Source organism: Acanthochromis polyacanthus, chromosome 3, assembly GCF_021347895.1.
Source record: "Acanthochromis polyacanthus isolate Apoly-LR-REF ecotype Palm Island chromosome 3, KAUST_Apoly_ChrSc, whole genome shotgun sequence".
In the NCBI taxonomy this organism is placed as follows: Eukaryota; Metazoa; Chordata; class Actinopteri; family Pomacentridae; genus Acanthochromis; species Acanthochromis polyacanthus.
The window spans coordinates 28,614,744-29,191,459 of record NC_067115.1 but is presented as its reverse complement, the minus strand read 5'-3'; the positions used below and the strand labels follow the sequence as shown (position 1 = coordinate 29,191,459).

At 41.6% G+C, this 576,716-nt stretch overlaps 10 protein-coding genes across 26 annotated transcripts; 7 read left to right on the top strand and 3 right to left on the bottom strand.

The window, feature by feature from the left end:
• The first annotated feature begins 100,722 nt into the window (after nt 1-100,722).
• Nucleotides 100,723-197,043, top strand: bnc2 (basonuclin 2). Its single transcript, XM_051945591.1, is given in 9 exon segments — nt 100,723-101,139; nt 101,941-102,107; nt 102,109-102,295; nt 105,829-105,891; nt 150,448-150,550; nt 152,793-153,028; nt 181,807-182,155; nt 182,158-184,198; nt 191,366-197,043. Coding segments are annotated over 9 exon segments (3,972 nt in total). The 5' UTR covers nt 100,723-101,136; the 3' UTR covers nt 192,189-197,043.
• A 118,742-nt stretch (nt 197,044-315,785) lies between these two features.
• psip1a (PC4 and SFRS1 interacting protein 1a) lies at nt 315,786-575,036 on the top strand. Of its 11 annotated transcripts, XM_051945188.1 has the most exons (19): nt 315,786-315,940; nt 316,066-316,105; nt 316,285-316,374; nt 317,006-317,082; nt 317,681-317,819; nt 319,101-319,190; nt 319,513-319,620; nt 321,367-321,426; nt 321,525-321,585; nt 322,630-322,723; nt 322,968-323,151; nt 323,732-323,811; nt 323,942-323,997; nt 324,177-324,247; nt 324,867-324,968; nt 325,047-325,248; nt 327,952-328,048; nt 332,888-333,245; nt 339,075-339,808. In XM_051945188.1, exons 3-19 carry the CDS (start codon nt 316,303-316,305, stop codon nt 339,120-339,122), a joined length of 1,899 nt encoding a protein of 632 aa, XP_051801148.1. In that variant the 5' UTR covers nt 315,786-315,940; nt 316,066-316,105; nt 316,285-316,302; the 3' UTR covers nt 339,123-339,808. The 11 variants fall into 11 exon arrangements, with proteins under 11 accessions (XP_051801148.1, XP_051801146.1, XP_022058599.2 ...); XM_051945186.1 differs by lacking the exons at nt 332,888-333,245; nt 339,075-339,808 and adding an exon at nt 574,553-575,036; XM_022202907.2 differs by lacking the exon at nt 332,888-333,245.
• On the bottom strand, nt 342,072-348,277 carry snapc3 (small nuclear RNA activating complex, polypeptide 3). Its single transcript, XM_022202913.2, has 9 exons — nt 348,050-348,277; nt 346,556-346,639; nt 346,375-346,453; nt 345,877-345,981; nt 345,609-345,758; nt 345,423-345,505; nt 344,025-344,183; nt 342,440-342,547; nt 342,072-342,356 (listed from the first exon to the last, which is right to left on the bottom strand). The coding sequence occupies exons 1-9, from the start codon at nt 348,268-348,270 to the stop codon at nt 342,209-342,211; spliced, it is 1,137 nt and encodes a 378-aa protein (XP_022058605.1). The 5' UTR covers nt 348,271-348,277; the 3' UTR covers nt 342,072-342,208.
• On the top strand, nt 349,485-360,267 carry LOC110957071 (tetratricopeptide repeat protein 39B). Its single transcript, XM_022202912.2, has 17 exons — nt 349,485-351,872; nt 352,056-352,160; nt 352,318-352,449; nt 352,545-352,621; nt 354,292-354,421; nt 354,525-354,630; nt 355,477-355,542; nt 355,649-355,757; nt 356,921-356,988; nt 357,074-357,133; nt 357,227-357,388; nt 357,475-357,566; nt 357,655-357,775; nt 357,858-357,969; nt 358,055-358,172; nt 359,385-359,501; nt 359,688-360,267. Exons 1-17 carry the CDS (start codon nt 351,787-351,789, stop codon nt 359,800-359,802), a joined length of 1,776 nt encoding a protein of 591 aa, XP_022058604.2. The 5' UTR covers nt 349,485-351,786; the 3' UTR covers nt 359,803-360,267.
• dnajb14 (DnaJ heat shock protein family (Hsp40) member B14) lies at nt 362,178-378,911 on the top strand. Its single transcript, XM_022202914.2, is given in 9 exon segments — nt 362,178-362,366; nt 370,248-370,422; nt 372,750-372,859; nt 372,862-372,894; nt 374,187-374,375; nt 375,944-376,029; nt 376,118-376,227; nt 376,569-376,741; nt 377,976-378,911. Coding segments are annotated over 9 exon segments (1,134 nt in total). The 5' UTR covers nt 362,178-362,233; the 3' UTR covers nt 378,101-378,911.
• Nucleotides 381,672-386,737, top strand: pla2g12a (phospholipase A2, group XIIA). Its single transcript, XM_022202915.2, has 4 exons — nt 381,672-382,087; nt 382,374-382,450; nt 382,620-382,785; nt 385,801-386,737. Exons 1-4 carry the CDS (start codon nt 381,820-381,822, stop codon nt 385,917-385,919), a joined length of 630 nt encoding a protein of 209 aa, XP_022058607.2. The 5' UTR covers nt 381,672-381,819; the 3' UTR covers nt 385,920-386,737.
• On the top strand, nt 388,105-398,802 carry LOC110957077 (caspase-6). Of its 2 annotated transcripts, XM_022202917.2 has the most exons (8): nt 388,105-388,173; nt 388,466-388,507; nt 390,398-390,440; nt 391,459-391,608; nt 391,788-391,864; nt 391,981-392,156; nt 392,260-392,410; nt 398,417-398,802. In XM_022202917.2, exons 1-8 carry the CDS (start codon nt 388,164-388,166, stop codon nt 398,650-398,652), a joined length of 885 nt encoding a protein of 294 aa, XP_022058609.2. In that variant the 5' UTR covers nt 388,105-388,163; the 3' UTR covers nt 398,653-398,802. The 2 variants fall into 2 exon arrangements, with proteins under 2 accessions (XP_022058609.2, XP_022058610.2); XM_022202918.2 differs by lacking the exons at nt 388,105-388,173; nt 388,466-388,507; nt 390,398-390,440 and having other exon boundaries at nt 391,537-391,681.
• Nucleotides 400,775-426,069, bottom strand: LOC110957076 (calcium uniporter protein, mitochondrial-like). Its single transcript, XM_022202916.2, has 8 exons — nt 425,703-426,069; nt 407,051-407,120; nt 406,762-406,929; nt 402,964-403,068; nt 402,679-402,839; nt 402,342-402,545; nt 401,228-401,344; nt 400,775-401,059 (listed from the first exon to the last, which is right to left on the bottom strand). The coding sequence occupies exons 1-8, from the start codon at nt 425,799-425,801 to the stop codon at nt 400,982-400,984; spliced, it is 1,002 nt and encodes a 333-aa protein (XP_022058608.1). The 5' UTR covers nt 425,802-426,069; the 3' UTR covers nt 400,775-400,981.
• lef1 (lymphoid enhancer-binding factor 1) lies at nt 502,780-549,940 on the top strand. Of its 6 annotated transcripts, none has more exons than XM_022202925.2 (11): nt 502,781-503,874; nt 505,672-505,738; nt 506,888-507,012; nt 526,934-527,063; nt 530,502-530,589; nt 534,711-534,830; nt 535,608-535,770; nt 536,580-536,687; nt 538,453-538,492; nt 539,035-539,076; nt 548,417-549,940. In XM_022202925.2, the coding sequence occupies exons 1-10, from the start codon at nt 503,671-503,673 to the stop codon at nt 539,067-539,069; spliced, it is 1,080 nt and encodes a 359-aa protein (XP_022058617.1). In that variant the 5' UTR covers nt 502,781-503,670; the 3' UTR covers nt 539,070-539,076; nt 548,417-549,940. The 6 variants fall into 6 exon arrangements, with proteins under 6 accessions (XP_022058613.1, XP_022058612.1, XP_022058617.1 ...); XM_022202924.2 differs by having other exon boundaries at nt 502,782-503,874; nt 538,450-538,492; XM_022202922.2 differs by having other exon boundaries at nt 502,783-503,874; nt 538,444-538,492.
• hadh (hydroxyacyl-CoA dehydrogenase) lies at nt 560,929-567,715 on the bottom strand. Its single transcript, XM_022221687.2, has 8 exons — nt 567,537-567,715; nt 564,308-564,436; nt 563,802-563,959; nt 563,376-563,502; nt 562,234-562,323; nt 561,491-561,563; nt 561,295-561,411; nt 560,929-561,190 (listed from the first exon to the last, which is right to left on the bottom strand). Exons 1-8 carry the CDS (start codon nt 567,651-567,653, stop codon nt 561,072-561,074), a joined length of 930 nt encoding a protein of 309 aa, XP_022077379.1. The 5' UTR covers nt 567,654-567,715; the 3' UTR covers nt 560,929-561,071.
• Nucleotides 575,037-576,716: the final 1,680 nt, after the last annotated feature.

Here is a 576,716-nt window from a genome sequence, read left to right as displayed (position 1 = left end):
AGCCATTGATTACCATTTCTCTTCCCCCATTTCAGCCTTTAGACATACAGTATCGGTGCCTAAATCAGACCATTCTTGCTCAAAACTTTCCCTCACCATAAACCTTACACTCTGCCTTTGCTGTTGTGTGCATTCCTGTTTGCATGTGATGTCGATGACCTCCCATGAGCTCTCCCCTCCCCGTCTTCCTCACATGCTGTGTGCACAAGCCCCCTTGTTCATGTCTTAACCCTGGCCCTGATGAGATGACGCGGACCTCTGTTTGACTCCCATCTGATGACCTTCTGGTCCTATCTTCAACAGACAGGAGTCCTCATAAAGGAGGAATTGATCCACACAAGGCACACTTCTTGGAGGCGGCACCATGCATGTGTATGTGGCTTTGTGCGTCCGTGGTGCCATGAACTGCAGGGCCACACTCACTAACAGCTCACCCAACTCCAGTGTGCCATCTCAACCCCGGTTAGCTCCCTGAGGATGTGTGGGAACAAGGAGTCAGACTATTTCCCTTGGGCTCCTGCTTGGAGAGCTTGTCCTTTGCTTGGTGAAAGGGTAAATTAAGGTGGTGGGGTTGTATTTAAGTTTATATTTCCCTGGAGTGTGAGAGAAGAGACCAAGGACATGGGACATTGATCGCCCTGAGTAAATGTTGTCCGGTCGGAAAACAGCTTTTAGATGAGAAAAGTATTTGTCTTATTTCCGACACCCGTGCTTCCTTCTCTATGAGTTAGGAAGGATCAAACTGAGGAACTGATATACAGAACCGTCTCAGTACCTTTTTACTTTAGTGTTGCTCTGCCAAGGTCTGAATTATTTTATGATCAACCAGTCGTGCCTGAATTGATCGTTTTCCCTTTTTTTTTGTTGTTCTTTTTACTTTTCAGATCAGTTTTGAAAGGTAGAATGTGCTGAACAGAATACAACAAAAACTTGTGATTTTAGCTTTGTAAATAAATCTGCTTATCTAATAGAAAACATAGATAAAGTATGAAATTTTCTGGCTTCAGAAATGGCACCGAACATGTCGAAAACCCCTTTAAAGCCGTTAACTGCCTCCTGAATGGTGAAGAGATCTTACAGCACGGCAGTTCTTTTAAAACTCTTCTGGCTTCTTGGGGATGGTTGAAATGACCTTTCTGGACCTCTCTGTGCTTTGGTAGTGACTGGAACTTAATGAACAGAAGCACCTCTGTGGATTTGATGGATCCACAAATGTGATGCAGCAGCTGATGGCCATCCCAGGAGGTGGAGCACTTCAGCAGCAGGTTCAATAGCTCATTATCAGTGGTCCCGCTGGGTAATTAGTGAACAGTGGGATCCTGTCACAACGACAAATAAACATATACTCTCCTTCCCTATCAAGCTGATTTTATTGCTACTTGTGGAGTAGACATTTTAAGCCTGTGTCTTTTTAAATGGCATACTGGCGTGCGGCAGCACTCATCAGATGCAGAATTTTTCAAGGCTTACACTATTTTATCATTACTTAATAATAATAATAAACACATACACAGCATGAACATATTGTGGCAGGCATCTGTGAAATAAATTTCTCAGCAGAAACATGACCACAGTATGTACTCAGTAGGTCATTTTATAGTTGAAAAATTAATAACTTGCTAGCGGTCTATAAAAAAGGATATCACGGGGTTATCTAGCTTTACTATCAGTGACTGGCTAAAGCTCTAATGTGATGTTGTATTAGAGTCCAATACACAATCACCTGTTATTTAACTACTGGTCAACAGTTTGGGGTCATCCAGACAATTTCATGTTTTCCATGAAAACTCACACTTTTATTCATGTGCTAACATAATTGCACAAGAGTTTTCTAATCATCAGTTAGCCTTTCAACACCATTAGCTAACACAATGTAGCATTAGAACACAGGAGTGATGGTTGCTGGAAATGTTCCTCTGTACCCCTATGGAGATATTCCATTAAAAATCAGCCGTTTCCAGATAGAATAATCATTTACTAAATAGTGGTGTTCATACGGGTCTAGACGTTGGTGTTCATAGTAGTTTTTTTCAGTGAAAATAAAATTAAATGAATCAGAATTCCAGTTTAGACATTGTTAATGTGGTAAATGACAGGAGTGACGGTTGCTGGAAATGGGCCTTTGTACCCCTATGTAGATATTCCATAAAAAATCAGCTGTTTCAGGATAGAATATTCATTTACTAGATGTTGGTGTTCACAGAGGTCTAGATGTTCATAGAGGTCTAGATGTTCATAGAGGTCTAGATGTTCATAGAGGTCTAGATGTTCATAGAGGTCTAGATGTTCATAGAGGTCTAGATGTTGGTGTTCATAGAGGTCTAGATGTTCATAGAGGTCTAGATGTTGGACTTCTTAAGGGTTTATGAACATTAACAATGTCTAGACTGTATTTCTGATGTTTTTGTTCATAGAAGTCTAGAAATCTGTATTTCCGAGTCATTTAATGTTATCTTCTTTGAAAAAAATGCTTTTCGTTCAATATTAAGGACATTTCTGAGTGAACTCAAACTTGTGTCTGTTTTTTTTAAATTTGTTTTTAGGAGGTATGCTTCTTTGCTTTCTTGCCAAGAGTTGGAATGAGAAGATTGTTCCCACATTCATATCTGAGGTGATTAGCTTAGCTTAGCATTAAGTCTGGAATCAGCTGAAAATGACTGACACTCTTGAAAGCTGGACTTTGGGACTTTCATGTATCAATGAACAATCTGTTACACCTCACACAGCGCCTACAAAAATCTTTTCATTTGTCAGTATGCCAGTATTTAAAAGTATTTAATGTGGTTTCTGTAATTGTATTGTCACACTGGCTGTGTGTTTTTCTTTCAAAAATAAGTTCATTTGTAAGTAACCTCAAACTTTTGAACAGTAGTGTATGTAAAACATGAGAAACTTATACTTTAAAAGACACCCTGAGTCACAACTATGTGCATAAATCCCTCTGAGATGGTTCACATTTCACCGTGCAACGCGTGTAAAACATGTATCGATGGAAACCTTTCTGCTCTGTCAAAGCATATGACACAGATGACTCATCACAGCAGTGTCAGCATAGTGCCAATGAGTTTAAACACACAGTGTCTGGAAATATTGGATGGTAAATACATAAAGGCGCTATTGATAACCCATCATGTATTTCTGGCTCCTTGGTTTTTATTTGTGTGGCTGCTCATTTCTATATCTCTGCTTGATTCATTTTGGAAGATTATTTGACCTTTATCTTTCTGCCCAGCTGGTTTGTCAGACCTGTTAGAGTGGTGTGCTGCATGTAAATGAAAAGTTGAATGATAGAGTAATTAGCTGTTGACCACGTTTTTGTTCCATCATACATTTGCATTTCAGTGTGTCTCCGATATATAAAGCAAGATGTATGAAGTGCTGATGGTGACTGAATAAGTCTGAACGCTGCACCTTCACAGACTCTTGGGGCCAATAGACTGGCAGCTCCTTTAACTAAGAGGAGCTCTGTGAAATCTAAATGTGACAGGGTTTATTGTGTCAGTGCAGGAATGTTAGAGGCGTTTACCTGGGCTCCTGTAACCCTGTCTCCCAGAAATGATGTTTCCACAGTACTAATTTGTTTTGCCAAGTATGTTTTCAGAGAACCTTAATTGCTTCCTGGATTGTGTTCAGTGACAAGTTTTTTTTTTTCTTAGAGGGCAGGAAGGTAAAGTAGCACAATTTTGTACAGCGAGTAAGTCAGTTGTTTGCATACTGAGTTCAGCAAAGTTTGTTAAATTTAGCAGCTAATGTGTTCGAGTTAAAGTCCATTTCTCATGTTTCATCTTAGTGTTGAATGAAGCTCAGGATATTTCCCAAACACCCTAAGTACCTCAACACAATCATGGAAAATATAAATCATGCATTTGTTGCTATTAACAGATATCGCATTGTGTGTCTGAGTTTAGATCAATACTTTTGTCATTAGCCAGTCTTTTTCTAAATGAACTTTTGCTTCAGCAGCAATTAGTGAAAGGAACGACTGACCCTGCTCATAAAATGCAGCCCACTCTGCAATGCAGAAGCACAACTGCTCCTACAATTAAAAACTAAAGAAATAACTGCAAGCTGAAAATACACCGTGGTTATCCACACACCCACTATCATAACTGCACTATCTCCTCCTGTGTTTGTCATAGCATAGATTTAACATCTGATAGTTGGGAAGCGAAAGAAAAGAGGTCCTATTGAGCTTTAATGTTTTTGTCACTTGGAAAAGTTTGGTGTCACTTGGAAATGTCCTTATTTTTGAAAGAAAAACATTTTTTTTCAATGAAGGTAACATTAAATGAATCAGAAATACTGTATATTCATTATTAATGTGGTAAATGATTATTCTAGCTGAATTTTTAATAGAATATCTCCATAGGGGTATAGAGGAACATTTCTAGCAACCATCACTCCTGTGTTCTAATGCTACATTGTGTTAGCTAATGGTGTTGAAAGGATAATTGATTATTATAAAACCTTTGTGCAGTTATGTTAGCACATGAATAAAAGTGTTAGTTTTCATGGAAAACATGAAATTGCCTGGATGACCCCAAACATTTGAACAGTAGTGTATGTATTTGAGCTAATTCCGTATTTAGTAACCACAGCTTGCACCGCTTTTCATGTCCAGTTAAGAGTCCTTCTGATCTTATTTAGGAATTTTCAGCAGATTTTTTTCTGCAGATATTTTTCGGACGTCTTGCAGGTGCATCATGTGTAAGCTCTAATCCCATATTTTAATAATGTTCAAATCAGCGGACTGTGAGGGACACTTCTGAAGCTTCGGTCTCTGTTTCTTGAAGCGTTTCATGGTTGATGTTGAGGTCTGCTTCGGATTATTGTTCTGTTGGCAAGATTCTTCAAATGCTGTTCCTTTTATTCTTAAAACATCCACTGCCATTCAAAAGTTTGGCATCACTTAAAAATGTCCTTATTTTAGAAAGAAAAGTATTTTTTTCAATGAAAAGAGCATTAAATTAATCATAAATCCAGTCTAGACATTGTTAATGTGGTAAATGACTATTCTAGCTGGAAACAGCTGATTTTTAATGGAATATCTCCATAGAGGTACAGAGGAACATTTCCAGCAACCATCACTCCTGTGTTCTAATGCTACATTGTGTTAGCTAATGGTGTTGAAAGGCTAATTGATGATTAGAAAACCCTTGTGCAAATATGTGAGCACATGAATAAAAGTATGAACTGTCTGGGTGACCCCAAACTTTTGAACGGTAGTGTAGATCCACCATCTGATAGTTGGCCAGCGAAGGAACAAAAAGGTCATGTTGTGCTTTAATGTGCGGCGTATGTAATGTTCCTCATGGATAGCTGCTGGTGTCTATTTAGTTAACCAACACTTTCTGTGTCAAATTAACAACATCAAACTCCTTGAAATCAACATTAGATAGATTCTATCACTGCTTAAAACAATTTCTGGACAAGCCTTTAAATGCTTTTTGTTGTGTTGCTCACATAAGTATGTAATATCTCATTTAATTAGCAATCTAAGCCCTCTGACAAACAGGCATATGGTCCTCGCTCTCCCACGGCCTTGGCCAGGCGATGAATATGCATATCCTGGGACCTCAGTAGCTTGTTACCCTGGAATGAATTCTACACAAGCCTAATCCCTGATCTATTATTTACCCCTTGACCAAACATGCAAGTGGGGCTTCCAGACGCTTGACTTGATAGAAATGACTGCCCTGGGAGCGGGCTGCCTCCCTCAGCCCAGCAGAGGAGCCTGGCTGAGGCGAGGCAGTCACTTGGAGGAGCACAGAGTGTTTCTCTTTCTGTTCCACAACTCTCTCCTCACACACACACACACACACACACACACACACACACACACACACACACACACACACACACACACACACACACACACACACACACACACACACACACACTCCTCCAGTTCCTCACTCTCGAGATGTCTTAGTCAAATGTTGAGCAAATCCTCATAAAAAACAAGTGCACAATGAAACTTTAATGAGCGCGCCCACTTCTGAGGGATCTGAGGGACAACTTAGGAAATCAGTGTCACATCCCTGCTGCACACACACGCACAAACCGTCAGCTGTTTGCTCAAACACGCGTGCATGAGTGCAAAAGTGTGCGCGCTTAATGCGTTCCCGAGTGGGGGAAAAACGCATGTTTTGTTGGTGTTAAATAAAATGTAATTGAGGATCACCAACGAGTTCATGCAACATTAAAAATTTTGAATTAAAAAAATCAGGAAATTTATCAACATCTGTGTTCATTCTGTTTTATTTGTTGCATTTTGCAGTCACATTTCAACAGTTTTCTTTTACTCAATACAATTAGAAAACCTCTAAATGCAAACAGAGCGTTTAAAAAAAAATAAAAATCGTTGCTTTTTAAAAGTCTGTCCAGGAGCTGTAACGCGCCTCTCTTTGCCGATTTCTTATCTTGGGGCAAGGGTTTTATGGCATATTTTTGTTGCACTAAGATGTGACTAGTCATCCTGACACGGCGTCGCAAATCAACTCATCCGGCGCAAAAACTCTGCGGACCCACAGTCACTCCGGGCTTGGAGCGCGTAAAACACTGGTCTGAATTCACCCAACGGAACACAGCAGCCACCTTCTCTCCAGCTCGGACCATCCGCAGCTCTGCTCGGCGCGCTGTGCTGACTCTGCAGAAGGAAATCACCGGGGAAGTGGAGGAAGACGGGCTTCTTTGCGTTTTTTTTCTCCCCTTCAAGGTAGGACAAGCAGTTTACAACCGAGCTACTGGCTGTCAGTGATCCTCCCAGTGTGTGTTTGATTTCTTTAGTTGACGGCTTTTTTTCGGGAGGGAAAAGGAGAGGCGACAGGGTGTCGTGGTCGCGCGTTCTTCTCCGACGCGTATCCAAACGACGCGCGTTTTTCTCAGCGAGGACGCCGGGACACCGAGATTCACGGGGATAAAAAGAGTGACTGTTCCCCCGTGTTACATCACCCCAAAACTGTCATAAACATCGATGTAAGTTTGTGAAAAGAAAAGCGGCCGTGAATCGCCACAGACCAGCGCGCAGGACTGAAGAGGAGAAAGTTCCCCACTTGAGGGCGAAATCAGACTTTTTTGAGGACGCCAAGTTTGAAAAGTGCCAGGAACCCCGAGGTCTGTCAGATACAACATGCAGCAATGGTAAATATGACTTTCCTGATCTTGTTAACCTTTTCAGATGAAACACAACCGTGGAATAAAGTGTGAAACTTTTCTTTTTACTGCTTTTGTGATGTCAGTCATGCAAACCACCAGATGTAGAAAAATAACCAAATCTTACAAAGTCATTTTACTGACTCTCCTCTTTGATTTGCCAGAATAACTGCATTTTAAGGGACAATCATTGAATTTTTCTTGCCTTTTTCTTCTCTATTTGCTTTGCAAAATCAGAAGTGATGAGTACAGCCTTTGTGGACACATAAAGGCCCTTATTACAATCTGTGACATCCAGCACTTCGTTTCATTTTATAGTTCTGAAAATGTTGCTCAATACTCTGCTCTTCGGAGACAAATTCAAATCTTTTAGGTGAGGTTTGACAGACAAATCTTAGACTAAACTGTTCAACTGTTTACATGCTCTTTATGTGGTGTTCCACCTTTATACCTGTAGATATGCATATTGTAACTCACTGAAGTTTAGTCCAGACAGCTGGCGCACACTCACAGGACTGATAAAATAAAAATGTGTTTATTTAAGCAAATGTGAGCAGATTTTATTTACAGCTGCCAGCAACATTTGAACATTTTCAGGCCCTCTGCTGAAAATTCACCGCTTTTCTGACACTCTCTATTTTCCTGTTCTACTTTTCTTGAAATATTCTTTCTGGTCTCGGTTGGCTTTTGGTCTGTTTGTGACAGTCTGTCTGTGCGCGGTGTTAATGAAAGCAAAGCCTTTTATATTGTGGGTTTGTATAGTGCAAAACTGTACTCTCTGACCGCATCTTCTTCTTTTTTTCCCCCAAATACAGTAGTCTTTTTTACCTATTTTTGTGTCCTCCAGTTACGGTTCACCTCTGAAGAAAAACTCAGGGATTTCATGGTCAACCTGAGACAGTGAAACACAAGCAGGAGAAGTCAGAGGTATTTCATGTCAGCGTTAAGACGCTTCTGCGTATCTGAAAGCGTGAGGAGACAGGCAGGAGGAGAGAGAGTGGAAGAAAAAGAGAAACAGTGAGAGAGAAATTGAGATGAATGGCTCCACTTAAAAGCACCACAAAAGTACCTTCACTTTCATCAGTGAGATGTGTGTGAGATTAATGTCTAACGCAGTATTTTGGCCTGGTCTGAGTGTGTGTCAGGGATGTTTCATGAGCTGGTGCTGCTACTACAGTGAAGAATGCCAATTTACATTCCTGGAGTGTCATTTCATTACTTTTATCTCCATGCTGCTGTCTCTCTGCCAGACCGGTCAGGGATCTGGGTAATTCACATTTCCTTTACCACAGAAGTCACACACGGTAGAACGATGGGAATGCTTTTTATTTAATCATGTCCCGTACATTTCTGTGTCTCTCTTTTGTGTCAGATAATTATATATTACATCCTCAGAATTATTGGCGGAGTGGAAGTGATCATGGCTGGCCGAAGGAAGATGTAACACGAAAAATAACACACCGTTCAAATGTTTGGGGTCACCCAGACAATTTCATGTTTTCTATGAAGACTCACACTTTTACTCATTTTCAAACATGTTTGCACAATGGTTTTCTAATCATCAATTAGCCTTTCAGCACCATTAGCTAACACAATGTAGCATTAGAACACAGGAGTGATGGTTGCTGGAAATGTTCCTCTGTACCCCTATGGAGATATTAAAATAGAATAGAATGGCTTTATTGTCATCATACATGGGGGTTTGACAAAAATATAAATAGCTGCCACTGGACAGTGCATTGATAGCAAGCTAAAGTAACAACATTAAATAATAAAATAAGACTAAAGTAAGAATTAAAACATATGCAAAAGAAACAAGATATATACAGTACAATGTGGGAGGTAAAAGAAATCAAATAAAAAACAATAAAATAGAATAAATATGGGCAGGAGATTTCATGTAAGCAGCATTAGAGCCATTAAAAGTGACACTGTGGGTTGCTGTTTTGAGTTCAGAAGTTTTTATAGTCCATTAAAAATCAGCTGTTTCCAGCTAGAATAGTCATTTACCATATGAGCAATGTCTGGGCAGGATTTCTGATTAATTTAATCTTCTCTTCACTGAAAAAAATACTTTTCTTTTAAAAATCAGGACATTTCTAAATGACCCCAAACATTTGAACGGTAGTGTACATATTACATCTGCAGAATTATTGGTCAGTGATCATGGCTTGTCACAGGAAAATGTAACACCAGTAAGTAACATATTTTTCTTTTTTATTAAAACGTTTTTTAACACAGGTCATCTCACTGAGACATGGGGTCTCATTCTCAAGAGAGACCTGTCCTAAAATAACAGAACAAAAGAACACTGAGTCACTGACAAACAACACTGAGGGACCTGACAGTATACCAACATAATATAACACTGAGCTACAGACAGACAGGTTCATGACAAAACACATCTAACACACAGCACCATATATATATATATTTGGAGAAAAAAAGAAAGAAAATGTAAAACAACACTCCACTGAAAATAAATGAGAGAAAACTTTGAGGCAAATGTCCTTGTTATGCAGCAAACAGCCGCCTGGCACCAGCCTACAGTGCTGCTGCTACGTGAGGTTAAAGAAAAAGTTAAAGTTGTCAGTGCGGCTGCAGCTAGGTCGTGATTCCTCTGGGTCTGTGAGGAATCAGAGAGGGGAGAGTGTGTGAGGGAGTGTGTGTGCGTCGGGTGGGAGCCACTGGTTAGTCGGTTCAATAATCTGCTGGACAGGTAGGCCTGTGACGCCCCCCTTAGAGAGGCTGCTAATGAAGAGAAAGGCTGCTTAGTGGTGCTCTGCTCTGACCCCACCAACCCTCCCCTGTCCCCCCTGCTGGCTTCCTCTGATTACTGCTCACATCGAGAACTCTTCCCTCCTCTCCTCTTCTCTCCCCCACCACCTCGACTCCATCCTCTCCCCCCTTCCCCTTGGTTTTCTCACTTTCTCACTCCCTGCCTCTTCATTTGAAATGAATGGGCGCTAAGTGCATAAAGGCTCGACTGACAGCCCGTATTTATTATCTGCCCCTCTGACTTCTTGTTTGCTTATTTTGTATCTTTTAATTTGATTAATTTAGGGAGATAATCACCACTTGACCCCCGCGTTCCAGCCCTTTTTGGTGAAGAGGCTGCGCTCATAAGTGCAGCACTTGGCCTCGGTTATGGACAGGTGAAAGGAAATATGTGTAAGAGCAGAGAGGAAAACAAGCAACATTTATTTTAGATTAAAGGAAATATGTACTTTCACTCATGCTAACAGGTAAGGATATTCAGTAGAGCTGCCGAGACAGCACTTTTCATAGCTTCAGATGATACATGTGAACGTTTGTGCGATGCCCCGATGACATAACAGCCACATTCTTGCAGTGTTTTTATTTACGCAGAGGTGCTGCATTGGTCCTCTTCATGTGTCCTCAGCCCCAATAATCCTCCAACTGACTGATAGTGTGTCTTGGCAGTGACAGAAAAGGTAATATTTTGAGAGGGGAAGCGGGGGTCATATACCTAGTGGTGGCTCGAGATGAAAATCTTTGAACGAGACACCGTAACTTAAGCTGCGGGCTTTGGCGACTAAACAGAGACACGGTGAAATGTTAAAACAAATTGGATCGCGGCGCTCCTAATTTAATAAAGAGCACAGTGTGAGACATACTTGATTTAAAACAATATACATACGAGAGACATAATTACATTTTTTTTGTACCTCAGAGCACAAAGTGAGTAACTAAATCTCCACACACTTACACTCATGAAAACATTATGAAATTCAGTCTGTGTTCATGTGACTCTTAACTTAAACCCCCCCCCCCAATAACTAGCAGAAGGTAATGAATAGCGTTAACGGCTGTTATGACATGAGCATTAAGATGTGTTTAGTCTTGTACTATCACACAGAATTATATCTCTGTGAGGTTTAATCTCCTAAATGATAGCATTGTCTCTGTGGTGAGAAGATAAATCACACTTGGAAAAATGGCGAGATGATCAGATTAAAATCAGCCTCTGTGCTACTTGCTGTGTTTAACCTGTAAGCTGATACTTGTACTTACTGGCGTTCAATTTTTTTTGTTTCTTTCTCTTTTTTTCCCCCCCTTACAGGCTTCATTGCACATGTTAATCCAAACAGGAATGACTTTGGTGTTAAAACATGAACAGTGTGTGCAGAGGCCACACTCTCCCTCCGTCTTAATTTGTGATAGGATACATTTTGCACGGCTTGCACCTCTTTAACGCATTTTTCTCTCTTCCGAGGCACAGCCAGTCATGATTCTTAGGTTTTCAGCTGTAATTTGGGGTGGCCTTAATTGATTCTGTCCAGAACTAATTACCAGCAACTGTGTAAAATAAACACTTCAGTGTCACTGGGTGGCAACTGTCCAATCGGTAGGGAAATTACATTTCACTTGTAATCCATACGTTCTTCAGCGGGGCTAGAATATAATTCATGTCGACGCCATAGAAATACCAGAGACGCTGGACCTGTGCAACGAACAGGAGTATAGTTGTAACCAAATGGCTCAACTGGGAGGTATAGGGTTATGTGGTATAATTTATATTTTATAGCTCCCTCCTGCACTGACTGCACTCCAGAATAAAGTTGTTCGATTTTGTTCCATGAACAGCGAGTGAGAAAATCTGGGATTTCACTTGTGATGGAAACTCCAGACACCACTTTGTTCCTTAGTTTCTTCTTGTATTTTTTATTTTCCTGTTGAGTCTCATTCTTAGCTTTCAGATAAAAAGACACTTTCGGTCTAAACACAGTGACTAGATTTGTTTGCATGACTGTGTGCGTTGTTTTCGTGGGTGTGTGCATTAGTTGCCCAGTGACTCAAAAAGGGATGGAAAGATCACCTCAGGCCATACAGAGTGATTTGATTAAAAGAGAATAATTTCCCCTAAAGGTGTCTTTTCTCTTCCCTCCAAAAAAGCTGGTGGAAGAAATCTGATATGACAAGATAAGTGGTGGCTCATGAAAAATTCCTGAGGACTGAGACGTAGCATGTTGACTTTGGAATTATTGCCCTGAGTGTCTACTTCTTTGCTAGTAACTGTGCCTGACAGTGTTATTTTTACCTGAATAGCCTTTGAAATGATTCCTCCACTTCTCAATCCAGAATTCTCTCATTTAAAATCTGTTTATGTACTGACCAAACAAAGCAGACAAAGTAAGTGGACAAAGTAAACTCCCCAATTCATTCCAGGGATTTTCTTCTTCGGGCTTCTTTGACAGCACAACTAAGCACCCTTTAATGGCATCACATGCTGTTATTCCACACTGTAAATGGCTATATGATGGCATGTCTAATTGCTATGGAGTAGCCGGCTCAGATAGGTTAGAACCATACTCAGAGCCAGTGCGCCTCTTTGCCCCTTTGCTGGTATGTTGATAGAAGGTGCATATGCGGCAGGGCTTGTTTGCATTTTTGGACTTTTGTTCTCTTCTAATTGCACAGCAGCTCTTGAGCCTTTACCAAGTTTGTATTCACTTTTTGTACTGCAAATCTTCAAGAGAATTTGTACGTATTACTCAGTTATCAGGTAGACATGGGGCCTCCTTGGGTCTATAAACCGAATCCCTTACATCAGGGGTGTCAAAGTCATTTTAGTTGAGGGGCCACATTCAGCCTAATTTCATCTCAAGTAGGCCAGGCCAGTAAAATCACAGCATAATAACCTTTATTAATAACCTATAAACAGCTACATCTCCTCAATTTTTCCTTTGTTTTAGTGCAATAAAGTACATTCTGAAAATGTTGACATTTAAGGAATTATCTTTATACAAAACATAATGAACATTCTGAAATTTCTGAAGGAAAGTAAGTGCAATTTCAACAACATTGTGTCTCAGTTCATCATTTACACATGACAACTCACAGAGCGTTTACAAAGGCACAAAACGTTTAGTCATCTGGATCTGAATAATATAGTATTTTACTTTATGGTCAAAATGATAAAAGTCAGACAACAAAAGGCAAAAAACAACAAAAACAAGATGAAATATTACAAAAAGGTGACGCAAAATGACAATAATGAGAAACAAAATGACAAGAAATGTGAAAAACGGCACAAAATAAAACAAAAGCCACAAAAAATTTGTCACAAAAGTTACAAAACAACAAATAAATGGACAAACGACGAAAACGAGTCAAAAAAATTCACAAACGAGACCAAAAAATGACAAAAGAGAGAAACAAAACAACAAAAAAATAGACAGCAGAAGCGAGACACAAAAACACAAAACGACACAAACGACACACAAAACAATGAATGAAGCAAAACAAAAAATAACAAAAATAAGACAAAAAAACACAAGTGAGACAAAAAGGGAACACAAAACGACAAAATATGGCACAAACGACAAAAGTCAGACAAAAAAACGACATAAAACAACAAAAACAAGACAAAATATTACAAAAATAACAAAAGAACAATCAGCAATCTAGTATTTTACTTTATGATCAAAACAACTTGTCATGGTTGAGAAATTATTTTAAATTTATAGTTGTACAAATTTGCAATTTGCAGGTAATGTCTTCTCTGTAATTTTTACACTTTATAAAGTCGTCCTGTGGGCCAGAGGGGACCCTCTGGAGGGCCAGTTTTGGTCCGTGGGCTTCATGTTTGACACCCCTGCCCTACATACTTTGTACCCCTTCACCCTCCAGTGTTCATCCCAAGTGATGGCATCCATGGTTTCGGGTTGTGTTGACCCACTCTTACTAGTGTGTAAAGTCAGTCATTCTCAGTTTACATAAGCTTGCTCTCTGCCTCCTGTTACAGCCGGTGTGCTTGGTCTTAACTCTGTGACCTGCTGGTGTCACAGCAAAGAATAAATCGTCTGACTTCTTAGTCGTATAGTGTTTAACACGGGAAGTCTTGTGTGTAAGAGAAAAAAAAAAAGGTGACATTTAGGTGACTGTGCTCTGGTGAAGCTTTAGTGACCCGCTGGATACTACAGCTATTTACACAGGAAGTACTGGTACATCCCGAACGGCAAAACATGAAGATTTCATTATCCTACATCACAGCATTAATTTGGCAACCATACAGTGTCCATTAGTAGACTCTACGAGTATACAGAAGAAGTTTTGCAGCATGTTTTCTTTGTTTTATCCCAGATAAATTGTATGATTTTACTACATAAACTTTTAAACAACTGTACCTTACATTTTCAGACTGATGTCTTGCTTTCCAGTCAGCTATTGACTATGTAGTTCTAAACATAATTTCAGAAACTGGAACTGCAGGAACTGTTTTGTTGCAGCAAGAAATTTGAGTGTTGGGTTGGGTATGACTGTCCAATTCTCTAGTGTGATACATGAACTGCACAGTCAATAAACTACATTTCCATGTGACCCTTAAAGTGTGAAACAAACAGCTCTCAGCTCTGCCTTGACAAACATCAGTGATGGACCTATTCTCCAGAATCGTAGTTACAGCAGCAGCTTAGCCCCCATTTTTTAATATTATTAACAATTTTTAAATGCTTAAATCAGGGCTGTGAAACATGCGGCCCGCGGGCCAAAACCCAATCCAGCCCTCTACAGGACGACTTTGTAAAGTGTAAACATTACAGAGAAGACATTAACTTCAAATTATACATTTGTAAAACTATAAATTTAAAATAATTTCTAGACCATGACAAGTTGTTTTGATCATAAAGTAAAATATTTGATTGCTCATTGCTCTTTTGTCACTTTGTGGCTCATTTCTGTAACATTTTGTTTTTTGTCTGACTTCTGTCATTTGTCTCATGTTTTTGTCGTTTTGTTTCTTGTCTTTGTCGCTTTGTGCTTCCTTTTTGTCTCACTTGTGTTTTTTTGTCTTATTTTTGTCATTCTTTTGCTTTATTCGCTGTTTAATGTTCTTTATGTCTTGCTTCTGTTTGCCTATTTTTTTGTCACTTTTTTCTCGTTTTTCTCTTGTTTTTGTAGTTTGTCCATTTTTTGTCACTTTCTAACTTCTTTGTCTTATTTTTTTCTCTTTTTTTGTTTAGTTTCGTGTCCTTTTTTGTCATTTTGTTTCTTGCTTTTGTTGTTTTGTGTCTCATTTTTGTAATTTTGTCTCATTTTTCTAATATTTTGTCTTGTTTTTGTTGTGTTGTGTCTTTTTTTGTCTGACCTTTGCCATTTTGATTATAAAGTCATTCAGTTCCAGATACCTGTGACTAAACGTTTTGTGTCTTTGTAGACACTCTGTGGTCTGTAGGTTGTAATGTGTAAATGATAAACTGAGGCATAATGTTGAAATTGAATCTAGTTTTCTTAAGAAATTTCAGGTTGTTCATAATGTTTTGTTAAAAGATAAATACTTAAATGTGTAAATTTTTGCACTAAAACAAAGGAAAGATTTGGAGTTGTGGTTGTTTATGGGTTTTTATGCTGTGATTTTACTGGTCCGGCCCACTTGAGGTCAAATTGGGCTGAATGTGGGCCCTGAACTAGAATGAGTTTGACACCCCTGGTCTAAATGTTCATATGATGGTATTGAACATGTTAACAGGTGTGGTTTATAGGTCTGACATTCACCAGAACAAGGAGCTTTTCAAGGCTTGTTATTATCAATTTTATCCTTTATCCCAGTTTTATTCTTTTCTATTTAAAAAAGAAAACACAACCTGGCTGCAGCAGTCAGCTGTGAATCCCACATCTGGAACTGGTTTGGTTTTCAGGTCGGGGAGATAAAATTTGAACATGGGTAACTTTAGTCTGCGTGTTCATGTCAGTGTGTAATAACCAATGTGTAAATCCATATATGCTGGGTCAAGAGGGAGCAGTAATCACCTTGGTTTTTCAAGACTTTACTTTTGGGCGGATTTTTTCTGACAATGATTCTCACCTGAATATTTTGGTAATGTTTCAGACGCGCTCGTAACCTTGTGGGCTGAATGTATAATCCAGCCTCCATGAGCAAGTCTTAATGCAGAGTTTGGACTCTTTATCCTTGTATGAATTATGTCTTTGATTCCGGATATAAATCAGTGAAGGATGTCAGTGCATTGTGTATGCATTCAATTATGTTTTGAATGTATTCATGTGCCCGGTGGAATGTGGGCATGTATTAAACAGCAGGATGGTTATTATTGTAACAGTGACTTCCAACCAGTAAAATAACAGTTTTAATCCAAGCCACGATAGTTCCAAACCTGTGCTTCTTTAAACCCTAATGGTGCTTTGATTACAGAGGTCTGGAACATTTTTGAAGGTTGAAACTTGCTAACAGGGGTGTCGGATCAGAAAATGTTTGTCTTTCTTGTTAGAGGAATACCTACGCTACCATTCAAAAGTTTGGGTTCACTTAGAAATGTCCTTATTTTTGAAAGAAAAGCAGTTTTTTTCAATGATGAAAACATTAAATGAATCAAAAATCCAGTCTTGACATTGTTAATGTAGTAAATGACTATTCTAGCTGGAAATTTTTATTGGAGTATCTCCATAGGGGTACAGAGGAACATTTCCAGCAACCATCACTCCTGTGTTCTAATGCTACATTGTGTTAGCTAATGGTGTTGAAAGGCTAATTGATGATTAGAAAACCTTTGAGCAATTATGTCAGCACATGAATAAAAGTGTGAGTTTTCATGGAAATCATGAAATTGCCTGGATGACCCCAAACTTTTAAATGGCAGTGTAGTTTTTGAGGAGTTGCAGATATCTAAATAAATCGAAGTAATATCAGCTGGACAAAGAGCTCGACAAACTTTTACTGGGAGCCAGGGAGGTCATTCTTTCAAGCATGTATGAAGCCTTACCTTGAGTTTTAATTATTTAACTCAGTGTCCTAATTCACACCGTAATCTCTGAGGGGCGCACAGTTTTAATCGACTGTGCTGCAATCCGTCTAACTGTATCGTGCCATGCAATACATCACCGCAAACCTGGATGACATGTTTGAAGTCCTACCATGTGATTGTTGGTGACAAAAGTGCTAGTTACGGTGATAATCATAGTAATTAAGCAGTCTCAGGATGATGGGATTTTGTGTGTTTGTTTGTGTCTTAGTTCACTTTTCCTGTTTGAGGAAAACTTAACGCTCATAAACCCTGTGTGAGGGGCACATCTGTATTCGTCCCTGAGCGTGCATGCGTACGATTGTGTGTGTACGTGTGTGTTTTCACGTAAGTTTGTGGGTGTTTTTGGAGCTGAGGAGAAATCTGCTGACAGGTAGTGTGTCAGGAGGGGGACAGTGGCGCTTTTGAGACAGACACAAGAGACGAGTCTGAGAGAGCAGGAGAGAGAAAGAGGGCCTCTTTCATGTGACTCCGCATTCCACCAAGGCACAGGCAGGGAGAGGCACAAGACGAGACATGCGTCCCCCCTCGTCGTTCCCTCTTCCCCCCTCGCACCCGCGCTCTCCCGCCCTCTCCTCCCCATCCAGCCTCCATACCTCCCCTCTGCCAGTGACCTTAACATTTATCAAAGGACCCCATGCTGGAATTCCTCTTCAGCATCTGTGTCCTGGTGAGAGAGTCAGACACACACACACACACACGTATGGCACAGACACGCACACACACATATGTATGGCACAGACACACACGCACACACACACACCCACACACTCTGTCGCAAACCAATCTGTTTTGAATATTGCAGCGCTGTGGAGGGGCTGTCCTTGTTGTTCCTCGCTAAGGAGGCCGGCCTCGACACACACTCACACACACACACACACACACACAGACGTGGACACATGCTCGCACACACACATTCTCTCCTCCTTCTTGTTTCTTTATTGTACCTCCTGTCACTTTGTCCTATTCATTTAACCTTTCATTAGAGCCAGCAGACAGCCCTGTGTGTGTCTGCACAGCTTCAGGAACAATGCCAAAAAAGCCCCACTGTCACAGTTATTAGATTCCTCTGGCCCCCTTTTACCCCGGCAACTCAATATTAAGAGAGGGAGAGTGAAAGAAGGGAGGTAGGGCGAGGGAGAGGAAGGGGAAAAGGGAGAAACATGGGGTGCATGGTTGACACCGCTGCCCAACTCCTATGGTGAAGGGTCCTCTCGACTTGTCAAGGACATGTGCCACATGTTGATAGAAGACAGAGCTTCAGCAAAACAGCGAAGGGAGTGTTGGATAGAGGAAGGAGACAGACAGGGAGAAGGAGAGGACACCGGTCTTCTGCTGTGGCGAGCAGCACCCTGGAGGAGTGAGACTGAAAACACAAACAGTTTGTGGAGGAATTCTGTTTTTAATGGGCAGGCAGGAGGGGCAGTCTGGTCCCCAAGGAAGGACAGACCAGTGCCGTCTCCCTCCCCCTCCCTTCTTCCTCTCCTGTCTGTCGCTCTGCCTCCTCGTCTCACCTCCTCTCTGTCCTCCCTCACACCAAGCCATTTGAAGAAAATCACACTTTTATGACTCCCCTTCTAAATGTGCGGAAGTGGCTATCAAAAATAATTTCCTCCTCCTTGCCACTGAAACAAGAAAAAATGAACACACGCCAGTTTGCCTGATTAGTTTCACACTTTCAGCTGCTATCATGACATTTTTAGAAGGCCAGTAGGTGGTATAAATGAAGATAATGAAGATAAAATATGTCCTTTTGCTGTGAAATCACTCTGTCATTCACTGTTCCCTCTGTAACAAACACCACGTTGTTTATTCTGTAGTGAGCTGTCAGTTGCTGTTTCAGACACTTATAAATCATCATCATTAGCTCCTGCTGACGTGTGTAACATCACGTAACTGCAAGTTACACATCTATCAAGTGTGAATCCATGTTTCGTGAGGGAATTCCATTTAGAGTTTTATCCATACAAATGATGTCAGAGTTTCACTGACACTACTGTTCAAAAGTTTGGGGTCACTTAGAATTGTCCTTATTTTTGAAAGAGAAGCAGTTTTCTTTTCAACGAAGATAACACGAAATTAATCAGAAATCCAGTCTAGACATTGTTAACGTGGTAAATGATTATTGTAGCTGGAAACGGCTGATTTTTAATGGAATATCTCCATAGAGGTACAGAGGAACATTTCCAGCAACCATCACTCCTGTGTTCTAATGCTTCATTGTGTTAGCTAATGGTGCTGAAAGGCTAATTGATGAACAGAAAACCGTTGTGTAATGATGTTAGTATATGAATAAAAGTGTGAGTTTTCATGGAAAACACCCTGTTTGGACGACCCCAAACTTTTGAACGGTAGCGTACAATGCGAACATTTTTGAGATAGTTCTACAAATAAAAACAACTGCATTACGTCCTATAATTACATGTCATTGTGAAGCCGCCTCTAGTGGTTGTATGAGCAGCAGAGGTTGCCCTCTAGTAGCGCACGGTATTTCAGATGGGTTCACAGTAGGAAGTCAGTTTAGAGCCACAAGGTCTGTGGAGACAGGAGCTCTGGGTGGATGGATGGGTCATCGAAACATTGGCTGGAAGATTGTCATTTGTTTCCCACTTCAGAGTGAGAATCAGTGTTGCTTTTTTAAAGAGAACTTCATTGTGTTAATTATTGAAAGCTTTAACATCCTGTAACAAAGTTTTTTGATACTTAAGCCATTATCTTTCCCTAAATCTAACCAGTGTGTTATTGTGCCAAATTAAACAAAAAAAACCCCAACATAATCAAGGCCATTGTGTGCATTTACACCCAATTTTATTGTGATCAGTTCATTAAATGGCCAATATCAGCCCCAAAAACATAGATACTAGACAGCCTCCTCCACCTAGTAGTCGGCTGCTATCACCTCATTAAATTGTGGTGATGATATAGATGGGACACATATGAGTGTTTGCCAAGATAGCCTTAAAATCTGCATCCAGAGGAAGCAGGGTCAATGGTGGCAGAAGTCAACTGCTGAACCTTCACCTTTCCAGTTTTTGTCATTGTGCTTTCATCCTAAGGCACTGCATTCAAAGTAATGTTATTTAATTTTGTTTTCAGAGCAGTAAGTGGCTCAAGAATTTCCCTGGGGATTAATAAAGCTTCATCTTATCTCATCTTATTTTGTTAAATTGAAGCACCAAACCTATGTGGACAGTTTTAGGAAAAGGTCAGAGTTTCGGGTTACATTTGTCGGCTGATACTGTGCTGGAGTGCCAGTAGAGATTTGACATGCACTTATTTCCATGACCACAAGAAGTTGCCTGTCTGGGTTACTTTCTGCTTATCTTTGATCAGAATGGATGATAACAAAACCTCTGGCTGACAAGTAGTTGCAGTTTGGCCAATCCAAACCCAAATTACGGGACTGATGACAACTGATAACAGCCCTTTAATGGGCTGATAATGTGAATTAGGAGGCATTTCTATTGCAGCTAGGGGCAAGCTCTTGATTTCAGAAGGAACATGGACATCCATCCATCCATTATCTAAACACAGCTTAATCCACATTATGGTCACGGGGAGCCTGGAGTCTATCCCTGCTGACTTAGGGTGAAGGCAGGGGACACCTGGACAGGTCACCAGTCTATCACAGGGCTGCACATAGAGACAAACTATCACACTAGCAATCACACCTATGGACAATTTAGAGTTACCAGTTAACCTCAGCATGTTTTTGGACTGTGGGAGGAAGCCAGAATACCCAGAAAACACACACACACACGCAGAACATGCAAACTCCATGCAGAAAGATCCCGGGAATCGAACCAGGATTTTCTAGCTGCAAGGTCGAAGTGCTAACCACCAAGCCGCTGCACAGCCCGAACACAGATATCTGAGGAAATAATGTCCTTTGTTTAAAATGACAAATTAGAGTTGAAGCGTGAAAATCAAGATTGTTTTGGGGTTTTCATAAATTTTTTGAAGTGTTGAACATAATTTAACTTCGTGCAAAATGCGCCACAGTACGGTCCTTTCAGGTTCATGATTTTGTGTCCCAACATGCTGAAGAATCATTTTTGAATCTGCTGTGATGAAGGCTGTGCAGCCTCTCCAGCAACACTCAGGAAAGCCCAGCACAGCTCAGTAAAGCTCAGTAAAGCTGTGTTTAGGTCAGTCCAGCCCAGTCAGCAGTGGACAGCGATGCTCCTCCACTAATACATTAGCTGAAATGGATCAGGGCCTGGAGTGGAAAGGCATTGGTCACTCTGGTGGGGGGCAATGAATCCCTCACCTGTCATTCCAGATTGAGCCAACACACACAACCAAGTATGCACACACACACACACACACACACACACACACACACACACACACACACACACACACACACACACACACACACACACACACACACACACACATCCACACACACACACATCCACATCCTCCCTGCCCTGAAGAAAGAGGGGCAACGGTCTGAACCCTGACCATCAGGAAGCAGTCTTGATGAAGCCCATCTCTCACTTCTGTCACGCCATGACTGCGATGCCTCCCCCTCTCTCCCTCCTCTGAGGCCACCACTCGCTCTGTGCGACTGAGTCTTTATTTATTTCTTCACCCTCATCCCGTCACATAGTCGGAGCAGTGACCAGCAGTCTGTTTCTACTCTGTCATCTCTTCTACCTTCCTCTCGTTCTGCCTGGAGGCTGTCGATCCACCTGTCCGCTCCACATCTCTAATTCTCTGATTGGACTCTGTCTTTCCTCTCTCAGGGCTGTAATTGATGGTGGTGTTATTGTGTCCAGTTCTCTGGCCCTAAAGCTGTTCCTCCAGGTCAGCACTACTCCACCATTTAAAACATGCTGGGAATGGGATAGACAGAAAAGAGCTTTTTTACCCTCTTTTTTCCTTGTGTCTTTGTGTGGTCCCGTATGTGTGAGTGTTTCAAAGCGCTAATACCAGGGTTAGCAATTTGCTTGGGCTGTTTCAAGAATCAAAGTGTACCTGATTGGATTTCAAACTGTTCTTCAAAATTCAAAACAATCTTGACATTCACGCTTGAACTCTATTTTGTCATTTTGAATAAGGGACAATATTTCCTCAGAACTCCATGTTCCTTCTCTAGTGAAGTGTTTGCCCTTGGCCGCGATAGAAACGCACACATGTGTCTTTGATTGTGTTCTTTGTTTGGTGGTCCTTTCTTGTAGCACATTTCTACAGGATTTTAAACTATTTTGCAAAGCAATTACAAAGTATGGTGCGAAGAAGTTTTCAGAGTATCCTGGAGAAAAAAGTAAAAAAAAAAAAAACCTCTACCAGCCAAGAAGTTTAATTTCTAATTCTTCATTATTCTCTCACTTGTCCCATGCAGTAATCAAGGTCCCGAAATATAAAATTGATTTGTATTCAAATTTTTTCAATTTTCATTTTTTAATCTCAATTCAAAATGTCTTCATGTTGTAGTTCCTGAAAGATATGCAAGGTTCAGCAGGGCTGATTATACAAGGAGGCTTTTTTCATAGCTTTTGTAATGTATAAATACATATTTGCCCAGTAAGGTCTTTCTTTCTTTTTATCTGTCTCTCTTTGTCCCTGTCTCTGTCTCTCTCTCTCTCACTCCAGGCTCCAGTCCCTCCCCAGCATGGACCTTGTATTTATTACCCTCTAAGTAATCACTTTGCTTTCTCTTTTGATAGACTGTTATTGCTCTAACTAGCTGAGGTCCCTATAGGTATTTGGAGGCTTTCCAGTTTTATTAGACAAAGGCCTCATTATTCAAGGCCAGCATTAAGACTACCATTAGATCCATTTGCCCCCTAGTCACATGTATCCAGTTGCAGCCAATTCATATTATAGCCCCTGCACACTTAGTATTTACAACACAAACATACTCATTCCCTCTTGTCAAAGTTAAATATAGACAATATTCAGAAAGCAACCTTGCCACCCTAAGAAGCAGCTGTGAAGTTGTTTCTATTTGTCTCCACTTTACATTTTTTGCACGTAATTCATGGATAATGTAGTCAGCGTCGACAGTTTTCAAAAGTGAAACTAAGATGTGACTTCTCCTCACTTCTAATCTACAATGACACTGTAACTACAAAGCATATTTTTCCAATTTTTGACAGGAAAATAGAAACTTCTTACGATTCAAGGCTTTCTGTGGGTTCTTCCCACTGCAGCGACTGAACATTTAAGGGCTGGCATTATCAGAGATGCTGAAGTGGTGCTCTACTTTCTTGGTCACATCGTAGCCCTCTATAGCCTACGAACATTGATACCAAGCATGATTTTCTATTTTTTAACATGTTCACATTGAGTAATATCAGTAATAACAAAGCTAGTTTCAAATGTAGAGGCATGTCTTGCTAATGTTAACACAAAAAGAAGAAAAACATGGAAAAATAGCCAATTGGACTAGGCAACAACTAACAATGGAACCAAAATGCTGAAGAACTTGTGTGGCTGTTGGACCATGGTGGGTGAACCAATAATTTACATAAGGATTATTACTCCAAGCAAAACAAAATGACCTTGTGTTGAGCACAGGCGTGTGTTATGCATGTTTATGTTATGTACAGATGCCGAATCGTGTCACCTAAATATGTAGCAGCCGACGGGAATTGGTGGGACTCAGAAACACCTTCACAGTTTAATCAGTTGTTCCTTGTATCATTTCCGATGGATAAGTCCACAACGGTTGATTTGTAGTGGGATCACAATCATGTGATCATCAACAGGGGGCTGATGTAGTGTTCACTTGTTGTCATAGTTACAGTGACACTGTGCTACTATCTCACAATGATACAGAAATCTTTAACAAATCCATGGATCCAGACTATAAGCTGAATCACTGCCAAAATCTAATCATTTGGTCCTTGTGCCATTTCTGATCTTCCCTGAAAATTTCATCCAAATCCATTAGTCCATTTTTGAGTAATGTTGCTAACAGATAGACAGACAGACAGACAGACAGACAGACAGACAGACAGATAGACAGACAGACAAACCAACAGCAATCCTCGCATAACTCTGCCGTTTCTTGGTAGACTAATAATTCAGCCCGTGGTTTATTTCATTACAAAAGCCCTGTGCTCATACAGCTTTTTGGATGACTGACTTTTCTGGTAGCAAGAGTTGCATCAGAAAGGTTGTTCTCAACTGGTTGAAAGTCAATTAGATGAGTGAATAATACATGTTTTTTGAAAGCTACATAATCTGACCCAGCTTTATTTGCTTCTTTCTTTTAGTCAAGCGCTGAGATTTATTTCAATCAGTTAACTGTCAATTATATTGAATGGAATAGATTTTTGATATTGCCAGATATGTCAGCTGGATCCTAATTGATATTAACAACATTTAACCCTTTACGCTTCAGTGCGTCGTAGGTGTACCGCCGGCGGTACACCTACCTAATTTGCGTAGGAATTTCAAGAATGTCCGACGGCTCCAAACGCGATTATACAAACACTATACGCCGATGGAAAGCTTAGATTCTCATGAATCCGCCGGTATAAACCACTTTCAGATGTGATTACCACAGCGGGTGAGAAAAACACATTTGTCCGACAAAAACAAATATTCATCCATCCGTTCTCTATACACGGCTTCAACGCACACAGCGCGACTCACATTTCCGGGTTCATTATTACACACAGAAAAAAATTCCACAAAAAACGGCCATAATCCAACCTTTTACATCCAGACAACACAAGCCAGTAAACTATTTTGTCCAAAACATGTCCTGAAGTCGGTATAAAATCCACGAATCGGTCGTTTTCAAGGAAATGCACCTCGCGATGCCCGTCCAATATTCCCTGTATTTTTCGTCATTTTTTAAATTTAAAAATAGAATATTAGCGATTTTTTGTACTGAAAACGGCTGGAATTGACTGAAGCTTAAAGGGTTAATATTAAAATAACATTTTCCTGTCTACACAAATATATTAAAAAAACCACCAACATGATCATTGTAAGCCACACTTTTAGTTGCGACCCCTGAATCTGAGTTTCAGAGCAACTTTAATACTGTAAGTTAGAATTATACAATGCCATGATCTGAAATGATATTTTAAAGTTTGGAAGAGTCTCAGATCATCAGATAATGAATGGTTTCAGTTTTGCGTTTATTCTTTAACGGTACACACAAGTTTACTGTTGCGACTTCCTCCTCCGGCCGCCCATGCGTTCTCCAAACGCAGGGCGCTTTAAGGTGCCCCAGTTTTGATTCCTTCCATTTCTTTGTTGCAGGTTTTTAATTTCTTTGTAGCCACTTGTGTGTCCAATATGGTGCTCATCCCTCCTAATCGATGGCCCCTTATTGGGTTTCTGCGTTTGGTCAAATATCTCATCGCTTCTCACCCCCGAAGGCAACAGGATCCAAACTAATAAGAAATCTCCTCAGTCTCATGGGTTTTTGGTCTACAGATGAAAAAAAATATTAGTGCAGAGACAGTATGTATCTGTGACCGACATCAGATTTTCAACAAGTTTGCCAAGTTAAAACTAAAGCCTCCGACAAAGAAGTTGACGTGTTGACTGATGGTGAAGAGGATGTTATCCCATGTCCACACTAAACCAGTTTCATTTTAAAGACTATTTTCTCATCTCTGTTCGTCTGTCTGCCTGAGTTTTCCACATCCAAATGCTGAGGTTTTCTTAAAATGTTCTCCAGAGTGAACGAATCCAAAAACGCTATAGTTGCAGAGAAGTGTGGACGGCGAAACAATAAGATTTTTCAAATCAATGACATATGCGCACAAAGCCGACTTTATCTCATCTTTGCGAGCACTTATTTTTGTTGTCAACAGATCTGATCGCAAAACAAGTGTTGTCATTGTTCTATATTCATGTTTATGTTGTCGGATAACTTTCCCTCCTTGAAATAATGATTGAACAACTACCTTTAACTTCCTTTGATACGCAGCATTTACAATCCACATCCAAATCACTATTTCATTCTTGACAAAAGCAGAGCCTCAGTGTGTTAAACCTGCAGTTAATCTTGGAACATGTTGTTGAAGATAAACAAAACCGATCACCACAAAGAAAATAAATGTTCTTCAGACTCTCTGACAGAGCACGGAGAAGAAATGCTAAAAGCCTTTATATAGTCAAGCAAATCAGTTACAGATTGTTTATACCTGGTACTCTTTCAAGACAGTACACCAGAAAGAATGAATAAATAATGCAACAAGACTGCAAAACAAGATTAAAAAACTATGATATCAGAACATGAACATTATAATGATAAAAGAGAAATAGCACTGCAAGTCAAATCACTCATAGCGGCTACGTTTTGGAGTAAGATTTATAAAACGAGCTGTTTCCTCAGTCAGATCTGGATATATTAAAATCCTGCATGCTCCTCTTTACAGCAAAATGTTGTACTTTAATCTCTTTTTTAATTCAGTTTGTCCTTCAGCTGTTCAATGTAAAAGCATTTACAGGAACAAGTGAAGTGATATGCTACATATGTGGTGTTCCAGTTAATTATTTGCTTGTTTTCCATGTTAAAGCCTTTCATTTGCAATATATTGGGGCACTTTTTTGCAATTCGCAACCATACATTTATGTGCTTTCGATTCTTTGTAGCCATTACTTTCGCCCTTTTAGTGGTAATTAACTAGCTCAGTAGATGGCTTTTCTTTCATTTTTTTAATAGATTCCAATAAGATTTTATTAATTCACTGAGGAACACGGTGGCGTTATGTGACAATCGCCGTTGGTACGTCTGTCCATCTGTCTGTTCAGAATATTGCTCAAAAAATGGATTTAGATGAAATTTTCAGAGAAGGTCAGAAATGACACAAGGACCAAATGATTGGATTTAGTCAGTGATGCGGGTTATAGTCTGGATCCATGGATTTGTTAAAGATTTCTGTTTCAATGTGAGATAGCGGCACAGCTTCACTGTAACTATGACTACAAGTGAAAACTACATCAGCTGCCTGCTGATGATCACATGATTGTGATCCTACTACAAATCGACCGTTATGGACTTATCGGGTCTTATCCATTGGAAATGATACAAGGAACAATGGATTAAATTGTGGAGGTGTTTCTGAGTCCCATCAATTCCTACTGTCTGCTACACATTTAGGAAATGTGATTTGGTATCTATACATAACATACACATGCATAACTACCTGGCCCTCTGTGAAAAAGTAATTGCCTCTTAAATTTAATAACTGGCTGGGCCACCCTCAGCAACAACAGCTGAAATCAAGCCTTTTCTATAACTGGCAATGAGTCTTTCACATCTCTGTGGAGATATTTCTTTGCAGAATTGTTTTAATTCAGCAACACTGGGTGGTTTTCGAGTACGAACGGCCTTTTTAAGGTCATGCCACAGCATTTCATTTGGATTCAAATCCTGACGTTGACGAACCCACTCCAAAATCTTCATTTTGTTTTTTTTTAAACCATCCTGAAGTCGACTTTTGGATTGTTGTCCTGCTGCAGAACCCAAGTGTGCTTCAGTTTGAAGTCACAAACTGATCTCCTTCAGGATTTTCTGGTAGAGAGCAGAATTCATGGTTCCATCAATCACAGTAAGTCGTCCAGGTCCTGAAGCAGCAAAGCAGCCCCAGAACATCACACTACCACCACTATGTTTCACTGCTGCCATGAAGATCTTTTTCTCTTTTTCTGAAATGCTGTTAATTTTACATCAGATATAACGAGACACACACCTTCCAAAAAGTTGAACTTTGGTCTCGTCAGTCCATAGAATATTCTCCTAAAAGTCTTGATGATCATTCAGAGATGTTTGACGAGCCTTTATGTTGTTTTTGGTCAGCAGTGGTTTAGGCCTTGGAACTCTGTCATGGATCCATTTCTGCCCAGTCTCTTCCTTATTGTTGAGTCATGAACACTGACCTTAACTGAGGCAAGAGAGGCCTGCAGTTCTTTAGATGTTGTCTTGGGTTCCTTTGTGACCTCCTGGATGAGTCGTTGCTCTGCTCTTGGGGTAATTTCGGTAGTGAAGGTTCGCCACTGTTCCATGTTTTCTTCATTTGTGGATAATGGTTCTCACTGTGGTTCATTGGAGTCCTAAAGCTTTAGAAATGGCTTTGTAACCCTTTCCAGACTAAAAGACGTCAGTTACTTTATTTCTCATCTGTTCTTGAATTTCTTTGGATGGTGACATTTTGTTGCAGCTTTTTGAGATCTTTTGGCCGACTGCACTTTGTCAGACCGGTTCTATTTAAGTGATATCTTGGTTGAACAGGTCTGGAGGTAATCAGACTTGGGTGTGGTCATTGAGTTGATCTCGCTTCCAAAAATGTGGTTAGCCACTTTAAATTCAAGATTCAACGAAGGGGGCAATTACTTTTTCACAAAGTGCCAGGTAGGTTTGGAAAACTTTTTTCCCTTAAAACATTAAATCAACATTTAAAAACTGCATTTTTGTGTTTACTTTGGTTATCTTTGTCTAATATTTAAATTTGCTTGATGGTCTTAAAAATTTAAGTGGGGGAAATATTCCAAAAAATAAGAAGTCGAGGAGGGGGCAAATACCTTTTCCCGGAATTGTATTTATATATGTGCACAAAAGAGAGGGGGGAGAGAGGGAGAGAGAGGGGGAAAAGAGAGAGTGCCACTTTGGAGTAAAGCTGTCATTACTCCGGCTGGTGCACTCCCTCATAAATACTGATAATGAGATGCTTTCAGCAGCCTAATCATTTGCCAATGTAGCAGTACGTAATGTGAGAAGAACACTCTTTCCTCCACTTCTGTCTGGAGATGACACTCCAGATTCAGTTGAGCCATTGCTACAGCTAGTACTACAGAGTGGAACTATAGGAAATAATGGATTTCTTGTTTGGCTCGTTTTGTCTTGTTTTGCAGAAAAAGAAAATTGTTGTGTAGATTGCCACTGTGCATCTATTTTGCTTCACATACCAACTGCTCGCCATGAAGGAAAACCCAGAAAAAGGAGAGAGAAAAGTATGATTCTGCTGATTTTGTTGGATCTTTTTGCAGTTTCAGTGCTTTTCATTGACATGCCACTTGTTCATTTTGATCATGCATTTAGCACAACCAAATCTATTAAACCTTTTATTTATCCAGGTACGTTTTTCTGATAGCTGTACATGTAAGCTGGCATTTCCAATATTGCTTGTGTTAAGTTTTATTAATGATTCCATGTTTGATTTAAGTAGCTGTGGATTGGTGGTAATAAGGTGAATTTGTTGGGTCGATCTTGGCTCTGACCTTCTACTATTCAAGTTCATAGTCTTTTTTTTTTTTTTTGAATGTTTTGGTGGAGCAATGTTTCCCTCCAGGTCACTTTGGCAAATTGAGGTCAGGCCACCAGACTCCGAGTTTGCAGCTTTGGATGCTTGTAGGGAGGACTCCGTAGCAATGTTCCAACCCAAGACCTTTCTGATTGCATCAAAAAGTCACATGTAGTTCCTGCAGGGCTAGAAAGTTCTTTTGTTAACAGTCCACACATTGTTCATTTGACATTCACAGCACCATGTGTAAATTGATATGTTGTCACCAAACACAAAGAGAGCTCAGATATATGTGTAGTCACTTAAATTTGGTCTATGCTTCCCATAAATGTCGTTTGGATTAACAAAGGCAGAGTTGGCTAATAATCCTGAGTCACCACAGCCCCATAAACTGGACCAGATATGTGGTGATTTCACACATCATGTGGCCGTGACTGAGCCCCATAAACGTCATGTTCAGTCCAGATGTCCACTACTCACATTCTAAGGCCCCCACCTTTAAAGACTTAAAGCGTCTCACTTCGTCAACCAAAACCATAGTTCACATCCCATCTTTTTAAAAAAACAGCATGGCTTCTTTGAAACATGACAACCACAAACTTTGCCAAACATTTGCCAGAGAAGTGGCTGACGAACAAAACACAAGACCTGTGTATATGTTTTGAAAGGAACTGACAGGGATGAGAATTTTCCGCGGATCCGCGGAATTCCGCGGATTTTATCATTGCCAGGGTCATTCTTGTGAATCGTCTAAATTCGAGGAGAAAATTTTTTTGGGGGGTGAGGTATGTTTATGGTCGGTGAGTCGTAATATCGAACGGCTGCTAATATCCACCGCGCTGAATGCTGGCTGCCACTAAGTGAGAGCAGTCATGTACAGTACTGTAATCGAATCACCATGAAGTGTAGAGTCCAGGGATGGGAATTTTCCGCGGATCCGCCAATTTCATTTCAAGTTTGAACACTTTATTGTCGCTGATACTCCCGTGAGATGGTAACGACGTTAACAATTGCTTGTTAAAAACGATTGTAAACGGCCCAGCAATTGCAAGTCGGTGTGCCGCCGCCGCACACATACACACGTGGACAAAATTGTTGGTACCCCTCAGTTAAAGAAGGAAAAACCCACAATTCTCATTGAAATCACTTGAAACTCACAAAAGTAACAATAAATAAAAATGTATTGAAAATTAAATAATCAAAATCAGCCATCACTTTTGAATTGTTGATTTACATAATTATTTAAAAAAACAAACTAATGAAACAGGCCTGGACAAAAATGATGGTACCTCTATAAAAGATTGAAAACTATTTGACCAGAGTGACATGATTAACTCAGGTGTGTCATTTAATTGACATCACAGGTGTTTCCAAACTCATAATCAGTCAGTCTGCCTATTTAAAGGGAGACAAGTAGTCACCCTGCTGTTTGGTGAAAAGGTGTGTACCACACTGAACATGGACAACAGAAAGCGAAGGAGAGAATTGTCCCAGGACATCCGAAAAAAAATTATAGACAAACATCTTAAAGGTAAAGGCTATAAGACCATCTCTAAACAGCTTGAAGTTCCTGTGACAACAGTGGCTCATATTATTCAGAAGTTCAAGACCCACGGGACAGTAGCCAACCTCCCTGGACGTGGCCGCAAGAGGAAAATTGATGACAAATTGAAGAGACGGATCGTTGGAATTGTATCCAAAGAGCCCAGAGCAACCTCCAAAGAAATTAAAGGTGAACTCCAAGGCCAAGGTACATCAGTGTCAGATCGCACCATTCGTCGTTGTTTGAGCCAAAGTGGACTTCATGGGAGACGACCAAGGAGGACACCACTGCTGAAAAAAACTCATAAAAAAGCCAGACTGGAATTTGCAAAAATGCATGTTGACAAGCCACAAAGCTTCTGGGAGAATGTCCTTTGGACAGATGAGACCAAACTGGAGCTTTTTGGTAAGGCACATCAACTCTATGTTCATAGACTCAAAAACCAAGCATACGAAGAAAAGAACACTGTCCCTACGGTGAAACATGGAGGAGGCTCAGTAATGTTTTGGGGCTGCTTTGCTGCATCTGGCACAGGGTGTCTTGAAAGTGTGCAAGGTACGATGAAATCTGAAGACTATCAAGGCATTCTGGAGAGAAATGTGCTGCCTAGTGTCAGAAAGCTTGGTCTCAGTCGCAGGTCATGGGTCTTCCAACAGGACAACGATCCAAAACACACAGCCAAAAACACCCAAGAATGGCTGAGAGAAAAGCGTTGGACTATTCTAAAGTGGCCTTCTATGAGCCCAGATCTGAATCCCATTGAACATATGTGGAAGGAGCTGAAACATGCCATTTGGAGAAGACACCCATCAAACCTGAGACAACTGGAGCTGTTTGCTCATGAGGAGTGGGCCAAAATACCTGTTGACAGCTGCAGAACGCTCATTGACAAATACAGAAATCGTTTAATTGCAGTGATTGCCTCAAAAGGTTGTGCAACAAAATATTAAGTTATGGGTACCATCATTTTTGTCCAGCCCTATTTCATTAGTTTGTTTTTTTTTAATAATTATGTTAATCAACAATTCAAAAGTGATGGCTGATTTTGATTATTTAATTTTCAATAAATTTTTATTTATTGTTACTTTTGTGAGTTTCAAGTGATTTCAGTGAGAATTGTGGGTTTTTCCTTCTTTAACTGAGGGGTACCAACAATTTTGTCCACGTGTGTATCTCTCTGCCCCCCCGTCAACAACTTTCCGCTGGAATCAGAACTTGCTGATCCCATCTCTGAACTGATGACCTGTTGATCAGGTAAGGTTTTTGTGCGGCAGCAACTGTGTTTTTCGCCATTTTCTACATTCCTTTTTAAGAAACTCTTTGACTTCTATGGATTATGGGAGCAGAAAGTCCAACAGAGATGTCAGGCATACTTGTCACAGAGGACAGGTTTCCATGGTCTCTATAAAGTGCTTGCTATGTTGCAGAAGTTGCAGAAGAACAGTTGTCTGTGTGTTGGTTGTGGCTTTTCTCGAATCATTTGTACCAGCAGGTACACTGTGTGATCTCCTGAAGGGTAGCCACATGAAGGGCCTCAGACAACCCCTTTTTTCCTGAATTGAGACACCTGGAGGTGTTCCCAGAATAAAATAAACAACAAAATATCTTTGACAAGCTACCATCAACCCCCACATATACCAACAGAGAGATATCCAGTAATATCTGGAAGATAGATAGATAGATAGATAGATAGATAGATAGATAGATAGATAGATATTTTACTTTAATAGGTATTCCCTAAGAAACTCCCTGAAAGCACTGTACGTCATGCCATCTTCCACTGCCTATCTTCCACAGGCCATTAAACAGCATCCTTGATCGTTTTAATAGTCCCTCCATACTGCCTCTCTCCGACTCCACAGTGATTGGACAAACACTGGTGTCCCTTGTGATCTGAGAGGAATACATTGAGGAGCTATTGCGGTTTTCTGGGGCCTGGCTGTGTATTGTTTACTGGGTCTGCTTGATTGCCCTCTGTCCAAATCAGAGGGTACAGGCAGGCAGGGCAGGGGTCTACAGGGATGCACTGTGTTGTGGACTGTCCCATCGTGCTAAGAATATTCACTCAACCCATGGCTCTGAGGTGGAACCCATCCATAGCTCAGTAAACACACACAAACACACTCATAGTGGGAGTCATACATTTGTACACCAGGGACCATATGGCCATGCATAAATGCTGGGGTGTGTGTTTGAGTATGTGTGTGGTAGGAGGCCATGTCTGTCTCCACGTCACAAATAATTACCCCCTGTGTGACTTTGCTTTTCACAGTGGGAAAACACAAGAGACCCTCTTCACTGGCAGTGGCACATACTGCTCCAAAATAAAACCAACCATATGCTTTGGAAACAATACACAAACTAGACAGAGGCTAAGTTTGGATTAATAAGTGCAGACATCTTTTCCTCTGGTCTTCACAGATTATAGCTTCAGGTCACACAGCTCATTGCTAATGGGAGCCAATTCAATGAAAAGAGAAAAAAAAGAGCTGCTTTTCTCTGGTGTAATCTTCACCAACCTCTGATTTTTATCTGTTAATCCCTTACTTAAAACTTATAATAAAGCTAATTAGACACTCTATCTTAGTACGATTGCACCTCATTGACCACAGAGTGGGAATATTCAGAGAGCAAGGTTACATTGTGAGTTACAATTTGATAAATGCTAAAGGCCAACACAGTCATTCAAACTTTAAATACTTGCACTGGACGGAATTTCTTTTCTTAATCTCCCATGCAGTTATTTTCAGAGCTGTGTGTGTTTTTTGAAGCTTCGTGGAATTCATGTTTCATGGTCGGAGTTTCAGAGCAGGTCTGGTCCTCAAGGCTGCCTCGGCTAACCTTGCTAACCAGCAAGGTAACATTAGCATATCTTATCAGAGCACAGCACAGTAAGCACAAATATGGCTTTCAGAGTTTTACAGAAGGAGAGAAAAACAGCAAGTCTCCAGATTGTGACTATTTGATCATGTAAGGGACCAAAAATTTTGCTGAGCAACCTGAGGTTTTGGAGGGCAGCAGAGCGTCGCGTCGCATGTGGCTGCTCGACCCATGATCACCAACAACACCGTCATGTTTCAGTACAGACATCCAGACCTTGTTATTCTAATAATGACTAGGTGAGGTGAAATCAAATACCAGTTGTGACATTTGAGCTGAATTAGCATCATTAGATTTTTCAAACTCTTCAAATCAGAAGCTGATGGAGGAGAAAAAAGAGAAGAGGAATGATATCAGATCGCTGTTGGGCAGTTTACTTTAAATGGTATTTGCACTTATTAGACTGTCAAATTCATAGACAACCATGTGTTTGTCTGACATATTTGAATTCAGTCTAATGACATTTGAAGTCTACACAGTTTTGTGACTGAATTGGGGTGAGACAAGTTTACAATAATTACATGTACGAGGGTATTTCAAATAGTTTCCGCCTCACAGGAGACATATTGTTCTTGCGTTCAGTTTAGTTTTATTTAACTTCAGTGCACTTGGCACCAATGTTCAAGTTTCACTATCCCTTCGTGGAAGAAAGTCATGTGTTAAGCATCCAGATACTCCTTGTCCTGGAGCGACAGCAGCCAGTTCGAAGCTTTCCTCTCTTTTTTATTTAATGCTTTAAACATTTGTGCTTTTGAAGACAGTGAGATAAGGCTTAATAGTGTACACTTATGTATGGGAGTTACACCCCTTGTTTGCTTGCACAAGAGCTCCATGATCAAAAAGTTAGTCTGCAGGGCTGACCATTTTTTCCACCATATTTAGCATTTTGGTTTAGCTTTATCAGTGAAGTGTTTTTTTTTTTTTTTGACCAAAGTAAGAATAGTATTGGTAAGCGCGTATCAGGGGAGTATGAGTCAGCAGCAATAAATCTGTGATGATGTTTGTATGGCCTACCTGCATAAATATCCATAAACATTACATGCCAAACACCTATGGATGAGCCACATCCTTGTATAGCAGATGATGCTGATCAGCCAAATTAGAGGCACAATGCTCTTTTGGAAAAATGGGACATTACCATTGACTGTACAGCATACAACAAAAGGGAGCACCTTCCTGTGCAATATTGCATAAATGTCAAATTATTTAAAATTGAATCACCTCACAGAAATTTAAATGAACTATATTAAACATACAGAGACACAGTATGAAATAAATGTAAGAAAGTCCGTACACCTTTCATTACTGAGATTAAAATATTTTATCTTTTCAATACTTTCTATATTTTTTTTTATTACCTTGACAGACTTGAACCTCCTCGGCATGGAGGACACCACTGCTGCACAAATTTCATGAGAGACATTCTGCTATTCTTCAGAGGGGGGTTGTCTTGCTCTACCATTCTCTTTAAAATAGACCAAAAGTGCTCTATTTTAGACACAGTTTTCATTTTACAATTTTGGCAGCAAGCTGTAATATTCCTCTTCTGCTAGACATCTGGAGACTGGGAGTCATCTTCTCTACCTGTCGTCTTGCCATCTGTAAATGTCATTTTCCCTACACCTTTTGCACACATGCAGCCCCATATCATCACATTCCCGCAACGAAGTGGAGTGTGAATGGAGCTGAGGTGGGCCATGCAAATGTCTCTGCAATGGAATGTCCTGTCATGGTACCCATCTGTAACTCAAAGTGGCCCTTCCCAGAGGAAAAGAAAATTCAAAAAGAGATCTCAAAAATGTCTCATTTACTTCTCCTAGACAACTTTGAGATCTGCGTGACACCAAACTGAGACTAAGGCTTATTTCTCCTGTGTCTCATTTTTTTCTCCTGAGCAATAAGATGCACTAAATCTCAGTTTAGTCTCCTTTAAAGTTTCAGAAGAGATCTCAACAAGCTCTCATATAATTCTCAGAGTTTCTCAACTTTTGTGTCTCTTTGTGATCTCAGGCAGAGAAATCAGAGAGCTCTCTCTAAGAACTCAATCTATTCTCATCCCAGCTTCAGTTCATGCATCTCATACTAAGCTCAGAGAGAACAAATGAAGAGATCTCCACAAGCGCTCACTGAATTCTCAGACTCAGATCAAGGTTTTGGTTGTTTTTAATCATCTATCATGTTGACTTTATTGTAATCCACATGATATATTTTTTTAAATTAATTAATAAAGATTCAGATTACTTTATTCATCCCAAAAGGGAAATTCATTTGTCTGTCAGCTCATCTACTATTTGCTATAGAATTATAAAGCCTGATCGCTGTGGGTACAAAGATCTTCTATATCTTTCCGTCCTGCAGTCCAGAGAGAGGCCCATCACAATATTATGAGTGAATGATCTGTGGTGTTTAGAATGATAAATCCAGTCAAGTGGGAGGAGAGGGTGACATGATTGAAGTCACCATATATTATTATAAGTGCCTCAAGATGTTTAGGCTGTATCCTGGCAACTTCTTATTTGTTGCAGCATTTGTAAGGGGTGTGTGTGCAGATTAATATATGCATAAGGTGGCATAGCTCAGTGGGTAGAGTGGCTGTCTCACACCCAGAAGGCCGGGGTTCAATTCCGAGTCTGTTGTGCTCATGTGGAGCTGTGAGTGAGTCTCACATATTGCTCTGTAGGAGCTCCACTATTGTTCATTTTCTTTTCCAGAGGAGAAATAAAGGAGCCATTAAAAACACTGTATTGAGATTAGCAAGGTATCTCCCACAAGTCTCAATTTGTCTCCTGAGCTGTAGAAGAGCAAGCTTTGAGCAGTAAAATTTTCCTCTGGGTTCCCTTGTTTATGCATAACTTTAAACCTTTATACAGTTTAAATAGATGAGTTATATAAAAAGATCCCGCTCCTGTACAGTTGGTATGAATTTTTAAGTTTGTATTCTTAGTATCCTTGAGTTCTTCTGTTTTTTTATTACTCCGCCAAGGAACACGGCAGAGTTATGCGACGATAGCTGTACATTAGTTTGTCTGTTTGTCTGTCTATCTGTGTGTTCGCAACATTACTAAAAAATGGACTAATGGATTTGGATGAAATTTTCAGGGAATGTCAGAAATGACACAAGAACCAAGTGATTAGGTTTTGGCAGTGATGCTGCTTATAGTCTGGATCCACGGATTCGTTAAAGATTTCTGTATCATTGTGAGATAGCGTCACGGCGTCACTGTAACTATGACAACAAGTGAACACTACATCAGTTGCCTGCTGACGATCACATGATTGTGATCTCACTACATATCCACTGCTGTGGATTTATAGGGACTCACCCATCAGAAATGATACAAGGAACAATTGATTAGATTGTGGGGGTGTTTCCAAGTTATGGCTGCAATAGCTATAAAGGCTAAAACTGCTTTCTGTACAAGGCAATAAATATATTTATTTATCTTGTGAAGGTGGACATTTTACCATGGAGGTCTATGGGGACTGATTCACGTTTGGAACCAGTCTCAAGTGGACATTCAAGAAACTGCACGAAAGCCTCACTATGATTGTAGCTTATGCAGTATTTCCTTCACAAAAATTGAAGAGAATTCAAATTTCCCTACAACTTTAAAGGTACAAACAGAAAAGAACCAATTTTGTTGTTCTCCTATATTGAATATTAATTTGACCAAAAGGCCTTATCCCATGATACCGCCGTCTAGTCCTGAATGTGAAAAAGCTGAGTGAAGCAAGATTTGATTATCCTAGAAAGATGCTGGGAGAATTCAATATGTATGTTTGTTTTGTGCATGTAAAAGTTTTGACCCTGTCTCTGAGGGTTGTGGTGACTTGATGTTGTTTGGACTCATCTCCCTGCCTCCTCCCCCTGGAGAGCTGTCTTTGTAGCAATCCCAGCATCCTGTTCACTGCTCCACTGCATCCATATCGCACTAATGATCATGGGAGTGGACAGCTGCTTAATGCAGGAGTGTCATCAGTGCTGCTTTCTGATAGCAGCTCCATTGCACTTGACGGGACTCAAATGTATCTGCTCCATACAGGCCCACCACATTTAGCAGATCAAGTAACGTAGTTTTGGAACACCTCGGTAAAGGTGTATTAGATGTGTACATATCACGTTTGCGGTGCATGATTGCGAGACATATCTCATTTGGAGTGTATGATTACAGACAAGGTTCTAATCATTTCTCACTTCTCTGAACACTGTCAGATTTAAAAGTGTAGCTCTCAGTGACATCATGAACATGTCTTAAATTATTCCGAGGGCACAAAGAAATATTTAGAGCCTTAAGTTAAATTAAATCAAAAACAGGAACACCACAGTGTAAAAAGTCTCCATCACAACTTAAAGTCCCACATTCAAAAATGTAAATACATATGCATGTAAATATAAACAATATATATTTTTTACCCAAGCTGAGGCCATACTGATCTTAAATGTAGCCCTTATATTGACGGAATTTTTTTATTTTATTGCATTGTTGTTCATTTTATGTGCTGTTTAACAAACAGCTACACATGGCCTGCTTGCAAGCGCACCCCATGACACTAGGCCAATAAATGTGCATTCATGACATACATATTTCAAGATTATTTTTGTGTCGTTTCTGTGTTGTTATAAAGGTTGGGCAAGAAGTATGCTTACACTTAGTAGGTAGGATTTTGTTAAATCAATCACAAAACCTGTGCTTTAATTTATTACTCTTCCAAAGAGACGGCACCTCGGCGGAGTTATGTGACGCTCAGTGTTGGTTTGTCTGTTTGCCTGTCTGTTAGCGACATTACTCAAAAATGAACTAACGGATTTGGATGAAATTTTCAGGGAAGGTCAGAAATGACACAAGGACCAAGTGATTCGATTTTGGCAGTGATGCAGCTTATAGATCTATGGACTTGTTAAAGATTTATGTATCATTGTGAGATAGCAGCATGGCATCACTGTAACTATGACAAGTCATAGGACTTATCGGTCAGAAATGATATAAGGAACTATTTATTAAATTGTGGGGTGTTTCCGAGTCCTTGCAATTCCAGTCACCCACTACATATTTAGGTCACATGATTTGGTAATTTGTACATAACATACACATGCATAGCACACGCCTGTGCTCAGCGCAAAGTCCTTTTGTTTGTGGGTACACCTATGTTAAATAACCACATTCTATGTTGCTGTGATTTCTGATTATCAATAACTAATAAAAAAAAAATGCTGCATTTCTGAAAATGCCATTTGGGGGAATGAACATCCTTGGTGGAGTACTTTGTGCTCTGAGTGCTTTTCTTGTTTTTTATGTGATGAATTGGCTGACGTGAAGGTTAGGGTGTGTGAGCCTCCTTTGCTCGGCATTTTCACACTTCCAATACTACTTCAGTATCCACTTCCTTTGCTCTTGACTTAATTTATTTTCCATTGCTCACAATCCCTGTAAAAAACTAAAAAAAAAAAAACAACGTAAAAATCAAAATTGGAATAACTAGCTTAATTACATTTCCAAAACATGAATAAGGGATATGGAATACTGGCTTAGATAAATTAGATCTAAAACGTGAAACAAATAGTCAAACAATCGTAAGCCTACTTTTGGCCCACCCTGCGTAGTGATTTGAAGCCAGGGTGCTGTGGTTAGGACCTTTCATCATGGTACGTGCTCTACCTGATGAGCAACAACATACATGCACATTTTGAACATGTATCTTTTACAAAATATGAACTGAGGGGTTAAAACTGCCATCGCTCTTTATCTGCTCTCTGGAGCTCTGGATTGAGTTAAAAGATCTGTTCATGAATCCATCATTTGGTAAAGACTTTACACACAAAGTTTCAACCCACCAAGTACCTAAAAGGGGATTCCACAAGTCAAAAGAAAGAAATCCTTTTAGCTAAGACACACGAAGAAACAACTGTGGCATCACCCAGCCATGAAGTAAGCAAGACCTGCAGTCACTTTGATGCATTATTTGTCATGTAAATTCTAGAAACTTAAGCTACAACAAGGTTAACTTTGAACTTATCAACAGCTTGTGCACAGATGACAGATTTTGAAAGTTGCTCAAAAAATTACATGTACATACATTTTTACTCGTGACACACAAAGCATGTGTCACGAGTAAAAATGTCGTCCGTTACTTCCAGTACCTGCAGTCATCCATAGACTGTCTCTCACACTCCACTGGAGTGCTGCTGTCTAGTGCGGCTAAAATAACAGCAAAGCAGTTGGAATAATACTACATAGTACAAGTTTCATAAGAGTGTGAAGGGAAGGGTATACTCGCCAAAGGTGATGAGGGATCCTAACATGTGGCTGTTGGCAGTTCAATGTGTGTGTTCTTCTGTGTGCCAAAAAGTTTTTATTTCTTCAGATTACCTTAAATATTTTGATCATTCTGATCACAAAACATGGTAATTTCTCATTTAGCTCTGTTGATTATAAGCCGTGCATGCAGCTTTCAACAACTGTTACTCAAAAGGAAATTTGGTTTGCCGACTGGCATTACACAGCTGAACCCACATCTTACTGACGAGCTTCACCATCCTGTATCTGTTTCCCAGGCTGTGGTTTTCAAACTAAGCCACAGCACAGACAAGAGAAGATTCAAGAAGATACAAACTATCCCTCTTTCTTAGAAAGAATAAATGCTTCCCAGTGCAGCTGTTTGTGTAAAGAGATTCATCCATCCATCATCTATACACCACTTAATCCTTATAGGAGTCGCAGGGGCCTGGAGTCTATCCCAGCTGACTTAGGGCAAAGGTAGAGGACACTCTGGACAGGTAACAGTCTATCACAGGGCTACACATAGAGACAAACAGTCACACTCACATTCACACCTACTGACAATTTAGAATTACCAATTAACCTCAGCGTGTTTTTGGACTTTTGCCTCGCAGTCAGACGATCCCCGGTTCACGTCCCGGCCTTCCCGGGGTCTTTCTGCATGGAGTTCGCAGTCCAAAAAACATGCTGAGGTTAATTAGTAACTCTAAATTTTCTAAAATAGATGTGAATGTGAGTGTGCTTGTTTGTCTCTATATGTAGTCCTGTGACAGACTGGTGACCTGTCCAGGTGTCCTCTGCCTTCACCCTCAGTCAGATCGATTCCAGCCCCCCACAACCCTAGTGAATATAGATACTGGATGGATGGATGAATGGATGTTTTTAGAGAAAACCCATGCTGCACATGGAGAACATATAAACTCCATGCAGAAAGACCCTAGGCCCAGGTCGGGATGCGAACCGGTGAACAGTGCTGAACACCAAACCACTGTGCAGTCCGTGGAAAGAGATGTTGCTGTTAATTTTTTCAGTGTCATTTTTTTGCAGTTTAAACTCCACAAAATAAACTCCATTAAGCTCCATTGTATTCGAGGGGTGGCAGGAATCTCAGAGGCAGATGACTGAAAACTTGGGCAAACAAAACCCCAACTGTTTGCCTAGCTGCATATCACATGGTAGACATGTAGGGGTATCAAAAGGTGAGAAAATTGCTATTTTTGTGTAATTTGGGTGAACTAACCCTTTAAATCGGTCAGAACCTAAGTAGCAGAGATGATTTGTGCTTGTGTGAGAACGTCAGGGGATGGACCACCGCAATGCCACAGTCATCTTAGATTCCTGTCTGTCCCTCCTGTCTGTTCCCTTCTCTTCTCCTTCCTCTCCTTTCTCTCCGTCCCTCTTCCCATCCTCCCTTTTTGCAGTTCATATTTCAGTTTGCTCCCAGGAGCTCGCAGGTCTGTGCCAGACGGAAATTCGCTGAGGCTGCAGGAGCCCCCTTGGAGGCCACATGGAGGAGGGACAGGAGGGGAACAATCAGGCCCAGTCCTCCCTCGCTATCCCTCCCTCATGTTCTCTCCCATGTACTTTTTTCTCCCTCCCCCCCACCTCTTTTTTTTTTTTCCTCTTTCTCCCTTACCCTCGTTTCCTCTCCCTCCTGTCTCTCTCTGTCTCTGTATCCAGCCTGCCAGGCTACACAGGTCCTAAGGGTGACTTGTTTTGGCTGGGGTCCCTCAGCACAGAACCCTCTCCTCACCTCCTTCACCCACCGCTTCCCCCATCTCCTCCCTCCTACTCCTTCTCTCTGGCTCCTGCCCCCACCCCTTCCTCTCCCTCCACTATCCTCCTTCCCTCTCCAACACTCTCCCCAGGGAGAAGACGGTGAGGCCATCCAGTCCCGAGCTGTCCATCAGCGAGGGTGTTTACTTGCAGCGTGACAGGCCGACACATCTGGAGCGCATATTCACTAGTGTTCACACTCTTTCTCCCTCTCAGTCTCCGCCGAACCCTATATATTCTTATACTGCCACCAGACGCATTCTTTCAGCTCATTTCGGGGCTTTTTGTCGTTGTTATGGCGAGCCCACCTCTAACTGACGTACGCTCAGCCGAAGCAAAGACACGCACATGCGAAGATTTGCTTTCGTCCTTTTTCCCTTTTTCTTTCACCCCTCCAGTGGTTTTTCAGTTGCATGACAGAAATTGGAGTTAACCACCGGCGGGGGTGGGCTGATGAGGGGGTGGGGGGGAGGCACTGATGGGGATGGGGCAAAAGTCAGACTTCTCTCATCCACTTCTCTCTCCCTCCTTTCTCCCCCGATCTGTGTCTCTATCTCTTCGCCGGCTCTCTTTTCAGTGAGCGCAAACTAATTACAGCAGCTCCTCCGCTTCCCTTTTGGAAACCCGTGACTACTGCTCTAATGAAGTGACACCTTTTTTTCATTCTCTGTGTCTCTCTCCCCCATCGCAAACTCATCCTCCTTCCCTGCATCACACCCACCCACCCACCCGGTCTGTTTTCCCTACATTCCTGTGCTGGTGTGTGACTGTGATGGCTTGTCATCTCGCAGGAATGTCCTGCTCTCCCACCTCGTCCCCCCGATTTGGCGTGAAGCATTTGCTCCTGGTTTCCGACTCTGCACATGTGTGCACACACACACACATACACACCCACACACACACTTGAAATGCTAGCTTTTAAAAAAAAAATGTGTTCATGCAGATGGTGTCCATTGGGCTGCATACCTACCCTTGGCGTGTGGCCACAACAAGCACAGCCATTCTCAGATAGTCCCCAGCTTGTTTTTCAACTGTAGAAAGTGTGCACAAAGTTATTTTATCTTATGTTGCCTGTGGTAAAAAGAGCCATTTACTCTCTATGGTCAACCTGAGGAATTCTCTTGATTCCAAATATGACCTAAGTGGCTTTTAGGGTTTTTATGCAGTTTCATGCACTGTATAAACAATATGTCCACATATTAAAAAAAACCCCAAACAGCTCATGAGCTAAAGTCAGGCAGCATTTATGGAAAATAAAAGATTATTAGTTAAGTGTGACAAATTATTCTTTATCTTAAAAAAAAAAAAAAAAAGAAAGTGAACAGGGCTTTAATTCTACGTCCAACATCCATACAGGAAACTGAAACAGATTGTATAATATGAAGCACATGTGACATTAAGACAAGATTTAGCTTGGAGAGGGACACATAATGACTTTCCCCCAGTCTAGCCATGTCTTCTGTTCCTCTGTCTACATATGGCGAGGACTTACAAGAGGCCTAATGGCACACGAGAACATTCAATGACCCGAGGGAGGACTTTCAATGGGAGACAATAAGGGGGAATATTGCGTTTACATTTCTTTTTTTTTTTTTTTACATTTCGTTACATTTTGCGTTTACATTTCTATACGTGTGTGTGTGAGCGGTCACCTCACTGGCATCACCTTCTGGAGCAGGTCTGGCTCCTTCTAGATCCGTGTGTGCATGTGTGTGATTATTTGTGTGTGTGTGTGTGTGAGAATGTGTAGGAGATATCACCAGGCTCTCATGTTTATTCAGCTCAACGCCTGGATGACCAGGACTTATCCGCTGTCCTGATTACCCTGCCTGGCCTGCCACCATTAATCCTTCAGAGACCTCAGGCCCCTTAAACAGCCCTATCTTACACACACACATGCAGAAACACACGCACGCACACACACACACACACGCACAGCCACATGTGTAAGTTAAGCAGATATATATGTATATCAAGGGCAGGACACTTCTCATATGCATATACTTTTCTACATATTTCTCTCCTGCTCCTGTTTTATCAGGGTTGTCCTTAAGGCAAAGGATCTGAACCTGCGTGTGCACGTGCATAGGTGTGTGTGTGTGTGTTTGTGTGTGTGCTCTATCATTGTGGGCCTCCAGGAACCTTACAGGCATCTCTCTGGGTCCCTCATCTCTTCAATTCCCAGTGAACTGTGTGCAGATAGAAACAAACGTAGAGGGAGAAATGATTCAGTCTAATTTGCGCCGCAGTATTTTTCTTTATCCGTTGTTACAAGTCTCTGTGAAGTCCCATGTAATTATATTATATGTTGAGTAAAAATTATTGCATTGAAGCTCTTTTCCCATAACAACCGTATTTTTCTTAGGAGACACGAGATTTTTTCTGGTAAGGGGGCTGCTGGAGCAAACTGAACTTGTGAGCATGTGTCTGCTGTTGTGCACGTGTGTGAGTGTGCACACATGTGTATTCAGGACACCGGGGTTCTTTTCAGTCATAGTCACCGTGCCAAGACATAATATTGACCATGGCTGTGTTCCCTATTCTGGTTTTGCCCATAATAAATGATGCAGATTAGAAAAGTAGAAACACATTGGGCTGATAAGTAGCCTTTGGAGCTGGCTTGCGGTGCCATTTAAGAAGGGAGGGGGCTCTTTTTTCACTTCACCTCAATTCTTCAGCATTGCAGCGACTGACGGGCAGAGACGCCGAGTGTGTGTCTGCGTGTGTGCGTGTGTGCGTGTGTGTATGCGAAGTTTTAGCTGTGGTCTGTGTGTGTTTAGAGTGAGCGGGTGGTGAGGGTGTTTGGACTCTGAAGGAATGACGATGGTGTGTGTTGCCAAGTCCCATTTGAATATATACACAGTAGGGAACCCTCTCATTATAAACAGAAGCTCATACTCCTGGGTGTGCATGCGTGCACATAAAAAACACACACGCCCACACAAGAGCAGCAGAAGATGGGGACAAAACACTGGAACTAGTACAGCTGGAACAAGAGCATGACTAGTTCATATCTCGAGGCTAAGGAAAACAAACCTAAAGTTGAAAACTCAGTGTGTGTGTGTGTGTGTGTGTGTGTGTTGGGAGTATGCTTGTTTTAAAGTGACTCCTGTTGCCATTTCAGATGTTTTTTGTGAGGTGAAACGGCTGCTGACACACACTGTAGCCTTTGTCTTTCGCTGTTGGTCGGCTTCTACCTTTTCCGCCTTGTTCCCTGCTTTCACTCTTTGGGAGGGAAGACGTGAGCACCTGAGGACACACACACGCACACACACACACACTGAGTCGTCTCCTCTGACTCCTTCCCCTCCTCTGACATCGCTCCTTCTCTCCCCTCCTGTCCCTGTCTTCTCCTTTTTCCCATAACAAATAACAGTGGAGAATTCCCCTCGCTTCTCTCCTGGGGAATTTTCATTACCGCCCAGTCCCCCTGCCCAGAAGGACTCTCCGCCTTGAACTGTTCAACAGCTGTGGTGTGGACACACTCTTCCAAAACAGGCCCACTGTTCACAAACACCCGCTGGACTCAGGGTGGGGACTCTGTGTCAACCTCCACAGCTCCAGAGACCGAGCTTTTCTAGCATGTGGCTCACCCCGGGGCCTCCTCTCCTGCAGAGAGAAAGAGGCCTGACGCTGGGCCCTAACCTCTCCTTATATTAGACTCAGAGCGGCTTACTTTGGACTTGTGCACGGGCGATGAAAGATGTTGAAGGAGAAATCCTGTTTATTACAACTTCTTGCCTTATTTTTTGAAGTTTGAGCCATCAGCTCTGTCGGCAGACGCTGGCTGTCCAACCCGAGCTCGGCCAGGTCTGCAAGGTTTCTCCTCATGATGAAGTGGCACAGACCTCTAGCAAGTGCACTATTGAGCACTAAAAATACAACATCATAAATGTCAAGTCAAGACAAGTCACAACTTTTTATGTAGCACATTTACGACAACACACCCCGAGCCAAAGTTTTTTTCAATAGAAAAAGCACGTTCCTGCTCGAATCCAAACTATTGGAATGTCTGGCTAACTAGCTTAGTATCTACAGCAGTAATTCAGCTTTTACTAAGAGTTAGTATATCATTAATTAATTAATGCAGGTTGTAGCTTTGGAGAAGTTGAGAAAATCTACAGGGGTCAATCCAGAAATGGAGGACATTTTATGTGCCGCCCATCAAATTTCAAACAAGAAAAGCAGAGAGAGAGCGCAGTGCTCCGCCAAGGCTGCTCAGTCGTTGTATCATTTCCAATGGATGAAATCTTTAAAAAATTCGTGGCAGAAATCGTGACATCATAGAATGTGGCTATTTAATATAGCTGTACCCATAAACAAAATGACCTCGCACTGAGTATAGGTGTGTGTTTTGCATGTGTACGTTATGTACAGATACCGAATCGGCAGTGAGTGAAAAGGCAGCTGATGTGTTCACTTCTAGTCATAGTTACAGTGATGCCAAGCCGCTATCTCGCAATGATACAGAAATTTTTAACAAATCTATGAATCCAGCGTATAAGCCGCATCACTGCCAAAATCTAATCACTTGGTTCTTGTGTCATTTCTGACCTTTTTGAGTAATGTTGCTAACACACCGACAGACAGACAAACGGACAAACCAAAGACAATCATCAGATAACTCTGCCACGTTCCTTGGCAGAGTAATTATACGCAGATGTGTTTAATTTAGTGACTGATTGGTCTATACATAGCACTTCATGCCACGAAATATCAGCTACATGTTGCATTTCATGTGTGAGAGCAACTAAGCAGGCAAAGCAAAGGTCCAAATTTATGAAGACAGCAACATCAGTGACACTACATAGACAAAAATGAGCAATGACAAGTTGTGAAAGCACCAGCAATTACATTAGATAGATAGATAGATAGATAGATAGATAGATAGATAGATAGATAGATAGATAGATAGATAGATAGATAGATAGATAGATAGATAGATAGATAGATAGATAGATAGATAGATAGATAGATAGATAGATAGATAAAGTCTCTGCCCTTAGCAAGAACAAGCCGAGGTGCTGTTATCAAAGGCGATTACTCATTGCATGCTGTGACGCCCCACAGTCAAATGCAAAGCAGCTTAAATTAAAACACACTTCATTTAAATAGATGAAAACTACACGGGAGATAAGTCGCCTTGTATCCCCGCCTGGCGACATTTATTTCCGTCAGATCAGCAGAATGTGATTTGCTAGCTGGAGGGGTTTTCGTAGAGGTGGCAGCGCAGTGTTTGTTAGGTTCTCGCAGATGACTACGTGTGTGTGTGTGTGTGTGTGTGTGTGTGTGTGTGTGTGTGTGTGTGTGTGTGTGTGTGTGTGTGTGTGTGTGTGTGTTAGAGAGATGCTTCTATCCGAAGTCTTCCTTGGAAGAAGTGTGGAACTCTTGGCAGCAACGACAGTGGAAGTCCCCAGCACTTGGCCACAGCCCCAAGTGTGTGCATGTGTGTGTGTGACTGAGTGTGTGGGTGATTGAGTGTGTGTGTGTGTGTGTGTGTGTGTGTTTGTGTGTGAGGGTTCACATAGGAAACGGCCCATTTGACTGTACTGGAGCAGGGATGGGATGGGATCAGTGTGTGGGAGGTATTTTGTTCATATACCAAAAATGAGATTATTACGGAGCAGACAATACATGACCACAGGAACACAGCCTGTTCCCATCTTACATCAGTGTCACACTTAATTTGTGTACTTTAAGGGATAGTTCACTGCAAAATGAAAATCCTGTCATTGTTCCAATCATTACTTCCCTGCTTACTAGCGTGTCAGTCAAAACTCACTGAAGCTTATGAGGTACCTCCCATCGTTCCATCTAGACTGTCTTCTTCAAAACATATAAATTACTGCACAAAGGCATTCACAAGTAGCACAAAGATTAGCACAATACACAAAGAAATGTACAAGAAATACTGAACAATATTGGGAAAATACACTACTGTTCAAAAGCTTGGGGTGAGTTTTCAACAGCAGTGTAAGTCAATTCTAACTCATTTAGAGCAACTTTAACAGATGTAGAGCAACCTTTACTAATGTAGAGCAATTTTAATTCATTTAGAGCAACTTGAACTCATTAAGAGCAACTTTAATAGAATAGAATAGTTTTATTGTGATCATACACGGGGGCATGATGGAAATATATGTAGCTGCCACTGGACGGTCCATTGAAACAAGCTAAATTACCAACAATAAATCAGATCACATGTACATATAGAACAAAACTATTTTAAGAATTCCAACATATGTAAAAGAGGCTTAATTCATAACTAATATAGAGCAACTTTCACTAATATAGAGCAACTTTTAGTCATACACACTACCGTTCAAAAGTTTGGGGTCACTTAGAAATGTCCTTATTTTTGAAAGAAAAGCATTTTTCTTCAATAAAGATAACATTAAATGAATCATAAATACAGTCTAGATATATTTAATGTAGTAAATGACTATTCTAGCTGGAAACGGCTGATATTTAATGAAATATCTCCATGGGGTACAGAGGCTAATTGATGATTAGAAAACCCTTGTACAATTATGTTAGCACATGAATAAATTGTCTGCGTGACCCCTAACTTTTGAACAGTAGTGTATCTATGTGCATTTTTATGAAAGACATCATGATTGCAATTTCACTGGTTTCTGCTTCAGTTCAACATTCATGGTGTAATAGATTTAAAACATGTGATGGAACATTAGCACATTATATAGCATGAAAACTGTGATTGTTTCATGAGGAGAACAGCATGAATTTCTAAAACCACTGACATGACCTTGGCCAAAATTGTACATCCTAAATTGCAGCCTTTCCAATTTGCTAATTGACTCTAGTCGGTTTCAAATCACAAATTCAATTAAAAATTGTTAATTGTTTAACCCTAGGAATACTGCATGCAGCGCAGGTGTTTGGCTGTTTGGGGAAATTTGATTGATTTCGATACATTCTGAAGATGTAAAGAGTTGCTCATGTTTTCTGAAACTTGAAAAGGTTGAGAAGATAAAGTTTATTTATCAAGCTCCCATCTGAATGTAGTACAAAATGTTAACAAGTTTTCACATTTGCAAAAAGAAAATGCAAAATACTGCATGTTTCCATCCACTATGCTGTTGGTAAAAATGGGATTTGAGTTAATTTAGATAAATAAGTGGAAAAATGTGGATTTTTATTCCTTTTTTCTCTGTTACTCAGTTGCAACATTGAGACTTTAAGAAACCTTTCCCCATTCTTGCTGTACTGTTGTCTCCTACAGTAGTTTAAAGGCACTCAGCTGGTGAAGTTAGTCTTTTAATGTTCATCATGAAGACAAAACTGACCACACTGACTTTTATTTGTTTGCTTTGACATGCTCTGTTGTGCTTGTGCTTTTATCCTACTCTGTGCTTTTTATTTGACTTAAATCCACTTAATAATGCCCATTTTTTTATTTGACTGTAACCATCAATCAGTAACTGCTTGATTTAATCTCTTCTCAAAGCACTTAATCGTTGTTTGTTGTTTTTTTAAATGTGCTGCATTAATAAGTAGACTGGACATGACTTAGTTACAGGACGTACACTACCGTTCTAAAGTTTGGGGTCACTTAGAAATGTCCTTTTTCTTGAAAGAAAAGCATTTTTTTGAGTGAAGATAACATGAAATTAATCAAAAATCCAGTCTAGACATTGTTATTGTGGTAAATGACTATTCTAGCTGGAAATTGTTAATGGAATATCCACATAGGGGTACAGAGGAACATTTCCAGCAACCATCACTCCTGTGTTCTGATGCTACATTGTGTTAGCTAATTGGCTACTTGATGATTAGAAAACCCTTTTGTTAGCACGTGAATATAATGCTGAGTTTTCATGGAGAACATGAAATTGCCTGGGTGACTCTAGGCTTTAGAACGGTCGTGTACATTAAATAAAATGACCAGCTTTAAAGTACAGGAGGTCTTTTTTGAGAGTTCAGGACAGGTGTCTGCAGTTTGTTTTGGTACAGGGGTAAAGTATTTAAACATATTAATAATGAAAGATACTCTTTATGCACACCAGTCTCTGTTTGGGAAACTAAAAACCTGCTACCCTTTGCGCAACGATCGGTTGAGAGAACAAGGTAGAGGGATACTTTGTGAAGCCGGTGGGAGGTATAGCTCTGTGGTGAGGTGGTTTATTTGGTTGGGGGACACCTGGCCTGAGTGGAGGAACTTGAAACACTATAAGCCTGCTGCTTCTGACCTCTCCCCCCTCCTCCCACCTTCTCCCTCTCTGCTCTTCTCTCCAGTGGACTGTTTTGCCGCTGTCCCCCCGTCTGTCCACATTCCTTTCTCCAGGATACCTCTCCATCCTGTCCCAGAGGAGTGTGTCCGTGTGTGTGTGTGTGTGTGTGTGTGTGCGTGTGTGTGTGTGTGTCTGTGTGTGTCTGTGTCTGTGTTGAAGAAGGTGGCCCACAGGCCTCGCCTCTGGTCACTTTATTAAAGTGTGTTTTAATTTACTCCTGTGCTCCTGTGAGCCTCGGCATCCTGACACACACACACACACACACACACACACACACACACACACACACACACACACACACACACACACAGCCCCTCCTGAGACATGGCTTATTAACTCTGTTCCTGTCTGTCATAGGGTTGATGGGGGGCCAATACTTAAAAACCATATCACTGAATATAGTCCGGTCACACTGATTTTCGAAATCCTTTCTAATTCATTCATATGAGACAGACACGGTCATAGAGATTAACAGCACGCAACTTAGACATGCATATGTCTTCATTGTGATATCCGCACAGACACACACACACACACACACACACACACACACACACACACACACACACACACACACACACACACACACACACACACACACACACACACACACAAATTACAATCAGGCAGACATGTGTGGTTATTATATGGTTCTCTGTGAACACTTTGTGGAGGCAGACTGCAGCCTTACAGCAGCAGTTATCCTACCAATTAACGTGGTGATAATTGGTTAAATACCACTTAGCAAAAATCGCTTTGTTTGGCTACACATTTACGACACATATCAGATCTACTCAACAGCACTGAACAGCATATAACCTCAGAGGATATAAAGAAACTGATTATTCCTTTTGTGTTTTGTAGCTGACAAAGTCTCACCATGAACTGCATGCACACATATCTGTGTTTCTTTCTATATATATAGATATATAGTTGTACAGATATACACTACCATTCAAAAGTTAGAAATGTCCTTATTTTTAAAAGAAAAGCAGTTTTATTCAATGAAGACAACATTCAATTAATCAGAAATACAGTGTAGACATTGTTAATGTGCTAAATAACTGTTCTAGCTGGAAATGGCTGATTTTTAATGGAATATCTCCATAGGGGTACAGAGGAACATTTCCAGCAACCATCACTCCTGTGTTCTAATGCTACATTGTGTTAGCTAATGGTGCTGAAAGGCTGATTGATGATTAGAAAACCTTTACACAGTTATGTTAGTACATGAATAAAAGTGTGAGTTTTCATGGAAAACATGAAATTGTCTGGATAACCTCAAACTTTTGAATGGTAGTGTATATATATGTAGATATATAGTTGTACAGATATAGATCTACAGATAAATGGATAGATAGATACAGATATAGATATGGTGCTGTGTATCTCTATCTTCAGTATCTTTCATAATTTATGTGTCTCACAGCCCCCCTGCACATTATTCCCAGAGCTTCCCCTCTGTCACAGTATTAAATATGAAGGGAGGAGTTGGAGTCTGTCTCCAAGGAAGGCACAGAAGTCATGTTGGGCTGTCCTAAGGTCCTGGTGTGTGATGCCGAGGCCTCGGGCCCTCCACCTAGTCTCACAAAAGAGGCTTCAGGGCACAGCCAGAGGGGATTTGCTGTATACATTTGCAGCTGTGTGCTTGTGTGTGTGTGTGTGTGTGTGTATGTGACACTTTGGCTCTATCTACCAGGGACTCCAGCAAACCTAAGCAGCATATAATAGGATGCGTGCGGTGCATGGTTTCATGTGTATATGGTTTGTGTATGCACGGGAGTTTGTCACCATGGCGATGTGCGTGTCCCTCACTGAATGTAGAGTGACTGAGCTGGCCTGTTTTACATGTGTCACTTGTGAGTTGCTTGTGAAAAATGTATTACGAGTGTGGAAGAGCCAGCTGGGGTAAGAAAGGACCGGAGGAGTGAGATAGAAGAGGGGGAGGCAGAGAGAGAGGAGGGAGTGGAATCAGGGAGTAAGGGGCACAGCTGTAGGGGATTAATGCCCAGAGTGGAGGAGCTGGAGCCCAGGAATGTTCCCCTCAAGAGGGAGGTGAGGAGGGGAGGAGGGAGGGAGAGCAGAGAAACAAGGGCACGGGGCTCAGATGTGTCCCATACTGCACAATCTTTATGTATGTTTGTTAGAGAGGAGGTATTTCATCCTTGTCAGTCTTATCCACCGTCTCAATCTACCCCTGCCACCTCCCACCCCACCCACTCCTCCTAAGGCACTTTGGCAGCGATCAGCCCCAGTTCACAAGACTTCTCTCTGTGCCTCTCCTCCCTGCCTGCTTTCCGTGTCACATTCTTTGTCTTGTGAGTGCCATGATTTATGGACGGACACAGGAAGCGGCGTGTGTGTGTGTAATTGCACGGTTACGGTCAAGAGAGGAGAGAGGCATCTATCAGATGTCCCGAGGCTGTCGCTAAAATATCGATCAATTTTTTCCTCTCATGATCGCTTTGCTGTGTTCGCCACTCCCCAAATGGCAGCCTAAAGCTACGACAAGGGCCATGTGAAATAAACAGAAATCTTCAAAAGGCTTAAAGTTCAGAAGTGTCTTCTAGAGATTTCGTTCGAGGGCTTCGGTTTGTGTGAACTTAAAGCTGCAGTTGACTCCCTTCTGTGGGAGTTTGGTCTGTTGTAATGTTGTGGCAGTGATTTCCTCCTCCGTATCTGTGCCCTCCCAACACCTCTTCTCACAGCGGTCCCCTCTTTGTTTCTTTCCGGAGCTTTCGCCTCCTGTCACTCCATCCAACTCCCGGTGTTGACAGTTGTCAGGGGCAACCCGCTCATTTCCCCGTGACGTGTTCAATGGGGCTGCACTGATCCCCGCTGACGACTCCGAAGAGGTGACCGCGGTGATAGAAAGGAGAGCCTGTCGTCGTGACGATAAACCTGTCCGTCCATCCGTCTGCCTGTTCACCCGTGTCTCTCTTCCTCCCATTTGGAAACCACTCCACCTGGTTCGGACAATTACCTCATGTCCACTCATCTCCCCGACGCTGCCTTAACTCCTCTTCCAGCCACTTAAGTTGTGATGGGCTAAAAGGGATGCTTCAGCCACCGCCTGGCCCAAGCACTGTTATTAGATGCTCAGAGTTTTGTTGACAGCCCATAAAAAAAGCTGTACTCTCTCATTGTGTGTCTGTGTGTGTGAAAAGAGCGCTAAAAACCATACTCCGCCTCAATGGAATTTACCGCAACTGCCGGGTGTCCGTGCATTAATGTGTCTGCGTGTGTTTAAGCCCCTTTGGATCTGTCCTTTCTGATAACTGCTTACTGCTGAGTTTATTTTCACGATTGAAAGAGAAAAGGAAGCCTCTTTAAGCCACCATCTCGCCTTGTGCACCTTTTCCTGCCACCAGAGTACGTGCTCAGACACCCTCCCCGGTGTGCAGCAGGGTGGGGTGAGACAGAAGGCCAGCCAGCCAGGAAGGAGCTCGGTCTTCAAGGGCTGCAGGTCTCAACACATCACCTTTTCAGTCACTGACGTTAATGTTAACAATCAATCCCAAGACTCCCGAGAGCGGACACACTTCAGGTGCAGAACACACATTTAATTTCATACACGCACGCCTACGTCAAAGAATATTTCTTCTAGCACACAAACACAACGCTGCGGTTCCTCCCGGTGTCATTAGCCACGAGAAGGACTTCAAACGCCAGGTGATATCATAGCAGCCTGGGAACAAACGGCGCAGTTTCCTTAATCTTCACATGGCTTCTCAGCACTTACCCGAATCTTAATTGCAGGGAAAGTTTTAACATCTGCTTTTATTCAATAGTCTTTATTGGCATGAGTCACCCTCTGTGCTGCTGCCAGCCGCTTTCTACATCCAGCAACATTTATTGAAAGAAAACACACACACACAAAAAACAGGAAAACAGAATTTAACCAAAATTTCTCGTTACAGAATGACAAATGATAAATATGTAAGGTTCAGGCTGGGCTTTCATGGGCACTTAGTCCTTAGAGGAGCAGAGTCTTACAATCCCAACGCCATGGAGAAAAAAAAATCAAGAGGATAACAATGGATGTAAAAAGGCTGTGCTGCTATATGTATTGGGGTAATCTTTAAGGGAAAATGCATTCTGATGTGGAGGGAGTAGCAGTGATGGAACATAATTTGCGATGCATTGCATTGTCCTCTTAAATAAATGATTCTTCTTGTTTTATGCCATTTTGAGCTGGACTATAGATCGTTCTTATTTTATTAAGTCACTCGCATTTCTGAGTCCTTGTGTCCTAAATTGTTTTATATAATCCAGCGCCACTGCAGGACATTCCCCCAAAATGTCTCACTTTCAAACTGTGCAGAAGGCAGCAGCCTGCGTGTGCTGATAAACTGCTAATGGTCTGAATGGAGATCAGTAATTACTGTGCCCCATGAAGCTGAAGATAGAAGTGGTTCCATTCTTTTCTTTAGACACAGATGTGGGACTCTGTGGACATTTATATGCTGCTGATACAGGACAGTTTCTCTTAAGTCACTAAAGCACTCAAACCTGTGGTTATTGAGAGTTCAGTGGTAGTTCTTTGTCTTTCACTGTGTGCATGTGAATGTGTTGCAACCGTGTTCAAAACAGAGCCAGGATGTCACCATGACCTGGTCTCTATGGAGATCACGACTGAGGAAAGGAGGGAACATGGAGAGAGAGTTACGTCAGAGAAGTTTGGTTAAAGAGCTGTCGCAGGCACATACAAATGTGATTCAGAATACACGTGTATGGTAAATGACTGTAAATGGGGCTCTGTTAACAGTCTGCTAACAGTTTGGTGGATGGTTTGTTTTTTATTATCATCTTTTCAAAACTAAAAACACAAAAGTGAAAAGCTAAGGAACAGGTTAAATAGTGTGTAGATCTGCTCTAGGCAGACTCTCAAAATGTCTCTGTATTTGTGTCTGTTCTTTATTTTTACGGACAACAGTTCATCTGACCTCACATTTTGGCGAAAAATGACTTTGTTGAACTTTCATAACAGTATGTTTTCAGAGATTCTGGCATTGATAGAAGGTTCACTGACTTCAGCTCAATCTAAACTCAAACAGATATTGAACTTATCACCACCTGATGTAAACATTTTTGTAGATATAGTTACTATTATCTGTACCATGATGTATTTTGTCAGAGTGAGGGGTTATGTAAGCAAATAACCGGCAAATGAAAGTCGTGTTTTATGGTTTAGCAAGCTTGGTTAGCATTAGCTCAGCATTGCATTCTCACCCACACCATCAAAAATAAAACAGTTGTATGTGTAAGTTATGTAGGGATACCGAATTGCATAACCTAAATTTGTAGTGGGCGTCAGAAATTAATGGGACTCGAAAACACCCCCACAATTTAATCAATTGTTCCTTGTGTCATTTCAAACTGATGCGTCCTGATAAGTCTGCAACGGTGGATTTTAGTAGGATCGCAATCGTGATCATCAGCAGGCAGCTGACGTAGTGTTCACTTGTTGTCATAGTTACAGTGAAATTGTGCCACTATCTCGCAATGATACAGGAATCTTTAACAAATCCATGGATCCAGACTATAAGCCGCATCCCTGCCAAAATCTAATGAGGGGGTCCGTGTCATTTCTGACTTTCCTTGAAAATTTCATCCAAATCCATTAGTTTGTTTTTGAGTAATGTTGCTAACAGACAAACAAACAAACGTACGCCGATCATCATATAACTCCGCCGCGTTCCTTGGTGGAGTAATAAAGTTGTCATTAATAAAATATGTTGTACTGTAGGATTGTTGGAAAAAAGTTATATGACGTTATACAACACTTAATCAGCTGAACACAATTAAAAGTCTTTTGGACAACAAGACTATGGAGTTTATTTATATGGCTACAGCTGAAGAAAAAGCTGCCAGCAGCAGATGACATTTGCAAAATCAGTGATCACCAACAACAGCTGAGTAGCCTGCTTTGGGGTGTCTCTAAAATCTGAGTCTACAATCAGAGACTCGTTGTTTTAACAATTCTGCACTAACAGTCACTAAGACATACGAGGATTTGTGAATGTTCAGCTGCAGTGAGAGTTCAAATGAAAGAAAACAGTCACTGTTAAACTGGAATACTATCTTTAAGATAATGCAAAGTCAGCCTTGATTCCATTAATTTTGGACAAAAACCTCTGATTCACCTCCCTGTGATCTGACACTGGGCCAAGGAATTTGTACAGTAAATAAAAATGAAAAAAAAAAACAACAACAAAAAATAACAGGGAGAGGCTGATAAAAGGGAAATGATTATTAGGGAAAGGTTGAAACAGAAGGATGGAGTGACAGAGCCAGGAACAGAGGTAGTGGTAGAGAATAATCAGACAAAAAGAGAGTAAATAAAGTGACAGTAGAAAGGGTAGAGAGTGGAAAAAAGAACGACTGAGCCAGAGAGGAGTTGGAGGCAGGGCGGAGTGTTTTTAGGTGCCTGGCTGTAACAGCGTGGGTCTCTCCCCTGACACCTCCACAACTTATCATTCCTCCACATTCCTGCACAGGGACACTCCCCTGCCCACTGACACTACACAGTGTGTGTGTGTGTGCTGTTTTAAGTGAAAGGGCATGTTGGCTTCCCTCCTCCAGGACATCTGGCTGCAGAAAGAGGGTTTCTGTAAAAGCATGTTATGCGAGACAGAGACGTGAAAGAGTGGCATGGTAGAAACGTGTCTGAAAAAGAAATAAAGAAAGGAAGAACAACCGAAAGAAAAAGAAATTGTGTGTCCGGAACTGCTGTGAGTGTGACACAAACACAATTTCCCTTCACCACCTTAGCAGGGCCTTAGGTTGTGACAGAGAGCACAGAAAACATCTCAGGGATTTCCTGCCATTCAAAGCAGCCCCTGAATCCCCTCTCCTCTCCAGCCTCACATTTTACTCACCTCCTCAGAAGCTCTTGAAGTCAGGGGTGTGGCTACAAACCCTCATTAATTCATTAAGGCATCCAGTGTGTGTGTGTGTGTGTGTGTGTTTGTGTGTGTTTGTGGCAGGTCAGAGGAAGCTCTTTGTCAACCCTCACTGATTACAGCAGAAGGGATGTGTGTTATTGCAGCCGCTTAGTCGACAACGTGATGTTGTGCGTTGACAAAGACAGAGCAACGGCCATGACTGAGAAGCAATTTCAAGCCAAAATATTAGCAGGTTAAGCCCAAAATTATTCATACCCCTGTCAAATACAAGACATTTTTTATTTTTTCAGTTACGCATGAGTATTTCACCTGAGACTTCATATAAATAGGACACACAAGAAAATCTGAAGCCATAACCATATTATTTTCAGATAGAATGTGTAAAGAAACATCTTTTTTCTTGTATTTGCTCACAAGTATCTTGCAAGTATATGCAGGAATTTTGGACCATTCCTCCTTTGCAAATGTTTCAAGATCCTTGAGGTTGGAGGGTTTCCATGCCATCACCCATTTCTTGAGCTCCATCCACAGGTTCTCGACGGGTTTAAATCAGGGCTTTGACTTGGCCACTTCATAACATTAATATCATTGTCCTGGAATCATTTCTTCACTACCTTGGCTGCATACTTCGGATGATTGTCCTGCTGATAGGTCCAACGCTCCCCCAGGTTCAGGTTCTCTGCTGCCTGCTTGAGGTTTTTCTTCCACAATCTTGATAGACTGCTCTTTTCTCATGATGCCTTCTGGTTTAACCAAGTTGCCCATTGACAAAAAAGCAGCCCAACAGCATGATGTTTCCACCTCTGTGTTTCACAGTAGGGATCGTGTTCTTTGGCTTGTAGACTTTGTCCTTCTTCGTCCGGATGAAAGCCACATCTCTGTGCCCAAAAAGCTCAATTTTTGTTTCACCTGACCACAGAACAGATGACCAGAAGCTTTTGTCTTTCTCTAGATACGCTTTTGCAAAGGTCAGACAAGCTTTTACATGCTTTTGTTGAAACATAGGGGTCTTTCTTGGTCCACAGAGACCATTTTGGTGAAGTATCCGCTGAATTGTCTGTCTTGATAGTCACACACTTGCACTCAGTTTCTTCAGGACAGCCTTGGTAGTACTCCTTGGATTGTTTTCTGGCAAACCGGGGTGACGCTACTGACTTCTGACCACGAAACCTTTGAGGTTTTGGACTGTGTGAAATTTTTGATACTTATTACTGATACTTTGCACCATTGCCACTGATACCTGAAATTGTTTGGAAGTTTCTTTGTCCTTCCTTTTTGGCATTTACAATGTGTGCTCTCAAGTCCTCACTGAGCCCTTTGGTCTTTGCCATGGCAAGTCTTGTGTTGACTTGAAAATGACTGAAATGTCACAAGCAAGTTGACTTTTATTGTTAGAAAACAGGTTAAAAAACGAAAACTCACACTGAAACACTGGAAGGGGCTGCACAGTATTGGTTAGCACTTTTGCCTTGCAGCAAGAAGATCCCTGGTTCAAATTCCGGGGTGGGCCTGGGATCTTTCTGCATGGAGTCTGCATGTTCTCCCTGTGTATGCGTGGGTTTTCTCTGGGTACTCCGGCTTCCTCCCACAGTCCAAAAATATGCTGAGGTTAACTGATTACTCGAAATTGCCCGTAGGTGTGAATGTGAGTGTGATTGTTTGTCTCTATATGTAGCCCTGAGACAGACTGGCGACCTGTCCAGGGTGTCCCCTGCCTTCGCTTGAGTCAGCTGGGATAGGCTCCAGCACCCCCCGCGACCCTAGTGAGGATAAAGCGGTGTATAGAGAGAGAGAAACACTGGAAACAATATTAAACACTTTAAACCCTTAGAGACTGTGGTTTGTTTGACCATCCCATGGCTATCTGTCTTGGTATCACTGCGGTATGAATAATTTTGGACACAGTGACTTTTTGTCAAAGTTTAAGTTAAAACCTTTAACAGTAGTACTTCATATAACATAACTGGTCATGTTTCCAGACTTGCCCACATATCCTCTTAATGTCAAATCTGAGGTGAAATACTGACGTGCAACTGAAAAAAATTAAGAAATTCCTTGTATTTGACATGGGTATGGATAATTTTGGGCTTTAGTGTATGTACAAAAAAGCTTAAGTTAAGGGTTCATGAATTTTAAATTGGGGTGGCTGTTGTCAATAAATATTCCTCAGACATGCCTCCACTTTGGACTAAGATGACAGGTTTTTCTCTGGGCCTTGAGTTATGTAGCAAGCTGCTCTGCATTTAGATAAGGAAAGTAGGAGAATAAGTAACACAGTTCAAAGTTGTAATGTGAACAAATGAGTTAATACAAACAACTAAAAACAAAGAAATATTTAACAAGTATTGGCTTAAGATTGTCTTGACCTCGGGCTAGATGATTTGAAATGTTCAAATTGTTACTTTTTAAAGCTGCAATTTCATTACAACATACATAATTAACATTCTGAACAAGCAGGAACAAGTGGAAGTTTCGTCCTGGCAACTTTACTTTTAATTTCTCTGGCTTTTACTGTGCAATCATATTTATATGGCTGTAACTAGTTATAGTTATTACTGTTAAAACAGCAACAAAGATTTGAGCTGTTTCCTCATGCAGATGCACCGGTATGGACCAAGAATGTCAGTCTTAGAAAAGCAAAATAAAATGCAAAGAGGACTATGAAAATATGTCACAATTTTGAGATGGACAAATATATTTCTCCAATACAACACTAATACTTTGAGAGTCTTCACTGTCCCTAGACTAAAGCATACATTAAAGACCCAGGAGGCAGAGCGGGTTGTTCAGTAACTGCAGGATTGGCGGTTTGATACCTGTCCCCTTCCATGTGCCAAAGTGCCATTGAACCAACCACCACTGGTAAATGAGAAACACTGTACAGCACTTGAAGTACGGCAGAAAGCCTATGCAAGTGCAGACCATTACACTTGTTTGTGTTAATATTAGTTTTTAATGACTGCCAGAGCTGCATAGGCTACAAAAACCATTAGCATAACTCTACATTTTCTTGTACCAGTTAATGGTGACCTAAAACCCCTTGGACTCAGCGTTGGGTGTTAAGCGTTTCAATAAACCGGCAAACATCCCTGCAGCATCATTCATCCTCTCCTCAGTGGTCTGCCCTGCTGGGTGGACACTGATGGCTAAGAGGAGAAGGGACCAGTTGGTCTCAGCCTCAATAATGATATTATTATTATATTACATTAATATGATTGTCTGACTTATTGGCCAATATTATATCAGCCACTGATATCTTGTGCATCACTATTTCCTAGTTAATACCCTTTCTGCGTATATACTTGCACAAACAATTAAGGACAGTTTTGTAGAAGAAGAAATACTACTATATATCGTCTTTGATGTTGGAAAAATTGTGCTTTTTGACAAAATGATGATATTTCAGTGTTTATTTCAAATATATGACACTGCGCTTTAACTGACTGAAGCAGAAGAAGACAGCTGCTTCGTGGCATTCGATTCTGTATATCCATCCATTCTCTATACACAGCTTCATCCTCATTAGGGTCATGGAGGGCTGGAGCCTATCCCAGCTGACTTAAGGTGAAGACAGGAGACAACCTGGACAGGTCACCAGTCTGTCACAGGGTTACATATAGAGACAAACTATCAGACTTACATTCACACCTACAGACAATTTAGAGTTACCAATTAACTTCAGCATGTTTTGTGGTTAGCACTTTGCAGCGAGAAGATCCCCGGTTTGTGTCCCGGCCTTCGAGGTTTTTTATTACATGGAGTTTGCATGTGGGAGTTAGCCGAAGAACCCGGTAAAAACCCACACTGCACAGGGATTACATGCAAACTCCACACAGAAAGATCCCGGGCCCAGGTTGGGACGTGAACCGGGGGATCTTCTAGCTGCAAAGCGACACTGCTAAACACCATGCCACTGTACACACAGATTCTATATATTAAAAGCAGAATAATTTGTTCAAGATTGTACAATGGAATATTTAATTGAAAATACACATTTTCTCAATCTGTTCAGCCCTATAGTGACAATACTGCAGAATATGTATCCAAAAGCCTGTTAAAAGTTAAAAGAGGGGCTCCACAGTATGGTTATTAAATGCAATGCGAAAGTGTAGGTACAACAATATACCAGCATGAAAGCAAATGTATTCTTTCAGAGGCTTTATTACCTCCTCTGTTAGAAACTTGCCTTTGCATATGAGTCACTGGTTGGCTGCTGTCAATATGCGACTTGCACAGTCACCAGAGCTGCAGGGTACAAAGGCTATAATGGAACTGCTGCTGGCTCAATAGAAGACTCTCCAACGTTACCTCTTTGAGAGGGAAGACACTGTGTGTGTGTCTGGGTGCGCGCAGTCGTAGCTACGGGGTGTGCGTGTTGTTTTACGAGCGCTCCTTCCCATCTCGGCCTATAGCTTTGCTTTTAGACTGTGATTAATAGAAGCTCGAGGAGGCCATCAGAGAAATGCAACTTTGCACAACTATTAAATGTTTGCTGTGCTCTGCAAGAGGGAGTGCAAAACCTCCTCTAATGTGATCAGTTTGTGTAAAACACGGCTCGGCGGTATGTTTAAGCATGTAACGCGCAGTAGCTTAAATTAATAATATCAGAAATTGTTTTTTTTTTTCTGTGCGAGAGCAACGCAGCGATGGAGACGGATGTTGGGATCTGCTACGTTTACGTTAGGAACATTTACTCCGGTGCTCTTAAACGAATGTATGCAAACAGACTTTGAAGCTACAGTGGAGCTGGTAGCACTTTGACTAATTTCTGGACATTGTCTTTTCTTACTCAACCCTGCCTGACATGCTGGTCCCATGGTTTTAGTCTGTGTGTCTCAGCGAATGAATTTGTATTTGCAAATGTGTATGTGTGTGTCTAGGAGTGTGTCTGTGTGTGTGTGTGTGTGTGTGTGTGTGTGTGTGTGTGTGTGTGTGTGTGTGTGTGTGTGTGTGTGTGTGTGCCAAGCCCCTGTGCCCTCCCCTGTGCCCTCCCCTGTCTCCACGCCTGGATGCTAACCGCTAGTGAAGGCTAGCCAATTATCCCCAATCAAGCTACCCTCTCTGGAACTGGCGCGAGAGGAAGCTCCCACTAGAGCTTATACTAGTCATTATGGGGCACATCCTGACATTAACTTTCTTCTTTTCCTCCTTGACTTTATTTCTTCTTATGTTTCTCCTTTTCTTTCTTTCTCTCTTTCTTTTGTTTTGTCAATCTTTCTTTCTTTCTTTCTCTTTCCTTCTTTCCTTCTTTCTTTCTCCACCAGTAACTGAAGGCCCGATGCAGCCAATGCTGAGGCGAACCAGCAATCAAACACACAAACTAAAAGCACATGGGTGCTAATTCATGCCTTCCTAATAATGCATTAAGGAAATTTGGGGGTTGATGATGGAGGGGGAGAAGTGTCGGCCATGCGTGGAGTCATTTTCAAAGGAAGAATGTGTGTCTCTCTGTGTCAACTACAGACTGCAGTGCTTGAAGCCTTGAGTGTTGGTGTGTCTGTTCATGTGTGTGTGTGTGTGTGCACCAACAGGGAATAGGGAAGGGAGGCAGTGAATTCTGGGAAATGTCACCCCCGCACACACACATACACACACACACACACACACACACACACACACACATACTTCCCCTCCCCTCCAGAGACTGAGAGACAGATTGGACTCAAATCAACTCAGGTAATTTACCCACATGGAGACAGTGATTACCTCTCCCGCTCTCTGTCTTTCTACCTTCTCTGGCACTTTGTGGTCTCTTAAACTTTCTGTAATCCTTGCTCCGGGAAACACAAGCCCTAATTTGGAGTCCCTGGTCCTGTTGTGTCAGAGAACTTCACGAGTTCGACGTGAACCGTACAGTGTCATTGATTGTCTGCGCTCAGCCAGATCGGCAAGCAGCGACAGAGAGAGAGCGGGAGACCAGGCGAGGTGTGGTGCCTGTAGGTGATCCACTTCATTCTGCTCCTGTCTTGTTGTGACAGGACCGGCATTAAATGGAGGGAGTCACTGACGGAGCAGTGACAGGCCCAACCCTCCACCCTCCCTCTGGGTGTGTGGGTGTTTGTATGTGTGTGTGTGCAAGTCCATATGCGAGCCTCCGTGCGCATTTTTCAGTCTCTCCCTGGGACCTGACAACTGAATGGCACTTGAATGGCACTTTTTCCCTCTGCTCATCAAGCAGTGGCCGTGTTATGTTAATGACAGTTGTAGCTGCATGCAAGAAAATGCACTTTCATTTAATTTACATATATAGCACTCATCAAAGAGGAGGTGTGTGTGTGTGTGTGTGTGTGTGTGTGTGTGTGTGTGTGTGTGTGTGTGTGTGTGCGCATGTGTGTAAAGCCACACACTTGAGTTCAGCGTATCAATCATCTCACCATTTAAAAAAATTTCACCCCATGTAAATGTCGCGGTGGGTTACATTTCTCACCAATCAGCCTTAACACGTGAGATCAGTGAAGAGGTGAGATCAGTCAGAGCAGATGACAGATGATGAAACTATTTCTGTTTTCTTCAGACTCGGCCTCCTTTCCTCCTTCCTCTGCGTGTGTTTGGGAGTTGGCATGCAGGCAAAGGTTTGAAGATAAGCTCTTAGTCTCTGACTCTTTCTCAAGCCAATTAGGTGCGACTTCGCAGAGATTTGGGGTATAAGTTGAACATCAGCGCCCTTTTTCTTTGTTGAAAGGCACATCTCAAATTAGTGAGCACCTCCACCCTCCACCTCCTCCTCCCTGCTCATGCCTGGCCTATCACCATCTTTCCCTCCTGTGCTCCTGTGAAGACACAGAGGCCCCTGGGGCCCTGAAATGTCTCCACACGCTGAAAATTGAATCAAACGGCATCAATCAGGACACCCTTTTTTCCTCCCCCTTTTTGCACTTGCCCCCCCCCCCCCCCCCCTTTTTTTTGGCGTCTCTGTGCAGTCTGCCGGGTTTTATAAACAACACCACTAGGAAGCACAATTGGATATGTAGTGAAATAGAGGTGCTTTAAAGGATTCTTTAGTGCTGCTGGTGCTTTGAATTAGTGTTTATTCATCTAAGTCAGATTGCAAGGGACACTTTTTTTTATTTTTGCACATTAACAAGTATTCTATTGGTCCTGTGTATTACAAACACCATCCTGCTCGCACACACACACACACACACACACACACACACACACACACACACACACACACACACACACACACACACATAGTGATATTATTATCCTCCTCTTCTGTGGCTCTCTACTGTAAAATGAGTTTGCCCCAACTCCATTAAAACCCGCGCCAGCCTCTCCCCCGACGCCGCTGCCCTATTTGCATGTGCTAGTGAGCCACTCCACAGAATGATCTCCTCTCTTCCTCTCCTCCTTCACTCCGTCCCCCTGGAATGCACGATAAGTGGGCAGATGACATTCACGGAGAAAGACTGCAATAAAGTGACTCTCCCTCCATCTTCCTCGATCCCCTTTTTCTTTCCCTCCATCACTTCCTCCTCTCTGTGCCACCGCATCAGAGGCAGACGGGGGATATTGCGAATGACACGGGCAAATCAGCTGTAAATGGGCGCTAATTTGATTGACATCTGGGCTGCTGTCACCGAGGCGGGCGAGGACAGGCCCCAGCCAGCAGACGGCAAGCAGCAGTTTACCCAGCGCACAAAAAGCCAGCTTTCAGCTAAATCACTTCTTGTCCGGTGGGCCCTCCCTCCTTGTCCCTCTCTCTCCCCTCTCCTTCACTCCTCCTGTATCCCCCCTGCCCACCTCCCGCCACCCACCACCGACCGACTCGCCAGATTCTAATTGCGTGTGTCCTTCCTCCCAGTGCAATTTTCCCATTACCGCCACAAGAGCAGCCGCACAGCTCATCTGAAGCGAGGTTGTCTCCGAAATATGTACCTCCTGGTTAACCCTTCATTGGCTGACAGGCTGAAAAGGAGGAGTGCGTTCTGTTGTCTGAGCTTTAAAAAAAGAGATGACAGTAAAATCAGCTGTGCCACGAATGACAAATCCCTCAACTTTTGCTCGTTTTTATGCGGTTTGGTTAATTGTTGTCTTTAAAAGAAGTCTAACTTCTTCCCTTTTCTTTTTTTCATGTCCTCCTGCTGCTGTGTTTCATGTCCAAAGGTGAGTTTCTTTCTCTTTTTTTGTTCTCCCAGCAGACACGTAAGTGATAGGGCCTCAGAGCTTACTACTGTTAACTCTCATGCTAGGTTAAGCGTGGCTAAAAGGCACCAACGTGCATGCTGACTTACGGGCCGTGCACACACTCGTCTCCTCTCACAATCAAAGCATGTTTAATTCAGAGCACCATGTCTGTCTCCCTTTTTTCTCTCTTTCCTCCGTACTTCTTTATTTATGTCTGTGATGTTGGACTGTGCCAACAGCAATGCCAAGGGCAAATAGCAGAGGCACCCATGGCAATGAAATGCTAATAAGTACTGTGTCATTTCAACACACATGATCCACAGACAGCGTTTGTGTTTGTATGGGTGTGTGAGCTTAGAATTGTGCTTGGGTTAAATATTGTTGTTTTGAACAACATAAAATCAAATATAACAAGTTATAAAGCATGTATTATTAAGCAGAGAGCTACACCTAACCGTGACACCGACATATATGCAAATGCCCATTTTTTTTAATGGTTTTCCTCCAAAACCAAGACTGTTGTATCTGAATATTTTTTTTTCCCACAATCATAGCAGCTTGGCAATTTGTGTGACTTCCCTCTAAAGTGTAGGAAGAGAGGGGCACGGGAAGATTGTCACTGGATACCAAACAGGGCACAGTAATTTTGTTAAATATTTGTTTTGTTCCATTCACAGCACATCTGGCCACTGTGTGAAGTGCACACTTGAGTGATGGAAAATGCATCCAACACACCTTTTTAAGTTCACATATGCCCTATTTCATGCTGTGTTTTCCTTTCATTATCCTTTTACCAGCAGATGATTCTGACTTGATTTTGGGAGTAACAAAGCAGATATTTTTACCAGCGCCTTCCATCAGAAAGCTTTTTTTGTTGCATGAATGCTTTTTCTTACACCTTAGACAGCTGTTTGAATAACACACTTTTTCACAGCACAATTACACACACCAGCCTCACAAGTGAAAGTAAACCCAAAACCAGGCTAATGTAAAATCACCACTGGACTCTTGAAACGTTGTCAATTGTTAGGACTGTTCCAGAGTGACAGTGACGGTCAAAAAGAAAAACTAACACCAAGTTGATTCATTTAAAAAAAACAAAACAGAAAAGCACTCAGAGAGCGCAGAACTCTGCCAAGGATGCTCAGTCATTATATCATTTCCGACAGCAGAAATCTCGAAAAAATTAGTGGCAGTAAACACGACAACATAGAATGTAGCCATTTCATATACACACGTGGACAAAATTGTTGGTACCCCTCAGTTAAAGAAGGAAAAACCCACAATTCTCACTGAAATCACTTGAAACTCACAAAAGTAACAATAAATAAAAATGTATTGAAAATTAAATAATCAAAAACAGCCATTACTTTTGAATTGTTGATTAACATAATTATTTAAAAAAACAAACTAATGAAACAGGCCTGGACAAAAATGATGGTACCTCTATAAAAGATTGAAAACTATTTGACCAGAGTGACATGATTAACTCAGGTGTGTCATTTAATTGACATCACAGGTGTTTCCAAACTCATAATCAGTCAGTCTGCCTATTTAAAGGGAGACAAGTAGTCACCCTGCTGTTTGGTGAAAAGGTGTGTACCACACTGAACATGGACAACAGAAAGCGAAGGAGAGAATTGTCCCAGGACATCCGAAAAAAAATGATAGACAAACATCTTAAAGGTAAAGGCTATAAGACCATCTCTAAACAGCTTGAAGTTCCTGTGACAACAGTGGCTCATATTATTCAGAAGTTCAAGACCCACGGGACAGTAGCCAACCTCCCTGGACGTGGCCGCAAGAGGAAAATTGATGACAAATTGAAGAGACGGATCGTTGGAATTGTATCCAAAGAGCCCAGAGCAACCTCCAAAGAAATTAAAGGTGAACTCCAAGGCCAAGGTACATCAGTGTCAGATCGCACCATTCGTCGTTGTTTGAGCCAAAGTGGACTTCATGGGAGACGACCAAGGAGGACACCACTGCTGAAAAAAACTCATAAAAAAGCCAGACTGGAATTTGCAAAAATGCATGTTGACAAGCCACAAAGCTTCTGGGAGAATGTCCTTTGGACAGATGAGACCAAACTGGAGCTTTTTGGTAAGGCACATCAACTCTATGTTCATAGACTCAAAAACCAAGCATACGAAGAAAAGAACACTGTCCCTACGGTGAAACATGGAGGAGGCTCAGTAATGTTTTGGGGCTGCTTTGCTGCATCTGGCACAGGGTGTCTTGAAAGTGTGCAAGGTACGATGAAATCTGAAGACTATCAAGGCATTCTGGAGAGAAATGTGCTGCCTAGTGTCAGAAAGCTTGGTCTCAGTCGCAGGTCATGGGTCTTCCAACAGGACAACGATCCAAAACACACAGCCAAAAACACCCAAGAATGGCTGAGAGAAAAGCGTTGGACTATTCTAAAGTGGCCTTCTATGAGCCCAGATCTGAATCCCATTGAACATATGTGGAAGGAGCTGAAACATGCCATTTGGAGAAGACACCCATCAAACCTGAGACAACTGGAGCTGTTTGCTCATGAGGAGTGGGCCAAAATACCTGTTGACAGCTGCAGAACGCTCATTGACAAATACAGAAATCGTTTAATTGCAGTGATTGCCTCAAAAGGTTGTGCAATAAAATATTAAGTTATGGGTACCATCATTTTTGTCCAGCCCTATTTCATTAGTTTGTTTTTTTTAAATAATTATGTTAATCAACAATTCAAAAGTGATGGCTGATTTTGATTATTTAATTTTCAATAAATTTTTATTTATTGTTACTTTTGTGAGTTTGAAGTGATTTCAGTGAGAATTGTGGGTTTTTCCTTCTTTAACTGAGGGGTACCAACAATTTTGTCCACGTGTGTAGATGTACCCACAAACGTGCTGAACACAGGTGTGTGTTATGTATCTGTGTAAAAATGCATCTTAAAAGAGCATTTCCTATTTCAGTGACAGAAGTATTACACAAATGTTGACCAAACTGTCAAAAATTAACACTGTTTTAGGAGGTTATCCCTCACATTGTGATCTCATTGGCACCTCAAATTCTTCCTTGTCTGACCCACAGAAAACCTACCCAGGAATTAGTTTGATTCATAGACCCTGTCAGTATTTACAACCCCGTCATCATTCCAAACCTAGACCAGATACAGCACCTAAACTTTGTTCTAAACCTGCACCGTTGAAAGCCAATGGATTAAATTATTATGCAAAATGCAGGAACACAAAAATACAGAAAGGAACATTCAATAACATTCAATTAAAAAAAAAAAATCTTCTTTTTTTGTTTGAAGCCAAAGCAGCTGGTGTGATCTGTAGGTCATGGGACAAGTTGAAGTACGGCAGCTCATTTAGTTTCACCTTTACTACAGGAGTAAGAAATCGCTTTGCTCCACCCGCGTACCGAATCGCATGACCTGAAAATGTAGCAGGCAGCGGGAATTGATGGGACTCAGAAACACCCCCACAATTTAATCAATTGTTCCTTGTATCATTTTTGATGGATAAGTCCAGATAAGTCTGCAGTGGTGGATTTGTAGTAAGATTGTAACCATGTGATCGTCAGCAGGCAGCTGATGTAGTGTTCACTTGTTGTCATAGTTACAGTGACGCTGTGCCACTATCTCACAATGATACAGAAATCTTTAACAAATCCATGGATCCAGACTATAAGCCGCATCACTGCCAAAATCTAATCACTTGGTCTTTGTGTCATTTCTGACCTTCCTTGAAAATTTCATCCAAATCCGTTTTTGAGTAATGTTGCTAACAGACAGACATGCGCCAATCGTCACATGGCTCCACTGTTCTTGATGGAGTAGCAAGAGTCTTCTCTGCTCTGCGTCTCTGAAAAACACCGCTTCTTCCCATCACGTCTCTGTCCACACCTTCATGAGCAAACACCAGGTGACCAGAAAGAGGAGACAAAGCTGCATGCTTCACTGCATTCCTCCCAGCATGTCTGGAAAATACACCACCTGAAGCCTCGTTTTTAATTGCAACAGGAGTAGAAATAACTGATTGCGCAAATTTACTGTTAGACGTAGACACATGCCAGGTCCATTCGAGTGCAACTTTAATAATCACTTGGGGAAGAAGGGAGCCACCACACCCTGGTACTTGCCTGTGCTCTAAGCCCTTGATTCCCCAAAATAAATCCCAAGACTTGATTTATGAAGCCCAGGTATGCAACAACCCTGATTTATTAACTAAGTAAACTAATTAGCCACATTAGTTTGCACAACTCCTGTTTAAGTGACTTCAAATAAATAAAAACCAGTATGAAAAGTTAATTAAAAGTCAAGTCATTACCAGGATGTATGGGAGATATGGCACAAAGAAATAGAACAATGAAATCCAACAATGGCATGGTGTTGAAATTAAACTAAAGGTATAAACTAAAAGTTCTACTTTGGGGCTTAAAAAGTGAGAAAATGTTCATGTTGATTGTCAAATAGATTCGTCTGTTTTCTCAGGACACTTTCACCTCTGATTTTCAGCCCTTAGGAGATCGGGTTTGCCCCTCCACCTTCTGCTGTTAGCCCTGAAACTGTCCTGTAACGCTAACGCTGCTCTTCATTAATTGTGTACCAGTTTTCTATCACTGTACATGTCTTGTGTGACATGTTCTGTACTATTGCAAGCTTAAAAAAGAAGGGGGGCAGCATCGGGGGCTCATTGCCCTGAGGGTAACCTTGCACTAGATGGAGGAAACAACCTTATACACTCACATACACACACACACAGACACACGCGCGTGCCATTAAAGGAATAAAACCATGTGATAGCTCTGTGAAAACGGTGCTCACTGCATTCAATACTCTGGATTTCTTTTTCTTTTTTTCAAGAGAGCTGGAAGAGGTAAATCTGGGATGTGAGCGAGCGAGGAAACAAGGTTGTCCATTAGTCAGCTGCTGTGATAGTCTAAAGAAGCCACCCCTGGCCCTTAATGGCTTCTCTGCAATTATTGCTACACTACCTCCTCTGTTCCTATTCACTGCTACATGACATGCTTTCGCTGGAGCCACTGCTGTGCATGTCCACATCCTAGTTCTAGTCAAAGCATCTCTAAGGAGCATTGTGCCGTACACGTGTTGCTCTAATAGAGAGGGTCCAGGTGAAGATGGGATTCTGAAAAGAAAGGGCTTTTTTTTGCTGCCTCAGTCTCTTTCCCGCCCTCTACTGCATTTCTTAAGCCCTCGTCGCTTCTCTCTTGGCTGTGGGCTTTATTGATGCAGAAAGTAAGCTGCATTCATGTATACAAGTTAGAGGCTCTCAGCGTGTGAAAGACGCCTTTCTCACGTATGTACTCTTCGGGTAACAAATGTACATCTAATGGCTTGGAGACTCTTCGGGTTTCTTGATAAAGTTCTGACCCTTTCGGCTATCGTCGCACAATGAAATAGCTTACTTCTGCGGCAGCTTGTGTCGCTGTAAGGGTCCTTATACTTATGGGATATGTGTGTGTTTGTGTGTGACAGACAGAAAAGAGAGGGAGGAAGAGAAAACGAGAGAGGGATGAATAGAGAGTCTCACAGGTCCTCCAACTCAGCCCAGGTTAATGGAAACCATTATCACACACAGCCACTCTGTCTGTACAATCAGAGCCCCTCTCTCTCTAAGGGAGGCACTTTGTCACACACACAAACACACACACACACACACACACACACACACACACACACACACACACACACACACACACACACACACACACACACACACACACACACACACACACACACACACACACACCAAATATATTTGCGCCATATTCTTCAGCCCTCCCTACTTGTTTAGCTTCCTGCTGGACGAGTTGTTCCTCAGCATGTGCAGGCGAGGCTAATTGTTTTAGCATGTAGCTGCTTGTCTTATTTTGGGCACAGAGGAACACTGGGGGTCATTTTACTGAGACGAGACAAAAACTGTTGAGTCAAATCCCCCACTTTCTCTTCTGTTCCACTCGCCGGCTTTGTTTTTTAATGCTTCCAGAACCTGGAAATGCTTTCATATCAAGCAGCATAAGTGGCCCAACAGGCAGATTTTCTCCTTTAAAAAGAAGGGAAAAGAAACTAACACTGCGGTGACATACAAGTAGATTTGCCTGCTACATTTGCTACAAGGCACAAGGCAGCATCAAAGATTTAGTGAGATGCGAGACGCTTCAATGAGCCTTGCTTGCAGTAGAAGAATCCGGACTGTTTTGTTTGTTTGTGACATTGAGTAAAGGGTGTAAACAATGTAGTGAGGTCTTTAAAAAATTAAACTCCCCGTCCTCGGTGGCAGGATTGAAGATGGAAGATATAGAAAGGTCAAATATCATATTCAGTCCACTGTATCTGTATTAAAAGAGGCTGTAATTGACATTTTAACAAGAACCGTGTATCATATGACAATGTAAAAACAATGTGAAACAGGGTTAGCTACAGAGAAGTACTGCTTGTATCTGCAGCTCCTCGTTTAGCTGTTCTGCTCATGACATTACTATTTTCAATGACATAGTTGTAAAAATCTGCTGTACCTAATCTGCCTGGCGCTAAATAGGACACAGTTCTAAAAGCTCCATCAGAAGGTAACTGGAATTTTCTCTTTGGTTCCTGAAGACGGATTTCGGTGGCAGAATGGAAAACGTCTCTTGGATGAGCAGTGAAATGTCTTCGCGCACCAGAAAAGAGAGGTTCAGTCGTTTTTTTACTGAAGCTCTTGACCTCGATCACTGAGATTCTACAAATACAAACAGGAGACAGTTAGGAAATAGTGAACAAAGTAGTGTGAAACAAAAAGTAAACTTGATTTCACCAGGTGGCTGGAAAAATGACTCCAAATTAATGTTTTCTTTTTTCTCCGTAACTGCAAGATGAGTATATAAGCATCTGCTTGCTTTATGGTTCTCTACAACAACTTAAAATCTCTCTCCAGGCTTTTATTATAATCCTTAAATCTCATTTCCACTCATCTAAATACAAGTCTTTTCCATAAAAAAAATCCCTCACTGCCTTAAAATGACTAAAATGTAACCCTACACCGTTACTTCCTCTAGTACACTACCGGTCAAAAGTTTTACAACACCCCAATTTTTTCATTTTGTAAAGTGGAAATTCAAAATGTTAATGTCTCATTGTACTCTGAAGTGAAAGAATGGAACAAATAGACAAATGAAGTTTTAAAAAAATCAGTTTAGTAAACAAAATGTATTCTAAACATTTGACTCATCAAAGTAGCCGCCTTTGGCAGGTAGAACAGCTGAACACACTGGAAATCAGATTTTCTTCAGAAAGTTCTTCCTAACTCTGTTGCAGAAGTTCCCATAAATGTGTGGTTCTTGTACGTTGCTTTGCTTTCATTCTTCTGTTCAGTTCATTCCAAACCAGCTCCATGGGTTTTAAGTCTGGAGACTGTGCTGCCACTCCATGTTTTCAAGTTTACCATCGTGTTCTTTTTTCCTAAGGTATAGTCCTGGCATAGCTTGGACTTGTGTTTTGGGCCATTATCTTGCCCAGGCAAGCCTCTTTTTCTTATTCTGACGTCTTAGCGGTGACTTTCTTGCTGTAACTCCCCCTGTCAAACCTGCAACTCCAATTCTTTTCTTCAGAGTTGAAACAGAGTTCTAACTACGGTCACTATTACATTGTGCTTAACCCATTTCTTGTTCCCTGAAAAAAGCGTTTTTGTATAATTCTGAAATGTCCATTATTTTTCAGTTTTGGATAATCTTTTTTCACTTTTGGCAGTTCACCACTTACCTTTGTACCATTTCAAGCTATTCATTGGACTTGAACTCCTTGAATTTCAACAAAAAACTGGAAAAATTTGGACATTTTAAAACTTTTGACCAGTAGCGTTTGTGCAGATCTATAAAGCCCCCATCGCTGTCTCCACCCTCCCTCCACCTCTTGGTGCACCAAACTGTGCTCAACCACTGTAAAACTACTCTATGCTACACAGTGACGAGTTGTAATATTGGATTAATTGAGCCACAAATGTTCAAAGTGGAAACAGATCCTGAAAGAGGAATGATAATACAGTAAGCCCGACTGTGCAAATTGACAGGACTGGTTTCTTTGGTTTGGTACATCAAGTCTGAATCTGTGTGTCAAAGGCTATCATTGGTATGGTGTAGTTTTAAGGCAGAAATGCTTGGTGTTGACATTTTTGCTCATATGTTCTCTAGCATATAAAAAACACCATATAGACATGTCGACATGGTAAAAAAAAATAGAGTTTCATTTGTAAGGGACCTTCGGAAGGCGATTACACACTAACAATGTGTCCACAGTTTGTTTCCTCTGACCCCAAGTGGCCAAAAAAACCTGGTCTTGCAGCGTTAAGAATATCTGCATGGCACCAAATGAGTGTTTTGTCGTGCAAAACCACAGCAAAACCAAGACTTCCAGGGTCTGTTCCAAAAGTACAAATTCAAAACCACACTGACACTCAGAACACAAACATTCATCAAATTCCAGCTCTACATCATACCGTTGCTCAGCGGCATGTTGCGAACCTCACGCTATTTGTCTAGAAGGGTTATAGCCGAATGATGAGCCATGAGCGATGCATAAAGTGGGTCTGAAGGTGGGTCCTGCTTTAATCTTTTTCTTTGGAGGCCAGGTTTTGTTCTGTTGTGCCTTGTTTTTAGACCGTTATCGTTGTTGCATTGTTCCAGGCCAATTTTCATGATAAGAAAAGAATAGTATTGATATTGTTGTTTATTTTAGAACAAGGATGTCAAACTCATCTTAGTTCAGGAGCCACATACATCCCAATTGGATCTCAAGTGGACCGGACCAGTAAAATCACAACATAATAACCTATAATAAATTAACACAGCTCCAAATGTTTCCTTTTTTAGTGCAAAAAAAAGTACAATCTAAACATATTCACATTTAAGGAACTATGTTTTTACAAAGCATTATGAATGAAAATAAATTAAATTTCAACAATATTATGCCTCAGTTTATCATTTACAGCAGCTGTAACGTATTACATATTACAAATTACAGAGCACAGTGTCTACGAAGACACAAAACATTTAGTCACAGGTATCTGGAATGGAACAATATAGTATTTTATTTCAAAAAAGAGAAAAACCAAAAAAAACAAGACAAAATATTGCCAAAATGAGACACAAAATGACAAAAGCAAGAAACAAAATGACAAACAATGAGACAAATGACACGAAACAAAAAATCTGTCAGAAAAAGTTACAAAGCGACAAAAAAATGGACAAACAACACTAAAAGGACAAAAAAACGACAAAAACATGAAACCGAATGACAAAAACGACAAAAAACTGAATAAAGAAAAACACAAAATGACAAAAATAAGACAAAAAACACAAGTAATGCAAAAAGGAAACACACAACGACAAAAATGAGTAATAAAGCGACAAAAGTCAGACAAAAAAGGACAAAAAACAACAAAAACACAAAACATTGCAAAAAAGAGACACAAAACAATAAGCAATCTAGTATTTTACTTTATGATCAAAACAACTTGTCATGGTCTAGAAATGATTTTAAATTTAAAGTTTTACGAATTTACAGTTTGCAGTTGTCTTCTGTAATTTTTACACTTTACAGAGTCGTCCGCATGTTTGACACCCCTGTCTTAGAAAATGGACAGTAAACCTAAGTATCGCTTTTTTAACACGGATGATACACTGGATCCATCTGGACTCTCTACTAAGTGTTTGTGTGTGCATTGTCGAATACATTTTTGTGCACCTCGGTGTCGATGTCCAGCTCCCAAACTGCGTGCGTTTTGTGTGTCTGTGTACGGACACATGGCTCTGAGTCTTTGTTGATCCTGTCTTAATCAGAGAGGAGATGACCCGTCACAAAAGCCACAATATCGCACTATAAACACACATCCACACACACACACACACAAACACGCACACGGAGCAGTAACCCTGCATTCCCCTGTAAACAGTTTACAGTGCCTTCTCCCTCTCTTATGCAGACATAGGCCAAAGCGTCAGTGTTGTTTTCAGCTAATCCCACTGTTTAGGCATTGTTGGCGGCCTCCAGCAAGGACTATGCAGTGGACGTCCTGAGGGAGGAAAAACTCTTTCATTTGCATGCACGCTTGAGTGTGTCACACGCATTAAGGACCTCCTCTTTGCCTCACCGTTCTGCGCTAATCTTCATTTATATCAGCCTTATGGTTTGTTTGGGTTCTGTCTCTCCTCCGTGAACCCCTCTGCCCCCCTCCAGCCCCATTTGTTTAGCTGAGCTTGTGCTTGTTTTCTTGTCGTTCTCCCCTTGATTGAGACCGACCCAGCCATCTTCACAGCCTCGCAGTATACACACATCGCTCCTGACTGTGTGTATAGACACCGTGCGGTTTTGGCTTGCTTTGTGCAGCAGCGGCCCAAGGTAGGAAATGCTGTTTAGATGAAGTGCGTTGTGATGTCCTTTCAGGCCTCGTTCCTGCTGGATCGCAACCCGTTTGCACCACAAACCTCTCTAACACTACACGCGGAAACACCAGCGGTTTAGGGTTAGGCATAGGACAGTGGAGGTTGCTGTTATAGGATTTTACTAACCTCATACCACATCCTCTGTGTGACGCTCATTCACACAAAAATTATGCATGTTTTCTGTGTTCATTCCACCGTCCTCATGCTTATCTGCTATTGCGCGCGCACACACTTATCACATCTACTTTAATTTCTGCTCGTTTTGTTTTCACGCTGAAGTGTAAACAGCTCAAGTAAAAGCTTGTTTTATACATGTGTGGGTTTTTGAACCTGATTTTTCATTTGCTTTCCTTAGAGGTGCTCATGACTGCCAAACACTGAAGACCGGCCAACTAGGGCACCTAAATAACAGCCATTAGAAGAAAAGAGCTGACATTTGATGCCTGCTCTATGTTTTAATAGCGGAGAAAAGGAAAGATTTTTGTCCATAAAGTCAGTGTGGTCTCCTTATTTTCTCTCAATAGGCAGTTCTTAGCTGTGAATTTTTCCACATAATCAAAAAAGAATCAGACACCTCGCTCTGAAGCCTCACAGGCCGCAGTGTGTGATGTGTGTGGGATGGGGCGCTGCTTTGAAATCTAATAATTGCAGGGATTTGTTGTATTTAGCTGTGTTCTTTGTTTCAGACATGGTGGTTTGACTGCTAAGCTCGGGGATGAGTGTCTTTGGTTTATAGCTCCTTTGTGATGGAACCCACCTTGTTTGTGGCCAAAATACTGTGTGACCGTAGACTGGATAAGCCGTCCTCTGCTGATTAAAGAGAACATAATGAAAGAAAAATCACACATTTCTTTTCACCTAGGTACCATATATATTATATGTGATATTTTCATATCAAAGACAAATCCTGGCAAACAATTAGTATGACATTATTAAACATATTTTAGAAAATCATGTCTCCATTTTCCACATAAGAACTATCCGAGACATGTAAGAAATAAAAACTGATGGGAGATTTAGAATTGTACTTCAGAATCACTGAAAACAGATATTTTTTTAAACAGGGGAAAGATACTCTCAGTTTTAGTCTCTAGTATCCAAAAAGGCTGCATCCTACACTGTCTATGACACAACAGATAACCACAGAACCACAGAAGGTATTACACAGCTGTTTTTACAAGCTTTGTAGAGCTCCTCAACTTAACCATATGTGCAAAAATGCGTGTTTTTTTTTACTATGTTTTAATCGTATAACGCAAATAACCAAGTTTAAAGCATTTTTATTACGGCTGAGACTTTATTTATTCATAAAGGGATGCGGTATTGTTTCTGTAGTAATTAACTGAAATTAACACGTTAAAAAAATGCTTTTGATCGCATCTTTCGCAGTTCCTGAATTTCTGGTACACTGGTAACACTGATGCACACTCCAGCCCAGTAGGTGGCGGTACGCACCAAAAGTCTGTTTTTCAGCGACAAAGAAGATGCACAGGACGTATTGAGTGACGTCAGCCCACAAGAAAGTTTGGTGAACAGTAAAGGAAGACGAGACGCATTGAGCTTGTTAGGTGTAAAGTTTTCAGCTTAGATAAAAGCATGGTTGTGTACAAATGGTGCAACAAAGAGTTTTCTTATCACCGCTGCACTTCAAGCCGACGGTATCACCTCAATGAAAAAACATGTTGCTGTTAGCACCAGAGCTAACGTTAGCTGCGACAGTCCTGCTACCGGCTAACGGTGTAGCCATCCCATATTAGACCACTTTTCAAGACATAGAAAGTGCTTGAGTTCTTAAAAAGTCTTAAAATGTTGAATATAATCGCTATAATCGCACTTTGAATTTGCAGTAATCTGTGAACACAGTAGACAGATGAAAAAAGCAGATAAATAGAAATGAAACAAACATTGTTCACATATATGTCTATTCGTTGGATCAGTCAAAACTTATTTGAATTGTAAAACGTTGCTTATTGTGTCAAATGTTGCTATCTGACCAAAATGTGAAGTTATAAAAAATCTATTTAGAAACCAAAATGTATTTTAAGCCATCTCCCACCACCAGGTTTTATCTAATATTTCTGTAATTTGTTGTCTTTTGATTTGATTTACAATCAGGTGTTGTTTCAAAGTGGCCTAAATGGTCATCCTCTGATTTTTTATGTCTTTGTTTGATACTACTTTTACATTATTTACTTTGCTACTATAAAAATGAGGATTTTCTGTGGGGAAGATGAGAAAAAAATTATGAGCCAACGTCAGCAATGAAGGATTACAGCACAAACAGACAACAAAGACAAGGAAAATCTAAGAAAAAATGAAAAGTTGCCAGCTCTGTCAATAAACACAGTTTTGTGCGTGTGTAGTGTGTTGCTGTGTGAAGTGTGTGATACGATGTGATCACCCAGAAGCAGAGGAGACACCTCCTCTCCACTCGTCTCAGCGGTCCCAGCATCATTACCAGCACCACCGCAGTGCACAGCCTTATCTACAGTGGCAACTGATACAGTGACAGCAACTCTTATAGGACACAAAAATATACCCACGCAGCGCTCACCAATCTGCAGCAGTTCCCCTTCTGGGCCTCCCTCATTGAAGCTGAAGTCTGCAGTGTGTATGTGGTGGCGGAGGGATAGTTTTCCATCAAATTCCACATCTTGTGTAATGTTTAAAGCTCATAGTCTGATAACAAAATGTTCTGTCACATCCGAGTTTCCCCCAAAGATCAGATCAAGTCAGGAGAGGGCAGTCAAGCCCTTCAGTCTGTTGTGTTGTAATGTACGCATACACACACACATACACACACACACACACACACACCTGCGCAGCATACTTACATGCATGCTCTTGTTCTGCCACTTCACTGGAAATCTTCAATTAACCCCACGTGCCTTTGATTTGTGAGCTCAGCCGATTCAGTCATACAGGCTCACAATCATTTAAAATTACTGCTCAGGTGGGAACTGCGGATGTATGGGCGAGTGTGTGTGTGTGTTCCTGCGCATGTGTGTGTGTGTGTGTGTGTGTGTGTGTGTGTGTGCGTGTGTGTGTGTGTGTGTGTGTGTGTGTGTGTGTGTGTGTGCGCCGCAGACTGTGACTTCATTCATTTTTAGTGCCTGAAAACTTAGCCCACACCTGTTCAACTCACTATGTTAACATTCTCAAGTGGTCTTAGTCACATTAACGCTTTGAACCTCAAACACACACACACAGTCCATCTGCTATTTAAACTCCAGCAGAACCCAGTAAAGTTAAGATTCATTTTTATGTAGTTGGCTCTTTTGCTGTCCAAGTTCAAGGCTCTGAGCTGCTTTGGACTTTTGCACCTGGTAAAGTGGCTGTAACTGGTTTAAATGGCAGAGCTGATTTCCTCTCAAAATCACTCAGTTTCCAAATATCCCCCTCTCCTTTTACCTGCTGCATCCATACTGTTGTGCTTAATGTCCATTTTCTCTGTCTTCCCACGTCACTCTCTGTTTTAAATGATGTAAGTCATTTTATGATACATATGGAGGAATGGGAAAAGGGTACTTCTTTTTTTTTTTACTTTGTTGTTGACATGAGAGGTAGGGCATGACAGTCTAATGTAGCCACAACCACATGTGGTTACATACAGTACGCCTAATACTGGATGTTTTCTTTTGGCAGCCGAGCAGAAGATGACTATTGTTGCCCCTTTTTAGACTCACTCCTATTAATCACGAGCCTGTGGGTGTGCATGTGTCACTAAGAAAGAGCACAAGTAATACTCGCTGTACTGTGAAAGGCCTGTGCAGCCAAGGAATCAGAATATACATCAAACCAGAGCCTACACTGTTCCTGTACTGAAATATACACGCTCAGTGATACAAGAGGACAGAGAATAAGAAAACAGGAATCTGTAACTGTGGCTGTTTGACGTCAGGAAAGCATATTTGAAATTTAACAGGATTTTAACCCCTTGATGCCTGAATTTATTTACAATTGTGTATAAAAATTAAAAATTCTTGGTGTTTTTGCTTTCAGGCTGATGCTAAATTAAGTGGAGATTGTTAATTTGTCTACAGCACATAGAATAGATATATAATAATTATAAAAACAGATGTATAATAATTGGGTCCCACTCTGACCAGTCCTATGAGAAACCAGTGCTTGCAAAAGGTTCCTAGGTACGTATTGAATATTTAGAAACCAGCATTGGGGGAATGGATACGCTGTCTGAGCTGCAGTCTGAATGAAAGCGGTACAGTGAGAATTTGCAACGATTAGCTTTAAAGGGTTAAATTTAAGTGTGCATCGGTTGAGAATAAGATAAAACAAGATAAAATGTAGATTACTAACTTAGAAAGTATAAAGCACCACTATTGTCTCGATATTCACAGATCTGTTTTAGAAAAGTCACACATTACCTTCATTTTTCTAACAAATGATCTTCGTATTCTGATCTTAATCACTGACTATGGAATATTTTGTATAAACAGAAAATATATAATTTACACCTGATGGTATGAACTGTTGCTTAGCAACAGCTGCTGTAAGCAACACAAGACAGATGAGCGCTGGAAAGACAGATGTTGGAAAGAATTTCTCCAAAAAAAAAAGTCATAAATTTAAGCCTGGCAGAGGATCCTCATGGGTAGGTGAGACTGAGAAAAATGGAGATAATGTCATCAGTTTGAATTCACTTCACAGAGAGATTATCAGTGATAGTACTGGATGCAAGTCGTGTTCTTTTCTGTGCACGGCTGTTTTCCAGGAAGATTTGTATCAGATTTAGAAAATACCATAATACTAAGAATAAGGGCTTTAGTCAGAGTATGACTATTAATGTCTAAACATGCTCCTCAGGTCTGCATGTAGTTACACATGTGAACACGTTTGCATAGCTGGCTTTCTCTTGTAAGTGCAACTTCTGGAATGCTCTGGCATTTTTTCTTTTCAGTTGTAAAACAGCAGAAATCAGTTCCACCAACAGGCAGGACTCCCAGTTCCACACCAGCCACCGCTCAGCTTCAGCAGGTGTGCCAGCTTCTGTGTGACCTGCAGGTACTTATTACACCCATTTCTGTGCAGTTTTTGGGAAAAGCTTCCCTTGTATCTTTGCAGGAACATAATTCCAGCATTAAAAAGATTTGGTTAGTAATAGTCCATTTGAGGTTAATTTTTTTTCTCTCCTTCTGAAGGGCCTCTCAAACAGAGTCAACTGATCAACCCAGGGTTCACCGGTTAAATAATTGGACACTTTCGGTGGACTTCTACATATCACAAATGATTGTTTTTCTTTTTAAGAGCAGATTTTCATTTCTAAATGTCTGCTTTTACATTGAAAACTGTGCATGTGTGTGTGTGTGTGTGACCGTGGACGAGTCCTATATGGAAGCAATTACTGGCAGCGAGGGCCCTCAGACACCCACAGTGCCTCTCACTCTGGGCCAAACGGAATGTATCTCCCTCCCCCTTTTTCTTTCTCCTTCTGTCTCTCTCTCCCTCTGTCTTTTTTTTTACTACCTCTCTCTTTCTCTTTCTGTACCTCACTCTTTCCCTTTTTCTCTCTCTCTGAACTAAATTTCTTTCATATGAGCCCCAACAGAGGAGGCAAGGTGAAACCCCTTTTCGATTCTTTTTTTCCCTTTTATTGGGAACAAAACCCCCGCCATATTTTAATTCAAATCACACATTTCCAATTTGCGCAAACAAGCCCTGAAAATACCACTGCTAATTACACCAGCTCTAATGTGTGTGTGTGTGTGTGTGTGTGTGTGTGTGTGTGTGTGTGTGTGTGTGTGTGTGTGTGTGTGCTTACATGTGCCCAATGAAAAGAGAGGCCATCTCCAGTTGCATTACTGCGCTAGTTAGTATGCACAGGCAGAGCCATGTAGGATATGAGTTTTGGGGGGTCCCTGCATCATGTGGTTTGGGTGGAAGCGAGCTGCTACGGTGGCCGTTGTCCTCCGCGTCTACCCGTGTGTGTGCGTGTGTATGTTTTTTGCAAAGGTAAACTTTTTCAGAAGATCCTAATTCAAAATTTAATGCTTGAAACACAAGAAGAAATTGAATTAAGGGTGAAGCATCCACTGAAGAAAAAAAAACAAAACGTAAAAAGCCACAGATAAACTGGCAGCAGGCGGTGACAAGATTGCAGTTGTCAGGGTTTGGCAAAGAGTTGTCACCCCCTCTCTTGTTACAGTAAAGCGAAGCTCAATGGAGGAATATTTTCAGGCCTGCCAGCGCTCTGCCTGTGGGAACAGAGAAGTCGGTATTTGCCATGTGTATATCCCTCCAAACTGACTCTGAATGAGATAAATAAGTCCGGACTAAATTGGCAGCTTACGTCTAAAGTGATTATTCTTTCCTTAATGTCTCTTCATTGGAATGGAAGAAGACTTGGCCTGCAGTGGAATACCGCGGGGTGTGGCAAGGCGGTCTTTTCCAACACAAAGAAGTGACGAGTGATGGCAGCCAGAGTTTACTTGTCAAGGTTTTTAAACACACACACTCACATGCAGCCTTCTCGTGCGCTAACCCTGTCCTCTTCAAACAGTTTGTCTCTCACTCCACACTCCTCCAAACTTGGCCCGTGACAGGGCCTTACATTCCCTTCCCATGAGTCCCAGTGTGGCTAGTCAGCAGAAGGACCCCAGATTGTGCTGGCTGCGTGGCCGCCTGCCTCGTTTTTGGGAGCGTGCCTGGGCCCTCCGTCTCGGTAACCTTGGTTTGCCCCCTCTGTTTGCGAATTCCTGTCGCTCCAATAGGACCACAGTGTCCCCAGCAAAATGCTTTCTGGCAGTGGGCAGCTGGACGGAGCGGTGGGAAAGTGGAGGGAAAGCGGAGATTGTCTTTCGAGCAAATAAATAAGGCATGATTGTAGTGTTTCACCAAAAAAGAAAAAGTTATTTAAAGACAATGTTGGGCAAAAATGGGAGGAAAAGAAAGGCGAGAAGCAGGTCAAGAGTCACCGTTAAGTAGCGTTTGATGGTAAAGAATCTGTCACACATAATTACCGGGCAATTTACAAGAAAAAAAACTGCACATCTTATCAGATCGCCTGGACTTACCGCTTTCTTTCTTGCTCTGATATGAGCCGAGTCGTGATTGGTCCTTGCCGTTGCGCTACGTGTTTTGATTGGTTGCAGGGCTGCGATCGGTCTCTCACATTTCGCCCCGTGGTGGTGTTTTGTGTCTGCCAACACCCAGACTCTGGAGTGTTTAGCCTTCACTGCTAGTTCTGCTGTCTAAGGAATTTCACGGGCTTAGTAATTTTTGGTTGTGTGTGTCTCTCTCTCTGCTTCTTTATGCCTTTTCACTCCTTCTCGTTTGAAATCATGGTTATTTGCGGTGTGGCGCTGGGTAGTTTGTGGTTTTCGGAGCAGCCGTATTATTCCAGTATTAGGTATCTAGTCTTTCACCATAATGTTATAAGAGGCTTCCCTGGCTTAAAATATCGGATTTCTTAAAATGGTATAAATATTAGTATCCTCCTACAATTTTTCAACATCCTATTTCCATAGAATTACAGTTTGGAGCCACTACTGCATATTCTGATGTTGGATTATTTAAATGGGAATTCTTGTAATGGTACAAAGAACTTGAGAAGCAGACATGCATGTGTAAAAACAAAAACAAAAACAACAAAAAAGAGCAAATTAATTGTTTGGGGCTAAAGAAAATCTGTCTGAAAATGGGGGAAAAAAATCCACTCTCATCCCTACTTGAGGTTTAGCTGCTCAAGGCCACATAATACAAATACAAACCATCCAGTCAAATGTTGAACTATGTTTGGTTTCGCGTTGCAGTTAATGTAAGTGGCAGATCTTGATGAGGAAGAAAAATGAGTAGAATTACAGATATATCTGGTTCGGCTGCAGCGCTTTATTAGAAATGCCCATGTGAGTGTCACCATGTGGAGTGCAATCATAAATTAGTGTCTTTTAAATGGAATCATGTTAGAAACTAGTTTTCCTGTACACGTGTTTATGTTTTGGGTTGCACAGTGGGTCGGTGGTTAGCATTGTTGCCCAGTAGCAAGAAGATCTTCGGTTCATGTCTCGGCCTGGGATCTTTCTACACGGAGTTGGCATGTTCTCCCTGTGCATGCATGGGTTTTCTCTGGCTTCCTCCCACAGTCCAAAAACATGCTGAGGATAATTGGCAACTCTAAATTGTCCGTAGGTGTGAATGTGAGTGTGATTGTTTGTCTCTATATGCAGTCCTGTGATAGACTGGTGACCTGTCCAGGTGTGTCCTGCCTTCACCATGGGCTCCAACCCCCCACGACCCTAATGAGGATTAAGTGGTGTATAGATGATAGATGTTTATATTTTTACACCAGTTATCTGTAACCTCATCATTTACTAATCTTAATTGTTTTTAAGACTGAAGCAATTTTTGTTAAACTCAAAAAAAGGAAAAATTTTTGATAAGATAGTTATGTGCACTACTGTTCAAAAGTTTGCGGCCACCCAAGCAATTTCATGTTTTCCATGAAAACTCACACTTTTATTCATGTGCTAACATAACTACACAAGGGTTTTCTGTCATCATTTAGCCTTTCAGCTCCATTAGCTAACACAATGTAGCATTCGAGCTAAGAATGGACCTGAAAATCTGAATATTCGGTCGTTATGGTGGTATCTGAATATCTATTTTGACATCCGAATACCCCACCCCTCCGTCGAACGTTACAGTCCAATCCGAGTATTCGGATATTCATTAATTGGGGCCAAATATCCAGAGCCCAGAAATTGCTATTTGGGTCAGCATTAATTAGAACACAGGAGTAATGGTTGCTGGAAATGTTCCTCTGTACCTCTATGGAGATATTTCATTAAAAAATCAGCCGTTTCCAGCTAGAATAGTTATTTACCACATTAACAATGTTTAGACTGTATTTTTGATTAATTTAATGTTATCTTCATTGAAAAAAAAACGCCGTTCTTTAAAAAAAATAAGGACATTTTTAAGTGACCTCAAACTTTTGAACAGTAGTGTATGTTTTTAAAAGGCCAAGTTGCATTTCTCTGTATTTTCTTCTAAAAGGAAAATCTTCAGGGTTTTGGATTTGCATTTTGGGCTCTAAGACATACTGATATAGCCTAGCCGCGCTAGACCCATGCTCTGAAGACGCAAGGGTCTAGGCACGCTCGACAGGGAGGGAGGCGGGCTACAAGGTTTGTCTATCAAATCACTCTGCAGCAATCGGGTAGGTATACAACCAATCAGTGCAACGAATAGGCTCCTAGAGCGCCGGAAATCAGAGGATGCGGGAGTTCGGTGAAGCCTTATTTATACAGTCAATGGGTGAAGCTCAAGTATATTACAGACATGTTAACAGAAAGATTATTCAGAGTCGGTGCTAATGGAGCTCAACCACTGTTGTCGTTTTTGTTGTCGACCCTGGCAGAGAATTAAATTCATTGCCGTGGGTTGTCTAGCGTGGCTAGGCTAGTTGTTTCCGGTTGTTTCTGTCAGAATCGTCGCGCCTCTGTCGTCACTTAGTTACGCCCGCCTTCTGACTCTACACTTCATGGTGATTCGTCGGCCAGTTTTAGGAGCATCCAACCTCGAGGCTTACCGAGGGTAACTCGACCCACCCTGGCAGAGAATTAAATTCGTTGCCGTGGGTTGTCTAGCGCGGCTAGGCTAATACTGATAAGCATTTTGTATAGAATAAATAATTAAAGATTTAATTAGAAAGATCATTGAAAAATGAATTGATAAAGAAAACCGGTTGCAGCCCTCGTTCTTTTTCAACCAGTTTATCTGCTCTCCTCACTCTGCCCACATCCCTGCCGGTCCTTCCTGCCGGTCTGTCTGTTTGCTTGACGGTCCACTGTGTCACAGCGCTACTAATGGCCATTGCTGAGCCAGCCACTTTCTAAATGACACCCTCCTCCGCTCAATACAGCTGCCCTGCAGTTACACACTCACTTCTCTCCCCCTTTTTTTCTGTTCCTCCCTCCAGTCTCCACCACTTCTCTCCGTGTACAGCACAGTGGCTTCCCCCTTCTCGTGTGGAAGAGAAGCAGTTTCTTGTCAATTTTCTCTCAATATTTTCTACTCAACATGCCTCTTGATGAAAGATTCTCATCTCATCTGACGCACACACCCTTTCATACATCACATATCGCCGGCTGAATGACTGACTGACAGCGTATGACTGGAGCATCTTCTCCCTGCTGATAGCAGCGCCCCTCACCAACACGATGATTCGTTCATTCATCATTCATTCCTCTCTCTCTACCTTCTTTTATCTCTTTTTCCCTCTTCACACCGCACTCCCTTTCTCTCCTTTTAATCATCTTTATCTTGTGGTATGTTTGTGTGTTTGTGTGTGTGCAGCAGAGGGTGGTGTAGCACATTTCCTCCACTGCAAGGCAGAGCTATACTAAAGATGTATGGAGGCCAAATTGAGTTTGGCCTTAGTTTGACTACAGCAACCATGCCAGACTAAATCCTGGATCAAAACACACATGATCTCTCTCATTCTCTCCACACATCAGCTCTCCAACCCCTGTATACTCCCAGTGCCACTTGGATTTAATGCAGTTCGAGTCACTTTATTAACTCTCAGAGGAAAAACAGAAGCACCTGCGATGACTGACGGGTTCATTTTGTGCTCCCTCTGAATTTCTCTCTCTGCAGGGACCACACACAAACTTCCACACTCAAAGTTCATTGGTTAACCAGCCAGGGGTTCCAACATCCTAAAAGATGGTCGTAGCAACATTTTGGCACTGGCAGCTCATAACTGGATTGCTGTAATTATTCATTGGGAGAGTGATGCCTTCCAGGGGCTGAAGATTGATTAGGTTTGATATGCGACTTAGTGTAATCTGTCTTTGACCAGGGCTCCTGTCCAAATTGGCAGGAATAATAAGAAGAGAGGAAGTTATTTTTAAAAAGAAAAGAGATACGAGTGTGCAAATGAAGATGGGGGTGGGTGGACAAAGGGAAGAGAGAAAGATTGAGGCATATCCTGTGTCGTGTCTCTTGCGGCGCCCTTCGCCATACACAAACCATCAATCTGCAAACAACAACAGCAGGGCAACCATTTTGTTTACAGTCGAGCGAGGTTCAGGCTAAATAAAACCATTACCACCTTAAAATGCAGCACCTCTTCTCATCAGCATCACTGTGGACTTGTGTTCATTTTTGAGGCACATTTGGGGGGGGGGGTTGTTTTTTTTTTCCAATTCTTTGCTTGTTTTGTCGGCCAGACCGACGTGATCCTCGGTTGTCTCATTTTCCACGACTAAAGTGTGTCTTCAGTTAATCCTCCAGTGTAAGCATGGCAGAACTTAAAAGGCTCTGATTAGGCTGTTGTGTCCCACAGGTTAGCTAGATATAAACTCGTGACACACTCACGGTGCCCATATGTACCCCAGAGACTTCTCTTTGTGTTAATTAAAGGAGTCTCAACTGCAATTAGCAGGCTTTACAATGAGCGTACCCACAGATAAACACACATGTGCGCACGTACGTATACGCACAGCGATACGGATGCATCCAAACTGCGAGTGCATTTATGAGCCCACAAACACTCCTTACAGTTGCTTAAGTATCACTATGCCATTGCGTTTATTGTTGGACTAAGTACACCGGATTGTCTTGGGCGTCCACTGGTGATCATAATGACGTCTAAACAAGTGTGACATGTGATTTTGGCTGTAGCTGAAAAAGCACTTGTGTTAAAACGAGTTGAAACTCTGCCAACACGGTGGCATACGTACACTTGTCATTCTCAGATCAAGTTTGATTTTCTAGATACTTTTCATTTGTATAGAAAGAAAATCAATTTCCTTAAAAGAAATCCAAATTTTACAAAAAGTCTTCAAGCAAAAATAAAATTTAATGAATTGTCGAGGGGTCAGTTGACCCAGATTTCACAAAAACCAGCCAAACAGAAATTTCTAACTTACTTCCGTAGTGCCATGAAGAAAGTTTTGTTTTTTATTCGGGGTTTTAGAACTCTGAGATATGGATGTGGGAGTGAAAAGAATTTCATTTTTAAAAATTCAGAGGCTAACCACCTTCCAGGAACAATGTCTTGGTTTTGCTGGATGATCCACAGACTCAGCTGTGAATAGTTCTTTTCCTTCGAACTACTTTTTCATGAGGAATTTCGATGAAAACATTTGACAGTGCCCTGTGCTTTCAACAACATGAATGAAATTCCTTTCACCTCCATTATGTGTGTTTGGAGGCAAAAAAAAAAGTGTGATTTTAAAGAAAACATCCGTCTCCAGGATTAGATACACCAGGCTACACCACAATACAATGCACTAGCTTTTTTTTAATAACTAGTGTGAAGTGACCCTGTGAGACCCTTTTTGGCAAAAAATATATGTTCTGTATCTCATATCTTTACCTTATATGAAAGGACAGTGAATGTGGCAAAGAACCCAGTCCTGTTCTAAGCCCACAAACAGAACTGAGTGACTGTGTTCCTCCCCCTTTCAGAGCTTAACGTAGAGTCTGGGTTCATGGTGGCCAAATGGCCCATCATCTTGTCTCCTTATGTACCAAATTAGACCTAAGCTCTCCCAGTGTGCTCCAGCCTTGTCCACAGGAAATCAAGGCCAGGTGGAACTTAAGTGAATGAAGCCCCACTTTGGCACATTCTAGCTGGGGAGATGGTGGCAAGACCAAGGCCCCCCTGGAGCTTGTCAGAGAGGATGGGAGAGGACATGCACAACCACACACAGATGTACACACACACACACACACATGCACAGGTGTGAGTACCTAGTTGCTGATGTTCACACAGGAGCACAGACTCGCAGCAGATAGGTGCTGTCAACTCTGTGGCAACGCTGCTTAGCCACTCCACTCCCGTATTTACTTATTTATCGGTGGCGACGGCTGCGATGACAGGGTCACTCACTCTCAGAAAGCCTGCCAGGCTCCACGACATCCCTTCAAGCAGTAGCGTAAAAATTTTAAGAGCCGCAGGCCCGGGCTGACGATTTTGACGCGAGTGAGCATGTACTCGAGTTGTCGGGTGCATTCAGGGGGCTAACCGTTCTAATGCGTTTACCCTCCTGCCTTACGAGCGCGTTTGCGAGTGTGTGTGTGTGACTCGAAGCGAAGTGTCACTTAATAATTTAGTCGTTGGTTTCGTCCCCCTTGCCATCCACCCATCCATTCACAGCCCTTTATGTCTCGCCTCTGGGAATGCGGAGGCCATTCCTCTGCCTCTCTGGGAGTGATTGAACGAGCGGAGACAGGTGACAGAATCTGGCGTGGTGGTGTGTACGGACAAAGTGAGAGAGACGGACTGCGCGAGAAAGAGGGGCAGACACATAAAGGCTGTGAAAGAGACGAGAATTAAAGCGGCTCGAGGTGATTTGTGTGTGACTGGAGGATAATAAACAGCAGACGCTTATTTTGAATCCTGACTTCAGTGTGTACGCTTCAGATTTTTACCATGCAGGTTCATTACACAGAGCTCACGTCCATTCTGTCATTAAATCTGTCCTGCGTGTCTCATGCTTTAAAGCTGTGCAGCGCAGACAAGCAAGATGGAACACGCGGCCAAGCCTGACACTACACTACACTACACACAAACACACACACACACACAGCTGGATTTCTGGCCTCTGTGTACGCCAGATGTAGACAGAACATCTTTTCTCTCCCCCCTCCTCTCTCTCTCTCTCTCATCAATGTTTTCAGACTAATAGGTTCTTGTTCTCCGTGGAAGTGTTTCTAAGCAAGAGCGGGAACTCAAAGCTTTGCACGCCAAACCTGTGGCTACGGTTGTAATAATCGAATAATGTAACTTGGCCACGTGTAAGAATGTGTGTTAATACACGAGAGCTTTCAACAAAGTCCCCTGATGCCAGTGGCCTCCTATATACTTTAATACGACTTGATGTTCACTTACGCCCCCTCCCCTTTGTAATTGAAACCTGATGGTGGAATAATAATCGTTTCTTCATATTTTTTTTGCCTGGGCTGTGGGATAGTATTCAATTACCAGAGGTCTGGAATCGGGGGAGGGCTTTACGCTTACAACCTCTCCATGGGTTCACAGGATGAGAAGCTAAAATGACTTTTTAATGCGCCGATCGTTTGGTTGGACCGGACATTGTGCAGAACTTTAAAAATAAAAAATATATTACTTGTGAAGCTGCACTTCCTACTTTCCTAAAAGATGAAGAAGAAAGACGAGAGAGGAAGAAGAAAGATGTGCTGGGAGTGAGAAGTGAAGCCAAACTTTTTAGTTTTTTTTTGACAGAAATTCTCCATCCTTACAAGTGAAGTCCTAAACCAAGAACTTTGTTGCTTGTTTGCTGAATGGTTTCGCTACCACAGGATGATTTGTGTGACATTTATTTGGGAGTTTTTTTTGGCGGGGAGAATCACAAGTGTTTGTGTGTTTGTCGTGGTGTTAGTGGTTATGTTCCTTGTCATGTGTGCGCCATAAATAAAGACTCTCCTGGCTAATGTAACCCACATGTTTTCTGTTCCCACCTCCCTCCCAGCTCAGCATTGTGTTTTGGGGGAGTTTTCAGATGGTACACAGCCGCGTTCTGGACCAAATCTGTTTTGTGAAGTCATTGAATTTGCATTTTTTTTTTTTGTTATCATCAAAAACAGTCATGGACTTCCCTGTTACTCACAAAGGTTAACCGGTATAATGCGTGATTCCCTTTATTACACTGCATCACCACTGAGCAGATGTGCGGCTGGTGACTGATGACTTCTTAAAAACATATTTGAACACACACTCATATACAGACAAAAGCATCGTTTGGTTGGACTAATTTGATAGAGAGGAATTTGTTTTAAATTGTTGCATTGCCAAAATATGAGATTATTACAGACTGACTGTATGACCCCCCGTGTCCATCACCTGTTTTTCTAATAGGCTTACATCATTGCACAAGGTGGAGATCTCACTCTAGATGGAAGAAATACTCCTTTGATGGAGTATTTCTTCCATCTAGAGTTAGAAAAGGGTTCCATTTAGCCAATTGTGGAAAACCAAGTGTCTGAGCTGTTTGATCGACTATAAATTCTCTCCCACTGAGTTCGTCCATATTTTAGTCAGGTATTTTTTAAAAAGATATTGAACAAATAGAGTGCCCAGAGACTATAAAAGTCCACCTTAAATTGCAGCTTTATGTAAATGGCGCAATGCCACAGATGGCATGTCAGTTGGCCCTTGAATGTTCACAACTTGTGACAGCCTTTTTCGTCAAAAGAATCATTTCAGATAGCTCTAAACGGACGTGATCCTGTCACCTAAAATTAAGGCTGAAACGATTCCTCCAGTTATTTGAGTAGTTAAATTAATGAAATTATTTCAGGCAAAATTCTCTGACTCGAGGCTTCATTTAATCCACTACATACACCTCCTGTCAAAAGTTTTGAGACACTTTCTCATTCAAATAAACTAGAACCTGTCTCAAAACTTTTGACAGGGGGTGTACTAGAATCCAGGTCACTAACTGGACCTAGACTTCATCCTATGCAGACCCGTACCTATAATCAATAAATTTTAAGGGGATTTTAAACTTGACAGGACACTTCTATTTTTACCAGCGCAGCTTTTCTAGTGTTTACGGCATGTAGCAGATCAGAGGCTGAACGATGAAGACAGTTTAACAGTCAGACTTTCTTTGTGTGAGTCGACAAAAACTAAAACTTGTCAGAGTTAAAATGTATGAAGGTGGATTTCAACTTTCTTTGTTAACTCAGACTTTCTGCTTCAACTCGTCACACAGACAGTTGAGTGTTTAGCAATCATTTGACTGGTTTTCCGCACAAAATGAACCGATCATGAACAGGTTGTTTTAATGCAGAACAATGAGGAACGTAAAAATGTATGACAGCAAAAAGCTGCTACTGTAAATTATGTAGAACAGGAATGCTGATAGAAAACTGTTAAATGTGCATTAATGTATTTATTTTACCGATCAATGCAGCTGATTATCGATAACAGACAGCTGCACAATAAAACTATTAAACTTCATATATTCAAACATGATATTGTATTGAAGTACATGTAGATCTGACACGGTCTCATAATGAAGGAAATCACTTTAATTTGAACCAAATCAAAGTGAAACTAAAGTTACTGATTGAATGTTCTCTGTGGTAAATAAGTAAATCAACTAAATACATGTTCGCATGGCTTTAGTTTGAGTTAAATATCCCTGTACTATACTATATGTGTACAATAGATAGATAGATGTCTGCCCGTGTCCCACCAGGACAGTTATTTCTGTCACTCATTGCGCTCACTTTCGCTTTTGATGCTGCAACGTGCATGTCAAGCGCGGCATCCAATTGCTCGATTAATCACCAGAATAATCGACAGAATACACAATTACTAAAATAATCGATAGCTGCAGCCCTACCTAAAATGTTCACCAACTTCAGCTTAAGATACCGCAGACCCACACTGACCTTGTGTCAAGCTTTAATTAGCATTCAGGTCAGATAACCGAGCAGCAGCCAGAGCTACACCTCTGCTGACTACTGGAAAATGTAGGAATTTGGAAATATGTAATTGTTTAATCTTTGAATATAATACAAAACCCCACTTTTTAAAAAAAAGAATCTAAACTGAATGTGCTGCTTTCAAGCCTCTGGCGCGCTGCATTTCTGTCAGTATTTTCTCGCGCCACAACAAACTGCAATCCTCAAGCAAATGGTTATGAAGGTCACCGAAACAACCGCTGACATTAAGCTCTCTTTTATCTGGGTTTCAGCAAAAGGAGAGAGCGTTTCAGTGAGTGTCAAAGGGAGCAGAAAGCTAAAAGAGGTAAAGACATATTAGTCAGGTCAGAGGAGGGGGGAAAAATCTGCGGGTTATGACACAGAGAAGGGAAGGGTAAAAACAGAATAATGAGAGATGGAGACATGGAAAGTTAGCATGGAGGAGAGAAGGGGAGGAAGACACTGTGGAGCAGGACTTTGTCAAACTCTCAGCGCTGCGTTGGGCAGGTTGGTGGAGGGGGTGGGCTGTACAGTGGGGGTACTGGCAGGGGTTGCCACGGCAGCGTTCCGGATGGGCAGGCGGTCTCCTCTCAGGGGGTGAGGGGGGACGTGGGGCTGTCAGGGAGCCTGGCAGGTAGAGACACAACGCCCTGTGACTGGGGGGGAGCACGGGTCAGTGAGAGAGGACAGGACTGAGGGGATGGAGGCAGCGGAGGGGTGAGGCGGAGGCCTGTCTGATGAGGTGAGGAGAGAGTGGAAGGGGAGGGAGACAAGAGGGAAGTAAATGAGGGTGGAGGAGGAGAAGCGCTGGAGATGATTAGAAGAGAATTATCCAAGTGTGAGTGCAGATGACTGTGGAGGAAAGAGAGGGAGAGTAGAGGGAGGAAATTCAGAAGGATGGGCTCAGGGTTCCTCAATTTACGCAGCTGTGGACACGCTGAAACTACCTCCAAATGATGGAGCTCTTCCTCTCCCTTCATACACCTCCTGGTTCATGTGTAACTCCTGCTTTTAGCAACAACAAACAGTGCCATGCCCGAGATTTTCTTCACTCCAGTAGGATTGGTGAGCAGAGTTCCTAACATCTCAGAAACGCACAACTTAACTTTCCCACTAATCTTCTCTGTCTCACAACTTCTAACTCCCATTAATCCCATTGGACGGAGGTCAGCACATTTGGGTCAAAGATAAATTTAGTTAAACTTCAGCTGAAATCACACTCCTTGTAGAAAGTCCTTTTAAGTGTTGATAACAGATCCAAGAATGGAGGTAAGAGGTCTACAAAACTGGTGCAACAGAAGATCTACTTTCAGAGCCTATGAAAGTGATATTTGAAAGAAGCATCTTATCTACTTCGCTTCCTACTGTGACTATTGCCATCCATCCATTATCAATGCACCACTTAATCCTCATTGGGGTCACGGGGAGTTGAAGCTTATCCCAGCTGACTTAGGGCGAACACAACAGACACCTTGGACAGGTCAACAGTCTGTATGAAGAAATTTAGAGAGAAAACAGGAAGGGGAAAGGAAATAGAAAGATGAAAAGTCTGTAGACGCAGGAGAGGCTAGAAAAAAGGACATTATTCGTCTACATATTGGGGCAGCATAGCTCAGTGGGTAGAGTGGCTGTCTCACAACCGGAGGGTTGCGGTTCGATCCCCCGGCCCGTTGTGCTCATGTCGAGGTGTCCCTTAGCAAGACCCCTAATTGCTCCTGGTGGGTCGTGGTTAGCGCCTTGCATGGCAGTTTCCGCCATCAGTGTGTGAATGGGTGAATGTGACGTATCATGTAAAGCGCTCTGGATAAAAGTGCTATATAAATACAACCATTTACCATTTTACATCTACCATATAGAGACAAACAATCAAGCTCACATTCACACTTACAGACAATTTAGAATAATCAATTAACCACAGCATGTCTTTGGACTGTTGGAGGAAGCCGGAGAACCTGGAGAAAACCCACTCATGCACAGGGAGAACATGCAAACTCCATGAAGAAAGATCCCAGGAAAACCGGGGATCCTCTAGCTGCCAGACGAAAGTGCTAACCACCAAGCCAGTGTGACGCCCTGACTGCTGCCAGGAAATAATGAAAGGACACAAAAATGTGTTGGTTAAAAGGCCGATTTCTTTTGGTGGAGTGGCTGAGAAAAGTAGAGATGACGGGTCGACCGAAATTAAGTGGAAAAATTTTTATTAATTTTTTTAGAGAAAATACCAGGAATTAATTTGTTCTCAGCTTATTAAATGAGAGTATTAGCTGGTTTCCTTTTAAAGATGCCACCTTGCGATAGATTTTTGAAATTTCCTCACCCTATTAAGAAAATATTCAGCAGATTAATCGATATGCGTGCGTGTGCGTGTGTGCGTGTGTGTGTGTGTGTGTGAGAGAGAGAGAGAGAGAGAGACAGTGGGGTGCAGAAGAAGGAAAGTGGAGGCCGACGGATTTGCTGTAATTCAGTGAGAAGAACAATAGTCTGGTCAGCTTTAGTGCCTTCGGGGCCAGAGGTGAACACGTGCATGAGCGCCGTGCACGAGTGTGTACATGTGTGCATGTCAGTGTGTGTGTGTGTCGGTGCTGACAAAATTGTAGTTTTGTCTCCTGACCTCATGAGTTGAATATTTCTTTTTGGAAAAAACAAAACTAGCATGCGGAGTGCTTTTATGCATAACATGTGTCATTAGGTCATGAATTGCCAAATAGGCATTAGCAGATTATGCTCTCAGCAGTTAACCTTTTGCCATTCTATATTACCACAACTACGGCTGGAAATTGTAAATAACTCATAGGAGTCAATGAAGACACTATACCGGGATCGTTTTTGTTTTTTTAGTTGTTCTCTTGCTTTTTCACAACTGTGCGCCTATTAGTGAGATTGCAGCGATCAGTGACACAGGGGATCATGTGGCTCTTTTCGTTCTCTCAGACCTTTCGGTGCCCTCTCTCTACATCTTCCTCATCATCTCTCTCTCCCCCGCTATCACAAGTGGAGGGCTGTTCCTGTTGGTGTCATATGATGTCTTGTGGCCCTGTAGTGGTAGCAGAACAGTGACAGTTCTATCCCTGTGCCATCTGATCGACACGCTGCTCCTTGTCACATGTACGCACACCATAAATCAGGTCAGAGACAGTACCATCTCTCAGCCATGTGCTCCTGCTTATGTTGCTAGTGTAGCACACAAAGCCTGCACTCACTTTCCTTGCTTTTTTGGAAATGTCACCTCCTATCAGTGGTCAGCCACGATTATCGCTGGTTTTTAACCCTACTTTGAATTATTTGACCTGGGGTGGAGAGACAATCTTAGAGCATTTAATTTGGAGAAAATTTTGGAAACTAAACTTCTCCCAGGGTGAACTGTGGATGTTACCTTCACATGACCACCTGAAAAGAACCAATGTTTGACAAGCTTCCTCCTTATCAGCCTTTTTCTACGGGACTCGACCATTTGTTCCCACTCACATAATCACCATCACTGCACAAATTATGTTGTTCCATGAATGAAAAGCAAGGTATTTTGCCTCTCAAACTCAGGGTAAAGAAAGGTGAATTGGTTCTCTTGAGGTGTTTCTAACAACTCAGTGCTGTCGCATCCAATTTCTGGGCTATTTGACCCATTAGATATCAGTATTTGGGAAACAAACAGGCAGCGTTGAGAGGTTTGATTGCTATAATAACGTGGGCTTAGTGATGAAAAGTGCATTGTTGCTTGCAGTTTAAGGACAAAATGTGCACAAATCTCAATGCTACTCTGTGTACTCTGTTACCTGACCTGCTCTCTAGGCTTTTATTTATTAAAACTTAAAAAAAAAAAACAGTTTACATTAAGTTATTAAAGGAGGTTATTAAAGGTTATTAAAAAGGAAGTCAATACGTCCAGTCCTAATTTAATTTCCAGGTAATCCATTTTTGATTGAATTGAATATTTCAGATAGTTACACTAGCATTTAAAACATTCCAGGTCAACCAGACAATTTCATGTTTTCCATGAAAATACACACTTTTATTCATGTGCTAGCATAACAGCACAGGGGTTTTCTAATCATCAATTAGCCTTTCAACACCATTAGGTAACACAATGTAGCATTAGAACACATTTGTGATGGTTGCTGGAAATGTTCCTCTGTACCTCTATGGAGATATTCCATTAAAAATCAGCCTTTTCCAGCTAGAATAGTCATTGACCACATTAACAATGTCTAGACTGTATTTCTGATTCATTTAATGTTATCTTCATTGAAAAAAATGCTTTTCTTTCAAAAATAAGAACCCTAAACTTTTGAGCAATAGTGTATTGCAATAAAGACATCTAGAACAAAGCTGTAAAGTGACAACAGCTGAAATTAAAAAAGCTTAAAATAGTGGTGGGACACAATTACAAACATCATTATTAATCACATTTTTGTCAAAATAGTAATATTTGGCACAATAAGCAAGGTTTTTTCATTTCAAATAAATTTTATTTGACGACTGACTCAATGACTACACATATACATGAACTTAAATAACAAAAATGTTTATGTTTCATTTCTATTTATCTGTATTTTTCATCGTCTACTACATTCACAGATTACTGCAAACTGAAGATCCAATTAAAGTCTTAAAATAGTCAACATTTTAAGACTTTCTGTGAACTCAAGCACTTTCAATGTCTTGAAAAGCGATCTACTGTGAGATGGCTACACCGTTAGCCGGTACGAGCTAACGTTAGCTCTAACAGCAACATGTTTTGCATTGAGCTTGAAGTGCTGTGGTGATCAGAAAACTCTTTGTTGCACAATTTGTACAGAACTATGCTTTTATCCAAGTTGCCATTGGGAAGTTTTTTAAAACAAAATTTTCCGTCCAACAACCTCAATGCGGTCTCGTCTTCCATCACCAAACTTTCTTGTGTGCTGCAGTCACTCAATGCGTCCTGTGTATCTTCTTCATGGCTTGCAAACACACTTTAGGTTCATTACCGCCACCTACTGGGCTGGAGTGTTCATCAGTGTTACCGATATGCCACAAATTAGGGTACGGAGAAAGGTGCGATTGTTATTTTTCTTAACATGTTATTTTTTCTGTAATTAATTAATCAAAATAAACACGTAAAAGTCCCAGCCCTAGTTTAAACTATTTGACGGCCAGTGAGGGAGGTTGGAAACGCTGACAATACTTATCATTTTTGGGTGCAGTTTCACCTCTTTCGGCTTTGTTCTTTCACAATCCCTTTCTGACTTGATCAGATTGTAGAATTGTACCCCGGACTGGGGATGCGAGTCGCTGGGGAATAAGGATGCTGTGGCAGAGCTTTAACCTCGTGCACACACCGTATTGATCCATGCAAGCCTCAGTGACTGTTGCTACAGAGCAGCTGCACTTGTCTTATGTGGGTTTTCTCTCTGTCACCAGTCAGTGGCGGCTGAGGAGGAACACAGCAGATCACACACTCGTACAGCACACACACGCCGTCAGCCTCTGGGCTAACACACTGCCACCAACCCTGCCCTCTCCCTCCTGCCCTCACTCTCCATCTTCACCCTCCTCCCTTTTTTTTTTTTTGCTCTGCCTCTTTCTCTACCTCACTTTTCCTCTAATGAGTTGCAACACTGATAACGAGCCTGATGATCTTCCATTGATTCGGCTATCACTTGCTTGTCTGGTAATTGATCCGTAGCTGAGCCTCTAGTTAATTATATGGGCTTCGACATGGACCCCTGCCCCGGGGGGAATTCTCAAGTCCTGCACAATAATAGTTTTAATAAAGGAGCCTGAGGATCACCAGTATCCTTTTTTTTTTCCTCCTAGCCTTTCCTGCTTCTACAGATTTTTCATCTTTCTATTTCCTCTCCCCTCCCTGGTTTTCTCTCTAAATTTCTTCATCTCTGCATTTACACTTTCGGCGCCTCTTTTTTTTGTTTCCGCTGTCATCACGGCCATTACTATCAGCAGAGGCAAAGGGAGATGAGGGGGGAAAAAAGCAGAGAGGGAGAGAAATGTGGAGGAAGACTGAGCAATATTGGCAGAGTCCACTCCTCCCTCCCGCAAATAACAGCCATTAACCAGCCAGGTCAGAAGCTGAGCCACCAGCTTGACTTGAAACACTAAGTGCCACTCGAAAAAGCCACGGACTAGCGCATTTACAGATGAGAGGGAGGGACAGAGCAACAGAGAGGAAGAGGAAGAAATGTGCAAAGTACTTAGGAACCTTGGCAGCTAAATTGTAACTTAATATAATTCGCCTAAGCCTCGTGCATTACCTCTGTGAAAAGTTGCTAAGTGCGGGGCTGGTGGACGGAGGGTGACACATTCGGCGACAACACGACTTGTGGATACTGACAGGGTTCAGGCCGCTACGCAAAAAGATGAATGAAGGAAAGAATAGAAAGGGAAGGAGGGGGAGTGTTAGTGAAAGAAAGGCACAGCGAGGTGAAGAGATCTAGAAGTAAAAAGCACGGGACAAAGATGTAGGCAGGAAGGGAGAAAAAGATGTAAATTGAGCTTGAGACAAAAGACACAATTGCACATTTTCAGCGTGGTGAGACACACGCCGAAACACTTTTATCCCCGCTGGCAGAAAACCCCCCGTACATAACAGTAAGGACCAGTGTTACAATCTCTGCAAAGGTTAACAGTGTGCTGCCATTAGTGCATGGAACAAAATGTTTTTAACAGACAACCAAGCGGCCGTCTGCGGCAATTTAGCACCACATTTGAAGTGACTTTATATATCAGAAGCCATTTAATGCAGCCGCTGAGAGAAGTTCTCTCTCTCTGTATCTTTTCCCTTTTGTTCCTCTGCGGTGGAAAGATCCCTGTGACATCTTCCTCTCTCGCTGTGGACTCAGTCATCTGGTCTGTCATTTCTCTAATGATAGTGGGGTGAAAAGACGGGGCGCAGAAGAGACTGGATGGGGGTTTTAAAAGTGAAGAGGAAAAGGAGAGGAGGAGAACGAGCAAGAAGTGGCGGCGGCGGCCGGGTGTCTTCATTGTTTGAGATGTGTCCTATGCTGTGTCAAAGGAAGCATAGATCTCTTTCCTCCTTTTTTTTCCCTTTTTGTTTTATCCTCCTGTGTGTCTTTTTCTCCCTGTCTGCCTCCCTTTACACCTCCATCCCTCATTTTATTCCCTTACCTTTGCTGCTGTGGGGACCAATTTGGCTAAAATGGAACCTCTTCCTCATTTTTTTCTTAATTAAAATCTGAGAGCCTCCGCAGAGGAGGAGGAGGAGGAGGAGGAGGTGGAGGTGGAGGGGAGAGGAGGTGCCTGTGAGCATGTGTGTTCATGCTGGTGGCAGATTGCTGGCGTTCCATTAGTCTTTCATTAGAGTGGCTGAAAAATCAAACAAAGGCAAGCGAGTTTGAGAGACGTAACGAGCACGCTGAGAGATTTGTTGTCCTACAATTTAACAAGATGTTGATGAGCTGTGGTCAAAGACTTATTTTTTTTTCCAAAACTTGTATTTGATATTTTTTTGTATTTACACAAATACTTGATAACTATGTGGGGCTTTTTAGTTGATTTGTTATATATTCTTTACATTGCAGGTGAGCTGTTTAGCTTAGCATCACGAGTGTGTGTGAGGAACTGATCGTCTGCAAAAAAAGTGATTCTTAAAGCTGCACTGCCCAGTGATTTATCTGTACCATCAGCCTTAATGTACAAATACACAAAACTGTATGTACACAGTAATAGCAGAGGTGTATCTTTGGGAAACTCTAGTGCTTCCTCTATGCAGTTGTGACTAAGGATTTGGAGTTTATATCACAGTCATGCATGACCTTTACATGGCAATAATAGTGTTGTTCACAATGTTTTGGCCGTGTGTTTGGGATGTCCTTGTTTGCACCAAACTGTAATTAATATGATTTACATATGAGTAACATGCAAAACAAAGAAATGTTATATTATATCTAGGTCTCTATGCCCTACACCTTTAGCGATACAGTCTTTGTCGGCAGTTATTTCTGTGTTGGAATGACTTGATTTATGTTTAAGAAAGACCTTTAACTGCCAATACACCACATAAAGTGCAGTTTTCCACCTGATAAAAAGTGATTACGCCTCTACGTTGAAACTGAGAGATATAATTTTGCCATTAAAATGACTTGACTGCATTCACGGGGGTCCTACTGTACAGGTTATAGGCCACCCACTGCCTTCACTCAAGTTGCATTACAACACGTATAGTGCAGTTTTCCACCAGCCACAAAGCGACTACATCTTCTAAACCTGTACCTCAAAAGGTACTGTCTTCAACAAAAATTGCTTTTTAATTTTTTTAATTAAACCAAACTAGTTGTTTTCAACACTTTAACTTTGCTGTCATTTCACTTTGTTCATGCAGCATCTTATTATTATTATTATTATTATTATTTCAAACACCTTTTTCCTTATTTTTCCCTCCGTCATAAAAACTATTCCTCCATGAATTAGATAGGCTGCAGAGATGCTCTCCAGGTGTAAGGGTCAGCATCTGCTGGGTTCCCAACCCTTTTTGTTTGTTTGTTTGTTTTGTTTGTTTCAAATGCGCACCGTTGTTTCAATATAATCAGCTCCTTCCTCACACCCCTTAGAAGACATCTTCCCATGTTTAGCAGGCATGACATAAATTCTCCGAAGGAAGCCTGTTCCTTGAACTTACCGCTCATTGGGCTTAATTGACAGAATGGCACCGATTTTTACGCACGTCTCTAATGAGATGCTTATACCTGGTCGTCGTTCGATGGCAGATTTGTTCCTTTCTCAGCAAATAATTGCGGTTTTTTTTTTAAATTTTAAAACAAGAAAAAAGGATGGAACTTTCCCACTTTTGCCGCTCGCAGCGCAAATGGTAACGAGGCAGGGGGACAAACCGACGCTCCCCTCCTCTCCCGTCCTGCTCTGCGATGGAGCTCTTCCCCACCTCCCTGCCCCTAGCAGGAGGAGGGGTGTGTGTTCAGAAGTGTGCAGCGCGATGTCATTGAGCATCTCAGAGTGGAGCGGCACAGTTGACTCACACACACACTCTTCCTATGCCGCACACACACACACACACACTCAGCCACCGACTCTCTCACTCGCTCGCTCGCCCTCGCTCGCTCTCGCTCACACACTCGCCGAGGCGCTCAGTTCAGTTCCTCCGTGGCTGCGGCGGAGTACAGAGGAGTCAGAGAGAGAGAGAGAGAGAGAGAGAGAGAAGCAAAGAGGGAGAGGAAAAGAGAGAGGACAGGCGGCGGCACGGACGGAGAGAGAGGGACACAATCACAGAGAGAGAGAGAGAGAGAGAGAGAGAGAGAGAGAGAGAGAGAGAGAGAGGAGCGGGAGGCAGGGAGAGCTGGATAGCTGGTGGCTCACTCCCACACCTCATCTTCACTTTGCTGGGACAGACACAGAATTGATGGTAAGAGACATTCGTGCGTTTTATTGGCTCAACACTTTGGTTTCTTTGGTTGTTTTTTTTTTAAATATTTTTTTTGTCTGTATGGATTTTTGTGTGTGTGTAAAAGTGTGCATTTATATTTTTAAAAATCTATTACAAGAGACAATTTCTAAACTCTACACATTTTATCCCTCTCTGTGCATGTGCATGAACTTTTCCCTTCGTACTTTTTTATTTTTTAGAAAAAAGAAGTGACCACCCTGCATGCATGTGTTTGAATGGGTGTCCACAGGTAAACAAGTTCCTCTCTATGTGTTTGCATGCCAGCGTGTTTGAGTTACCAAATGACTGACAGATGGATCAGAGCAAAAACACCGAGGCCACGGGCAACAACATGCACCCCCTCCTCACTTAATTCCCCATTACATCCCTCTTCTTTTTTTTGGTTTTACTCCATTCTTGCTCACCTTCTCGTCACCCCTTCCTCACCTCCAGTGCTCCGCTCATCTTCCCCCCTGTCTAAGACGAGGCCCCCCCGAGGAAATTCACCACAAGCCCTCTTATTTCTCTCCACACACACACTTGCTCTGCCACCAGAGCAGCCAGCAAACCTCACACACTCATCCTGCTCGAGAAGAAGCAGGACCCACTCAAGGCAACATTTTTTTTAAAAAAGGAGAAAATAAAAAGGCAACACGACCCCAAAAGAACCCACCTTCACTGACTTCTTTTTCTTCTCTCCTCCTTCACACTCCCACATCCCTCCTGCCCTCCCTCTCCGTCTCCCCCCCCCCCCCCCCCCTCTCTCTCTCTTTGTCTAAGTCCAAGGAGGCAGAGTTGGATGTGAGAGGCAGTGAGTGTGACACAGTCCCACCAGAGCCCAGCAGAGACCCGGAGCCGCCCAGGCCACCTCCAGCTAAGGCTAACGGAGCCACCGGCACAGCTGGCGTTTGCACGAGCATCACCTCCAGTAGCCACAGTAGCAGCAGCAAGCAGCAGCAGCAGCAGCAGAAGTGGTCTGGGTGGCATTAGCATCGTTAGCAGCAGCGCTGAGGGAGCAGGCGAAAGCTCCATGCAGTTCAGCACCAGACCGCCTAGTGCTGAGCAGCCGGGCTTCATGGGGACATGGCAGCAGCAGAGCACTGACAGCAACCTCCTCTACAGAATGTCCCAGCAGGTACGTCACAGCTCAGCCTCAGCAGCTCATCCTTCCATCTCTTCAGAACTTTTTCATTTCCCTGCTCTTTGTGTGTGTTGGCACGCTTGCTGTGGTGATATCTACCACCTCCTTGGTCTGAGAGAGTGTTTGTGAGTGTTTGTGGCTATGTGTGTCAGTAGGTGTGTGTAATTTGGGAGGGGGTGATTGTTGTTGTTGTTGCTGTTTGTTAAATCCTTATTTTTGTTGCTTCCTTTTGGAATATATCAGATTTGCCTTTTTGTTGTTGTTTTACACACACCATGCTTGACAGTATTTACATCTGTGTGTGTGTGTGTGTGTGTGTGTGTGTGTGTGTGTGTGTGTGTGTGTGTGTGTGTGTGTGTTCTTTTTTTTAAAAAAATCAATGCATGAGATATTTTCATCCTTAGAAAACATCATATTTTGGTGTATTTGTTAAACACACATTTTAATACAAAAACAAAAAAAAATCTGCACAGTGTCAGAGACTTGATTTATTTGAGCATTTGATGGCTCACCACCTCCTTGTCCGGATTCGTTACACACTTGCTTAAGTCTCCGTAATTGGTGTGTGTGAGCGGTGTGGAGTTTAAAAGTAAGCAACAGCCGTGTTTTGGTAACCTCAGTGCCGATAAAGACTCGGGAAGGGGCACCCCTCTGGGACCGGCTAATTGACTTCATGTGGCCGGAGCAGGAAGCCCCTTGCGCGGCTACAGAACAGGAGAGGAGCCGCGAACGAACACAGGCTCGCCTGGAAAAGTCATGATGATAACGGATAGGCTGCACCGGCTCAGGAAAAGTCTACATTTCCTCCCAGACATTTCTGGCTTGTTATCGCGGGTGTTCTCTTTTGTTCTGTAAAGTTTTCTTTTCAGGTAGATCCCCCCTTAAAGTTACGAGCAGAGAGTTATTTCTAAGAGATGAAGTGTTTTGGGTTATTTTTTTGGTTGGAGATGGGGAAGCAGTTTTGCGCAAGTGTGTGTGTGTGTGTGTGTGTCTTTACGCGCGTGTATGTGTGTCTTTGTGTGTCCGTTCGCGCGCACGTGTGTGTGAGGGGGAGACAGTAAAGATAGAGGATGGTTGTTAGGTTGCAGTTAATCATAGCGGGACCTGCAGGCTCTCCGTACCAAGCACATGCTGTTACGCACTCAGGCCACAGCGGCTCTTGCGCAACAGCCTCGCCGCGGACTCTGTTGTAAATGATGACAAACTTAACCCTGTCACCGTAAAGCCCCGATCTGTTTAGGATTATTTTTTAACCCCAGAGGTTCTAAAACGTGAGGTAAAAAAAATAACACACCCCGATGTAACTTTTGGAAACATCATATTGCACAAGGACGCCTTCCCGAAATTGTTTATTTTTTTCTGATCATTCTTACAATTTAAAACAAAGTACATTTTTTGTCTGATCTTAGCAAAAAAATAACAGTAATATAAAGGTGAAATCAATAGGTATTTCACTTTGCATCCTCACAATTTCATGCAGCATCTTTATTATTATTGTTTTATTTTAAGTACTCCCTTTCCTTATTTTCCCCCGATCATAAAAACTATTTCTCCATGAACCAGATAGGCTGCAGACAGGCTCCTCTCCCGGTATGAGCAGGTGGATGGGCCCCTGTGCTCAGCATCTGCTGGGACCCTCCACGTTTGCATCCCCAATCCTTTTTACAAATGCGCACCGTTGTTTCAATATAATCAGCTGTGGGACTCGCTGTTATTTATCCTTCCTCGCACCACTTAGAAGACATCTTCCCATGTTTAGTAGGCATGACATAAATTCTCCGAAGGAAGCCTGTTCCTTGACAGACTCGCCTTATTGGAATCTAACCGATAATGACTTTGTGTTTGCCGAGGCTGGCGCACCCCTGGGGTGTTGGGAGAGAGAGAAATGCGTTATGGGCTCCTGTGTGCGTTTCAAAAATCTTTCCTCCTCTCTCTCTCTCTCTCCCGTAAAGATCAACTAGGTGACACGAGAGATGCGGTGTTTTATCGCTGTTAAGGCCAAATTATATCTCCATCTGATCGATAGAGACGCTGAAGAAGTGTGCGCAGTGCGTTCAGGACAGATGCGGCTGCGCTGAGGTGCAGGGCATCACCAAGCAAGCAGGCAGCACTCTGGAAATACCTTTAAAATCACACACACTCACAAAGCAGAAGTTTAAAAATAAGAAAATATGATTTTATCATGAAATCAGACATCCCCCCCCCCTCCCCCCCTCTTTCCTTCCGTAAATGGCGTTAATCAGCTGAGGTTTCCAGCAGGTGTCTGAAACATCAGGGGTCTATTAAAGTAAAGACAGCAAAGCAAATATTTTAATGATCATATTAGGAATCAGTAGGTGTGATGTTACATCTATTTTGGTTGTTTTCATGGCGCTTTATGGCACAATTAAACCATTAAAAAAAAAAAAAACCCAGCACGTGTCTATTAAAGCGAATCCCAAAAATCTAAACCCATGTTAGAATTTAAGAACGAATGTCACATTTGAATGGGATAATTTCTCTCAGTGGCTGCAGCATTTAAAGCGTTTTTATATGTTTTACATTTCGGCTGTAATTAATACGTGACTTTATTCTCTTATTCACTGAAATGTTTTCCACACAGTGAAACATTTTCACAATATTTGGCTGCAGGCGAAACGGTTAGAAAATGTGGAAGCAGGTGAAAAATAAAAGGGGAACCAAATAATTGTTCTCATGTTTTATTAAGTTTGGATTGCATATTGATAACACATTTACATGCAATAGATTTTTATTGTTATTTTTGTTGCGTGTTTCTCTAAACGAAATTAGCAGCAGTGCAGATTGGGGCATTTCTGTAGGCGAATAATTTACACCTTTCACCGAAGGCCTTATGAATGTTTGAGACAACTCTTCTTTTTTTGTTGTTCCACATAGCAGGAGATAATCCACGCAAAGTGTCAACAGCAAACAGCATGCAATTTAAATGAAATCAATGAAATGGATTCGATAAATACTACCTATTTTCTGAGCTTCCTAACGTTCGGAAATAGGTGCACATTTTTTTAACAAAACACTGCAAGAGGAAACTTTCATAATTGCTTTTATGGAGAGGAAAAAAACACAAACATTAGTTAGGAGTTTAATTATTTCCCAGGCATTACGGAGTGATAATATTTGGAGCCTTAATTGACCCGCTGCTACATGCGTGGCTATGAATATCGACCCTTGCAAGTTAAAAACTCCGGAGTTAAGTGATACTACGAGCCTAATTGGCTCATCAGGGATATTTCCTCCACAATACAGCAGCCGGAGGCCGCGTCTTTTTTTTTTCTTTTTCTTTTTTTTTTCGTTTGCTTCCCCGCTTCGACTCGGAGGAACGTGGGAACAAGCCGAGGATTAGAAAAGCTCGTAAAAAAATGTGCCTTCACCTCCACCTCCACCTGAGGATGTGATGCTGCCACCCAGACTCGGTGCAGAGCTCGGAGGGAGAAAGAAAAAAAGAAATCAGTGCATGTGTTCAGTCTCAAACCATCTCTAAAAGAGCCTCTTCCTTTTCTTTTTGCAAGGGTGCTGTAACGCGTCTTCCTTTGAAGTGCGACAGGTCGACAATGGGCCGAGACCTGGAAGAGGTACAGTGGCATTACAGCTTCTGTCTGCTCCACCTCACATCTGAACACAGCAGGGCTTTAAACAGACAAATATCAACTAGAAATACTGAAAACACCAGCAACACCACCTGCTGCTAATAATAATCTATACAATAATAGCAGAAGTCACCATCATCATCATCTTCATGCATTCTTTACATTTTAACCCTGAATGTTTTCTCAAATTTCAAATTAAACTCACAAGCCTTTCCATTTTCCTCCTATTGTACATTTGCAATTTTTAGATTATGGAGGAAAAAAGCACAGAGTAGAATAAAATAATGGAATGATAATAATAATGAGTAATGTAATATTTTCCTCTTTCTAAATAAATAAGTGCAATATTGGGTTCGTGCTTTTTAAAAAAAAATACAAATTGTAGCATTTTAGCATTAATCGTACAAATAGCTCCATAAATTATTTTATCATCTCATTTCCTCACTTCAAATAATCCCTGTGAAATTTTCAAATCTATTTCCTTTCCCTCTTGTTTCCATCTCTTGGGCGACGTTTCAAGTTTTTCTGATTTTTGCTCTCTTTGGATCAATATTGGTTGAATCTCCTCATATTCCATACGTTTGGTTAAAGCTCCTTGCAGCCTGTCTGTGCACGTTAAGGCGCTGAAAGTGAACGCTGCTCGCTGCTCAGGGCCTCGATGACAGAAATATTTGTGCAATAACATGCCCTGCTTTGTTTTTGTCTGAAAATGGGGCAGATATTATCCTCTTCAGTGCAGATCACAGTGCACGCTAATCTGCCTATTAACACACTTAGAGACTCACACAGCGATGCGTGTGTGTGTGTGTGTGTGTGTGTGTGTGTGTGTGTGTGTGTGTGTGTGTGTGTGTGTGTGTGTGTGAATGTTGTTGTACACAGTGGGGTGCGGGCGTGCTGCATGTTGCATATGTGCCGCATATGCATCGCTTCTTGCTGTTGTGTGGGACTGGAAGGCAGTGATTTGACGCATATGTGCAGAATTATCCACAGTCGGTGAATGTGTGCGTACGTGTGCGGTTACACTCGACTGTTATTATTTCCATGTCTGTCTTTGATGGGTCGTTGCACACAGAGCATATGGATGTCTATACGTACACGTATCTGGTGTCAGCCGTGTGTGCGTGCGCGTGCGTGCCCACGCTGAAGTTTATGTGTGTGTTGGAGTGTTCGTGTCCGTGCTTTTTTGCCATTTATTTTTCTGAGTGGGTGGCTAAACACTCATATGCCAGTTGTGCGTGTGCGTACGTGTGTGTGTGTGTGCGTGCGTGTTTGTGAGTGTGTGTCCTCTCTCTCTCTCTCTCTGGGTGTGCGTGTGTGCTGGCTCTGACTCCATGTGTGTGCGGGTGCGAGGTGAAGTGTCTCTTGGCTGGCCCTGGCTGGAGAGCTGGAGGGGAGCAGAGGTGAAAGAGGAGATTTGCAGAAAAGACACGCACCACTTCCCCCATTACTACTTTTTCTTCTTCGTCTTCTACTTCTATGTCTCTGTCTCTCGCTGCTTCTTCTTCTTCCTCCTCTTCCCCCACCTTCACCCTTGCCGTTCTCTCTCCTCTCCACGACCGCCTTTCCTGCTTAAAACTCCACCGCCAGCCCTCACACGCTAAATCGGATCGTTTTATGCAGCTACTGTCTTTATAGACAAGGCTCTCGAGATTGAATCCGTGTAACAGAGGCACACTGTGGATGTTGCAGCTCATAAAAAGACAAAAGGACGAGTGTCAGCGGGAGCACGGTGTTTCTTCGATGAGGGGAAGTGACAGGGTGTGTCTTTGTGTCAGTGTTTGGTCTGGCACCTGATTAGAAAAGGTTTTAAGGCTTTACTCGAACAGATGTCAGTGATAGCGCCTTTGCTTAACTGGAAGAGCGTGTAAGCTCTTAAACCATCTAATGCAATTATTGCAACGATACAGGCCTGTTAAGAAAATCCAGATAACATTTGCAGCACTGTGGCAGTCAGTCAGCGGGTCTCTCTGCTGGTTATTGTGCATATGAAACCATGACGATGGGAGTGTTTCCTGAAGGCAGCGCTATTTCTGAGAGCAGGACTGAGTGAGAAGGTGGCTCCAGCTACTTGTATATTTACTGTATGTGTGCTCTATTAAGAGCCCATCTAGTCTGACGAAGTGGGAGGATGCACAAGGTCCCATTCATGCTGTGGTCCCCACTTTATTTACCCAAGCACCAAGCAGGGAGATATGACGCCCGCAACATTTTTACTTTCAACTTGTTTCAACTGGCTGTTTAAAAACCACCCTTTCAATAATTGCATCACCGAGATGTCCTGTCATCTTATTGAGCTCTGAAGGTACCCAGCTATGTTAGGTTTTCCAGTTTTAGTCGATGTTTAAGTGGATAAAATCAATAGCCATGTATTTAATGCCATCGTTTTCTCCGCTTTTGTGGAAAATCCATCAACACAACATTTGTTCTCCTCTCTTTGACTCACTTTAATCACCTTCAAATAAATTATCATTTCCTATTTCATCTGTAGATCATATGCGTGATCTTGCCCAAAAAAAACAACAAAAAAACAAAAAAACAAAACTGATATCGCACCCTGATCATGTGTGTCTCGGGTCACGCAGCAACCTCTGTAGCCGTGCAATAATGCCCTGCAGGACCAGCGTTATGGGTAAGCCCTGACCCTGGCTCTGTGTGCGAGACCCGGGGCTAACAGCGATCAATAAGCATCATGTGAGCATCACTCACGGGCTCCGTGTCAGCTGTTTCCTGTTTGTCCTGAGGAGACGGCCGCCTCACCGCCATGGTGAAAGCCCGAATAATGTGGAGGATAGAGAGCGTTGTAGAGATGCTATCATGGAAGCCAAAAAAAAAAAAAAAAGAGGTCTCTTTATCATATGGCAGGGCGCTGTGGATTCTACATGTGTGTGTTTTTGTGTCGAGGAACGCTAGAAATGTAGAACCATCTGCTCTCCTCATATCACAGGGCTGAGTGGTGAAATCTACTGGAGCTGAGTCTTTCCCAGCGACCTCTTTTACTCCTGTGTGGGCATGTGCATGTAAACGGGAAAAAAAAATAGAATATTTATTTCCTTTTGTTGTGCTTTATTTATTGCGAGTTGCTTTTGACAAAGTAATCAATAAAATACCGGTAATCTGAATAGGAAATGTCAACACGTAACATCGAGGAGATTCATGCGGTATTTCAGGCTGTGGGGTTGTGTGACCAAAAGATTTACGTAGGTTTGATTCATTCGAAATAAATCAGCGTGCCAATTGAATATGTGAGCTGAACGTGTGGCTCGATCCATGTTTCCCTGGCAAAATGGCGGATTTTATAAATAGAAGAAATACGTTTTAAAAATATATATTTTTTTAGCTTGTTAAATGTGTGCAGTTCGCTGATAAATATACATTTCTTACTTATTTTTTTCTGCTGATGTCACTCTTTCCGCCATTTTTTCCTCCTTCTTTTATTTTACTGCATTTCTTCCAAAACACGGCTGTTAGTTATTTGTCTTTGGCCAGTTTCCTGCGGTGGGGAGAAGTCGCCGGTGTGAAGAGGAAGTGTGTGTTTGAAGGGGCCGGTCGCTCAGGATGTCACCACCCCACCGCTGGCTAATTAAGGGGAGGCGGACACAAGCACAGGGCCAGAGCGCAACACACACACACACACACACACACACACACACACACACACACACACACACACACACACACACACACACACACACACACACACACACACACACATACATACATACACACACACTGTGACACGGCAGGAATGCAGCAGCTGTCACCAAGGTCCAGGCAGTTATGAAAAGGATGAAGTGTAGTTGTGTCTGCATGTGTGTGCATGGAAGTGTGAAGTGGCAGCACCAAGGGTCAGGGGGGTGCTGAGAGCTGGGAGGGGCCCGGCGCTGGCTTCGCTGAACCCGGGCCACCAGCAGAGTGGATCATCGCACATAATTGACTTAACCGAAACAAGGCAGAGACGAGGACATGTTGTGCAGCGGCCTGTGGTATTTTAAGACGCGACCATATGGCAGAGACATTGCTGCGAGAGGCCGTCCTTTCCCGTTCTGCGTCCAGAGGAAGGTGACATTAGGTGTGACCTGCGCTAAGTGACAGGAACTTGGGCATACTTTCGCCATGGCTTCTCCCTTTTCCTGTTATTCCTCAACTCCTGTTATGTTGTTTTCCTTGGAGCCGCGCCAGTGCAGCGGGCAAATCTACAGCCTACTATTTTTACATCCGTCTTTAAGGACCCCTGTCTGCTCGCTCTGCCTGCCAATTTGCCCCATCAGCAGTGGCAACGAAGAAGAGCTCTCAAGGCACTCAGAGTGAATTGCTATTATTATTGTTAAAACCATCATCATCATCATCAGGCTTATTTATGGTTATAGATAATGATGGTTATTTTGTCCGGGGCTTGCAGTTGACTCTGTCTCTTTCTCCCGCTAATCCGACATGCACTGTTGTGTGGGGGTGCGTGTTTGCTTGCACTGTGCATTTCAGATGTGCTGGCAAATTACCAAAGTTGTTGTTGAAAGAAAATGGCTTTCCAACAGGTAGCACAGATTTCATGTCCGCAGTTCAAATGTGAGGTGAGGCGAGCTTGTGTGCACTCAGGCAAGAACAAATATGATTCATCTCTTAATGCATACGTTGAACTCTGTGTGTCTGTGTAAGGGGAAGGACAAGAGGAGGAGGAGGAGGAGGTGGAGGAGGCTTTTCCCCACTATTTTCTGTTTCATTTCTTTTTCGCTCCCATGTTTTATTCTCCGTCTATCTCTCCACTCCGTTCTGTTCTGTCTCCAGCTTACCGTGGAGATTTGATTGCTAGAGGCCCAGGGAGGATTTTTAGGGAGGTTCTGGAGAAGGGAGGCTAGTGGTACAGGCTGTGGTAGGCTTGTAGCCAACACACACAAATACACAAAGATATCCAGTCGTACGGGCACAGATACTTCCGAGCACTTTTGTCTTCCCTTCATGCAGATCGCGCAAATTGCTCCTTAACAATATTGCCATTTTAACCCTCTGGATAAAACCCTCTCAACTCGAGTCTAAACCCATTAGCTACTTTTTGTTGTGAGCAAAGCGTTAAAGCAACATGTGTAAGCATTTGTTTGTGCTCTCTGCTGACTTTGTAAAGATGTTTGCGCTGTTGGATTAATAACGTTTAATGGCCACTGTTAAACGCAGCTGCCTTGGCATCCCACAGCTCGTGTTTTTCTGGCAAGCTGAGACTCTGGGTGGCTTTTTGTTTTTGCGAGTGTGTATTGTGCGGATGTACACAGTGCAATGAAATACCACGGCGGTGTGTGTGTGCGTGTGCGTGTGTGTGGCCTAGATAGGAGAAGCATTGTGTGTTGTCATTTAGATGTGACCGCCGCACACATCCACACAGACTACTGAACTGAGCCTCTCTGCATGTGAGCCTATTACATATCGAGCAGCTCCGCACCTCACTTTCTTACAATCTATAACGTCAATTAAGTCACAAATGATCTAATTAGCCCACTGTGATAGACATCAATTGGTCTGACCCTGTATCCACAGCAACCAGCCAAAAGGTGGGAGGCCACCATGCGTGACCTTTGCCATCACACACCTCTTGCAACACTCACTGTGCATTTGAAGTGACAGTTTTGGTCCAAAACAACGAGACAAAGTGAGAATCCGTGTAAAGAAAAAGCAATTTCTGTGTGAGATGTATTTGTGTTGTTGACTCGCATGCTTGCAGGCACACATACGGCCACACGTATACAACTTGCTTACCCCGTGCTGATGTTTTCTCTGTAAATGGCCTGAGCTGCCTCTTCCTTTGTCGGGAAACACACTCAGCCATAAGTGCTTTGTTCGAGCTTCGTCTGCTACATGATGTGTGCGACTCTGACTGGCATTTAATATTTCATGGCATTTAATCCATTTGATATGTTTCCTCCAAACACACACAGAAAAAATCCGCAGCTTTTGTTGCCTTTATTCAGGCCATTACTTCGCAGCTTGTTGATCAGTTTAGATTTGTAAAGCGCTCCAACAAAGGATTTATCACCTAGATTTACCGCTATTTTCTGCACAGCCATTAGAGTCATAAATTGGGCTTCTAGTTCATGGCCAAAATGAGGCCTCACAAGGGCAGAGCTGATCCTTTCTGAATGATCAAGTGGCCACCAGATATGACTCGATAGCATAAATAATATCATTTGTGAGGGGGAAAAAAAAAAAACTTTAAGAGCAGTCAAGTTTACAGGATGCAGCAGAAAAGAGAGACAGCGCATTATGACAAAGAAGAGGAAAAGGAGCCGACAGCTTGTGCATCAGTCAGAAGGTGAGGAGGAGGCTCTCTTTGAGATCAATTGGTAATAGGCTGAAGTCACAGAGGCGATTAGAGGCGTCGACTTGCCTGTGTTGTAAATGCTGTCAGATCTGTTAAAGGAAGCCTAATACCTCTCAGGTTGAAAGCTGTAATAACATCAACTGTAACTGAATCCACGGGGAAGTGCAAGTGAGTCTGCGTGCGCGCGAGTGGAAAAGGAATGGGAGGAAGGCGAAAGTGTTTCATTTTGTGTAGATTACATAGGTGTATGTGTGTGTACGTGCGGCGGTATAAAGCAGCAGCAGCATGCATAAAGGCGAGAGCCGCGGGGCTGCTCCTGGCATTTTTTCGGCCACCAGATGCCTGTCACTGCTTTAAGAAGGGGAAAAAGAAGAGAGAGAGGCTGCGATGAGGAGGGGGGGGGGGGGGGAGGACAAAGACGGTGGAGGGAGAAGGGGAGGGAGGGAGGGAGGGAGGTAAGGGGTGAGAGGGGGGCCACCGCTGTTCAAATCATGTCACGTAGCGCTAATTCATCCAGCCTCATTAGAGAGAGGAAAGGGACCAGAGGGCCTCTCTCAGGACAGGGCCCAGGCTCCGGCACACACACACAACCACACACAGATATATGCATACGCTTAGTTGTTCTCCAGCACATACTTACACACAGATACAGTTTCTCTCTTCTCTATCACACACACACACACACACACACACACACACACACACACACACACACACACACACACACACACACACACACACACACACACACACACACACACACACACACACTCGCAGACATGCAGGCATACATACACAGATGACACTGGCACATGGCGCAGCGCGGGGGCAGTTTGGGGAATAGAAAATTGCCTTCTCAGGAAGGCCCTGGCCAATTAAGGACCTGACCGTATTGAATGTCAAGTGTTAATTTAGGCTCCCGCCCCCCTCCACCCTCCCCTCCAGTCCCACCCACCCCCTCATCCTCACCCCTTCGATTTCCCAGCAGTGGTGACGGTGGCGGGGGGGAGAAAGAGTGTGTGTGTGTGTGTGTGTCCCAGAGATGAGCAAATACATGTCAAGCCAAAGTTGATTGCCTGCTCCGTATTATGTGTCGCAGGCAAGTGGCAAATGTGCTCCCTCCTTTTAGCCTTTCACGCACCCCCCTGAGGGACCCGGCGATGGAAGGAGGGAGGAGAGAGGGAGGATTAACTGTACCGCAGTGATAAGAATGGGGGGGTTTACACTAGGGAAGACGGGAGCGAGGGGGCAGAGCGAAGGGACAAGAGAGAGAAGTAGAAAGAGGGCAGAGGGTTGGTTTGATCTCACAGGACTGGGTGGTGACTTTGATAGTTTTAATTGCCTTCATTTCACAGAGGTGACGTCTCCGGCAGACATTCTCAGAATAAATAGTTTTAAATAGAGAGGGGGTAAATGTTCTGAAGTTTAGAGGGCCGTTTGTATGAAAAATAAAGGATATTTGAACTTTACGAGAAACTTTAAATGATCTCAGCGTGACGGCCGTGGACTCCACTCACAGTCTTTGGCATGGACCAGAGGCAGACAAGGTTGTTTCTGACTCGGACTGATGGTAAATGCCCACCTCCTTACCTCCATGATCTAATAGACATCCACTTAGTCTTAATGGGCAGATTCCCTTTCTCCTCTCGTGATGACTGTTGCACTCTTTAAAGGTGGAATTGCCAGCTTGTCTTTCCTATCAACCCCCCCATGCCTCCTTCAGCCTCTGTATCTCATGTTCACTACCTCTGTCCCTGGATAGAGGGGAGTATTTCTAAGGAAAATAAATATTAATGCTTTGCTCAGGATTCACAACAAAGCCAACTCTCCTGTTTTTAGCCAGCCCTCTGGCTACATCTGTTAGTGAAAGGCTCTTTGTTTTACATTCCAGTTGGTGCATTTACATGACGGTGTGTGCTGGAGCTGGTGTTTATGTTTGTGTCCGGTGATAGTAGTGATGTTGTGAAATTGAATAGAGAGGGTGAGTATTGATCATTTACCCCTGTGTGTTATTAGTGCCTGCTGCTCCCGACAAAGAGAGTGCGAGCCACCTGCACAAACACAAGCTGACAGACACACACGTGCACACATACATTACACGCATGCTGCTGTGTTTACTCAAGAAATACAGTATGTTGTTTGCATGTTTTGACAACCGTAATACATTGCGCCAACAGGGAAAAGTATGCTTTCCTGCTACATAATATTTTATGGAAATATCAACATTATTGCCCAGAACTGGTGGTGAAAACCTGTAAAATTACAGCTCCAGTAGTGTTATGACAGACTGGGTTATGTGTCAATGACTTATAAGCGTCAAGGGTCTTTTCAAATAGAGTCAATTTTTGTACTCTCCGCTCACACACACATTTATTATTACAATCTGTTTTGTCAATCTCCTGTAAGTGATAACACATTTTGAGTTCAGGCGGGTTACGGTGAAGTGTAATTCAGTCTCTGATCACTGATATCCAAACAGCCACCATACAAGCCTCCAGGGCCAGGGGAAGAGGGAGGGCGCTGAAGCCAAGCGTATGCGCTCTGCCTTTGGGTAGACACTGATGCTAGCAGCGCCTCTGGAGCTCCAGTGGTCAGACAGGACTGAGAAGTCTGTCAACCCCTAACTGATCACCCTGAACGGGGGAACTGAGGACAAAAAGAGAGAAGTGTGAAAGGATGCACTAGATAGGGCTAAAGGGAAAAGAATGAAGGAAAAAAAGAAGAAAATGTGCGACCGGTGGCTTAATCTCTCTGGACTGGCCATTTTTCCCCTCTGGATGATAGATACAGCAGGCCTAGCGTGTGACACAGATGGATAATGCAGGCGTCTGGGGTGATAGAGTTATAAATTAACACATTACTGGACCTTAATGTGGACTACTGTGGACGACCTCACAGCAACATCACCAACCCTCCAGGCACGCGCACGCGCGCGCACACACACACACACACACACACACACACACACACACACACACACACACACACACACACACACACACCTACAGTCTCACTGATGCGTCTAGCTGAGCTCAGGGTGTGGATTGTACTCCTCAAGTGGCATTGATTTGTTAAAGTGCTGAATTAGCAGGAACAGTCCAGCTGCTGGCCCTTCGCTTGTTTCTCTCCTTTTTTCTGTATTTTACGATTTCATTCTCTGAACTTCTCTCCCTCCCTCTCTTCCGCTCCTTCCTCGTTGCTTCACTCTTCTTGCTCGCAAGCTAATTTTTCCTCTTTCTGCTTTGTTTTTCTTTGCGAGCTAACAGGCACATTTTTGTCTCGTCTTTCTGTGTGAAGGATTCCAAGAGATCTTCAGACATCTCCCTTTCTCTGACACTCGTTTTGCACAGTCACAAGTGCTCCAACTTTGCTCTCCTTGGTTGTCCTGGCAAGTGCCTGTTTCTACTTTCCCCCTCTTCTGTCTCCAGCTGGAAGGTTTCACCTAAAAGAACAGTTGGTTTTTCTCTCCTTCTTCATGTGGCCCACACAATACTCGCCAGCCAAAACTGTTATGTCCCTGACTTAGAGACTAAAAGGGAAGTGGTGTGTGTGTGTGTGGCTTGGGATTGGTATTTAATAGCCAGACATACAGAAGAGCTAATATCCAGAGCAGCAGTAGCCTGCACACTGTAAGGCCACACACAGTGACAAGGTTCTGAACTGCTCGCTGTATTTAAAACTCACCCAACTCCTGTGGAGCGAAGCAATGGCTTATACATCTACAAGTTAACCGCAGTGAATTCCACTGGTGTAAATGTCATTTAACAACAAATGAGTGCCTCTGGAAAGGGAGCAGTGTACAGTAAGGGTCACTGGTCCCTCTGTCTGCTGAGTGTGTAGTGGTGTGTTGTACTTGGGCTTACGAGTCGGACAGACTGTCTGCTTTCTGAGTCCGAGTAAAGGCCCCTAGCCAAGAGGTGCAGATTTGTTAGTGTCTGCTCCATTATCACCCATCACTCTCATGCTTTGTGTGTGAGTGCATGGGGGAGAGAGAGCTGGGGGGTGAGAGTAAAGAGACTGTCCCCCTCTTTCTTGCGTTCTGTGCTTCAGCCCAAACAGTTAACATCTGGTGACCAGTAACTGACCTTCTCCTGGTCTCACGCACACACTAAGAGCCGGCCTGCATCCAAGTGATGAGTGAGTGACCACCCTCCTCCCCGCCATTCCTCCCCTGCCGAGTGTCCGTCTTCTCTGCCAGACCTCCCAGGTCCCTCCCCTCGCTGCACATGATTGGTCGATGAAAGGTTGATGGGCGACTGCTCGGTCCGCAGTTCCAATAAAATGCCCAATAACGCACCAATCCCGGTTCCTGACAGGGCTAATTGAAAACCCCAAACAGGAAACAGCACCTACGACACACATAGAGCACACATGGGTGCACACATGCGCATCACTGTGACCCAAAGCAAACACATACCTCCATGCTAGTTTAAACCGCATCGCTGTTTTTTAGATATTTACTTTTCTTTGTGTCTACTTGATTAAGTCAGGCCGCCTGGTGCTATAGTTGATGTGACATTTTTAGCTGATGTTTTTTATCCTTTTCTGAGTCCATTCTGGTCGCATATAAGAGTTAAAAATTTACATTGAGAAGCTAATTGACAGAAAATTGATCAGTAAGTATTATAGTAAAGTATTTATTTATCTGGTCGCAGCTTTTTAAATGGAAGTAACTGCTTATGTTTTGTTTGTTTTTGCTGATGTATTACAGACCAAACACTACAATAAAATCAAGATGAATTAAGAAATAAAAAAGTATATCTGGTTGATGGGAAAGACCAGTCACTGTTTATGTGTGTAGTTAGGCGCAACAAGAGAAAACGTGTGTCTGTGTGTGTGTGTGTGTGTGTGTGTGTGTGTGTGTGTGTGTGTGTGTGTGTGTGTGTGTGTGTGTTTGTCTTGTCTGGCGGGTGACAGAGGCATGAGCAACAAGGTCAGACAGAGAAGAAGTGACACATGCATCACAGGGTTGTGACATGCTAGGGTCATGACCTCTATAACCCTCAGCTGCTCTCTGTATGACATATTTTGTGTGCGTGAAAGCGTGTCAAGGAGTGACCGTCCCTTCAAAGGAAGCGGGAAGCAGAAGCAAACTCCAACCTCCGACTGGGAGGACAAGGATTGTGCGGAGAGCGGGTCACAGGCAGGGGCCTAATGGCAGCGTGGTGTTGTGACTGCAGCTTGTCCCCCGGCGGGGGACAAGGAATGAAGGGGAGAAAGAGGGAGGATGTGGAGAGTGTGTTTAGAGAAGGTGGCCGCATTAAAAGAGAGAGAGAGAGAGAGAGAGAGACTGAGCGACAGAGAGCGACGAAGTGAAAGCACAAGTGGAGCATCTCAGCAAGAAAAACACTTAAAGTGAGGGATAGCAAGGCGGGGATGGAGGGAGGCAGCCGGGGAGGGGGGACTGAGGAAGGGAGGAGAGGGGAGGGAGGGTGAGACGAGCGAGCGGGTATGCGTCCCTCGCCTGAGGCTGATGCATTGTGACAGTCACTTAGAAGGATTTCACTTCCCCTAAACTGTGGCTTGCAGGAAGAAACACCATAAGTTGGGACAATTATGGGCTAAAGGAGATATGACAGGACACATGCAGAGCTGCGGAGGGAGGGAGGGAGGGAGGGAGGGAAGGAAGAGGAAGGAAATGAAGTAAGGAGTGTGTATGTGTGTGTCTGCACTCACAATCATATCATCTGCTTGCATTTGCTGAAGTGGTCCGAATATTTTACCATTCAAAAGTTTGGGGTCATTTAGAAATGTCTCTATTTAGAAAGAAATGCATTTTTTAAAAATGAAGATAACATTAAATGAATCAGAAAGACAGTCTAGGCATTGTTAATGTGATAAATGACTATTCTAGCTGGAAAAGGCTGATTTTTAATGGAATATGAACTCATTTCCACTACGTTTACACTGCTTTAATGAGTCATCTGTGTCACATGCTTTAAAAGAGCAGAAGGGTTTCCATCAATAAGCGTTTTAAACGCGTTGCACAATGAAATGTGAACCATCTCAGTGGGATTTATGCATATAACTTTTACTCAGGGTGTCTTTTAAAGTATATTTTCTCATGTTTTACATTCACCATTGTTCAAAAGTTTGGGGTGAATTAGAAATGTTCTTATTTTTGAAAGACAAGCAATTTTTTTTCCAATGAAGACAACATTAAAGTAACCAAAAATGCAGTCTAGACATTGTTAATTTTGCAAATGACTATTCTTGCTGGAAACGGCTGATTTTTAATGGAATATCTCCATAGGGGTACAGAGGAACATTTCCAGCAACCATCACTCCTGTGTTCTAATGCTACATTGTGTTAGCTAATGGGTTAATTGATGATTAGAAAAGATGTTTGAGTTTTCATGGAAAACATGAAATTGTCTGGATGACCCTTTAACTTTTGAACGGTAGTGTATGCACAGGATATATGCTTTCCAAATAACGTGTGTTTGTTGCGTGCTTGCCTGCGGGGGCTGTGGAGGGGTTGCTGCTCGGTGCAGGCCATGTCAGGGAGGGCCGGTGTCTCGCTCCTCATGGTACAGTGTGTTACCACATTGCCTCCCTCATTCCTTCACCTCATGTCTGTAACTTAACCTGGTGACGAATGGCAGTGGGGAGGGAAGAAATTTTTTTAAAAAAGCAAGTAGTTGGAGTGAAATGCCAAGAAAGCAGAACTTCTTTTTTTTTAAATTTTCTTCGCTTGATTTCATTTCTTTCCTTTTTTTGTTTTTCTTTTTGCACGCTATTCGTTCGGTCTTTTGTGTCACAGCCCCTGATAAGTGTCCCAAATGTTCTTTTTGCTACAGTACATTGTGTTACCCCTGTGTAGCAGGCGCTGCCAAGAATGTCACTGTAATTTGAGTGTAAGTGGATTCCAAGAAATACACTTTTTTCCTGTTTCATTGAGTCGTTTTGCTTTCAGCGCTATTATGTCCTTCGTGCGAGTGAGGTGCTGGTGAAATTGTCTCTCGGCTGTTCTCTGGCTTGTGTCTTTCCGCATGGCACCTACGATTACAGTTCACCGACAGTTCTGCTGATTCTCTTCTACGTTTGTGTGCAGTGTGGCAAATAATAACATTAACAGCAAGTAACGGCAAAAAGAGCTTTCTTTTAGAATAATTGCACCACTCAAGTGTTCTGTGATATCATCTATTCAAACACAAACAGACGGACCTCCTAAATGTTTTTTTTTCTTCTTTTTGTTGTCCTTTGGGTTTAAAATATAAATGTCCTACACTCTCAGCCCACTTGTGATTCACGGAATTCAAAGTAAGGCTATTTATAATGTAGTTATTTTGAGTCCTGCATGAGTGGAAGATCAGAATTTTTTTAAAGTTATTTTATTAGCAGGTCCACGCAAAGATTTGGAAAAAAAAAGGCCTCACTGATTTATAATTTCCTCCAGTCTTATACAATAACCACTTGTGGCCTGTTCAGTCACAATGTTTCACAGATACTGATGAACATATTATGGAGATAAGGGTTCCTTGTAACTCACTGCAGCTAAAGAGATACACATTTCCTGCAAAGCATCGCATGCACTACACTTCTGTCCTTGTCAGCTTCCCTTCCCGTGTTGCTTCGTCCTCATCAGTATGGCAGTTGTGTTTGCTGAGCTGGCTTCGGATAGACTTTGGTTTGGTTCGGTCATCTGAGATTTGGCATTAGCTCTCTCCTCTCTCCCTCTCTCCCGCTCTCCTGTGGGCTTTATTCAGATGCACCTCCAGACTGTGCTGAGGCTGGATGTGATGGAGGGATGGATGGAGGAGGGAAGGAGGGGCAGACTGGGACAGAGGCTGATGGGTATTAGACCCCTGAACACAGCTGGGACCTCCACTATGAAAGAGATGGTAATGACCGTCTGCTAGCATTAGAGAAGCCGGGATGAAAGAATGGCCCAGAAACCCACAGAGAGAGGAGAGTTTGCCGAGTTTGAGCCCACAACTAGCCCTCTGCCTCTGCCGGTCCTGTCCTGAGGACTAATCACTGAGGCAACATGTTCACCTGATTTTACTTTTCAGACACTGGTTGAGGGGAAAACCATAACTAGCAAAGAAAGAGAAACAGTTCTCACGTCCTTCTCATTCATTTCAATACAACCGCTGCGTTGGCACAGCACGAGTTCAGATTCAACTTTCACCGCACAGCAACTTTATCCTCTTTGACTGATCAAATACACGCATGCACACATCTCTACACGGCTGTTAAAGTTCTCCTTTGACTTTTTTTTAAACCCTCATGACGGCAAAAAGAAGGATATTGATGCGATAATCCGGTTTTGGCATCTGAAAATCCTTTAAAGTCACCGACACCAACACAGCACACAGCCGTCTTTTTTAAACGCAGCGTTATTTTTGGTCCCAACGCCTGCTAAAAACTTTCTAAAGCAAACAAACAGACTGGTAGGAGATCCCAGGAGTTGGGCAAGTAAGTTGTGTTTATGTTTAATCATGGTACTATGACCTACCCCTGCTTAGCTGAACCCACGTCTTGGCAGTTATTAGCCTATAGGTAAAAAAAAAAAAAAAAAACTGCTTCCTACTCCCTTGCAGCAGTCATTACCCGTGACAGGGGTCAAGAGAGGTTGCGGCCTGAGCACCCCATCGACTATAGAGTCAATAAAGGACTCGTGTGTGTCCACAGTGACCCTTATAGTGATCCATTTAAGTGAGAAAGCAATATGCATTTGTATGTTGGTGGTGTTTGTGAGGAGATTACAGGTCAGCAGATTATGATCCATGTCGTGACTTGCTGAAGCGTCAAAAAAAAAAAAAAGAAAGTGTTTTGAAGTACAGTTAGATTCCCCGACAGAGTATCTCCACCGTCAGTATTTGTGATGCTAAAACCCCGAGCTGAAGAGCAAACAATTTTCTGGCCCGAAGTCCATTTTTACCACCAGTAGCAGCAGCTCTCCATACAGTCCACACCGGCTTAAATAATTTATCTCCTCTTGCTCTCCCCTCAATCTCTCCCTCCCTCCCTCGTTCCTCTTAGCACTTGCTTCATTTGTTTGCTTTGAGGAGCTAAATCTTGTTTGCGCGTATTAATAAGTCAAGGCGGATTATGCCCCCACCGCCGCGGCCCCTGTAGCGTCCTAGCCCTCTCTGCTTACACTGTATTTGTGCCTGGGTGGCTCTGTTTGCAGAATGCTCCTCCACCCTCGCACCCTCCCTCCCCATAGCAGAGAGAGGCCTAGTGCGCTAGGCTAATTAGATTAATTCCGATGCCTGTAATGATTGCTTGCCATCTATTTTTAATGACTGGTGCATATCAAAGAATAGTAAAGCATGCTAGCAGCAAAGCCTGCTCCCAGTCCCCCCCCCCTGTGTGTCGAACACGGTCAGGGGCACTGGCTTAGTGTTGGAGCGTTAGCATATTGCCATTGCGGGTGTCAACGCATGTTTGCATACATTTGTGTCACTGCAGGCTAAGAGTGAACACGTGTTCAGCTTGGCCTCTTCCTGGCCTCCTGAAAAGCGAAATGCAGTAAAGCAATTCAACAAATAAAAATAGTGTTTTGTTGTTGTTGTAATGATATACAGACTTCTAGTTGTTGTTAGCTACTGGGCTAGTTACTGGGTTATGCAGCCAAACAGATGCAGAACAAATTCTAAATCTGCACAAACTAAACAGTATTAGTGTTACCTTTATTTTATTCTATTGCTCCCATCTGTTGTTTTACTCTCCTCATTCGCAACACATCATGTTTACCCTGCTCCCACTCTCTTGTAGAAAATCAAAAGTAAACCGACCTTATCGTGCGTCGCTTAGCATTAAGTCACGGCTTACACCTTGACGTCGTCTCTGAGCAAGTGTGTTCATCACCCCTCTTTATGCATTTGAGATGTTGCTCATCTTTAATGGATAGATCTAAGTCTCTCCCCTCTTTCTTCACCCCTTCTGTCTCTTGGCTCTGTAAAAGGGAGTATAAATATTTGAGAGGCAAGCAGTTCAAAAGTGGGGAAAAAGGGCGTTTAGCGTAGCCATTTGGAAACACAAATGTGAAATGAGAGACTGTGAAGAGTAAAGGAGGGATGAAAGGGAAGGCGCAAGATCATGAGGCAAGAACCAGAAGTCATTCAGAACAAACTCTCTATATACATATCTCTCTCCTAATTTTCTTCTTCTGTTCCTCTCACACGCTGAATAAATATGTGCAAGTTAGAGCACACACACACACACAGGGTAGATTTCCATAAAATATTAAAGGAGGTGTTTCCTGTAATTATAGCACTGTTTGCCTCTGCCTCAAAGCCTGATCTGTAATTAAACAGGATTGCACACGCATATGCCAAGGTAAAGCACGCACAAACACAACTCCACGCCCCCAGATACACACACACACACACACACTCACACACACACACTCAGTGCAGTGCAGACTTGAGAGTGGATCGCTGTAATTCATACTCTCTCATAACACATGCTCGGATTTGTACACACACACACACACTCAATGGACTCATTCATAGACAAGTGGTCATACACATTTAGGCTTGGGCAAACGCACACCTTCCACTTCATCACACACACACACATTTTTATCTCTCTCCCACAAGGAAAAAAAAATCAGGAGTCTGTAAAATGCTATCTTTCCCAGACACCCTATTGTGATGTTATCTCCATAACTATCCATATATCGATCCACCTCCCTCTTCCCTCCTCTTTAATTCTCTCTCCATCTGCCCCCCTCCCTCCCAGCCCTCACCCACCTAGCCCTTATCTAATCTGGCTATGCCACTAATGGCAGCCATTCCCAGCCATGAACAAGTGCCATAATGTGCTCTGGTAAGCCGTTATGATGTGAAATGACCCTATTGATTGGCTTGCATCCCCACTGACAAAAAAGAAGTGGCGGCAGTCACTTATTACTGTTAATGAGCTGTGGGATGGGCCCTAAGTAGCATGTCGCACGTGCATGTGCGCGCTCACATGCACGTGCACACACACAAACCCATGTGTGTGGATTCACACGCACACAGGCGTGCTTTGCATAATTGTAGAAGCATTACTCCTACCTGTCTGTGTCCCGCCACATTTCAGCTCGTTAGCGATGGGAGGTCCCACCGTGTGGGCGAGTGACGAGCTTTTAATGGCTGCCACTTGGCATTGTCATGTCGCGTTTTCGATGACTGTTGCATCTGCTTCTATTTTTGCATCTGTTGTACACACCTGGTGTGTTTGTAATGAACAAAGCAAAATACTGCCACTTAGTCTGACAAATGATACAAGCTTTGGCTTTTTGGGTAAAGCATGTTGAAGCACGGGAGCCCAGATGTGAGCCGATGTCGGGATTGTAACAGGAGCTGTAGCAGCGGTACGTGTAGTAATGAGCAAAACAAAACTGGGAGGCTTGGTGAAACACCAGCGTGTCAAGGCCACAGGCATAGATCTGACTTGGACAGTGTGCCGTGTAGACAGTGGGAGGGTGTGTATGCCAAGCTGCTTTATGAATGGGAAGAATCTTCCTCTTGCTAATGCGTGCGTCTGTCCACATCCACAGCGTGTTTTTCAAGTTGGCAGCACCTCCCGGGGATAATCCATGGGACACATCCAATCAGCCACAGTGCATGTGCGACACATGTTTTTTTATTCAATCTTCTTGTCTTTTCATCTTCCGCCACCACTAGAACGCTTCCTGCTATTTTCTTCCCAGCTCGGTACAAACGAATAACAGATGTGAAAGGCTGGAACACATATTCCCCTCTCCCCTTCCCTTCGTCCTGTGCTGTGACTAGTCTGTGACAACCTTTGCACTCTCACTCTCTCCTCTCTGCCTCTTTCCAACTCGTTTGTTTCCCTGGAGCCTGCCCATCCCTTGTCCGCTATGTGGGGACAAGAAGCTGCACCCAACTCCCACCCAACAGCGTCTTATTCTGAGACTATTTGTCTCTTTATATTTGTCTCTGTGAACGGGACAGCTTCAGTGTACATGTGTAGACGGGCGTTGCTGCTCATGGGTCCCCTGTCTCTGCAGTGAAGCAGAGGTTAATTTATGGGAATGATAAGTCAACGTGGCTTCGAAGAATAACCGTGTCATCCAGTTGCATTTCATGGAGACACATCATTTTATTTCCATGGAATTCATGAGGGGACCAGCTACAGGGACTGCTATACAAATTTGGATCCTTAACTTAAATATTATTTGTGTTTCTTTGCCCAACATCACAGAAATACACCGACACTTTTCAAAATCTAAATCTTGTCACGGAAGCTTTGATCTCACAGTGGGGTCTTCTGCTATATGCCAGGTAAACTGCTCAAATTTTCCCATGAAACTCATTTAACAAGTTTAGTAATTAAATTCTAATTCAATACATTTGCTTATTTTTCAGATCCTCAAAGCAATAAATCAATGGCGTATCAATGCGGCGCACTTGAAAAAAATGTATTTATGCAAGGCTGCGGCTACAACAGAGGATATAGTGGGGTGTCTGGGAAGAGTCAATATTTTCATATGTAAGCCTGTGAAATTAATGACCTAATATCTGCAATGAGAAAGCTCATTTTAAAGGCATAATCCTCGCCCTGTTTCTTGGGAAGACAGGAGCAACAGAATCAATGAAGGTTTAGGCTCTGGGAAATTATAACTGTGTACGCACACACATATACACGGACGTACACGTACACACACACACGGTTATATCCAGGACAACACACACACACACGGTTTTATCCTATCTGCTGTGCTGGACACATTGCAAGAAATTATTTGCACAAACTGACAGCATGTAGCAATAAGTATTGTTAAATCGGTTTTAATGTTTTTTCATTTTTCAGCTGAGTTCAGATTTAATTGTACCTAAACACTAAATTCTGTGAGAAACAAAAAACAGCCCATGACATTTGGCAGATCTGAAAATTAGCAATCAGTTACTGAATTAAATCCAAAGACCAAATACAAATGGAAACTGCAAGTCCATGTTACATAGTGAAAACACATGTCGAAGGAGTGATTTCTAATTTTACTGTAATATGCTCCAGTTCACAATCTGTACACTTTGAGGATTCCTTCTCAGATCACGGAGCAGACTGGGGTTGTGCAACTTGTGTGTGTGCAACCCTTAGCAAGCTCATTGGTCACAATACCAGGAAAGACAAAGGGTCCTTTGCATTCACCAAAGAGCAGTAGCTTCCTGCGCGCACACACACACATACACACACAGACTCACTCGCACGGTTAGAATTAAAATGTCATTACTTAGCTGGAACAGAGGAGCTCAACAAGACAGAAGAGACAGGAAAAAGGAGAAGGAGCGAGACCAAAATGGTACTTAATTCTTTCATTATCCAAATGAATGAAAATCACATCAATGAATCAAGACAAAGCCGTACATCTGTCTCAAAATTAGCTCAACAATTACCTGAGGAAGCTAATGAAGGCAGGGGCTCGGTGTGGCAATAGCTTACAGCCGTCAAAAGGCTTTTGATTCCATTTGGAGGAAAGACTTCTCAGGGCAGCCTGGTCTGGTGCCAAATGACCTTCTTTATCTGACCTCTGACCTCTGCTGCAACTCGGGATCCGGGCTGATAGCTGATTTGTTGGCTCACCCAATAGCCCAGAGAAACACAGAGAGAGACAGAGTACGTGTGTTGTTGGGGATGTTGTTTTCACTGAACTTCTCAGCGCTTCGTATAGATATTCGTGGCAATTACATGCTCGTTGGATGACTTGTTAAACAGCCTTGTAGCTCACTGACCCCGCACTCATGCAGTACGAGTGCCAACACTGCATCTCTACGCCATGTTTTAGTATCCATAGGAGGGCACGGTGGCTGAGGAAAATAGGAAGAATGGAGTGGTAGGGGGCATGTAGAGGACAATCATTAGACTGCACAGAAGGAGGCATGAGGAAAAGGCTGCTGGGTGTTGGAGGAAGTGAGTGGGAAGCGCAGTGGTCCCCGAGCATCTGGCAACACGTCGCAGGGAGCCACGGTCCCTGTCATTAATAGTGATGAAATCATTTAAGCCATCAGGACTAAACGAGCCAGTTAAGAGACACTCAACGCTACACTTCTGTCTTGAGACGGAGAGTCATTGCCTGTGTGTGCTGCTGGTACTGACACACAAAATAGATGCGTGCATGCGTTGAGGAAGTATATTAACTCTGCAGGCTTTTGTGTTGTTTGTGATGAACCCAACTAAACTGAAAGTGGTTCCCAGCTCTTCTGTGGGGTAGAACTAGTTCCATTTGCACTCCATATTCATTCAAGATTTGGGAAAATTACACATTTTTAAAATGTTATTTTGAAGTATCACATTTATCATCATACGTTGCAGTAATAAAAAATTCTACACAAGCCACAAATTCAAATTCAGTTTACAGAAAGTGTTTAGTTTGTGGGAACATCTGGCAGCAATGAATGGCAGCAAACTGAATGCAGTGCAGATAGAGTAACTGTAAAACCAGAAATAGATGAAGTTAAAGTTTAAGCAGCATTGGTAACTTCCACAGTTCAACAGTTTTTATCAACACAAACTCAAAAGAGGACTAAAGCTTAATTTCAGAACACATACATTACCATTCAAAAGTTTGGGGTCACCCAGACAATTTCATGTTTTCCATGAAAACTCACACTTTTATTAATATGCTAACAGAATTGACAAGGGTTTTCTAATCATCAATTAGCCTTTCAACATCATTAGCTAACACAATGTAGCATTAGAACACAGGAGTGATGGTTGCTGGTAATGTTCCTCTATACCTCTATGGAGATATTCCATTAAAAATCAGCCGTTTCCATCTAGAATAGTCATTTACCACATTAACAACGTCTGGACTATATTTCTGATTAATTTAATGTTATATCCATTGAAAAAAATATGCTTTTTTTTCAAAAACTAGGACATTTTTTTCTAAGTGGCCCCAAGCGTTTGAACCGTAGTCTATTTAAATCTTTCAGTGCTTTTTGCTGAAATTATTTATTTATTTTACTTAAATGTGTTGACACGAGCTGCACAGGCCAGAAAAACATTAGAAGCTCACCAGCGAACGAGAGGGAAAGTAAATGTTCCAGCCTGAATCAGTCAGAACAACAAACAGGTCAATTATCTAGTCCAAGCACGACCTGTACATTCACTCCATGTTCCACACTGTATGCGCATTACGGCAGGACGCACGCTGCATTTGATTTTCTTTTTTATTTATTTCTTGTCACCTTAGTAAGAGGTTCATAAAGTTGGTCGAATCAAGCAACAAAATGTTGTTGGTTATTGGTGAGCCACAATTTACAAGAGAAGTGCCCATCATTAAGAGACGCAGCAAATGGAGAACCAAACCACTGGCTAAATCTGCCATGAAATACTAGACTGCTGCAATAAAACCTGAGCATCTGCACCAAACTGGAACCAGATGAACCCCGTCAAGGATACACTGTGCTCTTTTCCTACGAGGCTGCAGGTCTTCTCCGAATGAGCAGTGATTTTTTGCATAATTGCGTGTGGTGATGTGCGTGCACACTGTGCCGCATACTGCATGCCGATCACATGCGTGTGATATAGTGTGCACACTGGTGTACACTTGTTGGTTTTTGTGTGTACCATGTTATGGCCTACACAAGTACTGAGTCCACAAAGGAAATCTATTGCCAACAACAGCACAGCTACTGGCAAGGAGCCATACCACCCCAGAGGCTTATGGGATAGGGTTTACAACCAGAGATGGAGTGTAGGAGGGTGAAATCTGTAAGGGTCACCATGTGTTACACTGTATATAGTGTCCAGTTATTCCTCAGAAAACTGTCAAATGCCTTCCTAGAATTCTTGTTTCTCACATTTCTCAATAATGACTTTAGTTTTCTTCTTGAACATGTGGAGATAAATAGCAGCGTTTGGCCTACAGGCTATTCTGTTCTCGTACGAATCGGGGGTATTAATACCAAGCATTACACTGATGTAGAGCAGAGTACCACAGATTTATAGACTACATTAGGAGTCAGATGAGAACATTATGGTGCTTATTGTGAATTAGGGCACGGGCTCTCTGCCTTGTTTACTCCTGGGGAGAGGTTGTGATATCCCCTTACTTCCTCAAAGCCCTCACTCAGAGGGGACAAGTGTGCTTTTTCCATCTCAGTCCCAGACAACTTCTTTCCAGTATGTTGGCTTTTCGTTATATAATGATATTTGATCAGTGCGAGGCCATGCTGCATGGCTGGTTACACTATACAGATGTACAATGGTGATTGGTTTATTAGCCTTATAAACATAACGATGTGCTGTGTTTGCCTTTTTGGCAAAGCGGACCAAAGTAGCTGTGCGAAGGCTGGGTTATTCTTCTCTCCGCTGGCGGCTCAGTTAGATGATGTGCTGTTTTTGTGGTACTTCATCTGAGTCAGTGTTAATAGTCAAAATACATTTTCTAGTGGCATAATGTAGAATTTGAACCCAGAGCCAGAAACCACTGGGTTCACCGCTAACACTGGCCTCTCTCTTTTCCCCCTCCTTTGTCTTGTCATCCCTTTTCTTCCTCTTCTCTCCAGTGAACATCCGTGCTGCCTTCCGTCAGCGGCGTTGCCATTTATTGACAGAGCACTACATTCTAGACATATCTGGGGGATTAAGTTGCAAATTTAAGCAATGGGAAAATCAATGGGTTCTTCCTTTAATTCATGAGAAAGGCTGTCACTGTGAAAAAACAGCAGGGAGATGTGGCTGTTTAGATCACATTCATCTGGGGAGAAGCAGGAGAGGAGGAGGAAGAGAGAGTGAGGACAGCATCCTTTAAATCTCTCCATCAAATGAGGGGAAAGGCTGATGGGGGCTTGCCAGAGATAAAATCACCAAAGGAAAAAAAATAGATCCTTTGTTTCCACTTTTATCTATTTCATTTGTTAGGCTGGTCTTTAATAGGCTGCTTGGTGAATATCTGAATGTGGCCGAGCTTTCATTTTTATTTATCAGAAAGCAATGTACTCTGGTTTGGGAGCAGGAGTATGCTTCTTGTCTTTTAGTTCCTCGTAGAAACACTAGTAGTCAGCAGTGTTGGGAGAGACTGCTGCAAAGGTTTTAAGTACTCGACTCTCAGCCAATAAAAACAGGTATCTGCCTGCACAGATGTGTAATTCTACTCTTGCCAGGGATTTTTTCACGCAGAGTTGAGGAGTCATTTAGCCCTTTTTGTTTTCATCTGCAGAGATTCCAGTCACATGTCCTTCTGCTGTTGATACAACAAATGTAATTTGTTGAAACTTTTGCCATCAGAAAACAACCAGTAATTTATAAAATAGAAGAAAATTTGCTACTCAAGTCCCCTAATTCTTGGACATTGGACGTTTCTGGCAAACATTCAGTAAAGTCATCAGATCCGTGTGCTTTACGACTCCTCCAAGCCGGTGGCGTTCATCCCCAGGTTACACTGTGTTACTGTGTATCCCCTGCTGACTTCAGGGAATTTGATTTTTTTTAATGAACAGCTCAATATCTAATTCATTAAAGTGGCTGCTTTATTTGATGCATTCTCCTTACTCCAGCTGAACCCAGGGAGCAAGCCCGGGGATAAGCGGAGATGGTCCTGTTGATGGATGTCCAGTAGCGCGCACAAAGTGCCCCGAGTGTGTGCCTGCATGTGCCCCTCGGAGAGACTCGGGGGGCTCCGGTTGATTGTGACTCCTCTCCTCAGGGGCTGAGAGCAGGAGTTTTCCTCTGTTTGAGTGCTGAGCGACGGCAGCTGTAATTGGCCTTGCACACACTCTCCCTCATCATTAGAGGCAGGCCAAGAGGCAAGCTTAACAATCGGTGTGGGGCGCACTGCCAGAGCTTTCTCCAAATCTCTGAGCGTCTATCTGACAGTGAAAAAGCATAAGGAGACATGTTAGGCGTTAGCGCCACATTAAAAATGTCGCCCATGGCTCCGCTTTGTACGCGTATGTATCCTCTGCTGCTCTGTAATTAGCACGTCTCTCATTTACCGACTGTTCTGTGGCCCCTCTCTGATCGGCCGTCTGATCTCTGCATGGATCACTCTCTGCGCAGTCGCATGCTTTTCTCTCCGAGACACTTGAAGCAACAGATACAAGAGACACAGTATATCCTGAGATATAATAGAAACATGCATTGCATAATATAAAAACAAAAAAAAAAACACAGGGAATCGAATTCACAGTAGGTTGGAAGCCCTGAAGAGAAAAAGTAGAGGGGAAAGGTGTAGTAAAGTGAAACAGAGAGCCTTGGTGAAATTTGAAGGGGTCAGAGTAGGAGTGAAAGGGGCTCCCTGGCGGGGGCCTGGGGGGGTGGCTGGGGATGTGTCAGGTGCCTGAGCCGCGCTCTGTGCTGGGCAGTGTTGTTGTTACACCGAGGGCAGCGCCACAAGTCCGAAAGTATTGATTTCCCGCCTTGTCAAGAGGCAGAGAACTGTCATGTGGAGAGCACTGACCTTGGTACGCACGCTAAGACAACTATTCCCCCCGGCCCCCCACGGCACAGAGAGGAGAGAAGAGAGGAACAGATGCAAGACACAGCAGCATCAAGCAACAAACAACAACGAGCTGCAGAGTCTCCGGCGGGGGGGCGGGGGTGGAGGAGGAGGAGGAGGAAGGAGGAGAGAGAGGGGAGGTGAGCTCGAGAGAACGAAAAAGAGAAGGAAAGAAAGAAGAGAGAGAGAAGGAAGAAGAGTGGGAACAGGAAGCAAGAGAGAGAGAGAGGGAGAGGAGCTAACAGTCAAAGCCAGGGCCAGTTCCCCTGAGTTCTCAGTGGGCAGCCCAGCGTCTGGTTATCACGGCGTTTGAAATGACAATGGCTTGACTTGTATTTTCCTCCTGAGACCCAACTCAGATCTATAAATCAGAGGGGGGGCGAGGAGAGAGAGAGGGAGAGGAGGGAGCGGTGGGTTAGAAGACCAGAGAAAAGAACAGGCTGGTCAGAAAAGGAAAAAGAAGAAGAAGGAGGAAGGAGGAGAGGGCTGACAAAAAGAAAAGTGAGGGAGAAAAGGAGCGAGAGATTGACTCCTTCTGTCTCTGTATCGCGGCTGTAGTTGTTGCCTTTGAGCTCTACACAGAGCGAGAGACAGGGAGGAAGGAAGAGAAACGAGGCAGCAGCTCAAGTGAAATGTTTTTCATGTGGAAGCTCCGTCAGGATTTGACAACAAAAAAGGGCTCGCTGTCACCTGCAGCTACACGGCGGGGCTCATCCCCAGTCACTGCCGAGCGCAGCGCACAGAGAAAACAGAGTCTACAAAGAGCTCTCCCTGGGTTAGATCAGGGTGACAGACACTTAAGAGACCCGGCTTTAGTCACACATCTCTCGCCTCAGATCAGGGCATTTTGCTAACAAGCTCAGCAGCAAGTTCCCCCTCTTGTACACTGAGGCTTATGAATAAAGGCCACTGCTTCATGATGTAGAGTTCTGTGTGGAGTTGAGAGCGAACGTATTCACAAAGTCTCTTTTTTTAGTCAGTCTGAAAGAAGTGGGGTCCTAATTGAATTAGCTGGCTTATTAGTGTTTGACATTGTGAGCTTGGCTATAAGTAAGGAAGTGGGGACTTGGGAAGTGGATTTAAAGAGCAGTGTTGGTTTTGGTTCTAATTTTACACTCTCCTGACACACATTATTCCCCTTAGCTGCAGTTAGGCCCAGATATGGTAATGCTAATAATATGTGTGCGAGGGGGGTTTAAGTGGCTCGCTCACCTCAATTGCCGAGCCTGGGAAGCACAGTCGTGTATAAACCCAGTGGCTACAGCCTTGTCCGGCCCCATTCGTCATTTATGGATAAAGCAGAAGTGCTGGAATTGGGTGTGATTAAAAAAAGATTCGCTCAAAGTACAAAGGGTGTCATTAGACCAAAAAAAAGAGATACTGAGTTATTGTTTCATTTGAAGATAAGAACATGCAACCTTCTTTATCCTCCTACTCTCAATCCTCTTATTTCAACATGTCTTGGAGGGAAAAAAACAGATTAAGCAAACCTTTGGCCATAATACTGTTTAGTAGCCTTGATGCCGATTTTTGCCTCTGTTAGTCTGCCTTAATTTGGTCAAATCTAATTGCTAATTACACTCGCTTTCATTATCTCGCCGTGTTAAATCCAAGGGCTTTAGCAGTATTATCTTTACTCACCGAAAGAAAGAAAGAATCTTTGATCAAGATTAACAACATATACTCTCTTTCGCCCTGTGCAAAGACACACACATATACGTCTACGTGCACACATGCACATACTGCACAAACCTAATGAATCTGTTTCATCTCTCTTCCTCTCTTTCTCTCTGTGCGCTGTCAATATTCACCTCCCCGTGCCCTGAGCACACAATTTCTAAAAAAGTACAACTCCTTGCTTTTGGAGCGGTGTATTAAATAATTACACACCCTCTCAGTGAATCCTTGCTAATCAACTTTTCAGTCATAAGTATTCCATGTCTTGATTTTTTTCACAATCATATCTGGTGAATAAAGCGTTAAAAAAAAAGACTAGGGCAGTAGTTAACATCTTCATCTTGCCTGATGCTGATTGTCAACTTCCTTTGGGACAACAGAAGCAAACTTGTGGCTTTTGCTACGCTACCATGAGCGCTTTGAACATTCAAAAACACAAACACTGGCAGTTATTGCACCCCCAGTAAAATATAGTGGGACAACTGGCAGCAGACAAGTTAATAAATATTTCTCCACAATTAGCTCTTGTTCTCTGTGGATGTATAATGGCTCTCGCTGCGCAAAACGGCCGCGCGCCACTCGAGGTAATGACAGATTGTGCTAAAAGGAGCTACTTCACCCACTCAGTCAGCTCTCTTTGGGGGTATCGCGCTGTTTGTGGTGAAAAAGGACATGCCAGTGGGACTTGAGAGCCCCTCAGCCTTCCTGGGTGCCAGAGGGCGTAATGCCAAGCAAATGCCCCGTCTGACACATGATAAACTTGGGGACAGGTGACCAAAGTGAAGGAGGCCATTCTTCACATTCCAGACAAGCTTCCAAGTAGCGACATGCCAACAGAGCATTTCACCTCTTGTAAATCCGGCAGGAAAAAACACTCAGATCCTCACTAGTGTCAACAGGTACGATGAAACAAGGGAGTACCGGGGTTAGACATTTTGATGATATAATGGAAACTCATTTTCTCAGTAAGAAAATCCACTGCACTCATTTTAGTAACAAATTTGGCGTGTTGTCAAAGGCTGTGTTGGGGGAAAATGTTAGCAAATCTACCCCGACTGCAGGTCAAGGTGGGATTATACAAGTCATGCTGAAGAAAATACTGCAGGGCGGAGAAATCTAAACTATTAAGTTCAGCTGGAAAACAATTCAGGAGGAAAACACATTACATATAATGGACACTGCAGTTCAAAAGTTTCGGATCACTTAGAAATGTCCTGATTTTTGAAAGAAAAGCAGTTTTTTTTCAGTGAAGATAACATTAAATGAATCAGACATCCAGTCTAGACATTGTTAATGTGGTGAATGACTATTCTAGCTGGGAGATTTTTAATAGAATATCTACATATGGGTACAGAGGAACATTTCCAGCAACCATCACTCCTGTGTTCTAATGCTACATTGTGTTAGCTAATGGTGTTTGAATTCTAATTGATGATAAGAAAACCTTTGTACAGTTATGCTAGCACATGGATAAAAGTGTGAGTTTTCATGGAAAACATGAAATTGTGAGGGCGACCCCAAACTTTTAAACAGCAAAAAACATGTTTGTTCAGCATACTGGACCAAAACAAACATTACATTCTAGTGTAATCTGAAATATATGTTCATTACTTAAACTGTACAAAAACTGCCGCTGCTTCTACGTGGGGGTACACTGCAGCAACTCAAGTCCAGTCTTTTTTTTTTTTTGCTCACAAAAACCAGTCATATCACTATGAAAATTTATTTCTGCTCAGCTAAGGCTCGTTTTTAACATTTTAAACGCGAACGCAAGGATGGAGAGACAGATTGAGCGAGCCTGGGAGATCGTTGAATCTGTTTGAGCATATAATCATCTCAGCGCACAACACAATTACATTTCATTTCTTTTCATTTCCGTCCTTGTTTTTCCTCTGCTATTCTCTGGCCTAGTCTCGTATTTATCCCACGTATTCCCCCACTGCCCATGATATACTGGAAATGCTTGGTTAAGTGCTGCTCTGACATTAGCTGAGTGTAGTCACAGCATTTGGCCCGGGGACAAATGCTAGAAAGGCCCCTATAAATATGGATGCCACCCTTTCCTTTTGGCTCCCTGATGAGTTTGCATGTGTCTGTGTGTGTTTGTGTCTGGGTGGCATGCCGTTTGCTCTGTCACATCATGTCGCCACTGTTTGTTTACTCACGCTGACAGAGATACGCTTGCTCGCTGATGGCGCTCACCACCCAACCAAGTGCCAAAGAGCTTACTAATGCCCCAGCTCCTCCTGTAAATAATGCATCCGCTAATGCCAGGCAGCTAAACAGTTGCCTGAACTATTTCATAGGCTGATAAATCCGTTTCTCTGTCACTCTCACTTTGCCAACGTGCATGTATGTGTGTGGGCGGGCGTGCGTTAGCAAGTGTCATTGTCACCTGCTGTTACATCACAAAGAATCACACCCAGAGAGCTCAGTGCTGCGTGAAAACGATGCCAGCCAAGCCAGGCGTCTTGGTGTGTGCCCTCACCTCCACCCCCCACCCCCCAGAGTGCCCCGTGGCTGCACTGATGCCAGCACGTGCAGAGCTGCAGGGAGGGTCCCCGTGGGGAGGAAGTGGGCCATTAGTACAGTCCTTGCCCCGTCGTTTTACTCCACTTCAGTACACATCATACTGGGCCGCCCGCTACTAACTATCTAACACATGCTAATTAGCCTAGCGACAGAGCCAGTTTCCCTTTGCTGTGGGAGCATATGTGTAGCTACCGAGCAAAGCTGGCAGAGAGGATGTGGCCTGGGACTGATGCTTCATTAAGTTTTCTTTTATGTACTTCAAATACATGTGGAATGTAGCACAGTAGCTTACTTTGCTAGAGTCGGCCTGAAAAAATATGACAGCATAGGATCAGAGCGATTCTTTTAACTAATATTTCACTTGTGAAAAGACGGTCAGAGTTCAGTCTTATCTGAAAACTGGGGTGGCTGGTAGCTCACGGCTTCAAACAAGCATCTCGCATAAACAAAGTGTTTTCCTGTGACTTTCCTCACCTTGCAGATTAGCGCGCCGTGCCGTCTGCTCTCCAACCAGCTCGCCTTTCCTGCAACGTCTTCATTTTCTGGAAACAAGAACGACCACAGCCTTAATGAAACTTAATGATGATAGTCATAACACAACAATAATCCAGTGGTCTGGAAAACTAATCAATGCGTCTTCTCTCCTTCCCCTAATGACCTGTGAAAACAAAGCAATAAAAGGCAGCGTGTGTTTATTTTGGCCAAAGCAACAGGCTGATAAGAGCGGCTGGTTGATTAGCGCTGACCAAAGCCAAGTGTCATCACACGAGGTGAAGGTACATTTCACAAACTTTTCACTTAGTCTGAGTGCTATTTTTCTGTAGAGCGTGCTGGCCCATTTCATAAAATCTATTCATTTACTACAGTAGGCTTGCTATCCCTGAATTAAACAGATGATCCTTTCCTGTTCAGCGTCCACACACGATGATTTTCCTCTTACTGCAGCTCCAGACAGCGGAGCAAGTTTGTCATCCCAGTTGTGCGATGATAAACACATGTTGTTTCCCTTGTCTTGCGTGTGAAGTGGTTGACCAGCATAACTGTCTTTTTTATCATGCCTCTAGTCTTCTGGTCTCTGGTTGATTCCTCCCAGACTCTGGCCCTTTACCACAAATCATTGCGGTGTGCTGTGCACAGCTCTGGGACACAAATTTGCCCCCTAAGTGGTGCAGAATCATTGTTCCTTAGATTGATCTTTTCCCTTTTTAGGAAGAAATACAAAACCTAGGGATGTGCTTTTTTTTTTTAATTTTTTTTTTGCTTTCATTTTGAGAGGGACAGAAGAGAGAACATCAGAATGACATGTAACAAATGGTCCCCATCTGGGATTGGAACCGGCAACCTGCTGCTCAGGGCATTCATGCCTATGTGATAGACGCCCTGACCTAAATAATTTTTTTAACAAGCTTCTGATTTTCTTTTTTCCAATATGATGTAAAATGTTGGCTTGAGTGACTGTTTTAATTAGCTAAGTACAGATTGGGAGGAAAGGAAAAATAATATTTTGCTTTTATGGAGTAGAGGGAATTTTGAATCAGCAAAAGCAAATAAAAAAAAAAAACAGTTACATTCGTGGAAACTTGGGATTCTAAAAATGTGCTTCTGCACACACGCATGCTCTTTTTTCTGTGTTTTATCAGCAGCAGTACGATTCTTTGTCACAACACACTGTTATGCATTATCTGCTTCTGCTTCTCTTATAAATAAAATATATGATTTACATGATTTAACAGTGTAAATCATGGTATGTACATGTGCTGCACAAACACACAGAGGAAAAGACCTCCTCAACATCATTCTCCAGGGTTCAGACCAAAGACATGTCATGCATACTGTATTAGGACACACATAATTTCTGAAATTCCCAGAATTAAAATGATTTAACAAGGCCTGTAATAAACGTGCTTCTTATTCCCTGGCCAGATCACATGAATACCTAAACACACAACACACTTCATATGACAACATGGGAGATCAGTGTCAGGTGGATTACATGGAATGATGGGGGTGATGTGTCTTTTTTTCCTGCTTGCTGGTGAGCCTGGTGTCCTGATTAAAAATTTCAGCTCCACTGCCTTTCTAATTAATTAGCGAGGCCACTCAGAGGAGCGCTGTGGACCAATTAGTCTCTAGCAAGCCGATGATGCCTATCGCTACAGCATCACTGTACAGCTGTCGCTCCGTGCTCCGAGGACGGCTGGGGATGGACCCTCAGGTGCTAACACAGGTTCAAACAGCAGCATGCATCGTGCATCGGATGCATGCATGCGCACGGCAGAACGGCGACGACAGAAGACGAATTAAGAAATGTGCACACAAAGACACACCCTGCACAGAATCACGAAAATATGTCGAGACTAAAATCATCTATCATCATAATTACCAACAACTAATTTCCACTGAAGCACAAAGAGAAATAAATGTTTTGAACCTAGAATAAACAGAAACAGCTCCTGCAAACAACTTGAAAGGAGGTTTGGCTGCAGGACTGCTCAGAGACAGCTGATTAATCAATTAGCCAATCGACAGAAAATGAGAATCAGACTATAATGCAATAACCAAACAATCAGCTAACATTTACTCGTTACAGCTTCTGAAATGTAGTAAAAATCTCTTTGAATGTTTGGCTGCTGATCATGACCTGCAGTTCCACAAAATATTTACGGGAATTACATTTTTAGACATATTGAGGCCAAAACTATTAAATCATCTTAAAAAAAACTATCAAATGAAATGGTGCCAGTAGTGCAAAAGGTAAACAAAGATACACCAGTTCTTCAGTTCAGGCCTTATGTGTCTACAGTACCATGATACCATGAGCTGCGTCAGTCAGGACAAAAGACACCTGAAAAAACTGCACCTCTTTCCCTCCATACACTAAAAACAAAAGCAGGTGAAGCGGGATGGAAGTGTTTCTGAGGTCTGACGGTGGATTCATGGTGCATGCTGACCACAGGGCTGGGTGGGGAGGTGTCTGCATTTCTTTGGAAGGGTGGCAGAGTTTGCTGACTTTATGAGAACGGACTAGTTAGAAGACCGAGGAAGCTCATTTCCACTTCAAGGGGTCGTCTGAAACATGGCATCAGCAGGCCTCTCTGTTAGCTCGCTGCACTCATTCACTGTACGCTCGCACGTGTGTGTGTGTGTGTGCGTGCGTACTAATACATGTGCATGCACACACACACACACACACCATCTGATCATCTCACATCACTGATACTCTTAATGTCTCCCCATCGCCTTCTTTCCCTAAGTCTAATGTTTATTCGTACTTGAGGAAAATGCGCTGATACCGTTTTTCTTCAAGACTGAAAAACAGCCAAAAGCGAGAAAAAAAACACAACTTCAAAGCCCCCCGTACGGTGGCGGGTACACATTAATGAACACATCATCACACAAACACATGCATAACGTCCTGCAAATAAATCACTTTCTCTTTCTCGTACAAGTTTTATTACAAAGTGGATTAGACTGGCATGTTTGAGAGTTAAAAAAAATAATAAAAAATGTGTGGGGGCATATTTCTCCAGCGCAGACACACACTGACACGAGACATTTTGCAAGCACAAACAGTCAATGCCGTAGTGGCTGATTAGTATGAGAAGAGGGGATGAATATTGGAAGAGGACTCTCAAGAGCCACCCATGAAACATGGAGAGGATGTCAAAGCATTTTGTTCCCATCTCGTTCATTAGCCCGCACTCAGGCTACTGGATGCTCGCAGTTTTTTTAAAGTTCATTCGCAATCACACAAATACGCACACAAAGACAAAAAGGCACACACTGACAACAACACTGCTGGAAACAGTTGTAGTTATTAGATCGGCGTGTCTGACATTTTGTCGACATAAGTAATTAATTTAGCCTTTCTATTGGGAAAGTCCAAAGAGCCCAATTAACATGGCTAATATTGCTGCATCGTGTAAAAACATATTTTTTTTAATACAGAGGGAATATTTAAATGACTCGCCTTCATTATTCAAATGTATAAGCAAAGTCATCACTGGGGAAAGAGACAAGATGGGATTCACACTCGCAGGAACAAGAAAATGATAATCTTTTATTTCTGCAAAGCAATCAGATAAAAAGCATATGTGCTTTCTCCGTCTCTTGGTTGTTCTTGTTTGTCCTCTAAAAAATTAAGGAGGCTCTGACATTGGTTCTCTTTATTTTTCCACAAGAAAAAGCTGCATTTTTAAATATTATCGTCACTGAGTTCCATGCTGCACTGATAATTGTTAATTATTTAATCGATGTGTCATGAGCCTAGAAGCTGTTTGGTGTTTTACTGATATTATAAAGTGACTGAAGGCTATAGACAAAGAAGATTTTTGACTTTTGGTCCAGCACACATGCTCGGACAGGAAGTCAAACCAAGGCGCTCTCCTTCACCAAATCCCACGGATTAGTAAGTAACACACTGCCGAAATGAAATCAGACAAATAATATTCTTAATTTAGAGAGGGAAAATGTAAAGGTCAAAAGGAGGAGTGTGGGACAATTTTATAGTTTATTTGAATCCGCTTTTATAGATCGTTATTGTGGGTACTGCGTTTTCTGTTTTCACGCTCGTTCGGGTATTTGTTTTCTGGCGAACTCAGAGGGCCCCACTACTGCAAGGCCTGGGCTCTGGGCCCGACTCTCCCACTCGTATAGCTATAACAAAGTCAATATTACAAAGAGGTAACACATGTCGAGGTATGCTTCAGCCCTGCCCTGGTGCTGTGATCCTGGATTGGGGCACACACACACACACACACACACACACACACACACAGAACACGCATACACTGTGTAAAAGAATGCATGCCTTCAATGGTGGACTGCCTGCCTCCGTGAAGAAAAATGTATCCCACTTTTTTTTTTCATCTCTTTGCAAATTTGTTCTCCGGTTGAAGCTGGTATTTTGGCTCTTCTCACATGTGAAATTGTTCATGTATGTGAGCGAGCCTCTCTTGTTACACGGTGTTATGTGCAAGTGTAAAAGTACTTGTTGGTGTTTGTGCGCTCACATAAATTTTGAGTGAATCTGTGTGTGTGTGTGTGTGTGTGTGTGTGTGTGTGTGTGTGTGTGTGTGTGTGAGGGCCAGTTTGTTTTGTTTTTCCCTTACTTCAGCACATCTGAGAGAGCTTTTCTGGAACTCCTGAGCCCTGTCCAAACAAAGATGGCCGAATGTGAGGGATGGAGGGGAGGTGGATCAGGGCGTGCACGCCTGTGTGTGTCTGTGTGTGTGCGTGCCTGCGCGTGCGTGCGTTTGTGATTTTTCAAGTAAGCTGGGACCAGAAGGGCCTTGCGAAAAAAAACCGAGAGGAGGGAGAGAAAACCGAGCCCCTGAGAAAGGCAGCTGGAAACACGGAGACTTGCGGTCGTCTCCCCCCTCCGACACACACTCCTCCCCCTCCTCACCTCCCACCTCTCTCTGGTCCAGCTGCACTCAGATGTGTCTGCATGGTCCTCCCCCCCCATGAAAAAAAAAAAATCACCCCTGCACTCCCAAGCTCAATGCCACTGCCAAGGCGAGAGAGAGAGAGAGAAAGAGGGGAGAGCGAGGGAGAGAGTGTCGCAGCTGGTAATACTTACTGGCCATTTTACCGCGGTAAAGGCATGAGATTCATTAGGCCAGGGCCCGCGTGTTTTGTGCTGAGTACCGGCCGTGTTATTGTTAGGATGTGGTAAAATTATAAATATGGAGGGGTGAGGGGGATTTGGGGAGCGCAGGAATCTAAGTGGAAGGCTCGGAGAGGAGAGGAGAGAGAGAGAGAGGTGGTTGTGGAGAGGAAGGGGGGAGAGGGAGAGGAGGAAGAGGAGAAACATGCCACTCATTAACTCCTCTGCCACAGTCTTGTTTCTCATGATTGGGTGGCAATAAAAAAGTCTGTCACAATTTGTCAAAGTTAATGACTCAATGGCACACCAGCACTCAAGGGCTGGAAGACACGCTAACATATGTCGAATTAGTCAATAGCTTTATAATTGCAGAAATAAGGATTCCGGCTTCGGCCAAATGAAGCGGACTTAGAGGGGTCCTGAGAGGGGATTTGCAATTTGGTCGGGTCGATCGTAGAATGGCAATCACCAAGGCTTGGCGCTGTTCTTCTCGCGCAATCACGAGTTTCTTCCTCTTCGCCGTCTTGCTTTCCCTCCACCTGTTTGAGCTGTCTTCTGCGTGACCTGTGGCTCTGGAACGGCGTCTAGCCTCCACTTCAGCCCCTCTATCTGTGAACTTTGTAAGACTGATAAAGGCTAAAACACACAGATGGACTTTCCTTTGGTTTGCCGTCTCCCTCCCTGACGCACAGTCCTGCGAAGACACTCCTTGCTCCTTCCTCCCCCCCACTGTGTGGCTTTGGGAGCGACACGTTTGTCATTGCAGTAATGTAGCTATTGGTTAAATGCCGTCTCCCTCCCCTCTCCGTCTGTATCTGTGTGGCGCGTCACATTTTTTTCTGCGTCTCTGGAGACCGCAGTTACTAATGGGAGTTTCATCAATTTCATGGAATGTCGTTTCTAAAGCGGGAACTACGAAATCAGGAGCAGTCTTCTCACTATGCTGGATGAGGTAAAAGAAAATAGCAGAAATCTGCTTTTTTTTCCCTCTTGTTGCTCTGTTTCTTTCTGTGACATTTTCCGAGCAAGTATTTGGTTGCAAATAATTAGAATAGCGCAATTATCTCCGGTTCAGCGTGGCTTATGCATAGTTCTGTATTTCCACAGCTGTTGGGTGCGCAGACCCAGGTGTTTACAAGTAAACCACCATTGCTGACACACTGTTTGAACAAAACTCTGAGGAAAGAAACAAATATTATTGCCCGGTCGTGTGTCTTGAAAACCAGCCAATCTGTCTACAGTAGTGTTCAGTTTAATAGAGGAAGAAAAAAAAACAACATATACATAATTTGGAGATTGCTTACTCACAATTAGTGGATGCTTTTTTACATTAAAAATGGTCAAAGAAAATAAAGAGCTATTGGCAAGATTAAATCTAGGAGCTCTTCCAAGATTTTCTCTGGCTGGGAGCTTGCTTGAGTAGGGGAATTCACTGCATGCGTGTCTTTGTGTGTGTGTGTGTGTGTGTGTGTGTGTGTGTGTGTGTGTGTGTGTGTGTGTGTGTTCACATGTTTGCATGAGAGGGAATGTGGGAGAGTGTGTGGGCGCTTTTGAGTGTGTAGTTCAAGAGGTAGTACTGGAGTCCCACCCTGTAGGCTAGTGTGATCACTAAATGTCAATTTGGGGGAGTCTCTGCAGTGCTGGCCTCCTGTCGTCACGCCACTGTCAAGCTCGCAGCACATGTGTGTCCCGTCGCCCACACCGACCCACGATCACCATGGAGATGTCCCCTCTCGGAGTGGGGTCGGCAATATGTCTGACTAATACTTTATGTTTGTGTTAGGGTGCTGATGGGAAGGGAAGTAAAGAGCAGGCCATGTTGGTCATCGTCTCTCCCCTCTGTTTTCACCAGCCAGTCCCCCTCCGCTGCTCCCTCTTGTTTTTCCTTTTCTTTCACTCCCACTCTCCTTTTTCTCTATTTTTTTCCTGTTTTTTTCTTCTCCTCTCTCACCTAAACATGTGTCTGGTCGCACTGTGTGGTCACGTCACTCCCCTCAAATCCCCGGACGGAAGCGGAGCGTGATGTTGCAGTGCTGGTCCGTCACCGAGATATTTGCATTCTGTGAGGGCAATCAGTGGGCCAGCAAGTGCAGGTGTCAAGTCTGACAGGGAGTTGTCCTTATCTGCTGCAGGTCACTCCCTCCGATAGGCTGAAGGTCACAGCAGACCTGGTATATATTCACAACAATGGCCTCTTTATTTTCTTTCCTTTCCTGCCCAAACAATGGTCAGTGATAAGGAACCGTGGAGAGCTTCGTAAGTGATGGAGTGGCTTCTAAATTTGTGTTTTATTGGTAAAACAAAAGTGAAAGAACAGAATCTTAATCGACAATTGATCATTAATCTCTCGAGTAATTTAGCCAGCAAAAATACCAGATAGCTGAACGTAATCTTGTCCTTTTTTTTGCTAATTAAAAAAAAAACTCCCTGTATTTTATATGATACTGAATTTTTGCAGCTAATTCTAATCTGAGTTATACATTTTTTGGAAAGAGTCTCTCATATTTGCCTATTAAAAATCAACACATGCGGTACGTTTGACATTTTTTAGTTGCAAAATAAATGGAAAATATGTAAAGTAAACACAGCTTTAGAATATGTGTGCTGCAGTTGATTTACAGCATGCTCAACGTCGGCAGAGATGCATCCGTAATAAGAAAATATTGGCTTGATAATATTCCCCATGCTGATATCTCAGCTGGGCTCTAATGAAAAAACTGTTGTCTTTTGCATCTTTATGCTATTTAGCTTTTAAGTCGACTCGTGCAATCACACAATATTCCAGCTTATCAGCCCTGCTCCTTGCCTATAAATTGATAAAAAAAAAAAAGCTGAATCTTTCTGGAGTTTTAGGATCTTTCGCACAGCATTTTCTCACACTACCTACCAGCTCTCCCCTCATTAGCTTTCCTCTGCCTACTCCACCTTTGCTGCAGCAACTCTTCCCCACCTCTCCAATACACCAGCTTGCCTGAGCCCTCAAACCCCCCCTCTCCCCCCCTCTCCCCCCACGCTCCCTTGCTATCTGACTTCTCTACCTTTTCGCCAACTTTCCATTCGTTCTCCCTCTCCCGCTCCCTGTCTCCCCTTGCACCTTTCTTTGAACCTGGCCTTGTGTCTGTGGACCCAGAGGTCTGTCACTGGGCAGATGGTTTGATCTCTGGCTGGGGAAATGCTTTGAGGAGAGCTGAGAGGGGCCAGGGGCCTGGACTGGGGGCCTCTGCTTGGACCTGCTGTCTACACAAAAGATGGGAGAAACTGCTGCTCCCTTGATGCTTCGCTATTTGAACTGACAGTATAGTCCAGCGTTAACGGTGTGGTACATCTCTCCATCTATATACACTGTCTGAGAGCATGGCATATGATAGGGAGATCACACAGTTGTGTTTCTCGGTCCAGTATTGTTGTACTGTGTTCCCTCTTCCTCTCTGTTTCACAATATCAAAGCCAGCTGGGTCCTTTAGCCGTCCACTTCATAAACAAGCATGACTGTCCAGAATTACACGAGCAGCTATTTATCATGCAATCGAGTCAGGCTGAAAGTTTCATCATTGATCTGATTTGAACATTTTCGGGGTGGTGCTCATCAGGCGGAGATTTACTTTCTGTGACTGTGTAAATCCACATAGCATAAGTAGGAATGTTGGAAGCAGAAGTTTTACTCCACCGGGTGCGTGCTTGAGTCTGAAGTAATCGCCTGGGTGTTGTGTCTGTGTATGTGAAGGAATGCGGAGCTGCGGTCAAAGTGGAAACTGGACGTCATCTGGAATGACAGCGCATGACGGATGTCGTCAGTCAAAGCTCAGATGTTCAGGCTGTCCAGCTATGAACTCTTAAATCCCTAATTAATGATTCTCATCAATGACAACTGTATTGTGATTTCATCGCTCACAGGCAGCAGAGCCATATTTTACAAATTTCGAAAAAAAAATAAGGAAAGTCTTTGATATGACAGATTTCATAACAAACAGCTGGAAACTGTGAAAACGGTCAGCAATGCCAGCCTGGCGCTTTATCTCCCAACAGTAATCTGAATATATTTAAGCTTTCTTTCCCTGCTACTTCTGGCATTTCTAGGTGCTTGAAAGCTTGTCCAAATTATGATCTTTTTTTATTTTTGGGGTCCAACGAGCTCTAATGCTGCTACAAAAGATAAATTGTGCTGCAGTCGAAGCAGGTGAAAACAAAGTGCAGCGCCAAACATCTGAAACTTATGTTTCAGGTTTTCACAGACACAATATGTTCACACAGAACAATGAAGTTCAGATGCTCTTCATTGTTCACTCGGCTTTGTTAAATGTTTATTTACTTAGCTCGCTTCAATTCCAAACTGCATTTTCAAATTTGGCCCTCTTTAACCTCAGACCAAGTAGTTTACAGTATGTCACAAAGACGCCTTTAAAAAGTGCCAAATCCAAACATTATATTAGCATTTGTATATATTTTATCAGATTTGAGATACGTCTTGTGATTGGCAATAACTCTTCAATGTATCACATTTCATGCAAACAACAGATATGGCTGCGTCCATTTGTTAGACTTAAAGAAAGGAGAAAAAAGAGAGAAGAAAAGAGTGGGGGTCCCACGTCTCCACATGAATACATGAAAACACATGCTTCTCTTCTCCTTCTGTAATCCACTGGGGACTCACGCCCCATTTGGTTCCCATTAGCATAGCTCTGGTCGCTCTGCCCTGTGTCAAAGCCCAGACGCACAGCTGCACAAAGGACAGGGACCTCTGGCTCTGTGACTGCCAGCCGCCGGGCTCCAAACGAGAACTGACATGGAGGATGGGCCTTACACTGTGGGGACTTCAGCGGGAAAACAACCTCTATTCTGTGGACCACAGATTTCCCCCCGTATTGTATAACACAGTTACAAACTGAAGTCAGCACATAAGTGATTAATCGTTGTTTATTTTGTACCACTTTGTAAGGCAAGTAAGCTCTGTTTCAAGTCAAATCCAATGTATAAAATCAAACAAGCAAAGATTAGCCTTGGCATGAGGTATTTGCTCCCCTGTATTTTGTGGCATGCTGCGTCTGACTACAAAGACTTTCTTTATTCGGCGTGTTTTATTTGTCACCTGTTTCCAATATGGACATTGTGAAGTCCTGATCTATCTGACGGAGTCAGGGCCCATTTTATGACACGCAAAGCTGCTGTGCCTCTTTTCCTACACATGTTGGCTGCACATTTCTGGCAGGAAATTGACAGCATTTCAGCAGCTAACTCATGGATGAGATAATATCTTGTGGGTGGAAGAGAGGACAAGATGCTCCCAGTGTTTTACAGTGACCCTAAGCAGAGACAAATTTAAATCTGAAGCTGCTGCTGCAAAGACTCACACACATGCACACAGATGCGCACGTACACACAGGGTTTTCATTTAAATCTCGGCTTTGCTTAACTCACCAAACAAGAAATGTGGTCTGTGGCTGTGTGTTGAACATGGTAAAGGTTTCAATTAAAGTAGGAGGAACAATACCCACCCAGCATCCAGCAGCTGTCTGGGTTGGCTCCATTGTACGCCGCCGAGAGAGGATACACAGAGGCTGAAACAGACTCAGTAACTGGTGTTGAAGTGCTGTTTTTGGGGGCATTTAGTTACAATGTCAACCTTAAGAAACAACAGGGCAGTAATAGAGTTGTACAGGATATTAGTTTAGGATCTTCTATGGTTTCATAGGACATGTAGAGGCCACAGCAGTGTCTTTGTGACCTCTACATACGCTGCTCGGTTTTGGGTGGACTGACTTGCATTTATCTGCATTGATCTTGGACCGTCTTTCCCCGTCGATCTGTTTAAAATTACCTTGGAGCTGACTACAGAAGTCCACGCTGAAGCCATCTTGTTCTGCAGCTCCTCCTTCCTGCAGTTCCTCAGTCCATCTGTCCCACTAACAGTCTTTTAATTGAGAGTCCTCCCCAGTCTGATGCTGGCCATTGCTGACTGTCAGTGTTTATACAATTGGGCTGGGACAGGGACTGCGAGCCAAGCAAAACATCCATGAAACATCAAGCCTGCAGCTAAACAAAACCCAGCAGTGAGACACACACACTTGAGCCAGATAAGGGCTGAAAATGATGCTTTTCTGAACGCAGCTAGGTTAAGTTGTTGACCACTGCAGTAACACAGAAGCTGTGAGTGAGTGTTGACTGTTGTCTGGGTCTAATTTCTACAGCATTGTGGGATTTTCTTCACTAATCTAGCTGCTCCATTTTCTTGTGATTTACAAAGTCACACACACACACACACACACACACACACACGCTCTCCTCTGTCCTTTTGCTCACCATCGTCCTCTTTCGTTGCGAGCCAAAGAGGAAACCCTGGCGAGACGCTAGCGCAGTGACTAATGTTGTGTATCTGGCCGGGCCTCAGATAACACAGCCTCCTCCCCCGGCCTGCTGTGACAAATATGTGTGAGTGTAGCGGTGGGATCTGGGCCCAAGCCTGTCCCTGACCCAACCCAGGCCAGACACAGGTTAAACCACGGCCAAATGCAATCCAGATCTGCCACAGAAGCAGAGTTTGGAGAACGTGAGAATCATGAGAAGTCTTTGTAATTTTGTCTTTCTAGTTTCCTCTGACAAGCCACACACACACACACACACACACACACACACACACACACACACGAACTCGCATCTTTTTGATGATGTTGTTTTTGATGGCCATCTTTGACACATCTGACTGCTGCCTCTCTTCCGTCTGTAATCTTTTATGTTATCGCGTATGATCAGCCTTGATGCCGTCACATCACAAACACTTCTTCTGTTACTCGCCTCTTAACTGAATGTGGAACAATGCGCAAATTAATAAGAAGAAATAACAGGCACAGTCCGTCCCCTCCCTCCCCTTTTTCTCCCGTCAGTGCCTCCTCAGTTGAGGGGGCTTGCTGCTTTAATGCTTCTTAATGCTGTTGTCTGCTTAATGGGCCAGATATGAGAGGTGCTGCTAGCCGGCGTAATAAGTCAGTGATTAGAGGGCGCCTTGTCACAGCAGCAGCCCTGCAGACAGTGGCACGCTCTAATTGCCGTATTAGACGCCCCTTAACTATCTTGTCAGCTGTCAGACCCTGGCTCGTAAACAGCAGAGGTGCATCTGATATTTCCATTTGTTTATTTCCATCTTGTGCTGTTAGCGCCGCTGCACAGAGAGGTAATTAGAAAAGGCCTGAGTTGTGTGACTTCAGCGGGCTAAATTTGGCCACTCCAGATTAGATTGTGCAAATTCTCTACGCAAGGAGAGTTACGGTACATACTGTGTAAAAAGACACCAGAAAAAGAGGAGTTCATTTTAAAAATTGCTCTTCAAGTTTAAAGGTGGGTGACAGATAAAGAAAGAGACAAAAAGTGGACTAGTGTGTAAAAATGACTTGGGCAGCAAACTTTTTTTTAAGTGTTTCTAGTCTATAAAGTGCCAGTAAATTACAACCACTGCAATTTCCCAGATCCAAGAGTGAAATCTTCATATTGTGTAATATTACACATTTTGTCTGCACATCCTCTAATAACATCTATTCACGTTTGATGGGTACCAGTGAATTTAAGGGTATTTTTGCTTTACTTAATCATCAAAACTGTCACTGATTAAATTTCTAGTTCGAAGGTTTGAATTTTTAGAGAACAGCCTTTTGTGAGATCTAAATGTAGCTCCTGTGTAGTGTTAATTTAAGAGATAAGAATGTATCTTAAATACAAGCTTGACTATAGATTTGAAGGATTCAGGAGGAGAGCTTGCTAGTTTGTGGGTGACTTGCATCTGGACAGCGTAGGAATGTGCAGGTGAAAGGTCACACATTTGACCCTTTAAACGTTCACCAAAAGCCATGCCTGCTTAGTGTGAGTCCTTGAGGGGAGGAACACTGAACTCATTTACTGCACGTTCTTCTGGATTAGAACGTCAGCTCAGCGCAGAACGTATGTACGCTCCGGCTGACACATGGTGTGTAATCCTTACACACTGTGAGGCTTGCCATGCCCGCACCTGGAGAGCTTAAAAATGGTGTAAAGTCAAATAATCTCTGTCTCCTGTCTCACTCGGTGTCAGACTGCAAGGTGACATGGTTAGAAGTGGTGTAATTTTGTGTTTAATCTTGGATTAGCCCGTGTTCACTTTGACACCTCCGGTAACTAATCTGGTTTACAGCACCTTAGGGCGAGCAAGGAGGGATTCTGATAGATTTTATGGTCCCTTAGTAGATTAGTGGAGTTTTATATCTTGAATTACAGGATATTGGTGTAATCCACAGACTAGGTATATGTTATTTGCTCCTGTTAAACACCAGAATGTGCACATAAAGAGAAGAGCAGGAGTGCTCTGTTATTACTGCATTGACCTCCGTGCTGTGATGTAAAGGCTGATGTCTGCTGCTGATCCTATTCTATCTGGAAGCGCTGATTGTTTCTCGCATTGTGAAATATAGGTTGTTGGCACAGACATGGACTCCAACCTGCAGCCCTTTGTGTGCACGTCTGTGTCACATTACTGTCACACCACTGCCTCATGACAGAAACAGACAGACAATATGAGACAGTATGCTCAGCGTAGACTATAAATTCATAAAGTTTCATGAGCTGATAAGTACGGCTCTGGTGTGAGAACAAACTGTCGTTTTGTCATGGTGGTTCTCTTCTTGGGTCAGACTTTTGTGTCTGCAAATAGTGTCTTCATATTTTGATCTGACAAGTTTCCTTAGAACTGCATCATTTGGATTTTTTTCCTGATAAACATGGAGCCGCTCACAGCTATCAGCTATCCACTACACTCTATTTCCTGCCTTATGCTTTGTTGTTAGATTTTCTCTGTAATTTTATTGACTGCAGATTTTTCTTAACATTCTAAAGAATTAACACGTCGGAAAAACCCTCAGTCGTTCAGCATCGACTCAACACCACCCATGTGCACCAAATCTAAAACGCATTATTCTCTTCATGTACAATTGCTGTTTATTAACTTGTACACGACAGCATGCGTTCTCAGATTACATGGTAATGTTAAGAAAATGCGAGTTTGATTAAAAAAAGAAAAGTTGCATGAACCAATTCCAAGTTTTATTCCCTCGTAAGGTTTGCTGCACCAGTCCCCCTACAGCTGCAGATTCCCTTCAGGCAGTTTCATCTGCAGAAGTGTTACTATCTTTATTCATCAATTCATCTTGATAAAGAAAAATGTCTGATAAACAAAGGGCTGCCAATGCTTATTAAGATTCATGTTTCTAATTTCTTTTTGTCTTTGTTTCCCTCCTTTTGCCCTGTCTCTCTGTTTCTCCATGTCAGTGTGAAAATTTACAGCTTGCAGCTGCTGCACTCATTTGGATGATGAAGCTGTATTCATTTGTGCAGATTTCTGTCTAAAGCACACACTTTCTTCACACTCTACAATCTCTTCATTGTTTGAAGAATGAGAAACATCCTACGAGATCCAGTGAACTCCTGTAAAACTTACCTGAATGTTTGCTAGTTTTTTTTTATAAATCCTTTTTGAAGGAGTAAGCCTCAGCAGACGATGCATTGCGCTGTACTGAGTTGCCCTCGTCAAGTCTGGACACTTAACCTCTCACTACTAAAAGCTTTCCGGGGTCAGACTAAGTGCAGCTCCAGTGTTGAGTAATGGCGCCTCAGTCAAAACAAGTTACATTTCTGTGTTTTCGGGGAAGGGAAGTCCTTTGTTGGTTCACAATAACTCAGCAATAGTACTGTATAAGAAGAGGCAGAGTCACACATTGGAATCAGGTCATAGCTGGGAATTGTAGCCGCTGAGACTTATTCTTTGTGACAGTGGATGCAACGCTTGTTACGCTGTCATCACATCTTTAAGAAACAGTGTGGGCAAAGTATTGTGTTCAGTATGAAATGAATTGCTGTTCCTCAGCAGCCTGTGTCATATTCTAACCCTCTGCTTTTTATTCGTGTCTGTCAGCTGAAAACTGCTCTTTGGCTTTATTATCTGTCGTTTATACCCAGCCTGTAATTAATGTGGATTTCTTCTTTTTTTTGTCTCTACAGGCCATTCGCTGCACACTGGTGAACTGCACATGTGAGTGTTTCCAGCCGGGGAAGATTCACCTACGAACATGTGACCAGTGCAAACACGGCTGGGTGGCTCATGGTAAGAAAATTAATTGTTAGTGCAGCTGCTGCATCTAGATCTGATATAAATAAACATAATCACAGTTCCTTCACTCATAAAACTGTCTGTTCTTGCTACTGATTAAAAGGAGGTCCTGACCTTCATTTCTGTACTCAACATAGTAAATTATTATCGATGCCGGTAGCATGAATATTACTTTCATATCTGGCAATTGTAATGTGCTTTGTACAATTTTTGTCTTTCCTCTCTAAAACATATTCTCTCTGTGGGTGTAAATGTACTAAAATCCAAATCTTCCACAGCAGAAGGAACTTTGCTGTTCTTGTTTGCTTCTGTATTTTTTTTTGTTGCTTTCAAAGTCTTGTTTTTGCATCTTGGGGTAGATCAAAAAAAGAAAAAAAAAACACCACCACAAGAAAGATAGAGAAGCGAGAGACCACACCTTATGAGTTTTTCACGCGGGGTAAGAAAAAGGGAGAGCAGGCAAGAAAGTACAAAGAGAAAGAGGAGGGGGAAAAGATAAAAGAAAACACCTGTTTGGCTTGCGTCCGCACAAGAGCAGGCCACGGGCCCTTCAGCGGATCGCACAGGACCCCATTGACTATTTTTTAATCTCTCCCTCTGAACTGTCAGGCACCCATCTCTCCTCTCCCCCACTTTTCATTTCATGTCGGCATTGGCAGGGACTCTGACAAGTAGTTCTTCATTTTTTATTATGTTCGTGTCTGGCTGCGCTGTGTTGTCAGGCAAAGCCCTCGTCAGCAGGAAAAAGCCGTCCCAGGATCAGAGAGAGACCCAACCAGGTGTCACCCAGACAGGCAGCGAGGGAGGGAGGGAGGGAGGGAGGGAGGGAGAGATGTATGAGGTAAAGGAAGACAGAGGGACTGAGGCAGGGAGGAGGAGAGAAAAAGTCGACCAGGTGTCGCCCAGACAGCCAGAGAGGAGAAAGAGGTGACTGAGGTTGCAACAGGGGGGGTAATAACAACTGCACTATGCATTGTGCAGCTCGAGATCAAATTTTTATGCCCACAACTAAAAGCGTCCCTTATCTTATTGCTGCAGTTTGTTGTGGCAGTATGTAGAATGACCAGCAGACACTAACTCTGGAATCTTCTGGATGTTTTCTGGTGAAAAAAAACTTCAATGTACCCATTTTTTCCACTACACTACTGTTCAAAAGTTTAGAGTCACCCAGGCAATTTCACGTTTTCCATGTAAACACACTTTTATTCATGTGCTGACATAATTGCACAGTGGTTTTCTAATCATCAATTAGCCTTTCACCACCATTAGCTAGCACAATGTAGCATTAGAACACAGGAGTGATGGTTGCTGGAAATGTTCCTCTGTACCTCTATGTAGATATTCCATTAAAAATCAGCTAGAATAGTCATTTCCAAACTTATGAACGGTAATGCAACTCAAATCAGTGAAAGACATAACAGAAAAGTAGATTTTGTTATATTATGACTTAACAATACAGCAATGTACATGCAGTTTTAATTCTATTATTATTTTTAAAAAACTATTTCACTGAGAAATGTCCTTATTTTTTAAAGAAAAGCATTTTTTTTCAATGAAGATAACAGTAAATTAATCAGAAATCCAGTCCCAGTTGAATATGTTGTTTGCTTTACTGACACGGTTTACATGTAAGCACCTAGAATAAGAAATATGTTTTCAGGTCCCTCTGATTTCTTTTTGTGGGGATATTTCTGTCCATGTCATTTGTACAGCTCAGTGGAAAGAGTAAATGTGGGGAAAGAGAAAGTAAAGGAATGACAAGCAGGAAATGTCCCTCCAGCTGTGACATGCCCCATCATTCAGCCCTGTCCCTCTCTAAGTCCAACCCTACAGCCCTCTCTTAATTATACTGTACATAACCCTCATGAGAATATGTGATTACAGTTAACTAAGCAAGGCCAGTCACAAGTCAAAATGTATTGACATTCAGGTATCAAGTGTAATGCAGATTGGGGTCATGGTGGAGACAGAACAAGCAAATAGAAATGAAGATGCAAGGGCAGCGTAAACGTGAAAGAGCAGGAGATTAGATTAAACAGAAAGAATGGCCGATAATTACATTAATGCCTTTGCTTTTATCTGATAGATACCTCATGTTATCAGCTATGCTGACTGTGCAGTAGCCTGCGAGGGAGATTTGAGACGAGAAAGAAACTTGATAGTCATTAACCGGGCCTCTCTGTGTCTGTGTACGTTCTCTTTTCTTTCTCCCCTTGTCATTTGGTCATTCATGCAGCTCTGGACAAGCTCAGCACCCAGCACCTCTACCACCCGACCCAGGTGGAGATCGTTCAGTCCAATGTGGTGTTTGACATCAGCAGCCTGATGCTGTACGGCACCCAGGCCGTACCGGTCAGGCTCAAGATCCTTCTCGACCGCCTTTTCTCCGTGCTCAAGCAGGAAGAGGTTCTGCACATCCTGCACGGCCTGGGCTGGACCCTCCGAGACTACGTCAGGGGCTACATACTGCAGGTCAGTGACCAACACGTATGCTACAGCGCCACACGTGTAAAGCGCCATATGGGCCAAGACCAGATATAAGTGGTTCTCGGCATCCCCCCCACATGCTTTTATATTTGCCTGCAATTTTCAGTGAGTTTTCAAAGTGGGGATTATATCCACGGGGGTCACGACCATCACTTTCTCACCACGTGTGTCAAGAAATTTCTCTGACATTGCAGTAATTTTGAGAGGTATTGATCAAAAGCACAACAGTGACAATCTACACCACTTCAGTCCCATTGCCCATCCACTTTCTTCACATTTTCCCCGCTGTTACTGCTACTTCACGATGCTCCCTTTTCCTGCCCTGTCAACATTATGCCCCACTGCTGGAAAAAGGAAAGAAATTTTTTTTTTAAAAATGGAGAAAAATGTCACGCCAGCAAACTATAAAACCACTGTAGCACGTTTCCTCTCTCCAGTCATCCCTCCCTCCACCCTTCTCTCCCATATAATTGCAGACAGACACATTTCTCAATCAAAGGTACAGAGGTTTTGGTGTTGAAACCCAAACCAAAGTGTTCCTGAATGAATTAGTTAAGAGCGAGTGAACATGTGCATGTGGTTAGCTGTGTGTATGTGTGAGTGTGTGTACATGTGCTTATCTGTATGCATATATGGTCTAGTTTTCCAGGAGTGTAAGTGGAACAGCATGGTGACGAGAGGCTGGTTTGTATGTGGAAACAGCTTCTGTGAGTAAAACGCTCACCATCGAGTCACTTTCTCTGGAGAAAAAAAAAGAGAAAAAAATGCACACAAACACACAAAACAAAACAGCAGCTACATAGAAGTCAGGGAAGTGATGTTTGCTTGATACAATCTGTGAGTATTTTATGAAGAAATATAAATTAGGAAATGAAAGAGACTATAATATAATTACTAGAATAATCTAGTAGCTTGTTATATTTAAATTAGTATTTTTATTTTACAGTTTATTTAAATTACTTTGTACATTTTTTAATGAAAACAAGGCCTTAGCATCATTATTCTAGTGTTGTGCATTTTTTAAGTGAATAAGTTAATTGGTTACTCCAAGAAACCACCTTTTAAAATATCATAAAACACTCACAATCAGAAAACTTCACATTTTAGAAACTGAAACCTCAGAATATTTGCAATTTTTTTGCTTGATGAGACAACAATGTTCAACCAGTTTTCATTCAATATAGCCGTTACAGCAAAAAAATAAATAAATTTCATTATTTAATCCCAATATATTTTTCCTAAGAAAGCTGACCAAATGTTCCAAAAAGCTGCAGTGTGAGATCGCCTTGTATTGAGTAACCTTTAGAGTGCTGTGGTTCCCATAGTTGTAGCCTCTGTGTTTTTATCAGCTGGTTCTAATAGTCAGCTGGTGGGAGCACCGTTGCTCAACTGCTCAGCCTCATGTCACGCTACTGGCTAAATCCTCTAGATCTCCTCAGAAGGGCTTCAAAGGGGCCGCGGCCACAGAGAAGCAGCCAGTCACTTAAGGACAGTAAGTAGTCATTGTACGGCCCTATTAGCCTGTAAGTAGCTATGAAATTCAATCATCTTCCCCGAGCCTCCAGGCAACGCTTTATGTCAGGGGCGTGTTCCCCACCACTACGCTGCGCTAAATGAGAGATAAAATGAGGAGAACAGTATTGCAGATGATAGATAATAAGTTGTCTTTTTTTATACCCACGTCAGGGGACATTATTTGATGATAAATTACTTTACCGTAATCCTGGCAGTCAGGCTTTCAGACGCCTGCTCGCACCGATTCAGGATTTGAACAAAAGTGTTGAGGCCACGGGAGTAATGATGTTAATTTCTTGTTTAATGAGATATACTATAAATCGCCATAATTATCCAGCAGATACAATTACTATTTCTTAACTAATACGCTGCAAATGAGGCCTCTCGTTACTGTACATTTTACATTTTAATTGACGCTTCTGGTCGGTACGCTGTGTGTATGCGTAGGGGTGCCTTTGATTTTCTTCTTTTCTGATTGTACGTGACAGTGTGTTCCAGTGGTAGAGAATAGTTTGCAGTGAGTGACGATTTCAGTGTGTTTGCTGGGTTGCAGTGATGCACCAGACAAATCGGCACACTGAGCCGGTACCTGCAGCTCCTCCGATGCCTGACCACACGCTTACAATCTGACAAAAGGCTCCAGGAAAATGCTTCAGCATCCGTCTCCTTTACTGACCGATACGTTTTCCTTCTCTTTGTGGCGCTAGTTTTAAACGGGCTACTTCTTTAGCAGGCCCGTGGAGTCAAACAGTCACCCATAATTACTCCCTAGCCTGCTCCTTATCATCATTTATGCTCTTCCAGTGTAAATCACACAGCTCGCATGCTTGCGCACACACCAACTTTGGCTTTAGGACCCACCAGGAGCGTGTGGTTGTGTCTGCTAGCGTTTCTCTATGGATGTTGAGCTCTGTGAGTTATGTGCTCTCAGGTGGTGCAGAGCTCAGTGAAGGATTACAGCTTTACCAAGACTCATCTGGTCTGATCAGTACGCACAGTGAGCGAGCCAAACACCTACATACCTTATGTACGGTATACATTCATGCACAAGAATAGCTCGGAACAATCATTCATGTTTTGTTCATTCATATGAGAAGCAGCAGCTCATGTTGCATCAGTGCATTTATATACATTTGCTGTGAATATAATACCAGCTCTACTGAAGAAAATAACAGTACTCGTGCCATCAGAGCTTTTTAGTTCAAATTTACAAAAGATATCTGACCTGAATTTGTGAGGTAAAACTTATCCTCCACTCTCCTCTCCTGCCATTCACTGTATATCTAAAGTAAACACACCGTATAGGTGTGACTGGGTATATTTACACTCGGCAGTTTACCCCCATAATAGGCTCCTTAAACTGAAGAAATTAATCAATACCATTAAAAGTTCAATGGCATATCATGAGGGTAGAATTCTGATGCGTTTTGAAATATACATGGCATCAATAACCATTAACGCAGCACATAAAAGTATAAAACTAAAAACAATAAATAGTAAGTAGCAGGAAGGAGCATTTCGCCGCTGACAGATAATAAATCCAAACTTTAAAATATCTCTGAAATCATGAGAGATTTTCACCAGACAGTGATGACTAAAAGTTGTCTGTATCCGTGTGTGTAATGTTTTGTTTTTTACCCTTAACACTTCTTTATTTCTCTGCTATTCCTCCTGTATTCCCCCGACTTCAAGTTCAATCCGAGGCAATATGTGAACAACACAGACACATTTATTCGTTGCCAGAATTCCTTGCCCTTCACTTTGGCAGGACTTTTACCTTCTCCACTCCTCGGGCCTTCATCCTTTTCTCCCTCCCTCCTCTCCCATGGTTGTTTCCAGACAGACCCACGGCCAATGTGCACCAGATGCCCCCCTCACTCCACCCCAACCCGCAGCCTGTCACTGCTCACTCCTCTGTTCGATACCGACAGATGGAATTGCTATCAGTGCTGGCTTCTCTCTGTCTCGGCCTCTGTCTCCCACACTCCACGCTGTCTATTCTGTCTTCCTCTTTCTTATCCCTTACCAAGTAAAAAATAAGTCGAGAGAGAGAGGGAAAGAGTGGAAAGACTAAGAGAGAGAGACAGAGGGAGATAGAGCCTTTGCAGCCAACATGTGGGCCGAAGCCCAGGGTTTTCCTGAGCGACATTCTCAGTAATGTTCTGTCCTTGTAGAACATTGGGCTGCCTCCGCTTTTATGAGATGTGGTTTTCCTGACTCCACACGGCTTCCAGGAGACCCAGATGGAACCGCTAACAACCCCCACCACCGCCACGCAACCACACACACACACACACACACACACACACACACACACACACACACACACACACACACACACACACACACACACACGCGCGCTGTACACACACACACAAACAGTCTTAACCCTAATTGCACACACAATCGGAGGAATGCTTATTCAAACTATCAGGCACACACGCAGCCACAAAATCACACTCATCTACCCCAACGGCTCTCCGGCGCAGGGCTTTGTTTCAGTGGCAGATGGCTGTGCATAAGGTTGTGTTTAAAGTTAATAATACAGTAAAACAATCTCTTTAAATTTTTCTCTTTTTTTTTTTTGATATTTATCGACCTTCTCTGTAAATATATTGTTCCTGCGATGAGTACGGACATCGGAGTTTGAGGGCTGCAGGGGGGCTCATATTTAAAACAAAACGGAAAAAAAACTAGTGACTGTAATGTTGTACATGTGTACTTACACATGTGGAATATGGGATGTAATTACATGGATTAGGGTGCAACAGTGTTTGTGTAAGACAGGAAACCATTTCCAGTCGCAGGTGGGTCCCGAGGCCTTAGCAAAGGTACCAACTCGGCTTCTCTGTGGCGGTTTACAAAGGTATTTATTGAGTTAGAGTCACATTTCAGAATTTCTGTCTTATTTTTTTCTTCTTCCCTTCCCCCCCCCCCCCCCCCCCCCCTTCGTTTTCTGTCTCTCATTCTGTCAACTGTGAAGGTCACCATATCTCTTGATCCTCGCCTGAGAAACTTCCATTTTAGGTAGTCAGGCTCCGTGCAACAACTTTTTTTTTTTGGACACAATCCTCTCCTCCAATCTCCTCCATGCGGCACACTTGTAACCCCTATTTTCCTCCTGTCCTCCTCTCCACCCTCCATCACCTCCCAGCGCCTCCCCCTTCTTTCGGAACCTGTTTTCTGTTATCACTACTTAATGCCTCACCCTGGGAGATGGACGGGGGAGAAAGCATTCTCCTAAGGTGGAAATTCTTATGTTCATATGGTTATGATTTGGTGGGGAGGTCAGGCTCGATTTTTGCTGGAAGGCTTACGGTTGGCTCTGCGCTGGCCGTGCTGGGCTCCAAACACTTCAAAGACGGCCGGTGTACTGAATCAAGGTGATTCTTACCCCCTCTGCACACACACACACACACACACAGACACACACACACACAGACACACACTTGTCCTCCTCAGTGCTCTTAAAGGTGTCTTCTTCCTTCTTATTCTCAATCACTCACCTCTTAGTAAGCTACAGATAAAAGGATGTGATTTCAGATAAAAGGATCAGTCAGAGAAAGGTAGCTGAGCATTATCAGCGAGGCATTAAAACTCCCACCATTTGATAAGATAGCCAATTGTATGTAAAATGAAAATGCAATCAACCAGGCGCGCATCACGTCGTAATAAACAATCTGAAAAAAATCATGTAACATTTGCAGAAATTAAAAGAGCTTCTTCACTGTCACTTTTCTCACGGCCTGCTCAGCTCACAGCCAGCTCCTTACACAAGTCCTGCCCATGCCAAATCCTCAGTCCCTCGCTCTCGAATCCTGAACCCGAGCCTCAAATGAATCCAAGCTGGAGAAGCAAGGTTATGAGCAGGTTACATTGTATGCAGGAATTTGGAAATAATTCCCCTTATATTGGATTTGGAAGGTCGTCTGAATTTTACCATAGATTCAACAAGGCCTCACAAGCTGCGGGTTGAAATTGGAGGGGGGGAAAAAAATTGTGATAAATAATGATATGAAACCTTTTTTTCGGTTTGGTTAAACGTAGTTTTAATCTAAATTATCAGGCGACGGTTGAGAATAAAATAGCTCCTGAAGACAGTCATGTATTTGTTGCTTTTGTTCATGTGCTTTGTTGTTAGAAAACGTTGTGAAGGTTACTGAATGTGTTCACTTTAATAAGAGCTCTCTTTCTGTGTTTTTCTGTTTATTTGGCTGCATAAAGCCCTGCAGTGACAATTAGCTGACTGTATGGAATTCATCCTATTTTTGAGATTCATTTTAAAAGTAATAAGGTAATATCAGGTAATAATGCAAGATCATGTCCTCATGTTTGGGTGTCATGCATTCACATGTTTTATCTTATTTTTAATATACGATTTTACATTGCTTTCATTTATAATGTCATCTATTTCTTCTGTATGTTCTCTGCTCTATCCATATGTGGTCATTTTCTCCCTCTGGTTTAATATCTCTAAAGCTGTCTGCACTGTCACCACTTAGTCAATTCTCTGTCTTTGGCAGAGATTTAAGGATGTTTTCTCAGAGCGCATGCTCTGGTCTTATCAAGTACAGTTCTGTGCTGTTTTTTTATCTTTACATTGCTGTTTCTAAGTAAATATATCACTACAGCAACAAAAATTCAAGATTTTGGAGCACTCTTCTCATTTTTCTCTCTTTTTCCTTCAAAAAAAACAACCACTCTCCCACTTGTCTCTAAATCTTTTGCACCTTTAGTTGTTTTGTATTTTTTTTAACTGCAAAGATCACAGACAGGTACAACAGCTTCCTGAACACAGTTTGCTTTTACTGATTGAAAATCATTTTTGATATCACTTGATGACACGCAGAGCAGGCCTGGAGTCACATATTCATAGAGTGTGGTCTAGAATTGCGGATCTCAGAACACGATAGAGAGCCAATACGTATATGCTGAAATTTCTTCTCAAGAGACACTTTAGTAATTACACCACATTTGGAAATCCCTTAAATGTATCAATTACATGCTTGGTGGCCACATGTATATTTGACAACGCTATTTTAACTTAGGATGGGTGACTCCCATATAGGGGCAAATGTAGAAATCATGAATATTCCATGTTGAAACATATGGGAGTGACACAAGCGTGTGTACGTGTGTGTGTGTGTGTGTGCTCTAATAAAATCAGATTGGGAGTTAACATGCTGTGCAGGGCAAACATTGGATGTGAAAAGTGATATGTTTAACATACATGGTCAGGTCTCGGGCCTCCCATGGGATCCCAGTAGGGGTTTTATCAAACTACACTCTCACACACACACACATACACACACACACACATTGAGTATATGAGCGCCACCTTCTTACCCATTTCCTTCTCAAATCCCCATGATAAGGCTGACTTCAAAGCCTAGTAGCCAATCCTACAGCTTTATCCGAGATGCTGGTTTGATTCCCTGGCTGCATCTCTTCCCATGGCCCCCACCACACACTCACTCACACACACACTCCCCCCTTCTGTTCACTTTCAGTCTGAGAAAAGCTATCTCTGTCCACTTCGCGATGTCTCCAAATGTAAGTGAAGAAAAAGGGCCACCAGTGCTATCTTCCTCTGGCTTGTCATAATTAGTATAAAAAGGAATATTCTGCCTGTATTAATGGGGCGCCCTCTTTCTCCTCATTCCCTCTGAACACCCTGTTCCTCCCCACCGACTCCTCGCCTGCTCCGTGTGATAGGCGCTACACTGATCAGCGTAATGGGATCTCTGGTTCTCTCACTGCACATTTGCCTTTCTCTTTTTACCCAGTGTCCACGCCCCGGGAAACTTCCCTCAACAGGTCCTCGCTGCCGCCGGAGCTTCCCAGGAGAGGCTCCCATAGTCATCCCTACACCCTAATTGAAACTGGGGATCTGCCAGTCCGGTATCAGGAATTTTTATTTACCTCAGTCAGGCTCTGTCCGCTTCACTTTTCAAAGAAGCCCGTGTTATAATTACCTCCTCAAACAGAATCCCTCTCTTTCTGTCAGCATCCCTCGCTCCATATATCCTTTTCATAAGTTATAATATCCTGTCTCGCCTGTGCTAGGAGGAGGAAATGGCTTCTGAATTCTGAAGTAGCTTTTCAGGGGGCCGAGGGAGGCTTGTTGTTGCAGAGGGAAATTGAATTTTACTTCAAGGTCAGCGACACTAATGACGGTGTGGGAAGGTGTTGATCTCGAGTAGCACTGGTTTGTCTAGCAGAATCCCACTGTATCGATCTGCACAAGAGATTCTGGTCCTGCATTGATTGTCACACTGAATTGTTTAGCAGTGCTGTGGAAATTACTAGTGTAGCATAAGCAGTGATTTGGGACCGAAGAAACTCTCTGGGGTCAGTACTTGTAGACAGACAAATAAATAAGTGGAAGGTTTCAGACTAAAAAGCCCCGACAAAGTGAATGCACATAACGAACGGTCCTCTGCAATACAGTCGATTTATGTCTGAAACTGCTCCCCCACATCGCGACTGATGCTTAATATAGCAGCTAAAAGTATACACGCACTTTAAATACCACTTGACGAGCCAAAATGTCCACAAATACTCCCTCATCCGTACACAGGCTTCCCTACGCACAGACAGAGTGAGGATTTTAACCAATCACTTTCATTTCACTGTTGCTTCTATGCAAGATGGTTAGTTATGGGTGGATGCCCTGCGGTGTGAGTGAATGTGTGTCACTTCCCCCACAAATGGAAACATTTAGACACTGAAGTGTGTCCTGAGGTGAGAGCTGTAGAAGCTCTCACTCATAAAGTAGCAGGGAGGCAGCCTGTGGAGGAAATGAGCTCGGCAGACTGGTGGAGGAAGAGGAGTGTGACACACAGCGAAGGACCTCACACGCACACAAAGACACACACATGCCGGCGAGCCACACACTGGCGGCCGCTGTGTTTGTGCGTCGCAGCGTGTCTATCGCCGTCTCGTTTTTCAGCAATAGCCCCAGCTGTGTTTGACCTCCTGTGCTGCCACGTGGTGTCACTGGCAAGCAGGACACAGCCGGTACTGTACCGGCATGTAGTGTGGTTAAAAGGTTAAGTCGCCACATCATGAAGCAGCTCCAGCGCTGAGACACCTGTGGAAGTTCACCCCAGAATACTAAATAATGTGGGACGGTTGCTGAAACATAACGGATCCTTCTGAGTTAAACCACTCTGTATTTTAAACAGGAGATTTTTGGCAATTTCTAGATGAGGTCGGCACCTCACCAGCTCCTTGTAAAGCCCTTTCCCTTATGCCTCTCCATTTTTCCCCTCTGTCTCCTCTTTCGTTATCCTCTCTCTCTCTCTCTCTGACGTGTTGTGCTTGAGTGCCTTTATTAAGCAGGATGACCTGTCATGCAGGTGTGAGGAGAAGGTGATGACTACCCCCACCCTCCACACATCCTCATTCTCTTCCTCCCTCCCTCCCTCTGCTACTGGTCTAAAGAAAGACACTGCCTCTCCTCTACCAATTGGTCTGGCTTCACTTCACCTGAGACAGGAGAGGAGAGCTGGACAGAGGGGTTAGTAGCAGTAGGAGGAGGAGGAGGAAGAGGAGGAGGAGGAAAGCAGAGTGAAGCTTCAGTGTGAAAGCAGAGCCGTGCGCTTCACTGTGAAGGACCCGAGAAACTTCAAAGTCGAATTCCATCATAGGTCAGCCCGTTTTTAATGGTGATTAGTATTAGCATGCATTGTAAGCTTAAAGACATTTTTTGTTTGTTTGTTTGTTTTTATTCCCGGCCTTGCCAATAAACAATCAGTGCATTAAGTGGCAAGCAAATGGAATCAATTCATCCAGTTTTGCGCAGATGAGTGCAGAAAACGAGGCGTGAAGCAGCCGCTCTCTGTGTTTGGAGTGGCTAATTAGGAGCCCATTACAAAGCATCTCAGCATGGTACTGCCCTGATTGTTTATTAGAATTTCACTAAGGTGAAGGAGAGTGAGAGAGAGAGAAAAGGGGACTAATAGTAGTAATAAATGGATAATAAATGGATACCTAACAGAGAGAGAGGCGCGCGCACACACACACACACACATGCAGCCTTGGTGAATGCCAGCCCCTGGGCTGCCTACAAAACGGCTCTTGTAAAAGGGAGGAAAAAAATAAAAATCTCTACCAGCATCGTGCATATGGTTGGCTCCGTCCTCTTAAAGACTGTCTTATTAAATGGGTAAGTGGCTGAGTGTTGGGACCACCAAGTGAGCTGTGCTGTCACTGGCACACTGCACTCTGTGGGCTGAGCACCGCGGGCGTAGACAGGATATGATATAGGGTCACCAGAAATGATGGTTTAACACTGGATGATGCATCAGTTCCAGCGCTCCACGCTCGGCCCGCCGGTGGCATTTGGAAGACTTTTCTAGTCCCGGATTTTGTTGTAAAAGATGTAGATCTGAGTTATCGCCTCCTACAATTCTACCTTGAAAGTGTGCGTGTTGGAAGTTAAAGGCAATAATCAACAAAGACAACAGGGCCTTCTGAAGAGAGAGGATCAATAGACTGCTACAGGTGACTGACCTCAGCGAGCACAGACACATGCATGCAACATAACCAAAAACACACATTCAAGCGTAGGCACATGCACCAGTGAGTACTTGTGGTTTGCTCTCTTCTGTGCTGTCTCCACCTAACCTCGAGTTTACACTGTGTGTGTGTGCACTCACAAAGCATTACTCTCTCTCATCTTCAGGATCTAAGGCTCAGTGCCAGCTGTTACTTTGGTGCCAGGCACCGTCTTATCGCCTTCCTGGTACGCACATACACATACTTGCATTCTTACTTACATGCGCATTTTAAGCAACCCTGTTGCATGAGTTTGTGCACAGACTCTCACACACAGTCGTACACGATGATCTGCCCTCCACATAAACAAAGATAAGAGCAGGAACTCTCAGCGCAAGGCCCCAAGAGGTACAAAGCTATTACTGGGAGACCACAGTCGCGTGCCTGTGTGTGTGTGTGTGTGTGTGCACCCATGTTTGTGTTTATGTAGCTGCAGAGCTCTTAGAACAGCAGCTCAGAGTTTTGTGTGCCACCACCATTTGCTAATGTTGCAGCACTAATTGCCGCTAACTTCAGAGCGGGAGACAATAGTAGCATGGGGTGTTAAACCCCTCTGACTTTCTGTCAACATCTTTGCCACCAGCAGACACACTCTGTAATCTGACAATACAATCACTGCAAGTCACAATGTGCCAAAGACCCCTGACAGTTTGACAATGACTTTGTCAGCTCCGGCGCCTCACATTAGGCTGTGACTCACACCTTTGTCAAGCAGTGAGGCCTACTTAGGTATGGGGTGTGCTGTCTGAGTCTTGATCCCTGACAAAAATCCAGCGTGTTGAGGTGACACAGTACAAAGCGTTTTCCTACTTTGCCAAGCTGACAAACCTAATTACGGTGGTAAAATTTCAGGGATCAGTCCCAGATCAAGTCTCCTTAGTACATGAGCTACACACCCAGTGTCCCTCAGGAAAGGCATATCTCCGGATTCCACTGACTTCCCAGATTCCCAGGCTTGAACACTGAACATGTCACTGAAATTCTAATGCTTATCTTTTAGCTGTTCTGGAGCAGAAAATATATGTTTTGCCCTTTGAGTGAAATGTCATTATTTTTTGAGCAGGGGAAAAGTTTGCCAGTATTGACGTCTATGACTCAGCTTGTCTTTTATGTTTGTATAGCGAGTATTTTACAGGTCTATGTTCTACTATGTTCTACACAAAATCTGTTTCTTTTTTTCAGTACAATGTGATAGAAATGCTAAAAATAGACATTTTCAGGCCCTTTTCTCTGGCTGAGCGACAGAAGTTCGCCTTTGTGCAGCAGTGGAATGAATTCCTCAGCGTTATGACCACATCACTTGTTTCAGCTCTTTGAAATAAATGCAGTCCTTTTTTTTTTGGGTTGTTATCAGAGCGTCAGCCTAGCCACCTTCTCCCTTTATGGGCATGTTTTGCTAATCTTGCTACTGGCCTGTACGTTTTAAGTCGAAACAGGTGTTGCACTCAGAAAGCAATCTTGTATTAGTGCAAGCACCTCAAGTCATACTCCTCCGAGGCTATGTTTTCTTTGCGGATTCCTTTCTTGGCTATGAGGTCTACTTCTTGTTTCATCCGAGTTAGAGACTTTAAGAAAGGAAACTTTAAAGCTATTTTGATATGGGTGACATTTTAACATTGACTTGCTATGGGTCAGATACACTTGTTACAGGCCTTGTCAAAGCTCCAGGAAGCAATGAAGAATTCATGTGCTCACAGTGAAGACTAAAGTCATGTCCAGTGTGAGTCACAACTCATCATTTCTGTGTTTTTTTTTCCCATCCACTGAGTGCGTGTTAGCAGGTAGGTGAGCGTTATTGTCTGCCTTAAAATAAAAGCGATATAAAGTAAAAATCAATCTGGCACAAGACCCAGCAAAGGTTTCTGCTTTGGTCCCCTCAGCCACCCTCCTCTCTGCCTTTTCTTCCATTTTTATGTCTAAGGATAGAGAGATTAAAGGGAGGCCATGTCTCAACCCTGAAGAACTGCCATCACTCAAAGATGAGCAGTGCCAAGCTCCTCTCTTTCTCTCCTGTTCTCGCTCTCTGTCTCTCTATCTTTTGGATGCACAACATCCCCTGGTGCTCTTTGGCCCCTCTCTTCATCCACAGCCCACTCACACACATCACACCCATGATTTACTGTCATAAACTCTTGTCTGCGTGCACCCGTATGCATGGATGCGTGTACATGCGTGTGCACACATGTGATCTGTGTGCATGGCAGCAGCCACATCAAATACACTGAAGAAGCGCTCCTCTGAGACATTACCCCATCCATTCTCATCCCCCCATAGTGATTCCAATACAGGAAAAAAGTCAACATTTCAAAACCTGAATAAAATAATAAATAAAAGTAAAAGGCAGACTACATCTGGCACAATGTCTGTACTTAAGGTTTCCAAGTATGTGTCTGGGGAGGAGATCTGGTGGGACGGAGCCTGAGTCGGCTTGGAAGCAGTAGAAACGGATGTCACACTGGAAATTTATATGGTGCGGTTCAAGGAGCAACGGCTGTAAATTGACAAGTGATGCTTGTGAGCAGCGTTACCCGTCTGTTTCCCTTTCTCTCATCTTCTGTCTTTTTCCGCTCATCTTTTCTTCTCTTCGCGTAGCTGTTACTTTTTACATCTGTGCACGCCCCGAGCATTATTGTTAACGGGTGAGAGGTACAAAAACAAGCCAGAAGACTAAAGGGGGAAATGAGCAGCTCTGCACACAGACATGGGAGAAAATTGCTTGTATTCCCGGTGTGACATAAAATAGTGACAGACCGAAAATGTGAAGTACATCTGAAGCTGATATCTTTAATCTCTGGATAACAGCAATGTTTTGCTTGGATGGATGTGACCCTTAAGTCTTCTGGCAATGGTGGAGAGTATGAAATGGAGTGGAACTGTAATACAGCTCTAACGATATAAATACAGAATCGCCATCAAAACTCAAAAATGTCTGCGTTTAAAAAAAAAGATTTGCAATCTCATCAGCATCTATCACGATCCCTGTCATTTATTCCTAGAAAAAATAGTTTAATACGATCCAGGCTATGAGGCACAATGTTGAGCGTGTGCGTGCATCAGTGAACCTCAGTGCTCACATGTGTGGCTGTATCTGTGCTGGAGTTTGATCGGTCACTCTACTGTATAAATGTCTCTAATGGTGGCACTCCTCTTTAATAATGCAGGATCTTTTTTCCTCTGTCCCTGCTCCGCATTGCGTCATGTTTGAAATGACAGCCACACGAGCCACCATTCTACACGAGGTCAACTAAAGAGAGGGAGTGAGAATATGATGCTGAAAGAGATGCACACAAAGAAAGAACGGCAACCAGCTACTTTCAGTAATTCAGTAAGAGAAGACGTTCTTTGAGTGCAAGGAGAAGCTGAATATAAAAACCTGTTGTGATGTAAGCTTTCACCAAAGCAGGGATTTTCTTTGATTTACAGTTTTTGTTCCTAACAGAAGCTGACCCCACTTCACACTGCTATGAAAGCACATTTCTGAATAAACTAGTTTATTTTTAAAGATTTCTTTTTTTAAAATGCAGAAAAAAATCTTTTAAAAAGATAAAAATGACTATTCAGGGATGCCACATGTCCACTTGGGGACAACTTGATCTAGTTTGAAATATGGACCACAGAAACAAGGAAAGAAGGAAATATAGGCACTACCGTTTAAAGTCAAACGGTTGGGGTCATCCAGGCAGTTTCAGGTTTTCCATGAAAACTCACACTTTTAATCATGTGCTAACATAACTACACAAGGGTTTTTTAATCATCAGTTAGCCTTTCAACACCATTAGCTAACACAATGTAGCATTAGAACACAGGAGTGATGGTTGCTGGAAATGTTCCTCTGTACCCCTATGGAGATATTCCATTAAAAATCTGCCAATTCCAGCTACAACAGTCATTTACCACATGATTTTTGACTATTTTAATATTATCTTCATTGAAAAAAAATGCTTTTCTTTCAAAAATAAGGACATTTCTAAGTGACCCTAAACTTCTGAACAGTAGTGTATATATACACAACTATACAGAGGAATCCAGATTGAGCTGTAGTCTCACAGCACACATTCAGTGTTTTAACAGTTCCAGTGGAAAGCATGTGCTGCAGAAGTTTGAGGAGAACCACAGAACTGCAGTCGGCCACAATCTGACAAAGAAATTATAGATCCAGTGAATATTTTTAATAACTGAAAATCATTTCAGTTTTTTAATATGAAAATAAAAATCATTACCCTCTAAAGTGACTCCCGCTGTTAGGATGAATTGCGCTGGCTGCACCGCCTCACCGTGCGAGTCCAGCGCTCAGTCTTCCTGTGCAGCGTTCAGCAGTGACATCTGGTAGACTGCGCTTTTCTCCCACCAGCACCGCCGCGCACCAGCTGAGAACAGACAGATGCCAAGACCACTGTGGCAGCTCTGTTTTGCTATGGGAAACATGCTGTCACATCTGGGCCTTCCGGAGAGAACGAGACATGACGGAAGAGATAATGCGAGACAAAAGCGGGTGGAAGGATCATCGAGGCGCAAAGACATGAGCTCTTTCGCACGAAATGTCACAGGCCCGAACATCAATGCGGGTGCCAGGAGGGTGATGCCCCTTCAGGGTGACAGAGTGATAAGAAGGGTGAATTATACTGTAGCACCAGTGCAGCATGGTGCGCGTTACTTGCCACCCCTGCCTCGTCTCTTCCGCTCTCTCCCCCTCTCATTAACCTCAAGTCTGATTGCCCCCAGGACTCCCTTGTGCTAATTAGAGGGGGAAATATGTCTACGATGCATGCACTCCTGTACAAACGTGCGCACACACACACACAATTTTGCACAGCTGACAGAAAGGCTGCTGTAACTGTAGGTGTGAGAATGAAAGGCTCGTACGCTATTGTGTTTCATCTACGTTCTGAATGTGTTGGCAACCGCAGGGTTAACCCCAGCAGGTGACGGTTCGGAGCGCTGTTGATTCCTTTTACACAGACAGCCTTCATCTCTGCAGAGCGCACCTCTTCATTTAGCCGCGCTAAATCAAGAAGTGAGCACTTTTGTCTCAACATGACACAATTAGGGATGAACACTATTTGAAACTGTGAACTGATCATTTTCCCCTTGTCAGTCACTTATTATGATGGCAATTGCTGCTGCGATACAAAACAATTTAATAATGCGCCTTGATGACAAATTCAAATAGGATTTGTGAATTTAAAAAGCTGAGGATAAACAATAATGTAATTAATGTAATTCCTTCAAGTTTTAATGAGGATTGACCTGTTGTGGTGAGATGCCCAGGGGGATGCAGATTAACTGATTGCTTAGGTGAATCACTGCACACACACACACACACACACACACACACACACACACACACAATGACTGTTCCCAGCTCCTTGGCAAATTAAAGCCTATTGACAGAGAAGCAGTGCGGCCTCTTCCAGAGAAGACATTTCTAATAGCACTTTGACATCTCCATTCAGGAGGCTTTTGTGTTCTCAGGAGCAATTTGTGAATAAAGAAAGAGCCCATTTTCTACTTTCGTTTTACACGCTGTTAGGGACAAGCACAAGCAGACACAAACATGTTGTGGGAGTTGTACAGCAAATAGCCATTTGTACCTGGACTGGACCTGGGGACAACTGGGGAAGAAAGAAAGAGAGGGAGATATAGATAGAGGGAGGCCGGGGAGGGGGGGTATTTAAGAGCACTTGAGTGCCAGCATAGATGTAGTCACTTCTCCCAGTGGACAAAACCAAGGCCCTCTGCACCATGGCATGATTTTTCACTTTAGCAAGCAGCACTCAGTGCTCCTCCTTTAGTCCCCCTCTTCTTTCTCCTCTTCTCTGAGTCGCTGCGTGCTTCAATGATTCCATCATTGCCTTTCATTCACTCTTGACTACAACGGGCACAAGTCCACACACTCACATACGATTTGACCCACTTGCCCCCCTGCCATGGGTAGTAAATAATTCCATTGTGAGGGCCATTAGCGAGCATCTCAAGGGTTAAGAGGGGAAATGCACAGGCAGTCAGATGGGCGATTAGACAATAAGAAGATGAAATGTCTACTATTGTTTTGTTGCTTATTGTTTCACAGAGCTCACACCGGTGGCTAATTCATAAGCTTAATGTCCTTTCATTTGCCCTGTTTTTTTGTCAAGCGGGCTACATACTGCACAGATGAAGACATCCACACACACACACACGCACAGACCCACACATACATTATTTGTGTTTTGCTACCTCTCTCACATGTGGCAGTGGGTTACTCTGCCAAAATTTAATGATCAGCAGACCTGGTTCTCATCACCGTTTAGGATTCAACATCCCTTCAGACTAAAGGAAATGTAAGATGCCATTATGCAAAGTATAGAGAGGACGGAGCCAAAACTCTTCGTCTGTCCTGCATTCCAACGGCAAAACCAAACTGTTTGTGCTAATGTACTGCCCTGTGTGCGTGTGCTTGTGCATGAGTAGGGCCTCAAGCAATGCAGCTTGCCATTTTAGTAGAAGACTACACCTTACATGGCTAGACCAGTCTTGACTGTGACATAACCTTTGAAGAATTAGTGTCACCCGGCCAGAAACCTCATTTAAGAGACTGACTCCGAACACTGCAATTGCGTAGACGTGTGTCAGCGCATGACACATATGTGCGGCGTGTGTTTTATGTGACTGTATCGCCACACAGCCTGCAGTGAGTCGTACACACATGAAGCTGCAGACACACTAACTGGTCCTCTGAGCCCTTAGTTCAGCCACTGTCAGAGGGATCCTTGTATTTTTCCACAGGCATGTCAGAGGATTACACAGTTCCTCTGCTGTTTCACTGACCTCCCCCCTACACACACACACACACTCACACCCACACTCATACATCAAAGCAGCTCAGCATCGTGCCCAGGACTGAGTTAGGGGTACACTTGCCTACTCACTCAGCAGGCCGCTGGCACAGACTCCACATCTGCCTGGAGGAATTGCCAATGGCGAGTACGGTCTCTGGTTGTATGTGTGTGTGTGTGTGTGTGTGTGTGTGTGTGTGTGTGTGTGTGTCTAAGGAAAAAATCTGCATATGCTTTTTGCTTGATGCATGTCAGTCTAAAGTGTTTACAACGACTGATGGATTTTGTGAAGGCATTTGTGGAAAAAAATGACTTTCACTTTTCATATCACGGTCAACATTTTAGTTTAAATATTGCACATTTCCACGTTTTTTTATCTAGCGACAGGTCAAGTCCCGGCAGAAAAAAAGTCATACAGTATATCTGATAGACTTATTGAACAGAACTGCACAAAACGCCAGCCAGTCAGTGGACTTTCTTCTACTTCATTTTGTTATAACCAGGCAAACTTTGTTTTATGGTAGAACAGGCATCTTAATGAATGGGAATAGATACTTTCAAATATTCTTAGATAATGTTTTAATTATACACATGTTTTCAGTAGTAGTTCACCCTGACATAGCAGGAAAAACTGAATGCTTAAAAGTGGTTTAGCCAAACAGGTACATACAGTATCGTTCACAAGTTTAGGCTCACTCAATTTCCTGTTTTCCATGAAAACTCACATTTTTAGCTATGTGCTAACATAATTGCGCAAGGGTTTTCTAATCATCAATTAGCCTTTTAACACCATTAGCTAACACAATGTAGCATTAGAACACAGGAGTGATGGTTGCTGGAAATGTTCCTCTGTACCCCTATGGAGATATTCCATTAAAGATCAGCTGTTTCCAGCTAGAATAGTCATTTACCACATTAACAATGTCTCAAAAATATTTCTGATTAATTTAATGTTATCTTCATCAAAAACTAAAATTTAAAATAGGACATTTCTAAGTGATCCCACACTTTTGAATGGTAGTGTATAAACAGGTATGGGGTACAGAACTACTCGAGTTATTTACAACATGAAATATTAAAGCACCTCGGCATATTGGCTGAAGGGAAGATCTGGCGTGCGTGAATTATCCATGATCAATATATACGTAGAGTTTAGCAGTAACATGGTTCCTCATTATACCCCTTTTGACCACACGTTCACCTCTTCTCCCACCTTTTTGTTTTCTTGTCTTTCCAAGCTGCTCCCATCCCACTCTTCCCCTGTCAGGCGCTTTGGCCTACACACAGGGCAACTATACGAGTGCAATACAAATCAATGTGCTCACACATTAACACAGACATACAGCAGACGAAGTAAGGGCTCCACGACCTCTAACCCAAACACCTCTAGCCCTCCAGGTTGATCAATAGTCAGAAAAAAACCATTAACAGCCCATCGCACTCCTTCCATCTTTCTCATTCTACGCTAATCATTTTTTCAATGGTACCTCTCTCACTCTTTCCCTCTTTCTTCTGCGCTGGAGAGGAAACTTTATTTCCCAGAGCCCTTTAGAAATCCCAGAAGCCTGTATGCCCCCATCTGACCTCCAAGCCACAGCCAGACACCCGGTTAGAGGCTATTACTATCGTTAGCCCCCCCCTCATCCCAACAAGACACAGACAGTACCTGAGCATTAGCTAATCCATACTTATTGCATCTGGGCTCCTCTCACAGCCTTGTAATTCATATGGAGAGACATATTAGCGCGACATATTAGGCTGGCACGGGTCTACGAGGTGAGATGCTACACTGACACTAAATCGACTTAGCTGAAGCCCCACGGGATGTTGTAGGGCACTGCTGCTCGCGCCGACGACTCACCCACAGTCTGCCTGTATTGAGTTTCGGTGATGGCTGTTTAGCTTGTAGTGCTACACAGGGCAGAGTGGGGGAATGGAAGGTGCTCCGGCTCATTGCGTTTACTGTCAGGAACCCTGCAGACCACAAGGCTAAAGGGATCAATAGCATTGCACTGCACAGCACTACCAGACCAGGGCAGACCCAAACACAGGAAGATTGCGTTACACGTAGGCTTAAATCAGGAGAAGCTACGGTGTTATCAACACAGCAAAAAAACAAAAAAACATTCAATTTGCACTCAAATTCAGTAAGTATTTCATTTTCTGACGCATTATCATATCCTCTTTCGTGACAAATACTATACAAGCATTATTGTGCAAATACAAACACGGAATCTGTCCCAGACACACAGGCAGGTTGTTTTTTTTTGTCTGGTGATCCTGAACCTGAGCCTCCAGGTGGCCCTGCATCCCCTCGCTGAACAAACAGTGCAGAGGTTTGCTCCACTTCCCCCATGTCACCGGGGCCAGGTCCAGACATTGTGTGGCCCGCCGGCCTGCTGACACGGCCACCCAGTCTGCCAGGGATTTGCTGCTGGGTCACAGAGTTGACATTTATTAAAGGAAGTTGCATGGCGAGCTACAGGGAGCTGACAGTCCTCTCGTCACGTTGCACTCCAGAATTCAGAAGCGTATGCAGTACACACCCGCCTCTGTTTCCAACAATAAAAGAAACAATGAAGCTGTTAAGCACTGTATGATCCCTCCAGGGCCCACTACAGTTAGAATGACAGCTTTCATTTCCCAGACTAGTGCCACTGGAGTTTAGGCTCCTTGCTGGGAAATACAGCATATAACCTGTCTGAAAAAGAGACCTCCTTTTTAGCCGTGTGGGTATAAAATATGTTTGATGGGGGACAAAACTCAAACTCTTAGCAATACAAATTACAGGCAAAAACAAAATTATGCTAAGTGGCCGGTATGAATGATGGCGAATGAATATTTGTGGGCCGCGAGGGGAAACGCAGAGTTTAGTGGACCGTGAGGAACAATGAAAATCTAAAAAGGAGAAGTCGAGTGAAATGGATTGAGTGTGTTGAGGACCAGATGTGCCGTGGATGGAACAAACATCTGCTGGCTCTGCAAGGCCTCAGCAGTCTGACCCCCATCATCCAACCTTTCTCACCACGCGTCCCGGTAAACCCTCTTCATTCTTCACTATCTGGACCCTCGTCTAAAAACGGTTTAATTTTTAACAGTCTGAGCATCCAGAATGAAAGGCATTCATTTGAGGTGTTTTATGGCTCTTATTCACACACATGTAAGCAGATTCAGCGCGTTGAAATTTTACAGTGCGTATCTCATTTTTTTGTCTGTTATTGTTCTCCATTCTTTGTGTTTTGATGGTCTAGAGCTTTTCTTGGTGTATAAGTTACAGTACTAAAGAGGCAGCACCAGATGGTAATGGTGTTTATTTTTGCAGTAAGTAATCACCATTCTGGAACTTATGACAGTAGACAGGCCCAGGGACCTGGAACCATGCCCCGAGAGACCTGAGCACCACTTCCTGGTTTTACCCGCATGATCTCAAACACGCACACGCAATCACACACGGAAACACATGCACGCACAGGAACACCCCTTGGGCCACTGGCGATGTGAGCCCTTGGGCCACAGGGATAGATGTGTTCTGGCACATAGGCCGGAGTAGTGTAAATTACACTGCAGCCACACTGGCACCATCCGCATCCAAGATGAATGAGCCAACCTACATGCCAGGCAACAATTCCAAAGAGGGAGTTTTAAAACGGGGAGGCTGCACTGTTTGCATGTTGGGACCATTTCACCTACTCAGTACAATGCTTCACTCAGATCTTTAAAAAATAAATAAAAATTTGATCGAACTTTTGACTATGACTAAAGTCAGCACACTACAAATACTTTCTAATTGAATTACAGATCATTTTTTTGGCTTTGTTTTTATTGTGTAAGTGTGTAAGTGTGTGTGTGTGTGTGTGTGTGTGTGTGTGTGTGTGTGTGTGTGTGTGTGTGTGTGTGTGTGTGTGTGTGTGTGTGTGTGTCTGTGTGTCTGTGTGTGTGTGTGTGTTTAATCAAAAATAAGTATCTGAACACGTGAACTTTTTTGAAGAATTGTTACCCTGCACAAAATACTCAATGATTTTCTTTTCAAATACAGATTTTAAAATAATTATTTAGCAAGAGCAGCAGGCCCTTAACATATTTCTTCTTTAGTGTGTTCTGCCAAAAATAATTTTCAGGCCTCTCAGCTTTATTAGACTGTTCAGAGTGACATTAAACAGTTGAACAGAAAGAAATGCAAGTGACAGCATGTAAGAGAATAAAAAGGGTTGATTTAAGCCTCCAGATTTTGCATGGTGGGCTGTAGAGCCAACTGAACCATCAGGACACAAACATTTTGAGTTCTTGTCCAGCACTTAACTGATACATATTCTATTTGTATTTTTGCTACCATAATGAGTAACATGTAATAACAGAGTCTGCAACAACTCTTTGCTGCCAGTTTCAAACAGTCTGTATGACAGATTCCTAGTTAACATGACACATTTCCTTTGGGGCACCCAGACCCCCTAGTGGCCCTTCGTCTGTATGTGATCTGGCAGTGAAATACTGCTGGGGAAAGGGATGGGGTGGAGGGAAGGTACCAGAGAGAGAGAGGCTCGAGTTAATGGTCTTGCATCTTCCTGGCAGCATGTCAATAATGGCTCTGATCACATTAAATAAAGAGTCCATTAGCTTATTCTCTTTCCTCCTGCATGCTCCACAGCCAAAGCACAGAAGAAAGCTGAAAAGCCCTTCTAATGCAGTGTGTCTGCATGTTACAGACACCTCTATCTGTTCACACCTAGACCAAAACAAAATGACTTGGGAGGCTTACTACGCTGCAACCCATTCACACACCTTTCCTTTAACACAGTAGCGTGAAACTGATGCGTGCTTTATTTTGACTGCGTGAAGATCAATGCTACTATGTTCCAGGCAGAATTGAGGAAAATTCTGAAAAAAAAGTAACAGATTTTTTGCAGTTGAGGATGCAACTATTTAAGACTTTATACACCATATAATCAGAACCAGCTTGTCACAGATTGATTTTATGAGTTGGAGCCCTGCTATGTTTCTCTTGTTATATTTTAAGTGCAGTTAGTCACCAAAGACTGTTTTGCTGCCCATTAGAGATGATAACAGGCATTACACAAAAGAGGAACAGAAACGACTGATGCATCAAGACAGAGTACAACCATACAACCATGTAGCCAAAGAGCAAATTGTGAGCATATGTTAATGCACCTTCTCTGCTCCGGCCCCCTGCCAAAATAGTAATCAAGACAAAGGAGATATGATATAAGAGGAAAAGAAAACCATCTCTACCAACACACACACACACACACACACACACTGGACAGACAGACCATTTCTCAGCCGCCTCACTGCTCACCATTGGCCCTGGAGGGAGCACAGAGGCCCCCACATCTGTCTCCCAGGCCCACGACAGACCTGGCTGCTGTATCCAGACCCAGGAGATCACACGAATCATCCTCAATTAATGTGAACCATCAGGCATTCCCTCGCTGCCTCTATCACTCCACCCCTGTTCTCTGAGGCATCCCCTCTAGCTCAGTGCTGGGTCTGCTGAGTTTTACACACTGATCACGGCTACGGTTCTTTAGCACAGTTGGGTGAGGCAGGCCGACGTTATTGTGTTATTGTGCTCTTTGTGCAAAGAGACAGGGAATCAATACATCAGTCCAGTCCCAAATGCTGCTCACATGTAAGCGCTGTGAGGCGGTTCTTCAGAGGTTCTGAACTCAGAGAACAGCCGACTTCACTCTGCAGCGCGCCAAGGCCTGAAATGGCTTCCATGTGCCGACCCATCTGCACCTCTGCTGGGCTGTGGCCCAAGTACTGTCCTTTCCACTTTTTAAAGATGCTGAGGGACAGCTTTTAAACAAAAATGGTAGTGATGGTGGTGGTGGACGTCAGGAGACTTACATGAATCAACGGTTAGGTGACCTAAAATGACGGATTTGCTCTGAGAAACAGACAATGAAAAAAGACAAGTCAGTGGGGAAAGAAATGGAAACTGTTTACTAAAGGCCACCTGGAACCTGGTATGTGCCAGGTTCTGACTCACCCGTCTGTGGTAAAGTCTTCTATAATAACCCCCCTCACTCCCCTCTCCATCCTCGCAGTCTGCAACTACACGATAAATCTCACTCTAGTCGATTAGTGTGCCCTTAGCAACAACTAACACACAGTCATGAATTTTTAACCAAAGCCATGAGTTAAATCAGGTTGAGAGGTGAAGGCAGGATATCTTGTGGCCTGTTGGTTGATCATTGTGTCTGGTATAGTGAAATAAGCCCTGTGGCCTCTTCACATTTACTCACACTGGTGCCCCGCAAATAGTCTTTTAGCGATGAGCATAATATTGACCAAGGCAATGTCCTTTGCATGGTTGTTAATTAAATGATAAAGCAAAAATCAAACTTGAATGGATCTGTTTCAAGTTGTAATCAGCAAATAACTTGAAGCAGGGAGTCCTGTCTGGACTTCATTGAATCACCTGTATTTCCACGAAGGAGATGACATTATATAAAAAACAGGATTTCCTTATGTTTAGCTTTAGAGTCTGTGCAGCTACACTCAGCTAAATTTAATCCATCAGTGCTGAATTACTGTTAATCATTCTTCAACAATTAAAGGTTGTAAATATTGTAGTGGAAAAGCAAGGATGTGAATAAGTGTTTGCAAAATTAGCAATTTATTTTTTTATCCCCTGTATCTCCTTTCCTTCCAAATTGTCATTTAATCAAACTATTATCAGGGAGGCCTCTGGGCTGTCTGCTGATATATAATTTGCTAACAATGAGCTGTTCTTTGCACAACACTCCAGAGTATCCCAAAAAGACAGTATAGGAAAGTTTTAGAATAAAAATGTGTGTTTGTTTGGCTGCTATTTGTTACATTTTTTCAATCTGGTGTATTAGAAGACAGCTGTAAACCACACGATACTGTACATATTTCAAAATAAACGATTCACTACATGATCGTCTAATTTGCGAAACGTCTGTCAGTGTAAGAAGCAACCACAAACTGACAACAGCTGTTAATGACTGGTCCACGCGGATACTGTTTTGTCTGTCTTTAATGATAGGGCATGTTTTTATTGTTGTTTTGCTGATTATACATCTGCATACAGTAGATTGTCAACTTGTCAGAAGATACGTGTTAATACTTCTGCAGTTTAGAAAATATCCAAGGTGCATGCACAGTCGCATCCAAAACAAATTATTTTGATGTGCAGAGCATAAAGGAGGAATTTACCAAGATCACAGAAAGCAAATTTCAGCCTCTATGATTCTTTCAAATGTCCTCCACCCACGTCTGGATGCAGCTACTGATTTCCCTGTGGCCCATCACAGGGGAAAAAGTAGAGATGGTTGTTCACACATGACCTCTGACCTGCCACTGGGGAGCCAATGGGGGAGCGGCCTGTGTCCTGGGAGCTCTTGCCCTCTGATGTGATGGCTTCAGGCAGTGGGCTTTGCGTGAACCCATCCCCCATGGCACCCCTCGCCACTAGATCCTCTGCATTATTCATACAGCCCAATACGGGGTGGGGAGAGAAACAGAATATGGAAAAGGAAGCATCAAGGTTCAAGACCTTCTCAGATCACAAGGAACTTCTGCTTAACCTCCCTTGAAGTGGCGAGCACAGGAATAGAGCAGGTTTTTTTTAAGGAACTGGATCTGAAAGCAGGACTGGAGATCAATGGGGGTTCCCTGGAGGCTTACTGGAGATCACATTCACTGCAAGGTGATTGGTGAATCAATGTGGTTCCCATGGTTCGCTTTGCCATTGTGAGAACTGATCCTTCATATTGCAAGTGAATTGTTTTATGGTCATGAGTTCCTCTTATGTTCATGTGGAACCACTGTAAGCCATCACCCTGTACAGACTGTGCACATAATGTGCTCTAGCAGGGTAAGAGATCACTCATTTGAATCACAGTATAAGAAGACAAATCAATACTGTGCGCTCGTGTAACATTCTTCCCTTTTTTTGCACCTCTCTCTCCTGCTTTCCAAAAAGACCAATTCACTGAATATGATAGGTGATGATTAGTGAAAAGCATATACATGTTAAGCTGTTAATCCGTAACGCACACGGCGCAGCCTAACAATGCTGCACACCCCGGCTCTTAATACAGCACAGCACATAACCTGCTAATTGCATAATTGCCTGATTTGTTTTAACTGACAGTGGTACCCTGGCCCATGACAAGGCCATCATTTGCTCATCCTCATTGTCAGCAATCCGCAAGGTGGATACCCTGCTACACACCCACTACACAACCCCCAGCACCACAGTATTAGAGACAGCCATGAATTAAGAATGCAATGCAGCGGTGGAGAGATGAATAAATACAGCCGTTGGTAGATTAATTCTGAGAGACACGGAGGCAGGCAGATAAAATAAACTAACAGCAGAAGCTGTCCACCAGATAAAGTGGGTACCCCCATCGTCTCTCTGCTGTAATTATTGGCTAATAGTCATTAACCTGGCAAACAGAGGTTTAGCTGCATTGTTTAAAGGACTCTGGGATGCATAATGACAGACTAATATGTCATAGCACTAGGGGAGATGGGGGAGGGGTGGATTAATGAGATTTTACTGGAGGGAGTGTACAAGAAGAGGTGGGGCAGGCCTGGAAAATATAGGGGGAAGAGGGCCACATTAAGCTAATTGGAAGATGAGTGCCTACTTGTAAAAGTGCTTCTAATGGCATATTTGTTTCTCTCACAGCATCAGAAGGCTAATGCAGGGGAGTGGAGTTGTGAGACTTACTGTAGTAAGGACTGTAGAGGCCTGTGTTTGTCTGCAAACGTGCATCGACACACTTTAAATGCTCATTTTAATACAATGCTTGCAGATGTTTATTAGTGATACGGGGCTTATGTAGCATTAAAATTTTCATCTAGAACTTTACATTACTACTGTAAAGTGATATTTGCAAACGATAGTTGTTAGAAATTAGGTACTGCAGTGGCTTTTAGGAAACAAATTGAAAGGCTTCTTGGCTAAAAAAACACAGTAGTAGTTTCCACATGGCCTGAACTCTAATCAAGTTTGTCCTCTCACATCCTCCTCTGGACAGTTTTGCTGCATTTTTGAATTTGTGTTGATTCTCTGCTCTAAACGTGACCCCAGCCCAAACGCTTGTTGACTGGCCTCCAAAACTCAATTGACCAGTGAACAAGGAGTGCTTGGATAGGCTCCTCTCAGACAAGGTCCAGTGCATAGCAGAACTGCTGACCTGTTCTGACAGCTGGCTGGCCCTTCCTAACACTAATGGGTTGCAGTTTGGCCTGTGTCATTGTGTTTTGGCTTTTGTTTGACTTCATGAGTGGGGAAGTGAAGGCACAGGGCTGGATGAGCAGAGGATAAAATAAATGTCTAAACCCTGTTTTCCTCAGTCAGTAAGCTTTAGATAACTGCATCTTGTTCTCATTGTGATTATGAAAAATCTGCAAAGCTTCTGTGGTGGTATTTTGTGATATCACTTTGTAGCTTGAGACTATTCTCTAGCATTTAATAATGGACCTTACATTAAAATTACCTCCTTTTAGGGGGCGTGCAGTTCTAATGAATCTTATTTTGATCTTAAACTGAACATCAAAGTGGGACAGATATGAAACTTATATTAAGATATTTTAAGCTGACTTAAATTTAATTAAACACGACCGAGTAGTCCATAAAATGCAAATAATCTTTCTGTATTTACTGCTTATGAAACAGAGATATGATTCGTAAGATTAAAGCACTTAAACTGCATTTATAATCTTCCCTGCCTCTATTTAGCATTGGAACTCTAGGCTACCTTAGTGTATTAAAATGTGTAACACAAATTAATCTTTTTTTGTCACATGAAAATATGAAAAGACAGCTGCACTTCTTAGAACTACAATTTCTTAAGAAGTATTCTGGTTGTGGAACTATTTAAAGATTCACTTTGTAATTTGCTTTCATTTTTTGTTTCAATTAAATCAAATGGAAGTACTAATGCCCAGATGGCCAAGCAGTATGAAATAATAGTGTCCAGGCTAGAATTTAAAGTCATACCTCCAGGCTAAAACTCCAGAGCGCACACAGAATGAAAGTGTAAAATGTTTTTTAATGTATATTTAACAACAAATACCCCAGTGACTATTGATGTTTCGTCTCAGAAGAATCTATTTCTCCAGTATATCTGAGGGCATGATGTGAAACCACTCACACTTTTATTTTCTCTGTGCTTCTGCTCTTCTTCCTCTGTGTCTCTCCCGTACTCTCTCTCTTTTGCTGTCTCTCTTTAAACATTTATCTTCTGTTTTCTCCTTACAGGCCCTTTGTGCTTTGTGATGTTGGTTTTTACAGCTTTTTACTCAACAGAGTTGCCATTTATCTTTTATAGATGCCAGTAGCTAGCAGCATATAAGAAATGTTACCATTTCAGTGTGACTAATTGTCATCACTTGTGTTACTCCCTTGATGTCGCTTGCGTCTGGTCCCCCAGGAGTCTGTGTGTTAACTGTACTATTTACTCTGTCTCCCTCTCTTGTCTGTTTCCATCTTGTTGACACAAATACCCCATACCAGCTCATGTAAAAACTATAGCGACGAAAGAGATATCATTTTGATCCTTTTTATCATCAGTGCTAAGAAGTAGAAAGACAGGTGGGTTCACAGAAGAAGACAAAAGTAGTGGATCAAACTTTCAGTGCCTCAACCTTAGTAGCTAAACCACAAAGTGAATTCTGAAAATGTGCCCAGATTCCTCTCCCAGAATCCCTTTCCATCTCTTGATGTTTGACTGTGTGCACATTTGCATGGAGTAACTTTCTTATTCTTTAGCCGTTAATAGCACATCTCCGAAAGACACTAGCCAAGCAAAGTGCTCTATTTGGAATAATGCCCGATTCCCAGTGAGTAGTTCTGGTATCTTGGGATGGAAACATGTTTCTCATCACTCCAAAGCCTCGAAACAAACACATGAAAATAGAAATGCTGAGGGTTATAATAAGTCATCTGTTGTTAAAATGTGTTATTTTAGATTCCTGCCCTTTTCATGGGAAGCTGCTATCAACTGAAAGTGTATCATCAGTTGACCGTGTCCCAAATAAAGTGGTTATTGTAAAGTGATTTATTATTATATTTAAGGTGAAAAGGGGTGTGCATTCTTTAAACCTCATTGACATACTGATATGATTCATTTGTAAAGTAGCACGTTATATATCCTTTAGATGTCACAAATATCTAATCATGATAAATATCAGTTCTTCTAAATACAAAGGAACAGAACCTCTATTTAGGCATTCTTAAACACAACCTTCAATAAACATGAGATTTTCTCTTCTCTCTTTGAATGTCCAATACCATATATACACGGTGTCCTCCCTTAAGCATTTCACTGCCTCAGAGATAGACTAAGAAAAATGCCAGCAAAGCAAGGTACAGTTGCTGGCTTATATTAATTATTCTATTATTTCTTTTGGCATTTTTTTCTCTGGCTCACACTGTTTTGTAAATATCCCTAGGTACGGTTTGTGTACAGAGGGAGTCCCAGCAAGAGTTCACATCCCTCATAAAGCTGTTATTGTCAGATTAACATCCCTACAATGTTTGAAGTCACAGAGACCCGAGATTTGTTTGCTTATGTCTCAATTAAGCTCTCATGTCTGCATGTTAATGGTTACATTTACAGGGACGCTTTACAGAAAAAAATGAATGTGTAAAGAGTGGATGGAAAGGCCGGACAGTGGAAGGGAGGCACGTTTGACAAAGCTTTGTTATTTACTTGGCGCTCCAGGGGCATCTGAATTTTATGAGCAGAAAAGCAGACCTTTACAAACTAACCCCTACTCTGTCTTCTCCTTTGACCACACTGATTATGCACAATCAATAAAGGTTTGTATTTTTGTCTTCTCTCTTGTCTCTTCTGGGGCATCTAGGATGCTGCAGGCAAGGTGCTGGACCGCTGGACCATCATGTCCCGAGAAGAGGAGATCATCACCCTGCAGCAATTCCTGCGCTTTGGTGAGACTAAGTCCATTGTGGAGCTGATGGCCATTCAGGAGAAGGAAGGTCAGGCAGTTACAGTTCCCTCTTCCAAGACAGACTCCGGGATTAGGACATTCATTGAGAGTAACAACAGGACCCGCAGCCCAGGGCTCCTGACACATCTGGAAAACAGTAGCCCATCCAGCATTCACCATTTTGAGAATATCCCCAACAGCTTAGCCTTCCTCCTGCCTTTCCAGTACATTAACCCAGTCTCTGCCCCCATGCTTGGCTTGCCCCCAATGGCCTCCCTATGGAGCAGTCTGCTCTCAGGCTCCGGGAGCCCAGTCTGCCAAACCAAGGAGAACAAGTGGAAACCAGTGAATCAGAAGTGTCCCTATCACCCTTCCGCACAGGTCAGAGCCCTAGTCGTGGAGCACTGGGAAGCATGAACAACACTGAACCCAAGCAGGAACCCAACAACAGGGCGTCACCCATCTCTCCAACCCCTTCCACCCAGCAGGCTCAACAGCAGCAACAGCAGACACAGCTTCAGCAGCAACAGCAGCAGGGCCAACAGCAGTCTCAAAATCAACCTCAGCAACCAAACAGCTTGAGTGATCACCAGGTCCACCACCACTTTGTAAAGGACGAACAGTCGAAAACCATTACCCATCCTTCCTTTTCCTCCAAAATGCATCGTATGCGCCGCATGGGAGCCACCTCACGGAAGGGTCGTGTGTGTTGCAACTCTTGTGGGAAAACCTTTTATGATAAAGGCACACTTAAGATACACTATAATGCTGTACACCTGAAGATAAAACATCGTTGCACCATTGAGGGTTGCAATATGGTCTTCAGCTCACTACGCAGTCGCAACCGCCACAGTGCCAATCCCAATCCACGGTTGCACATGCCCATGCTGCGCAATAACCGCGACAAGGACCTCATCCGGGCCAATTCAACCCCTGGTACACCTGTCATCTCAAGCACCAAGAATGGTGGTTTTACTCTCACCAGCCCTGGAAGACCGCCACTGGGTTTCACTACTCCACCAGTAGACCCTATGCTTCAGTCTCCCCTGCAAAGTCCACTTGTATTCCCCTCCCTGAAGTCAGTACAGCCAGTCCAGCCAGTGCCCCCCTTCTACCGAACATTACTGTCCCCTGCGGACCTCGTCAGTCCTCCCGTGTCACTGCCCACCAGTCCTATCATGCCCACCACCACCAACAGCACCACCCTGATGGACCAGCAACAACAGATCCTGGCTGCTGCAGCTGTGGCTTCACACAATAATGTTCATTTGTCAGAGGCAGGGCACATGTCCCACCGCTTACCTACACCTAGTGCCAATCAGGACCTCAACACTGGCAGCAGTGACCCCACTCCCAAAAAGAAGCCTCGTAAATCTAGCATGCCAGTTAAGATTGAGAAGGAAGTGATTGACGTAGCAGATGAATTTGAAGACAAAGATGAGGACGATGATGACAACATCCACCATAATCACCACCATCACCAATCGTCTCTCCTGCACAACAATGTCAAAATTAATGGAAACTGTAACAGCAACAACAACAGTGGTAGTGGTGGCAGAAACCACAGTGGTGGTGGTAGTGGGCAGCAATCCCCTTCCCAGGACGAGATGAGCCCTGGCTTAGCTCTGAGAGGAATGATGAGACAGAGTGAAGATGAATGCCGGGAAGGGACTGGTAGTGACAGCAGAGGTGGAGCCTCTGAGCTCCGATGTATGGACAGCTTTACCTCTGAGGATCAGGACCATGAGAGAGACTTTGAGAATGAGTCCGAAACCTCTGATTCCAAGATGTTCTACCGAGATGAGCTGATGGATGTGGAGGAACACCAAAAACACGGCAGGAGGAGTCTGGACAAGGAACAAGACAATGAGGGTAGTGAGGAAGCTCATTTGAGAAAGGAAATGGATGGAAAAGGCCATTCCTCACCCTCCCATCACCAGCCCCCAATCAAGATCAAGGAAGAACTCAATGATCCAACTTACGACATGTTCTGTATGGGCCAGTATGGCCTATACAATGGAGGAATGGCAGCAGCTGCTGCTGCTGCTGCGAGCATGGCTGCTCTGCATGAGAGCTTCATCTCTTCAATGGGCTACGGTGCCAGCCCACCCAAATTTCCTTCTTCTCAATCACCAGAGGGAGATCCATGTTCCAGTCCTGACCCCAAGATCTGCTATGTTTGTAAGAAAAGCTTCAAGAGCTCCTATAGCATGAAACTGCACTACAAGAATGTGCACCTCAAAGAGATGCATGTGTGCACTGTGGCTGGCTGCAACGCCGCTTTCCCTTCCCGGCGGAGCCGAGACAGGTCAGTGCTAGAACTTTGTAATGTAACCATTTTATTCAAATGTAACTGCGACAGTCGCAGGTAGGTTTGTTTCAATTTTTATAACCTATTATGGTCATTTAGATAATGGATAATGCCTACAAAATCTAATATTTTTTTGTTTTATAGAGATCTAACTTTTTAAAATAAAATCTATGGTAGATATACCCCTATTTTTGTGGTAAAAATGCCTTTACATTCCATGTTATTAAAATCATGAAACTTTATCTGCCACAGTTCATTAGTGCACAACGTTTGTCTGGATAGACTATCACTTAACTTCCGTTAGCTTACTGAAAACTAAAATGATTCAGAGACATCTGCTGTGTCAAATCAAACTTTAGAAAAGTAGGATGCCTTGACGAGAAATACATACACACACATTTCAACAAGCACTTGTACATACCCATCAACCCTCAAGCTGCTGTGTGTTGTTTACCTGCCCTTATCACCTCACCTTGTCACAGGGAGATGAAGGCGCATACATTAACATAGACAGCGGTTTGTCAAACCACTGCATTCATTAGCGCATTAAAAGGTGAGGCTAGCTCTATACACCTGGGCTTGTTAGCACATATCAGTCCCACACACTCACTTTGGAATATATATATGCTGTAGCACACCTGGTAGCAGGTTGATGCAACAACAAATGCTGGAGGTACATGGCATCACAGGTGTCCTGGGTTTGGACAGACTAAGAGATAACAAATATTTGATTCATTCTGAGAGTGACTTTTAAATTCAAACATGCATAATGATAAGTTTTTTTTCCACAACACTAAATATCTAGATACATGGATTATCCATTACACATAAGAGTTGTGTGTGTGTGAATATTTACTTGTGTTGAAACAAAATCATATTTCCTTGCTATTCGTGCAACCAAAGATGGTCACTTCACCAAGTGATTCAGTCTTTGAATGAAAACTGTGAAATATTTTCTGCCCCTCAAAGACACCCAGCATTTTAAGTATTACAGTACCATGTGTGTTTTCACATACACCTCTGATTAAAAAAAAAAATCCTTTACATAACACTTACTAATACTAAATACTTGTTCTTTAATAGGAATAGAGCTAAAAAGAAATTCTTTTGCAACATTAATGAAAAATGGCCCTTTAAGTAAGGGACCAGTTGCAACTTTACTGCAGTTGGGGAGGGGATTCTTTCCAGAGTGATTAATACACATTTTTTCATCAGCATTTTATCTTATGACACACACCCATCTCTTCTTTTACCACTACTGTCTTCTTCTGCCAAAGTCCCTGCTCCTTTTCTATCTGAAGCCTTTTACTACATTTGTTGGTTTTGTGGCATCTGTTCTTCGCACTGTTTGTTCATTAGCAGCATGTAAATACAGCAGGTAATTCTGGGACTCCATTAGAATAAACGTGAGGGAAGAGCAGGGGGAGCAGAGCAGGAGACAAGTTAGTGTCCGTGAAGGTGCAACCCTGCTGCTCGGCTGACACAGCTGTGCCGAGAGCAGCAAGATGACAGAAAGTGTTTTAGTAGCATGCAATGCCTCAGTGTGGTGTACTGCCACCAGTGAGTGGGTTCGCTCTCTTCTTATGACAAGGCCTTAGGAATAGTAAATGCCTAAGGCAGGACCACTCTGCTGTGCAACATGTGCAGGCACACACTCGTACAAGCACTTTCACACATTCACTCACACGTACATACACACTGATGCACACAACAGAGAAACAAGAAAAGTACTTGTTTGTGTCTCTTTGTAACTATCCTCTTAATGCTGTTAAAAGGTTAACAGATAAAAAATAATTAACTTATGATTAGAACACATTTATTGGGGATTTTAACATGAGAAAAGATTTTACTGGTAACTAAGAGTTAAGAGTAAATATCAATTCCTGAAACTAGCCCAGTTAAGGGTCAACAGTAATATGCAGATATTGCTCAGATTTTTATTGGTGCTATGATGGATTCCATGAATCTGAATGTTAAATTTCTACAGCTGTCCTATTTTTTATTTTTTTTGGTCCGTTTTGTAATTTAATCCCTTCACACTGAAATCTGCTTTCACAACCCCATAATGGTTCACACAAAACTCTGAACCAAATGATAACATAAAGTGAGGGGGGAAATATCACCAAAAAAGAAAAGGTAGAAAGTTGGGGTGGGGAAGGTGACTTTTCACAAATATGCAGCCAAGTGGGTCGCTGCAGACAGACACAGAAAGTTCACAGATTTGACCATATTGCACAGAAAAAGGACAACACCTCAACATGAACTCTTCCGTGTGCTTCCTCTCTTCCTGTGTCAGCTTGGATGCGTGCATGTGTGTGACAGTTTGACTCCAGTGATGAGAAACACCAGCATATAAATGCCATTCAAAGGCAGAATGTGGCAGAGCATATGGGAGACAGAGATAACTTTGTTGCACGAAGGGACGAGCTTCTAGGAAAAACAATGCTTCTTTAAGCCAGCAGTGCACAGTATAGCTCTGGGTGGGTAAGACCTAAGCACACTATTGTTTCCATATTTTTCCTGATAGCATATGGGACACATTACTGTGCCACAGGTTCAAACAGGGAACAAGACAACAGAAAGAAGAGCACTGCATAGCTCGAGAAATCCTCGGGCTTTGAGAGGAGTCAATACACAAGCCGTGCTCTCATCAGATCTGTCCCCTGATAATCCTCTAATGGCATAATGTACGTTTGAGCGTAATGGTAGCAATAAAACGAGAATATAATTTAGTTGTTTTCATCAGAGCGTTTTCCCTGATAAGATTAAGAAACTACATGTACAAATTTATCTGCATCTGCACAAACAGTGTTTTGAGTGTTTATCAGTAGTAAATTTGATAAGTCAAACTGTATTATTTTTCTTAATTGGATTTGCAGACAGTGTTGGCCGTCACAATTAATAAGTAGCTCTTTCCAGTGGTTCACCTCAGATATAGAGAATTAATAAAATGCTTATTATTACTTAACGCAGAGGAACAAGAACCGTTAAATTAACAAACAGAGTAGATTTTAAAAAAGGAAAGTTAATCATTGGTTATTTATTTTTGTTTTTGCAGCTGATTAATATATGTTAAAGCAGACTTCCCAAACAGCTGCTGACGTTAAGACATTAAGCAACAGGAAAGTCCTCTGCATATCGATACATATTATATATTTATACACTACCGTTTAACAGTTTAGCGTCATTTAGAAATGTCCTTATTTTTGAAAGAAAAGCATTTTTTAAATGAAGATAACATGAAATTAATCATAAATAATACAGTCTATACACCGTTAATGTGGTTGATGACTATTGCAGCAGGAAATGGCTGATTTTTAATGGATCACACCTGTGTTCTAGTGCGAGCTAATGGTGTTGAAGAAAACCATCAGAAACCAGCATCAAAAGTTTGTGTATCAAAGTAAAGAAGAAAACTGAGAGGAGCCCATTTGATCCACAGAGGAAAACAACCAAGAGCCGATGCCACTGTTGGAATACTGTAAATGTATTTACCAAGGAAAAAGTATCAGTCGGGTCCCCGCACTGCAGAATAAACAGCAGATCTCAAACACATCTAAACATCTGTGCACATGGACGCTGTGCATGCTCACACAGTCATAGGGAAAAGGATAATTTAACGTGTCCTTGAGCGAGCATGTAACGTGTCTGGTTCTGAGTGTAGAACAGAGCAAGATAAATGTGTGTGCGTGGTTTTACAGTGGGGTGTTTTCTCCCAGCCTCCTGGCCGCCTGCTGCACGGAGGTAAATGATTGCATATTTATTGTGGGGAGTGAGCAGCGTCGGCACAAGTGTTGAAGAAGCTGCATGATTAACTGCTGGAAAAGAGCGTGCCAGTCATCATCGCCATTATTAGCCTTGTTAATCATAATTTTTAAACTGGTGGCAAGCCTTGCTCGTCTTATTTTTATCAGCCTATGATTCTTTTATTTGTAACCTTCACCCCAGCATTTTAACCCGCTCCTTCTATGTCGCCGCAGCGAGCAGGTGACCTCCCTCTTCGACGTTCCCATGGTGCAGCCGTGTGCAGCCCGTGGTCCCTGCATGGGCCACTGCAAACGGAGAGAGTGAAGGTTAATTATGTTGGAGAGTCTCTTTCCTCCTCTCCCCTTCCTCTCGCTGTCTCCCTCCTTTTCCCTCAGTCCCCTCACGGCATGTGGGCCCGGCTCCGCTGCTCCACAATCGGCTCGCAGTTTGTCTCTTATAAACAAAGGGCATGCTGCTCATAGAGAGAATATCTCAGCAAAAGCCACTCAACCCATGTTTAAAATATCTGCTGGATTAAAGACAGAAACTTGAAATATTACATCCCTTCGGTTTATCCCTCCCAGTTGATTGTGATTCATTTTGAGGAGAATAAAGGAGATTTTTGTACACGCACATTGCCATCAACAGAATTCTAGTTGTAACACTGCGAGTGATTTCAATTAATTTAAATCAAAACGATTTTCATATGACATCAAACGCATATTTAATTTCTATTCACTCGTTTGCTCGAGGATCATAAAATCATCCTCGTGCCGTTCAAGAGGCTGAAACAATGCAACAGAGATAATACAGTGACAGAGAGTGATAAATGCTACTGAAACTCTTGTCCTCCCACTTACACCCAAAACCTCATAACACACCCCAAATGACAGGAAAGACAAAGAACCGCTGGTGTCAGTTTAATACCACTCAGCCTTCCATCTCATTTACACATTATGAGTCATTTAGACAACATACACACACATACGCGCTGACACAAAAGCAAGGGCAAGGGCCATCAGACGAACCTAAAGATGATTAACGCCGATTGGGACGGGCACACTCTCGCTCTGCCTCCTCTGCACAGTCAAAAATGGGCTCTCTGGAGGCCTCCCCCATCTTTTGGGCGAAGATGAGACTGTCAAATTGGTTTGCCAGCCACATTACTGGCCAACAGGGAGGTTCGAAATGGAGGAAGGGGGAACTGAGGAGCTGGGTTTGGGGGAGGAAAGATAGAGCACACTGAAGAGGAGTGATGGAGGTGGAGGCATAGAGGGGAGTGGGAAATGGGGCAGAAAGTCTAAATCTGATAAATGAAGGGAGGAGGGCATTACGTCTGCTGTGCGTGAATTCAGCGGACTTCCTTTGATTATTTAGGGCAACAGGGCACTGCAAACACTGGGGTTAAATACAATGTTTGTGCAAATGACTATAAACTGGGCTCTCTTTTTTTTTCTCTTCAGCTCCTGTAAATAAATCATTTCCTAATGGTTACAAATGATGATGAAATTTATTTTGCTTGCAGATTTCTGTGAATAAAAATAATTCTAGTGGTTACTGTGATTATAAATACTGTGACTTTTTTAACAATGTGGTGTGCATTTTACGTATCTAAAATGGCTATTATAGCTATTCCGCAGGCTACTTACTGCATGATATTTAACATGTTTGACTCTAATAGGTAGTCATGGTTAACTTAGAGCTTATTAGCAGTGAGAAGGTGTTGTTATAGAGATGGAGACATGTTGCAAAGGACCTGCCTACCTGAGCATCATCAACAGCATCCTGAACTTCAGGTTTAACTGAACAAATCTGTGGCTCCCCACCCCTTCACATCTCAAGTTTGCTGGTCAGTGATCCTGCAGGAAATGTACCCATTTTCCCAAATACTGATCACTGATTACGGCATATTTCTGACTGTATAGAAACAGTCCGGTCTCTCCCAGCCAAGCATCTACACGTGTTTTTGAGAGAGAGGGATGCGGCGCTGCAGACGTTGAATCATGACTCCCATATTTTATCCATAAGTTAACTCCATATGGGTGCCATTGTACTATCAAAGGATAAAAAAGAACAAAGGATTTTGATCGAAGTCTCGCTATATGGAAGTAGTATATTTTCTGTTTTTCGCACACACAAACAGACATGAGAACGTGCAAACACACACATGCAGTGACAGCCACGGCCAATCGATTTGCCACGCTCTCTCCCCACAATGCTGACGATGCTCGAGTGGACGGGCTCCTGGTTGCTTGGTTCACAGAAAAGGGTCCCTCAAATGAATGTATTTTTACCTCTTGCAGGACAATGTCGGATAGGGAAGTAAATAATTAAAGGAAAGGGACCCTTTTTGACTGCATCAACCCTGCCACTGCTGGTAAGCTCTACTATCCATTGTGACTCCATTTTTGCCCGTCCTGCTAAGGATGACCTTTTTTTCCCTTTTCTTTTTTAAATTTTTGTTTTGTTTCACACACATGTGCCCTCCTCCCTGCATGGAAACCCTTCACATTAAAGGCACTGAGTGTTTGCATATTATTCTCATTTGATTTGAGTGCTGACCTGAGATGAGAGGAGCAGGCCTTGTGTATGTCATATCTGACTCTGGTCATTGGTTGCTTAAGTTTCCTTTCTGTGTTATGCAGTGTTGTTGTGACAAGTGTACCATGGGTCCCCCCCTGTCTTAGCCTTCGTTGGCAACTGTGAAATTGAAGCGAAAAGGCATAGAATTTGATTTCCAAGTCCATTTCACTTTGCATCCTTTAGCATGGCTTTGTGTGCTAACTGAAATCCTCACTAACTGTATCCTGGCTTAAGCATGGCACTTGTTACTTAGTTTCTTTGATCAACTGTAGCACATTGTGTTTGGGAGAAATGCCCATCTTAATTAAATCCAGGGCTACATAAAGACATGTTCATTGAGGTGCTCGATTAAGCCACCTCCGATAGGGAATGAATGCGATAATGCTGTCAGGGCCTAGTGCTAATATGCTATCCAGTTCCCCTCGATTATCACATTACCACAGCTCGAATCAATTGATAAACTCCCATTCAATATGGTGGAGTATTTAATTGAGTCAGAGTCTATTGGATTTGAGGGCTGTGCAGTGCAGACATGCTGACAGTGGTAAACACTAGCAGGATGCTCTCTCTCGTTGCTATGTTAGTGCACTTTTTCTGGGGAGAGCTATTGGGTGGATTTTTCTCCATGTGAGTGTTTCTGTACCTGGAGTGATTGTACCAATAATTACACATGTAGTGAGTCTTAGATGTTGAATCTTTAAAGCCTGGTACCATTTTCTTGAAGTAAGATAACTTGTCAGTATGAAAAATAAATTGACTGTAAGTACAAATACATGTGCTTCTAAAATGCGGCTATCGGGAGCATTCTGATTAACACCTGTCTCCTTGCGTTAGGCACAGCTCCAACATCAACCTGCACCGCAAACTGCTGACCAAAGAGCTGGACGACATTGTCCTGGACCCCCAACTCACGCCACTGCCCAAGGACCTGCGAGCCGAGATACTGGCCAAGATCTACGCGGGGCACCACATGGGCTTGGACCCTATGGCCGGGATGGGCATCGGAGGCACCAACCTCGGGCCCGCCGGCCTGAACCACAATGCCCATTCCCCCATGAGCAACGAGTATCCCCACCATCCTCTCAACCAACACCTTAAAAACTACCACACCAACGGCTTCTCCCGGGGCCAGCCAGACGACTACATGGTGTTGGACCTGAGCACCACATCCAGTGTCCAGTCCGGCAGCAGTGTCCACTCCTCACATGAGTCAGATGAGGGCAGCGATGAAGGCATCCTGTTGGATGACCTGGAGGAGGAGGGAGAGGAGGAGGAGGAGGAGGAGGAGGGCAACAGCGAGGGAGAGGACTACTCCCAGCGTGCCGAGGGGCAGGCTGAGGGGGGACATCGGGATGAGACTGGAGAACTAAAAGGAGGACGGGGTGAGGGCTTGGACCCTTCCTCCTCACCGTTCCTCCTTTCGTCCACTGGGGGCAGTAATGGCAGCAGCAGTGGGATCCTCTGTAACATCTGCCACAAAATGTACAGCAACAAAGGGACCCTGCGTGTGCACTACAAGACTGTGCACCTGCGAGAGCTGCACAAGTGCAAAATCCCCGGCTGCAACATGGTGTTCAGCTCTGTGCGCAGCCGTAACCGACACTCTCAAAACCCCAACCTCCATAAAAACATGCCCTTCTCTACAATAATAGACTAAAGAATGACTTACTACTCTGCCCTCCTGTCAGTCTGCCGCTCCTCCCTTCATTCCTCATTCTTATTCCTCCTCAAATTAGCTTTTAACCCCAGCCCAAGGCCATCAAATACAAGCTAAATGCCTGTATGTCTCCTGCCCATCCTCTGTAAGTCATTGCAAGACATTTCAATCTCCATCTATGAAATTAATTGACTCTAAATACAGTTTATTATTGTGTCCTTTGACTTTTCCTTCTTTGGAAGAACAGGATGACACTCTTCAGCCTGGAGTTTGCTTTATAACAAAACTCCAGTTGTTTCTTTTTTCATAAGCTCCTCCATCTTTTCCTTTCTAACTTCTCCCCACTTTGTGTTTATGTCCATCTCCAAAGAATTCATTCAAACTCTTATTTGTGACTTTGCCTGCAGAAACGATAGTATTGAGAAAAAAAAAAAGAAAATCTTCTTGTTGTATTTGTGTAATGATAGCTTTTAAATGAACCCCTTACAAAAGCATGACAGCTTCATTTGTAAATAATGTCCCAAGAGGCTTTTGGTGTAAAAGAGTTGTGTTGATGGTTGTTTGCTTCTTTTTTCTCTCTTTATGGTTTTATGTTACAGTCCAGTACAATACTTCCAGCTATAGGCAAGAAAGAGGTAGCATCTTACTAGCTTGACTCATTTATGTTAGCTTCAAAGACACGTTTTAAGCTGAGTCCTAGGGAAAAAAAAGAATATCATGTGACTTGTTTTATCTACTTGTTAGATATTCAGAGGTTGCCGGCATGCTTTTTTAGGCTCCTACACTGATATCATTCTCTGTATTTCTATTGATTTTTTTGTCTGTTATGTTTATGAGCTTCAGTATACCAATTCAGTTTTTGCACTTTGCATCTATACAAGGGGATGTGTAATATTATGATAATGAGGATTTTTTTTTTTTTTGCAATGGTGCGTTTAGGTGTTGTTTGGGGTCATTGATGGCTACAGCGCCAAGGGAAGTGACAGTACCTTCAGCAGACTTGTGCCAGTTTCTTTTTGCACGTGCTCAGTTTCAAACAGTTTCACGACAGAAAACATCTCGCCTCCCAGAACAAAACTGAGATCTTCCCCCCATTGCTAAACAAAAAGTGTTCAGAAAGTGTCTCCAAAGTGTCTTGCTTAAAAACAAACCCAGGTCTGACTAAATATGAACTGCTGTTTCGCAAACACAGAAGAGGTAATATTGATGAAGTCCCCCCTCCTCTTTTTGCTTCCGGAGTAATTTGTGTATGTTTGTTCTAATCACAACAACTTCTTCAGAGGTTTAGTCAGTTTAATCTGTCTAAAGCATGCATTTATTTTGTCGAACAAAGGTATCAATGCAAAAACTGGTGTTTGTTGTCAAGAAAGGCGTCTTAATGAAATCTGATTTTCCCGCAGAGAAAAAAGATTAAACTAGTCCTTCAACTGTGACCAAAATATAAGTGTTTGCTTGAGAAAAGCTCTTTCAGTGTGACATTGTACCTAAATCAAGCCCCGTTGGATTAATATGATGCACTTGAGTCTTAAAACCTTTGCTGTGATATTTTGCATATTTCCATTGCTGAGTGTCGGTTTCAAATATACTCTATAAAAATGTCGCCATTTTTCTGGCTGTTGGTTGCAGCGGTTTTTAACATGTCCATAACTGTCTTACGGTACAAATATTTCCAGTAACTGGGCAAAGTAGCCGAGGGAAGGGGTATTTATTAGTGGGTGATGTATCTTCATGGAGATTTCTTTCTTTCTTTCTTTTTTTTTTTGTCCGGTATAAGAATTTTTTGTAAAGAAAAAAAAGAATAGAGATTGGTTCTCAGTTTGACTTGTTTATCAATGTATTAGCAATGCCATGTGTTACTATACAAGGAGATCTTCTCTTACTTGACTGGTGCTACACACAGTGTGGGAAAATATGCAGTGTTATGTGGTGTGCTGTACAGTATTCACAACACCTTACATCCATAACAGTGTTGAGTTCCACTTATTTCACACTTAAGCCATTTTGCAATACAGACATGACCTATTCAATTGAAATATTTCATGTCTTTTTTAAGACTCCACCTATATGACACATGCAGTTTTTAGTTCTCTGTTCTCAGAGATAAAGAGGGTGAGACAGAGAGCTGAGGCTGATGGAAAGGTTGCGGAGGTGGAAGGCTGACTAGGGAGGAAAGGATGACAGCAACGATCATTAAAAATGTGCTGCTTCTCTGTTACCTGGAGGCGTCCCGCCATTCCAGCTTCTTCTGTCTAATAACTCACTTGTCACTTCGTTTCACTGCCAGACGCCAGGGCTGCTGACAAGACTGTGACACTGACAGAAGGAGAAAAAGAGGGAAAGCCAGTGTGCGCTCTGAACAATTTAATTTGACTCATTCAATTTAGTTGAATTCAATTCATCTATTCATTTTCTACATGCGCTTCTTAATCGGCGTCGCTGGTAATTCAGTTCAACTCTTTTTCTCTTACTTCTCTGTTTTTCTCTTTGTCTGTCAGAGCGCAGTCATTTAACAACCGCCTTACCCATTTCTTCAACCCGCCACTCACTTACCACCTCCACACGCCACAGCGCAGATCCTACAGGGACACACACTAATAGTGTATGCTTAAGTTCACTGGACGGCCATGGCATAGGAAAAAGGGATGGGTAATTGCCTGTTTATCCCAAGTGAAGGGAAAATTGAGTACAGGAACCCCTGCCTTCTCCCAGGAGTGGGTTTCACTGAGGCGCTTGCTGCCTCATTCACTCATTCAATCCCCCCGGCCCTCGCTCTGGCAGAAATAAAAAAGTGCTACTCCAGGAACCCTGCTGACAGCTGTCTCTCTAACACACAACCATGCAAACACACATGCACACAGAGAAGAGTGGCACACACTCAGAGGGATGACAAGGCCTAGATGACTTGTTAACCTCTAGTGATGGAGAAGACAGGGGCAGAGAAAATATTCTCAGCACAGGAAATGAAACTCAGTTCTTAGTATTAACACATAGCTGCATCCACTACATAGAAAGCAAGCATTCCATAGCAAAGAATGGCGTGAGCTATAATTAAATAAGACAAGAAAAGCTCTTACTATTACTACTTTATTCTAAAAATTGTTCAACAGCTAATGATTTGAGACTTTCTGGCTTAGGAGGCCAGTGATTAAATGAAGAAAATCTATTAAAAAGGTCAACAAGCTCACAGATTGATTTGAACCCTCTAGAATGAAGAGAGCTGCATGTACCAAAAATATCAAAACTTATCTTAATGTAAGTGTGCTCTGGCCAATAACCTCAGTTGCAATGCTAAGTTTTCAGACTTTTTTTTTTTCTCCCAACCAACACATTCCTTATGTTCTGTTCTTTACTGTCCATTTCTCAAGTAGCAGCTGCAGAGCATGGCCTGTCTTGTGTACTGGCATGTTCCAGACAGAAAACTGAATATCATAGAAGAGGTACCCTTAAAACGCCTTTCTACTACCTCCCTTCAGGCGCTCTCAGAGTCCTGGCAAATGACTGTCCATGAGTAGGGAGACGGCCGAGAGAGACGGGAGAAGGGAGGAATGGGGTAAGGGGATTGGGTTTAGAACGCGGTCTGGCCACAGTCTTGCAGCAGTCACTTAACAATGCAGGGGAAAAAGAGAGGAAGTGAGGCTGAGGAGAGAGTGAGAAAGCAGCAGAGCTAGGACTCCCCGGGACTTATCCCCAGCTTTTTCTTGATTGCCTGTTGGAGAGCGATCGAGCCACCCCTCACATTTCCACCCCTCTCCTCTGGACTCTTTTCCCCTCTGAGAAATGACCACCGATTTTCCCTCTCTTCTGAGAAAGCCTCCGATCCACGCACTCCTAAATTCTCCAACCATAAGGGTCCAGAGGCATTGTGCTACCTAGTGACCGTGCATGTCGCTTAGAGCACCTCACTGGCCCAGACCACTGGAGTGAATCTTAAATATTTGATTAGACCAGCGTCAGCCATCAATTATTCTGCAATCCTGCATAGCACACTGACGGGGGAAAGGGAAGGCAAACGGCTGAAACGCCTGACCTGTTAATCGCTGTCCATTTTGTTCATGTCACAGTGTGAGTGAGTGAGGTGTAGGCAGAGAGGATGAGAGGTGACACTGCATGCAAACTGTCCAGTTAATGTAGCTCATGGAACAACGTGAGGTGAAAATGTTTGATGAGACGTCACTAGAAATATGCAGATAGACGAAAAATACACACATGTGGGTTTGTATAGATGCTTCAGTCACGAGTCTTACGTTCGAAAAAGAATGCCCTCGTTAATTTGAACTGGAACCTGTGAAATGTCAATGATCCTGAAAAAAAAATGATGCTGTAAATTCATAAAATGTTTTCCATTGTATTTTCAAATATATTTTACAGTCTTAAAGTATAAATAGCTTGGAGAGCTGGTAAATTTAGATTTTTATTTTCACTTGTGTTTTTTGTGTATTCGATGCATTTGTGTCCGTGTCTTAAAAAGCCCGTGTTACATCACTGGCACTTCGACAGCGTTGCATGGCTACATAGTCGCACTGCAAAGAACAAACAGAGCAAAAGGAGCTTGCGTCACTTTGGTGTCAAAATGGTGATTTGGAAGCCTCATGAATACTGTATGTTACCCTAAGAGGTATTCCCCATTTGCAGACAGAAGGAAAAAAAACGATCCTTTTTAAGAGACTCTTTTTTCCCCCCTTTCTTTTTACCCTTTCTTGTATTTGTTTCTGTATCATAACTGTCTATGGTTTTTGCATAAAATGCATAAGGGTTTTGGGATGTAAATGGAATTTTATTCATATTTTGTCCAAATACCTCTTGTAATTTGTATCAGAATTCTTGTACAATTTTTATATTAAAGATTTATCAGTCACTGGCATTTTTCATGGCATTTTATTAATAGGTGACGGATCAGGATTTTTTTTTTTTTTAAATTGCTATATTTAAGTAGTTTGAATGGTGTTATGTACAAAAATAACAGCACAGACAATGTGTCAATCAAGCCATTTTAACAAGACACTGTGATTTCAGCAGGTTTTCCTGGGCTCTTTAATTACCCTATGATAAAAATCATTGGGGAAATGGCTATCTTGACCAATTAGTGGACGATTAGATTAATAGAGCTATTAAAAGATGAACTGGCATGAGGAGAAGGTGCTGCTGGTGTTAGCAAATTAGTTAGATGGTCACTGAAGGAGGGAAATAAAGGACATACAGTATCTTTGTCTGATCATATGCTCAAATTAAATTAAAACGGGACTTATGAAAGGAACTACATACAGGGGAAAAATACATACTGTATGTGCTTCAATTAAGCTTAAAGTTTTAGTGAGAAAAGGATTTTCCATCCATCATATAGAAGAATATGACCATGAATAAACATGAGTCAAACAGAACGGTTTAATCACAGAACTACAAGTGAAGACAGAAAGTGATGACGCCATTGGACAAATGCAGTGTCATTTTGCAAAAGCAGCCCATGCTGACATCTTTCGCTGTGACTGGGGCTTGAATTACAAATTGATATGAGCTCCTGCAGGGATGTCATGTTTGCTGTGGTAACCAACAGGAACATAATGCCTCCTCCCTCCCCTCCGTGAAAGTGAAGGAGTGACACACAGGCCCTATTGACCTTGAATTAGACACCAGTCCTCTTTGTCACACACCAGTTCTTTGATCCCATCGCTGTTAATAGCTGCACAACACACGCACAGACACACACAGATTTTCTGAATAATACCTCTGTACAATATTGATTATATGTAGAGTTAGAAAAAGATACTCCCCCATTTTTAACAGAGAGCCACACACAACGACGATCTCCCACCAGGGAGGCGATGGGTGCTGTTCACTACTAGGTTGCCCTCCTCACTACATAACAGAACGTCCTCCTGACAGCGGCAGGACATTGATTGGCCTGACAAACTTACTGGCCCTCCGCTGACCTTTGAAAGGCACAGCTCTTTGCTGTGGGGTGATTCAAACAGACAAACAGATGGAGAGACCGCCAGGACGAGCTTTGTTGTGTCCGAACCGGAAAGTGTGACACGACTCACATAGCAAAGACGCCCACCAGTCCATTTGTTGGTCTAACTGTAGAAGTTTTCAAGATTTGTCATTAATTTGCAGCTAAATTTTGTGCTCTTGTCAATGATGTTTTGGTTCTCTTTTAAAGTACAGTTTAAATACTGTATTCTAAGAAATATGTTTCTAAAGCAACCAGTCAAACATTTCAACAGTCTGAAGTACGGTTGACTTACAATAATAAATCAGATTGGTTATTCAAGCGTTACAAACCAGTGCAGTCCAGTACACAGAAAAAAAGACAAATCACTTCCTTACATCAAGGTTTCTTATCCACAGGCACACATGAAGGACAAGAAAACAGGACACAGCTCTCTTTTCCAGCCACAAGCATCAGAGAAAACCAAAACAACTGAGGCATGACTACATGTTAAAAAGGTTATTTTAAAAAATTCAAGCGAAAGTCAACAGTTTTGTCCGCAAATGTCTGCATGTACCACATCCAGTCTCCGGTTTAACACACTTTGCATGTCTCTGGACTGTGGGAGGAAGTCAGAGTTGTCAGAGGAAACCCACTGTAACACAGACAGAACAGACCAACTCTGTGCAATAAGGGGCTGGTAGAAGAATGAAACTGTTTGGCGTGATAGGATCGTTTAAGACTGTAAAACAACGACACTAACAATTAAATGTAGACAAATCAAAAATTCATGTTATTAGGAAAAAGTGAGATGCTACCGGTGTCCAAGCAGGCGACAGGCAGAAGACACAAGCAATGACTAATGCCGGTACAGTGGCTAACTGAAGAAGAGAGTCTCACTATTCATTAAAAGCTTGATAGTGTTTCATCATGACACAATCTAATGGTGAGAGCTTGGCATAGCATTAAAAAAAATGCAACTTTTCAAAAAAAGTCAGAGTGAATCAGAGTTTTGTTGTTTGCTTTTTCTTTTACTGAAAATAGAAGGTGCAGGCAGAATGCAAAATACTGTTGTGATATATTACATTAATTACATTAAAAATACAAGAAAAGCAATGAGAGAGCGCAGTATACCGCCAAGGCTGTTCATTCCCTCCCATATGGCATTGTCAAAAATGCAGCATTTGCTTTCAAAATGTAACATTTGTTTATTAGTTACTGAAGATCAGAAATCACTGCAACATAGAATGTGGCCATTTAATATAGATGTACCCACACACAAAGTGACCTTGCGCTGAGCACAGGTGTGTGTTATGCATGTGTGTATTCTGTACGGATACCGAATAGTATGACCTAAATATGTAGCGGGCAGCAGGAATTGATGGGACTCGGAAACACCCTCACAATTTAATTAATTGTTCCTTGTATTATTTTCGACGGATAGGTCCTGATAAGTCTGCTGCGGTGGATTTAATTCTCTGCCAGGGTGGGTCTAGTTACCCTCGGTAAGCCTCGAGGTTGGATGCTCCTAAAACTGGCCGACGAATCACCATGAAGTGTAGAGTCAGAAGGCGGGCGTAACTAAGTGACGACAGAGGCGCGACGATTCTGACAGAAACAACCGGAAACAACTAGCCTAGCCGTGCTAGACAACCCACGGCAATGAATTTAATTTTCTGCCAGGGTCGACAACAAAAACGACAACAGTCGTTGAGCTCCATTAGCACCGACTCTGAATAATCTTTCTGTTAACATGTCTGTAATATACTTGAGCTTCACCCATTGACTGTATAAATAAGGCTTCACCGAACTCCCGCATCCTCTGATTTCCGGTGCTCTAGGAACTACGTCAGCCTATTCGTTGCGCTGATTGGTTGTGTACCTACCCAATTGCTGCAGAGTGATTTGAAAGACAACCTTTTAGCCCGCCTCCCTCCCTGTCGAGAGTTCCTAGACCCTTGTGTCTTCAGACCTGGGTCTAGCGCGGCTAGGCTACTGCTATCCCGCAATGATATAAAAATTCTCAACAAATCCGTGGATCCAGACTATAAGCCACATCACTGCCAAAATCTAATCAGCTGGTCCTTGTGTCATTTCTGACCTTCCCTGAAAATTTCATGTAAATCTATTAGTCCTTTTTTGAGTGATGTTGCTAACAGACAGACAGACAGACAAACACCAATCATCACATAACTTTACTGCGTTCTTGACAGATTATAATATAATATAATATGTTTGTTTTTTCAAATTGCAGATTATGGTACAAGTGAATTTTCTACTCTGCTGTTTAATTTTTGCACCATGACGAGGAGCCTTATACCATCAGGAGCTACTGAGAGCTGAACTTATCATCGCAGTTATAAAGAACATGACAATGAAGTCAAGTCAAAATGAGTCAACTGTCCATAAAATAAAAATGACAAATTTGCCTCAAGAAGCTTGTCAGTCTGCACAGCAAATGACACCCTCTGTCAAGATGGATAAGAAAAAAATTCCTCTTAAATCCAGCTGCAGTTGTTTTATATTTTTTAAGGAATAGCATATATATATAGTCTCAGAAAAACTCCGTATGCAAACTACATATGCACATATTTTTGATGTTCACATGTCAGTTTAATCTTCTAAAAACGTAGGTACTTATGCACACACTTCAGATACTCGCACACCATCCAGCCACTGCCCTGAAAGCAGAAATCAATTTTCATTGAGGACTAACTGATTGTAATTGCACACTATAATTAGAAAGTAAATTACCAGAATTTAGAAGGGAAGAGTAGAAAAGATTTTATATGTCACTGCATTGCTGCAAAATTTAAATATCCACATTTAACGTAACAATGAATAAAAACACTTCTTTGAACTTTTGGAAGGTTGTGATACATAATTATTCTATAAGAGACAGGATGACACTAAGTGGACACTTCATAGTAAATTGGAGAGGAAATGTGGAATTAAAGGAAATAAAATAGATGGAGACTCGAATTCTTATAAAAACTCATCTGTGGTAACATGAGCACTGGCTGAAATGGACTACATACACATATAAGACTTTTTACTGGGCCTTATTGATTTGGTTCTACACCAGTGAGGCCTGCAATGCTGGCTAATGCTATTGACGAGCCATCAGTCTTGTCCAGAAGTGTGGAGGCATGCAGCTCTTTTTCCAAGACCAACCAAGGAAGGAGAGAGGACGAGGAGTAGAGAAAGAGAGGGGAAAAACATCAATGGACAGTGATGGAGAGTGGGGAGGAGGGCGAAGATGCAAGCACAGCAGACAGACTCAGACCCCTGTCCATGGTTTGGGAACACTAAATTAGAAAAAAGACAAAAGGGATGAGAGAGGGAGAAACTGTAAACAGCCGTATCGATCCAACTAGTGTTGGGCAAATCAAACCATTACAGCCAGATTCTCATGCCCCAGAGTTGAGGGAGATACTGTGAATATCTACACACTTCCCTAGTGAAGAGAAAAGTTTGCACCAGCACTCACTGGATCTCTTTGAAAATTGTTGGACTTACTAATGCTTTAGTCTGCTTCACCCGCTAAATAACAAGGTGGAAGTGCAGTGGGACAGGAAGGGGTTAACTCAGAAGAGGGTGGAATGGAGGATGAAAAAAGCCCTCTGGCAACCCAGGGACAGAGGGAACGCTGAACTCATCACAAAGCCCTCTCCTGGCGTCCGCCAGCACATAATGACCCCAACAAGACGGGAATCCCTTTTAATTAAAGTGAAGGGAGATCAGTTAAGCAGATGGTTGCCGACAAATATTAGGGGAAATAGAATGTTTAATGGTCTGTGCACTTATCGCAGGCTATTTTCCACACCCAGCCCCAAACTGATAAACAGGACAGGACCTTGTTAATCAACCTTACAACCTTTAAAGCCCAAGATAAGAGAATAATTCGGGATCTTTGTAAATTAGCTTGAGATGTGGCTAAGACTCTAGCCCCTCGCGTGCTCAGGGCCAGACTGTCGAGGAGGGAGAAGAATTTCTATCAGTGTAATAGCCTTGTGCCATGGTGAAGAAGTTTGGGGGGAAAGTACTTTTTTTTCCAGGGGATAAAGATATTTTTTCCAGCATTTTCCTGAGTTTTTATTCCCCTTGTGGTTTGACCCTCTTGCCACCACCCTACTGCGCTCTTATCAGTGACACAGGAGAGTCACCCGCCTCCGTGGAAATAATCTAAACAGTGAGGCGGGGAATCGACAGCCCGAGCCGGTGGCCTGTAAGAGCAGGTTAACGGGTCCTCGCCCCTCTAAGTCAGACACAGGTGGGGGTGGCCTGTGTTTATTTTGCAGATGATGGATGGAAAAGGAAGGGATTATCGACAGCAGTAGCAGCCCTGCAACAACCGCAGCAAACACTATTTTTCTATAAAAGCCTTAAACAGGAAAAGTTTTTCTTTAGATAGCTTACTTTAACCATTCAAAATTAATGTGACTGAAGTCTCACAACATCAATGTTTTACTCTAATTTTACCTGTTTCGTAAGCTGTTTTTGAAAAAGAATTTGTTGGAATATTGTTTCATCACAATGTGATTTCACGTAGGAAATAAAAAACACATTTGGTATGTATAATTCCTCCAATTTGCTGTCTTGACTAAGGCTTGCACAGTCAATGGCTCATGACCAGCTTCTTTTGATAAAACCGACAAACCAACAACTTTTACTGGCAAGACTCACATGTGCATTATATTAGTGCTCTTTGATATCTTCGGTAATTCTTATTCCACAACGATATCAAACAACACACTTCAGAGAACTAATTTATCATTGTGCAGTTATTCCAATCTACAAATGTGCTTATTGAATTCATCGGGATAATGACAAAATTACCCGTTTAGGTTGTACAAAGGCATCTCTTGTTTTTTCCAGCAGTGTTTATTTTGTTCATATGAGGTCAATATGTCATGACCACAGTCATGAAAAGATATCAAATGCGAATCCCAATAAGCTTAGACTGCTGACAACATACGCTTTCCTCAGTGGCTGTAGACGTGTTTGTCAATGCAAATTTCCCTGACTGTACTTTATATATTTTTTAAATGAAAAACACATTGGTGAACTGAGGTCCACCTCCTCCCACCTTCTTCTTCTTCTTCTCTTAAAATCATGCACAGTAGAACAACTCTATTTACTCAGCAGTGAGACCATTTCTTTTTTTTTTAACCAGTTCAGCTTTGTTGCCGTTTCCTTCCTGGCCTCTTGGAAAAGGGACACCGGATTAAAGGTAATTACATAAAGAAATGCAGACATTTATCAGCGCTTGTGGTTTGGGACCTTAAATGTTCCTGCTGACAATTTTCCCTTATAGTAGGCCACTGTGGAGCTGGCAGGTTCTGTTCAGAGCCCCAACGCTGGGCTTGAAGGCTCAGAGTGCTGCCATATGTTGGACCTCAGTAGTGCCAGCAGCAAATGTGCTGAACAATGCGACTCAAACCATGAACTCCGTGCCTTGGCAGAGGGTGTGTGTATAGGCTACTTGCATTAGCAGAGAGGTATGCAGTTCACAACAACAAAAAAAGGATTGTGTATGTAGAGTTAGCGTATCCACAATTATGTCTACCTGTCCGGTGTCAGATTGCGAACACATCCGTCCATTTCCTCAGCACACACATGCGCACACATGCATACTCATATTAGTCTGAATATCCATGGAGAACATCCCAGATAGCAATGGGTCACACCTGGTTATGCTTCTTCCCCGTCTCCCCTCTCACTCTACTCCCCGGTTCCCACACCGGAGGCATCTGGAACCTATTGGCAGCAGAGTCACACCGAGCCATAAAGCCCTCAAAGGCTCACAAACGCTCTAGGGGTAGAACGTCAAACAATGTTGGCCCAACAAGCTGCCAACAGATACAATGCATCTTGAACCTGAACAAACCCCACTGCTCATTTTTTATCCTCTCCGTCTCTCTCTGTATGTCTCTCTAAACTATTCCACTCCTTCTCTCTCTCACAAACACCACCTGGGAATGAGTCTCGGAAGAATTTTACATTTTTACCCCTAAATGGAATTGGTACTGATGCTAAGGAGCTAAACGCGGCTCCGGCGACTGAGACCGTGGAGAAACAGACACTGATGAGGCCAGAAACTTGCTGTCAAAATAGCTTGTAACAGAAACACAGCACTCCTGTTATTCAAATCTCTCACTGGCTGAGTTTATTTAAGTTTTAATCAAGAAGTCCTCAACAGTCACAGCGCTCCAACAACACTGCCACCAAAGGGTTAAAGGCAGCTTCTGCCACCCAACAGATAATGTGATCGGGTCCTGGATGGGATCTTTTGAATACCAGTGAGAGCCATTGTCACACAGCCACCCTTTCAGACATGAGACGAGTGGGGGTCATTCTGTCACAGCCTCGTAATGCTCTTATCGATTCTCCATATCTGTTACGGAGCCTTGGAAGCACGTCCCAAATTCGATATGCTTTTAATAGGGGGCCAAGTTCTCCAAACAACACAGTACCGATCAAAATGGAAAAAAAAAAAAAAAACTAGAAAGATGACAGCAGCAAGAACAAAGCTTTTGCAATTGAGCAATTAAATAAAACTGAAGTATGTTACGTGTAGTTTGTCTGGCAGTTCCCTTACACGCATTATATATTGCCTTCTGTCTCCCAGCCATTTCTCCCCTTTTTGATTTCTGTGGCATAAAAAATGTTGGCCTGTGTTTGAGCACAAAAATCTGCGTTGGAGCTATTTCAAACCAGCATTTTATTGTTAACAAATGCTGCCTTTGATACTGGCTGCAATAGGCGATACTTCACTGTTTGTTTGTGCTGGAGGTGAAAATGAGTTGCTAACATTTGGAAGGAAAGGCTTGTGAAATATAACGCAGCAACACACACACACACAAACACATGCACACACACGCAAAATGGCAATCTTTAATGTCGTGCAGGCGAAATGTTTTTCCACTCATTAGAGGGACTTTGAAGTGTGTCTGAAACCTTAGCTTGGGAAATCTGACAGAGACAAGACTGTGGTACGCACTTTCTTCTCCAAGAACACCGCGATTCAAGGTAACATATCCACATCCTATTAGTTCGTGGTAAACTTACCAATTGGATGCAGACTGACTGTGGTATTAAGCAGGGCAGAATTCGATCATGTTGCCCATAGTATAAAATACAGTAGGTTTACATGGGGAGATAAATACAGCTCTGTCAAATATAATTTGTGCTTTGCTGGGCTCAAGTCCTAAGGACTCCAGTGAGGGGTGGTGCAAAGTCTTACCTCTTCACTGTCAGACCCCAAGGTGCTGTCTAAATTAACTGGGACGAGTGGATTGTTACAGGGATGACCCTTTCCCTATTCACCCAGTTCCTCCTCCACACACACACACACACAAACTCACACTTCATCACACATACACACTCCGAACGTCAACCACTAAGCCTCAATAAATCTGATAAGCCACCCTGGTGGCTTCTGTGGCCAATCCGTGCAGAGAACAACATGGCCGGTATCAGGCAGCTGCAAAGCCCTCGTCAAGCGGGACTTCAAAGTGCTCTGAGGGGCCACGCTCGCACCCCTGAAAACTGGCCAGTCTCTCAGCTCTCTCTTACCCTACCCCCTACCCCCATGCCTGGGTGATGTCATTATTGAAGTCTTTGGCGTGCTATCCGAGGAGTAAGTTACCATTGACAGGTTCAGAGCTTGGCTGGCTCACCCATGAGGATTCATGACTTTGAAGCTATTGGCCTTAAGCTGCAAATTATTCTTTTCAGGCTCTCTCAGCTCTACCTACAGCTTTAATCCACACCCTCCTTTTCCTCAGTACACTAGAGCTTCACCAGACAGCACCCACCTGCACAGAACCCAGTGGCCTGCCTGCCTGCCTGCACACACACACACACACACACAATTTATAGATAGAAGTATACAGATGCACAGAGGAAGAGAGAGAGAGCGAATGCAAACACATGCTCACTGACTTTCCTAGATACCTGGCAACACATACTTTATTGAATAGCCTCATTGACCCCCTCCTCAGTACAGTAAAGTTAATAACACCAGCAGGGCAGAGCAGTACCAGGCTCCAGCAGCACCGGCAAAGATCCTCTTAGCCCCAGCCCATCCATTCCTCACTCCCTTCATCAGCACTTAGTGGACATCTGTGCAGTGCCAGCCCTCTCCATATGCCATGGCAGTCAGAAGACAAACGACCGTGTCAGTGCAGTGGCTCGCCTGTATGTCTGATGCCACACAGGGGGTGCAGGGTGGGTGTGGTGAGGGACAGAGACAGGAAAGAGGCCAGAGCCAGTTAGGAATGGGCTGGGTGTGCAAAGCTGCCAGCAAGGGGCAATAAGTTATCTAAACTGTAGACACATGGAATACCGAAACTAAGCAATAAGTTAATAAGGCTAACAAGGCCTTTGTGAAAAACAAAGGGGGGAAAAAAAACCTACTGACGTGACCCTTTAACTACGCACATAATATTACGAGATGAGTGAGTTCTATCTGCTCATCAGTGTTTTCATAATAATTAAAATGGTCGCTGTTTAGGTGACAAGGCTGTGATTTTCTGAGAACATATTATAGTATAATAACGCTCTTCAATCCATACATTTAATACACACCACCGTTCAAAAGTCTGGAGTCACTTCAAAATGTCCTCATTTCTGAAAGAACAGCATTTTTTTTCAATAAAGATAACATTAAATAAATCAGAAATACAGTCTAGACATTGTTAATGTGTTAAATGACTATTCTAGCTGGAAACGGCTGATTTTTAATGGAATATCTCCATAGAGGTACAGAGGAAGATTTCCAGCAACCATCACTCCTGTGTTCTAATGCTACATTGTGTTAGCTAATGGTGTTGAAAGGCTCATTGATGATTATATAAAACTCTTGAGCAATTATGTTAGCACATGAATAAAAGTGAGCGTTTTCATGTAAAGCATGAAATTGTCTGGGTGACCTCAAATTTTTGAATGGTAGCGTACCTGAATGATGATCAACTCTACACCGATGAGCCGAAACGTTAAAGCCAGCGTATTGTCTCGGTTCACCTTTTAAACTCATAGTCATGCTCTTCAAACCATTTCTGAAGGGTTTTTGCAGTGCAAGTGCTAGAAGGCATTATATTGCTAATAGGCCGCTGCTATTCAATGAAGGCTGTTGCCATTAAGGCATTTACTACGTAACATCCATCTACAATGTAACATCCACATGAATGCGAGGTGAATTCAAGGTTTCCCAGAAGAACATTTCTCAGAGCATCACATTGTCTCTACCAGCTCATAGTGCTTCGTGCTGCCATCTCTTCTCCAGGTAAATATCACACATGTAGCCGGCCATCCACACAATGCAAAAGAGAACATTATTCTACTAAGCTGCGATGCACAGTGTGCTCTGACACCTTTATGCCAAACTATGCTGTGGTTTTTGGCAATTTGTTCAGCAGTAGGTCTTCATTTGATCACACGTGGGACAACCTTTACACTCCATACACAGTCAATCAATCTTGGGCACACACAACCCTTTAACCAGGGAACAAGATCTCACAAGATCTGCCGTTCTGGAGATGTTCTGGCCCAGTGATCTAGCCATCACAATTTGGCCCTTGTCAAGGCTGCTCACATCCTCATACTGCCCATTTATTCCCGTTCTACATGCATCAGCTTCAAGAACTGACTGTCCACTTGCTGCTTTATATATTCTATTCCTTGCGTGGCACCGTTGAAAAAGGGTAATCAATGTAATTCACAAAATCCACCAGTGGTGTAAATGTGGTGGCTGTTTGTTTACCACTAATATTACATTTAAACCAGAATGTTACATTTTGGTTACACACACTCAGAGATTTAGAAAGAAGCTTTCTTCCAAATGGTAATATGGACCTGACAACACTAAATTGCATTTCTTTAACTAAAGGTATCCAGCACTTACTGGCCGGCATAATTTTCCAATAAATCAGCAAAGTAGTCTGAATGATTTCATAGTGAAAAGAGCAATCGACATTCTTTCCACTGCTAAATGAACGTGATGAAATGAATGCGACTCAAAGGTGACTACAATAATTCGGGAACACACACGGTTAAGCTTGTCATACTTGAAACCCAAGACATGATTTTCGAGTGTAACGCTATGACTCATATCACCCTCATGCTCCAAAAACAAAAATCTGTGTCCAGTCCAGGCTGAAGGGAGAAGGATAGGAGGTGGGGGAATGAGAGATGAGAGAAGGTGTGTGGAAAAGTAGGGGAGGAATATCAGTATTCCCTGGGTAAAGGGCTCTGGCGAAGGAACTGAGAGGTGTTTTGGCTTGTGTTGCATTCAGGGAGAGTGCAGTGTCTCCCAGAAGGAGGCTATAAAAAGACAAAAGAGGCAGGAGGCCATGTGGAGAGACTGTTTAAAGGGAGCAAAAACCCACTCCATAATCCCACCAATGCCACCAACACCACCACGACTGGGGAAAAAAAAGAAACACACACCGAGATCACATAATCTCTGCTTTCATACGAATACAGTAGAAGTTGAAATTCAAGCTTGAGCTGCATAAGGCCAAGTTGGTTTGTCCAAGAGTGAAACACAGCATCACATCAAGTATGTAACACTGACAATACGTAACTGACAGATAACCACTAATGTATTGTGTTGATGGAGCGTTTTAGACAAGCAGCATAAAACATATGAACACAGTTCTAACTGAGCAGGCAAAATTGGCAATAATATCCGTAAAAAATAAAAAGGGAGATCAGTATCTCAAAAGGAGAACTGGACAAGTGACCGCACGCAATGGTCTCAGGAGTCATCGAGGCTTATATATGCATTCACATGCAAAAAGCGAAACAAGCCCTCGGGGGTAAAGTCACAACTGACAGTTCGACGGACATATGCACAAATATACAAAAACAAATCCACACGCAACACATGGCGGTTTCACAGAAGGAGTTTCGAGCATTCTCTACTCCTGCCTGCCCACAAATATCTGAGCCATGAGGTAAAGCTGGCCATCCTTTGTGAACAACAGGCATGAAATGTAAGTCTGAATTTCTGATGCAATACAAATCAAAATCAAACGAATCCAAAATCCTCCTCTGCTTTGGTTTTACTCCTGTCTTGGCCACCGTGGCCAACATGGTCAGTCAAAACATGGAAGACTGATTTCAGTGAGGGGGGGGGGGGGGACATATGCGAAACAAAGAGGAGAAAAGAGGACAAAGAAAAAAAGAGGGATGTGCCACATCCAATTCCGAATATTTACGTGTAAAATGTGTTCTGCAGTTCTTTCCCCTTGCAGGTCCATGGGAATGCAATGCACTGGCCCTTTGCCGGGGTAAATGTGTTCCCTATGTGTGGGCTCTCTATCCCTCTGTGTTGTCTTCACCAGAAAGCAAGGTGCAAGAGAAAGGTGCCTCTGGTTAAAAGGCTTTTTTTCCCCCTTCGCTTACACATATGGTAGAGGAGAAAGAAAGAAAGAGAGAGAGAGGCAGAGATGGGGTGGGGCAAAACAGAAAAGCCATGGCTCTGTGGTTGAACCTGAGTGTGGGAGGTCCAGAAATCCCCCCTCCCCACCTCCACCACCACTACTATTAAATACCTTTGGAACATCCCGACTGGCTTTTAAACAGAGCTGCAGAGGGTAACTGGTGGATATGGAAGAAACTAAGCATGCCCAGAAGGGGGGGATGTTGTGAATCGCTGGGTGTCCATGACCTGGCGCTGCTCTAGCCCTCCAGCTCATTGTTGTAGGCCCAAGAAATCCTTTATAAGCCCATTACAGTGTGAATTTTACCAATCAAATCGGAGTGTCTAGTACTAACAAATGCTAGTACTGGATTTTATTGCTGCTTGAGCCCTCGCGGTGAGAGCCTTATGGACTATGTGGTCAAGCTGTTAGCCATTACATTGACAGGCATGCACACGTTTCTACATCTGGCCCAGTGCAGCTCTAACACACCAAGCCAATTACATGTTGTTGTTCTTTTTGACATATAATGTTTTTTGTAATCAGATAATTGCTCAACCCTTCAAAATCCCCCTGAACTGCCTTTTTCCTCTCTGTGCTTGTGTTGCTGTTGAAATGTGCCAAAACTTGCTTCATCAAACCCTGCTATGAAAAAGGGAAGGAGTGTTTTTTCCCCCCAATATGTCTGTATATCAGTGTGCTGTTGTATTTAGGCAACACGTCTTTGAGGACAGTATGAAGACTTTGTAAGTACTAAAAGTAAATGGATGAGAGATGGGAAAAAAATTACTGCAAACCCACAAATCAAAATTTTACACAGACCCACTTTCAAAAGTGTGCACACATGCAGAGGAGATTTCCTGAAACACATTCCTCATGACAAGAATCTGTCAGTTTCTAAACACTTGCATGTGAAAATGGCCACAAAGTATGCTGAATGTGTCAAAACCTTGATGAAGGGAGGAGATCTCCTGATTGAGTCATGTGGCTGCATATTATCCCTGAAATCAACCAGCATATGCTCTGCATTCACATCTGCCCAGAACACTCAAGTCTACACAGTACCACATCTCGGCCATTTATCCTAAAATACTTTACACCCTCTTAAGGACATAAACATTATTGTTGGAAGACGTATAAATGAAATGTAATCCAATGGTCAGGGTGAAACTATGACTTGCCTTTAACAACAGATTGTCTGAAACATTATGTATTTATGGGGACTATTTGCAGAAACCTCAGGAATCTACACCTCTGTGATTAAGACGTTGTAGTCATGCCGTATCTATGTGGATGATGCAGAAATAAAAGGCAGAAATACAGAATTTTATCTAAAAATGTATACAACAGCAAAACTACGGATCCCTGTGTATTATATATGCATATCTTCTGCTTTATATTAGTCCTCTCATTAGGAGCAATTGCCATCTGCACATAAAGCTACCCAGTGGCTGGGATAATTGTGCAGCTAATTGTCATGTGGTGTCTGCCGTTTGCCAAGAATAGACAGTGCCATGTGGCCTGTTGTCTTGGGGTTTGTTTCTGGCCTTGATAACTTGATAGGAAAGACGGGAGGGTATTGGTCTCCCAGAATTGAATTAAACAGTAAATACTGTTTGTGTTTTTGTCGCGATTTCCTGTTTGTTAGTAGTCCCATTAGGGATTTATCTTGGAGCGTATTCTCTCTCACACACCTTACCACTCTTTGCACTCCCTCACTCTCTCTCTTATATACACACACACAGGAAAGACACACTGTCTACTTTATGCTCTACAGATGAAACGCATTAGCGAATGCATGGCAAGGGACACTGAGGGAGGGGCAAAAAAGCCCTCCTCAGTTCCAACGACATCAGCATTTTTTCGCAAATTTGCAATTAGTCTTAAGGGCCAGTGTAAATTAGGTCTCCTGACAAATGAGCAATCGGGACAAGACATGAAGTTTCCATAAATCTGAGAGGCTGCTCAGGGCATTGGTGTCCTCTTACTGTACAGCATCAAGAGAGACTCCCAACACACAGGAGGGAGATACCCGTGGAATAAGCCCAGAGAGGAGTGCCCACCACAGGGATTCACACTCCTGAGCTCCAGCCTCACCCCACTCAAAGCTCCGAGAGGGAGACCACTCCACAGAAAAGTATTTCATGACGGAGATGTGAGAAGGGGGATGGGTCTCTAAAGCCCCAATAAGGAGTCTTTAATGTGGGTAAACTAGCACCGGTGTCTGTGTCTACACTCATAACTTCATAGATGAGACCACTTTACACCAAGACACTGAGAATGAGAGTGCCGTGGTCCCATTCAGGGGAGTCTAGAGTTGCGTCTCATCAGTGTTTAAACATATTAGAGCGGGGCCTGCGCTGTTGCTGATTTGATCTGCTGCCTCAGTGGAAAGACGTAAAATATAAGGTTTTACTTTTTAAAGACTTTGCAATTCTCTCTGCATGGTTATTGATGATGCATCAACTTACACATTTGGCCATTGCACCGGAGGGCTTCTGGACAAGTATGACAGTTAATGGAGTTGGCTGAGTAAGCTTGAGCAAGGATCAGGTTCAAATGGATTCCTAGTTACTGTCCATTTAATCCAATTCGACAAAATAACACGCCACAATAAAGTGCTGCTTAAAGTCGAGAAATGCGTTTAAAGGAGAGGCAAACTGATGACAAAGCGAGGGAATGTAGGATGGGACTGTGAATAGCATTAAAGCCCCATTTGTCTGCATTACCTGTGTGGAGGGGAGCCGAAAGTTCCATGAGAAGGAACAATGATGGGAGAAAACAATAATGTGGTGGCAGGAGGGACTGCTTACTAGGTTACACGCAGATGTAGCCCAAGATTGAATTGCCAACAATTGGGATCCGTGGAAATATACAGTTTGAGACATCTGCCTCATGTTACAGCGTGATGCGTACAGTATCACATTATGTGACCGTGTACTGGCTATTTGATCAGTTTCATGGTGCTGGATAAGGTGTTGGAGCAGTGCCTCAAGCACTGGGGTAACTGAAAAATACCACACTAATGGTTCTGCCAAACCTTTTCAGTAACATCATATCCAACTCTCTTCTCCAAATACAGCAATAATTAAGTCTGCATTTCATTTTAATCAATTCACTTGAATTTGCTAGATTTGAGTTGATTTCAGTTCCTTTAAACTCCTTACTGTTTCATCTCCCAATTGCACACTTAAATCACTTCAAATCGCTTGCCCCTGTCCTATACACTTTGGCTCTTTTTGCATATTTCCTTAGAGAACTGTGCATGTGAAGTACTGTACCAAGCCAGTTTTTGGGTAGTGGAGTGGGAAATATTAAATCGTCCAACAAAAATTCTGCTTTGTTATGAAACTTCACAAACCTCAAACAGAAGCATGTTCAAAATTAAAAACAAACAGTTTCGTTAAATTTGTTTTTGGTCAGGTACATAGCTCTTCCAGTCCAGTATTGGGTTAAGAAGGTTAACCATCTATGGATCTCGCTCATGAGTGATGGAATAATGGAGCGTGAGATGGACGGGCAAATTGATGCAGCATCAGCAAGCTGAGATGGAAGGCAAAGCTCTTGATTTACCAGTCGGTCTACGCTCCTACCCTCACCTATGGTTATGAACTTCAGGTTGTGGATACAACTGGCCAAAATGAGCTTTCTCCTTAGGGTGGATGGGTCTGGACATTGGAAGTAGAGCTACTGACTCTTCACATCGAAAGGAAGTAGCTGAGGTGGTCCGACGCTGCATTAAGATGCCTCCTGGGAACTTTCCTTTGGAAACTTTCTGTCCATCCCATACTGGGAGGACACCCCATGGTACACCAGATTACACTTGTCATCTGGCCCGGGAAAGTCTTGGAATCACTCAGTAGGAGGTGAAAAATGGTGCTGAGGAGAAGGACATATGAAATTTCCTGCTTGGCCTGCAGCCACCAGAACCTTCAAATGAATGGACGATTGAATGGATGGATATCACCCTTCGACCTGTTTTCTCCATGCTGCCTTTTCATTGCATAAAGTCCTTCAATACAGACCTAAACTTTCGCTAACATATTACTGATCTATTTACGTCAGCGTCAGAAGTAAATCATGCAAAAAGTGCCCTCCAATGTTGAAGATAATCTAAAAGTAAGTCCTAAGTTTTTGTGAAGATTCGCTCAAGATACCTTACGCCATGGCTTATCGCAGCCAACTACACAAGGATAATAAGCACTGCAACATGGCAAAGTGTGACCAAGCAGCAGCAGATTCAAACACAGCAAGGGCAGAGTTGGGACAGGTCAAGATCGGTATCTTAACAAAGGGAGGCAGCAAGGGAGGCAGGTAATGGGAAGAGAGGAAACACGGGGACAATATGTTGAATCAAAGATAAGTGTGTTCTTCCTCTCCAGAGAAAACTATCTGCAGCCCTGGCTTCTTGGCTGCTGCTGCTGAGCCGGTTGTGTTTTGCAGCCACTATTGACACAAAGTAAAGCTGATAATTAAATTACATGTGTTGTGTCAGTCCTAAGATAGTCTGAATCATTAGCACATGTACAGTGAGAAAGGAGGAAGTGGGGAAAGACAGCGTGCATGCTCAGATCCAGCTGAAGCTTTCCATGCTTCTATCGGGGAATTTGTAATAACACTTAACAACAAACAAACCGTTAATGATGCTGGTGTATAAAGCAAAGGAAGCCTGTGATTCCAGTAAACCTGGCCACCGATTCACTGACACACTTTCTGGACACGGTCCCACACATCATTTTCATGTGGGAGAAATAAAAGAGGGAAGGGAAAAGCATCAAGAGTTTTCCAGTTTGGCGTCTGCCCATCCATTATAACTATAAAGGCTTTCACACAATTCCTTTGATGCGCATCACTGATACATGCTTCGGGGGCTTGTACTGCTTGCATGGGAACAGTCTATCTAAGTGACAGCTCCACAAGCTCTCTCCAAACACACACATAACCGCACACATGCACACACATACACAGTGAGCAGGGCAGCTAGTCAAAACCATTACATCTTGATTGGTGTGGAGATAGAAACATGTTTCCAGAGAGCGAATGTCTCTGGTGGATCTGTATGATGCCTTGTCCCCTTAACTTATAAAAGACATTTAAATGCAACTAACAGTGCATTTCTGCAACACATTAACCTGCAGTTTAGGGATAAAATCTCTTTCTATCTCCCTCTCTGACTCTGGGCTCCCCAGTCCAGTCCCTGTCCTAATTGAGTCAGCGCTCCTCTGCAGCTTGGACCTTATCGTATCATGCTTTCTAATTGACCTGCGCTGCTTCATAAGACAATGCACCAGGAGCTTGACAAAAGTTATTAATTTTCACTTTGTCCAAGGCTCTGTCCCAATTAGGTCCCCTGGCTAGGGCCGACAGGGCGGCTAACGTGATTACAGGACAAGCTTATTAGTCTGCAGCAGCATTGAGGAGCAGGAGGAAGACCCTAAATGAGAACACACAACATAGTGGGTGATTACTAGAAGTCAGCAGCACACTGGGACTGTTCATGTCTGATCTAATATACACACACAAACTCACCATATCGGCGATGTTAAATTTATATTTTTTTAAAAATTAAAAATGTAAAAAAAAATTAAGATTGATAATTCAAAGTATTTTTTAAAGTTCATAAGGTGAATTTAAAGCTTGAATCTTTCACAAAGCTACATTGGTTTAAATTAGGGCTGATGCACACACTCCAGCCCAGTAGGTGGCGGTAATGCACCTAAAGTCTGTTTTCCAGGAACAAAGAAGATGCACTGAGTGATGTCAGCGCACAAGAAAGTACAGTAAATAGTGATGGAAGATGAAACCGCATTGAGCTTGTAGGGTAGCAAGTTTTCTTTTAAAGAACTTCCCAATGTCAGCTTGGATAAATGACTGATTGTGTGCAAATTGCATAACAAAGAGTTCACTTATCACCGCAACACTACAAGCTGACGGTATCACCTCAATGCAAAACATGTTGCTGTTAGCACCAGAGCTCCTGGTACAGGCAAATGTTGTAGCCATCCCATAATAGATCACTTTTCTAGACACTGAAAGTGCTCGAGTTTACAAAAAGTCTTGAAATGTTGAATATAATCACTTCAATTGCATATTGAGTTTGAAGTATTCCGTGAATGCAGCATAGACGAAAAATTAACATATAAATATGATTTAACATCAACATTTTTGTTGTTTAATTTCACGTATATGTCTAGTCATTGATTCAGTTGTAAAACAAAATTTATTTGAATTGAAAAACTTTGCTTATTGTGTCCAATAATGCTATTTGACAAAAATTTGATTACTCACGATTAATTAATTACAAAGCCTCTAATTAACTTGATTGAATTTGTTTAATCGCATCCACTAGCTTAAACACATCACAAAATTACTGTTATACATGTTCCTCGGTTTAATGTGTCATTTCCAAAAGGTATGCAGCTGCAACTGAGAACTGGGAGGCATTAAGGGTGTAGTCACAGTGAGTCTGAGGGTTGGTTAAGAAGAAACCATGCGAGTGAAGAGTGCTCAGTGAAAGTTCACCAGATGCCAGGAGCAATGGCATCACTCCAGTCCTGACTCCCAGCCAAGTCATTCTCAACTGGGAAGCAAGTGGACAAGCTTTAAGGGAACCAGTCGGACCCAATTATGTATAATTGCCTCAAGTCCATCACAGTTTGGTGTGAAGCCTTTACTTTTGTTTTCTTCACCTTGTTCGATGCATTCGCACAGCCTACTGTTATTCAGAGGATCATAAAACACAAAGTTACAAAGAAAGAATATAGATTCTGTGGAAACGCTGCAAAGTAAATAAAAACTGAACAAAATGGTGGCCCTTGCTGTTCTGCAAATCTGAGGGTGCACAATAAAAGAGCAGATTGTCAACATCAAGCATTTCAGCAAATTTCGGTTGCTCAACTTCCTGAAAAGTAGCTGATGATACTTCCAAAGAAAGCCACAGCAGCATGTATTCCGAGCCCCCTTTCAAGTTTAGTTACAGTGCTGTCATGTTCAATCAAACACAGTTCCGAGGATTAAGATGGGAGAGATTTGAAGCCAGCTTGTTGAAAAGAAGAAAAAAAAAGAGTGATTCTTTAGATGGCGACTTCAATAGCCCTGAGTGCAAAATTACTACCGCACTACCATGCCCGTGGGGGCCGTTTTAATGACAGCTCACAAAGATTGGCTTCACACTGCACGATTAAGGTTACCCTTCATGATCAGAGGCAGAGCAATACAAACAGTTAGTCCAGGAAAACAAGTGAGAGGTTTGACACAAAGACACCTGCCCACTCAGCAACTCCTCGTACAGCTTCAGCCATGGGGTCTCGCCTGTAGCTACCTGGCTAACAAGTCCAAAGTCCTGTGGATGAGAGGAGAGTGACAGCGGCCTGGCAAGCTACCTCTCTCTGATTAATATTTCATCCTGGAACTTTGGCCCCAAGATGCATCATACTTGTCTGAGTCTTAGATGACTTTGTGCTGAGACTACAAAACTAGGGACTTCAACCCTATTTAAAACCTCTCATGTAACTTTTTGTTTTTTGCCAGCACGTCAAACATTTTCACCAACAAAATAAGTGCTTTAGTTGCTGTTGATAGTGTAACACTGTAAAAAATATTTTTTGAACACGACGACGCTGTGGAGAATTAGAATGAAAATATACACCGTTTCAAAATTGTCTGGAAATTTCCACAAAAAGGAAATTTCCTAGTGTGCCTGGGCCCCGAATTGCAGTGTCCGGAAAAATTATTGTTGCTTTCTGTTTTTTGCTCATGCATCATTGGTGGTTTACTGGCAGAACTCTGGAGGTAAATATTTCTCTTATCAGATTTTCCTGCCAAGCGTGCCTGGTTTATAGCACATTTTATCATACCTACTTACAGAACAAGATAATGAGGCACTAAAATGAAGGCAAAACTTCATTTCCATTTTGTGGCAAAACATATTTGGAAAAAAAAAAAGAGTCCTGTTCAGGGACTGAGTGGTGAGCACTGTGTCTCTGTTTAGCGTCCTGGCCCGACTAAAATGTAATACAATTAAAAGCAAAATCAAAAATCCTGGCACATTTGTGGGCTCTGCAGTGCATATGCCATCACCTGGTCATCTCTCATTGTGTTTCTTGTTCTGAGACATGAAACAAGCCTCGGAGAAGTCTCCAGCATTTTCTGCCCAAATGGTTTATTAAAATATTTACCCACGCTGTTCTGTCACTTGGAGAAAATGAGAAGACGAGGATGCACAATCAATAAGCAGCAAAGGCAAAGTCCAATTATGTAAAAGTGTAAATTATAGATTTGGTGTGATGCCAAGGACACTCTATTGCTCTCTTGCTCACACACACTGTCTTTGTTTCTCTCTCTCGTTCCCATGCACACGCAGAAGAAGAAAATATGAAATTCTAATGTTTTGAGCCACAAGCTATTTCAAGTGCAGTGTGACTACATAGTGTACATGTGAGACCATATTCAAATTTGGACTCTTTAGCATCAGGGAGCACATTTTCGCTGAAGGTTTATGAAAAATGCATCTGTTAATTCATTATTTCGATTGAACCTGTATTATAAAACCCAACACTGAAACACAACAGTGATTCTGTCTGCCTCAAGTTTCTATTTCCATAATTTAATTGAGGTCACAAAAGCAGCTTTGAAGAAAGTCAAAAGTTATGGGGCGCAAGCTACGCCATATGTTTGCATTGACCTTTAATTTTGTGAAATGTGTGTTACACAATCCTCAGCTTCCATGGGTCAACCTCAGTGATTATTCACAGCAAAAAACTAGCAGCTGTTGACTCTGACAGCCACATTCCTCTCTAGCCTCCTGCGTTTCAATTTGTCTTACAGCAAAAAGCCCTTCCGTTTTTAAATACCAAGCAGGGCTTTTTCCCACACAGGTCCTGCTGAGGTGAAGAATCCCACTCCTGCCACCACAACAGCAGATACGCCAAGGTCTTCTGAGAGGTTAAAACATTCTGCCGATGTTGGAGGAGGAGAGATGAAGAGAAGGGGGAGGCAGGAGAAGAGGGTCTCTCTGACAGTCAGAAAACAGTCCCTCACAGCGTTCGCCCCAGCCTCTGCTGCAAAAACAACACTTGAATTCCTAACAGCGAGTGCCAGGTGGTCACAAGATGAATTCATCAGGGCAATGCATAACGCAAAAGGCAGAGATTATCACATTGCAGCAGCCCTAGGGCCATGGTAGCGCAGGCTGATTGGAGACATAGAAGGAGGCCCATGAGAGGCGCTGGTCTTCCCTCTGGCCAGCGGAGAGGTGTCGGTCCACTCCTGGGAGAGATGGAGGAGTAAGGGAGTGAGGAGGGAGGGGGTGGGTGGTTCAGAGTGAATGTTCACCTCGCTACAGGCAGCCCTCCCATTGGGGCAGGAGCAGGCTAGGAGAGGCCTGAAGGCCACACACACACACAGAAATACACACTTACATTTTGCTTTTCAAAAGACGCAAACACACAGATCCTTCCACCAGATCCTTGGCAACATTTTTCTTGTCATGGGACTTGCAGTCCCAACAAGATAAGGGTTAATATCAAACAAGAGTGCTTGTATGCTTTGCCACTGTAACCCTGCATTGTTGAATAGTTAAGTCTGAGTAGCTCTACTGGTAAGTAAGTGTGTGTGTGTGTGTGTGTGTGTGTGTGTGTGTGTGTGTGTGTGTGTGTGTGTGTGTGTGTGTGTGTGTGTGTGTGTGTGTGTGTGTGTGTGTGTGTGTGTGTGTCCATTCTTCTCAAAGGTGATGGAAATCACGAAACATTTACGCTGTCCAACAAAACAGCACAGTGTAAAAACAGATACTACTGTCATTCAAGAGCTCATCAAAATGGCCTTATGGGGCATCAACATTGAATATTTGTATAAACTATGTCAGAGTGAGGGTAATATATTCAGCTCTCTGCAAGAAACAAGATTTATATGTGAAGGGTTAAACTGCTTCCCAGTCATTTCAAATCTTAAACAAAACAATTTGCAGCAAATGATTGCACGTCAGTCAAAGTTTTGCTAATTTTGTATGATTTGAAAGACGCAAATGTGTTACCATGTATCTATCAGCATCACATTACCATATACAGCGGATGAATGCAAGCAACCACAAAGAAAAAAACAGCAACTCAGACCAACTTGGCAGAAATTACTGCCAGTTGCATTATGTATAAGCATTGTGCAGTATACACAAGGTGACTTCATTTTAATTTTTATTACTTTAATACCCTTAACCATTACCACCAAGCGTAGACTGCAGCCAGTTCAACTATATTAACCAAGAGAGAAATAAAAACTATATTCATCAATGTTCTCATAAGGGTTTTTTCCATTCTAAATATGAAAAAGAACACAGTAAACAAAATGGAAAAAAATTACAGATGCAACTGAAAAGTGAAAATACATACAAACAAGTATGTGAGTCCCTTGTTCATGAAAAATAGAGCAGGTTTGCAACAGTTTCCTCCTGTTCTCTTTAGTTATACTTGTGTAAGACACTGGGCCTTAAGTCGCACACAAACAAGCATACACTATCGTTCAAAAATTTGGGGTCATCCAGACAATTTCATGTTTTCCATGAAAACTCACACTTTTCTCATGTGCTAACATAACTGCACAAGGGTTTTCTAATCATCAATGAACCTTTTAACACCATTAGCTAACACAATGTAGCATTAGAACACAGCAGTGATGGTTGCTGGAAATGTTCCTCTGTACCCCTATGGAGATATTCCATTATAAATCAGCTGTTTCCAGCTAGAATAGTCATTTACCACATTAACAATGCCTTATCTTTATCTTGTTATCTTCACTGAAAAGAATTGCTTTTCTTTCAACAATAAGGACATTTCTAAACTTTTGCATGGTAGCATGTGTGAGAAAATATAACACAGGCTGTACAAAATGCACCCACATTATGAATGTGACAAAAATATTTAATGCCACAAATTTTCAGAAATAAGAGCTTCAGAGATCCCACAACATTGTAGCACAAGAAACTACAATTACAACTATTACATTGATACATCTGTTTCCCATTATGCTTCCTCTAAAATATGCAAAGAAATTCTTTGCCATTAAAGCACTGTACTAATGACATACATTTACTGTACACTGATATAAATTTCAGGGTGCTATTTGAAAGTTTAAACTCATTTTGTGGATTTTTATATTGTTATAACATGACATACATGTCTTTAACGAAAATAGACAATGGATGCGGTTAATAGCCAGTAAATTTTAAAGTACATTGCAGCTATTTGAAGCTATATCTGTGTCTATAATTTATAAATTAAGCAACATTTATTATGTACTATGTCATGCAACACAAAAAAAGGGAGTCCAGAGGAGCAAGAATTCAGTTTGCTGACTTCTGGATGCACTTTGACAGGTTCAAAGCGTCATTAAAATAAAAGTAATGTCTCCTAACAACAGCAGGATCATATCTGCCACGGATTAGGGGTTTTATTTCACTGTGATAAAGAAAACAAAAACAGCCAAAATGCTGCTATTTATGTTTGCACAGCTGTTCTAAAATGTATGATTTAGACAGATGATTAAAGAAAGAAAAAAGGTACAGCTTTGGTATGTAAAAAGGTACATAAAATACTGTAAATTATACATAATTCAATGGCTGCTACAGTACAGCATGAAAATATCTAACATTTTCGAACAATGTCCTCAAATTGGCTCATTTTTAAATATAGGATTAGACCGAAAAATACAGATCAAACTAAAGCGAATTCTTCCACTATTTATGTTAATATTACAAGGTTAAATTATTGCATGGCATAAAAAAAAACACTGGCATAAAAAGAGTTGTAATCCCACACAGTTATGCTTCTTAAATGCAGAATATTCATAGAAGGGTGTGCACATCAGTTGTGGCCAAATGAAATGTTTCTTAACCAGTTGTTAATGGATAGAAGGGAAGAATATAGGATAAAAATTAACACTGACCCAAACACATGCTGACCTTTCTGTGGCAGCAATCAGATTCACCAGTAATTTGTATGTCGCTGCCATTTCCATCCGGCGTTCACTTTTCTGTCAGTGTTTCTTCCCCTTTGCTTATTCTACATAAATTATTGACTGGCTAATTTGGTCTGCGAGCCCGGTGAGACGCTGCAGCATCGGCATGACAGCTTTATCTATTAGACTGAGCCCAGTGACAGCCTTGTTCCGGCAGTGTGTGTGTGTGTGCGTGACTGTTCATGCGTGTACGTTTGCGTGTCACGCGTCCGTGTGTGTGTCAGTGTTGGTGTCAGTGTGTGCGAGCGGGGCGGGCTGGGTCAGACTCATTCTCAGTTGCATTAGCGCAGGAGCAGGACTGGGACACATCAACATCTTAATCAATACGCGAGAGTCAATTACTGAGGAAGCGCGTGCTTAAGCAAGATCTGATTATTGGGTTCATGTTCAGTCCACCAAATGGACCGAATCAATGCGATGCGATATGTGCTATATACACCCCCCACCCCTCTACGCGCACACACTCTCATCCCTCCTCCTGTCACCTCACCCCGTGCTCCCTCTCCACCGACTGTCCCCCACCCTCTCACATTCCTCACGGACACTTGAGGAAAGGAAGGGAGGCTGATCAAAGTGACAAAGAGAGAGGATTTATGATCTGGTGCGGCAAATAACAGGACTGCACTGAACTTGTCCAGACAGCACAAGTGTATTAAGATGACAAGGGCTGGAGGAGCTTCAAGCTCTCAACGTACCTTTAAATAAGTCATATTTGGGCATGATTTATGAAGATATAAGAGGGGGAAAACAGTGAATATCATCTTGGAGGACATCTGAATGTGCTCACTCCACTCTACTAAAGCAAAACACACTTTATGGCCAAGCTGTGTTTCACCACTCAGAGGTTTTTTTGCTCTTAGAGACACAATGCAAACTTAATTGCACTTTTTGGTTATTCTTTCAGCTGTGTGAATTTGTCCATGTCTGATGTTTGCCGCTGATTTCAGAGAGCGCAGCAGGTTGTATCGCTTTTCATCTTGTCATTCCAGGGCTGTGTAATGATATCTAGCATTCCGCGCCTCTTCCCAAGCACCAGCGCCGAGGTTTTCCTTTCACCGTAGTATTTTCAAGGGCTTTGTCTTTGTGTTTTAGATATCGGTGGGTGTGTTTCTTCCCTTTTCAACGTTGGGCTGTCATATTTGCTTTTATTGAGGATTTCGTTTGCTGCGCTGCTCCTGTCTATAGCCCGTCATCTCGTCGAGATAGATCACACGGCGGGTTGCCTCGCCTTCTCACAGAGGAACCTCGCCACACCTCAAGCCCCTCCTCGGCCCGGAACCCCACCTCACTGTCGGACCACTTCTTTATTTACCTGCCTGAAAAATTACACCTGGAACACGGAGGACACAACAAAGGAGGGAGGGAGGAAAAACAGGGCGATGAGAAGCCGGGTGGTAGGTAGAGGACCAACAAGGCAAGAAATCAATAGCCGAGAGATTTTTAACTAAGGGTTTTTTTTCCTCTCACTCTCTGTCTTTTTTATCTCATAAGCTGCCAAACATCACCAGTGAAACTTGCACGAGGCAGTCGTTGCCAGAGGGTGAATCATAGCAATATTGATTTGATTATGTAAAAGCTCAGTGGAACCTCAAGCCAGATGCAGAAATAACTCCTCACCTAGGTCCTGCGGGAGAGTACACACACTGGTTTGGAGGAGAAAGACAGAGACCGAGAGGATAGAATGAGAAAAATAGAAAAATACACTGTTGAGGATAAAAGCGTAATTACTTCCCTCAGCTAAAACACATTGTTTCTAGTTTCCAAATTGCTCCTGCTTTCGTGGCCCTCCGCCTCCCTTTTCTGCAGCCTTCCTGGATGATAATTAACACTGAATTAGGAGCTGACAGTTATGAACTCTGCAGAAGAACCGGCAGCGACACGGAAGCGTGCTGCCCTGGTTGATCAGATCTGCGTGTGAGTGTGTGTTGCCCGTCAGCACCATCGCTGACGGAGGAGAAGGCAAAAGAAAAGGCAGAGCGTGCTCGGATTCTGATCTATGGCACCCTCTTCTGGACCCATAATCTCTGGCTATCCTGTCCACAGAGAACACAAAACTTAAGCCAGTTGTGGTGATGTGACGGCTTGCATTGCCTCACCTTTCACTAATAAATAGACCCTCTTTATTTTGGGAGAAGCAGTAAGATATTTTTCTCATATTTTCTATGACAAGTGAGAAATCTTTAAAATATATAAACTGAGACATGTATATTTTTTTTACAAACATGATGAGTTAGTTTCTGCATAAAAAGGACAATTAAATGTGGATGTGTAGTTTTAAATGGATCAGCAACTTGTAATAATCACCTTTTAAAATATATTAAAAAACAGAGCAGCAAATGAAAAGATTAGAAAGATTCTGAAAGATTTAAAAACTCCCATATAGGATTTGGTGACTAATCATTTCGACGGAGCAGTCAAAGCAAGGTTAGACTAAAATCACTCCTGGGTAGGTACTAATTGGGCCACTTTTTTTTTTACAGTGCATTAGGGGAGCCACTGATCCAGGGGTCTGTCTTTAACTGCCCTAAATTATGATTCCACCTCAGTGAATCCCCACCCCATCAAATGACTGGAACATCCTGGTCAGCTCACATAATTGGCCCGGGCTGGTATCTCATGTAAAATACTAATCAGATCACATGAGTGGTGGGAGTGTCTTCAAAGGGAGATGGGGTTTCACAGAATCTATTTGAGCATGTGATTAGGTGGGTATAAAATGGGCCAGAATAACAGATCTCATTAGACTGGACTGTATGCCTACACTTGCTTCTTTTTTTTTTCTTCCTGAGCATTTTGCTCATCTGGACTTCCTGTGTTAAAAATGTTAAAAGGCATTTGTGCTTGCTGCTTCGGTAATGCAAAGCAGATAGGTCTGAAATGCTTTTGTAACCTTTTCTTCTGTTCTCTGTTCGTGTCTCGTGCAGTGCGACATACAAACAAAACACCGACAGCAGAAATGCGCTGTTGCTTTCACCGTTTCAGAACAGCAACTGTGCGTATGCTGTTTTTTTAGGTTTTCAAAAATGTAATGAACAGACAAGTTCGTTTTTTTTCATGATTTAATTTTGCAGTTCATTTTAATAATTGGATAAAATTACTAATTTTGCACATGTATTTTGCACATTTTAACCACAGCATTTCTTGCACTATTAATATAGCAAACCAAGACATCTGAATTCCCTTAATGATCTGAAAATTTAAAACTACAAATGAAAAGTCTTCAAGTGACAAAGAAGACAAACAAGGACTTAATGCAAGGGAGGATAATTTTGTCACACATTTTGCTTATTTGCCTTACAATTAATGTAAAAAAAAAAAGGCGAAACAAAAATAGAGATATTTTCTGGGCTTGTAAAAATACCAACCTGAGTCTTTCAAAGAAAACTAGAAAAGAAGGCAATAATTTAAACTGAGTTTGTCACCAATTGAATTTCTCCCTCATTCTGGATGATTAGGTATTAATGTGATTTAGTGTGAAAGAATGCATGGTTTCATACTTAAATGGCATTGACTGCTTTAAGGAACATCAATTCCAGATGCACATAATCATATTACCGGGCTAATCAGCATCGATTTTTAGGCAGATCGAGGCAGCAGAAAAGGGTGCATGCAGATAAAATAAAAGGCATTTTTCACCATGAAAAGCAGAGTACACTGGGCTGGGAACCTGAAGGACAGGCTGCACTTGAGGTTTTGAAGTCTGTAAATAAAACTGTTCCTTTGTTCAAACTGATGATAACGCCCAGACTGCCTTCCTACCTGCTGACATACTAATCTATTACTGTATCCAGGTAACGTCACTGTGAGAGGAATCATCCTATAGCACGGACCCTTTGCTTGGTAATAACACTGGAGCTCTTAATTAAGGTCTGTTTCAGTGAGAAGCCCTCATTCCTGTAAGCCCCCTCTCCAGAATAAGGATAATTCCCATTCATTTGGAAGATCTCTTAATGATCACTCCCACACTGGACTCAACCTCCAAATAATACCATGCCTCAATCAGCATATTCCTCAATCAATTCTGAATGGATTTCCTTTGCTGCTGATTACTTTAATAACTTCAACATATCTATTAGCAAATGGGCATGTGAATCTTTGTGATGATTATCATTAAGCTATGAAAGGGGAGGAGTATAATTTAATTAGGGTCTGATATTGCTTGCTCAATTATGCTCCGGCAATTTATGCTCCTTTTTATTATCTAAATTGTTGTTTCAAATCAGTCAAATGTTGTGATGTTAAATTGGGAGTAAAATTGCTTAGATTATGGCGTCAGATGAAGTTGTGTTTGCTGCTTTGTTCGCAAAGGAAAGACCGCCATAATGTGCTATGTGAACCAATTTCTAATTACATCAGCGGTGGTGCTCCTCAGACTCCAGCTCTGCGAGGGCACGCACACTCCAGTGGGTACACGCTCTTCTAATGAGTTCTGAGCTCAGGATATAGACATATTTTACAGGGAACCGAAACCTTGGAGGGGAGGACTTTCCTGGATATAATCTCACAAAGCTTAGATTTGAACTCTGACTACCTGTGTGTCTCATCAGCTGGGAAATGACATTTACTTCTCCGAATCAGTGTCTCAAAAACAAGAATTGGTTAATAAATTAGGGACAGTAAAAGATGAGGTGTCATCCTGATTTCAAAGTAATATTCAGTTTTTTTATATTCCAAAACAACTACACAGTGCTTATGGACAATCAATTCAATGTTTGTATTACAGCCTTTTATTTTTATTCATGAAAGTTTTGAATTTTTCACAGATTTCAGATGTAAATAATTACAATATCTATCCTACAATACTACATCAAACAATAATATATCCTATAAGCATTTGAGGGGGCAACAAAGAACAAAATTTTAATAAATTAGATATTTTTTTTTGCAGAAAGTATAACTAGTATTACAAGTACAAGGTCAGCCACGAGGGATAATTAAAAATTTAGACAGTTCTTCTTTGCACAGAATGCCTTATCTATGAAACGCTGCACAAACTGAAATACTTCACCCACAGTTATCAGAGAAAGCTCCACCTTTGTCAGTTTTAAGAGACAGTGTAAGGCATGGCTGATTAACAATCAAACTTGTGAGCATTGAGAAATCAGGCACTTTAACTATAATTCCATTATGACAGGCTCTGCCTCGAAGGCACTAACTAAAATTACAGCACTTTAGGGTAAGTTTAACATGGCCAGAAATAACTTGTACTATGTTGTTTTTATACATCTGTAACCCTGTATGTTTTTCTTTTATGTTTGGGAGAATGGATGGAAATTAGCTTTGTGCTAAATCCGGATTATTTACTGCAACTTTGTTTAAACTTATGATTCTATGTTCATTAATTCATTAATATGCACTGTCCTGTCCATATGAATGAAGAAATGCAATGAAATGACTTAAAAATTTGACAGCTTATTCCTAAAAAGGACTGCGGAAAATATAAAAAGGAAAGGATTTGATAATATACAGTCAGAATCAACCAGAAATTCTTAGCAGCTTTGTTGGGACGCATTAGAATCGGTCTGAACGAATGAGCAATCATTTCATTTCTGCAACTTTATTCTTTCGTGCTCAAACCTGACATCAATCTCAGATGTCACTGCTACTGTCTGGAAAAATTAAAAAGATGGAAATAGAGATTATTTAGGCTAAAACAGACCTGGCAAGAGCATTGCAAATTATCAGAACAATCCTGCCAAATATACGGGAGTGGACGGTTACCGAGGACGTCACTCAGCATTCATGCATCAGCCTCCCCACATACAAACACAGTGGCTGTATTTGTCATCTCCGCTGACAGAAGCAACTGGAGAGTGTCTAAAAATGCACATTTGTCATGGCACACGCTGATTTGTCATGAGACCATCATTCATAGTTCATAATGCGCCCTCTCTCTGCCTATCCAGCAACGTTAATGTTGTTTAAATGCCCAATGGAACTGCATTACACCAGATAACATCCATCTCCAACAATCAGTCAGTCTGTACCTGGGAGAGCCCCAGAGAGCCTCCGGATTAGGCCAGTTAGGGTGTTCTCTGGTCTAGTTAGTGGATTAAGACCCTCTCTCAAAAGGCTCAATCGAGCAAGCCACACAAGAAAGCAGTATTTCCTCTGAAATGTATTTGTGGCTTGCGGTCTCAAATGTGTTCTTAATTCCTAGGACAGATGTAATTGTTGTACCGTCAGGCGAATGTGGTCGGGTCCTGTGTGGAGCGAGTCTGTGTTGTATTACATTTCATCACAGAAAAGCTGGGAGTTGTATGAGTTGTATTCCAAATGTGGCTGTGATGCTCTTAGACGTAATCACGTTACGGCAATGTGTGGAATTCTACTTATTCTCCATAAACCATACATATAAACAATAGAAAATTCAAATATTCGGCTCTGACCCTTGAACCTGAACTGTGATTTCTGATCCAGAGATCTTTATCATATCAGGACATAATTTACCCCGTCTGCCGCACACAGTCGAATAAACAATCCATGTTTTAAAGAAAAGACAATGAACGCTAGCAATACAAAGACTTGTCTTTCTTTTAAGGGTCAGCAAGTTAACACATTCAGACTAATAGGCAGTCCCCCAATGAAATTAGCACCAATTATGAGTAGAATATTTTGAAGAGCCTCATATTGAACCCTTGTCTCCCCTTGTCATGAGCTTTGTGGAGGATCCCCGGAGCAGAGTTTTCATGATAGGACACATGGATATGTTGGGGGAACTCATGGGGTCATTGAAGGTGCACAGGCTTTTTCCCCCCTGACGCATACAAGCATTCAGAAATTAAAAACACTGCAAGGAAAAACAAGCAAATGCCGCAATTAAAGGCCAATCCTCCTCATATAAAGCAAAATAAAAGCACTGTACAAATGGCAATAAACTGTGGATAATGACCTCAGGATGCCAAAGTTATATTTTTTCCCCCTTTTTAATTGTAGTTGTATTCGCCCTCACCGTTTCATGTTATGGGGTCGGGCTTTTTAAACTTTTCACAGCTGTGTGGAAGGGAAGGGGACAGCATCCTGAGGCGCTTTCAGGCCCTGGTGAGAGGAGTCGCTGTGCCAGCTCCCAAGACTTGGATTCATTAGCCGCTTTAGCAGCACAAACATTACCTTAAATGGTGAGGCCATGTGCTGGCAAGGAACCACTCTCGCCTTGTTTCAATTACATGGAATCAAACATTGCAGGTATGCTAGGCACAGGGTCTTTATTGAAAGAGGGAAAGGGAGGGAGAAAGTGGTTTACAAAGTCCTTGCCCTCCCTTGCCTGTGAAAGCCGGCCTTGTTTTATTTGAGAACTATTGTAAAACAAAAGAAAGTGGTAGTTTGGCAAACAGTTGTGTTTTCAGTAACAATGTGATTTCTTCTCTTTTTTTCTTTAATAAAGCTGTGCTAACTATTATATGCTGTATTTTATAGCGAGGTTGCTTTGATTTTATGTGACTTGTCAGCCTTGTTAAAATGTCTGAAAAGATTAGAGCTGGATTATACGTGTCGCTCCCCGCATGTATGTGTTTCATTATGAACCTTGGCCTGATCTTCACTACGTAGAGCAGCATTCCGACTGTTTGCATTGCTCCCCGGGACTCCTGGAGTGCCCACAGCTGGTGCCAAAATAAAACCTTGTACCTCAGTGCCCCTCCACCGCTAAACGGCTCTAATGTGCTCACACATCTACCAGGAGTCTTTACAGGTAATGAGGTCACTGCATTGGAAAGGGATCATGAACACATTTCTGTAATGTGACCCAAGTGCTTGGGAATTAGATGGTATGGCAAGTCGGTACACTGAAAAACAAGAAAAACTCACACTCACATACTACGTAAGGTGCAAACTGAAGGGTCTCACAACATATAAAAATGGCAGCCAGGTTTGTGATGTGGTGGTGAGACCTGTACAGTACACATAGTTAGAATGTTATGTGTTTGTGGAGCCAATAGCATGAATCTGTGAAACAAAGCACTCTGTCAAAATGAAATAAGCAAAAGTAATATATACCCCATGAAAAAAGATGAAACAAGGAATAAAACTTGATGTGCTCTCTATTAATTCTTCATGCATCGGAGTAGTTCAGGAATGAAATATTTCGTGACCACATTAAATTCAAGTATAGGTCTTACTGTGCACTCTTTTCCCTGTTGTTTAAGCTTGCCAACGCAGTCACCACAAATTATGTTTCTTTATAACTAAATCACATTCTCAGTTATGTGTTTGGGAAAACCTATTTTCTACTAGATTATGTCTATGATGTATCGCAAATACTTTGGACATTATCATGTCTTTACTGAAATTTTATCGTATTACTGTCGCCCCTTCTTCAGTCAACAAATCGTAAATTGGCATGTCTTGTCATTCTGATAACCAAGGAAATTGTAGAAAAGCTACAAACATGCAGCAAAAGAGTCATATTTTAAGCCAAACCATGATGATTCCCTAAACCTTACCATGCAGTTTTGGGTATTTAAACACATCCAAGCTTTGAATATGTAGTTTTCATTGTGACTGTAAACCAAACATGTTATTTTTGCAAACCTAATCACAGATTTTTGAGCCTATACAACAGTTGAAAACAAAACTTAAGTGTAAGAATAACGGTCCTACACATTACGAGAAGCCTGATCTCCTGGGTAAAAGTCTGACGACGTACACTACCGTTCAAAAGTTTGGGGTCACTCAGACATGTTCATGTTTTCCATGAAAACTCACACTTTCATTCATGTGCTAACATAATTGCACAAGGGTCTTCTAATCATCAATTAACCTTTCAACACCGTTACCTAACACAATGTAGCATTAGAACACAGGAGTGATGGTTGCTGGAAATGTTCCTCTGTACCCCTATGGAGATATTCCATTAAACTCAAACATTTCCAGCTAGAATAGTCATTTACCACATTAACAATGTCTACATTGTATTTCTGATTCATTTAATGTTATGTTCACTGAAAAAACAATGCTTTTCTTTCAAAACAAAAAAAGTACATTTCTAAGTGACCCCAAATTTCGGAGTGGTAGTGTATACTTCCATCCTCTTCCCCTCCCTTGTTACGTGGACTTTATAGTTCTCTCAAACTGGAAGTCCTTCCTACAACATCACATTTCAGACAATAGGTTTGCCTCGGAATTAAGTTTCTTTCAAAACATCATTGAGAATGCAGTTTTGTTGTGCAGGAATGTAATTTTGTGGACAGACAGATTAAGGCTGTCTGTCTTTCTGCGTCACCTAATGTCCATTTTGATGCAACTTTCCTCATCTCCCACGTACATTTGCATGAACCCAACATTTGTCTCTGTCCATCTGTGTAGAAACTGTGCTACAAGGGCAGCTGTGTGTACACTCAGTTGTAGTGCACATGTGCAAAATGCATACAGTGCTATGAAAAAGTACTGGCCCTCCGACAGGTATTTTTGCCTATATTTCAGACTAAATCGCTCTACGACTGCAGTGACCACAGTATTCACAAATGTAGAAAACATGAAACAGTGGTGAACCTTCTCAGGAGTGGCTGGCCTATCAAATTTCTCCAACAGCACATCAATATCTCATCCATGAGGTCACAAAAGAATCCAGACTAACATCTAAAGAACTGCAGACCTTACTGGTCACAGTCTAAGTCTGTCTACATGATTTCACAATAAGGAAGACTCTGGGAGAAAATGGCATCCATGGGAGAGTCACAAGGCGCAAACCACTCCTGACCAAAAAGAACATTAAGGTTTTTTCTGGTATTTGCAAAAAATATCTAGGAGAGCTCCAAGACTTTTGGGATAACATCCTGAGGACTGCTGAGTCAAAGGTGGAACTTTTTGAAAGACATTTACATCTGGTCTAAAGTTAACACTGCATTCCACAAGAAGAACATCATACCATCAGTGAAACATGGTGGTGGTAGTGTGATGGTTTGGGGCTGCTTTGCTTCCACAGGACCTGAACCAATTGTCATAATTGATGGAGCCGAGAATTCTGCTCTCCATCACCTGGATAATATCCACCCATCAGTTCATGATCTGAAGCTCAACACAAATTGGCTACGCAGCACGACAATGACCCAGAAGACACAAGCAAGTCCACCTCTGAGTGGCTCAAAAAAACACAATGACTTTTTGGAGAGGCCAAGTCAAACTCTGAACTTGAATTCAACTGATATGCTGTGGCAAGACATTAAAAGGGCAGTTCATGCTAGAAAACCATCTAATGTGGCGGAAATAAAACTATTCTGCAGAGAATGATGAGGACAAAATTCATCCATGGCTGTAACAAACATTAAACTACAGTTGCTGCTGCCAAAGGTGGCCCATCCAGTTACTGGTTTTTCACATGGGTGATACAGGTTTTCAAGAAATCATCATTTACAAGCTGCATTTTGTGGGTTATCGCTGTCTAACATTAAACAAACAATTATTTGATGATCTGGAACACTGAAGTGTAAGAAATTTGCAAAAGCACAAGACAACAGGAGTAAATACTTTTTCACAGCACTGTACATACAACCTACTATGCATTTACGCAATGAAGTCCTCCTAGGGGACTCCAGGCAGACTAGAAAGTCGTAGAACAATAACAACTACGTATCCATGGTGTCTGCAGCCAGGGAGTATAATCATGACTTAAAAAACACTGAGTTCCAACCTGAGGTCATTCTCCAAATGACTGACAGAGCTTCAAAGAGAAGGCAATAAACAAGACTGAAAAATCTGTACTCTTAAAGCAAAACACTGAAATCAATGTTGGTTTCAGCATAGCTGTAGCCATTTGCTCAAGTTAGTGGGTGTAAGAAAAAAAAAGATTCAGGCTACTAGATGATTAACTGACTATCAGGGACATTTCTACTTCAAAAACATGTCTGACAAGTGGTATTCCTTCATTAATACATTTAATTAACTAGATCACTCACTCATTAGGCTGTCATTAGTATTTACCTTTAATTTCTAAATTGTGGCCTTCTATAAACTGGTTTTCTTCTGGGTATGTACACAATATTGTGACCACAGACTAACAAAACATGCAAGCCTGTTTGTTTAGTTTTTTCAGTCTTTAATGTGTTATTGATGTTTTTGTCTCTTTTGGCTCTACAAGAGGTCAAGAACGAAGACTTTGCCACCAGCTGTGTAGTGAAGAAAGGGTGAAGAAAATCCTGGCAGGAGAACAGAAGATCCACATTTGTGATTCCCTGCAATGCAGTCATTCTCTTGTTCTACTTTACATTCAAATGTGTTAATTTTATGTGGGTAAAGTACAGCTATGACACTGTTATAAAAGTTTATAGAGTGTCTTGTCAGCTCTTTAGCAACATCACTTATACCTCACCATGCCATCCAAAATCAATACAATATTTTTCTCCCAATAAATAATGTAGGCCTGAAAAAGGTCCAAATGCACGCATCGACAGTTGGCTGCAATTAGGGGGCGGCGGCAGAAGTAACTGATGACAGTCCCTCCCTCCCTCCGGCTCACACGGGATCAGCAGAAAATGAAGACGCGGAGACCACTTTGTCACCGGCTGAGGGTGGACCTGGAAATGACTCCTAATGGAAAAAGGGCTCCCTGAGCCGCCACTGCATCTGCTGCTCCAAGCACTTTCTCCGGGCCAATGGGCCAGCCCCAACCAGTTTCCAGCTCCCTTTATCTAAGCCTTTAATATGCTCTGGGCAGCCAGCAGCGACCACAAGCTGAGGTCGGGAGGCATCGGTGACTGAGTGCATGTGTGTGTCTAGTCTCCACGCATTTGTGTGTCTGTGTTGTGGGAGAGGACGCCAACAGAAAATGCTATGATACCTGGCTGCCAGATCGGAGGAAACGATAAAAGAGTACTGTTCGCTTATGTGTTCAACACAAAACAACAGAGACAAAAACCGAGGAGCGAGACAGTAGATGAATTTAAAAACAACCAGACTGAAAGACGAGCCATGCTTCAGTCTCTGTGAGGCTGCAATACATACCAGAATACAAGATGACTGAAAAGTAGAAAGTGAAACTATGTTTTCCTTCTGTCCACACTACTAGTAGGGCAACAAAATGTTTTGGTGTAAGGATGGGGCCAGAAAAATTATTATGTTGTTACTTAATCCAAAGTGGTTTATACTGCACAATGGAAACTATATTTTGCCAGCCTTAGCTCTACATTCAGACTTGAATTGACTTTAGACATGACAACATTTGCAAACACCATGCAAATTAACAATAAATCAATGTTTTTGTTCTAATGGTTGGGCCAGTAGCTTTATGGCTGTACACTGGGAGAAACAGCAGATAACGCCACAGCAGTATATGTTCCTGTGGGTTTTAAGGACCCACGGCCTGTGGGAATCCTGATAAGAATAATCCACCAAGAAGTTTATCAGCAGAGCTGCAAAGACATTAAAAACTTGTTTTAAAAAAATCATCAAAATACAGCTGAGTATCACAATATGCAGCCTGGAGTGTTGAACAAGTGAAATTTACATCTACTTGTGGCACTAGATGACGAGTCAGGGATCACAAAAATTATTAGGATTCATCTTCTGTGGACCATGAACATTATATTCAGACCAACATTCCCATCCCGAGAGCCATGACACCAGCGTAGCTTAAAAAATAAAAAGTTACTGCTGATAGACCGGGTGTTTCCACTTGGGAAACTGCATATACTTTTTCAGTTTTCAAGACATTTTATCTGACTCCAGTGGCTCCCAAGCATATTACTCTCAAAGGATTTTTTTTAGCTCTTCAATTACTTCAGTAAATTTGGTGAGAGATAAAAATAAGCACCAAAGCAGCGAGAGATTACGTGTGGTACTAGCAGCATGCACCATTATGGGAGTAACTTTGGAAACGGCGTGCTCTGAGGGGGGTGACAGAGATAGCAGAATAGAGCCTCCCTTTGTGTCACTGTGCACCGGCTTGCAGGTGTCTCAAAGTGATGGAGAGGGCTTTGGGAAACATTTATATCTCAAATCCACTTTATCGACCGTGCTCCTGTCAGAGCGGAGCTAGCAGTGGTAGGGGGGTTGGAGGAGAGCAAGTGGCTCTTAGCACACACGCTGACACCGAAGGAGCCTTCAGCACTCGCTCTTTAGCTGTGAGTCTGGAACCTCTTTATGGTGATTGTTTTATCAGCGCTCCTGTCCGTCCCCCGGGAGGCTGGGGCCCAAGGAGGATGACCCTCATTTTCTGAAAGCAAAGTGTTCAGTATTGATCAGCAGGAATGAGCAGCCCGTGACATGGGTTAATTTACTGGACCTAGGAAGGTTCATTGTTTCCTGTCATTCCTGAACTCATCGCGCTGACCTTTACCACACTGTCCCGCCATGCACCGTATGTGGACATGCAACACACACACACACACCAGACACAACTCCAAATACAGACCGTTCAAATGACTCCACTGCTCACTGTCTGACCACAGAGAGAGGAAAAGTGAGACCGGCACCACTGACAAACAGACAGTTAAAGACAAAGCAACCACACCGGAAGGAACAAAAACATTATCTTAAATTCAATTAAATTCCACAATGATTTTTAAAGACAACAGGCCAATATTACTACAGAGTGTACCTCTCTACTAATGGGGTTAATAAATGGATGAGTCGCAGGTAACACAAGTTAAATGTACCTGTATTACAGTCAGAAATATATTCCACAGATACTTCACTGAATGTACAATCACTCAGTCCATCCAGCATAAACTGAAAACAGCTCAATATCTGAACACCTTTAAGACAAGACATCATTTTAAATTCATAACCTGTGCACAGAGCAGTTAGAATGACACGGGTCAGAGGTGAATGTCTCTGGGTGAAAAGGCCAGTTTAGTTACATCGAAAGGTCACAGCCTTAATGTGAGGCCCGATTGCAAAACTTAATAGGGGCATGGCCTAACAACCAGACTAAACAGTGTGGGGTTATATCACTGAGGACAATGCAAACTAAACGTAAACATCAGAGCAAAAATGGGGGAAAAATTGATGAATAACTTAACAAACATGAGCTTCGGGGTTTTAATAATCCAAATTTAGTTTCATCAAGTTTGCTATTCTTGCTTTATAACGTTTAAATTGTGAAAATACTGACACTAAACTAAAGTACTACTTGGTTGAATGTCAATGTGCGTACAACATATCTCAGTTAGCAGTTACTAGATTTCAAATGTAAATTAATCACACAGTTTAAGTCAAAATATCACATATATCAAAATTTTGGCCTCATAGCTGTTTGTAATCTCTGCTGGACATTTTTTTTTTTTTTTGCTTTAGACAAAATAATTTGATGGCATCAGATCAATTTTTACCCTGGAAAATTAAAATGGGAAACCAAATTATGCATAAATAAATCGATGACATAGGCTTTAAATTAATCAGTAGTGAAAGCAATCATAATTATTAAGGGAGAAAATGAAATCTTTTGAAGAAAAGTATAATACAGCAACAGTGACAATAAAATTATTATAATTCAAATATGCAAAACAGCAAAATACAAACAGCTTCAGCACAAAGGCGAAACGGTTGTGAAGTACTTTGAGTGTCTCTCGAGTCTGACTTCCTCGCATTTGCCATGTTTGGTTAACACTGTGGCTTGCTTTATTTATTTTGCCCATTTTATGCAGGATTCGCCCAGCTCGGGATGGAGATTGGGAGGTAATAAATCCATGAGGTGTCATCTCACTCCCCTCCCCTTTGCCTGGCATCTGCGAGCGCTATGCCACTTCTGATTAGTGCCGCCTTTCCCTCCCAGAAAGCCAGCAGACAGGAACAAACTGATTACTGCCCATCTTCAGGGGATTGGAGACACCTAACAGGAGGATTACATTAACATATTAACGGACTCCCCTCACCTGCAGCCCTCTTAATATCGGTTTCCTTTATTTTTTGGGGAAGCGGGTGTGGTGTGTGATGCATTTCATCTTCAGCTGGAGAGCAAATAAATAAAGAAAGATACTGATTCACTCCCTCTCCCAGGGTGCGCTATCTGTCACTGATGATGGGTGAAGAGGAGAGGGGCGCCTTTGAAGTTTTTCGACATAAAAGGCGCAAATAAACGCAAACACATCCTTTCAGCTACTCACATGAAATTAGGACCTGCTGAAGACGGGGGTAGGAAGCTGGCCTCCGCAGCCACACCTAATCACTCAGACAGCAGCAAAGATGTCAGTCTCTGCTCTACTGGGAACATCGGAATTAAGAATGAGAAAAAAAAAAAGCTGTTTAAAAAAAAGAGTGCTTTAATCTGCCTCAGCTACTTTTCCACTGTTTTAACAATGTTCTGTTGAAACCCAACAACAAACAACGAGCAGAAAAAGAAAAGTTTTGCCGCCTTCTGAAATCAATATGAGGAAACTTTGAGTTGGCTGACAGAAGAGTGGATGAAGTTGACTCTGGCTGTGATATCTTCAGTCTTTGATATTTTCACTGTGGAAAAAAATCATACCATGATCCTATGAATCAATTACAAGGCTGGACGGGATAGTCCCTCCTATGAACTACCTCGGAGTACAGAGTAACAGCGCAGACAGTGATAGTTATCAGAACTGTAAGTGGAAGGGGGCTCTTCACATTATTATTTGAAGCGCTGCTCCAGACAAAATGAGCTAACTGCCAAAGGAACTAAAGGGATTTAGAGATTCAAAAGAATAGAGATTTAAAAATTAATGTTGGAAAGGATTTGCCTTCATGTTTCTACAACTTGTAAGCAGAACATGACTTATAAAGAGTCAAGGAGACAAATTGCTTTTTAGAATAAAGTGATGGTGAAAGGGAAAAAAACAAGCTGTGAATATTTAATAGGCACCACAGCCTCTTCGCAAACAAATCAATATGGTGATAGTAAACATAAGGAGACTCATACTGTGGCATGCGTGCTGGGAAAGGAGGGAGGACAGGTGTCAGCGGGCCTCGCCACAGAGTTTAGGTTTATCTTGACATTTCTGAAGGTTAAAAGATTGTAACTGTCTATCTGTGTCAATCACTTTGCTCAAAGGTCACAGCTAGTCTATTTTTCGTTAATTATACCCTCAGATGTCTTCAGAATGCACAGGCACCTAACAATCCCAACTCCCTAAACAATGGCCACTGAAAGGTTGGAACAGAGGAACACATACATAAATTCATATTTCAGCATTTACACCCAAGGCTTGGTCACATCCATTTTCTGGCGATGATTTTAAAGGCGGTTTTAAAAATGGAGTTCGATTCATTTGGTCCAGAGCAAGGGAGGAAAATAATACAGAGTGGCATTTTGTTTTTGGTTCTATTTACGCACATACTGACAACAAAAAAAAAAACAGATAGAAAACTGACTGGATAATAACTGCATCAGAGATATATAAACACACAAAACACAAGTAATAAGCAATTTCAGAATGCTGGTATGATAACTCAACACATGTTATGTATTTATGCACCCATCTATACATGTAAATCAGGGGTGTCAAACATGTGGCGCGTGGGCCAAAACCGGCCCACCAGAGGATCTAATCCGGCCCGTGGGACGACTTTGTAAAGTGCAAAAATTACAGAGAAGACAATAACTCTAAATTAATTGGAAATTTGTAAAACTATAAATTTAAAATAATTTCTAGACCATGACAAGTTGCTTTGATCATAAAATAAGACTGTTCATTGTTCTTTTGTCATTTTGTGTCTCATTGTTGTAATATTTTGTCTTGTTTTTGACGTTTTTTGTCTTTTGTTGTCTGACTTACCGTCTGTGTCATGGTTTTGTCGTTTTGTTTCTCGTTTTTGTGTTTCCTTTTTGTCTCGCTCATGTTTTTTGTCTCATCTTTGTCATTTTTCGTTTTGCTATATTCATTGTTTTGTGCATCATTTTTGTCATGCTGTCATTTTTTTGTCTCATTTGTCCATTTTTTGTCGCTTTGTAACTTATTTTGTCATATTTTCTCTCTTTTTTGTCAACCCTAACCCTAACCCTAACCCTAATTATTTTATGTTTTTTTTTTGTCTTTTTAAAGTAAAATACGATACCATTCAGTTCCAGATACTTACGACTAAATGTTTTGTGCCTTTACAGACACTGTGTTCTGTTGTAATATGTAAATGATAAACTGAGGTACAATGTTGTTTAAATTGTTTAGCAACATTTTGCAAAAGGATAGTTCCTCAAATGTGAATATTTTCATTTTCATCATTTCATTCTTTTCGCAATAAAACAAAGGGAAAATGTGGAGTTGCCGTTATTTGTAGGTTATTTTGCTGTCACTTTATTGGTCTGACCCGTTTGAGATTAAATTGGGCTGAATGTGGCCCCTGAACCAAGATGAGTTTGACACCCCTGATCTAAGCAGATCATTATTACTATAAAGGGTTACTTGAATGTTTTTTTTTTCGATAATCAAAGCGTTCTGTGAGAAGGTTTGAATTCTGTCATTCTGACATTTGTAGGGCAAGATTCAAACTGCACACATAAAATATGGAAATTAAAAGTTTTACATGTGGATGAATACAAATGTGAAGAAAGCCAAAGATGTCTGTAAACATGATGATGGAGCTATAATGTCAACAGTCATTTACAAGGAGTCATTAAGCCACATTGATCTGTAATGTCATATAAAACAAAAAACCCAACAACTTTGAAACCATTTATATCATCATTTACAATGCCATTTTTCCTCATAGCATCCACATATTCCAGGAATTCAATTACAAGGGTGGTCTAATGACCAAAATGCCTTCCATAGCCTCCCAAGTAATCAGATGTAAACATCATTAAACTTTTATCAGATGCTCCGGAGCATGGGTATTGTATAAAAGGAGGAGTTCTGAAGGCAAATAACAGTCCTTTTCCAATTTAAGTTTGTAATAATCATGTGGTTTAGATACATGTAGCATAGTAGGTGCTTATAGTGTTTTTTTCTTAATCATGTTTATGAATAATGCGAATCAGTTTGTCACAAAATCATAGAAAATGCATTCGTTGCAACAACCAGGCTCTAAAATGAGGAGGAAAATACAAAAAAAAATATTTTTAAGTATGGCATTACAAAAGGTTAATAGAAACATCCAAAATTCTAAAAAAAATCCGTCAATTTTGCAATAAAGTTTGCATGCTCCTTCGAGGTTTTTTTTGTTTGCTTGCTTTTTCCATTGTCAAAAAAGAGGATCAAATATAACATCCAGACAATCAACTCACATGGCTGATCAGTCAGTTCTGCTTCCTTCATTGTCTTCATCTCCAGACAGCATGAAAAATAGTCAAGACCAGCCGATATGAAAGAAGAAGAACAATTTTTCTCCATTTTTCACTCGAAAGAAAGTTTTTAGTGGTTGGCAAACAACGTACATTCTGCCACCTTCTAATGACACCAAACAGCTTAGTTTATTCCCTCCAGTGTTGTACATGAAAACAAGCCTAATTCGCATTTAGTTTTTTCATTCATTTGCAACCTTTCAAAAGTTCTGTTTAAATTCACTTGACAATTACACGGAAAGATGGCTAATAACAGATACACTGTGAGCTTTTTACTGAATGGTTGCATTTATATCTTCTAATGTAAGGAAACAAACATGAGTGACATAATACTCGAGCACCAGAAATAAACAGAACCTGTTGTTCATGCTTAAACCATGGGTAAATGTACTAAAGTTATCAACACTAAAGATGAGATGAATAAATCTGAATGAATCAACACTTTTCTAAGGCACTTCTGTAGCAGATTGTTCTAAGCATCTTGGAGAACTTCCCTCAGTAATCTCTGACTGATTAGAATATGTTTAGATCAGACCTCTGCAGGGACTTAACATCTACTGCAGGACTCCTTGTTACTCCGCCAAGGAACGGCAGACTTATATGACAGTCGATGTACGTTTGTCTGTCTGTCTGCCTGTTCGCAACATTACTCAAAAACAGACTAACAGATTTGCATAAAATTTTCATAGAATGTCAGAAATGACACAAGGACCAACTGATTAGATTTTGACTGGGATGCAGCTTGTAGTTTGGATCCACAGATTTGCTAAAGATTTCTGTAGCATTGTGAGATAGCAGCACAGCGTCACTGTAACTACCAATCAATCATTCAAAATTTATTTACATAGCCCTTTCCAACAGCCCAAAGGGTGACCAAAGTGCTTCAAAGTAAAACAAGAGAAGAACTCAAAAACAATACAGTAACTTAAAATAAAGACAGCAGTAAAATGTACAATAAAAAATAAACAGCAATAAAACAACACAACAACTCTGACTACAAGTGAACACAGCTGTCTGCTGACGATCGCATGATTGCGATCCTACTACAAATCGACCGCTGTGGACTTATCCATCGCAAATGATACAAGGAACAACTGATTAAATTGTAGGGGTGTTTCTGAGTCCCATCAATTCCTACCACATGCTACATATTTAGGTCATGCGATTTGGTGTCTCTGCATAACATACACATGCATAACACATGCTATGCTCAGAGCAATCAATCAATCAATCAGAGTTTATTTGTATAGCACTTTTCATACAAAAGTAGCACAAAGTGCTTAACAATTTAAAAACAAACAATAAAAAACAATAAAAAGACAATGGCCCACATCCCTCTCAAACCCTGCCCCACAGCATACTTCCTAAGAACACACAGACATACACACGCAGACAGTCAGACACACACGCACACGCACACTATTGTAAAAGAAATAATAGTGTGTATTGGACATTTTGTTTGTGGGTACATCTATATTAAATGGTCACATTCTATGGTGTTGTGATTTCTGCCACTATATATTTTTTTTTTTGTTGAGATTTCAGCCGTCAGAAATGATGCAACGACGGAACAGCTTTGTCGGAGTACTGCACTCTCTGAGTACTTTTCTTGTTTTTTGTTTCTAAATAGGATATTTCAGCCCTAGCTGTGTATTCAAGGTTGTTGTGATGCTGCAGAATAAATTTGGGTCCAATAAGATGGCTACATGCTGGCACTGCGAGGACAAATGGAAGAAGGGTAAGAATGTAAAACTTTTACACAGAAATGTACTTGGGAAAGTCTGCAGGATTCTATAAGCTGTGTCAACCACTTGGAATGCCTCTTTGATGACACCAAAGGAACGTAACTCTGTGAGTAAGTCCTCCTGGCTTTTATTGCATTCTATAGAACATGATTTGATAGTTGGCTGTGATAATGAAGGACATATTTAATGGACAGACTTTTATTGGTATCACTGTTAAGTGTCTTTAAGCTTTGGTTTTGGAAATATTTAGTTAGTGGCTACTCAAAACACTGTTGAGTAATAATTTACCACCTTAAAACTGGAGGTCTTTCTGCTGGTATGGACTCAAAACAAGGAATCACTGCTTCACCTGCTTCTGTCAAGTCCCTTGCACCCTCTTGCACATTGACATTGGACTTAAAGATGCCTAAAGCTGTAAATTTTGTCATTTTTACAAATACTGCTGCTGTCATTTGAATCTGATTTTGTGGGTAGGACTGACTGTCCATTATTCTGCCGGTCACCTTTGACCTCCTCTGGAGCACTAAATGCTTTTCTTGTCTTACCATGCCAAACAAGGCTGAAATAACAACGCTTCTCTTCCGCTCATGGGGCATGTAAGAAAATGGCACACAACCTGAAGTGAACAATGTATGTGCACTCAGAGCACCTCTCAGAGCATTCCCAGAGCAGGATGCTCCACTGCTGTGACCAAGCCCTAAAGTGAGCACTGGACTCTTCTGAGGCATGAAATAATAATAACATCCCACTTCCGTCTCCCTGCTAGAGAGATGGGGAGGAGAGTATATGAGGGCCTTCTATTGTCACCGTTCACTAGAGAGATACCAGTATCCCCGAGACTTTAATGGGAAAGACAATAGGGCTGGCCTAAAAAGGCTTCCCATTAAAGTTTAATCAGAGACTTTTGTGTCTCACTATATGTGACGATGTGTATATGAGAGTGTCTGCCTATGTGTGTGTGTGTGAGTGTAAACGACTACAGGGACAGGTAACAGCACTCACAGCCCATCTTCATCCCCTCTCGTGTTGTTTGTTTCAAGTTCATCCCTTTCCTGCACCTTGGGAGAATTATTTCACTTTCTCCCAGGTGTGTCACTATCCTCCTTTAACCACCCAACCACATGGCAACTGCTCAAAAAAATGTTAAGGGCAAATTGGATTAACACCACAGTCTATGGTCTGGGCACTTAACAAACACAGATGCACTTAAGGGAGCCCACAGAATGATTTGTGACTGAACAAAGAACTGGAGAGATGGAGCCTGGGCATGACCACAGGACTGGTGTAATATGTCATCTACCGGAAGAGCTATCAGCTCAGCCTACTGGAAAAGGAGTAAACTCCCAAGTGCTGGAGGTAAATTATATAGTGTCAAGGGCTTCTGTCCTACTTTTATGGCTTAAACAAACATTTTTTGTTGGAAAATCAAAGGGATGTTGCCTATTTAGAGGAAGCCTTTTTGTTTACACTTCTATATTCTCTATAACACAGAAGACGATTTCTTTGTAAGATATGTCTCAGGATGTGGAGGAAACTTTTCAACTTGAAAAGTTGCTACACCCTTGAATCCATTCTGTATCTTTAATCGTTTTAAATATCTGTTGATAATTACTGACTAAAAACACATTTTTCTCTTTTCTAATTTTTAAGCACTATCCATTTTCTTCTGTGGCAGCCAGAGCAACAAATCAATAGTGGAGGTTAGCATATTAGCATGATGAACGTGTTGACTTACAGTAGAGAGACCTGACCCCAATAAACCTTGAATAAATTCTAGCATTACGCAGCAGTGGCCTGTTGGATTGGAGGGATTCAGAAAAAAGCAAGCTCATTACTCTCCCTCTCTTTCACCCTCTTTGTCCATCTATCAAGTTGTAGCTGTGTTTGGAGAATGCATAATTACGCATGATTGTGTCGGCTCGTTGTAGCGTCATTGTAATGTTTTACATGGGTTATTATAATACTGAGAAACACTAAATAAACACTGGAGGGTGAACAGATTTAAAAAAAAAAAAAAAGACACCAGCTGCTAAAGTGAATGGATGATTTATTAACCATGAGCTTTAATTTACATATAAATACTTTTAGCTGGTGTGGAATGTGTCACTCTTCACTTCTTTTTGCGTTGCTTTTAAGTTGTCTTTAGTACTTTCATACTTTGGGGAAAAGCCATTAGTAAATGTTAATACTACAGGGCCATATTTGTTTCATCTGGTGACATTTCATGGTGAGGCTTAGCCATTGATTACCTCTCTATGCTTTGTAATTGTTTCTTCAAGGTGCTGTGATCCTGTGTGCAAGTTAAGTTCCATGTATGGATTTCTTTCCAATTAAGGTTGGAATTATTCACAGGGGGCTCGCCCTTGACGGTCTGCAAACAATGACATAACATTGGAAAAACATTTTTGAACCAATCGATGAGAAACAACCAAATGATGTTGGCTGAATGATAAACAGCTCTTCTCTTGGACGTACACCATCAGGCTCTTAAGATCTCTAATGCCAAGCAGAGTGACGCGAATAGACACACGCACACACACACGTTTGTTTATCTATACTGGTGGGGACATACCATTGACTCCCATTCATATTTAACCCCTAACCCTTACCCTAACCCTAACCTTCACCAAAACAATGCTAAACAACGCTATAGAAACGTTTTCGCATTTTTACATTTTTTAGTAACAACATGGCCAAGAAAACGCTGTTGCCACCCGTGGGGACCTCATTTTAGGTCCCCACCGTGAGACGAGTCCCCACCTATATAGCAATAGTCAGGTTGAAGTCCCCACCGGGTCCCCACCGGTATAGATAAACACGTACACTCACACACATACATGCAGACACACACACATCCAGCAGGCCTCATCTTGTTGTCTCACAGACAGCTCGTTCTGCAAGGATTCTGCACCACCTGGAGATGGAGAATAAGCAGGTAGGGAGTCGAGGCCTGTGGGGAACACTGTTCCAAAGGAATGGCTCTATGGAAATGAGGGTTAAAGGGAGCATCGTCCCTCCTCTGATATGGAGTCTATGAAGCACTGACACATGCAACCCCCCCTCGTCACTCTCCAACATGAAACCATGTTATATGAGAGGGGGTCACCGTTCACCCTAATCACGGCCGTGACATGACATGCTGTAGGTTACCCCTCAGTGTTAAATATTTATGTCAGCACCACCGTACTGCCTTGATGGCTGTCAAGACTTTGACACGGGCTTCCTCTCTTTCTCTATCTCTCTCTCTCCTTCTCTCTTTCTGTTTCCATTAGAATTCATCAAAAACAGAAAAACAGCAGGAAAACACAAAAACACAAAATCATAAGGTAGAGGTAGAAGCTTTTATGATTTAGAACAGCAGCTTGCTGTTAGAACTGACACCCTACCGTAGATGCACAGGCATGTGCTGCTTTCAGATGGGTCTTTGTTTCATAAAAACTCTGTTGCATCTTAAAAACTCCTTTGCATCAGTGTGCTTTGGTGCCAGTAGTCTGATTAGACACTGTTTCAAAGACTGTGAACAAAAAAGAATTGTGTAATTATAACAGCAGTATTCACCAGACTCCTTGTATATGTTCTAATTAATATTGTTCCAGTCGTATGAACAACAACCAGATAAACTATGTGCTAACCCAACACGTGGCTTTACATCCTTGCTTGATAACTTCCATTGTTTAGCAATGAGTGATTTGACTCACATGACCCGATCTAAAACATTTTGGCGGTGACTGAGATCACTGGAGACAGTGCTCGCCTCCTCCAGCCTTCCTGGCTCCCCCATGATAGGTGTCAAAGATATTCTAATGAATGTCAGAGTACATTTCAGGGGGCCATGCTCCGTACAAACCACTGGAGTGGCCCATCTTATGGGGCTGCCAAATCCCCACCTCTCTAAGCTTCCCACCCCTCTCTTCATGTTCAAGAGGGTTAAGAAGATTAATCAATGTCAATGTCTTTTCCCTTTTGAAGCCAATAAGGTGCATACTGTCTGGCCATGCCCAACAGAACATCACTTTGTTCCGTCGCACAGCCGCCCCTTCGATGCCCTCACTGACCCCCCAGCAGTCCCACTTGTCAAAGTCAAGGGGGCGTTTGGCGTTTGGTAGAGACTGGCCTTCCGGATAGCACTCAGCTCCGCCCTGCTTGACCTATTCTCTGATATTTGACCACTCGGTTGCAAGACACTTGCTCTTTCGAGCTGAAATGTCACTGGGGCATCTTGTCAGCTCACAGACACCTCGGCCTGACAAGCGATTTTACTTTGGTGTGCTACAAGGCAGAAAATATAGGGCCGTGGCCTTGATGGACCCAAACTGTCAGCTAGCCAGCAGGGCTACTTGATTCTGACTTACTGGCCCAGCGTTAATACACAGAAATTGTTACAAGATGTGTGGCTTGGACACTATATCAATATCTGGAAAATGATGCTGATGCTTTGAAATGAAAGCTGTTATTTAGCATGGGCTGAATTTACAAACCTAAGTTTGGCTTTAATAATAAAGATGATGATAAAGTTAAAGCAGCTCCTAGGAAATAGACCCGTACCATAAAAAGGTCAACCGATAACCTTTGACTTCTCCAAAGCTAAACCATCTTCCACCACTCATACTTTTACCCTCTTCTCTGCATCCTTTCTTTTCTTGTCATCTGAACCTCCCTCCTGTCTATTCGCCTTAAAGGTTTTTACTAAATCAGCATGTTCTTCGGTTAAATGAGGGAAAGCACATTGCTCTCCCCTTTCTTTGACCGCCAGTGGCATTGCAGCATGAAAGAGAAGGATGGGGATTGGAAGTAGCAGTCACATCATTTCTGGTTTGCGCAACCTGCTCAAAGTTTGCAACTAAATGCTTGTCTTCAGTCGAGCTGACAGGGGAGAAGTGGGCGCTCAGTGAACCATGGCCGGGCTGCCATGAAATGACAGGAATCATTGGCATACATTTCAAACAGCCTCGCGCTATCCTATTAAAGTGCCACATCCCCACTTTAAAACAGACAAGAAGGAATCCGCTTTGATAGATAGAGACTAAAATGGCTTATTGATTTTCTCACCCCTTTTTTCTTTGTTAGGAACTTTTAAAAATTAGACCCCAAACTTATCTTTTTTTTTAATTACAATAGATTGGAAAAAATTAGAAAAGTGGTCTCTAATGGCCTCACAGCTTCTGTATAATTACATTCACTGATATGTTTAAATTGTTATGTAATTACAGAAATATACAATGTCACATACATGCAGCATAAACACGTCAAACGAATGAAAAAGCATCATACAACCTCAAAAAAAACAAGCTATTTAACATTATTAAAGTTTCATTATGGACCTAAATTTTACACTTTATTTTTAAATTGCATAAACGTTTCCAATGTTGAATTATATTTTAATGTGTTACTTTGAATTTCTACTACTTATTAGTGCTTTCAGTGATGTTTTAGCTTCAGGTTTAATAAACTCGGAGATATTTTTATTATGTCGCAGCTCGTTAGCTCACCTGAAGATAAAGACTGGTCCAGTATGTCACCTGGACTGGCAATTCAGCATAACTGCTAAGCTTTGAAAATATTTAAATTATTTAGTTTTATGTGGGAATAATCACTAATAAGGATCTTTATGATGGAACTCCTCAAACTGTAATTTTCTTTGCAGTTTTCAGTTTCTACTGTAATTCGTTCATGATCAAAATACTACAAAGCATTCAATTGAAAAACACTTTGAGTCAGTGTTTAAAATGCGTTATATACATGACTAACTATGATTTGACTTATATTAATAGATATTTTGCATATTAAAGTGAATTCATGTCATAAAATGTTGAGTTATAGTTGTTTTTATAAATTTTGGCATTATAAGACTTTAATCTACCACAAAGACAGGAATGAATACGCATTTTATCACAGCAGCATTGTTCAAGACTTTACTGCTTATAGCCTTTTAACTTGACAGCTCGGGTTGACGGCTTATAGCACATTTAACCCATTATGACAGAGGAAGTAAGAAGAAGTAATGGTCCTTTAAGCAGTTTACAAAGCTGTTAGTAGAGCAGTAGGAGGTCATGAAGTAGAATCAGACAGGGGGGCGAACAATCGGACAATGGCAGAAATGTTTGAGGAATTAGATTTAAAAATGAATCTGATTGCATTAAGCTGATGCTCAGGTTTTAGGTGATACTCATGAGGTTAAGAATGTAAGGATAACTCTGCGGTTTGTATGAAACGCTCAGTAAGTGCTAAAGACCAATTAGAGGACTTCTCAAATGAAGCTTATCCAACTATTTTGTTTCAAAGAATTTACGATCATTCTTACCTGCAGAGTTCTGCACTGTGGTTCAGTGAGACGTGTTACTTCATAAATATTATACCGTTAGCAGGATAATTAAATTAACATAATTATTTCAGAGCTGCCTGAGGCATATGATTCATTGAGTGTCAAAGGGCTTGTGTCTAGCTTCAGGGTTGGATTTGATCAGTTATATCCCAAACATCCTTACACTCAAGTCAACTGCTTTATGCAATAAAAAAATAAATACATGAATTATTTTCTGACTAAATTGAAAATTCAGAAACAGCTTAACAAAGAGCGTGTGGATTTAAATTTAGATGCGACGCTCTGAATGTCTATTCTGAGCTTGATACAAACACAAATCCGCAGAATTAGTCTAATCGGTGACTGTGGCCGGACAAAGTCCTAACAGCCTTGTCAAATGCTTTGTGCCTTTCAGAATAGAGACTGTGTTCTGGCCCATCAGTTTCATAAGGCCTACATTATGGGTCGTTGAGTATGTTGAGACACCCATAGCAGGGGATCTGCTGCCATGCCTGATTCCCACACTGCTCAGCACAAATATTACAGCCACAGACGTAACATGGTGTAAAACAAAATGATGTGGGGGCCACGGCCATCCTCCCCTCTTATATCCTTCAATCCTCTCTAATCAGGCCCTTTTTGTCATCCTGAAAGAGGGGCACTGAGTAGCACTTCTGGGGTGTGAATGGTACAAAAGAGAGGGTCTCATTTCCATCTGACAGTGTGATGGAGATTGAATGTGAGCTTTAGGAAGATAAATGGGCATCCCGCAACCCTCGACACTATCTGCAAAGCTGCTCTACAGCCCTCTCTGGGGAATCACTTAAAGCTGAGTATTTGGGGCGTCTTTCGTTAAGTTCTGCTTAGGTTTGTCAATACTTTGTCAGGCCCCATCTCATTGCCATTAAATTAGGGAATACATTGAGGGGGAAAAAAGGCATTCAAATCACTGAAATGGGCATAATGTCCGATATACATAAGGTTGTTTGCATTCAATTAGGTTTGTAAAATTACAACTAAAAAAATACATTGATAGTTATATTATTAAACCACTTCCAAAATTAAATTGGTTTTATAAAATAACCGTATCAGTTATGCTTTAATTATCAATCATGATGTGATCAAAGACGAATGTAAATTTTTACAGAATATCACTTTTTTTTTAAAAACAATCAATTTGTCGTATTTATTGTGGTACAATTAATTCAAAGCAACTTAACAAATGTGCTGGAATATGCAAGGGAAAGGAGCATTTCTAATTCCTATGTCAAATCTGCTATCAGCTGCTCAGGGCACAAATCAAGTTTGTCAATTTCATTTTTAAAAAATCCATACATTTTAAAGAAAATAAAGTCAGATTTTCAATACATGGTAACAATTAATTATTTTGATTTATAAAATAAATGTTTGAACTGACTGTTAAACTTAAGAAAAGGTGATATTTTACTTCCTTAAAAATAATCTTAATTTGTAACAGAGTGTGGTCGTGCACCAGAGGGGATGAGTGAATGTAATTGGGTGTATGTGTCAATTTGTGTAGTGCGAGTTTGTGTATATGCGTGCACGTGTGTCTGTGTGTGTGTGTGTGTGTGTGTGTGTGTGTGTGTGTGTGTGTGTGTGTGTGTGTGTGTGTGTGTCTGTGTGTGTGTCTCTGTGTGTGTGTGTGTGTAGGGACGGGTCGGTCTCTCTTCCTAACAGCCCCGGCGGCCCTGCTTTAGGCCCAGTGACAGGGCTCTGTCTCTCAGCCACACTTGACTGGGTCCCGCTGACACTCAACTGTCAAGCCGGCAAGCCCTCAACCACTGCCCTAACATGCTCTACAGCTTCACCCAATTAACTTGCTTTCACTTGACATCGCGGCAAAGAGCTTCATAATAGGTGGTCAAGGTGCAGTGTGTCTGCTTTCGCCCCTCTCTGACGACTACCAGCGCATACACACACACATTGAAGCGCTGCCCCCTCCACCCCACTACCTCTCAATGCCTTTGTGCCTCTGTAGGTCTAGCAGGCCTCTCTTGGCTGCCTCCGCCTGCTCATTGCACTGTGACAGCAGGAGAGCATTGATCCAGGAGAGAGGGATGCAGTGGGGTACAAACGGTCTTGCATGGAAACCTAGGCGTGCACTAATGCTACTGGACATGGCTCACTCTCACACCTGAATACAAAAACCACCTATGCAGATGTGCACATTTGCGTGCACCTGTGCTCGCATGAAAGCTTGTGAGCACGTGTGAACATGCACCGATGCACGCTTTGGAGTTTGGGGTGTGTGTGTGTGTGTGTATGTGCATGACATCAATGTGTTCTGAAAAGAAAATTGTGACTGTGTGTGTGTTTGTAGAGCATTGTGTGGCTATCTCCACCTCTCTCTCTATCAGACATTCAGTGAGTTGGACACCAAGCCAGACTGGGCGAAGGAAGGAAAGCGATTTGACCCCCGACTGTGCGTTTGGGGAAGAGGGTCTTGAAGCATGTCAGCTCCACTCAGGCTCCACTTCCCCTCTGTGTCCTTCCTATTTTTTCCCTTGTGCCAGGCCAAAACTTTGAAAACATCCACCTTAATAGGACCTAGTCAGCGAGAGCTACTCTTCCGTCTATCAAACTGTGATCCAAGGTGTCAGCCTGGACCGGCTTTGACAGAATGTCTCCAAACGAACAGTACAATGGTGTTTCCCTCCCCAGCACTCGGCTACTCTAGTGTAGCCCCTGGCTGCCTGGCCTCTCCATCTCACTACACCACCTCTCCCCTAGTTCGCCTGCTTGATTTCACCTCATAGAACACCTTGCAACAGTGGGTTGACTGACAGCCACAAGCCAGCCTAATTGTCTCCTTTTCCAATTTAGAGCCCATTGGAACGCTTCAGTCTTATTTCCCTTCTTAAGGAGATGAAGCTCTTCCAGGAGATGGAGGAAATATGAAGTTGCTCATCATTATTTAATCACACTGCCTTATCAAAACATGGGCTGCAGTGATGTCAGAAGCTGCAGTGATAAAAGCACAAAAAGAACCCTCATGCAGCAGGCACTGTACATTTCTAAATTGTATGTGGAGTTGTTATAGAATTTAGGAGCTAAAGTTTTAGGTGCCTGGGGTGATTTTCACCGAAAACAAAAGCCTCGTACCCCAAACTCCAAATTGTGTATGTTCAGAAAATAAATATTGGGATTAAATTCCCACAGCATAACAATTCCAGTTCATCCATTCTTCTCTCTGCCCAAAATAATACAATTCATAGCTGTCAGGCCCTATGGCATCCCAAATTTTGAAGCATCGATCGAGGATATTGACCATTCACCAGATGCAACTCTGTGTTTTAACACGCCGAGATGAAATTATATTTGGCCTTCCTATTAAACAATAGGCTCCCCAGCGATCCACATCACCGCATGATAAGTAAAAACAAATGCAAGGGGTGAAAATTAACATTAGTAACAATTAGATATGCATAAATTTGTAGCGTTTGCAATGCCCAAATGGAAATTGCTGAAATGTTAATGAAGGCAACTATTCCATGTGATAACACCTCATTTGTTTGGATTTTGTAGTAATTATTACTCCTGAAACTTTACATCTTCAATGCTGCGCCTCTAGGCATCATGTTCACTGTAGACATCCACTGAAAAGAGTGAGCGAGTAAAGGTGGAGACGCAGAGAGCTGGCTGTTACTGAGGCCTAAGTGTTGTTTGGTTTGGTGCTCTGATTGTGCTGTTGAGTTTTAACTATTAATACACAGTCCGAGCAGCTTTAGAGTATGCTTGAACCGCTAGAATCTCTCTGATGACTTCCACAGCTGAGGCTTTGTCCAATAAATTAAAAATAACACAGCCAGCTATGTGTGAATCAGAGCTTCTTTTGCACCCCAGACCATTTTAGGTAAGGGAAAATAAAGTCCTTTCTCAAGGCCCAGAGTCCAGGAGTGCAACTGGAGAATGGGCATGTGGTTTCATCCAAAGTTTCGCAGCACACCTGTGCTGCAATGTAGTGCTGGTCCCAGTCTCTCTTCTCTCCTCAACCAAATGTACCCCTTTGGCCCTTTGGCTGCCAGTGTAGTTTGTCATTCAAATTGTATGAAACTACTGTGGATTACCATGAGGAGGAGGCAAACTGCACTCCAGCTACACACTGTAGCCTCTTAAAAGCACTACTTGATGTTGTTTTCTCAAAATGTGTGTGCGTGCCTGTGTGTCTGTCTCCCACTCGACTGTGCTGGTGTTAAGATGGCAACACTTGCCCCTCTAACCATCACTGAGTCAACAAATGAGTCCACACTAGGTACTATTGGAGCAGCTCCCAGTGGTTTCCCAAGTTCCTGCCGGAGCTGGTGGAGACACACATACACGTTTATGCACACACTTGCGCAGACACACACACACACACACACAGACAGACAGACAGAAGAACCAGCTAGTCTCAAGGACACTCATGCGGTTTCACATCTAGTCAACCACCCAAACAGACCATTTTGGTCTTGCAGCTCACTTTAAAATCCATATCCACAAAAAGAGCACTGGCACAATATTAATAACACTTAATCATTTCCTCTGACCTAAATGATTTCTTTATGGTGCAGTGGAAACAGCAACCAGAGGCATGAATTTGGTCTTAATCTGGCTGAATGTCAGAACTGTCCTCAGCGAACACACAAGCGGCCACACACACACACACACACACACACACACACACACACACACACACACACACACACACACACACACACACACACACACACACACACACACACACACACGCACACACACACACGCAATGCCACACACAGTAGTCACATAAAGAAATATGCTCCTGACAGGGTTTGCATGTGACTGCATTTTCCTTTCAGCTTTTCTCAGACTCAAACATGTAAAATGAGTAGCCCTTCCTTAAACATATATTAATAATAAAACTGGAACTTACTGCAAATACATCAGCATCGCCCCCTCAAGTATTGCGCCCCGTTTTATGTTTTATGCTTCAAATTTCATGCCATGGCTGCTTCCTTTAGTGAATTTTCAATTCATATCAGGATAAGCGGTCTGTTCTCAGGAGTACCATTAGATAAAGATAAGTATTTAGCTCCAAGGAAAAAGCCTTTGAAATGAAGCCCTCCGCTGTTATGGTAGAAGTAGCATCATATCAAAGACGGAAAGTCCCATTATTTGTTGGAGCTGTATGTGGCAAACTATTTCAGGACAGATGTTACATTAAGCAGCATGTATTTTTTTGTTGTACCACTGTTGAGTCACACTGTTGATTGCATTAAATGTTAGTTTAGTCCAGCTGTGTTATTCATTACATTTCTAATTTAAGAAAAATTTGAGCGCCTATATTTCCGAACAGGGACTTGGCTGTCACACTTTTTACAAATAAGAAATCGCAGTCTGGAAAAGCAAGAGACAGACTGAGGGAGAGAGACAGACGGGTGTGAATGGGAAAAGAGGAGGAGGGGGCAGTATTTTAATGCCTGTTGTCACCACGTAATGTCCTCACTACGACAAAATGCTGAACCAGAGAAACTGGAGAAGACTTTTATAAAATCCCCCTGCTGCCTCCAACATATCTCTGGGATATTCCAAGAGCAAGACGTATAAATCTGGGTCTTTTCGCATCCAAGTCCCTCTCCTGAGCGCTGAATTCACACACATAAACACACACAGACACACACTGACACACTAAGTCCCTTGGGACCCATGACTGCAGTTTGAATACATACTGCACACCACCGAGCCCGTGCTGGAGCCAGCCCTGGCCGGGTTACACTGAGACTATAATAACAAGCTCTCAGCAAGACGAGGTGTTGGTCCTCTCTAACCTGTCCTGTTTTCATGCTGCGAAGTTAAATTAACAATCTTGTGTCATCTTTACTACTGTGAGACTCAGAAGAATGACTCACGCTCAACTCAGGAGGTTAAAATCTGGACAATTCCTGATTATTGTTTAACACAGTTGAGGGAGTCAAAGAATCTTGTTGCTGTTGTTTAGCTAGCTGTCTCCGCCATTCTCAACTTGTATTCCGTAGTCATGCCATGATTTGTTTTTAATTTACTTTCTCTTCCCACAGCTTACATTTTCTCTCCATCTCCCATCTTGTTATGCGCTTGTGTGGTGTGCGCAGTCTGTTTGTGAATGAATGTGTGTCTCCTCATGAATTTATTTATTTGTTTCAGTGAACCACAAGTCGGCGAGCTGAGCAGAAACCGTCATTTTGCGTAAACAGTCATGAAACACGAAGGAGGGGAGCAGAGAGAAGAGGGAGGGAGGGGAGGGGGACAAAAAATTTGGGAGAACAAAAGGAAGACAGAGGTGTAGCGTGTTTGGAAAAGACGGTGACTCTGCTGCAAAGCCTGAGGGAACAACAAGGGCAAACGTGGCTCATTCCCCACCTGGCGCTTGTCGACAAGAATTTAATACCAGCTCTAACGTCTGAACCGCATAGCAGGAAAAGGAGGAGGAGGGAACGGTGGGATAGGAAATACTCTCCACACCTTCTTCATGTCAAACACAAGTCTGTGTGTGACTGTGCTGTTGCACCACCTAAGGGACACATTAACATCCTCCCCGCCAGCTTCATTCCCCTCCTTAAGTCACACTCGCACACACAGAGAGACACGACTACACCAATATAAACAGACCCTCTTTCAAGAACTCACTGACTGTCTTTGTTACCTGCCCCTGGGGTCAGTTAGGTCACAGGACCTGGCCTGTCCCCATATGGAGGGCTTTGGTCCCACGCCCAGTTTGATTTCCCCTTCTGCCTCCCTGATTAAATCAAGTTCGACATTTCTGTGGAGGTGGGAGAGAAAAAGAGAGAGCATCAAGGGAGGGAGAGTGCAACTCCTGCCAAAACTTCAGCCGAGCAACGACGCAACTGTTCCAGACAAGTCACCAAATTGTCTTCCTAGCTCTTCATGCGCCTTTCCCTTTGCTGCTACCCTTTTTTTAAACTTCTTCAAGAAGCATTCTGTGTTTTAAAAACAAATCAATGCATATGCTATATGACTTGAAAAAGCAGAAATGCCATCTGTAAAGGGAATTAATGGCCGAGTCTTTGAAAAGGACATAAATCTGAATTAGGCTGAAGGACGTGGTGAGAGGACTCAGTAGTTGCGAACACATTCATGGTCACCAAGCTGGGCGACGCAGCAGGGGTGCAAGAATGTGGGACAAAATCTGCCAGCTGGCTGCAGGATGTTCAGCAAACTCTGCTCAAGTGTCCAGTCCAAAACACTGACTCAAGCCGCTTGTCATTTTAGGTGATGACAAAATATTTTAGCAAATCAAATCACAAATCTATAATGCAGCCAAAATGGCACTAGAGTTGATCAATAAGCATCATCAGATAGGATCCATCTATGTACAACATGCTTGCTTCTCTGTACAGTCCATCCAACGAGCCAAATGCAGTGTCAGTGAGTGACGAGTCAGAAAGCAGTGGTTTTTGTGGGGATGCAGAAAACAACAACAAGCCCGGCTAGCCCACTATTGTGTGTCTCAAGATGATGACATCATGACACAGTGAGTAGGAGGTAAAGAACAGAACAATAATCATTCATCCCCATCAACCTCTGGCTCTGTTACACAAACCCTCATTGATCTTCCTTCCCACTTTCTAACAGTCACACTGGAATATACAACTAGGAAACGGTGTTAAAGCGCACACCTAGATGTTCCACCTAGATACAGTGAAACATCACCCACTGTCCTGCTCCCAAACAGACAGATCTAGGAGAGTGCATGCAGATGTTTAGAGAGCCTGAGCTGTGACATTAAAAAAGACATCTCCAAGTGCATGCATGGTCATGTATGTATAAATAAACTGTAAAAAAAAAAAAAAAAAAAAAAAACTATTGGTCTGTGTGTGCACTTGCATAGATAAAATGAAACTCTAAACAGCCTCCATTGTCTGGCTTTTTTTTTTTTTTACTCTGGAGGCCTTAAACCAATTTACACACCAACTCCTTCCACCTTCTCACATACAGCCCCATGATGTTTAAATTAAAGAGGGGTGGTGGAGAGGGGAGCAGCGCAGAGGAGAGAGAAAAAAAAAGTTTCCTGAACATAGTAGAAAATTATTTTCTCTGGACAGTTTTAAGAGTCGACATCCTGTGCTGGAGTTCTCTAATCATCACCAGCGCAATTTACAATCAGAACACACAGCGAGCCAGTTCAGACCAGCTCATCTGTTGACTTTGGCCCCAGCTGAGCTCTGCGTCCTGCTCTGTATGTGTGTGTATCTGTGTGCTGTTTGCCATTTGAGACTTGGGTGACTCGGCGCTGGGCCCTGACAAGGGTGGGGTGAACCACTGTGGGGCTGAGGCGACCGCACACATGCACATGTTCCCTCTCTCTTTCATGCACACATTTGCACGCTTTTCTTCTCCGCACACAGGCACACACCATAAAACATCCACTGAACAAACATGGAAATGTAGTTGAGCACACATGCGTGCATAAGATTCGGGCATAATTGCGCACTTGATAAACACAGATATGCATGCCACCAGGAGACCATTGCAACACACTTGGACTCCGATGCAATCAAGACAGATGTTTCGCCACAAAAATCCACTCGCACATATATTTAGTTCCAAACATACATGGAGAAAATCCCCCCGCACCCCACGCCACATATCTAGCCTAATTCAGTGTGGCCCTGGTTCACAATGCACGGCCCTTGTGTACGTTTGTGTGTACGCGCGTGCATGTGTGGGTCACACTCAGGATGCTCTCCCACCCACAGTTCCCTTGGCTGGCCTCCACCTAGCCCAAGCCCAGTGCGGTGCTGCTGCCTTGCCGCAGGGCTGAACACAGCTCACTGTGTGTCTGCCCCCTCACAGCCCCAGACTGTCCCAACCAATGTGCTTCTGATTAGGTGGCTTAATTACAGCTGTAAAAACAATGTTGATATAAGCCTCAAAATTGCAGTGTGTCAGATACTATTAGCCAACCTTGGACTCCAGCCATTGTTATCCAACTCCTCCAGCAAATCCCTCCACCCCCAACCCCCCCAGCTCACCCCTCTCTCCTTCTGGCTCCTCCCATACTTTTTCTTGGCCTTAAGATTTTTTTTTGCTCTCCCCTTCACATTTTCTTTTATGTCACAAGCTGCAAGCATATTAGAGGCCAAATGGTCCACAAATAAACAGCAGAGACATGCAGATTGACCTCGACACAGTCAAAAAAAAAAAAAAAAAGCCAGACAAAGCACGCTAGAATACCAACATGTTAGGAACACATGAAAATAAAACGAAAGGAAAAACATCCACTTAAGCAGATCAGGTGTGAATTACATTTCATTTGTTCAACCGGCTTTTTGGCCTGGGAGGCTTGACCTTTTTAGTGGTCTGTGGGTTGTTCAAAATAAAGGCTCTGGCTCCACGGCAGAGTAAGAGGATATTCTATTAGCAAATATTGCAAGGTGGTGAAGGCTTCCAGAGAGTGGAGGTCAGACAGTCTGGAACAGGACACGGTACTGTGTGTTGGGCTCTCTGTGTTTTAGTGACAGTGACTGAGGAGCGGGAGTGTGAGGTGTGCCAGAAGTCTGGTCCAGAGAAAACGAGGCAACACCGTTGAGTGGAGGCAAGAAAGAAAAGCAAAGTGAAAACCTCAAGTATGCAAATCCTGGGTGGTCCCATCTTCGGAGAAAGTCCCCTTTTTTCGTCTGTCTCCATCTTTGGGGCAGCTTCAACCTCCGCTCTCCTGAGAACCAGGTGCTGTGGATGAACGGCGGACATTCATCAGACTCACTTTCACTTAATCAGCTGAGTTAAGACAACAGACACCGAAGGAGACCAAAAGGAGTGAGAAGAATTTGACAAAAAGGCAGCGGAGTGGACTGAGGGACATGCCAAGGGCGTGTTTCCAAACCCCGTCGGCCTCCACGGTGGCCTGCCTTACCCCTGTGGCCGGCTCAGCAGCTGGCACTTCAAGGTTTCCTAAATGTGTAGCGTCAGGGCCCCAAATTGACATCGGTATGAAGAGCAAGACAGACCAAAACGAAAGCAGGGAAGCAAACTCCCCAGACTGGTATTGATTCTTGTGGACCAGGCAGGGTGTGTCTCTCCACTTCCCACCCTTGAAAGGCCGTCTTGTCACAAAAGGTGGAGGCAATACAGTATGCTGTCGTTTGAATAATTGATGACTGATTCCTAAGTAATCAGTGTCCTCACAAGACAATGCATTCTCTCTCTCCCTGGTGGAGAGAAAGAGCTCAGCCTGTTTTTGTCCCATTGCCTTTAGAAGCAAAAGGTAAAAGCTTTAATGCACTGAAGCCACTGGAAGTGCTGCCTCAGAAGGACTCCCCCTGGAATCAGCTGGGATGGTGTGTCTCTCCTTATGAGGGGGCCTATCGGAGTGGCCTTCCAGTAAAAGGAGTTAGAGAGAAAGAGAGAGAGAGACAAAGTAGCAGAGCAAGATAGAGTCATTGAGTGAGCAAGTGTGCTGAAACAGGAAGGCGTGTGCATTCATTTAGATCATGTGTATGCTAAGTATAAAGTTTGTTTAGGTGGTGCGCATAAAAGTATTTGTGTTCATGCAAGAATGTGTTCGTAAGTGCCCGTCCGAGAGTGTGCGTCCTGGAATGCACAACACCTTCCTCCAAACAGGAAAGGAGTGCAGTTAATAGCTTCACCACCCTTTCCCCTCATACAGGACGGTGGCCAGACCAAAAGAAATGTAACCGTGGGCCCATCAGATCACTGCTCTGAACTCTTTCCACACTAATCTCCCACACAACGTCTCATTTCCTGAGATTTCCCCCAAAGATGCCGTCTGCGAATCACCTGGCACGAGACATGAAAATATCCCTGTCAATCTGTTTGCCAAACTATTTGCCTGCTATCTACAAGACATGTAAAGAAGGCAACAGAAAACAGAAGGAGACAGCTAAGGGAAAAACGAGCCAATAATACTACTGCTTATCTAGACAAAAGCACATAATTAGAGAGTCGGTGTGCTGTTTCTTCAGGAGAGCGGTGGGATTCTCCATGGGCCTCTGTGCATTTTCCATGTGGGCTCATGTAATACAAAGACACTGCTACCCACAGACACACACTGTCCTGTTATCACCTCGTACAGCAAGCCCAAGGGTCACACAGCAGAGTGCCCTGAAAAGACACTTAGAGTGGAAAAAAACATACAAGTGTGTGGCTCCTGGGCCACACACAAAGACGATTACATTCACAGAGTAATCACTATGGCAGTCTACCAAAAAAATGACTGAATTCATGCTGTTTTGAAAAAAAATTCCAACACAGGCTTACTAGAATAAAATCTTTCGGCCGATTTTTTTGTTGGGTTGTTCTCAAATCTTCATACTAAAAGACTAAAAATCCGAGTAAAATGCTTATTTATATTTGATTCAATAGCTTCTGATTCCAAAATTCTGATTTTGCCAAGATTGTTATTTATGCAAAGGATTTGATAAAAGAACTTGCTGTGATTCCTTGAAAGAATCAAGATGTTAAAAATATTAATTGATAGCTGATCAGCAGAAAATTAACTTTAATAGCCAACCACTGTGAAACATTTTTAAATCGTTTAATTGTTGTTGTTGTTGAATGATTTCCAAAAACCTTTCCCAGCTTTCCAAATGTGAGATGCTTCAAATTCTCAAATTACGAGTGAATGATTACACGTTAGACAAAGAGGTATTTGAAGGTGTTGCAGGAAAAGTGAAATTGGGAATATTTATCTCTATTCAAATTGTAGCATTGTATTGTTTTTGTATCATATCAAAACTCTATAGTCATGTCAGAACTACTAGAGAAATTCTAAAAATAAAAATCTACCTCTTTTTTGATACTGTGTGAGTGAACTTGTCTTGAACTTGCTTTAACATTTCACAAAATCAAAAACTGCGTTGTTCTGTTTTGTAGCTATAATATCATTTGTTTTTTTCAAAAAAACAAAACATTAATGTGGGGTCCCAGCGAAGCTCATGGCCACGGTGAAGTAAATGTAGCTTACAGTAAGAAAATGCAAACACAGTTCCATTTCGTGTGCAGAAATGTTTGTATGAAAGCAGTAAGATCATTTCAATATCAAAGGCACATGTTCGCTTAATTTGCATTAAACAGGGGAGGGTGGAAGCACATTTGGAGCAAAGAGGAGGTCCTTATCCCAATCAATCAAGACATGTTAGTTGTGCAAATCACATAATTAAAAAATGCACAAATATCATAACTTCTCAAAAATATCCAATTATGATTTCTTTTTATCCCTGAGCACATGCCTCTCCTCTTTTCATTATGTTGTGACAGTAAAGTGAAACATTATTTAATATTTAGTGATGAAACAGGCAAGAAACTCTCTCCTCTAACTGGCGCTGCAGAAATAAACTGAACAGACAGTGAGAGTCTCCGAGAAATATGCTGAAAGTGTCAATGCCGCTGCTTGAATATGGCAAAATTGCTTATTTTCAGATTCAGCCACATCAAGCAGTTTTTTTTTTTTTTTCCTGGCTGTTTGTGGAGAAGCTTGCATATTCATGGCCCGCCTGTTTTGAGAACCTGTCACTGAGCCTGTTATATAGCTCTGCCTGCCTTTCTGCTCAGGATGGCTTCAGAGGCAAAACACTCCATCAGACTTAACACTGGCCAGCTGACACAGTCAGGCAGTAAAACTGACAGCCAATGGAGTCTGGCCTAGCAAATGAACCGAACCTAATACACCACTGACACAGGGGTCAACTTCTGTCACTGCCTATGCATCTGCACATTCATACACATAAAAGGCACATATGCACTTCAAGAAGACAACGCACCCCACATCCTATTGCTATCAAATACCCGTACGCTCTCACAGGCACAGCCCATCGCTTGCATCCTCCCACTTCTCTCCTTTGGCTGGGTTAAATCCAGCAAAACCCCAGCCTTGTATTTGACCTGCCTCCCACCTCAGCTGTAAAAGAGCGAGTGCAGAAAGGAGGAGTTGGTGAGCACCGGGCTGCCCACTTCTCAGACAAGAGCAACTATGGATTTATGACTTAAACTTGCCTAGTTATAAGGTCAATATAATATTGAAATGCATGGGAATAATTCCCCTTCTGCGTGGACAACTACCTTCATAAGTCTGAAGGATTAATAAACAACTGGGTGAGTGTTTTTGCTGCTATGAAAGTTCTCATTGACAGTATATCCCCCTGTGGCTCTGAAACAGAACAGGTGTTCGATGAGAGATTAATCAGTGCGGCTAACACACAGGTCAGCAGCCCTTTATGTTGAAACCAGCCACTGACAACCTTGCGTACGTGTGTGTACATGTGTTTGCGTTTTCTGTGCATGCAGGTATATAAATATATATATATGTGCTTTCCACTTGAAGATAGTATTGTGTAAGTGGTGTGTGTTATCAATCCAGGTTCCTCCTCCCACGCTATATGACTGCTGTGTTCCCCTCCTCCCAACCCTTCCCTCTGCTGCACAGCCTCTGTACATGGAGAGCTCTGCAGAGTCCCCACGGAATCTCCTGTGTCAGTACATTACCTTAAAGTGGAGTATTGACTGTGGGGACTCTTTGATACACATTCACATACAGTACAAACACAATTGATCTTCAGCGGAGCATTGGAGGGGGTCAGGGTGGGGAGTGGGGGTGCTGAAGAAAGACCTGCACACACACACAGCAGATCACAGGCCTTCTTGTGGAATAAGAACTATGTGTGCGTGAAGAAACAAAACGTTCTTTTGATAAGGATGTGACATGGAGCAATCTTTCCCCAGAGCCAGCCGCCGAGCACCGAACGCTATCAGTGATCTGGGAAAGGCTCAGCGTATCACTGTAAAAGTGCGCCTCACATTGGGCAATAATGCGGCTGGCTGTATTAATTATACATTTCTTTTTCTTTTTGCATGAGCAGATTTTCCCCTTAGGGATGCCAAAATAATGACTCCATCTTATGACAACATTTGCAGCTCAATTAAAAAGTGTTTATGTCAATCTTCTCCTGTGTGGGCGCTAACGGTTCACCGTGTACACGGTAGTAGGAGGATGTTGTCATCTACTCGAAGTGAAGCGTCAGAGACCTTAGGTTGTCATGACAATACACAGAGGTCAAACTTCAGCACTGACATTCTCTCAAGGCAAAATAAATATTCCATCCAATCTCCACACTTATTGGTAAAAGGAATTATTTACTCGTTTTATGTTTTTTCAGAGATAGGGGGAAAAACATACAAAAATCAGTGAGTGACTAATCGATTCCTCCTCCATTTATATTTAAAACCGTTGAAGAAAGTGGCGTTAGTTAGGTTCAAATAAATACTTTTCTCTTAGATGTGGATGCAAGCTCAGACAGCAGTCAATGATATGTTTGAAATAAAAATAAATGAATTGAGTGTTTTCTCTCGCAGTGAGAGGAGAGCCCTAATGAGAGTGATCACAGATGCCAAGACCAAACACTTCAAACAAAAGCAGCTTGTTCTTTCATACATGAACAGAAAAAAAAAAGAACTTTAAAGATATTCCCTTTAAAGAAAAACAAAACAAAGGGTATAACAGAAAGAAAAACAGTGGAATTCCATTGTCTGATAAAGAGAGTCCGAATCAAACAATCACAGCTCCTTAGCTATCTCTCTGGGAAACGGTCATGATTGCAATATTTGTACGCGTAAAAGCAAAGGAATTTTGAAAATTACCAACATAATTTACTGCAATTATGGGTCTCCCCCTTGCACATCACATACTGCAGCCTCGCATTGCTGCATTAAATGTACACTATATTCCAAATGCTCTCGCTGTTCATATTTAGATGAGTTGTGAATATAAACAAGTGAGTGAGTGAGTGAAAAGTCCTTCTTGGTCTATTTAAACCCTCCCCCGCAGGCAACAGTATTTACAAGGAAACGGTTATCATTTAGTCTCTGTTGCAGATCAAAATGTCAAGCTCCACAGAGAATCTGAGCAGTGCTGTTAGGGCCAAAAGTGCAGTTTTAGAGCCCCAGGATCTGAGAGAAAAAAATGATTTGCAAATGCCCAAATATGTCTAATTGACCTGAAATATAGCCTGTGTGCAGGAACTGTTTGAAATCAATACGAAGAGTGAAAAGAATATCCTTGAAGGAACATTTCAGAGGATCGTACCGCATGTCTTTCGGCAGCATTGTGAAGTATGCAAGAATTATGAAAACAATCAAGAAGTCACAAAAAGGTCACGTGAATTAAAATTAAAGTGGTTGCAGCCAATTAAGAGAGTGTGAGGAACAGCTGTTTTTCACCTACCACGCCAGATCTACTGTCGTTTATATGAATATTCTGTGGATGTGGAAGTCATTTGTGAGTGAATTTGCACACTCTATTCCCTCTGCATTTGTTTATTGTGCGTATTTAGCGAGGTAAATCAATAAGTAGTATTCCCAGCCTTGATTGGATTCACAATTAGCTGCAGTGAGAGCCTCCCTGACAGTCAGTATGTTAGATCCAGCACCGCCAACCGACCTGACATCAGCCGCCGCTCCAACACACCCTCCTCCTCTCTGCTGTCCAGGTGCCTTGTGGGTAATGGGTGAGGACTGGAGGGAAGTTCCTCCTGTGTGTGGCAGACATGCCATGACAGCTCCGAGATGCTCTTGACCTGAGAGGAAGGGAAAACAACATCAATGGTAATTCCCCTTCAAACACATTAACTGGGATGAACTGGGTCCCACTGAGCCCCTCTGAGTGGACTCGCATTGATCGCAGAAATCCATGAATAAATTTAGCACTAATTGATTTTTTTTTCCCCTCCTCAGAAAATAATCTCTAATTCTGAGTAGAGGCAGGGAATGTAGCGGGCTGTGCAGACGCCTTTCTCTTCTTAAAAATTAAATTTTGATAACGAACCTTAAAAGCTTAAAAGCTTCGAAAATATTCAGAGTCCTCTCATATCTTCTGATCTAGGAAGCCTGTTGTTTTCAGAGCAGCCACAAAGTTTTCATCACTGTGACAGGACAAGGGTCAATAAAAATAAATAAATACACTTTGAGGTCAGTTCATAAACAAACAAAAAGAATTGGCTGTGTTAGGGCTGCCGGAGCAACAAGCCCATAAATTAACCCATTAGGTCGTGTGGATCTCAGTTACCTTTTAATTGCTTTCAGTGGGTATTAGAGCTAGAGCTGGCTGGGAAAGATGTCACAGATGGGTTTACAAAAGATTTATCCAGTCATCCCATCAAAGAGTGACACTGTCAATAATGGAAGAAAGCATTTAAAAACATCCCTAACATTAAGTGTAAATATGACTAATCTAAAACAATGCCAATGTAAAGGAACATCTGTCTTAAAAAAAACAAATAAATAAATGAATATTAAATCTAAAAAGTTGAGAAAAGCTTACATCTTAAACCTCATTATTAACAAAGCTGATTGCAAACCCTCTCGTTCACAATGGATCTAAAGTCGAGGCTAATTTTTGGTGAGCTCCAATATCTATATCTTTTAAAATGTACTGCAACAACTTAAGCACTGCTCAGCGAAATATAATAGCTTTGAGGACCGAATAGAAAATACTGCTTTTACTATATGCTGTGATTAATCTTACTCTGCATTTTAAATGTTAGAGCTATATTACACATTGTGATAATAACTGAGCAGATCCATTGTATATTTCAAGCTGTCAACTGAAATAGATAGTGCTTATCTTAAATGAGGGAGTCTTGATGAAGTTAGATATGATTACTGCCACATATCAAATGTAATGAGTTCCTTATGATTAAAATTATCCAGTGATTTCAGGAAGGACAACTTCCACTTCAATGACAAACTCTGGAAATGAAATTTACATTTCACTTTATTTCAAATGATAGATAATACCCTCAGACAAGTCATTAACCAGGAGAGGAAGCATCTGACTACACATCAAGTCCTGGGCCCTTTAAAGTGCACGTAGCTGAAGATGTGGTTATGATCTATCAAGGCTTCCTTTACTGACAAACCTCAATTGCTCAGTCGTGCAAAGAAAAAGGCTTTCCTGAAACGTTCCTTTTTGGTTGATGGATGAGTTGGACATATAATGGCTGGGCATTACCTCTGCAAATAAACCAGACTTGACATTGCCCTGCGCTGGAACATCTGGACGCCCCAGAGACAGGATCAAAGGCCTTGTGCGTCCTTGGACTCTATCTGTGCCAAACATGCACAGCGAGCTCATGAACAGCTATCCGATGCATTTCAGTCATCATCATCTGCACCGGCTGCGCTTGTTAGTCATCAGCTATTTCTGTTTTAATACGTTACAGTCATATCCCTCGGTGTTTTTGTCATGGTAACAGCTAGACAATACAGTAAATCAATTTATGAGCTTTATTACCCCCGCAACAAAACAGTGTATTTAGCTAAGTGGAAACACGAATGCCATGTTGAAAATTAAGTGCTAGGCTGATTGATCTTTCTTGCACTTTTCCAACCGACACGTCAGGCTCTCATCTGCACAATGCTATGGGAGCTGTGCTACAACACTATCTGCATTACTTGGGCTTTGTTTGGAGAGAGCCAGCCAACTGCATAACCTTAATTAGTCAAGCTGTATTCATTCAAGTGATTACAATGCCCCGCACAGTAGTGAAGAGAAGCATCTGTCACTTAGGCTCAAATGATTTCTCAATCTTTCCATTCAGTGGAATAAATTTATCACGGGCCCAGACTCTTAACACGGCTTTTCTTAAAGCAGACCGAGATGCTACTCATTGAATACTGTACATCCCTTAAGTAAATACAGTACTTGATACATTCTGATGCAGATCAGTTTGCACCAGACAAAAAAAGGCCATCGTGTCTGAGTCAGCAACTAAGATTTACATTCACTGTTGTTGTATATCTGTTGATCTTTTTCAAAGTAACAAATTGTTAGAAAACAGTGAAAACACGTGTAACAATATTCAGAGATCTTCCAGAAAACGACAGACAAAAAGCAGCAAAACTCCTCAAATTAGAGTCGCTTTGGTGAGCAAATATTTGGTATTCCTTATTTGAGGACTTAAATAATTACTCAATTATTGTAGCTATTGATGCATTTTCTACTGACTGACTGATCAGTAACTGAGGAATCATCATGCCCTCTGCATTTTCATGTTTTAATTACATTCATACTAAAAAGAAAAGCTTTGCATTATGCTAATTCTTCCATGGTTTTAAAAAAAAAAGGACAAAATGAGGTTATTCTGGGATGACTTTTTCCCAGGTTCTTGAGTTTCATTGTGTTTGCCATTTCCAAATCTCCTCAAGGCTATGCATCTGCTGCTCTTCGGCATGCACAACTGGGGGAAGAAGCCGGATGTCACTTCTGTGAACTAGCCGCATGGAGAGCGGGGAAAATGACGCAACCATCAGAAAAGTGATTTGGGTGGTGGAGCAGGGGCCTTAGGAGGGGCAGGTTGCAGGGATCGCCCACACCTCGGCAGATGTGCCTTGGTGTCACTCCACATCCACAGTCGAATGAATCACCCAACAGATGTTTAACGTCAAGGCCAGGCTGTCACGCCAGCCAAACGCATACCAGTCATGCAAAGACATGCACACACACAATTTGTTACGAGCACAAGTGACTCCACAAGAGGTCAGACTGAGGCATTGATCTTCACCTTGATGTGACTTTGAACAGAAATAACAAAACAGAGATTTCACTCAAACCATAGACACGGGCTATTTTGTGGAGTGAAAAAAAAAAAAAAACCTGTGAAGCGCTCCGAATATACACAACACGCTGACTGAAATGTAGCTCTGCTCAAACTCGCTGAGTCTCTTGAAATGTTTCTACAGCATAATGTATTTTCAGACACCCTTTTTGATCTCTGACTTGTTCCATCTGAAAGCAACCCGTCAATATTGAGGGATAGAAGTTATTTTAGATAACTCTACACCAGCATCCTCCCTGATTCCTTCTTTTTGTGGGACCTTTCGTAGAAGCACCAAGATATTTTGTCAAAATCCATTTCCACCGAAAACAAATCAGGCGTCTTAACGCAGACGCAATTTTCATCACTTCTTCGTTAAAGGGTTTGTTTGGCGCTGGAAACAATGAAATGCAGTATGACTAAAATAAAGCGCTGACGCTATAAAGCAGACACCCTCACTTGTCACACTGCCATGCCTTACAACAGACTTCCACATGTGAGATTCCTTCAACAAGAGGAGAGTTAAACAAAACCGGAGAATTTATTTAACTAAAATTGAATTTCATGCATTTCCAGACATAATTTATGGGATGGATTCTGCCAAACAAGGTGAAAGATCACTCAAAGATTTGTGCTCTGGTACCAAGAAGCAGAGTGTGTTGGAGAAGAGCAATTGAAGGTAAGGAGCTTTTAAGAAAGAGTTGCTGGATCTTTGAGATCATTCTTGAGGCCCCTTTCCCCTCTTTTGGAGAAACCCAGGCAGATAAAAGGAAACACTCGGGTGGATTAAAGTGTTCAGAATGTATCAGCATCTTACCTAGAGTTTTGCCCTCTACATTTTTCAAACACAGTCAATAGATCTAAATATTTTACTGTGCCCTGGCCGATTTATTGTTTGATGTTTAAAAACTTGTGTGGAATGAAAGAAAATTCATTAAAGCAGGCCCCAGAACGAGGCCCTGCGATCAGCTTTGAAAGTCTAGTTTAACTGGGATATTGATCATTCTCTTTCTTCTGTGACAAAGGCCACCAGGGACGCTGGAGGTGTCGGTGGATGAAGGCTCGCTGCCAATAACACCAGACGTGTGTGTATACACTGTAGGTGAGGCTGGGAATTGCTCTACTGACACAGAAAAATTCAATAACTCAAAAATGACCAAACAAACATCCCATTCTTGATTTCATGCTGGTCAAAAGATATTCTGTGCGCATTCAGGTTTGGAAGCAGCACCGTGACTTTTTGATTTCTGAAATGCAGGACACAGAAGACTGCGATAATTGTGAACTTAATTATGCCACTGTGGGGCCACAGGAGAAAGAAATTTGAGGTCAAGTGTGTCTTAAATTTCTGAAATTCATATAGAGCTGTGATCAGCAAGACGTCCACTCTTAATCAGAAAATGTTGTGTGTCCTGTCACAGTAAATACTCTGCTGTCCTACCAGTTGCTAGTTAACATTTTAAAGCAGATTTCCCCTTTAAGTGTGAGTGTTAATTTTAAAGCATTTAAACCTACCATGCAGGAGAAGCTACACTTCACATGACAGCAAATTTTACACCAACGAAACTAACAAATGCTGCAATGGAGGGGATCTTGTGTCATATCAGGGCACCAGCAAAAGGCTTCTACACTAAGTATGTTTATTTTTTATCAGAAGGTTAATCACTAATCTCATTTGGGAGGTATTCAGAAGAAAAAAATAACTTATTTTATAGATCTATCTAAATTATTCAAGCAAAGATTGCCATCAAAGACAGCTCCTAAACTTCTGGCAACTGTCTACTTTTCTTGACATCAGGAGATCCGACTAACCACAACATAATAATTAAACTTTGTAACACGCAAAGCAAAGAGGTCTTTTCCCTGAGCTGTAAAACATTAGACCAGGCAAGTCTTGCATAAACTGTCCAGCTGTACTCTGGACAATACTTTAAGACCGATACAACTGGCTCTCATCAATGCAGCAGAAAAACATCCTGCATTTGCAGAAATATCATGGAGATCATTTTAGAATGCACACCCCATATTAACACAACCAAAAACTAATGATTATTATGAAATACAAAATATTTGGAAAAAGGGCCATAAATAATTGGGTGTAAATGAGAAGGAAGCATTTTGATCAACAAGTACAGCTTCTACAGCCAGCATACGGGGCTGAGTAGGCGGGCCCCACTGCCATCTAAGTACAAGTAGTACATTAAGTAAGTCCGAGTGTCCTGCAGCCCTTATATTTAAAAATAATACACAACAGTGACCTTTAGAAGGAGAACATACTTCATTATGCACTCTTCAACTTTGGCCTTGTTGGCTGTTAATTTAGTAACTTTAGCTGTCTCTGAACTAGTTCCTTCATTTAGCTAAGGCCACTACGACGGACCGACTTAAGAGCAGCTGTCCTCTGTATGTCTCTCTACCACATCACATTCTCTAATCATTCAAATGCTAGGGATTGCTATACAGCCAACAATAAACTAATTCCCCTACTGAGGCAGGAAGTATTATCCTCTCTTAAAAATTTCAGACTCTGAATCAGTTTTTGGCACAGCCAGGCCTATGCAATTTGTCCGAATCTCTTTTCCTTTCAGACGTAGTTCTGATTTAAACACTAAAGTGTGTGTCTTACACTTGTGGAAACAACCGCAGCAACACCTCCCACAGTCTGAACTGGACAGGACCATTAACGGTCACTTAATGCTCCAGTTTTGCTGACTTACTTCCAGTATGTCTTCAGTTTCTGTTCCTGTCTCTCATTAACCAACTGTCCTTTTTTCTCCCAGCGCTGGGAATTGTGATTTTTGCAGGTGAAGAACAGTCAATAAATCTGGGCTAAATAAATGAAGTGATAAAGTGAAGGGCTGAACAACAGACCTGCAGGGACCATTAACCCCCAGGGCCAAGTCAAACTGTTCACTGAGGATGCCGATTCCTTCCATGGGACATTTGGGAGCTAAAAAAAACAAAAAAAAAGAGGAGTTTGAGGCATGTCAGCATGTCTGTGGTTAGTAACGTCTTCGTCACAGCAGAATCACTGAGCTGCTGGCTATTTATTCCCCTGCAGCATCCGACCAAGGATTAAGTAGTTGCTATTTCTGATCACACTGTTGCATTCAACACTCTGACATCTTTTACCTGTAAGAAAAACATTTACAACAGAAATACAGTTTACTAGCCAGTCCAAATGAGGATTTCCAGCTAACCAAATAGCTTGCAGTGTACGTCTTTTTTTACATTCTTCCTGGGGATAAACTGAGAGGATGCTGTCTGCACTGCAGCTTGACTGAAATCTGTCAAGAAGCCTTGGTTTGCAAAATTAGGGGCTTGTTCCATGGCTACGAGTATTAGTTCATCATCTGTAGTAGTGCTTGTGTCTTTTTTATTGCCACTTTCACAATTTTTTAAATTAGTTGCCAACATTGGCTGCTCTTAATATATAACCTTAACTCACACATACACTATTATATTTATGTTATAAGTATAAGTAAGCTCATGCCACAAACTGCGGTTTGTTCCAAGGACAATTATAGTCACTGCAACAAATTATTGCTTGACAGCATACATGAGAACCTGAAATTTTGACTGCAAAAATGTTTTTCTTTTCCTGGTGTAACTTGATTTATTACCATTTCATTTCCTCGGTGCATCACTGAAAATGTCTACCAGCACTCTGTCCTTCTTTCCAAGTATGTTACTCTCTTTTAAAAAGACACACAGGACACAGCAGGAGGGGAGGTGTGATGTTCTCTCTTTTTATTGACTGACATGCCTGATGAGGGCCCATCCTGCACTTTGGCAGGAGGGTAGGTAAGCATGCGGAGGTGGCGCCCACCAGGGTGCGAAGAGGGGACGGTGTGGTCGTCCTTCATAGATATTCCATGCGTGGCTTTACCCTCAGCTGCCCTGTCAAGGTCTGTGTATGCCCCTCTGAGGGGGCTGAGACAGGGTCATGGATGACACCCGCCTCCATGCCAGACGTGACAGCACAGCTGGGCCGCTTAATGACAGAGGGGCCTAGCCCAGCACACACCTGCCCATCCTGGGCAGGGCAGGCGACTCATGGGGAGAAAAGAGGCCGCTGCCATGTTCGATGGGCAGATGTTCCGGAGAGAAGACATCAGAGACAGCGGCACTACAGGACCTCTCTGTTTCTCTTCTCTCTCCAGTAATTGAAAATCATGTAAAAGGTCACTTGTGTGATACTGCCTGTCCCTCTCTGCACGATGCTCCTTTCAGCCAGAACATGACAAAACAGCACTGACTAGATGACAGCTTGCCTCAATTACTGCCTATTTTAACCATGTCCATGTAATGACAATATCTGTAAACATTCCCAGTGAATAAATCTGCATATATAAAGAAGGAGAGGCCATCTGTTAGAGGCCACGCATAGGGGTCCCTTAGAGAAGCCTAATCATTGGGTACATTACACAGACACTGTTATGACATTTGGACTCAAAAGGAAGGCAAAGCGTACAGTGGGGGAGGAAATACTAAGTCCAAACTATCAACTTTGCTGAATTGCAGGCCAGCAGCCTCTGTGTAACAAGTCTGCTGCAGTACAAAGGGTCAGTGCTTCTCCTGAATACTGACAGAGAGTGACCCTCTCTCTGGGCTTCACTCTGATGAGAAGAGGCAAGGTTCTAACCTCCACAGAATTGCTCTCTGTTTGTGGTTGTCTTAAACAGAACCAGCTACAAAACTGTCACACACTATCATCCTCGCTTGGATTTATGGGCATTCATAGACACAGTAACGATCAAATAGACAACAAGGACTCATCCAGTAACACCAAACAGGGAAATGAGATAAACTTTGGCCACTTTGCATGAAATTCAGTTGTTGACTTTCAAGTAATAGAACCTTGGCAGCATGTTTAAAAAGTTGTTTTTTTACTTGACCTAGATAAATGTGCATTTTATGGGAACTGTAAAAAGTACAAGTGTTTAGATGCTCAGGCTGTAAAATACAGCACTGGAAAAAGAATGAGCAAAAAAAGCGTGACATCTCATCACACATACATTTCAACAAGCTAAAGCCCTGAAAATGTTGTTACGTTTAATGAGGAACACGTTCGGGCTCACCCACAAACATGTGGTTTTGAGGGAACTCTTTAAAATTTTAACAAAACAAGTGCTGCGACTTGAGTACCAGCACAAACAGGAAGGAAACGATATATTCCATAAACTCCCCCAAATGAGAGCATTATCAATAACACTTGTGTCTGCAGGAAAAACAAAATGAAGCCCTTCAAGACGCATGTTTCTGTTTGGCTGGCCGTAGCCCTTTGCCAATAACAATGTTACCCGCAATCACGATCCAAACCACACACCCTTGGCACGGCTCACTGTCACAAATTATGTTTTGATTCTGACCAAATGCAACAGCTTCCTGTCTGGTGCTGTTTTCTCTCACTGTCTGTTTCATTATCGTGCTACAGTTGCAGAGGGAAAAAAAGCTCGCTCTTGGCTGGATGGACCATCTCCAGTTTAGGACCATCTCTAAAGTGTTGGTTGCCATCGACAACAAACTTGGAAAAGGCAAATCTGCATCAAGGAAACAACGACTGTTACTCCAGAAGTTGAAAGAAACCAACACTATCTGCGCTCATTAAACCCAATAAAAATCTGTTGTAGACATTTTTGCTCCATCATGGACTTTTCTCCAAATTGTCTTGAAAACAAGTTTTACAAAAAATGGAATTTACAACCACTCCTAAAACCACTGGGCCTCTCAATTCAAACGCCTGAATGTGATTGTTGGTGTGTCTATGCCACTTGTATGAGAGTGTAACTGTGCAGCTGCGTGTGTGTAGCACACCAGAATGCACATTTCAAAGGCAAGACAGCTCCTGGGCTTGCTGAACTTTTGCTTGTTATCAGGAGCTGAGAGTGAAATGGAGAGAATTGATCTTTTGTCTACTGGAGGTGCACTCCCTTGGGCTGGGCCGCTCGCTCGCTCACTCGCTTGGCTGCCATGCAGTGGGCTCTCTTCCTCACCCCACCCTACCCTCACCCACCACCGCCATCTCCTCACCCCCCCCACCACCACCACCACCATCACCACCCCCCACCCCATTCACTCACACTCTCTCTCTCTCTCCGTCTCTGCGTGGCGGCTGCCTCTCCTCCAGCTGACACTTGTCCTGCCGTTACTGGGAGAGATGTGCGCTGAGCTGCTGACACCAGGATTGATCTTCCTCCTTTTCCCCATAAGCTCCATATCAAGCTTCTGGAGACTCTGGAGGAGACAAAGAACGGGTGGAGGGTGGGGATAAGGCGTTAGGGAGGCAGCCAGAATGGAAGGAGAGGAAGGGAGAGTATTTTCAACTCACTTCAACCCCTTCAAACTAACAATGCTTAGTGCAGCAAAGGCATAAAGAACACAACGTTGACAGTTTTGTTGGCGGTGCTGGATGGAAGTTCACTCTTTCTGCTAAATTGTTGTTCACAGTGACAAAACAGCACCAGACCAGTTATTTCAGGTTAACTATGTGCTCAACTGAAGTCCATGTGGTTTTCAAAATAAATGACAAACACAATTCTGTAAGTACCAGACCTAAAAAAAAACCTGTTTGATTTAAAGATTTGCTTGGACTACCACACCACTGAGGCAAGCCCTCAGCTCAACCCAAATATCTGTCTGGATCAAACTGGATGTTTAATGCACCCACAACATGATTTTAAGGCCACACTTGGCAGCAAAAATGAAAACAGTGCAAATACAGTCTCATGTCAAAAGTCTCAACATTTTCGCTTCCGTTAGTTTTTGCATTGTTTTTCTGTACTTAAAGCAAATGCTAATTATTCTGATGAAATAGCCTTTGAAGAAACGAAATCAAAACTGTTTACTGTTTTCTGTTGGAGGAGCCCGATCTCACGAGGATTCGTGAAACTGTCACGTAAGTTTTAGTTTCGGTTTCGTGCGCACCAACACGATTTCGTCATGTTTTTCGTGCCGCTCACCACGAAATGCGCACCAATGTATTTTAAACGGCGGACTTTTCGTGCCACTCAGAACGTATTTCAAAAGAATGTGTATATTATATTTTTAATGTAAAACCGTGGCGAATCCAACGCTATATTTTGCATGACATCGTTCCTAAACATAACCCTAACCATAACCATAACCATAACCTAACCATAAGCCGGTGGTACACTTACCAATTTGCATAGGAATTTCAAGAATGTCCGGCGGCCGGCGGCCGCAAACGCAATCACACAAGCAGTATACGCCGATGGACAGCTTAGATCGTCATGAATCCGCCGGTATAAACCACTTTCAGATGTGATTACCACAGCGAAAAACATTTCGTGGTGAGCGGCACGAAAAACATGACGAAATCGTGTTGGTGCGCACGAAACCGAAACTAAAACTTACGTGACAGTTTCACGAATCCCCGTGAGACCGGGTTGGTTGGAGCGATGCTCAAAGGCGGTGGTAGCAGGAAAAATAATCAACTGTTTAACTAAAACGTAAATTGTTTAGTCTTCAGTGCAACACACCTAATAAGCGTATTTTTGGTATAATATCCCTTTACACAACACTCACAGTTGAATCAACAGGCAACACTGGAAGAAGATGGGAAAATTAAATGCAGAACTCATTTTTTTTCTGCCGCTTTTCTAAAAAGCCTCCACTTCAAGGATTCAAGGCAATCGGTGTGGTGCTTACACAAAGTGAAAGTGGGAAATAAGCATAATAAAAAGCTTTTAAGTAGCAATAACTGTTAAAAACTGAAGGTTGCTTTAGACTTAGGCCTGTCAACGGATCTGACAACATACTGTCTCTGTGACAGCTGTATCAGAGCATAAAATAACACTCCTCTTAGTAAAGCATTTGATACAACACATCCAACAAAAATAATTCTCTATATACTGCAGGTAGAAATATTTGTTAAGGGGTAACTAAAGCTTTATGTACACTAATCAGCCACAACATTAAAACAACTGACAGGGTGAAGTGAACAACATTGATCCTGTTTTTACTACGCAAAGTTCAGCTGGGAAACCTTGGGTCCTGGCATTAGAGTAGAGGCTACTGCTGACATGTACATGGACTACCTGATGGCAGCGTCACCCCACAATACAACAAAAACAGGTACAGGAACAGGTTAAGAAACCCAACTAAGAGCCCAAGCGTTGAACCGGACTCTAAACTCCAAATCTGTGGGATGTGGGGGAACAAGTCTGATCCACAAAGGCCTCACCCCACAACCCAAAGGACACGCTGTCAATGCTCCAGTACCAGACACCACAAAGCATCCACAGGGGTCCTCTGTCCATGTCCTGATGGGTCGGAAGTGTTTTAGCAGCACGATGAAGACCTAAAAAAACATTCGGTAGGTGGCTTTAATGTCGTGGCTGATAAGTAGACGCAAATTTAAGGTCATATATGCACTTATCCATAAGCAAACTGCTGCTTTTTTTCTTTTTCACCAAAGCAACCAAATAATTTTCAGGTGTGTCTCAATCCCCACGAGGGACAATTTGGCTGCATAAAAATTTCAATTGATTACCATCTCGTTTTTGCACTTTTAACTGACAAGTATGAATATAACAAAATGTGACCTAGAATGTGAAAACATGCTACTTGTGATTATCCTTCCAAACACCAAAGCGTCTAGTAAAATTTCAGTCAGATTTACCGTTGCACCAACCTAAAACCAAGTCTGACCTCAGCTGTCATCACATTTATTATGCAAGGTAAGCAGAGTAAGAGTGCACAAGCTATGCCAAGGCTGAAACTCTGCCATCTTCACTTGAATCACATATCAAAATACACACGACAGACAAGCCACATGAGTCAGTCTAGACAACGCATCTTAACGTCTTATAATGTCAGTAAATCCTTTTACTAAATTCCTGGACCTGCACCTGGATTTCCGTCAGAAATAAATCACTTCTTCCCTGAGTTGTGGTCGAACCATCCTCCAAATTCGCCTGATATCTGTTGATATCTACGCCAGCTACCAGTCAAACAAACCAACCCAACTACAAAACATAACCCCCTTGGAAGATGTAATATTTACAAAATCTACAACTGAATGGCTTAAAATTCATTCGGACACATCATAACACTGGAAATAAAAGCCGTACAGTCTTAAGCATCGAGATCTAACACAAAACACTTTGATCAAACACCGTGTGCAGTCATACAGTAAAGGATGTATTCTCAGTGGCTCTTGAGGACTTCTGTTGTGATTTTAAGTCCACACATCTGAGTGGATTTGACTGGGGATCTTCGCAGTTATTACTGTGTGTTATTGGCATCGTGAGGAGAGCAGACCGGGGAGGGAGGTTCAGGGGGGCAGATGAGGGAAGTCTAGCAGCAAACATGATAATTTGCAGGTTAGCCAATTTCAAGAGGCAGGATGGCCCGATACCCTTGGTAAGCATCCGAGAGCAGCGGAGACCAGAGCAGAGCGGGGCAGGGCTGTGCAGCAGGAAGATGAATCAAGTTTAATAACAAAGGGTTCTAATTGCCCCCCACAACCTCGCACCCCCACCTCAGAGCTGAACTCTAATTACGGTGAGAACACAGTGCACTGTCACCCAATATTAAGTTGTTGAGGAGTGGGCTGAGATAATCGATAAACACTTTAGTTGTGGAGGTGGAGGTGGGGAGGGAAGGGGGGGGGGGGGGAGTCAGGGAAGAGAGAGAAAAGACAATGAAAAAAAAGTAAGATGCCCCTTCCATTCAGTGGGAACCAGCAGCACCCAAAGCCCTCCTAGGCTCATGAGAACGCCGTTGGGATGGTCCAAGAATGATTGCAGAGCAATAATCCTGAGCACACCTCCCCAACACCCCCATACAAACACACACACACACACACACGCGCACACCCCAAACACTCATTCACACACACAACCACGTGCACGCTCATGTGAGCACACAGCACAACGAAGAGCCCCTCCGTCCCAATGGGCTGCCTGAGTACCCGTGCGTCTGAGAGGAAAGGTGAACACGGTCACCCTAATTACAGGGGCCCCAGCTCTCTCACACACACTCACCAGGCATAGCTAAAGACAGGCCAATTAGGGCGAGAGGGAGATAAGGGAAGTTTTATTTGTATACTAATTAAGCCCCTGATGAAATTCAAAAGGGAGGTGGTGAAGGGGATTGGGGGAGGGAGCGGACGGGTAATTGTGTGTTCGAGAAAAGGTTGCTCTAGGTGCGGTTATCTGAGAAGCACAGCCTTGAGATAGTTGCCCCCTAATCCCGCGCTGAGCCCCAGCACTGCACTGCAAGGTCTCTCATAATTTGATCTGTTACATATGAAATGGCAGGCTCTGACAGCAAGATCATCAGCAGCAGTTATTGTCTGTTTGGTCCTTGTTTCGGCTAAACATAAAAGAAGTTGTCATGCAAATGAGACGGCTTCCCCCCCCTCTCCAGTTTGAAGAAAAAAATCTCAAGACAGCGTGGATCAAATACAAGCATTTCTGTAAAACAAATGCAGCATTTAGAATATTTAGCAAAGTGCTTGTAGACACGATAAGCTATACTTAAGGTTACGACCCATGACCGCTAAAGGACAGGTGGATAAACGGTTAATTATCCTGAAAAAAACACCTTGAGCAGCAGGAGGGGTGCACACGGTGTAGCTAATAAAATAAATGATGGCTCTCTTCCAGTTGTCCCTGTAAAGTATTTTAGTGAGCCAGCATGCACAATACCAGGATACTGGAACAGTTTCACCTAAATGGAATCCAGCCATCATTCAGGGGGATTATTTATACTACGTTTTTTTTTTTTGCATTTCCTGCTATGAAAATGGAGCAAAGTTGAAACAATATTTTGCTGAGCAGACATACTGATCATCATGAATGTCGGTGAGATTTTTACATTTGAAGCTTAATCAGTCATGTACTATAGATCAGTGGTTGCAAACCTTTTTAAACGAAAAGTTGTCAGCTTGCAGCCCTCCATGATAATTACTGCAAGCCTGAGAGACGTGAGCAGTGCTCTCTTCACGTATTGTTTAATTTAAACCGCTGTGAGAAGCCTGAAGAGGTCATTTTCAGCATTTCACAGTAACCAGACAAAGATCACACAAAAGTTCAGAAAAACTTCTTATAGATCACTTTGCCACACGGTATACTAGGGAAAGAGCAATGTCTATATTCGATTTAAATATGTATATTTTCAATACCAATATCATCTGTACACCAGATGTATGCTTCAACAGCATGGCGGTAATACATTTAAAACAAACTAGAATTTAGTTAAAGTTAGAGGAAGAGGAACCTTAATCTCAGGAGTCATTTTGATCAATACCGACTTGGTACTCGTCCATAAGGATTGATTGATTTTTTTTTCAAATATTTAAGTAAGTCTGGCTTTAACTGCAACATAAATGTTAGATAACATATAAATAGACATTATTTCTGATTCAGTTTTAAAAGGTTTGATTAATACTAGTCAAATCTGAATTGATGGGACTGAAGGGAAAAATCAAAGTTGGCGAGATTAGAACTTTATTATCATTAACATGGAAATTGCGGAGATTAAAATTATGCCACAGTACTGAGGGTGCTAAACCACGCATAGTGAGGAAATTCTTTAGAAAATCTGACTTTGACACAAATTGTAAACGCGTATTCTCTTTTTTTAACCACACCCCAGATAGCAAACTATGGGTGAATCAATGTTGAATCTATGTTGAGACCTAACGTAGAAATTATACAGAAAGTGCAAGGTTGATAAAATGCTGAGTCAACGTTTGCTTTTCAACCATAAATCACACTTTACCCAGATAGCAAAAGATGTTAAATCAATGTTGAATTAGGGTTAAGAAGGTTGAATTTTGGTTACGGTTGAAGACTGATGGTTGGATCAACGTTGATTCAACAACATTTTGTCAACATTGAAGTTTGTGTCTAAAAGATACCATTGAATCTACATTGTATTTTGGTTTAATTAAAATGTTTGACAGGTCAATGTTTAATTAATGTTGAATCTATGTTTGCAAACATGTAATCTATGTAAGCAAACGTTGACTCAACATTTTATCAACCTTGCGCTTTCTGTATAATTTCGACGTTAGGTCTCAACATAGATTAAACATTGATTCACCCATAGTTTGCTATCTGGGACAGGCTTACTTTATACATTTAAACACTTTATTAGATTGTTGTCAAGCCAGTAAAATAATGTCAGTACAATTTAGAGAAGTAAGATTAGTACGATACCACTACAATCCAAGGGAAGACCTAAAATAAAAATTAAATGTCACTTTTACACACTTTTAGCAGCTGGGAAGACTGATAATAGATCTGTTTTCCATAAAACTACATTAAAATTGAAAGATTAATCCCTATATTTAAAGGTCTGATGCCCTGCAAGCAACATGCTACCACACAGTCATGGACACAGCAACAAAATTAGCACCTGTTTGCTACTTAAGAGGCAAGAGGCATTTAATTATGTAATCACTGTTTACTTATAATTGAGCAGAAACTGAGTGACACGGTTCCACTACCGGTATACAAATTAAACTAAGCTAGCTAAAGCTTAAGCTAACTACGCTAGCTTATTTTAATATCCTTACCATGTAAATTGCTGAGTTAGCTTAGTTAGCTTAAGCTGTAAGCTAATCGGACGGTGAAAATAACGTAGCGTCAATTCGTAAATGCTGAAACTACCGATTTATACCGAATAGCTGCGTATTTCGCCAACATTAGCTGTTATATTATTGTACACTGTACGCTGCTTACCTGCCAGGCATGTCACCAGATGGGCTCCATATTTCTGAATTTAATCAGCTCCAGTTCACCTTATCACGTTTCTGATTTCACCTGCACGTAATGATGTACGGAAGCCCCAAAATGCCCAGATGGAAGCAAAGACTGTGAAATAAATAATTAAAAAATAATAAATGATAAATAACTATCATACAGGCTATGGATGAAAGATGGTGCTAACTGGCTTCTTTTTTCTTTTTTTCTATTTGTATTTTTGTAACCGTAGTCTACATCACTAAAACATCACATCAATAAACACAGATGAAATATACACCATTAAAATGGTGAAAATAATCCAGTAATCCAATTTCAAAATGTTATTTTTATCCTGACTATTTTAACTTGTGGTAACTGAGACAATTTTTTTTTTTTTTTTTTTTTTGTAATTACACCGCCAAGGAACATGGCGGACTTATGCGACAACTGGTGTTGGTTTGTCTGTCTTTCTGTCTGTCTGTCTGTCTGTCTGTCTGTTTGTCTGTTAGCAACATTATTCAAAAATAGACCAACACATTTGGATGAAAATTTGAGGGAAGGTCAGAAATATTACAAGGACCAAGTGATTCAATTTTGGCAGTGATGCAGCTTATAGTCTGGATCCATATATTTGTTAAAGATTTCTGTATCATTGCGAGATAGCGGCCCGGGGTCTCTGTAACTATGACAAGTGAACACTACGTCAGCTGCCTGCTGACGATAACATGATTGCGATCCTACTACAAATGACCGCTGCAGATCACGAACTGTTTAAAGATTTCATCCATCGGAAATCATAGAACAACTGAGCACCCTTGGTGGAGTACTGTGCCACTCACTGTGCTTTTCTTATTTGTACTTTAAATTGGTCTTCTAAAGTCTGTTCAATTTCAAAACACATTTTTTGTGTGAACTTAATGACACCATTCTTAAGTCCTTAGCTAATTATAGTCAATTTATGGTATAGTGCAGCCTAAAAACATTACTTCTAAGTCTTAACATCTTTTTCAATACTGTTATATGGCTTTAAATTCATCATATATGACATTTTGGTGTATTTTATTCTGCTTTAGTGTTTTGTTTTTTAATTATTATTTACACTGGGTAAAATTTAGGTTCACATAAATTAATCATTTAATTTAAGTAAATTGTTTCATAAAATGAACAAACACTTGCAGTCACAGCTTATGAGCGCACACCTAAGCACGGGGCTCCACCATTAACAGTTCTACTTTAGCTTTCATCATAAACTGTGAATATTAAAGCAGTTCTGTAAAGATCAACCTGCTACCCATTTGCCTCATCAAGGAGTTGAGTTTCACACCTTATCAGAGATTAGCTTCACACAGACCCCCTGTGATGTGTTGTCACAGTAAGCCGCGCAGGGTCGGCTATCAAAGTGGGTGCCCCACCGAGCTTTAGCCCAGCTCCATCTTTATTGGTCTTGTTCAGAAACACCGCATGTGGCAGGATCCTCACAAAGTCATCAAAGTCAATTTAGATAATTTGACGAGTTCACAGCAGGCGTGTGTGTTTCTCATTTCTGAAACCAGTTCTTTGTTGGGTAAAACATGAGTCCAAATGAGAAAATTTTGAGATAGAATTCAAACAGTGAATGTGTCTTAAGACACACTGTCACATTATTTCATCAAGCAGAAGCTTCATTTAAATTCAACATTACAGTCCAGTCAGAACAGATTGTCTAAATTTTCTAAATTTCTGTTGACTCTCAAGAGTCCAGTTAGTTAAAAAATTTGGATTCACTGTCAGAAAACAGACTGCACTGAAAAAATAGAGATTTAGAAGAGTGATAACTTTTAGCCATGACCATTTGTGTGTTGTGGATTCACTTGCCAGAGAGATGCATTGGGGGAAGATTTGAATAATTCATCCAAGTTAAACCCATTAAGAATATCCATGTGGACACTTTTTTTGATGTTAAAGACAGTGTATGATCTCGGGGTGCTTTCAAACTATATCTGCCTTCGCTTATGGTGTCTGTTTTCCCCTGAAGCGACAAAGATCAACTGGCTCTTGTGTTAATTTTGTAGAAGTGTACAGTACAGAGGCTAGCTCCCCTATCAACATTTTTGCAGCGCTGCACGTAGCCTGAATAAGGTCTCTCAAAATCTAGGGAATGACAAATTATTCAGTACATCTCTCAGAAAATATATTTCATGAAAAAAATGAAGCATAGAGGAGTTCTTGCCATCAAATGACTTTGAGTCATCAGCTCAAACTTTAATTAATATCTTACTTTCACCTCGAAAAGTTTACAAGCTTGATAAGAGCATCACTTAAAATAAAAAAATAGCCCATGTGAGAATTGCCACTTCCTACTTTCTTATTAATTCATATGAAATTAATGTTGTTTACTGATTTTCTGCAAACACATCAGACCAATCTTCATCCATCTGATAGGTTTACCCTCTTGAATTTCATAAAAATATTTGGAGGTGATGCAAACCCCAGCAACAACCACAGGGTCAAAACAGGGTTGGAAGATCTCAGAGAAACAAAAATCATCAAAAATCTCTCAGACTGCTAGAATGTGAGTACCAGACAAAGAGCGAGCATGTGAGCATTTGAATGAAAGGTAATTCAACACAGCGCTTGTCATGGATCGCAAAGAAAAACAACATCCAGTATATCGAATCATACAGCATAAGAGCTGTCAGAGCCTTTTTGTTTTTGCCCAGTGGTCACTTCACTTTTCGAGGCAGAGGGCTTGTCTCAGGCCCCCCACAGTGATGCTGAGAATCGGAGAGTAGGATGTTTGGCGTATGAAGCAGGTGAGGCAGCGGCTCACCTTTGGGGCCTGCCTGTTTCTCACCATCCAGGCATCATGTGTTTGCTCCGCAGGCAGGACTTCTTGCTGGCCCATGGCATATCTGGAGTGAACATTTTTGGGTGTCTGTCTGCCAGCGTGAAACTCCCCAAAAGCCTACGACCTACAAATTACTGTTAGTCAAGCGTGCAGCGCAGTGGTAGAAGCGGTCCTTGTTCACAAATTCTTGGCTGCGCCGAGAATTCAACAGGGATTAAAAACACAACAGAGCCGAGCCGTGTGACCTCGTAGTGATTCCTTCAGCAGTTATTAGCCAGGGGCCACTGAGGAGGGCTCTGGAGAGCTTCCCACACAAGAGCCAGCGACAGGCCCTGCACAGAAAAACTGCCAGGGAAGCACAATAAAGATAATTAGCAATGAGACCGCTCGCCCCACCACCACCACCGGCCCCGTATCCCCCGGATATCTCTGCTCCTTCCTCCTCGACCTGTGTTTAACTCCTCTCATCCATTCAACCATATTTTGCGCTGCAGAGTCAGACCAGAAAACATTCTGTACACAGTGAGTGGTGAGAGCATATGGAGAAATTAACAAAAGAATAGTTTGACAATTTCAGAGATGCATTTATTTGCTTTTAATGTCAAGAGTCTGAGCAGAGAATGGATGCCACTCATATCTCTCTGCCCTTTTATTCCGTCTCTCAAATTTCCCTCATTTTTTAATCTATTTCTTTAAAATTGCTCTTTAGTCACTCACCTTGTCTAAATGTTTGTGTGGCTCAACCTAAATTTCAACCCTAGTTATGTACAAATGTTTAATCAATGACACCATTCCTTTGACTGCAGTGTCAAATCAGAAAACGTGTGTTATTGTGCATTGAATAATTGCTGGAATTGACAATTGAGTAATAATAAAATCTTGTGCCTGAAGATGATGCTAATGTTTTAACCTTTGATTAACCCAGAGCTGCATTAGTGGGTCAAAAGTGACCAGGTGAGGTCGTTTTCTTGCATTGTGTTTGTAACGAAAAGTTTGTATAATATCATATTCTAGCTATTCCTCAAAAACATGTTTTTGATATCATTCCATTTAAATTTTTAAGCTACCTTTTATGCTTTTAAAGAAAGTGTAATATTTGTATTACTTCTCCAAGCTCTTTATCACTGATAATATTGTATAAGAGGTGATGCACAAACTAGAAGGGAGGGAGAGCAGCAACAGCGAGAGGGAAAGAGTGGAAAAATGTCAGCAAAATGGATGTTGATGTTCTTTTATTGCTGTTTTGTGTAAAATTCTTATTTTTTGATTATCAAAATGTGCTATGAAGTGAAAAATAAACACATTTCAAATATGAAATTGTCCTTGTGTGACAAAAATATAATACAAACAATGATACAAATAATTATTCTCAGCCAAAATGATAAAAAATGGTATAAATACACATTGATTCTTGTACGGGTCATTTTTGACCCACTTATGGAAGCGTGTAGGGTCCAACCACTGGAGCATCTAAGGGTTAAACAAATGAGCCAACAGCTTTAACTTAGCAAACACGTTTACCGGACAATCACGAGAATTTCACACAGTGTCCCATACTTAGTGTTACACTCTGAATTCGACACTTTACCCCGGATCTCAAGAACCACACAGTAAAAATGAGTAAAGACGAATTTTCAAAAGTAAGGTAGTGTGGTGTTTAGCAACCCATTACAGGACCCACGACACTCCACCATTATCCCGGCCCTTTAGCCATGTTACTTCTGCCTGAAAACAAGGTAGCGTAATTTAGAATGCATTTCAGGGCAATTAAAATTTCTCAGGCGCAATTACTTATTCCCCCAGTGGGGCTGCCTCAATCAGTCTATGTGTGTTATGGGTTTACGGCCTTGACGCGGCAAACATGTCCTGCCTATCTGCCTCGTGCTCTTCTCAAGGCTGTGGTTATTAATTGTGGCTAAAGTTGATAAATAAAATCACCAGTGCTCTTAATGCTAATTAGTGTTTGAGATAATATTTATGATTTCATAAGCACATATTTCTCCAAAGGCTCAGGCATTGTGCCCCGTATCCATCGGTCATAGGCTGTCTTGGCTGTAATCTATCTTTGGGGAAAGGAGAGGCCAAAAGAGGGGCCAGAGGAAACACAGGCAGTAAATACTAATAGTACTTAGTGGGTACTTTGGGAGCAGGAGTATTTCAGGCTATTTATTGAGCTGGGTTACTAAAGCAAAGAAACGGGTTTTTATAGACATAACTATATCATGAATACGACTGTCCTTCATAAACGTGAAATGTGTCTCGCTGTATCCAAGACAAATGTTTACTGGGGGGAAAAAATGCATCTTTTTAATTGTGGTTGCACGAAAACATCTTTGCAAACCTTCACAGAAAGAGCTGTTACGGATCGCACAGAGGAGTGGACACACACACCTTCCAAATCTCAGCAGCACATACTGCAGTTTGTTGATTTATCGTCACCCTGGCAAGTTTTCTGTTTTTCACTTTTGCTGTTTGGGTGTACATTTCAGCAATGCACTACCACAAGTGATCTTCTAGTACAGCGCAGGGATCTAAACTCCTCTACGAGGCACTTAATATTATTGCTCTGGCCATTTATATCCAGACTTTATCCTGTTCGGTTTAGAGATGCACTAGTGTACTTACAATGTCAGTAGGTGAAATGTTTTTTCCATATTTTATGTACATGTGAGTAGGTACAAGCAGAATACTGATGCTAGCTGTCACAAATGTCACACCTGCAATTTGTAGAGATAAAAAAAGAAACATGCACTGGACCAATTAATCTACTTGTATGAGTTTCCATATAATTTTGAAGCAAATTTTATGTGAACTTTTGAAAAAATAATTTCTGCAAATAGTAAGAATTAGGCCTGTTTCAGTTACATGGTTTAAACCATGCTGTATAGTGTCATAAAAAGGTGATGTTATGCATGCCTGTATTAAACACAAACAAGCATAATTTTTCTTTTGTTCTAATTATTCATTCACCTTAATGAAATGTTATCTGGAGATGAAGACAACAGTGGAAGAAGGAACACATGAGGAAGATGGTGGTTATGCCAGATCTTATTTGTAAAAGTCAAAACCGTCGGAGTTCCTACGGCGCGATGTAAGTCGATTTTTGCTGTAAGTCAGAACTCCAGCGAAAGCATAAACAAAGCTGTTACGTGCATCACAAAATTGATCAGTTCCGTGTTTCGACTTGTTCTGAGCGTTTTGTTATATCTAATGTTGCTTCCATGGAGATGTTTTTCCTTTTCTTCAAAGCATTGCCACCAGAAGAGTCTGACTTATGCTTGGGAGTCACAATGAAGGGCAAAAAGTTAGCAAATGCAGCACAATCCAAGGTGGCGTACAACAGGCGAATGTAAATAAAGCTGTCTAATAGCGTCGTGACCGTTCTGCTCGCCAACCCGTTCCACATAACCAGTTCCGACGAACAACTGTTGTAACGACAAAACAAAATAGGTCGAGGACGTCGTCAGTCGAGGATCCCTGTACCTCAAAATGTGCATAAAAATACCACATGTGAGCACTGTTGTTTTGTCCTCCAGTCTGTTCACAAACTGGTCACACAGTGTGGAGTGATTTTTTAAGAAGTATTAAGATGAAAAAATCTGCTCCACGTGGCACTGAAAATACCAATAACAGTAAAATTGTGTGTCATAAGACCAGAACACTGAGTTGAAAGAGGCTGAAATGCTCCATCAAGTGGAGGAAAACTGCAGAGTCAAGTGATAATTTTTTGTTGGTTCATCAGCACAAGTGACACCGCTCCCAAACACACTATGGCTTGACTCGGTATACAAAGTTATTTTCATCTGTTTGTATCCATTTCTCTACCATTTTCATCCTTTTACAAAACTGCTTTTTATAGCTTGATCCACTGCGGTTTTCCACTACTTTGTAGCCTGCAGTGTGTTGCTGAGATGATCTTGACAGGAACCACTTCCTCTCACTTGCCAGGCACACAGGCGTTGAGAAGCACTTCAGCTACTTTTTAACATCACAACATGCTGGTGCCAGTGGCTCACTGGTCTGACTATTGATCCAAGTCACCACATCAAGGTGAGCATCAATGCTGCAGAGTCCATTGTGGGACCTCATCCTGAAAGAGCAGAGCTGTCCACAGCTCTAGGCGATGCCCGAAAGAGTGACAAGTGCTGAAACCACTTCAAGGGGGCTAACAGTGCCCTCAGCCCTTTCTAGTCCCTGCTTCAAAGCCGAGAGCAGCCTCTGGCAGTTCACCCCCTCCTCTTTCTCCCTCCCTCTCTCCCTGTCTTTACGGTCCTCTGGGGTAGCCGGTCCTACTCTACTCTCCCAGGGCCGTCAATGTCAAAGCATGAGTGAGTCCAGTCAAAGCTCGTCCCCCCTCCTTCACTACACACACACACACACACACACACACACACACACACACACACACACACACACACACACACACACACACACCCTTGTTTTTTCCTCTCTCCCTTTAAGTTTTCTCTTTCCCTCTGATGCATCGGTCCCATCCCCTCTGCATGACTGGCCCTCACTGACAAGTGGAAATCACAGACATCCTACTGGCAAAAGATGGAGAGTGAAGAAGCCTTCAGAAACATGTACCCTACAGCTATCAGTGTCCTGAACTCAAGAATGAAGACACCAAGCACATCTTCTTCACTATATACTATAAAAACTCGTGAGAACATGTTCACAAAAAATTTAAAGGGGCCTACAAAAAAGGGTTTGCAGCATGGTGATTTTTTTTTTTTTTTTTTTTTTTTACTTTCTAAGATAAATAAGTGATAGAAAAGAGGGAAGAGAGGGAGCTTTACTTTGCCAAAAGGGACCTTGGGTTTTGCCCTGTGGGCATGGCAGCTTTCATTTTCCTCTTTCCTCCTTTCATATTCCCAGCCGGTTTCCGGAGTTATGATTGAGTTTCACATATTGGAGTTATATCTGGCAGCCAGACTTGTTTATCTGCTGGGGCTGATAACTGTACTGGCCTGAGTGTGAAGCAGAAAGTGAGGGGAGGAAGAAACAGAGTGGGAGGGAGATATGGAGAGACAGACCACTCATATATTCTCATCTCCTCCAGTCTTTTCTCATTGATTTAGCATGTCTTCATCAACAGCCTGACCCAGGTACGGCTTTTTTCTTTATCTCATACTGCAGCTTAGACCTCTGGTATGGATGTGGATGTGTTTAGCTCAGGTGGTAGAGCTGGTTGTCCACTAATTGCAGGGTTTGGTCAGCTCCTCCTCTGCACATATTGAACTGTCCTCAGGGAAGAAACTGAACCCAAAGTTGTTCCTGGCGATCGTCACATTGTGTGGCAGCTCCATCATCTTTGGTGTCTGAAACTGTCTGAATGAGAGGTAATGACTCTAAGGTACATATTCAACCACTGAGGTAAAAAGGCACCGTGCAAGTGCTGTCCATTTACTTGTAATCTTATCAGTTTAGAGTGTTTTCATCAACACTCTGACCAAGGTATGACTTTTTTTTTATCTCACTCTCCAGCTTAGACCTCTGGTATGGACTCAGTGGGAGAACCTGTCTAGCATGTGTCAGTCAAATCAACCACAAAAGGACTCCTTAAGACCAAGGATATAGCACATGGTGACATACAGACGCCTTCTTAAATTAATTTGGTACATTTTTTAAACAAAATGTGCTGAATTTCATTGTTATTTCTAATATTTACCTGTTCGACTTAATGTATTTCTTCAGTTTCTGTTCATCGCTGATTCTGACTCTGCTTTAGTTAGGGACCTGTCGGAGGGCACTGGGATTAAATCAGAAGAGAATATAGTTGTTTTGCACCAGGGACTTAACCAGGAAAGGTCAGGGAGTAACAAGGCACACAATGTGACTCGCGTAATTTCACTGAATGCCACAGTATTTTGAAGGCAATGTGTGTTCAGGAGTGGCTGCTGAGTCCAGTTGAAAGGAAAGTGAGACAAAGAGACTTAGGGAAGGTTGATAGAGGGGGAGAAACAAAAGGAGGACTGAGGGAAAGCAAAAGAGAGAGAGCAAGCAGTGCTTGCTGGACCCTGACTGCGTGCGAGGCCTCAATTATTCATGCGGCAGTGCACATGTCAAGAGCTCACAGACAAGCACAACAGCAAGGCCGAGCGCAAATCAAACAGCGCATCCGTGGGCAATGCCCACAATGCACCTGGAGGAACACACCTCGGCCCATTTCTCTGTTGTTCTTGGATAAACAGAGAACAAGGCTACCTGAGCGCTGCCTGATTCTCCTCAAGAGCCAAGAGCTGCTGGTCTTTGTTTGTTTGTTTTTTTTCCCCCCACTTTATTTACTTGCTTCTTTTTTTGGCAGCGATGCTGGTGCCAGTGGGTTCCATCTTTTCATGGCTCATTAGCCTGCTGTTTCATTCACTTTATTTCTCTGAACTAGCTATCATGCCCTTAGTGTTGTTTAAGTCCACTGCCTTTTTGCTGGTCCCCAACATGTCTACATTAACTACGGCTGAGGTTTGTCTCCTCAACTGCTGGAGGTTAACGGATGGCTCCAGACTTCCATTCTCATTTTGTCTAAGTTTATCGACCACTGCTCCACTCTCTGCTCTATTTCTTCTCTCCATATACTCCCAAGCCTGCTCCCACATGTGCAGACTTTTCTCCATATTATTATTGGGTTTTTCAAGGCTCCAAAAACATATTGCACCAGAAATTGCAGCTAATCATCTAAGAAGACTTACTGACTTGGCTACACTGTACTGTAGTACTATGTTCAATTATGTGAATAATATCATAATATCGCATGATAACCAAACTAAACTGCTATTCTATTTCATTATTCAGTATGGCAACGTGGTCATGTTAGTTGCTTGTTTACGCATCTGATTTCTTTATTTTCTGCCAGCATGGAAGCAATAGTGATATTTCAGGAGTAAACTTTGTCATGTAAGCTGAAGAAATACACTACCGTTCAAAAGTTTGGGGTCACTTAGAAATCTCCTTATTTTTGAAAGAAAAGCAGTATTTTTAAAATAAAGATAATCTTAAAATTAATCAGAAATACAGTCATTGTGAATGTGCTAAATGACTGTACCCCTATGTAGATATTCCATTAAAAATCAGCTGTTTACAGGTAGAATAGAGGCTCATTTCCAGCAACCATCACTCCTGTGTTCTAATGCTACACATTGTGTTAGCTAATGGTGTTGAAAGGGTGATTGATGATTAGAAAACCCTTGTACAATTATGTTAGCACATGGATAAAAGTGTTAGTTTTCATGGAAAAAACATGAAATTGCCTGGGTGACCCCAAACTTTTGAACAATAGTCTATGTGGGTTTGGCCTATTCATACAAAGATTACAGTCTCATTCATATTTCTCCCTATGAAGCTGGCTCAACTGTTTTTCCCTCTTGGGCTGGTAAAGTTGTATTGTAGATAAAAGTATGCCTGTAATCATGCATAATTTAAACCTTAATACAAACGGAATAGCTTAGTTATGTCAGAATTCAACCCCCGTACAGTTTTCAAGAGCGTGAAAATTAGCTATAGATACCAAAACCATTTTTGTACCAAGCTGTAAACATATTTAATTCATCTGTAAAGTGGACCATTTTAACATGAGGGTCTATGAGGACAGATTCACTTTTCGAGTCAACCTCAAGTGGCCATTTGAGGAACTGCAGTTTTGGCACTTCCGGAAAAAAAAGATCTGAGATGTGTCCATGCAATTGTGAGGCTTGGAATCGTTTCCATCTTAAATTAGGCTACAACAATGAAATTATATGAATAAAGATCTCATTTTTAACAGTTCTTTTAACATGTACACCAATTACTCTGTACATTGCTTGTGACAGGTGTCTGCAGCCTTAGAGTCATGATCCACTGCCATGCTCACCCAAAGGTCAGCCTCTTAGTGCCGCGTTTGATTGGCTCCCTGCTGTCACTGACAGGGAACACTGATGGGTCACCTTAGGCCTGCTGCTGGCACACTAGACTCTAGGACAGCTGTCTGCATCCATGGGAAGACTATGAAACCACAGCACCAGCAATTTTTAGCTACCACATGCGCCTGGGTGTGCAGAGCTAGACTGCATAAATAACTTTAGCTAAAAATAGTATGCTTATTTTAATCAAAAGTTACAGAATTTGATGAACAAACAGATGATAACCTACCCTGGTTGTGTATATAAAAGATACCTGTTTGGTCTCTTGTTTTTTTAGTATTTCATAATTCCAGGTGAACACTAGCAGTTGCCTTTAATGGCTCATTCCAGAATTGGAGGAAATTTTACATCCCACCCATCAAATTTCAAGTAATCCATATACAAAATACTAAAACATGTAGTTGTTGTGTAACTTTATTTGTCCTGAGACCAAATCTAAAAAAAAAAAAAAAAAAATTGGAGAATTTTTTTTTTGAAAATATAGTTTTAAAAATACCAAATAAGTCTGGAGTTCCTCCTAACATTTTTCTCTTGTCCCACCCCCTGATGACATATATGAAATATAAATCTCATTTTTTGGTATTATTGTTATTTTCATTGTTGTCTCTTGAAACTGTGGGAACATTATTTTTAGTCAACATAATATTTTAAATAATAATTGTCATGCATGCAACCCTGTTAGTATAACCTGTTTAGCTGGTAATAGAAGAAAACAGGGAATCACGTGAAACGCTGGAATTAACATCATCAAACAGTTTTCCAAAAGAATGTGTAGAGCAAAGCTATGTCCTCTCTTCTATGTTTCATATTTTCAGAACATTGTCAGCCTTGATTGAATGTCTCACTCTACCTCATGCAACCCTGTTATCAGGATCAAACTAATTCTTTTTTACTGTTTTCCATCAGTCAGTTTGTCCTCTTGGTCAGCAGTAACAGCTAGCTAAATATCTAGCTTGTACTCCTGAGAAAAAGCTAACATTAGCATGGATTAGCAACCCTGTTACTGTGATTAGAGTAGGGTTGGCAAACAACATATAAAACATGGAATAGAAATGGTATCACTGATGTGTAAGCTGAGCCAATCAGACCTTTGATAGTTTATTACGTATTAGAAAACTGTAAAAGAGAAGGTTTATTTTTCAAAAATTTTGAGGCCCAAATGTCCTCCAGTTCTGGAATGACCCTTATGTATTTGTACTGAGCTTGTGAGACAGAAAGAGACAACTTGTCTGTTGTCAACCAGTTCTCCAGACACTTACTGCAGTTATCTTCAGGACTTGAAATGCATTACTGGTCCGATCCCTCTGTGTTGTACCCTAAGCTGAATTTTCACTGGGCTGACAGATGTGAAAAGTCCATGGCACAGTATGAACAGAGGAGTGGCCCAGGGGGGGGGGGGGGGGGGGGGGGGGGAATTAAAAATCACTTTCTTAAGACATCAATTTAGGAGTATTTTCAAGGGAGGGCACAAGGGATGTTTGGGTCATTCGGATTTCTACTGTCAGTCCTCCCTTCTTTGTGTGGTGTGCTTTATCATGCAACATTAATATATTTTTGAAGGTAAAAGGGGTTTTTTTTGTGTTTGTGGAGTCAAGTTAAAGCATTACGACTTGGAAAAAGGACTGTGATGATGGAAACAGTTGCACAACCACACCACAAGAGATTTCCTTTCTTTCTTTCTGTCTTTCTTTTTATTTCTTATTACATGTTCAGCAGCAAAGCAAGCCACACAGGATCACACAGAACAATACCGTGGCTGTGTGGTGTGCTGTGAACCCACTAAGGAATGCTGTCACCATGTTTCCAGTGTGGACTGATGTTTCTTTGATGATACAGCAAACATCTGGGACTGAGCAAGAAGTTGGTATTTGCTGAAGATGCACCTATTGTCACTGTTGTTTGAGAGTTATCTTTGCTCACTGTTCAAGGGCAGCTACAAGGTGTCTCTGTGTACACAAACACAGATAGTCACTGTTCTTTAAAGTCCAAGAACAGCACACTTTCCATCTACCTGCAGCATATTCTCATGCTCAGACATCTTCATAAAAAGAAGATGAGGAAAAATACAGCGGGAAAATAACACAAGCGCTAATACTTTTTTTTTTGCAGCATGTTTTCCTTACTCAGATATTTATCAGCGAGTTGATTTTCTCCCTATAAATCCTGAGTAGCTAACCTTGGTTTTCTCCATGGAGGCAAATGAGAAAAAGAAATTGTGTGAGTTGAATATTACATTGTGTTTATGTTTTGACATCTATTGTGAGCTCTGTGCACAAGTTCAACGTCTGCTCAGAATGGCTGCTGGGTTAATAAAGGCCGACACACAAAACCAACTGGAAACATGTGTGAAAAGTATTTTGTTTAAATTTTGGAAAAGCTTAAGGGTGAAATGTTTCAGCAGGTTATAGGTGCCGATAAAGGATAGGTTCACTTTTTTCTTTTCTTTAGGTACGTCTTAAACAATTCATGGCCAATACGGACAGGAGGAACTACGTACTGCAGCAAGTAAAATATGCCTAATGCACATGGGAGTGTAGCTTCAAAACTGGTTGAAAAACTAATGCATTTACTGTTCACAGTATATAAACTGTATAAGATACAACTAGAAAAGCATTCAGAGAGCGCAGTACTTCAACAAGGCTGCTCTGTCGTCATATCATAGCAGGCAGCTGGCATAGTGTTCACTTGTCTTATTTACAGTGACGCTGTGCCACTGTCTCGCAATGATGCAAAAATCTTTAAGAAATCCGTGGATCCAGACTATAAGCTGCATCACTGTCAAAGTCTAATCACTTGTTTCTTGTGTCATTTCTAAATTTGCCTGAAAATTTCATCCAAATCTGTTTGTTCAATTTTTACTAATATTGCGAACAGATAGACAGATAAACCAACACCAGTCGTCACATAACTCCACCAAGGCTTCGACTCCTTGGCAGAGTAACCATACAGTAAGCAGTAGCAGCATCCATAGGTTTCCTGCATGGTGGCTTTAAAGCTCAGTGTAGTGGCTCTACCTGTCGCCATGTTGGCAGTGCCTGACTCACCCTAACTTCTGACTAATTTAAAAAATCTGCAGAGACAAGCTGAGCACACATCTGCAACTGTCCTGTGACTGCACTGATCTGTCACTGAATTACACAACTTTAACCCCTAATATAATTTAAACGACAGAGTTACAAAAAATCCACCCCCAGCATAGTTGCCCTAAATGTAGAAACTTACCTATAGAGACCAAAACTGTTTTAGTTTCAGGCTGTAAACATGTTTCTTTCTTCTGTGAAGTCTGCCATTGTAACATGGGGGTCTATGGGGATTTAGACGCTTTTGTAGCCAGCCTCAAGTGGTCATTGTAATAACTGCAATTTTACCATTCTGTCTTCCCTCTTTCTTGATTAATTCACACAAAAAAGTGTAAAATTGACAAGATTTTCAAGGTAGATGCCTATTCTGGATGTAGAGCTGATTTCTAGCATGGCAGATAGCTAAACAGGTCCTTCAAAAAACAGTTAGTCTGCAGGTAAGTTTAAGATGTTTACTGTCAGAAGCACTGTGAAACTGCAATGCAGAAATAAGAAAAATAAAATGCTACAGAGTGTTTGACTGTTTCTTTCATATCAACAAATTTTGAGTCATTAATTATTATGCACAGCACAAATATACAATATGTGCTGAAATTAGCATAAATTAGCTAAGCACAGAAAAATTGCAGTTAGCTTCATGCTAATTTGACACTGAAAATGCCATGGACAGGCTAGCACATTAGCAGAGTTCAGCAGAGGAAAAATGAATGAGGAATCACGAACAACAGTTAGCTTCTAGACTTTCTTCAGCGGAAAAACTAAATTACTACACTAAGTCTCTTTCTTAAAGAGGTGGCACAGTGTCTGACTATGTTCTAGCTGTGTGTATTGGTTTCTTGGAGGCTTATCGTCACTGTGAGGTTGCCAGGTGACAGGGTAGACTCCAGCTAAGTCGCTACATGAACCCAGAAACAGTTTACAGATGCACTAGAATGACGTCAATCTTCTCATGTAACTCTTTTCAAAATATCAAATAAGCATATTTCCCAACATGAAAGAGAAACATCTACTGTGTGATTCATATTCAACAGTGAATATTGCTGTCCTTCTCTTTTAATAAGAAGAAATGCCTGAAACCTAAAATCTATGGAAGGATAACCGGCCTGGACTGAAATTATGAAAATGTGTGGAGCGATAATTAGCACAGTCTCGGTGAACTGCCAGGCTAGAGTTAATCGCAGCCTCGCTAAGGTGGCATTGGACAGATAATTGACTCACACACACACAAACAGACACACACAGCTCTTTCTCACATCTCTGCATGCAAGTAAAGCACACTGGCTCCACCAAGTAAACACAGTTGGCCACGCCGGTCTTCAGTGTGGACGGTGAAAGCCGGCACAGGGGCGTGCTGCCCTACGAAGGCACCAGTGACTGCTTTATCAGCATGTCATAATTTATGTTGTGTTAATTAGGTCCCTGTGGCTGTGGCTGGCTGGTAGCAGTGGCTCGACCCACGAAGGGGGAAGAGGATGGAGAGAGAAAGAAAAGAAAGGGGTAGTCCTCACAGACACAGTCGCATTAACATGCCCTTAGCAATGGCACCAAACTGAGATACAGGCATGTCATAATTAATGTTAGTGAATTATTAATGTGGCTGTCCTCAATATGTTTGCATGCTGTGTGTGTGTGTGTGTGTGTGTGCACTTGTAAGCCCCTGTGATTTTGCATGTTTACCTGCAGCCTCTTGTGTTTTTTAGACTAAAACATTCAATCTGAGCCGCCTCCTTCGTACTCTTTCGGTGGACAAATGTCATCATCTGGAATCCGCAGTAAAACTCAGCTGGCTGGCAGGCCCCAGCTCAGCCGTCCTACCTGCTCATTAGCTCAGGCCGAGGTCAGGGGGTCAGGCAGAAGAGAGCCGAGGCATGCCGGCACCGCGGTGCACAGGGGCCGACTCACAGGCAGCACTGCAGGCTCCGCCGCTGTGTTATTAGCTCACAGTCTTCTGCCGGGGGCCGGTGCAGGTCGCACACTATGGTCCACTGCAGCTCCTATGAGGATCCTGTGCACACACAAACATACACACTCACACACACACGCTAAACTGTGAACAGTAGAATACAAAACAGAATACACTTGTGGAGAGTACTTCCCAGAAAAGGGGTGGGGGGTGGGGGAACGCACACACACGTTCACGCACACACTCATTGAGCCTAGATAAAATGGAAAGGCTGAGTGGTATTAAGATCCATATTGACAGAGTGGAATCCCATAAGCACCTCGGTTCTCTCCATATGTCAAATATTCCTCTAGGTGCAGATCATTCAGTTTTATTACCTTGCCTTAAAATTCAATTGCACAAGAGATTTAAGTCTTTTGGTGGAATCAAATGCACACACACACACACACACACACACACACACACACACACACACACACACACACACACACACACACACACACACACACACACACACACACACACACACACAAACTTACCAACATTCTCTAGAGCTACTGAAAAAGTAAAGAACAGATTAAAGGAAAAACCCTTAATATCTGTGTCCATATAATTTTGAGTTAAATTCCAAAATATAACGTGTTTGGGGAATCTGATGGATGAAAAAATACACAGAATTTTCTGCATTTTTCATTTTAAAATATAAACCACTAATCGGTGCATCTACAAAAGTTTTGTAACAAATTTTGTGCACTTCCACTTGACTTGAGTCTCTGCATGTTATGCTACTTTATACCTCTGCTTGTCTACATTACACTCCCTGTGCTCATTTACCAGCCAGTTACTTTACAAAGACTTTGAGATTTTACACACAAAGCAAATAATGAGCTAAGAAAATGTGATGAACTGCTGTAGATTAAACATACAACAGAATATGAAATACTTCAAATCAGCTCTGTTTCAAACAGCTACAATAGCAAAATGCATTTTAAAATGTAGGAATCAGCACTAGCAAAACAGTATGTCATCATTTAGTATTTACTTGTATTCCTTTAAGTACATTTAACTATAGAATACTTAAGCATTTATGTGCTTTTAACTTGTTATTGTTACTTTTACAATCTCACCACCAAACAAAGTTTCATTTCGTGGCTTTTCTGCTGCTTTCAAACGCATCAAATAAGCTTTATTAGCGGATGGAGATGGTCCACTTGTTATGAAATTGTAGATTTTCCACTTCTCAGATCTTCAAGACCTTCTCACCCATGATGATCTGTACATTAGAAATAACAGTTGAGACTCAAAGCCATTTATTAGCTGTTTAATTACTTTATTTGGCGTATTAGTTTATTTAAGTCCAAAAATTAAAAGACCTGTCAACAAAACTAGTAGTGTTTTTATCTTACTAACATACCCGTTTGAATGATAGACGCTGGTATTGAAGTCGCATCATAATGAGAACCTATACATGTTCTAATATGCATTTGTATTATTTTTGTCAGCAAGGTATTTATGAGGCTAATCAGGGGTAAGATTGTCTAAATTTGTCCTCTAAAATCTGTACAATTTGTACAATCTGAATGGAAGTGCCTTGATTACCGCTGCTGAGCTCTCAAGCTCCTTTAACTTATGTAATTTCATTTGATCTTGCATTGAGTGTTGCAGCGCTTGTGATGCATTTCAGAAAATAAAACAGTTTCACACCCAGCCTGATACATATTTTATGCGTCCGAAGCAACAAGGGAATAAATACGTCTTTTGAACACGCATTACAGAAGCATGGCCTGACAAGTAGCAGTTCTACTTTTCCTTTTACGTAGCCTGTATGGAGCGTAATAAAACTCCCCCTCAAGACATTTAAATTGGTAATCACCACATAGATTTAATATCATACAGACAATAAATAATTTAGACAAATGTCTATTTGGCATAATTCATTAAGTCTCTCTTAAATCCCGATTTATATCCAATCTGTCCAGCCTTGAAACACTTTAATCCAGCAATGTTAAATGAGATAAAAAATCATAATTATGGCAGCAGAACCTGTTATTTAAACCAGATCAAGGACAAGAAGGACTTGTGGGACTGGGGGATGTAGCATGGATAGTCATGCAGTAAAAGAGGGCTGTAAATGGGCCAAATCCTACTCGACCCTTGGCACTTTGTAGAGGTGTATTTTAAACTCATTAACCATGAATGTCTTCATGAACTAAAATGCATCCTTTGTACCCAGACAGGGGAAAAAATATCAAAGTTAATAGGCTTGTTGTGATCCATTCAAGTGAGCTGGAACAGACAACCACTGCTATTGTTAAACACTGTCATTAGTGACGGCTTATACGCTCCAAAACCTCTTTTAGCAGGCCACTCGTATTGTAAGTCTGAGAAGACATTTGTATTTACTGTATGATCAACATTCACACAATTTGCCTGATAGCACCGCTGGAGCCGAACGCAACCCAACGCAACACTGTTTACCATTTGTGCATTGGCAACTGGCACTGTCCAAGCGTTGGAGCATTTTACGTCACTCTTGCATCAGTGAGCTTTGAATAAAAAAATAATGTTTGTCTTCTTCCCCCTCAAGTGTCTTGAGCTGCAAGCAAGAAGTAGGTAAAGTTTGAGCTGTGACCAAACCAAACGTGATGCGCCTCAGAGTACGTTTCGCTGCGTGGTCAAGGAGGAGAGGAGTCACTGATGGAGAGACAGCTGTTGTTTGATGGTCTAGTGTGAGTCCAGATGACTTCGGCTGGCTGTGGATGGCGTGAAGAGGTGTGTGTGTGTGTGTGTGTGTGTGTGTGTGTGTGTGTGTGTGTGTGTGTGTGTGTGTGTGTGTGTGTGTGTGTGTGTGTGTGTGTGTGTGTGTGTGTGTGTGTGTGTGTGTGGTGGTTGGAGGATGGTGGCAGAGGACCAACAGGCCTGCGTTTGTAGCCACAGTGTTCAGAGCCCTGCCCATATCCAGCCACCTTAGCCCGGCTGCAGGAGTACAGGAAAACCACTGCAGGAATAACAAGTCCAAGATGTTGGATAAAATCAAGTCTCTATCCACAAAAGTCAAGAATCAACATGAAAAATGTCAATGTTTGCGCAGAGAGAGAGAGAAAAAAAGACATCTTAAAATATACATTTATTCAGAGCCTGTGCAAGATCAAACAGCAAAATTGATCTGCTCTTCCTTCAGCCCTTGCTCTGCTCCCTCCCCTCAATTCCCCTTCTCACCAAGTATCGACTTTCTGCACGGGCCATTGCCATGACGACTCCAGCCTGGCCTGCTGTCACCTCTCCTCAGGCCAGAACCCTGACTATTATGGGATAGGGTTCATTTGACTGCCTTGGGCGAAGATGTGTCTGGAGCAGCGCAAAGAGGCCCATTCACACACACACAGACGTCTTCTTTTTCATGCACGCACAGTCTCGGCTGGGTCCTCTTGTCTTACAGTAGTGAGACACTGTTTCTCAACGGCCCCCTCAGACCACAAACTATGGCCTAATCAAGACCATGAACGTGAGCCAAACTAATGCTACAATTCTCCCAGATCTTCTTGCATCGATCCAACAGGAAATCAGACCACTCAATGTGCCTCATCAAACTTAATTAACCAGTCTGTGCCTTTAAATTGCTTCTTTGCTGACAGTTCTTACAGTAAAGAAAACCTGTAAAATGCTGAAGGAAATTAATAGGGATACAGGGATTATATATAAAATAAAGCTGAAGGCAACTTTAAGTAAACAAAAGTTTCACATTTTAAAGTGTTATTTTGAACAATACTTACTTAATCCTCATTTTCAGTGTTAACGTCTCTAAATCAATGATTTACATCTTTTATTTCTTCATATTTAATGACTTTTCCTAATTTAATGCTGACAACTGGGTAAACATAAACTTAACGTGATGATATGTTTTCAGTGTCCTGTACACATGTGGTACACATCAGAGATCTTTGGACCCCAGGCTCTCCCTGAAAGCTAGGCTTATGTTCTTTATTAGTTAATTCCCTATTATGAGCCAGGGAGGGCAGTGCTACACCTCAGTGATATGCAACATGCAATTTTATAATCTTCAAAAAACTTTAGGGCCCTAAACTTTTTGAAATTGTGTCCATTTTTCCTGAGGTCAAATTGACCCCCCAAAAAATATAGACTACTGTTCAAAAGTTTGGAGTCATCCAGACAATTTCATGTTTTCCGTGAAAACTCAAACTTTTATTCATGTGCTAACATAACTGCACAAAGGTTTTCTAATCATCAATTAGCCTTTCAACACCATTAGCTAACACAATGTAGCATTAGAACACAGGAGTGATGGTTGCTGGAAATGTTCCTCTGTACCTCTATGGAGATATTCCATTAAAAATCAGATATTTCCAGCTACTGTAGTCATTTCCCACATTAACAATGTCTAGACTGCGTTTCTGATTCATTAAATGTTATCTTCAGTGAAGAAAAAACAGCTGGTCTTTCAAAAATAAGAATATTTTTAAGTGACCCCAAACTTTTGAACTGTGGTATGTTACTATTCTTGATAACAGAAATTGTTTCTCATTCCAAATTTTATAGATTAAAAAACCATGTACTTTGAATTAATATAAAGTCATTTACTCTGTAAAGTTCAGTGTAGCGCCAGCGCTATGATAGCCATTTCATGCTTGATTGGCGGTAGATTTGAAACAGAAAACATAGATCAATCATTCTTTTTGCATATAAAATCTGTGGAGTTAGACTAATATTTCAGACATTCATCATGTCTCAGAGCACTTTTTCATTGCGGTGATAGGTTTGTAAAAAATACAATAAAGTACACATAACAAAAATCTTTATAAATGAGACCACGGGATATTCTCCAACTTTTTTACACATTTGAGGGATACAGCTATGCAATTTCTGCATTATGAAATATATGTGGAAAAAAAATCTTTTTTTTAGGTTTATTGCACTTTTAGGCAATTTACTATAGTAGTTAAGACATAAGTCAATACATATTATTAAAAGTTGGGATATAAGGGTTAAATTGATGTAAAGCAAAGAAAAACACTCCAAAAAAATTGCACTAGAATATGTAAAAATATAAGAATATGTCCTGGTGGACTTGCATAATGGTAGGTCTTAAAGGGCTACCACACCAAAGAGATATCTCTCTCCAGTTTTAGGTCAGTCACTGAGATTTTATTGTGATCTGCAAATTTCTCCATAGTCATGCAGCAAGTATTCTCGATGCGGAACAATTTTAGCTACAATAATTTTCTGAAGGTTTAAATTGCTGGAGTCAAACTGACCCCAAGAATAATAGATGTTAGTAAGTTTGAAGGTAATAAGAGAGTTAAACTGACACAGTTCTTGTTGATTATCCTTTAATTTTCCCTCTTCCTCTCCATATTAGAAGAGATCTCTTAATATGCTTCCAGTGTGCATTGTTGATCATTAAAATCAGCTATTCAAAGTTTTTCTGATGTTTAAAGCAGACTCAATCAAATTAAGGGATCTTTGAAAGGGTTAATGTGACTGGGAGAAATAACAAGGCAAGAAAAAACCTGTTTCAGTGTACATCTGGACTTCTGATTATCGCTTTAAGACTCAACAGAAAAGTGTCATATGGTCTAATAATACTCCAGTTTTATTTGTATGAAAAGTTTTGAAGCATTATTCACAAATAACAGAGATAGCACGGTGAAGCATTTGAACTCAAAACAGCAACAGATGTTCAAGAAATCCACCATAAAAGAACATTTATGCCTTAATACACTGTGCTAAGGTTGGACATAATCTATACTTTTGCTATTTTCTCAACTAAAACCAACAATATGTTCTCTCTGCCCCAAGACAATTCATTCAAAGTCTTTATTTTATGTAATTAATTCAGGATTTTATTATTTTTGAAAAGCTTAACAATGCCCTCAAACAGTTGTGAGGATTGTCAACAAATCCTAAGAAATTGCTTAAACATTGCACTAGTTTGTCTCTTACATCCTTTCTCTTGTAGTTTCTTTTTAAAAATAATATTAAAAAGACTTTACACATGCAAAACAGCTGGATACTGCAAAAACATCAATTTATAATGAAGGGACATATCAATATTTGTAGCAGTGTGTCTCATTGATGTTTTTTTTATTTAAATGGATGGATATTCCTGCTGCTTTAGCCACATGAACAGAACAGTACAATGTAAGATCAGCTAGCATAATTGGAACTTCATCGTATTCTGCAGTTTAGTTCAGCATAGAGAATACAGAGTCAGCGAAAAAATCCAAAATCCACTTCGACCACGAGCGAGGAAGGGCTGTTGTCACTGGACAGACACTGGGTTTGGTCCAGTGGTGCAGATATGGATGCAACAGCTCCTGTGGAGGCAGATCTCAAATTGGTCAGAGAGGAGGATCAATATCACCAGGAACAGATAGAGAGAATGATGGGCATCCCAGGCAACTCACTGAAGTAAATTACATTAGAAACTCAGACACTGATTCATGATGAAAAAAGTAGAGAAGGAGGTAAAAACAGCCTGAGGGAGTTTTTTTTAGTTTTTATTTTTTCAGGATAAGTTAGCTCTTAAATTTATGGGCCCTCCGCTTCAGAAACATCAGATTATTGTTTGTGCAAAGTCTGTGCAATTTTTCAATCAAGGTTTGCCAATTTGAGGGGCTCTGGTTGTAAAGAGTTGTGGTAATTATGTGTAATGTGACAATTCTATTGGAAATTAACGTATTATTTTACGCTAAACCCCTAGAAAACCCTTAAAACAGGTTGGATATGCAAGAAGATTGCAGATTTCCTTCACTATGATCACTTTAAAAGGACACACTTACACAAAGCATTTTAACCCTTGGATGCATAAGTGGGTCAAAAATGACCAGGTGAGGTCGTTTTTCTTGCACTATCTTTGTAATGAAAACTTATCATTTCATTTTCCAGCTATTCCTCAAAAAACATGTTTTTGATATTACAACATTTCAATTTTTAAGTTATCTTTTATACTTGTAAAGAAATTGTAATGCTTGTATTACAACCCCAAGCTCTTTATCACTGATAATATCATAGAAGAGGTGATACAAAAACTTGGAGGGACTGAAATTAGTGGAAAAATGTCAACAAAATGTATGTTGACATTCTTCTATTGCTGTCTTGTGTAATATTCTTCTTTTTCAATTATCAAAATGTTCAAAATATGTTATGAAATGAAAAATAATTTCAAATATGATATCATGCTTGTGTGGGGAAAAAATGCAATACAAACAATAATAAAAAAAAAATATTATTAACCACAATGGTTTTAAAAAAAAGGCACAAAAACGCGTTGATTCTCACATAGGTCAGTTTTGACCCTCTTATGGAAGACTGTAGGGCCCAGTTAAAGTTTTATTACCTAAAGTATAATAACTAAAAATAATGTGTAAGCAGCATTTTACGGCATCATAAGCTGACTACGTAAATGCTTAACCCACAAAGTAATGAGTTAAATGTAAACAGCTAAGTACAATTACTTCATAAAATGAACTGAAAAATCTTCACTCAAGTATGTCAGAATGGTTAGTAGGCCACAGTATTTAAAAAAAAAAAAAGTCCAGAGCAGAGTGCATCTGTGCTCCACTTCCTTGACCGAAAGCTCCTCCTCTGGCCAGAGCTCATCAACATTACGTTCCTTTTTTAAAAGCAGTCCGCTGGTGATCCTGATCTCTGCCTCCCTGTACTCCGTCATGCAGCCTCTCCACCCCCAGCCTCTGGTGGGATGTGACAGCGTGGATGTAGGTGACCAGTGGGTGGCCCCTGCGAGAGCCAGCCCAGAGGTCAGCCGGTCACTGTCCCTACGAGGCAGCCCTGCCGCGGGTCACCTGCTGCCCACTTTCTCCTCGTTATTTATCTCTCCCTGACAGTTCATTCCTCTTCCTGTCAAAGCCCCTCCTCTTCCATCTTCCCATTTCCCCCTCTCCTCTGCTGAGTTTGGCATCGGTCCTCCGATCCTTTCGCCAATACCGGCTACCGAGGCCAAGGCGCACTGAGTCGACCCTTTCGCATCACCCCCGTCCGGGTCATGTGACATCCAGGTTCAGGGGCCTTTCTAACAATGAGGGCCAGACCACGGGCCTATGAGTGAAAGTCCACAGTGTGCGAGTTGCTCCGGCCGGCTGGCAGGGCTCCTCTCAGTGGTCCACCAGAGGGGTAATTACTTCCCCACATTGGGCTTGGAACTGGACTTCTTGCCCCTGTGAGTCTCCACGGACTGTCCGGGACGCGGCACTCGCTTTCATTAGGAGAGGAGCTTATGGAGGGAGAGTCTCAAAAACAGACAAAGTGAAGGCCCTCCTTTGGCCGGTGATAAATTGGTTCACCTCACAGACGAGGGAGGGGTGTAGAGAATGACACTCAGAGGACACGAAGAGGATGAGGAAGTCACAAATACAGTGCAGGAGAAGTGGGATTTGGCAGATAAAAATATCTTGAGCTGAAGATGCAGAAGGGAAAGAGATGCTAGAGCTGCTCTTGTAACTGTGGAGGTCTGTTGGAGAGCGTACATCAAGGACAGAACCCAAGCGGTGGGCATTAGCATCAGTGTTGCACGAGATAATCAGAGGAAAATAATCGCTGTCATCTTCTTTTGGTCACTTAGACGCAGTTACCTCAAAGCCGGTCAGAGCTTTCTGTACCTTCCCCTACCTCCCAGTGATCACAGCCAGTATAAAGCGACATGGTGAGGAGAAAAAGGAGTGAAGCGAACGTGTAATTAGCAAGTGGTTTTATGTAAGTGCTCTTTGATTTATAATTCAGCATAGCGAGAACCCCTGCTACCCAGGGCTAGTGCTCCTCTGAATTAGCCCTGCGACTGGGAGAGGCAGCGGCGAGGGTGGGGGGAAGAACTGGACTAATTTGTGTTCTATTTAAGGTGGGTTTAAAAAGGGAAAGAGACGTGAGGTACATACCTGGACTGGGTAGGAATTAGATGAGAAAATATAGCATAGAGGGGTTAAAGGATGAACCGTATGTAGGCGTCTCTGTCTCTCTCTGATCAGATGAAATGATGGTCAGAGTTTATCAGAGTTGTGAATGACTTTGCAAGTGAACCTTAGACAGAAAAGTTCGACGTGATGAAAGCCTCTCATCTGCAATATTAATCAGTAAAATACGAGGTGGCATTCGGTTTGTTTGTGAGCAACAGCCCATAGGTAAAGATAATGCTACAGTTTTCAAATAAAACTTGTGTATGAAGTTATTTTCTGTGGGAGTTGAGCAACATTATTCCCACTCCGGCTGCATCTTTGATAAGGGGAGGCTTTTCTGTCAGCAGTGGCCTCGTTTTTCCTCAGCTCAGCTTGGTACATACTGGATTCTCTTTGGTCCCCCATGGGTCCAATGATCCCCAGATCATCTATATTCTGATGCCCTTATAAAGCTAATGTGCTGATTTTACGTTTTCAACCTGCCATGATCCCCCCCAATCCCCTCCGTTCCCTCCGGTGCCTCTTTCACACTCAAGTGAGGATCCGCTGCCGCTTTGATCACAGTCCCCCGTTAAAGGTTTAAAACGTCTCAATTCCTGACGATTGTTGGGGCCTCTGTGGTTTACTTTAAGCATTTCCCTATGCCCCCTGTCCAAATTCACCACTCCTAAATGAGGTACCCTCTCTCCCAGCTTCCCATCCCAGCGCTGCTTTCAAGTTCCCCCGATTGGGTGCCGCAGCTGTAAGCCCTAGATTTTGTCTCCTCCATCTTTGTCAAGCCCATTTGCCAAATACAAAAAAGACCCAATAAGCTAGGTCTTCATTGCTGCTCTCCAAAGTAATCCCCAGATCTCCCACTCTCTCGAAAATCAATGCAAAGGTTGAGATGAGGTGAAACTCCCTTCTTAACTCATCGGGCTGGGAAGTGATGGAGTCTTATGATCACTTTTTTTGTAATCGTTGTGGCTCCATGATGAAACTAATTGTCCTATTTCGTGCAGCCTCGCAGCCTTTTCAAAATGTCCTATATCACCATGCGTAGAAAAACAAGAACTGAGGATGCTGGGTGTAAACTAAGTTGCTGTTAAGAAAAAAAGTTCACAAAGAAGCTCCACAACAAACTTGGGGTAAGAAAGCTGAGTGCTAATGGCTAATGGGACAGCTAAGAGTTACTTAACTTACTTAGGAAAGACGGGCCCCCTGCTGAATGTCAGTTCAGAATTCGCTTATCTTTTAGTTCCTGGGAAAAATATCTGGGCCATTTTGGCTTATAGGTGTTCAACTTTCTTCACCAGCAACTTTTTAGTTTCTGCCGTTTCATCCTGGGCAGCTGTCAAACAAGTGGCTTATATGAGCTCATTTAGTGGCAACTCCTTATGTGATTGCACTATGTGGCAAATAAATCAAAGAAATAGGAGTAAAAGTGGCCTGAAATAGTCGAGAACTGAATATTTGGGTGTTTATTTTTTGTGGCACTGGCTGTATTAGCTTTGGCAATAGTTTAATGTAACTGAGTCACTTGAATAATGAACATTACAAATATTGCTCACACCTGAGGTAATCTTTTTTTGTTTCTTTTGGGTGCAGGGCAAAGCTGTGAACTTGATTTTGAAGTATCATCACTTTTCAGCTGTTTGTGTTCATTTACCTTACCGGCAGTCACACAGCAACATTATTTATCTTGAGTCTTATTTCTGTCCGCCCGATAGATTAAAGTTCAGTATTCACTCTTGTGGATGTTTGGTGTTGGCAGGTACCAGACAATGGGTTCATCAAGGCGTTTTTTTTCCCTGAAACTAGCTGCCTGTCTCATTCAATGATGAGAGCGGTGAGAGAGAACCAAAGCAGTAAAGTTGGACGGCCATAAAATTAATACCCAATGAGCTGCAGGGCACTGAAAAGCTGTATAGAGCTGAAGGGAATTGCAGAATTGAAAGTTCGTCAAATTATATACAGCGATTTGATGGATTGTTAACATAAAATTATTGATCAGAAGAGAGTCCGAGGAACTTTAAACCATGAGATGTGTTTTTTAACCCAAATAAAACTGTTACTTTTGGACATCACCTCAGACACAGCAGTCATTTGTGGTTAAAGCAATCCAAACTGCTGCCTCTGCATCAGCGAGGTCTGCTTGAAAAAGAGGGCTAGTGCTGGGACAGCAGTAATTCTGCCAGCCAGTCTTGGCTAATGTCAGCCTGATGGAGGCTCCAAACCAGTGGGGTGGGATGTTCCGCTACAACCCTCTGCCCTATGGTCTACCATTATAATTAATATGTTGTTGTATCAAAGTTGAAGCATTTGCCTCCAAAATGTCCTGCGCCCAGCCCCCTTATTAAAGACCTGACCTCCAAGCAGCTGAAGGTTGCTCTGCAAACTTGGCACACCCCCGAGTGAAAACATCTGCTTTCCTCACAGGCAGGACCGCCACGGACCCCACGTCTCAGCTGGTTCCCACAGCCCAGCGAGAGAGCCCTTCCCCTGTCCTCGCACACTGACCCCCACATTTATAACCCCACTCCCACCGACGCCTCCGAGGCCTCCTTAAGCCTTGGAGCTCCGGCCCGGACCTCTCCATCACCTCCGCCCCTCCCCCGTCCACGTGTAGCCCCGTGCCAGTGTGGTCACTTCACTGCTGAGAGGACTGCTCCTGTCTTGTTATCCCCACATCACAGCCTGTCGAGAGGAAGGGAGGGATGGAGGGGAAGTCATGGAGGGAGAGGGGGAGAAGGCATCTGCGCTGCTCCCACAAAGTGGCGACTGTTGGAACGCTGACAGAAGCATCTGTCATCCCCTGCCTTCACACACTCACCTGCTGTCCGAGGGCCCGACTCTTCCCATCTTCCTCCTTCGCTTCCTCCCGTCTTCTCTCCTCCCTCCTTCCTGCCTCTCTCTCAGCTTTCGTGGTGATTGTGCGAAGCTCTTGGACGCCTCCTTTAGAAATCCCATACAAAGTACGCCCACCCCTTCTGAGTGCTCACTGTGAGCACATGCAAGGGAACATGCTGGTTTCTCTCTTTCTGTTTGGTGACTGTCCTCCACTATTAGCATCGTAATGACTGTCTGGGAAGATCATATGCAGAGCAGCATTTAGTTAATGCTTTGCCAAGTTCATGCCAAATTTATCCGTATTTATTAACAAATATTGCCGTGGTGTTAATGAATGTACTGACCTGTCTTGTGACTACTTTATCATTCTCCAGTGGCACCCCGAACATGCTGAAGGGTTGCCAGCAGTAAGGGGAAAGATGCCAATCCATGTGTATGACACACACACACACACACACACACACACACACACACACACACACACACACACACACACACACACACACACACACAGGCTCAAGGACACCATCGCTCATTCAAGTCCGGAGAAGGTGCCCTTCAGATGATGCCACAGAGGAGAGTGTAAAAACCCAAAATCAATGATTTCATCAAAGTTTGAAGAAGAAAAACCTTTATAAATTTTCATCATTGTTCATATTTACGCTGAGAAAAAATAGATGGAATTACTTAGTAGAGTTTTTTTTTCCACATTAAAGAGTTATTGGAGATTTTTGTTTTCTTTTTCCTACTGAAGTTTTAAAAAGAAAAGATGCATCCAGTAAAAAAAAATAACAAAAAAAAAATACTGCAAAACCCTCTGAGGCAAATTTTGTGATTTGGAGTTTTATGAGACCAATAAGTTGTATCTTCAGTTAATATTATAAACATGCTGTGCTGCTGCAGAGGTAGTGGGTTTAGTTTTAAGGACATTTTCGTCAAACAATCAATATGCACATTTGTGGGTGTGCAGACTTGTTCCTGTTCAAACATGCCGAGCTTGATTCTGAAAAAAAAAAGAGGTTTCAATAAATATGCATGTGCTTATATAACTCACTGAGAAATAGAATCTTTAATATGTGGATTTACACTTTATCTTGAGTGAACATAATTCTGAAGTTCAAATTAATATTTCAAGCATTCATATGATTCGCTCTGCTTCACTGTCTGCAGAAGAGTTGAGATGCACCCTTCTCTGTCATCTTCGAGTCCAGCCACACATCCAGATGTATAGAAGCATTCAGATGTTTTACTTAAGTTAAAACTGCTTTATTGCAAGAAGAAATCCTGCTTTAAAAATGATACTCAAGTAAAAATTTGTAATTGCAATCGCAAATTTGCTCTCATCACTCAATATACTCATAACAGAACAGAAAACTGTCCTTTGTGAGTGTTTTTAAATGTGAATTTGTGAATAATTATTAACCCTCAGATACGTCAGTGGGTCAAAAATGACACGGTGAAGTTGTTTCCTTGCGATATCTTTGTAATTAAAAGCTTTTTTTGGTTCATATTCCAGCAACACCTGAAAAATATGTTTTTGTTATCATTCCATTTAAATTTTCAAGCTACCTTTTATACTTTTAAAGAAACTGTAATATTTGTATTACTACCCCAAGCTCTTTATCACTGCTAATATCTTGCCGAGTTGATGCACAAACTTGGAGGGACAGCAACAACTTTAGGAAAAGAGTGGAAAAATGTCAACGACATGGATGTTGACATTCTTCTATTGCTGTTCTGTGTAATATTCTTCATTTTCAACTGTCAAAATGTTCAAAATTTGTCACAGAATGAAAAATAAACACATTTCAAACATGAAATCATTCTTGTGTGCACAAAAATATAATACAAACAATGATGCAAATTATTATGTTCAAGCAAAATAATGAAAAATGGCATAAAAACACATTGGGTTTATATTTTAGTTTTACAGGGGTAACTTTTAACCCACTTATGGAACAGTGTAGGGCCCAATCCCTTGTGCATCTAAGGGTTAAATCTGGTTATTTTCTTGATGAATAAGTATAAATTCTCACAACTCTTGCTGATGTTTTTTTTAATGTGTTGTTTTATCAACAGTGCAAACCCAAAGGAGGCAGGAACCAACAATATTTGTTATTTATTGACTAATTATCATCTAATTCTTACAGCTCTACATCTCTGTGTAAGGGGCATTTTGTTGTTGTTGTGGCTGCTCAGGGCACTGTGTTGATGCACAGCGCTCAGGATGCTAATGGCACCTAATGCAAGACCTGGGCATTTACAAGATTGTAAACACATAAGAATAGGTGCAAAACGACAAGAAAGAACAGCATCACGACAAAAACTGGACCGGTTTTTGGTAGGGCCTAATGGGAACAGGTGTGTGGGTCTTTCAGGGGCATCAGGCAGTGGTGGGAAAGTCTGAGGACATCTAGTGGTTGCAGGAAGAATAGCAGGTTTGGAAAGTTTTTCGAGAAATGCAAGAGGCTGGATAGGGACAAAAACTGACAGAGGAAGTTTATCTATTTCATATGCTGCAGATTTGTTGAACCTACAGTGGTGTACCATCGTTTTTCATTGTCTTTATTTTGTAAAATATCAATCCATGATATGCAACGTCTAAAGACGTATAGGAGTGAAATGTATACACAACAACTGCTCAAAAGTTTGGGGTCACTTAGAAATGTCCTAATTTTAGAAAGAGAAGAAGTTTTTTTCAATGAAGATGACATTAAACTAATCATAAATACACTCTATTCATTGCTAATGTGGTAAATGACAAGCTGGAAACGGCCGATTTTTTAAAAAATCTCCATGGGGTACAGAGGGTGTAATGGGTAACTTGGTTGAAAGGGATTTGTCAGACGCAGATACAATTTGCTATTTTCCAGACAAAATTTGATATATTGCCAAAAAAGAAGGATTTTTCTGTCATGATTATCTCAACTTAATAAAAAGAACACAATCAAAACACTTTTTTGAATAAGTTCATTTTATTATTATTTAGCTAATTAGAAGCTGGTTGTTATTAAAATCGGATGGTTATTTAGTTGACATTTTAGTGCTAGCCAGTCATTTTTTATTAATAAGTGATTGTTTCCATAATAAATAATGATGGAATCTGTAAAGACATGATTAGAATAAACATAAAAAACATTATTATTTTGTTTTACTTTAATAAAAATGTATGCAAGATATATCCCATGAACTTCAAAAGTCCCTCAGTTATATATTGTAATGAAATTGTCTGAGTGACTCCAAACTTTTGAAGGGTTGTGTACATTAGCATAGTTTGCTTTCACTTAAGAGCATCTTGATGCTAATAAAACACTACACTTGTTTTCATTGTGGGACACTTCTGTACACAAAATGCTGTCCTCTATGTAAAGCAAATCACCACCTTCTCGAAATCCAGCTGTTCCCTTTTCTGGGTTGTCTCATTGTCACGGTGACCAGAGGACGGCACTGAAGTAGGGAGGTGATTTTGAATGGCACCGGTCATACATAAAGCAGCTTCTCTCAGCGTGAGCGAGGACGCCGCAAAGAAGAGAGGCAGGTTAACAAATGAGTGAGGAAGGATAGCAGGACTTTGTGGCCCTCAGAGACGGAGTGGGTCGGGATGTTCTGCCAACAGCTCGTCTGCCAGGGTGAAGGATACACATTCGTATCCGCGCACACACTGTCATCTCTCCACAGCTCCATCCCCGGCCTCCGCTGCAGCCGTGTGTCTGAGCAGGAACCCCACTAAGCTGGCTGGGCTCCAACACCAAGGTCTCTCACCTCGCAGGCTGGGTAGGGGGCCTGGAAGCTCCTGTGAGCTATTCCTGGGCATGGACCTGGGTTCCACCTCTCTCTCTCTCTCTCGCTCTTCTCCTTTTGTCTCGTCCACCCTCCTCTGGCCCACCCCGGCCTCCTCTTCTCCCTTATCCCCCTCTCTGGGACCCTGTGGCCGGTACGCCTGTCCTTCAACTATCAGCATCTTCTATTCTCTTTATAACGCACACTCAGATTTATGTACACTTGAGTATCCGTGTGGCCACAAATGTCGAGGTCACCTTCATTTATCTCCATCATCTGCAGTGTTGCAGTAGCAAAATAACAACTGAGAGCCTGATGGTTTGCAGATGGATAGACATTTCCATATGTCTCCAAAGAAAAGCAAACAAACCGTTATGAATTCTGATAAGACCTCAATAATCTTTTTTCTTTAGATTGCCTTATATCAACTTTACAAATGTGGCAAGTTGCTCCTTGTCAGGTTTATATTACTGTAAACTGAAAATGCTCAGGTTTTAAAATGCTGGTTGGACAAAACAAGACGATTTAGGTCTTCAGTTTGGGATTTTTATAGACATGCATCTGTATTTGAATAGACTAAATCATCAATAAAGGAGGCAGTTGTTGAATTATTTGATAATTGTATAATAATTTGGCGCTAGTCTAAGCCGGAGTTTTGAAAACATAGCAGATCAGTTTGATATTCCAAAAAAGAGCCTGTAGTAAAATGACTGTTAGATCACTTCGAATACCTGCTACTGTTGAGTAGCTTTTTGTTTTTAAATACAGTATTCACATCAAATTTCCATATAAATGCCTTAAAAATAAAATAATCTCCTAAAATCTAATTAAAACATGTTGCTCTTGTAATGTTAATACTCCTGATTTCATCCAGCACATGTCAAATACTAAAACCTGGGCAGTAGCGCATCATTTGAGTTTACATTTCATGTGTTGATTTTGCCACTAGAGGTCACTAAACACCAACTAGACAGAGTCAGGATGTCAGTACAGATGATTTCCACATACAGTGCCTTGTGAAAGTATTCGACCCAGATAGCTCAGCTGGGTAAGTGGGCTACCCATAAACAAGGGCTACAGTCCTCAATGCAATGGGGTTCAAATCCAGCCCATGGACATTTACTGCATGCCATTCCCCCACTCTTCTACCCCTGTCTCTCTCTCCACTGTCCTATGTCACAAACCGGCTCAGTGAATGTGACAAAGGAAGGGAGACCAGTCAGGTTTTCAAATACAAACTCAATATTTTAATATACAGTGCCTTGTGAAAGTATTCGGCCCCCTTGAACTTTTCAACCTTTCGCCACATTTCAGGTTTCAAACATAAAGATATAAAATTTTAATTTTTTGTCAAGAATCAACAACAAGTGGGACACAATCGTGAAGTGGAACGAAATTTATTGGATATTTGAAACTTTTTTAACAAATAAAAACCTGAAAAGTGGGGCGTGCAATATTATTCGGCCCCCTTGCATTAATACTTTGTAGCGCCACCTTTTGCTGCAATTACAGCTGCAAGTTGCTTGGGGTATGTCTCTATCAGTTTTGCACATCGAGAGACTGAAATTCTTGCCCATTCTTCCTTGCAAAACAGCTCGAGCTCAGTGAGGTTGGATGGAGAGCGTTTGTGAACAGCAGTCTTCAGCTCTGCCCACAGATTCTCCATTGGATTCAGGTCTGGACTTTGACTTGGCCATTCTAACACCTGGATACGTTTATTGTGAACCATTCCATTGTAGATTTGGCTTTATGTTTTGGATCATTGTCCTGTTGGAAGATAAATCTCCGTCCCAGTCTCAGGTCTTTTACAGACTCCAACAGGTTTTCTTCCAGAATGCTCCTGTATTTGGCTCCATTCATCTTCCCATCAATTTTAACCATCTTCCCTGTCCCTGCTGAAGAAAAGCAGGCCCAAACCATGAGGCTGCCACCACCATGTTTGACAGTGGGGATGGTGTGTTCAGGGTGATGAGCTGTGTTGCTTTTATGCCAAACATATCGTTTTGCATTGTGGCCAAAAAGTTCGATTTTGGTTTCATCTGACCAGAGCACCTTCTTCCACGTTTGGTGTGTCTCCCAGGTGGCTTGTGGCAAACTTTAAACGAGACTTTTTATGGATATCTTTGAGAAATGGCTTTCTTCTTGCCACTCTTCCATAAAGGCCAGATTTGTGCAGTGTACGACTGATTGTTGTCCTATGGACAGACTCTCCCACCTCAGCTGTAGATCTCTGTAGTTCATCCAGAGTGATCATGGGCCTCTTGGCTGCATCTCTGATCAATCTACTCCTTGTTGGAGGTGAAAGTTTAGAGGGATGGCCGGGTCTTGGTAGATTTGCAGTGGTCTGATACTTCTTCCATTTCAATATGATTGCTTGCACAGTGCTCCTTGAGATGTTTAAAGCTTGGGAAATGTTTTTGTATCCAAATCCAGCTTTAAACTTCTCCACAACAGTATCTGGGACCTGCCTGGTGTGTTCCTTGGTCTTCATGATGCTCTCTGCACTTTAAACAGAACCCTGAGACTATCACAGAGCAGGTGCATTTATACGGAGACTTGATTACACACAGGTGGATTCTATTCATCATCATCAGTCATTTAGGACAACATTGGATCATTCAGAGATCCTCACTGAACTTCTGGAGTGAGTTTGCTACACTGAAAGTAAAGGGGCCGCATAATATTGCACACCCCACTTTTCAGTTTTTTATTTGTTAAAGTATAAAATATCCATTAAATTTCATTCCACTTCACGATTGTGTCCCACTTGTTGTTGATTCTTGACAAAAAATTAAAATTTTATATCTTTGTGTTTGAAGCCTGAAATGTGGCGAAAAGTTGAAAAGTTCAAGGGGGCCGAATACTTTCACAAGGCACTGTATGTTTTGGTGATGAATAAATCTACTATATAGCAAGGCCTTTTGGGAGGAAAAACACCCAGTAGTGAGTATAAATCAATCTTTACTGTAGAACAAGAAGATATCTTACTTTTATTTTTCTGTGTGATTTTGCTTCTTGTGGCTAGTTGCGTTTTCTGGAATACTACAATTATGCTCAAAATTTTTCCAGAGAACATTCAGTGTTCATCCTTGTATGTCTGGCACACTAAAGGCTATGCTCATCCAGCCAAGACCTAATGTACGGGGACTTGTTCCATGGTCAAACAAAAGTCTCTCAGTGTCCCTGTAGACCTGTCCTTGGTCCTGACTAAAAGAACCTTAAGGATGTCACCAAACTGTTCAGGAGGAAGCATAATCTGCTTTCGTCCACTAATAGATGTAAAACAACCACTAATAGACACAAACAACCACAAAAAGATGCAAAACAACCTGAAAAAGACACAAAACAACTACAAATAGATACAAAATGATCACAAAGAGACACTAAATGACCACAAAACAACAACAGATATACATAAAACAACCACAAATAGACATAAAACCGCAAAAAGACACAAAATGATCATAAATAGGCACAAAATGGCCAAAAAAAGACATGTCTGGAACATGAAAGGCTATGCTTTTTCAGTCAAGACCTAATGTAAGGAGAGTTGCTCTCCGGTCAAACAAAAGTCTCTTAGTGTCCCTGTAGACCTGTCCCTGGTCCTGTCTAACAGAATCTTAAGGTTGTCCCCAAACTGTTCAGGAGGAAGCATCATCTGCTTTCGTCCTTCAGTGTTCCAGGAGAACAGAGGATACATCAGAAATAGCTTCATCAGATGTTTGTTCCTGAGTTAAGTTCCTCACTCGCCCTATGACTTCCTTGTTCGTAGGTAACTTCTCCTGAAACTTTTCAACCAGAGTAAAATTTCTGAAATAACAGTGTCATAGACATCACCTCTGCTTCTCATGGCTTTGCTGGTGCTCTTGCTCTCCAAGGTATTCTGATTACCTGAAAATTAAGCAAAAATCAACTTGCAAGTTGTCCAAGAATGAATGAAATGAAGTATCTCAACTAACCTTTTGAAATAAAAGTAATAAAGAGTACAGATTTGAGGTTGAATTACCTAAGCTACTACTTGTTATTGTCTGTCAATGTCAATCCTGCTGCAAAGCCAGTATGATGTGTGATCTGCCTGGATACAAAAATATAGCAGCTTGTTTATGGTGTTGACAAAATGTTTAGAAAATGCTGGTTATACAGCCACTTGTGACTCACAGCAATGCAAGTAATACAATACATGGAGAATTCTGGGTTTTGTGAGTGGTCAAATGGTAACTTATTATTGTTTGTGGTCCATCAAGTGGCAAACTTTCCTTGGAAATTTTTAGTCATTCACCAGTCCAATAAGTAACTGATTCATTCAGTTTGGACACATAATTCTTTTGATGATAAACTCTCAGTGTCTTATTTATCTGCAGTCCATTTGACAGCAACAAACTGATTTTATTAAACTTCCCAATGCACTCATAACAACCAGGATAAAAGTTGAAGAAAACTCATGAAACAGATTCATCTATGGCCAAAAACACGTATTAAAAACCAAACACACACACTATTCTAAAACTACATACCACGAAAACAAAGGCAAACTTACCAGTTCAGGAAAGTTGCTAAGTACATTTCCTCAAATATTGCATTTAAGTAAAAGTTTGGATTAGTTGTAATTTAACTGGATTTTAAGCAACTGATAATTTAACAAGCTTTATAAATGCAGCACATTGTTAAAGAATAAAATAAAATGAAATGTATTTTTCTTTCTTCTCCTATTAATAATGTGACTAGGCCTCCAATTTATCTGGTTTTTCAGTAGGAAAAACTGGACTTAAAGTTGCTGCAGATGCCTCCATATTAATAATCTAATGATGCCATGTCAACAAGAGGAATCAAAGCAGTACTATTCTTATAACATGTAAACAACATTTTTACTTGTATACTTATTTCATACATGTAGGGCTTTTGCTTGCAATTGAGCACTTTTTCCCCTGATGAATTGATAATTATACTTAAGTAAATGATGTGGATTCAATTACAGTTAAAGCTGATGTAGAGCCACATCCTCAGCATCAGCACCAACATCTGCAGAGCTCCCACTCTGATCCATTTTTATCGGTACTAGGGACAAGTAAACTGCCCATTGGACCAAAATTACCCGTACTGTACTACAAATTTTACGATTTGTGTAAATGCGTAAATGTAAAGTCTGCCCTTGACCAGTTCCTATGCCAGCGTTGAACGTGGCGAGACGTGGCTAGATTTATTAAGTTGTGTGATGAAAGCGCATGTGTGGAGGACAACGCCCACTTTATATAGACACGTCTGTCAACCCAAATAGACGATTCCGTCCTCAAATATACGCACCTTTTAATGCCATTTATGCTCATTTTGACCCCAACTGTAACTTAACACGAATTTTGCATTCGTTTTAATTGTGTAACAGCGGTTTGTTCTGCTTCTTACCGACAACACAGCAGAATTAGCGACATATAATTATAACAGTACCTCCCCCCCTCCGTCCCGTAGTGGAATGGTACGGTCTGTCGACGTCCTGCGCGGGAGCGGAAAACGTGCATCGGACTGTGCGGAAAGGCAGCAGAGTTTTCCTTGTGAAAATTATTATATTTAAAGAATTTTCTCAACCACTAAGAACACCCCGCTTTCTCGCAGACGTCTTTACTCGCTAGAGGTGAGTAGACCGGAGCTGTTGTGCTTTAATTAGCAGCTAACAGCTACAAGCTAGCTATCGTGTGCGTGTTTGTTGATGCTCACATCGTGTTAACGCTCGTTAAGGTGGCTTTCTTGTGTTATTAGGTGTCCGTGAGATTAGCTGGAGTACATTCCGTGACTGTGAGTAAGTGAGAACTATTTATGTGTCGGTAAACCTGACTGTTACGTTTGAATGAGCTGTGGAGGGTGAAGGATGTTGCCTGCGGTTAGGGGGAGGGGCCCTGGATGGATGCATGCACCTTAATGTGGTTTATGCGAACAGAGGTGGTCATATTTTTGGTGTGTGTTTGGTTTGTTTTCCAGCTTGGCAACACGTCCATCATGGCTCGAGACTGGAAACCTGGTGATCTGATTTTTGCCAAGATGAAGGGTTACCCACACTGGCCTGCAAGAGTAAGTCAGGCACTATAAAAGATGTAGATAGTGCAATTATGTTTTTAAGTAAATTAAATGTGTTTAATCCTTAGATGCACAAGTGATTGGAGTCTACACTCTTCCATAAGTGGGTCAAAAATGTCCTTTTATAAGAATCAATGTGTTTTATGCCATTTTGGTTAAGCATAATCGTTTGTATTATTGTTTATATCATATTTTTGTCCACACAAGAATGATTTCATGCTTGAAATATGTTTATTTTTCAATTTAAAACAGATTTTGCTAATTAATAAATGAAGAATATTACACAGAACAGCAATAGAAGAATGTCCTCTAGCTACTCTCTGTCCCTCCATCACCTCTTGTATGATGTTGTCAGTGATGAAGAGCTTGGGCTAGTAATACAAATATTACGATTTCTTAAAAAGTATAAAAGATAATTTGAATAGAATGATATCAAAAACATGTTTTTTGAGGAATATGAAATGATAGAAACTTTTGATTACAAAAATATTGAAAGAAAACGACGTCATCGGGTCATTTTTGACCCACTTTTGCATCTAAGGGTTGAGGAGTAACATGCATGTCACGCACAGGATGATGTTTTTTTTGTGCGTTTAATACCTGTTTCCTCTCCTGTCTTTGCCAGATCGATGAAGTCCCAGATGGTGCCGTGAAACCATCCAACATCAAGTTTCCCATCTTCTTCTTCGGCACCCATGAAACGTCAGTAACAAACCCCTCTGTAACTGCCTTTGTCATTTTCTTTTTCCTTCAATGGGCATTTAATATTAGTCTAAATGCCCCGAAGAAATAGGACATATCAGGGGAATTGCATGATATATTAAATGTCATACAGACATTTACAGTGTTGTCCATTAAAAAGCTGACAGGTCTTACCATAGAATTTCTAAGTGAATCACAGAATGAATAAGAATTTTGTCCTCTCAGCTGTTTAGAAATAATTGAGCAGTGAGTAATCTACATTGGTCACAGCATTAAGTTGATTTATTTTTCCAAATGTAACATTTAATTTTTTCAAACTCTCAATTTGCATACGAAAAGTAATTTAAATAGTGAATGGCTGCATTTAAATAGTACCTTTGTTAAACTGTCTATTGAGCTGTCATTGTTCTCGATTGAGGGACATTGTTTCTTTAATTCATTAATGTTTGATGAGGGGCTGAATAGAGTTACTTGCCTGTTGTGGTAATATGTGCTCCTGCTCTACTTGGTAGTCAAAAGAACACCCATACTACATTTTTAATGATTCGGAAAGTATCAAATGTACAAACACCTTTAAAATTGTCTTTCTTTTCTGCAGGGCGTTTCTTGGTCCCAAGGATATCTTTCCGTACCAGCCTAACAAAGAGAAGTACGCCAAGCCCAACAAGAGGAAAGGCTTCAACGAAGGACTGTGGGAAATCGAGAACAACCCAAAAGTGGAGCTTACTGCGCCCAAGGTACGTCCGCCTCCTTCTGCCTTTTCAAGATGTCGCCTTCTTCCCCAGGTTGGATTGACTGTAAATCAGATCATTTTTTATGCAATCACTTGTGTTTGTTTTATTGTTGTTGTGCAAACCTGTATACTTTGACAAATAGGCACTTTAATCACCAGCTTGAGGAAAATTCATAAATCTTGTTTGACCCACGTGGGGATCGAAACCACAACCTTTGTGTTATTAGCACCACCCTCTAACCAACAGAGCTAAGAGACCATATTTTTTAAGGCTTTATTGTCATGAATGTTCCAGCATAGTGTACCTGTGCCTTTTAAAGGTTTGCAGGTATCTGACAGAAACTCAATCTGAAGGTACACAGGATCGCAGTCATGTGATTATAAGCAGGAAGATGACGTAGTGTTCACTTGTCATGGTTACAGTGACGCTGTGCCGCTATCTCACAGTGATACAGAAATCTTTAACAAACCCATGGATCCAGACTATAAGCTGCATCACTGCCAAAATCTAATCACTTGGTCCTTGTGTCATTTCTGACCTTCCCTGAAAATTTCATCCAAATCATAGGGCTGGACATTAATATCCAAATATCCGAATATTTGGTCGTGATGGTGGTATCCAAATGTTCATTTTGAGATCCGAATCGTCACATAACTCCACCGCGTTCCTCGACTGACTAGTAAATGCATAAGATGTCCCGACTTTAGGCTTTCTCAATAGAGCGACACATCAAAGTTGAGTATTTCCACTGGAAAATTGAAAGTCTGCGGTGGAGTATTGTGACAATCGGCGTTGGTTTGTCTGTTTGTTAGCAACACTACCCAACAACGGACTAACGAGTTTGGATGAAATTTTCAGGAAAGGTCAGAAATTATACAAGGACCAACTGATTAGATTTTGGCAGTGATGCTGCTTATAGTCTGGATCCACAGATTAGTTAAAGATTTCTGTATCATTGCGAGATAGCGACATGGTGTCACTGTAACCATGACAACAAGTGAACGCTATGTCAGCTGCCTGCTGATGATCACATGATTGTGATCCGACTACAAAGCCACCATTGCAGACTTATCGGGACTTATCCGTGGGAAATGACACAACGACTGATCAGCCTTGGCAGAGTACTGCGCTCTCTGACTGCTTTTCTTGTTTCTGTTTTTACAGTTTCAAGCTCTGATAAAAGGTGTCATTTTGTATTAGTTTTTTAAAAGACTGCATACATTTCAAACCTGTTGGCACATTTGGGAGTTCAAAGGGTTAACCAGATTCTTCTTGTATTTGAAGCCGGTTGCCCCTGAGTCTTTTGCTGAAAAGGATTCAGACAGCAGCCCAGAAGGAGAAGAGGATGCAGATGACAAGGGCATGAAATCCAAAGTAAGCCTCTGTCTCTTTAAATCTTGTCCTAGCAAAGTAAATCTATAGTCGCTTCACTGCATTGACATTCTACTGGTTTGTTCCTGTGTTGTTAGCTTCTCTCTCTCTTTTTTTGCTATCACTAAAATCTTCTTGTGTGTCTGCTTCATATTGAATCACTGCAGGACACAGTTTACAAGTGAATAGTGTCTTTCTTTGATAAAACATGAAGAGGTGTGCAAAGAGTAGTGTGCTCCAGGAAAACACTCGCTAACTTTTCTCCCTTTTAAGACTCGTTTACCCCACCACACTGCGTCCTATGCTGTGTCTTGGGTGCATTCAGGTTCCAGGAAATGAGGCTGAGCAGGAGAATGAGAATGAGGAGGAGGAGGAGGAGGATGAGGAGGAGGAAGGGTCTCTGATCTCTGAGCAGGGTCCACAGAACCAGGATGTACGTACTTTGCATGCTGGGATACCATAAAGCGGTGCAGGTCATATCTCACCCCCTCTCCGTGGGAAAGCATGTGACACTTGGTGGTTTTTCAATTGGTGGTTTTTTTCCATTTGACTCAAAATTCTTGCTGGTGGCCACAAAGTTTTGCAGATGCTTGAAGTTTTGATCAGACTAATGATATCAGTGAATCACAAAGGGCTCTCGTTGTGCTAGAATGTCTCCAGATCAAATCAATTTAGGCTCGGGACCAAATTCAGTGTGTCTAAAGCAAAAATCAAAAAAGTACCCGGTGTGTTTTCTCCTCTGTTTTCTCTCTCTGAGACCACCCTGACATTTTGTGGTAGCGCTTTCCATTTCCTTTTTCCTGTCCATGTACTGCATAACTCTACTGTTTGCGATTAGTTGATGTTATTTTGTTTTTGCATGGCTTTCTATGTAATTTGGAGAAAGGTAAGTACATGTCTTAATGTAGTTTAATCAAAATGAGACAGATTGTTTTTATGACTATACTATTACTATTTAAACACATCACAGGCTGTGTCCCAGTTCTGTAGTCCATACAGAAGTTATCTTACCCAAAAATGTCAGTGTGCAAACTGGAAAGCATTTTTTTGTATGCTGGTGTTGTGCATAAAGAAAATACATACAACTGTGAAACACAAATAGTTATAGTCTGTCTCTCTGGATGAAGTTAAATTAGCAGCAACATCCTAAAGCAGAGGTGTCAAACATGAGGCCCACGGGCCGTAACCGGCCCTCCAGAGGGTCCAATGCGACCCGCGGGACGACTTTGTAAAGTGTAAAAATTACAGAGAAGACATTACATGCAGATTATGAATTTGTAAAACTATAAATTTAAAATAATTCCTAGACCATGACAAGTTGTTTTGATCATAAAGTAAAATCCTAGATTGTTCAATGTTCTCTTGTGGCTCGTTTGTCATATGTTGTCTTGTTTTTGTCTGACTTTTGTCGTTTGTCTCATGTTTTTGTCGTTTTATGTTTCGTTTTGTCTCGCTTGTGGTTTTGTCTTTTTTTGTCTTGTGTTTTTGCTTTATTTGTTGTCTTTTAGCCTGTTTTTGTCATTTTGTCTTGTTTTTGTCTCGCGTGTGTTGTTTGTCCATTTTTTTGTCACTTTGTGTCTCATTTTTGTAATATTTTGTCTTATTTTTGTTGTTTTGTGTCTTTTTTGTCTGACTTTACGATATCCTTCAGTTCCAGATACCTGTGATGACCTGTGAAATGTTTTGTCCTTTTTGTAGATTCTCTGTGATCTGTAAGTTGTAATGTGTAAATGATAAACTGAGGCATAATGTTTTTGAAATTGAAATTATTTTTCTTAAGACATTTCAATTTGTTCATGATATTTTGTAAAAAGATAACACATTAAATGTCAACATTTTCAGAATGTACCTTTTTTGCACTAAAACAAAGACAAAATTTGGAGTTGTCATTATTTAACAGAACTAAAATGAGTTTGACACCCCTGTCCTGAAGTGTGGAACCTGGAGCTGGGACACACACCTGCAGTGAATGAAACACCAACACATTTAATACTGCATAAGATGTAATACAGCAGTTGTACACTAGATGGTGCCCCTGATTCCAGCTCATGCACCTACGAATACAAGGCCTTCTCCTTTAACTGCCACAGCTTCCACTGTTGTGTTAAATGGAATTACAGAGGCAGCTAGAAATATTATGTCAGCCGTAATAAAATTATTGAATCGTGTCAAATTTTAGGGCTCTGCTCAGAAAGAATCAGCAGATGTTCCTAAACCCAAGAGAGGAAGAAAGAAAAAGGTCAGTAGTGTTCGTTAAATATTTTAGTTTCAGAATAGTCAATAACAGTAGGTTACAGGAGATATCTTAAAATGGAATTATGTGGGGGTTTTTTTCAGACTGATGGGGACCAAGAGAATGAAAAAGATGACGCACCAGCAAGTCCCGTCAGTCCTTCAGGTACGCTGTGTTTCCTGTCATACTGTTTGTGGCTTTGGGTCTTTAGGAAAATATATAATCAGAAAAGTTTTTCTAAAAACACAGTTTGTTGTTGAGAGCGACAAGAATACAGACACATTGAACACACTTGCAGCTGCACTACCAGTCAAAAGTTTGGACACACCTTCTCATTTAGTGTTTTTTCTTTATTTTCATGATTGTTTACATTGTAGATTCTCACTGAAGGCATCAAATCTATGAATGAACACATATGGAATTATGTAGCAAACAAAAAAAGTGTGAAATAAGTCAAAACATGTTTTATGTTTTAGATTCTTTAAAGTAGCCTTTCTTTTCCTTTTGATTACTACTTTCCACACTCTTGGCATTCTCTCCATGAGCTTCATGAGGTAGAACCTGAAATGGTTTTCCAACAGTCTTGAAGGAGTTCCCAGAGATGCTGAACAATTGTTGGTCCTTTTGCCTTCACTCTGCTGCCCATCCCAAACAAATCTCTTCTGCTTGTTGCTTTTCCTCAGTAGTGGTTTCTTAGCAGCTGTTTGACCATAAAGTCCTGATTGGTCAGTCTCCTCTGAACAGTTGATGTAGAGATGTGTCTGCTACTAGAACTCTGTGTGACATTTATCTGGGCCCTAATCTGAGCTGCTGTTAACTTTCCATTTCTGAGGCTGGTGACTGGGATGAACTTCTCCTCAGCAGCAGAGGTGACTCTTGGTCTTCCTTTCCTGGGGCGGTCCTCATGTGAGCCAGTTTGGTCGTAGCACTTGATGCATTTTTACGACTGCACTTGGGGAGACATTCAAAGTTTTTGCAATTTTCCAGACTGACTGACCTTCATTTCTTAAAGTAATGATGGACTGTGGTTTCTCTTTACTTAGCTGATTGGTTCTTGCCATAATATGGATTCTAACAGTTGTCAAATAGAGCTGTCAACTGTGTACCAACCTGACTTCTGCACAACAAAACTGAAATGTTAGCATTAATGTCTCCATATGTACAAACTGAATTCATATGTTGGGTGTGTTTGTCTGCTCATGTGATCAGGTGGAGATGGTCCGAAACGAAGAGGCAGGAAACCCAAAAGTGAGAAGCTGCTTTTGCTTCAGCAGCAGGACCAGCAAGGCTCTGGAAGTGAAATGTAACTAGCTGAACACAAAATTCTCACCTAAACCTCACATTTGTCATTACCCACACCTATTCTCCCTGCAGAGTGAACAAAAATGATGTGAATGTACTTTAACTTTGATCTTAAGTTTGTCAAACGGTCAGTCCTTTAATAAAGAAATAACCTAAATAATAGAAACAGTAATTTCATAGACCATTAAAGCTGCAATCAGACCAACAAATGTTAAAAACCAAAACATATTTTGTCCTCATTTTAGGGATACTGGTGAGTTGGACAAAAAGAGAAAGCGGGCAGCAGAGGACAAGATCCAAAGTGGAGAGGAAGAGAAGAGAAAGAAGAAAGAGGACAGCAAAGGAAAGGATGCAGAGATGAAAGAGCTGGAAACGAAGAAGAAGAAACTGTCAAAGGATGACACTTCTTCTGGCTCTGACGATGAAGAGGCAAGTTTTCACTCCACTATTGGATTGGATTGTACACATATAGTAAAGTACAGGTGTATTGTACATTTGTAGTATAGTACAGAATCACGAATCACTTTAATTGTCATTGTTATTTTCAACAACGAAATTTGGGTGCTCTCTCTCAGCACAGATAAAAACAGAAATACAAATAAAAACAGAAAAGGAACTACAGATAAAAAAAACAGGAAGAAGGACAACCGTCACGCATTCATTAATGCTGGTTCACAGTCTGGAATGATACACAGTATAGATAAATGTATGTATAAATTACACGTAAACACTTGGTGTCACATCTCAGTATTGCACTGGTATATGTATATGTACATATTTTAGAGGAGTCTGGCAGTGTTCACCAGATTTATAGCAATTGCATAGAAACTGTTTTTCAGTCTGCTGGTTTTAGTTTGAAGTGCCTTTAAGGGGGTGCAGGACTGCACTCCACACACACTTTTACACAATTTCTCAGCAATGAAGCACAGAAATTGTTCCTAATAAAGATGTATCATGTTGGAGCAGTCAGCATGATGCTTTCATATACGGAATTTCCTTTTAATCCCAGAAAAACAAAGGCAGAAAAAAGCAGCAAAACTCAGAACTGGACAAAGATGTGCGGCGGCGGAAAGCAGATGAGTTGAGAGAGTAAGTTTACACACAGACAGCATGCCTTTATTGTCACGTTGACTGAATACAGATGAAATGCTTTCCCTAAAGTCGTGGTTCATCGTGCATGCATGATTTCTGACATGTTGTGGTTCTTACATTGTTTCAGACCAAACAAAGATGATGGAAAGAAGAGTGAAGAGAAGGGAGGAGCCAAGAAAAAAGGTGAGTAGCGACCATTTGAATTTAGTGTTGAATTGGGACATGAACTTTCCTTTCCAGCAAATAGAATAGATATTTTTTGGCAGATTTAAATTGACAGATGTTTTGTTAAACTTGAGAAAAGATGTTTAGAAATAGTCATTTAAAAAGTCAACATTTCTTTTCTCTTTCTCTTCACTCAGAAATGTCCACTGACTTGAAACTCCAGCGACTCCACAGTGAAATCAAAGTTTCCCTGAAAATTGACAACCCTGTAAGTTCCAGACTAAATGCAACAGCACCATCTAAATAATACAATAATGTTCATATTTAGGTTCACGCTGCCCGTTTCATGGTGTTCCTGCTGGTATTTAGTGTGTCACAGAAAGCCAACGTGTTGTGACTCTTCCTAAACAAATCTGTGTGGTAGATACTCCGGGATTTCCTGCCTCAGAGTGCATGAAAGTAGACATGATCAGTCTGCAGACAGTAAAGGCAATGAGTCTGTGCTCACTTATTTGACAGAAATCTGTGCATTTTCCTGTTGCTCGTGGCAATTTGATGAACAAGGCTGTTCATTCCACCATATGGCATTGTCAGGAATGCCTTTTTTAACTTGAAAATGACATAAACTTAACGAAACTGTCATTTCAACATTAGTGTGTTTATGAAACACCAGAAACAAAAGGCAAAATTGCCTAATATAATTTCCCACAGACCAATGTAACATTGCTAATGCTGTTTATAGATATATATACAGTACAGTTTATAGATATCGCTATTTTATAGTATAATTATATATTTACTGTTGTGTGATTTCTACATGCCTGTACCTGTTTTTCTTCTTTCACTGCCACCTTTATTGTTGACCTGCCCTGCCCTTGCCTCACCAGGACGTGAAGAAGTGCTTGGACGCGTTAGACGAGATTGGCGCCCTCCAGGTCACGACCCAGCACCTGCAGAAACACAGCGAGCTCATTGCGACGCTCAAAAAGGTAAAATCTGAGGCAGAATGCATCCTAAACCAGGTCGTTTCAAGTGACCGGCGACTCATGCTTTTGCTTGTGTTCTAGATCCGCAGATTCAAGGCCAGCCAGGACGTCATGGACAAGGCCACCATGCTGTACAACAAGTTTAAGAGCATGTTTCTAGTCGGGGAAGGGGACTGTGTGCTCAGCCAGGTGCTCAACAAGTCTTTGGCTGAACAGCGGCAGCACGAAGAAGCAAAGAAAGGAGCGCTGAAGAGAGTCGAGCAAGCCAAAGAAAACAACTCAGGTACTGTTTAATACCAACACTCCTACATTTGGCTTCTTTTAGTCGGCTGGAGCAAACACTGATGATGTTCAGAGCATTTCTTTCTTGCTCCTGAAACCAAATGATTTCTGTCTGAAGTTGTATTTTTTTGCTCTGCTTAGTGGAGCTGCTTGTTCTAGCTTTTGGAGTTCATGACTCGCTCTGTCAGTGAACAGCTAATCACTGTGAACAGTCTGATCATGAATGCATTAACTGTGACTGCACATGCTGGCAGAAAAGTATTCAGGACACTGGCTCACGCTAGTTTAACTCAGTTTACTTACGCCTGGAACAACTGCAGCATCAGCAGCTGTGAGTTTGTCTGTGATATGAGTGGATTTCCATGACAGGTGCAGATAAAGGTTTTGCTCACCTTGATTAACTGGAGGTTTGGAGTTTAGCTGTTGCCTGCAGCTCTTCATCCGACCAGCTTACCTCTTTTTTTTTTTTTTTCAGTTATTCCTCCACCGCCATCGTCTGCCTTGTAAATATGATCTGTAAAAAATGTGTATCAATACGGACTTAGTGTCAGACTATTCTGAAATGCCTGCAGTATTTTTTTTGTACTTTCTTTTTCTGTTAATGCAGCTTTTAATCCTGTTACTGGTGTTTCCACAGCGCTGCACACAGATATTGGATACCAGAAGAGCTTGATGGTGTTTAAATTTTACTGTCCTGTAAAAATGTATATCTAAAAAAAAAAATACTACTACTGAAACAGTGCATTGAAGAGAATATATCTTTGTCCTCCAAAGTGGGATTTTTTTTCTCAGCTCACCAAACAGGAAACAACAACACGCAATTAGTAAAACAAGCACATAATCAATATTAAATTACACTAATATTGGGCTGAAACGATTCCTGGTGTTATTTGAGTAATTCAATAACTAAAAGGCAAAATTCTCTGAATGGAGACTTCATTTAATCTACTACATACCTGACTCCAGGTCGCTAACTGGTCTGGACGAAGACTTCATCATAAACAGATCTGGACCTATAGTCAATAAATTATGAGAGGATTTTAAATTTGACAGGACGCTTCTATTTTTACCAACGCAGCTTTTCTAGTCTTTATGGCAATTAGCTGGTCAGAATCTCAAGTATGAAGAAAGTTTAACAGTCAGACTTTCTTTGTGTTGGCTCAACAAAAACTAAAACCTCAGTCAGAGTTAACAGGTTTGAAGCTGGTTTTCAACTTTCTTTGTTATCTCAGACTTTCTGCTTCAAACTCGCCACACAAACAGGAGCGTTTAACGATCATTTGACTCATTTTTTGCACAAAATAAACCGATCACAAACGGGCTGTTTTAATGGAAAAAAGTGAGGAACATACACAAAATTATGATGGTAGAAAGCTGCAACTGGAAATGATGTAACACAGGAATGCTGATAGAAAACTGGTAAACGTGTGTTAATGTATTTATATTATCTATCAATTCAGCTGATCATTGATAACAGATGGCTGCACAATAAAACTATCAAACTTCACATATTCAAACATGATATTGTATTGAAGTACATGTAGGTCTGACACGGTCTCATAATGAAGGAAATCACTTAAATTTGAACCAAATCAAAGTGAAACTAAGGTTACAGATTGAATGTTCTCTGTACTGAATACTAATAAATTGATCAGTTTTCTTATTTGTGTTTGAAACCAGTTTAAATGGACCAAACATGAAAACGTATTTATGGGATTTCTGCATCAACAACTAAATACATGTTCCCATGGCTTTAGTTTTAGTTGAATACCTCTGTACTATACTATATATGTACTATACTATATATGTACATTACACATGTACTGTACTATCTGCAGAGTCCTTCTCAGTCTTGAAGAAAAGCAAAGACTAAAAGCCCACCTCGTCACCGAACACCTTTGCATTTGATAGAATCCAAAAACAAAAAATCCTATTACATCTGCACTGCCTGTAGACACCACAGTCCTATTGACACACTTGAACTTGTTTTATGGCTCTCACTAGGTCCTCATTTGTGCTGCATCTGCTCTCAGATGTACGTCGCTATGGATAAGTGTCTGCTAAATGAACCCGTAGAATTGTAATATGTATATAAGATGCTGAGCAATTGCGTTGGGTGCTTATCTCATATTACAGACACAAAAAACACCATCTGAACATGTTAGTGAGGTAACAAGAAACTTGATTTTCATCAGTGGGCCATCAAAGTATAAATCAACCTGCTAGCTTTTTTTTTTGCTAGTTGTATTACAGCACAAGGCATTTAGAAGTTGTAATAGTAAGAGTCAGGTGATGAAGTTGCACTCTAAGGAATGTCTGCTGGTCACTGGTAAATCCACTATGACCAGATGAGTCACATAGGACGACCGCCCACAGAACAGAGACATTGATGCTCTGCTCCCACACAGTTTCCACTCTCCTTTCCAGTGGGGTTGTCACAGGACCTCTGTGGTTGGTTTTCTCAATAGAAACAGTGACTGTAAGCAGCCACATCCTTGCATGTACGTACTCTACTACCACCAAAATGCGTGTCTCAGTGAAAGATCTTCTTCTGGAGCAAAGCATGTCAAATGGATGGAAAATCATCTTTATGCCAGTATGGTCTGTAGTGCTGCACAAGTCGTCACATGCTGCTGTGAGCTCGTCTCTGTGGTGCTGTAGGTCCTTCTGTCTAAATCTGTGTCTCTCTCTTGTTTGCCCAAAGACAAGGTGACAAATGGTGATCTCAGCCCCGAAGAAAAGAAGCAGGAGACGGAGAGAGAGAAGCCTCTTGAGGACACCTCAGCAGAAGAAGATCACAGGTAGTTAACATAACACACAAACAGCCCACAGCACATGATTGTGATCCCCTACATCCTCTTAAAGCTGGGGTTGGCAGTTAGTTTGGCATTGCTGGGCAAAAAAAAACCCATCTAGAGTAATACAGGGTGTCCACAAAGTCTCTTTACAATTTTAAGAATTTATTACAAAGGCTGTTGATAAGATAACCAGATTAGTTTTATTGTAATCAGTGGCCCCCCGTCAAATCGACACCTTATCGTGGTGGAGGGGTTTGAGTGTCTCAGTGATCCTGGGAGCTATGTTGTCCGGGGCATAAGCCCCTGGTAAGGTCTCCCAAGGCAAACTGGTCCTGGGTGAGAGACCAGACTAAGCGATTCAGAAGACCACGATGAAAACACAACATGGTGAAGTCGCTACCTCACCCGGATTAGGGAAACCGGAGCCTTCCCCTGGAGCCAGGCCTGGGGGGGGCTCGTATAAGAGCGTCTGGTGACCGAGCCTTGGGGTCCTGTGGGGCTCGGTCGGGCACAGCCTGAAGAAGTAACACGGGGCAACCGCCCAGTAGGCCCACCACCTACAGGGCAGGAAGTCGGGGTCGGGTGCTATGTACACCGGGAAGTAGGCAGGAGTGGGCGCCTGGGCGTGCTGCCCCCTGGTGGCGTAGACTAGCTCTGGGGACATGGAATGTCACCTCACTGGCGGGGAGGGAACCTGAGCTGGTGCAGGAGGTGGAGCGATACCGGCTAGATATAGTTGGGCTCACCTCCACGCACAGCAAGGGTTCTGGAACCAGAATCCTGGAGAGGGGTTGGACTCTCTCCTACTCCGGAGTTGCCCAAAGTGAGAGGCGCCAGGCGGGTGTGGGGATACTCGCAAACCCCCGGCTGAGCGCTGCTTTGTTGGAGTTCTCCACGGAGAATGAGAGGGTCGCCTCTCTGCGACTTCGTGTTGCAGAGGGGAAAACTCTGACAGTTGTCTGTGCTTATGCGCCGAACAGCAGTTCGGTGTATTCGGCCTTCTTGGAATCTCTGGGTGGTGTCCTGGAAGGGGTAACGCCCGGGGATTCCATAGTTCTCCTGGGAGACTTCAATGCTCACGTGGGCAATGATGGAGAAACCTGGAGGGGGGTGATTGGGAGGAACGGCCTGCCCGATCTGAACCCGAGTGGTGTTTTGTTATTGGACTTCTGTGCTAGTCATGGATTGGCCATAACAAACACCATGTTTGAGCATAAGGTTGCTCATAAGTGTACTTGGTACCAGAGCACCCTAGGCCAAAGGTCGATGATCGACTTTATAGTCGTATCGTCAGACCTGTGGCCATATGTTTTGGACACTCGGGTGAAGAGAGGTGCAGAGCTGTCAACTGATTACCACCTGGTGGTGAGTTGGATCCGATGGCGGGGAAGACTGCCGAACAGACTTGGTAAACCCAAACGTGTAGTGCGGGTGAACTGGGAACGTCTGGCGGAGGACCCTGTCCGTAGGGTTTTCAACTCCCACCTCCGGAAGAGTTTCTCCTGCATCCCGGGGGAGGTTGGGGACATGGATTCTGAGTGGTCCATGTTCAAAGCCTCCATTGCAGAAGCAGCTGCTTGGAGCTGTGGTCTGAAGGTCACTGGTGCCTGTCGTGGCGGCAATCCAAAGACCCGCTGGTGGACACCAGCGGTGAGGGAGGCCGTCAGGCTGCTAAAGGAGGCTTTTTGAGCCTGGTTGGCTCGGGGGTCTCCCGAAGCAGCTAACAGGTACCAGTTGGCCAAAAGGGCGGCAGCTGTCATGGTTGTGGAAGCTAAAACTCGGGTGTTGGAGGAGTTCGGGGAGGCCATGGAGAAGGACTTTTGGTCGGCCTCAGGGAAGTTCTGGCAAACCGTTCGACGCCTCAGGAAGGGGAGGCAGGGCTTCGCTCAGGCTGTGTACAGTCGGGGTCGAGAACTGTTTACCCGAACTGGGGATATCGTCGAGCGGTGGAAAGAGCACTTCGAAGAACTCCTGAACCCGGTAAACACGTCCTCTATGGAGGAGGCAGACCCTGAAGACTCGGGGGGATCTTCGTCCATATCCGTGGCAGAGGTCACCAAAGTAGTTAAGAAGCTCCTCGGTGGCAAGGCGCCAGGTGTGGATGAGATTCGCCCTGAGATACTGAAGGCTCTGGACATTGTTGGACTGTCCTGGTTGACACGTCTATACAATGTCGCGTGGGCATCGGGTACAGTTCCAGTGGAGTGGCAGACTGGGGTGGTGGTCCCTATTTTCAAAAAGGGGGACCGGAGAGTGTGTGCGCCAACTAGCGCGGTATCACACTTCTCAGCCTCCCCGGGAAAGTTTACGCTAGGGTGCTGGAAGGGAGGATCCAACCGATACTCGAACCTCGGATTGGAGTAATGCGGATTCTGTCCCGGTCGTGGAACAGCGGACCAGCACTTTACCCTTGCGGAGCTGCTGAGGGGGTCATGGGAGTATGACCTGCCAGTCTACATGTGTTTTGTGGATCTGGAGAAGGCCTATGACCGTGTCACCCGAGGGCTTTGTGGGGTGCACTGCGGGAGTATGGGGTCGCGGGCTCGTTGCTACGAGCCGTTCGGTCCCTGTACGACCAAAGTGAGAGCTGTGTCTGCATACTCGGCACTAAATCAGACACGTTTTCGGTGGGTGTTGGACTCCGCCAGGGCTGCCCCTTGTCTCCAATCCTGTTTGTGGTTATCATGGACAGAATTTCAAGGCGCAGTTGTGGTGGGGAGGGTTTTCAGTTTGGGCTCCTCGGGATCGCATCTCTGCTTTTTGGGGATGATGTGGTTTTGTTGGCATCCTCAGACCATGACCTCCAGCACGCTCTAGAGCGGTTTGCAGCCGAGTGTGAAGCGGTAGGGATGCGGATCAGCACCTTGAAGTCCGAGGCCATGGTTCTCTGCTGGAAACCGGTGGATTGCTCCCTCCGGGTTGGGGGGAGTTCCTTCCCCAAGCGAAGGAGTTTAAGTATCTCGGGATCTTGTTCACGAGTGATGGGAAATGGAGCGAGAGATGGACAGGCGGATTGGTGCGGCGTCAGCAGTAATGCAGGCGTTGTACTGGACCGTCGTGGTGAAGAGGGAGCTGAGCCGTAAAGCGAATCTCTCAATTTACCAGTCCATCTACGTTCCAACCCTCACCTATGGTCATGAGCTTTGGGTAGTGACCGAAAGAACAAGATCGGGGATACAAGCGGCCGAAATGAGCTTCCTCCGTAGGGTGGCTGGGCTCAGCCTTAGAGATAGGGTGAGGAGCTCAGACATCCGGAGGGAGCTCGGAGTAGAGCCGCTGCTCCTTCGCATCGAAAGGAGCCAGTTGAGGTGGTTTGGCCATCTGATATGGATGCCTCCAGGGAGACTTCCTTTGGAGGTTTTCCGAGCACGTCCGTCTTGGAGGAGACCCCAGGGTAGACCCAGAACTCGCTGGAGGGATTATATATCTCGTCTGGCCTGGGAATGCCTCGGGATCCCCCAGGAAGAGCTGGAAAGCATTGCTGGGGGGAGGGACGTCCACAACAACCTGCTTCGCCTGCTGCTTCTGCGACCCGGCTCCAGATAAGTGAAAGAAAATGGATGGATGTAATCAGTGGTTGTCAAAGTTTTTTCTACCTCATTTAATACATCTCTATATGGGCACGAAGCTAATCAAGACGGTACTCAATTTCTTGCCACGTTTGCTGTAGCATAGCCTCATCGATGGTGGCAATGGCATCAGAAATCTTCTGCTTCAAGTCAGTAGTGTCCCGTATCTTTGATCGAGGCCCTGGTCGGAGGCTGTTTTCACTGAAAGGATTTTTAATCAGGGGAGTAGGGTTCAAATGTTGTGTGAATCCACAAGTGAATGGTAGCTTTTAGCTGTTTTTGCGCGGATATTCCAGTGTTCGTGCATTTTCAAAATGTGCGGGTTTTGGTGGTTGTTTGTTTATTTTGCCTCCAGATTCTGCCTACTGCAGCTTTAATGCTGTCAATAGAAACTAAATTCTGAGTGTAAATTAGCTACACTACTGTTTAAAAGTTTGGAGTCACTTACAAATGTCCTTATTTTTTAAGAAAAGTTTTATTTTTTTTTAATGAAGATAACATTAAAAGAATCAGAAATCCAGTCTAGACATTGTTAATGTGGTAAATGACTATTCTAGCTGGAAACAGCTGATTTTTTTATTTACCTTTTTACCTTTATTGCGTATAGGTGTTATGACTCCTCTCTTTCTGCTCATGCAGGTGATCATCTCCTGCAGAAGGTGGTAGAAAAGGAGGGTCGTTAGACTAATATGTGGCACCTGGTAGAGCTTTAGGTGGCTACAAAAGCTCATCTGGTCTCACTTACTCTCTCTCCTAGGCTCCACAGCTTGATTTGGTTTTGGTTCGGTTGGTGATTCCTTTTGCACTCAACACCAACACACGCATCTTCACTCACTCATTACTGATGTAAACATTTGTCACACCTCATTCCTTTTGTCTTTAATTACTTAAGACACAGTGCCTTGTGAAAGTATTCGGCCCCCTTGAACTTTTCAACCTTACGTCACATTTCAGGCTTCAAACATAAAGATATAAAATTTTAATTTTTTGTCAAGAATCAACAACAATTGGGACACAATCGTGAAGTGGAATGAAATTTATTGGATATTTTATACTTTTTTAACAAATAAAAAACTGAAAAGTGGGGTGTGCAATATTATTCGGCCCCTTTACTTTCAGTGCAGCAAACTCACTCCAGAAGTTCAGTGAGGATCTCTGAATGATCCAATGTTGTCCTAAATGACTGATGATGATAAATAGAATCCACCTGTGTGTAATCAAGTCTCCGTATAAATGCACCTGCTCTGTGATAGTCTCAGGGTTCTGTTTAAAGTGCAGAGAGCATCATGAAGACCAAGGAACACACCAGGCAGGTCCGAGATACTGTTGTGGAGAAGTTTAAAGCCGGATTTGGATACAAAAAGATTTCCCAAGCTTTAAACATCTCAAGGAGCACTGTGCAAGCAATCATATTGAAATGGAAGAAGTATCAGACCACTGCAAATCTACCAAGACCCGGCCGTCCCTCTAAACTTTCACCTCGAACAAGGAGAAGACTGATCAGAGATGCAGCCAAGAGGCCCATGATCACTCTGGATGAACTGCAGAGATCTACAGCTGAGGTGGAAGAGTCTGTCCATAGGACAACAATCAGTCGTAATGACGCAGATCATCGCCTCAGGATGTGTACCGTAAGTGGACTGGGCATGCTTAGAACAATAAATCATTTAATGTCGGAGGAGGTTATTCAGCAGCTTGAGCTCCACAATAGTGACAAAAAGGAACATCCAGAGACAGCTTACACTCCGGTATGCTGGACTAAGTCTTTTAAATGACTTTTATTCTTTTGATGACAAACACATATGGTAGAGATTACCTAATCAGAATTTAAGCAACGCTAATGACAAAATAACTACCTTTGCTTATGTACCACTGGTGCACTTAAGCACTTTAAATAGTTTTTGTGTCACTGAAATTGCAACTGTAAGGAAAACTTAAGTTCTGGTTAATGTATTACTCCATTCACTTAAACCTCTCCTGCAGTTTTCTGTATGTGTGTGTCTCTTTTCATTTTCTAGAAGTGCATTTTGTTATATTTATTTATTGTTATTTTAATCTTATGTACATGTTTCTCGCTGCTTTCATTCTTAATGCTTGCTCAAGTATATAGAAATAAAAGTGACTAACAGTGCTGAGACCTATTGGATAAGCTCACATTCTTTCAAGTCCCTCTTAAAACAGCACTCAAGCTCCCTCGTGTGCATTGAAACAGTTATTGGTAGCTATAATTCAGAGTCCAGAGTTACGACCATTTTATCATGAAATTTCCTCTCCATGTTACTACCGCTCCCAGCAGCCCAGAAAGGAAACACTGTCTGGATCAGACCTTTTCAGACCACGAACCCCTGAGAGGGGAGACACTTTTCAAAGGTCCCCCTCCTCACTTTTATGCCAAGCACATCTCAGCCACTATGTGTTCTGTGAAAACTGGCTGCTTGCTTTTTACAGTCCGCTGGGCCACCGAATGATCTGCTGCAAGGTTAACTGTTCACTTTCTCTTTGCATTTTCTGGTGCTGTTTTAGTTGGGCTGGCTTCATGACATCTTTAGTCCATCAAGAAACACGGCAGAGATACAGTGCCTTGCGAAAGTATTTGGCCCCCTTGAACTTTTCAACCTTTCGTCACATTTCAGGCTTCAAACATAAAGATATGAAATTTTTATTTTTTTTATCACGAATCAACAACAATTGGGACACAATCGTGAAGTGGAATGAAATTTATTGGATATTTTATACTTTTTTAACAAATAAAAAACTGAAAAGTGGGGTGTGCAATATTATTCGGCCCCTTTACTTTCAGTGCAGCAAACTCACTCCAGAAGTTCAGTGAGGATCTCTGAATGATCCAATGTTGTCCTAAATGACTGATGATGATAAATAGAATCCACCTGTGTGTAATCAAGTCTCCGTATAAATGCACCTGCTCTGTGATAGTCTCAGGGTTCTGTTTAAAGTGCAGAGAGCATCATGAAGACCAAGGAACACACCAGGCAGGTCCGAGATACTGTTGTGGAGAAGTTTAAAGCCGGATTTGGATACAAAAAGATTTCCCAAGCTTTAAACATCTCAAGGAGCACTGTGCAAGCAATCATATTGAAATGGAAGAAGTATCAGACCACTGCAAATCTACCAAGACCCGGCCGTCCCTCTAAACTTTCACCTCCAACAAGGAGAAGACTGATCAGAGATGCAGCCAAGAGGCCCATGATCACTCTGGATGAACTGCAGAGATCTACAGCTGAGGTGGGAGAGTCTGTCCATAGGACAACAATCAGTCGTACACTGCACAAATCTGGCCTTTATGGAAGAGTGGCAAGAAGAAAGCCATTCCTCAAAGATATCCATAAAAAGTCTGGTTTGAAGTTTGCCACAAGCCACCTGGGAGACACACCAAACGTGGAAGAAGGTGCTCTGGTCAGATGAAACCAAAATCGAACTTTTTGGCCACAATGCAAAATGATATGTTTGGCATAAAAGCAACACACCTCATCACCCTGAACACACCATCCCTACTGTCAAACATGGTGGTGGCAGCCTCATGGTTTGGGCCTGCTTTTCTTCAGCAGGGACAGGGAAGATGGTTAAAATTGATGGGAAGATGAATGGAGCCAAATACAGGACCATTCTGGAAGAAAACCTGTTGGGAGTCTGCAAAAGACCTGAGACTGGGACAAAGATTTATCTTCCAATAGGACAATGATCCAAAACATAAAGCCAAATCTACAATGGAATGGTTGGCAAATAAACGTATCCAGGTGTTAGAATGGCCAAGTCAAAGTCCAGACCTGAATCCAATGGAGAATCTGTGGGCAGAGCTGAAGACTGCTGTTCACAAACGCTCTCCATCCAACCTCACTGAGCTCGAGCTGTTTTGCAAGGAAGAATGGGCAAGAATTTTAGTCTCTCGATGTGCAAAACTGATAGACATACCCCAAGCAACTTGCAGCTGTAATTGCAGCAAAAGGTGGCGCGACAAAGTATTAATGCAAGGGGGCCGAATAATATTGCACGCCCCACTTTTCAGGTTTTTATTTGTTAAAAAAAGTTTCAAATATCCAATAAATTTCGTTCCACTTCACGATTGTGTCCCACTTGTTGATTCTTGACAAAAAATTAAAATTTTATATCTTTGTGTTTGAACCCTGAAATGTGGCGAAAGGTTGAAAAGTTCAAGGGGGCCGAATACTTTCACAAGGCACTGTATATTAAAATATTGAGTTTGTATTTGAAAACCTGACTGGTCTCCCTTCCTTTGTCACAATCACTGAGCCGGTTTGTGACATAGGACAGTGGAGAGAGAGACAGGAAACAGGGGTAGAAGAGTGGGGGAATGCATGCAGTAAATGTCCATGGGCTGGATTTGAACCCCGTTGCACTGGGGACTGTAGCCCCTGTTTATGGGTAGCCCACTTACCCAGCTAAGCTATCTGGGCACCCAGGAAACAGCTGATTTTTAATGGAATACTAGGCTTGCGCTAGCCGATCACCACAGCGCCATTGGCACATCATTTTGCTGGATGGCGCAGTCATTCTGAACCGTGTGAGCCACAGTGGCGCTCTATTTTTCTCGTATAAAGCAACAAAAAAGGGTTCGACTTACTTTTTATTCGAAACGCCCGAGCGATAATATAAGAAAAACAAACTTTTTCTCTCGGCAGGCGTCGGAAATGGTCGGAGCCACCCGAATCTTGATTACGCACCCAGGTCATGACCCGCTCTCAGCCAATCACAGAAAAGCATGCTATTTTTACTGCGTGAAATCTCTGAATGGTGTGCCACAAGGCGAGTCATTAAGCGAGAAAGAGGAGGTTTTTGTTGAGTTTATGCTACAGTTGTGAGATATGGTACATAGTGAGGGTTGAAAAATTGGACATAGGAGGAAAAGAAGGTAAATTGGACATGAAATTAATATTTTTATGGGTCAAAAACTTTTTATCATGAACATGTTTCAGGTACAGGTTTTTAAATGGCCAAATGCATCTATATATGGGAATGTGTCTTCACACCTGACTGCCTGTTTTTACGAAAAGAAATTAAATTTGGATCTGAAAGTTTAGCAAAATGATATACTCACCCTTTGTGATGATATTTATATTCAGGACTTAGACTTAAACATTTCACGTTGTGGGGGGAGGGGGGTCGTCAAAGACCCCCAAACCCCCCACCCCATCCCGAACATTCACATATATGTTTTTAAATACTTTAATTGCAGCATGAAGCAAACCAGCCTACAAGACTCCATTTTTTCCGCTAACACTGACACAGAAATTTGTGGCTTTTTGTGGCTCATTGTTATTCTTATGAGTGAGCCACAGTGGCTCTTCACTTCAAATTCCTAGTGCAAGCATAGGAATATCTCCATAGGGGTACAGAGGAACATTTCCAGCAACCATCACTCCTGTGTTCTAATGCTACATTGTGTTAGCTAATGGTGGTGAAAGGCTAACTGATGATTAGAAAACCCTTGTCAATTATGTTAGCACATGAATAAAAGTGAGTTTTCATGGACAACATGAAATTGAGTGACCCCAAACTTTTGAACGGTAGTGGACTCTCGGCCAGTGGTGTGTTCCACGGCTGGACTGGTAGCTGTATTGTTATGTAGTAATTTGAATGAGGTGTACGTACTCGTGGAAGAGAACTAAGATGTGATTCCTGCTGATGACAGAAGTTTATGAAATGAGTTCAGGTGTTTTATTGCAGAAAAAGGGTTTTCCTCAGCAGCTGATAAAAGTACATTTCCTGGGACCTGTTTTAAGCTTTACTTCAACTTCACCTCATTTTTAGCACAGTGCCACAGTGTGGTAGCCTAGCCGCGCTAGACAACCCACGGCAACGGATTTAATTCTCTGCCAGGGTGGGTCTAGTTACCCTCCATAAGGCTCGAGGCTGGATTCTCCTAAAACTGGCCGGACGAATCACCATGAAGTGTAGAGTCAGAAGGCGGGCGTAACTAAGTGACGACAGAGGCGCGATGATTCTGACAGAAACAACCGGAAACAACTAGCCTAGCCATGCTAGACAACCCACGGCAACGAATTTAATTCTCTGCCAGGGTCGACAACAAAAACGACAACAGTCGTTGAGCTCCATTAGCGCCGACTCCGAATAATCTTTCTGTTAACATGTCTGTAATATACTTGAGCTTCACCCATTGACTGTATAGATAAGGCTTCACCGAACTACTGTATCCTCTGATTTCCGGCGCTCTAGGAGCCTATTCGTTGCTGCAGAGTGATTTGATAGACAACCTTTTAGCCCACCTCCCTCCCTGTCGAGCGTGCCTAGACCCTTGTGCCTTCAGAACATGGGTCTAGCGTGGCTAGGCTAACAGTGTGGCTCATTAATTAATATATTTTCTTTATAGTTTTGGACAACAAAGGAGACTGAACCGGTCTGACCCACTGTGTTTCCCATTTCCTGAGCTGTGTTCCAACTAGGGATGTGCGTGACTAGTCGTTTAATTGTTTAACCGCCTACTCATTTATTAAACGTTTAGTATTTTACTAGTCGGTTAAACGCTGCATTAAGCATCATGCAGCTTGTTCTTCGCGCCTCTGCCTCGGCTTCTTTGTAAACAGGCTGAGCAGCCAGGAAGAGAATTTCTCCTCCTCCCCTCCCCTCACACGCACACGTAGCAGGGGGCAGGGACACACAGTTTGGGGAAGAAAGTTTGGAAAGGTAAAGTGGGAAGATGGCGACGCTCCTGTGTAAGAAAATCAGCACCGTTTTGCAGTATTTTGACGCAGCAGATGACAACAAGGTCGTCTGTCGGCTGTGTAAGCAGAAACACGCTTATAACCGCTCTACCGCAGCGATGAGAAACCACATCCATAGTAGACACCTCGATGTAGACCTGCAGGGCAAAGATGGCGAGGCCGGGCCCGGCGGGCATGGCGGTGGGGCAAGGCAGATGAGCATGAGAGCTTTTGTTCCACCCAGACGCTGTGATGCTCACCGCACATCAAAGATTACACAACTGATTTGTGAAATGACTACTCGCGATATGCTGCCGCTGTCTTTTGTTGAAGGCAAAGGCTTCAAAAAATTAATGCAGTATATCGAGCCTGAATACACGGTGCCGACTCGCAAAACAATTACGTCTCAACTTGAGATCAGCCATTGCAAAATAAAAGAGGAGATACAACAAGCGTTTTCTGGCTTTATAGGCTAGTCGACTAGTCGCAAATACAATTTGAGACTAGTCGGTGGGGAAATTAGTCGAATTTCCCATCCCTAGTTCCAACACTGGATTCTTTTTTCAGCGCACACAGACCAGACAGCTTGCGGACCATGAGGAGATATTCAACCAAAAATATACCGGCTTGGAATTGCAGACTTGACCTTTTTGTTTCTTGGTTTTCTTGGTCTTTTAGTGGGATGGAATACCATGAGCTGTGTGCTGTCTTTACTTAAACCTGTTTACCTCACACCCCTTTGTATTTGTTTTTTGACTCTAGTGCCCCAAAAGATCAGGAGGAGTCCACCTGAGTGTCCTACACGCCTGAAGAAAAGAGAATTGCTGCTGTACTAAAACATACCTTTGTAAAAACTGGCCTGAACAACTGGGATCTCCTGTCCAGTTCACTTGGATGACTGATGACGATCATTCACTCCCAGTTTACTGACGATGCTGCTGCTCAAACGTTTCAGTACATCAGCCTGCCCTCCTAAGAAAATGACTGACTGCATATTATATTTTTGTACTTTGTGTAATCGTTAACTTCCAGACACCTTATGTGGCATAGTAACAGTGTAGAGTAAGAGTTTGTAAATCTGCAGCACTGAACGTAGAACTAGACGAGGCAGTGTTAGTGCCATCTGGTCCCAACTGGTGCAGAAGGTTTTGATCACGCTCTGATTTCTAACATGTTTAAACTGACATTTACTGAATCAACAACCTCCTGTACAGATGGTCGAAAGCACACACGATTATCTGTAGATAGAAGCACTGTTAAAATGTGTAATAGCTGCGTTAACACTCTCTAAGGCATGTTTCATGGATGTTCACATGCATGAACAGAAAACTGTGGAGTTTGCCAAAGTTTCTTCTGCCAGGAAAATGTTTTATTTTCAACCAAGTTCAAATGTCTGTTTTAAGTTTTCTTTTAAACATAGATGTAAATAAGAGTATTTTTGTGCCTGTCTGATGACCTGTTTCAACATCCAATAATAAAGTGGTAGCTGTAGTACACCTGTTGTCTTTAGTCCTTAGTGTTGATGGCACAGAAATCGGAATAATCTCAAACATTTTGGGAATTTGACTTCCCTCTTAAACATTTCTTGCTGACCATGCTGTAACTTTGCTGCCAATTTAGTGGAGTATTTTTTGACCATCACATTCACCATTTGAAAAGGACAATGTGCTGGTCTCCAGAGTTGTCCTGTGTTTTCGTAAATAAACTTCCCCTACCACACCATGTTCCGCACAGAATGTCCCTTTGAGTGTGTTTGAAGCAACCGAGTGCATTCATCTGACTTCTTGTGATCACCTGGCCGGGCAGATTTTGTGTGTTTTGATTTTTGCAAAACATATTTACAAAACCTTCTAAGACGTCGGTTCTGCCCATCCTGCGACCCTAGTTTAATGCTTTCTTGGAATACAGTGATGCACACAGTACTTTAAAAACAATCTCGTTAAAGCTTTCTTTGAAATTTAACTTAGTGATGCACACACAGACCTTCATTATATACTGTACAATAATTATTAATCTACTGCACAATGAAATAGTGGTTAGCACTTTGACCTTGCAGCTAGAAGATCCCTGGTTTGTGTTTTGGCCTTCCTGGGATCTTTCTGGAGTTTGCATGTTCTCCCTGCTGGGTTTTCTCTGAGTACTCCAGCTTCCTCCTACTGTCCAAAAATATGCTGAGGTTAAGTAACTAAACTGTTCGTAGGTGTAAATGGGAATGTGATTGTATGTGTAGCCCTGTGATAGACTGGTGACCTCTCCAGGGTGTCCCGGTCCTTCACCCTAAGTCAGCTGGGATAGACTCCAGCTCCCCTCCAACCCTAGTGAGGATTTAGTAGTGTATAGATAATGGATGGACCTCCTCAAACTGGCATGAAATCTTTCTCTATACAGCAAATCAAACATTTACATGCTTCTGGACTTCTAGAGTCCTGACTCGATTCAAACTGAATCTGTGGAGGGAGCTAAGGATCAGAGTGATGGCTAGGAGACCCTCCGACCTGAAAGACTTGGAGCTCATAGCAAAAGATGAATGGGCTAAAACATCAGTGGAGACCTGCAAAAAGCTGGTCGCTAATTATAGGAAGCGTTTGACTGCTGGCACAGCCAATAAAAGCTTTTCTGTTCAAGATTGATCTGACGACTGATGAATAATTTTAGACGTCATTTTTTTTGCTTAAATATAAACAAAAGCTGGGAAATATTTTTTCCACAATGATGCTGCTTGTATATCATCTTACTGTCTTTTGGGAGAAACTTGTGTCATTTCCAATCAAAAAAAATTTGCTGGGTAAATGAAAGTAACTTTAAAGTCAAAATTTTCCAGGGTATGAATAATTTAAGGCTTGACTGTATCTTTCTAAATGCATATGAATCATATGTGAATAAAAAAAGTTTGTTGGAGCCATAAACTTGAAAGAAGGCAAATTTCTAAATGCCTCTGGTTGGACCATTGGACGTCTTTAAGTCTGGAGTTCAATTTTGCATCATCTGCAAACACTTAGACTTTTATCACCATGAATACTAGGGTGAGGACTTCTCACTGTAAACCTGTTATGTCAAAAAGGTTTTTACGATGAGCGATAGGATCCCAGGTCAGTTTTGGTTATTTCCAATGGCGCCACCAGGTGGTGGCCTGGGGTGGCCACGGCCACTGGTCAGTCACAAATATCAATTGCTCACACTGCGGCAAGGACAAGGCTCAGACTGTACATACTTAGCCAATCAGAGGCGACAAAGACGGTTCCTTCCCCCTTGATTGGCTCATTGTCTAACAGTGATGTCACTTATTCATTCCATTGGTTCTGAGTAGGTTGTAAACTGTGACAGCATCACCATTGATCCACATGGATCACCAGCACCGATTTAAACAGAGGACTATGAGTAAGTCATAATTTCTTTTGTAAAAAGAAGGGGGAGAAGTAATATTCGTCATGACATATGCTTTGTAAGTGCCAAAAGGTGCTTCTACAGCAACCTGTTAGAACTTTTTAACTTATTTGAGTTACAGGCATAGTCAGCTAACGTTAGCTGCTGCTATTATTACTCCACTAAGGCGTGGTGGAGTTATGTGACGATCGGCATACATTTGTCTGCGAATGTTAGTCTGTGAATCTGTCTGTCCGTATGAAACATTACTCAAAAACGGGGAAAAAGATTTGGATGAAATTTTCAGGGAAAGTCAGAAATGACACAAGGACCAAGTGATTAAATTTTAGCAGTGATGAGTTTTAACTGATTTACAGATTAAAAAATACAACAAAATAATTTTTTTAGTAAACATTACTGTTTATTTCAAGCATGAAAGTATTTAAAGAAAATATACAAGTGTTGAAACATTTCTTTCTAAAATAAAGAACATTAAACTGTATTATACAGCAATAAAGTGCGATTTGAATGGTTCAGTTAAATGCACCACGGTCCACGTAGGGATAGGCCAAGAAATCTCCCAGCTTGTTGCCTTGAGCGTCATAGTGCAGCATCCGGAAGCATTTGTCACAGAAGAGACACGGGTCACTGGGAGCAAAATGGTCATCTGTGGTAAACCATCTAGAAAAGTCACAGAGGAGAGACGAGTCATCAGTTTTCAAGCGTCGTTTATGACGTTTATGCGACTCCTGATTTCTACACACCTGCCGATGAAAAGGTGGCAAACGGCACACTTCTGGGTGACGATCCTGTGCTTGTGCGTGAGAAGCGGAAACAGTTTCCTGTCGAGGCAGTCGCTCCTATGGGAAAGTCTGGAATGTGGAAAGAGTGACGATGAGGATCACTTCCTTGAAGCACAGTGATTGCAATGCAGATTTGTCACACATTCGTGGCATTAAGAGCCGCTTTCATGAGTGGTTGCCCTGCTTACGGCACCAGTCATCCGCTTACGCATCTGAAAAAGCGATAACACCTAAATTAGCTTCAAAGTCTTGTGAGAGACATCATATCCCATCAGACAATGAGGTGCTTTACTTCAAAAGCTCATAGTAATATCGCAGACATTCCGATGGCGTCTTGAGGCAGCACCCAAACGTTGGTAAAACCACCCCTTTGTACAGGAAGCAAGACACATTATTCTCACATCAAATACTGCTTCACATCCTGCTCGTTTGCTAGCGTCACTGCTCTAAAACCTACTGAACAGCTTCACAGTCAAATAATCTTAAAGAAGCATCGATTCCTAAGCCTTGAGAATTTCTAATTATTTAAAAGTGTTTGCTTAATATACAAGTCTATGAATGGGATGGTTCACCACCCCTGGAGGATTTGATCACAAAGAGAAATGGTGTTACTAATACAAGATCAGCCACCAGGGGTGATTGTGAAGTTAAATTTAGAAAGTCCTCCTTTGCACAGATTATCTATTAAAGGCTGCACAAACTGGAATACTTCACCTATAGTTATCAGAGAAAGCTTCACCTTTGTCAGTTTTAAGAGACAGTATAGGGCATGGCTGACTAACAATCAAACTTGTGCAGCATTGAGAAAATCAGGCACTTTAAAAACAGGCTTTTTAACTATAGAAAGCACTTTACTAAAATAATAGCACTGCAGGGTAGGTTTAACCCAGCCAGAATTAATTTAGCATTTTATTTGTATATGTCTGTAACCCTGTATGTTTTTCTTTTATGTTTGGGACAACGGATGGAAATTAGCACTTGTGCTAAATCTGGCTTATTTACTGCAACCCTGAGTAAACCTACGAGACTCTATGTTCATTAATATGCAATAAAAAAAAAAACAGAAAGAAGAAGGGTTTCATTGTAGCATTCCGTTTTTCAAGCATCTAACCTACAACAAGCCCCTAAATCATTTTAAGCTGCAAAAAAACTAAAATGACCCTGACCTGTATGGCTGCTGTGATGTAGCAAAGAGACTTCAATGCTAGAAAACCACAAGTACTTCAAACATTAACCAAAAAAAATCAACGATCCGTTCAAAAGTTTGTCCAGCTGAGCACCACCTACTCCATTGTTACTCTCAGCACATGTAGCAGAGTAAGCAGCACAAATGAAGAAATGGTGGGACCAAGTCAAGTCGTGTCTTCATGGCAAGTTGGTAACTAGATTGTGTCACCCGTTACTGCAAAGTTAATAACCAATTATCTAATTTTTCTTTTCAATACCCCCAAAAAGTCCCTACTGGTCGAGCTCTAATGCTTCGTTTCTGCAGTGTGATGATCATGGAGTGGGTTAAAACAGACGCTGAACAATGAGAAGCACCAACCGGACGTCTGTGATGATGACGAGATGTTCGCAGTCTCCCTGATGACAGTAGAGGTACGGGAATCCCACTTTCACTTTCAGATCCGCCATCCTTGTGTCCTCCATCTTGGCCTGAGTGAAGGAAGGGAAGTTACGAGCCTTTGCCCATTCCATAGTGGTTCTGTATCAAAAACAACACGAAACAGATCACAAAATGTACAAAAAAATTAGAATATCTAAACAACATGACATTAAACTGAAGTAGATCTAAAGTTCCTGATAGTATCGTGAGGATCATGACATTTCTCGAGGACTTAAATGGACGTTCATGACCAGAGGGTGTCTATGGACCAGCTGTATGACAGTACAGCAGTGATTGCGGATTCTTATGGAATACATACAATTATATTTCTGAGATACTTTCTTTGTTTCTCTGTTGTCTTATTTTAAGTCTGTAGGGTATTTCAGCAAGGGACTAGAAGCAGGGCAAGAGCAATTTTCTACCACATATATTCCAAACCGCCTCATTGATCTGCATTCAGGAGATATGAACATAAAGATCTGATGAGGAATCACAAGAACTCCAATAAATGTACTCATTCAGAGTAAGCTCTTTATGCATGCTGCAACCTTTAACTGACTGAATAAGCTAGTGTGTCTACAGAAAGAATGGCCTGCCCTACAGTACAACCTTTTAGATTTATTAAACATATAAAATAAAATGAAACGTACACTACGGTTCTAAAGTTTGGGGCCACTTATAAATGTCCTTATTTTTGAAAGAAAGGCAGTTTTATTCATTGAAGACAACATTAAATTAATCAGAAATCCAGTCTAGACATTGTTAATGTGGTAAATGACTATTCTAGCAGGAAACAGCTGATTTTTAATGGAATATCTCCATAGGGGTACAGAGGAACATTTCCAGCAACCATCACTCCTGTGTTCTAATGCTACATTGTGTTAGCGAATTGTGTTAAAAGGCTCATTGATGTTTAGAAAACCCTTGTGCAATTATGTTAGCACATGAATAAAAGTGAGTTTTTACGGGAAACATGAAACTGTCTGGATGACCCCAAGCTTTTGAATAGTAGAGTACTTAGACATGGTTTGCACGTTATTGAATGTTAAAACAGTCAGGCAACGCGTCTGGTTACACAAACCTTACTCAGGCAGAAGTATAAATTATTTTTAATAGGGAATTCATAAATAATTACAGCAGCAGGGCGGTGTATATGGGATCAAACCACAGTGATCCAGGTTGTTGAGGTAATGAAGGAACGAGCCAGTCAGTGCAAAGCTGCAGTTCACTGATGCATTTCCAGTAGTTTTTAGACATAAATTATTCTTGATTTCAGGCTTTTCACTGAATACAAAAGATTACCAGTCTCACACGTTAAAGTTAAAAGGTAAAATTTACTTGCTGATGTCCTGGCACTCAGGAAACCGCATGTCATTGTAGAAAACTCCTTCGAAGAAGAAGAACGCAGATTTGTAATGATCCTGAAATGGAACACGTCAAAATCTTAACTTTCTTGCACATATTCCTGCACACAGCAACATCTAATTCTGTTCCGGTTTGGATCTGCAGACAAACTGTGCTTACTTTGCTGATGAAGTCCGGAGCCACGTCTGGCGTGTTGCTGAACTCTCCACACACTTGCAGGTCGCTGACGCAGCAAATGGCGTCCCTGAGCTCTGCCAAGCTGTGTGAGCCTGTCATCAGCAGAGTCATGTGGGATCTGTTGTAGGTGAACTGGGGGGGGGTGGATAGGAAATGTCAGTCCCACAGAAAGAAACACTCAAGGAAACCTGTTTGCTTGGGAGTGTGACATTTGGAGAGGTTTGGCACTTTGTGAAAGACGACTGCTTACTTTCTCAAAAACGGCTGGGTAGTAGACGTTGATGGTTAGAATGACTTCTCCTTCTGGGATCAAGTCAGTCACATCTTCTGGTCTCTTCCCGGCAGTTAAACGCTCCTGGTAATCACAGACAACCAGGTCGAACAGTCAGAAACGTGGCAGGTGGAAGTACAAATATCACCTCCTCTGATAAACTGTGACAGATCTGTTCTATGAATGGGTTGGGTGTCCAATAATAAATTACATTTGGTTTTAGGGCTGCAGCCATCGATGATTTTAGTATTCGAGTATTCTATCAGTTAATCGTCAGTGACCTAGAGTCTAGTATGTAGCGGATTAAACAAACTCTCGATTCAGAGAATTTTGCCTCAAGGAATTTTAGTAATCGAATTACTCAAATAACTGGAGGAATTATTTCAGCCCAACACAGCATAGAAAGAAAACCTGAAGGCAGAGGTTAATCAAGTGATCTTACTACCAGACTGATCACTTTAGTGAATCTCCACCCACCAGTTCATCTGCGTAGATGTCATGTCTGTTCTTGGTGACTTTCAGAGAAGCTCTATAATCTTGTCTCTTTTTCCTTTGTCTGTCAAGAAAAAAAAACAATGTATTTAACGGCATCACATTGAATTAAAACTGGTGAATCTGAGACACAGCATGATCTGTGCTAGCTGAAGCGAGTTCATACATCAATGTTTTCAGTGTCGGGTTTGGAGGAACAACTTCCATGTCAGGCTGCTCATCTTCAGGATGGCAACGAAGAGAATCAATACTAGAAAGAATGGGGGGAAAAAAATTATTTTCCTATATTTAACAACAACGGTCAGAAGGAATCACAGACCAAATGATCAAAACAAGAGATTTCAGACAGACGAATGGTGTACCAGTAACATAAATGACATGTGCTGTGTTGACCTTTTATGTTGGCCTTCGTTTTTGTTTTTATTTGCGGCACAGACCTTGCAAGGAAACAAATCATGCCTTACTTATTTCACCAGTTTAACGTTGTGGTGGATGGATGGTGTAAAGTTAAATGGATTGTACTACACTACAGAGTGACCCAAAAGTTTGGAAACAAATGAAAAGTCTATAATCCAAATAATATAATGTTATTTCAATACATCAGTACCACAGATATATTCAGAAGAGTAACAGATTAGTGTAAAACAAACATACTTCTACATGTTCATGTTTGCTTCTTATACAAAGTTGTGAACGTTTCCACCACCTGGTTACACTGGTATCTTCTGGAATATACCTTCATTCATGCTTATGAAGGTTCCTCAAACTGGCCAGTAAATGTTGCCTCATAGTACTTTTGGATGTTTAAAAAAATTTTAACTGTCAGATACTTTACCATCAAGAGTTTTGAAATCTGACACTGATGGCCTGCATTTTGAAGTTATGCTCCAGCATACCTGGACCTTATGGTTCTATTCATTTTCTTCCGAGTTATTGCACTTGGCAGATGCTATGCTTTTAACTTATTTTATTATGCTCCAACAAAAATGGGTAAAATAAGAGTGAATTCATGCACCCCCAACTCAAATAAACACTGCAGTTAAACTTTGTTTCCAAACCTTTGGGTCACCCTGTACACAACGGCTGCACATATGGGTGATTTCTTCAGGGGAAAATAATTGATTGACTGATTTCATCTTCTCAAATTTGAGTGTTTGTATTTGCCAGCTTCCTTAATATTCAGTGACAGTTAATGTATTTGGTTTTTGGTCCGTTTCTTGGACAAAATAAAGCACTTAAAGACGTCAGCTGGGGTTTGGGGAATTATACTAGAGCTTTTTCTTTTTTTCCCCCACACCCACTTGCTTGGAAATATGCATTCCTTCTATTTTGTCTTTCACTGTATTGTATTTTATGTGCATTAATATCTATGGAAATAAAGGCTGCTTCCTTAACTCTAACGTTAATTTAACTTTTATTGGGGGAAACTAGTTTGAACTAGTTACAATTTAGGATATTGCTAATTATATTTTAACTAGCTTAAGTCCAGCTTTTATACTCAAATTAATTCCATACAGAAACAAGGCGCAACAATGTGAATTATAGCGTAGTTTTGTACCCTGGTGAACAGCTGAACCTGACGACATGTTTATGGGACACAAGCAACGCTAATGTTTGTGACTGAACGTTAGCCGCTCCGACGTTGAGCTAACGTCGCTACCTGCAGATGGACTTGAGCTCGGCCAATGTCTCCGCTCCGACTCCGGTTTCTTCGGCAAAGTTGGCGTGAAACGTGTCCTCGTCCTGCTGCTGGTAGGAGTACTCTGTCGGCTCCAGTCTGTTCATCCACTCCTGTCTGAAAGAGCCGATATGAAACGGTTTAGTGTTAACTTCAGCATATTCATAATCGGGGATGTTCGTGTTTGGGTATGCGGCCGCCATGTTTTTTGAAAAGTACGCATGCGCGAAGGAGGATTATGGGTGATGTAGTTTTCGGAGTGTCATTTGCGTCTTCAAGAGAAAAAATGATTGATTTCATAATATAATTAACACATTCATTCCTTTACTTTGGCAAGAAATTGTAATGTCTGGTTTATGTTAATATTACTTATTTTTGCGCTAATTTGTGCCTTTTCTGTTTCAATTTAGGATGGAAATATTTTTTTTTTATGTATGTAAAGGAAAACACAAAAGTCAGGCGTCAGGTGACAGCGCAAACTATTGATTGAATTTTGTTTCCATAATAGATTCAGTGATTTAATGAGCTCATATTTAATATTTTGAAAGTTAGAAAACACTGAACTGTTTTATCTATGGTGTACAGTTTAATATTTTTGGTTTCATCCTTCCAAATTAGCTGCCAGACCTCTTCTTGGCAGCACTACTGGAGTCAAACAGACTAAAAGCCTGCTGCTAATACCATGTAAGTTCATTAGTTTAAACATTAGTTTCCATGTTATGATTGTAGGCACTGGTAGCATGATTTGTGAATGTCATTAACACCAGATATAAGATATAATAAGACAGACTTACAGTAACTCACTATGAAAGTGGAAAGCATGTATTAAAAACTATGCAGGCAAGAAAGTCAATGCAGCTGCTGTTTAGAGATCAAAAGCATCTAATTTTCTGAAGGTGAAACTGCAATAAAACGTTACAGTCAAATTACAAAAAGACTTATGTCATAAAAATGGAAGCTGATTAAACTTTCATATTTATCCAGTTGTGGACTGTTTTACTTGGAAACATTATGAGCTTTTATCACTCCATTAGCTCCACTCTCTAAAGGTTGAATGGGTAGAGTGTCTAGCAGCAGGAGAAATTACAAAACCACTGGTAATAATTACTTAGGTCAGGGCATCACATGGATGCTGATCAGTAGAAACGGTAACTAAATCTGAGTTAAAACACTCCTTGTGCTGTAGTTGAGCTGGATTTGTCCCTAAATTACTTTAAGTGTTGTACAATATTCTGTGACTTACTTCACTAAATCTTTTTTTTTTTTTTACTATTTCCTGCTTCTTTTTCACTGCACTATTTACCCACCCCTTTAGTCTAGTTACTTTTCAGATACTCCATAGAAAATGTTTATAAAACTATTCAAGATTTAATATAAATGTCATCTAATTTTTTTGCTGGGCAAAAAGCTGCACTACAATTGAAGTTTTTTTTAAAAATGATTCTGATAATTTTACTGAAATAACAAAGTTAAAAAAATGGTGTCCAAAGGAAATTTAGGATTTGTTGGGTTTCTCTGTAGGAATTTCACAAGATCTTCACCTTGCTTGAGATGAAGCAGAGTTTTGTATTTGCTCCATAGAAATAAAATTAAATTTAATCTTTATGAAGTAGAAAAACAGCTGAGAAATATTGCTTGATACATCAGATTTAACAATCTGATATGTAGCCTGATTTATCCGCACAGTGGTGATTTTCTCTGTGAAACTTAGGCTGTTAGTTCTTTTGATAGTTGGTGCTAAAAAATAAGTTACCATTCAAAAGTTTGGGGTCACCCAGGCAATTTCATGTTTTCCATGAAAACTCACACTTTCATTTATATGCTAGTATAATTACACAAGGGTTTTCTAATCATCAATTAGCCTTTCAACACCATTAGCTAACACAATGTAGCATTAGAACACAGGAGTGATGGTTGCTGGAAATGTTCCTCTGTACCCCTATGGAGATATTCCATTAGAAATCAGCTGTTTCCAGCTAGAATAGTCATTTACCACATTAACAATGTCTAGACTGTATATATGATTATTTGAATGCTATCTTCATTGGAAAAAACTATTTTTCTTTCAAAAATAAGGACATTAAGTGACCCGAGGTGAGGTAGTGTACCTCAGTTTTTATGCTCTTCATGAATGCTGTGTTTTAAAGCTTTTTAAAGCTGCTGTATTTGTAGTTTCACCAAAGAGAAAGATCTGAATACTTTTTCCACCTCCACTTTTCCTCAGTTTCCACGTTTTTTCCTGCTGGTCCCTTCTATTTGTCCTCTCAGCTTCACAGCCTCTTTACTCACTGAAAGTTAAATGTGGATTTCTAAAACTGAGGAGCACGGAGGAGAAAATAAAAATACAACTGTGAGTAGGATACACTGATGTCCTGTGGCAGTGAGGCAAATTTGAGGGCTGGGCTGACGAAACCAGACAACACCCCGTGTCTTACCTTATAAATATCGAGAGAGGCCAAACTCTGACTGCGTGTAAAGCAGAAAACTTCAGAGGCTCGCTGATCCAATCTCTTGTTTAGTGGTTTCTAGTGCTCGTTATTTGACTTCAGCATCAAATGGAGACACAAGCCAACTCCCTACAGCAGGTAGGTTTCGCTGCAGCTTCTTTGGAGCGTCCACTATTAATTGATTTAGTCGATTTTATTTCTGTTTTTTTAATCTTGTTATTCCGTGCGTAAAATATGGCAATGTTAAGAAGACTTTAAGTTTCTGCATGTGTGTTTAACCTCATCTTGGGCTCTTATTATGACAATATTCAGGAAATGGCATTATTTTCATTAAAAGACCAGAAAAAAAAGCAAGAACAGAATAAATTCCCTCTATGATGTGTAATTCTTCACATTTGTGGGAGTGATTGCACTTGGCACTATAAAAACAACAAAATATCACATTTCAAACAAAGCAAAAAGTGGACAGGTAATGCTCAATGTTGGTTCTTTCTAGCTACAATAATAACAATAAATTTATAAGTAAAAAAGTATGGATTTATATCCTTAATATAACTAAATGTTGTTTCTAGTGCAGCAGAAAAGTTACTATAAACTCATTATCTGAAGCAAAAATGTCATTAAAAATAAATATTCTTGGCATCAAAATGCTAAGTTCAGGAGTTTAGAGGGAATTATCAGTCACTTTTATCTCAGGAATGACAATAAATCTGATCAAAATCTCTGCGTAATCGTTCCCTTAGTCAATTGGCGCCTGTGCGTTTTTACCCGCAGAGCCAACCCTGGATTTCAATCAGCTGATCTGCTTCTCTGCCCAAATGTGTTCAGGTGTTAGAAGTAGAGATGAGGGCTCTATAACATGACTCCAAATGGCACTAAAAGTAGAAAGCAAATGAACTTGAGTTTCTCAACACTGGTTCAAGGTCACAATAGCCAAGCAAGTGTGCTAACAGAGCACAGGGAGCTGAAAGAGAATGCTGGAGATTCACAGTCTGGCAGTGGAGAGCTGGGGCTGCGTCGGGGTTGGTTAGTGAGGAGGGCTGGGACAGATCAGGTGATGATGATGAAGGTGGGAGTGGCTGATCTGAGGAGGCACGAGTGTAGATGATGGGACCACAAATCCCGGACTGAATGGATGAATGAATGAAACAACAGAAAGAAAACCAAAACCGTGACATCAGATTTTCTGACATTTATTTACAAGATCAGCAGACTTATGCTTAACTACAGCCCACAGTGGGCTCTGACTACTTCAAACAAAAAAGCTGACTTATGTACTTTGAAAGGTTTGTTGTGAAGTTTCCCTTTTTCTGTTATTTCTTTCAGGTGGAATTAAGCCATCCCAGTAAGGATGGACTGTAAGTAAAACTAAAATGTGGCTTTTATTCTAAAAGGTGTTCAGGAAGGTGTGCATGTATTTCAGTGATTCATAACAACACAATCGATAATCAGACACAAGATTACAACAGACCTTATGCATTATAAAACTTGTGCATTATAAAAAAATGCATTCGTCTTAATTTGCTACTCTCCTAATTCAGATCCCCTGCAGTAGATTTAGAGGCAGCTCTGAAGGATTCCTCCGCTGCCCTCGATCTGTTCCTAAACAACAGGTTTGGGGATGCGCTGGCTCTTTTAAAACCCTGGTAAGTCACTGGTAGCATTTTACTGAGTGGTATTGTTTTTACTTCGATAATATCAAGAACAAGAAGAACCACAGAGCATCATAACTAACAGACCAAACACAAAGTATTTGGACTTGTTTTTTTTTTTAGAGAGGTTTACTGTATTTATGTCCTTTAGGAAGGACCAGAGCATGTACCATGCAACGGGCTACAGCAGCATCTTGGTGATGCAGGCAGGTATGACCTTTGAGCCAAAGGACATGGATGCTGCCATGACGTCGCTGGGAGAGTCTCTACAGATCTGCCAGAGGTACGGATTGACAGTTAGATCAGTGGTTTCATAAAGTGTCAGATGTAACGTGTTTTTGGTAGTTTGTGACTATAAACATGTGCTTCTTATCTCAGATTTCGGAAGAAAACTGGAATAATGGAGAGCTTGACCAACCTATGGTACAGACAACCAGTTGAAAATCTGACAGAAGGTGAGTGAAGGTGATATATTATTGTTCAAAAGTGTGGGGCTAAATTAATCAGAATTACAGTCTAGACATTGTTAATGTGACAAATTACTATTCTAGCTGGAAACAGATGATTTTTAATGGAATATCTCCATAGGGGTACAGAGGAACATTTCCAGCAACCATCACTCCTGTGTTCTAATGCTACATTGTGTTAGCTAATGCTGTTGAAAGGCCCATTGATGATTAGGAAACCCTTGTTCAGTTATGTTAGCAGATGAATGAAAGTGTGAGTTGTCATGGAAAACATGAATTTGTCTGGGTGACCCCAAACTTTTGAATGTAAGTGTATATTTTAAACATAACAATGTAGACAATCCACAAGCTGCACCTTTCTGACATTAGAAAATGCAATTTGTTGCAGCCTATGATATTTATGCAGAATGTTTAACACAAGGGTGTCAGACTCATTTTAGTTCAGGGTCCACATACAGGCTAGTTTGATGTGGACTGGACCAGTAGAATCAGAGCATAATAACCTACCCTATAATAACCACTACTGCAATTTTTCTGCCGTGTTTTACTGTAAAAAAAGTACATTCTGAAAATGTTCATATTTAATGAACTACCTTCTTACAAAACATTATGAACAACCTGAAATTTCTGAAGAAAAAAGTACAATTTCAAGAAGAAAAGCACTCAGAAAGCGCAGTACTTCACCAAAGGTGCTCAGTCGTTGTATCATTTCCGACAGCTGAAGTCATGGCGCTGTAGAATGTGGCCATTTAATTTAGATGTACTCACAAACAACATGACATTGTGCTGAGCACAGGCATGTGTTATACATGTGTACATTAGGTATGGATACTGAATCACGTGACCTAAGTATGTAGCAGCCGGCGGGAATTGATGGGACTAGGAAACACCCCCACAATTTAATCAATTGTTGCTTGTGTCATTTCCAATGAATGAATTCCGATCAATCCGCAGCAGTGGATTAGTAGTAATCATGTGATCGTCAGCAGACAGCTGATGTAGTGTTCACTTGTTGTCATATTTACAGTGACACTGTGCCGCTATCTTGCAGTGATGCAGAAATCTTTATCAAATCCGTGGATCCAGACTATAAGCTGCATCACTGCCACAATCTAATCACTTGGACCTTGTGTAATTTCTGACCTTCCCTGAAAATTTCATCCAAATCCATTAGTTCATTTTTGATTAATGTTCCTAACAGACAGACAGACAGACAGACAGACAGACAGACAGACAGACAGACAGACAGACAGACAGACAGACAGACAGACGTACACCAATCATCACATCACTCTGCCATTCCTTAGCAGAGTAAAAACATTATGCCTCGGTTTATCATTTACGTGTTACAAATTACAGATCACAGTGTTTCTACAAAGGCACAAAGCATTTAGTCACAGGTATCTGGAACTGAATGACATAGTATTTTACTTTATAATCAAAAGAACTTGTCAATATCTAGAAGTTATTTTAACTTACAGTTCAAAGTACAAAAAAACAATGAATAAAGCATGCAGGCCATATGTTTGACACTACTGGTCTAACAGAATACATGCAGCTCTGGCTTGTTGATTCAACCCCTTAGCTGAAAAACATGTCTGTTTTTTACATAACTTTTTTTTAAACAACAATGCATGACCTTGTATTCTAATTCACAGAAGAGATGCATGCAGAACTGTGCTATGCTGAGGCGTTGCTGCAGAAAGCTGCTCTCACCTTCCTGGATGAAAGTATCATCGGCTTCATCAAAGGAGGGATGAGAATCCGAAACAGTTATCAGATTTTCAAGTACGTGGAAGTCACCTTGGATAGACTAAAAAAAAAGATGGAATGACACAATCGTATCTGAGGGAATTTAGATGCATTTTAAAACATTGTCTCTCCAAACCAGGAACTGTCACACGATGGCAATTGCCACGAAAGAGGGGGGCAGTCAGAAGAGCACACATGTTCACTTCAGGGGCGGGGTCAGCATGGGCATCGGATCATTTAATCTGGTGAGAAGAACAGAATACATGCAGTCGTACAAAATATTAAACCTACTTTTGTGTAGATTGTTTCATGAAGAAATAAATCCACACTTCTACCAGCACTACTGATTTACAGCGATCAGCAACAACATTGTGGCCGCTGACAGGTGAAGTGAATAACATCGATCATCTTGTAATGCAGTGTTCTGCTGGGAAACTTTGAGTCCTGACATGGTATCATTATACTGAGATGAAGATGGCCAGATGAAAAAAATGATATCTTGTATTTCAGTACAGTTTAAATCTGCGTTTCAAGACAGAAAATGGAATTAATAGAGAGTAATTTTCCATTCCTCTGAAACACACATCTAAAGGTGACATCACACTGGCCCAAGTGGGGATTTTCATTTGCTAGTATGAACTATGTGCTGTCAAAATTCAAATTTGTTGACGTGCTTTATTTAGAATATGTCACCAAAACTATGGAAAGACACTTTTAGAATACGATACTGCCTCAAACAAAAGTTCTTTATTTTATTGGTTTATTAGTCTTTCTATTTTAGGCTGAGAAACATAACATTGGTGATGCAGTTTTTTATTTTGCTTTTATGCCCAGTTATTCACTTGGGTCATTTCTTCCCACTCTTGTTGATGGCCTGTTAAAGTCACAAATGATAAAAACAGCAGAGGAGTGAGAGGAATTTTAGCAGCATAAAGGGAACCAACACAATGTTAGGCAGGTGGCCATAATGTTATGCCTGATCGGTGTACATTGTGACTGAAGTATTTAAAAAAAAAAAACTCCACTGTTATTAGCACATAAGTTGTTTCCTAATGAAGGAAGCCAAACCAACTGTGTGTTTCTGTCGTCAGATGCTGTCTCTGCTTCCGGCCAGAGTCCTCAGACTGATGGAGTTTCTGGGTTTCTCTGGAGACAGGGTTGGTGATGTCAATCTATATGCAGACACAGACCTCTTGTGATGATGGCATTGCTCAAGGGAAGGTTTTTGTAAATTTAAAGAATGGTTTGCTGACTGTCTTACAGGAAGTGGGTTTGTCAGAGTTGAGGGAGGGAGCAGCCAGCAGCAGCCTACGCTCCATCCTCAGCACCCTGACTCTGCTGATGTATCATCTCTACATCACCGTCATACTGGGTGAGCAGACTGTGACGTCAGGCCTCAGTTTCTTTTTGATTTAAATCCCTTATTCAATAGTAAATGATGGCATTTCTCATTTGTCTTGGAGGTTTTAATGAGGGAAAGTCATTTATGTTCTGACAGGAAATCTGGAATTAACATCAACATGATTCAAATCTTTTACTAAACACTTTAAATCCACAAAACTACAATAATTCAGCAGGTTTTTCCTCTATAAGTTTGACTTACCCACAGGATTGTGATTAAAATCTCAAAGTTTGACTTTATTTCACAAAGAGAGCAACTGCTTTCTCCAATTATTAGTCATCCATAAAACCAATAATTGATTAAACTTTCAAAATCTTAGAGTCAGATTTTTAGAAAAATATAAATTGCAGCACAAAACTACAGAATATTTGTTTGTTTATTTAACAAAGCAAAGCAAGTTTATTTATATAGTGCAATTCATGTACAAGGCAATCCAAAGTGCTTTACAATGGCAAAGAAAATCAATAACAAATATGATTTAAAAGCATACATAAAAATCACAGAAATAAAACATAATTTAAGCAAAAACATTAAGATAAAATTTTATGATCATAAAAACAAAGAAATAAAAACTCAAATAAAAAGATAGATAAAATAAAACCCCTTTAAAAGTTAGTCATTAATCAAAGGCAACAGTGAATAAATAAGTCTTTAACCTTGACTTCAAAGAGCTGAGAGTTTCAGAAGTTTGGTCCGATGTGGAGCAAAAAAACTGAGAGCTGCTTCTCCAGTTTTGGTTCTGACTCTGGGGACAGAAAGCAGACCTGTACCAGAGGACCTGAGTGATCTGGACAGTTCATACAATAAGAAGGAGGTCACTGACATACTTGGGCCCAAAACTGTTCAGAGCTTTATAAATGAACAAAAGTATTTTTATCAAGCTAACAAAAGTATTTCTAGCCTCTGAGAGAGCGGAAGTCAGTGCAAAGAACTCAAAACTGGAGTGATGTGATCAACTTTTTTAGTCTTGGTGAGGACTCTAGCAGCAGTGTTCTGGATCACCTGCAGTTGCTTAATGGACTTCTCAGTTAGACCTGTAAAAACATTGTTACAGTAATCAAATCAATTGAAGATAAATGCGTGGACCAGTTTTTAACACACTGTAGGACACTGATTTCTGATTCTTCTCTAAGGTATTGGTGATGGAAACCTCACTGAGGCTGATACTCTGCTGGAACCCTACAAGCAAAAGTTCCCTAATGTGAGCAGTTGGTTTATTACTGATGACTATTTTATTGCCTCCCTCGGGTATTATACTTAATTCATTTCCATGATTTTGTCCATAGGGAGCCCTCATTCTGTTCTACACTGCAAGAATTGCTGTGCTCAAAGGAAACTTCACCTTTGTGAGTATTTTTGATGTTTAACTGTATGCGTTTACGACAATGCTGCTCATGTTGCAGCAAAACCAAACTGAAAACGTCTGGACTTCTCGGCAGGCCCAGGAGAAGTTCCTGGCCTGTATTGCCTCTCAGGAAGAGTGGCGTCAGATTCACCACCTGTGTTACTGGGAGCTGATGTGGGCCTACTCCTTCAAGCAAAATTGGAGAGAAGCTTATCGATATGCCAATCTGTTGTGCAAGGAGAGCAAATGGTCGCAGGTATTTCCCTTTGTGCCATAGTCAGCTGTCTGCCACCTTCTGCACAGTATTCAGTGTGTAACATTCTGACACATCCTTTCCCCTAGGCCATCTATGTATATCAGAAGGCTGCCATCTTGAGCATGCTCCCGGAGGAAGAAGTGACTAAACTGGGAGAAAATGTGGTAGAATTATTCAGGTGTGTTGTGGAAAGAGTAATTACTCATCACTGCTATTCTACAGGCGCACTGATTGTTAAATTTTTTTGCAAAACTTGTCTTTTGCAGGCAGGTGGATGGTCTCAAACTGAGAATTGCTGGGAAGTCGATTCCAACGGAGAAGTTTGCGGCAAAGAAGGCTCAGAGATACTCTTCCTCTAACCCTGTCAAACTAGTCGTCCCGGCGCTGGTGAGAGCACACAAAAACTGTGGACCAGTGAGCTTTTTTTTTTTTTTTAAATCGCAAACAACAACCATGTTTTTTCCTCCAGGAAATGATGTACATGTGGAATGGCTTCACAGTGGTCGGCAAAAGACCGAGGTTGATTGAAGGAATCTTGTCAACTTTGGAGAAAGCTGAGGAGCAGCTCCAACAGGATCCAAGTGAGACAAACAGCAGGAAATCACAACACTGGATGTCATTTTTTTGTACCAAAGTGAAACTAATAGTTTGTTGTATGATGTGCAGACCCATCAGAGTATCACCTGGATGACCAGTGTGTTGTCCAGCTGCTGAAGGGTTTGTGTCTAAGAGAGCTGGGCCGTCTGGTTCAGGCTGAGATCTGCTTCAATCACGTCATTTCCAGGTGAAGTTGTCTTTAGGCCGCTACAGCACACACATACGACATCATTGAAGTCTCAGCACAATTCCAACAAAGTCCTCCATAGGCCTCAGAATACGTTTCCTGGGCACAATCCCTTCAGCACAGAATAAAGAGGATTTTTAGTAAAAGTGTTACCTTTACAAGAGCCAATCAAATTCATACTGCCTGTCCAAAAAAGTAACCACTTGAATTTAACTAAGCAAATAGGTAAGAGTCTTCCATTGAATAATTACTGCAGTGATGAATATGTTTCAGCTGCAACAACTTAGCTGATGCAGTGAGGAGCTTCTCATTTTTGAAAAAACATGTCAGAGGACATATCCTTTGGAGATGGAAAGGATGTTAATCTCTCTCACAAGGGTCAAATTATTGTCCTGCTTCAAGCAAAGAAAACAACTAAGGAGATTTCTGAAACTACTAAAATCAGGTTAAGAACCATCCAACGCATTTTAAAACCTGAAGGATAGTGGTGAAGCATCATCTTTGAGGAACAAATATGTTTGGTCATGTGGTCTGATGAGTCCAGATTTACCCTGTTCCAAAGTGGTGGGTGCATCAGGGTAAGAAGATTCAGATTCAGATTCAGAATCAGAAAACTATTTGTCCCCAGGGGGCAATTAAAAAGGCACATAGAGCAGTCAGTGCAACAATGACATTTTAAGAGATAATGGTAAATGGTCTGTATTTATATAGCACTTTACTATACCTGCAAGGTACCCAAAGCACTTTACATGATACATCACATTCACCCATTCACACACTGATGGCGGAAGCTGCCATGCAAGGCGCTAACCACGACCCATCAGGAGCAATTCAGGGTTAGGTGTCTTGCTCAGGGACACCTCGAGCACGACAGGGCGAGGATCGAACCGGCAACCCTTCGGTTGCAAGACAGCCACTCTACCCGCTGAGCCATGCCGCCCCATATAGGTGGGGCTAAATATACCAGAGAGAGGTGGATGAAGTGATGAACTCATCATGGCTAGTAGCTACAAGTCTTTGGGGGTTAGGGTTATGATCTGGGGTTGGTCAGGTTCAGCAACGTTATGTTCCCAAAGAATGAGGTCAGCTGACTACCTGATTAACATGACTCTACCTCTGTGAGGTGGTGAACAACTGAAATTAAATTTGGATGTTGTCTTTGTCTTTCAAACAGTCCTGAAATGAGAACTATATTGTTCTACTCTTTTGCAGTGAAAGTAACATAAAGCATGACAACTATCTGGTGCCGTTCACCATGTACGAGCTGGGCCTTTTGTACAAGAAGAACGGTGACATCAGCAAGGCCATCACCGTGATTGAAAATGCCAAGTAAGTTTTTCTCATCCGAGTTTCTGAATCAAATTTGGTTTTAAAATGCATGTTGAAAGTCATCATTTTGAAGTTGTGTCAAGGGATGATGATATGCTCAACTGGAACCAAATCAGCATGATAAATAGCAGTTCCAGTTGAATAGTATTTATAAAACAATCGTCTCATCATTGACCTTATTTGTAGGACAAACTACAAAGACTACAACATGGAGTCAAGACTACACTTCCGCATCCATGCAGCTCTCAACACCATGGGCTCCTTTGCAGCCAAACTTCCTCCTTCACGTACGCCGGCTTAAAACTTGACCGAAAAGAAGGTAGAACCCGACACAAAGTCTCTTGACAGAATTACTGAAGTAGCATCGGCTGGCTACGACAAATACTCTGTACTGTACAGCTGGTTGGAACCAGGATGATGTAAATGTAAAGTGAGAATGCTGTGGATGAAGAGTTAAGCAGGACTTGCATTAGATGCATGAAAGAAGAAGAAAGAATATCCTGGAATTTATTGTACTCAATGTGTTTTCCTCCTTGAAATCTCTGAATCGTCAAGCTTTAGACCTGACTCACTTGCTGTAATCAATGAGCTTTAACTGTATTTCAGTATATTAAAAATGCTGTTGTTTGTATAAACTTTGTCTTCTGGTGGAGTTCAGTCAAGCTAACAGTGTTCTGGTGAATAACTGTTCATGATTTTTCCTGTGTGGCATCAATCTGTCTCCTTTAATAAATAACATTGTGGAACTCTGTCAACAAACAATTCACCTGAGCAATGTTTTTTTGAATTCATGCTTTTGAAATTGGGCTCATGAGCATGTGAAGGTCAGAGATCGAAAAGAGCGGAAAACACTACAACTCTTTTTATACTTGTCAGTTAGCAGTCCCCTACATAATTAGGCACAAGCTCGTTATTTTTCACATTTCTCACGACTGCGCTAACAATTTCCAGTTCACCCTAAACCTACCCAGTTCCCAGAAACAATCTTTTACTTTCAGGTCGACTCCCTCATAAGACCCAGTCCTCACCCAGTTTAGAAGTGTTTTTTTTTTTCTCTCTCTCTGTTTTCTGTTTTCTGTTTTTTACAATACTGCTGCTGGTTCCAATTTTCTGCCGTGTCTCCACCCCACTCTCAGTCTTCCAGGTCCCCCATGTCCACAATGTGTGTGGAATCAGAGACTCCAATACCAACTGTCCACAGTCTTCCCTTTGAGCGCTACATGAATGATCCTGTAGACAAGGCCAAGTTCTGGCCTTAGCTAGGTTATGGCCTTTGTGGTGTTGATACAATCAGTAATGTCTTTCTGGTTGTGTACTTAAGCATTTGCTAAGCTACAAACTTGTTATTTTTTATCTTTCTCATGACTGCACCAACAGTTTCAATTCACCTTGAACTCTTACCCAGAAACAGCCCATGATTCGTCCCTATATTTTCTCACTAAGCGCTGAGTTAATGCACATAAAAGCAGTATTTCTTAACACAGAATTTTCTCAATAAATCTTAAAAATCTCATTAGATCTGTTTTTGATAATGACACTAAATGCATCCATGTAGTTGTAATAGTTTCATTTGATCAACTACACAATTCCTTTCAAAGGTTTCCCTGAAAAGCAGCACTGCATGATAATGTCATAGTTAATATATAGGGAATAGTCATGATCCATTTAAAAAATGAATACTGTGTTAAGATAACACAAGATAAGACAGAAGAAGCATAGTTGAAAATGATCAGAATTGCAATAAGATCTTTTATAATGTAGAGCAGGGGTGTCAAACATGTAGCTTGCAGGCCAAATACCGGCCCGCCACAATGTCCAATCAGGCCCACGGGACGACTTTGTAAAGTGCAAAAATTACAGAGGAGAAATTAACTGCACTTTGTACATTTGCAAAACTATAAATTTAAAATAATTTGAAGATGGTGACAAGTTGTTTTGATCATAAAGTAAAATATTTGATTGCTCGTTGTTCTTGTGTCATTTTGTGTCTCATTTTTGTAATATTTTGTCTTGATTTTGTGTCTTTTGTCTTGGTTTGTCTCATGTTTTTGTCATTTTGTTTTTCTTTTTTGTCTCGCTTGTGGTTTTTGTCTTATTTTCCTCATTTTGTGTTTTGCTTTATTTGTTGTTTTGTGTATCGTTTTTGTCATTTTGTGGTTTTTTTTGTCTCGCTTGTGTTGTTCGTCTATTTTTTGGTTATTTTACTTCTTGCCTTTGTAATTTTTTTGCCTCGTTTTTGTCATTTGTCCATTTTTTGTCGCTTTGTCTAATTTTTTTTGTCTAATTTTTAAAAAAATAATTTGAACTGTATTATTTGAGATTCAATTTGGTCATGGAGGAGTGGGACAAGAAAATGGCATTTAGGGGGAACTCCAGACTTATTTGGTATTCTAGAAAAATATTTTCAAACATACTTTACTCCTTTTTTTTCAGATTTAGTCTCAGGACAAGTACTTTTACATAACAACTGTATGTTTTAGTATTTTGTTCATGGATTATTTGAAATTTACATGTTGTGACACATTTGATCTTCATCAGAAAAGTGCATCTCCTATTATTTGGTAATTCTACCACATTTCGACCACATTTAGATTAGCAGTCTAGGTTCAAATATTCCTATACAGTCCCATACCACAGGGAGTTTGAAGTACGTGGGCTTCTCCTGTCACTGCGGCGGACCACGTGGTGTGGGAGCCGCTCAGCTGACTGCTGGGGGAGGAAGAGGAAAGAAGATGGAAGGGAACAGGGACGAGGCAGAGAAATGTATAAACATAGCGACGAAAGCCCTCGAAGCCGGAGACAAGGAGAAAGCGCTCAAGTTTCTCAACAAGGCGGAGAAGCTTTTCCCAACCGCCAGAGCCAAAGGTGAGGCTTTTTGTGGTTGTTTAGCCGGTCAGAGCTAACCTAGCTAAGCTGCTAAAGGTGTTAGTATGAAGCTGACGTTTGCTAACGCTAGCCTCGGTTTAAGTTCGAGGCAGGTCATGCTTTAAGCGACACATAACAGGCACGGAGGTTTGTGGGAGTAGCTGACATGAGCTAAATGTGAACCATGGCGTAAAAACAGCGACTTTGCTAACAGGAATCCGAGTTAGCTAAGTTATGGGCCTGATAGCTAAGCTAGTCTGTGTCTCCTCGTAGTGGAAGTGGACTTAACTGTAAATAAATTAAGACCATAGTTACATGGCCGGGGTTAGTGATTAGTCAACTGTTATGCTGTTGTTTTTCAGGATGACAGTAACTGACTGCTACTAGCTAAATGGGATCAATCCGTCATTTATTCAGCAACGCAGTTCCGTCCATCGGTTCTGATAACGTCTAGCTATCTGGTTAGCAGACTTTGAAACACTCATTATCTGTAATTTCACTTTCATTTACAAGTCACATCTTTCGGTTCACGTATAATAAAAGTTTTTGTGCACATATGTCGAGATTGCGGTGCAGGTGTAGAGCAAGGAAGTGGGGCAATGTACCCACTGTCAATCCCTTAATTGAATGATTGGCCTGAGAAGTCCTCGAAGTTAAGGCTAATCCAGAACAGACAACTGCCTGTGAGATGACAGTAACCTGCTGGTAAAGATGAGGTTGACAGAAGGGGTTTGGATTATAGCTGAGGAATATTTTAAGTTGGACAAACTTATGCACTGAAGATCAGTAACTCTTGGTGTGTTAAAGTGTAACTTGTTGGATGAAATACCCAGCTGTGGCTCTGGTCTGCATTGATATGTGCCTGAGCATAAAGCCTTAATGACAAACTGCCAGCAGGAACCCTGCAGCTTAGATAATGCCACCTTAGACAATGGCACCCAGGAACACAGATATGGCCAGCAATTTGAAACTAAGATTAGGGGGAGGCTGTAAATGACTTTTGAGAGGAAAAACACCCCATGGTGAGTTTAAATCAATCTTTATTGTAGAACAAGAAGATATCCTAGCTTTATTCTTCTATGTGGCTTTGCTTCTTCTCACTACTTGCATTTTATGAAATACTACAATTATGCTCAAAATCTTTTCCAGAGAATGTTTGAGGGGAGTTGTTCCATGGTCAAGCAAAAGTCTCTTTGTGTCCCTTTAGACCTGTCCTTGGTCCTGCCTAAAAGAACCTTGAGGTTGTCACCAAACTGTTCAGGACGAAGCATCTTTCGCTTCCGTCCTTCAGTGTTGAACATCCTGAAGACATGGCTTGTTCTGGGTAGTGATTCTGAGGTATCCTGGTAACATCTGCCTTCAATTTGGTTTTGATCATTGGCCTAGAAACTGTATATATGTTTTTATGCAAATATGTGTTCCAGGAGAACAGAGGATACATCAGAAATGGCTTCATCAGATGTTTTTTTCCTGAGTTAAGCTCCTCACTAGCCCCTATGACTTTCTTGTTCGTAGGTAACTTCTCCTCCTGAAACTTTTCAACCAGAGGAAACATTTCTGAAATAAGTGTCATAGACATCACCTCTGCTTCTCATGGCTTTGCTGGTGCTCTTGCTCTAAGTAGTATTCAAATTACCTGAAAGTAAAGCAAAAATCAACTTGCAAAGTGTCCAAGAATGAATGAAATAAACTACCTCAACTAAACTTTTGGAAAAAAAGTAATAAAGAGTACAGATTTGAGGTTGAATACCCAAAACTGCTACTTATTTTGGTCTGTCAATGTCAACCCTGCTGCAAAGCTAGTATGATGTGTGATCTGCCTGGATACAAAAATATAGCAGCTTTTTATGGTGTTGACTAAATGTTTAGAAAATACTGATTAAACAGCCACTTGTGACTCACAGCGATGTAAGCAATACAATACATGGAGAATTCTGGGTTTTGTGAGTAGTCATTTGGTAACTTATTATTGTTTATGGTCCATCAAGTGGCAAATTCTCCTTAAATCTTATAGACATTTACCAGTCAAAGGAGTAGCTAAATGTGTGCATTCAGTTTGGCCACATAACGGCCTACATGATTCTGATAAGATGATTAGTGTGTTATTTAGGACAAAATTAACATATGCCAGTAAACAAGAGAAGCCAAGTGTAAATACAAAATAAAGATGAAAAATTGAGTTTTTAAAGATATGTGGCTAATTTGAGCTCATTTGTGGCATTTTCTAATATTATAGCCCTCGCCTGCCAAGATGAAGTAAATCAGCAGATTCTTTTATAATTATTTGCAGAAATCTTCAGAACTTTGAGGATTGCCGTGATCTACAAGAACAATAAGTCATTGTGTGTCAGTCCAGAAAAGGTTAATGGTTTTAGTCATTCATCAAGAAATGCTGTCGGTACACTTTCACAATGCTCTTCTTTGTTATATGTGATTGTAGACTGAATATCTCTGGGTGTCTTTCAAGTAAAACAAATGAAGAAGATAATAGCTCATATTGGGCTGTAGAAAATTTGAATCAATGTTTTCAGACCAACAGTTTGGTCAGTGATGGAACAGCATTCTTAGTTGTAGCTTTGATTCATATGCAACGTGATTAGATGTGCACCCTGAGGATGTGCAATAAACAAAATGTGCATTATATGCAGGCATTATGCAGAAGAGAGGGTGAAAACCATGGGCTTTAAACTGCTTGGCTGAAGAGTAAAATCCATATTGAAAAATGTACCCAGAGTCGTGGAATCCACAGACTGTTGCTTTACAATCGTGATTATCTGGTTGCAGAGGCTCTTTTTGAGATTTATATTCTGGTTTGAGAGTGACTAGAGGGAGTTTATGATCGTTAAAAAACCTTCACAGGTATCATACTTGTAGACAGAAGGACTTTAATATGGAAAAATAACATTGCTGTCTGAAGTATTTCTGATATGACATGAGAGGAGTCTTTATTGAACAATTTAAGAGGCGTTAAAAATGGTAACACCAAAACGAGTGGAAGTGAACTAAACACGAACATGAGTTGATGTTGAGTTTTAAGCTTCTCAGTAGCTTGGATTTACTGTTGCAGCAACAGTTGCCTTTACACTGCCGGCCCTTTAAACAAATGAGTATAGTACACTGCGTGTCCGAAAAGAAAAAAAGTCATCTCTTGGATTTAACTAACTAAATAGGTAAGAGCCTTTCATTGGATAATTACTGCAGTGATGAATATGTTTCAGCTGCAACAACTTATTTAATCCTAGCTGATGCAGTGAGGAGCTTCTTGTTTCTTAACCCTTACAAGGCCATGTTATTTTATATATATTTGCATGTACAGCCATATTTCTGGAGAAGTACATATACTAAAACCACCTAATCCATAAAAATATCGATCAAGTCTTGCAGGGTCGCATTGTCGTAGACGTTCGCCATGTTGAATTTCGGCCGGTATGGGTGTGTTATTAAGGTACGCGGCCCCGATAAAAGCTTCGTAATTGCGGCTTTGTTATAACAGCTCATACGGCTTTATCGTTTGAAGTAAGCAAATTTGGGGCCAATGTTTGTATCTTACCATTGGCCGACTTAAACATACGGGTGTGTGCATATTTTATGTTAATTTGCGATAAACAGGTCACATGTGTTGAGCTGAAAATGTTCGGTTTCGGCTGTGTGTACAAGTAAGCGGGAACCAAGTATACTCGGTCCCGGCTTTTTAAGGGTTAAACAACCATGTTGGAAGACATATCCTGTGGTCATGGAAAGGATGTTAATCTGTTTCAGAAGGGTCAAAATACTGGCCTGCATCAAGCAAAGAAAACAACTAAGGAGATTTCTGAAACTACTAAAATCAGGTTAAGAAACGTCCAACACATTATTGAAACCTGAATGATAGTGGTGAACTATCGTCTTCGAGGAACAAATGTGATCGAAACAAACTCTTAGATGATCGTAATCTTACAGAAAGTAAGATTATTTTCACACACACAATGTGAAGGGAACTCAAATGATTGGAACTAAACAGCTGTGTAGCTCTAAGAAAACTACTGATCAGTGAGGATAATCGGAAACAAAAGGCTTCGGTTTTGCTCGGTAGCATAAAGATTGGACTCTGGAGGTCATGTGGTCTGATGAGTCAAAATTTATCCTGTTCTGAAGTGATGGCATCGGGGTAAGAAGAGAGGTGGATGAAGTGAACATGAGATGTCATTTTCACACATGGATTGTCCTACACAGATTCCAAACCTCAGCCCCATTGAGAATGTTTGGGATGTGATGGAGAAGATTTTGTTTAACTCTCCCATCATCAATATAAGATCTTGGTATAAAATGAATGCAACTCTGGACAGAAATAAATGCTGTGACTTTGCAGAAGCTTTTCAAAATGATGCCACGACGAATATGTGTTGTCCTCAGAGCTAAAGGCGGTCCAATGAAATATTGGGAGTGTGCGACTTTTTTTTTGAGCAGTGTATATAACTGCTATGTTGTAACCACATGGGCATTGTGCCCGTATCACAAAGCAAGTTCGGATTTGCCGTGCTGTGTTTGTGTTATTTGGCATCAGTAAGCTGGTTATTAACTGTCAAAAGGAACCCAGGAGTTTCCAGTGTGTTGTTGTTTAGTCCAGCAAAAAGTTAAATGTATATGAGGGGATATTGTACAATGTTGTAATTTATATTATATCATGTACTTGATGTCTGAGTGAAATGTTAACCACCGTAGGCAAATTAAGTTGTTGCAGTTTCAAAAATCTACTTAACATTGAAAGCGGTTAAACACAGAGCTGGAATACGAAGTGGAATAGGAGTAAGAGTTACACTGAACAATACACCGTTTACATCATATTAAGGAGCCTAAAGCAGTATGAGAACATGGGATTATAGGGAGGGAATGGTTGTGCTTATGTTTCATGAAGACCGTAATGAAAAATGCATCAATGAACATTTCAAAACGTCATGAGTTAAAAGCAGGAAGAGATTATTAGTCCGCTGCAGTGGTCCTCTGGTTTCTTTGCATGTATGTTTGCACCACACACTGCATTTCTTAAACTGATCACATTTGACTTCAACTTAAAGCCAGCGCTCGATTTAGACGGTCGCCAGGTCGCCGCGAGCACCGGGAATCATGGGAGGTTGATGACATCATACAAAGTGGCTGCCTCCATGAAGAAAACATGATAGGCGGTTCAGCTCGATTTCGATGGTCGCCAGGTCGCCATTTGCGACTAAAAACGTCGCAAATGGCGACCTGGCGACCGTCTGAATCGAGCGCTGTTAAAGCTACAAATCGGACTTTGAAAATAATGTAAGTGGGTAATATTTAAAGACCTGAATAAAAATAAAAGTACCAAAAGCCTCTGTGACACAGACATTGTGTAATTGAAGTACAGAGGGAACATTTCAAGGAAACGCTTATGAATTCAGCATCTTCCCTTCCTTCCACTGGGGCATAATATTCTACTTTTGTAATCTTAGTTATTTCACATGAAGCGTCTTCATGATGGAATAGTGCAGCAGTTTAGATTATACCATTTGCTGTGAAAGAATTTGTGTATAGTTATATGTTTTAGTAGCTTTGTTGATTACTGTCAGCTAGTTGACGTTTGGTCAGCTAGTTGCGTGACGTTTGCAACAATTATAGAAGGCAGACTGTGACTGAAAACAAAATGCACTTTACACATTTTCGTTACTTCTAAAGCAGGGGTGTCAAACTCATCGTCGAGGTCTATATCCCAGTTTGATCTCAAGTGGGCGTAACTAGTAAATCACAGCATAGTAACCTATAAATGACAACAACTACAAATTTTTACTTTGTTTTAGTGCAAAAAGTACTACTGGGGGAGGAAGAGGAAGTACTTTCTCAAAATGTTCACATTTAAGGAATTATCTTTTTATAAAACATTATGAACAAACTGAAATTTCTTAAGAAAAATACATTCAGTTTCAACAACGTTATGCCTCAGTTTATCATTTACACATTTCGACTTACAAAGCACAGATTGTCTACAAAGACAAAACATTCAGTCACATGCATCTGGAACTGAAAAATATAGTATTTTACTTTAAAAGACAACAAGAACAAGACAAACTATTGCAAAAATTAGACAGTAAATGAATATTTTGTTTCAATGAAGAACACATTAAATGAATCAGAAATCCAGTTGAGACATTGTTAATGTGGTAAATAATTATTCTAGCTGGAAACGGCGGATTTTTAATGAAATGTCTACATGGGGTACAGAGGAACATTTTCAGCAACTAGGGTTGCAACTAACGATTATTTTGATAATCGGTTAATCGATCGATTATTTTTTCGATTAATCGGTTTATGCACTTACATTTTAGTTTTGCCGTTACTTTTCAGTGTAAAATATTAGTAAAGGGCCTATGTCATTCAGTGTACATTTTAAGAGCTTTAACCATGTTGCAATGTCCTAAATTCTTCAAAAACCTATCCAGAGTTGGATTTTAGTATGTCTCAATTAGCAGCAATCAAAACACTGACTCATCAACACATACATACTCATACAGCCATCCAACGTCACAAGATCTTAAATGAAGTTTCACCAAGGCAACATTTATACTTTAAAAACATCTTTCCTGAATAGAAGCATTTTCTGGGCCACCCATGTATTTAAGCTATACTACAATAATATCACAAGTAAGGGCTCAAAGAGTAGTGAACTAAATTTAAGGTAGTAATTTGAGAACAGAAAGAAAATAGAAACAATTTTGCTGTTAACTGCATTTTATTTTATAAAAAAAACAGATTTCACCTGAGAACGAATTTTATAGCTTAACATGCTGTGAAACTGTAAACAATACTTTAAATAAAGTGCCATTTCAGGATCCTAAATGGAAGTCACATTTTTAAGAGTTTTTAAAACAACAAACAAAAACTGAATATTTAGAGAAAACAAATGCATTTTACAAACAATGTAAACATTAGTCTAATGAATGAATCGTGAACTTTGCATTGCAGTGCAAAAATGTTAGCATGTCCACATGCTCTGGGCTAAGGCTAGCTCTCTTTTTAGAGGCTATATTACCTGCTGCAGAAATCAGGCGCTCTGCTGGTGTCGTAGTGCTTGATATACAGATGTAGGACTTTGCTAACCTTGACAAAAAGGGGTATTTCACCTCATTTGACTTCCACCACTGTAACGGATTTTCCACCCATTCTCTATACACCGCTTTATCCTCACTAGGGTCACGGTGGGTGCTGGAGCCTATCTCAGCTGACTCGGGCGAAGGCAGGGGACACCCTGGACAGGTCACCAGTCTGTCACAGGGCTGCATGTACAGACAAACAATCACACACACATTCACACCTACGGGCAATTTAGAATAATCAATCAACCGCAGCATATTTTTGGACTGTGGGAGGAATCCAGAGTGCCCGGAGAAAACCCACGCATGCACAGGGAGAACATGCAAACTCCATGCAGAAAGATCCCAGGCCCAGGCCGGGATTTGAACCGGGGATCTTCTTGCTGCAAGGTGAAAGTGCTAACCGCTAATCACTATCCACTGTGCAGCCCTGTAATGGATTTTCTCCCTTGGAAACTGGCTTCTCACCAAAGTATGTGAGGACCTCCTGTCAGACTTTCCCAGTGAGTACACAGCTGCTGAGCGTGAGTCTACGACGCTGAGTGACCATCACGTGACCTAAAGCAAGGCAACCTATTGGTTGTTTGCTTCTTCTCCTGCAGTTCTGGTTACGTAAAACCTACACTGGCTCATTACTGCCACACCTGGTCACCGCGATTACAGGCTGGCTTAAAATATGCGCGAAACATGCAGCTTATGCTAGAAATACTTAATAATAATAATACTTAAAAATTTCTTTAAAAAGTCATTGTAATCATATGTCATTAGCTTATAACTTTTTTCTTTTCCTTAGCTTTGTTGGATGCGTTAACGAAAAATGGAAGCTCGGCAGGTAACGGCGCGTATCGCAGGAGACCAGCAGAGCGCTCAGAAACTACCGGTGCCCAGCCAGAGGGAGAAAGCCAAGAATCTGGAGGAGGTGAATCTTCTAAAGGCTTCAACAAAGAGCAGGTTGAAGGCGTGCAAAGGTGCGTATTTTAGGATTCACTTAATCTCAATGTATTTCTTTGTTTCCCACTTGCTGCTACAAGAGTCTGTCCTACTTCAATTGAGTATTCTAGTGCTTTCCTATTGTTGCCCTGTGACAACACTACTGTTCCTGTCTTACTTGATTAAACCTTTCATCTGTGGCTAAAGGGAGGACACTGGTCTCTGTCGTGTTGTGCTCAAACAGCTATCACTATGGTAGCAAGGAAGAGAGTGAGACCCATTTAGCTGCGTGAGCTAGATACCAGGTAACCACTACATGCTTTCATTTTAGACCACGAGACGGGACTCGAGAGAGAAAGTTAAGCATCTGTTATATCCACAACACATTTAACCTGCTGTCAGATTCTAGAAGATTGCATATGGCCAAGACCATTTATAAGATTTACTGCTTTATGTGACACAATCCTACCAGGATATTGCAAATTTACCTTATGCAACCCCTCTTCCCCCTGAGGTTTTTAACTTGAATCCCGTGAGGAAGCTTCTATGGGTTAAAAATTACCTCATGTCCTCTAGGAAAAGTAAGGCTGGTTGTTTAATTTGCTTATATTCAAATGGTAGTCTGACTCCAATCATGGTGTACGTTGCAGAATACCTTAGTATCTTCAGCTTGTAGTATATCGTGATGGTTTCTTCAATCTTTATTTTTAATTAAAATGATTTTGTCCAAATCCCAGAACACTGCAATTCAAACTTAGAAAAGTTGATTGTTGGATTTTTTTACTTTTTTTTGCATGTGTGGAGAGAGAAGTTGATGTACACTACCGTTACCGATTTTGTTATGAGAGAAAATGTAATGGAGTGTGTGGCAGAACGACACACACCTACTGTTGTATAAATAGGGCTGCATGAATTGGTAGTTAGTGTTAGCATGTTGTGCGGCTAATGCTACCATTGGCTTTGATTGTACACTACCATTCAAAGATTTGGGGTCTCTTTAAATATGTCCTTATTTTTGATAGAAAATCTTTTTTTTCAATGAATATAACATTAAATGAATCAGAAATACAGTCTAGACATATCTAATGTGGTAAATGACTATTCTAGCTGGAAACGGCTGATTTTTAAAGGAATATCTACATAGAGGTACAGAGGAACATTTCCATCAACCATCACTCCTGTGTTCTAATGCTACATTGTGTTAGCTAATGGTGTTGAAAGGCTCATTGATGATTGGAAAACCCTTGTGCAGTTATGCTAGCGCATGAATTTTATGGAAAACATGAAATTGTCTGAGTGACCCCAAACTTTTGAACAGTAGTGTGTGTGCAGCAGTGGGACACAGCTCACATCTGAACATCTGAATATTTTTATGTGTGATTTTTAATACAATTGTTTGTGGTCCGTACCGTGCATCCCTTCTCGCACAGCTTAATCCTCATTAGGGTCGTAGGGGGCTAAAAGTCTATCTCAGCTGACTTTAGGGTGAAAGCAGGAGGACACTTTGGACAGGTCACCAGTCTATCAGAGCGACCACACATTGACAAACAAGCCACAACTTACATTCACACCTATAGATATTAGGTGTGATATTAGCAATTACCAGTTAACATCAGCATGTTTTTGGACGGTGGGAGGAAGCTGGGAAAAAAACCCCACGCAGCACAGACAGAACATGCAAAACTCAATGCACTCCACTCCTGCGGGATCTTCTAGCCTGAAAGACAACACAGAGCCACTGTACAGCCCATGATCCATTCCAATATCTAAAAAAAACACTTAATTTTTTTAAATAATGATTTCAATAGTATAGTCATCCCTATGTACAAACTACTATCTGTATATGTCAGATTTCTCAGTGGACATCTTACAAAGTGGATGCCTTCCTGTCCCTGACCTTTCTATGGAAATAGTTTTCACTTCTGGCAGACTTATAGAGATCCTCTGTTTTTCCTTTGTAGAGATGTCAAAAGTTGCGAAAAGCATGGATAGACTAACACAGCAATACAGTCTTGAGTCATCTCGTCTTGATAATGCATTAGAGTTTGTAAATGACCACGGCTTTTTCCAGTGGATGTAGAAATAGCCTGATGTGGCATCAAGAGCTCCGTCCACCTCTTAGCTCTTTATGGGAGGTGTGCTTGATTATCACTTGCATGCATGTGTTGTCCACTCCTCTGTGTGACTGAGGCCAGGATTATCACCATGTTCCCTTCAGTAACAGTATATAAACACTGTGATTCAGAAGGACGAAGTAACAGTAAAGGCCAACTCAATGAAAAAATCAGACTAACAGAGGGGAAAAAGGATCCATTGTGGGTTTTTTTTTTTTAAATGCTGATTCACTTTCTGTCCCTGTTTTTAGAATAAAGCGGTGTAAGGACTACTACGAAGTGCTTGGTGTCAGCAAAGAAGCTAACGAAGATGAGCTGAAGAAAGCCTACAGGAAACTAGCACTGAAGTTCCATCCAGATAAAAACATGCACCCGGAGCAACAGAGGCCTTTAAAAGTAAGTTTCAGGTCCAAAGCAGTTTAAAGGTGTCGTGGATGGGGTTGACTATTTGATGGAATATTGTGCATTTCCGTAAGTGTGGCATGCAGCTGATTCGGTTGTTTATAGGTAAACAAGTCACATACACACTCCAACAAGTGTTTTATACATAGAGGCTGAGAAGAGGTGCTGCACCAGTGTACAATATGATAATGGTGTAATTTTAAACATGAAAGCATGTAAATATATTCTAATAGGACCCCATAAATGTAAGTGCAAACCTGGAAATATGTTTAATATGTGTCCTTAAGGCAGCATTATGTCCTGTGAGGGGAACAGGGATCCTCTAGCCCAGGAGTGTCAACTCATGTCAGTTCAGGGGCAACATTCAGCCCAATTTGATGTCAAGTGGGCCGCACCAGTGAAAGCAGAGCTTAATAACTTATAAATAACCACAACTGCAATTTTTTTCCTTTGTTTTAATGCAAAAAAATACATTCTAAAAATGTTCACATTTAAGGAATTATCTTTTTACAAAACATTATGAACAACCTGACATTTCTTAAGAAAAATAAGAGAAATTTCTACATCATTATGCCTCAGTTTATCATTTACACATTACAACTTCCAGAGCAGTGTGTCTATAAAGGTACAACATATTTAATCACAGGTATCTGGAACTGAATGATGTAGTATTTTACTTTGTCATCTAAACGGCAAAAACAAGACACAAAGCAACAGAAACCCCCGCAAAACAACAGAAACGATACACAAAAGAAACGATAAAGCAAAACACAAAATGACAAAACACAAGCGAGACAAAAAGAAAACAAAACGAGAAACAGAATGACAAAAACATGAGACAAACCACAAAAGTCAGACAGAAACAACGAAAACAAGACAAAATTGACAAAAACAAGGCACAAAACGACAATGGTCTAGAAATTATTTTATTATTTTACAAATTTACAATTTGCAGTTAATGTCTACTCTGTAATTTTTGCACTTTATAAAGTCGTCCCTTGAACTGGATTGGACCCTCTGGCAGGCTGGTTTTGTCCTGCGGGCCACATGTTTGACACCCTTGCTCTAGCCTTTTTAAGAAGTGTGCAGTCTCGATCTGTGTGTTTTTACATGTTTTGGATGCAGCTAGACATGAGCAGGGAGATAATAATACCAGGGGCATGCTTGTAGCAGATTCTCACACTATGGGAGAACAAATGGCCTAAACAGCACTGTCAAAGCTGTGTATTAAAGCAATGCACAGTAGCTCAGTTTCTTTTCTCTAACTTTCAATTCTCGGCCTGCAGAGATTGGAAATGCATACGCAGTGCTGAGCAACGCAGACAAGAGACGGCAGTATGACCTGACAGGAGGGGAGGAGCCGAGCAGCCCCAGTCACTCGCATGGAGGAGGTTTTGACTTCCACAGGGGCTTCGAGGCGGACATCACCCCTGAGGACCTCTTCAACATGTTCTTTGGAGGCGGCTTCCCCTCCTGTAAGTGAACAATTCTCTGCATATAAACGCAAACGCGTTCAGAGATCGCAAGGTTGTTCATCAACTTACTGATATCACTTGTCATTAGGTTAGTAGGCAGTGATCTAGTCTTTTAATGAAGTGAGAACTATAACCACGTTATCCAGAATTTCGGATGAGTCCAGAGACCCTCAAATAGGATGCTCCAGACTGCGACTAAAATGGTCGCATATCTGTACCCCTATGTAGATATTCCATTAAAAATCAGCCGTTTCCATCTAGAATAATCATTTACCACATTAACAACGTCTAGACTGTATTTATGATTCATTTAATGTTGTCTTCATTGAAAAAAAAATGCTTTTCTTGACCCCAGACTTTTGAATGGTAGATGTATGTGTGAGTGAATGGTGATTACATAGTGGCTCCATCACTCTGTTCACCTCCTTTTACTCTTTTCAAACTAATTTTTACTCACACAACTATCAGAGCACACCGCAACCATCTACAGAATAAACCATAGCCTGCACTGTGAGGCCTTTAGGGAACATCGGTAAATTGCTGTATCTGCCGATTAGCAGATGTTCAGCTAGTGAGATGTTTGGCCAATGACTGTTAGAGAATTTCTGTGACGTCAAAGGAGCATTGAGGAAGCAGACACAGAGACACTCTGGAGACTCAGATGGCTTAGGTTGAGAAAAAGGTCTACTGACATCAGGAGACGTGATACAACAAAGCAGCACATTCATGTGAGCATGGCCAGCACCAATTCTGAGGATTTTCTTTGACTTTGAGTGTATATTGAGTTGAGAGGAATGTCATATTTAGATTACAGCCTAACATGGGGACAACTTATCTCCTCAGCCATGTCAGTTTAAACAATATCTAATCTTGACCAAGTCAGGGACTCCTGAAATACGTTTTTCCTACAGCAGTTGTCTCTCTCATGTATCTGCCTTTCTCAGGGTCGTATTAGAGGGAGAGAAGGCCTGAATGTGCTCACAGCTGGAAGTAAATAGGACTAGGATTCAAAGAATAACCCAAAGGACAATTGGAGGTGATTCATAGGATTTACAGGATGATTTAAGGTGACTGCAGGCGACAGATGCATCCTGTATGATATTCTGGGATGTCTTCAGCTAAAAAGGAAATACCTTTAGTAAGGGGAAAGAGTCATTTCTCCTTCAGTGACCAGGTGTGAGGTGCGACATCCTGACAACGTTGGTCGCAGCAGTGCAACAAGTGAAGAAGTTAGTCTGGAGTCCTGCAGAATCAGAAATACTGTATTGATCCCCGATGGAAAAGTGCTCGTCGTTTACACATTGACTTTCATGGGTTATTAAAAAAAAAAAGCACATTTATCAGTTGCGTTTGATTGTAGCTCTCTAAGTTGCGTCTGCACTCTTCACGCTGAAAATGAGTATGGGAACGAGGATGCTCCTTGTGATTTCTCCATCCCTACACTTGCACAAAGAGCTTGGTTTTCTACACAATGCAGAGCTGCTTGAATCCTGATCTGGAGAGCAGGTATAACTAATGACATGCGCCATAAATTTGTCTGACCTCAGTCTTAATATTTGTATCCACAGCAAGCGCACACACTTTCACCAACGGCAGAACGAGCTACAGTCATCAGACGGATTACCGACAAGAGAGGACAGAAGAAAGAGGAGATGTATGTAGATACATTCTGATTTTAATGTACAGTATAATACAATTGCTCTTGTAGCTGAAGCGCTTAATGCGACTGTGTTTGTCTCCAGGGTGGTTTTTCAATGTTTATTCAGCTGATGCCAATCGTGGTCCTGATTTTAGTGTCAATACTGAGCCAGATGATGGTTTCCCCTCCACCTTACAGCCTCTACTCTCGGCCGTAAGTGCACACACTCTTTGTCATTAACTTGCAAAAGAATGCGGCAAGTCACAAATCTTCCATCCAGTATTAACTACTTATCTGTCATGGTGTTAGGACTAATAACAATCACTACTTTTATGGATTACCCTCCAAGTATAGGATGTGAAAATGCTGTAATCCTGCAGTTAACTTCCAACAGTTTTATGTAGATGCCTTTAACATTTGCGTTCACTGTGCCCTTTATACATTTAAAATATTTGTTTGCAGAAAATTGTGGTCTACTTTGTGTAGGACATGTGGGAAATTACTACACTCGTCCGAAAGTTTACAAAAATGTGTTGTTTCTTTTTCTCTCTCAGATCCACGGGTCAGACTGTAAAAAGGCAGACAGAGAACCTGCAAGTTGACTACTACGTCACTAGAGATTTCAAATCAGAGTTTAAGGGCTCAGCACTGCAGCAAATTGAGAAAAATGTAGAAGATGACTATGTATCTAATGTCAGAAATAACTGTTGGAAGGAGAGACAGACAAGTAAGTAACCACTGTAAATAATGCAATGCCTGTCCAAAAAAAAGTCCCACACTCTGATATTTCACTGGACCACCTCTAGCTCTGAGAACAACATACATTCACTGTGGCATCATTTTGATAAGCTTCTGCAATGTCACAGCATTTATTTTTGTCCAGAGTTGCATTCAGTTTATACCAAGATCTTACACTGATGATGGGAGAATCAGAGAAAGTCTTCTGTAGAACATCCCAAAGATTCTCAGTGGGGCTGAGGTCTGGAGGACAATCCATGTGTGAAAATGACGTCTCATGCTCCCTGATCCACTCATTCTCATTGTGAGCCCCATGAATCCTGGCATCATCATCTTGGAACATGTCCATGTCATCAGGGAAGAAAAACTCCACTGATGTAAAGACCTTCAGTATATTCAGGTAGTCAGCTGACCTCATTCTTTGGGAACATAACGTTGCTGAACCTGACCAACCCCAGATCATAACCCTAATCCCTACAGACTGGTAGGCACTAGACATGATGAGTTCATCACTTCATCTGTCTCTTTTCTTACCCTGATGCCCCCATCACTTTGGAACAGGGTAAATCTGGACTCATCAGACCACATGACCTTCTTTCATTGCTCCAGAGTCCAATCTTTATGATACCTAGCAAATTGAAGCCTTTTTTTTGTGATCATCCTCACTGATCAGAGGTTTTCTTAGAGCTACAGCTGTTTAGTCCCAATCCATTGAATGTTCTTACTTTCACTATTAATCATAGCCGTGAGTTTTACTGTTGATTTCTTATGATCATCTAAGAGTTTGTTCCGACCACATTTGTTACCCAAAGATGATGGTTCACCACTATCCTTCAGGTTTTAATAATGCGTTGGACGGTTCTGAACCTGATTTTAGTAGTTTCAGAAATCTCCTTAATAATTTGACCCTTCTGAGACAGATTAACATCCTTTCCATGACCACAGGATATGTCTTCCAACATGGTTGTTTAAGAAATGAGAAGCTCCTCACTGCATCAGCTAGAGTTAAATAAGTTGTTGCAGCTGAAACATTCATCACTGCAGTAATTATCCAATGGAAGGCTCCTACCTATTTGCTTCGTTAAATCTAAGTGGTGACCTTTTTTGGACAGGCTGTGTATATCTTCAGAGCTGGCTTACTGAGATCAGTATTAGTTTCTGTTCTACGATTTTTACCAGATTATATTTATCTCTTACATTGTTTCTCTGCTTGTCTCCTACAGAAACAGACCTGCTTTATGCTGCTAAGGTTTACAGGGATGACCGAATGCGCAAGAAGGCAGAACTCATGACCATGGACAACTGCAGGGAGCTGGACAGACTAAATAACCTGTTCAGAGGCGGATGAGCCGGAGGATTTTACATCATGTAAATGTATATGAATAGATGTGTATGTTCATGTTTTTTTAAGAAAGAGTCTTTACACTAGGAGCAAAAACTTAATGAAATAACTTAGCTCTATTGTGTAAGTTTTGAAATGTCACTGTCCTCACACCCCACCCCAACCCCCGCCAAATTCTCTTCTTCCTCACTCCAGCCTGACCCCAGGAATCGCCTTCTTACATCGTACTGAACCAGTCTACACACACTGTAGAAAACCCTTCTTTTTTTTTTTTTACTCTGCTTTTTTTTGTGTTTTGCTGAAAACAAGAAGGACAAGGACACTTGATTGTAAAGGCATGTGCTTTGAGTAGTGACAACCAGAGAGGCTTTGTGCACAAGCAAAAATACCGTCTTAAGAACAACAAACAGCTTTTGGCATCATCTGCTTGTCATAAAGACATAAGACACGATACATTCACCTGGAGGTGCCGTCCTTCAGCCAAACCCATCTCTTCAAGAAACAGCAGAAATAGATAGAAAAACAGAATGCTTGTTTTAGCTTCATACTCACTTCCACGAGTGGCTGAAGATCAGTGGATCATGAAGAATTACCAGTGACTTTACTACTAGAGAACATTTTATATTGTCCGCTCCAACGTGAAGTTGGTTTGGGACTGAACATGAAAGGACAATGAAACTGTTATTCATAAATGGTTGTACATTTTCATTTTTGAATGTTTAAAGTTTATGCAGTTATTTAAGTAACTATAGAAGAAATAATGTTTTTCTTCAATGCTCGCCTAATCATTTAAATAAAGTCAAATTGTTACCATAGACTGGATGGAATTGTCTCTCTCAATCTGATATGAAACAAATTACACAACATTTCCACATACGTCAAGTTGTAAGTAGTCAAAGCTTTTTTTTTTTTTTTTTTTTGCTTCCCTCAATGAAAGGAATTTGGGTAAGGGGCAGAGCGAGAGAAAAATTAATAGCGTGGCAGAGAGGTGGCAGATAAATTTTAGGGGGTGGCGTACGATATACAGGGTGTCCCAAAAAATGTATACACACTTTAAATAATTGTAAACTAGGTCTTTATTATAATTCGTTTAATTTTCAACATGTAAAAGAATTCACAAACATCCTTCTATTGTTTTGTCACCGCCTGTTCTCAAACTGATGTCCGTTCTGGTCCAGACACTGCCGACAATGCGAAGCGATGGAATAGCACACATCATGAAACAATTCCCTTGGTATTTGCGTGCATTCTTGTTCAGTGGTTGCTCTCAATTCAGTGACTGTTGCAGGTCTCATTGTGTTGACTTTGTCTTTTAGGTATCCCCATAAAAAGAAGTGTAGCGGTGTGAGGTTAGTTATCAGCTGCTAAAAGGTGTATACATTTTTTGGGACACCCTATATATATATATATATATATATATATATATATATATATATATATATATATATATATATATATATATATATGCAATCCAGGCCAAACGTGGGGAAGCCGTAGATTTTCATATGCAGCTGTAATGCCTTCTAGCTCTGACTTTAAGGGTGCAAGCACATTGCTCCACTGCTCAGTGACAAAGGTAGGTTCTTGGATCGGCTTTTGGTGGGCTAGCTTCTCCCGCAGTTGTTTGAAATTATCACCTGTTGGCACTCTTCAGCAACTTTTCCTGGTCCACACCTTCAAAATCTGATCGGCAGGTTTCAAAGACCATTCTATCTGAGTCTGTTACAAACCTGAGGTAGCTGACTACTTTTAATACATCCCAGGGCTGCTTGTTCCAATATTACAGATGCAATTTTTATAGGCTGGTATTTCTCTTGTTGCCAACCAAATGTAATGATTCGACCAATTCTTTCCCACTTTTGCTGACCAAAATAGTGACGAAGATAAGGCACCTTAAAATCATTCCCCAGTGTGCACTGCTCATAAAAATCCTGCCAAAATGCAGAAAGCACATCTCTCAGGACTCCGCCTGCATCAACAGCCTTTTCCAGCCTTCCATCAGGAAGTACCACTTCGATAGAAACGTTCTCTAGCATGACATTTTCTTCACAAAAATGTGAAATAAGTTCTGTAAGGTACTGTCCACGATAAAGAACAAGAACTTTCTTTGTTCTCTGCCTATGAGCAATGGGCTCCTGTAACATATCAAGGAGTGGAAGAGAATGCACAGACCCATATAATGGCGGAGAAAGAGGTAAAGCGTCATCAAGATTGACACTGTTTATTGCAGAGATGTGCCCTGTGGAGAATGTGACAGTGCCACTATCCTCTAACACATCCACACTAGCTGCTCCATCAAACTCTTGCACACTGGACAAATCATTCATGTCAGCAGTGGGGTACAGTAAGGAAACATCATCGCTGCTTATGTCTGAAAGAGCATTGCTGCTTTCTACATATATGACATCAACAGTATTTGATACCTCAGCCTCTGCCAGAGTTGTGCTGGGATTGTGGTGAGTAGAGCCAGATGTCTGTTCCATGTTTTCAAAATCTTGTGCAGTTGTTCCACTGCTTTTGTCTGGCTGTGTGTCAATGCTACTGTCCGTCTTTATGGTTGTTAAGTAAAAATGCAAGAGTGGTGGCTTTGTTTGTTCATACAGTTGTCCAACTGTAATCTGCTCATCTAATGAGTGCTCCTGAAAATCAGTTACATCAACTACAAAATCTGTGATGCTGCCCTCTGCGTTTTTGACCTTAAAAAAACAGATTCACTGCCTTTTCAATCAACTCACAGGTTAATATTGGTTAATATTGTGCATAATTGGTTTGAGAATCATCCTGAGTTACTGGGTCAGGGTCATTGTTGACACATGGCTCAATGGGGGTCCAAGTAAGTGTCCAGAAACGGAGTTGGAAGGCTCCGCCATTCAGTCAGCACAGCATTTCAGATTAAAACTTCATCAGCTAACGATGCTGCTAAACCTGCAGTGTTTCCATTACTGTGTCTGATGATTAACTTCAACTACAAAACAGTGAACATCAGATGTAAAAAATGATGACATGAACCTGTCCAAAATGACTCCCGATCACTTTATTATGAAAAAAAATTCCTAAATTATTCCAGAATCCTTTATCATGACAAAGAAAAAATGGCTGAAAAGAATCCAAATTTCTTTATCATAATGAAAAATCCCAAATGATTTCTTTATCATGAAAAGTATGTCCGAAATGACAACATATGTGCTCAAGTACTGTACTAAAATTTAAGTTGAGATACTTGAAAGTGTTAAAAAAAAAATGCCACAGAATTTGTTGCTTGAGGCAGTTAATCTCAGACCTGTGTTCGAAACCAACCCTGCTGAAAACATAATGACTTAACTTTTACACTTTACAACGTCATCCCATGGACCAGATTGGACCCTCTGGCACTGTGATTTTGGGCCGCGGGCCACAGGTTTTAGGATTTAGGACTTATGGCAGCCCGTTGAACTGTGGGTAATGTAGGCCAGAATGTCTTTCTGTTAATCAACCTTTGAAATATAATAAAGTTGCGTTTTGTACAGCACTGACGTGTATCTCAGAGGATTTTTTTCTTCTTCCTTGCTGCGTGTGACATCATCTTATTTGTTTAGCAGCGGTCACGTGACACCGTGAAACCCGGAAGCTGCGGCGGTTGGGCTCGTGCCTCCTCCGTGTTGTTGTGGAAGCGAAATGAAAACAAGCAGAAGTGACACTTGAGATGCTCTCGAGGCGACGTTTTCAGGAATAAACCAGTGAAACCGATGTGTCGGGACGCGCTGCTCTCTGGCTCGGTCGCTCATCGGATAATGCGGCACTACGGCTACAAAATCTGCGTTTTGCTGTTGGGTTTGTACTTGTGCGGATGTTTTTCACATGTGTCCGCCTGCGACAATGAGCCAGAGACTCCAGACTGGAGGATGACTCTGAAAACTATCCGTAATGGAATACACAAAATTGATACGTACCTGAACGCAGCACTGGACCTGTTTGGGGGCGATGACGGACTGTGTCATTACAGATGTAGTGATGGTAAACTAGCTTCTGTTGATTGTGTAACAGTAATAATAGCTATGTTTTACTGTGAAGAGCCACCCCTGGTATCACACATCCTGACACATTTGGATATTATTTATTCATACATCTGCTGTGCCTGTAATATGTATCAACTTAATGAATTTTGAGTTTATAAAACCGCTGGGAGCTACAGAATCCCCCCGTATAACGCTCCTTGAGTGGCAATATGGTTATCTCTGTCAGCCAGATAATACACCGTGTAAGAACAAGAAACATCTTCACCTTTGCTCCTTGTTCACAGGGTACAAGCCAATTCCTCGTCCCGGATACAAGCAGCCACCACCCAACGGATGTGGCTCCCCACTGTTTGGGTTTCAGGTAATCCGACTATGTTTTGGGGATTGGAGGCATCCTAAGTGTCTGTGATACACAAATTGTACGCATGTGTACACAACACTTTTAGTTCAGAGCACAAGCTTGGACAATAAATGGAACCCAGCTGATAAATTGGCCTGAATTAGAAGTGTAACTGAGCTGCTGTTTCCAGTTTGATATAGGTATCCCATCCATGACCAAATGTTGTAACCAACATGACCGCTGCTATGACACCTGCGGCCGCGAGAAACACGAGTGTGACGACCAGTTCCAGGACTGTCTGGAGACCATCTGCAGGAATGTGCAAAGGACTCTGGGATTGGCTCAGAGCGTTCAAGGTAAGAAAGTGATGCGGAATGTCAAGTGACATCCTCCAGATTCTTGTCACTTTTTGCGGTAACAGCTTCCAGTGTTGTACTGCACTGTGAAGTGGACTTTATTGTCAACTAACTCCTTTTGAAGTGTGTTTCTTCCACCCATGACATCCCAGATAGCAAACTATGGGTGAATCAATGTTGAATATATGTTGAGACCTAACGTAGAAATTATACAGAAAGCGCAAGGTTGATAAAACGTTGAGTCAGCATTTGCTTACATAGATTACATGTTTGCAAACATAGATTCAACATTAATTAAACATTGACCTGTCAAACATTTTAATTAAACCAAAATACAATGTAGATTCAATGGTATCTTTTAAACACAAACTTCAATGTTGACAAAATGTTGTTGAATCAACGTTGATCCAACCATCAATCTTCCACTGTAACCAAAATTCAACCTTCTTAACCCGAATTCAACATTGATTTAACATCTTTTGTTATCTGGGTAAAGTGTGATTTATGGTTGAAAAGCAAACGTTGACTCAACATTTTATCAACCTTGCGCTTTCTGTATAATTTCTATGTTAGGTCTCAACATAGATTCAACATTGATTCACCCATACTTTGCTATCTGGGATCAAGCTGGTTGCATTATGTGGTAGTGAGACTTAACTTACTTAAATTATATTCTTAAAATGAACATGCTTTGAATGAACTTGAAAAAATCATGCAAACAATTTCCACATAATTAGATGGCTTTCTCTAGACATTATGCATTTCAGTTTGAATAAAGTGATTTACTCAAACTAGATTAACTTGATTTACTTAACTTTACCTGACAAATCTGAATTAAGTTGAACTAACTGGAAAAGGCTGGATCAACCCTTAGGAAATGAGTTATATGGACTCTATCAATTGAAGTTAACTCAAGTAAATTACATTGACTCCAACCAAAATAAATACGTGCAACTTAAATGAACTGAGTAAACTCAAATTTGCTAAGTTGGATGAAAATAATTATTTCATGCTTTATGAAAGCAATTTAGTCGTGGAAATTCTTTCCATATTTTTTTAAGTTAAAGATTGTAAATCAGAGAGGCTTTGCACACAAGGCAGCAGCTCATTTGCACTCTAACTGGGTTTTTTTGCTCTCAGATTGGTTATTGGGATCTTCTGCATAACCACCTGCATTTGCTTGAAACTTTGTGTCAAAGTATGGACAAATTGTATCTATGAAATTTTAGATTGACTTATCTTTTTTTTTTTTTTTAAATTGCCTTTCGACCCACTTTCAGCGTGTTTTCTGCACATCAAAATGTGAGGTTAAGTTTGGATGACGATATATACTGCCTGTCCAAAAAAAGTAACGTCGAGCGCTCTTAATATTTCATTGGACTGCCTTTAGCTCTGAGAACAACACACATTCGCCGTGGCATCATTTTGATGAGCTTATAATGAATGGCGTTAGAATGTAAAGTGTCCAGTATGTAAAGTAGTTTCATCAGCAGGCAGAGTGATGAAGTCCTTTTGTGATCTGATAGATCTAAACATATTGAAAAGTCTTGTTGCTGTGGGGAGGAATGCCCTCCTGTTCTGTTCCTAGGAGCTGCAGGGTTTTATCAGTCTGTTATCCACAGCTTTATGGAGGGGGTAGGAGGTGTTGTCCATGATGGCCAGCAGTTTGGTCAGCATCTTCTGCTCCATCACCTCCTCCAGGGTGACCACCACAGACTGCACTTTCCTGATGAGTTTCATCAGTCCTTTGGCATCTTTCGCCTTGATTCCTGCACTCCGTCATACTACAGCAAAGAAGATGGCGCTTACCACCACAGACTGATAAAACATCAGGAGCATGCAGTTGCATACATTGAAGGACTTGAGCCTCCTGAGGAAGTAGAGCCGACTCAGGCCCTTCTTGTAGACAGCTTCAGTGTTTGTCTCCATATGTGGTCCTGTGATAGACTGGTGACCTGTCCAGGGTGTCCTCTGTCTTCACCCTAAGTCGGCTGGGGTAGACTCCAGCCCTCCACAACCCTAATGAGGATACACCGGTGTAGATAATGGATGGATGGAATTAGAAAGGTAGTTGCTAGAGGTACGGACCCGTACTTTCCATTTGCCAATCAGATACGCGAGATCTGGTCACGTGACTCCCGGTAGACGCTAGCGATACGGACCCTAAACCTGACCCTAACACTAACCCTAACCTTAACCTTTGCTTACCTTTCAACAGTTTGCAGTGGTTAGCAGCTTCTTGACTCGCAAGACTTGCGTACGGGTCCGTATCTGTCTGGCAAATGGAAAGTGCCGTATCCGTAGGCCACAGGCTACAGATACGGGTCCATATCTGTAGACACTACCAATTAGAAAGCACATTGTTGTAGTACACAGTAGATCCAGCAGAGGGAAACATTGACTTGTATTTTAAATCCATGATTCTCAAGCCTTTTCTGGCATTGCACCTTCAGAAGCCAAAAATCTTTACAACCAGGATTTCCATCATTTGGTAACAATGATAGGGGAAGCAACACTACAAAAAAGGATCTGATTTAAATTTGTGTAAAATCTAGGTGAACACAACAACACCTGTTTGTTTTCCTCAACCATCTCTAATTCTGAGAACCACCATTTTAAATGTTGACAATATAGGCGCTGTAATCTGTGTTATTGGGATCACAATGAACCAAGCTGACAGTTCAATGTGGAATCATCACCACAACATCACGCTCATTTTATTAGCCACAAATTGGATTAAAGTATCTTCATTGCTTTGGTCTGGAATAAGATCATGATCATATGCCAAGTTTTATTTAGAGAGTTTAATCAAATCTGTTCTGCCACCTGGATCTCTGTGCTGCTGTCTCCTTTTTATTTGACTGAAGTCAGCTGGATTTTAAACTACGACAAAACCTGTATTTGTTCTCTGCTGTATTTAAATGTTTGCAAATCATTCACAGTAACCTGACACCCACCTCCTTCCTCTTGTTGTGTGTTTGCTCATATCGATCCTTGTTCTTTCCATCTTGACAGCATGTGAGTCAGCAGTGACTCTGCTTTTCGACGCTGTTATGCACTTGGGATGTAAGCCATATCTGGACAGTCAGCGAGACTCCTGTGTGTGTCAATATGAAATGAAGAGGGAGCTGTAACACCACCACTGGACTCAGGCTGAGGATCTGACTCCAACAGAAACTCAACGCTGAATAAACGCTGCCAGCAATAAACTTTTCTTTTCAGACTTGTAGGTTTTTCTCAGGGATAGAGCTTCTTTATCTGGCACTAATCTTTGTCCTTTGTCCTTTTTGTTAGTGTTTTAAAATATACGTGTTTGTACATTGAATGGGAAAGTGGACAATGAATATATATCTTGTGTAATTGATTATTTATATGCCATTAATTGTATTTAATGTGAATTTTCCCTGATGGTGCTTGATTTGGGACTTGGGAAAGATCCAGTCTTTAAAACAACACTTTATTTTATTTGTATGTTAAATCTTTATAATCTCCTAGTAAGTTTCCAGTTAAAAAAACAAAACACTACTGACTCTGTTTAGCTTGTACATGTTTAACTGATTTACACTAATTTATTAAAAGTAGAGCAACCTGAAGTTGTTTTTTTAAATCGATTTCTACATAGCCAAGAATACAATTCATCGCATATTAGGAATAATATTTGCAGCAATAAATTATTAATAAATATACATTTACTTGATTGTAGATGGAGCTGTTTGTCTCAGATGAAATAGAACCTGAATGAACTAAATTGTCTGATGTTCTTAGAATGTAAAGCTGCCATTTCTCCCATTTCCCTTAGAGGAACGTGTGATTATTATGTCAACATTGTGTGTTTCTGTTGCATAAAATGTAGGTTTCCGTTTATAAAATGTGGAGCAGAACACATTGGTTTACACTCATGTAGAAAACATCCGATAACTTGTCAGTCACAATAAAGCTTTTGTTGACATTTTTTTATGTATTGGTTGTGTGGGAAATTAATGCTTTAAGTGCCTATAATAATTAATCATGATGCTTAGAGAATAATTGTAGCACATTGACTTAAGCTATCTTTGCAAAACCATATATTAAGTGCCTATTATTTACATTTATTGCTTATACTAAGTGATTTCTAATGCATAGTGTGCCTTTGATATTTAGTAAAAATACAGTAACAGAAGTGGTAAATTACAGACTGTGACAAAACAAATATGACAGTTAATAGATAATACTAGATAATTGGTTGAATGCTTGTCGTGTAGATGCAGATCATTTGTTTTGCAGGGGAAGGCCTTGAAGCAGGCGGAGGAGAAGCGAGTCAACCAAAACTGCACCAGAAGGAACGGAGAGTCGCTCCACGTATCAAGTCAACGTGACCTAGAGAGATGCAACATTGTTAGACTATAAAATAGTGGGTCGGGGGAAGACCAGGCAGTCTGATTCTGCTTGAACTGACTGAACACTTGTTGGTTAAGGAAAGGCATTTCAGACCAAAAGCTCTGTATTGCACATTCAATCTTGGTGTAATAAATACTCTTTTGACTTAAGAAGAAGTCTCCTGACTACTCCATCAAAAGAACTGGGTGGAAATAGCCTAACACATAGTCTGTTTTATATTTTATTGTAGGATAGGCTGATTTTCAACAGTTGTCATTGGAGTTTTTTATTGTTTAATGATTTTGATAATAAGAAATAAGGCCAAATTCACCTGGAACTGACTGACTGGATCAGTTGTGCAATTCTTGCCAGCAAAGTCAAAGTAGAGTCCATTCAGACGTGATAAGACTAAGCATCAACTTTAACTACCCTGATTATTAGTTTCTATTTGACAAAGAATCAAAGGACATATTGGGAAATATTGTCCTGTTCACATGATAACTAATCAACTAAAACTAATCAAGCTGCCTGGTGAGTGAAGTGAAAACTGAAGATATAATAACTAAAACAGTCCTTTAATAAATGCCATTGTCAAGATTAGATGTGTTTAAGGAGGTTGTATAAAAAGTGTGCGTTTTTAATGTTTTTTTCTATCAACTTCATATGAATGTAGGCTAAATATTCATCACTTAACAACGTGCAGCCTCTAAAAGGATGACCACACGATATCCATATATTTATCTGTCCTAATCTTCGCCTCTACCATCCTTAATCTCCCGCTTTGTGTTTACGATTTGTTAAATCTTCAATGTTTAAAGTTTCGCTGATCGGAGGTGGCAAAACACGGAAGCCCTGAAGGTTGAGCTTTGGCTGACAGATGTGAGAGCCAATTGGATTATCCGTTTGATACTCTGAGCCAATGAGATTCCAGGAGGCGGAGCTACAACCTGTTCATTAGTGTTAGCTTGACGAAACAAATTCATTTTTCAGTGTGTCAGTCGAAGAGAAGAAGAGCTGTGAACATGTCTGGAGGTAACTGCTTTAAATCTATGTTTTTAACTCAAAACAGGCGTAGAAATTCTCGACTATTTAAAATCTGAGAAGTAAATGCTATTGAGTGTGTTTTTTTCTGTAACTTTAGCCCAGTGTGATGAGTAGAAGTGTGTTTACTGTGTTCTCACATAGGTGTTGTTAAACCTCAGCTGTGGTTTGCTCTTCTATTTACTGCCTTATAAAGTTAATGCAACACATGAGGCGGGTTTTTAATATCGTTAAAGCCTTTTCAAAGTCAGGACTTCACTGTTGTTTTTTCCAACTTTCCCAGGAAGTGTTGCTAAGGACAGCAGACCAGCCACAGACAGGGCGGGTGAGCTTTTACACTTAACTTCTCCTTTGAAAGTTTCTTCACAAACTTGTAACAGGAGAGGACAGACTCTTAATAGTGAAAAAGTGAAACAAACAGGACAAAAGTTGTGATATTTTATTGCCAGCAAAGCCAAAGTACAGTCCATTTCCGACAGGGTAAGATTAAGCAGATGACTAGTTATCATGTGAACAGGATTTTATTTCCCAGTATTGCTGTTGATTCTGTGTAATATAGAAACTGGTAATGTTGCGGGTATGAACACAGAGGATGTCGTAACTCAGCCAGTTCATATATTGATACGCAACAGTCCTTTAGACAAATTTAGTTGTGTTCAAGGTGAGTTCAAGGTAAGGTGAGTTCAAGGTAAGTGTAAAAATTACAGAGAAGATATTAATTATAAATTGTAAACTTGTACAACTATAAATTTTGATAGAATTTCTAGACCATGACCAGTTGTTTTTATCATAAAGTAAAAATAATAGATTGTTCTTTTGTAGTTTTTGTAATATTTTGTCTTGTTTTTTTGTCTGACTTTTGCCCCTTTGTCTCATGTTTTTGTCGTTGTTTTGTTTCCCGTTAATGTCATTTGTGTAATTTTTTGTATCATTTGTGTTGTTTGTCCATTGTTTTGTCGCTTTGTAACTTTTGTCAAATTTTGTCTCTTTTTGTTTAGTTTCGTGTCGTTTGTCTCATTTTTTTGTCGTTTTGTTTGTTTTTGTCATGCTTCCTTTTTTGTCTAATTTTTGTCTTTTTTGTTTCACTTTATTTATTGGTTTGTGTCATTTTTGTAGTTTTGCTTCATGCTTTTGTCCTTTTTTATCTTGTTTGTCCTTTTTTTTATCGCTTGGTACCTTTTTTGTCAAATTTTTTGTCTCCGTTTTGTTTTGTGCCGTTTGTCTCAATTTTGTCATTTTGTTTCTCGCTTTTGTCACTTCGTGTCTCGTTTTGTAATATTTTGTCTTGTTTTTTGATCATGTTGAATCAACACCACTCTACAGAAACCGTAACAAAAAACTGAGCTTCACAAGCTTCCTAAAAGTTAGCTTTACCTGAGGACCGTTGCATTAAACTTCACTAGTTTCACCTGACTGTATACCCAAATAACCTAATAAAAGGAAAACAGGAAAAACAAGAAAAGAGAGGTGTACAATACCTTCCTAGCTGTCAAACTCCCCTGAAGTGGCTGCCTTTGCACACAAAGTGTAACCCATCTGTAGGGTGGGGAGCAGAGGTGTCACTTTTGGCCTCTGTTCTTTTAGCAGCCTTCGCCACCTTTCTCCACCTGTCAGGCAGCTATTGAGGGCCATGAGGACTCTAAGCTGGTGGAACAATGGCTGCTTGACCCCACACTATCAGCGATGGAGGAATTCATGCACTTGTAGTTGTACTTTTTAACAGCAACTTCATTCTCCTGTGTATTTTTGGCAACAGCACTATTGTTTATATATATATATATATATATATATATATATATGTGTGTGTGTATAAACATATATATATATATATATATATATATATATAATTATTGACTGAGATTCATCAGTTATGTGCATCTGTGTAAACATGCCGAACCATTTCAATAATTGCTCCAGCCGGTCGGGTGCTGGCAGTCTAGATCAGGTGGAGAAGAGCTGTGAAATGATGGAAATGCAAATTCCAGCAAAAAAGGCTAGAAAACATGGAATTCAGAGAATGACTGCCCATAGGTGGTCAAATGTAGGGGCAGTTTTCATATAAAAATAATCTTTTACAAAAAAAAACCCAAACCCATGTAATTTGTGGCATTAAATTTTTTAGAGTGTAACATTAAAATGGCCTGCAAGACTTGTCATTACATTATTATTTTGTAATTGTTGCATGTGCTATTCATGTGTGTGTTGTTTTCTATAGCATGCACGGAGAACCTAACAGAGACCGATGCCTTCATCACAAGGTAAATAGTTTCTTTATGTGGGTATCATCTGTATGCTGATGACATTCAATTATATTACTCATTCAAACCCGAAGAGAGGAACAGATTATCAATTTTAACTGACTGTTTGCAGGCTAGTAATATCTGGATGTCTGATAACTGCCTTCAGTTAAACACAAGCAAAACAGAATCTCTTGACAAATGGATACCATCCATTAAAATGCATGTTTAGAGGTTAAGAGACTGTGTTAAACTTTGCCTTAGAAATCTAAATGTGATTTTGGACCAGTCTCTGTCACTAGACAGCCATGTCAGCCAGCCAACATGTTCCTGTTTTTTACATCTGTGCAACATAGTTAAATAAAATCCATGCTGTCCAAGGTGGAATTGAAGATGATTTTCCATGCTTTTATTTCATCTCGTTTAGATTACTGTAATGCCCTTTTCACCTTTTTAAATCAGCCCTATCTAAACCGCCCTCAGACAGTCCAAAATGCAGCTGCCCGTCTTTTAACAGGAACTAGCCAGAGATCCCACATCACCCCAGTCCTATCTTCTCTTCACTGGCTCCAGATCAACTTTGTGTTCATTTTAAAATACTGGTGCTAACTTTTAAGGTTCTGTGGGGTCAAACACTGTGGTATATTACCAACTTCCTTCACCCTTACGCCCCATAGACAACAAAAATGACTTGTTGTCCCTCTAGTCAACGACAAAACCTGTGGTGACTGCTTTCCAAATTCTCGCACCAAAACTGTGGAATAATCTTCCTGTACAGCTCAGATCGGTCGACTCCTGTGAAGCTTTTATCAGGCGGCTGAAAATGTTTTATTCAGACAGGCTTTTGGTTGACCTGCAACTGCTTTGTTTTATTTTAAACTTTATTTATTGTTTTTTATGCGCCATACTTTAGCTGTAGCACTCCTGTTCTAACAGTTTTGTATCTATGAAATGTGCTATATAAATAAATTTTACTTACTTGGTCCGGTACACACTCAGGATCGTCTATGTTCACACGCTGATTTTCATTTTTAAACAGCTCATTAGCTTTGGATCCCACAGAGGAGTACAAGATGGCCAACAAGCGGCGAGGCCTCGCACTCATCTTTAACCAGGAGCGCTTCTTCTGGCGCCTGGGCTTGAATGACAGACATGGAACCAACACTGATTGCGCCAACTTAGAGAAAAGGTATCATTCCCAGCCAGCTGCTGGAGGGGCAAAACAGTCTGCTTAGGAACATGCCTGCACTTGTTCAGCAGCTGTAAGTCTTTCCTGTGGTAACATTTGGTCGTACATTTCCAGTGCTTTGCCCCTTTTTCGTGATCATGTTTTATCATACGGTCGACTGATTTTCTCTTTTAAATTAGATTGCTGGAGTTAAACTTTGATGTGAGGAGTTACGAGAACTACAAACAGGTGGAGGTCCTGGATAAAATCTGTGCAGGTACACATCACTCAAATGACAGTTCTTGCATGATTCCTTGGTCTCCTGTTGATGGAAAGAAAACTTTGTCAAATCCTTTTAGTTGCAAGTCTAACAAATACCTGTTGTCTCACCAGCTGCTGAGGAAGACCACTCAGACGCCGACTGCTTTGTGCTCGCCTTCCTCAGCCACGGCGAGGATGATCATGTGTACGCCTATGACGGCAAGATCAGCATCAAGGACATCACATCCCTGTTCAAAGGAGACAAGTGCAAGAGCCTGGCAGGAAAGCCAAAGATTTTTATCATACAGGTACATGCCACTAAACACCAAAACCCAGTGTTACCTGTTTTAATGCTTTGTGTGGAAACCAGTGGTTTGAGAATGCATTCTAAGTGAAAGTGTCTGTCTCTAGGCATGCCGCGGAGACAAGCATGATGTCCCGGTGACCGTCTGTGACGCTGTGGACAGCGACTTAAAGACAAACGAGGTGGTGGTGGATGCTAGCGCCGTAAACACCCTCCCTGCCGGAGCAGATTTTATCATGTGCTATTCTGTGGCTGAAGGTGAGTCATGCAGGATGTTTGACAGTGGTTGGTTTGGGCTGGTGTGAAAGCTGTCCATTTAAACTGGTTACAGACCAAACAACAGTACCGGGACTACTTGAAAAGGAAGGTCCACCAATTGGACTCTGGTACAGTTTGTTTGGAATGAAAGCAAATGTTCCAGCCATGGTATTTTAAATATGAACTTTAAGTAGAATTTCAAAAGTTAAGCAGCTGATAAATTTTATTCTGTCCACTTGGGCCCCAGTGATGCTCATGTCTAGTCAATGTTACATAGCATGGCAAGAAAAAGTATGTGAACCTTTTGGAATTTGTATGCTTGCACTAGGAACTTGAAATGAAGAGCCACTGTGGCTCACTCATAACAATAACAGTGAGCCACAAAAAGCCACAAACTTCTGTGTCAGTGATAGCGGAAAAAATTGAGTTATTTTCCTGCATTCTGGTAGCCTAGCCGCGCTAGACAACCCACGGCAACAAATTTAATTCTCTGCCAGGGTGGGTCGAGTTACCCTCGGTAAGCCTCGAGGTTGGATGCTCCTAAAACTGGCTGACGAATCACCATGAAGTGTAGAGTCAGAAGGCGGGCGTAACTAAGTGACGACAGAGGCGCGACGATTCTGACAGAAACAACAGGAAACAACTAGCCTAGCCGCGCTAGACTACCCACGGCAACGAATTTAATTCTCTGCCAGGGTCGACAACAGTCAATGAGCTCCATTAGCACCGACTCTGAATAATCTTTGTTAACATGTCTGTAATATACTTGAGCTTCACCCATTGACTGTATAAATAAGGCTTCATCGAACTCCCGCATCCTCTGATTTCCGGCGCTCTAGGAACTACATCAGCCTATTCATTGCCCTGATTGGTTGTATACCTACCCAACTGCTGCAGAGTGATTTGAAAGACAACATTTTGGCCCACCTCCCTCCTTGTCGAGAGTTCCTAGACCCTTGCATCTTCAGACCTGGTTCTAGCGTGGCTAGGCTAGCATTTTGGTGCATTTTGAGTTAAAAATGCTCAATTAAACAGTTCTATTTTAACTACTTTATTTCTACTTATATGTATGTATGTTGTTATTTTCATCGTTTTTACACTCCTCCTCGGCTGCTCTGAGCATCTGGCGGTAGGCCCTCCTGTTCCTGTTGAGGCACCACATCTTGAATGACAAGTCATAGGGAAATTCCTTGTAGGGTGGCGCCTCCAGGGACAGAGTAACCAACTCGTCAACGGACTCCACCTTGAGGCAGTTCCTAGCAGAAGTTTTTATGGCTGTGTACCTACTCACTCCTTTTTCACAGTTGACCGATGTCACTGTCACTGTGAGGAGTATCTGCAGTAACCCCCCACCCCCCACAACGTGACTATATCTATATCATTTTACTAAACTTTCAGATCCAAATTTAATGTTCTTTTCATAAAAACAGGCAGTCAGGGGTGAAGACATATTCCCATATATAGATGCATTTGGCCATTTAAAAACCTGTACCTGAAACATGTTCATGATAAAAAAGTTTTTGACCCATAAAAATATTAATTTCATGTCCAATTTACCTTCTTTTCCTCCTATGTCCAATTTTTCAACCCTCACTATGTACCTTATCTCACAACTGTAGCATAAACTCAACAAAAACCTCCTCTTTCTCGCTTTTCCTAATCGCAAATGACTCTCCTTGTGGCACACCGTTCAGAGATTTCACGCAGTAAAAATAACATGCTTTTCTGTGATTGGCCGAGAGCGGGTCATGACCCGGGTGCATGATCAAGATTCGGGTGGCTCCGACCATTTCCGACGCCTGCAGAGAGAAAAAGTTTGTTTTTCTTATATTATCGCTCCGGCGTTTCGAATAAAAAGTAAGTCGAACCCTTTTTTGTTGCTTTTTACAAGAAAAATAGAGCGCCACTGTGGCTCACGTGGTTCAGTATGACCGCGCCATCCAGCAAAACGATGTGCCAATGGCGCTGTGGCGATCAGGTAGCACAAGCCTAGAATTTCATGGTTTTCTGCAGTAATTTGTCAGTAAAGGTGATCTGATATTCATCTAAGTCCAGAGTACTGACAAATATAATGTGCTTAAAATTACACCCCCGTTGGAAATACTAACTGGTTGACCCCATCTTGACATCAGTAACCTCAACCAGGCACTTCCTGTTGCTGTGTATCAGACCTGCATTTTGTTTAGGAGTTTGTTTAGGAATTTTAGCCCATTCTTCCTGGCAGAACTTCTTTAGCTCTGTCAGATTCTTTGGACGTGTCGTGTATGGCTCTCTTTAGGTCATTCCATAACATCTCTATTGGGTTGAGGTCTTGGTTTCTGACTGGGCTACTCCAAAAGACACTGTAACACTCAAACTTTTCCAAGTAGAGGTCACTTCACCAAGGGGTTCATCTCAGAAGTAATAAAAGTTAATTGTCACTATCAGTAGCAATGCAGCCGATAAACACAATCGGAGTCTCTTTTAAAATTTCTTAAGTTTCTTTACTTCCATCTTTTACTCAAAAAAAACACTGTTTCCCCATACAAAAAATAAAAAAATATATTACCACAAGATTACCAAATAGAAACTAAACCTTTATGCTTTCTAAATTAACTAAAAGTCCTTCCCTAACGAAATGCAAAGTTTCCAGTCAAATGGTCCACTTCAAATACACTTTTAAGAAAGTTTATATCCCGAAAGGTCCTCACGCCGGCGGCTTTTTCCTCCGTCCGTTCGATGCAAAAAAAAAAACAACACGGTAATCCAACCCAAAAAGAAAGTTCCGCTAACAAAAAAAGAGAAGCGATCGATCGTTAAAGAAAATACTGGTATACCAGAAAAAAAAGAGTTTCAAAAAGGGTGGATCTCACCAATATCCTGGGTGCAGAGGACATAATCCTTATGTGAAGGATCCCTTTGTCTCTTGGGGCGGCGTCCGCGTTAAGATGTTGACGGCCGGGAGTGTACGTCTGGTCGGCTCCGGTAGGATCTGGGCTCTTTACAGGTTCAATAGTCTTTTTCCAACCTTATTAAAACGTCTTAGGCCTCTGATCATTCTTTTTTAAACTTTAAACACTCCTTTCCTTTCAGCAGCCTCCTGTCGCTCCCGCTCACGCCTTGTCCCCCCCCCCCCCGTTCCTTTACGCCACATCCTCCTTATATAACCTTTGTTTACCACATTTTTTAATTACTATTTTGGAATTGTTTATTATCCCACCTACCTAAATAATTTTTTAGCACAGGGAACATCATGCACAAAGACCAGAAAACTTTCATTTTGTTTTCATCATGTTATTTATGGTTCTTTATTTCTTTTAATTTTATCACTTAGGTGACACTGTCACAACACATTTAGTTTCTCTTTAGCCATTCTGTTGTGGACTTGCTCTGGTGTTTTGGGTCATTGTCCTGTTGCATCACCCAACTTCTGCAGAGTTTCAGCTGATGTACAGACGTTCTCACATTATTCTGAAGAATTTTTTGATACACTTGGGAATTCACGTTAGACTAAATGATTGCTAGCTGGCCAGGCCCAGATACAGCAAAGCAGGCCAAACCATGATGTTTCCTCCATCATACTTTATGGTTGGGATGTTTTCATGCAGTGCCCCTTTTATGCCAGATGTACTGCCGTGTGTTCTGTCCAAATAGCTCTATCTTGGGTTCATCAGTCCTCAAAACATTTTGGCAGAAGCACTGTAGTGTCATTGTGCTCTTTTGCAAACTTCAGCCATGAAAGAATGTTCTGTTTAGTAAACAGTGGCTTCCTTCATGGTGTCCTGCCATCCATCCAAACCTGATTGTTCAATGTTTTACGTACTGTAGACTCACGAACACAGATGTTAGCTAGTTCCAATGATGCCTTCAAATTTTTGGCTGCCACTGAGGGTTGTTTCTTTGGCTCGTTGACGAGTCTTTCTTGTGCTCTTGGGGTCACTGGGACTGAGGGCCCACTTCCTGGTAGAGTAGCCACAATCCCAAGGTGTGTCCATTTGTAGATCGTTTGCCTAACTGTAGACTAGTAAATTTCTAAAGTCTTTGAAATCACTTTGTAACCCTTTCCAGCGCTAAGTAAAATCAACAATTCTTGATGGTAGATCCTCTGAAAGCTCTTTTGATGACTCACATATGCTTACAGAGCAAACTCAAAAAGTTTGAGTGGGTTTTTATCCATCAAAATAGCTCTAGTCTACACCTTCAGACTAATTTTCTTAACAAGACTCCTGGTATGCTAACACCTGACTCCAGTCAGCTTTTTCTGAGGTCATTAACTCAAGGGTTCACATACACATGTGGACAAAATTGTTGGTACCCCTCAGTTAAAGAAGGAAAAACCCACAATTCTCACTGAAATCACTTGAAACTCACAAAAGTAACAATAAATAAAAATTTATTGAAAATTAAATAATCAAAATCAGCCATCACTTTTGAATTGTTGATTAACATAATTATTTTAAAAAAACAAACTAATGAAATAGGGCTGGACAAAAATGATGGTACCCATAACTTAATATTTTGTTGCACAACCTTTTGAGGCAATCACTGCAATTAAACGATTTCTGTATTTGTCAATGAGCGTTCTGCAGCTGTCAACAGGTATTTTGGCCCACTCCTCATGAGCAAACAGCTCCAGTTGTCTCAGGTTTGATGGGTGTCTTCTCCAAATGGCATGTTTCAGCTCCTTCCACATATGTTCAATGGGATTCAGATCTGGGCTCATAGAAGGCCACTTTAGAATAGTCCAACGCTTTTCTCTCAGCCATTCTTGGGTGTTTTTGGCTGTGTGTTTTGGATCGTTGTCCTGTTGGAAGACCCATGACCTGCGACTGAGACCAAGCTTTCTGACACTAGGCAGCACATTTCTCTCCAGAATGCCTTGATAGTCTTCAGATTTCATCGTACCTTGCACACTTTCAAGACACCCTGTGCCAGATGCAGCAAAGCAGCCCCAAAACATTACTGAGCCTCCTCCATGTTTCACCGTAGGGACAGTGTTCTTTTCTTCGTATGCTTGGTTTTTGAGTCTATGAACATAGAGTTGATGTGCCTTACCAAAAAGCTCCAGTTTGGTCTCATCTGTCCAAAGGACATTCTCCCAGAAGCTTTGTGGCTTGTCAACATGCATTTTTGCAAATTCCAGTCTCTCTTTTTTATGAGTTTTTTTCAGCAGTGGTGTCCTCCTTGGTCGTCTCCCATGAAGTCCACTTTGGCTCAAATAACGACGAATGGTGCGATCTGACACTGATGTACCTTGGCCTTGGAGTTCACCTTTAATTTCTTTGGAGGTTGCTCTGGGCTCTTTGGATACAATTCCAACGATCCGTCTCTTCAATTTGTCATCAATTTTCCTCTTGCGGCCACGTCCAGGGAGGTTGGCTACTGTCCCGTGGGTCTTGAACTTCTGAATAATATGAGCCACTGTTGTCACAGGAACTTCAAGCTGTTTAGAGATGGTCTTATAGCCTTTACCTTTAAGATGTTTGTCTATAATTTTTTTTCGGATGTCCTGGGACAATTCTCTCCTTCGCTTTCTGTTGTCCATGTTCAGTGTGGTACACACCTTTTCACCAAACAGCAGGGTGACTACTTGTCTCCCTTTAAATAGGCAGACTGACTGATTATGAGTTTGGAAACACCTGTGATGTCAATTAAATGACACACCTGAGTTAATCATGTCACTCTGGTCAAATAGTTTTCAATCTTTTATAGAGGTACCATCATTTTTGTCCAGGCCTGTTTCATTAGTTTGTTTTTTTAAATAATTATGTTAATCAACAATTCAAAAGTAATGGCTGTTTTTGATTATTTAATTTTCAATAAATTTTTATTTATTGTTACTTTTGTGAGTTTCAAGTGATTTCAGTGAGAATTGTGGTTTTTCCTTCTTTAACTGAGGGGTACCAACAATTTTGTCCACGTGTGTACCTTTTCCACCAGCACTATGAGGTTTTTATGGTTGTTAATATCCTTTTTCTCATTCAGCATCCATACTAACTTTTTTGTGTTTTTGTGTCGTTTTATAAGGTTACTATTCCCACCGGGAGACCATAAACGGCTCCTGGTATGTCCAGGATCTGTGTGAGATACTGCGGGAGTTTGGGGATTCCCTTGAATTCACAGAATTACTCACGCTGGTCAACAGAAAAGTGTCAATGAGGAGCGTTTTGCGCGCCTCTGACCGGAATGCCATTGGGAAGAAGCAAGTGCCCTGCTTTGCTTCGATGCTCACCAAGAAACTCTACTTCCGACCAAAAAAATAACAACGCAAGACCTCAGTTATCAAATGAGCTGGTTTAACATAAAAGCCTAAGAAATATGGGCTTCTGATCAGAGATTTAAAACAAGAAAAACTGTGCAGATTTTCCTCTAATCCTTATCCGATTTCTGCCCATGGACATTAATATAGTTTACATATGCATCGAAAAAGGAGCTAACCAGCAGCCTTGATATTTCTAGTGATATAAGTGGTTATGAAATAACAGGAACAACCTCATTTACATCAGGTGAACATATTTAAATATTTGTGGTAACAGGTAATCCAGTACAACAACCCCTGCGGAACTTCAAGTTAAACTACGTGTTGGAAACAGCTACCCATATGCTGTTTATATTGTGCGTGTCATATTTATTGACTGAAGTAACTTATCATGACATGAGATACAACAGCGTCCGAGTCTCTTTCCACCAAAGCTTAAGTAGTTCATGGAGAATACCCCAAATGGTGCGTCAGTTTGGCTGTCTTTGTTAAGATAATAGCAAGGGTGTCAGTTTCTTTTTAAAAGTGGGGGGGATGGAGACCACAGCCATTGTCAGATGGAAATGCACACCCTGGGTGGCGGGCTGGGTAATCGGGAACACTGGGGATATCCCCGGTGGGCCGCTTTATTGTTGGGCCGCTCCAGTCATAAAATAATAATAATAATGATGATAATAATAATAATAATAATAATGCTTTAATTCATGGGTCTCAAACTCGCGGGCCAACTGCGGCCCATGGGACGATATTTTGTGGCCCTCTACTTGAGATCAAAGTTTAGCATTGGTGCGACATGCCTGCTTTTCTCATATGCTTCCGTGTCGTTGGTAAGACAGCACTTTGAGAAAATGTCGAAGAACAGCGGCAAAATGTCACAAGCTGAGCTTGAACTCACAACCACAGAGGCGCAACCTCTTGAGCTATCAATACATGCGGGTAGAGGGGTCTGTGGGCCGCTATAGTACTAATTCTCCCGGGCCGAAATTTTGCCCCTGCACGCCTCTGGTCGGAGCTTCCACTTGGCACGGGCGCAAATTTAGCATCTGCACGTTTTTTTTAACCTCACGAAGGTGTGCTGCATGTCTGTGCAACTCTCGGCCGAGTGCGGATGGTGCGTTCAGGAGCGTCGGAATTTTCTATACTACTGAAAATAACTGGGTTTACAATGGCTTACATGTGAAGAATTTGAATGTGTTGGAGACAAAATGACCCCTGACAAAAAGTGGGGGGGACACATCCCCACTGTCCCCCCCCTAAACTGACGCCTATGGATAATAGTGTCACTCAGGTTAAAATGACCGTAATTCTTGAAGCTGCAAGTTTGACATCACTGTCCTGGATCATATTCTGTTGCGAGGTGTTCCTGTTATTTTGTCCAATCCCTGTAGATCAGTACACATTTTGCACTTTCAAGAAATTGATTTTAAACTATGGACCACATTCCATGTTCTTTGTAATCAAGTTTAAATTACTCTGATAGCACAAAAAATGTTGCCTATCAAGCACATACACAGATAAAAATTCTGGTTTTCTTGGCTGTTGAGTCAGTTGCCCGTACGTCTATGAGCCAGACAGAACATTTCACAACTTATCCTGTGAGGCGATTGACAGAACAGCATGATGACTAGGAATCAGTACTGTAAATGATTTTTGTTCACATCAGGGTTTAATTGTCTCACTGTAAGCACAAATCAATAATCTGTCAACAGATTGTCCAAACACTACATAAACATGCTGTTTGTCTTCAAGCTCTCTCCTGAAAAAAAAGGGAATTTGTGTTTGTGCTGTTGTTTGTGTCATGGCAGTTTCCAGTACATTTGATAATGCGTATTTGCACCCAAAACGACAACCAACACTTGTGTGTGAAGAACCTCAGGGAGGAGGGTGTTTTTTTTTTCCAAGCTGTACTGTGGACTGAAAACACAGCTGTATAACATGATCTGTCAATAAAAATGAAGCTACCAGTTTACACACTGATTCTGTATTTTTGTTTTATAAAACTGTAATTCTTTGAATAGCAAAAAAAGGTGTGCGTTTCTTTATTTGTCCTGAAATTGTTAAAAAAAGAAGTCTCCAAACATATACATACATAAAACAACATCAGACAGACAACAGACTCGAGTAAATCTGGGGAAATACTTTTTAATTTCAATCATGATCATCAGAGTTTGTATATTTCTCAAGGATACAATTGGCATCATTTATCAAGGTAGTAAACAAAACTCAGAATGATATGGATTCCTGACAAAAAGGCGCCATTATCAAAATAAAGCAGAAAATTTGTTTTTGCTCTGGTAAAGTGTGAGTTACTGTTATTCACGGCTTGGCTTCTTCTATGGCTTTGGCTGAATCTGTTCAAGCGGTAGCTGGAGCTGAGTCGGATATTTCAGACGTCTCAGGTCGTCCTCCACCTGAATCACAGGAAGCATAACAGAAGCCTGTTTTAGGTTTTGGAAGAACATTCCATTAGAATTTCTAATGAAGTCAAGCTGTAGTGGAAGGTTCTTCACACATTCAAAATGTGTGAGGTGAAAGTGTGATACTTAAGAATCAGAGCCAGAACAAATCAATGAGCCAACCTGAGCCAGTTCATCCTTCAGTTCGTTGTATTTCGTCACGTTGAATTTCTTCTTGCTGGCCCCCTTATGAAAGTAACGCAGGAACTGTCTGTCTTTAGCGTCTGGGTATATGTAATCCTGTGGGAAAAAATAAAGTCAAGTCACTGTTAAAAAAACATTTTCATACATGATTTCTTTTTCTAGAGCTGCACAGTAGCTTGGTGGTTAGCACTTTTGCCTTACAGCTGGAAGATCCCCAGTTCACGTCCCGGCTTGGACTTAAGAACTTTTTGCATGGAGTTTGCATGTTCTCCCTGTGCATGTGTGGGTTTTCTCCAGCTTTCTCCCACAGTCCGAAAACATGCTGAGGTGAATTGGTAACTCTAAATTGTGTGAGTGGGATTGTTTGTTTGTACACTACCGCTCAAAAGTTTGGGGTCACCCAGACAATTTCATGTTTTCCATGAAAACTCACACTTTTATTCATGTGCTAACATAACTGCACAAGGGTTTTCTAATCATCAATGAGCCTTTCAGCACCATTAGCTAACACAAAGTAGCATTAGAACACAGGAGTGATGGTTGCTGGAAATGTTCCTCTGTACCTCTATGGAGATATTCCATTAAAAATTTCCAGCTAGAATAATCATTTACCACATTAACAATGCCGAGACTGAATATCTGATTCATTTAATGTTATCTTCACTGAAAAAAAATGCTTTTCTTTCAAAAATAAGAACATTTCTAAGTGACCCCGAACTTTTGAACGGTAGTGTAAATACAACTGTTTTCCCAAACTGTTGTGTGTCAGTTTGGCTCATAAAACAGGCACCATCTTTGTTAAGATAATATGTCACTCAGGTTAAAATGACAGCAATTCTTGAAGCTGTAAGTTTGATGTCACGGTCCTAAATGTCCAAAAATTTTGAAGCCAAAATGTCTTCCAATTTTGGAATGACTGTAGACTGGTGACCTGTCCAGGCGTCCCCTGCCTTCACCCTACGTCAGCTGGGGAAGACTCCAGCCCCCTGCGACCCTAATGAGGACCCTTATTCACTTGGCTAATCAAACAGGTGTGTGGTCCAAAATGTTACACTATTCCTTTAAATTCAAGGAAACTGAAGTGAAGTCTTGCCTGTTTGGTGAGGACATAATAGGCGAAAGCTCCCATGCTGGTGGCGTAGGTGATGAAGTAGGTGACGGGCTCCATGACGTCCCATGAATAGACCCACCAGGTGAGCCAGGCCAGAGCGCCGCCCTGCACCGACAGCAGGGCCATGCCGGTCCAGAGGGTCCTGGAGGCGTGGAACTCTGCTGTACGGGACAGCTGTGCCTTCATCTGTCAGGTCGTAAAACAAGGCGTGAGAGTCTCAGAAGACAGAAAAGCCATTCGTCCACTTCAAACCAGCGCTGAAACAGAGCATCAAACAGGTCCAACAGGAGAAAGAGACGTTTAATGATATATTTACTACCTTCTCCATAGGTGAAAGCTCCTGTTTGAGGTTGTCCAGCTTCTCCAGCAGCTCCCTCTCCGTCAGCAGGTGGTGTTCGGGCAGGTGGAGAGCAGTGTGCAGCAGGTGCACCACATGCTTCATGTCCTCCAGGTCTCTGGCGTGTTCACTGGACGTACAGACTGGACAGGAAGGTAGACGAGGACGAGAAAGTGGAATTAAATCCAAGATGAGAGAAAATAACCAGCAGTTAACCATGAAGCAGAAAAAAAAGAATTATTTAAGAGCGAGATGAATGTGTTGTACCCTTTTCAGGAGAGGAGACGTTATAAACTGCATCGTTGATGACGAGCTGGAAGTCCTTGTCCAGCAGAGCGTCTATTAGCGTAGTGTTGGCAACACGTTCTCCGTCTGTTACAAGAAGTTTCCAATTTAGTATTTTAATTGAATTTGTGTAACTCTTCAGTAAAAAGACTTGCATACACTGTACTGATCACAGAGAAAAATGTAGTCTGGAATTAGACTCGTGGGGAAAATAAGGAAGACTCTTCTCTTGTTTAACACAAGTTCTAAGCTGCTCACTTTAACAAATACAGTTTCCTAAAATGATAAAAATCTTTGTGTCAACCGGCCTCACCTGTTTTCTTCAGAAAAAAAAGCAGGTTTTTCCAGTGAAATGAGAGTCACGTCTTTCACTTGTGAAGTGTTTTAGATTAGATTAGGTTTATTTACCTGCCTTGTGTACAGATACAGACCAGCACTGGCAGACTAAATATCTCAGAGTCAATATGCAAACAGAAAGTGGTAATTAAAGGAGCAGCAATACAATATGTGGGTCATTCCAGAACTGGAGGACATTTTACATCCCACTCATCAAATATCAAGTAATCCATGTACACAATACTAAAACATGCAGTTGTTGTGTAAATATACTTGTCCTGAGACTAAATCTAAAAAAAAAAAAAAAAACTAGGGGAAAAGAATGTTTGAAGATATTTTTTTAGAAAATACAGAAGAAGTCTGGAGTTCCACATAAACTGTCATTTTTCTCTTGTCCATGCAACTCTGTTATGCATATTATCAGGATAAGACAAATTCTTTTGACATTTTTCCATCAGTCAGTTTGTCCTCTTGGTCAGCAGTAACAGCTAGCTAAATATCTAACTTCTACTGCTGAGAAAAAGCTAACATTAGCATGGATTAGCAACCCTGTTACTGTGATGAACATGTAAAAGAAAATTGCAAAAGAGAAGGTTAATTTTTAAAAAAAGATTTTGAAGCCCAAATATCCTCCGACTCTGGAATGGTCCATATGTTCAGAACATGGTTGTTCCCTCTAGACTGCTAAGTTTTTATGAACTTGTTCAACCTAAGGTAACGACTCTTCCCCACCTTTGATGAGGCCAAAGATTCTCTTATTATTTGCATATTTAATTATGGGATTGTTGTCCGACAGGGTGTATAGTTTAGTCTGAGGCAGCAGCATCTCTGTGTGACCTTCTTTCTCACCCTCACCACCTGTGGTCTGTCTGTACCAAAATTAAAAATTCAGTTATAGGTAGGTGCTGGCACTCAGAGGTCTGCCAGCTTCACAGTCAGCTTCACTGATCGGATGGTGTTAAAGTCACAGCAGCAATCCAGAAAGAGCATCGTGCACAAATTTCAGTTCCAAGAGAACCACTGGGGCCACCGCGTTCTCCATTTATCGGCTGACATTTGGCAGACTGTTGAGTATCCACAGAGTTTCTGAATATTATTGCCAACTTTTTTACATATTTTATAGCAGCAACTGAAAGTGCAACTATGCCGAAGCTGTTCATTGTCTTTGGTTTGTTAGGTATGGGTACTACAATGGAGGATTTGAAGGACAGATGGACTGCTGGCTGTTTGAGAAAGACATTTTAAAATGTCTGTGTACACACCAGACAGCTGCTCAGCACAGATGTTCTGATAACTCAAATATCATTTGAACTTACCTAAAGACAAAGTAGGTCAACATGGTCTTTCCATCAACAAACAATGTGTAAACTAGGGACAGACCAATTATCAACCTGGACGATTATTGGCATTTTCCTGATCATCAGCATTTTCATTGACAATCTTGGATAGACTAAAAGTGCTACTTCAGGCCTGATCCAAACTCCTCTCTCTGTAGTCACTCTGTGGTCTCAGAAATGTCTCTCAAGCAGCAAAAAACTGAACAAGAAACACAAGTTGTTGCCACAAACCAGGAAATTAGCTCCTCTCACAATTGCTAAGGCTACGCTAACGGCTAGTGGCTAAGTCAGAAGACAGCCACAGATCAACCTGAAACAGAGTCTGGAGTACAATAATTATTCATGCTTTACGATCTGGACCTTAGTGGCCATAAACGAGATAGAACAGAGACAGATTAAGAAAACAGAGACCGCAGAAGACAAACTGATCAATCTCACTTTCTGTTTTACATATTCAGTTCTAGTCACCCTACTGATGAAGAAGCCTAGTTATGAATGACAGTTTCTCTGCTAAAAACATTGGTCATCGGCCATTCTTGATCACCAAGAATTAACATCAGCGTCTTACCTCTTAAAAGGTAAAGCTTCAAAAAATACTTCAACAAAAACAGGATTTTTCAGTTATGCGTTGTTCAAGTGCTTCGAAGTCACACCCATAATAGAAGAGTCCTTCAGTGTAGCTTTGCACTTTTAGAAAATCACTGGTTGAACCGTTTTATTGAAAAAAAAAAGACAGAATTGATGTAGCAGAAGTAAACATATTGTGCTTTTTATTGCACACATTCTTCTTCCTTGTCAAAACTTGGCTCCCATTTTACCCATAATGTAACTCCACTGCCAACAGTTTGTTCAAAGATTTGTGATTTGTGCCAGTAGAGGACAATAAAGCCACCAGCTACCTCAAGCAAAGAGAAGGAACAGGTTACACAGACCTGCAGCTTCATCTGTTTCCCTGATTCTTTCAAATGTGGAGTCTTCAGATCCAAAAAACACTGACTCAAATAACAACACAAAAGTATTTATGTGAATGTACACTACTGCTCAAAAGTTTGGGGTCATCCAGACAATTTCATATTTTCCAAGAAAACTCACACTTTTATTCGTGTGCAAACATAATAGCACAAGGGTTTTCTAATCATCAATTAGCCTTATGAAACTGTTAACTTCTTTAAACCGACAATTAGGAAACGTTTGTTACCTTGCTGACATGTTTCAACAGCTCCTGCTGTCTTCCTCAGACGTCACGTCACGTAACGTCAGATGACGCTCTGAGGAAGACAGCAGGAGCTGTCGAAACATGTCAGCAAGGTAACAAATGTTTCTGAATTGTCGGTTTAAAGAAGTTAACAGTTTCATATAGTACATATCGACAAAATGAACTTAATACAACTATCAATTAGCCTTTCAACATCATTAGCTAACACAATGTAGCATTAGAACACAGGAGTGATGGTTGCTGGAAATGTTCCTCTGTACCCCTATGGAGATATTCCATTAAAAATCAGCTGTTTCCAGCTAGAACAGTCATTTACCACATCAACAATGTCTAGACTGGATTTCTTTCATTCATTAAATGTTATCTTCATTGACAAAAAGAATAATTTTCTTTCAAAAATAATGACATTTCCAAATGACCCCAAACTTTTAAACGGTAGTGTATGCACCAGTACCCTCCAAGAACTGGAAACAAATGTATAAGATTAGTGGAGTTCCCCTGCAGGATTGAAACCTGTGTTGGCAAGTCATGAAGTTGACATTACTGCAATTACAGAGGCAGTAAAACAGTGACTCATGTTGCCATGAATGGACTCAGATACCAGCAGTGCCAGGCACATTTCCTGTAACTGGCCAGACTTTAAAAAGTGCAATGAAATCATGACATTACTTACTTGATTAACCTTTTAAACCCTTTAGGGTGGATACTGAAACAGTCTATTAAGAGTGTTGGAAAAAGAGCCAACGGTTTGTAAAATGATATTCTCGAGGCATCTTGCCAAACTACTGTGCACAGCTTTTTCTTTACACAAAACTTGGCAAACCAGACTGACTGCACCTGAAGCATGTCATCCACCTGGTTATGCATATCTTAACGCATGCACCCTCATACCTTTAGAGAAAATGGAAGCAGTGGCTCCTGGGTCCTCTCTCTGCAGATCGTCGATCAGGTCTCCGACGCTCATCAGCATGGGCCTGAGGAAGAACAGACAGTTCTCGTTCCTGGATGGCAACGGGACCTCCAGGACCAAACGGCCATATTTGTACTTCAAAGACACATCTGGGAAAGAAAAAAACATCAGGGGAGAATCTATTTTTAAAATGTTAATTTGAATTTGTGTTTTAGCCAGAAAAGAGTGAATAAGTGATGTTTATTGTGTGACTGTAGTAATGTATATTACCACCAGAGGGAACAAGTGTACTGTAGAAGAGAGCCGGACGGTTTCCAAGTGGAGGCCGTCTGTGTTGAACCTAGGCCGAAAGAAAGAAAGACAGAAAGAAAGAGAGAAAGAGAGAAAGAAAGAGAGAAAGAAAGAGAGAGAGAAAGAAAGAAAGAAAGGATTATATACACTGCCCATCCAAAAATAGTCGCAATATCTCATTGGACCACCTTTAGCTCTGAGAATGACACACATTCACTGTGGCATCATTTCGATAAGCTTCTGCAATGTCAGCATTTATTTCTGTCTAGAGCTGCATCAATTTTCTACCAAGAACTTGTATTGATGATGGGAGAGTCGGGCCGCTGCACAAAGTCTTCTCCATCACATCTCAAAGATTGTCAGTGGGGCTGAGGTCTGGACTCTGTGGAGGACAATCCATGTGTGAAAATGACGTCTCATGCTCCCTGATCCACTCATTCTCAATGTGAGCCCCATGAATCCTGGCATCGTCATCTTAGAACATGTCCATGTCATCAGGGAAGAAAACCTCCACTGATGTAAAGACCTGGTCATTTAGTACATTCAGTATATTCAGCTGACCTCATTCTTTGGAAAAATAACGTTGCTGAACCTGACCAACCCCAGATCATAACCCTAACCCCCACAGGCTGGTAGACACTAGCCTTGATGAGTTCATCATTTCATCCGTCTCTCTTCTTACCCTGATGCTCCATCACTTTGGAACAGGGTAAGTGTGGACTCATCAGACCACAGGACCTTCTTTCATTGCTCCAGAGTCCAATCTTTATGCTACCTTGCAAACTGAAGCCCTCACTGATCAGCGGTTTTCTTAGAGCTACAGCTGTTCAGTCCAAATCCTTGGAGGTCCCTTTGCATTGTGCGTATCGAAATGTTCTTACTTTTACTATTAAACATAGCCGTGAATTCACCTGTTGATTTCCCACGATCATCTAAGAGTTTGTTGTGACCACATTTGTTCCTCAAAGATGATGGTTCTCCACTATCCTACAGGTTTCAATAATGCGTTGGACGGTTCTTAACCTGATTTCTGTGCTTGATGCAGGCCAATAATAAAGAGATTAACATCCTTTCTACAACCACAGGATACGTCTTCCAACATGGTTGTTTAAGAAACCATAAGCTCCTCATTGCATCAGCTAGAGTTAAATAAGTTGTTGCAGCTGAAACTTATTCATCACTGCAGTAATTATCCAATGAAAGGCTCTTACCTATTTGTTTAGGTAAATCCAAGTGGTGACTTTTTTGTGGACAGCCAGTGTAGTTTATTCTTTGTGCTCTCACATACACCCCTCCCTTGGTAAACTGTTATGTCAGCAGACGTTACAGAGCATCCCAAATAGAAGGATCTATAGAAAAGAGACACGTAGAGTTTGCCAAAAAGCCACTTCAGTTGAGTTCCCTGGGCTTTGCTCTGAATGGGCTTTTACAACAATATAAATTTATTCTATAAGAAAATCTGTCTTTGCAGGTGTTTTTCACTTCCCTTCTAAGCAGTATATCTATAATCTGACCAGCAGAGACGACAGATTCCTCTGATTGAAGCAGCTCTTCCTCGCTGATGCATGACTTTCCAATTACTTTCAGGTTGCTGTATTCAGTGCTTAATGAAGCGGCAATAAAAAAGTGCAATCACACTGCAAGTTCCCATAGTCCCTCCCAGACTCCCGATAATGGAGAAAACCTCCATAAAGAGCAGCTCATTATTCTAGTCGGGAGGAGTACTTCTCTGTCCTGTACTTGACATTCCTTGGGTGTAGTCCTTCTACCGGTTTAAATGCAAACTGGAATGTCTGCTTAATATTTAAACTCACTTGGTTCTGCTACAGGGCAGCAATTTAAGCAGTATGTCAAAAACATCATCTTCATCCTGGCAGTCTGCTGAACATCTCTGAGTAAAACCATCAAACCGACACACATACAAAATGAAGTCATAAATGTTCAGATTCAGTTTGGTAATGGCTCATGATGTTGTATTCTCCAATTTCCTTAATTAAAACCATAAAACGCCATCTGTTTCCTCATGATGAAACGCTTTGTTTAAAAGTTCCAAAACAGTTTCCTCTGCATTAGTTCTTATTTAGCTTGAAATAAGGGAGGTCCCGTGTGAATACATCTTTATCCAGCTGACAACCAGGGATGTGGTAGAAACTCTCACCCATCCCTCGCTGTTCCACCTGGGAGGCTGTTCAATCAATATTACATTAAAGAGGAACAAGGGAGCTGTCTATTTCCATGGGAGGAGAAAGCAGACAAGTCGTGAAGCACAGAGGCCAGAATTACAATCTAGCAGGTACAAGATGGAGCTTCAACAGGAGGACGGACGGACGGACGGACGGACGGACGGACGGACGGACGGACGGACGGACTGACAGACAGACAGAATCTGAAACTGTTTCCAATGTTCCTTTAACCTATCATCCATGATGTAATGTTCACTTGGAAAGCATCCATATCTAAAACTAAAAAAAATTGCTTTTCAGCATTCTACATGTCTCATTTTTAGTTGGCAAAATTTCACTATTTGCAGTAAACGGACAAAAAACTGTGCCCTCTGCAGTGTAACCAAGAAGCCATTAGTGACTCAGCTGCAACCATAGACTGAATATAAAAAGTCTATGGCTGCAACCAACAGTGACATGTCAAACATTCAGGGACATTTTGGCTCTACTGGGCTGAAACGAAGGCTGTGTTTATAAATAGCAGATAGGAGACTAAGTATGAAAACAAATCAAAACTGTAATTTAGAGTAGCTAAAGCATGCAGACACAGTTTTTTCCCCAATACTGGTAACATCTGTAGGTACTTAGGAAAATGTTGTACATGTCAATTCCATGTTTTTACATTTCTGCACAATTAAAACTTGGCAGAAGTAATTTTTCTGTTGTATCTTGACTATGAGTTTTGGCATTAGAACTGTATCATACTGCAAAGAAGACATCTCTGACTTCTCTCTACTTCTATTCATGGTTGTGCTGTTTCTTCTAAGGTGGAAGACTTAAACTGCAGTGAGGAATAAGCCCCATTGAGTAAAAATGTGATCTGTCATGAGCAAATAAGAGCCAGAAACTGTTGGACTGTTGTGTCAATGGTTTAACAAAATGAAATGAAAAAAAGCCTGTCCTTGTGTGACAGTCACTTTTTGATGGCATCTCATGTGGTCATGGTCCATTACATTTGAAGTCTATAACGCAGTGAATATTGAACTAAGGCTTGACGTGAGAAGAAATTATATCACAAATCAAAGCATTATCTGTCAGAAAGGACATTTTCTCCAAATGGTTCAGCCCTATAAATGAGTCATTTTTACTACAGCCTAAGTGCCAGCTTGAAACAAAAAGACCACTTTTCACAAAGTGGCTTCATCAGGAGGTGAAGCTTCAGTACAGAAATTTACTGAAGATTTCATACCAATTGAGACTAGCATGAGCTTGTAATAAAGTTTAGCATCGCAAAACATAGCTTATATGCCCCAAACAGAAACAAAGTGATCCCAAAGAGACAAATTTGCGCTGCTAAACTTGCATACGATCTCCAGATGTTACTGTACAGCTGAAAGATGTCACTCAGCCTTCCTGCATTAACACACCAGCTCCCCATGGACAGTGGCAGAAAGGATTTTAGGTTTACATCTTTTAATGACAACAGGGAAACGTGGCACCCAAACGGAAACAATCACACAAGCATGGGGGCATCCAAAACAAGAAAAATTAGCTTCACAGAAGCACAGGGTCACCAAAAGATTGTTGTTTTTCTCTATTTATGAAAGAATGTTTTCACTTGTTAAAAAAAAAATATAGTATAAGATATAGCCTGGATCCTCTATCACAATAAATGTCCGTTTATGCTATACATTTTCCAGTAGTTAAAATACCTGATGTCCAGTATTTCATCACACTGCCAAAGTCACCAGAAAAGCCATACTGCCATAAACCATCCCCACCTATTGATTTCCATGAGGATCTGCAGTGGTCTATATATAGCATTTTCCCCCCAGAGAGCCAAGTGACAGGGAGTTATGGGACGATTAACCACAAAGAAATAAAAAATATTTTCTTAAATGATTACTTTTTTCTTAAATCTTAGTTTATCTTTATGAATATTATGTAATATTATTATCCCTTTAATATTATATTAAAGGGTTAACTCTTTAATACCTAGCATTTTACAAATCTGCCAGGATATATTCTTAGATTTTTACAGACTGCAGTGCAATTTTTTGGAGTATTTTTATTTGCTTTACATCAATATAACCCTTATATCCCAAGTTTTAATAATATGTATTGACTTATGTCTAAACTGCTACAATACATTGCTCAAATTCAAATTGTTTTAGTTTTTTTCGCAAATATTTCAAGATACAGAAATTACAGATTGAAGTTTGTGAAAAACTTACACAGTATCCCGTGGTCTCAATTCTAAAGATTTTTATGTGCACTTTATTGTGTATTTTTTACAAACCCATAACTGCAACGAATAAAACGCTCTGAGACATGTCGAATGTGCGAAATGGTAGTGGAACTCTCCAGATTTTATATGTAAAAAGAATGATCGATCCATCTTATCTGGTTTCAAATCTACTGCCAATCAAAAATGAATAAGCAATCGTAGCGCTGGCGCTAAGCTGAGCTCCATAGGGTTAAGGGATCTACAAATCATTCAGGTGTAACAATCGTCGAAGGCCAAATCATTCTTTCAAGTGGTCTACAGTGAACTGGCTGCTGGTAGAAAATGCTTTGTTTTAAGGAGTCACAGGCCAAAAAGACTGGGAACCACTGGCTCAGTTCAGCCAGAGAAAACAGAGCAAAAGCTCCATCTTATAAATCGTATAGAAAAATCTAGATTTTACAAAATGATACTTTCTCGCTGTTTACTCAATAACCATGCCATTCCCAGGCAGCTGAAAGAATCCAGTAAATCTGTGCCTGCTCAGAATTAACATCAGACAGTAAACCCATTACCAGGATGTTAATAAGCCCAAGAAAGCTTTTATATTGGCAACAGTCGTAGAGCTTCATTAAGCCGAGTGGTGCAGGCGCCGAGTGCCAACTCGGGCTAACTGATATGAGGAAAATAATCTAATTGAGACTTTGTTGAGAGATGATGGAATTTAGTTTGCTTTTGTCAGAGGCTAACTTTAGTACGATATTCAGTGTGGAATTGATTTTAAACATGAAAGGACAAAAACACACCAGACATGAGTGTCATAAAAGGAGGACAGCACAAATTCATAAAAAACTGACACCACAGTTTAAACTCTGAATAGCAAATATTCTGAATGGCAGCCTTTGTGATTTGCTAACTGTGATTGGGCTGCATGGTGGATCAGTGGTTAGGACTTTGGCCTTGCAGCTAAAAGATCCCTGGTTCGTATCCTGGCCTTCCAATTGAGTTTTTGTGTTCTCCCTGTGCATGCGTGGGTTTTCTCTGGCTTCCTCCCAGTCCAAAAACATGCTGAGGATAACTTTTAACTCTAAATTATCTGTAGGAGTGACTGCTTGTCTCAATATGTAGGGTGTCCCCTGCCTTCACCCTAAATCAGCTGGGATAGACTCCAGCCTCCTGTAACCCTAATGAGGATTAAGTGGTGTATAGATAATGGATGGATGGACAATGCTGATTTTGATTTGGAATTAAAATGAAAGTACTGAGTCCCTCATTAGCAAACAGTTCCTGTCCAGGGGAGCTGAGGGGAGCTGTGCATTGGTGCTCTACTAATATGAAAATAGCAGATCTGGAGCGAAGCTTCAAGGGCAAGGCCAAACTCTTTGTGTCTTTACCAAATGGGAATGTGTTTGCCGATGTGTGTTTGTGCAGATGTGTGCTTGTGTGAAAGATCACTGACCGAAGTCAATTCAACAGCTGACTGCCTCCGGGCGGTTTATATGCTGTGTACACACACAGTACCAACCCATTCTAAATCAACAGAATGTGACCACTGTGGCAGATAATGCAGCTTGAGAGTTCAGTGATGAATGTGTAACACACTGCATTATTAATGGTGACCGTTTTAGTTATTTCACCTGCATGCGTCAATTACAAATGCCCTTACAGAGCAGTGCAATAACATTAAAGAAGTGCAATATACACCTGCAGCAACATCTGTCTCCGTACATTTAGCTGCAGTGTGTTCAATGAGTTCTGAAACTGGAGATGGAGATTACGTCCAATTTTCTTGAACAGAGTTTTGAAACAGACTAGAGAAAAGCTGCAGACACACTCTCTAGCCTCATTACATTCACATAAGGATCAAATGTGATCATGCTTTCTATGTGCCAGAGAATCCTTTGCTATTATGCAGACAGTCTACAGCCATTCTCAAAGCTCTGTGCTTCTCTTATTTGCCCTTGGAGCAAAAACACTAAGGTTCGTGTTACTAATCTAACAGTCAGTGCAGCCGAGACACAAAGACTAATTACTGCCAACCATCTTAACATGTCAGAGTACAAAGACACAGAACAATTACTGATTCTTACTTAACACAAAGTACAACTAAGGGGACTGTCTGTAGTTTGTAGATGATTAATCATAAACCCAATGTGGTACTAGTAAAACATTTCAGGAAACACTCAATTTTATCCAGTGTATAACACAAATGTCTGTACTAAAGAACAGCAAGAGTTTAGAAAATATTTCACTGAAATCCAAAAACATAAAACTTCATGTACATCCATTCAGTGTATGTTGAAATATTTCACTTTGGAATCACTAGAAATAACGTAGTAGGAAAAACAAAAGGCCCAATAATGTTAATCATATATCATTATCTACACCTGCCAAAGTACACTGACCCGTTTGATGTCTGTAGCATCTGGGTCATCACAGAATTGGAAGACATTTTACATCCCACCCATCAAATTTCAAACAAGAGAAGCACTCAGAGAGCGCAGTACTCCACCGAGGCTGCTCAATCATTGCATCATTTCCAACGCATGAAATCTTTAAAAAATTTGTTTGTAGCTGGATCACAATCATGTGATCAGTTGTAGTCATGGTTATAGTGCTGCTATCTCGTAATGACACAGAAGTCTTTAACTAATCCGTGGATCCAGACTATAAGCTGCATCACTGCCAAAATCTAATCACTTGGTCCTTGTGTCATTTCAGACCTTCCCTGAAAATTTCATCCAAATCCGTTTTTGAGTAATGTTGCGAACAGACAGACAGACCAACGCAGATTGTCACATAACTCCTCCACACTCCTTGGCAGAGAAATAATCCATGTACAAAATACTAAAACATGAAGTTGTTGTGTAAATGTACTTGTCCTGAGACCAAATCTATAAAGATTAGGAGGAAAGAATACTGGAAAATATTTTAAAAATACCAAATAAGTCTGGAGTTCCCACTAAGATGCCATTTTTCTCTTGTCCCACCCCCTGATGACCAAATTGAATCTCAAATAAAACAGTCAAAGAGAAATTTAAATCTCCTTTTTTTGGAACCATTTTATTCATTGATGTCTCTTGTAAATGTGGGAACATTTTCTAAATAATCATTATGATGCATAGAACATGTGTTCCACAACAACCCTGTTAGTATAACCTTTTTAGCTGGTAGAAGAAGAAAACAGAGAATGACATGAAATGTTGGAATTAACATCATCAAACAGTTTTCCAAAAGAATGGGTAGAGCAAAGCTTTGTCCTCTCTCCTATTTTTCATATTTTCATAACATTGTCTGCCTTCATTGAATGTCTCATTCTACCTCATGCAACCCTGTCATGCATAATATCTAAAAGACAAATTCTTTTTACTTTTTTCTCGACTTTTTTCCATCAGTCAGTTTGTCCTCTTGGTCAGCAGTAACAGCTAGCTAAATATCTAGCTTCTACTGCTGAGAAAAAGCTAACATTAGCATGGATTAGCAACCCTGTTACTGTGGTTAGAGTAGGGTTAGCAAACAACAAATAAAACATGGAATAAAAATGGTACCATTGATGTGTAAGCTGAGCCAATCAGACCTTTGATAGTTTATTACGTATTATTGATGAATATGTAGCAGAAAACTGTAAAAGAGAAGGTTTATTTTTCAAAAATTTTGAGGCCCAAATGTCCTCCAGTTCTGGAATGACCCTTATGTATTTGTACTGAGCTTGTGAGACAGAAGGAGACAACTTGTCTGTTGTCAACCAGTTCTCCAGACACTTACTGCAGTTATCTTCAGGACTTGAAATGCATTACTTTGACAGGTTTTTTCCTGAGTAAAAAAAGCTGTGAATGATGCTGACTTCATTTACAATTGAATGAATTTTTGCAGGTAATTTTTTAACATGCTGATTAGTTACTCACTTTATCTGTTTAGACACAGGAGGTAACCATGACTGCAGTAATGTCATTATTCCCAACTTTGGTTTCACTGGGACTATTCCAATGCAAAGACAGGGACACATCCATAGATCATGTAGCATATAACAAAGGGTTAAAACACAATGCAGTGTCAGAACAAGTCAATACACAACAAACACACAAGTCACAGGCAATCACGCCCAACTCGTGTCATGTGACGTGCACTCGGCCTGCACAAAGGGCTGCTACTCCACAGTGTGGCTAAATATGATATTGACTTCTCAGTGGGAACTTTGCCTGCTTATCAAAACAAAATACACATCCCAGCTACACAACGAATCAATATTCAGAGTGCGGGGTGGTCTGTGGCTGAACATCAATTGTCCTTCACACATTTCGGGAGTCAATTTGGAGCCGCAGGGAACAATGCGCACATCTGTCCCTCATCACCAAATAATTTTCTCCAACTGTTCTTCCACAGAACAATCAGCTGACGGTATATTTACCCCCTGAGCTACGTGTTTCTTATTTATGCCACGCCAACAGGGAAAGAGGAGAGGGAGAAGATGGGGAGCGAAAACTTAGGAATATGATGACAAACTCAGTCTCCTTCCTCTGGCTGTCCGTGGCTTCCTGCTTGAGCAATGATCAGGGTTATCATGGTGACAAGCAGCCTCATTTTCCCTGCAGTCTTCCAGCAGGTCGCTCTATTATGAATGCTGTCGCAGCTGAGCTATGGGCTGCTGCATACCGACTTCCTACCGAAATCTCCTCCCATTTTTGTCATGCACTTTAAATCAGGGGAAAGGGGCTTTTTGCTCTTAAACATGGTGTCACAAGAGGATGACTTACAGTATCTCACTGACATGACATGAAGAAGAGAGAACTAGAATTACTGCCTTGTATTTATACACTGTCAAAAAAAAGTCACCACCTGGATTTAACTAAGAAAATATGTAAGACCCTTCCATTGGATAATTACTGCAGTGATGAATACGTTTCAGTAGGAAAAAAAAACTTATCCTGTGGTCGTAGAAAGGATGTTGATCTGTTTCAGAAGGGTGAAATTATTGGCCTGGCTGCATCAAGCAATTAAAAAGATTTCTGAAACTACTAAAATCAGGTTAAGAACCGTCCAAAGCATTATTAAAACCTGAAGGATAGTGGTGAACCATCATCTTCAAGGAACAAATGTGGTTACAACAAACTCTTAGATGATCGTAGGAAATCAACAGTAGAACTCACAGCTGTGTTTAATAGTGAAAGTAGGAGTATTTCCACACGCACAATGTGAAGGGAACTCAAAGGATTGGGACTAAACAGGGTAAGAAGAGAGGCAGATGAAGTGATGAACTCATCACAGTCTAGTAACTACCAGCCTGTGGGGGTTAGGGTTATGATCTGGGGTTGGTCAGGTTCAGCAACTTTATGTTCCCAAAGAATGAGGTCAGCTGACTACCTGAATATACTGAATGACCAGGTCTTTACATCAGTGGAGTTTTTCTTCCCTGATGACATGGACATGTTCCAAGATGATGATGCCAGGATTCATGGGGCTCACATTGAGAATGAGTGGATCAGGGAGCATGAGACGTCATTTTCACACATGGATTGTCCTCCACAGAGTCCAGACCTCAGCCCCATTGAGAATCTTTGAGATGTGATGGAGAAGACTTTGTCCAACTCTCCCATCACAATATAAGATCTTGGTAGAAAATGAATGCAACTCTGGACAGAAATAAATGTTGTGGCATTGCAGAATCTTATCGAAATGACGCCACGGCAAACGTGTGTTGTTCTCAGAGTCAGAAGTGGTCCAATAGTATTAGAATGTGCAACTTTTTTTGAATGGGCAGTGTATCCGTCCACCATTCAGGGAAGTTGCAGTTTACATCCGTGTCTGTCCAGACTTGATCTTTTGCATATGAAATGTCAACACTTCCTTTTATCCTTTTAGACATTTGTTACAAAAACGGCACAGGAATTCTTGAGTTACAGCCAAAAGTGTTTTATGAGGTCACAGTAATGTTGATCTTCGTCCATCAGATTCATCCTTGAGTCCAAGTAATGAACCAGATGTAATCACATTTCTTCCAGACAGTCCTGATATACTGTGTTCACCAGAGTGTGACTGAAATTAGGAAACAGTGACCTGTGACCACCTGCAGTAGATCTAATCCTTTCATCACTGACGCTAAGTGAACATTCGTGCCAAATTTGAAGAAATTCCCTGCAGGAGAATGAGAAGGATGGAAAACCTGAAAACACAACGCCTCCAGCCTCAGCTGTCACTGACACCGAGGCAAAAAAACATGCAAGCGTGATGCTCATGCTTAAGGCTGGGGTGAAAAACGAAGGCTGCCAGGAAGAAAAACTGAATTACTCCCTGTTGCCTATAAGATTGAGAACAGCCAGTGGTCTGCCATGAAAACGATTTGCATTGAAGCATTTATCTTCTCTTACAAAGGTAATGATCCGGTTCGGTCAGGAGAGCAGAGAGAGGGAGTACAGTGGGATGAAGAAAACTGCAGCACAGCATGGTGTATGAACACAAGGTCGTGCAAATAGGACAAACAAAATGTTTGGTAACCATAAAACATTTTAAAAAACTGAAAACAAAGGATTAAAACATGGAAACAGCATTGCTCTGAATCTAAAGCCAAACTTCAATTACCTAACGTGTGCTGAGAATGAGAAGATGGATTTAGATGAGCAGGTCCAACAAGCGGAGCGTCAGAGTTCCTGACAGTTTTCCGAATGCTTATTCTACCATGCAAAAAGGATAATTGTCTGTTGCAAAGAGCTTCTCATCTGTGTCTCTATTGCACTCAAAATGGGTGGTGCGGGGTGACAAGCAGAGGAAGGAAGTTTGTTCTTACAGTTAATAATCATTCAGTCCAAACTGCCATAATCAATTATCCTTGACTCAAGATCCTGCAGGCTGAAGTCAGCAAAGAAAGCTTCAACCGTCAACCCAGCAACCCACAGAGACGGAGCTGAATACTGAAACGAGTAGAAGCAAAAAGGAGGACAACGGCTCAGGAATTCATGCGGTGTCTGCAAATGTTCAGATTTCAAGAAGCTATTTTAAAGGAGCAAAAACAGCCCTTCCAAAGAAAAATCCCACTTTAACTCAGCCTAGACTAAAATGCAAAACTGCCACTAAAATTTTGCCTTCACCAGCATGAGTGAATCATATTTTCCCTTTGGTCACAAATAGTCAAACAATGCCTCATCACAAGGTCACATGAGGACAAGAAGCACACTGGATAACGAGCTTGTTTGTTTAAAGCTGGGCTGAGTTTTCTTAAAAGTAGCCCTCAGTGAAGGGAAACTCCCAAGTTGGGAAAAGAAACGAAACTGAGTTTACTCATGGCGTCTATGAATTGTTTTTTATCCTTTGAACACACTTTTCATTACCTGTTATCACTCTGTTTAGTGCAATAAGACATGTTGAGTTGCTATGGGGTTGCTGACACTTAATGGGGTTAATTATATTCTTCAGTCAAATACAAAACTCTTTACAAAATACCACAAATAAATACCATCCTAGCCACAGGCCTCCAAACGTTTCCAGTTTCCATTTCAAGGATTCGCACTCCAATGTTAAAGTGTCACAACAGTGTCAAACGAGTAGTTAAGGCAGGTCACATACCACAACATTATGCATTAAAGTTTGTTTACGATCTGTAATGACTTTCCTTTGCTTAATTTTAAATCATGTTCTGATGCAGAGAAAATTAAATATCTTCAAGTGACGGATTTTGCATTGGAAAGAAAATAACAGTTCTAATAATCACTTTTATGATCAGGTTTTAATACGCAAATTAAACAGGTGGAACCAGTAAACGAAATGGAGAGTTACAGGTCCAGTAAATAAATGCAAAAACAAGACAGAAAACATGTAGCACTGACATAGAAATAAAAACCTAATTTCTAGTGTGGTCCCTCTTAACGGACATACACGACCGTTCAAAAGTTTGGGGTCACTCAGAGAATGTCATGTTTTCCAAGAAAAAACACACTTTTATTCATGTACTAACATAACTGCACAAGGGTTTTCTAATCATCATTTAGCCTTTCAACACCATTAGCTAACACAATGTAGCATTAGAACACAGGAGTGATGGTTGCTGGAAATGTTCCTCTGTACCCCTATGGAGATATTCCATTAAAAATCAGCCATTTCCAGCTAGAATAGTCATTTACCACAATAACAATGTCTAGACAGTATTTCTGATTCATTTAATGTTATCTTCATTGAAAAGATGCTTTTCTGTCAACAGTAAGGACATTTCTAAATGGCCCCTAACTTTTGCACAGTAGTTTACAGTATCTACAGATATCAAGGAGAAGCAGATGGAGGTAACTTTTGCTGACATCTTGCAGTCAGACTGTACATTTAAAATGATTTTTTTTTTGTTTTTAGTTCACAGTTGACTGTACAGAGACAGACAGAAAAATCTGGCATGCAGTAAGGTTTTCAAGCAACAATAAGGCTTAAGAAATCTGACGCTCAGCATCAAAAGGTGAACATGAAGTCTGATGTCACTAAGCTCACTAAAGCACAGCTACTGTTTGGATCTCACTGTACGGTTGCTCTGCTGAAGAGTCCTTTCTGTTTAGCAACACTGGAATTGAGTTCAAGATATCAGTTTTCTGTCTAGTGAGTAAAGTAAAGAACACTTGTGTCCCTGTCTGCCTTTCTTCCATATGCTAATGTCCAATCTCTGTGGATCTTTATACAGAACAGCATCTACCTTTGGTGTAACCACTCTGATGCTGTGAAAACTTAAACCCCTGTCGGCGATGCTTGTCTTAGTTGTGCTGACATTTTGGGATTTCCAGGTTTTGTGACAAACATAGATGAGTTTCAGCTAAAATGAAAGGAAAGGTTTACAAAACTGTGGTGAGACCAGCCATGTTGTTTGGTCTGGAGACAGTGTCCCTGAGGAAAAGACAGGAGGCAGAGCTGGAGGTAGCAGAACTGAAGATGCTGAGGTTCTCTTTGGGAGTGACCAGGATGGATAAGACCAGGAATGAGTACATCAGAGGGACAGCACATGTTAGAGGCTTTGGAGATAAAGTCAGAGAGGCCAGACTGAGATGGTTCGGACATGTCCAGAGGAGAGAGAGTGAATATATTGGTAGAAGGATGCTGAGTTTCCCATTGCCAGGCAGGAGGCCTAGAGGAAGACCAAAGAGGAGGTTTATGGATTTGGTTAAAGAGGACATGAAGGTAGTTGGTGTGAGAGAAGAGGATGCAGCAGACAAGGTTAGATGGAGGCAATTGATTCGCTTTGGCGACCCCTGAAGGGAAAAGCCGAAAGGAAAAGAAGAAGAAGATTCGTCTTTATTCAGTCATTAAACAACCTCATTGTTTCAGCACTTTCAAACTAAAACTATAAATAAATGCATAATTTATAATTTTGTAAAAATGTATCTGCGATTTCCATTTCAAATTCTCATCAACCATGACACCCCAAAACTTAGTTTCCCTCACTCCATTAATTTCAATACCATCTATATTAATTGAACGATCAATATCTTTCCTTCTGTTGCTAAATATCATAGTTAGTTTTCCCCAGATTTAGTGACAGTCTATTGACATCAAACCATGTTTTTATTTTTCAGAATTCTTTTTTGACCACATCCAACACCAGTGTTAAATTTTCCCCAGAATAAAATAAAGTAGTGACATTGTTTGCAAAGAGAAAACATTTAAGCAGTTTAGATAGAAAAATGAAGTCATTGATTTATAAAATAAATAGTTTTGGTCCAACAACCGACCCCTGAGGAACACCACATTTTCTATGATATGATTCAGATTTCACATTATATACCCGCACATACTCCTTTCTATTTTCTAAATGACTAGAAATCCACTGATGTGCTACCCCTCTGATGCAATACTTTCTCAGTTTGTTCAAAACTATAGTGTGATCTGTTGTATCAAAGGCCTTTTTAAGGTCAACAAAGATGCTTACAAAATAATGTTTTTATTATCTATGGCAGGATATTTCTTCAGTGAACTGCAAAAGTGTCACTGATGTAAGAATGACATTAGGAAGAAAACTGCACTCTTCAAATTCTGGAAATCCTACTTGAGTGTGTTCTGTTTTCAGTTTGCAGCATTGTCACTCCATCGTTGTATTTTTGGAAATAGGCAGGATGTGACCTTATCACGTGTGGCCAAGGGTTGTAGAAACAGACACATATTACAGCAGATGCTCAAAGCACATCTCATTTCAGAAATCTATTGCACATGTACAATACAACAGACTTCTCAGTCTCATTCATTTAGCACTGATCTTTTCACTTCATTCAACTGATATTGATTCTTTCATCTGATTCCAAGTGAAATTGAATCCCAATATATTTACCAGAATGTGACACTGCTCTGTTTATGTGTTACTGCTAATGCAAGGAATAAACAAAGAGCAGCCTGTGAAAAGCAAACAAAGCTGAGTGTCCTGCATGTCAGACAGGTTTCTACAATTCTACAATTTCATTTAGCAGACGCTTTTTTCCAAAGCGACGACACATACCACGACATTTCTCTCAGCGCTGCTTAGAATTTAAACGTACCTGGACAGCATTGCAGTATTGACTGGAGAAAAGATAGAGCTTATCTGACAGTATCAGCACTTAGTGGCATAAAGGCCGAGTCTCCTACAACTTCTCTGGTGAAAGTGTTTGCCCTGTATATCTTTTTTGCTGAAGGCGGTACAGAAATCATAAATGTTGGAGCACCTTGTCTCCGGTGGCCCCTCGATAGGGGATGATTCATCTTACTGTTTTATAAAAGAGCTGTGACATGAATATGACAATTTCCCCGGCTGCCCACAAGAGCTCATATCTGAATTCTGAGCAGCTTATGCCATCGGCTGCTCATTACTCAACTTGGGTCTGCTCACACTCACATATTAGCAGCTGCAACAAAGGGTCGATGGGGGTCCTCAACGAGGGATTCAGTGACAATTTGCACATTAATCAGATCTTTAATGTTAAAAATCAATGAAGCCTATATTTCCATTTTCTAATGTACGACCTCTGGAATGACAATTTCACTGTCTGCCAATAAAGGGATTGAAACGATTTCTTTTCTACAACTCATTCAAAGAACCTCCTGCAAAACTGACAACTCTATGGATTCTAAAAATGATTTTTGTTCACAGCAGTGCTCTTTAATCACAAGTGTTGTATCTGCCTATTTAAAAAACGTTGTTGTGGTGCCACTCCTTTAAAAACACTCCTTATGAACTTTAAAGCAGTACTGATTAATTCGTCATTGCATGAGACCACAGACTGACTGCAGAGAGAGAGCCAAAGTATTGCTTTTAATTTATTTTTGCAATAATATGTCAATAAAAATAAAGAGGGTTAGGGTTAGGCTAACCTAACCGAACCCTAACCTGCATCTAAATATGTTCTGGAAGTTGGTTTCACTTCATATGTACCACAGACACCTTCTGTGACACACAGGAAATATGGTGTCTTCAGTGTTTTTCCTGACAAGAGCTTCATCATGACCAAAATGCATCTATTGGTTGAAATTCACCCCTTCATTAGGTATTTTTGTAAAGTTACTGAAGATGCTTCAAATATGTGCATTCGGTAAAAGCAGGGCAAACTTAAACAATGCAACCCTGATGTTGTATTCATATGTAAGTAGTTTTATATTCACTCATTAAAAATGTTGCCTGTGTTAGATTTGTCAAAAAAAAAGCAAAAACACAAGAAATTCACTGAATTTATCGCTCGCCCTGCTTCGGCTCTGCCTAACCCTACTAACCCTAACCCATCAATAATCTAACCAGTCTGTATTTCATTTGAGGTATTCTGGTGGCCTAAAGATGAACTATTCTGACTGTACAGAGACTCTTGTTTTGTGTTTTTTTCCAATTTTCTCCCATTAGTTCCTGTCGTCTAGACAGTCTTCTGTCTGGAGATGGAAAAAAACCTGAACAAATTTAAAACCTCCACCCATATGATGCAAACTCAGGGATTTCTGTAGTCGTCTACCCGTCTGTATCGTGTGTTTACAATTCCGACAGTGTATTTAGACAATACATTGCTTCTGAGAGCACAGCAAGTAAGCAATGACCTTTGACCATATTTCGGTGAAAATACGACACCATGAGCATACTGATGAGCTGGATGTTCTCGCTTTGAAATAAGTGTATGTCTAACCTTTGCTGCTCCACGGCCAGCAGTAGGAACCGTTCGCCTACAGAAATGAAGAAGCTGCAATTTTATATAGGATGCCATCTAAAAATAGAGCTCATCTTAGTCATGCCCGCTTGCAGGAGTGAGTCATGACAGCTTGTCCGTTTGACAGATGCATTGTTATTTCTGCTTCCAAATCCGACAAACTATATGTCGGCTTAGTGTGGAGACCAAGAATGCATTCATCGAAGCAGCATGTTCTGTTCTCCCAGTGCTGTCAGAGGTTTGAGGCCCAGTTCGGATCTGCCTGCCTGCAACTCAGCTGACCACTGCAATTTTGTGCGATGGGTGGTAAAATATGGCTTTTTTTAAAAAAAAAATTAAACAGTCATTATAGACCTGTGAGTTGACCCACATTGCAAAAAATAAATAACTACCATGTGGTGATGCTCTGATGCAATGTGTGGTTTCACTTTGTGCAGCATTTCCTTCCTGCACTATGCTCCCAACTGCATTTTATGATTTGTGCTCCAAGTCGTTTACCTTGTAGCTTTATGGCCCGGGCGCGATGCCTCGGTGATGGATGACAGCACATACGCGAGCCGGCGCTTGCTGATGGCGACTCGGGGCATAAAATAATCAGTGCCTTTTGTGCTGATGGCTGCAGAGTATCGCAATGTTAGTGGAGTCTTAGTGGTGGGATTGTGGGAGGCTTAAAGTTTGGAGGGAATTTTTAGCAGCATGGTCCCTGAACAGCTTTCTCAGTGGAGTAATTGAATAAGAGCTGCTTTACTGATGGGACAATGTACAGTCAGGATCACACTCTTCAAGGCTGATTGGTTGGAGTAGTCATGTAGGCATGGCTAGACTGCTAAAGCCCTACGGAGCTGGGTAATGCACTTGAATTATTAATGTATTGTCCTGAATGAACATTATACAATTCTACAGTTTCATTTAGCAGACGCTTTTCTCCGAAGCGACGCACATCTGAGAGTAGATACAACACAAGCAAGGATCTAGTCAGGAGAAAACAACCAGGATAAGAGCCATAAAACAAGTTCAAGTGTGATAACAGGACTGTGGTGTCTACAGGCAAGTCAAGTGCAAAGATGTTCAGTGAACAGCTGGTTTTAGTCTTTTCTTAAAGATTGCAGGGGCTCTGCAGATTGAACAAAGTTTGGTAACTCATTCCACCAGCAGGGAACCACAGAGGAGAAGAGTTTCGCTATTGATCGACCCTGTTGTGGTGGATGGATCAGGCGCCTTTTGTTGGCCAAGCGTAGTGACCGAGAGGAAGCGTAGATCTGAATGCCAGTGAGGAGTTGCAGTAGTCAATGCATGATATTACAACAGGACTTGAGCTGCATGTTCAGACAGGAAAGGTGTGATCTTCCTGATGTTGTACAGGACGAATCGACATGGCTGATCAACAGAGGCCACGTGAGCCTTGAGGGTTAGTTGGTCATCGATAATGACACCCAAGTTTCTGGCAGACTTTGTGGGTTTGAGTTGGGTTCATTCAAGCTAGATGTTGATTTTTTTTGTTGTATAGAGGAACTGGCTGGGATGACAAGGAGCTCAGCCTCGGAGAGGCTGAGTTGAAGGTGTTGTTTTTTCTTTCATGGGAGTGGGCTATTGCACCAAGTGAGGTTGTGTACACTGAGTACCACTGACCCTTGAGGAACCCCCATGGATAGACTGTGCAGTTCAGACACTACTTCCATCTAAGATACTCTGAAGTATCTCCCTGAGAGGTAGGACATGAACCAGTGGAGGGCTGATCCTGAAATGTCAAGCTCAGTGAAAGCGTAGAGAAGGATTTGTTGGTTAACTGTGTGAAAAGCAGCTGACAAATGTAATAGCAGTAGAGTTGAAGATGATCCAGCAGCTGTAGCAAAACATGGTGATTCAATTAATCTATAGTAGTGCAGTCTCATTGCATTACAGGAGACACAAAGAGACACTAAACTGGTGCGTGAAAACTTCCAAAAGACTTGTTTTTTTATAGCCAAAGTTTACATGCCAGAAAATGGAGTTTCTGAGGTAACTCAAGTTAGCGCCACAAACGCATCACAAAAACACAATGTGTTGCGTTCGAAGGTAGCCGGAAACTAGCCGCTTTAAGTTGCAAACATATCTGAATTATAATAATTCAGCAACAGAAGTGACTTTACCTGGTGGAGGAATGTAGTGTGTCTGACACCGCAGCGGAGAGCCGGAACACTTCCCAAAAGTCTCGCCGTAACTTTACCGACAACCCGCACCGAAGCCATGATCCGCCGGTTCAGCTGAGTTGTTGGTTCATTCCGGAACCAGATTCCGCCACAGAGAGCCGCTCACAGTCCGGTGTTCCTGCTTGAAACGGGCTCTAATGTGTGTAAATACCCGCAGACGAGACGATAGCTGCGGGACCGAGGGAGGAACAGACAGCAATTCCGCTCAGCTTCCTTTCTACCGCCTCTTTTTTTCTCTCTCTGCTCGCTGTGTTGTGCATGAAGCAGCCTGCGGGGAAACGTCCCGCCCAGCCCACAGCCGAGCTGGCATCCAGCACACCACACCCCCACAGCTAGGGTGGATCCAGAGGAGCCCTAATCACTGACACACTCACTGGAACCTGTTTTAACAAACTTTAAAGGTCCAGTATGATCAAAATCCACTTTTACTGTGCATCTTGTTTTTGTACTTATACTTACTGGTGGGTTATTCCAGAATTGGAGGACATTTGGGCTCCAAAATAAAGCTTCTCTGCTCCATATTTATCAATAATAGGTGATAAACTATCAAAAGCTTGATTGGCTCACCTTACACATCAACAGTACCATTTTTATTACATGTTTTTTGTAGCTTTTTCTCAGGAGGAGAAGTTGGGACGAGAGAAAAATGGCATTTTAGGGGGAACTTCAGACCTAATTGGTATTTTAAAAAATATTTTCAAGCATTCTTTTCTCCTAGTTTTTTAAAGATTTGGTCTCAGGACAAGTAAATTTACACAACAACTGCATGTTTTAGTATTTTGTACATGGATTATTTGAAATTTGATGTGGGATATAAAATGTCCTCCAGTCCTGGAATGACCCATATACAGACCAACGATCACACTCGCATTCACGCTTACAGTTTAGAGTTACCAATTAACCTCAGCATGTTCTTGGACTGTGGGAGGAAGCCGGAGTTCCTAGAGAAAACCCATGCATACAAAAGGAGAACATGCAAACTCCATGCATAAAGATCCTGGGAAAGCCGTGACACAAACTGGGGATCTTCTAGCTGCAAGGCGACAGTGCACTACATGCTACAGTTTGCTAAAGAGCTTTTTGAAGATGCAGATTGTGTCTTCCCACAAGGCCTGAGATCTCCCCACACGGCCTGAGATCTCCCCACACTGCCAAAGCTACTCAGAAAGGCTTTGCGGTACATGACATTAAAGTGCTAGATTGTCCAGCTAACCCACCAGATCTGAACCCCACAGAAAGTCTGTGATGTGTCTAGATGGGAATGGGATGGACCAGATCCAACAATAAAGAAGAACTGAAGGCAGCTACCAAGAACTGTAAGCTTCATCAAAGTTATCATCACAGTTAAAAGAATTAAAGACTTAAAATGTTTCAATTTATGTGTAATGAGTCTAGAATCTACATAATTTTCACTTTGAGCAATGTTTGATTAAAATATTGAGGTTTTCCCCACCATATTCTAATCATATGAGATGCACTTGTATATGTCTCATGGAAGTGAAAATAAAAGCTGTGACAGTATGAAGGTGCTACTACTGCCATAGTAGAAACAGTCCTCTAGTTCAAAGTTTACATAAATCTGTACGCTCACTGCCCACTGCTTCCGAGGAGAATCATTCACAATGAACAGCTGGTTTGTAGCTCATCGGGTTTGATTACATTTTGGAGCTGCTTTGGCTAACTCTTGCAGCAAAACACCAAAGGTTCTTCTGCAAGAGTTTTAATGCAGTCTGAGAATTTTTTGTTTGCAGCATGTGCCTCAACCACCTTGTATTTCTATAGTAGATGTGTAGACTTTGAGTGTACCTTCACCAAAGTGAGTTCCACTTTTGGTTCTTACTTACCAAAGTCTACTTTTGAAAAATAGTTAGTTCCTTTTTGGTGTGTGTGCATCTTCAATTCTCTCTAAATAAGCAGGTTTTTTGTCCCAAATTAGTCGCTGAGCTGCCGACTTGAAATATGTAACTAATTATGTATTACTCAGTGAAGAATTTACACAACAGCAGTAGTAATTACTGACATTACTCATGACCCTCAGCTGCAGCGCTAATTCTAGCATGTCCCGGATGAATCGGTAAAGTGTCACGGCAAGACAAAGCAGATATCTGCGCTCACATCCAGCTCCTCACTGCGCAGCAAGAAGCCCACCAGACAAAAAGTCGTTCTAACAGGGGATTAGCCCCTACTAAGTTTAAATTGCAGTTCCTGGATGTCACACTATTCATTACTTAAAAAGTAATCACATTACTGTTACTCAGTAATACATTCTGCACAATACTGATATATGGCACAAAGGCAACATGTCAACTCTGACTCTGCTGGTCTCACTTCAAATCCAGATGAAGCTTTATTTTGTTGTTAGGTGCATGATGAAGTTATTTTAGATTTATTTTACTTCCAGAATGAGAAAATGTCAAGAATTTCTGGTTTGATCACCTCCCAGCCTTTAATTTATAGCTCTCCACTGGTAATTTTCCAGCTCTGGAATAAATCTTGTCAGAACTGCAACTGTAAGGGCCTGTTAAGAGTACTAAACTTTGAATTCTCACTTAAAAAGTGAAGCATCTTATCAGGTTTTGGCTGTTTTTAATTCTTGATGTTGGGAGCAACTTCCTGGGGAGGAACTCGACTGGCCGTGGCATATTTAATCATTAGACTGAGTTCACTTGGTGAAATTCTAAAGAATATGAGGACAATTTTTTATGTAATGCTTAATTATTCCAAAACACTGCCAATACACATGCATTTTGATTTTAATTTAAAAAGGTGCGTAGGACCTACCTGAAACCCATGGGTTTCTTCTTTTAAATTTTTCTTCTCCAGTTCTAATCGCAGTTTTGAAGGCCTGAAAATACTTGAAAATGTGAAAATTTGCACACACATCAGGACTGGTGAAAATTTGATATTTTATGGAACTTGCACAGGTGTGAGCCAAAATGGCTCAATAGCACCACCTGGAAAATTTCAAACAGGCTCTACCACCAGGACATGTCTCCTACAGCTATGAAACTTTCAGTAGTCAGAACACTTTATGAACGGACCAGCATCATAACAGACGACAAAGACAGACAGGAGGAGGAAACACACATCAAGAACACACTCACACACTGCCAACATACCGATGTGGGTCATAAACAAAGGAAAACAACAAGCCAATAACAAATAGAAAAAACAAAAGGAAACAAAAACAAAACGCACACAAAAACCGGACAATAAAAATAAAGATATAATCACCATTCCATATATCTGTGGGATAACAGAACCTATACAATGCATAATGAGAGAACACAACATTAACACAGCATTGAGGCCACATACAAAACTCCGGTAGCTATTAGTCCACCCCAATGACAAAATAGAACCGGACAAGAAATGCAACATCATATACGAAATTTCGTGCAATTCCGTGATTTGTCGGTATAAAAAGCAACGTTATCCAGCTATGAAATTTGTCATAAGTAACTCATCAAGACGCACAGAAATGTAATTGACAGTCATACATGAAACACAATAGGAAGTCAGCCATTTGATTTATGTGACATATTTTGGACCCATTTTTGCACATTTTCAAAGGTAGAAACCCAAACAGGGTAACCCCAACAGAGCTCTAATCTGGCAAGGATGTACACCAGACATGGGTGATTAAAAAATTATCAGTATGATATGTAAGCAAGTCTGTAGGGCTTGGACATAGTGGCTGGTGGAGTTTTCACAATTCGCCATGACATAGGAAGTGCTCTCTCACTGGCCTGTACATGCTCCAATCTGCCTCAAACTTCGCATGTGTGGTCAGAGTCCTGCCCTGACGAATTCTACAGACCAAACTACAGTCACAGAGAGAGCATCACCTGGTGGATGGGTAACCATGAAACAGGAAGTGCTCTCTAACTAGGCTGTACATGATCCAATTTGCCTCAAACTTTTCATGTGTACTCAGACTCCGGCCCTGATAACATACCTCGGCAGATATACATTCACAGTGATGGTGCTACCAGGTGGGCAGTTTCGATAGGGTGTCAGTGAAAAGGCCATAGACCGAAATACTCACTACCTGGTGGACATGCTTGGATTCACTAAAAATGTTGCAGTCAAATTTTTTATGATTAAATATTTGAGATTTATTCACGGTTGCTCCTATATTTGGTGCATGCAGTTCAAGCATCCATAAAGGATGCAAAAAGGAGTATTTTTCAACTTTTTTAAGAAAAATATTCTTTCCCTCTATTTATTAATGCTGTGTGGAGAGATTTGCTCATGACTTTCCTTCTAAACTTTAACTATGCAGTGAACAAAATGCCAGTCTGGAAAAAAATCACATTTGCAAAGCCTTTGATAGTGGTGATTGCAGTTAATTAATATTTCAGCATATTATAGATAAGGTATTCACTCACCAGGCTGAGGCTGGTTAATAAGATCTGCACAGTGCAGCCGAGTGCAGCAGACATCTCAGTATCTGATTGTCTTTTTGCTTGTAATCTTAAATCCCAACAAAATAAAACTGCTTTCAACACACACTTAAGAAGAACTTCATCTAATATACATAAACACAACAAACTGATGCAAACTGAGATGTTTCTTCAAACTTCCTCAGATATTTTTTTTCCTACAAAGGCATATTAGATTCAAAAGAAAAGAAGGCATTATTCACAACAGCTGTTTATTGATCAGGCTTCTTCTCCTCATGCCATTCCCTTCACAGCAAGGTACTGAATCCGGTAAGATTGGTGAAAGCTATCAATACTCCCCCAGAGAAGAGGGGTGACGGAATGGCTGGATGTAATCAATATGTTGCTTTTGGCAAGGAGGTTGTTTTTCTCTCCGCAATTAACCATTTCTTTGGCTTTTAAATTTGCTTAACATATTAAAACTGCACAAAGAAAATATTGCCTTATTTGTTGAGAAAGTAAAGTTGTTAGCAGATTGAACAAGACAAGATTTTCTGCCAAGTTAGTCTTCATTTTTTTCTGGTGAGCCATTGTCCATCACCTGCTGCCAGATTTATTCCCTCATGCTGGCCACAAGCTGACGGAGTAAGACTGCATTTAGCTCTCCTGCTAAATGAAGTTCCATATGGGAGGTGTGCCAAGTTTTTTTTTCCGTACTGTGCTTTAGGCATTCCAAAGAAGCTGCACTTTAATAACAAAATCTGCTTGCACAGATTTTTTTTAAAGTTAGTTATTGAACAGCGATGGGATGCTTGCAGTAATTCTGCTTAGGTGATGACAAAGCTTCACTACACATAAATCAACACATCTTTTTCTCTTCTTGGCATGAATATTGATCAATGATTCAGTAGTTTAATGCTTAAGTACACTATAGCAGGGGTGTAAAACTCATTTTTGTTCAGGGGTCACATTCAGCCCAATTTGATCTCAAGTGGGCCGGACCAGTAAAATCAGAATATAATAACCTATAAATACTCACAACTCTAAATATTTCCCTTTGTTTTAGTGCAAAAAGTAGATTCTGAAGACATTCACATTTCAGAAATTATATTTTTACAAAACATTATGAACAAACTGAAATTTTTGAAGAAAAATAAATTCAATTTCAACAATATTATGCCTCAGTTTATCATTTACACATGACAATTTACAGATCACAGAGTGTCGAGAAAGACACAAAACATTTAGTCACAGTTATCTGGAAATTAATAATATAGTTTTTGATTTTATGATCAAAAGTCAGACAAAAACGACAAAAAACAAGAAAAACAAGACAAAATATTACAAAAATGAGACACAAAATGAGAATAGAACAATGAGCAATCTAGAATTTTACTTCATGATCAAAACAACTTGTCATGGTCTAGAAATGATTTTAAATGTACAGTTTTAAAATATACAAATTTACAATTAGCAGTTGATGTCTTCTCTGTAATTTTTACACTTTATAAAGTCATCCCATGGGCTTGATTGGACCCTCTGGTGGCCCAGTTTTGGCCCATGGGCCCCATGTTTGTGTCCATTAGTGTAAGTTTTGTCAGATTTTTACATTGTATTGCAGTCTTCTCTGTTGGTCCACATCCGACCTACATTGTAAACCGATGTCTCTTTAAAACAGTGTGGCAGCTGTGTGGTTGCTGGGAGTTTGTAAATTGACCGAATGAAGCCTACTTTGCTCAATTCCTGCAATAAATTATTTTAAAAAGCCCGAGCCTCACTATCAGGAACATTTGATTAGACTGCCCCCTTGAGCATGTGGATCAGCATTACAAAGCCATATTGCACAACCCATAAAACCACAGAAACATCCACTTTAAAAAAAAAAAAAAAACTTTGTTAAGAAATCAAAAGTTCATCTTCATATGAGCCTTCTTTGTTGAGGACTTTCTATTTAAATCTGCTGAAGGCATTAAAGATCGGCCCTGTTTTATGGTTGTTGAAGTGCTTTTACTTTGCGAATGTTTGGCGCCATCCTGTGGTATCGAACAGAGTTGGCTCTCAGAATGTTTGCATCAACAGACTGAAATGAACATAATGTTTGAAATGTCAGACTGGCAATCACATGATTTTCAAATATTAGCACTTTTTTGATATCATTCACACACACATGCACATATTTTATTGCTAATATACACTACTGTTCAAAAGTTTGGAATCACTTAGAAATTTTCCATTTTTTGAAGCAAACGCAGTTTTTCCAATGAAGATAACATTAAATAAATCAGAAATACAGTCTCAGCATTGTTAATGTGTTAAATGACTATTCTAGCTGGAAACAGCTGTTTTTTTAATGGAATATCTCCATAGAGGTACAGAGGAACATTTCCAGCAACCATCACTCCTGTGTTCTAATGCTACATTGTGTTAGCTAATGGTGTTGAAAGGCTAACTGATGATTAGAAAAACCCTTTTGCAATTATGTTAGCACATGAAAAAAGTGTGAATTTTCACGGAAAACATGAAATTGTCTTGGTTACCCTAAACTTTTGAACAGTTGTGCCATTGGGGGTCTAACCAGAAAAAAAATTAGGTTTAAAAACACGAAACATTGTGACAAAAAACGTGAAAAAACAAAGAAGAAATAGAATTCTGCATTGTTGGTGTCTTTGTACATTACCAAACATAAGCTTATTTGTATTATTGATCATATTAACTCCCTTTTTTTTTTTTTTTTTTTTACAAATAAATCACGGTCAGATGTTCTTGAGTTGTGTCCTCCTATCAACTTGCAGTTATTGTTTACCTGTCATAAATATGCCTGTGTCTTGAGTCTCCAGTGGAACATTGTTGACTAAGACGCATTGTGATCGTGGGAAAATATGTCATCAAAACCATGTGAAAGTCATGTTGTTTTTCAAAGCAAAGCAGGGCTTTCTCAACATCAAATCATAGCTAGATTAATGGTTTCTAAGTAGGCAGTGACTGACACTCTCACACACTTTGTGGAAGCTGGACATTTCTATCCAGTACTATCAGAGCAACCAAAGGTGACCACACTCTTTGAAGATCATTGCATCAGGCTGCAATCATTAAAAGTACTGTCAAAAAAGGCTGTCTAAAGGTGGTCTCAGAGGATAAGCAGTGTCTCTAAACCACTTATCAGTCAAGGTTAAAGCTCTAAACTCTTGGGATCAGCTAAGACATTGCAGCAAAAAGAAATCCTATTACTGATGAATCACCGCTAGAGATGTGTTGCAGTGACAGAGGGTGTAAGGAGAGAGAATGATTTTGCTGTGTATCACACCCACAGGGGAAAACATGCTGCTGGGATTAGTCAAGTCTGTGTTCGTTTTTTGTTTTTTTGCCTGTTCTGGCCATCTCTAGTCAGGCTAATTGCTAGTTGAGATTTGGTTTGGGTTAAGGTTCCTTCACTGGGCGCTACTTGTGTAACACAGGGTGAAGCCCAAATGTTGTTGCTATATTTAACTGCAGTTTATTGTCAGTGGCAGGAAAAAAACATTCAAAGTACACTTCCAGTCACACGTTTACAAGTTTAACCTTCTTGTTTAATGGTTTTTCTTTTCTCTTTTCTTTTGCTTTGATTACTGCTTTGCACACTCTTGGCATTCTCTCCATGAGCTTCATGAGGTAGAACCTGAAATGGTTTTCCAACAGTCTTGAAGGAGTTCCCAGAGATGCTGAGCACTTGTTGGTCCTTTTGCCTTCACTCTGTGGTCTATCTCATCCTAAATCCTCTGGATCGGGTTTAGGTCAGGTGACTGAGGAGGTCAGGTCATCTGATGCAGCACTCCATCACTCTCCTTCTTGGTCAAATAGTCCTTACACAGCCTGGAGGTGTGTTTGGGGTCATTGTCCTGTTGAAAAAGAAATGATGGTTCAACTGAACACAAACCAGACGGGATGGCACAGACATGGGTAAACGACGCCCCTGGGCCACATACGGCCCGTTGGGCTTATCAATCCGGCCCGCGAAATATTTTTGTCAATATTAGAATTGACGAAATTACAGTAAAGACCACATTCATTTGGCCTTCCCTGCAGTACCCGACGTTTCTGTTGACCCCACTAGATGGCGCTCTCCAGTCACAAGTGACCTTTGTTGATTTATTTTCTGTTCTTCTACGCTGCAGCTGCATTGAGCCCTGTTTTAACAATGAGTGGACCAAAGAAAAGAAAAGTGGACAGTGAGTGTCGAGTGTTTCAGAAGGAGTGGACTACTAAATATTTTTTCGCTGATGTCCGTTCAAAGGCTGTATGTCTTATTTGCAATGAAACCGTTGCGGTTTTTAAAGAATACAATATCAGCCGACACTTTTCCACGAAGCATGCTAACTACGCTAGCAACCAGTCAGCGCAAGAACGGACAGCTATGGTCAGAGGCTGGCAGCCAGTTTACACACTCAGCAAAATACGTTTTTTTCTGCAAATTACGAATCAAGAGTCAAGCACAAAGGCAAGCTATTTGCTAGCATTCAAAATAGCAATGGCGAGGAAGCCTTTCTCCAAAGGGGAGTTTTTGAAAGAATGCATGGTAGAGACAGCAGGTCTCCTGTGTCCAGAGACCAAAAACAAATGTGAAAAAATAGTTTATTAGCAGGACAGCTACTCGCTGTGTTGAACTAATCGACGAAGACGTAGCCAGCTCACTGAACGAAAAAGCGGAGTCCTTCAAGCTATATTCATTAGCACTGGATGAAAGTAATGACATAAAAGACTCTGCTCAGCTTTTTTATTAGAGGGATTAATGAACATTTTGAGACAACGGAGGAATTTTTGACCATGGAGTCCATGAAGGGAAAACATGTGGAGTGGACTGTAGGACAGGATGTCTGGGTCATCCAGAGGATGAAGATGCCGTGGTGGAAACTCGCCAATGTCATCACGGATGGATCGCCAAACTTGACAGGAAAAAACGTCGGGCTGTTGAAAAGAATCCAGGATAAGGTGAAGGAGAAACCCCTGAGCTGGATGTGATTCTCCTACACTGCATAATCCACCAGGAAGCGCTCTGTAAATCTGTTTTGCATCTTGATCATGTCGTGAAGCTAGTCATAAAACTCATTAACTTTATACGAGCGAGAGGGCTTCAGCATCGTCAGTTCATTAAGTTTCTAGAAGAAACTGATGCTGATCACCAGGACTTGCTTTACCACTCTCATGTCCGCTGGTTAAGTTTGGGGAAAGTATATCAGCGAGTGTGGGAGCTCAAAGACGAGATTAGCTCATTTTTGGAGTTAATCGGGAACACCGATGATTTTCCTGAGCTGCGCAACAGAGAGTGGCTGTGGTTTTGCTTTTGCCGTGGACATACTGACGCACATGATTGAGCTGAACGTGAAGCTGCAAGGGAAAGATCAATTTGTGCACGAAATGCACACAAATGTGATAGCCTTCAAAGTCAAACTGACTTTATTCACAAGACAAATGTCCAAAAAAAATCCTTCGCTCATTTCCCTACACTGGCGACGCTGACAGAGGCCAGTGGACATGTGATGAAATATAAGGAATCACTAGAAGACCTACATGGAGAATTCTGCCATCGGTTCTCTGATTTTGAAAAAAATGACAAGACACTTGAGCTGATATCATGTCCCTTGTTACAAGACCCAGAAACAGCACCGCAGGAGTTGCAGTTGGAACTGACTGATCTTCAAAGTGACTCGATCTTAAAGGAGAAATTCAGCTCCTTTAAACTGAATGGCTTTTACGCTTCTCTAAGTGAAGCCAAGTTTCCAAACATTGGGAAGATGGCACAGAGGATGCAGGTGTTGTTGGGATCTACCTACGTGTGTGAGCAGACGTTTAGCCTGATGAACATCAACAAAGTACACCACAGATCCCAGTTAACTGATGAACACCTCAGATCCATCCTGAGAATTGCCACAACCAAACTGACACCAAACTTTGATGCACTGGAAGAAAAGGGTGACCAACAACACTGTTCCTGCTGAAACTGAATGTGAGTATTTGTACTTTGTTAGTATTGTCTTTAACATGTAATTCATATTAGTTTGCACAATCTCCAACCATCTGATGCTGGTTTGGCCCGTCTGTCGAATTTCAAAAGTCAATGTCGCCCCTGAGCCAAAAAGTTTGCCCACCCCTGGGATAGCATGTCACTGCAGGATGCTGTGGTTGCCATGCTGGTTCAGTGTTCCTTCAGTTTTGAATAAATCCCCATCAGCAAAGCAGCCCCACACCATCACACCTCCTCCTCCATGCTTCACTGTGGGAACCATGCATGCAGAAACCATCCGTTCATCTTTATTGCATCGCACAAAGACATGTCGGGTGGAACCAAAGATTTGAAATGTGGACTTATCAGACCAAAGCACAGATTTCCACTGGTCTAATGTCCATCCTTTGTGTTTCTTGGCCCAAACAAATCTCTTTTGCTTGTTGCTTTTCCTTAGTCGTGGTTTCTTAGCAGCTGTTTGACCATAAAGGTCTGATTGGTCAGTCTCCTCTAAACAGTTGATGTAGAGATGTGTCTGCTGCTAGAACTCTGTGTGGCATTTATCTGGGCTCTAATCTGAGCTGCTGTTAATAGAGCTGTACCAAACGATTATTTTTTAATCGATTAATCTAGCGATTATTTTTTCGATTAATCTATCGACTAATTTCACGATTAATCTAACAATTATTTTTCAGTTTCTCGATTAATAATAGCTTATTTCCTCCCAAATGTTCCCCAAATAAATATCAAAAATTTTTCAAATATTTTATTAAATTTTGTAATCTTAAAATATAAATAAAGGCTTATGCACAGCATAGCAATTCTATATAGAATCAAATATATATAAAAATAAATTCTCATTTACACTAAATTTAAAAATAAAAAAAATATTGGCTATGGGAAAATGAAACACAAAAGCACTGTGCAAAATGAATCAAATATCAAAAACCTGAAGTTCTCACAGACTGTAACAAACATCAGATAAATGCACAAACAAACATCAAATATTTCTGATGAAAAATAGGCCTATACCAAAATGTAAGCCAACAATTCTGTTATTTTTTAATTGAAATAACTTTATAAACAGAACAACAAATCACCACACTTTTCTCCGTTTCTCTCCTCCTGCCTCAATGCTCCCCCCTCCCTCTTATCTCTGGACTAACTCTGTCCATCATCTCTACTCTCTTCTCCAGCCTATGCATTAGAGTGGAGGAATGTGAGCATGTCTACATGCTTGGAGGACAGACTTGCTCTTTTTGCCAGAAGTGCCAGTGTGGGAAACTTTGCTTCGTTTTCCTTCCACCACATGAGTGGGTTCTTGTCCCTCAGGATGGACTTTTCACCAAAATACACAAGTATCTCATTCCTGACAGTGTCATCAATCTGTTGTTGGCCATCACCGTTTTCGCCACTACTGTGCTCCTCTGATTCGTCTGAGCCAAGCAATGTGTCCAGCACACTGAGCACAGACGTTGGCCTCTGTCTGGGGTCTTCTACCTGGGCTCTGGGGGAGTCATCCTGCTGAGGCTCTTCCCTCACTCGTGTTTTGGCTTCAATTGCAAGGCTCTGAAGTTTGATCTTCACTTTCAGGATATCCTCTGAGGACAGGGCCTTTAGTTTGCGGAATCTAGGATCAAGGGCTGTGACAATGATGCACACATTTTGACCATCATCCTTGAAAGTAGTCTTGCTCTCCCACCTTTAATATAAACATGGATGTTATTAGCACACAGAATGAAATCCTTAAACACAAAATAAAGCTGCTTTACAAGAGAGATAAACTAATCGAAACAATAGCTCTATCCATAATGGGAAAATACTGATTAAATACTGATTAAAATATGCAAACTGGGAAAGGTGAATTCAAACAAGATATTCAATATTTCAGTTAACTAACTACAATAATATTATGAGACTAAAAGTGCTAATAATAACCTTGAAGCAATCTCCTCTGCGGCTGCTGTTTGGAAGGAGTTGACAGGCGCAGACTCAAAGGCTGTCTGTGTGGACTTCTGAAGGCTTTTTACCAGTGAAAGTAGGACAGGGACGGTGGCATAAGCCTCTCCACTCAGGAAGACAGTGGCTTGCTCAAAGGGCTCAAGGGCTTGCTGCAATTCCTCCAGGAGGCTCCACTGGTCACCTTTCAGATCCAGATAGTGCTTCGCTCTCTGGGTGACCTCTGGGTCGGAGAGGGTGGCTGTTACAGGTCACCGCTGCTCGAGTAGGCGCTGAATCATATAGTATGAGCTGTTCCATCGTACTGACACGTCCTATATCAGTTTCTTTTCATCTGTGCCCCACTGCTTCTGTTTGAGCTTTAGCTTCGTGCTGGCCAGCTCACTCCTCTTGAAGTGTTCCACAAGGCTCCTGGAAGCCCCCAGAGCCTTGGTTATCTTGGGATCTTTCTTCAGGGCGTTGTTGACGATCAACTGGAGAGTATGGCCAGCACATCGGTGTGAAGCAACTCCATACCTTTCCTCCAAGATTCTGAGAGCTGCTACCACATTGGCAGCATTATCATGGACTATAGCCAGGACATTATCACAGAGAGAGAACCCAAACTTCTCGGCAGCCTCTTCTATCCAGTGAGCAATGTTCTTAGCAGTGTGGCGCTCCTCTAGTGGCATCATGGTCAAACAGTATGAGGACATCTTCCAGTCTTCTGTGATAAAGTGACAGGTCACTCCTAAGTAAGCCTCGGTGGCAATACTTGTCCAGGCATAAGTGGTGAGTGTGATTTTTGATGAAACATTCTTTATTTTGCTCTTCACACTCTCAAGAGTAGCCTCATACTTCTTCTCCATCAGATCTGAGAAGTGGCGCCTAGAGGGAATTGTGTAGCCTGGGTGGAATGTATGCATCATTTCACGGAAGCCTTCACCTTCCACAATAGCCACAGGCCTCGTGTCTTTGACAATCATCTGTAAGTTAGTGATAAATATTATTAATAACAGAGAACCGTTGATATAGAACCAAAGGTTGCTTACAGTCCAAGAAACTTAAGTAAGAATTATTAGATAATCCAAATAAGGACACAATAAAGCAGACCTACTACTATTACTACTACTACTACTAACTAAATAGTAATAATTTAATTTAGAGACCGCTGTTCCAACTAAAATGTGCTATGGGAGAGAGATAGTGAGCTATAGTTTATATGTACTTACTTTTAGGATGCTTTGGGATGGCTTGGCTGCCTTTTGTGGAGTGCATGGATCTGTTTTCCCTTTCAAGATGTAAGCCTCTACACTTGTTTGCTTTGTCCTAGAAAATACACAAATCAGTGCACATTAGAACACCAGCTATGGTAGTGGGACTTAAAGCTAGCTAGCTTGTCTCAACTCCACCTCGGTTCTGTATGATTAGCTAACAAATTTGAATTGTTTTAACGTGGATAAATAGCCTATATGTGTTGAACTGCGTGTTGTTAGCTATTTAGCTTATATTTTGCAACATGGATATAGCGTGGCTCCGTTAGTATTCACTACGTAGCTCGGTTAGCTAAATAGCGTAGTGATCAGCGAATTATAGCAACAAGACTATATTCCGCAGGGAGGGTTTTGCAACACAAACGTGGAATGGATTTTGCTAGCGCTCAGGTTACTTTCTTTTTCGGCCATCATCATCCAGAGAAACGATGGGATGCCTCCGTTTTAAGTGCTCCATCATAGCTGTCGTGCTGGAATGGTAAGCCATTTCTATTCTGCACAGAGTGCAAATGACAACATTACTACATTTGCTGCTGCGCTTGAAGTATTCCCATGCTTTAGATGAGCGAGGGCGAGCTCGTTTAGATTCTTTTTCGGGCTGGTTTGTTGCCTCCTCCATCCTAACCAGTCTCCTGAGTGCGCGCGTGTGTGAGTAGCCGCCATATATGTTTTGATAGCAATGCGTCGACGCATAAATTAGACGTCGACGTATTTACGTAATCGATGATGTCGACTATGTCGACGCATCGCCTCAGCCCTAGCTGTTAACTTTCCATTTCTGAGGCTGGTGACTGGGATGAACTTCTCCTCAGCAGCAGAGGTGACTCTTGGTCTTCCTTTCCTGGGGCGGTCCTCATGTGAAACAGTTTGGTTGTAGCAGAGAGATATGTTCAAAGTTTTCGGAATTTTGCAAAAAATTTTGACTGACTGACCTTCAGTTCTTAAAGTATTGATGGACTGTGGTTTCTCTTTAGTTAGCTGATTGGTTCTTGCCATAATATTTGTTTCTTGCCTAGCACTTGTCAAATAGAGCTGTCTACTGTGTGCAAACCTGACTTCACAACACACCTGATGGTCCCAGCCTCATTAAGAAGGCAAGAAGTTCCACAAATTAACACTGACAAGACACACCTGAGAAGTGAAAACCATTTCAGGTGACTACTTCTTGAAGCTCATGGAGAGAATGCCAAGAGTGTGTAAAGCTAGCCTAGCCGCGCTAGACAACCCACGGCAATGAATTTAATTCTCTGCCAGGGTAGGTCTAGTTACCCTCCATAAGGCTCGAGGCTGGATTCTCCTAAAACTGGCCGGACCAATCACCATGAAGTGTAGAGTCAGAAGGCGGGCGTAACAAAGTGACGACAGAGGCGTGACGATTCTGACAGAAACAACCGGCGCACAATAAACAGTTATCTTTCGACTCGGCTTTGGCCACAGCCCTTAAAGATTTGAAGCTAAAATTCAACTTGAAAGATAAACAAAGGACGGCACTTAAGTGTTTCATTGAGAAGAAAGACGTATTTGGACTTATGCCGACGGGATATGGCAAATCCTTAATATACCAGTTGGCTCCGCGGCTCCGCTGGTTGGGAAGCTAATGGGACTTAGCCACACAATCCGCCGGTGCTCTCGGAACCACGTCAGCCTGTTCGTTGCGTTGATTGGTTGTATACCTACCCAATTGCTGCAGAGGGATTTGATAGACAACCTTTTAGCCCGCCTCCCTCCCTGTCGAGCTTCCCTAGACCCTTGTGCCGTCAGAAACATGGGATCTAGCATGGCTAGGCTAGTGTAAAGCAGTAATCAAAGCAAAGGGCTGCTACTTTGAAGAATCTAAAATAGAAAACATGTTTTGACATTTTTGTTTACTACGTAATTCCATATGTGTTTATCCATAGTTTAAATTCCTTCAGTGAGAATCTACATCGTAAATAGTCATGAAAATAAAGAAAAACCATTAAATGAGAAGGTGTTTCCAAACTTTTGACGGGTAGTGTAGATTTCGTAGCTTTTCTGGCACTGAATGTTACAAAAAGGTACACTACTTTTTTTTTGCAGAGTGGCTTTTAGTGGGATCGTGTCCTTATGGATAGGAGTGAGTTTTTTTGTTAAATTCAAATCAAACTGCTTCTAAAACAAATTGGCTGTAGCATGTGTTAACGGGGTGAATTCATATGGACATGCATATTCTGGGTTTTATATCTGTCTCCTATTAGCTTTCCAGAAACTTTCCAAGCAGGAATAAGATTTTGTTTTATGTGTATCTGATCTTGAATAGTAGTTCAGCTGTTGATTTTGTCTCTGAGTGGCATTTTTATGGCCCCGTTGCAGCATTTGATTAATATCCAACTTTGTGACGCACTTGTGAGGATGTGTATTGACTGCGTTGGCTGAACAGACGCAGTAGAAAGCGGAGGGCTGTCATAGTCAGAGGCTGTTGTTTGAAGTGCTGGGGAGCATGGAAGTGAGGTAATTGTGTCTGATGGGCGGCGATAATGATGAGGCGCAGATCAGATCAGCTGCAGATCTCCTGCTTCCAACCCCCTGCTGCTCGCCTTCACTTTTCCCTTCTCTCCTAATTGACCGGTCCGTGTCTCCCTGGGGCCCCTTTGTTATTATTTATTAATAATTCATTGCTAAATAATTCACACCCTTGGAGCCGCAGTGTTAATTGAGCCAGTTGGGGTGGCAGCGCTGTTGGGTGAAATGTGTGCGTTGGAGGGGGGAGGAGGTAGAAGGGAGGGAAGAGGGGGCTTCAGATGTAGGGAGGAAATGAGAAGTGGGCCTTCCTCTACTTGTAGGGCAACAAAAAAGGCAAAAAGGTTTGTTTTATTGTGAGTTGGGATGGGGGTTTGGGCTCACTAAATGTTACAGTTGTACAGATGTGCTGTAGTGTGTGTGTGAGAGAGAGAGGGTAGGGAATCAGTGGTTCATGATGATGGGAAGACATAGCAGGAAAGCACTTCTCTTTCCAGCCTTTGCAAATGGTAGAAGGGGAGGAAAATAAACATCCATCCATTATCTATACACCGCTTAATCCTCATTAGGGTCCTGTGGGGCTGCAGTCTATCCCAGCTGACTTAGGGTGAAGAAAGGAGACATCTTGGACAGGTCACCAGTTTATCACAGGGCTACATGTAGAGACAAGCAATCACACTCACATTCACACCTACGGACAATTTAGAGTTACCAGTTAATCTCAGCATGTTTTTGGACTGTGGGAGGAAGCCGGAGAACCCGGAGAAAACACAGGAAAACATGCAAACTGCACGCAGAAAGATCCTGGGAAAGCTGGGACACGAACCAGGGATCTTCTCGCTGCAAGGTAAAGGCGCTAACCACCATTCCACCGTGCAGCCCTGAAAATAAACACATTGTTAATATTTACCTGCATCTAAGCGTTCATCAGCTCATACATGAATGCTCATAGGAATTCATTGGAAAGTAAAGCTGTCACAGTTCCATCCATCCATCCATTCTCTATACACCGCTTAATCCTCATTAGGGTCACGGGGGCTGGAATCTATCACTCGCTGAAGACAGAGGACACCCTGGACAGGTCACCAGTCTGTCACAGGGCTACATATACAGACAATCAATCATTCTTGCATTCTCACTTACGGACAATTTAGAGTTACCAGTTAACCTCAGCGTGTTTTTGGACTGTGGGCGGAAGCCTGAGAACATGGAGAAAACCCACGCATGCACAGGGAGAACATGCAAACTCCATGCAGAAAGATCCCAGGAAGGCCAGGATGCAAACCGGGGACCTTCTAGCTGCAAGGCGACAGTGCTAACCACCGATCCACCAGCTGCCATAGTCGATTAAATGATAATCAACAGAAAAATAATTCTCAACTTCATAAAGGGTTTTTTATTATTTTTCATGCAAAATACCACCTGTCCATATCGTTTTATCCTCTCTAGGGTCACATGTGGCTACAGCCTGTCAACTTACTTAGGAAGACCGCAGGGCCAAACAGAGAGATGGAAAACTAAATACCATGTTATATTATTGTAAATCGATAAAGTGGTTTGCACTGTCACTCGACAGCTCCAAGGTCTTGGGTTTGATTCCTGTCCTGGGGTCGTTCTGTGTTGAGTTTGCATGTTCTCCCTGTGCCTTCATGGGGACTCACAGGGTTCTCTAGCTTCCTCCCAACAGTCCAAAGATGTGCTGAGGTTAATTGGTGATTTTAAATTGCCTGAAGGTGCGAGTGTGAGTGTGATTTTTTGTCTCTATGTGTAGCCCTGTGATAGACTGGTGACCTGTCCACAGTGTCCCCTACATTCACCCTAAGTCAGCTGTGATTGACTCCAACCTCCAACGACCCTAATGAGGATTAAGTGGTGTATAGATAATGGATGGATGAATGGTTGGTTGGGGCTTTTCTGTGTGGAACTTGCATGTTCTCCCTCTTTAAGTTTTCTCTGTTTGTCTGACATGCTTGGTAGGTTAACTGGTTATTTTAAATTGGTCATTTGTTTCTAAGTTTAGGTGTGTGTGTATGATTGCCTGTCTCTTTGTGTTAGCTCTGTGATGAACTGGCGACCTGGACAGGATGCCCAATGTCAGCTGGGATTATTCTCCAGCCCTAGATGCGATGTCTGAAGCAGGTATAAGCAACGGATGGATGGATGGATGAAAAATTTTGAGATTTGGGGCGTTGGCCAAAAAAAGCAAAACATCTAATGAATGTGATTAACATTTGTCACTTTTTCTCATTTTTATTGACATCACTGTCAGGCATATGGGTTCTGTAAAGTGTCTTGAGACAGTTTGGTTGAGAATAATAATTTGCATTATTGTTTGTAATATATTTTGGTCCACATAAGAAAGATTTCATGTTTGAAACATTTTTATTTTTAACTTTATAACAGATTTTGAACATTAGGATGATTGAAAAAGAAGAATATTACACAGAACAGCAATAGAAGAATGTCAACATCCATTTTGTTGAAATGTTTCCACTCTTTTCCTCCAGCTGTTGCTGCTTTCTGCGCCTTCAAGTTTGTGCATCACCTCTTGGATGATGATATCAGTAATAAAGAGCTTGGGGTAATAACACAAACGTTGCAATTTCTTTAAAGTTATAAAAGATAACTTAAATATTTCAATGGAACAATATCAGAGACATGTTTTTGGTGGAATAGCTATAATATAAATTTCTAAAAACTGTTCATTACAAAGATATTGCAAGAAAATGACCTCATCGGGTCATTTTTGACCCACTTTCGCATATAAGGGTTAGACAACAAAGCAAGGGTTATGTAGGACCTATAGATAGATGAGAACAGGACTTCCTTTGGACTTTGAAAAACAAATTGAATGGATTTGGATGAAAAATATTTGTTTGCATAATGTGAGACACTATGAAAATTGGCTTCTCTGTCATTCTCAGTTTTAAAAAAATAATGCTAATATATTGTTTGTAAGCTTAAAAGCAGTGGGACTAAAATATTAAGGACATTGACGATTTTTTTTTACGAGTACAGCGCATCTGCTGTTGTAAAATCTGCTATTAAATTATTTCTAGCTTAAAAAATCACATGTTATAATGAATTTAAAGTTTATAGATGGACAATAAAAGCATGTGGTTATGCTTGGGGCTACTGTTAACAAACTGAGTGACAATCCTGCACTAAGCAGCAGATCCGGCCAGTAGAGGTCAGCATCACATCACCATGATATCAGCACATACCGTGGTGCGGCTCCATGTGTTTGCAGAGCTGCAGCTAATTTGGAATCACATGCTTTGTTTATGTTAAATTATTCATGCAACCTTTCATTAACACCCTTAGCAAATACAAATTGCACAGCATACAGTGGAGGGAATCATGGCAGTCACACTGTGCCAAGGAATGTTTTCTTTAGAAAATATCTGCTTGCTGATTTGTAAACCAGCTTACTGTATATTATTACTGGGAACCGCACATCCTCGCCAAAACCCACTGGCCGATTCTTCTCGCTTTCTGCTTACTAACTAGTTTGCAAGTGATTAGAATACATAAAAATGAAAATGTGAGAATTTAGACAGTTTGTTGCCTCTGGTTGGCTAGCTCATCACACTGAATCCAGTGTTTGAATATTAAAATAATATTCACAATTAAAGATGTTGACTTTTTCATAAAGGTCACAGAATCATTCTCTCTGTCCCTTTTTACCCCTCCCTCAAACATTGAAGTTGCTGGGGCAGTGCTCATCTTCTGAGCTAGTTGCTAAATCTCTTTTAAGCTGAGCAATGTATCAAAAATCAAAGCAAGGCTGAACCCAGGCTTTTAAAAGTTTAGATTTTTTTCTTGTTGGGGGAAATTTCTGGGTTGGGGGAAAAAAACAAGTTAGCGAAAAGCAAAAAAAAAAAAAAAAAAAAACTCCCCAGTTTGTGTTTCTTTGGGGAATGGTTCATCTGAAGCTGTCGACAAGGTCCATACAAGTCTCCTGCTACTACGGAGCATACAGACTGTCTTTCATGCTGCGGTGGTTTGGGACCAGAGAGGAAGGGCCAGCAGAGAGGAATCTGTCTAGCTGAGCTCAGTGTATACGCTGCATGTATTTTTGTAGACATCGCTGTAGACTTCACTTAATCTAAGAGTACATCAAAGCATCCTCTGCTGCTCTTCTCCAGCTAAGTCTTTCTCTGGTCCTTATTACCAAAGTGCTCATAAATGCCTTTGGGGAGTTGAAAAGAGGAAAAAACACAAACAAAAAACAAACATGTTTGCTTTTATCTTTCAAATAACTATTTATGCTGGTACAAATGAGCATTCGGAGAGGGGATCATATTGTATCATAGTGGGCGAAGATGTAAAGATTCCCGCTGACTGTAGAGAACAAAAGGAGGACAATGTACGGCTGAGTGAATTGTTTCGATGACGTTTGTCAGGATATCATCATCGTTGGGAGATTTCAGTTAGCTGCCAATCTAAAAAATGACGCTTTTTGATTCAGCAAGTGGTTTTCGAAAAGTGCCAGCGAACATGAGATTAACAAATGGCTCGCACCGCTCTGTTTTTGATTTATATTTGATGGCTCTGATGTGAGCATGGCAGTAAAGGGACTGGTTGTATACTCCAGTGGAACGCCAGGGCCGAGGCCGGAGAGTAAACAGGCTCTCAGCGGCGCAGGAGTCTTTCCGTCAGGATAGAGAGTCTAACCCCATGGAGATCCTAGAGAGTTCTGAAGCCAGAGATGGTGAATAATAGAACAAAGTGAGGATGAGCCTTCTGAGGTTCTGCTGCTCTTCAACATCCCTCCATCGCAGAGAGAGGGGATGTGTTTGCATGTGAGAGAGAGAGAGAGAGAGAGAGATGAAGAGAGTACAGAGAGTTGAAACTTCTTTGTCCATCCTTACTAAACTATGAAGAAAAACTAAAGTTACCTGACATGTTTTTGTCTCACTGGGAAAAACACACCACCGCATCAGCAAAACTTTGTTCGGAAAACCACTGTGATTATAAAGCGGCACGGTGGCATCTATGCAGAGTGGCAGAGAGTCTGCATTCATATGACAGCATCCAGACCTAATCTCATGGGACTCTGGGCCCCTTTTTTTTCTCTCTCTCTTTTCGCTTATGAAAAATTTACCGCAGCCACCCCCCTACGTCTCTTCTGTTCGTCTCCAACACCAGGAACTGACATGCGGTAAACGGAGAAATATTCAAAGGCAGGCCTGTCTCCCACAGGGGTCTTCTTTTTTACCCCCTCACCACTGCTGAGAAATCAAAAATCTTTGGACGTCACACAGGCCGATTGAAGTTTGGTGCCTGCTCTTGAGTGGTCCCTTGCCCGACGATGGCAGGCTTCATTAGAGCTGTCAGTCAGGCCCTAGCGACAGGGCAGCGCCGCAGGGTACCCTCAGGGCCCAATCAATGTTGGGGTCCCTAGGAAAGGGCCATCAAACAACCCTATAAGACGATGCTGTAACCCTGCGTCGTCAAGATTCATGCTCATCCCCCATTGATCACATGATTAATAGTTCAGCTCCACACTTTCAGCTCTGCGGTTTTGAACTCCGATGCAAAGCTGCGGTCTTGTATTTTTAATCACTGTCTTCCCATTGGCTTGGGTATGGAAATGAGCACCCTGGAAGTCTATATAGGAACGGTCTTGTTGAAACTCTAATGATGAAGGAGAATAAAACTTCTCACAAACAGCTCCCCAGCAGTGGCAGTGGGAAACAGGAGCTAGTTGTTGTTTTATTTTTGCATCATTTCGGTCTGCTTTTTTCTCCCCAGTGTGTTGCAATTACAATGAGTCACATGATGCAATGAAAATAAATGAGCCAGTGGGCGCTTCTCCATCCAACAATCTCAAATCCTGGAACAATGAGATATCCACGAAATCACGGTACACAATTCAAATACAGGAGCAAACAAAACCCAAACAAAACAAAGCGACCGTCTTTGAAGAGCGAAAAACTCCGACTGCCTAAGTTCCTTTCAACAATATACAGAGTGCAATATTCTCAGTACCAGTATGTTATTCAGAGTGTTCCTCCAAATATTTGGAGAGAAGGAGGAGAGATGAAACAGGGATAGAACAATGGGACTTTGGCTGTGTTATGGCGTTCGTGCACCTCGCCCCGCCAGCCCTTTGTAGTGTGTGTTGTGTAGCGTCCCCAGTTGGTCTCCCGCTTGTTCTGAGTCCAGGTGGAGTCTCGGTCCCCCCCATGGTCGCCCTCCCCTCTATCGGCCTATCTCACACACACCTGCTCACACACACACACACACACACACACACACACACACACACACACACACACACACACACACACACACACATTCACGTTCACACACACGCACACACGCATAGACCTGTGTGTTTCCGAGCATGCAAATGCAGATTAAAGAGTCAGAAAAAGGCAAAATTGTTTACCATTTACATTTAAAGCATTTGTTAAAAACTAGTTGTTAAAACATCAATCTTTAATGATCAGCGATGCTTGTAATTCAAATGTGACTTTCCCCATAAAATAATTTACCACTCCATAGTGTTATAACTGAAATATTCCCTTTGATCTGCTTGCTTCAACTCAGTGACATATAAAAAGGTATTCTGAGTTTAGAAGGAACTTGAATCAAAAATCCTGTAATAAAAATATAAAAATATATTGGTATTTAATGTATACATGTTTTACATATATGTATATACATATTAATCAAATCTATATATTATTGATCATAAACAAGATCGCTGAAGCCCATGAAGTGCTGTGATTAGACGACGAAGGATAAAGGATGATACTAATTTATTCAGGCTCTCTTCTAATGGAAATGGGTAAAATATTCTCTCTGGACTGGAACAGTGAACAACTCCAGAAAGTTGGCCAGAAAGTTTCCCTCATCTCAAATGCATTTCATATTTAAAAAGTTTCCCTTTCAAATGCCCGAAAGCAACACATTTAAAAAGTGTTGAGATATCAGCTTTATTTTATCTCACGCTCACATCAAATCCTACAAGATAAACCCCATCACTGCATGTTCTGTCCTCTCCCCTCCTGGTGTGCAGTACCCCAACACGCCACTGGATGCTGCTGAGATGTTCGCCACACGAAAATGAAGTTGTTGAGTCTGGAACAAAGAAAATAAAGTAATGATATCTCTGTCAGATATTTGGCTTTGGGAACTAAGCGCTCCTCATGTTTTTAGTAAAAGGGTGATCATTAGCAAGTAACAGGGACTGTAGACACCTTTTTATCCAGCAATCAAAGGCAAATAACAAAAACGAGGTCTGACCTATATATTCACTCTGCAGCAGAATCCCAAAGGAACGACAGGTACCGGGGCATCATGCACCCTCCTAGCAATACATTAACTCCTCACAGAATACGAGGAGTGTTTAGACTTGCAACAAAAACAAATACGATCATCCTCAGAGATCTTCTTTACTCCTGCACTACACTGAGACCTTCGAGCACATGATCAATAAATTAAGCAAGTGAATATTTAAGCTCATGCCTCTCACCCTGTCCCTGTGGGGGGCGTTGTGGGGGTGTCTGGTCAACGTGTAGAGGCTGTGTCTGGTGGAGGTAATCCTTGGTGATCTGCCCTAATCTGTCACAGATATGCAGCTGAAGCGCAAAGAAGCTGTTAGAGGAGAGCGGAGAAGGGGGGATGAGAGTCAGAAGGGGGGGAAAACTGGATTATGGCAGTACGTCTGCATTAACTCACTGGCCTTATCTCTTAAATGCTCTGCAAAAACAGCTTTGGCTTGTACACAGGCGAATGGTGCGGCATACGAGCTCTGGTGTGTGTGCGTACATAGGCGTGAGTCATGTGAGCTGAGCTTATTTTATGCCAACCATACAGGCCTGAGAAATAAGTGTCCCTATTACAGAGAGTAGCACACCCTGTTCCACCTTATGCTAGTTCACATCTTAAGCTTCCCAGTTCACCACGAGCTCGACAGTCATTCCCAGATGACACTCAGTTGGGCTCATTTTTTTCTGAGAATACAGTTTCTGGACAAGGATACGAGATCTCTCTTTGTCCGCGTATCTGAGAATTACATGCTTTTGACATCATTTTCCATGTTGAAATCACAAGTAATTGTTGTTTCACGGGGTTATCGTGGGGGAAGAAAAACAGCTAATTGAAACTCTCTCACTTGCCAAGTTGTGCCCTAGTGTGGACTCTGATCTACCCAGCAGCACAGAACCACACACACTCCATCTCACCCGGCCCTCAAATGCTCCCAAAATCTGTTTGCAAGCTATAAAACCGATATGCTGATTGATACAGTCAGTGCAGCTCTCTCAAATAGGCCAACAGCCAGAGCACACACAGTCCTGCACTCATGCGGTCCCTCATCTCCAATCATGGGAGGGTCACCCCTTTGGCCCTGAGAGCGAGGCTGTGTGGATGCTCTCATGTTTATGTTTGGGAGATTAGCAATGATGAAAGAATGCCTTTTCAAGTCTGGGCTAGAGGGGCCTCTGTTCAACGCCCCACCCTTTCTCTATACGCATGCACAGACGCACTCCCTCTCATGCTCACACACTCGTGCACGTGTGTGAGTCGCACACACAGACTCGTAATTTCGTCATCAACCCCACTTCGTACTGTACATCCGCCATATGTTCACCACATCCAAAGATTTGCAAGATTGTAGAAACATCGCCTGTAAAAATTCATGCCTGACTTTGATTTGTTCGTCTCACCGTGTCCACAATTTCATTCGTACTGTCTGTGGAAGCTGCGCTGACACTTCACCCTCATCTATCTTCTTCCCTCTCATCTTCCCTTCATCATTGAGCCCAAATGAAAGAGCCTCATTGTTTTGCTCTGTCTGTATGTGGTCTATCAGTCTTTTCTCAAAGATTTTCTTTCTCTAGCCCTCTCTGTCTCTCTCTTGCAGCCATATGTTTGGCCCTGTGTAGTGTTTCTTCATCTCTTCTCCTTGTGGTGTCATGGATTATGATGTGTCTTATTCGTTTTTGGGGGTTCCCATGCCCATGCCAGGAGACAGGCCCAGTATCTTCCTTGTCATTATCCTTCTCTGCCAAACCAAACACAAGAACTTATGAGGTCTAAAGCTGTCTGTCTCTTTTAGTTGGTTGTGGATTTGGATGAGGGAATCCCTGAGTTTGAGGGGACTTACATGCTCGGGCAATTTGTTTCCCGTTAGTTGTATTATAAATCAGGGTTTTCCAAACAAAACATAATTACCCCTGGGTGAAGCACTCACTGTATCTCGGCCTCTCCCAGAAAAATGACTATAGTCACAGTCCCATGATTCCATTTGCTCTTCAATTATTCCACTGTCTGAAAAGCATCATTCACCGGTTTGTTTGACCAGGTATTACAGGCTCTATTGTGTAACTTTTCTCCTTTATGCAAAGCTGATTCTGTTTTCATTGGTTCTGTTTCAAGTCCCCACATGGCAGTTTCACTCACTGCAGAGATTCATGCTTGGGGAACAGCTCATACTATACGCTGGAGTTCATGCTTTTCTTTAAACTGACTAAACACTTTGATATTCCACGGTTTTATTACCCAGCGTGGTGACTGTATCCAGCTACCTCCTTTGTTGTCTTGGCAAGTAAACCATTCATTCATCAAATGGCTGCAACCGCAGATGTAATTGAAGTTTTTAGAACGATCTCAGATTGTGGGGGGCCCTGGCTGTTGAGAGGCAGACTCCCTCAGGTCTTACCTACCAAACAGTGGAAAACACCTTTTCAGGTGAAGTCATGAGAGAATAGTTTGGCAGTGGCAGCCTGATCATAGGGGAAATAGAAGGGTGTTGTTAGAATGTACTGGAAACTACTTAATTAAGCATAGATCCAGATGATAGTCATTTTCTTCCGATTGGCTTGATAATGTGTTAGCACCGGGAGCGAGTCTCCTGTTCATGACACAAGGAATGCAAGGGAGACTAGAAAGAAAAGGTGGATGGACGACTTATCAAGGAAGAATAAAAGAAAGAAGAAGATGAAAAGCTGTTGTAAAAGCCACCTTAGTGAGCAATAAACCTGGAGGCACTGGCCCGGCTGCTTGTGTGCAACATGATATGACCTCTGTGACAGCTGATGATACTGCTTGATGTGTCGACTCAATAGGTTGCGAAACCAGTCAGGAGCTACGGCATCGTGGATAGCTATGTGTCTGTGTTGTGACGGTGTGGGGTCAGGCTTGGCATGCTTATCCAAAAATGCCACGAGGCAAATGATACACCATCCTCCATTTTTAGAATTGTTACTTGCAGATTCAGTTGCGTTCCAGTGTGCCCGTCACTCTGTGAATGAAACGTCTTGTGTGTTGTGCCTGCTGTCAATCGCTGTTACGGCGATGCTGCAAAGGGATCTGATTTCACAGGGAGCTGACCCATATCAGTCTGCCCTTAATACAGCTTGTTACCAATGTACACGCCACTCTGCTGCACAAGAGCCGCCCTCCACTACTCGTCTAAAGTACAGAATGAAGGAATAAGCTTATTGACTCAATCAACAGTGTCCTTATGAAACTTTTTTGAGCAGTCAAGTAAACATCCTGGATGTATTTCATGGTACAGACCACAATATAAAGCCTACTGAGCGACCAAAGTCGCAGTCTGAAGAGCCCATCCATATGCAGGACAGGGAACGTGTTTGGACAGTAAGGTGGTTGTGTTGATGGAGACATGTAGTATTTGTTGTACATGAGGAGCAGATGGCACTACCGTTGACCCCTTCATGTGTCTTCCTGTCCCCTAGCTGAACCACAGCATGAGGGGGCCCTTATCTGGTCAAACTGGGCGGTGGGGAGGGGAAGGCTTTGAAGGCACGCTTGTGTGGCGATGTAATCAGGCAGACTGCTGAAGGGCCACTAACGCCACCCCCACCGCTGCCGTCCAATACCCCTCCTCACCTTTCTTCTGCTTCTCGAAACCATACAGAGAGATGCTCCGGATGAGCTCCGAGGCTCCCTGGGTGTTGTTTGAGGGTCTTGGACATGCTTGGGGAATTATGCGGACGGTATCACGTACAGTCCTTCCCATTCCCCAATCTCAAGTAACATCTCGTGGAGAATCTCTAAGTGATAAAACACTTACAGAAACCCAAGGGATTTGTTGCAAATTTTCCACCCTGGACAGAAAAATAAATAGAGATTATCTATAGAGATAATATGATCCCAATGGGCCCCTCCTTGTGCTACCCTCTGCATCGAGGACACAGATAAAACCTCTCAAAATATGGACTGAGAATAAAAAGCTTCTGAGATGCTAAACATGTAGCATAAATGTTGTTGGGTGGACATTATAGGTCCTAGACGATGCTAATAACATTGCATAAATTTTTCAGCAGCTGTCAACAGCTGTGTGGGTGTGTGGTTTTATTGATGTTATTACACATAACATTTGTATATTGTGACAGATACAGTGGGAAAAGTCTTCATATGGCTGTCAGTCAGGTACTGGAGTGTAAAATGTCTCTTGGGGCGAAGAAAGCTTCTGCCTCCAGTTTCCATATAAGAACATTTGCATGTTAGCAAAAGTGTATGCCAGCTCCCCCAGATTTTTCCAATTATTTCTCATGATATAAAAGACATAATTTCATCTAGCTAACCACTTTGATGCTTTCATCTTCCGCTAATATGTTCCACGCTAGCATTGTAACAACACTCCACCACTCACAGATATTGATTTGGATTAGGCTCTGTCACGTTCGGGGATTGCGTAAATGAGGCTTCTTTTTTTCTTTTTTCTCTCCTCACTCATTTTCGTTCCCCCTCTCCCTGTCACATCTCCATGCTGCCTCCTCACAGGCCCTTTGATGTGCCTGCTTTAATTTGGAGCTTAATGGAATCTGTGGCACTGCTGTGCCTATCGGTGGCAGGATCACAGATCCCAGGGTTCATTGCGGCATGCCTCCATTCTGGTGAGTGGGTGTCAAGATAGCCGTGAAACAATGGAGGAGGGCCTGTAGCCCTAGGAGACAAACTGCATTTCCAATGCAGATCCCAGAGTATCGGAAGTCCCAGTCGGGTTACTGCCAGTGTGCTTCACTGGATGAAGTCCCATCTGTAGCTTGGTGTGGCAAACTGTTGACTTAACGAAGACAAAGCAACGCATTATGCCTTTTTATTTACATAACGCATGTTGTTTGAAGGTACACTAACGTTCTAAACTTTGGGGTCACTAGAAATGTCCTTATTTTTGAAAGAAAAGCAGTTTTTTTCAATGAAGATAACATTAAATGAATCAAAAATACAGTTGTTGTTAATGTGGTAAATGACTATTCTAGTTGGAAACTGCAGGTGTTTAGTGGAATATCTCCATAGGGGTACAGAGGAACATTTCCAGCAACCATCACTCCTGTGTTCTAATGCTACATTGTGTTAGCTAATGGTGTTAAAAGGCTAATTGATGATTAGAAACCCCTTGTGTAATTATGTTAGCACATGAATAAAAGTGTGAGTTTTCATGGGAAACATGAAATTGTCTGGGTGACCCCAAACTTTTGAACTGTAGTGTATATTTGTAAGAAATGGTGAGCATAAATTAACAAATAAATGTAAGCATTATAATTAGTAGGGTGTACACATGAAAATAGCAACAGCAGTAGTAGTGACAATTTGGTGAACTTGAGTGGCGACTTCTTCATCTCACTCTTGGAATACATGTTGTGTAATCTGGTTGTGTGTTTGTTTTCTCCTAATGTTCTATGGAATACACATAGTGCCTTTATTTCTTACCAATTTTCTCTGTTGTAGATTATTTCTTCATAAGTCTTCCTTCAAGCATAACTTATAATTTAGACCATCAGGTCTGGACTATCCATATCCAGAGCCCAGCAGTGTGACTGAACCTACAAGAGATGTCAGGGATTTCATACACTTCAGTCCACACTGCAACTTTCAATCCATGGGGGTTATAAATCAAAGCAGGTGGTTTCCTCCCCAAAAACCTCTCCACAGGATAAAGTGCTTGGGGCAGTGGGCTATGAGTGAGCAATGATAAAAGTACGGTCATAAATCAATTTTTCATCCCTATCAAAGGCATATTTCAATCGCTGTATGTAGCATTTAACTAGCATGCTAGAGAAGAAAAAAAAAGAAAAGTGAAGGAACTTCCATCTGTGTGTGGAAAGACGACAGGATCTAGGATCTGAGGCCTGATGAGAATACGCCCTCAGCCATGCATTTGTACATCATTCAAAGACACCGGCAGTCATGTTCAGACAGTATGCTAGCAGGGGGAAATCCCCCAATACTGGGGCCTTTATCTCTCCTCACATACTCAGCTTAATGAACTCTGCTGCATGTAATGGCACATACAGGAGCTGTGTTGGAGGTGCTTTGCTTCTGTCTTTCATCCATGTTTGCATTTGATGTGAGTCTGCCAGATCATTATATTGCAGGGAGAGTTTATGACTTGGAGGTCCTGCCTTTTGGAAGCGAATAAGTTGCTCTCTTCCTTCATATAGAGGAATCTGCATCACACACGTCAGATTTTAAAATGAAACAGGCACTCAACATGTAGAAATACTTGAAGCATTTTGAGGTTAGCTGTAATCAATGGACTTGTGAGGCATTTTGCATTTTATCAACTACAGTAGAACTTTGTCGAACCCCCCCCCCCCCCCCCCCCCCGAATGGAGACTGTGTGGAAAAATTACTCTGAATAAGAGGACATATTTGTCTGAAGCGTTGGTACAGTTTGATTTTGGGCGCAACAAATCAAAAACACGAATGAATGCAGGAAGAAGAACCGTGATATGTTGCTGTGTAATTGACTTTCTCTGTGCACCAAAATGAGATCTTGCCAAACATTTCTGAGATTTCTGTGCATGCACGTTTCATATTTTGAACCAGCTTTGGTCAAGAAATTAAATATTCTTTAACGGTCAAAGCAATTAATTCTCTGAAGCAGCCTCCATTCCTGTGGGGTTCAGATTAAAACATCCTACTGAAGCTGATTTGAAAAAAAGAAAAAGTATTATTACCAGCTCCTGCATTTATTTGATGTCTGACAACTCTTCACACAAAGACACATATTACATTTGACTTCAATGCAGTTCAAAGTGAAACATGTTTTTTTTTCTTTTTTTCCACTAACAGTGGTTTGAATACTCATGCAGATCAAAACAGAAAAGTTAAATCTTAACTTTGGTCAAACTCAAATTCCAATCCAACCCGGAGGCATGTAAACAAGATTTGCTTTATTTGTGTAATGCACCTTCTGCTAGATCAAGTTAGAAATCAGCCACTCTCACAGCAGCGCCTCCTGTCATCCGTCTCATGTCTCTCTGAATGAGCTCAGTGATATTTAAGAGGCGTGAAGATAAAGGCACATGGGCAAATTGCTAATACCATGAAGCAGTTTACTGGCTGTTGGACCATGCTCTCCGGGGGCTTTGATGTACCGACATACAAACCTTTATGGCTGTTGCAGGACACACCACCTTAGTCAACCTGCGCTTCAGGACTCCGTGCTGAACTGTTTGCACTCCGGCTCATAAATCGATGTGTGTAACGAACCCGACAATGAACCTGTTTTAGCCGAGCTGTCCGAGCTGTCTGTTCCATTCAAATCTGACAGATGAGGAGGTTGCGGAGCTGCTGCTCTGGCTCTCTTGGCCCTACCTGTGCAGAAGAAGCCTCTCCCTCTGATGTCTGTCTGTAAATTGACTTGCCTTTTCAGGCTTTGACCCTGATGTCTGATGTAAGACCCAGACACCCGTACATCAAAGGGAACTGGGGGTGGAGGGGTAGGTGGGAGAATGGATTTCTATTTTGGAAGAAATATTGACTTTAGGCACTAGAGTGATGAAGTATCCAGCTTTTCGTATCCTATGTGATATTACAGAATTTAAAAATGGACTTTTTTTTTTTACCACCCTTTAAATCCAACTATCATAAACTGTCATGGAGTAGGTACCGTGTTTTTGGTTGCAAAAACACTGCACAATCCATTTTGTGTTATTTTTTTACTTTGTCTTCTCAGAGGTTTGTGCTGTGGTAGAATTCATACACTGTTAACATTCCACTGTGCTATGGAGAGACAGATGCTAAGGATGTATGGAGATGTTATGTTGTATGTCGCTTTAGTGTCTTGCAATTTTGAAATTGAAAACTAATGTCCAACGGGAGAGATCGTTACTTTCGAGCAGAGGCAGAAAATAGTGATGCATCTTTTACTTTAGATAATTTGGGAATACAAAAAAATAGTAATTAATAAGAAAAAGTAGAAAGCAATGCTAAATGGAAAAATATTGAACAAGAAAAGCACTCAGAACCATAGACTGTATATATAGTGGACGTAGCATCTGGCTCCAGAATTGAAGTCAACCCGGAAGTGTCAAAAACTTCCAATATCCCGCCGTCCGCTAGGGTTGGCTCCAAAAAGCTTTTGCTCCATAGACCCCAATTCATTTTTGGAAAAAATAAAATTTGATAGACTGATGTTCTACAGCTCAGGATTTTTTTCCCGTTAGTTTTCATGGTCAAAATGAGAGATCAGGTGGCCGATCTTAAAATAAATCAATACTGAATTTTAAATAAATCGTTCAAGTCGGCGGAGCCAGGGGGCGTGGCTACACTTGATGGACAGCAACAGAAGCCTCTGCGGTAAAATGTGGGCGGGATAAGAGAGTCCTCAGCCAATCCTGCCCCTAGTTGCTCTCCAGTCCAGTCTGTTTGATGACGCTTTTTACGTCACTGGCTCCAAAAAATCCAAAACGGCAACCAGGAAGTAGCAAAATCCGGGCTTCATTTTCTCGGCGTTGAAACCAACGGATGACGTCACGGTTAGTTTACGCCTGCTCAGAACACAGTATTCTGCCAAGGCTGTTTCATCGTCGTATCATTTCCAACGCCTAAGATGTTGAAAAAAAAATCACAGAAATCACGACATTATAAATTGTGGTCATTTAATATAGATGTACCCACAAACAAAATGATCTTGCGCTGATCACAGGCATGTGTTATGCATGTGTACATTATGTACAGATAGCAAATCGCTTGACCTAAATATGTAGCAGTCGGCAGGAATTGACGGACTCTGAAACATCCCCACAATTTAATAAATTGTTCCTTGTATCATTTCCGACAGATAAGTCCTGATAAGTCGCAGTGGTCGATTTATAGTAGGTTCTCAATCATGTGATCATTAGCAGGCACCTGACGTAGCATTCCCTTGTTGTCATGGTTACAGTGACACCGTGCCGCTGTCTCACAATGATACATAAAACTTTAACAAATCTGTGGATCCAGATTATAAGCCATATCACTGCCAAAATCTAATCACTTGTGACATTTCTGACCTTCCCTGAAAATTTCATCCAAATCCATGAATCCGTTTTTGAGTAATGTTGCTAACAGCTAGGGCTGGGTATCAATCTAAAAGTTTCAATACCAGTACCAATACTGATACCTTCACTTCAATACCGGTTCCTAAACAATACTTTTTCGATACCAGTTTTACAATAGATACTCTAACAGACGTCCCAGACACGGCGCCGTCCTCTGTACTTTCGGACGAAGTGGAGTCTGGTGGTAAAACCTCTCGCTCTGTAACGTCCACAGGCAGGCATGAATACTGACAGGAGGGGGGTGGGGGTGGCTGTGGCCTGCTCGTCTTGCAGTCGAACACGGAGCAACTTTCCACTCTTAAATTGATTCCGTGCACAGTCCAATGCTTCATTAAATTCGTTGTGTTGTCTGACTTAGCAACGATGGTTTTTTGGCATATACTGCACCATTGCACTATTGGCGTCCATTTTACAAAAGTAGAGCCACGTTTTAGACCTCAGAGGCGTCTTTTCCCACTTCGACGACACGCTACACAACTGCAGTAAAGTCAATGTACCTAACGTGAAACCTGTCTGAGGGGGGGACAGCATGTTTTTTTTCCGGCTTGCCGCAATCACGTGTAATGTTACAGCCACTCACAGGTTTGCTTCATCATAATCACGTGATAAGTACCGGAACATGGAATCGAAAGACGAGGCTTATTTTGATACTCATTACTACCGAAACATTTCGGTCAGTGCCATTAAAGAACCGAAGTTCGGTACTCAGTCCTACTAACAGCCAAACAAACCAACCAACCATAACTCTGCTACTTGGTGGAGTAATAACTGACTTATAGTTTCACCATTGTACATACTCCAAGTAGATGTCTTGGGAAGGTCCTGAATCTACATTACAGCCACAATGACCTAAAAACACCCTTCAGAAAGGCTTTTTCTCCACATTGTGGGTTTAGAAAACTAAAGCACACCTCTCCTCCTCCTCCTCATGCATCCCACTATCAGCAAACAGCACCCGACTGCATCGTCACCAGAGACGGAGGCCACCTGCTCTGTGTCCTGCAGGCCCATTCTATCGCAGCATAAACATAGCTGCACTGCTCTGGGACCAGTGCATCGGGGAGAATGTGATCTGCACGTAGACACACAGCACAGAACCACTTCTCGAGGCCTACAGGTGCTGATTTTACTGATAGCTTTGGTCAGAACGAGGACTGGCTTTGCTAGATTCCAGTAAAGACTTTGGCGAGAGCAGTTGTGGTGGTGAGTCACACACACTGCCAGGAAAGACTGAACTGGCAACCCAGCAGTTCATATCCTTTAAACATACAGTTAGCACAGACAGACAGATAGATAGAAAGCACCACCACACACACACACAGAATAACCCTAAAACCACCAGATGACGAGACTTTATTGACACACAAAGAAACATTAACACGCACATCTGATGGCACTACCAGAGCTCCCGATGATCTCTGTTGTGAAAAGTTAACTGAGACTCTAGAGCCGTCTTCAAGGTTCATTCAGCCGCTGTGCTCAGTGAGGAGTTTGCGGGATGGAAAAGCATTTAAGCTGGATTCACGGTGGGGATCTCCGCAAAGCGCAGTCTGAAGACAGCAAAACCAAGAATTATGCAGCTGTCTTTGAAGAGTGGGAAATACCAGTTGTTATGTTTCCCCAAAATAAGCAGCGCGGCACACTGTGGGTTTGTACCTTCAATTTTTCTCCTTGTACAAATAAAACTAAACACGGGGGGGAAATGCAAACACACAGCCACGCATGAGCACACAGGGAAACTCTTTTAGATTCAGGGGCACGCTGCGTACAAGAAAAAGCCGCAGTGATTTACCGTACTCGCACTCGCGTACACACAGTGCACACACATGGCAAACCACTTCCTAACCCTTTACCACTAACTAGAGTGCAGCAGTCTGAGAGTTGCGTCCCTCCTCTGACTGCTCTTCTTGTAATTGTCGGCTGTCTGCAGCCTCAGCCACAGCGCTGCCTTGCTCAGGAGCCTCCGGGAAAACAACCTCACAGGTGGCTGGCTGGCCCGCTGCCAGAACAGAAAACAGATATGAAAGCTAGTACCTGTGAAGGCGTCACACTCTAGTGCAAACCATACACACCAACACACACAAAAGGGAGGATAATTCCCTTGGCCACATGAAAGCGGGAGGCAGTGGGCCGAATGCCAGGCAGCGCTACCTGGAGACAAAGGAGCAGCACCTCTGGGGGTGGGGAGGAGTGGTGGAGGGGGGACTGATGTTCATCTGGGATTCAACATGCTGATGGATCCTGCCTGCCAGGGGGAGAAGGGGGACTGGGCTTGTGTGTGTGAGTGTTTGTGTGTACGCAGATGAATATATTTTAGCCTGCGAGCAATGTGTGCTCCCAGCATGCTGCAGCTCCGCAGTCTGCAATTAATCTCTCCGACATCAGGCCTTCCCCCAGGGGGGGCAGATTTCTCTCTGCTGCTACTGATCTCCTCCACATAGCGGGCCTGGGGGTGTGTGGGCGGTCTGAGAGCTCACCCAGTCTACTCAGGCAGGAGGGGAGACACCTGAACACCGGGAGAGACATGAGCAACGGTACAGCTCACCTGGTTTGGCAGCATAGATGGTGTGATGTAAGATTAGTTTTGATCGTCTGCTAATTAAGGGTAATAAGGCACTTTAAGTAATGTCATGACATGTTTCTTTTCCTCAATACTGACTTCTCTCGGAAGGGCTGTTTGTCATTGTTTCCACCATTTGTTTAACCCTTACATGCATGAGTGATTGGACCCTACACTCTTCCACAAGTGGGTGAAAAATGATTCAGTGTTTTTATGTCATTTTTGTAAGTTTGGTTAAAAATAATAATCAATTATATTATTGTTTGTACTCTAGTTTTGTCCACACAAAAATGATTTCATGTTTGAAATATGCTTATAATTTTCCTTACTACGGATTTTGAACATTTTGATAATTGAAAAAGAAGAATATTGCACAGAACATCAATAGAAGAATGTCAACAGTCATTTTTCTACTCTTTTCCTCCAGCTGTTGCTATTCTCTGCCCCTCCAGGTTTGTCCATCACCTCTTGTATGATATTATCAGTGATAAAGAGCTTGGTAGTAATACAAATATTACAATTTATTTAAAAGTATAAAAGGTAACTTAAAAATTGAAATGGAATGATATCAAAAACATGGCTTTAAGGATTAGCTGGAATATGAAATGATAAAAAAAACTTTTCATTACAAAGATATTGCTAGAAAATGACCTCACCAAGTCATTTTTAACTTACTTATGCATCTAAGGGCTAACTGACCTATTTGAGTAAAAAATTTGCTCGTAAAATTTCCATTGTTTAAACGTCTGCCACTTCAAAATGTGTTTTTTTTTGTTTATCTCAGTTCAGCTGGCTAGATTTTACTTTGATGACAATTCATGTTGAAATTTTAGTGTCTTTTTTTTATGAGTAGGAATTTGATGATCTGACAGCATGAGAATTTGATGCCCAAAGCTTTGAGATACAAGTACATGGGCATGATAAATATAGCTGTTTGCAATGTGTAGCTTCTTTGACATGACACGTCAAAAGCACCATTGGCGTATAAAGTAAAACAGCATTTGTATTAAATCACTCAGAAGAAAGTTTGTTTTCTTTAGTCCCTGAAGGACATACTGATATGATGAATGCAGAATATATTCTTGGCTAGAACTGATGATCGTTATCATTATCCACTAATCTGCCAGTTTCTTCCCTAATTTATTACTTGTTTGGTCCATACATGTTAGAAGATAATAAAAAATAAAAAGCCTGTCTAAAATTTCCAGCACCTGAAGGGATGTCTTAGAATGACTTGTTTTGCTGAACTATCTGATATTCATTTTTTTGTCACATAACACTATAAAATGAAACAAAAGTTCACTAATGAACATCATGATATGAAAACCTGGAACCAAAGACATTTCATCTTACACATGCACCACCGTTCAAAAGTTTGATTTCACTTAGAAATGTCCTTATTTTTGAAAGCAAAGCATTCTTTCCTTGAAGATAACATTAAATGAATCAGAAATCCAGTCTAGACATTGTTAATGTGCTAAATGACTATTCTAGCTGGAAACGACTGATTTTTAATGAATATCTCCATAGGGGTACAGAGGAACATTTCCAGCAACCATCACTCCTGTGTTCTAATGCTACATTGTGTTAGCTAATGGTGTTGAAAGGCTAACTGATGATTAGAAAACCCTTGTACATTTATGTTGGTACATGAATAGAAGTGTGAGTTTTCATAGAAAACATGTAGTTGTCTGAACTTTTTGAACTGTAGTGCACACAAGTGACCATTTGTTTCAGTTCAACTCTTGTTTTCTGTGGTGTGATGCAACTCGACAAGCGCGTGGTCACCTCCTAAAACCTCATGATCAACTTTTCAAAGGCAAAAGAAGACTTGAATTGATCTTATCACTCCTCCAAAGACATCTGCCTCTGACCTTTAGAGTGTTACATAAGAAAAAAAAAAAGAACGATGCTCTGAAGTACCTTTCTTCTTCACTTTCAAGCTTCTTGGTTCTGTTCCACGTGCGACGCAGCTGACTGGTGGAAGTCGTGGCGCTGCTTCTGTTTCTGCTGCTGCCAGATAATCCCGTGTTTATGTTTGCATGTGTATACCGAAACATGCACAGTGTCACTCCACATCAGCACAAAGGACCTGTGATGTGAGGATTACCACGCAGAAGCCACACGGCGCTTTTGGTTTCATGCGGCGGGATGATGGCTGGCTGCTGCGCACCGGCAGCCTCTGTACTGTCCTAATGATGTTGTCTGAGCACCGAGGGGTGGGGATGTGGGGGGGTGCATGGAGGAGGAGGAGAGGGGAGAGCAGGGGTGGGGGGTGGGGAGGGGGGATGTTACTTATCTTCACTGCTCCCCAGCATTTCTCTTAATTAAAACTCCTATCTGTGTCTTTGAAGTTCATAATGAGTCAGTTTGGTTACGCAGAGGAACAGGCGAAAATAAGGCCAGGACTGATATTTATGCCGTTATTTCTCCACCTCAGATCCCTCCCGGTATTCAGCACCACACTGGATGTATGTTGCCGCGTGTTACGCGATGGGACGAGCATTGTCGCGGGTGTGTTGTAGCGTCTCATTTAGTTATTTACATGAAAACAACCTAGAGGAGAGACGACGTAAGAAATTATGCTGATAAAAAGGGAGCTGGGGCTGCTCATTTTTCATTATAGAATGTGAATGGGTTTAATCTTATCACTGGCTGCTCCTCACAGCTTGTGCTGATCTCTCTCTCTCACTCTCACTCTCTCACTGCACACTCCTGCTTTCATAGGCCTTTCAGATTACAGTCAAATATTACAGCCCGTGACCAATCTCCAATTAACCAAATGTTGTAGGGGTATAGTATCACCCTTGGCTCCTTTCATGCTCCTTTAACGCCTTTTCAAGGGGCTTGAATATTTTTCACTTCTGCACTATGAAATATCATTCTGTTAAAGCCTCCTTACTCTTCCGCGAGGCACCGATGGAAGCTTAACCTAAATAAATCAGTCTTCCTGAAATGTATTCCAAATCAGCTTGGAATTAATTGAACCTCAAAATTGTATTCCAATCAAGTAAATTACCACAGCATCCCAGTTTTGAAAGGCTGACCAAGGAATTCTAGTGTCTCTAATTTTTGTCACAAACTACCAGGCATAATCGAGCGTTAAATGAGCTGATCTTGGTCATGGTTTACATGCGTTTTGCCGGTTTGCATGCATCTCCTTTTGTGTGGATGTACTTTGGCAGTGGCTTCGCTTTATTTTTTTTTTAAATCCATGCTTTCTTGTGTTTACGCTTCACCCTCATGTCCATATGTTGTTGAGCTTTAAAGTAGATAGGGAAATAATTAGAGGCTAAAACACTGGATGTTCTAGGAGGAATAAATCACAGCAAACCATGCGGGTCCAATAACTGCAAGCCAAACTGCTTTTGCCAGTGTTTCGAACACGCTGAAGTTTCTCTTGCTGGGGGACTAAAAATGGTTTTATGTCTATTTGTTGACCTGCGTGAGTCTTCGTTGGAATCACACAAACACAAAACCTTTCTTCTCCAAGTTTCTTCCAGTGATATTTTTCCTCAAGTGCTTTTTTTTTGTGTGTGTTCACAAAGGGATGAACCTCAGTGATAACCTGAAAACTTGCTTTATTCTTTTACCTCACTCCTCTCCAAAACTCCAGCTGCTCAAAGCTGGCATCTTCTCTGTTCCACTCCAAGAAAAGAAACTTGAACCTTTATATCCAGACACACTGGATCTGAAACTCCTGATAGCAAGTTATTTATTTCTCCATCTTTTTCCTGAGTCGAAAGAACTTCAAACGAACACACAGATAGTGCTGGAGCACGTTTGATGTCACCAGGGACAAATATTGCAACTGAGGCTGATGTAGAGTTTGGAGAAGGCGAGGTGAAAAACTCAATATGAGGACGACAGAAGAGGAAGGCTCGTGACGTGCCGTATGTCACAGGAAAAGAAAGCGTGTAGCTTTGTGTTCGGAATGAGTTGGGATTCAATTTATAGCATCTCTGAAATGACCTTCAAATAAGGCTTTCTCATGTCAACCGCTGCAGTCGGAAATCGACATGGATGGTGCAGAAAAGACGGAAAACTGAATGATGACTGTGGGAAAGCGGACTGTGAGAGCTCTTTGGCTTTCTGGCACAAGGTTTTCTGTTTGAACTACCATAAAATACTGTTCTTGGCTGTGTGGCTTTTAATTGCTGATCTAATTGTTTTCCATGAGTTCTCTCTGCTTCAAATGCAGTTTTTGATCAGATGCAAGCCCTGGAGTTTCATACATCAATTCTTCAAATGAAATTAGTTGTTTTATAGTGTTGGAAATCTCCAGCAAACCATAAACAATAAGTGTGGAGTCTTCTAATTATCCCCAAATACAATCTTAGATAATCAGAAAGTGACTCCAGTGACTAAACGCATACTTTTCTCACAAAGATTTAAAAGGGATTTTTGTGTGAATGATTTCATTTATCCATGTGGCTGCTTGAGGGCAGAGGAGCAACCTGAAAGCACAACACTGACATTGATGGAATTATTAAGTTGCTGGTGTTTCTACCTACCTGATAGATGTCTAATATTCATTATCCTTGTAGATCCACAGTCTCCTGAGTGAAATATCTGGCTCTTCATTTGCTAAATGCATGAAAAATCCAGCGTTTGATGTATTCAGTGTTTGTCCTTCTAGACTGTCAGCTGTTTGGTGCTGGACATCCTGTAACATACAGTTGGATTTTCAGAGGTTTTTCATTGAAAACACCTGTAAGTGGTGGAAATTAAGCAACACTTTATTTTGTAGGTGCTAAAGTACACTACCGTTTAAAAGTTTGGAGCCACTTAGAAATGTCCTTATTTTTGAGAGAAAGGCTTTTTCTTCAATTAGGATAACATTAAATGAATCAGAAATCCAGTCTGGACATTATTAATGTGGTAAATGACTATTCTAGCTGAAAGAGGCTTACAAAAAAAACATTACAAAAGAAAATCTGTTCTTGCATTATTATATAAGCAAGCAAGTATTTGATTTTAAAATTTGGAGAACCAGTTTTCCAATAGAACCTTCACTACGTTTTTCCAATCAATAAAAGAACAGCTGTTTCACAAAAAAAATAAAAAATGAAGAACTACCCAATCTTCCTTAGAAGCTCATTTTTAGAGACTTTTTCATTATTGGAACCATATGATAACATTAAGAAATTGCAGGATCTATAAAATGAAGCATAACTTAGTGTACTTGTGGTCTGTGAAACCGCAGCCATGAGCTGAAAACCCAAACAATGACATGAAATCCAATAAAATGCTCCGAGGAGCTCTTTAATTTTACACACAGTCACTGTTAAGGTAACAGTAATCGAAGCAGCTTTGATGTGATCAACTCTGAGGTTAAAAATTAAGGGTAAAAATTTAGGAACAGGAGAAAGTTGATCGTTGATATCTCAAAAGGCCGAGGCTTCGTCCAATACGAGATCTTCCATCACCTCCATTACTGGCACACACACAGCCCAGGGCCTGGAAATTGGCTCTCTGTGTCCGGAGGCAGAATTCACCAGAGCTTTTTGAGAAAATGCATCTGCAAGGACACAGAAGTCCTCTTCAGGTCTAAACCTTTGATCCTTAAGAGACCCCCACCTTCCTTTTACCCCTTAGGTACTGGCATCAGTGTAATTGAAGATCATTACTAACCCACAATGCAACCCTCTCAGCGAGCGTCTCCATAATGGAAATGAATTGTGTGGCGCAGAGCCGCTCACAACAGCAGAAAATGGAAGCCAAGAGGTAAAAGGAGCAGGGGACGTATTCCAAATTGAAATGAAGTGGAAATATCCTGTCCGTGGTGCCATTGGTTAGCCAAGGAGCCGAAACGAGCAAGATTACTGGCTTACATTTGTAGCTCCTCAGTGTTTTTGTTTTGTTTCGCTGAAGTGGGGTGGTATAGGGGGGTTGTGTGTGCACTTCAAAAGAATTTGTAACAAACCTAATTCATCTGAAGCGTAGGATGAGCTGGTAAGAAAGATGAAAGATGAAAGTGAGTTGGCATGGAAACAGAAAGCACATCAGTGCTCGCTGGCACACAAAAGGGCTGCCTGTGTTGCATGTTGCATTTCCGCGGGAAGGGATCCAGAGAGGCTTTAAGTGCTATCATGACCTTACAAACAAAATTAGCCAATTATGACTAACTAGGGTGCTCAATTTCCACTTTTTTATGAGACCGTGCTTATCATGTTTTTCTCTATTTTTACACAGGCCTATAATTAGGAGCATAGAATCAACATTTTTGTTACACACCTTTGAGTATATTTCCTCCACACTTGTTATGTCGGCGTGTTGCTGATCAACACGCAAAACAAATCCAAGATTTCCAAAATACCTACAAAGCTCATTCCATCTTTGCTTCACACTTTCCTTCCAACCTCTGGCTGGGCCTCTCTCTGTTGTTGACACTTTTCATCTTAGCATAGACCCAGGTTAAGTATTAATTGGAAAGCAGTGAGCGCCCATATATCTTTTTTCCATTTGATCTCAGGTAAGGGGAATTCCACAGGCTGCTCCTGCACAGACCTCCAGTGCTGCTGCTGCACACACACACATCGACGCATGAAAACGCACGCACGTGCACTTAACAACACAAAAACATCCTCAAGAAAGTGAGCAGAATACAAGAAAACAGTCAAGTTTGCAGAGGAAAAAGTTTTTCTGCCGACTGCAGCAGCATTCACAGAACAAACACAATCCAAGTACGAAAAAAACAAAAAGAAAACATTAAAGCAGACAGTCATTTCCAGAAAAGCAAACATTGTACAAGACTGTTGCCCCCAAACATTTGTGGTCAGAACATTTGAAACAAAGAGAGCCTCTAAACAGGTAAACCGCCAGGACACAGTGTTTACCTTTTCATGTTCTCTCTGTGCAGAGGAGTTTGATCTTTTTCTCCTGTATATCCCGCAGTGTCACAAACACAATGCAGTGTCTCGTAGCTTCAAAGGCCCATCAGTGACAGGTTCAGGGGGGAAAGATCAAATATTCATTTCTAAGACACAGAATGGAAATTTAAATGAAATACCAGTGAAAATAGAAAAATAACTGCTCGTGTCATTCGTGACAGGAGCTCACTTGAGAGGAAAAACCTTTGGGCTCTCCTTTGTGTCGTGTTTTTTTGCTTGTTTTATTTTTATCACATTGTTGGGTGCGGTGACAATCACTGTTTTTTCATTATTTTAGTCAGCTTGCACAGAGTTTCAACTTTAAAATTAGTTGCACGGACTGACTGCAAGTCTGATCTCAATTATTACTCTCATCCAAAAACATTTTTTCAGCCTTTTATGAAACCTTTGGGTTTCTTGCTCCTCACTGTTGCCAACTTTGTGTGTGTCGAAGATTTTTTTGGGGTGGTTTTTTTTTGTGCCCTTAATTAAAACTTTTCAGTTTGTTGCTTGTTATGGCACCAAATGTTCTCATCATATCATCATATTAGCTGGCAATCCTCTCTCGGCTCCCTTTTTGCTCGCTGCATACCATCAACAAAATATCCCTCTGGGCTTCCATGGCACGCCCAGCAAAGATCTAATTGAATTAAACTGCATTAATATGACACACTGTATGTCCTTACAACCACAGACGAGCATCACTCTCTAATGCCCTCATGTTTATGATTATATGGGATATTGATCCCAGCACTTAAAAGAGACGTGCAGTTTTATCTTATCATCCAAACAGCTCTCTCATGGTTGCTTGTTTACAGCAAAGCGCCGTCTAAATCGTAAACACAGATAGCAAACATATGCATGCAAGAAAATATTAAAAATTCCCACAGCAATTTGAATACCAATCCTCAGCAAACAGCCTTTTTTCTCTTTCTATGCACTTACACAACTTAATCTCTCTCCTCTCAGACGCGAGCTGGGTTGTCAGCTGAAATATGGGCGGGCTGCGAACCAATTGCGAGCCGAGTGTTTCATCAATATGACAACGGTAACAACAGGGCTGACCTTCTGAAGCCTCCAAAGCCAAACTTCACAGAGGGAGGAGGAGCTCCCTCCACTTCTGTCAAGTGTGTGAAGAGGTGGAGGGCTTTACTGGATTATTGTGATCCCTGCCTGGCTGGCACACGCAAGGGAGTGTCTGTGATGAAAGTCGGGATCTGAGGAGGATCCATCTCTGCCATCATTGCTTTCCCTGTGTCACTTTTTTTTTTTGTAGATTTTAAATTACAATGCCAGGTCAAAAAAAAAGTCACACACTCTAATATTTCATTGGACTGCCTTTAGCTTTGAGTACAACACTCATTCACTGTGGCATCGTTTTGATAAGCTTCTGCAATGTCACAGTATCTATTTCTGTCTAGAGGTACATTAAATTTCTACCAAGATCTTATACTGATGATGGGAGAGTCAGACCGCTGCACAAAGTCTTCGCCAGAACATCCCAAAGATTCTCAATGGGGCTGAGGTCTGGACGCTGTGGAGGACAATCCATGTGTGAAAATGACGTCTCATGCTCCCTGATCCACTCATTCACAATGTGAGCCCCATGAATCCTGGCATCATCATCTTGGAACATGTCCATGCCGTCAGGGAAGAAAAATTCCACTGATGTAAAGACCTGGTCATTCAGTATATTCAGGTAGTCAGCTGACCTCATTCTTTGGGAACATAACGTTGCTGAACCTGACCAACCCCAGATCATAACCCTAACCCTCACAGGGTTGTAGGCACTAGCCATGATGAGTGCATCACTTCATCTGCCTCTCTTCTTACCCTGATGTGCCCATCACTTTAGAACAGGGTAAATCAGACCACATTTGTTCCTTGAAGATGATGGTTCACCACTATCCTTCAGGTTTCTGAAGGATAGTGATTTTAGTAGTTTCACCTCCTTAGTTGTTTTCTTTACTTGATGTAGGTCAATAGTTTGACCGTTCTGAGACAGATTAACATCCTTTCCATGACCACAGGATATGTCTTCTGACATGGTTGTTTAAGAAATCACAAGCTCCTCACTGCATCAGCTAGGGTTAAATAAGTTGTTGCAGCTGAAACATCTTCATCACTGCAGTAATTATCCAATGGAAGGCTCTTACCTATTTGCTTAGTTAAATCCAGGTGGTGATTGTTTTTTTTGACCAGGCAGTGTGAGTTGTGAGCATCTGTGGCAACAGGTTTGCTCACATCTTTAATGCCCAGTGCTGAACAACTCCCACCGGTGCAAAGGCAACCATCACAACAGCCAAAATAATTTTACCTCCTCTTTATGTGGTGCCATCTCCTGTGTCCATATCACTCCCTTTACTTTCTGTGTATGTATGGATGCATCTGAAATAAGACGGGGTGCTCCAGCAGTGGGGAAAGCGGAAGGGAGACCAGCCAGCACATGTTGAAAGGCATGGCTGCTCTTTAATGTGGCTCCAGCTCGGGAGTCCTGGGCCTAATGAGGTGCCGTGGAGCTCCGCCGCTCCATCTCACATCGCCTACACACCACCAGCCCACATACTGCCACTGCTGCACCATTCACCATCATTAAGGAGATGCTCCCAGATTCCTCTAGGGACCCCAAAAGAAAAAGAGAGAGAGAGAGAATAGAAGAAAAAAACGCCCTCTGGATTGGCACACAGGAGTTCGAGTGAGGTGAGAACTGTGCTGAAGTTGTCAGCAGAGACATCCCATAGCTCAGCGAATGCACATTCACACGTAGCGGACTCGTCTTCAACCGTCAGTCGGCAGTCACCCGAGCAGCTGTCGCGGTCAACAAGGTGCAGATATTTAGCACGTGGAGCAGAGACATGGTCGGATATCCCGTTTGTTTCCTCTGGAAAATCACAGACTAAAGCGGTTTGTTTTCTTTTGCCGTTACTTTGCTAAGACTTGCAGAGCTGTAGAACATTAAAGTTTGTGATCATATGGGAGCACAGCACTTTTATCAGCAGCTACAAATTCTTGGTCTGTTATTAAAGTAAAACACCAAAACATACTGAATGCCATTTTAATTTGCTGCAGATGTGAGCTACCATAAAATGTAATTAATCGTTTTATTTTTCATTTTGTAGTTCTTATGCTCAAAGGATAAAATAAAGAAAAACAGTCATTGTCTACCATAGTGCACAAGCTGATGACATTAGCTGATTCAGGAACTGTTTTTATTCTGACCCAACAAATAGTTTCTGGATTAATTTATTAGTCCAAAAGCTGTCAGAAAATATTTTCCCATGATAGCTTTTAATACTTCAGTGTGATGTCTCCAAGTTTCTTGTTTTGTCGATTCCATCCTCCAAAGCGAGATTAAATTTTGCTCACATAAACAGTTCAAAGGCGGAATGGATCATTTGGAGTGACTAAATTATTGGGTTTAGTAACAGCTAGTGCAATGTCCGTTCAAAGGGTGCCTGTTGGGAATGGACTGATTTAGGTATAGTAGAGTCTAAGGTGGCATACAGTTTGCATCCAGTCAAGCTTTTGTTGCAGCGCCAGAGGAAACTCAACTTTGATTAGTCAGTGTCTTTGAGAAAACCACAACAGTGATCTTACTTGTCAACTTATGCAGAATGTTTGTAAATTATATGGATATTATGGCTATTATGTGAATTTTGATAGATTTTTTTCTTGCAGATTTTAGAATTTTTTCCATTGAATGATACCTCTGCACACGTAAAAAGGGGTTGACGTGTTTGGGTGATAAAATAGATGATAGAACAGCTAATAGTTAATCTGCTGAAGATTGTCTGAAAAACACACTGTTGTCAGAGCATGAGACAAGAACTTTATAAGAAGATACTTCACTTTCTTGGGTCCCAGTGTATGTGCTAAATGTGGAGCACAGTGGATGAATGGTTGTAAAGGTGAAGAACACAAACAAGAGTGTTCAGATGGAGACTCTTTTTTTTGTAGTTTGATATAAAACTAGTTGCTTGATTATGTTAAGCTGATCTTTTTGGGTCATGTTATTTTATTACTCCGACAAGGAACGTGGCGAAGTTACATGACGATCGGCGTTGGTTTGTCTGTCTGTCTGTTAGCAACGTTACTCAAAAATGGACTAACGGATTTGGATGAAATTTTCAGGGAAGGTCAGAAATGACACAAGGACCAAGTGATTAGATTTTGGGTCTGATGCACCCAAAATGCTTATAGTCTGGATCCACAAATTTGTTAAAGATTTCTATATCATTGCTAGACAGCAGCACAGCATCACTGTAACCATGACAACAAGTGAACACTACGTCAGCTGCCTGCTGATGATCACATGACTGTGATCCTATGACACATGGACCGCTGCAGACTGATAAGGACTTATCCGTCAGAAATAATACAAGGAACAATTGATTAAATTGTGGGGGTGTTTCCGAGTGCCATTCCCACCACCTGCTACATATTTAGGTCAGGCGATTCGGTATCCATACATAACCTACACAAACATAACACACGCCTGTGCTCAGAACAAGGCCATTTTGTTTGTGGGTACATCTATATTAAATAGCCACATTCTATGATGCTGTTATTTACAATAGTCAATAACAAACAAACAAATGCTGCATTTCTCAGAAACTAAAATAAAATGCTGCATTTCTGACAATGCCATATGAGGGAATGAACAGCCTTGGCACTTTGCACTGTCTGAGTGCTTCTCTAGTTTCGTAAAGTGATTACATTTTGGTGCCTCACAGCTCTTTATTGTGAAGCCAAGGTACACATGTGTGCATCAGTTCCCTCCAGATGTAATTTAAACATATACTTGTATGCTGACACAGGCCAGTGTCGATGAAAGTAGGTCCAAGCTCAAGTTTTAGTAATCAGTAAGCATGTTTCTTAACAAATGCCTCGTTCTTCAACATTTGGAGCTCATTCCTATTCAGAGGTGGTTCTTAATATCCAACCTCATGTGAACACACTCAAAGCATTTGTCCTCAACTCATTGCATCAGTATTTCACCTTTTTATTTTTTTCTCAATAATAGATGTCCTCATTAGACCAAGACCCCTACATGATTTGCACCTCACATCAGTGTCAGTTTGGCTCTCATTTGTGGATGGCAGTTGCTGGGTTGTAAATAATTAATATGTCTAACATGGCACAGTTCAGCACCACATTTCCAAAATAGGAGCTTATGTCACTGCAATGGACATGTTACATGTTTAGTCAAATTTAGAATTTGCAAATTGTATTTCCTATAAAAAGTGTATGTTTAGGTGTGACTCCTTTTTACATTCATCAACCCAAATGCTACTGAGAAAGCAAAAACCCATTTGCTTACATCATATAAGTCTTGAATTAAATGATGGCTGAACCATCTTGTTAAGATAAGAATCATTTACAATAATCTTGATAACAACAGTTCCAACATCAAAGCGTTGTGATGGAAAAAGTAAAAAAATCCTGAGTAGGAAGCACCAGTGCAGTTATTTTTTAAGAGTGTGCCTTTATGTGTATGTCTGTACATGCGTGCGATGCTGCCGCTGCCGCTGCTGCTGTGTGACAGTGGAATACGGCCCAACGAACAGGATGAATAATCCCCAACACCATCAAAGGCTCCTCAACTAGGGAGCTCAGGCCATGACAGCGGCACATACAGCGAATCTCCCAGCCTGCCTCACACCCCCTGGGGACAGCAGAGGCCGAGGAGAAAGGGGAGAGAAATAGAGGACGGGGGGAAATGACGGGAGAAGAGAAGGCAAAAGAGCCGAGAGGGGAAATTGGAAAGGGAGAGAAAAGTGGAGAAAAGCAAAAAAATAGAAGGGAGATGGTGGTTGAGGGGAAGAGATAATGTGAACTCTGTAAGTTCGAGTGCATGTAATAGATACTGCTTTGGCTGACTGAGACAAAGGGTGGAAGATACTGTTGTCTCATCCTAAAGAAGCCTGGATATTACATGCAGTATTGAGTCATCAAGTTTGAAGCAGCAGTGCCATTTTTTTTCCCTTCTGAAACGCTCTGGAGTGCATAACAAAAATGTAAATATTAACAATATGAGGAAGGCCTTGATGCATGCACCATACAATTTTTAAAAAATGCATAAAATAGTGACATGTGTAGTCATGCTTTTATTTTACAAAATACACTATCTTTCAAAAGTTTAGGGTCACTTAGAAATGTCCTTTTTTTTGGAAAGAAAAGCATTCTTTCCTTGAAGATCACATGAAATGAATCAGAAATCCAGTCTAGACATTGTTATTGTGCTAAATGACTATTCTAGCTGGAAACGACTCATTTTTAATGGAATATCTCCATAGGGGTACAGAGGAACATTTCCAGCAACCATCACTCCTGTGTTCTAATGCTACATTGTGTTAGCTAATGGTGTTGAAAGGCTAACTGATGATTAGAAAACCCTTGTGCAGTTATGTTAGCACATGAATAAAAGTGAGTTTTCATGGAAAACATGAAATTGTCTGGATGACCCCAAACCTTTGACCAGTAGTGTAGATTATTTCATGTATACAAGATTTTTTAAATGCTTTTTTGGGACTTTTGCATTTACTGTTGACAAAATGCTCTATTTCTGTTGAAGTCGTTGCCTAATGCTATGCAAAACTCAGACCACAACTACATGAGCTGACCCCAAAACAAGAAGTATCATTATAAGAAAAAGACTGTCCACGAAAACTAGTTAACAAACTAGAAGAAGTCATGGTGATCTGTGTTGAGATGGGAAGGAAAGTCACTTATTTTGATTTTGATTTTCAAAGCTGAAATTACAGTTTCTATCAGAGGTTGTATTTCTTTACAATTTGAATAACATATGACACTTCACACAAAAAAAACAAGAAACATAAAAAAAGGGAAACAGGATCAACAGAGGAGCAACCACTTCATTGACAGACATGTAATAGGTTTCCTGTGGACGGACTAGAGAGGTGAAGCTGATAATGACCTGTTCATCAATCCATTTTCTTCCACTTATCTGGGGTCAGGTCACAGTGGCGGCAGGTTAACCAGAGCATTTCAGGCATCCCTCATCCCCAACAATGATTTCCAGCTTTTGAATGTGTTCTCAGGCCAAATGAGATATGTAATCCTTCCAGCAAATTCTGAATCCACCCCAGGATCTTCTCCAGGTTGCCTGGTGAACCTCTGAATGGACTCATCCAGGAGGCACTGTAATCAAATGCCTCAGCTGGCCCTTTTTCTACTCTTGAATGTCCAAGCTCCTCACTCCATATCACACAAGCTCGGGGTCACATGTGAGGGTTGGAACATAGACCAACTGATGCATCAAGAGCTTTGCCTTCCGGCTCAGCTTTTCTTCAACTGCAGCAGCCCGACACAGATCTACGTCCACTAACAATTACAACATTCGATGAGTTTGGAGGCAGAACCGTTAGATCTGATGCCAGAAGCTGCAGCTCATGTTTAAACAATCTGATCGAAACTGTATGACACCGAGAAACTGGCTACCCTTTCAGTCATCACCATCAATCACCAAACATGTATCGATAGTCCTGCTCTTATGGGCAAAATGAGTCATCACACTTGCTTATGATTACAATTAAATCAACATGCGAGCATCAAAGTTTGGCTGTGTCCCTTTGTACTTGAGGGAAGAAGAGGCTGTAAAGAGTTCACAGAGTAGTTGATCTGTTTATTGGTTATGATGCCTTTGTAAATGATTCACATTCTAGAAGTTCATTATTGATCCATGTGACTTCAAAAAGATTAAAAGGATTATTGACATCGCTTTGATTTGTGTTGAAACTGAAGTAAAAGTTATGTTCCTGCCAGCTTTACTAAAAGATGCTAATATTTCTGTTCTGTCTTATTTCAGAAGTTCTGATAAAGCGTACAGATATTTTTAGGTGAATCTCAGTTTTACATGTGTAAATAATCCGCTAGTAATCTTAAATGCAATAATTCAATCCAAATAAGTCCAAATGTTTAAATAGTCTTTGGTATTCTGAAAAAGAAAATGGGTGATTTATCTGTATTTGAAGCTGATTAGAGTCTTTGAGAAAGTCATAAAAGGGAATGGAACAAAACTGCATGTACATTTTATTTCTTAATGCTTGCTCTTTGCTACTTTTATGCGTGTCAACAATAATCACCATTTTCCTTTTTCTGTAAGCTTCAAATTCTCTGCTGTCCTCTTGGCATCAGAGCGTTACTGGCCTGTCTGACAGGGAAATACAGTAGATCACAGCTGGCTGGATGCCCACAGATAGAGTGGCTCCCCAGCGTCCTAACACCGCTGCCTCAGATCCCGGGCCAATTCTCCTGCCCCGCCTCGTAGGTCAACCTTGGCTGCTCTCTACACCCTCACGCTCCGTCCCCTGAGCCGGTGCCCATCCCGTCACCCCTGGCACAAATAGTGCTGCATTTCCCTGCCAACTTTTTACACAAACCAAAGAGGATACAATGCAGTGTTTTTGTCAAGAGATGGACACGTAATTAACCTTGGGCTGTGGGTGTTTTTACTCCGTGTCCAGGCTTCTGGAGAGGTATGGAAGGCAGGTTAGCAAACAGGCAGGGATGTTAGCAGGGCATGAGGGGGGCTAAATTAATGAAAGAGCCGTCCATTAACCTTTTTGGCTCACTGGCTGCTCACTCAGCCTGGGCTTCTGGATGGATCACAGCGATGTGGACGGCAAACAGCACCACTGAAAACGTGTGTTTGTAAAAAAAACAAAAACAAAACAGAGATCATCCAATTGACAGAAAATGAATCAGGGAAGCATTGTGATTCATTACAAATTTGATTAATTCATTTTCAAGCAACAAAGGGCAAACATGCTCGAGTTTCAGCTTCTCAATTATGGGATTTCCTCCCTTTCTTCGTCCTACCGGATGTTTTATGTGTTGTTATACCTATCGACTGTCCTTAAAAGAAAAGCTAGAGCATCAGTTGTTTCAGGAAATGCCCCAAAATTATGTTTATTCAGGTTTACATCATAAAGCCCCCGAGTGGTTATAGGAACTCCTCCAGAGCAATCGGTGTCATGTTTTAATCGAGCTGCAAAATCCACAGACAGAGGAGGTTGGGGTGGATGGATGACTCAACAAAACATTTTATTTGAAGTAGGGGTGGGACTTTAATGCATTCATTTTGATTAATTATTTCCAGAACTTTCCAGAAATGTTTTGTCCCACTGCTAATTTGATTATGTTAATGTTTAAGCTGAGATATACAAGAAATATTTTAACTGCTACTGTGTAAAGGGAAGACTTTTGTTTAAAAGCACCGTATGGGTTTAAAGTGTTGGCAAACTAAATGCTGTTGCATTTTTGTTCATATAGCAGTACTTTTACAATTAAAGTGCTCAATACACTACGTTTAAATTCATTATTTAACCTTGCGCATAACAACGTGACTAATCGCAGAAAATCGTTTGATTAACTGCGATCAAAAATTTTAACCGCATCTTACCACTAATTTCAACACCGCTGCTTGTTTTCCACTCGGCACTCAGTCATTAATGCTTTAACTATTATAACTAACCAGGCTAAACCAAAATGTGATTTATTTTCCGAAGGCAGTGTGCATGCCAATATAGCCCACTTTATATTTTCATATATCTCATTGATTATTAATTTTTCTTTCTTAGAATATGCAGTTTTGTTCTTTTTGTATTCTGAGTCCAGTGAGTACCATAATTACGCTATAGATCATTCCTCGAATGGCTTCTTCTATGTCTTGTTTCTGGTTCGCTATAAATTATCATGCAGTGTTTTGGCATCTGATAAGCCTTAACATACATGAATTAGTTTTGACAAGTAGAGTTTTAAAGTGTTTAATTGTCTCTCTTGAACCTTAAGACCAATACATAACAGTTCACTAGGATACAAGTGGCATAAATTTTATCATTTAGCTAAGTTTGCAAAAGTCCATGCAGGCCCATTTGTAAACATGGAGACCAAAATTTGTGTCATTAGCACAAGCACATTAGCACATATGCTCAGCAGAACTGTACATGCACGGAATACAAAGACGCCAATCTAATGTATGAAATGGAGTCCTGCATGCAGACTACAAATGGACTAGAGAGTAGTGTAATCTGAACAAGTGCGCCTCCGTGGTGATGTGTGCTCTGCAAGGGAGTATAATCAAGACAGACATGTAGTTGTTGTGATTATTCTACTTTCCAGTATGCTTGGAGGCCACTTAGAAGACGCTTTCAATGCATCTACACCTATTTGGTGCATGCACACCACTACTGAGTGTGTGTACCGCGGCCCTTGTAGCATAGTGTCTGCTACATCCAGAGAGGGATCAGTGCTGATGCTGAAAATGAAAAGTACAACAAGGGTCTGAGCAGTAGACTGGGGTCCATGCCAGCTTGCTGTAGCTTGCTGTAGACCTAACCAAGTGTTTTTGTGCATAACCTCAGTGAAACATGTTAGGTAACAGTTTCGGAGGACGCATATAAAAGATGAGAAATGCTCCTATGTAATGTTGTAAGGGGCATGGACAAAAATAATCAAATGATGTGTGCAAATGATGATGAAAATAACCATTAGCTACAACCCTTTCTACACTTTGTTCAATTGCAAAAACACAGCACAACCCTTCCGAGACCCAGTTTCCTTTTACCTTTAAATGCCCAGATGCCCACGAATTGTCTGAGAAGGTATTACAGTTAATTTTAGATTTGCACAGTCATACAGCTCAAACACTGTCTCCAATATAAAGATAGTTCTCGGCACACGACCATCTAAGCCGTCCCTCCCCCAATCTGCCAGTTCTCTGACATTGTTCTTCAGCAATTACATAAAGCCCTCACTGCCGCTGTCGATGTTAGGCAGGATCTATTCACATGCAGATGCTACTAAATCCTCTTCTTGTTTTGTTTTTGGGGATGGCTCATTTTGTTTTGGCTCCCCACTCCCACAGCTCCCTCTCCTCCTGTTTATGGGCTTCCTTATTTACAGCCAGAAAAAAAGGAGGTTAAGTCTAAATGTGGATGCTACAGAAATGTTAATTGGCCACATGGTCTATATTATCAACTCCTGCTCACTTTGGTTTAGTGTATAGATGATGACTGATAAATATTCATCACAGGCTTCATGCACAGCATCCCCCCATCCAGTGTTGTCTCTATTTTTAAAAAAATCTGCAACAATAGGCCTGATATTTTTCGCTCGACTCATCCATTTCTTCCTCCTTCCCTTCTCCTTCTCTGCCCTCCCATCTTTAAGAAGAGGCTCACAGCTGAACTATCAGCAGGGACTCCCTTTCATCATATGCTGAATCCATTGCTCACCATTTTTTTCTTTCATCATCCTCACAATAAGCGAGGGATCGTGGCGACATTACGCAACACGCTGAAATGCTATTACCTCATTGTCACATTTTAGCGTCGTCGTGAAGGCGGCTTCTGTCTTCCAAAACCCATAAGCCAACAAATTCAAATGTCCCCTCACACCGCCGAGACACGCTGTGACTTCCTTCCTCTGCCAGACAACCAAGTCACACTGTGGCTGCTCTGGCCATCCCTAATTATTTCATGCCCCTTGGTTCTGCATGTACAGAACGACACGGCATAGTGTTGGAGAAGAATGAGGATGATTGACAGTCGGCCTCCATCCCACAGGAACTCATTAGGCCTCCTGACTAAAAGCTAGTGGGCACGCTCATGCTGCTCTTGCCTTCTTCTTCCTCTGGTCTTCCTTTTAGTCCTACATTCAGTAAGTTGGAAAAAGAAATGCCTGAACTGAGCTGCAAGCAGAGAGTGAACTTACTGTGCTCTTATCTCATCTGATCTGAGGATCAGCTCAGAGTAAAAGTTTTTTTTCTTTCATTTTGAGTTTCTTTTTCTCTGTGATGGTTTCTCTGCTCATCTCAGCCCCTATGACTCTTTTGCATTTTGGTTTTAGAGCGTTCTCCCGCTTGCTCGCTGTCTCTTGCGTTCTCTTTCTATTTCTCTTTGGCCCTCTTTTCTCTCCCTCTCCGGGGGTGATACAAGGCAGTGGTGCGGGTTCTAAGAAGCCCTTGAAGTGTTGGATCCTCAGAGAGTACTTTAAAAGGCCATTTCATCATGTTCATGAAGCAGCACTTGAGACCAAGCTCAAATATGACTTATGTGAAACTAGCATAAACTCCCTGGAAAGTTTTGTTGCACCCTCTACAGTTATACCACTTTTCGGCGCTGTGGATATGCACTCCTGATGCTTGTTTGTAGTCTTGCAGTTGGTTTTCCTCTGATCTTCATGCATGTACATGATATTTCTAGTTCAAGGAAAAGGAAAAGTGAGTTACTGGACGCTGATAGGCATTAATTATGTTGAATTGTAACCCTGATCTGAGCTTTTTGGTTTCCAGAGCGATCAAATTGCAGGCCTCAAACACCACATTTCCTCGCCAAAATTGCAGACAGGAGAGTGTCGGGTGCACAGACACCTACTTTTAGACATTTAGTGTCCAGACTTCACTGGGTTTTGTGGAGTTGCAATTATGACATGCCAATTAGGCAGAGATAGAGGGATGGATGTGCAGCTCTCCAGTTGCTAATCCGCTCCCAAACTGGGAAATCTGCAGACCGGGTGTATCAGATTTGGTTCACTCACTGCCCTTCATTTAACACTTCTGTCATCACACACAGACACACACACATCCATGGATAGAAGAGAATGTGAGGTCTCAAGGTGTCAGCATGCTTAATAAAAGAGCATGTCTTCTGACCACATTTAATGACAAAAGTGTTTGTAGCTGTTCTGAGTGGCGGGATGAAAAGGCCATGAAAATTGACAGAAATAATTGTGGAAAAAAAGGGAAGAGAAGTTAAAAACCCTGCTCACTTCTTCATCTCCACACGCCTGACCAGTCACTTCATCCACTGGGTTACAACGTTGAATTTTTTGAATTTGTCAGTTGCAGAAACTTGGAGGCAGTCCACACAGGGTTAGTCACCACAAAGACCCCTGTCACATGAAAGTAGTTGTGTTATGTGCATTCAGTTACTGCAAACATTTTGATTCTAGCCACTTTATATAACAAGAAAAGTAGTATTCCACCAAGGATGCTCAGTTGTATCATTTAAAACAGATGAAATCTTGAAAAAATTTATGGCAGAAATCACAGCAGCATAGAATGTGTCCATTGCATATAGATGTACCCACAAACAAGATGACCTTGCACTGAGCACAGGTGTGTGTTATGCATGCGTATGTTATGTATGGATACCAAATAGTGTGACCTAAATATGTAGCGGGCGGCGGGAATTAATGGGACTCAGAAACACCCCCACATATTTAATCAATTGTGTCATTTCTGATGGATAAGTCCTGATAAGTCCACAGCCGTGGATTTGTAGTAGGATCGCAATCATGTGATGTGACATGATGAAATTAACTGCTAATTCTAAATTGTCTGTAGGTGTGAATGTGATTGTGATTGTTTGTCTCTGTGTGTAGCCCTGTGATAGACTGGTGACCTGTCCAGAGTGTCCCCTGTCTTCACCATAAGTCACCTGGGATAGACTCCAGGCCCCCACTACCCAAATGAATATTCAGCAGTGTATGGATAATGAATGGATGGATATTTCTTGGACCTTTCCGTCAAAATATATTTATTTTTTTTGTTGAAACTATGCCACAATTAGAATAGCTAGATTATGTTCTGCCTGTGTGTTTTGCTTTTGTCAAAGATATGTGAAATCAAAGGAGCCAAATCCTCTCAACATTTTAATTGTGACTTTAAAGGAGTCTTCATCTTGTCTCAGAAAAAAATTCAGTTTGGCTAGATTGCTTAATTAATCAATTCATTTACTACTGCTTTGGTACACACACACACACACACACACACACACACACACACACACACACACACACACACACACACACACACACACACACACACACACACACACACACACACACACACCATCCTTGTCTGAATAGATGTATTCCAAATTATTTAAACAGAGTTTGTGCTGTTTGAATTTACTTTGACCCAGCTCCCTTCACCAAAGCTGTTTGCCGTCTCTGTCTCCCAATTAGTTTCCAAACACATCTGAGCAAGTTTCAGCTCATGCAAGTCAGCGTAGACAATTACTCCTTCTACTCGCTGTGTAGTACCAAGACTTTAAGGCTCAACAGCTTGTTGTGGGAGCGGGAGTAAATACACGACTGTTTGAGTGAATGTTGATGGTGAAATCATGCAGTTTCATCTGCGATTAACATTATTTATGACATTGTTTGGCCGAGGTTTAGCAGTAAGAAATTAATGATGGATTTTAGAAGGCCATAAATGCAATCTTTTTTTGGTGCCAAGCCAATGGTTAAATATAAATTAAGAAGAAAGCGGAAGATCAGTGGGGTTTCTATTACTCTCAAATCCCCAGTGCTTTATTTTCTGTTTGATGTCTCAAGTGAAGAGCTCATTCACACTAAAATCAAAGACCTGTTGTCTTGGTTGCAGTAAGAGCAGATAATATCACGGTGCGGGACTTTGGGTATGGGTTAGTTTTAAGCCTTTAGGAAATTGTTGTTTCCTCGGGGAGGTTTATTTGGCCTTGTCTTTGACTCAGTTGACTGCTGACCAGCATATTAACACCAGTTTTTGATTGTCATCGGGGACCAGTGAACGTTCTCGTGGGAATATCTACCAAATGATGAGTCCTTTCCTACTGATTCTTTATGGTAAAAGTCGGTGAATCAAAAACATTTAATACACAAAAAGGACAACTTTTACCTTCTTAAATCACCACACTTTGATGTTTTTTTCCACTCACAAAACACAAGGTAATTTATTTATCAGGCCTGATCACACCTATGTATACAGACTACTCGCTCTCAGTTCCTTCAACCAATTTTCTATCTAAAAGGGGGAAAAAACAGTCTTCTAAAGCCTCATGTTTAAAGCTCATGTTTTACCTGCTACCTCTAAAAAAAGTGTTTTGTTTGTGAATCTGTTCTTCTATCACTTTTTTTCTACAAGTCTGAAACACTAGCCAGGAAACCTGCTGTAAATACACACTAGAATGAGTCACTTAAGAAAACACACACACTCCCACGATACAACGTTTCTCACCTGGTTTAAGGAAAGCCTTAAATGCTTTAAAGATCCTTTTATTGCTAATGCTTTTGCATCTACTGAATCAGGACATCAGTTTGCTTACCAAATACTCACTTCTTTAGATATGTTCCCAGCATACCCACCTCCAAATGCTGTTGAGAGTTTACCTGTTGACAGTATTATATTAAGGGGTTATTCCTCAAAATTTCTTGATTTTGGTCATCTTCTTTGTCTTGTCAAGAGACAGCACTTTAATATACCCATCATCATGAATGAAGTCTTTGACACCATTGTTTAAAATACTTTAATGAATCCCTGTGTTGATTCCAGCTTTTAGTCGTGTATCTCCTCCTATCCGTTGTAATGTATATGAGCATCTAATTGCATTGCAAGTGTATGTGAGAGAATAACATGGGATAGTTTCATGGCAAAATTTTGAGCCACTTTTTAATATTTATGGCATTTGAATGTTCTGTCCTACAGCTGTGTATTTGCACAAGGTGTGTGTTTGAACTTAACTACATCTGCTCTTTTGTTTTATGCACTATTTTATCTATATGCAGACCAGAAGGTGCAGCATGTCTTCTGAAGAACAAAGTGTTACATTTACTTGGTCTAAACAACCTCAGATTAAAATATACCCATCACCTTTTTTCACTGTGGGTGTGATGCATGATCATTCTCTCTCCTGTTTGTCTTCTTAAATACACTTTTCTGTTACTGTCACAATTGTCTAGCTTGGATTCCTCAGTGAATATCCTTTTTTCATCATCCACTGTGAAAGGCTGGACTGTCTCAGCTCATGCCTTGTTTCCCCTCCTGAGAAGTGTCGTAGAGACACCGCTCGTCCTCTGAGACCGCGACACAAAGTCTTCTTTTGACAGGAATTGTGCTTATTGAAGTCTTGTGTTCTTTATTTAGCAAATTCTGTGTCTACGATGAAGTTGTTTTTGTGTCTCTCTGTGAACAAAGCTTGCTGATCGCGCTTTGCACAAAGTATTTTAAAGTGCCCTGCACTGCCTCCTTAAAAACCTTCAGTCTAGCAGCCTTGATGACGCTGACAGAGCCCTCTTTGTTTTCAGTAACAATTGGACTGAGTTCTGATGCCATGTTTCCCACTTTCACAATGTTACTAAACAATGTTCTGCTCAAAACCTGAGGCACAGCCACATTTATAACAAGTGAACAATGGCTGCAAGTTGATTTACTTGAACAAGCCTCTGATAAGTATTTAAAATCCACTTGAAGGCACCCTACAATGGAATAATACAACTCAAAAAAAATCAGAGTTAACAAGGGCAGCACCACAAATCTGCTGAAATTTACAAGCTCATCTAGAAATAGAACAAAATCTTACATATTTCTTCTTTATTTTTGCAAGTTTGTGTGTTTTCTTGTGTTTCTATGTCCTGAAACTGTCTCATTATCACAGTTTTCACAAAAAATATGACTATAAAATGTGATCTCAGACTTTTGGATCAGAATGACTTTAGCTCCTATGTTGTGAGAGACTCACAAGTGTGTTGATGATGTCTTGTGATGCTCTACAGCAGGAGTGTCAAACTTATTTTACTTCAGGGCCCACATTCAGCCCAATTTGATCTCAAGTGAGCAGTAAAATCAGAGCATAATAACCTATAAATAATTCCAAATTTTTCCTTTATTTCAGTGCAAAAGAAGTACATTCTGACAATGTTCACATTTAAGGAACTATCTTTATACAAAACATTACAAACAACCTGAAATTTTTTAAGAAAAATAAATTCAATTTCAACAACATTATGCTTCAGTTTATGATTTACACTTTACAACTTCCAGATCAGAGTGTTTACAAAGGAACAAAACATTTAGTCACAGGTATCTGGAACTGAACAACATGGTATTTTATTTTATGATCAAAACCACAAAAATCAGACAAAAGAAGACAACAAAAACATGACAAAAATGAGACACAAAATGACGAAAGAGAGAACCAAAATGACAAAAAATGAGACAAAAAAGTTGCAAAGCAACAAAACATGAATAAACGACAAAAACGAGACAAAAATTACAAAAACAAGAAATAAAACGGCAAAAAATAGACAAACAACACAAGTGAGACAAAATGACAAAAGCAAAACACAAAACAACAAATAAGGCAAAACACAAAATAACAAAATAAGACAAAAAACTCAAGCGAGACAAAAAAACCCAGAACGACAAAAACGAGAAACAAAATGACAAAAACATGATACAAACCACAACAGTCAGACAAAAAAAGACCAAAAATAACAAAAATAAGACAAAATATTACAGAAATGAGACACAAAATGACAAAAGAACAATAAAAAATCTAGTATTTTACTTTATGATCAAAACAATTTGACATGGTCTAGAAATTATTTTTAAATTTACAGTTTTACAAATTGCAGTTAATGTCTCCTCTGTAATTTTTACATTTTACAAAGCTGTCCCACAGGCTGGATTGGACCCTCTGGAGGCCCGGCTTTTGACACCCCTGCTCTACAGTGAGTTTCTCATTCAGACAAACAAGCTTCGCTGTTTTGCCCAAATGCACTTCGGCACTTGAAGGGGTCGAGGATCAAACCAGCAACGTTGCATCTAGTGAACAGCATGTTTTAGCAGCTGCCATGATGTGAAATATTACACACAAGCGTTCCCTCACACATGTAAAGTCGCGTAGTCATGGAGTAAAGCCACACAACACATCGCTGAGAGTAATGAGATGAGACAAACAAAAACCACAAGCAGCAACAAAAAAAAGTACTGGCCCTGTCAGATGTCATGACAAGGCCACTCAATGTAAATAAACACTTGTGTGTGTGAGAAAGAGGGGGAGTGTGTGTGTTGCTGTGCTCATGTGCGACTGTGGATTTTAATTGTGCTGTGCTGAGAATGCCTCCACCAATCAGAAGGATTACTCAGGCACGCTTCAGGGTGACCGCAAAGGAACAAAAAACAAATTCTCGGCAAACAAACCGGCCCTGATCTGAAGCCACTGAGCCTATCCTGTCTTAGCAGCAACAGAGCTGTCACAAGTCTTTCAGGAACAGACCCCCATTTGCTACTTCCTTTAGCTTTTCCTCTCATAGTTTACTCTAACCCCAATGCTATTCTTTTTCATTCTTTTTTGACTTTCTTATTCCCTCTCCCTATCCATCTTGATGCTTGCCGTCTCCCCTCTCTCCCTCCCTCTCCCTCGGTGTCACTCAGCCCATCTGGGCTGTCTGGTGGAGTTGGGAACATCGGTCCCTGTCAGGGGAGCTCAGTGGGGCCCTGTTGAAGACACAAAGGGCGGATTACTGCAGCTGCCAGTCACACTAAGACCCACAGAGCAACTCTTCGGAGTCTATACCAGTGTCCTCAACCCTCACACCAAGCCCTATCACAAAGGGACATCATTAGCTCCAACACAAAGGAGCCCCCTGCTCACCCCGTCTTAAGCAACACTGCAATAAGGCCCACAAATAGCGTGATTAGTGAAGATAATATGCATGTGTAATGTATGCTAAAGCAGTGTCATCTGCTTAAAATAGGAAGGGGTAGAGGGGCTTTGTTCATGAGGAGCATCCTGCACACACACTTTTCCTCTCATATCTTCCCATAATTGTTGTTTTTAGTGGTTGTCTCTTGTTTCTAGGTCTGTTTTGCATGATGTACCTGTAACCATTTGATCACTTTCAGTTGCTTAATATGTACAGCGATCCTGCGTATTAAAGCATTAATGTAGATTACTTAATGTGAGAGTCTAAAATAATACAAAAGCTTTATGATTACATTCCTACGTTTCCTTAAAAAAAAGTCTTAAATGATTTTTGAGTGTCAGAGGATCAAACTTAAGCCTTATAAAAAGATAATACTCAACTAGAAGGTTATATTATATATTAAACACTTTTAATTATACATCAAAAAGGTATGTTTTAATTGGACTTTCCAGAGAATTTCACTACTTGTCTTGATGATGGCATCTACAGAAAATATTTTTTTCTTTTTTTGCCTGAGAAATCATTATATTTTGGAAGAACAAAGGATTCCCCACCCGTCACTCGCATACCATAAAACAACCACAGTGCACATAGTTTCCTTTTGTTTGTTCTTATTTAATCGTTTCTCATATCACTGAGAGGAAACAGTTGTGTGATGTTGTGTTGGAGCAAGATTAATTTCATTTCCACCCACTGTGATCCAGTTCGATCCCCTATGACAGATCACGCTGAGCATCTGGCTGGATCTGCTAATGCACCGAAGCCAAGCAGCTCTCAGGGTGCCCAAAACACATATTCACTACCTAAATCACACGCTGGGTCACTAACACTGTCCAGCACAGTTCTAGGTAATAATGTCTCCATTCATGAAGTTTGGTCAGTTGCATGCAGGGATTTGCTTTCTCTCTCTCAGAGGAACATGAAAATGTTTTCCTCCTCTTTGGTCATGTTAGTCCACTGACAGTCTGCATCTAGACTCTGAGATGAGGATCAAAGGGTCAACAGCACTGCTGCTCATATGAATGATCTCAAGATAGCCTTGAAATCTTGGCAAAACGTCTCCCTGACTGAATGATACAGTTCCTCAGGGTGTCTACTAGGACTTGAAGGAATACTTGGAGATTTTGCAAAATACCTGCAATCTGGTGGAGAGCTAGACGATAAAATAAATACCACTTTCATTACCTGTCTAGCAAATATGAGACTGCAGCTAGCAGGAAACAGCTGGGCTGGATCTGTCTAAAGGTAGCAACATATGACAACTGACTCCTGCAAAGATCATTAATTAACAGATCATACCTGCTTTGTTTAATTTGAGAATTTGAACCAAAGCATGGAAATCACAGTTTGCAGTCTTATGTGCTGATCTGTTGCATCAGGTCCCGCTGCAGCCTTGTATTTGATGGAAAGGCATCAGAGTGGTATTGATTTTCTCATCTAAGTCACCACGAGAAAGCAAATAAATGTTTCAGAAGTGCTGCATTCCTTCAAATACCACAATAAATACCTTTTCCTTTTCAAGTAGTTGTGACTGAAGCAATGCAGAGATTTTCTTCCACACTAACAATGGAAGGCACATGCCAAGAGCGACTGTCATTGCCATAAGTGATAGAATTACTGTGTAACATTTAATAACAAATTGTAACATCTCACGCTGCCTGCTAAAAATACAAAGTCCATTTCCCCTTTGGATTCACTGAGGAACTAGACCTTTCCATAGCGATTGTGTTATCATTGACCTGGGGAATTCTCATAACATGAGAACAGTCTTTGAATGTGTTGGATTAAAGCAAAGAATGGTATAAAAATGAGGCTCGAGGGCTCCATTAAGAGTTTTGGAATGACTTTTAAGTCTGAACCCGGACTAGTGGCAGTCTACAAAAAGAGGAAACATTCACATGTGTTAGATTTTTAAAGATTTCTGTCTACAGACACTTAACGACTGGCCTCTCTCAAATCATTGTCTGGATTTTCTCTCTCTCCTCCATCTGTCTCTTTCTCTTTGCATCTGATGTTGAGATGCCTGAAAAAGGTGAACCAGTCAGACGTATCAAGCATTTAGGCAGCGGCAGCCGTGCTGGATGAAGATGAAAACAGAAATGCACAAGGGAGGCTTGTTTACGAGCATCACTTCAAGTCAAAGCAAAGGCAAGTCGAGTGGAGCAGTAAAATAAGACGAAAGAAAATAACATTAACAGCCATGGAAAGGCGAAAACACTGAAAAAAATCAGCAAGGGCAGTAGGTCACCACTGAATATAATACTCTTCCTGATACATTTTAATTTTACACAAAGAAATTTGGAAACATGGTAGGAATGTTTGGTCAGGCTTTGCTTTGTCAAACGTCTTTAAGGTGTGGCAGCACTAAATCTTACTCTCACAGGCCTTTTCGTGACTAGACTTTATGAAGCAGATGGCAGGGCAAGGCAGGGCAAGAAGGATTTTGGCACAGCCACTTTACTATACATCCTCTGGGATTTTACTGTTTCAAATTTGGCTTAAATTGGGCCACAACTTGGGTGAGACTGAAGCCAAGAGTTCAAACGCTCCCCTGGCCACATACTTCAGCTGTAATAAAATTAGCAACAAGACAAAACAAGCTATAGATTTGGAGCAGACTGATTGTCTCAGGCCCCCCGTACTGTACGCATTGTGCTGCAGAAATATTACCTGCAACCACATGTTGGAGCTCAAAGGAGCTGGGAGGGAAAATATGACATTTCCAGTTTAGAGTCAGCCCAGAAACGAAGGCCTGTTACTGAGAGACGAGGCCTGCCTTTGATCTTCCCTACCAGACCGACAAGAACAATAACACACTCATTTACCAACACATGAAGTCATGCATGCACACAAACATAAACCTCGACGCATATTTTCCAAAATCTTTTCCTACACACACACACAATCTCAGACCAAACAGATACCTTTTTTTAACCCCTTAATGTGCTTCTTGCAAAAACATAAAATCCAAATTTAGTAATCAACGCTTTTATCAGAAGTAATTAAAAGCAGTGACAGGCTAAGTAAATCACGTTTGTCTACTCAAGATTATGGCTATTCTTTTTTCTCCCTTTGCCCGAGGCCTGCCAAGAAGAAATGACTCATTTGCAACAATTTCTTCATGTTAGGAGACGTGGGGGGAAAGTCCTTAGACAAAGGAGGAAAAAAATGAGTTTTTTCCCCCACTCTGAAAGAGTCAAACTGAGCCCGACTAAAAGAAGAAGAAGAAGAAAAAAACCCTACTCATCTAATGCTTCTTAAATACAACAAAGGAGCGGAGCCAAGGTGCCCAACTAAACCTGTCAAATTGGCAGCATGTGCCTGTGTCTGGAAACACTTTCCTCTCTAGTAACAACTCCTGGGAATTATAGACTTTTCCTCTGTGAGACTAGAAGAAATCAATCAGCACGAGCAAGTATCACACTCCAGCGGTTTTAACAGTTAATATCCTGGTGGTGGGGGCCGGTGCACACAGGAAATCAGCTACCAATCTGGTTAAATATTGCCCACTTTTACAAAGGCCCTTTTTACTAGGCATCATGACCCGCCTCACGCCGCTGGCGGCAAGGAACAAAGTGAGTCCACAGAGATGCAAATTGATATTAATGTGCTAAATAACAAAACCAAACAACAATATGGACTACAAAACTGAATGCATTCACACGGGGCATCAAAATCCAGATCGATTGGATCATTTGGTGGATTTAACTCATTAGAAAACCTGTGCAAGGCTGAATGAAGGTTATAGTACATTTTTGTGTTTTTAATTTGATATATTTTATTAGTAGCAGTATTTCCTCAGGTATATTCCTTTAACTAGCCTTGCTTTGTTGCATTAATTGCTAGTTACGTTGGTTCTAATATTTTTGGGTCTATTATCCAACTCGGATAGTTTCTCTATTTGTTTTCGAATATTTTTAATCATTAAAGCTGTTTCATCTGATTTGAAAATAATAATATGTATCTGGACAGTCATATAGATGTTTCCTTTATGGGTTTATAATTTTAACATTTCTTTTATTTAAGCTCATCTGTTATAAGTTCTTTTTTGTGCAGTTATAGATCCACAAGTGGGATATTTGTCATCTTAAATTTCCTTTATATAAAAAAGGAATCCAAAGTAGTTTAAATCAATCCACTGGACTTTAAGAAAGTTCCTTGAAGACGTTTCACCTCTCATCCAAGAGGCTTCTTCAGTTCTGGTGGTGGTTGGTGTTGCCTCCGCTTTTAAACCTCTGTGAGGTGTGTCCAGGGCTATTATTCCAACTACACAGACATGAAAAAGGAACTTTTTGATTTCAGTTATAAGTTCCTAAAAGCAAGATGGGATACTAGTGTTTCATTGTACTAAAATAATTACATGAGAGATAACGAGCAGTTTAATGTAACTGGAATGTGTTTTGATATGTCCTGATAAAGTTGTAATGTTATACAGAAAATGCATGACTACTGTTAGCCGATCCATTCATTCATTCATCCATTTTCTATACACTGCTCTATCCTGTAGAGCAGTTTGCCTCATTTGTCATCATTTTGTTTCTCACTTTTGCCATTTTGTGTCTCGTTTTTGTCACTTCATGTCTCTTTTTGTAATATTTTGTCTTGTTTTTGTTGTTTTGTGTTTTCTTATCTTGCTTATGTTGTTTGTCTATTTTTTGTTGTTTCGTGTTTTGTTTTTGTAATATTTTGTCTTGTTTTCGTTGTTTTTTCTTTTTTTTTGTCTTACTTTTGTCATTTGAATCATAAAGTAAAATACTAGATCATTCAGTTGGAGTTACCTGTTGCTAAATGTTTTGTCCCTTTGTAGACACTGTGATCTGTAAGTTGTAATGTGTAAATGATAAACTGAGGCATATTCTTTTTAAAACTGAATTTATTTTTCGTAAGAAATTTCTGTTTGTTCATAATATTTTGGTACAAGATAATTCTTTAAATGCAAGCATTTTCAAAGCATTCTTTTTTGCACTAAAACAAAGGGAAATATTTGGATCATCAAATCAATCAAATTGGGCTGAATGTGTCGACAGAACTAAAATGAGTTTGACACCTTTGCCGTAGAGGACTACTAGGAGCTGGAGACTATCCAAGGTGATGTAGGTGAGAGACACATCGGACAGGTCGCGAGTTCAGACAGACAACCAATCACACTTACAGCCAATGAAGAATCACCAATTGACCTACTATGCCTGTCTTTGAATTGTGAAAGGACAGAAAAAAGTCACATTGAGGACATGGCTGCTTCAGACTCAGAACTGTCTCGCTGTGATGAGGCTAACCACAGCACCCCCTGTGCCGTCTGATGTTAGCCTTTAACCTGATGGAATTACAAAACAAGAAGACTGCGTGTGTAGACAGATTCTCAACCCCTGTGAGCTACCACCTCACCCAGCAGTCCTCCAGTGAGCCCACTTCTTTTGGTTTTACTGCCATTAACTTTGTTATGATTCATTCTTATCGTGGTCGTCAGCACCACTTTAAGCCACAGAGAGGAACACTAAAAAAGGCACTAAAAACACAGTCTCTGCCACCTGCTCAACAACAAAGGGCAGTCAGGAAAAGTTAACAACCAGCTGGAGAACGCCATGGAGTGTTTTGCAGCTGAAGCGCCAGATATTTCACCCAAGATTTGGCAGAGGCTAAAAACAGAGCTAAAAGAAGAATGAATAATGGACTTGCAGTCCTCAAGTTGCTTGAGACGTGATTTCAAATGCAAATGTTGTTCTGTGTCTACTCGATGCAGCGTATTAATTCTTCACTTTGAGTGTTTGCAGCTTGTTGTACTGCTCCAAGTAGCCAAAAACTATTGCTGCATGTTTGCATTTACTGAAAAATCCACCCATTCATCCATTATCTACACTACCATTCAAAAGTTTGGGGTCACCCGGGCGATTACATGTTTCCATGAAAACTCACACTTTTATTCATGTGTTAACATCACTGCACAAGGGTTTTCTGATCATCAATTAGCCTTTTAACACCATTAGCTAACACAATGTAGCATTAGAACACAGGAGTGATGGTTGCTGGAAATGTTCCTCTGTACCCCTATGGAGATATTCCATTAAAAACTAGAAAATCACTTGGAGAGCACATACCTCCGCCAGGCCATCTGTCTGTCTGTCTATGTACAATTGAGAGATGGCCTGGCGGCCATCTCTCAATTGTACAGAGTCCTTCAAAAAAAATCCTGGATCCAGACGGTGATCCGGATGACCTCCAAAATCTAATCGATTGTTACTTTTGCTCTTCCGGACATTCTGTAAAAATTTGGTGAAAATCTGTCCATGACTTTTTGAGTTATACTGTTAACAGACAAACAGACAAACAGACAAACTCCGGTGATAACATAACCTCCTGGCGGAGGTAATCAGCCTTTCCAGCTAGAATAGTCACATTAACAATGTCTGGACTGGATTTCTGATTCATTTAATGTTATCTTCATTGAAAGTATCTGCTTTTCTTTCAAAAATAAGGACATTTCTAAGTGGTCCCAAACTTCTGAACGGTAGTGTACTTTAGCACCTATAAAATAAAATGTTGCGCTTTACAATTTGCTTAATTCCCACCACTCTTAGAGCTGTTTTCAATGAAAAACCTCTGAGAATCCAACTGTATGTTGCAGCATGTCCAGCACCACCATGTCCAGACAGTCTGGAAGGGGAAACACTGAACACTGAATACAGTGGATTTTTCATGCATTTAGCAAATGAAGAGCCAGATATTTCACTCAGGAGACTGTGGATCTACAAAGATAATGAATATTAGACATCTATCAGGTAGGTAGGAACACCAGCAACTTAATAATTCCATCAATGTCAGTGTTGTGCTTTCAGGTTGCTCCTCTCCCCTCAAGCAGCCACATGGATAAATGAAATCATTCACGCAAAACTCTCTTTTAAATCTTTGTAATGAAAGTGTGCGTTTAATCACTCCAGTCACTTTCTAATTATTTGGATCATATTTAGGGGTAATTAGAAGACGCCACACTTATTGTTTATGGTTTGTTGTGGATTTCCAACACTATAGAACAGCAAGTTTCATTTGAAGAATTGATATATGAAACTCCATCGCTTGCGTGTGATCAAAAACTGTTCTAACGTTAACTCATTTATTTTTGTTGTTTAATCCATCTATTATCTATACACCGCTTAATCCTCATTAGAATCACGGGGGCTGGAGTCCATCCCAGCTGATTTAGGGCTAAAGCAGAGGACACCCTGGACAGGTCACCAGTCTATCACAGGGTCTTGTTTAATTAGTACAATGAAAAGGCAAAAATCCTAACCAGAATTTCATAAGAACCACAAATCATTCAGCTGCAATTTAAGTTAGAAGTGATAAAATCTCAACCTAACCTTCACGTGCAGTCACGCAAAGGGCTTCAACACTGATATGCACACAAGCTTACACGCACACAAACACACAGCGAGCCAAACCAGGCTGGCTGTGTTTACTGTTTAGCCCTGCGTGTTGATGTGATGAGACACCCAGGCTGATAACACGGGGCCAGAGGTATTGCCGCCGCCTGTTTGATCTCAGGCAGCTGAGGCGGGCTGAGGCTGGGCGACGGGCACAGACAGAGGAGTGGGGTCAGCGAGGTGTGCTGTGTGCTTGATTACAGACTGGATGGGGGCCCCGCGACCTCTTAGCAGGTCAGCCCCGACCCCTGACCCCGACACAGCGGGCCTCGACGCAGCGCTCAGTGCTTTCTCCAATAACACAGTGGGATGAAAGGGGTGGCTGTGTGCGCTGAGAGGACTGGACCACTTCCCCTTTGGACCTGAAGAATGTAGCACAACACAGCAGCACACAGCGGAGGACAGCTGGTGGTGAGTCCCGGCCAGCCTCTGGACATATGTAGGACCTCGCGAAATAAAAAGAAGCCCTGTCATGCCCCTCCAACCTGACCAATTACTCCAGTTGAGACCTTGCCCTTTCCCACTGCGTAACTGAAGAAAAAATAACTTTCACTCAGCAGAGAATAAAAAACTGCACAAGCGTTTTTTTTCTCCTGCTGAATACATCTGTAACCATTGTACCTGTAAAGCACACACAGAGTTAAACGACTGCCCCCATCGCCGGTAGAAACCCACGATGCCAACAGGCAAGCTCAGCAGATTTCCTTAAATTCCTGCAAGCTGACAGTGCACTGGAGAGAAGGTGGCCGTCCCAGCTGGGTGAAGTTTGTAGGTAAACACCCTCACCAGCAGTTTCCCCGAAGGCACCTGGGTCAGCCAAGTGTTAACCTGCACATTAGTCTTCAGGAGTGACAGCAGGACAGGGCTGCATGTGCACACAGAGAGGAGACAGACTGCCTGTCATGATATTATATGCCCCAGAGGATTTCTGTTTTGGCTGCAGCGAGGCAGCACCTTTGAGTATCACTGGCGACGTGCTGTGTGCAGAGACGGCGAGGGAAGAAAAAGATTTTGTCTGCGCATGTTTGTCCAACGCCGTCTAATGATGATGGAAGTGCTCGTAAGTTAATACCATCTCACCTGTGAGAGCGAGCCAAGTCTCAGAAGAAAGATGATCCTCCAGCTCTCCTCATGAGGAGTGAACTCGGTGCTTCTCTCTTTTCTGCCAGTATCACAGACTGCTGAGGACAGAAGGGTGGAGTCAGGTGATACTTGGCATGAATCACTTCTTATCTGCTGGTAAAACAATAGAGGAGTGTGAGGACTGGATGTTGTAATCTACACCATGTGTGGATGACTTCTGAGTAAACTTGTTTTTCAAGTGCATTGTTTCGAATGTAGGAATGCTGCGCTCACGAATTGCACCAGAGACTTTGCACTTTGGTTCAGATTTAAATATCATGCAGTGAAAGTTTGCATTGATTTTCCTCACACAATGCATCCTAATGATTTTTTGTGGTCCATGAGTAGGGCTGCCAAAAGAAGCCAGCATAACCGACAACATCTGCAATTATGCCGTCAAGTGATATGATGTTCTTAACTAAGCCATGTTTTTTTTTCTTCAACCATTATCATAAATGTTTTTCATCACTATCACTGTGTAACTGTTGCATTATGACACCAGCCACCTTTGGCTCTTCAGCTGCAGTCAGTGAAACAGTTTAAGCCAGGAGTGTCAAAGTCATTTTAGTTCAGGGGACACATTCAGCCCAATTTGATGTCAAGCAGGCCGGATCAGTAAAGTCACAGCATAATAGCCTATAAATAACCACAACTCCAAATTTGTCCTTTGTTCTGGTGAAAAAAAGGTGTGTTCTGAAAATGTCACATTTAAAGAGTTTTCTTTTTACATCATTGTTTTTACATTGTCATTTTTACATCATTAACAACCTGAAATTTATTAAGAAAAATAAGCTCAATTTCAAAAACAATGTGCCTCAGTTTATCATTTGTGCGTTACAACTTACAGATCCCAGTGCATCTACAAAGGCACAAAACATTTAGTCTCAAGTATCTGGAACTGGATGATATAATATTTTACTTTATGATCAAAACAACAAAAGTCAGATAAAAAACAACAACAAAAACAAGACAAAATATTACAAAAATGAGAAATAAATTGAGACAAACAACAATAGTCATACAAAAAATAAGACAAACTTGGGTCATTTGTCAAGAGATTCCAAATTGAGGCAGGGCTGTGAAAGAATGGAGTACAGCAGATTATAACATAACAAAAAGGTGATTGGTACACCGTTTAAAGGGTTGACAGCAGCACAGCAGCACAGTTTACTGCACAAACAACTGAAGCTACTGAGTCACATTACATGTGTTTACTTATGTCCTGCTCTCTGTGCGCACATATACTGTATTTTATTATAAATAATTGTCAATAAAGCATTTTTATTTACATATTTTTCTATTTCAGACATGAACAAATATGAAATAGTGACTCAATAGCTGCTCACTCAGACTACATGTTACCCAGCAGTAACTTCCAAGCTGCTGCTCTGCACCAGTTCTGCACCAATCCTTATAACGGTGACGAGTCTGACAAACTCACTGTTCACAGACGTAAAAGATTACTACTGTGCACTGTGTTTGACAATACATTCATAGAATTCAAAGCTACTACCAAAGTCAGACAGTGATAAGAGAAACAGAGTTTCTTTAGGTAGTTCTTTTTTAGAAAAATTGTGTCCACGATAATGTGAAGACCACACTTTTTCACTTTTAGAAAAAAAGGTTTGATTTGCACTATTGACGTAAATAATTGGCCTTTCTCAATCTATTATTATCAGGCTGAAGTTTCCAATTTAACTCTACACTTTGCACTTTAATATGTAAACCTTTGTTTCATATTATGTTTCTGCATTATGAAATGACGTGCAGTTTGTCAAAGCAGAAAGGACTATTTTTTTAACAAATTACCATTAATTATTGGATTAACTGCCATCAAATGCATTTTATCCGTCCACTTAGGACTTTACTACCATCATCGGGTCAAATTTTACTGTGACACTTTCACATTTTAGCAGTACCTCGTAATTCATGCTAAGTGATATGCTAACATGCTATACGAATGTGGTGAACATATTAAACATCATACCAGCATCGTCACTAGCATGCTTACATTAGCATTTAGCTCACAACTCTACTGTACCACATCACAGAGTCTTAACATGACTTCACTTACTGTCGTGGCTCATATCTCTCCCCTTAGGCCTCACCCCAACCAGGCGAGACAGATGACTGTCCTCCCTGAGCCTGATTCTGTCAGAGGTGTCTTACTGTTAGAGATTTTTTTTTTCTTCCAACTTTCACTAAAGACCTGCTCAAAACACATCTTTGGATTTGTTGGGTTTCCTTGTGTTTCATGCTAAGTGGCATACTAACATGCTATACTAACATATTAAACATCACATTCATTTACTATCAGCATGCTAGCATTGTCAATAGCATGCTCACATTAGCATTTAGCTCACAACTCGACTGTACAACATTTCAGAGTCTTAAGCATGGCTTAGCTGACTGTCATATCCCCCCCATTTGGTCTTGGACTTTCACCATAAAGCTGCTCAAAAGGCATGTTTGGATTTGATGGGGTTCCTTGTATTTCATGCTAAGTGATAAGTCTGAGCACGCTAACATGCTATGCTAAGGTGGTGAATATATTAAGCATCATATTCATTTAATATTAGCGTGCTAGCATTGTCACTAGCATGCTTACATTAGCATTTAGCTCACAACTCGATTGTACAACATCACAGAGTCTTTAGCATGACTTAGCTTACTGTTGTAGCTTATTTCTCCCACTTTTGACCTCAAACCAACCATTCAAGACAGGTGACTGTCCTTCCTGAGCCTGGTTCTGACAGAGGTGTCTTCCTGTAAAAGATTCGTTTTTTTTTTTTCTTCCAGCTTTCACCAAAGAGCTGCACAAAAGTCATCTTTGGATTTGTTTTTTTTTTTTTTTTTTTTTTTGCAGGATAATGTAGCATTGTTGGGTCCTCACAGTGCCATGAGAGGACTTCTTTCACGGAAGCTGTGGTGTTTGTTTCTTTAGATTAAGTTGTATTATTGGATTTATTGCCTTTTTTTGTGCACCAAATTGTCTACTTTTCAATCTGGATATAAATACACACATAGCCTGACAAATTCCCCTCCTTTTCCGTCAAGGAGATAATTTCATTTTAATGACAGTTTGTCTGAGACAGCCTCCCGACAGCATTGCCATAAATCAACAGATCACAGGCCTGCCCCGCTCTTCCTTCACCTTACCCCCAAGTCACTTTCCTCCCCTTCAAGAATATGACTCATCTTCCTCCAATCAAAGACACGCACCAATAATCACTCACTTTGGACCTCCCCCAGTTTTGATTTGCACCTCTGATAAATGGTGTCTTTTCTCGGCTTTAATTGCAAGCTCTTTTCATCATAATTTAATGTTTGTTTCCTGTCGTTTTCTCGAGGATGGCTTCGAGCGCAAGGGCTATAATTTCTACATCAAGGAAGTTGTTATGAATGACTAGCAGGTGGAATAGACGGCAGAGTAACGATTTCACCACACAACTCACCTGGCGAGTGATTTCAGGAACTGATATTGACAAATTATCACGTTGAATAGGTTTATATCCCACACGCAGACACAGAAACACACATGCACAGCACAATGAGCAAACGGGAGATAATTAGGGTAATTTCTGTTTGAAGTATTATGCACTGCAATGAAAATAGAACAGATAAAAGATGAGACAATAATAGATCTAAAGAGGACCTTGACTGAATGTTGTTCCAACACAGAGCATTTTGTTTGACACAATTCATGTTGTATGCTAAACTGATATCCTCTCCCAACTTTATAAGAGGAGGAAAAAACATCATATTGAACAAAATATTCTAAATATGCATTATTATGATCATCCACACTTTGGATCGTGCCACAATGTGCAGACCATTAATATATTTATTTCCTCCTTGAGTTTGACTATCGGTCTTAAAAGAGAGAGATAAGGAATTGAAATCTGCTGGTGATAAATTATGCTGTGTGTATAGATATATTTCTTCCTTTATATAACATGCAAAATGGAGTATCTAAAGTGAGAGACAACTGAATTCAGGTCACAGCGCAGCAGGAAATCTTCCTTTTCATGTGAGATCCAGAGGGGTCACTCTTATGAACTCATTAGGAGAGAAATGCTAATGTAGCTCTGTTTTTTTCCCCTCCCCTTCTTCCGTCTCCCTCACTTTTCTCTCTACTTTAACTTTCCTGGTTATTTTAACAACCAGGGCTGTGACGCATAGAGACTATAATGTAGTTTGATGTCAGGGGAAAGTGTGTGAGGCGGTTCTGACGGCGGCTTCATTAGAGATGCTGTCGTTTGTTGCCTTGTCATCGGGTCGCCAAGCTGGGATTACAACAGAGCAAACAATCTCCGGAGCTGTGCCTTGTTACCGATGTGCTTATTCTGCTGCTGCAAACGATATTCATTAAATGAATGAAAATCTATATCGCCCAGTGAAAGCAGTGTAGTATCCTGCAGAATAAAAATGACCTCAACTCTCAGACCTTCCAATCAGGAAGATGGACTTCTCTGCAGCGGTCTCTCATCATGCAGAGCGAATTAAATAATGAATGACAAACTGCACCTTCATTCACAAGACTAGAATATTAAATCACAGTAAACTTACAGATTATTTTGGGGATTTTTTTTTATGCTTAGATTTTATTAGCATTTTTTGGCAAGAAAGAACAAACAGCAAAACATAAAACATACAAAATAAACTTACAGTACAACAAACAAAGTTGGCAGACACTATGCTATGCACAAATTTCAGTCCCGGTTTAAATTTGTAAATGTGTCCAGGGGCATACTTATATAATCACTTCAAAATATGTCTAATTCTGAGTGACTAATAAAGTTTGAAAATGGGGGAAGGTGGATGACATTTGCAACATACAGAGAAGTTTTAAACCATAAAGGAGGGGCATCAACCACACTCTTTTCCTGACAAATATTTTATCCGCTTTGTTCTTCTTGCAGTGTATACATCTTTTCTCAGTCTCAGAAGGAAGGTCAGTCTTTCCATCTCATGAATCTCCTTAACAATTTCCTTCCAATCATCTACTGTAGGTGGGATGGATCATAAACATTTATGAGTGATCATTTTTTGGGGGAGTTTTAATTGCAAAATTAAATTAAAATCCTAATTGTCATCCCTTCAGAGACTAAGATGTAGCTTGCAAAGCCGCATTATATCACATTTGCAATGGTTCTATATAATAACAGTTCCTATTTTGTTTTCACGTTTGCACAGTGAAGACTGTGATTATTTTTTTAGACTTTTTTTTAGCAGTGTTTAAATACAATCTACCTTGTTTGCTATGTAAAAATGCACTATCGTTTAAAGGTTTGGGGTCACTTAGAAATGCATTCATTTTTTGAAAGAAAATCTTTTTTTTTCAGTGAAGAAAACATTAATCAGTGTAGACATTGTTGATGTGGTAAATGACTATTCTAGCTGGAAACGGCTGATTTTTAATGGAATATCTCCATAGGGGTACAGAGGAACATTTCCAGCAACCGTCACTCCTGTGTTCTAATGCTACATTGTGTTAGCTAACGGTGTTGAAAGGCTCATTGATGATTAGAAAACCCTTGTTCAGTTATGTTAGCACATGAACAAAAGTGTGAGTTTTCATGGAAAACATGAAATTGTCTGGATGACTCCAAACTTTTGAACGGTAGTGTATGTACTGACTGATTAAATGATTCAGCTTTCCAGTTATTTTTTAGTTAATAGTCTCAGTACCTTTGTAGTCAGACACAGAGATTCTGTCCATATCTAGATTAACTGTAATATTTTTGTTGAGTTGTAATATACACAAGAGGGTTCCATAGACCTTTTGCAAAATCAACATTTTTTGTTTCCATCACATTTTTTGATTTGTCGTTAATGACTACAGTTTATTGAAATATTGAGCTTAATAAGATCAGAGTTACTAAAATGTTAACCAACAACAAAGACAAAAAAGGTTCACACATTTGTGTGAGAAAAGTGAAAAAATACACAAACATGAGGCATTATTACAGCACAAAATAAGGAAATACTTAATGTTTTGTGTATTACATGGGCTCTGTGTGAAAGAAACACATTCCCTTTGAGCCAAAAAGTAATTGTGCAGCATTTCATATATGGAGGGGGTATTACCAATTTCAAGTATCAGTATTGAATCCTAATCAATGTTTATAATGATAAAATGTAATAAAATATTCACTACCATAAAGAAAGACTGCATGGTTTTGGGCTGTTAAACTGAGGCCTACCGGATCTCTGTGGTCCTCAACAGAAGATTAAGTTTCTCCCTAACAAAGTCTTACATGTTGTATTTTATCATATATTTGAATGCCAACAAACCAGAAACCAAAGGAGAAAAAAACATGAATCATTTAGGCCTGCGATTTATATAATCTGTTTCATTTTTCACAGTTTGAATGTGTTCACCTCTTACCTCAGGCCCTGCAGGCCTGTAGCTGCTGTCTCTTTTTAGTATCTTAATAGGCCTTAAAGCTACCTCCTTATACTCCCCCTCACATTTCCCCCCTTTCTCCCAATTTTATGATTTGAAACCATATCCAAGGTGAATGCGGAAAAAAACAACACATAAAGAAAACGAGGTTGCTCCTGTTAGCGTGGTTTTAGGGTGGTGTTGGTGGTGGAGGTAGGTAGCGTCATTTCAGAGCGTGCCAGATTTATATAAAAAATGGCAACTAATTAAATTAAATACGTTCCTTAATGAAGTAGAACCGACACTTTCTTCGGAGTGGGAAGGAAAACAGCCAGTTTTTTTTCCTCTTTTCTTACCTTGTATCTCAGTTTTTCTTTTTTGGCTGGAAACAAGAAGTATAATGTTAAAGGCTCTTTTAAAATGAAAGCTTCGGTTGTTTCTTGTCTGCCTGTGTGAAATCTTTCTAATTAGCTCTGACTTTTTTTTATTATTTTCGCTGCTGTGTTTTTTTTTTATCCCCCCCTCGTGCGCGTGCGTTGAATCGAGCTCGTGCGTGCGTGTGCGTGCGGGCGCGTGCAGCAGCAAGCAAGTAAGCAAGCAGCAGCGCGCGCTTTCCGCTATACTCTGGAATGCAGCCAGAGTCTCTTTTGAATCCACACTCCGTTTCCAAAACCCAAAAGCCTTTGATCTTTTTTTCTCTTTTTTTCTCTCTCTCTTCCTCGCTGTCTCCTTACCCGGAAGAGAACCCCTTCTCTCTCTCTCTCTCTCTCTCTCTCTCTCTCTCTCTCTCTCTCTCTCTCTCTCTCTCTCTCTCTCTCTCTCTCTCTCAGCTGGGATGAACGCACACGTGGAAATGTTGGCCCGGCTCCACACTCGGACCAAATTTAGTCATACAAAGGCGAGGGGGGGTGAGGAGAGGGGAGAGGAGGGTGGAAGAAGCGGGGAGGAAGGGAGGAGGAGGAGGAGGAGGAAGGGGGGAGGATGAGGGAGGGAGTGGAGGGGGGAGTCGGGGATGAAAGAGCCAGCCGCCGCAAGATCAAAGGCAGCCGCGGCTCCGCCCCGCTAACCCCACCTCCGCGCTTTATAAAGATCTGCCTCCCCATCCCAACTTTGATTCTCACGCAATCTCTCCGCGCTCAGACAGACAGAAAGCACGCCACTGCCACTGCTGTTTTTTCTTTACATTTTCATCATTTAGTTTTTTGTTTGTTTCCTGAATAATCCCGCTAAAATATTTTCACACATTAAAAACACTTCTCCACACGTTGGCATGTTTCCTCGGTGACTTTTCTTTTGTAATAAAAAAATGAGGAAAAACAGTTTTTTTTGTGAACCAATCAGTTTTATTTTTGTATACGTGCTGAAGAATGAATAAATATGCTAATTTGACTGTTTTATCTGTTTTGTTTCCGTGATGTTTGCACATCTTTAATGAACATAATAAAAAAATCTGTTTTCTATCACATGTGACTTACATTTTTACGCATGATTTTTACGCACGAAACCTGCTGTTTTGTCCCCTTCTGCCTCTCCCCAACAGGCTTCTTTATCCCCCCCCCTCTATTTCCATCCTCGTTTTTATTTACCCTAATTGTTTTAACCCATCACACACACACACACACACACACACACACACACACACACACACACACACACACACACACACACACACACACACACACACACATATGAAGAGTGTGTGAGTCTCACCAACACCACCACTTCTTCCTTCTTTTTCCTCCTTCTTCCCCTCCTGTCTGCCCATTTGTTGTGAGCTGTGTATAAATCTCTCTCTCAGGAGGAGTGTCAATCGGTGCGGTGTCAATCAGAGCCTCAGTTTCCCTTTCATCTCTCCTTCCTCCCAGTGACTGAAGAGAGAGAAAAAGGAGGAGGAGGAGAAGGAGGGCGCACGGCTACATTACCAACACACACATACACACTCCGGTTACATTACACTGTGGAAGCAGTGCGGGAGCAGTGGGAAGTCGGTCCACGGCGATTTTTCCACTCTATCTTCTTCTTTTTTTAATGATTGTTTTACGACTTTTTTCTTGTCGTCGTCGCTTTTATCCCTTCCTCATTACGAGCAGCTCTGAGGATGTATTTGTGAGGCTTCTTAAGTGTCCAAACTGTCTTTTCTTCTAGTTCCATCAGTTTCACCTCCAGACGCTGTTTTGGTTTTCTCAGCTCACCTTTTTTTTTCTTTATCTCCTTTCCTCTCACTCAAGGACGCTTCTTCACTTTGGACCACCGAGGAGGAAATATTTTCTCACTTTTTTCAATTTTTTTGATATAAATGCACTTTGATTTGTTTTTACGGGACGTCGTCGGTTGTTGACTGAAAAACTAAGTGATGTGGTTCTAACTCGTGGTTCGTCTCCTCTTTTTTTATTTTCTCCTCATGACATTGAGGCCAGACTCTCATTCTGAGCCCTTACATCTTCGCTTTTTTCGGCTCCGAGTTTGAGTTTCGACGCAGAAGCTGCTCCACACGCCTCCTGTTGCTTCACCACCAACACCGGCAGCGTGTTTGCGCGCCGCGACTCCTTCCACCAAGTGACTCTCGGTCGGCGCTCCGGTGTGTGTGAGAGAGAGGGGTGGATTTTAGTGGGAGTTTTCCTCCCTCTTTTCTGCACTACACTTTTTGTTGTCTCCGGCTTTCTTTTGAACGAACACAAACGCTGAAACATGCCTCAGTTGTCGGGCGGCGGCGGAGACCCGGAGCTTTGCGCCACGGATGAAATGATCCCGTTCAAAGACGAGGGAGACCCGCAGAAGGAGCAGATCTTCGCCGAGCTGAGTCACTCGGAGGAGGAAGGAGACCTGGCAGACATCAAGTCATCGCTGGTCAACGAGTCTGAGAGCAGCCCCAACAGCAACAACCACCACGATGTGAGTAAAAACGCCTGAGTGTGATGTGGTGATGAGGGAGAGAGGAAGGTGGACATCATCACCAGCAGCCTCCAGCAGCCTGCAAACAAACTTTAATCACAATAACATTTGGTTTTTAATTAGCTTTTAGCACTTTAGGCTTTGCTTGATTGATTTAAAAAAAACATAACCTGCACCAAAAGGAAAATTAGAGCCACAAAATGCTTCTTTCCACTTGCATTTGTAGATTTTTCCCAAATAAATCATGCACAAACAGAGTCCATGTGCATTTATAGCTACCTCTGTGTGTGTTTTATTTTAATTGAAAACTCAGCTTCAAATGATGCCACTGACAGTCTGCAGAAACTTTAAATTTGTTCCTGCAAACACCCAATAATCTTCAGATTGCAGAGCCTAAATGTTACCTAGCGGTTACAGTTTATGCACATGCAGTGAAATTGAGATACGAAAAGAAAAAAATTTGGAAGATATTTTGAGATGTGAGAATTGGGGCCTTGTGAGCAGCCTGTGACAAGTAGGCTAATAGTAGTGTTTGCTTTGGTTCACTATGCCCTCAGCAGCTGTAAACACCAGCACAGGAATCCATTTACCACACCTACTGGCAAACAATATTATTCATTGACTTCAGTGGTCATAATGTATAAAATACCACCTGAATGAAAGGAAAAAAATCCAGTTATTTTGTTGCCAAGCTGTGTTCTTTTCATGCTCCTTCTTATTCTCAGTATATATATATTTGTGTCTCCGTTTCATGGTGTCTGTAAATTATGTTTTCATGCTAAGAAGCTAGAAATATATTAAACATGTTTTTGCCTGATCTCACAAATTAAATTAAAAGGATATTAATAGGAAAGAAGAAAATCCTAAATGTATTATTGTGCTGAATTGATTGTAAATGTAAATGTAGATACAATCTCAGTGGAAAATGTAATAATAATTCATTTTAAATGTTTATGAAATTATTATATCATGCTTTATATTCAGCAGCAGCATTTCATTTGTTAGGGTTTCTTTTTAAACATTTATCCTGCATCCTCATGCACTGACCTCAGGATTCAGGCTGCAGCTTCCCCCATCACATCGTCAGCTCGCTGTTTTGTCATTAACCGCAGTGCTAATGAAATTTTGGCCACAGTCTGAACAAAACTGTACACATCCACCGGCGAATGTCCTGGAAAAGCACGAGACAGAGGCTGAATGTTAATTAGGAATCCAGTGAAGTTTCCTCGCTCAGCTTGAAGCCATCCTGAGGGGTGTGAACTCCCAAAAAGAGGTCCCCTTCCCATTTCTGAGTGGAGAAGAAAAAGGAAATGGATGTGCAAAGTGCAGAGGATTTTTCTTCTTTTTTTTAAAAAAAAAAAAGCAAAATCTGTCTGCACCATTTCCTCTCTTTATGGGATGTTTTTTTTCATGTTGCACCAAGTCTTTTTAATTTCCAGCACTCTATTATTTGAATTTTAAAGGAGAGAGATGAAAATGAGAGTGGACCTATGGTATTGAAAACAAGTTAATTTGTAAGCTCCTTAAGGACATGAAGCTTAATTAAGTGGTTCTTCTGAAGCTTTGATGCAGGCTGCTCCATCACTGCTCTATAGATAGCGGGGTGTTTGTGTGTGTGTGTGTGTGTGTGTGTTTGTGTGTGTGTGTGCAGGCTTGTTCTGCTTTGGTGACGAGCAAAGGGACGGCATGTTTGTGGGTGTCTGACCGTATCAGCATTTCCCTGTGTGTAACTGTGTTTGAATGCTTTCCTAATTGATTCACCGTCATTTTTTTCCTCTTCTTTTTTCTTTCTCACAGGCAGCTAGACAGTCCCAAATACCGCAAGATTCATATCATGAAAAACACAGAGACCATCCGGAAGATGGTAAGTGACACAGCCTGAGAGCAGGAGCTCGTTAAAATAGCAGGAAAATAGGAACGTCAGCACGTCGTTAAGGTGCAAATAAAAGCCCAGATTTTTCTAAAAATGAATGGGGGGGATGGTGTGAAAGTGTGTCACCTTAGAAATGATCACACTGCTGGTCCTTTTCTTATCAGATGCCCTGTTTCTGCTGATACAAGTCCAGTCAAGACCTGCTATACCATCATAAACACTTAGCTACCTACTCTATAGATGAGGGCGCCTGCAGAAAATAAAGGAAAACATCAGAAAAGAGGATAAATATGCCTGGATTTCTTCTGCTTTAATTGAAGATAATACAAAATTGCTTTTCTCTGTGGCTCCTCTGTTTCTTATGACGCAATTACCCCCCCCCCCCAAAAAAAAAAAAAAAAAAAAACGTTCCCCCTTCGCGTACACCAGCTCTCCGGTTGCACTGTCACATGCAACATGTTGCCGCTCGGGGCTCATTGCTCTCTCGCTATTGTAGTGTGACCTCGCTGCTGCAGGTCGTCATTAGGGGCTTTGAAGAGAAGTGTGTCTCCTCTTTGTTCCCCTTTCGCTCGTGAATAGGATCCCCCCCCCCCCAAACCAAACACTGACTTTCTTCACAACAAGATCCACGTTGCCGTCAGGCTGTGCAGCAGAAACACTCCTCCCAACGCTCCCCCAGCCCCCTTATTACACGGTGCACAGCTGAGTGGCGCTGCGTTGAGGCCTCTTCTGTCAAGCTGCCCTTCTTAGGTCAAAGGCATAGACGAACAGTTGGGGCGTCTCCTGTTTTGACACAGTCTGTATGTTCTTCTAATTGGTGCTAATTGGCACAGAGGGGCTCCATTGTTCCTCTGCATAATACGACCCTCCTCTCTGGGATGGGAAGAAAGGGCGCAAACAAAAGGCCGCGTCGACAGCGATATCATTACTGCATCAAAACAGGGAGGCCAACTTTGTGCTCAGCTCCGTTGCGACTGCTTGTATAGTGTATTTAACTCATTTGAAATCGATTCATTTTATTTGCTTTAAGCCCCGCTCTAGAGTCTTGATAATTCGATTTTGTTTGATCATTTTTTTCTTGCTATTCTGTTGTTTTCTCTGTGCCAACTCCAATTTTTTTTCCCCCCACATTTTTATCAGGAAAACATCAAGACATGTACAGTAAAGGCCATCCATACCCGGGCTACCCAGGTTACATCATGATGAGCAACATGAACGACTCCTACATGAACAATGGCTCCCTCTCGCCGCCCATGCCCAGAACGGTCAGTACAAAGTCTGCTTTCTGTAACTTGGTGTGCCACTTGGACTCGAATGATTGTGACACGAAATACTGCGGATATAACAGCAAACTCCAGCCTGAAAAACTGATCATACGCAAGAATAAGCAGTACAACTGAAGGCATTCAGGAGTCAAGCATTTCCTAATCAAGACAATACATATAGCATAGCATTTAAGTCATTCAGTTGTAAAAAAAAAATAACGATAAAAAATAGCATTGACAACATTAATTAGAATTGAAAAATGACTCTGGATTTACAGTTAGTTTGTCAGTATATTAGAGGAATGACTTTTGTTATTTGTTGGGTCAAGACTAAGATTAGTCTTTTTTGCCGTTAGAGATGGTAAAGTGATCCTGAAGGAAAGGTTTCATTTGTTTATTAAAAAGCTAGTGAGGGATGAAAAGCTATAACAGTCGACTGTAATTTAATTTTGCGCCTTCTCCGGTTAAACCAAAGTTTCGTTGCGTAAGTGTCAGTTTTTGAAATATCGCAGTTTAAATGGTAAAGTCGCCACTAATGCCACATATTTCTGCAAAAAAATCACAGAACATGGAGACTGAGGAAGAAGAAGAAAAGCAACTTGTTGCTTCATCCAACCACAGATTATTGTAGGGTCTGTCATGAGACACAGTAGCTCATCCTTGAATCATTTTCCTCTTGACATTTAACACCACCGATGGTATCTGGGAATTTTCACAACTGATTTTGATAAAGAGCACACAAAATTAAATTTAATTGATTAATCACAGTATTTTAACAGGATTGCAACACTTAATCCAAGCTGAGCGTATTAAAAAGGAGCTTGTAAAATCAACACTATAATTTCTTGTACTGTTTTCGATGCACATATCAAGTAAAAGTACCTTGCATGTGAATATTTTTTTCTCTCTATTTCCAGTCACTGCTAATTGAGTATTTTGTGATATGGATTATTGTTTTGAGAGAATAATTTTGAGATGCTGCTTTGGGAACTGATACTTTGTGATGTTTAAAATTTGATTTAGTTGATCAGAAAAAGTAAACACATCGATTTAAAGCTATTTCTTAATGCAGCTAAATGCAGGACTGTTTTCATGGCCTAAAACAAAATCCTTAACAAAGCTTTTGGATAGATTTAGATCTTAGTGAATTAATCGTTTAGCAAAACTATATCATCAGTTGCTTCGATTTTACTTTCAAAACCAACATCAAGTTGGGAGAAAAACATTCCCGTAATATTCGTTACTCATGAAAAATAATGTGCGACATCACATTTAGTATAATTCAAGAATCGGTTTTAATCGGTTTTAAGATTTAAACCATAACTTATCCTATTATAAAACCCACCAGAAATATTGTTTTGCAGTGTTTGTGTTGCTGGTGTGTACTATCTTTATTTACTCTGACATACCAGCACTGCTGAGACTGTTGCCTTGACGACTATATGTGACCCCTGGAAACCGAATGCCTGCCATACTTTCCAAGAGATTAACATGAGATATACGGTATTTCTCATCTTGTTAAAATCTTAAGTGATGCATGTCTACATGACCCAAGTAAGCCCTCTAATTAGCCCGGCATGACTGAGGAGGTCCACAGGCAGCATCAGAGGCTGCCTCGCACAAGACTTTATAGCAGCGTCCAGAGGTGGCGTGTGATGCAGATATCGTCCCTGTAACGGTATTAATTTCAGGCCAGCTGCAGGTCTCTCGCTGGCGGCTTCCTGTGTCTGTCCCGTTTGCAAATTTCTCCTCTCGAGGCAGACATAAAATGCAGGGCACACCAGCAGCTGTCCACTCTAATCCTGTTGTCCATGTCCCTGTATCACACTTGGAAAGACAACCAGCTTCAGTCTGTCTACGGTTTGGATACCTCCATACAGGAAACACTCACACATGGTGCGGAAGACCATAAAGCCTGTGGCTGTTGTGCTTTTGCAGTGCACAAGAGTGAGTTTCATCAGGGCCACGCTGTGAAATGTGAGTTCTGTGTTGTTGTAAGAATCGGTTTTTGGAGGCAGATGTGATTGTCGGGGGCAGATGCCACATGCTGTGTGTAAAGGATCTTCATTCACACGCAACTCTATCATGGAATGATGTTAAAATTGCACTGCTGCTCCCTCTGCCAAAGTTGCAGAGGGTGAAAGTATGTGACATTGTGGAGAAAACGTGATCCTGATTACCTCATGCTTTGCCCCATTCGTTTAACAAATAGAACAGTTCATGAATGTGGGACGTGATGTTTTTCGATCTCTGTTTTTATGCCTTGTGTTCTGGTCAATTTTATCAATTGTTCGATGGTATTCCAACACACTGAAAAGCTCAGATCTGTATGGAGACCAGCTGACTGTGTGAGAGGAAATTACCCCTCACTGCAGATGAATTAGGCCAGGCAGTTAGGCGGCGTACTTGCTGCCAAAACTTCTAAAGCCCCGCTTTCATTTCATTTACCACGGCTGCCCCCCCCAATTTCCCCCCTCGCCCTGTCTTCAATAAAACGGTAGTCATTTCATATACGTTTCTCTCACTTATCCAATAAAAAAGAGCCAAGGCTCGGTGGAAGGATCACGGAACATGAGTCCTCTGGCTTTCTCACTGATGTCAGCTAGCTGCCTCTGCTGCTGACCACCGCAGCCACAGTATCTGCAGGCCTGGGATCGGTTTTCAGCGAGATCAAAGGCACATTCTCTCTTTCATTCTCTTCCATCTCCAGCCTCACCACCGCCCCCAATCCCAGTAGTTTAGATTGATTTCCATTGACCATGACATTCCTGCACATGCCGTCCAGTCACGATGGAGCTGCTGGGAGTAGCTGATTGTCAGCAGATTTTCGGACTTCTAACTTGATAAGCTGACTCCGCCACAAGAGCTCAGATTTTGCTGTAAAGATGCCTGAGATGCTGATCGCCTTTACATGTGGATATAAAACAGCATTGACCACCTCAAAGAGGCACTGATGTATTATGAATACTCTCATGTTTTTGTAATCCTGTAGCCGTTATAAGATGTGGAGTCTACAGTTATTCAAAGCAAAAAAAAAAGTTTAATGACGTCGGAACTCTTCATCATGTGATGTGGCTGAGGCTTTTGAAAGAGCAAAGGGGCATTGTGCTTACTGTACATGATGCTCGAACTGTTGCGTGAGTGTAATTAAATTTCTAGTATGTAGTTAGAAGGGATTATCTTGCTCGCTCCAGTTTTATTCATTGTGAGGTTTGTAAGCACACAAGTGAATGGACACTGTGAGAAAGTACCCTAAGTGAAAGCAGAAAATCCGCTATCTGTGATTTTGTTTGGTCAAAGAAGATGATATTTGGCTGTAGCAACTGACTATGCCTGTCTATCTGGGCTATAATCAGATTTCTAACTGCAAGAGAAATGCTTTACAGTTTTGAGTCTCTGATACACTACTGTTCAAAAGTTTGGGGTCACTTACAAATGTTCTTATTTTTGAAAACAAGCAGTTTTTCAGTGAAGACGACATTAAATAAATCAGAAATACAGTCTAGACATTGTTAATGTGGTAAATGACTATTCTAGCTGGAAATGGCTGATTTTTAATGGAATATCTCCATAGGGGTACAGAGGAACATTTCCAGCAACCATCACTCCTGTGTTCTAATGCTACATTGTGTTAGCTAATGGTGTTGAAAGGCTAATTGATGATTAGAAAACCCTTGTGCAGTTATGTTAGCACATGAATGAAAGTGTGAGTTTTCATGGAAAACATGAAATTGTCTGGATGACCCCAAACTTTTGAACAATAGTGTACATGGTCAAGAAATCTGATATAAGCGTTACTTTTAAGAAAGTACGTATTCGCTTATTTACATAAATAGATTGATTGTCCTTTCTGCTGTCTTTATCAGAGGCAGGCTATCTGAGTATTTTCTGACATATGAATCTCTGTAATGATTCCAATTTCAGCTGTCATTAACTTTGACCTCTTGTGTGTAAAACAGGAAAAGATTATAGAAGTTCTGCATCTCTGTAACTGTGAGTACTGACAAATGAAACATGCTTATACAGTTTTGGTCGGAATGATGTAATATCTCCTTAAATAATGACCTTCTAAAGCAGGGGTTTCAAACTCAATTTGGTTCAGGGGCCACTTTCAGCCCAGTTTGATCTCAAGTGGACCAGACCAGTAAAATCACAGTAAAATCACAAAATAATCTATAAATAATCACAACTCCAAATTTTCATCTTTGTTTTAGTAAATTAAGTTCTGAAAATGTTCCCATTTAGGGAGATTTTTTTTTTTGCAAAACATTATGAACAACCTGAAATTTCTTCAGAAAAATAAGTGCGATTTCAACAACATTATGCCTCAGTTTATCATTTACACATTACAGCCTACAGATCACAGAGTGTCTACAAAGACACAAAACATTTTGTCGTCTGGAACTGAACAATGTAATGTTTTACTGATCAAAATTACAAAAGTCAGACAAAAACAACAACAGTAAGTCATAATATTACAAAAATGAGACACAAAGCGACAAATGCAAGAAAGAAAATGACAGAAAAATGGACAAATGACACAAGCGAGACAAAAAAATGACAAAAACAAGAAACAAAGTGACAAAAGAACAATGAGCAATCTAGTATTTTACCTTATGATCCAAACAACTTTCATGATCTAGAAATGTATTTATTTTTTTGCAGTTTTGCAATTTGCAGTTAATGCCTTCTCTGTAATTTTTGCACTTTACAAAGTCATTCCACGGACCGGATTGGACTCTCTGGCAGGCCGGTTTTGGCCCACGGGCCGCATGTTTGCCACCCCTGTTCCAAGCGATCAGGACATTGTAATGTTTGACATGTTTCGCTGCTTTAAGGGGTTTTACTTTATCATTGAATCACTGGTTCTTTCCTGTCCCAAACTTCGGCCGGGATTTAGAAGTGACAGGCTCTAAAAAAAGATCACTATGCATGTGATTGGCAGTACATATTTTTAAATGACCCAAAATCCTTTCTCGGAGCATGCCGTTGTTGTCGCGTAAACACGTCCCTGTTAGTTAGAATCACAAAACTCCTGTTATTCATGCTTTCTGTAAATTTAAACTCATCCTTGTAGAAGCCCAGAGCCCGTGACATCCCGCAATACCACATGAATATACTCATAAAAGCACGGCTGACAAGATGAAAACACTGCTGCATGTTCTTAGTTTTGAAATGTTGTAAGTGCAGAGGTACAGTACAAGGTTTTCCACCTGACTGTGAAGATGTGTTTGTGATCTCCAGCTGTGTAGGAACAGCCTCAGTGAGTCCTGGGCAACAGCTCGAAGAGAGAAATGGATAGAATCGCTGATTTTTTATTTATATATATATATTTTTTTTTGAAAGCTGAGTTTTGTTGCCTCGGTGGGGGGAGTTTAGAGAGCTGCCTCTCCATTGCCGTGCACTCTTTTTCCCTTTGGACCCTCAGTTGCAGATCCTCATGGCGAGAAAGAGGGGGCGGAGGGGGTGCAGCACTGCTCTTTCCTTTGATGTAGTGGGAACGTGACGGATCTGCTAGCCAGTGTCTCGCAGCGTGGAATCACTAACCCAGGCTTACCTAACGGGATTTGGTAGGACCGCTCTGGTGTCCCTCAGTGCCATGTGTGTCCTGAGCTCATGCCCCCAGCACAACCGTGGAAGATCCCTGTTAAAGAGAACACTGCATTTACCAGCAGCCTCCCATGTCCGCACAATATGCTGTAGATGGCAGCTTATGGCACCTTGAGTAGTTTCTTTAAGTCTCACTACAGGCTGGACATGCTGTGAGAAGTTTACTGCAGCATTTTCCCTTTAAGCAGCTGGACTCCATTTGATTATCTCACTCTTAGCTCATCTCATTCTCCGTAAGCGGGCTTGAGCACAGTGCTCTGTATGTTTCAGGCTAAAAATACATCAAGTAAATATAGCACTTGTCAAAAAACACAAGTGTAAATGCCCCATTTATGCCATATATACCAAACCAGTGATGTTTCTTCGTCTGGCAGCGTACATATCAGAGTCACACTGACATGGATGTCATCTGCTGTGCAGATCTATCACACTTTGAAATATGTGTTTACACATGAAGGACTGCAGCAGGGACCCCACACAGAAGAAACACTTGGCGTCCCGGCTTTTTGTAGAGCCGCCGGGTCGTGGTGTTTTATAAACAGCACCATTAACGCCAAGGTTTCTTGTCGTCCTCCACTGTACGCTGATGCTGGTTGACACATTTACTCCATATGCACGCTGCTAATGACGCCATGTGGTTGCAATCACCTTATCATTGTTTTCATCTTGTTAAATGGAGCGCAGCACAGTGATTGTCTCCCAGGACAGAGAGATATGCATTGTTGTTTAAGATGGGAACCAAAAAGAAGACAATCAAGGTTGGAGTTTCTGGATGGTTTATTTTTCGTGGTGATGTGGAGACATGCTTTGTTGATTTGTTAGAATGTGAAAAGATAGTTGTGTTTCTATTTTTAACATAGACAACAACACAGATTTTTATTTAAGTTTTATGCTAATGTCACTCAGTTTTCGATGTGATTAACATACACAAGAGTCTTCCTATATATTGTAAGATGGTACAAAAAACATCTTACATTTAAAAATGAGAGACACGAATAAGAGACAACCGAAAACATGGGTCAAATCATTAAGTGTTCAAAACTCATGTCGACACGCACCTGACACACCCTGTTGATGTTTATTTTGGGCACGCGTTGCTGCTCAGAGCAAAACACTCATGAATGATGACACTTTCTTCGCTCCCAATCCTCCCACTGAATTGGATGAAGCTTAACCAATCAAGCAGTGCTGCCTGGAGCCAGCCAGTCAGGCTACCATGGACGGACTGCTGCCGTGGGGCCTCCAGCACCTGCTCAGAGGGCTTCACTCTTCACCAGCAGTCTGCCGCTGATCTCCAGGGGTCAGTGCAGGGCCTCGCCAAGGTTGTCCCTCATGCCCAGCTCTGTTTAAACGGCCTGGGTGTGGACTTCCTGTAAGGGTGGATCAGAAAATGCAGACCAGAGGGCGGTGTGTGTGCATGCGTGGAGTGTTTTTTGTCAATTTCTTATGCAACTGTTGCCACTGATGGTGATGTTATGGTTGTGCGTAGTTGAAAGGAATAGTGGGAGCAGTCTCTTGGCAAAGATTTTTTTTCTTTGGCGTTCAGCTCAGCCTTATTAAATGCATTTCAGAATCAATCTTTTAAATTAGTTTTATAGTCCTTGTTTGTTATTTTTTTAAAAATTATATGACCTTGCAGCACAAGTTTAATCTCTAATCCATGACTGAAACTCTGACAGTAAAAGCTGATCACAGTACCTCAGTGTTCCCTGATACAGCCATAAAATGAGTAAAAACATGAATAGCTTTATTGACTTCATCCTGATAGCTTGTAGGTCTATATAGAAGCGAGCAGTGTTCCAACTAGTAAACTGCAGCAAAGGGGAACAATAGGATCACAGGAGTGAAACATGGCTACAAATCCTGCCGGCTGTGTCCAGACTTCAGAGGAGCTCAAACAACCCTCACTTTGTCCAGCTAAGAAACAGAGCTATGATCAATAGCTGCTCTGTTGTATGAAGTTGGTCAGTCTCGGGCGTGCTCTCACCCTCCCTCCTCCTTTTTTTTTTTGCTGTTTCATATTTTTCAGAAGCTCATTATTTCTTTCTGCTGTGGGTGTGAGTGCTAAAGAGGCTCACACATGCAACGCGTATCTGACAGCGCTGAAATATTAATGGTCCCCAGTGTAGGAGGTTGGTATAGGGCCGGCATAGTTACAGTACAAAGGGTGCCTTCTCGCCACCAGGCTTTATTAGCCGAGCTATTAAATGAATAGATGGATATAGCCTTCTTTTGTGTTTTTGCGCTAAACATCAAACCACTTTCTTTTCGTCGAACAGTTTCAAACACGTTCGCTAAACGGGCGTCATGTGCGCACACGTACACACACATGGAGTTCTTCAACGTGCTGTGGAGTTTTTTTTGTGGGAGGACAAAGAGGAGGGCTTTGCTATCAGTTCATTTTGTGTGGTCTCGGCCATAAAAACACCCTGTTCTTTGACTGTGAAAAAAGCCTGTCTTTAATTTTTGGGAAACCCATAAAAGTTTGTTGCTCCTTTCATATCGGCAGCGGAATTGAAAACAAATGCTACATTCTCCCCTCCTCTCCTTTGAACTGGCCAATTATGGAGTTGTGAAAATAAAAATCAGTCTGTAGATCTCTTTACCCCCCCCCCCTCTTTTCTTTCCTCTCTTCTCCTTCCCCCCCTTTCTTTCTTCCTCGTTCACGTTCTTCTCTTTTTTTTCTCCTCCCCCCTTGTTTTTGAAGAAACCGAGGGGGATCACTGATGTCAAAGTCAAAACCAAGAGCATTAAGAAAACTGGCGAAATGCAATACAGCTGCAATCCAACATGACGCTAGAAAATAGGGCTGAGGAGCAGAAAGCCTCTCTCCCGTATTCCCAGGGCGCGCAACTGCTCCCGGCCTTGGCTTTGATCTCTTCAAAGCCTCCTGCCTCCTACTAGATGGAGAGTCTTGGCTGCTGCTCGTGTGCGCTGGAGAGAGGCAGGGAGGGAGGTGGGGGGGTGTTTCGGTTGGGGGTTGGAGGGGTGGGGGGGGCATCGTCTTTTCCTTTCCAGGGCTGAAATCAATCACGGTGCCGAGGCAATTATGTGTAATTCAACCCCAGCCAGATTAGTGACTCTTGTTACCTGAGCGACCAGAGCTCTGTAATCTGCGAGACACACCGGCCTCACCAGCAGAGGAGTAGCCAGGAACAGGCGAGGGCACTTGAGGGAAAGGAGGGGATCGAGGGGAGAGGTGCTGAAAAGCAGGCTGCCATGCTGCTGCCCAGCAGAGCAGAAAATCAGAGCACAATGGAGTGATTACACTTGCAGATGTAGCCATATTTATGACGAGGTGGATAGAGAGGAGAGACAGAATGAAGAGCGCTGATTGCCATGGAGCTTGCTAGTTAGTGTGCTAACGAGTCAGGTCCCTTTTGTGTTCCAACATGTGCCTAATGTCACCTCCACTGTGCTCCCAGTCCTCCCCCACCATCTACGCCCTGTCCCCCCTCCAGTGCCATATCTCTATCCCTCATGCCCTCCACAGTCGGCTCCGAAATGCAAGCTTGGCCAAGGCTCCTGCCCCAGGCGCCCAATTTACTATGGCTGGAGAAAAACTCAGTGGCCCCAAGTCACAGAGGAAAACAGCCGAGCTGAATGCTGCTCTTTCCCTGCTGCTGCTGCAGTTTGTCTGATCTGTGCAACTGTTTCAGTGTCTTAACACGCAGCAGTGTAACAATTTACACCCTTCCGCTTTTTTATGTGGTTTACTGAGGAGATTTATACCAATTATGTTTGCTCCTAGTTTAGGCAAATCTAGAACGTGGTAGGAGTTTGAAGCTCATGACTAATGCCGCCTAGCGTACGTTAAGAGATTGTTTCAGTTTTATCCTCATCTTAATATATTTTTGTGTGGGATTTTAGAAACAATTAATTGGAGGATGGGTGGAGGGCAGACGGAAAATTGCAGATTCACATTTTTGGACCAGTTAATTGGAAATATATGATCGTCCGTGCTTTGATTCTTCCCCTGTCTCTGAGCACTGATGTCACAGGGATGAGAACAAGGCTTTGTTTTTTCCCCGGCAGTCACTTGATGCAGGATGATGAAACCCACAAAGATATCTAGCAAGAATGTGTTTGTTCATCTGACGAGCTCGCCTTGTGCTCCGTGTTTCTTTTGATCATCGGACAGCAGGGTTGCTGATGGAAGGCACTTACACTTTTCACGGGATGTACACGTTAAATAAACGAGATATAGTGTTACAGAAGATAGCTGATCAGGAACTTAATTTGTGTGATAGTTTTAACAAGGCCGGCTGACAGGAAAGAGGAACTGGCTCTAAAAATATAAAGGTCACGCTGAATGGATTATGTGGCATGAATGGAGCCACCGTCCAGCTCAGCAGGAGCCCTTAAATCCACTACCAGCCATAACCCCCGGCTCAGGGGCCAGGTGACGCTTTTCATGTCCTCCAGTGGAGAGACATCACAGAGGCGTCCTCCACTTTGAGCTGCCCGTCATCAAACAATGCATCAAAACATCAAATCAATCCACCCCCACTGCACCCCTATCTTTTTGAGATGAAAGATGACGGAAAGATAAGTGCCCACCACACCCCCACACATCAATTCTATGATTCCAGCTCTACCGTGAACAACGCCGCGTCCATAATGAAGCAACAATACGATGAAAAAGTTGCGTTTGACTTATGTCTGTGCAAGTTAAACTGAGGTTAGGTGATCTTAGTCCACAGATTCACTCTTTAGCAGCTGATTATTACAGGTCTGGATCTGCAGCTCTCCCTGTCCGAGGTGGTTATTGATACTTCAAGGCGTCACAGTGGTGTGTGATTGGAAAGATGTGATCGCGCACAAGTAACGTTTTGAACAGCAGAGGAAAAAAACTTTAATATGAGTATCCCCTCGTAGACTGTTAAAGCCATCATGACGTAAACCAAAATGTCCTACGTTTTATTATCTCTATTAGGCGACTAGAACTAGTACATCGTATTTTGTCAATTAGATAAGAAATTGGATAATAATGTCTATAGTGAGTTTCTTGTTTGTTTTATCTAATCAATAGTCCAGAATATAACATAGAGAAATAATTTATTAATAGTAACAACAAAAAACATTCAATCCTCACCTGTCAACAGTTTGCATTTTTACTTACAAAATTGATTAATAAAATGTTTTCAAATTCATTTTCTGTCGATTCAGATAACTCAAAACAATTGGAGCTGATTCCAGCTTCCATCTTTCTTAAAGGACAAATGAGATTATATTATACATGTGAGTCATTCACTATGAATAAATCCAGCTAAGAGCAGAATTACAACCTTGTTGTCTTCATTATATGGCTTATCATTCAGATTTGTGGCATCAGGTGCATGAGTGTGCCCTATAATGTTGCTATAACCATATGCCCTGAGTCTAAGGAGTCCCTTTTGTGTTCCAGAAATTCCCTATTACCATTTCTTTAGACGTATCAAGGGATCAGCAGACGATGTCCGTTGCCTTGTTGTACATGGTCATTGTTTTGTTTGTATTACAGCCCACTAAACCCTGCCACAAAGCTAATTGACGGGGCGGAGTTTTCTTGTGACCGTTCAGATCCTTGGAGAGGTTCTTTAAGTGTTCCCAGCTTCTGTGAGGATGGAGAAAAGCCATTTGTTCAGAGAGGATCAGATTTGAATAGCTTTGTGCTTGCCATTCAGGTCTTAGCAGGGGCGTGTGCGCCCTGCTCGAAAAAACCCTGAAAATGTGTGGTTTGATTAATGACTAATTCCATGCTGAAAGGCAGTTGTTGGTAGTCTTTACCAGTTAATCCTTTAAAATGTGGAATCACACCCAAACAGTGGGCTGCTGGTATTGTTGTATGGTCAATAAAGTGAATGAGATGAAAGGTTTGCAATGCGATCCACAGCCATGAATGCTGCTCAGCACCGTGACGTGAAACGTGCCTCATTATAACCTGTACCAAAACCATGTTCCAATTTGCAACATAATGAAAAACACAGCTTTGTCTTGGTGCCTTGTCTAAAAAAATCATGAGAGCAAAAGTCCATTAAGGTGAAAAGACCGATGATCATGTGATTACAGGGTCAAAAGTTCAGATCAAGGCCAGAACGCAGGTATCGTGACACCAAAGGGCTTCTTGTGGCCGTGAAATATTACATAGCGTCACTGAACTCTATCACAAGGATCTGTTTACGAAATTCCAACCATTTTCTTCTATTTTTCTTTTTTTTCCTCCATCAAGTCATCAATTGTAACGTCTCACTAACCCATCAATATTTTTATTCTTTCTATTCTTACACATTATGTGGGTGGGTGTGCATCTGTCTGAGTGAAATACAGAAGGAAAACTAGGTCAATACTCTCTTCAGCTCAGGCAGAAGCAGCTCTCATTCAAATCACCTCCCCATCCACATTTTCCTGGTGTGTGCCGTTGAAAACCTTCCCCGCAAACACGGCAGCGCCTCTACAGCTGGCTGCTGCCTGCCCTCATCCATCACTCACTGGCTAGCATGCAATGCTAATATTTACCCTTTCCTTTCCGTGCATGTGATGTGAAATTTTGCATCGGAGCTAGCCCGGGCTTAGTGAGAGGAGTACTGTCTCCGGAGCTCGTCTCCACAAGTAGAGACACACAAAGACCCCCACCAGACTCTATTTTCCCCCTCAACGCTGAGCTCCCAAATCCAAACTGACAGCCATTCATGCCCAGAATACCTGGGCGAAAGCTGAGGGGGGGGAACACTATCTAGGTGTAGCAGGCAAATCCGCTCTTGTTCGACGGATCTATGAAGCTCCTGCATAAGGCAACTCATCAGCACTTTTCCTCCCATTCTGCACTGTATTTTCTCTGCCTCTTTCTCTCCGTCTGTGGGTATTGTACGGAGGCTTTTAGCACACTAGCCGCACAAAGTTAGCTTGTGCTGCGATTTTATTTGTGTACATCTCTCAGGGCCTTCGGGTGTTGTTGAATGTGGATGTTGGCACCACAGTGCTGCCTGGCATGAATGTAGCTACTCAGCAGACCAGAGCTGGCTTCTAATGATAAATCATGCAGTGTGTTAATGCAGCACCGGGGTTGCTATAAATAGTTGGCGGAGAGGGATGCCGATTGATTCGGAGAGGGGAGAAAAAAAGTGTTCTCCAAACATTTTCTCCTTGCGGTCAGCTTTAGAGGCTGAGTTCAAACATAGGGCCCCAAAGATTAACATTCCTCCTGAAGCACACAGCTGATCAGGTAAATGAGGCAATGATGCAGCTAAAGCCTTTATGATTCAATTTTTAATAATACTCAGTGGCTATTGTGCGTGTGTTGCCGCTAATACATGACACCGCCGACGTGTGACATGATTCTCTAGGTGTTTGGATTGTCATTTTGCACGTCTCAGTGCATCCAGAGAAAGTGGTGACGTTAGAGAGCAGCCACGTTCTTTGTGGGGTATGGATGCCTGGTGGGCGCTCGGGTGTGTGTGTGCGGTCCGCCTTTTGTGTATGTGTTTGCGTGTGCACTCGCAGGCCTGCTGACAGTGGTACTTCAGCAGAATGTTTGCCCTTTCCTTAGTCCTTTGATGTGACCAGGTCCTGCTGTGATAATGAGCCCTGTGCCCCGCCGCAAGGTGAGCATCCTGCAGTTTGCCCGGGGCTCTGCCAGAGCCGCGGCCCAACCCCCACCACACCTCCACCATGCACACACACACACACACACACACACACACACACACACACACACACACACACACACACACACACACACACACACACACACACACACACACACACACACACACACACACACACACACACTCTGCTAACACAACAGTGGAGGACCTCCACTCACAACTAATCAACTTCCACACTGTGCCTAGATAGCGTGAACATAATGACAATCCTCGATGCGGGACAGGGACACGTCTAACCAAAAACTAGTCCTTGTGATTATTAGAATGTGGTAAACATGCACAATTACGCAGAAAATACTCAATTTATAAGTTTGGTGATATTGTCATTTTCGTTATTATCAATGAATGTCATAAAAAAGCCCAAAACCCTCAATCAATTCGTCCTAGAAACAGAAAAAATACACAGCAGTGACCTGTACTATCAAAGTACTTGATATGATGCTGACCTGTATTACTATACACATGGGTATTGTAGTTTATTTTCAGTCTGTTAAACCTAAGCTAGCCCAGCTGAGTCTTTTCACTACCAATCACCAACAAATGTTAGTTTTTTTCTTTACAAGTCACATACACTACCGTTCAAAAGTCTGTGGTCACTTAGAAATGTCTTAATTTTTTTAAAGAAAGGCAGCTATTTTCAATGTAGATAAAGTTAAATGAATCAGAAATACAGTCGTCCCTCGCCATATTGCGTTTCACTTTTTGTGGTTTCACTATATCATGGATTTTAACACTATATATGTCTAATTTTGTGGATTTTTGCTATATCGTGGGATTTTGCGGAATATAGGTATTTGTATATATTTATTATTTTAATTATTTTTGTGGTAAAATAAGCATTTTTAGTCTAAAAAAAAAAAAAAAATTATATGTAATACACATTTAAAGAGTTTTAAATCAAAATAAAATGCGTAGCTTACAGTGATGAGTGCTGATTGGCTCAGCGACCGTAGCATCAGTCTGCTCCGTCTCCCGTATATAGCGGCGTTCAGCATCTCGCCTTGTCCATTTCACATCAACGTTTGAACGCTGCACACATTGTTGCTCTGCAATGTTATATTTTTGTGCAATTTTCGTAATTTTTTCAAATTTATTTCGAGCCCTACAGTGTTGATCACACATTCTGCGCTTTCTAAGACTTCTGGCACCGAACTCGAGCACCAGAGGAAGATGTTTACCATCGCCGAAAAGGTGGAACTTCCTAAAATATATATAAATAATAAAAGGTCGCTACTTTGCGGTAGGGCTGGACATGAATATCCGAATATTCGTTCGCTACAGCGGTATCCGGATATTAATTTTGGTATCCGAATATTTGCCCCCCCCCCACATGAAGTTCGTGTGGGTGATCCCAAACTTTTGACTGGTAGTGTATGTTTTAAAAAGAAAGAAACGTTAAGTCACCAGTTATCAGAAATTTTTGTTTTTTTAAAGTTCAATTTTAAATCTCTGATCTTTTGGGATTTGAAGCTGAGGCACATTTTCATGGCATTTGGTTGAAAATATCAATACCACCATCATGTACTGTTATTTGTCAGATAAAACTCATTACAAAAGGCAGTAAATAAAATGGAATATTACACAGCCCTGAACCGCAGCTCCCGATTCAAACTCTCTTAACCCCTCGCGTACACGTTTTTAAAGCCTCAGCTCTTTAAAAACAGACTCCCTGTGGTCACATTACTTTACACTTTCTTGCTTCGTGTGGCTTAACGCAGAAGAAAAATAGCATCTGGATCATTTCTAATGTTCTGTTCCCTTTCCCTCAGTTTTTTAATAGCACCGCGACATATAGAAATTAAGAGTTGAACACTTTTAAAAGCGGATAAAGTCTTTTCATCTGGGGCAGGCACATTTCACACAAATTATCTTCTCTGCACGTTCAGAATGTCAGTGTGAGAGCTAGCATGATTGGTTTGCTCGAAGCACATGAACTTCATGCCAACTGAAGGATGATGGGTAATCCATCTTGTCCTATTCACTTGTGCTTGGTGGCGGTGGGAAAGAAGACACTTGGCTGTTAATAGCTCCTTTGTGCTCATATGTAGCATGTATGTGTTAAATTCATTAAACGCGTGCTCATTGCAGTCTCTGATCCCTGCACCATGAACGTATTTTAAACCTATGTGCCTTTTCAGTTGGTGTTTTGTGTGTGTGTGTGTGTGTGTGTGTGTGTGTGTGTGTGTGTGTGTGTGTGTGTGTGTGTGTGTGTGTGTGTGTGTGTGTGTATTTCCTACGGTGGCATGTGTCAGTCGTGTGTGTAAATGTGAAGTTGCATGGCTTGTGTGTCTGTTTGTGTAACCGTGGTATTTAGAGGACAGCATGACGAGTTCCTTGTGTGATAAATTTGTGCTGCAACGTAACCACTTAACCCATAAAATTGAATATATAGCACATGCCTATTTTTGCTACATGAGTAATTCACCCAACTACACTCAGGCTCACGTTTATGTTTTTCCTTTATACCTTTTTTTGTTTTTTCCTTATTTTTACCATCTGACCGCGGCCTTCAGTGTCACCGCTTCACTTCAACTATTGGACTCTTAGCAGCACGAAGGGATTTTCGATTGAAGGAGAGAGAAGGAGAGATTGGGGGGCGCCACAGATGTATATTTCTCTCCAGGGCAGGCTTTTCCTGTTATTCGTAGCCTCCTCTGCTGCTGCTGTCCCTGTGGTTGGCTTCGCTTGTTCGTCTCATTACCCTGGGCGCGTGGCGCTGCTTCGCTTGCTGGCGGCCCGGCTTTCTTCTCCATTAATTGGGTTTCCTTACATTAAGCCCCCTGGCCAAGGGGGCCATCCTGCCAATAAAACATTCCATTTTTAGCGCTCCACTTGAAGCTGGTGGGGTTCAACCTGCTTTGCGAATGGTAATTGGTTATTTATTTAAGCTTCCTCAGGTTGGTCTCCACTGGTTTTCGTAAAGAGGGAGGGGCCGTGTCTTTTTTTCCTGCTGTGTAAAGCTACTACGGGAAAAATGTTTGCTCGCTTTTGTTGGGAAAAGGTTGGACAACTTGAACACACCTGAGAGAGAACACCTGGTCTGAGGGTGACTCCGCAGGATTTCAGTACCGGGCACACCCTTGCTTCATACTCCTGACTTTCGGCATTTACACAGGTTTTGTCTCTGTAATCTTCCTCAATGAGTGTGTTGTCAGTGGAAGCAGTTGCCAAAGACTGTGTTTAAACAATCAGTAGAGGGCGTGTGCTTTCGGCCAGTGATTTGCTGTACTTTTAAACTGGAATCGTGTCATTTTATTGTAAATTTACAGCAAAATACAGATGATAGTATCTATAATCACAGAACAATTCCTTGCCTCCTCTTTTACCCTCTTTCTTTTTCTTCTTTTAATATCCCAGTCACTTTTTTGTGCATCCTTTCCTCCAGAATGCAGAAAATCCTCTGAGTCGGTGAGGTGGGGTTTTGGGGGTGAGAGGGGCTTCTTAGTGAATAGATTTAGCTGCATGGGAATCCAACGCCACCACTTGAGCTGCCATCTCCCCAGCTGTTTGTGAAACACCTCACATGGTTTCTACACACTTGATTGTAGCTGCAGGCGCGAAGAGTCCTCATTGCATATAAATTACAGAAGTGGGAAGTGATTATTATAAAATTCCTGCTTTCCCTTTTTCCACTCCACTCTGCAGAAGTGGTATAATTGAGTGGAGTACAAAAGCTGTGCTGTGAGGGGAGAGAGGGAGAGAGGTGCTAAAAAGGCAATATTGCAGGGATAGTTACTCCATATACCACATAGACACACATATAAACACTCGCATTCATGCTTAGCAACCATGGCAGGATGTTGTCGGAATATGACAGAACACAAGCTCACAGGCACCGGCGTGTCGTCAGAAAAATCAGACAGAGAAAAAAAAAACACAAAACAAAAACAGAAGCAAAAATGAACCGTCCCATTTCCCCACCCCACCCCCAATTTCAGACGGCGTGCCAAGTCACTGGCTCCCGTGCTGAAACACACTGGAGTGTCTCCTCCATGGAGGGCTTCCTGCCAGCTCCAGTTCCGCACAATGAATTTCTCTTAAAACCACATCTGAGGGGTTCTTTAAAAGGGCCGGCCAAGCCTGGATATGAAATTCCAAATGGAACGTTTTCTTTTCAATCCTCGCCGCCTCTCTTCTTTCGCTCTCCCTGAAAAATATGAATAGAGAGATCCTAAGCCTATTATTTCTCCTGTACAATAAAAGGGACCTCCAATATGGTGGCCCTGCGTTGCTACAGTGCTGCTGTCACTGACGAGTTTTGGAGTCAGAGACGATCAGATTGCTGCAGCGTTTTGTGACCCTCGTTTTCGTGGTCATTTGAATGTCTCCAACTACTTCATCCAAATTCTCGATAAAAGAGTGTTGTGATTTTTGTATGTAAACTTTCCATCAATAAGCACAGCAAGCCAACAAGTCTCCACCTGGAGTCAGACTGGTCCATCACCGTGACTTTAAATAGAAACCGCTTGACCCTGATACAGTTTTCACAATCATATTTGATGTAAATCTAGCGAGTTCTGAGACCTGAACGATCATTTATTGCTCTTTCTTTCTTCTGCAGCTGAATCATGGTTAGTTAGGGGCATTCATGCACGCATGTTTGTGGAAATGTGCACCCAAATAGCTGTAAATTCTGTATTGGTCACGCAGGCCTGTGGATTTTGCCTTGGTGGATTTCTCCACAATGGAGGCAGTTTATTAAGAAGTTGAGAAAAACGCGATTTGATAACTGTAACTGGGAAAAGCGTAAAAAGAGGTCTTCTTCACTCTGACAGAAACCTGTGTCTCTCTTGGGTGCCAGGGATTCAGTCACTTTTGTAGCACAATTGTGAGTTTGTGTGTGTTAATAAGTATGAGACTAACTTTTGTTTCCACAAGGGTTTCTTTCTATTCTCTCTGCGACAAATTGGAGATGACTTCCAGCGAAAATGATAATCTTCCAGGTTCTTATCTCATTCCCACAGGATAACAAATGGGAGTGGAGAGGCGTAAAATAATATGGGCGACAACGCTGTCATTTAGCCCCTGGTGTAGGCATGTCCCAGCCACTTCAGCCCGGTTTAGTCCCTCTTTTAGGTTTAGCAGCCTCACTATTAAGCCCTCCCCTTTGTGGGATGAGGTCGGACACTCCCACGCTCACAGATTATCCTGTCACCTTTGACTCTTTGTTGACTGGGGTCAAGAACCCATCTCACCTGGACTGGGGGGAGAAATCCCTGCATCACAGTTTTTAGTCAAGATCTGGCTTTTTATTTATTTATTTTTGCAGAATCAGATGCATGGTGCTGTGTATCAAACCTGGAACCGAGAAAACGGATGATTGGGAGCCTGATGTGAATGCCGCTTCATGTGGCTGGAGAGACACACACACCACACGCACTATGCTTGGTGTTCCTAGTTAGGACGTTCCCAGAAGGTGGGAGAGGCGAAGGAGGGTGTGGAGGTCTTAAGTTGAAGCTGGTGCCAGTCTGCGAGAGGTTCGGGGAAGCTCAGACATTCCAGCCACCCCGTGTCCGAGGGCTTGTGTGTGTCGGTGTGTGTGCAGCGGGCGAGGAGGGGCACCAGTCACCACTTAGCACCACAGGAATGTCACCTTGGTACACACGACAGCAAGGCGAATAAAGAAGAATCCGTTTTATTGTGCCGTCTCTTCGAAATGTTACTGTGGGTCTAAATTTAGACGAGTGTTTTCAACTGCGTTGCCGATCAGGTGACTGTGTCCGTGAACAGAATCTGATTATAATTTCATGAATCTCTTTGATTCAAAGCTCGTGGGAGCCGTTTGGTGCAAGACGTGTCTCACCCAACAGCGAGCTGACGTCTCTCTGATTAGCCATATATCCTGTGGAGGTGATATTTTGACTTGAGCTCAGCTCTGGGCTCAGACTGTGAATAGTAGATTTAGCATGGCTAAGCATTACCATGTGTTCAGTGCAGCTGAAGCATGTAAGCGCTGTTGGCTGGGGGTTTGGGCAGGGGGGTTCTCGGGCCCGGTTTGGTCTATTTTAGTTGTCAGGAGGTAGGTCTCTGTGAGTCAGCCGGGGATGAGGGGTCTGTGGCCAGGCCACTGTTGACGTGATTACCCTGCATTAAGTACCGCTGCAGACATCTGTCTCACTCCTGCTCTCTCACCATAGTCCACCCCCCTTCTCCTCCTCCTCCATCCCTCATCTCTCCTTCCCCCGGCTCTTGCTCTGTAATGAACTCCCCTTATTCACCAGCTAATGACTGCCTTTGATCTCCCGCCTAAGACCTCTGCTCTAACTCTACCCTGCAAGTCTCTTTTCTCTCCCCTCTCTTTGCTGCATCGCTCGCTCACTCCTTTTCGCTTCACCTCTGTTTGTATCTTTCTCACTTTTTCTGTCTCAAACATGCTCACGCACCTCTTTGACTTGTTTTTCCCTGCTTCCTTTAGGGAATGAGATATTGAGTCCTGCTGACCTAGGCTAAACAAAGTTTTCAGCTACTGGGCTCAGGTTACTAAAGCGGATGAAACTGAAGAAATGCTTTTAAGTAACTTCTTGACCATATTATTTCACTTTACCCACCACATCTGCAAGTAGCCTCTGTGCTGCAGAACAGACCACCTGCATTGTATGAAGCTCGTGTACAATACCATTGTTCTTTCATATTGTTTTTAAATCTACTCGTATTTTTCTCCACAGTCCAACAAAGTCCCCGTGGTGCAGCCGTCCCATGCAGTCCACCCGCTCACCCCACTGATCACATACAGTGACGAGCACTTTGCTCCGGGGTCCCATTCTGGACATCACCCCCAGGACAACAACAAACAAGGTAGAGACCAAACAAAGACACACAGACTTGATGAAACACAGCAGGGCTACTGTAGTGTTACTGTGTGAATGCTTAGCATATCCATTCATGACGTGTACAAAGCAGTGACGTCTTTTTAAAATGGACTATGAATGAAACTAATTGGAGTCATTTTTATATGAGTTAAAACAAAGCCAGGGATTGTCTTGGAGCTGAATACTTAATGGGCCAATGGTCATTACTGACATAAAACAATAAAAACACCACATTTCTGAGGACGTGATGAAGAGGACATGTTTAATGTGGATCAGTCACGGAAGAGCACAAACCAGTCCTCATAATAAGGCCATTATCAGTGCAGCACAGATCCAGTGTGTTGGGTTTGGGCACATTATCAACAAAACAGGAATTTACAGCGGGATACAGTTTGTACATCCGTTCATCAACAATAACAGCTTGTTTTCTTAAAAAGTAGGGTATTTTACGTAGGGCTTTAGTGGTGAGAATTTACAATACCAAATTTTTTGCATTGTTAGATTTTATTTGAACTGACCTTTAAATGGACTGTGAAGTGGATTTTACACAGCCCTCAAAGAACCAGCGTCCTTGTCTAAAGTTTTCAGGGTGAAAAATGATCGAATTTTCTGTATGATATTGCAATATTGAGAAATGGTGAACTGAACTGTGGTTTTTTTTGTTGTTTTTTCACATTCATGTCAGGCACCGCTGTCAGGAATTAGTAGACACTCAAACTGAAATGTGTCGCAGCAAAGTCATCTTTCCTATGAACTCATATGAAGCAGCCTGTGGGATGGCACGCTGAGCTCTGCTGCCCTCTCCCTCTGCACTCTTTGCCTCTCAGTAATAACATCAAGCTGCAGCTCTGACAGCTGCAGAGGAGCTCCTCAGCCGTTTGGACGAGCTCCTCAGCCCCGCGCAGCTGGAGACTTTGGCAGCTCCTCGCTAATGCAGAAAAAGACGTGGGCCCTCCATAGTTTTGTCCCGCACCTTTTCTCTTCTTCCCCTCGGCTTTCTTCTCCTGCGGCGGCTGCCAGTTGCAAAAAACAGGAGGGGAGGGATCAGACAGGATGTAGGCGATGATGATGATGAGGCTAGGGGGTTCTGAGGGACCGGCTATAAATAACGACGTGGAGCCGAGCGCACGGCGCAGCGAGATGAAGGGAGCGGGACGTATAAAGAAACTGTGCTCCACATATGTCAGAAGAATCAAGCATCTGACACTTTTTGTTGAATATTTCTCTCTCATAGAAGCCGGAAAGAATAAACAGGTAACCGAATTGAATCACACACACAGAGATTTCAGAAATTAGTTGTCATGTATCACAGTTTATGGAGACCACTTTACCACTAAGTCCACTAAGTTTCTTACCATGAAGAGCAGAAAGGACCCCTGGAGGGTTTTTTTTCTTACATTTGATCTTTTGCACTCATAACCCAACAGAAATCCTTGTCCAAGCAAAGCAGTTGCAGAATTAGCTGTAAATGATTTCCCCAGACATACGTGTGTGTATATCAGTAGAGCTAAGCTGAAGATGCTTAAAAAGAAATCTCTTCTATTCCCTTTTTTGCTGTCCCTCTCTCTCCTTCTCCTTCTCTCTCTCTCTCTCTTTCCCATATCGACCAATTGCGGCTCTGCTTTCCTTAGTGGGCTCAGACTTTGATCTGCTCGTTAATTATGAAAAACAATCATGGATTTTCTCATTATGAGCTCTAATATGCGCGGGGCTGCAACGCAGGATGGAAGGTCGAGGGAGTGCAAGTGGGGGGACGTTTCAGCGTTTTACATTTAAACCTTTCATATGTGTATTTTATTTAAATAAAAAAACAGAAATATATGCTAATGCAACCAGAGATCATACCCAGGTTTTACATTGAGGCTCATGTTAGTGTTGCTTGTTTTGAGAGGAAATGAAAGCTGGGAAGCTTCCTCGGACGTTGACGGGAACGTGTGAAAAGGTGGAGTGAGTAATTAGGCACCTTAGGGGTGTGAGTGACAAGGTTAACACGCCGGGACTCTCCCTGCCTCCCCTGCTGCTTCAACCCCTTGCCTTCTTCCCTTCTGCCCCCAGGAGGGCCCTGAGGAGTGTTAGGTGGTGGATTAGTGGGCAGGGAGCAGCGCTATCCGAGCTATGAATCCAGCGTTGCAACATTGGCTTTGGAGATATAAGCCTCCCACTCGGCCAGCTTCTCCGAGGAGGGAGGCCCCTTTAGACGGCAGCCTGGAGAGAGAAAGAAGGAAGAGAAAAGATAGAGGAAAGGAGAAAGGGCTGGCTCCAGCAGGGATTAGAAGATGGTGCTAATCTGGAGGCATTTGCCCTCTTTTCTTTATGTGTGTGAGTGTTTGAGCTCTATATTCAGGCACATTCCAGTTGTCCCTGTATGAACAGTATTTCCTGATATCTATAGACATTCAGCCCTATTGTTGCTCCAGCTGCTCTTAAATGGAAAACAAATTAGAGACGACAGCAGTGCACATGCTGAATGTTTGTCGTCCTGCAGTTCTCAAGTGTTTCTTCTTAGAGAAAGACACCCCTTGACCTTGAAGCCCAGTAGCAGCAGGCGAGCTGGTGATGGAGAAGCTTAGTCCTGAAGATCCACCGACAGTTAGTCTGAGTCAATCCCGTGTCTACAGGGAGAGCTGCAGCCTCTGCCATAAAGAGGAAGCCTCAATTATCCAGCTTAAAGATGCTGAAACACACTGGAAGGAATCTAGCTAAGCGGACTCCTTTATGCTGGTTGATAATGTGAGGTCAGGAGCCGTACTCAAGGCCCGACACGTCCTTGACTTGTGGTGAAGCAGGATGGGTAAGCTGAGAAGGAGTAAAGTTTGAATATTTGGTTAAAAAATACACGTAAGGTCAGCAGGAGGTTCACAAATTTGCCTGAAGTTTTTAACCATGACTCACTTTCACAGCCCAGTTGTTCTGAATGTAAGCTCTGTAAATAGCCACTAAATCAACCTTGAGGTGAATTTTCTGGCAAACAATGTTTCCAAGATCGACATTTCACAAAATGTTGCACTGATCCAACACCAACAGCTCGCCTCTGTGTCTCTACTACCTAAACGATCAGTCACAGCAGTAGTAGACGTTGTCTTCCTATAACCAGCTGTGCAGAAAGATTGCTAAAAACATGATGTAAAACTAACTCTAAATTGTCCGTAGGTGTGAATACTATTGTAACTGTTTGTATCTATATGTAGCCTTGAAATAGACTGGTGATCTGTCCAGGTGTCCCCTGTCTTCACACTAAGTCAGCTGTGATAGACTCCAGCCCCCTGCAACCCTAATGAGGATTAACGGTGTATAGATGGATGATATGAAACTGGCACCATTCTGACTTGAACATGACAAAAAAAACCTCAAAAACTACAGAAACTTGCTCCCCTGTTCTGTTTTTAACTTGCTCTGTGTTTGTGTGTCACTGATGTTTGTCTAGGAATGAGACATCACCCTGGACCAGACATGCCCAACTTCTACTCCCTGTCTCCTGGAGGAGTGGGGCAGATCACACCCCCGCTGGGATGGTGAGTCACAGACAGACAAAAGCAAAAGCATGCACAGTTGATTCGTACAAACAAGGGACAATTGCTCTCCTGTCTCGTCCCATCGTTTGGACTCTGACACTGTACCAGCTCTGTGGAGAAACGCTGGCCTGCAGCAGCCTCCACAGGGAGGTCTGGCTGTTTCTGCTGCGGCTTCAGCCACCCCGCTCCTCTGTGTTCCCAGCACAAGTCAAACACATCACCACATACGTGCTCTTGCATCGCCATATGGCTGCTTAACCCCCATCAAAGCTTTCTGGAAGCACTTCTCTCTCTGGTATTCAATTCGTCTTTGTGATTTACATTTTTACTATCTTTTCTTTCACTGCATCCATGTCACTTTCAATGAGTATTTACTCAACATACACTAAAAAAAAGTTTGGGGTCACCCAGACAATTTCATGTTTCCCGTGAAAACTCACACTTATATTCATGTGCTAACATAATTGCACAAGGGTTTTCTAATCATCAATGATCCTTTCAACACCATTAGCTAACACAATGTAGCATTAGAACACAGGAGTGATGGTTGCTGGAAATGTTCCTCTGTACCCCTATGGAGATATTCCATTAAAAATCATTCATTTCCAGCTAGAATAGTCATTTATCACATTAACAATGTCTAGACTGGATTTCTCATTCATTTAATGTTATCTTCATAGAAAAAAAGGCAAAAGGATAGTGTATCTTCCTCTCTTTCTTTGGTTCTTTTACAGTCGTTCCCTCCACTACCTATTTCTTCCTTGTTGTAATGTTTCTAGAAATACACTGAATGAAGTAACATGTGAAGTGCTAAATCAGGGGATGGCAAAAGATGATCTCCTCCCTTTCTTCTAAATTTGAATACCTGAAGCATATTTGTGCATTTTCTGATTTAGCGAGTGTTTATTTAGGATTTTTTTCTGCTTTTCTACATTACGAGTCATAAATTTTGGATTCTTGGTCATCATTTGTAACCAGCAACAAGTCAGTTGGACTGAGGGAGGGTTGTGTTTGTAGAAGTGAACAATACTGTTCAGTAGGGCTGGCCTGAATAGTGATTTCTGGCCTCCGAATATTCGGGCCCTATTAAAGACGAATATCTGAATATGCGCTCCGCTCCCTAACGTCCGACGGGGGAGGGACGGGGGGGGAGTGATGGCCAACTCCTCAGTCAGGAAAGTCGCTGTTGGCTGTCCTAAAAGTCGCTAGAAGTCGCTAAATGACGGCATCGCCTAATTTGCATATTTCCCAGTTTGCATGTAATTGTAATCAACGTTGTAGGAGAGAGGAATAACGTTGTGGAAGAGACCGAAAAGTGAGTATAAAACACCCAAAATATGTTTTTTCACTAGAGGCTAAATGCTGTGGTTTATTTTAGTATGGCAGTGAAGAAACATTTTCATTTATATTCCGCTACGTAAGTCTGGATGGGATCTGTAGTGACTTTGCGCATGCGCGATTCATCTGCCGTCTGGTCGCGGAGTGATGTGTCCTCTAATCAGACACTGGGACTGCTGTGGGGTTACTGGACTGACAGCCTGGGGGAGAAGCTCACAGCAGCACCTGCTGCTCGTTGAAAACAGTAACTGCAGAATGATCCGAGTTTTCCTGTCAGTGTCTCCAAAACGGCAGAAAAAGTCAGTAGATTTGTCGCTAGTCGCTTTTGACAAAAAAAAAGTCGCTAGATTTAGCAAGAAAGTCACTAAGTTGGCAACACTGCGGAGGTCTTCAGCATCTTGTCTTGTGTTTATGCAAGGAAGTGAAGCGTGACGTCAGAGTCGGCAGCCACCCGGCCATGGTGCTAAGAAAAACGAATGGAGGTGAAGGGAAGAGACGAGCTCCGAATATTTTCGTCTGGGGGGAGGAAGGGGCGATCACGTGGGGGGGCGAATATTCGGATACCAAAATTAATATCCGGATACCGCCGTAGCGAACGAATATTTGGATATTCAGGATATTCGGGTCCAGCCGTACTGTTCAGTAAACGTTCTCCTTCACAATCTTTTTATGAAGATGTATCCAGATGATTGAAATATAGCCACAATATGATGAAATGAGAGCTGAAACAAAATGGAAAATTGAGATTTTGGACTCACTACTGATGTGATGACAAGACAAAAATTCTGCTATTTATTATGTCTGAGGAGGAAACTATGAAAGGTGAAGATGTGACAGGGGATGAAAAGCGTATCTAAATATTTCCTCATGAGGAGCTGATCTGTACAAAGCATGACTGGAAGAAACTTGAACAAAATTGAAATGGAATTTTTAAAACTATGTCAGGTTTCTCTACCATTTTATCTGATGTTGATTGTTCATGAGGTTCAGTGGGAAGATAGAGACGAGAACTACTTGTGGAAAGTTGTACTTCTGGACTTTATTTGTTTCTAAAGTTCGATCGTCATAAATGCAACACAATGTGACACAAACAGGCATATTTCTATGCTGTATATTTACATAGATGATTTTTCTGAACCTTTTAATGATGTTTTAATAAGAAGTGATATTTGCCTCTATCACAGTTTGCATGTCTTTATAGTAAGTCCCTGCTCAGACCATTTCATTAATTTTGAGATGCTTGAAAAGGAAAACATTACAGTTTTTTACAAATGAGAAGCAAAGATTTGAGAAGATATAATTATGAGTTTCTATGTAAAAAATGTTTTTCCCCCACCTGTCTGTCATCTCACATGTCGCTACATTTATTTTGCGACTTTTTGTGAAGATATCAGTTTGGGATTCACCAATAGTAGAATGTCTGACTGCTGCCTGTAAGTCAAATTGATGGAAGCTGAAGCTTTATTTTAGTATTTTCGGCAAGTGGTTGGAGAGCTACAGCTAGTCAGAGTGACTTCTCTCTGTTTTCTTTCTCTTGAAACAAAATACTTTCCTTAATATTTAGCATTTAACATCAGCCAGTTATCCAAATCCAAACCCATCTTCTCTTCCCAAACTCCATCAGTGAAGATGTAGTTTATCCCTGCAAGATTCATTCTCCTTTGCTGCGATTCCTAGTCTTTACTTACTTCGAGTAGATTCCTTATACCACCGTCAGAAAAAGGACATTATCGAGAAGACTAGTTTAGTAACTAGTTATATATACAAGTTCAAATTGAAATGAAATCTGTGGTCCTCATACTTTCATCTCAACCCATTGATTGCGTAGCTGTTGTGAATTTGAATTTGCAGCATAAATATCTTTTTAAAGATGGATATTGGACTCATCAAAACAATAAGCCTAAACTGTACATTTTAAACAACTGAACTACCTTTAGTCAAAACGTGCTTTGGCCGTGGTAACTCTGTTTACCCAAAAAAAGCAGTGTACTTTTCACTAAGATTGATCATGGAGTTGTAATTGTTGAAAAGAATATGCCTTATGGGAAGACCTGTGACAGAGGTATACCAATGCACTTTTATGTTCAGATTAAGATCTTACAGAATAAGATTTTTGATTATTTTTGTCATTTTTTTATGCAGTGGAAGAGACTGACTGGATGTTTTCCATGAAAACTCACACTTTTATTCATGTGCTAACATAACTGCTCAAGGGTTTTCTAATCATCAGTTAGCCTTTCAACACCGTTAGCTAACACAATGTAGCATTAGAACACAGGAGTGATGGTTGCTGGAAATGTTCCTCTGTACCGCTATGGAGATATTCCATTAAAAATGGTCATTTCCAGCTTGAATAGTCATTTAGCACATTAACAAAATAAGGACATTTCTAAGTGACCCCAAACTTTTGAATGGTAGTGTATATGATTATCTTTCTTTCCTTGTATACACTATAGTGATAGTTTTTTTCACTGAGGAGACCCTCCACGTCTTTTATCATTAATTAATTAGGGCAGCATGGCTCAGTGGGTAGTGACCGTCTTGTAACCGAAGGGTTGCCGATCCTGGCCTTAATGTCGAGGTGTCCCTGAGAAAGAAACCGAACCCCTAACTGCTCCCGATGGGTCGTGGTTAGCGCCTTGCATGGCAGCTTCCACCATCAGTGTGTGAACGGGTGAACGTGATGTATAATGTAAAGTGCTTTCGGTATCGTTTCAGGTATAGTAAAAGTGCTATATAAATACAGACCATTTACCATTAATCAAAATCTGCTGTTCTTGCAGGTTTTCACACCACATGGTGCCCGGCCCTCCAGGTCCCCACGCCACAGGGATCCCCCACCCGGCCATCGTCAACCCACAGGTCAAACACGAGCCTCCGCATGAAACTGACATCATGCACATGTAAGTCCTCCAAGCACCGGACACTTTCACACACACTTTCGGAAACCCATGCCATCACCCGCCTTTATCAGCAGTTTTCTGAGACGACATACTTCCAGGTATTTGTGCACTCCAGTGGGCCGTCGCTGAACAAACCCTCTGTCAGAGCCTTGTTCTCATTCTATTGATGTGAGCAGATAAGAGGCGAGGGCCCGTGCTCCACTGATAACAGGCCTATGCTTCATTTGGCCCCGGGGATCACAACACTCTTAGCCAGCAACAGATACAGGTCCTAGATTAGTGGAATTCACAAACCCTGCGAGTGCAGCGGGAAGCGCTGTGAGCACCCCGAAGTGGTTATCACTGATATTTCCATTATTCATGGCCATCCTCATCCCAAGACTGTACTAGTATCAAAAAGGTTGTTAGAAAGTAAGTCAGGAATGGGAGCCGAGTGTCTTTGAGTGTGAGCATTTGGTTTTAAGCGACTGCCAATGTGCTGTGGACGAGAGGGTTTGGTTGCTATTACTGGTGAAGTAATCTCTCCGCGTGAAGGGCTGCGACCGTACAACTGCACATGATTAAAGAGGCAGGGGCCCATGGCGTGGCAGCCCCTTTCACGCTGCCTCACCATTGGCTTCGAGCGGCCAGACCCTCGCTGTTTTTGTCGCCATCGCGGCACCACAGTTTCCCTTCCTCTGCCGCTTTGCTCTTTTATTTTCTCATTTTCGAGCTATTATGCTTCTCCCTCTTCTTACCTCCGCCCGTGTCGTTGTTGTTGTTGATTGTTTTCGACAGGAAACCCCAGCATGAACAGAGAAAGGAGCAGGAGCCCAAAAGACCGCACATCAAGAAGCCGCTAAACGCCTTCATGCTCTACATGAAAGAGATGCGTGCCAACGTGGTCGCCGAGTGCACGCTGAAGGAGAGCGCCGCCATCAATCAGATCCTGGGACGGAGGGTAGGTCGCACAGCCGGCGTGCTGTCACACACCGCTCTCATTTTCCTTTCTCGCTGTAGTTTATCTTTGTTGATTGACTTAAATCACCAGGAGATCACAGTTCCTGCCATGGCTCTAAAAAGGCGGCACAGACTGACAATCCGAGGCCCAATTAGTTGGAAAAAGTACAAAGATTCCTCTCTGTATTAACATAGAGTCTTTTATGAACTAATGATTATTGTCATAATGATTGCCCGGGCCAATTACTTCCCTCTCAGCAGCACAGATACAGGCTGCCTATCTAACTGACATTTAATCAAATTGGCTTTAATAAAACATGCCTGGATAATGGCACGGTTGGAAATGACAAAATTTGTTCCTTTTGAGGATTGGGAAAAGAGTGGAACCACAGAGCCATGTTAAAAGCCTTAACGAATAGGCCCAGCGGTTGAGGCAGCCAGCCACAGCAAAGCCTAGTTTGTGGCCTGTATAGGGTAATTGCTTGCTGACATAGTTTGAATAAAAAGCACTGCTAAATTGGAAGCAGTGTTTTGATATGAAATCAAAGTTTTTTTTTTCCCTTCTCTTCCTCCCCCCACCCCCCGACTCTTGTGCATGTTAATCTCTTCATCATGTTTCCCCCCTTTGTCGCTTTTATCCCCCACGTTTCTTTTTTTCTATTCTACACCAGACATTTTGGAAGTTGAAAAGAGTTTTTTTTTTCTTTACCAAAAACACCAGCACACTTCTCTATGCAGGGAACATGCAAGTGCATGCCAGTAATTGACTGTATGCTATTTTTTCCCCTAATCTCCTTTGTACTGAAACAGTGGCATGCTTTATCTCGGGAAGAGCAAGCTAAGTATTATGAGTTAGCCCGCAAGGAACGGCAGCTCCACATGCAGCTCTACCCAGGCTGGTCCGCTCGAGACAACTATGTAAGTATCCACAGAACAGATTGACAGAGGTGCGCGTGCGTGTATTTATGTGGATTTGGGTGGTTTGTTTATGTCAGTGTTGCATGACTTGATCTTTAAAAAAAGACACGCGAGGATGACATCCACACTAATTCACGCTAGTCTTCTCCATGCTAATGGGGTCCATTTCTAGACCCTTTGTTTCAGCCTAATGTGTAATTCATAACACTGGGATTCACTGTTATAGTGCCATCCACACTCAAATGGATTGTAGTATCAGGAACACTATTATTGCCAAGTGAAAATTGCCTGGTAATGGCTACGCTAGTCTTTGATGTTCCATATCAGCATGGAGCTGTGGATGTAAAAAGCAACTGTTAGACTGAGTTGAGGAGGCTGGATCGCACATACAGCGTTCAACAGCACCAACCTTTGCCCCCATCCCCTCCAGCTGCCCCTTTAATTAGTGAATGTGGGAGGTTTAAGAATTAGGATGCAGCCTGTTTTTTTATATATGTGTGATGTGTATACGTGTTGGTGATTGGGAGTCGTCACAATCTGTCTCAGAGTGTGTGATGTGTATGGATTTGTGTGTGTGTGTGTGAGAGAGAGAGAGAGAGAGAGAGAGAGAGAGAGAGCACCAGCCTTTATTAAAAGTGTGGCTCCGGCACTCACATTCACTCCACCACCAAAGTGCTTTGTGGTGTTTATCTGCCTCCCCTCGGACACCGACAGCATCCCTCCTCCTTCTGCCTCCGTTGCTCCACTGCCAAAATGCCTCGCTGAGGGGGAGACAGTTTCACAGCTCTGCTCCCAGTGAAGCACAGCACAGTTAAAGATATACAGCAGCAGCTAGTGACAGTTAGCTCAGTTCCCGTTTCATTTCCAGCTTTGTTAGTACAAGTATATTTGACGGGTAGTAAGGAGCGGGAGAGGGGGGACTTTCTACTCGACACATATGAAAGATAAAGATTTTGTTGATGCAAAACATGTCGTACAAGTGCATTTTGAGCGTTTCTGTGACCGCTCCCGCAGTCGAAATGTGTGCATCATGCCTGGAAACACCCGAAATAGGTAACACACACACACTGGCGTGGAGGAGAGCATGTAGCATTCATAGTTTTGCTGTGTACCCCCTCTCTCATCCTTTCTCTCACCCACACTCACTTAGCCTCTCTTCTTCCCTGTCTGCCGCAGCAGTAGAAGGCAGATTAGCTCATGAATAAGTGGATTAGCAGACTTTGCAGCAGGAAACCAAAGTGCTGCTCATATTTGACTAGAACGACTCTACACTGCTATCTATACCTATAGTCTCCCCCCTGGGGATTTAGCATAAGCTATAAATCCTTACACACTCCCACCACCTCACTGGGAAAAGAGTGGTGCTCTTCACAGTCATTGAGCTAGACTAGCCTAATTATAGTGAGCGTTTTTAATTGCACTTCACGTTAATGTTTGTCATTTGGGGGACTTCAAAGGTAGACGTGGAGAGGTCACAACAGCCGAACGAGCTGCCTCTTTTTGTCTGTGACGGTCAGTAGGACTCACAATGGTAGAAACTGCTACTAGCAGTAAGTAGAACGCACTTAAATCAGCCTCTTGACGGTCAGTCCCTCTCAGTGCTGCAGTTTGCGGTGGAGTCCGGAGTCTGGGGGATGCTGGTTAGATGCCCAGCAGGGGATGAGTGAACATGGCAGTCAGCAGCAGGATATCAGAGTGGTCTAGTGAGCGTGAGTGCTGGAGCCACACTTTATGTGTTCCTCTGTATATTTTTTAGGGAAAGAAGAAGAAGCGGAAGAGGGAGAAGATGCAGGAATCGGCCACAGGTAAGCGACGATCCCCGCAGCTTTCCGTATCATCTCAAACCTGGGAGTCACGCCGCCATTCCATAGAGAAACACGTCGTCTGCATATGTGCTAATAGACACCGTGTAATGCTATAAATCTCAAAGTGAAGACACACACAGATAAAACTGACACGCAGAATCAGCCACTAACCAAACTAATATCACCTGCTATCTTTACACTGGTCTCATCCCGCCATCCATTTGGCCTTTTCCTGTCTCCCATCCCCGTCTCCACATTTTACACCTACTTTGGGATTAGTCTGTCCATTCTTTACGACTACTTACAGATTCTGGGCTTTGCACTATTTGTTTGCCTGCTGCACTGTAGTATGTCTTTCTGCTGACCTTGTTTAGCCGCGCTTTTGAGCCTCCTCTTAACACTGCAACTGTAATCCACTGAGATTAAGTCAAATGTCAGTTTTTTTTTTATTATTTTTTTGGTCTGTGTAGGCCAGATGGACGGCTATGATTTATGCCGTCCGGATACCTCAAAATTTTTAAAAAAGATCCAATTTTCTGCAGGTACAGGCCAGAGAATGAAAACGGCGTACATCTGAGAATATGGTAAGACAAACCCCCCTCTATGCCCTCCCTGTCTGGTCCACTTCAATACATGTCAAGTTTTCTTTTTATTTAAACTGTTAAACACCGACTTTGAGAGTATGTGCTCACAGACTAATCCTAAAAAGGTCCACCCTAACCCCTCGCCATAGTCATTGTGTCAGCGGTGTTAAGGCCTGAAGAGGGATTGTGCTTTGTGTGTGGTGTTTGCTCAGCGGCCTCAGCACAATATGCTCTGGATTTTCTGTGTGTGTGTGTGTGTGTGTGTGTGTGTGTGTGTGTGTGTGTGCGAGCGTACACGTGCGTATGTATGTCGCAATGTTTAATTTCACTGTTTTTATGTGGTCGGATGAAAGGTCAGATGTTCCGTCAGACGTTTATGGATTATTTTCCTTACAACGTGTCAGAAAAATGTCCAAAAAAAAGTGTTCTTCAAAAATATTGCTTAATAAATCAGGCAGCTCAGCCACTCAGTTCCCCCTGAACACAGGCTAAATAATACATCTGAGAACAGTTTTACTAGCCCAGAATGTTTTTTTTCTACTACTGGTGGAGGCTAGGATGTCAGCTCAGCTCCATATGGACTTCTTGTGTCGTCTTTCTCTGTGTCTTTGTGCAGCAGAGCAGGATCCAGCAGCTTGTTTGGCAGCAACTTAATGAGATGCTATACCTTAATAAGATTTCATGGTATCTAGGGTTTCAGGGTGTCTATAATGCTCTCATAACAAAGGCACTCCGTAGTCTCTTTTTTTTAACATGTGAAAGATATGTAGAGATATATTGATTCAGTTGAAATGTCAAACCCTTGCTGAACTGTCACCTGTCCCTTTTTCTTTATTGAAAGGAGGATTAATATTCCCAGTGTGTGGTACAGGCAACTCTATTTTCCCTCTCAATCTTCCTTACACTCTCCGGATCTTTTTTTTTTTCTTTTGCTCTCCATCTATCTGCTTCCCTTCTCTCTCCCTCCCTGTGAGTCTGGTAGCATCCTGTTATTCCGCTCCCTTTTGGCAGCAGAGAAAGCCGGGCAGATGTGACAAATCTGGTCTTACGTCGAAATCACCCCAACCAGACAAAGGTTTTCCACTTGATCGATTCCTGACCCAGTGGCTCTCTCTGAACCAAAAATTGGGCTGCTTTCCTCTTCTTTTCTTTTCTCTTTTTTTTTCACTTTTCAAAGCGCGGAGAGCGCAAGCGCTAAAAAGCACTTTATCTCTGATCCAATAATTAGCAGTGCCTAGCCGCAGCGGGATGGACACCCTTGCTGATTCTCAGTGACAGCCTTAAACTAATATGCATAATACCAAGGATACTGCCACAACTCCCCAAGCCCTCAATTTATGCAGATCCCAAAGAGCTGGATTGAGGTTAGCTTGCTGTAGACGCCAAAAACATCTTTAAATGAACTCGTTTGTCTATTTCTTTTCATCTTCCCCAGCCTCTGTCCTGTCCATCTCTCCCCTGGACGGACAACCTGAAAGGAAATGTTGTTAATGAGTTAAATTCAAACACCTTTTTGTATAAAGGTCGAACATTTGCTCCATTAGATTTTATTTTTAGCTCCCATGCGACCATAATGAAGAATATTCAGCAGAACAAAGTGAAATACTTTGGTGTCGGTGGATTTTATGAGAGGAAAAACGGCCTAATACGTTTCATATTGACATATTTTATGGTGTTTTTTGGCCTTTGAGGCAAACCAGGAGTTGAGAAGCAGAGTGGTGTTTTATGGCTCGATGTTGGTTCTCTTTGTTATCTTTAGCATGTCAAACAGTGGGCCCACCACACAGCTGGCTCTCACCACACTGGAATAGCTCTCGGAGAAGTCATTACTCTGACATTGTGAAGTTAGAGTTTCTGTCTCTTCCCCTCGTCACTTCTTACGCCTTCTGGAAGCGTGCACTTTTACTCCTCCTTTCTTCACTCTTTCTTCACCCCTCTTCACTTTGTTTCCGTCCGTTCGGCTTCCTCCCGTCGCTGTTAGCCTTTTGTCTGACTAAGCCCGCTGATTCACAGCCTTTCAGATAGTTATCTGGCCGAGACACATACATGCCCTCGAGGCTTTCTCCTGTTTCAGAGGCTGCGCATTTTTTTCACAGGGGGGAGACACTCCTAACAAAGGTGGCTTTTTAATCTGCCGAGCAAGGCCAGCGGAGTTGCAAACGCTTCCCATAAAACTGCTCGTGAGTCACGTTGCTCCACCTTTTTATGAAGGTGCTCTTTTGTTGACATGCAAAACGGCTCTCTTCAGTCGTTTTCTCCTGTTTGCGGTTATGCAAGAGGTTTTTAATCGCATGATCCAGGATATCTCGGCTTAATGATTGTGAGTGTCTGGTAAGTGCATCCAGGGTGATTTTTGGCCACATGTCCTGGTGCAGACGCATAAAAGACAGTGTTGTTCAGGCAGGAGCTTTGGTGGACACGCTCTCTCCTCTGTGTTCGTCTCAGTCGTGGCCCGACTCTGTTCCCTCTGATGTGTGCAGCCAGAAGTCAGCTGTCAGAAGACTTTGATGAGGGAAGAAGAGGAGAGAGGGAAAGGGAGGGCGAGAGAAGAGGCCAGGAGAAAATCCCACATTCTCGAGAGTTCTGAGTTTACCCAATCTCACTCAACTGCCACTCATCCTTCCTCGTCCCCCCCCCCTTTTTTTGCTCCATCTTTATTTGTTGCCTCTCATCTTCTCCCTCTCAGACCCTCATCACTCTCCCTCGCACACACATATCTGAGCAGCCAGCCACACGCTCCGGCTGCAATTAGGCAAGATTCAGCGTCTGCCTCTATTTCCCGAGTCGTTTCAATTTGGCGCTGAGCCTCTAGGCCACTGCGGCACAGCCCAGTGCCTCCACACCCTGCCTTATTAGTGACCTGGGATAATTGGGGAAGGGAAGCCGGATCGCAAAAGCTGACTGTGGGTCTCGCTCTGAGCGGCACTCGGGAGATGAGAGGATGTTTTTAAAACTGTACCTCTTCGCCAAAAAAAAGGAGGAAAAAAATAGAGATTTGGGCTTAAATCAGAGCGACGCCCCGGTTAATGTTACTGTAGGTAGGAAATGGAATAGGAAATGTTGGCCCTCACAGTCCTCCGGTTCTCCCACTCCTCTGACCTCCACAAAGCTCGCTCTGTGAAGAAAAACCACCCTCTCAGCACTAAGTATATGGAGCTGCAATTAAAGCACGTATGTGTGGTTTTAGGTGAAAAATCTGTCACTCTGACAAGGCTGTCTAACCCCGGCCTGGCAACCTCATCTGACATGTTTGAGAAAAGAGATACGGTGTGACCCTCATAAAGGATCCTCTCTGTGTGTGTTTACATGGGAGAAAATGGAGATATAGTGCTCCAGTTGTTTAGACTGGGGCTTGAAATTTGTTTTGATTGAGTCACGGGCCTATTGTGTTGTGGTTTGGCCAGCTGCAGTAACAGTATGAGGGTCCAGTCTCAGCTTTTTGTGATGTCTTCTCTACTTCCTCTCTTTCTCCCAGGCTCTCTCTCTCTCTCTCTCTCTCCTCCTCCTCCCCCGTCCTCCTCACCCCCGAGGCTCCTCGAGGCGCTGCAGCCTCTCGGAAGAGGCGGAGATATGTGACCTTATAAAATGCTCCCCTCATGAGATACTTATCTGTGAATAAAAGGCCCCCAGGTGAAACGGCGCAGGCAGGAACAGGACGGTGGCGCTGAGGGAAGCGCTGTTTATTTTTTGTTCTCCTCTGCTCGGTCTAGCCATTGTTAAAGGAGGCGAAAAACTTGAACTCCGGCTCTTCTTCCACTCGTTTTCTGCCTTTTTTTCTCGCTCCTCCTTTTCCTGCCTCCACTCCTCCGTCCTGGTGGCGAATATGAGTGGCGGCGGGGGCCTTTGAAGCGAGACCACAGCAGAGGGAACAGTCATTGTGCCGGCTCTTTGAATGTGCCGCACCCCCACCTCCCTCCCTCTCTCCCCCTCTCCCCCTCTCCCCCCTGACATCCCCCCGGCCTGCAGTGGCTCAGACTGAGCCGTGCGGGGGCACATGGCCAGACTTCAGCTGCCCGGGCCCCCAGCGATGCCGCCTCAGATGTGGGCAACGCCTCCCACTCTCACCCCCTTCCTCCCACACTCTCCCGTGCTCCCCTAGTCTCACCCACACATGCCTGAGGTTTTGGGGTTTTGGTGACTACCCCCTCCTCATTCCCCTTTAGACCACAGCCAGACCCCACCCTTCCCTGCTCTCCAATATTTAACACAGATCCTGTCTTTCCCCCGTTTTCTCTTTAACCTTTTAGTTTCAGACCCTCCTGACTCACTTGTTAGTTTCAGAAAAGATGCAACATCCCTAGAGTTTACATTTTCATCGGGGGGGAGGGGGGGATTTCAAAGCAGTTTTTTAAGGGCCAATTTCTTTTATGTTGAATGTCTCGGAGGTGAGGAAAGTGCTGACGGTGCAGAGCATTTTCTTTAAAACGTCACCATCTCATCCAGGTGCTTTTATTTAATGGGCCGTCCATTTTATTTTTCCCTTTTGTCTTTAAGAGTGGCACTGCCGCAATTTTATGGAGTGGAGGCTCTTTTGAAAAGGTGTCAGGGAAAAAAGGGCAGCTGTGCGATCCGGGCCAAGGTCACTGCCAAGACACGCCACCACCCCAGGCTCTGATCGAAATGTGAGGACATTCCTCACTGCACTGGATAGTTTTGCTGGACTAAGTCACACTGAACTGAGCTCAGTGGATGGTGGTCAGAAATCTGTTTGATTTTAAGTCATTTGTTTGAATAACTTAAAAACAAAAACATCATACATTTACTGGTTTCCACTGCATTATTTTTGCTTTATATTAAGTAAATTGAAGATTTTGGATATTTGATTAGGTGTATGTAAGGATTTGTGAAACTGTGTTGGGATTTTTAAACTATTCTGATGAACTTCAAGAAGTGCAGTTGTTTCAGAAAAAAAAGCATTTTTACTCCGCCAAGGAATGCAGCGGAGTTTTGTGTCAATCAGCGTATGTTTGTCTGTCCGTTTGTCTGTCCGTCTGTTAGCAAAATGACTCAAAAACAGACTAACGGTTTGGGATGAAATTTTCAGGGAATGTCAGCAATAACACAAGGACCAAGGGATTAGATTTTGGCAGTGATGCGGCTTATACTCTGGACCCAAGGATTGTTCAAGATTTCTGTATCATTGTGAGATAGCGGCACAGGTCACTGTAACCATGACAACAAGCGAACACTACATCAGCTTCCTGCTGACAATCACATGATTGCGATCCTTCTACAAATTGACCAACTGTCACATAACTGTATTCCATGGTGAAGTAAATAATGCACAACTAGAAGTCTTAATACAATTAATAAAGAGGAGATTCATAAAACATTCACCTTAGAGACCAGAACTATTTTTTGTATCAGGCTACACACAGGTTTGTTTCCGCCCTAAATTTTGGCATTTTATTACAGAGATCTGTGGGAACTGACTCACTTCTGGAGCCTCAAGTGGCCATTCAAGGAAATGCATTTGTTGGAGATGGCCTTCATTTTTAGCCTTTGAGGTTGCTGCCTCATTCTATGTTAATCGCTGTACGATTGTTTAAAAGGACTCCAACAGGGAGAGAAATATGTGCGGTCTGACAATCAGACGGGTTAGATACAAACCCTGAAGTTCACTAAACTTTTCTGAAAGGAGAAAAAGAAGGTAAATGACAAAATTACGGCCCAAACTTTGTCCTGTAAACATCCACCACCCTTTACAGACCTGCTGCACAAACTGGAGCTGTGTGCAAACTGTTCCTGTGCAACAAGGAACAATTACTTAACTTTGTTTAGTTCCAGTGAGTGAAAGTTGTTTGATTGTGTGTTTCAATTTTCCCTCCAAACAATGTGGCTTAGGTAATCTGACTTGACTGCTGGATTGTTTACAAGCTGCAGTCATCTGACTGCACTTGTTTCTCGCCCTGTCTGACTTATTATTAGGTCCCACCACAGATCTTAATTAACTCATAACTTATCAAATAGATGGACAGCACTACAAAATATAAAAATAAGACACACTTGCTCTCTCCGCTCTTTTCACCTCTTAATCTCCCCCCTTCTGCCACAGATACCTCTCTCCACTTGGCTTATTTTTAGAGTAATTTGTCAGCAGTGTTTTCTTTTTTAATGGCACCAAAAGCAACCCCAGAGCTGTGTGTAGGGAGTGAGGGAGCCGCGGAGGTGGGTGGGTTGCTGGGGTGGAGGTTAGGGGGCTATAAGGCGTGCGGGCCCCAGCTGCAGGCGCTTTGATTTGGCCTGGGAGGTGAAAGCGGCGATTGAGGCGAGAGGCTGTGCCAGTTATCTTAACCTCCCACACTTCAAACGCTGGGAAGAGAGCTCGTCTGACTCCTTCCTCCCTCTCTCCGTCACGTAGAGGCGTAGGAATTGGGGGAGAGAGAGCGAGGGAGAAAGGGGGAGACGAAACCTTCGCCCGCCTCCTGAACAGAGGAGCGTTTCATTTCCTGCAAAAAAGTCCAGCCAGCATTCCTGAGCACTAATGTAGAAGGAGGCGGAGGAGGAGATGAAGGGAGGTGAGGGGAGAAGGAGGGGTCAAGTTGCTCCTGAATCCCAGTGTTTGTGTCGGCTGGACCTTGTGAAGCGCTGGCCTGGTGCCCCCTACAACCAACCACCACGCAAGCACACACCCCTGCTGCTACCACCAAGCCTTTCTGAAACTCACACACACACACACACATGCACACATTTTTCACCCGCAGCCCCTCAGGACTCTTCCCCAGGCAGGAAGGCCAGCGCTTTTCATGTCTGTGGTGGGGGGAAGGAAAAATGCTCCCCAGGAAACTGGGTGCAGGGCCGGGCGTGCGGGCCTGCTTTGAGATCCTGGGATGAAAAGAGGGAGGGCGGCGGAGGTAAATAAAAGCGACAGGGGCTCTCTCTTTTTCTCCGAGCACTGTGTTCTTTTCAGTCTGTGCTCTGTGCAGCTCCGGGTCAGCTCTCCTCGGGAAAGGTGGCCTCTGTCCTGTTCCCTTTTATCCACATGTGGTAAAGCAGTCTGTAGGGTGGTGTGTGCGCATGTGAGCAGCATCTTAAGACTCTGGAGCGTTAAGATGCAGCGAGCAGCAGGGCTCAACTGACTTCTCTCCTACAAAAACACACTTGGCTTTGCCACAAGGGAGAGGCAAACTAATACCGTTTCTTTTTGCTTTTTTCGCCTTCACAAAACATCCATCTTTTTAGTCGCAGGAGGCATCTATCCACCTCTGTCTCTGCCTCTCCACTTTGATCACAGATTCTATTTGATGCTGCTCGGGTCTAAAATAACTCTCCTTGGCTTGTCAATAACTGAAGCTAACTCTGTTATGTTAGCTCAAGCCCAGATCGCGAGAGGGAAAAGAACACTTTTGCAGCTTGACAAACAATTTCCCTGTCAGGGAACGGGGCCAATTTCATAAGCGCCCTGTGAAGTGGATTCAGGCAACGTTTTTACACATCTGTGTCAACCTGTGCCTGAACCGTACTGGTTCACATAATTACCAGCACAGTTGCATGAGCTCTGCTGGTTTTAACCAATTGTGCCGATCCTCCTGTGCAGAGTGGCTCCGCGAGCAGTCAAGTGCCTGTTTGTGTGACGTATTTTGGGTAATTGACACAGTTCCCAAGTGCCCGTTATGACCGGAAGCCTGTGGAGGTTTACTGGAACTCAGCGGAACACACTTGAGTTAATAAGGACATATTGTCTTTATTGAAATTACATGTACTGTACATGACAAAAATGAAGCACAAATTATATTTTGGAACAAATACATATCAGCCAGTATCAGTAGAAACACATTCAGGAGGAGGAAAACGATTTATAAAGACAGAAATATAGACAGCAAGTGGGAAAGAAACCTTTTTTTATATATATAAATGTTTTTTTCTCTGACAAATGTTTCTAAAGATGAAAAATATTTCCCAAAAAATCTTTGAATTTCTTGATACACTATCGTTTGAAAGTTTGGTGCCACTTAGAAATGGCCTTATTTTGAAAGAAAAGCAGTTTCTGTCATTGAAGACAACATTAAATTAATCAGAAATGACTAGCTGGAAACGGCCAACTTGTTGTTTTTTTAAAATGTATTTTTGGACTTTTTTAGCCTTTAGTATAGTAGACAGTGGAGAGAGAGAGCGAGACAAGAAAGTAGAGAGAAGAGTGGTGGGGAGACCTCCAGCAAATGGCTGTGAGCTAAAATCGAACTGAGGGAGCTGCGTCGGGGACTATAGCCTCTGTTCATGAGTCACCCACTCAACCAGTTGAGCTACCTGGGCACCCGAAACCATAGATTTTTAATAGAATATCTCCATAGGGGTACAGAGAAACATTTCCAGCAACCATCACTCCTGTGTTCTAATGCTACTTTGTGTTAGCTAATGGTGATGAAAGGTTAACTGATGATTAGAAAACCCTTGTGCAGTTATGTTAGCACATGGATAAAAGTGTGAGTTTTCATGGAAAACATGAAATTTGTCTGGATGAGCCCAGACTTTTGAACAGTAGTGTATGTTAAATATTTATCTTGACAGTGTCAGACATGCAGTTTTACTTTTATCAATGTCCTCAAGAAGAGAAGCTCATGAAAGTTCTAACCATCTGTGGAGGCTCTAGTATAACTTGTTTGGACATTACTATTAATTTTCACATTAAATCGAACGTGTCATGAGCAGATGATTGATGTCAGTCTGCACATTCAACCATACTGTGTGGTGAATTGTGGGATACACTTAGCTCTAAAGTGGTTTTAAAGTGTGGGTTAGGGATACTGCACATTGGCATACTTCCAGTGCACTCTTGTCTACTATCTATAGATCCATGAATTAAAGGCTCATGAGCACAAATGTGGCTATTTGGGACAAACCTGGAATTTCTTTTGCTTGTTTTCCCATTGCCCACCTACAGCGGCGGCTTAAATGTCAACCAGAAGCAACACAATTGCCTGAGAGAGGGAGAGTGAGAGGAGGAATGAGCGAGCAAGAGCGTAGCGCTGCCAGCTGGGTCACGGCAACCCCCATGTTAGAGCAGATCAAAGCTAGACCGGCCCACATCCTGTCACTGACCTGTAACCCCTCTGTAGTTCAGCACTCGGCTCAACACTGCCGCAGAGGCTTTCATTCGATCAGCTGCAACACTACGAACAAAAAAAAAACACCCTAATGATTGATTATGTAGATGGTAATGACAGATAATTCGCCCCTCCCTGGACCGGGGGAGCATGCTTGCATGGTGAGACACTCCGGAGTCAGTCTGAGTCATCTCGATATGTCGGTCTGGTTTTTATGATGTGAATGTGAACAATGTTTTGGTGTGAGTTTTTCCCCTCAGTGCGGCTGATCGAAACGTCTTTTTGTTTTGTTCCAGGAGGAAAACGGAACAGTTTCTCCACATGCAAAGCAAAGGCAGCAGCTACGGGCCCTCTGCTAGAGATGGAGGCCTGTTAAGATTCCATGAAGACCCTTAAAATCTCCAAACTGAAGCCTCCAGTTCTCAGAGGACCCCGTCCCACCCCACACAACCCCGCTCCCCTTTCTACTCCGACACGATCACATGCCACCGCCACCGCCGAGACAAAAACACTTCACTGTTTGACTCCCTTCCTGAAGGCGCCTGCTGTAGAGACACCGAACTGAACTGAACAAGACAATCATGCTTAGAAGGAGCACCCTCATGTAGCCGCGCTCCGACTGAAAAACCCAGAAAACATCAATTTGACGTCCGTGTTTTTGTCCGTTTTCCTTTAAATATCAGCTTTACTGCAATCCAAGGCACTGCACTGAAAAACAGCAGCAATTGTGATGTGCGCACAAACTTCTCCCCCCGCACCGCCCAAACACTCCTGTTACTAAGTTATTCTAAGTTATTTGTCATCTCTGTTCCTTTGTACAGTTCATTAGGCCGACATTCGCCCCCCGAACACCCTTCCCCTCCTTTTCTTTCTCTCTCACTGGATTTTTTGAGACCATTTGGGGTTTCGCCCGACCGACCAAACACCTCTTTTTAGACTGCACTAAGGAAGATGGAGGGATCTCATCTTGTCTAAGAAACGTCTTCAAGACGCCATTTTAGTTTGTCGCTGACCAGTTGGTGCAAAAAAATGGATCAACATTTTTGATTTGCTTTTCATTTTAGACTGAATTTTATTTTGAATGCTTTTTTTGTATCTTTAACCCTTGTTTCGATTTCTTGGTGTATATTTCAGTGATTTTTTTAATATTGTTTTTTTTATATAGTGGTATATATGAAAATAAGCTTTGGACACAGGAAAGCCATTTTTCTTGTTGAAGCGTCTTGCAGAAAATTGAAACTTAAGGCTTCTTTTGATAACTATTTGTAACAAATAGTGACCTCGAGTCTTGCTCAGATGTAAAATAATGCTCAGTATGTGTACTTTTTAAAACTGTCAGGATATGTCAATTTTCTTGGTATTTTTGCAGGCAACATTAGGACAAAGGCGAGAGTGACAGCTCAGAGGCCTATATTTTATTGTTCTAAAACATGACAAATGAAGCAGATATATATATTTACCCCAGCACTTGACAGTCTTTCTTTTATTGCAATGGACCTTTGTCTTTTCTCTCTGGTAGCTAATAGTGTGGTCTTTAGCCATGTTGTTTATTCCATGCAAACATCTCTGTAACATTTTGATTTTAATGCTCTATTTTAGTATTACTTGATGAATTCCTTTTTTAATATCATATTTTGGGTCACTGTCATCTTGGTTGTAGCATTTTGCTTCTCCAAGCACTCATATTTGAAACGGTTTCAACATGTTCTGTTTCGTTTTTGTTTTTGTTTTTTTAAAGAAAAATAAAAAAAAGGCACCATTGGCTCATTGGATCAGTTGTGTTGGTGGAAAGACCGGAGCTACATGTGCCAGATGTAACAGCCTGTGTGTCGTCCTTGGAGGTTCTAGTTCAGTAACTGTGGGCAGCAGTGACACGTGGTGGCGTAACGCAGGTAAAACAGGAAGGACGGGGCTTGCTTTCACGTCTGTGGAAACTTAAAAAAGATTTTGAAACTGACAAGAAATAAAGCCCCCTTTTTCAACAGTGAAGGGAAACTTGCATTGTCTGACTGTAAAAGGCTTTTAGTTGGTTCCTAAGTTGATTTCAAGCCTCTTTTTCTCCTGTTTCTCACTGTAAAAATTGAACGGTGCACGTTTGACAGATTTAACAGACTTTGACTAAAACTCTTACAGTAACAATTACATTTTTGGCGCAAATACAACATTTTGATGAAAGAGCTGAGATCAAAGGAGGAATTATATTTATAGAAAAATCTGAATTGCCTCTCAAACCCTACGGAGATCTATTTCAAGGAAAACAGCACCACCTTGTGTTCATGATGGGTTAATGGACCAGCTTGAAGAAACCAACATGACATGCAATCATTCTTCTGCTCATTCAAGTCATTTTTATATATCCAATCAACCATCTACACACCGCTTAATCCTCATTAGGGTGGTTGGAGTCTATCCCAGCTGACTTGTGGTGAAGGCAGGAGACATCCTGGACAGATCAGCAGTCTATCACAGGGCTACACATAGTTTTATTTATTTTATTTTATTTTATTAGTTTATTTGAACAGGGACAGTGCACATTAATTAACATTTCTGTAAATGTACCAGTTTTAGCTATAAAGCTAATTTCCAACTGTAGTCCCTGGGCAGATGAAAATGCCAGCAACAACATAGAGACAAACAATCACCCTCACATTCATACTGAAGGACAATTTAGAGTTACCAGCATGTGTAGAGTAATCAATTAACCTCAGCATATTTTTGGACTGTAGGAGGAAGCCAGAGAAAGCTCGTGTATGCACAGGGAGGACATGCAAACTCCTTGCAGAAAGATCACAGGGAAGACCGGGACATGAACCGGGGATCTTCTAGCTGCAAGGCAAAAGTGCTAACCACCAAGCCGCTGTGGAGCCAATTTTTTTTTTTCTAAAAAATAAAATTGTTGAAGTTTGCACCAACAATAGTGCCCTTCAAATCTGGATCAAATACTCATCACTGGCAGAAGTAGCAAAAGTAGAAAATAACGGTTACTGTGATAGTTTATAGTTGGAGCTTAAAATTGACATTCATTAAACATTAAATGGATTCGTCTTGCAAACTGTTGCTTCGAGCTTGTGCAGAGTTTGAAACAAGAAGTCTGTTTTCACATTTTTTGTGGTCATATAAAAATTTTGCTCAAATTATGGACTCGCACAACCGTGAAGAAGTTTGGGATTACTTAGAAATGCCCTTATTTTTTTTTAAAGAAAAGCAACTTTTTTTCCATGAAAACAAAATTAAATTAATCAAAAATACAGTCTAGACATTGCTAATGTGGTAAGTGATTCTAACTGGAAAAGGCTGATTTTTATTGGAATATCTCCATAGAGGCACAGAGGAACATTTTCAGCAACCATCACTCCTGTGTTCTAATGCTACATTGTGTTAGCTAATGGTGTTGAAAGGCTCACTGATGATTAGAAAACCCTTGTGCAATTATGTTAGCACATGAATGAAAGTGTGAGTTTTCATGGAAAATATGAAATTGTCTGGCTGACCCAAACTTTTGAATGATAATGTATACGATTATTTTAATGACTTTTGTGGTTTATTATACATCTTGGGCAGGTACATGGACACAAAAGGTCTCCTACTTGAGTAACAATGTCCATTCTCAAACTGTTCACCATTTCCAGTGGAAAATATCCAAACAATATAAGTTCAGTGTGTCCCTTTTTTCTTTTAATCAGAAAACAAACAAAAAACTGATCTGAACTTTGTTTTATTGGTTTTTGCCAGCCTGAAAAACAGAAGTGACTGTGTCCTTGATTTCTAATCAACAAATGAGTGATTTAAGAAAGCTTTATTATTGGTTTTCTGTTCATGATTATTACGGAGGTTAATTCTCTTCATAATGTCATGTGTGCTTATTTTCTACTGAGTCCCATTTTGCACACGGGAAATAAAAGTAAGAAATGCCCAACATAGAAACAGGAACAGCAGTAAGACTTATTTTGAGGGTTGTTGTTAATAGATGACCTACTTCTATAAGAAATCACACACAAAACCTGACTCCTGTTGTTTTCCCCCCACACTCAAAAATGAAATAAATGAATGAACATGATACACAGACAGCAAAAGCCTCTGCAGATGAACCAGATTATATTATCCTTTAAGCAGTTTGCTTTTTTGATTAAACTTTGCAGGCCCTCTGCAGTGAAAACTAAGTTTTATGGGTTACTTTTTAACATGCCCATTTGGTGTTTTTTTTTGACAAATGATGAGCAAAATAAGCAGCCAATGCCAAGGCTAAGCATTTCCACCTCCAAACTGCAGTGTACCAATGACAGTCTCTAAAACATGAACCCAGTTATTTGGGGTTTCATATGCAAGAAAATCATCAGAACAATCCTTTCAACTTTCAGAATGGAGCTTTCTTTGTCATCATCTTTTCAGAATCAGCTTCCAGATCAAACACTTATGGCTGAATTACTCCAAAATTACAACTTGCCATTGTGTAACGCAGAGTAGTTTTACAGCTGAGTCTGATTCAAATGTGAGCTGGCAGTTAAATCTCTATTTTAAATCAAAAAGGGATTATTGTCATGAAAAAAGATCATTAACATATAACTTTGACACCGCATTTTTAAAAAAAACGCCTGGATTTAACTAAGCAAATAGGTAAGACAACCACATATATATGCTGTGGTCATGGAAAGGATGTTAATCTGTCTCAGAAGGGTCGAATTATTGGTCTGCATCAAGCAAAGTAAACAATCGAGGAAAAATCAGGATAAGAACCGTCCAACGCATCATGAAAACCTGAAGAATAGTGGTGAACCATCATCTTTGAGGAACAAATGTGGTCAGAACAAACTCTTAGATGATCGCAAGAAATCAACATTTGAACTCATGACTATAGTGAAAGTAAGAGCATTTTCACAAGAACAATGTGAAGGGAACTCAAAGGATTGGGACTAAACAGCTGTCGCTCCAAGAAAAACACGGATCAGTGAGGACAATCAGAAAAAAAAGGCTTCAGTTTGCTAGGTAGCATAAAGATTGGACTCTGGAGCAATGAAAGAAGGTCATGTGGTCTGATGAGTCCAGATTTACCCTGTTCCAAAGTGATGGGAGCATCACGGTAAGAAGAGAAGCAGATGAAATGATGCACTCATCATGTCTAGTGTCTACCAGCCTGTGGGGTTTAGGGTTATGATCTGGGGTCAGGTTCAACAACGTTATGTTCCCAAAGAATGAGGTCTACCTGAATACACTGAATGACCAGGGGCCTCATTTATAAAACATTGCGTAGGATCCATACTAAAAGTTTGCGTACGCTGAAAATCTGAAATGGGCGTATGCCCTTCACCCCTGATTTATAAAACTGTGCGTACGCACAGCTGCATGCAATTTCTTTATAAATCACACACCAGCTGGAAGATTGCACAGGTGGATCCACCTCACATTCCGCCCGCAACACACCCACATTTGACCATGAATGGTCAATGCAAAGTAACTCATGAATGTAGCTGTATATAAATAAGCTGCTGATCCTCGGCATTTTACGCAGCGCCGGCCGGCAGTGTTTTCACTGCTGTGCGTCAGGATGAATGAATCATGTGTTGACCCAGGTCACCCTGCCTCTAAATTTGTTATGATCATGTCCGATGCACAAATAATTTGTACACTGATTGAATGTACATTTTTTCGGTTCACATAGACAAATTCATTTTCACTCGGAGCCCTTACAGCAACATGAGTGCAGTCAGTTATGCCGATTACATTTGGGAAACCGGACATTGCTGCAAATTGCTGTTGATTGTTGGCCTGTTCACCCACAGTGTAAGGAAACCAGGGGCCTGTTTCACGAAGCAGGTTCACTGAAAATTCTGAGTTTCTCAACCCTGAAATGAGGGAAACTCAGAGTTTTCCATTTCACGAGGCGAGGAAACTTAACCCTGAGACAGAGGGGTAACTCTAGCCTGTTTCACAAAGAGGGGTAACTTAAACTCTCGGTCAGTTACCCCAGTAACAGACTCTATGACTCTAACCTGCTCGCCAGCAGGTTTATCTGAGAAAACCTCGAGTTTCTCTCCGTCTCCGCCCTCTTTCAGCCACACACGCTGTTTCATTTCCTCATTCATTCAGTAAGTAAGCGAGCGAGTTTTGGCGTAGAACAACTTTTATTAACGATCCAGTGGATAAAGGAGCAGCATTACTGCACAGATAATTAAATATTCGTCGGTAGATTGTTATCAGATCGAGCATAAATGTTCTCGCATTTCCGGACAATTATCGGTTTGAGCGGTACTGTTTCGTAATCGTTTCAAGTCCATAATCTACATAAACAACCTAATCCGTCCTTACATTTACATTACCAGCCGTAGTCATGCTCTCACATCCAGCAGATATTGTGTGTTGCGCTGCGGTTCTTTGCAAATGGACGTTTTTTTATGATGTCGGAGATGCAGAGTAAGGCAACTGTATGGAGGACATTCAGAAAAGTGCTCCTGGCCATGAAACGACTTTTACCATCATTGTAGTATTCCCTAGACATAAACCTGTCAGAGCGTCAAGGAGGAGTTCCACAGGATTGCAGGTGAATGATGTAGAGATCTGTTAAATTCATTTTAAATCATATTCTGTTAATGACATTGTGCTGCAGCCTCAGACTGGGATTAGTCATTTTATTTTCTTTTAGGATTTCCCAGTGTGATTGGCTGCATAGATGCACACACATCCCCATCACAGCTCCCTCTCACCATGAACAGGAAGTCCATTCACAGCGTAAATGTGCAGGTAGGCTACAGGTAGACTGACTACTGTTTCTAAATGTTAAAGACTGCATCATAGTTCAACATCTGTCATTCTCTGCACTGTCCAGATCATATGTGATGCTGCATGCATCATTTCTAATGTGGAGGCCAAGTGGTCTGGGTCTGTTCATGACTCCAGGATTTATGGAGAGTCTAACCTGAGCAACAGACTGCAGCATGGTCAGCAGCCTAAAGATTTTCACAATAGAATTCTCTTGTCTCCCTCCTTTAATATGCTCTGATGTATCCACTATACATTACAGGAGAGTTTGATGGCCTTCTGCTGGGTGACAGGGGTTACCATGCCAACCCAGGCTGATGACCTCATACCCTGACCCTGAACCAGGCCCCCCAACAGAACTTCAACCGGACTCACTGCAGGACCAGAGCCTGGGTGGAGATGACCATAGGCCTGCTGAAAGCCCGTTTCAGTGCCTACGTCTCCTCAGGGAGACCCCTGAGAGGGCCTGTGATATTACTGTGGCATGTGTTGTTCTTCATAATATTACTATTAGAGGAGAGCAACATCCTGCCCTACAAACTGAAGACCCAGATGATGAGCCCATCCACCTGCAGCTATCCAGGACAGCAGAGCAGTCAGAGACACCGTATGCAATAATCACTTTAGAGTTTAAGTCACCATCATCACCACCACAGCAAATAAAGACATGATCACATTTCATTCGCTCTTCTTCTGCAGTTTTAGATCCCATCATGACAGGATTTTAAATCTGCTGTTTAATTTGTTTTAACCTTGGTTAAAACAAGGCACTGTGTATATATATATACTCCTCTGTACTCAGCCACGTGCTTTTAAGATCACTTCATCTGTGTGTGTGTGTGTGTGTGTGTGTGTGTGTGTGTGTGTGTGTGTGTTGGAGTTGGAGATGGGGCGGGGACTGTTTTTAACATGTATAGCACTTTGTGCTGCAGTTTAATTGTATGAAAAAGTGCTCAATAAATAAAGTTTGATTTGATATATATATACACAGTGCCTTGTGAAAGTATTCGGCCCCCTTGAACTTTTCAACCTTTCGCCACATTTCAGGCTTCAAACATAAAGATATAAAATTGTAATTTTTTGTCAAGAATCAACCACAAGTGGGACACAATCGTGAAGTGGAACGAAATTTATTGGATATTTTAAACTTTTTTAACAAATAAAAACCTGAAAAGTGGGGCATGCAATATTATTATTATTATTATGTTATAACTACTGCCAAGTAATTCTGTTACTGTATAATTCAATAATCATGATATGAATAAGGTTTAAAGAACAAAATACAGGTTAATTAAGCATAACATACAGCTAAAACACAATACAAATATGACATTTATTCTGTAAGAGTATATCAAAATTAACATGTGTGGATTGCAAAGTTTGTTTACACTCTTAGAAACAGGAAAATATTTTGCTGTTCCAAAATCAATAATACCAGGGGTGGAAAGAGTACAAAAAATATTGTGGTTATGTAAAAGTATGGTTATTGTTATGCTTTAATTCTGTGTAAAAGGACAACTTGGCGCTACATAAAGCCACACAGGTAATGGTAAGGCTTTCTTAATAAAAGTTTCCCTACAGTACTGAGAATATTTAAACTTTTCTGTGTTTTAACCTCTTAAGATTATCGGGAGCACACAAATATGCTATTGTTCGATTCTAGATTATTCAAGTGGCAGGACTTACTTCAGTTACATACATTATTAGTTATGTTCAAAGTCAAAAACAAAGACTTTTTTTTGAAGTGTGATCTCACTTGTGTCTTAGGATAAATTTACTTGTATGACCCTAAAGTACTTCCTTACCAAAGGGGACCTTTGTATCATGATTTGAAGTCAAAAGTCGCTTAACCTCCCTACGAGAATATGGAAGCCAAAATATTTAAACAAAACACGAATAATAATTCAGAGTCTGGTATTGTTCGGGTTAGGAAACTTAGCTGGAGTAGAGGGGAGACGATAGACTGTATATACTGTACAGTCTATATAGTCTATGGTCTCCCCATAGACTGTGTGTGTGTGTGTACATATATATATATATATATATATATATATATATGTACACACACACACACACAGTCTATGGGGAGACCATAGACGGTGTATATATGAAGAGTTCATTTACAAAAACAGAACTCCGCTTTGATAAATTTTCAGAAAACTTTTTGTTTTATTCTTTACTTGAGATAATATCAAACTGAAGTTGAGTGGATTTGACTCAGTTGAAAAATACATGACAAAATAGAGAAAAAATAAATTATTAATTTTATTATTAATAAAAAAATGAGTTTTCTGAAAAGTTATAAAACGGAGTTACCTGTTTTTGCAAATAAACTCTCTCTCTCACTATATATATATATATATATATATATATATACAGTGCCTTGTGAAAGTATTCGGCCCCCTTGAACTTTTCAACCTTTCGCCACATTTCAGGCTTCAAACAAAGATATAAAATTTTAATTTTTTGTCAAGAATCAACAACAAGTGGGACACAATCGTGAAGTGGAATGAAATTTATTGGATATTTTAAACTTTTTAACAAATAAAAACCTGAAAAGTGGGGCGTGCAATATTATTCGGCCCCCTTGCATTAATACTTTGTCGCGCCACCTTTTGCTGCAATTACAGCTGCAAGTTGCTTGGGGTATGTCTATCAGTTTTGCACATCGAGAGACTGAAATTCTTGCCCATTCTTCCTTGCAAAACAGCTCGAGCTCAGTGAGGTTGGATGGAGAGCGTTTGTGAACAGCAGTCTTCAGCTCTGCCCACAGATTCTCCATTGGATTCAGGTCTGGACTTTGACTTGGCCATTCTAACACCTGGATACGTTTATTTGCCAACCATTCCATTGTAGATTTGGCTTTATGTTTTGGATCATTGTCCTGTTGGAAGATAAATCTCCGTCCCAGTCTCAGGTCTTTTGCAGACTCCAACAGGTTTTCTTCCACAATGGTCCTGTATTTGGCTCCATTCATCTTCCCATCAATTTTAACCATCTTCCCTGTCCCTGCTGAAGAAAAGCAGGCCCAAACCATGAGGCTGCCACCACCATGTTTGACAGTGGGGATGGTGTGTTCAGGGTGATGAGCTGTGTTGCTTTTACACCAAACATATCATTTTGCATTGTGGCCAAAAAGTTGGATTTTGGTTTCATCTGACCAGAGCGCCTTCTTCCACATGTTTGGTGTGTCTCCCAGGTGGCTTGTGGCAAACTTTAAACGAGACTTTTTATGGATATCTTTGAGAAATGGCTTTCTTCTTGCCACTCTTCCATAAAGGCCAGATTTGTGCAGTGTACGACTGATTGTTGTCCTATGGACAGACTCTCCCACCTCAGCTGTAGATCTCTGCAGTTCATCCAGAGTGATCATGGGCCTCTTGGCTGCATCTCTGATCAGTCTTCTCCTTGTTGGAGGTGAAAGTTTAGAGGGACGGCCGGGTCTTGGTAGATTTGCAGTGGTCTGATACTCCTTCCATTTCAATATGATTGCTTGCACAGTGCTCCTTGAGATGTTTAAAGCTTGGGAAATCTTTTTGTATCCAAATCCGGCTTTAAACTTCTCCACAACAGTATCTGGGACCTGCCTGGTGTGTTCCTTGGTCTTCATGATGCTCTCTGCACTTTAAACAGAACCCTGAGACTATCACAGAGCAGGTGCATTTATACGGAGACTTGATTACACACAGGTGGATTCTATTTATCATCATCAGTCATTTAGGACAACATTGGATCATTCAGAGATCCTCACTGAACTTCTGGAGTGAGTTTGCTGCACTGAAAGTAAAGGGGCCGAATAATATTGCACACCCCACTTTTCAGTTTTTTATTTGTTAAAAAAGTATAAAATATTCATTAAATTTCATTCCACTTCACAATTGTGTCCCAATTGTTGTTGATTGACAACTTTTTCAGGAAGTGCAACGTCGAAATGGAGGAGGAAACAAACATATTGATGTGAGTTCCACGTGCGTCCATTATTTCTCCCACGCCTTTGTCACACTGACAGAACATCACAAAAAGAGTGGTGTAAAAAGATAAATCAAAAGAAACAAATCTTCTTCTCTGCTGACATTTGATTTAATTGTGCACCCCCTGACACCTTAAAATTTGAACACAACTGACAGAATTCATTTATTCATTTATTCATTTGTTGGATTTGAAATGCCAGATAATAGGATTGGAAAACATGTCAGTGAAAAAAAAGTGGGATGCTTTCGTCTTCTGGAAGCAGCAGTGATCCTTGTTAGTTGCAACTTGTGTCACAGCGCTACAGCCATGCACAGAAGGCGTCTTTGTGTTACCATGGCGATGACGTCTTCCGTTTTCCGGTGAGGCGACAGGGCATCCCATTCCTGAGGATCGTATTTATACCCTCCCCCTTCAATAATAGGTGCCCTCCACAGCTGCGAGTGTGACTTCTTTTGGAGTGACACTCGGTAGTGTAGGGGGAGTGTGTAGGGGGCAGTTTGGGATTCAGCCTTAAAGTTAAAGCAGAAAGTTAACAAGGAAAGTTGAAAACCACCTTCTGATACCTGAAATCTCTGAGTTTTCACACAAAGAACACTTGAACATGTCAAACTGGTTCCATAGTAGAAACATCGCTGTAAAAACATCATATTATGGTGTGTTGCTCAAAAAACATTACAACCGGCTGTCTAGGGTCACCAAGGAGCAACAAAAACAGGACAAACTCAGGTTTCCAGGGGGTTAGGAGGCTATTTATTTGAAAGAGTAAGTTTACAACAACACAACATGTGAGCTGAAAAATCACAAAGTCTGTCTTTAGTTCAGCTGAAAATATTAGTTTTTGTCTTTTTTATTGACCAAACTTTTCAGGAAGTAGATGAAGAATAATTAAAGCGCTCATGTAGAAGTACAACTTATTTTGGATCCTTGTGGAGAGTTTAGTCTTAGAGTTTGTAAAGCTGTTGAGTTTGTAGAGTCACATGGATTGTTTTGACATTTAATAACAGAGTCCTGAAATAAAATTACAGTCGTGGATTTCTGTCATTTAGTCTGGACTAAACAAATAACAGCAGCATAAATCTCAAACATCATTATGAGGAGTCTGGATTGAGGTTTCTCACTTGATAATGATCAAAACATGAAATTTCGGTTGGTTTAAAGGAATATTCCACCTTAAATCTTTGAATGTTGACCTAAAAGGTTGGTTTCATGAAGTATTCCACCTACAAGGTCCTCACACATCCACCTTAAAGGAACATTCCACCAAAAATACCTGGACATGCACCTAAAATGTTGGTTTAACCGAGTATTCCATCCAAAATCCTCAGAGACCTGAGGGGCTGGTTAAAAGGAATATTCCACCTAAAACCTCAACTATAGACCCAAAAGAGTGGTTTACAAAAACTCCTTCAATGTGGACCCAAAAAGTTAGTATGGAGGAATATTCATGGAGGAATATAAATGTACAGCAGAGGATTAGAAAGGAGTGATTTTAATATTTAAATCAGTAAAGGTTTGGAGTCAAAATGATTAAAATTTTGATTTAAATAGATTTGTGTCAAATAATATTGTAGAGTCTCACTTAAATATATCCAAATTATTTTAGTGTATTTACATTTTATAGAATATTTGATTTCTTAATCTGAGTACTGTAGAGTCTGATCCTAAAATATTATGTCAATTTAAATAATATTGTAGTGCAGAGTAATGAACTTTAATCAGCTAAACTCACATAATATCACAGCACAATCTTAACCTGAACATTCATATTATTGAGGTAAATTTACATAAATCATGATATTCTAGAGTCTTAACTGGAATATTTCTAACATGAATCTTTTTGCATTGTGCTGATAAAAAAGAATAACCCGACTTTTAGATAATTATTTTCTGTGACTGTGAGACTAAATTCCTCCACATTCTGGAACTTTCCCTGCAACAGCTGTAGGAATAAAAAAAAACAGAAAATCTGTTCATTTCCACATTATGCACATTTATTCATATACCGTGAATTGTCCCGGTCCTCCTGATTAGCCACCCCACAAAGCAGTCAACACCTCTTACTCTACAAATGAAAACAGGCACCAAGTTTTTAAAGATTTATTTCATGAGATTTAATTGCTGAACACATTCGTTGATGTCATTTAGAAAACAGCTGATCTTTAGTGAGACAGCACAGGCACTGGGTGGCTTCATTTCCCAATTTTTGCAGTATATTTCCCCCATAAATTACTTGTACTTGTAGAAACCTTCTCCTGTCTTTTTGCCAAGTTTGCCCTCTGCAACCAACTTGTCCATCAATTCACTTGGGGCAAAAAGTGTGTTGTCAGGATCCATTTCTCTCCAACCTACAGGGAAATGAACTACAGGTTAATACCTCACTTTATTTGGTGGCTTTGTTTTTAAATTAAAGCCATATCATTTTAGATACTCTCTATGCACTTCTACTCACCATCCATGATGAACTTTATTGTGTCTAACCCGATGTAGTCAGAGAGCTCAAAGGGTCCCATGGGATAACCAACACCAAGTTTCATCGCGATATCAATGTCTTCTTTGGATCCATGACCTGAGGAAGTACACCATGCACAGGCATCAATTAAAAACTGTAAAACAATATTAAAGGGCACAAATCTGCGGACACATACCTCTCTCATACAACCGGACGGCCTCGTACAAGTAAGGAACAAACAGACGGTTTACGATGAACCCGGGGGTATCCTGAATAAAGACATGATGGATACACACTGATGAGAAAAAGCATGACCACTCCTGCATCTTTTTCTTCATGTGTCACCAGCACAGTTCTGAACAGACCTCCCAAGTGCCCTGGAGTATCTTTATGAAGACTTTAAAATATAGTTTCAGAGATGAATGGGATTCAGTCATCTAGACCAAGGAATCTGGCCATTTGTCCCACACCTAACACACTGACTACATAAAGGGACTGCTCACTTACAATCTACTGTATCAGACCTTGGTATGCTGCATTATTACAAGGTGACTGGATCGTCTGTCAGTCGTCATAATTTTTTTTATTTATTTAACCACATAAAGGACCCACTGAGATCGAGACCTCTTTCACAACGGTGACCTGGCCAAGAGAAGCACCAGCAAATGTCAAAGTAAACAAAAAACAGGCAGATAACAATAACAACAAACATTAAAATGTTCAGTACAAGTAATTAGATACATAAAATACAAGAGTCGTTTTTACAGTAATTTAAGAACATTGGCACTGTTCAAAGGATTTCTGTTGACGATATCTTAAAATAGAGCGGAAGGTCTCCAATGAAACAAATTTTGACAATTTCAGTTCAGATTAGGTGTATTAATGTATGTATTCTCTAAGAGACTGCAGTGACAGTGACATCAGGCGAAAAAACCTTACCTTGCAGGACACTGGTGTTTTTCCGAGCACTTTGCTGAAGTTCAAGAGTGAATCAAAAGTCTCTTGGCTTGTTGATGAGGTTCCAATGACCTGTTGAAGAAAAACACTTCAGCAACAGACCGAGTGGGTTTATTTCACTTTTAGGCCATTTATTGTAGTCATTAACACACAAGTCGATACTTATCATTAAAACTTGGGACATAAGGGTTACATTGATGCAAAGCACATAAAAATACTCCAAGAAATTGCACTACAACATGTACAACTGTAAAAATATGTGCTGGTGGACTCGCACAATGGTAGGTCTTAAAGGGTTAACCCTTTAGGAAAAAATGATGCGTCGACATTCATTTTCATATTCAAGGACTCAAACCACACTGTCCTGACTGTTAAATCCATTCAGTCACCACATCCTATTCCCACTGTGGACTTTACACTGTCTCACTTGATGTGGGTGAAAACATCGTTAATGGCCAAAACCTTCCATCACAGACAAAATTACCTGAAGAGAACGTGTGGAGGACTGGTTTCTTTATCAAACATGGCAGAAGGTTACTATGGAATCTTTGCCTAAAAATTCCTACCCCAGCTTTGTCTACTAAAACACTCAATTTTCTTTCCTAAGGGATACTGCCGACGCCATTTAATACATCTCTGGCTCCATGTGACACAAACAAAAGGCTGCACAAAGGCACTAAACCAATGAAACAATGAGGTTAATGAATGAATGACTTGTGTTATCACTTCCAAGGACACACTGTAGTACTTTGAATGCTGGCTTCATTGAACTTCTTCAAGTTTACAGCTGAGCATAGTAGCAGGATAGTGTTGCAGTTTTTTCCCCTCCCACTTCACCTGTAGAATCTCATCGATTAAGTTTTTGAGATGCACGTGGTTTTGTAAAAATCCCTTTAGAAAACTTGGTTAATGGTACTTAAGGAATAGTTTTTAAGAGTGGCATGTATAATAACATACATGTAAAAACATCCTCACAGGTCCTGTTAATCTCTTCTATTATTACTTCAGCTTGATGTTCTATCTGCATCACATCTGTTGCATTATTTTCTAGCACGCAAAAACATTTACCTGTACTGCCCCCTGTTAAATGACCCAGCAAATATAAAGGGAATGAGGGGCCCTACCTCTACAAGCTTCATCATAGGGACAGGATTGAAGAAGTGAAGGCCGCCGAACCTGTCCAGCCTGTTGGTGGTGCTGGAGATGTCAGAAATGGGCAGGGAGGACGTGTTGCTGGCAAAGATGGTGTGTCTGAAACAACACAGCCAGTGAGTAACACACGATAATCACTGCAGTTTAATACTTAAACAGAAACGTACCTTCCAGCGTTTTCTTTTTCAGTACATACGTTTCCTATTCTATCTCAAATGAGCACTTTAAAATGAAAAGGATTTGGAATTAAATACAAATCCATTATGTGAATTGAAATAGTTGGAACCAAAAACATGTTGTAGACATACTAGCAGGCAACATGTAACATGTAAAAACCCTCACAATTAGTGTCTAGCTGGTACGAAGTCACGAAGTAAGAGTCCAGGACGAGGACTTACGCTGGTGCCAGCTTGTCAAGGCGACTAAAAAGATCCTGTTTGATTTTTAGATTTTCCACAATAGCCTCCAACACAAGATCTGAGCTCTTAACTGCAGATCCAGCATCTGTTGAGGTCGACACATTCTTCAGGACTTTCTGGATGAACTCTTCACCTGCCTGTTAACAAACGACACACAATTTGAGTGCACACATTTCATACTATTGACTTACAACTATCATTCACAAGTTTGGGGTCACTTAGAAATGTCCTTATTTTTGAAAGAAAAGCTTTTTTCCCCCTATGAAAATAACATTAACTCAATCAGAAATACAGTGGTAATGCTACACTGTGTTAGCTAATCATATTGAAAGGGTAATTGATGATTAGAAAACCCTTGTGCAAATATGTTTGCACATGAATAAAAGTGTGAGTTTTCATGGAAAACATGAATTTGCCTGGGTGACCACAAACTTTTAAATGCTAGTGTTTATAATCCTTTGCTTTGCTGATCTACTGCGTCTCACCTCTGGCTTGTCAGCAAACTTCTTCTTGACCACTCTTTTCAGGCTCCCTTCGATTGTTTTGATAGACTTTTTAAGGATGTCGTCAGATGTGTCCACCAGAGTCACCGAGTGGCCAGTTGAAGCAGCAACCTTACGGAGAGAAATCAAGATTGCTTGAAACACAGCTGATGGTGTGAGGGATTTTTAGGTAGAAGCAAACAGATAGAAGCTCTTTCCATGTGATTGCTACTCATGTCTACAACAGACACAATTAGCAACACGTTTCAATAGCTAAAACTACAAATGGACCTGAAAATTAGAGCCCGACTTACTCACTGGCCCACTAACTTATCAATCAGTTTAGGCGTGTCACAGATATATTGGAAAATAAATTCATTTTTAAACAACATAATGCATGAAAAAGAAATTTGGAATAAAGTAAAATGGTGTTGTCACACTCCACTCTCATTGCAGCACATGCAGCAAGCAGCTGTGACATGCATATCACAGCTGAGCAGACGATGGGGAGTCAAGCAGTTACAGTAAACTGCTAACTGGTTTGTGAAACATACTGCTGGAAAATTAATTTCAAAAACACTCCATTATCATCCCCGTTTAACTGTCTTGTCAATCATGATTGACTTAGCTAGCCAAAAAGAGTTTGTCAGTGAAGTAAATTTTACAGCAGACAAAGGTTACCATTAGAGCATCTCTTCTTATTAGGTCTGAATATTAGCAGACAGCTGCATAGTGGTGGTTTGTGTCTGTAGTATGTAGCTTCTCTCATAGCTTGTCAGCTAAGTTGTTAATGAGTTAGCATTGAAGCCCATTCTCCCTATACAGGGTAACATTTCAGTGAGTCTAGTCTGGCTTAGTCGGACCATTCTGTACTATAGAGTTGCAGTTTGATTATTCTGTAGTACACAGCTGCAGTACCACCATTCTGTACTACAGAGATGCAGTATAACTATTCTATAGTACAGAATGGTCTGACTGCTCCTCACTATCATTCTGCTATGGGGGGAGGGGAGGGGTGCTCTGCCTTGATTGGATTTCTTAGAAGTTATTGGATAACTTATATGGCACCATTAATTCTTAGCTAGGTTTTTACAAAGGGTTGCCATGTACCAAATAAGCTGCAGCCACCACAGCCACCGCTAATATTTACATAATGTTCATAACTTGCAGTTTGACAAACCATCCAAACTAAACAACCCAATTCACTGCATGCAAAGTTCAAATTAAAAAAATGTTAAAGTTTAACTGCATGCGACATTTAAACCGGTTTTACACTGTACACACAGATATTTTACATTGTACAGTCATGTCTCGACTCGGCAGTTGTAACACAGTGACGGGTAGCTTTGTAACATTTTGATAAAAGCTGCAAAGTTTTATTCAAACAGTAAAACCAGAGCTGTGTACTACACTGCTCAAAAAAAATTAAAGGAACACTTTGAAAATACATCATATTTCAATACGGGAAAAAAAACTAACTGGATATTAGCATTGATATGGACTGGTTAATGTGTTAGGAATGAAAAGATGCCACATTGTTTGATGGGAATGAAAATTATCAACCCCCCCCCAGGAGGGCTAAATTCAAGACACCCCAAAATCAAAGTGAAAAACTGATGTGGCAGGCTAGTCCATCTTGCTGAAATTCCTTGGCAGCAACTCAAAATGGTATTCAGTAGTTTGTATGGCCTCCATGTGCTTGTATGCATGACTGACGATGCCGGGACAAGCTCTGAATGAGACGACGGATGGTGTCCTGGGGTATCTCCTCCCAGAACTGGACCAGGGCATCACTGAGCTCCTGGACAGTCTGAGGAGCAATCTGATGGTGCCGGATGGAACAAAACATAATGTTCCAAAGGTGCTCTATTGGATTCAGGTCAGGTGAGCATGGGGGCCAGCGAATGGTATCAGTTCCTTCATCCTCAGGAACTGCATGAGTTCTCTTACCACATAAGACTGGGCATTGTCGTGCACCAGAAGGAATCCAGGACCACTGCACCAGTGTAGGGTCTGACAATGGATCCAAGGATTTCATCCTGATACCTAAAGGCAGTCAGAATGCCATTGTCCAGCCTGTAGAGGTCTGTGCGTCCCTCCATGGATATGCCTCCCCCCCACACCATCACTGACCCACCACCAAACCGGTCATGCTGAACAATGTTACAGGCAGCATAACGTTCTCCATGTCATCTCCAGACCCTTTCATGTCTGTCACATGCGCTCAGGGTGAACCTGCTCTCATCTGTGAAAAGCACAGGGCACCAGTGGTGGACTTGCAAATTCCTGTGTTGCCAGCCGAGCTCCATGGTGCCGGTCAGCGAGCACAGCGGGCACTAGAGGACGCTGGGCCCTCAGACCACTCTCATTACATCTCTTTCTGATTGTTTGATCAGAGACATTCACACCAGTGGTCTGCTGGAGGTCATTTTGTAGAGCTATTGCAGTGCTCATCCTAGTCCTCCTTGCACAAAGGAGCAGATACCTGTTCTGCTGATCAGTTGAGGACCTTCAACAGCCCTGTCAAGCTCTCCCAGACTAACTGCCTGTCTCCTGGAATCTCCTCCATGCGCTTGAGAATGTGCTGGGCAACACAGCAAACCTTCTGGCAATGGCATGTATTGATGTGCCATCCTGGAGGAGTTGGACTGTCTGTGGAACCTCTGTAGGGTCCAGGTATCGCCTCATGCTACCAGTAGTGACACTTACCCTAGCCAAATGCAAAACTAGTGAAAAATAGTCAGAAAAGATTAGGAAGGGAAAAAATGTCACTGGCCTTCACCTGTAAACTCATTCCTGTTTTGGGGGTTGTCTCATTGTTACCCCTTTAGTGCACCTGTTGTTAATTTTATGAACACCAAAGCAGCTGAAACTAACTAAAAAGCCCCTCAGTTACTTACTTGACCAGATCAGTATCCCACATGTTTCACTGATTTGATGCAATACTTAGATTAAAAAGTGTTCCTTTAATTTTTTGAGCAGTGTATTTAGCAGCAGGTACTGCTAGCTCAATGAAGTGTGTTTACTGCTAACGGACAAGGAAATGGAGTTAAAAAACACTCCAGGTGAGCAGTGAAAACAAAGCGTGAATGAGACCTGTTTACTAAGTGATATTTAGCTTCTTAAAAAATAAATACTACATATCACGACAGCTGTCAGACCAGTGCAGCAGCTAGAAGTAGCTTGCTAGCTGCTAGCTTCATGGCTAAAGCTGACGCGTTTCGTCGCTTACTTGTGCGATTCCTGCACCCATCTGTCCCCCTCCGATGATCGTAACTTGTTTAATGACCACATTTCTGACAGCCGAAGACGAAAAACCTCTGCGGATCTGATGAGCGAAGAAAGCCATGATGTGTGGACGACCCGCCGTGTGTCCGCCGTGTGTCGCGGGAGCGCGCACAGCTGAAGCGATATATGGGGCAAAGTGCAGCTGGAGTCCACGAAGAAGAGGATGGACTGATCTTCATCAGGGATTATAAAGGAAACATACTGATGAGTTGGTGAATGTAAATTGGCACAAAGATATTTTGATGTGACATAAAAGGGGAGCACAGCTGGGCCTAATAACAGTAATGATGGTCCTATTGTTGCAGTGAATGTAGCATAGGCAGTTTTTGCAGAGTCCTGTGTTGCACAAGTGTTATTTTTAATTTAACCTTTATTGAACAAAGTAGGTCAATTGAGAAACAGCGGCCAAGAGGCAGCATGAAAAGTAGATGGGTCATTAAAGAATTGGGGGACATTTTACTTCCCACCCATCAAATTTCAGTCCATGTAAAAAAAATACCAAAACATGGAGTTGTTTCCTGCATTCTGGTGGATTTTTATTCACCGATTTGTGGCTTGTCTGCATCAGTAAATCGTGGAAATGTTTTCATTTGTAAAAAAAGACAACAAAAAATGTAGGCACCAGCTGACAGTTCAAAATATAGTGGAGTATAATGTTCATTTGTATTTTTTTTTAAAAATATTAACTGTCTGGTTGATCACCTCTTCTCACAAACAAACAAGTAAAAACTGTAAGCTTCCAGCAGCTGAGAAAAAATGCTTTAAAAATAACAGTCACACTTTAAAATACTTTAAATAACAATGACGAAAGTACAATTACTAGCCTTAAATTTACATATGCATATTTTTAAAAAATGTGTTAATGTAAAAGCAATAAAATTACCCATAAATATGGTAAAATAGTTTGATAATATAAATAATCTGAAATATTACTGCAGTATTTAGTGCTAATATTAGTTTAAATACTGTTGGAAACTAGTAATTTAGCTCACAATTATGGGAATATATTGTTCATTTTAAGTCACATGCAGTATGAAATTTTGCATGTGGCTTTACATATAAGTCTATTACATTTGACAGATCTTTAATATTAAAAAGCACGTCGATCTCAAAATGTGGTATTCATAGTTTCAGCTGTGCGCGTTCCCGCGACGGGCATGCACCAGATGAAGGACAGGCGGCACTGCGCAAGTCTGGAGGTCACATGATCATATTTACGATCACTGACCGTTGAACTGCATCTATTTGACAAACGAATAAACAAACAGACAACATTTCTCGTTTTATAGATTAAAAATTATCAACCTATCTATCTATCTATCTATCTATCTATCTATCTATCTATCTATCTATCATCTCCATCTATAAATGACTGAAACACAATCACTATTTTCCAATCGGGCTTTGAAAGTTGATTTATTACTAAAGTAATCTACATTTTTAAAATTACCTAAATATCGAACAGTTTTTTTTCAACACACAATTAATTGTAGTAATATTGTGATACCATTTGTTACTTTCACAACAAAACTAGTATTTCCTTTAAACAAACGTGCAAACACATGGCCTGCAGAGGGCATACTTCTTTGTTTAGATACTTTATGCCACTTGAACGGAATATTTTACAAAAAAAATGTTCAAAAATAACAACACAAAATAGTCAAGCCCTGCATTCAAATGATTATTTTATCAATTTGTTTCTCTAAAAGTCCCGTACAAAGGCCCCTGACAACATGACATCGTTTTACATTCTCTCATTTCTAGCACCTTTTCAAGTAGAATTGACTTGAACTTGCATTGGGAGAACAATCTACAACAATGTGGCATATTTTATAAAAGCATAGTATCATCTTAACTGCCACAGTTAATTGAATAAAAGGACCAACACATTTTCCAGAATATGAAATAAATGAATTAAGTTATTCATTATACAACAGAATCACGTTAGAACAGTGTTTGTTATTAAAATTGGTGGAGCTGAAGCAAGTTTTAGTAACTTTATACACATTTGTGTAGAATAACTGAGCAAAACAGACAGTCGTTGATGAACTGATCGCATTGTGTATATGAAACCAGAAACTGTAGTGAGCAAAATAGCTGTAAAGTATACGGAATGGAGTGCAACATTTCCTCTTAAAAATAAGTAAGCAAGTACTTGGTCAAATGTGCTTACTGTTCACCTTGGGTTAATCTGTAATTATAGATGTCAGATATGTTACTCATTATTTATACTCCATCCATCCATCATCTATACACCACTTAATCCTCATTAGGGTCATGGGGTGCTGGAGTCTATCCCAGCTGACTTAGGGTGAAGGCAGGGGACATCCTGGACAGGTCGCCAGTCTATCACAGGGCTACATGTAGAGACAAAAAAATCACATTTGCATTCACACCTGCAGACAATTTAGAGTTACCAATTAACCTCAGCATGTTTTTGGACTGTGGAAGGAAGCCAGAGAACCTGGAGAAAACCCTCGCATGCACAGGGAGAACATGCAAACTCAGAAGGCCGAGATGTAAACCGGGGATCTTCTAGCTGCAAGGCCACAGTGCTACCCATCAAGCCACTGTACAGCCCTATTATTTACACTCATTATGTATCAAATGTCAGGAAATAAATAAAGGAAGCATAAATAAACAATGGTATTGACTCATTGTTAATATAATCACTGACCAAAATCCTAAATTTTTCATTGCACTCAGTACTAGTAATATGTTTAACTTTGTCAGGGGTGTCAAACATGCAGCCCGCGGGCCAAAACCAACCCGTCAGAATGTCCAATCTGGGCCGCAGGATGACTTTGCAAAGAACAAAAATTACAGAGAAGACATTAACTGTAAATTTGTAAAACTATAAATTTAAATAATTTCTAGACCATGACAAGTTGTTTGATCAGAAAGTAAAACACTAGATTGTTGAGTTCTAGACACTCTGTGATCTGTAAGTTGTAACGAGTAAACTGAGGCATAATGTTGTTGAAATTGCCCTTACTTTTCTTACGAAATGTCAGGTTGTTCATAATGTTTTGTCAAAAGATTTTTCAGTAAGTGTGAACATTCTCAAAATGTATTTGCACTTTCTTGCTCTCAAACAAAGGGGGAAATTTGGAGTTGTTGTTATTTATAGGTTATTATGCTCTGATGTTATTGTTCACTTGAGATCAAATTGGGCTGAATGTGGCTCCTGAACAATGTAATCTGCTTAAGTTATTTATTTGTTACACACAGTGTAATATAATATAATATCTATTAATTCTGACTTAAAATGTAATGTTGTTATGACATTAAAGCCTGACAGATACAATATATTTCAGTAGACGTTGACCAACTACAGTAGAAGTCAGTCTGTACTTACTATCCAATTGGAAAAATAAATAAAAATCATCATTTCTAGTAGAAAAAGCTATCCTGGGGCAAAAGTGGTTGTTTGTTACTGGTTCTGATAGATAAAGCATGTTGACAAGTGTAAAAAAATAAATAAAAAAAAAAGGCTGAGAAAATCCCCACGTTTGTACGTAGAGACCTTATTCACTGTACAGTACTTCATAAAAAGGGCCACAATGCCCTCTACTGGTGCAAAAACAAACTACACTTTAGAACGTGTATTCTTTAAATGCTGTTTTTCAGGAATTACGATTAAAGAGTGCGATTTAAATTGTGATAATTAAGATTGTGATTCAGTTCCACTCTGGCTTTGTTATGATTACAGACCTGTAACGTTTCTCAGCTACAGATTAAATACATCTGTGTCAAGTTTCTTTGCACTGAGCTACATATTTGTCCTGATGAAAAAATACATGAAATTCTCCACAAAGCTGCAACAATTCGACCCCTAAAAGTCCTAATATTATAAAATAAAATAAAAAAAAATGAGCAAAAACTATAGACTCATTAACCAAGATATATTAAGGCCATTATTATTACAATATTATATTTTATTATTTAAGATTTAAAAACTCGTACATCAAGTCTGTAAGGAAATATGTTTTGAAATGCCCAAGCAGAAAAATAAACTCTTTTATATATTATATGGAAAGTTATGTGTGTTAATGTCTACACAGTAGTTAAAATAATAGAACAAGAACTGACAAAAAAAACATCAGTAAAGAAAATCACTTGATGTCTTTCGAAATCAAAGGCATCTGACATAATAATACTGATTTCATTATGTAAGTACCCCATCAACAAAAAATGTAAAGAATATTAAATGTTGACAGTTCTGAGACTTCATTGTGCATTGGGGACATTTCTGTATTTCATCAGCATTCATAATTACTTTTGGAGAAATAATTTGCAACTTAAGATAAAAATATTTACACTACAGTTCAAAAGTTTGGGGTCACCCAGACAATTTCATGTTTTCCATGAAAACTTACACGTTTATTCATGTGCTAACATACCTGCACAACTGTTTTTTAATCATCAGTTATCCTTTAAACACCATTAGCTAACACAATGTAGCATTAGAACACAGGAGTGATGGTTGCTGGAAATGTTCCTCTGTACCCCTATGGAGATATTCCATTAAATAGTCATTTACCACAATAACATTGTCCATGCTGGATTTCTGATTCATTAAGTGCTATGTTCTCTGAAAAAAAAAAACTTTCAAAAATAAGGCCATTTCTAAGTGACCCCAAACTTTTGAACGGTAGAGTATGTGCAATAATATAACACATTGATTAACCCCATCAGGCACCTCACTGCTGAACCACCACCACCATCTCCCAGTGCACTGGTCTCCCCCATAGAATGAGTATATAGTAGACGGTGTATGTATGTATATACACTGCTCAAAAAATTAAAGAAACACTTTTTAATCTAAGTACTGCATCAAGTTAGTCAAACATGTGAAATACTGATCTGGTCAAGTAAGTAGCAGAGGAGGTTTTTACTCAGTTTCAGCTGCTTTGGTGTTCATAAAATTAACAACAGGTGCACTAAAGGGGTAACAATGAGACAACCCCCAAAACAGGAATGAGTTTACAGGTGAAGGCCACTGACATTTTTTCCCTTCCTAATATTGTCTGACTGTTTTTCACTAGTTTTGTATTTGGCTAGGGTAAGTGTCACTACTGGTAGCATGAGGCGATACCTGGACCCTACAGAGGTTCCACAGACAGTCCAACTCCTCCAGGATGGCACATCACTGTGTGCCATTGCCAGAAGGTTTGCTGTGTTGCCCAGCACAGTCTCAAGCGCATGGAGGAGATTCCAGGAGACAGGCAGTTAGTCTGGGAGAGCTGGACAGGACCGTAGAAGGTCCTCAACCGATCAGCAGGACAGGTATCTGCTCGTTTGTGCAAGTAGGAACAGGCTGAGCACTGCAATAGCTCTACAAAATGACCTCCAGCAGACCACTGGTGCGAATGTCTCTATCAAACAATCAGCAAGAGATGTAATGAGAGTGGTCTGAGGGCCCAGCGTCCTCTAGTGGGCTCTGTGCTTGCTGATCGGTACCGTGGAGCTTGGTTGACATTTGCCATAGAACACAGGAATTGGCAGGTCCACCACTGGCGCCCTGTGCTTTTCACAGATGAGAGCAAGTTCACCCTCAGCAAATGTGACAGACGTGACAGAGTCTGGAGATGCTGTGGAGAACGTTCTGCTGCCTGCAACATCCTCCAGCATAACCGGTTTGGCAGTGGATCAGTGACGGTGTGGGGTGGCATTTTTTTGGAGGGCCGCACAGCAGGGGCGTCACCAGACCTAATACTGTACTGGGGCACACCTGGGGCACAAAGCATTCATGAGAGTGCGCAAAGTGTGCGAGAAAAAAAACATATTCAGCACTTATTCACATAAAAAAACCTAAATAGCTCTTTAAACCATTGAATAATATCAGACTATGTTGTTGTCTTGATCTTTGATTAACCATCTGAAATGTACTGCGGTAATGCATTTGGCCTACTTGTGCACTTTACTCTCGACTTCTAAACCATTACTGACAAATGCAAATAGGAAGAGCAATGAATCTTTTTGAAATATTTATTTCAGTAAACATCTGCAAATTGAACATTTACAATGTAAAAAATAAAATAAAATAAAGCACCCCAAAATCTCTGGGTTCTTTAATTTCCATAGTAGAAGAATAAATGAACAACTGTTGTGTGTCACTTCAGGCAATCATTTTTTGGGGAGTAAACTGTAACGTCTTGTTTTCATTTTTTGCAAAGTGGTCAATCACTTGGCTGTGGCTTAACTTGGAAAGTTCCTCTCTCTCCACTGACATGATGGCAAGATGGTGAAGCCTATCCTGCCCCATTGTGCTTCTCAGCCAAGTGTGGAGCCGTCTCAGCACACTGAACGTCCGTTCACAAGTGCAGCTGGACACTGGGATGGTCAGAGCTATCTGAATGACCTGTGTCAAGGTTGGGAACATGACTTGATCCAGCAAGCTGGATCAAGTCATATATATATATATATATATATATATATATATATACATATGCTTAGAAGAGTTATGCTGAGAAGAGTAAAGAGGAAAAGAAACCCAAATTAGGGGAAAAGTGGGGCACACAGAGTTCACACAAATCAACAAAAATCTGAAAATTTCCAGTATTATTTACAGGTGATATACAGTGCCTTGTGAAAGTATTCGGCCCCCTTGAACTTTTCAACTTTTCGCCACATTTCAGGCTTCAAACATAAAGATATAAAATTTTAATTTTTTGTCAAGAATCAACAACAATTGGGACACAATCGTGAAGTGGAACGAAATTTATTGGCTATTTCATACTTTGTTAACAAATAAAAAACTGAAAAGTGGGGTGTGCAATATTATTCGGCCCCTTTACTTTCAGTGCAGCAAACTCACTCCAGAAGTTCAGTGAGGATCTCTAAATGATCCAATGTTGTCCTAAATGACTGATGATGATAAATAGAATCCACCTGTGTGTAATCAAGTCTCCGTATAAATGCACCTGCTCTGTGATAGTCTCAGGGTTCTGTTTAAAGTGCAGAGAGCATCATGAAGACCAAGGAACACACCAGGCAGGTCCCAGATACTGTTGTGGAGAAGTTTAAAGCCGGATTTGGATACAAAAAGATTTCCCAAGCTTTAAACATCTCAAGGAGCACTGTGCAAGCAATCATATTGAAATGGAAGAAGTATCAGACCACTGCAAATCTACCAAGACCCGGCCGTCCCTCTAAACTTTCACCTGGAACAAGGAGAAGACTGATCAGAGATGCAGCCAAGAGGCCCATGATCACTCTGGATGAACTGCAGAGATCTACAGCTGAGGTGGGAGAGTCTGTCCATAGGACAACAATCAGTCGTACACTGCACAAATCTGGCCTTTATGGAAGAGTGGCAAGAAGAAAGCCATTTCTCAAAGATATCCATAAAAAGTCTGGTTTGAAGTTTGCCACAAGCCACCTGGGAGACACACCAAACGTGGAAGAAGGTGCTCTGGTCAGATGAAACCAAAATGGAACTTTTTGGCCACAATGCAAAATGATATGTTTGGCATAAAAGCAACACAGCTCATCACCCTGAACACACCATCCCTACTGTCAAACATGGTGGTGGCAGCCTCATGGTTTGGGCCTGCTTTTCTTCAGCAGGGACAGGGAAGATGGTTAAAATTGATGGGAAGATGAATGGAACCAAATACAGGAGCATTCTGGAAGAAAACCTGTTGGAGTCTGCAAAAGACCTGAGACCGGGACGGAGATTTATCTTCCAACAGGACAATGATCCAAAACATAAAGCCAAATCTACAATGGAATGGTTCATAAATAAACGTATCCAGGTGTTAGAATGGCCAAGTCAAAGTCCAGACCTGAATCCAATGGAGAATCTGTGGGCAGAGCTGAAGACTGCTGTTCACAAACGCTCTCCATCCAACCTCACTGAGCTCAAGCTGTTTTGCGAGGAAGAATGGGCAAGAATTTCAGTCTCTCGATGTGCAAAACTGATAGAGACATACCCCAAGCGAATTGCAGCAAAAGGTGGCGCTACAAAGTATTAATGCAAGGGGGCCGAATAATATTGCACGCCCCACTTTTCAGGTTTTTATTTGTTAAAAAAGTTTAAAATATCCAATAAATTTTGTTCCACTTCACGATTGTGTCCCAATTGTTGTTGATTCTTGACAAAAAATTAAAATTTTATATCTTTGTTTGAAGCCTGAAATGTGGCGAAAGGTTGAAAAGTTCAAGAGGGCCGAATACTTTCACAAGGCACTGTATATATATATATATATATATATATATATAGTGAGAGAGAGAGTTTATTTGCAAAAACAGGTAACTCCGTTTTATAACGTTTTAGAAAACTCATTTTTTATTAATAATAAAATTAATAATTTATTTTTCTCTATTTTGTCATGTATTTTTCAACTGAGTCAAATCCACTCAACTTCAGTTTGATATTATCTCAAGTAAAGAATAAAACAAAAAGTTTTCTGAAAATTTATCAAAGCGGAGTTCTGTTTTTGCAAATGAACTCTTCATATATACACCGTCTATGGTCTCCCCATAGACTGTGTGTGTGTGTACATATATATATATGTATATATATATATATATATGTACACACACACAGTCTATGGGGAGACCAGAGACTATATAGACTGTACAGTATATACAGTCTATCGTCTCCCCTCTACTCCAGCTAAGTTTCCTAACCCGAACAATGCCAGACTCTGAATTATTATTAGTGTTTTGTTTAAATATTTTGGCTTCCATATTCTAGTAGGGAGGTTAAGCGACTTTTGACTTCAAATCATGATACAAAGGTCCCCTTTGGTAAGGAAGTACTTTAGGGTCATACAAGTAAATTTATCCTAAGACACAAGTGAGATCACACTTCAAAAAAAAGTCTTTGTTTTTGACTTTGAACATAACTAATAATGTATGTAACTGAAGTAAGTCCTGCCACTTGAATAATCTAGAATCGAACAATAGCATATTTGTGTGCTCCCGATAATCTTAAGAGGTTAAAACACAGAAAAGTTTAAATATTCTCAGTTTAAATATTCTCTGATTTTGGAACAGCAAAATATTTTCCTGTTTCTAAGAGTGTAAACAAACTTTGCAATCCACACATGTTAATTTTGATATACTCTTACAGAATAAATGTCATATTTGTATTGTGTTTTAGCTGTATGTTATG

Excerpts from the sequence above, each read along its gene's own strand:
- psip1a (XM_051945186.1), top strand. The coding sequence starts at position 316,303 with ATGGCTCGAGACTGGAAACCTGGTGATCTGATTTTTGCCAAGATGAAG. Across the intron at positions 319,191-319,512 it reads ACAAGGGCATGAAATCCAAA|GTTCCAGGAAATGAGGCTGA; the intron begins GTAAGCCTCTGT and ends GGGTGCATTCAG. Across the intron at positions 322,724-322,967 it reads CAAGGCTCTGGAAGTGAAAT|GGATACTGGTGAGTTGGACA; the intron begins GTAACTAGCTGA and ends TCCTCATTTTAG.
- pla2g12a (XM_022202915.2), top strand. The coding sequence starts at position 381,820 with ATGTGTCGGGACGCGCTGCTCTCTGGCTCGGTCGCTCATCGGATAATG. Across the intron at positions 382,088-382,373 it reads TCATTACAGATGTAGTGATG|GGTACAAGCCAATTCCTCGT; the intron begins GTAAACTAGCTT and ends CCTTGTTCACAG. Across the intron at positions 382,786-385,800 it reads ATTGGCTCAGAGCGTTCAAG|CATGTGAGTCAGCAGTGACT; the intron begins GTAAGAAAGTGA and ends CCATCTTGACAG.
- hadh (XM_022221687.2), bottom strand. The coding sequence starts at position 567,653 with ATGGCTTTCTTCGCTCATCAGATCCGCAGAGGTTTTTCGTCTTCGGCT. Across the intron at positions 562,324-563,375 it reads CTATGATGAAGCTTGTAGAG|GTCATTGGAACCTCATCAAC; the intron begins GTAGGGCCCCTC and ends TTTCTTCAACAG. Across the intron at positions 561,191-561,294 it reads AATAAAGTTCATCATGGATG|GTTGGAGAGAAATGGATCCT; the intron begins GTGAGTAGAAGT and ends ATTTCCCTGTAG.
- lef1 (XM_022202919.2), top strand. The coding sequence starts at position 503,671 with ATGCCTCAGTTGTCGGGCGGCGGCGGAGACCCGGAGCTTTGCGCCACG. Across the intron at positions 530,590-534,710 it reads ATCACACCCCCGCTGGGATG|GTTTTCACACCACATGGTGC; the intron begins GTGAGTCACAGA and ends CTGTTCTTGCAG. Across the intron at positions 534,831-535,607 it reads GAAACTGACATCATGCACAT|GAAACCCCAGCATGAACAGA; the intron begins GTAAGTCCTCCA and ends TGTTTTCGACAG.
- LOC110957071 (XM_022202912.2), top strand. The coding sequence starts at position 351,787 with ATGTACTTTGAAAGGTTTGTTGTGAAGTTTCCCTTTTTCTGTTATTTC. Across the intron at positions 351,873-352,055 it reads CATCCCAGTAAGGATGGACT|ATCCCCTGCAGTAGATTTAG; the intron begins GTAAGTAAAACT and ends CTCCTAATTCAG. Across the intron at positions 357,970-358,054 it reads GCAGCTCCAACAGGATCCAA|ACCCATCAGAGTATCACCTG; the intron begins GTGAGACAAACA and ends TATGATGTGCAG.
- LOC110957077 (XM_022202917.2), top strand. Across the intron at positions 391,609-391,787 it reads TGCGCCAACTTAGAGAAAAG|ATTGCTGGAGTTAAACTTTG; the intron begins GTATCATTCCCA and ends CTTTTAAATTAG. Across the intron at positions 392,157-392,259 it reads CAAAGATTTTTATCATACAG|GCATGCCGCGGAGACAAGCA; the intron begins GTACATGCCACT and ends GTCTGTCTCTAG.
- LOC110957076 (XM_022202916.2), bottom strand. The coding sequence starts at position 425,801 with ATGGCTTCGGTGCGGGTTGTCGGTAAAGTTACGGCGAGACTTTTGGGA. Across the intron at positions 406,930-407,050 it reads TACACTTGTTCCCTCTGGTG|ATGTGTCTTTGAAGTACAAA; the intron begins GTAATATACATT and ends TTTCTTTCCCAG. Across the intron at positions 403,069-406,761 it reads TGCTTCCATTTTCTCTAAAG|ACGGAGAACGTGTTGCCAAC; the intron begins GTATGAGGGTGC and ends TTCTTGTAACAG.
- snapc3 (XM_022202913.2), bottom strand. The coding sequence starts at position 348,270 with ATGGCGGCCGCATACCCAAACACGAACATCCCCGATTATGAATATGCT. Across the intron at positions 346,454-346,555 it reads CCGACACTGAAAACATTGAT|ACAAAGGAAAAAGAGACAAG; the intron begins GTATGAACTCGC and ends TTTTCTTGACAG. Across the intron at positions 342,548-344,024 it reads GTCATCATCACAGACGTCCG|ACTTTCCCATAGGAGCGACT; the intron begins GTTGGTGCTTCT and ends TCCACATTCCAG.